At 45.6% G+C, this 487587-nt stretch overlaps 4 protein-coding genes across 11 annotated transcripts in view; 1 reads left to right on the forward strand and 3 right to left on the reverse strand.

Moving 5' to 3' along the window:
- Nucleotides 1–64663, reverse strand: part of DNAH7 (dynein axonemal heavy chain 7) — a 356587-nt gene extending 291924 nt beyond the window's left edge. For 4 of the 5 annotated variants that reach the window (XM_038748901.1, XM_038748903.1, XM_038748900.1 and 1 more), the window contains exons 1-12: nucleotides 64592–64663; nucleotides 60334–60399; nucleotides 54234–54342; nucleotides 48706–48856; nucleotides 41491–41584; nucleotides 39189–39369; nucleotides 33320–33395; nucleotides 28508–28633; nucleotides 23401–23520; nucleotides 19026–19209; nucleotides 15658–15837; nucleotides 8997–9269 (exon numbers count right to left, since the gene is read on the reverse strand). In XM_038748901.1, the coding sequence (XP_038604829.1) occupies nucleotides 8997–9269; nucleotides 15658–15837; nucleotides 19026–19209; nucleotides 23401–23520; nucleotides 28508–28633; nucleotides 33320–33395; nucleotides 39189–39369; nucleotides 41491–41584; nucleotides 48706–48856; nucleotides 54234–54342; nucleotides 60334–60399; nucleotides 64592–64606 (1575 nt within the window). In that variant the 5' untranslated portion in view covers nucleotides 64607–64663. The remainder of the gene's footprint in view (nucleotides 1–8996; nucleotides 9270–15657; nucleotides 15838–19025; nucleotides 19210–23400; nucleotides 23521–28507; nucleotides 28634–33319; nucleotides 33396–39188; nucleotides 39370–41490; nucleotides 41585–48705; nucleotides 48857–54233; nucleotides 54343–60333; nucleotides 60400–64591) is intronic. The other variant, XM_038748902.1, reaches the window with a different exon arrangement.
- A 27308-nt stretch (nucleotides 64664–91971) lies between these two features.
- Nucleotides 91972–150578, reverse strand: STK17B (serine/threonine kinase 17b). 2 transcript variants are annotated; one of them, XM_038749506.1, is made up of 8 exons: nucleotides 150503–150578; nucleotides 118993–119134; nucleotides 113908–114120; nucleotides 106624–106762; nucleotides 103084–103210; nucleotides 101772–101820; nucleotides 96811–96990; nucleotides 91972–92472 (listed from the first exon to the last, which is right to left on the reverse strand). In XM_038749506.1, the coding sequence occupies exons 2-8, from the start codon at nucleotides 119109–119111 to the stop codon at nucleotides 92157–92159; spliced, it is 1143 nt and encodes a 380-aa protein (XP_038605434.1). In that variant the 5' UTR covers nucleotides 119112–119134; nucleotides 150503–150578; the 3' UTR covers nucleotides 91972–92156. The 2 variants fall into 2 exon arrangements, with proteins under 2 accessions (XP_038605434.1, XP_038605435.1); XM_038749507.1 differs by having other exon boundaries at nucleotides 118993–119170; nucleotides 150503–150548.
- A 69478-nt stretch (nucleotides 150579–220056) lies between these two features.
- HECW2 (HECT, C2 and WW domain containing E3 ubiquitin protein ligase 2) lies at nucleotides 220057–422920 on the reverse strand. Of its 3 annotated transcripts, none has more exons than XM_038749729.1 (29): nucleotides 422907–422920; nucleotides 402752–403036; nucleotides 377431–377538; nucleotides 371700–371794; nucleotides 360682–360757; nucleotides 357130–357299; nucleotides 348764–348906; nucleotides 344376–344476; nucleotides 340374–341030; nucleotides 331648–331743; nucleotides 324333–324483; nucleotides 320973–321079; nucleotides 319049–319173; nucleotides 313318–313503; nucleotides 303927–304061; nucleotides 302620–302722; nucleotides 296176–296272; nucleotides 293477–293560; nucleotides 289270–289379; nucleotides 285232–285352; nucleotides 279717–279830; nucleotides 272991–273143; nucleotides 269368–269466; nucleotides 259796–259925; nucleotides 256346–256492; nucleotides 253047–253161; nucleotides 245391–245476; nucleotides 239730–239842; nucleotides 220057–220465 (listed from the first exon to the last, which is right to left on the reverse strand). In XM_038749729.1, exons 2-29 carry the CDS (start codon nucleotides 403017–403019, stop codon nucleotides 220354–220356), a joined length of 4002 nt encoding a protein of 1333 aa, XP_038605657.1. In that variant the 5' UTR covers nucleotides 403020–403036; nucleotides 422907–422920; the 3' UTR covers nucleotides 220057–220353. The 3 variants fall into 3 exon arrangements, with proteins under 3 accessions (XP_038605657.1, XP_038605656.1, XP_038605658.1); XM_038749728.1 differs by lacking the exon at nucleotides 422907–422920 and adding an exon at nucleotides 418322–418361; XM_038749730.1 differs by lacking the exons at nucleotides 220057–220465; nucleotides 422907–422920 and adding an exon at nucleotides 418322–418361 and having other exon boundaries at nucleotides 239769–239842; nucleotides 253047–253123.
- An 18177-nt stretch (nucleotides 422921–441097) lies between these two features.
- Nucleotides 441098–482478, forward strand: CCDC150 (coiled-coil domain containing 150). The gene is made up of 11 exons (XM_038749562.1): nucleotides 441098–441766; nucleotides 449263–449432; nucleotides 451198–451291; nucleotides 454793–454962; nucleotides 459154–459280; nucleotides 466762–466956; nucleotides 467102–467170; nucleotides 470936–471097; nucleotides 477358–477444; nucleotides 481516–481620; nucleotides 482248–482478. Exons 1-11 carry the CDS (start codon nucleotides 441440–441442, stop codon nucleotides 482347–482349), a joined length of 1608 nt encoding a protein of 535 aa, XP_038605490.1. The 5' UTR covers nucleotides 441098–441439; the 3' UTR covers nucleotides 482350–482478.
- Nucleotides 482479–487587: the final 5109 nt, after the last annotated feature.

A 487587-nucleotide genomic window follows, 5' to 3' on the forward strand; every position in this document is an offset into this window, starting at 1 on the left:
ATGAATGATATCTCACGTGACCAACGCCCTAATTAATGCATCATTAAGAACTTTGAACATTTCCAGATGGATAAGCTTAGAATGTGAACTAGAATGCAGGGATGGAGGTGTCCATCTTAAATGAAGAACAAAGAAGAAGAAGAAGAAGAAGAAGAAGAAGGAAGAAGAAGAAAGAAGAAGAAGAAGAAGAAAGAAGAAGAAGAAGAAGAAAGAAGAAGAAAGAAGGAAGAAGAAAGAAGAAAGAAGAAAGAAGAAAGAAGAAAGAAGAAAGAAGAAAGAAGAAAGAAGAAGAAAGAAGAAAGAAGAAAGAAGAAAGAAGAAAGAAGAAAGAAGAAAGAAGAAAGAAGAAAGAAGAAGAAGAAGAAGAAGAATGGCATTTATTAATCCATCTTCAATGAACTTCTCTTTAATAATAATAATAATGATGGCATTTATTAAGCACTTACTATGTGCAAAGCACTGTTCTAAGCACTGGGGAGGTTACAAGGTGGTCAGGTTGTCCCACGGGGGGCTCACAGTCTTAATCCTCACTTTACAGATGAGGGAACTGAGGCACAGAGAAGTGATGTGACTTACCCAAAGTCACCCAGCGGACAATTGGAGGGGCCGGGATTTGAACCCATGACCTCTGACTCCAAAGGCCGGGCTCTTTCCACTGAGCCACGCTGCTTCTCTATGATTAATTTGTGGTTAATGAGTGGTATTTCGCTTGACCAAAGCCCTGATTAATTCATCACTATGAACTTCGAACATTCTTAGACAGATTAACTAAAATGTACAGATTGAGCCCACTGTTGGGTAGGGACCGTCTCTATATGTTGCCAACTTGTACTTCCCAAGCGCTTAGTTCAGTGCTCTGCACACAGTAAGCGCTCAATAAATAGGATTGAATGAATGAATTGAGGGATCCATTTTAAATAAACTTCTATTAATGATCAATGAATGGCATTTTGCTTGACCAAAGCCCTGATTAATTCACCATGGTGTACTTCAAACATTCCAAAAGGGATGAACTGTTGCCAACTTGTACTTCCCGAACGCTTAGTCCAGTGCTCTGCACACGGTAAGCGCTCAATAAATACGATTGAATGAATGAACTAGAACCAGAATATCGAGGTGTCCATCTTGAATAAACCCAAATTTACCATCATCGAGCAATCGCTGTGTGCGGAACATCATCCTAAGCGCCTGGGAAAGTATAATACAGCTGGTTCTAATACTAATAATGATAATTTTGGTATTTGTTAACCACTTACTATGTGCAAAGCACTGTTCTAACCACTGAGGAGGTGACAAGGTGATCAGGCTGTCAATCAATCAATTGTATTTATTGAGCGCTTACTGTGTGCAGAGCACTGTACTAAGCACTTGGGAAGTACAAGTTGGCAACATATAGAGACAGTCCCTACCCAACAGTGGGCTCACAGTCTAAAAGGAGGAGACAGAGAACAAAACCAATCATACTAAGAAAATAAACAGAATAGATATGTACAAGTAAAATAAATCAATAAATAAATAAATAGAGTAATAAATATGTACAAACATATATACATATATACAGGTGCTGTGGGGAAGGGAAGGAGGTAAGATGTCCCATGTGGGGCTCACAGTCTTAATCCCCATTTTACAGATGAGGGAACTGAGGCCCAGGGAAACGAAGGGACTTGCCCAAATCAATCGTATTTATTGAGCGCTTACTGTGTGCAGAGCACTGTACTAAGCGCTTGGGAAGTCCAAGTTGGCAACATATAGAGACGGTCCCGACCCAACAGTGGGCTCACAGTCGAAATGGGGGAGACAGACAACAAAACCAAACATACTAACAAAATAAAATAAATAGAATAGATAGGTACAAGTAAACACAGCTAAGCGGCGGAGCGGGATTTGAACCCATGACCTCTGACTCCAAAGCCCGGGCTCTTTCCACTGAGCCACGCTGCTTCCCCATTCTAATTCCAATCGAGGCAATGCGTCGATAATGTAAAATCAAAACCAATCCTAAAAGACGGGGGTCACATTTGGATTTTCCGCGAGGATGCGGGGGTGGCCTGCGGGCTTTGACGAGCTAATGTGACCGAAAATCGGAGTTTGGGTCTTTTCTCAGCCCGGCTCAGAGGGTAAGACTGTGCTATGTACTGAGTGCTTCCTGGAAAGAATGTACTGTACTAAGAGCCTAGTCACACAGCCGATGAGTGGCGGAGTCAGGAGTCGAACCCATGACCTCTGACTGCCAAGCCCGGGCTCTTTCCACTGAGCCACGCTGCTTCTTTAAACAGACACATTCATTCATTCAGTGGTATTTATTGAGCGCTTACTGTGTGCAGAACACTGGACTAAGCGCTTGGGAAGAACAGGTTGGCAACATATAGAGACGCAACGAGCTGACAGTCTAGAGGGGGAGACAGACATTAATACAAATTTAAAAATTGCAGATATGGACATAAGAATATATATGTATGTCTATACGATTTCTTGTGTATATATCCACCTGTATATATGTTTGTACATATATATATATATGTACAAACATATATATATATTCTCGTATATACATACATCTGTATATACATCTGCATATCTGTATACACATACATCTGCATATACATCTGTATGTATATACGAGAATATATATATATGTTTGTACATATATATATGTACAAACATAGATATTCTCGTATATACATACATCTGTATATACATCTGTATATCTGTATACACATACATCTGTATATACATCTGTACATACATCTGTATATCTGTATATACATACATCTGTATATATATGTAGATATATATACATCTGTATATATGTATATATGATGATGATGGTATTTGTTAAGCGCTTACTATGTGCCAAGCACTGTACTAAGCGCTGGGGGGGATAAAAGGCTATCATGCTGTCCCACGTGGGGCTCAATCAATCAATCAATCGTATTTATTGAGCGCTTACTGTGGGCAGAGCACTGTACTAAGCGCTTGGGAAGTACAAGTTGGCAACATATGGAGACGGTCCCTACCCCACAGTGGGCTCACAGTCTAGAAGGGGGAGACAAACGACAAAACAAAACATATCAACAAAATAAAATGAATAGAATAGATAGGTACATGTAAAATAAATAGAGTAATAAATACGAACAAACATATAATAATAATAATAATAATGATGATGATGGCATTCATTAAGCGCTTACTATGTGCAAAGCACTGTTCGAAGCGCTGGGGAAGTTACAAGGCGATCAGGTTGTCCCACAAGGCTCACAGTCTTCATCCCCATTTTATTCATTCATTCAATCGTATTTATTGAGCGCTTACTGTGTGCGGAGCACTGCACTAAGCGCTTGATAGCCCTTTTTACAGATGAGGGAACTGAGGCCCAGAGAAGTGAAGTGACTTGCCCAAAGTCACCCAGCTGACAAATGGCGGAGCGGGATTCGAACCCATGACCTCGGACTCCCAAGCCCGAGCTCATCATCATCATCAATCGTATTTATTGAGCGCTTACTATGTGCAGAGCACTGTACTAAGCGCTTGGGAAGTACAAATTGGCAACATATAGAGACAGCTCTTTCCACTGAGCCACGCTGCTGTTTGTACCTATTTATTACTCTATTTATTTATTCAGTTTACTGGTACATATTTATTCTATTTATTTTATTTTGTTAATATGTTTTGTTGTGTCGTCTGTCTCCCCCTTCTAGATTGTGAGCCCGCTGTTGGGTAGGGACCGTCTCTAGATTCATTCATTCATTCAATCGTATTTATTGAGCGCTTACTGTGTTCAAAGCACTGTACTAAGCGCTCGGGAAGTACAAGTTGGCAACATCTAGAGACGGTCCCTACCCGACAGCGGGCTCACAGTCTGGAAGGGGGAGACAGACGACAAAACAAAACATATTCACAAAATAAAACAAATATAGATGTTGCCGACTTGTACTTCCCAAGCGCTCAGTACAGTGCTCTGCACACAGTAAGCGCTCAATGAATACGACTGAATGAATAAGAATCAAGCAATCGTAATTTTTTTATTTTTTATTTGTTTTAAATGTCCTTCAAATACGAAGGACAACCCAAATGTACACACACCAAACATGCAGGGACCTGTGGACTTTCGTCCAGTGCTCTGCACACAGTAAGCGCTCAATAAATATGATTGAACAATAATAATAATGAATAATGGTATTTATTAAGCGCTTACTATGTGCAAAGCACTGTTCTAAGTGCTGGGGGGGATACAAGGTTATCACAACTTGTACGTCCCAAGCGCTTAGTACAGTGCTCTGCACACTGTAAGCGCTCAATAAATACATTTGAATTATAATAATAATGGTATTGATTAAGCGCTTACTATGTGCAAAGCACTGTTCTAAGCGCTGGGGGGATACAAGGTGATCACAACTTGTACTTCCCAAGCGCCTAGTACAGTGCTCTGCACACAGTAAGTGCTCAATGAATAGGATTGAATAATAATAATAAATAATGATGGCATTTATTAAGCACTTACTATGTGCAAAGCACTATTCTAAGCGCTAGGGGGGTACAAGGTGATCACAACTTGTATTTCCCAAGCGCTTAGTACAGTGTTCTGCACACAGTAAGCGCTCAATTAATACGACTGAATTATAATAATAAATAATAATGGTATTTATTAAGCGCTTATTATGTGCAAAGCACGGTTCTAAGCGCTGGAAGGGATACAAGGTGATCACAACTTGTACTTCCCAAGCGCTTAGTACAGTGCTCTGCACACAGTAAGTGCTTAATAAATAGGATTGAATAATAATAATCAATAATAATGGCATTTATTAAGCGTTTACTATGTGCAAAGCACTATTCTAAGCGCTGGGTGGGATACAAGGTGGTCACAACTTGTCCTTCCCAAGCGCTTAGTACAGTGCTCTGCACACAGTAAGTGTTCAATAAATACGATTGAATTACAATAATAAATTAAAATGGTATTTATTAGGCGCTTACTATGTGCAAAGCACTGTTCTAAGTGCTTGGGGGGATAGAAGGTGATCACAACTTGTACTTCCCAAGCGCTTAGTACAGTGCTCTGCACACAGTAAGTGCTCAATAAATAGGATTGAATAATAATAATCAATAATAATGGCATTTATTAAGCGCTTACTATGTGCAAAGCACTGTTCTAAGCGCTGGGCGGGATACAAGGTGATCACAACTTGTCCCTCCCAAGCGCTTAGTACAGTGTTCTGCACACAGTAAGTGTTCAATAAATACGATTGAATTATAATAATAAATAAAAATGGTATTTATTAGGCACTTACTATGTGCAAAGCACTGTTCTAAGTGCTTGGGGGGATAGAAGGTGATCACAACTTGTACTTCCCAAGCGCTTAGTACAGTGCTCTGCACACAGTAAGTGCTCAATAAATAGGATTGAATAATAATAATCAATAATAATGGCATTTATTAAGCGCTTACTCTGTGCAAAGCACTGTTCTAAGCGCTGGGCGGGATACAAGGTGATCACAACTTGTCCTTCCCAAGCGCTTAGTACAGTGTTCTGCACACAGTAAGTGTTCAATAAATACGATTGAATTATAATAATAAATAAAAATGGTATTTATTAGGCGCTTACTATGTGCAAAGCACTGTTCTAAGTGCTTGGGGGGACAGAAGGTGATCACAACTTGTACTTCCCAAGCGCTTAGTACAGTGCTCTCCACACAGTAAGTGCTCAATACATAGGATTGAATAATAATAATCAATAATAATGGCATTTATTAAGCCCTTACTATGTGCAAAGCACTATTCTAAGCGCTGGGTGGGATACAAGGTGATCACAACTTGTCCTTCCCAAGCGCTTAGTACAGTGTTCTGCACACAGTAAGTGTTCAATAAATACGATTGAATTATAATAATAAATAAAAATGGTATTTATTAGGCACTTACTATGTGCAAAGCACTGTTCTAAGTGCTTGGGGGGACAGAAGGTGATCACAACTTGTACTTCCCAAGCGCTTAGTACAGTGCTCTGCACACAGTAAGTGCTCAATACATAGGATTGAATAATAATAATCAATAATAATGGCATTTATTAAGCCCTTACTATGTGCAAAGCACTATTCTAAGCGCTGGGCGGGATACAAGGTGATCACAACTTGTCCTTCCCAGGCGCTTAGCACAGTGCTCTGCACACGGTAAGCGCTCAATAAATACAACTGAATGAATGAATGAAAGGTTGTCCCCCGTGGGGCTCACCAGTCTTCATCCCCATTTTCCAGATGAGGTCACTGAGGTTCAGAGAAGTGAAGTGACTCGCCCAAGGTCACACAGCAGACAAGTGGCGGCACGGGATTAGAACCCACGACCTCGGACTCCCAAGCCCGGGCTCTTTCCCCTGAGCCACGCTGCTTCTCTAATGATATGACTAATTGACTAATGAGAAACAGCGTGGCTCGGTGGAAAGAGCCCAGGCTTGGGAGTCCGAGGTCATGGGTTCAAATCCCGCCTCCACCAACTGTCAGCTGTGTGACTTTGGGCGAGTCCACTTCTCTGCGCCTCAGTTCCCTCATCTGGAAAATGGGGATTAAGTCTGTGAACCCCCCCGTCGGACAACCTGATCCCCTTGTAACCTCCCCAGCGCTTAGAACAGTGCTTTGCACGTAGTAAGCGCTTAATTAATGCCATTATTATTATTATTATTATTATTGTTAATGACTAATGATAAGACCAACCAAATGTGTTTCTGACTCCAGAGCAAAAATGGAAAGGATTTCAGCGCGGTTTAGGGAAAAGAGAATGGTCCTGGGACACAGAGGACCTGGGTTCTAATCCCCACTCTACCACTCGTCAGCTGGGTGACTTTGGGCAAGTCACTTCACTTCTCTGGGCCTCAGTTCCCTCATCTGAAAAATGGGACTGAAGACTGTGAGCCCCCCGGGGGACAACCTGATGACCTTGTATCTCCCCCAGTGCTTAGAACAGTGCTTGGCACATAGTAAGTGCTTAACAGATGCCATCATTATCATTCTTATTAAGAAACAGCAAGTCACTTCACTTCTCCGGGCCTCAGTTCCCTCATCTGGAAAATGGGAATGAAGACTGTGAGCCCCATGTGGGACAACCTGATCACCTTGTATCTCCCCCAGTGCTTAGAACAGTGCTTGGCACATAGTAAGCGCTTAACCGATACCATCATTATCCTTTTTATTAAGAAACAGCGTCACTTCAATCAATCGTATTTATTGAGCGCTTACTGTGTGCAGAGCACTGTACTAAGCGCTTGGGAAGTACAAGCTGGCAACATATAGAGACAGTCCCTACCCAACAGGGGGCTCACTTCTCTGGGCCTCAGTTCCCTCATCTGGAAAATGGGGATGAAGACTGTGAGCCCCCCGTGGGACAACCTGATCACCTTGTATCTCCCCCAGTGCTTAGAACAGTGCTTGGCACATAGTAAGTGCTTAACAGATGCCATCATTATCATTCTTATTAAGAAACGGCAAGTCACTTCACTTCTCTGGGCCTCAGTTCCCTCATCTGGAAAATGGGAATGAAGACTGTGAGCCCCCCGTGGGACAACCTGATCACCTTGTATCTCCCCCAGTGCTTAGAACAGTGCTTGGCACATAGTAAGCGCTTAACAGATGCCATCATTATCATTTTTACTACGAAACAGCATGTCACTTCACTTCTCTGGGCCTCAGTTCCCTCATCTGGAAAATGGGACTGAAGACTGTGAGCCCCCCGGGGGACAACCTGATTACCTTATATCTCCCCCAGTGCTTAGAACAGTGCTTGGCATGTAGTAAGCGCTTAACAGATGCCATCATTATCATCTTTATTAAGAAACAGCAAGTCACTTCAATCAATCAATCAATCGTATTTATTGAGCGCTTACTGTGTGCAGAGCACTGGACTAAGCGCTTGGGAAGTACAAGTTGGCAACATATAGAGACAGTCCCTACCCAACAGGGGGCTCACTTCTCTGGGCCTCAGTTCCCTCATCTGGAAAACGGGATTGAAGACTGTGAGCCCCATGTGGGACAACCTGATGACCTTGTATCTCCCCCAGTGCTTAGAACAGTGCTTGGCACATAGTAAGCGCTTAACAGATGCCTTCATTTTTATTAAGAAACAGCAAGTCACTTCTCTGGGCCTCAGTTCCCTCATCTGGAAAATGGGGATGAAGACTGTGAGCCCCACGTGGGACAACCGATCACCTTGTATCTCCTCCAGGGCTTAGAGCAGTGCTTGGCACGTAGTAAGCGCTTAACAGATGCCATCATTATCATTTTTATTAGGAAACAGCAAGTCACTTCTCTGGGCCTCAGTTCCCTCATCTGGAAAATGGGAATGAAGACTGTGAGCCCCATGTGGGACAACCTGATGACCTTGTATCTCCCCCAGTGTTTAGAACAGTGCTTGGCACGTAGTAAGTGCTTAACAGATGCCATCACTTTTATTAAGAAACAGCAAGTCACTTCTCTGGGCCTCAGTTCCCTCATCTGGAAAATGGGGATGAAGACTGTGAGCCCCATGTGGGACAACCTGATTACCTTGTATCTCCCCCAGTGCTTAGAACAGTGCTTGGCACATAGTAAGCGCTTAACCATCATCATCATCATCAATCGTATTTATTGAGCGCTTACTGTGTGCAGAGCACTGTACTAAGCGCTTGGGAAGTACAAATTGGCAACATACAGAGACAGTCCCTACCCAACAGTGGGCTCACAGTCTAAAAGGGGGAGACAGAGAACAAAACCAAACATACTAACAAAATAAATAGAATAGATATGTACAAATAAAATAAATAAATAAATAAATAGAGTAAAAAATATGCACAAACATATATAAATACATATATACATATATACATAACCAATACCATCATTATCATTTTTATTAAGAAACAGCAAGTCACTTCACTTCTCTGGGCCTCAGTGCCCTCATCTGGAAAATGGGGATGAAGATCATTATCATTTTTATTAAGAATTATGTTTATTAAGCAACGGAACCGTATAAAAACCTACCTTTCTAGAGGTGTATTGTATTTCGTCGCTCAGCTGTTGGTACTTGCAAATTTCCCTGATGGTTTCCGCGTAACTGTGGTCCTGGGCAAGGAAGTCGTCTATCTGGTAGTCAGCGTGTCGCGTAACCAAGACGTTATACTTCTCGTAATGTTTGAGGTGCTCCATTGGGGCTCTGCTCTCTTTGGCAATCACTTCTTTGATCTTGTCCTGATGCGCCTTCAAAATTTCACCCAGAATCATGGGCTTCAGGTGGGTCGACTTGGATTTACTCTCCTGCGGAGGAATTTCAATCAATCAATCGATCAATCGTATTTATTGAGCGCTTACTGTGGGCAGAGCACTGGACTGAGCGCTTGGGAAGTCCAAGTTGGCAACATATAGAGACAATCCCTACCCATCAATCAATCAATCAATCAATCGTATTTATTGAGCGCTTACTGTGGGCAGAGCACTGGACTAAGCGCCTGGGAAGTCCAGGTTGGCAACATAGAGAGACAGTCCCTACCCAACAATCAATCAATCAATCAATCGATCGTATTTATTGAGCGCTTACTGTGGGCAGAGCACTGGACTAAGCGCTTGGGAAGTCCAAGTTGGCAACATATAGAGACAGTCCCTACCCAACAATCAATTAATCAATCAATCGTATTTATTGAGCGCTTACTGTGGGCAGAACACTGGACTGAGCGCTTGGGAAGTCCAAGTTGGCAACATATAGAGACGGTCCCTACCCAACAATCAATCAATCAATCAATCATGCAATCAATCGTATTTATTGAGCGCTTACTGTGGGCAGAGCACTGGACTAAGAGCTTGGGAAGTGCAAGTTGGCAACATATAGAGACGGTCCCTACCCAACAATCAATCAATCAATCGTATTTATTGAGCGCTTACTGTGGGCACAGCACTGGACTAAGCGCTTGGGAAGTCCAAGTTGGCAACATATAGAGACGGTCCCTACCCAACAATTAATCAATCAATCAGTCAATCATATTTATTGAGCGCTTACTGTGGGCAGAGCACTGTACTAAGCACTTGAGAAGTCCAAGTTGGCAACATATAGAGACAGTCCCTACCCAACAATCAATCAATCAATCGTATTTATTGAGCGCTTACTGTGGGCAGTAAGACTGCCCACTTTTAGACTGTGAGCCCACTGTTGGGTAGGGACTGTCTCTATATGTTGCCAACTTGGACTTCCCAAGCGCTTAGTCCAGTGCTCTGCACACAGTAAGCGCTCAATAAATACGATTGATGATGATGATGATGGCCAGAGCACTGTACTAAGCGCTTGGGAAGTCCAAGTTGGCAACATATAGAGACAGTCCCTACCCAACAGTGGGCTCACAGCCTAGAAGGGGGAGACGGAGAACAAAACCAAACATATTCACAAAATAAAATAAATAGAATAAATATGGACAAGTCAAATAAATCAATAAATAGAGTAATAAATATGTACAAATATATATACAGTTGCTGTGGGGAAGGGAAGGAGGTAAGGCAGGGGGATGGAGAGGGGGACGAGGGGGAGAGTAAGGAAGGGGATCATATTTATTGGGCGCTTACCGTGTGCAGAGCACTGTACTAAGCGCTTGGGAAGCTCTACCTGCAGTAAGCGCTCAATCAATATGAGTGCATGAACTCTGATTATCGTCCTCCCCAAAGTGCTTAGTACAGTGCTCTGCACGCAGTAAGCGCTCAATGAATATGATTGCATGAATGAACTCTGATTATCGTCTTCTCCAAAGTGCTTAGTACAGTGCTCTGCACGCAGTCAGCGCTCAATCAATACGATTGCAAGAATGAACTCTGATTATCGTCCTCTCCAAAGTGCTTAGTACAGTGCTCTGCACGCAGTAAGCGCTCAATCAATATGAGTGCATGAATGAACTCGGATTATCGTCCTCTCCAAAGTGCTTAGTACAGTGCTCTGCACGCAGCAAGCGCTCAATCAATACGATTGCATGAATGAACTCTGATTATCGTCCTGTCCAAAGTGCTTATTACAGTGCTCTGCACGCAGTAAGTGCTCAATAAATATGATCGCATGAACTCTGATTATCGTCCTCTCCAAAGTGCTTAGTACAGTGCTCAGCACGCAGTAAGTGCTCAATCAATACGCTTGCATGAATTCACTCTGATTATCGTCCTCTCCAAAGTGCTTAGTACAGTGCTCTGCACGCAGCAATGAATATGATTGCTTGAACTCTGATTATCGTCCTCTCCAAAGTGCTTAGTACAGTGCTCTGCACGCAGTAAGCGCTCAATAAATACGATCGCATGAACTCTGATTATCGTCCTCTCCAAAGTGCTTAGTACAGTGCTCAGCACGTAGTAAGCGCTCAATCAATACGATTGCATGAATGAACTCTGATTATCGTCCTCTCCAAAGTGCTTAGTACAGTGCTCTGCACGCAGGAAGCGCTCAATAAATATGATTGCTTGGACTCTGATTATCGTCCTCTCCAAAGTGCTTAGTACAGTGCTCGGCACGCAGTAAGCGCTCAATCAATACGATTGCAGAATGAACTCTGATTATCGTCCTCTCCAAAGTGCTTAGTACAGTGCTCTGCACGCAGTAAGCGCTCAATCAATACTGTGTGCACAACACTGTACTAAGCGCTTAAATGATGATGCTGGTATTTGCTAAGCGCTTACTATGTGCCAAGCACTGTTCTAAGCGCCGGTGAAGATACAGGGGGATCAGGTTGTCCCACGGGGGGCTCACAGTCTTCATCCCCATTTTACAGATGAGGGAACTGAGGCACAAAGAAGTGAAGTGACTTGCCCAAAGTCACCCAACAGACAAGTGGTTGAGTCAGGATTAGAACCCATGACCTCTGACTCCCAAGCCCGGGCTCTTTCCACTGAGCCACGCTGCTTCTCGCCTAGTGCTTAGTACAGTGCCTGGCACATAATAAGCACTTAACGAGTTTTCCAGAACCAGCATATCATTCATTCATTCATTCATTCAATCGTATTTATTGAGCGCTTACTGTGTGCAGAGCACTGTACTAAGCGCTTCGGAAGTACCCAGTACATAGAGCCCGGGCTTGGGAGTCAAAAGACCCTGGGTTCTAATCCTGACTCTGCCTCTTGTCTGCTGTGTGACCTCGGGCAAGTCACTTCACTTCTCTGGGCCTCCATTCCCCCATCTGTAAAATGGGGATTGAGACTGTAAGACCCACGTGGGACAGGGAACGTGTCCAAACCGATTCGCTTGTATCCACCCCAGCGCTTAGTACAGTGTCGGGAACGTAATAAACGCCTAACAAGTATATCAGTTGTCATTATTAGGCACCATTTTTAAAAGAATCAAAATCTAGGCATTTCTTACCCACTTAGCACACAACTTAGTCTCAACTCTGGGCACGCCCCAGCGCTTAATACAGTGTCGGGAACATAATAAACGCCTAACAAGTATATGAGTTATCATTATTAGGCACCATTTTTAAAAGAATCAAAACCTAGGCATTTCTTACCCACTTAGCATACAACTTCGTCTCAGCTCTGGGTACGCCCCGCGCTTAATACAGTGTTGGGAACGTAATAAACGCCTAACTAGTATATTAGTTGTCATTATTAGGCACCATTTTTAAAAGAACCAAATCTAGGCATTTCTCACCCACTTAGCATACAATTTCGTCTCAACTCTGGGCACAACCCAACGCTTAATACAGTGTTGGGAAGGTAATAAACGCCTAACAAGTATATCAGTAGTCATTTTTAGGGACCATTTTTAAAAGAATCAAAATCTAGGCATTTCTCACCCACTTAGCATACAACTTCGCCTCAACTCTGAGCACACCCCAGCGCTTAGTACAGTCTCTGGCACGTAATAAACGCCTAACAAGTATATCAGTTGTCATTTTTAGGCACCATTTTTAAAAGAATCAAAACCTAGGCATTTCTTACCCATTTAGCATACAACTTCGTCTCAACTCTGGGCACACCCTAGCGCTTAATACAGTGTCCAGAACGTAATAAACGCCTAACAAGTATATCAGTTATCACTATTAGGTATCATTTTTAAAAGAATAAAAATCTAGGCCTTTCTTACCCACTTAACATACAACTTCGTCTCAACTCTGGGCACACCCCAGCGCTTAATACAGTGTCGGGAACGTAATAAACGCCTAACAAGTATATCAGTTGTCATTATTAGGCACCATTTTTAAAGAATCAAAATCTAGGCATTTCTTACCCACTTAGCATACAATTTCGTCTCAACTCTGGGCACACCCCAGCGCTTAATACAGTGTCGGGAACATAATAAACGCCTTACAAATATATCAGTTATCATTATTAGGCACCATTTTTAAAAGAATCAAAATCTAGGCATTTCTTACTCACTTAGCATACAACTTCTTCTCAACTCCGGGCACGCCCCAGCGCTTAATACAGTGTCGGGAACGTAATAAACGCCAGCAAGTATATCAGTAGTCATTTTTAGGTACCATTTTAAAAAGAATCAAAATCTAGGCATTTCTAACCCACTTAGCATACAACGTCGTCTCAACTCTGGGCACACCCCAGGGCTTAATACAGTGTCGGGAACATAATCAACGCCTAACAAGTATATCAGTTATCATTATTAGGCACCATTTTTAAAAGAATCAAAATCTAGGCATTTCTTACCCACTTAGCATACAACTTCGTCTCAACTCGGCACGCCCCAGCGCTTAATACAGTCTCAGGAACGTAATAAACGCCTAACAAGTATACCAGTTGTCATTATTAGGTACCATTTTTAAAAGAATCAAAATCTAGGCATTTCTCACCCACTTAGCATACAACTTCGTCTCAACTCTGGGCACACCCCGGCTCTTAATACAGTGTCGGGAACGTAATAAACGCCTAGCAAGTATATCAGTTGTCATTATTAGGCACCATTTTTAAAGAATAAAAATCTAGGCATTTCTTGCCCACCTAACATACAACTTCGTCTCAACTCTGGGCACGCCCCAGCGCTTAATACAGTGTCGGGAACGTAATAAATGCCTAACAAGTATATCAGTTATCATTATTAGGTACCATTTTTAAAAGAATCAAAATCTAGTCATTTCTTACGCACGTAACACAACTTCATCTCAACTCGGCACACCCCAGAGCTTAATACAGTGTCTGGCACGTAATGAACGCCTAACAAGTATATCAGTTGTCATTATTAGGCACCATTTTTAAAAGAATCAAAATCTAGGCATTTCTTACGCACTTAGTTTACAACTTCGTCTCAACTCTGGGCACACCCCAGTGCTTAATACAGTGTCGGGAAGATAATTAACGCCTAACAAGTATATCAGTTATCATTATTAGGCATCATTTTTAAAAGAATCAAAATCTAGGCATTTCTTACCCACTTAGCATACAACTTCGTCTCAACTCTGGGCACACCCCAGCGTTTAATACAGTGTCGGGAACGTAATAAACGCCTAACAAGTAAATCAGTTGTCATTATTAGATACCATTTTTAAAAGAATCAAAATCTAGGCATTTCTTACCCACTTAGCATACAACTTCGTCTCAGCTCTGGGCACACCCCAGCGCTTAATACAGTGTCGGGAACATAATAAACGCCTAACAAATATATCAGTTATCATTATTAGGCACCATTTTTAAAAGAATAAAAATCTAGGCATTTCTTACCCACTTAGCATACAACTTCTTCTCAACTCTGGGCACACCTCAGCGCTTAATACGGTGTTGGGGACATAATAAACGCCTAACAAGTATATCAGTTGTCATTATTAGGCACCATTTTTAAAAGAATCAAAACCTAGGCATTTCTTACCCACTTTGCATACAACTTCGTCTCAACTCTGGGCACACCCCAGCGCTTAATACAGTGTTGTGAACGTAATAAACGCCTAACAAGTATATCAGTTATCATTATTAGGTACCATTTTTAAAGAATCAAAATCTAGGCATTTCTTACACACTTAGCATACAACTTCGTCTCAACTTTGCGCACACCCCTGCGCTTACTACCGTGTCGGGAACGTAATAAACGCCTAACAACTATATCAGTTGTTATTATTAGGTAGCATTTTTAAAAGAATCAAAACCTAGGCATTTCTTACCCACTTAGCATACAACTTCTTCTCAACTCTGGGCACACCCCAGCGCTTAATACAGTGTCGGGAACATAACAAACGCCTAACAAGTATATCAGTTGTTATTATTAGGTACCATTTTTAAAAGAATCAAAATCTAGGCATTCCTTACCCACTTAGCATACAACTTCGTCCCAACTCTGGGCACACCCCAGCGCTTAATACAGTGTCGGGAACGTAATAAACGCCTAACAAGTATATCAGTTGTCATTATTAGGTACCATTTTTAAAAGAATCAAAACCTAGGCATTCCTTACCCACTTAACATACAACTTCGTCTCAACTCTGGGCACACCCCAGCGCTTAATACAGTGTCAGGAACGTAATAAACTCCTAACAAGTATATCAGTTATCAGTATTAGGTATCATTTTTAAAAGAATCAAAATCTAGGCATTTCTTACCCACTTAACATACAACTTCGTCTCAACTCTGGGCACACCCCAGCGTTTAATACAGTGTCGGGAATGTAATAAACGCCCAACAAGTATATCAGTTATCATTATTAGGTACCATTTTTTAAAAAAATCAAAATCTAGGCATTTCTTACCCACTTCGCATACAACTTCGTCTCAACTCTGGGCACGTAACTGACCGCTTTGAGCATGATGTCATAAATGTTTAGAAAAATCGCTTGAAAATCGCCGAACTCCGGTTCAAACTTGATGGAGTCGTTGTCCAGAATCACTCTCAGGATGAATCCGGGGTGCTCGAAAGCTCGGACGGAATCCTCAAAAAATAAAAAAAATAATAATAATAACATTAATAATAATAATAATAATAATAAATAATGATAATGATAATAATAATAATAATAATAATAATAATGAGATATGTGGATATCCCCAATACTCATTTTCCAAATCCCAAAGACTTAGGCCCCTGTGAGTTTTGATCTCCAGCTTCTAGTTCTCGGGGTCAGAACCGAACGAATGGTCATACTGAGCTCGCATCTACCCCAGGGCTTAGTACAGTGCTTGGCACATAGTAAGCGCTTAACGAATAATCAATCAATCAATCAATCGTATTTATTGAGCGCTTTCTGTGTGCAGAGCACTGGAGTAAGTGCTTGGGAAGTCCAAGTTGGCAACATATAGAGACAGTCCCTCCCCAACAGTGGGCTCACAGTCTAAACCTCAGACGGAATCCTCAAAAAATAATAATAAAATAATAATTTATATTTTAAATTTATATATAAAATAATTTATATTTTAAATTTATAATTTAAATTATTATTAAATGGTATTAATTTAATACTATTATCATTACTACCGATTTACATCTGTAAAAATGGGGATGAATGATAAGAAGGATGATGGCATTTATTAAGCGCTTACTATGTGCACAGCACTGTTCTAAGCAATGGGGAGGTTACAAGGTGATCAGGTTGTCCCACGGGGGGCTCACAGTCTTCATCCCCGTTTTCCAGATGAGCGAACTGAGGCTCAGAGAGGTGAAGGGACTTGCCCAAGGTCACCCAGCGGACAAGTGGCGGAGCTGGGATTCGAACCCATGACCTCTGACTCCAAAGCCCGGGCTCTTTCCACTGGGCCAATAAATACGATTGATTGATTGATTGATTGATTTATGCTCACATAAAGACTGTGAGCCCCACGTGGCTTGGGAGCTGGAGGTCGTGGGTTCCAATCCTGCCTCGGCTACTTGTCAGCCATGTGACTCTGGGCCCGTCACTTCACTTCTCTGGGCCTCAGTTCCCTCATCTGGAAAACGGGGATGAAGACTGTGAGCCCCCCATGGACAACCTGATCACCTTGTATCTCTCCCAGCGCTTAGAACAGTGCTCGGCACATAGTAGGCGCTTAACAAATAGCATCATCATTATTCTCATGATTACTACCGTTGCGTTGGACTCTTCCCTCATGGGCTTGTACTTTCCGGGGGTCCACGGTGGGAGACTGGAGGTTTGATGGAGAAGCAGCGTGGCTCAGTGGAAAGAGCCCGGGCTTGGGAGTCAGAGGTCATGGGTTCAAATCCGCCACTTGAGAAGCAGCATGGCTCAGTGGAAAGAGCCCGGGCTTTGGAGTCAGAGGTCGTGGGTTCAAATCCCAGCTCCCCCAATTGTCAGCTGTGTGACTTTGGGCAAGTCACTTCACTTCTCTGGGCCTCAGTTCCCTCATCTGTAAAGTGGGGATTACGACTGTGAGCCCCACGCGGGGCAACCTGATCACCTTGTATCCCCCCAATGCTTAGAACAGTGCTTTGCACATAGTAAGCGCTTAACAAATGCCATTATTATTATTATTATTATTGTTATTATTATTATTAAAATGGGGATGAAGACTGTGAGCCCCCCGTGGGCCAACCTAATCACCTTGTAACCTTCCCACCACTTAGTACAGTGCTTTGCACATAGTAAGCGCTTACTAAATGCCATTTAAAAAAAATACTCCAAAGCCCAGGCTCTTTCCACTGAGCCACGCTGCTTCTCAGGCGCTCAGTCCAATCAGTCAATCGTATTTATTGAGAGCTTACTGTGTGCAGAGCACTGTACTAAGCGCTTGGGAAGTACATGTCGGCAACAACTAGGGACGGTCCCTACCCAACAGCGGGCTCACAGTCTAGAACGGGGAGACAGACAACAAAACAAAACATATTCTTCTAGACTGTGAGCCCGCTGTTGGGTAGGGACCGTCTCTATATGTTGCCAACTTGTACTTCCCAAGCGCTTAGTACAGTGCTCTGCACACAGTAAGCGCTCAATAAATACGACTGATTGATTGATTGATTGATATTAACGAAATAAAATAAATAGAATAGATATGTACAAGTAAAATAAATAAATGAATAGGTCAGCGCTCAATAAAGACGAATGACCGACTGAGGAGGCCGAGGCCCCGCTCACCAGTGGCTGGGCCAACTTGTACTTCCCCAGCGCTCAGTACAGTGCTCTGCACACAGTAAGCGCTCAATAAATACGATGGATTGATTGATATTAACAAAATAAAATAAATAGAATAGATATGTACAAGTAAAATAAATGAATAAATAGGTCAGCACTCAATAAAGACGAATGACCGACTGAGGAGGCCGAGGCCCCCCTCACCAGCCGCTGGGCCAACTTGTACTTCCCAAGCACTTAGTATAGTGCTCTGCACACAGTAAGCGCTCAATAAATACGATTGATCGATTGATTGATTGATATTAACAAAATAAAATCAATACAATAGATATGTCCAAGTAAAATAAATGAATAAATAGGTCAGCGCTCAGTAAAGACGAACGACCGACTGAGGAGGCCGAGGCCCTGCTCACCGGCGGCTGGGCCAACTTGTACGTCCCAAGCGCTTAGTCCAGTGCTCTGCCCACAGTAAGTGCTCAATAAATACAATTGATTGATTGATTGATATTAACGAAATAAAATAAATAGAATAGATATGTACAAGTAAAATAAATGAATAAATAGGTCAGCGCTCAATAAAGACGAACGACCAACTGAGGAGGCCGAGGCCCCGCTCACCGGCGGCTGGGCCTACTTGTACTTCCCAAGCGCTTAGTACAGTGCTCTGCACACAGTAAGCGCTCAATAAATACGATTGATCGATTGATATTAACAAAATAAAATGAATAGAATAGATATGTCCAAGTAAAATAAATGAACAAATAGGTCAGCGCTCAATAAAGACGAACGACCGACTGAGGAGGCCGAGGCCCCGCTCACACGGTAAGTGCTCAATAAATACAATTGATTGATTGATTGATTGATATTAATGAATAGAATAGATATGTCCAAGTAAAATAAATGAATAAATAGGTCAGCACTCAATAAATACGATTGATTGATTGATATTAACGAAATAAAATCAATAGAATAGACATGTCCAAGTAAAATAAATGAATAAATAGGTCAGCGCTCAATAAAGACGAACGACCGACTGAGGAGGCCGAGGCCCCGCTCACCGGCGGCTGGGCGATGAGGTTGGTGAAGTCCTGCAGTGAGCTGAGCGCCAGGCCCTGCAGCTGAGCGGTCATCAGGGTGGCCGCGCAGTTGAAGAAGGATTCCAGTTTGGCCGCGCTGGCGTTGGTGGGCAGCTGTTTGCGTTTGTTCCCTTGGTAGTAGATGTTCTGCACCTCCGGAAACCACCTGGGACGGATTCGAGAGCCGGTCGGAGTCGATCGGAGCCCGCCGGCCCGCTCGGGGGATGCCCGGAGGGCCGTGAGGCCTAGCGGGAAGGGCCGGGATACGGAAGACGGGCCCCACAGCGGACGAGGGAAGAGCCGGGATTAGAAGTCTCAAGTAATGATAATAATAATAATAATAATGGCATTTGTTAAGCGCTTACTTTGTGCAAAGCATTCATTCATTCATTCAATCGGATTTATTGAGCGCTTACTGTGTGCAGAGCACTGGACTAAGCGCTTGGGAAGTCCAGGGTGGCAACATCTAGAGACGGTCCCTACCCAACATTCATTCATTCATTCAATCGTATTTATTGAGCACTTACTGTGTGCAGAGCACTGGACTGAGCGCTTGGGAAGGACAAGTTGGCAACATCTAGAGATGGTTCCTACCCAACATTCATTCATTCATTCATTCTTTCAATCGTATTTATTGAGCGCTTACTGTGTGCAGAGCACTGGACTAAGCGCTTGGGAAGTACAAGTTGGCAACATATAGACGGTCCCTACCCAACAGCGGGCTCACAGTCGAGAAGGGGGAGACAGACAACAAAACATGTTAACAAAATGAAATGTGCGGAGGGAGGGCATTCCCGGCCCGGGGGAGGACATGAGACTTCCTGACTCCCACTTCTGTGTCATCTGCTCTTCGTTTTTCATCTCTGCTTTACTTGTAACCTGTTTCAAAGCACTGTTCTAAGCGCTGGGGGGGATACAAGGTGATCAGTTTGTCCCACGGGGGGCTCACAGTCTTAATCCCCATTTGACAGAGGGAACTGAGGCCCAGAGAAGTGAAGTGATTAGCCCAAGGTCACACAGCAGACACGTGGGGGAGCTGGGATTCGAACCCATGACCTCTGACTCCAGAGCCCGGGCTCTTTCCACTGAGCCACGCTGCTTCTACAAGTAGGCCCCGCTTGGGAGTCAGGGGTCGTGGGTTCTAATCCCGGCTCCGCCAATTGTCAGCTGGGTGACTTTGGGCAAGTCACCTCTCTGCGCCTCATCTGTAAAATGGGGATGAAGACTGTGAGCCCCACATGGGACAACTTGATCACCTTGTATCCTCCCAGCGCTTAGATAATTAGATAATTAGATAATAATAATTAGATAATAATTAGATAATTAGATAATAATTAGATAATAATCTAGATAATTAGATAATTATTATTATTATTATTATTATAACGATGGCATTTATTAAGTGCTTACTATGTGCAGAGCACTGTTCTAAGCGCTGGGGAATTTACAAGGTGATCAGGTATAATATTATCAGATAGTATGATTATCCCGGCCCCGCCGCTTGTCAGCCGGGTGACTTTGGGCCAGTCACTTCACTTCTCCAATCATCAGTCAATCAATCGCATTTATTGAGCGCTTACTGTGTGCAGAGCACTGTACTAAGCGCTTGGGAAGTACAAGTTGGCAACATATAGAGACGGTCCCTACCCAACAGTGGGCTCACAGTCTAGAAGATTCCCTCATCAGTCAAATGGGGATGAAGATGGGGACAACCTGATCACCTTGTAACCTCCCTAGAGCTTAGAACAGTGCTTTGCACATAGTAAGCGCTTAATAAATGACATCATTATTAGTATCTGTCAAATAGGGATGAAGACTGGGCGCCCCATATGGGACAACCTGATCACCTTGCATCTCCCCCAGTGCTTAGAACAGTGCTTGGCACATAGTAAGAGCTTAATAAATGCCATCATTATTATTATCTGTCAAATAGGGATGAAGACTGGGAGCCCAAAATGGGACAACCTGATCACCTTGCATCTCCCCCAGCGCTTAGAACAGTACTTGGCACATAGTAAGCGCTTAATAAATACCATCATTATTATTATCTGTCAAATAGAGATGAAGACTGGGAGCCCAAAATGGGACAACCTGATCACCTTGCATCTCCCCCAGTGCTTAGAACAGTGCTTGGCACATAGTAAGTGCTTAATAAATGTCATCATTATTATTATCTGTAAAATGGGGATGAAGACTGGGAGCCCAAAATGGGACAACCTGATGACCATGCATCACCCCCAGCGCTTAGAACAGTGCTTGGCACATAGTAAGTGCTTAATAAATGCCATCATTATTATTATCTGTCAAATAGGGATGAAGACTGGGAGCCCCATATGGGACAACCTGATCACCTTGCATCTCCCCCATCGCTTAGTACAGTGCTTGGCACATAGTAAGCGCTTAATAAATGCCATCATTATTATTATCTGTCAAATAGGGATGAAGACTGGGAGCCCAAAATGGGACAACCTGATGACCTGGCATCTCCCCCAGCACTTAGAACAGTGCTTGGCACATAGTAAGTGCTTAATAAATGTCATCATTATTATTATCTGTCAAATGGGGATGAAGACTGGGAGCCCAACATAGGACAACCTGATGACCTTGTATCTCTCCCAGCGCTTAGAACAGTGCTTGGCACATAGTTAGTGCTTAATAAATGTCATCATTATTATTATCTGTCAAATGGGGATGAAGACTGGGAGCCCCACATGGGACAACCTGATGACCTTGTACCTCCCCTAGCGCTTACAACAGTGCTTGGCACATAGTAAGCACTTAACAAATACCATCATCATTATTATTATTATCTCCATTTTGTGGTAGATCTATCAGTCATACTTAGTGAGCACTTCCTGGGTGCAGGGCACCGTACTAAGCGCTCAAGGGAGAACAGAGTACTTCTGACCACAATGACCAATCCAGTCAAACATGGGCTTGCTGTGTGACCTTGGGATAAGCCACTTCGCCGTGTATCCCCCCAGCGCTTAGAACAGTGCTTCGCACATAGTAAGCGCTTAGCAAATACCACCATCATTATCATATTAATATTATAATCATAATAATCACGATAATAATAATGGTATTTATTATTACCACTGGGCAATAAGTAGCCCCCTCCTTTCTCTCCCCTTCCACCGCCTCTCCATCCCCCCCGCCTTACCGCCTTCCCCTCCCCACAGCACCTGTACATATGTATATATGTTTGTATGTATTTATTACTCTATTTATTTATTTATTTTATTTGTACATATTTATTCCATTTATTCTGGTGACTGTATATATGTTTGTACATATTTATTACTCTATTTATTTATTTTACTTGTCCATATCTATTCTATTTATTTTATTTTGTTAGTATGTTTGGTTTTGTTGTCTGTCTCCCCCTTCTAGACTATGTGAGCCCACTGCTGGGTAGGGACCGTCTCTAGATGTTGCCAACTTGGACTTCACAAGCGCTTAGTCCAGTGCTCTGCACACGGTAAGCGCTCAATAAATACGATTGAATGAATGAATTAGAGAGGCACCATGGTGTAGTGGCTAGAGCACAGGTCCTGGGTTCTAATCCCGGCTCCGCCACTTGTCTGCTATGTGAACTTGGGCAAGTCACTTCACTTCTCTGCTCAGCGGAAAGAGCCCAGGCTTTGAAGTCAGAGGTCATGGGTTCTAATCCCGACTCTGCCACTTGTCAGCTGTGTGGCTTTGGGCAAGTACTTCACTTCTCTGGGCCTCAGTTACCTCCACTGTAAAATGGGGATTAAGATTGTGAGCCCCACGTGGGACAACCTGATCACCTTGTAAATTCCCCAGCGCTTTGAACAGTGCTTTGCACATAGTAAGCGCTTAATAAATGTCATCATTATTATTATGATGAGGGTTATCCGGGCCTCAGTTCCCTCATCTGTCAAATGGGGATTGAGGCGGTAAGCCCCACGTGGGGCAGGGAACGTGTCCAACTCGGTTTGCTTGTATCCACCCCGGCACATAGTAAGCGCTTAACAAATACCATTTATCATTATTACTATTATTACTGTCCACGGCCTCTACCTGAACCACATCGAAAAGTCACAACTCTCCAAGAATTCAGACCCCCTTCACCCCCAAAAAGATTCCGGAGATGATTCCCCCAAAAGATTACAGGCCTCATCTGTAAAATGGGGATGAAGACTGTGAGCCCCATGTGGGACAACCTTATATCCTCCCCAGCGCTTAGAACAGTGCTTTGCACATAGTAAGCGCTTAACAAATGCAATTATTATTATTATTATTATTGTTATTGTTATTATTATTATTATTCCAGAACAATAAAGGAGGAAACGTCCCCGTTCCCTTGTTGAAACTGAAAATGGAGGCATACGTTTTCAGGAGGATTTCTTTGGCCGACTCCATGTGCTTCATGGCAATGGTCTGAAACACCGACAGCTCGATTGCCTCCTGAAGGTTGTGAAATTCTTCGATATCAATTAAACGTAATTTCCTGAAAAGGGGACAGAAATGAAAATGAACGTCTCTTCATTCTTCTGTTGATTTTTTAAAAAATGAACCAGTAATTCTAAGTAATGATAATGATGATGGCAAAGCACTGTTCTAAGCACTGGGAAGGTTACAAGGTGATCAGATTGTCCCACGGGGGGCTCAGAGTCTTCATCCCCATTTTACAGATGAGGTCACTGAGGCCCAGAGAAGGTAAGCCACTTGCCCAAAGTCACACAGCTGGCAATTGGCGGAGCCGGGATTTGAACCCATGGCCTCTGACTCCAGAGCCCGTGTTCTTTTCCACTGAGCCAGCGCTTAACGTTCAGCCCACTGTTGGGTAGGGACCGTCTCTATATGTTGCCAACTTGTACTTCCCAAGCGCTTAGTACAGTGCTCTGCACACAGTAAGCGCTCAGTAAATACGATTGATTGATTCATTCATTCAGTCATTCAGTCAATCGTATTTATTGAGCGCTTACTGTGTGCAGAGCACTGGACTAAGCGCTTGGGAAGTACAAGTTGGCAACACATAGAGACGGTCCCTACCCAACAGCGGGCTCAAAGTCTAGAAGCAGGAGACACACAACAAGACAAAACATATTAACAAAATAAAATAAATAGAATATTAACAAATGCCACTGTTATTATTATTATTATTCATTCTCTTCATTCTTCTATTTTTTTGAAGAGGTGTTTATTTTTTAAGCGCTTACTATAATAATAATAATAATAATAATAATGGCATTTATCAAGTACTTACTATGTGCCAAGCACTGTTCTAAGCGCTGGGGGAGATACAAGGTGATCAGGTTGTCCAACGTGGGGCTCACCGTCTCCATCCCCATTTTACAGGAGAGGGGACTGAGGCCCAGAGAAGTGAAGTGACTTGCCCAAGGTCACACAGCAGATAAGTGGAGGAGGCCCGGACTTCATATTGACGTCTGTCTCCCGCCTCAGGCTGTAAACTCACCGTGGGCAGGGAATGTCCATTCAATCGCATTGATTGAGCGCTTACTGTGTGCAAAGCACTGTACTAAGCGCTTAAATGTATCCGTTTATTCATTCATTCATTCAATCGTCTTTATTGAGCGCTTACTGTGTGCAGAGCACCGTACTAAGCGCTGGGGTGGATATAATAATGAATCAATCAATCAATCATTCATTCGTATTTATTGAGCGCTTACTGTGTGCAGAACACTGTACTAAGCGCTTGGGAAGTACAAGTTGGCAACATATAGAGACAGTCCCTACCCAACAGTGGGCTCACGGTTTATTGTCCTAGTGTCCTCTCCCAATCGCTTAGGACGGTGCTCTGCAGTTCTTAGGACGGTTCAAACAGTTACTTAGAATAAATAGTTCATTTAAAAAAAAATGAACGGAAATAATAATAATGATGGCATTTGTTAAGCGCTTACTATGTGCCAAGCACTGTTCTAAGCACTAGGGTGGATACAAGGTCAGCAGGTTGTCCCCCGTGGGGCTCCCAGTCTTCATCCCCCTTTTCCAGATGAGGTCACTGAGGCCCAGAGAAGTCAAGTGACCTGCCCAAAGTCACCCAGCTGACAAGTGGCGGAGCCGGGATTTGAACCCACGACCCCTGACTCCCAAGCCACTGAGCCGCGCTGCTTCTCCGGCCCACGCTGCTTCAGGATTCATTCAGTCATTCGGCGGAATTGCTTAGTCCAGTGCTCTGCACACAGGAAGCGCTCAATAAATCCGATTGAATGAATGAATTTGAGCGCTTACTGTGTGCAGAGCGCTGTACTGAGCGCTTAGCACTGTATGAAATCTTCCAGTGGGTTTCAGATATGCCTGTGCCTCTTTCCTGTGTCTAAATGGAGTAGCTCCACTCTTGGATAAGACTGCGAGCCCACTGTTGGGTACGGACCGCCAACTTGGACTTCCCAAGAGCTTAGTACAGTGCTCTGCACACAGTAAGCGCTCAATAAATACGATGGATTGATAGATTGATTGATTGAATAATGAGACTGAATAATGAGAAGCAGCATGGTTTAGCGGATCGAACGCTGGATTCAAATCCCGGCTCCACCACATGTCTGCTGGGGTAGAGAGCGGCTAATCAGGTCGGACGCCATCCCCATTTTGCAGATCAGGTCATCGAGGCACAGAGAGGTGTGGCCATTATTATTATTATTATTAAAAATAACTATATAACTATTATATAATAATATATAATAATTAATAATATATAATAGTATATGATTATAATGATATTAAAAATAATAAATACGATTGATTGATTGATTATTAATGGCCTTTATTAAGCACTTACTCTGTGCAAAGCACCGTTCTAAGCACTGGGGAGGTGACAAGGCGATAATAATAATAATAATAATGGCATCGAAGCACTGTTCTAAGTCCTGGGGAGGTGACAAGGCAATGATAATAAGGATAATGATAATGATAATGATAATAATAATGGCATCAAAGCACTGTTCTAAGCGCTGGGGAGGTGACAAGGTGGTAATAATAATAATAATAATAATAATAATAATTGAATCAAAGCACTGTTCTAAGTGCTGGGGAGGTGAAAAGGCGATAATAATAATAATAATAATAATAATGGCATCAAAGCACTGTTCTAAGTGCTGGGGAGGTGACAAGGCGATAATAATAATAATAATAATAATAATAATAATAATAATGGCATCAAAGCGCTGTTCTAAGAGCTGGGGAGGTGACAAGGCGATAATAGTAATGATAATAATGGCATTAATTAAGCGCTTACTATGTGCAAAGCATTGTTCTAAGCACTGGGGAGGTTACAAGGTGAACAGGTTGTCCCACTGTTGGGACCGTCTCCATCTGTTGCCAACTTGTACTTCCCAAGCGCTTAGTCCAGTGCTCTTCACACAGTAAGTGCTCAATAAATATGATTGAATGAATGAATGAATGAATGAATGAATGAGGACTACTTTGCTTTAATTCTATTTGTTCTGTCGACTTTGACACCTGTCCACATGTTTTGTTTTGTCGTCCGTCTCCCTCTTCTAGACTGTGAGCCCGTCGTTGGGTAGGGACCGTCTCTATATGTTGCCGACTTGGACTTCCCAAGCGCTTAGTCCAGTGCTCTGCACACAGTAAGTGCTCAATAAATACGATTGAATGAATGAATGAGGACTAGCTTGCTTTAATTCTATTTGTTCTGTCGACTTTGACACTTGTCCACATGTTTTGTTTTGTCGTCCATCTCCCCCTGCTAGACTGTGAGCCCGCTGTTGGGTAGGGACCGTCTCTATCTGTTGCCTACTTGGACTTCCCAAGCGCTTAGTCCAGTGCTCTGCACACAGTAGGTGCTCAATAAATACTATTGAATGAATGAATGAATGAGGACTAGCTTGCTTTAATTCTATTTGTTCTGTCGACTTTGACACCTGTCCACATGTTTTCTTTTGTTGTCCATCTCCCCCTTCTAGACTGTGAGCCCGTCGTTGGGTAGGGACCATCTCTATATGTTGCTGACTTGGAATTCCCAAGTGCTTAGTCCAGTGCTCTGCACACAGTAAGTGCTCAATAAATACGATTGAATGAATGAATGAGGACTAGCTTGCTTTAATTCTATTTGTTCTGTCGACTTTGACACTTGTCCACATGTTTTGTTTTGTCGTCCATCTCCCCCTGCTAGACTGTGAGCCTGCTGTTGGGTAGGGACCGTCTCTATCTGTTGCCTACTTGGACTTCCCAAGCGCTTAGTCCAGTGCTCTGCACACAGTAGGCGCTCAATAAATACTATTGAATGAATGAATGAATGAGGACTAGCTTGCTTTAATTCTATTTGTTCTGTCGACTTTGACACCTGTCCACATGTTTTGTTTTGTCGTCCGTCTCCCCCTTCTAGACTGTGAGCCCGTCATTGGGTAGGGACCGTCGCTATATGTTGCCGTCTTGGACTTCCCAAGCGCTTAGTCCAGTGCTCTGCACACAGTAGGCGCTCAATAAATACTATTGAATGAATGAATGAATGAGGACTAGCTTGCTTTAATTCTATTTGTTCTGTCGACTTTGACACCTGTCCACATGTTTTGTTTTGTCGTCCGTCTCCCCCTTCTAGACTGTGAGCCCGTCGTTGGGTAAGGACTGTCTCTAGATGTTGCCAATTTGTCCTTCCCAAGCGCTTAGTCCAGTGCTCTGCACACAGTAGGCGCTCAATAAATACTATTGAATGAATGAATGAATGAGGACTAGCTTGCTTTAATTCTATTTGTTCTGTCGACTTTGACACCTGTCCACATGTTTTGTTTTGTCGTCCGTCTCCCCCTTCTAGACTGTGAGCCCGTCGTTGGGTAAGGACTGTCTCTAGATGTTGCCAATTTGTCCTTCCCAAGCGCTTAGTCCAGTGCTCTGCACACAGTAAGTGCTCAATAAATACGATTGAATGAATGAAAGAAAAGATGAGCTTTCAGTAGGGCTTTGAAGGGAGGAAGAGAGCTCGCTTGGCGGATGGGCGGAGGGAGGGCATCCCGGGCCGGGGGAGGCAACATCTAGAGACGGTCCCTACCCAATAGTGGGCTCACAGTCAAGAAGGGGGAGACAGAGAACAAAACAAAACATATTAACAAAATAAAATAAATAGAATAAACATGTACAAATAAAATAAATAAATAGAGTAATAAATACGTACAAACATATATACATATATACATGTGCTGTGGGGAAGGGAAGGAGGTAAGGCAGGGGGGATGGTACTTCCCAAGCGCTTAGTACAGTGCTCTGCACACAGTAAGCGCTCAATAAATACAATTGAGTGAGTGAGTGAGTGAGTGACGGGGGCTTGGGGTCGACGGTGGGATGGACGAGAAGGAGGTGAGCGACGGCGGAGGAGCAGAGAGTGAGGGCTGGGCCGGAGAAGGACAGAAGGGATGGACTGCACTCAGTAGGAGCTCAATAAATAGGATTAAATGACTGACTGGCTGAACGAATGACTGACAGGTCCCTGGGGGTTGGGGGGGTGTCCAAGAGATACTCACTTGAAAGCTGACTGCCAGAGGTCCAGGACAGCCAGCATGGTTGGATTCATGGCATTCAAATGATCTCTTATGTAACTGCGGGCGGCCCAGAATGACTTTCTCCAAGGCTTAGGTACCATCTGCAATCTAAAAATCACAGCAAAAGATCAATAATAATGATGATGGCATTTATTAAGCGCTTACTTTGTGCAAAGCACTGTTCTAAGCGCTGGGAAGGTTACAAGGTGATCAGGTTGTCCCACAGGGGGCTCACAGTCTTAATCCCCATTTTACAGATGAGGGAACTGAGGCACAGAGAAGTGAAGTGACTTGCCCAAAGTCACCCAGCTGACAATTGGAGGAGCCGGGAATCGAACCCATGACCTCTGACTCCAAAGCCCGTGCTCTTTCCACTGAGCCATGCTGCAATTGTATTTATTGAGCGCTTACTGTGTGCAGAGCACTGGACTAAGCGCTTGGGAAGTCCAAGTTGGCAACATCTAGAGACGGTCCCTACCCAACAGTGGGCTCAAAGTCTAGAAGAGATCTAGAAAAGATCCGGTTAATTCTAATAATTCCAGCATTTGTTAAGCGCTGACTACCCAGCATCATCATCAATCGTATTTATTGAGCGCTTACTATGTGCAGAGCACTGTACTAAGCGCTTAAGCAGCGTGGCTTCAGTGGAAAGAGCCCGGGCTTTGGAGTCATTCATTCAATCATTCTTTCAATGGTATTTATTGAGCGCTTACTGTGTGCAGAGCACTGGACTAAGCGCTTGGGAAGTCCAAGTTGGCAACATATAGAGACGGTCCCTCCCCAACAGTGGGCTAGAAGGGAACTTGTGAACTTGTACTTCCCAAGCGCTTAGTCCAGTGCTCCACACACAGTAAGCGCTCAATAAATACGATTGAATGAATAAACTGTACTGAGTGCTTGGGAGGGATAATACAGTTTCTGTACATATCTATTCTATTTATTTTATTTTGTTAGTACGTTTGGTTTTTGTTCTCTGTCTCCCCCTTCTAGACCGTGAGCTCACTGTTGGGTAGGGACTGTCTCTATATGTTGCCAACTTGGACTTCCCAAGCGCTTAGTACAGTGTTCTGCACACAGTAAGCGCTCAATAAATATGATTGATTGATAAGAATCTAAAGGCTTTGGTTAAGCAACTTTGAGCTCTTTTTGAGGGCACTGACTTGCCTCGATCTCACCTGTCCCGCCACGGACCCCCGGCCCACGTCCTCCCTCTGGCCCGGAATGTCCTCCCCTCCTCACATCCGCCAAACGATCCCTCTTCCCCCCTTCAAATCCCTACTGAAAGCTCACCTCCTCCAGGAGGCCTTCCCACACTGAGCCCCCCTTTTCCTCAGCTCCCCCTTCCATGCCTCAAATTTGTTTTGTTCTCTGTCTCCCCCTTCTAGACTGTGAGCCCACTGTTGGGTAGGGACCGTCTCCAGATGTTGCCAACTTGTCCTTCCCAAGCGCTTAGTCCAGTGCCCTGCACACGGTAAGTGCTCAATAAATACGATTGAATGAATGAATGAATGTTGGGTAGGGACCGTCTCTAGATGTTGCCAACTTGTCCTTCCCAAGCGCTTAGTCCAGTGCTCTGCACACAGTAAGCGTTCAATAAATACGATTGAATGAATGTTGGGTAGGGACCGTCTCTAGATGTTGCCACCCTGGACTTCCCAAGCGCTTAGTCCAGTGCTCTGCACACAGTAACCGCTCAATAAATCGGATTGAATGAATGAATGAATGAACTCGCTCCCTTCGCTATTCCCCCCATCCCCGTCCCACACCACTTATGTCTATCGATGCCCGTTTACTCGTTTCGATGTCTGCCTCCCTTCCCTTAATAATAGTAATAATGATAATAATAATAATAATAATGATGATGGCATTTATTAAGCGCTTCCTATGTGCCGAGCACTGTTCTAAGCGCTGGGGAAGTTACAAGGTGATCAGGTTGTCCCATGTGGGGCTCACACTCTTCATCCCCATTTGACAGATGTGATCACTGAGACACAAAGAAGTGAAGTGACTTGCCCTTAGACCGCAAGCCCATTGTGGGCAGGGATTGTCTCTCTTTGTTCCAAGCGCTTAGTCCAGTGCTCTGCACACAGTAAGCGCTCAATAAATATGATTGAATGAATGAATGAATGGCAATAAACAGACACCTTCCCTGCCCATAGGAAGTTTACAGTCTAGGGGGAGAGACAAACATTAGTACGAATTAATAAATAATAAGAATGATGGCATTTGTTAAGCACTTACTATGTGCAAAGCACTGTTCTAAGCGCTGGGGAGGATACAAGGTGATCAGGTTGTCCCACGTGGGGCTCACAGTCTTCATCCCCATTTTACAGATGAGGTAACCGAGGCCCAGAGAAGTGAAGTGACTTTTTATTTTTTTACAATAAAAAATTATTTTTATTAAGTTATAAGTTATTAAGATATGTTATAAAGTTATTAAGCAGAGTTATTAAGCGCTTACTATGTGCAATGCACTGTTCTAAGCACTGGGGAGGATGCAAGGTGATCAGGTTGTCCCACGTGGGGCTCACACTCTTCATTCCCGTTTTCCAGATGAGGTAACTGAGGCACAGAGAAGTGAAGTGACTTGACCAAAGTCACCCAGCTGACAAGTGGCGGAGCTGGGATTTGAACCCATGATCTCAGAGTCCCAAGCCCTGGCTCTTTCCACTGAGCCACGCAGCTTCTCTAATGGCAGAGAAGAACAGCCAATGCCAATCCTTCTCCCCTCCCCTCTGCCCTCTCCCCTTCCCCGCCACACAACACTTGTGTCTATTTGTACATAATTATTATTCTATCTATTTTATTAATGATGTGTCTATAGCTATCATTCTATTTATTTTGATGCTGTTGACGCCTGTCTACTTGTTTTCTTTTGTTGTGTCTCCCCCTTCTAGACTGTCGTGGGCAGGGATTGTCTCTCTCTGTTGCCGAATTGTACTTTCCAAGACACATTAATGATGTGTCTACATCAATTATTTTATCTATCTACTTTGATGCTATTGACGCCTGACTATTTGTTTTGTTTTGTTGTGTCTCCCCCTTCTAGACCGTCGTGGGCAGGGATTGTCTCTCTCTGTTGCTGAATTGTACTTTCCAAGACACATTAATGATGTGTCTATATCTATTATTCTATTTATCTATTTTGATGCTATTGACGCCTGTCTACTTGTTTGGTTTTGTTGTGTCTCCCCCTTCTAGACTGTCATGAGCAGTGATTGTCTCTCTCTGTTGCCGAATTGTACTTTCCAAGACACAGTAATGATGTGTCTGTATCTATTATTCTATTTATCTATTTTGATGCTATTGACGCCTGTCTACTTGTTTTGTTTTGTTGCATCTCCCGCTTTTAGACCATCGTGGGCAGGGATTGTCTCTCTCTCTCTGTTGCCAAATTGTACTTTCCAAGACACATTAATGATGTGTCTATATTTATCATTCTATTTATTTTGATGCTATTGACGCCTGTCTACTTGTTTTGTTTTGTTGCGTCTCCCCCTTCTAGACCGTCGTGGGCAGGGATTGTCTCTCTCTCTGTTGCCGAATTGTACTTTCCAAGACACATTAATGATGTGTCTATATCTGTTATTCTATATATCTATTTTGATGCGATTGACGCCGGTCTACTTGTTTTGTTTTGTTGTGTCTCCCCCTTCTAGACTGTCGTGGGCAGGGATTGTCTCTCTCTGTTGCCTAATTGTACTTTCCAAGACACATTAATGATGTGTCTATATCTATTATTCTATTTATCCATTTTGATGCTATTGACGCCTGTCTACTTGTATTGTTTTGTTGTGAGTCCCCCTTCTAGACCGTCATGGGCAGGGATTGTCTCTCTCTGTTGCCGAATTGTACTTTCCAAGACACATTAATGATGTGTCTACATCAATTATTCTATTTATCTACTTTGATGCTATTGACGCCTGTCTATTTGTTTTGTTTTGTTGTGTCTCCCCCTTCTAGACCATTGTGGGCAGGGATTGTCTCTCTCTGTTGCTGAATTGTACTTTCCAAGACACATTAATGATGTGTCTATATCTATTATTCTATTTGTCTATTTTGATGCTATTGACGCCTGTCTACTTGCTTTGTTTGGTTGCGTCTCCCCCTTCTAGACCGTCGTGGGCAGGGATTGTCTCCCTCTGTTGCCGAATTGTACTTTCCAAGACACATTAATGATGTGTCTATATCTATTATTCTATTTATCTATTTTGATGCTATTGACGCCTGTCTACTTGTTTTGTTTTGTTGCGTCTCTCCCTTCTAGACCATCGTGGGCAGTGATTGTCTCTCTCTGTTGCCAAATTGTGCTTTCCAAGACACAGTAATGATGTGTCTATATCTATTATTCTATTTATCTATTTTGATGCTACTGACGCCTGTCTACTTGCTTTGTTTTGTTGCGTCTCTCCCTTCTAGACCGTCGTGGGCAGTGATTGTCTCTCTCTGTTGCCAAATTGTGCTTTCCAAGACACAGTAATGATGTGTCTATATCTATTATTCTATTTATCTATTTTGATGCTACTGACGCCTGTCTACTTGCTTTGTTTTGTTGCGTCTCCCCCTTCTAGACCGTCGTGGGCAGGGATTGTCTCTCTCTGTTGACGAATTTACTTCCCAAGCGCTTAGTCCAGTGCTCCGCACATAGTAAGCGCTCGATTAAAACCAATCGAAGGAATGAATGGCGCTGAATTCCCGCTCTACTTGCCCCTTGGTGTAACCCGGCCCCAGATGGTTGCCGAAACTTTGACCCTCCCAGGCGCAAATTCGAAAGCGGGGCATGGGCTTTCTTACTCGGTGCGGTGCGGGGGCAGTTCTTCCTTTTTGGCGTCGTCTTCTTTTTCCCGGGGGTCTCGCAAGACAAAATCAACTGAAAGGGAATGAGAAAAGTTGATCTAGAGGGTTCTGTGAGCATCTATTCTATTTATTTTATTTTGTTAACATGTTTTGTTTTGTTTGTCTCCCCCTTTCAGACTGTGAGCCCACTGGTGGGTAGGGACTGTCTCTAGATGTTGCCAACTTGGACTTCCCAAGCGCTTAGTACAGTGCTCTGCACACAGTAAGCGCTCAATAAATACGATTGATGATGATGATGATGATCTAGACAGAGGGTTCTGTGAGCATCTATTCTATTTATTTTATTTTGTTAGTTTGTTTGGTTTTGTTTTCTGTCTCCCCCTTTTAAGACTGTGAGCCCACTGTTGGGTAGGAACTGTCTCTATATGTTGCCAACTTGGACTTCCCAAGCGCTTAGTACAGTGCTCTGCACATAGTAAGCGCTCAATAAATACGATTGATGATGATGATGATGATCTAGAGGGTTCTGTGAGCATCTATTCTATTGATTTTATTTTGTTAGTATGTTTGGTTTTGTTCTCTGTCTCCCCCGTTTAGACTGTGAGCCCACTGTTGGGTAGGAACTGTCTCTATATGTTGCCAACTTGGACTTCCCAAGCGCTTAGTACAGTGCTCTGCACACAGTAAGTGCTCAATAAATATGATTGATTGATTGATTGATAATAATAATAATAATAATGATGGTATTTGTTAAGCGCTTACTAGGTGCCAAGTACTTTTATATGCTCTGGGAGAGATACAGGGTAATCAGGCCCTTGGGGCTCATGGTCTTCATCCCCATTAGACAGATGAGGTCACTGAAGCCCACAGAATAATAATAATAATAATAATAATAATAATGGCATTTATCAATCAATCAATCAATCAATCAATGGTATTTATTGAGCGCTTACTGTGTGCAGAGCACTGTACTAAGTGCTTGGGAAGTACAAGTTGGCAACACATAGAGATGGTCCCTACCCAACAGTCGGCTCACGGTCTAAAAGGGGGAGACAGAGAACAAAACCAAACATACTAACAAAATAAAAGAAATAGAATAGATATGTACAAGTATAATAAATAAATAAATAGAGTAATAAATCTGTACAAACATATATCCATATATACAGGTGCTGTGGGGAAGGGAAGGAGGTAAGATGAGGGGGATGGAGAGGGGGACGAGGGGGAGAGGAAGGAAGGGGCTCAGTCTGGGAAGGCCTCCTGGCCCTCGGGGCTCACAGTCTTCATCCCCATTAGACAGATGAGGTCACTGAGGCCCACAGAATAATAATAATAATAATGATGGCATTTATCAATCAATCAATCAATTGTATTTATTGAGCGCTTACTGTATGCACAGCACTGGACTAAGCGCTTGGGAAGTACAAGTTGGCAACACATAGAGACGGTCCCTACCCAACAGTGGGCTCACAGTCTAGAGTGGGGTCACAGTCTAGTTATCAAGCGCTTACTATATGCACAGTGCACTGTTCTAAGCGCTGGGGAGATAGAAGGTGATCAGGTTGTCCCATGGGGGGCTCACAGTCTTCATCCCCATTTCACAGATGAGGGAACTGAGGCCCAGAGAAGTGAAGTGACTTGCCCAAAGTCACCCAGCTGACAATGGGCAGCGTGGGGATTTGAACCCATGGCCTCTGACTCCAAAGCACGGGCTCTTTCCACTGAGCCACGCTGTTTCTCAGTAGGCGCTCAATAAATACCACTGATGAAGAGGATCGAAGCAGAACTGTACACAGAGGGAGTATTTGATAAATAAATGCTCCAATTAACTGATCATCCATAAATATCTCTCAGGTATGTACAGAGTAGACACTGCTTCATATCTTTTAACCTTAAAGCGGGGAATATATCTGTTATATTTTTACATGATAATAATAATAATAATAATAATAATAATAATGGTATTTGTTAAGCGCTTACTATGTGCCAAGCACTGTTCTAAGCACTGGGGAGGTTACAAGGTGATCAGGTTGTCCCACGGGGGGCTCACAGTCTTAATCACCATGTTACAGATGAGGTCACTGAGGCACAGAGAAGTTGAGTGAGGTCATGGGTTCAAATCCCAGCTCCGCCACTTGTCAGCTGTGTGACTTTGGGCAAGGCACTTAACTTCTCTGGGCCCCAGTTCCCTCATCTGGAAAATGGGGATTAAAACTGTGAGCCCCACGGGGGACAACCTGATCACCTTGTATCTCCCCAGCGCTTAGAACAGTGCTTTGCACATAGTAAGCGCTTAACAAATACCATTATTATTATTATAAGTGACTTGTCTAAAGTCACACGGCTGACAATTGGCTGAGCCGGGATTTGAACCCATGACCTCTGACTCCCAAGCCTGGGCTCTTTCCAGTGAGCCATTCTGCTTCTCAAGATACTCTCCCAAGCGCTTAGTCCAGTGCTCAGCACACTGTAAGCGCTCAATAAATAGGTGGATCGATTGACCAATCGACTAAAACATTACTGACTCAAGAGGAAATCAGCGTAGCTCAGTGGAAAGAGCCTGGGCTTGGGAGTCAGAAGTCATGGGTTCGAATCCCGGCTCCGCCACTTGTCTGCCGTGTGACTTTAGGCAAGTCACTTCACTTCTCTGGGCCTCAGTGACCTCATCTGGAAAATGGGTATGAAGACTGTGAGCCCCACGGGGACAACCTGATCACATTGTATCTCCCCCAGTGCTTAGAACAGTACTCAGCACATAGTAAGCCCTTAACAAATGCCATCATTATTATTATTATCATTCATTCAATCGTATTTATTGAGCGCTTACTGTGTGCAGAGCACTGTACTAAGCGCTTGGACAATACAATTTGGCAACAGATAGAGACAATCCCTACCAAACAATGGGCTCACAGTTAATAAGGGGGAGACAGACAACAAAACAAAACATATTAACAAAATAAAATAAATAGAATATGTACAAGTAAAATCAATCAATAAATGGAGTAACAGATATGTACAATCATACATATATGTATATTCATATATATATATACATATATATGCATATATACACATATGTATATATGTATGTATGTTTGTATGTATTTACTACTCTATTTTACTTGTACATATTTATTCTATTTATTTTATTTCATTAATATGTTTTGTTTTGTTGTCCGTCTCCCCCTTCTAGACTGTGAGCCCGCTGTTGGGTAGGGACCGTCTCTGTATGTGGCCAACTTGGACTTCCCAAGCGCTTAGTACAGTGCTCTGCACACAGTAAGCATTCAATAAATACGATTGAATGAATAATAATATATATACAGCATATATAATAAGTATATATTTATCTCATATATTCATTCATATAATATATATGAATTATTCATATATCATATGAATCATTTATATATTTCATTTTTATATTTATATTTATATTTACATAATATATAATATATATCATTAAAATATTCAATAGTTTATAATTTTAAATTATATTATGATAAAATTAATTATATTAATTATATTAAGTAATAATACACAATATAATAGTATATGATTAATAATTAATTAATGTGTGATGTAATTAAAAATTATTATAATATTTAAATAAATTGTTAAAATATATCATATGTTATATTTATATTTATATTATATATTTCAACCTTAAAACAGAGAATATATCCGGTATATTTTCCACATGATACTCTCCCACGTGCTTAGTCCAGCGCTCAGCACACTGTAAGCGCTCAATAAATAGATGGATTGATTTACCAATAGACTAAACCATCACTGCATTTCACCTTCTTGTTTTGTTTTGTTCCTTCATTCATTCAGTCGTATTTATTGAGCGCTTACCGTGTGCAGAGCACTGGACTAAGCGCTTGGGAAGGACGAGTTGTTGTCCGTCTTCCCCTTCTAGACCATGAGCCCGTCGTTGGGTAGGGACCGTCTCTATCTGTTGCCGACTCGTACTTCCCAAGCGTTTAGTCCAGTGCTCTGCACATAGTAAGCGCTCAATAAATACGCCTGAAGGAATGAATGAACCAAGCCTGAAACTGGAATGAGGAGGGATGATCCTATGGATTTCTTGACGCTGCGCAGGCAGTCGTCTTTCACCTATGGATTTACCTGTGGATTTCTTGATGCTGAGCAGGTAGTCGTCTTTCACCTATGGATTTACCTATGGATTTGCCTAAGGATTTCTTGACGCTGAGCAAGTAGTCATCTTTCGCCTATGGATTTACCTATGGATTTCTTGACACTGAGCTGGTAGTCGTCTTTCACCTGTGGATTTACCTGTGGACTTACCTGTGGATTTCTTGACGCTGAGCAGGTAGTTGTCTTTCACCTGTGGATTTACCTATGGATTTCTTGACGCTGTGCAGGTAAGTCGTCTTTCACTTGTGGATTTACCAGTGGATTTACCTATGGATTTCTTGACGCTGCGCAGGTAGTCGTCTTTCACCTGTGGATTTACCTATGGATTTCTTGACTCTGCGTAGGTAGTCGTCTTTCACCTGACACTGTGGATTTACCTATGGATTTCTTGACACTGAGCAGGTAGTCATCTTTCACCTATGGATTTACCTGTGGACTTACCTATGGATTTCCTGACACTGAGCAGGTAGTCGTCTTTCACCTGTGGATTTACCTATGGATTTCTTGAAGCTGAGCAGGTAGTCATCTTTCACCTGTGGATTTCTTGATGCGGAGCAGGGAGTAGTCTTTCACCTATGGATTCACCTATGGGTTTACCTATGGATTTCTGGATGCTGAGTAGGTAGGCATCTTTCTCCTGTGGATTTACCTATGGATTTCTTGACACTGAGCAGGCAGTCATCTTTCACCTATGGATTCACCTATGGGTTTACCTGTGGATTTCTTGACGCTGAGCAGGTAGTCGTCTTTCACCTATGGATTCACGTGTGGATTTACCTGTGGATTTCTTGACGCTGAGCAGGTAGTCATCTTTCACCTGTGGTTTTACCTATGGATTTACCCATGGATTTCATGATGCTGAGCAGGTAGCCATCTTTCACTTATGGATTTACCCACGGATTTCCTGATGCTGAGCAGGTAGCCGTCTTTCACCTGTGGATTTACCCATGGATTTCTTGATGCTGAGCAGGTAGTCGTCTTTCACCTGTGGATTTACCTATGGATTTCTTGACACTGAGCAGGCAGTCATCTTTCACCTATGGATTCACCTATGGGTTTACCTGTGGATTTCTTGACGCTGAGCAGGTAGCCGTCTTTCACCTATGGATTCACGTGTGGATTTACCTGTGGATTTCTTGACGCTGAGCAGGTAGTCGTCTTTCACCTGTGGATTTACCTATGGATTTACCTATGGATTTCTTGGCGCTGAGCAGGTAGTCATCTTTCACCCATGGACTTACCTATGGATTTCTTGATGCTGAGCAGGTAGTTGTCTTTCACCTGTGGATTTACCTATGGATTTCTTGATGCTGAGCAGGTAGCCGTCTTTCACCTATGGATTTACCCGTGGATTTCTTGACACTAAGCAGGTAGTCGTCTTTCACCTGTGGATTTACCTATGGATTTCTTGATGCTGAGCAGGTAGTCGTCTTTCACCTGTGGATTTACCTATGGGTTTACCTGCGGATTTCTTGACGCTGAACAGGTAGTCGCCTTTCACCTGTGGATTTACCTATGGATTTACCTATGGATTTCTTGACGCTGAGCAGGTAGTCGTCTTTCACCTATGGATTTACCTGTGGATCTCTTGACGCTGAGCAGGTAGCCGTCCTTCACCTCTGGATTCACCCGTGGATTTACCTGCGGATCTCCTGACGCCGAGCAGGCCGCCGTCTTTCACCTAGGGGCTCGCCTATGGATTTACCTATGGATTTCTTGACGCTGAGCAGGTAGTCGTCTTTCATTTCGTCCGATAAAAGCAGGATACTGTCGGTGAAGATTTTCAGGTGGGGGGGAACTAAATCCAAGACGTGCTCCAACCACGAGTTTTCCATCGGAGCGACGTGCTCCGCGTCGATCCCGTGGTGGATGTAATAGTAGTAGCGCTACGGGAGGAAAGACGGACTGAGAAACTCCCCCATCGCCTTAGCCCAGGTGTGAAAATAATAATATTATTACTCTATTCATTAATTATTACCCTATTTATTCATTTATTTTACTTGTACATATTTATTCTATCCATTTTATTCTGTGACTATGTTTGGTTTTGTTGTCCGTCTCCCCCTTCTAGCCTGTGAGCCCGCTGTTGGGTCGGGACCGTCTCTGTATGTTGCCAACTTGGACTTCCCAAGCGCTTAGTCCAGTGCTCTGCACACAGCAAGCGCTCAATAAATACGATTGAATGAATAATAATATATACAGTATATATAATAAGCATATATTTATCTCATATATTCATTCATATAATATATATGAATTCTTTATATATTTTATGAATTATTTATATATTTCATTTTATATTTACATAATATATATTATTAAAATATTGAATATTCTATAACTTTAAATTATATTATGATATAATTAATTATCTTAATTGATAATATACAATATATAATAACATATGATGTGGTTACAAATTATTATAATATTTAAATAAATTATTAAAATATATACTATGTGTTATATTTATATTATATAAAGATATATGATAAATAAAATGTAAATAAATAAATATGAATATAAATAAATATATAACAAATATAAATGAACGAATAATAATAATAATGATAATTCTATTATGTTTATTTTATTTTGTTAATACGTTTTATTTTGTTCTCTGTCTCCCCCTTCTAGACTGTGAGCCCACTGTCAGGTAGGGACCGTCTCTAGATGTTGCCAACTTGGACTTCCCAAGCGCTTAGTCCAGTGCTCTGCACACAGTAAGTGCTCAATAAATACGATTGACTGACTGACTGTACATATTTATTCTATTTATTTCATTTTGTTAATATGTTTGGTTTTGTTGTCTGTCTCCCCCTTCTAGACTGTGAGCCCCCTGTTGGGTAGGGACCGTCTCTAGATGTTGCCAACTTGGACTTCCCAAGCGCTTAGTCCAGTGCTCTGCACACAGTAAGTGCTCAATAAAGACGATTGAATGAATGAATGAATAATAATAATAATGATAATTCTATTCTATTTATTTTATTTTGTTAATACGTTTTGTTTTGTTGTCTGTCTCCCCCTTCTAGACTGTGAGACCACTGCTGGGTAGGGACCGTCTCTAGATGCTGCCAACTTGGACTTCCCAAGCGCTTAGTACAGTGCTCTGCACACAGTAAGTGCTCAATAAATACGATCGACTGACTGACTGACTGCACATATTTATTCTATTTATTTCATTTTGTTAATATGTTTTGTTTTGTTCTCTGTCTCCCCCTTCTAGACTGTGAGCCCACTGTCGGGTAGGGACCGTCTCTAGATGCTGCCAACTTGGACTTCCCAAGCGCTTAGTCCAGTGCTCTGCACACAGTAAGCGCTCAATAAATACGATTGAATGAATGAATAATAATAATAATAATTCTATTCTATTTATTTTATTTTGTTAATACGTTTGGTTTTGTTGTCTGTCACCTCTTCTAGACTGTGAGCCCGCTGTTGGGTAGGGACCGTCTCTAGATGCTGCCAACTTGGACTTCCCAAGCGCTTAGTCCAGTGCTCTGCACACAGTAAGTGCTCAATAAATACGATTGACTGACTGCACAGATTTATTCTATTTATTTCATTTTGTTAATATTTTGTTCTCTGTCTCCCCCTTCTAGACTGTGAGCCCACTGTTGGGTAGGGACTGTCTCTAGATGTTGCCAACGTTGACTTCCTAAGTGCTTAGTCCAGTGCTCTGCACACAGTAAGCGCTCAATAAATACGATTGACTGACTGACTGACTGTACATATTTATTCTGTTTATTCATTTTGTTAATATGTTTTGTTTTGTTCTCTGTCTCCCCCTTCTAGACTGTGAGCCCGCTGTCGGGTAGGGACCGTCTCTAGATGTTGCCAACTTGGACTTCCCAAGCGCTTAGTCCAGTGCTCCGCACACAGTAAGCGCTCAGTAAATACGATTGACTGACTGACAGCTGACGAGCAGCGGAGCCGGGATTTGAACCCATGACCTTACCTCTCCCCTTCCCCCTCCCTCCAATCCCCGCTGCGACATCATTAGTTACCAAAATGTCCTTCTCAATCGGGGAAGGAGAGGCAGTTCTCGGCGCCTGGGATTCATCCGATATCAAAGAAGAGTCTACGACGGAGTCCTGCTGCCTAGACGCAAAAACAGACGATTTTCCGACTCAGTGACACTCAGGGGTATTTGTTCAGCGCTTACTATGTGCTGAGAACTGTACTAAGCACTAGAATAGATACAATTCATTCATTCTTCATTCATTCATTCAATCAATCGTATTTATTGAGCGCTTACTGTGTGCAGAGCACCGTACTAAGCGCTTGGGAAGTCATTCAATGGTATTTATTGAGCGCTTACTGTGCGCAGAGCATTGTACTAAGCTCCTGGGAAGTCATTCAATGGTATTTATTGAGCGCTTACTGTGTGCAAATCACTGTACTAAGCTCTTGGGAAGTCATGCAATGGTATTTATTGAGCGCTTACTGTGTGCAGAGCACTGGACTAAGCTCTTGGGAAGTCATTCAATGGTATTTATTGAGTGCTTACTGTGTGCAAAACACTGTACTAAGCTCATAGGAAGTCATTCAATGGTATTTATTGAGCACTTACTGTGTGCAGAGCACTGGACTAAGCTCTTGGGATGTCATTCAATGGTATTTATTGAGCGCTTACTGTGTGCAGAGCACTGGACTAAGCGCTTGGGAAGTCATTCAATGGTATTTATTGAGCGCTTACTGTGTGCAGAGCATTGTACTAAGCTCTTGGGAAGTCATTCAATAGTATTTATTGAGCGCTTACTACGTGCAAAGCACTGTACTAAGCTCTTGGGAAGTCATGCAATGGTATTTATTGAGCACTTACTGTGTGCAGAGCACTGTACTAAGCGCTTGGGAAGTCATTCAATGGTATTTATTGAGCACTTACTGTGTGCAAAGCACTGTACTAAGCTCTTGGGAAGTCATGCAATGGTATTCATTGAGCGCTTACTGTGTGCAGAGCACTGTACTAAGCTCTTGGGAAGTCATTCAATGGTATTTATTGAGCGCTTACTGTGTGCAAAGCACTGTACTAAGCTCATAGGAAGTCATTCAATGGTATTTATTGAGCACTTACTGTGTGCAGAGCACAGTACTAAGCCCTTGGGAAGTCATTCAATGGTATTTATTGAGCACTTACTCTGTGCAGAGCACTGTACTAAGCGCTTGGGAAGTCACTCAATGGTATTTATTGAGCACTTACTGTGTGCAGAACACTGGACTAAGCGCTTGGGGAGTCATTCAATGGTATTTATTGAGCGCTTACTGTGTGCAGAGCACTGGACTAAGCTCTTGGTAAGTCATTCAATGGTATTTATTGAGTGCTTACTGTGTGCAGAGCACTGTACTAAGCACTTGGGAAGTCATTCAATGGTATTTATTGAGCACTTACTGTGTGCAGAGCACAGTACTAAGCCCTTGGGAAGTCATTCAATGGTATTTATTGAGTGCTTACTGTGTGCAGAGCACTGTACTAAGCACTTGGGAAGTCATTCAATGGTATTTATTGAGCACTTACTGTGTGCAGAGCACTGTACTAACCGCTTGGGAAGTCAGTCAATGGTATTTATTGAGCGCTTACTGTGTGCAGAGCACTGGACTAAGTGCTTGGGAAGTCATTCAATGGTATTTATTGAGTGCTTACTGTGTGCAGAGACTGTACTAAGCACTTGGGAAATCATTCAATGGTATTTATTGAGCGCTTACTGTGTGCAGAGCACTGGACTAAGCGCCTGGGAAGTCATTCAATGGTATTTATTGAGCGCTTACTATGTGCAGAGCACTGTACTAAGCGCTTGGGAAGTCATTCAATGGTATTTATTGAGTGCTTACTGTGTGCTCAGCACTGTACTAAGCGCTTGGGAAGGACAAGTTGGCAACAGATAGAGACGTTCCCTACCCAACAGTGGGCTCACAAGCTAGAAGGGGGAGACAGAGAACAAAACAAAACATATTAACAAAATAAAATAAAATAATACAAGATCATCGGGATCCACGTAAGTAGAGGGGCTCACAGTCTGAGGAGAAGCAACAACAGGAACGGAATCCCCATTTGGCCTATGAGAGAACTGAGGCCCAGATAATAATAATAACAATAATAATGGCATTTATTAAGCACTTACTATGTGCAAAGCACTGTTCTAAGCGCTGGGAAGGTTACAAGGTGATCAGGTTGTCCCCCGTGGGGCTCACAGTCTTCATCCCCATTTTCCAGAGGAGGTCACTGAGGCCCAGAGAAGTGAAGTGACTTGCCCAAAGTCACCCAGCTGACAAGTGGAAGAGGCAGGATTTGAACCTATGACCTCTGACTCCAAAGCCCGGGCTCTTTCCACTGAGCCACGCTGCTTCTCAGGAGAAGTGAGGTGACTTGGCCAAGGTCACACAGCAGACAAGTGGCGGAGCCGGGATTCGAACCCACGTCCTCTGACTCCCAAGTCCGGGCTCTTTCCACTGAGCCATGCTGTTTTCAAGCGCTCAATAAATATGATTGATTGACTGAGAGTTAAGCGCTTAGTCCAGTGCTCTGCACACAGTAAGCGCTCAATAAGTACGATTTCTAGACTGTGAGCCCACTGTTGGGTGGGGACCGTCTCTATATGTTGCCAACTTGTACTTCCCAAGCGCTTAGCACAGTGCTCTGCACACAGCAAGCACTCAATAAATACGATTGATTGATTGATTGATTGATTGATTGAATGATAGTTCCCTCCCCTGGAAAATGGGGCTGAAGTTCGTAAACCCCATGTGGCAAATGGACTGTGTCCGATCCAATTAGCTTGTATCTCCCCCTGCGCTCAGTACAGTGCTTGGCACATAGTAAGCGCTTAACAAAGATCAAAAAAAAATATGTAGGATTGGTTTAAGTCGCGTTGATCTGTCTCCCCCACTCTAAACTGTGAGCTCGTTGTGGGCAGGGAGTGTCACTGTTTATTGTATTGTAATGATAATAATAATAATAATAATAATAATAATAACATTTGTTAAGCACTTACTACTTACGAATACTTCCATACAAGCATTTCAACACACGAAAGAAGTGGGGACAAGGAGTTTGTGCACCGGGATTAAAGAGCATGGGTTTTTATAGGTCTGTACATTAATTAATTCATCGATGATGGCATTTATTAAGCGCTTACTACGTGCAAAGCACCGTTCTAAGCGCTGGGGAGGTTACAAGGTGATCAGGTTGTCCCACTGGGGGCTCACAGTCTTCATCCCCATTTGACAGATGAGGTAACTGAGGCACAGAGAATAATAATAATTGTGATGGCATTTATTAAGCGCTTACCATGTGCAAAGCACCATTCTAAGCACTGGGGAGGATACACGGTGATCAGGTTGTCCCACGGGGGGGCTCACAGTCTTCATCCCCACTTTCCAGATGAGGTCACTGAGGCACAGAGAAGTGAAGTGACTTGCCCACGCTGAGAAGCCACGTGGCTCAGTGGAAAGAGCCCGGGCTTGGGAGCCAGAGGTCTTGGGTTCTAATCCTGGCTCCGCCACTTGTCAGCTGGGTGACTTTGGGCAAGTCACTTCACTTCTCTGGGCCTCAGTTCCCTCATCTGTCAAATGGGGATGAAGACTGTGAGCCCCATGTGGGACAACTTGATCACCTAGTATCTACCCAGCGCTTAGAACATTGCACTGCACATAGTAAGCACTTAATTAATGCCATTATTATCATTATTATTATTATTTTCTGGGCCTCAGTGACCTCATCTGTCAAATGGGTATGAAGACTGTGAGCCCTATGTGGGACAACCTGATCACCTTGTATCTACCCAGCGCTTAGAACAGTGCTTTCCACACAGTAAGCGCTTAATAAATGCCATTATCATTATTATTATTATTCTCTGGGTCTCAGTGACCTCATCTGTCCAATGGGGATGAAGACTGTGAGCCCCATGTGGGACAACTTGATCACCTAGTATCTATCCAGCGCTTAGAACATTGCACTGCACATAGTAAGCACTTAATTAATGCCATTATTATTATTATTATTATTATTATTATTATTATTATTATTTTCTGGGCCTCAGTGACCTCATCTGTCAAATGGGTATGAAGACTGTGAGCCCTATGTGGGACAACCTGATCACCTTGTATCTACCCAGCGCTTAGAACAGTGCTTTCCACATAGTAAGCGCTTAATAAATGCCATTATCATTATTATTATTATTCTCTGGGTCTCAGTGACCTCATCTGTCAAATGGGGATGAAGACTGTGAGCCCCACGGGGGACAACCTCGTCATCTTGTATCCCCCCCAGCGCTTAGAACAGCGCTCTGCACATAGTAAGCGCTTAACAAATGCCATCATCATCATCATCATCATCTGTCAAATGGGGATGAAGTCTGTGAGCCCCACGTGGGACAACCTGATCACCTTGTATCCCCCCAGCGCTTAGAACAGTGCTTGGCACATAGTAAGTGCTTAACAAATATCATCATTCATTCATTCCTTCAATTGTATTTATTGAGCGCTTACTGTGTGCAGAGCACTGTACTAAGCGCTTGGGAAGTCCAAGTTAGCAACATCTAGAGACGGTCCCTACCCAACAGTGGGCTCACAGTGTAGAAGGGGGAGGCAGGGAACAAAACAAAACATATTAACCAAATAAAATCAATAGAATAGATATGTACAAGTAAAATCAATCAATAAATAGAGTAATAAATACGTACAAACATATATATGTACACATATACACATGTATATATGTACATATATACACATATGTATATATGTATATGTTTGTATGTATTTATACTATATATAGTATACATATATACATATATATACATATGTATATATGTTTGCATGCATTTATTACACTATTTATTTATTTATTTTATTTGTACATATTTATTCCAGTTATTTTATTTTGTTAATATGTTTTGTTTTGTTGTCTGTCTCCCCCTTCTAGACTGTGAGCCCATTGTCAGGTGGGGACCGTCTCTCTATGTTGCCGCCTTGTACTTCTCAAGCGCTTAGTCCAGTGCTCTGCACCCAATAAGCGCTCAATAAATACAATTGAATGAATGAATTGTATATATATATATATATATATATATATATATATATACACACACACATATATATACACACATGTTTATACATATATATGCAAATATATGCATATGTATATATGTATATGTGTTTGTGTGTATTTATTACTCCATTTATTTTATTTGTACATATTTATTCTATTGATTTCATTTTGTGAATATGTTTGGTTTTGTTCTCTGTCTCCCCCTTCTCGACTGTGAGCCCACTGTCGGGTAGGGACCGTCTCTCTATGTTGCCACCTTGGACTTCCCAAGCGCTTAGTCCAGTGCTCTGCACACTCAATAAATACGCTTGAATTGAATGAATGAATGAATATATAGATATTGGCTCAGTGGAAAGAGTGCGGGCTTGGGAGTCAGAGGTCATGGGTTCGAATCCGGCCTCCCCCACATGTCTGCTGTGTGACCTTGGGCAAGCCACTTCACTTCTCTGTGCCTCAGTTCCCTCATCTGTAAAATGGGTATTAAGACTGTGAGCCCCACATGGGACAACCTCATCTCCTCGTGTTCCCCCCAGCGCTTAGAACAGGGCTTGGCACATAGTAAGCGCTTAACAAATACCAACATTATAATTATTATTATCATCATCATCATCATCAATCGTATTTATGGAGCGCTTACTATGTGCAGAGCACTGTACTAAGCGCTTGGGAAGTACAAATTGGCAACATATAGAGACAGTCCCTACCCAACAGTGGGCTCACAGTCTAAAAGGGGGAGACAGAGAACAAAACCAAACATACTAACAAAATAAAATAAATAGAATAGATATGTACAAATCAATCAATCAATCAATCAATCAATCGTATTTATTGAGCGCTTACTATGTGCAGAGCACTGTACTAAGCGCTTGGGAAGTACAAATTGGCATCACATAGAGACAGTCCCTACCCAACAGTGGGCTCACAGTCTAAAAGGGGGAGACAGAGAACAGAACCAAACATACCAACAAATAAAATAAATAAATAAATAGAGTAAAAAAAATATGTACAAACATATATACATATATACAGGTGCTGTGGGGAAGGGAAGGAGGTAAGATGGGGGGGACTTATCAAGTCCCAAGCGCTTAGCACAGTGCTCTGCAATCAATCAATCATATTTATTGAGCGCTTACTGTGTGCAGAGCACTGTACGTAAGCACTGGACAAATACGACTGAGTGAATCCATCAGCCATCCGTCATAGGGAAAAATAGATCGACGTCCCACTTCGGAACTTAAATGATAATATTGACGAGGGCGCTCCTAAAATGCTCCCGTATGACGGAGTGAATCAATCAATCAATCAATCAATCAATCGTATTTATTGAGCGCTTACTATGTGCAGAGCACTGTACTAAGCGCTTGGGAAGTACAAATTGGCATCACATAGAGACAGTCCCTACCCAACAGTGGGCTCACAGTCTAAAAGGGGGGGACAGAGAACAGAACCAAACATACCAACAAAATAAAATAAGTAGGATAGAAATGTACAAGTAAAATAAATAAATAAATAAATAAATAAATAGAGTAATAAATATGTACAACCATATATACATATATACAGGTGCTGTGGGGAAGGGAAGGAGGTAAGACGGGGGGATGGAGAGGGGGACGAGGGGGAGGGGAAAGAAGGGGCTCAGTCTGGGAAGGCCTCCTGGAGGAGGTGAGCTCTCAGCAGGGCCTTGAAGGGAGGAAGAGAGCGAGCTTGGCGGAGGGGCAGAGGGATTGGGGGCATTCCAGGCCCGGGGGAGGACGTGGGCCGGGGGTCGATGGCGGGACAGGCGAGAACGAGGCCTAACGGTGAGGAGGTTAGCGGAGGCAGAGGAGCGGAGGGTGCGGGCTGGGCTGGAGAAGGACAGAAGGGAGGGGAGGGAGGAGGGGGCCAGGGGATGGATGGACAGCCTGGAAGCCCAGGGTGAGGAGTTTCTGCCTGATGCGCAGATTGATCGGTAGCCATTGGAGGTTTTTGAGGAGGGGAGTGATATGTCCAGAGCGTTTCTGGACAAAGATAATCCGGGCAGCAGCATGAAGTATGGATTGAAGTGGAGAGAGACACGAGGATGGGAGATCAGAGAGAAGGCTGGTGCGGTAGTCCAGACGGGATAGGATGAGAGTGAATCCATCAACCATCCTTCATAGGGAAAAATAGATTGACGTCCCACTTCGGAACTTACATGATAATATTGACGAGGGCGCTCCTAAAATGCTCCCGGGCTTTCTGGGGGTTTGGGGCCTGGATTTTGGAAGGCGACGGCCCATCCACGGCCTCCTCCGCCTCCTCTTCCCGGACGGGGCCTTTCCTCTGGATCTGCTTCAGATAGTCAACTGGAATCCAAAGAGCGTAAATCAGCCGGGGAATATTTCGATAAAAGCATTTCAGACTTGTAGACTGGGAGCCCGCTGTTGGGTAGGGACCGTCTCTAGATGTTGCCAACTTGGACTTCCCAAGCGCTTAGTACAGTGCTCTGCACACAGTAAGCGCTCAATAAATACGATTGATTGATTGATTTCAACACACGAAAGACGGGGGACAAGGAGTTTCTGCACCGGGAATAAAGAGCATGGACTTTTGCAGATCTGTACATTAATTAATTCATCGATGATGGCATTTATTTTTATTTAATGGCATTTATTAAGCGCTTACTACATGCAAAGCACTGTTCTAAGCGCTGGGGAGGTTATAAAGTAAGCGCTTACTACGTGCAAAGCACCGTTCCAAGCGCTGGGGAGGTTACAAGGTGATCCCGTTTATTTATTTTATTTTATTCATTTATTTATTTTACTTGTACATACTTATTCTACTTGTTTTATTTTGTTAATAAGTTTTATTTTGTTGCCTGTCTCCCCCTTCTAGACTGTGAGCCCACTGTTGGGTAGGGACCGTCTCTAGATGTTGCCAACTTGGACTTCCCAAGCGCTTAGTACAGTGCTCTGCACACAGTAAGCGCTCAATAAATACGATTGATTGATTGATTTCAACACACGAAAGACGGGGGACAAGGAGTTTCTGCACCGGGAATAAAGAGCACGGGCTTTTACAGGTCTGTACATTAATTAATTCATCGACGATGGCATTTATTTTTTTTTATTTTTTTTTAATGGCATTTATTGAGCGCTTACTACATGTAAAGCACTGTTCTAGGGACAAGGAGTTTCTGCACCGGGAATAAAGAGCACGGGCTTTTATAGGTCTGTACATTAATTAATTCATCGACGATGGCATTAATTTTTTTTATTTTTTTAATGGCATTTATTGAGCGCTTACTACATGTAAAGCACAGTTCTAAGCACTGGGGAGGTTATAAAGTAAGCGCTTACTACGTGCAAAGCACCGTTCCAAGCGCTGGGGAGGTTACAAGGTGATCCCGTTTATTTATTTTATTTTATTCATTTATTTATTTTACTTGTACATACTTATTCTACTTGTTTTATTTTGTTAATAAGTTTTATTTTGTTGCCTGTCTCCCCCTTCTAGACTGTGAGCCCACTGTTGGGTAGGGACCGTCTCTAGATGTTGCCAACTTGGACTTCCCAAGCGCTTAGTACAGTGCTCTGCACACAGTAAGCGCTCAATAAATACGATTGATTGATTGATTTCAACACACAAAAGACGGGGGACAAGGAGTTTCTGCACCGGGAATAAAGAGCACGGGCTTTTACAGGTCTGTACATTAATTAATTCATTGACGATGGCATTTATTTTTTTTTATTTTTTTTTAATGGCATTTATTGAGCGCTTACTACATGTAAAGCACTGTTCTAGGGACAAGGAGTTTCTGCACCGGGAATAAAGAGCACGGGCTTTTACAGGTCTGTACATTAATTAATTCATCGACGATGGCATTTATTTTTTTTTATTTTTTTTTTTAATGGCATTTATTGAGCGCTTACTACATGCAAAGCACTGTTCTAAGCGCTGGGGAGGTTATACAGTAAGCGCTTACTACATGCAAAGCACCGTTCCAAGCGCTGGGGAGGTTACAAGGTGATCCCGTTTATTTATTTTATTTTATTCATTTATTTATTTTACTTGTACATACTTACTCTACTCATTTTATTTTGTTAATATGTTTTATTTTGTTGCCTGTCTCCCCCTTCTAGACTGTGAGCCCGCTGTTGGGTAGGGACCGTCTCTAGACGTTGCCAACTTGGACTTCCCAAGCGCTTAGTCCAGTGCTCAGCACAAAGTCAGCGCTCAATAAATACGATTGAATTTATTAGTTAATTGATGATGGCATTTAGTAAGCACTCAGTATGTGCAAAGCACCGTTCTAAGCGCTGGGGAGGTTACAAGGTGATCAGGTTTATTTATTTTATTTTATTCATTTATTTATTTTACTTGTACATATTTATTCTACTTATTTCATTTTGTTAATATGTTTTATTTTGTTGTCTGTCTCCCCCTTCTAGACTGTGAGCCCGCTGTTGGGTAGGGACCGCGTCTCTAGATGTTGCCAACTTGGACTTCCCAAGCGCTTAGTCCAGTGCTCGGCACACAGTAAGCGCTCAATAAATGTGATTGATTGAATGAATGAATGAATGAATCAGGTTGCCCCACGGGGTGCTCAAAGTCTTCATCCCCATTTTCCATATGAGGTAACTGAGGCACAGAGAATAATAATAATAATGATGGCATTTATTAAGCACTTACTACGTGCAAAGCACTGTTCTAAGCGCTGGGAAGGTTACAAGTGATCAGGTTGTCCCACTGGGGGCTCATAGTCTTCATTCCCATTTTCCATATGAGGTAACTGAGGCACAGAGAATAATAATGATTATGATGGCATTTATTAAGTGCATACTACGTGCAAAGCACCGTTCTAAGCGCTGGGGTGGTTACAAGGTGATCAGGTTTATTTATTTTATTTTATTTATTTATTATTTTACTTGCACATATTTATTCTACTTATTTTATTCTGTGATTTCATTTATTCATGTATTTTACTAGCACATATTTATTCTACTTATTTTATTCTGTGAATATGTTTTGTTTTGTTCTCTGTCTCCCCCTTCTAGACTGTGAGTCCACTATTGGGTAGGGACCGTCTCTAGATGTTGCCAACTTGGACTACCCAAGCGCTTAGTCCAGTGCTCGGCACACAGTAAGCGCTCAATAAATATGATTGAATGAATGAATGAATCAGGTTGTCCCACGGGGGGCTCAAAGTCTTCAACCCCATTTTCCATATGAGGTAACTGAGGCACAGAGAATAATAATAATGATGATGGCATTTATTAAGCGCTTACTACGTGCATAGCACCGTTCGAAGCGCTGGCGAGGTTACAAGGTGATCAGGTTGTCCCACGGGGGGCTCACAGTCTTCATCCCCATTTTCCATATGAGGTAACTGAGGCACAGAGAATAATAATGATTATGATGGCATTTATTAAGCGCATACTATGTGCAAAGCACTGTCCTAAGCGCTGGGGTGGTTACAAGGTGATCAGGTTTATTTATTTTATTTCATTTACTTGTTATTTTATTTGCACACATTTATTCTACTTACTTTATTCTGTGATTTCATTTATTTATTCATTTTCCTTGCACATATTTATTCTACTTATTTTATTCTGTGAATATGTTTTGTTTTGTTCTCTGTCTCCCCCTTCTAGACTGTGAGCCCACTATTGGGTAGGGACCGTCTCTAGATGTTGCCAACTTGGACTTCCCAAGTGCTTAGTACAGTGCTCTGCACACAATAAGCGCTCAATAAATACGATTGAATGAATGAATGAATGAATGAATCAGGTTGTCCCACAGGGGGCTCACAGTCTTCATGCCCATTTTACATATGAGGTAACTGAGGCACAGAGAATAATAATAATAATAATGATGGCATTTATTAAGCGCTTACTACGTGCAAAGCACTGTTCCAAGCGCTGGGGAGGTTACAAGGTGATCAGGTTTATTTATTTTATTTTATTTATTTATTTATTTTACTTGCACATATTTATTCTACTTATTTTATTCTGTTAATATGTTTTGTTTTGTTCTCTGTCTCTCCCTGACTAGACTGTGAGCCCACTGTTGGGTAGGGACCGTCTCTAGATGTTGCCAACTTGGACTTCCCAAGCGCTTAGTCCAGTGCTCTGCACACAGTAAGCGCTCAATAAATACGATTGAATTAATTAATTAATTGATGATGGCATTTATTAAGCGCTTACTACGTGCAAAGCACCATTCTAAACGCTGGGGAGGTTACAAGGTGATCAGGTTTATTTATTTCATTTTATTCATTTATTTATTTTACTTGCACATATTTATTCTACTTATTTTATTCTGTGAATATGTTTTGTTTTGTTCTCTGTCTCTCCCTGACTAGACTGTGAGCCCACTGTTGGGTAGGGACCGTCTCTAGATGTTGCCAACTTGGACTTCCCAAGCGCTTAGTCCAGTGCTCGGCACACAGTAAGCGCTCAATAAATATGATTGAATGAATGAATCAGGTTGTCCCACGGGGGGCTCAAAGTCTTCATCCCCATTTTACATATGAGGTAACTGAGGCACAGAGAATAATAATAATAATGATGGCATTTATTAAGCGCTTACTATGTGCAAAGCAACATTCTAAGCGCTGGAGAGGTTACAAGGTGATCACGTTGTCCCACGGGGGGCTCAAAGTCTTCATCCCCATTTTCCATATGAGAGAACTGAGGCACAGAGAATAATAATAATAACGATGGCATTTATTAAGCGCTTACTACGTGCAAAGCACCGTTCTAAGCGCTGGGGTGGTTACAAGGTGATCAGGTTGTCCCACTGGGGCTCAAAGTCTTCATCCCCATTTTCCATACGAGGTAACTGAGGCACAGAGAATAATAATAATAATGATGGCATTTATTAAGCGCTTACTATGTGCAAAGCACCGTTCTAAGCGCTGGGGAGGTTACAAGGTGATCACATTGTCCCACGCGGGGCTCACAGTCTTCATCCCCATTTTCCAAATGAGGTAACTGAGGCACAGAGAATAATGATAATAATGATGGTATTTATTAAGCACTTACTATGTGCAAAGCACCGTTCTAAGCACTGGGGAGGTTACAAGGTGATGAGGTTATCCCACTGGGGGCTCACATCAGGTTGTCATCATCATCATCATCATCATCAATCGTATTTATTAAGCGCTTACTATGTGCAGAGCACTGTACTAAGCGCTTGGGAAGTACAAGTTGGCAACATATAGAGACAGTCCCTACCCGGGGGCTCACAGTCTTCATCCCCTTTTTCCATATGAGGTAACTGAGGCACAGAGAATAATGATAACAATGATGGCATTTATTAAGCGCTTACTATGTGCAAAGCACCGTTCTAAGCGCTGGGGAGGTTACAAGGTGATCAGATTGTCCCATGGGGGGCTCACAGTCTTTATCCCCATTTTCCATATGAGGTAACTGAGGCACAGAGAATAATAATAATTATGATGGCATTTATTAAGCGCTTACTACGTGCAAAGCACCGTTCAAAGCGCTGGGGAGGTTACAAGGTGATCAGGTTGTCCCACTGGGGGCTCAAAGTCTTCATCCCCATTTACAGATGAGGCAACTGAGGCCCAGAGAAGTGAAGTGACTGGCCCGAAGTCACCCAGCTGACGAGTGGCGGGGCCGGGATTTGAACCCATGACCTCTGACTCCAAAGCCCGGGCTCTTTCCACTGAGGGGGGCTTTGGGGGGAGAAGGGGGAAGGAGACCCCGAGACCCTTACCGGAGGCCAGCTCGTTCTTCACGACAAATTCTTTGAGCTCCTCATCTGCCTCTTCCAAACGCAGGTGGAAGGAAGGAGCTTCTTGCTGCCATTGAGGCTTCGTGGTCACCTGTGACAGGACAGAGGGATACAGAACGTCGCAGGGAGAGAATGTATCAGTTTAATCTTCTATTGTCCTCTCCTAAGCGCTTAGTACAGTGCTCTATACATAATAAGCACTCAATCAATACCCCTGATGGACTGATATCTGTACCTTATTTCTATTCATGTCTGTCTCCCGCTCTAGACTAGAAACTTGTCATGGGCAGGGAATGTGTCTGTTTATTGTTCTGTTGTCCTCTCCCAAGCGCTTACTACAGTGCTCTATACATAGTGAGCACTCAATAAATACCACGGATTGTACAGTGCTCTATCCATAATAAGCACTCAATAAATACCCCTGATGGACTGATATCTGTAACTTATTTCCGTTCATGTCTGTCTCCCCAACTAGACTAAAAACTTGTCCATGGGCAGGGAATGTGTCTGTTTCTTGTTCTTTTGTCCTCTCCCAAGCGCTTAGTACAGTGCTCTATACATAATAAGCACTCAATAAATATCCCTGATGGACTGATATCTGTAACTTATTTCTGTTCATGTCTGTCTCCCCCTCTAGACTAAAAACTCGTCCATGGGCAGGGAATATGTCAGTTTATTGTTCTTTTGTCCTCTCCCAAGCGCTTAGTACAGTGCTCTATACATAATGAGCACTCAATCAATACCCCTGATGGACTGATATCTGTACCTTATTTCTATTCATGTCTGTCTCCCGCTCTAGACTAGAAACTTGCCATGGGCAGGGAATGCATCTGTTTATTTTTCTATTGTACTCTTCCAAGCGCTTAGTACAGTGCTCTATACATAGTAAGCACTCAATAAATACCACTGATTGCACAGCGCTCTATACATAGTAGGCACTCAATAAATACCCCCAATGGACTGATATCTGTAACATTTCTATTCATGTCTGTCTCCCCCTCCAGACTAGAAACTTGTCATGGGCAGGGAATGTGTCAGTTTCATGTTCTACTGTCCTCTCCCAAGCGCTTAGTACAGTGCTCTATACATAATAAGCACTCAATAAATACCCCTGATGGACTGATATCTGTAACTCATTTCTATCCATGTCTGTCTCCCCATCTAGAAACTTGTCATGGGCAGGGAATGTGTCTGTTTATTGTTCTGTTGTCCTCTCCCAAGCGCTTAGTACAGTGCCCTACACATAGTAAGCACTCAATGAATACCCCTGATGGTACAGTGCTCTATGCATAGTAAGTACTCAATAAATACCCCCGATGGACTGATATCTGTAACTTATTTCTATTCATGTCTGTCTCCCCCTCTAGACTAGAAACTTGTCAGGGGCAGGGAATGTGTCAGTTTCATGTTCTACTGTCCTCTTCCAAGCTCTTAGTACAGTGCTCTATACATAATAAGCACTCAATAAATACCCCTGAAGGACTGATATCTGTAACTCATTTCTATCCATGTCTGTCTCCCCATCTAGAAACTTGTCATGGGCAGGGAATGTGTCTGTTTATTGTTCTGTTGTCCTCTCCCAAGCGCTTAGTACAGTGCCCTACACATAGTAAGCACTCAATGAATACCCCTGATGGTACAGTGCTCTATGCATAGTAAGTACTCAATAAATACCCCCGATGGACTGATATCTGTAACTTATTTCTATTCATGTCTGTCTCCCCCTCCAGACTAGAAACTTGTCATGGGCAGGGAATGTGTCAGTTTCATGTTCTACTGTCCTCTCCCAAGCGCTTAGTACAGTGCTCTCTACATAATAAGCACTCAATAAATACCCCTGATGGACTGATATCTGTAACTCATTTCTATCCATGTCTGTCTCCCCATCTAGAAACTTGTCATGGGCAGGGAATGTGTCTGTTTATTGTTCTGTTGTCCTCTCCCAAGCGCTTAGTACAGTGCTCTATACATAGTAAGCACTCAATGAATACCCCTGATTGTACAGTGCTCTATGCATAGTAAGTACTCAATAAATACCCCTGATGGACTGATATCTGTAACTTATTTCTATTCATGTCTGTCTCCCCCTCTAGACTAGAAACTTGTCAGGGGCAGGGAATGTGTCAGTTTCATGTTCTACTGTCCTCTCCCAAGCGCTTAGTACAGTGCTCTATACATAATAAGCACTCAATAAATACCCCTGATGGACTGATATCTGTAACTCATTTCTATCCATGTCTGTCTCCCCATCTAGGAACTCGTCATGGGCAGGGAATGTGTCTGTTTATTGTTCTGTTGTCCTCTCCCAAGCGCTTAGTACAGTGCTCTATACATAGTAAGCACTCAATAAATACCACTGATTGCACAGCGCTCTATACATAGTAGGCACTCAATAAATACCCCTGATGGACTGATATCTGTAACATTTCTATTCATGTCTGTCTCCCCCTCTAGACTAGAAACTTGTCATGGGCAGGGAATGTGTCAGTTTCATGTTCTACTGTCCTCTCCCAAGCGCTTAGTACAGTGCTCTATACATAATGAGCACTCAATAAATACCCCTGATGGACTGATATCTGTAATATTTCTATCCATGTCTGTCTCCCCCTCTAGACTAGAAACTTGTCAGGGGCAGGGAATGTGTCAGTTTCATGTTCTACTGTCCTCTCCCAAGCGCTTAGTACAGTGCTCTATACATAATAAGCACTCAATAAATACCCCTGATGGACTGATATCTGTAACTCATTTCTATCCATGTCTGTCTCCCCATCTAGGAACTCGTCATGGGCAGGGAATGTGTCTGTTTATTGTTCTGTTGTCCTCTCCCAAGCGCTTAGTACAGTGCTCTATACATAGTAAGCACTCAATAAATACCACTGATTGTACAGCGCTCTATACATAGTAGGCACTCAATAAATACCCCCGATGGACTGATATCTGTAATTTATTTCTATTCATGTCTGTCTCCCCAACTAGACTAAAAACTTGTCCATGGGCAGGGAATGTGTCTGTTTATTGTTCTTTAGTCCTCTCCCAAGCGCTTAGTACAGTGCTCTATACATAATAAGCACTCAATAAATATCCCTGATGGACTGATATCTGTAACTTATTTCTGTTCATGTCTGTCTCCCCCTCTAGACTAAAAACTCGTCCATGGGCAGGGAATATGTCAGTTTATTGTTCTTTTGTCCTCTCCCAAGCGCTTAGTACAGTGCTCTATACATAATGAGCACTCAATAAATACCCCTGATGGACTGATATCTGTACCTTATTTCTATTCATGTCTGTCTCCCGCTCTAGACTAGAAACTTGCCATGGGCAGGGAATGCATCTGTTTATTTTTCTATTGTACTCTTCCAAGCGCTTAGTACAGTGCTCTATACATAGTAAGCACTCAATAAATACCCCTGATTGTACAGTGCTCTATGCATAGTAAGTACTCAATAAATACCCCTGATGGACTGATATCTGTAACTTATTTCTATTCCTGTCTGTCTCCCCCTCTAGACTACAAACTCGTCATGGGCAGGGATTGGGTCAGTTGATTGTTCTATTGTCCTCTCCCAAGCGCTTACTACAGTGCTCTATACATAATAAGCACTCAGTAAATACCCCTGATTGTACAGTGCTCTATACATAGTAAGCACTCAATAAAGCAGTGGCTCAGTGGAAAGAGCCCGGGCTTTGGAGTCAGAGTTCAGGGGTTCAAATCCCACCTCCACCAACTGTCAGCTGTGTGACTCTGGGCAAGTCACTTAACTTCTCTGTGCCTCTGTTACCTCATCTGTAAAATGGGGATGAAGACTGTGAGCCCCCTGTGGGGCAACCTGATCACCTTGTAACCTCCCCAGCGCTTAGAACAGTGCTTTGCACATAGTAAGCGCTTAATAAATGCCATTATTATTATTATTATTATCATTATTATTAAATACCCCTGATGGACTGATATCTGTAACTTACTTCTATTCCCATCTGTCACCCCCTCTAGACTAGAAACTTGTCATGGGCAGGGAATGTGTCTATTTTTCTATTGTCCTCTCCCAAGCGCTTACTACAGTGCTCTCTATACATAGTGAGCACTCAATAAATACCACGGATTGTACAGTGCTCTATACATAATAAGCACTCAATAAATACCCCTGATGGACTGATATCTGTAACATTTCTATTCATGTCTGTCTCCCCATCTAGACTAAAAACTCGGGCAGGGAATATGTCAGTTTATTGTTCTTTTGTCCTCTCCCAAGCGCTTAGTACAGTGCTCTATACATAATGACCACTCAATAAATACCCCTGATGGACTGATATCTGTAACTTATTTCTGTTCATGTCTGTCTCCCCCTCTAGACTAAAAACTCATCCATGGGCAGGGAATATGTCAGTTTATTGTTCTTTTGTCCTCTCCCAAGTGCTTAGTACAGTGCTCTATACATAATAAGCACTCAATAAATATCCCTGATGGACTGATATCTGTAACTTATTTCTGTTCATGTCTGTTTCCCCCTCTAGACTAAAAACTCGTCCACAGTCAGGGAATAGGTCAGTTTATTGTTCTTTTGTCCTCTCCCAAGTGCTTAGTACAGTGCTCTATACATAATAAGCACTCAATAAATATCCCTGATGGACTGATATCTGTAACATTTCTGTTCATGTCTGTCTCCCCCTCTAGACTAAAAACTCGTCCATGGGCAGGGAATATGTCAGTTTATTGTTCTTTTGTCCTCTCCCAAGCGCTTAGTACAGTGCCCTATACATAATGAGCACTCAATAAATACCCTTGATGGACTGATATCTGTAACTTATTTCTATTCATGTCTGTCTCCCCCTCTAGACTAGAAACTTGTCATGGGCAGGGAATGCATCTGTTTATTTTTCTATTGTACTCTCCCAAGAGCTTAGTACAGTACTCTATACAAAGTAAGCACTCAATAAATACCACTGATTGTACAGTGCTCTATGCATAGTAAGTACTCAATAAATACCCCTGATGGACTGATATCTGTAACTTATTTCTATTCCTGTCTGTCTCCCCCTCTAGACTACAAACTCGTCATGGGCAGGGATTGTGTCAGTTTATTGTTCTATTGTCCTCTCCCAAGCGCTTAGTACAGTGCTCTATACATAATAAGCACTCAATAAATACCCCTGATGGACTGATATCTGTAACTTATTTCTATTCATGTCTGTCTCCCCCTCTAGACTAGAAACTCGTCATAGGCAGGGAATATGTCAGTTTATTGTTCTGTTGTCCTCTCCCAAGCGCTTACTACAGTGCTCTTTACATAATAAGCACTCAGTAAATACCACAGATTGTACAGTGCTCCATACATAGTAAGTACTCAATAAAGACCACTGATTGTTTGATATCTGTCACATTTCTATTCATGTCTGCCTCCCCCTCTAGACTAGAAACTTGTCATGGGCAGGGAATGCGTCTGTTTATTTTTCTATTGTCTTCTCCCAAGCGCTTAGTACAGTGCTCTATACATAGTGAGCACTCAATGAATACCCCTGATGGACTGATATCTGTAACTTATTTCTATTCATGTCTGTCTCCCCCTCTAGACTCAAAACTCGTAATGGGCAGGGAATGTATCTACTTTTCTATTGTCCTCTCCCAAGCACTTAGTACAGTGCTCTACACATAATAAGCACTCAATAAATACCCCTGATGGACTGATATCTGTAACTTATTTCTATCCATGTCTGTCTCTCCCTCTAGACTAGAAACTCATTGAGCCACGCTGCTTCTCATGTCAGCTGTGTGACTTTGGGCAAGTCACTTCATTTGTCTGGGCCTCAGTTCCCTCATCTGTAAAATGGGGATGAAGACTGGGAGCCCCCCATGGGACAACCTGATTACCTTGTATCTCCTCCAGCGCTTAGAACATTGTTTGGCACATAGTAAGTGCTTAACAAATACCAATGTTATTATTATTATTATTACTATTATTATTATTATTATTATTATTATTATTATCTACCTAAGCACTTAGAACAGTGCCTGGCACATAGTAAGCCCTTAACCAATACCATTATGAGAAAAATAACTGTAAACCAAAGATAAAAAAGAGACATTAACCGGAGATAATTGCGGCAAAAGTCTTCCAGGTGTCTTGGACAATTTCCGCTTACAAGGCGCTTTACCCTAAAGAAGAAAAGAAAGAAAATCAGAAAACGGCTTTGGGTGCGAAGATTGTACCTGCTGCCAAATCAACTTCATCACTATTATACCTGTATATATGCACATATGTTTGTACATATTTATTACTCTATTTATTTATTTATTTTACTTGTACCTATCTATTCTATTTATTTTATTTTGTTAATATGTTTGGTTTTATTCTCTGTCTCCCCCTTCTAGACTGTGAGCCCACTGTTGGGTAGGGACTGTCTCTATATGCTGCCAACTTGTACTTCCCAAGCGCTTAGTACAGCGCTTTGCACACAGTAAGCGCTCAATTAAAATACGACTGATTGATTGATTGATTATTATCTCCCAGCCTCATAGCACTTACGTACATGCCCTTAATTTATTTCTTTACTTTCTTAATGTCTGTCTCCTCTTCTAGACAGTAAACCTGTTGTGGGCAGGGATTGTGTCTGCTTTTGCATTGATAATAATAATAATAATAATAATAATAATAATAATGGTATCTGTTAAGCCCTTACTATGTGCAAAGCCCTGTTCTAAGCGCTGGGGAGGTTACAAGGTGATCAGGTTGTCCCACAGGGTGCTCACGGTCTTCATCCCCATTTTCCAGATGAGAGAACTGAGGCCCAGGGAAGTGAAGTGACTTGCCCAGAGTCACACAGCTGACAACTGGCGGAGCCGGGATTTGAACCCATGACCTCTGACTCCAAAGCCCGGGCTCTTTCCACTGAGCCACGCTGCTTCTCCTAATTACTCTAGGTAGGTTGTATAGTATCCTCCCCTGAGCTTAGTACAAAGAACAGTGCTTTGCACATAGTAAGCGCTTAATAAATGCCATTATTATTAGTAGTAGTAGTAGTACAGTGCTCTGCATGCAGTAAGCGCTCAATAAATATGACTGAATCAATGAATGAATGTTGTAGTAGTGATAATTACGAATTATCAACACAGTGTGAGTTGTTTGGGAGCACTGGCTAAAAGGAAAGGACACAGGCCCTCCCTTCGAGATGCTTACAATCCAACAGGGGAGATGGATATCCAGCATAAATAATAATAATAATAATAATAATAATAATAATAATAATAATAATAATAATAATAATAATGGTATTCGTTGCATGCTTACTACAGCTTCTAATCCCACCTCCATCACTTGTCTGTGTACTGTGACCTTGGACAAGTCACTTCCCTTATCGGGGTCTTGGTTCCCTCACCTGTAAAATGGGGATTGAGACCCTGAGCCCCACGGGGGACAGGGGCTGTATTCATTCATTCAATCGTATTTATTGAGCGCTTACCATGTGCAGAGCACTGTACTAAGCGCCTGGGAAGTCCAAGTTGGCAACATATAGAGACGGTCCCGACCCAACAGTGGGCTCACAGTCTAGAACCCGATTTGCTTGTATCTACCTCAGCGCTTAGTATGGTGCCTGGAACCTAGTAAGCGCTTAACAAATACCATTATTGTTATTATTACAGGAGGATGGACAGTTTGGGGAAGGGCAATTGTGGGGAGGAGGATGGTTTGGAAGGAGGACATTATAGGGGGAGAGCAGTATAGGAGGATAGACAGTTTGGGGGGGATGGCCAGTTTTAGGGGTGGGCAGTTGTGGGGAGAAGGATAGTTTTAATAATAATAATAATAATAATGGCATTTATTAAGTGCTTACTATGTGCAAAGCACTGTTCTAAGCACTGGGGAAGTTACAAGGTGATCAGGTTGTCCCACGGGGGGCTCACAGTCTTAATCCCCATTTTACAGATGAGGGAACTGAGGCCCAGAGAAGTTAAGTGACTTGCCCAGAAGCGCACAGCTGACAAGTGGCGGAGCCGGGGTTTGAGCCCATGACCTCGGACTCCAAAGCCCGGGCTCTTTCCACTGAGCCACGCTGCTTCTCAATAATAATGTTGGCATTTGTTAAGCGCTTATTATGTGCCAAGCACTGTTCTAAGCGCTGGGGTAGACACAAGGTAATCAGGTTGTCCCACGTGGGGCTCACAGTGTTCATGACCATTTTACAGATGAGGAAACTGAGGCCCAGAGAAGTTAAGTGACTTGCCCAAAGTCACACAGCTGACAAGTGGCGGAGCTGGGATTTGAACCCATGACCTCCGACTCGAAAGCCCGAGCTCTTTCCACTGAGCCACGCTGCTTCTCTTGTTTTGTGGGGAGGACAGCTTGGGAAGGGGAGGCAATATAGGAGGATGGACATTTTAGGGGTTGGGCATTTGTGAGGAGGAGGAGAGTCTGGGGGGGAGGACATTTTGTGGGGGAGGCCAGTATAGGAGAGTGACCAGTTTGGGGCGGTGGACATTTTGGGAGGTGGACAGTTGTGGGGAGGAGGAGAGTTTGGAGGGGAGGGCAGTATAAAAGGATGGCCAACGTGAGAAGATGGACATTTTGGGGGGTGACCAGTTGTGAGGAGGAGAGTTTGGAGAGAGGACATTTTGTGGAGGAGGGCAGTATGGGAGAGTGACCAGTTTGGGGGGGAGGCATTTTGGGAGGTGGACAGTTGTGAGGAAGAGGAAAGTTTGGGGGGGAGGGCAGTATAAAAGGATGGCCAATGTGAGAAGATGGACATTTTGGGGGGTGACCAGTTGTGGGGAGGAGAGTTTGGAGAGGAGGACATTTTGTGGAGGAGGGCAGTACAGGAGAATACCAGTTTGGGGGGGGGGGGGATGGACATTTTGGGGAGTGGACAGTTGTGGGGAGGAGGAGAGTTTTGGGGAAGGGCAATATAAAAGGATGGCCAACTTGAGAGGATGGACATTTTGGGGGTTGGGCATTTGTGAGGAGGAGGAGAGTTTGGGGAGGAGGACATTTTGTGGGGGAGGCCAGTATAGGAGAGTGACCTGTTTGGGGGGGTATTTTGGGAGGTGGACAGTTGTGGGGAAGCGGAGAGTTTGGGGGGGAGGGCAGTATAAAAGGATGGCCAATGTGAGAAGATGGACATTTTGGGGGGGTGACCAGTTGTGGGGAGGAGGAGACTTTTGGGGGGAGGACATTTTGTGGGGAAGGGCAGAACAGGAGGCGTGGCTCAGTGGCAAGAGCCCGGACTTTGGAATCCGAGGTCATGGGTTCAAACCCCGGCTCCGCCACTTGTCAGCTGTGTGACTTTAGGCAAGTCGCTTCACTTCTCTGCCTCAGTGCCCTCATCTGTAAAATGGGGATGAAGACTGTGAGCCCCCCGTGGGACAACCTGATCCACCTTATAACCTCCCCAGCGCTTAGAACAGTGCTTTGCACACAGTAAGCGCTTAATAAATGCCATCATTATCATTATTATTATTATTATCAGTTTGGAGGGATTCATTCATTCAATCGTATTTATTGAGCACTTACTGTGTGCACAGCACTGTACTAAGCGCTTGGGAAGTACAAGTCGGCAACATATGGAGACGGTCCCTACCCAGCAACGGGCTCACAGTCTAGTGGACAGGCTCAGGACAGTTTGGGGGTGGACAGTTGTGGGGAGAAGGAGAGTTTTGTACATCCCAAGCGCTTAGTACAGTGCTCTGCACACAGTAAGCGCTCAATAAATACGATTGAATGAATGAAAAGGATGGCCAGTTTGAGAGGATGGACATATTTATTACTCTATTGATTTATTTTACTTGTACCTATCTATTCTATTCTATTTTGTTAGTATGTTTGGTTTTGTTCTCTGTCTCCCCCTTTTAGGCTGTGAGCCCACTGTTGGGTAGGGACCGTCTCTATATGTTGCCAACTTGGACTTCCCAAGCGCTTAGTACAGTGCTCTGCACACAGTAAGCGCTCAATAAATACGATTGATTGATTGATTTTGGGGGGCGGGCAGTTGTGGGGAGGAGGAGGGTTTTGGGGGGAGGACATTTAGGGGGAAGGGGAGGATAGGAGGATGAGCAGTTTGGGGGATGGACAGCTGTTTGGCCCCCTCTCCCCCCCTCCAGCCCTTACCTCCATCCCATCCCATCCCATCCCATCCATCCCATCCATCCCAGCTCCGCCACATGTCTGCTGTGTGACCTTAGGCAAGTCACTTAACTTCTCTGAGCCTCAGTTGCCTCATCTGTAAAATGGGGATGAAGACTGTGAGCCCCACGTGGGACAACCTGATCACCTTGTATCCCCCCAGCGCTTAGAACAGTGCTTTGCACATAGTAAGCGCTTAACAAATGCCATCATTATTATTATTATTATTATTACCTGCTGGTTGCTCATGGCGGCGGGCGGGGCCGAGCGAGGTCCACTAACGCGTCCCCGTTGCCCCGGCAACCGCGGGGCGGTGGCGGCGTTTGGCGATGCCCGTTGCTTAGCGATGCCCGTTGCTTAGCAACGCCCGCGCGGGACTCCGACTACTTCCGCCGTTCTTCGGGTCCCCGAGGGGCGGGAGGACGCATGCGCGCTCGGTGGACGGGGTGAACGTCACCCTCCATCCCTCCATCATCATCATCATAATAATAATGATGGCATTTATTAAGCGCTTACTATGTGCAAAGCACTGTTCTAAGCGCCGGGGAGGTTACAAGGTGACCAGGTTGCCCCACGTGGTGCTCACAGTCTTCATCCCCATTTGACAGATGAGGGAACTGAGGCCCAGAGAATCAATCAAGCAATCAATCAATCGTAGTTATTGAGCGCTTACTGTGTGCAAAGCACTGTACTAAGCGCTTGGGAAGTCCAAGTTGGCAACATCTAGAGACGGTCCCTACCCAACAGTGGGCTCACAGTCTAAAAGGGAAGTGAAGTGACTTGCCCAAAGTCACACAGCTGACAATTGGCAGAGTCGGGATTTGAACCCATGATCTCTGGCTCCAAATCCCGGGCTCTTTCCACTTATGCGCTTAACAAACACAGCTGATAAGTGGCGGAGGCAGGATTAGAACCCATGACTTCTGATTCAATCAATCAATAAATTGTAGTTATTGAGCGCTTACTGTGTGCAGAGCACTGTACTAAGCGCTTGGGAAGTACACGTTGGCAACATTACCAAGCTCAGGCTCTTTCCACTGAGCCACGTTGCTACTCTATTATTATTCTCTATTTATTGAGCACTTCCTAAATGCAGAGCAATGGACTAAGCGCTTGGAAGTGGATAATCCGGCAGAGGTGGTAGTCACGCTCCCTGCCCACGGTGTAGTGGAAAGAGCCCGGGCCTGAGAATCAGAGGTCATGGGTTCTAATCCCGCCTCTGCCACTTAGCTGTGTGACTTTGGGCAAGTCACTTCACTTCTCTGGGCCTCAGTGACCTCATCTGGAAAATGGGGGTGAATACGGTGAGCCCCACGTGGGACAACCTGATCACCTTGGATCTACCCCAGCGCTTAGAACAGTGCTCGGCACATAATGAGCGCTAAACAAATACCATCATTATTATTAGACTATGAGATTATTAGATCAGATTATGAGATTATTAGATTAGATTATGAGAAGCAGCGTGGCTCAGTGGAAAGAGCCCGGGCTTTGGAGTCAGAGGTCATGGGTTCAAATCCCGGCCCCGCCAACGGTCAGCTGGGTGACTTTGGGCAAGTCACTTCACTTCTCCGGGCCTCAGTTCCCTCATCTGGAAAGTGGGGACTAAGACTGTGAGCCCCAAGTGGGACAACCTGATCACCTCGTAACCTCCCCAGCGCTTAGAACAGTGCTTGGCACATAGTAAGCGCTTAACAAATACCATTATTATTATTATTATTAGATGGGAAGACAGGCATTAACTTGCAAACTTGTACTTCCCAAGCGCTTAGTACAGTGCTCTGCACCCAGTAAGCGCTCAATAAAGACGATTGAATGAATGAATGAATTTATTTTACTTGTACATATTTATTCTATTTATTTTATTTGGTTTATATGTTTTGTTTTGTTGTTCGTCTCCCCCTTCTAGACTGTGAGCCCACTGTTGGGTAGGGACCGTCTCTAGATGTTGCCAACTTGGACTTCCCAAGCGCTTAGTACAGTGCTCTGCACACAGTAAGCGCTCAATAAATACGATTGAATGAATGAATTAATTAATTAATTAATCAGGGCTATGGACATGAGAGCTGTGGGGCTGAGGGCAGGTGAATAAAGGGGGCAGCAGACATGAGGTGGAGCCGGGATTTGAACCCACGACCCATGACTCCCAAGCTCGGGCTCTTTCCACCGAGCCACTCTGCTTCTCAATGCCATTCATTCATTCATTCGATCGTATTTATTGAGCGCTTACTGTGTGCAGAGCACTGTACTAAGCGCTTGGAAAGTAGAGAAGCAGCGTGGCTCAGTGGAAAGAGCCCGGGCTTTGGAGTCAAGAGGTCGTGGGTTCAAATCCCGGCTCTGCCACTTGTCAGCTGTGTGACTTTGGGTAAGTCACTTACCTTCTCTGGGCCTCAGTTCCCTCATCTGTTAAATGGGGATGAAGACTGTGAGCCCCACGTGGGACAACCTGATCACCTTGTATCTATCCCAGCGCTTAGAACAGTGCTTTGCACATTGTAAGCGCTTAACAAATACCAATATTATTATTATTATTATTGTTATTATTATTATTGTTATTATTGTTGTTGATATTATTATTATTATTATTATTATTATTATTACAAGCTGGACATCTTTTTACTTGGAAGCCGAGTCGTGTACATGGATATATTCCCGGGAAAAATAAAAACGGAAAAGCTCCGGCTCCTCAAAAGCAACTTTTTGAAGCCATTTTTCTTGTTTAAGAAAGCTCACCGTCTTCTAAAAATTGGTTTTATTCTTGCAAACACTAGATGGAGTATCAACCCAACAATTAAAACAAAGAATAATAATAATTCATTCAATCGTATTTATTGAGCGCTTACTGTGTGCATTATGATGGTATTTGTTAAGCGCTTACTATGTGCAAAGCACTGTTCTAAATGGGGTTTCCCACATGTGAACTATTAAAATATTGTGTTCATTCATTCATCCGAGGATATTTATTGAGCTCTTACTATGTGCAAAGCACTGTCCTAAGCGCTTGGGAGAATATAGCGCTTAGTACAGTGCTCTGCACACAGGAAGCGCTCAATAAATACGATTGATGATGATGATGATGATGATATAATGTTTGTTTTCAGTAACAACAGACTACTCACACCGGAGTATCAGTAGCCCAAGAAACGGGGAAGAAGCGTGGCTCAGTTGAAATAATAATAATAATAATAATAATGATAATAATAATAATAATAACAGCATTTATTAAGCGCTTACTATGTGCAAAACACTGTTCTAAGCGCTGGGGAGGTGACAAGGTGATCAGTTGGTCCCAAGTGGGGCTCACAGTCTTCAGAGGTCCTGGGTTCTAATCCCTGCTCCGCCAATTGTCAGCTGTGTGACCTTGGGCCAGTCACTTCACTTCCCTGGGCCTCAGTGACCTCATCTGGAAAATGGGGTTGAAGATGGTGAGCCCCCCGTGGGACAACCTGATCACCTTGTATCCTCCCCAGCGCTTAGAACAGTGGCTTTCATTCATTCAATCGTATTTATTGAGCGCTTACTGTGTAAGCACATAGTAAGCGCTGAACAGCGTGGCTCAGTGGATAGAGCCCGGGCTTTGGAGTCAGAGGCCATGGGTTCAAATCCAGGCCCCGCCACTTGTCGGCTGTGTGACTTTGGGCATGTCACTTTACTTCTCTGTGCCTCAGTTCCCTCATCTGGAAATGGGGATTAATAATAATGATGGCATTTGTTAAGCACTTACTATGTGCAGAGCACTGTTCTAAGCGCTGTGGGGGGTACAAGGTGATCAAATTGTCCCACGGGGGGCTCACAGTCTTAATCCCCATTTTACAGGTGAGGTTACGGAGGCTCAGAGAAGTTAAGTGACTTGCCCAAGGTCACACAGCAGACATGTGGAGGAGCCGGGATTCGAACCCATGACCTCTGACTCCAAAGCCCGGGCTCTTTCCACTGAGCTGCGCTGCTTCTCATGGGAGACAAGACTGTGAGCCCCCCGTGGAACAACCTGATGACCTTGTAACCTCCCCAGCGCTTAGAACAGTGATTTGCACATAGTAAGCGCCTAATAAATGCCATTATTATTACATTAATAATTAATGTATAATTATTAATAATAATTAATAATTAATAGTATATAATATAAGTATATAATATTTATGTGATATTTATATAATATATTATATATAAAATATAATGTAATTTGTATGATTTATATAATTTAATTTATGATTTATATAATTTAATTTATATAATTTAATTTATATAATTTATATAATTTAATTTACATATAATATATAACATAATGTAAATATATTAATAATTATTATTGATAATAATGTTATTGCATAATATTATTATTATTAAGTACAGTGCTCTGCACATAGTAAGCGCTCAATAAATACGATTGATGATGATGATTATTATTATTAACAAATGCCAAACTCACCCAGCTGACAAGTGGAGGATCCGGGATTTGAACCCATGACCTCGGGCTCCCAAGCCCGGGCTCTTTCCGCTCAGCCACGCTGCTTCACTAGGTGCACAGCATTGTGCTAAGGGCTTGGGAGAGGACAGTATAAAAGTGGACCAGAAACATTCCCACTGTTGGGTAGGGACTGTCTCTAGATGTTGCCAACTTGTACTTCCCAAGCGCTTAGTACAGTGCTCTGCACGCAGTAAGCGTTCAATAAATATGATTGATTGATTGATTGATTGATTGATTGATTGATTCCCCGCCCACAAAGAGCAGGCCGTTTAGGGGGGAGGTGGAGGTCAATAGAGAGAAATGAGCCCACTGTTGGGTAGGGACCGTCTCTAGATGTTGCCAACTTGTACTTCCCAAGCGCTTAGTACAGTGCTCTGCACACAGTAAGCGCTCAATAAATACCATTGAATGAATGAAACTTCACTTCTCTGGGCCTCAGTGACCTCATCTGTCAAATGATAATGATGGTATCTGTTAAGTGATTACTATGTGCCAAGCACTAGACTGCGAGACCCATAAAAATAATAATTTTGGTCATTGTTAAGCGCTTACTATGTGCCAAGCACTGTTCTAAGTGCTGGGCCTACTGTTGGGTAGGGACTGCCTCTATATGTTGCCGACTTGTACTTTCCAAGCGCTTAGTACAGTGCTCTGCACACAGTAAGCGCTCAATAAATACGATTGATTGATTGTTTGCTGGGGGAGAGACAAGGTCATCGGGTTGTCCCACGTGGGGCTCGCAGCCTTAATCCCATTTTCCAGATGAGGTAACTGAGGCACAGAGAAGTGGAGTGACTTGCCCAGAGTCCCACAGCTGATCAGTGGCGGAGCCGGGATTAGAACCCATGACCTCTGACTCCCAAGCCCGGCCTCTTTCCACTGAGCCTCGCTTCCCCTGGAGAAGTGGCATGGCTTAGTGGAAAGAGAACGGGCTTGGGAGTCAGAGGTTGTGGGTTCGAATTCTGACTCTACCGCTTGTCAGCTGTGTGACTTTGGAAAGTCGCTCAACATCTTTGTGCCTCAGTTCCCTCCTCTGTACAATGGGGACTAAGACTCTGAGCCCCTCGTGGGACAACCTGATCACCTTGTATCTACCCCGGCGCTTAGAACAGTGCTTTGTACGTAGTAAGTGTTTAACCAATACCATCGTTATTATTATTGAGAAGCAGCGTGGCTCAGTGGAAAGAGCCCGGGCTTTGGAGTCAGAGGTCCTGGGTTCTAATCCCGGTTCCACCTCTTGTCAGCTGGGTGACTTTGGGCAAGTTACTTCACTTCTCTGGGCCTCAGTTCCCTCATCTGTAAACTGGGGATGAAGACTGGGAACTCCACAGGGGACAACCTGATTACCCTGTATCGCCCCCAGCACTTACAACATAGTAAGCGCTTAACAAATACCATCATTATTATTATTATTATTATTATTATTACAATTCAGAACCCAGCTTCTGCTACAGAAATCATAATAATAATAATGGCATTTATTAAGCACTTACCATGTGCCAAGCACTGTTCTAAGCACTGGGGAGGATACAAGGTGATCAGGTTGTCCCATGGGGGGCTCACAGTCTTCACCCCCATTTTCCAGATGAGGTCACTGAGGCCCAGAGAAGTGAAGTGACTTGCCCAAAGTCACCCAGCTGACAATTGACGGAGCCGGGATTTGAACCCATGACCTCTGACTCCAAAGCCGGGCCCTTTACACTAAGCCACGGAAATCAAGCCTAGCAGAAACCACTGAGCTAATGAAGCAGGCCTCCGGGCCTAATTATGAAGACCTCTTTTCCAATAATAATAATGATAATAATAATGGCATTTATTAAGCTCTTACTATATGCAAAGCACTGTTCTAAGCACTGGGGAGGACACAAGGTGATCAGGTTGGCCTACAGGGGGTTCGGAGTCTTAATCCCCATTTTCCAGATGAGGCAACTGAGGCCCAGAGAAGTGAAGTGACTTGCCCAAAGTCACCCAGCTGACAATTGGTGGAGCCGGGATTTGAACCCATGACCTCTGACTCCAAAGCCTGGGCCCTTTCCACTGAGCCACGGAAATCAAGCCTAGTAGAAACCACTGAGCTAACGAAGCAGGCCTCCGGGCCTAACTATGAAGACCTCTTGTCGTATAATAATAATAATAATAATAATAATAACAATAATAATTATAGCATTTATTAAGCACTTACTATATGCAAAGCACTGTTCTAAGCACTGGGGAGGATACAAGGTGATGAGGTTGTCCCACGGGGGGCTCGGAGTCTTAATCCCCATTTTACAGATGAGGCAACTGAGGCCCAGAGAAGTGAAGTGACTTGCCCAAAGTCACCCAGCTGACAATTGATGGAGCCGGGATTTGAACCCACGACCTCTGACTCCAAAGCCCGGGCTCTTTCCGCTGAGCCACGCCGCTTCTCTATCTATGAAGCAGTGTGGTCTAGTGGATAGAGGCCGGGCCTGGGCATCAGAAGGACCTGAGTTCTAATCCCACCCTGCCACTTGTCTGCTGAGTGGCCTTGGGCCAGTCACTGCACTTCTCTGGGCCTCAGTTCCCTCATCTGGAAAATGCGAATTAAAACTTACGTATCCTACAGAAAACAAGACCCCTCAGGGGTCGCCCACCCATCTCTGCGTCCAACAGAAACTGGTCACCGTCCGCTTTAAAGCCGTCCATCCTCTAACTCCCAAGCCCGCGCCTCTCTCCACTAGGCCATGATGTTATTTCATTCAATCGTATTTATTGAGCGCTTACTGTGTGCAGAACACTGTACTAAGCGCTTTTTTATGTGCTTACGTTCGCTTTAAAGCCGTCCATCCTCTAACTCCCAAGCCCTCACCTCTCTCCACTAGGCCATGATGTTATTTCGCTCAATCGTATTTACTGAGCGCTTACTGTGTGCAGAGCACTGTACTAAGCACTTTGTTATGTGCTTACATCTGCTTTAAAGCCATCCATCCTCTAATACCCAAGCCCGCGCCTCTCTCCACTAGGCCATGGTGTTATTTCATTCAATCGTATTTACTGAGTGCTTACTGTGTGCAGAGCACTGTACTAAGCGCTTTGCTATGTGCCTACGTCCGCTTTAAAGCCGTCCATCCTCTAACTCCCAAGCCCGCGCCTCTCTCCACTAGGCCATGATGTTATTTCGCTCAATCGTATTTATTGAGCGCTTACTGTGTGCAGAGCACTGTACTAAGCACTTTGTTATGTGCTTACGTCCGCTTTAAAGCCGTCCATCCTCTAACTCCCAAGCCCACGCCTCTCTCCACTAGGCCATGGTGTTATTTCGTTCAATCGTATTTACTGAGCGCTTACTGTGTGCAGAGCACTGTACTAAGCGCTTTGTTATGTGCTTACATCCGCTTTAAAGCCGTCCATCCTCTAACTCCCAAGCCCGCGCCTCTCTCCACTAGGCCAGGATGTTATTTCGCTCAATCGTATTTATTGAGCGCTTACTGTGTGCAGAGCACTGTACTGAGCGCTTTGTTATGTGCTTACATCCACTTTAAAGCTGTCCATCCTCCAACTCCCAAGCCCGCGCCTCTCTCCACTAGGCCATGATGTTATTTCACTCAGTCGTATTTATTGAGCGCTTACTGTGTGCAGAACACTGTACTAAGCGCTTTGTTATGTGCTTACATCTGCTTTAAAGCCATCCATCCACTAATACCCAAGCCCGCGCCTCTCTCCACTAGGCCATGATGTTATTTCATTCAATCGTATTTATTGAGCGCTTACTGTGTGCAGAGCACTGTACTGAGCGCTTTGTTATGTGCTTACATCTGCTTTAAAGCCGTCCATCCTCTAACTCCCAAGCCCGCGCCTCTCTCCACTAGGCCATGGTGTTATTTCGTTCAATCGTATTTACTGAGTGCTTACTGTGTGCAGAGCACTGTACTAAGCGCTTTGTTATGTGCTTACATCCGCTTTAAAGCCGTCCATCCTCTAACTCCCAAGCCCGCGCCTCTCTCCACTAGGCCATGATGTTATTTCGCTCAAACGTATTTATTGAGCGCTTACTGCGTGCAGAGCACTGCACTAAGCGCTTTGTTATGTGCTTACGTCCGCTTTAAAGCCGTCCATCCTCTAACTCCCAAGCCCGCGCCTCTCTCCACTAGGCCAGGATGTTATTTCGTTCAATCGTATTTATTGAGTGCTTACTGTGTGCAGAGCACTGTACTAAGCACTTTGTTATGTGCTTACTGTGTATGCGTAGAGCACGGAGGTCGGCAAGAGGAGTCAGGTCAGACACAGTCCGTGTCCCACGTGAGGGTCACAGTCTACAGCCCGGCTCCCGAGCACGTAGTATAGTGTTCCCTGTAGACGGATATACCGTGCTTCCCCAAGCAACTTGCATGTTGCCAACTTGCACTTCCCAAGCGCTTAGTACAGTGCTCTGCACACAGTAAGTGCTCAATAAATGCGATTGATTGATTGATTGATTCCCCAAGCGCTTAGAACCGTTTTTCTCTCCTCCCTCCCATCTCCAACTTGTACTTCCCAAGCGCTTAGTACAGTGGTCTGCACACAGTAAGCGCTCAATAAATATGATTGATTGAATGATTTTTCCTCTCCTCCTCCCCATCCCCTCCGCCTCACCTCCTTCCCCTCCGCACAGCACCTGTACAGATGTATATATGTTTGCATGGATTTATTACTCTATTTATTTATTTATTTTGTTGCCAACTTGTAGTTCCCAAACGCTTAGTACAGTGCTCTGCACACAGTAAGTGGTCAATAAATACAATTGATTGATTGATTTTATTTGTATATATTTAATTCTATTTATTTTATTTTGTTAATATGTTTTGTTTTGTTCTCTGTCTCCCCCTTCTAGACTGTGAGCCCACCTTTGAGTAGGGACCGTCTCTAGATGTTGCCACCTTGGAATTCCCAAGCGCTCAGTCCAGTGCTCTGCACACAGTAAGCGCTCAATAAATACGACTGATTGATGGATTGATCGATTGATTTTATTTGTATATATTTATTCTTTTTATTTTCTTTTGTTAATATGTTTTGTTTTGTTCTCTGTCTCCCCCTTCTAGACTGTGATCCCACTGTTGGGTAGGGACCATCTCTAGATGTTGCCAACTCGGACGTTCCAAGCGCTTAGTACAGTGCTCTACACAAAGTAAGCGCTCAATAAATACAATCAATCAATCAATTTGTATATATTTATTCTATTTATTTTATTTTGTTAATATGTTTTGTTTTGTCGTCTGTCTCCCCCTTCTAGACTGTGAGCCCGCTGTTGGGTAGGGACCATCTCTAGACGTTGCCAATTTGTACTTCCCAAGCGCTCTCAATACAGTGCTCTGCACACAGTAAGTGCTCAATAAATACAATTGATTGATGGATTGATTGACTGATTTTGTTTGTATATATTCATTCTATTTATTTTATTTTGTTAATATCTTTTGTTTTGTTCTCTGTCTCCCCCTTCTAGACTGTGAGCCCGCTGTTGGGTAGGGACCGTCTCTAGATGTTGCCAACTTGGACTTTCCAAGCGCTCAATCCAGTGCTCTGCACACAGTAAGCCCTCAATAAATACGATTGAATGAAAGAATGAAAAGTCCATCCCCTTTCTTCCCCTCCTACCTCACCTTGCTAATCTTCTACCTCAACGGGGCCGGCCCACTTCGCTCCTCTATTTCCAACCTTCTCACAGAGCCTCCATCTCGTCTTTCTCGCCACCAACCTCTTGCCCACATCCCTCCTCTGGCCTGGACCACCCTCCCTCCTCAAATTCACTCATTCATTCAATCGTATTTATTGAGCGCTTACTGTGTGCAGAGCACTGGACTAAGCTCTTGGGAAGTACAGATCGGCAATCACTCAATCAATCGTATTTATTGAGCGCTTACTGTTTGCAGGGCACTGTACTAAGCGCTTGGGAAGTACAAGTTGTCAACATATAGGGACGGTCCCAACCCAACATGGGGCTCACAGTCTAGAAGGGGGAGACATAGAACAAAACAAAACATATTCACAAAATAAAATAAATAGAATAAATATGATCCAACGAATGAATGAATGAATCCCTGCTCAAATCCCCCAGACAATGACTCTCCCCCTCTTCAAAGCCTCATTTTCAGCCCATCTCCTCCCAGAATCAATCAATCAATCATATTGATTGAGCGCTTACTGTGTGCAGAGCACTGTACTAAGCACTTGGGAAGTACAAGTTGGCAATATCTCGAGACAGTCCCTACCCAACAGCAGGCTCACAGTCTAGAAGGGGGAGACAGAGAACAAAACAAAACATATTAACAAAATAAAGTAAATAGAATAAATATGATCAAGCAAATGAATGAATGAATCCCTGCTCAAATCCCCCAGAAAATGACTCTCCCCCTCTTTAAAGCCTTATTTTCAGCCCATCTCCTCCCAGAATCAATCAATCATATTTATTAGGCACTTACTGTGTGCAGAGCACTGTACTAAGCGCTTGGGAAGTACAAGTTGGCAACATCTAGAGACGGTCCTACCCAATAGCGGGCTCACAGTCTAGAAGGGGGACACAGAGAACAAAACAAAACATATTCACAGAATAAAATAAATAGAATAAATATGATCCAATGAATAAATGAATGAATCCCTGCTCAAATCCCCAAGAAAATGAGCCTCCCCCTCTTCAAAGCCTTATTTTCAGCCCATCTCCTCCCAGAATCAATCAATCAATCAATCGTATTTATTAGGCACTTATTGTGTGCAGAGCACTGTACTAATCGCTTGGGAAGTACAAGTTGTCAACATCTAGAGATGGTCCCTACCCAATAGCGGGCTCACAGTCTAGAAGGGGGAGACAGACAACAAAACAAAACATATTAACAAAATAAAATAAATAGAATAAATATGATCCAACAAATGAATGAATCAATCCCTGCTCAAATCCCCCAGAAAACGACTCTCCCCCTCTTCAAAGCCTTATTTTCAGCCCATCTCCTCCCAGAATCAATCAGTCAATCAATCAATTGTATTTATTGAGCGCTTACTGTGTGCAGAGCACTATACTAAGCGCTTGGGAAGTCCACATTGGCAACATCTAGAAACGGTCCCTACCCAATAGCGGGCTCACAGTCTAGAAGGGGGAGACAGAGAACAATAGAAAACATATTAACAAAATAAAATAAATAGAATAAATATGATCAAACGAATGAATGAATGAATCCCGGCTCAAATCCCCCAGAAAATGACTCTCTCCCTCTTCAAAGCCTTATTTTCAGCCCATCTCCTCCCAGAATCAATCAATCAATCAATCATATTTATTAGGCACTTACTGTGTGCAGAGCACTGTACTAAGCACTTGGGAAGTACAAGTTGTCAACATATAGAGACAGTCCCTACCCAATAGTGGGCTCACAGTCTAGAAGGGGGAGATACAGAACAGTACAAATCATATTCACAAAATAAAATAAATAGAATAAATATGATCCAATGAATGAATGAATCGCTGCTCAAATCCCCCAGACAATGACTCTCCCCCTCTTCAAAGCCTTATTTTCAGCCCATCTCCTCCCAGAATCAATCAATCAATCAATCATATTTATTGAGCGCTGACTGTGTGCAGAGCACTGTATTAAGCGCTTGGGAAGTACAAGTTGTCAACATATAGAGACGGTCCCTACCCAATAGCGGGCTCACAGTCTAGAAGGGGGAGACAGAGAACAAAACAAAACATATTAACAAAATAAAATAAATAGAATAAATATTATCAAACGAATGAATTAATTAATCCCTGCTCTAATCTCCCAGACATTGACTCCCCCAAATTTAAAGTCGTATTTTTGGCCCACCTCTTCCCAGAAGCCTTCCCTGACTGCGCCCTCCTTTCCTCTTCTCCCGCTCCCTTCTGCGTCGCCCTGATTTACCCCCTTTAATCAACCCTCCTCCCATCCCCACACCGCTTATTTCCAAAGCTGTCATTTATTGATTTCTCTTCTATGGCAGAGAAGCAGCGTGGCTCAGTGGAAAGACCCCGGGCTTGGGAGTCAGAGGTCGTGGGTTCCAATTCCGGCTCCGCCACTTCATTCATTCAATTGTATTTATTGAGCGCTTACTGTGTGCAGAGCACTGGACTAAGTGCTTGGGAAGTACAAGGTGGTAACATCTAGAGATGTCCCTGCCCAACAGTGGGCTCACAGTCTAGAATGGGGAGATAGCCAACAAAACAACACATATTAACAAAATAAAATAAACAGAATAGTAAATATGTACAAGTTGGCAACATATAGAGACGGTCCCTACCCAACTGCGGGCTCACAGTCTAGAAGGGGGAGACAGAGAACAAAACAAAACATATTAACAAAATAAAATAAACAGAATAGTAAATATGTACAAGTTAGCAACATCTAGAGACAGTCCCTACCCAACAGCAGGCTCATAGCCTAGAAGGGGGAGACAGACATCAAAACAACATATATTAACAAAATAAAATAAATAGAATAGTAAATATGTGCAAGTTGGCAACATCTAGAGACGGTCCCTACCCAACAGTGGGCTCACAGTCTAGAAGGGGGAGACAGAGAACAAAACCAAACATATTCACAAAATAAAATAAATAGAATAGTAAATATATACAAGTTGGCAACATCTAGAGACGGTCCCTACCCAACAGCGGGCTCACAGTCTAGAAGGGGGAGACAGACAACAAAACAACACATATTAACACATCTTAACAAAATAAAATAAAGAGAATAGTAAATATGTACAAGTTGGCAACATATAGAGACGGTCCCTACCCAATAGCGGGCTCACAGTCTAGAAGGGGGAGACAGACAACAGAACAACACATATTAACACATATTAACAAAATAAAATAAGGAGAATAGTAAATATGTACAAGTTGGCAACATATAGAGACGGTCCCTACCCAACAGCGGGCTCACAGTCTAGAAGGGGGAGACAGACAACAAAACAACATATATTAACAAAATAAAATAAAGGGAATAGTAAATATGTACAAGTTGGCAACATATAGAGACGGTCCCTACCCAACAGCGGGCTCACAGTCTAGAAGGGGGAGACGGACAACAAAACAATACATATTAACACATATTAACAAAATAAAATAAAGAGAATAGTAAATATGTACAAGTTGGCAACATCTAGGGACAGTCCCTACCCAACAGCGGACTCACAGTCTAGAACGGGGAGACAGACAACAAAATAACACATATTAACAAAATAAAATAAATAGAATAGTAAATCTATACAAGTTGGCAACAGTCCCTACCCAACATCTGGCTCACAGTCTAGAAGGGGGAGACAAAGAACAAAACCAAACATATTAACAAAATAAAATAAATAGAATAGTAAATATGTACAAGTTGGCAACATATAGAGATGGTCCCTACCCAACAGCGGGCTCACAGTCTAGAAGGGGGAGACAGACAACAAAACAACACATATTAACACATATTAACAAAATAAAATAAAGAGAATAGTAAATATGTACAAGTTGGCAACATATAGAGACGGTCCCTACCCAACAGCGGGCTCACAGTCTAGAAGGGGGAGACAGACAACAAAACAACACATATTAACAAAATAAAATAAAGAGAGTAGTAAGCATATACAAGTTGGCAACATATAGAGACGGTCCCTACCCAGTAGCGGGCTCACAGTCTAGAAGGGGGAGACAAAGAACAAAACCAAACATATTAACAAAATAAAATAAATAGAATAGTAAATATGTACAAGTTGGCAACATATAGAGATGGTCCCTACCCAACAGCGGGCTCACAGTCTAGAACGGGGAGACAGACAACAAAACAACACATATTAACAAAATAAAATAAATAGAATAGTAAATCTATACAAGTTGGCAACATATAGAGACAGTCCCTACCCAACATCTGGCTCACAGTCTAGAAGGGGGAGACAAAGAACAAAACCAAACATATTAACAAAATAAAATAAATAGAATAGTAAATATGTACAAGTTGGCAACATATAGAGACGGTCCCTACTCAACAGCGGGCTCACAGTCTAGAAGGGGGAGACAGACAACAAAACAACACATACTAACACATATTAACAAAATAAAATAAAGAGAATAGTAAATATGTACAAGTTGGCAACATATAGAGACGGTCCCTACCCAATAGCGGGCTCACAGTCTAGAAGGGGGAGACAGACAACAAAACACATATTAACAAAATAAAATAAAGAGAATAGTAAATATGTACAAGTTGGCAACATCTAGAGACGGTCCCTACCCAACAGTGGGCTCACAGTCTAGAAGGGGGAGACAGACAACAAAACAACACATATTAACAAAATAAAATAAAGGGAATAGTAAATATGTACAAGTTGGCAACACAGTCTAGAAGGGGGAGACAGAGAACAAAACCAAACATATTAACAAAATAAAATAAATAGAATAGTAAATCTATACAAGTTGGCAACATATAGAGACAGTCCCTACCCAACAACGGGCTCACAGTCTAGAAGGGGGAGATAGACAACAAAACAACACATATTAACAAAATAAAATGAATAGAATAGTAAATATGTATAAGTTGGCAACACAGTCTAGAAGGGGGAGACAGAGAACAAAACCAAACATATTAACAAAATAAAATAAATAGAATAGTAAATATATACAAGTTGGCAACATATAGAGACAGTCCCTACCCAACAACGGGCTCACAGTTTGGAAGAGTCTAGAAGACACACTTGTCAGCTGTGTGACTTTGGGCAAGTCACTTCACTTCTCTGGGCCTCAGTGACCTCATCTGGAAAATGGGGATTAAGACTGGGAGCCCCATGTGGGACAACCTGATCACCTTGTATCCCCCCCCCAGCGCTTAGAACAGTGCTCGGCACATAGTAAGCGCTTAACAAATGCCATCATTATTATTATCATTCATGTCTGTCTTCCCCTCTAGACCGTAAGCCTGTTGTGGGCAGGGAATGTGTCTGTTTATTGTTATACTGTACTCTCCCAATAATGACAATAATAACGGTATTTGTTAAGTGCTTACTATGTGCCGAGCACTGTTCTAAGCACTGGGGTAGATACAAGAATAATAACAATAATAATAATGATGGCATTTATTAAGCGCTTACTGTGTGTGAAGCACTGTTCTTATATTGTTATATTGTTCTTATATTGTTCTTTGATACAAGACAATCAGGTGGTGCCACAATGGGCTCACAGTCTTCATCCCTACATCTTCAGCTTCTAATAATAATGATGGCATTTATTAAGCGCTTACTATGTGCAAAGCACTGTTCTAAGTTCTAGACCGTGAGCCCGTCGTCGGGTAGGGACCGTCTCTAGATGTCGCCGACTTGGACTTCCCAAGCGCTTAGTCCAGTGCTCATCACACAGTAAGCGCTCAATACATACAATTGAATGAACGAATCCCCATTTTAATACTAATACTAATAATGATGGCGCTTACTATGTGCAAAGCACTGTTCTGAGCGCCAGATGAGGGAACTGAGGCCCAGAGAAGTGAAATGACTTGCCCAAAGTCACACAGCAGACAAGTGGCAGAGCCGGCATTAGAACCCAGGACCTCTGACGCCCAAGCCCGGGCTCTTTCCTCTGAGTAATGATAGTATTTGTTAAGCGCTTACTATGTGCCAAGCACTGGTCTAAGCGCTGGGGGGGATATAAGGTGATCAGGTTGTCCCCCGTGGGGCTCACAGTCTTCATCCCCGTTTTCCAGATGAGGGAACTGAGGCCCAGAGAAGTGAAGTGACTTTCCCAAGGTCACACAGCAGACAAGGGGCAGAGCCGGGATGAGAACCCATGACCTCTGACTCTCAAGCCCGGGCTCTTGCCACTAAGCCACACTGCTTCTCGAGCGCTTAGTACAGTGCTCTGCACTCAGTAAGCACCCAAAATTGCCACTGATTGCTTCACTGTCTGACTTCTAGACTGTGAGCCCGTCGTTGGGTAGGGACCGTCTCTCTATGTTGCCAACTTGGACTTCCCAAGCGCTTAGTACAGTGCTGTGCACACAGTAAGCGCTCAATAAATACGATTGAATGAAGGAATAAATGAATGAATGAATCCTTTCCCATCTAAGAGAGCAAAGAAGGGAAAATTTTCTTTCCAAACCTTCACTCCCGGCCCATGGAGACTTTCAACCACTTCCCTACGGCCGGACTAATTCCCATCCGTCTTCCCAGGAAATCCTGATTTTTGAGCCCTTTAATTATGTCTGTGGCTTCTCCTTTGAACTTCCTCCAAGACTAAGAGCCTCATGGGCAATTACATTCCAGATTCCCATTTCGGCATTTTTGGGATTGGGCTTCGGGTTTTGCAACTTCAAAGGTTTCTTTCTCCTTCGTGGTCAGCCGGTCGGAGAAGCAGCGTGGCTCAGTGGAAAGAGCCCGGGCTTGGGCGTCAGAGGTCATGGGTTCTAATCCCGCCTGCGCCGCTTGTCAGCTGGGTGACTTTGGGGAAGTCACTTCACTTCTCTGGGCCTCAGTTCCCTCATCTGGAAAATGGGGATGAAGACTGGGAGCCCCCCGTGGGACAATCTGATCACCTTGCATCCCCCCAGCGCTTAGAACAGTGCTGGGTGACTTTGAGCAAGTCACTTCACTTCTCTGGGCCTCAGTTAACCTCATCCCCCTTCTAGACTATGAGCCCACTGTTGGGTAGGGACTGTCTCTATGTGTTGCCGACTTGTACTTCCCAAGCGCTTAGTACAGTGCTCTGCACACGGTAAGCGCTCAATAAATATGAGTGATTGATTGATTGATCTGTAAAATGGGGGTGAAGACCTTGAGCCCACCATGGGACAACCTGATCACCTTGTATCCCCCCCAGTGCTTAGAACAGTGCTTGGCACATAGTAAGAGCTTAACAAATACCATTATTATTATTATTATTACTAAGTGCTTGGGAAGTAAAAAACAGCAATAAAGAGAGACAACCCCTGCCCACAACGGGCTTACAGTCTACAGCGGGGGAGGCAGACATCCAAACAAGTAATCAGGCATCAATAGAAATAAATAGAATTATAGCTAGATCCATATATACGTAAGGGCTGTGGGGCAGACCCAGAATGGGCGCTCAGCACACAGTAAGCGCTCAATAAATATGATTGAATGAATGAATGAATGGGCAGACACATTTCCTACCCACATCCAGTCTAAAGGGGACCTGTGATGGACAGGGACTGTGTCCAACATGATGATCTAGCATGAGAAGCAGTGTGGCTCAGTGGAAGGAGCCCGGGCTTGGGGTCAGAGGTCATGGATTCTAATCCCAGCTCTGCCACTTGTCAGCTGGGTGACCTTGGGCAAGTCACTTCACTTCTCTGGGCCTCAGTTCCCTCATCTGCAAAATGGGGATGAAGACTGTGAGCCCCTTGTGGGACAACCTGATCACCTTGTAACCTCCACAGCACTTAGAACAGTGCTTTGCACATAGTAAGCGCTTAATAAATGTCATTATTATTATTATTATTATTATTATTGTTATTATTATTCTCTGGGCCTCAGTTCCCTCATCTGGAAAATGGGGATTAAGACCGTGAGCCCTCCGTGGGACAATCTCATCACCTTGTAACCTCCCCAGTGCTTAGAATAGTGCTTCGCACATAGTAAGCGCTTAATAAATGCCATCATCATCATCATCATTATTATTATTATATACACAGTTTCAGGTTGGATTTAGGTTTCTGTAAACCTCTTTAGGGTTGGGGGATTTTTATTACTTCATTCATTCATTCGATCGTATTTCTCTGTCTCCCCCTTCTAGACTGTGAGCCCGCTGTTGGGTAGGGACCGTCTCTAGATGTTGCCAACTTGGACTTCCCAAGCGCTTAGTCCAGTGCTCTGCACACAGTAAGCGCTCAATAAATACGATTGAATGAATGAATGAATTTAGCAAGCCCTGACTGTGTGCAGAGCACTGGACTAAGCGCTTGGGAGAGGACAGTAAAACAACAAGCAGACGTATTCCCTGGCCACATCATCATCAGCATCATCAATTGTATTTATTGAGCGCTTCCTGTGTGCAGAGCACTGTACTAAGCGCTTGGGAAGTCCAAGTTGGCAACATAGAGAGACAGTCCCTACCCAACAGAGGGCTCACAGTCTAGAGGGGGAGACGGACGGGAATAGAAATAAATAAAATGAGGGATGTGGACGGAAGCGGTGTGGGGCTGGGAAGGGGGATGGAGAAAGGGAGCGAGTCGGGGCGATGCGGAAGGGAGTGGGAGAAGAGGAAAGGAGGGAGCAGTCAGGGAAGGCCTCTGGGAGGAGATGGGCCTTCAATAATCGATCAATCAATCAATCAATCGTATTTATTGAGCGCTTACTGTGTGCAGAGCACTGGACTAAGCGCTTGGGAAGTCCAAGCTGGCAACATGTAGAAACGGTCCCTACCCAACAGCGGGATCACAGGCTAGAAGAGGGAATAAGGCTTTGAATGGGGGAAAAGTCATCATCTGTGGGATCTTACCTCCTTCCCTTCCCCACAGCACCTGTATATATGTATATATGTTTGTACATATTTATTACTCTATTTATTTATTTTACTTATACATATCTATTCTATTTATTTTATTTTGTTAGTATGTTTGGTTTTGTTCTCTGTCTCCCCCTTTTAGACTGGGAGCCCACTGTTGGGTAGGGACCGTCTCTATATGTTGCCAACTTGGACTTCCCAAGCGCTTAGTCCAGTGCTCTGCACACAGTAAGCGCTCAATAAATACGATTGATTGATTGATTGATTGATTGATTGATTTGAGGAGGGAGGGCATTCCAGGCCAGCGGCAGGACGTGGGCCAGGGGTCAGCGGTGAGATAGATAGTGATAATAATAATAATCGTGGCATATATTAAGTTCTTATTATGTGCAAAGCACTGTTCTAAGCACTGGGGAGGTTACAAGGTGATCAGGTTGTCCCACTGGGGGTTTACAGTCTTAATCCCCATTTTACAGATGAAGTCACTGAGGCCTGGAGAAGTGATGCGACTCGCCCAAAGTCACACAGCTAACAATTAGCGGTCGGAATTTGAACCCGTGACCTCTGGCTCCGAAGCCAGGGCTCTTTCCACTGAGCCACGCTGATTCTCTAGATTCATTTATTCATTCATACAACTTGTACTTCCCAAGCGCTTTGTACAGTGCTCTGCACACAGTAAGCGCTCAATAAATACGATTGAATGAATGGATTTGATTGATGAATTGACTGATTGATTGAATTCATTCAATCGTATTTATTGAGCGCTTACTGTGTACAGAGCACTGGACTAAGCGCTTGGGAAGTAGAAGTTGGCAACATATAGAGATGGTCCCTACCCAACAGCGGGCTCACAGTCTAGATGAAATCGAGGGACAGTGAGAAGGTTGGCATGCCAATTGCCAGCTGTGTTACTTTGGGCAAGTCACTTCACTTCTCTGGGCCTCAGTTCCCTCATCTGTCAAATGGGGATGAAGACTGTGAGCCCCCCATGGGACAACCTGATCACCTTGTAACCTCCCCAGTGCTTAGAACAGTGCTTGGCACATAGTAAGCGCTTAATAAATGCCATCATCATTATTATTAAATTGAGGGACAGTGAGAAGTTTGGCATGACTTATTAAAAGGACTTGAGAAAGTCTCCTTCCAACAGGAAATCACGAGGCTTCCAGTCTGCAGGGTATGATTACTCATTCCTTCCTCGGAATTTATTGAACCCCTCCCAGGGGCAGGGCCCTGTACTGAGCACCTACTCATTCATTCAATCATATTTATTGAGTGCTTACTGTGTGCAGAGCACTGTATCAACCGTTCGGAAAGTCCAAGTCCATCTCCTCCCAGCATCAATTAATCAATCAATCAATTGTATTTATTGAGCACTTACTGTGTGCAGAGCACTGTACTAAGCGCTTGGGAAGTCCACGTTGGCAACATCTAGAGACGGTCCCTACCCAACAGCGGGCTCACAGTCTAGAAGGGGGAGACAGACAATAAAACATATTAACCAAATAAAATAAATAGAATTAATATGTACTAGTAAAATAAATAGAGTTGGCAACATCTAGAGACGGTCCCTACCCAACAGCGGGCTCACAGTCTAGAAGGGGGAGACAGACGACAAAACATATTAACCAAATAAAATAAATAGAATAAATATGTACAAGTAAAATAAATAAATAGAGTTGGCAATATCTAGAGACGGTCCCTACCCAACAGCGGGCTCACAGTCTAGAAGGGGGAGACAGACGACAAAACATATTAACAAAATAAAATAAATAGAATAAATATGTACAAGTAAAATAAATAAATAGAGTTGGCAATATCTAGAGACGGTCCCTACCCAACAGCGGGCTCACAGTCTAGAAGGGGGAGACAGATGACAAAACATATTAACAAAATAAAATAAATAGAATAAATATGTACAAGTAAAATAAATAAATAGAGTTGGCAATATCTAGAGACGGTCCCTACCCAACAGCGGGCTCACAGTCTAGAAGGGGGAGACAGACGACAAAACATATTAACAAAATAAAATAAATAGAATAAATACGTACAAGTAAAATAAATAAATAGAGTTGGCAACATCTAGAGATGGTCCCTACCCAACAGCGGGCTTACAGTGTAGAAGGGGGAGACAGACGACAAAACAAAACAGATTAACAAAATAAAATGAATAGAATGAATATGTACAAGTAAAATAAATAAATAGAGTTGGCAACATCTAGAGACGGTCCCTACCCAACAGCGGGCTCACAGTCTAGAAGGGGGAGACAGACGACAAAACATATTAACAAAATAAAATAAATAGAATAAATATGTACAAGTAAAATAAATAGAGTGTGACTTTTAGACTGTGAGCCCACTGTTGGGTAGGGACTGTCTCTATATGTTGCCAACTTGTACTTCCCAAGCACTTAGTACAGTGCTCTGCACACAGTAGGCACTCAATAAATATGATTGATTGATTGATTGATTGACAGACGACAAAACAAAACCTATTAACAAAATAAAATAAATATAATAAATATGTACAAGTAAAATAAATAAATAGAGTAATAAATCTGTACATACATCTATACAGACTGAGCCCGTTGTTGGGTAGGGACCGTCTCTATATGTTGCCGATTCGTAATAATAATAATAATAATGATAATAATAATAATAGTAATAATGGAATTTATTAAGCACTTTCTATGTGCAAAGCACTGTTCTAAGCGGCATTTCCCCTTTCTTGACTGATCCCGTTGTTGGGTAGGGACCGTATCTATATGCTGCCGATTTGTAATAATGATAATAATAATAATAATAATTCATTCATTCAATCATATTTATTGAGCGCTTACTGTGTGCAGAGCACTGTACTAAGCGCTTGGGAAGTAATAATAATAATAATGGAATTTATTAAGCACTTACTATGTGCAAAGCACTGTTCTAAGCACCCGGGAGGCTACGAGGTGATCAGGTTGTCCCACAGGGGGTTGACAATTGTAATCCCCATCTCACAGATAAGGTAACTGAGGCACAGAGGAGTGAAGTGACTTACCCAAAGTCACCCAGCTGACAATTGGCGGAGTCGGGATTTGAACCCATGACCACTGACTCCAAAGCATGGGCTCTTTCCACTGAGCCACACTGCTTCTCGATTTGTACTCCCTAATAATAATAATAATAATGATGGCATTTATTAAGCGCTTACTATGTGCAAAGCACTGTTCTAAGCACCCTGGTGGCTACAAGGTGATCAGGTTGTCCCACAGGGGGTTCACGATTTTAATCCCCATTTTAGAGATAAGGTAACTGAGGCCCAGAGAAGTGAAGTGACTGGCCCGAAGTCACACAGCTGACAATTGGCGGAGCCGGCATTTGAACCCATAACCTCTGACTCCAAAGCCCGGGCTCTTTCCACTGAGCCACGCTGCTTCCCTAAGCGCTTAGTACAGTGCTCTGCACAGAGTAAGCGCTCAATAAAGACGATCGAAGGGACGAATGAAGGAATTAGCGACTACTTTTGAAATAAAGACAGACTGCGGATATAAAAAGACATTCTTTAATTTAAGCCAGAAAGTTCTCATTGCCCAGGATGAATTTCTGTCGCAATATTCCTAATTCCTTTATCAATCCTCAGAAACGGAAGTGGTTCCAATGTTCTCCAACATATCAGAACATATATGCCCGTGAAGAGATTTGGATATAATCATCATCAATAAATACGATTGATGATGATTATATCCAAATACTTACGGAAGAGGCATAAGACACACTTTCAGATAGTTGTAGCACTCGACCCAGATATTAATCCCAAATTCTGAGATGCAAAATGACAATTTTGATACAGTTCAAAAACAAAAAAAAAAAACAAGTCAGGTTTAGAACCACTTCAAAATATCAATGGAACAAATACAAATTGCAGTTCGACCCAGATATTAATCCCAAAGTCTGAGATGCAAAATGATAATTTTGATACAGTTCAAAAACAAAAACAAAAAAACACTCAGGTTTAGAACCACTTCAAAATATCAATGGAACAAATACAAATTGCAGTTCGACCCAGATATTAATCCCAAAGTCTGAGGTGCAAAATGACAATTTTGATACAGTTCAAAAACAAAAAAAAAAAAAACAAGTCAGGTTTAGAACCACTTCAAAATATCAATGGAACAAATACAAATTGCAGTTCGACCCAGATATTAATCCCAAAGTCTGAGATGCAAAATTACAATTTTGATACAGTTCAAAAACAACAACAACAAAAAACCACTCAGGTTTAGAACCACTTCAAAACATCAATGGAACAAATACAAATTGCAGTTCCATAGCAAATGGCAGTTCAGTATCAATTTAATTAATTATTATTATAGCTCCATATAAAATTACCGTTCACTATCAAATGAAGTGGTAAGAAATGTAAACAATTATAAAATTCCACAGGAGGAGGGTGGACAATTGTTCCTTAAGGAATCCTTTATTACATTGTTTCTTTCAAGTGCTGCTGCATTATATTGCTTTTACCCTTTGGATTTTACAGCGGAAAAAAAAAAAGACGACCGCGTACGGTTAAGAGAATTCCAATTCACCGTCTTAAAATATCCTCAATTCCAATTCACCGTCTTAAAATATCCTCAGCCCTGTTTTTTCCGCTGTCGTTCTAAAAGAAAAAAAAAGTCGGCCTACTGGAACAATCGAAAACCAACGATTAAATATATTTAGTGCACATTTTGGCCATTTCTTTCTGCAGAAGGAAAAGCTCGATTCTCAAGGCAAAACTACCTATCCCGTTCCTTCCTTCCCCAATACGGACTGTTTCTCCTCTTGGGAAAATGGAAAAATAAATACTTCCCCAGCTTTCCCGGGGGAAGAAGTTCTATTTTGGGGAATTTCCCAGAGGAGGCCACCGTCGGGCCTCGGAGCGAGGGCTGAATAGTCGGCCTCTCTCGCCTTTGGCTATCGGAGGGCAAGTGGCAAAGCGTGCTGGGAGGGAGTAGACTGGACGCAATCAATCAATCAATCATATTTATTGAGCGCTTACTGTGTGCAGAGCACTGTACTAAGCGCTTGGGAAGTACAAGTTGGCAACATCTAGAGACAGTCCCTACCCAACAGTGGGCTCGACTCCTCTCTCTTCTCATCCTGGGATGACCGTCGTCGTCGTTGGGAAAGCATGGTACCCAGCCTGTGCCCTGGGGGAAATGCTTAGATTCCTGATCACCTTGTAGCCTCCCAGCGCTTAGAACAGTGCTTTGCACATAGTAAGCGCTTAATAAATGCCATCATTTTTTAGACTGTGAGCCCACTGTTTTTTAGACTGTGAGCCCACTGTTGGGTAGGGACTGTCTCTATATGTTGCCAACTTGTACTTCCCAAGCGCTTAGTCCAGTGCTCTGCACACAGTAAGCGCTCAATAAATACAACTGATTGATTGATTGATTGATTGACCAGCCTGGCTCCGTGTTCTCCAGAGAAAACTCCTTTCGCCGGGTCGCTGGCCAATAAAATTTCCGACTCTAGCTTCCTGGGCACGTATTTTTCTCCCAGAAACAGGATCTGCTCTCGGCGGATCAATCAATCAATCGTATTTATTGAGCGCTTACTGTGTGCAGAGCACTGTACTGAGCGCTTGGGAAGGACAAGTTGGCAACATATAGAGACAGTCCCTATTCAACAGTGGGCTCACAGTCTGCCAGGCGGATGATTTCTTTGGCATCGTTGAGCCATTCAATAATGGAAAAACAAAAAAAAACACCCTCCATTTTTGACCGTGGATTCCTATTGAACTCTCTGAAGCGTTTAGTACACTTACCCCTGTGTACAGTTAGTACTCAATAAACACGATTGATCGACTGAAATTTCTCCCGCAAATCAGGTGTTGCTTTAAACAGACGTGATTGCCTCGCGATTGGCTACTAACACCTAGTAAATCAATCAATCAATCAGTCGTATTTATTGAGCGCTTACTATGTGCAGAGCACTGTACTAAGCGCTTGGGAAGTACAAATTGGCAACATATAGAGACAGTTCCTACCCAACATTGGGCTCACAGTCTAAAAGGAAACTCTAGTTTACTTGAGTCTAGTAAACTCAATCTGGGGCCTCGAAAAGGTATTTGAATCACGCATCTTTTCTGTGGCTTACTTAAAGGACAGTACCTTCCCTTTTCTGAATTTTAATAACATGTTATTGCCATGATTTTGATAGAATTCATCTTTCCCCTCGCAGCAGAAGGTGGAAATCAGATGCCGACTGATCTGAAACGTCTACAGAGTGGACAGAAATCGGATGATGATGATGACGATGACGGCATTTATTAAGCGCTTACTATGTGCCACTGGGGAGGTTGCCAGGTGATCAGGTTGTCCCACGGGGGCTCGCAGTCTTAATCCTCATTTTCCAGATGAGGGAACTGAGGCACAGAAGGGACTGATAATTGGCGGAGCCGGGATTTGAACCCCTGACTTCTGCCTCCAAAGCCCCGGCTCTTTCCACTGAGCCACGCTGCTGCTGACCCACCCCACGACGGTCCTAAACCGTTTCGATTTTCAAGGCAGAGAAAACCCCCCCAGGGGGGAAATGTCGATGATATTTACTTTCAGGTTCCATTTCCGAATTTCCTTCAATCAATCAATCAATCAATCGTATTTATTGAGCGCTTACTGTGTGCAGGACACTGTATTAAGCGCTTGGGAAGTACAAGTTGGCAACATATAGAGAGGGTCCCTATCCAACAGTGGGCTCACAGTCTAAAAAATGATGGCATTTCTTAAGCGCTTACTATGTGCAAAGCACTGTTCTAAGCGCTGGGAGGCTCCGAGGTGATCAGGTTGTCCCACGGGGGGCTCACAATCTTAACCCCCATTTTACGGATGAGGGAACTGAGGCCCAGAGAAGTGAAGTGACTTGCCCAAAGTCACCCAGCGGACAAGCAGTGTGGCTCAGTGGAAAGAGCGCGGGCTTGGGAGGCGGAGGTCATGGGTTCGAATCCCACCTCCCCCACCTGTCTGCTGTGTGACCTTGGGCAAGTCACTTCACTTCTCTGTGCCTCAGTTCCCTCATCTGGAAATTGGGGATTAAGACTGCGAGCCCCACATGGGACAACTTCATCTCCTTGTGTTCCCCCCCACGCTTAGAACAGTGCTTTGCACATGGTAAGCGCTTAACAAATACCAACATTATTATTATTATTATGTGGCGGAGCCGGGATTTGAACCCATGACCTCTGACTCCAAAGTCCGTACACTTTCCACTGAGCCACGCTGCTTAAAAGAAGCGATTGGATTTGGACTCTCCCCCACTATCTGTGATTCCACCACTTTCACCCAGAAGCAACGCGACCCAGAGGAAAGAGCCCAGGCCCAGAGGTCAGAAGACCTGAGTTCAAATCCTGGCTCCGCCAACTGCTTGCTGTGTGACCCTGGGCAAGTCGCTCTGCTTCTCTGTGCCTCAATCCCTTCGTCTTTAAAATGGGGATTAAAACCTCCATCCTCGAAGGACTGTGAGCCCCGTGTGGGACGGGGACTGTGTCCAACCTGATTATCTTGTACTTCCCAAGCGCTCAGTACAGTGCTCTGCACACTGTAAGCGCTCAATAAATACAATTGATTGATTGATTGATTTAAGGTGAAGGAAATCCGGAAATGGAACCTGAAAGTAAATATCGTAAGTGCTCAATAAATACGATTGATTGATTGATTGATTGATCTTGTATCTAGTCCTTCGCTTAGAGCGGTGTTTGACACAGGGTAAGCGCTTAGCAAATACCATTAAAAAATACCCCAAAAAAGAACAGTTTTCCAGAGTTGGGAGCTGAAGAGTAAAACCCACAGAAGGGAGAAAACACGCAAGGATGGCTACGTTTGGATTTTTTTTTTTGGTGAAAGGAAATGGTGATAAGAAAGCCAGGGGCATCCAACAGATAGCGTGGACTGTCGCTGTAGAGTATGGGAGCACACGGAGACTCTGGGCTTCCGGGGAACTGAATTCCTCTCGGGAAAATATTTACACACCCTTAGCGGTTCCTTCTTCCCTGAGGAAAATCCCAAACCGCTTCCCAGTCGGACACGAGCCCGAAGGCGCCTCAGAGGATGGAGTCAAAAGCCAAAAAAGAGCAACTCCGGACCGTGGCGGGAGTTTTATCAAATTCCACCTTCCCCCGGGGAGAGTCCAAGGGTGGCAACTCCAGGACACTTCATCATCATCAATCGTATTTATTGAGCGCTTACTGTGTGCAGAGCACTGTACTAAGCGCTTGGGAAGTGCAAGTTGGCAACATATAGAGACACTTGGCACTTGAGGTGGCACAGGGGAGGTTTACGGGCCGGAGGGGAACCGGAAGCGCAAATACCATCCGGGAAAGAGTCGTGAGGAAAAGACAAATCCGGAGAGGGAAGACATCTTGAGGGGCGTCCTCAGCGCTTCCTCCTCAGGGCCGGGGGCGTCTTCAACATCCGTTGCCCGCTCCCCGGGCTTCTAGATTGGGTTGTTGGCACTGAGGGACTGGCGGCTCTCGGGCCTCCCGGCCCAAACGGAACCGGTCCCGTTTCCAAGCGGTGCCCGAAGGCTTCGGGCCCGCCGTAATGGCCGGACGGACCGACGGACGCCCTCGTTGACCCCGAATCCCACCACCGGCGGGCCGGAGAGGCCCTCCCGTTGGAAAATTGGCGACGGGATGGACCTCCCGTCCCGCCCCGCTAAAGATGCCGGGAGCAGACGACTGGGGTTAGAGGGCGGCCCGATGCCAGGCGCCGACGGGCTTTATTTGGTTCGCTCCGACTGCCCACCCCAGAATTCCTTCAGCCTCCTGGACGTGAGGAGAGGACGGAGGCGGGAAGGCCGAGGGGATCCCGGGGGTCCACGTGGAAGGCCCGTCCCCTCGACGGTCTCCCGGCCGCCGGCTCGAGCAGCAAGGCCTAACAGATCATATCGGACACCAGTTCCGGGGGGGAGCGCAACGCGGCGGCCGCGTCGAAGCGGAAACGCTTGGGCATCTTCGTCTTCCTCCCTTCCGGAATGTTCTCCTTGTCTTCCCGGGCTCCGCAGGGGTTGGCACAGGTGGGCTTGGTGGGTTTGTCCTCGGGGCACTTGGCCGGAGGGTCCTGGGCCTGAGGAGCGGAGGACGACGACGACGAGGAGGAGGAGGAGGCGTCCGCGGGATGAGCCGAGGGAGCGGAGGCCCGCTGCTGGAGCCACGGGTGCGAGAGGCACGAGCTCGCCGTCGGCCTTTCCCTTTGGGAGACACGAGGAGGGCGCGGGGACGGGAGAGAAGAAGGCGGAAGAGCTCCTTGAGAACCACCGGACTCAAGAGGAACAGCCTGGCTTTGTGAAAATTCATTCAATCGCCTGTATCATTCGTTCATTCAATCGCATTTATCATCATCATCAGTCGTATTTATTGAGCGCTTACTGTGTGCCGAGCACTGGACTAAGCGCTTGGGAAGTCCAAGTTGGCAACATCTAGAGACGGTCCCTACCCAGCAGCGGGCTCACAGTCTAAACGGGAGAGACAGAGAACAAAGCCAAACATAGTAACAAAATAAAATAAATAGAATAGATATGTACAAGTAAAATAAATAAATAAATAAATAAATAGAGTAATAAATCTGTGAGCGCTTACTGTGTGCAGAGCACTGGACTAAGCGCTTGGGAAGTCCAAGCTGGCAACATATAGAGACAGTCCCTACGCAGCAGTGGGCTTACGGTCTAAAAGGGGGAAACAGAGAACAAAACCAAACATACTAACAAAATCAAATAAATAGAATAGATATGTACAAGTCAAATAAATAAATAAATAGAGTAACAAATCTGTGAGCGCTTACTGTGTGCAGAGCACTGGACTAAGCGCTTAGGAAGTCCAAGGCGACGACATCTAGAGAAGCAGCGTGGCTCAGTGGAAAGAGCCTGGGCTTTGGAGTCCGAGGTCATGGGTTCTAATCCTGGCTCCGCCCCATGTCTGCTGTGTGACCTTGGACAAGTCACTTCACTTCTCTGGGCCTCAGTGGCCTCCTCTGGAAAATGGGGATGAAGACGGTGAGCCCCCCGTGGGACAACCTGATCGCCTTGTAATCTCCACAGCAATTAGAACAGTGCTTGGCACATAGTAAGTGCTTAATAAGTGCTATTATTATTATTATTATTATTATTATTATTATTATCTAGAGATGGTCCCTACCCAACAATGGGCTCAGAGACTAGAAGGGGGAGACAGACAACAAAACGAAACATGGAGACAGGGGTCAAAGTCGTCAGAACAAAGAGAATCAGAAGAGTGCTCCGCACCAAGTAAACCTTCATGACTTCCTTAAAACACTGGTTCTAATTCTGGCTCTGCCACCGGGAAGCAGCGTGGCTCAGTGGAAAAAGCCCGGGCTTTGGAGTCGGAGGTCCTGGGTTCAAATCCAGCCCCCGCCAAGTGTCAGCTGTGTGACCTTGGGCAAGTCACTTAACTTCTCTGTGCCTCAGTTACCTCATCTGTCAAATGGGGACGAAGACTGTGAGCCCGCTGTGGGACAACGTGCTCACCTTGTAATCTCCCCAGCGCTTAGAACAGTGCTTGGCACATAGTAAGCGCTTAATAAATGCCACCATTATCATTATTAATAAATCACGATTTAAAGATCCGTCTCTATGTGACTGACTGAGCGCTCACTGTGTGCCGAGCACTGTACTTTTATTATTATTATTATTATTATCATTATTATTATTATTATTATTATCTAGAGATGGTCCCTACCCAACAACGGGCTCAGAGACTAGAAGGGGAAGACAGACAATGAAACAAAACATGGAGACAGGGGTCAAAGTCGTCAGAACAAAGAGAATCCGAAGAGTGCCCCGCACCAAGTGAGCCTTCATGATTTCCTTAAAACACTGGTCCTAATTCTCGCTCTGCCATCAGGAAGCAGCGTGGCTCAGTGGGAAAGAGCCCGGGCTTCGGAGTCAGAGGCCATGGGTTCTAATCCTGCTCCGCCCCATGTCTGCTGTGTGACGTTAGGCAAGTCACTTCTCTGCGCTTCAGTCACCTCATCTGTCAAATGGTGATGAAGACTGTGAGCCCCCCGTGGGACAGCCTGATCACCTTTTAATCTCCCCAGCGCTTAGAACAGTGCTTGGCACATAGTAAGCGCTTAATAAATGCCATCATTACCATTATTAATAAATCACGATTTAAAGATCCATCCCTATGTTCTATGTGACTGACTGAGCACTCACTGTGTGCCGAGCACTGTGCTATTATTATTATTATTATTATTATTATTATTATTATTATTATTATTACTATATCTAGAGATGGTCCTTACCCAACAACGGGCTCAGAGACTAGAAGGGGAAGACAGACAACGAAACAAAACATGGAGACAGGGGTCAAAGTCGTCAGAACAAAGAGAATCAAAAGAGTGCTCTGTGCCAAATAAACCTTCATGACTTCCTTAAAACACTGGTCCTAATTCTGGCTCTGCCATCAGGAAGCAGCGTGGCTCAGTGGGAAAGAGCCCGGGCTTCGGAGTCAGAGGCCATGGGTTCTAATCCTGCTCCGCCCCATGTCTGCTGTGTGACCTTAGGCAAGTCACTTCTCTGCGCTTCAGTCACCTCATCTGTCAAATGGTGATGAAGACTGTGAGCCCCCCGTGGGACAGCCTGATCACCTTTTAATCTCCCCAGCGCTTAGAACAGTGCTTGGCACATAGTAAGCGCTTAATAAATGCCATCATTACCATTATTAATAAATCACGATTTAAAGATCCATCCCTATGTTCTATGTGACTGACTGAGCACTCACTGTGTGCCGAGCACTGTGCTATTATTATTATTATTATTATTATTATTATTATTATTATTATTATTATCTAGAGATGGTCCCTACCCAACAATGGGCTCAGACACTAGAAGGAGAAGACAGACAACGAAACAAAACATGGAGACAGGGGTCAAAGTCGTCAGAACAAAGAGAATCCGAAGAGTGCTCCGCACCAAGTGAGCCTTCATGACTTCCTTAAAACACTGGTCCTAATTCTCGCTCTGCCATCAGGAAGCAGCGTGGCTCAGTGGAAAGAGCCCGGGCTTCGGAGTCAGAGGCCATGGGTTCTAATCCTGCTCCGCCCCATGTCTGCTGTGTGACCTTAGGCAAGTCACTTAACTTCTCTGGGCCTCAGTTCCCTCATCTGTCAAATGGGGATGAAGACTGTGAGCCCCCCGTGGGACAACCTGATCACCTTGTAATCTCCCCAGCGCTTAGAACAGTGCTTGGCACATAGTAAGCACTTAATAAATGCCATCATTACCATTATTAATAAATCACGATTTAAAGATCAATCCATATGTTCTATGTGACTGACTGAGCGCTCACTGTGTGCCGAGCATTATTATTATTATTATCATTATTATTATTATTATTATTATCTAGAGATGGTCCCTACCCAACAACGGGCTCAGAGACTAGAAGGGGAAGACAGACAACGAAACAAAACATGGAGACAGGGGTCAAAGTCGTCAGAACAAAGAGAATCCGATGAGTGCTCCGCACCAAATAAACCTTCATGACTTCCTTAAAACACTGGTCCTAATTCTGGCTCTGCCATCAGGAAGCAGCGTGGCTCAGTGGAAAGAGCCCGGGCTTTGGAGTCGGAGGTCCTGGGTTCAAATCCCGACTCCGCCAATTGTCAGCTGTGTGACCTTGGGCAAGGCACTTCACTTCTCTGAGCCTCATTTGACTCACAGAAGGTGCTCAACGGATACCAATAAAAAATGGTCGCCAAAGGGCAGGGAACGTGTCTGTTTATTGTTCTGTCGTCCTCTCCCAGGCGCTCAGTACAGTGCTCTGCACACTGTAAGCGCTCAATGAATATGACTGAATTTAGAACAGCATTTGACTCATAGAAGGTGCTTAAACAGATACAATTAAAAAAAGGTGGCCAAGGGCAAGGAACGTGCCTGTTTATCATTCTGTCGTCCTCTCCCTAGCGCTCAGTATAGCGCTCTGCCCACGGCGCTCAATAAATACGACTGAATGATGGAAAAAATGTTTTCTTTGTCAACCGGAGGGGGTGCGGGTTGCACTTTGGATTTTGGACAGGCAGCATTTGACTCCTAGAAGGTGCTTAACAGATGACATTAAAAAAAGGTGGCCGAGGGCAGGGAACATGTCTATCGTTCTGTCGACCTCTCCCAAGCGCTCAGTACAGCGCTCAGCCCACGGTGCTCAATAAATACAACTGAATTTAGAACAGCATTTGACTCACAGAAGGTGCCTAACAGATACCATTAAAGAAAGGTGGCCGAGGGCAGGGAATGTGTCATTCTTTCTGTCGACCTCTCCCAAGCGCTCAGTACAGTGCTCTGCACACAGTAAGCGCTCAATAAATATGACTGAATTTAGAACAGCATTTGACTCACAGAAGGTGCCTAACAGATGCCATTAAAGAAAGGTGGCCGAGGGCAGGGAACGTGTCTATCGTTCCGTCGTCCGCTCCCAAGCGCTCAGTACAGCCCACGGCACTCAATAAATACGACTAAATGATGGAAAAAATGTTTTTTTTGTCAACCGGAGGGGATGCGGGTTGTACTTACTCTGGGTTTTTGACTAAAAGGGTCCGGATGAAGTCTCGGGCCAGGTGGGAAACGGAGGAGAAAGCCGGCTCGGAATAATCCACGTTCACTTGGGAGATATTGAGGAACGTCTCCTGATTATCTTCCCCCACGAAGGGAGACGAATGCGCCAACAGCATATAAGCGATGACGCCGATATTCCTGCGGCGGGAGAAGGGGAGGAACATTAGGGAGGAATTAGAGAAGCGGCTTGGCTCGGTGGAAAGAGCCCGGGCTTTGGAGTCGGAGGTCATGGGTTCGAATCCCGGCTCCGCCGCATGTCTGCTGTGTGACCTTGGACAAGTCACTTCACCTCTCTGAGCCTCATTTCCCTCATCTGGAAACTGTGAGCCCCCCGTGGGACAACCTGATCACCTTGTAACCTCCCCAGCGCTTAGAACAGTGCTTTGCACGTAGTAAGCGCTTAATAAATGCCATTATTATCATAATTATTATTATTACGAGGGACAACCTGATCACCTTGTATCCCCCCCCAACGCTTAGAACAGTGCTTGGCACATAGTAAGCGCTTAACAAATGCCACCAAAATACAAAAGAGGAATTCCCCATGATTCCGGCCCGCCTTCAACCGTCCACGATTTCATCCATATTGAAAAAAGCGCCTAGGCCGGTGCTCTGCGCGCCCTAAGCGCTCAATGAATATGACTAAATGACTGGAAAAAACAAAATTAATAATAGTGGTACTCGTTCATTCATTCATTCAGTCGTATTTATTGAGCTTTTACTGTACTAAGCGCTTGGGAGGTCCAAGTTGGCAACACCTAGAGACGGTCCCTACCCAACAGTGGGCTCACAGGCTAGAAGTTGTTATAATAATAATGATGGCATTTATTAAGCGCTTACTATGGGCCAAGCACTGTTCTAAGCACTGGGGAGGTGACAAGGTGAACAGGTTGTCCCACGGGGGGCTCCCAGTCTTCATCCCCATTTTACAGATGAGGTCACTGAGGCCCAGAGAAGTGAAGTGACTTGCCCAAAGTCACACAGCTGAAAAGTGGTGGAGCCGGAATTCGAACCCATGACCTCTGACTCCAAAGCCCGGGCTCTTTCCACTGAGCCACCTGCTTCTCCATAAGCTAAGCGCTTGGGAAGTCCAAGTTGGCAACGTATAGAGACAGCCCCTACCCAACAGTGGGCTCACAGTATAGAAGGGGGAAATAATAATATATATATATTATATATATATATATTCCATATATATAATATATAGATAGATTGTATATATATATATATATATATTCCATATATATAATATATAGATAGATTGTATGTATATATATATATATAATCCATATATAATATGTATATATATTCCATATATAATATGTATATATATATTCCATATATATAATATATATAGATAGATTGTATGTATGTATATATATAATTGTACATATATATATATTCCATATATATAATATATAGATAGATTGTGTATATATATTTATTCCATATATATAACATATAGATAGATTGTGTGTGTATATATATATATATAATATATATAGATAGATTGTATGTATGTATATATATAATTGTACTTCCCAAGCGCTTAGTACAGTGCTCTGCACACAGTAAGCGCTCAATAAATACAACTGAATGAATGAATGAATCTATGTATATATCAATAATATATAATTAATATATAATATATTATATAATGTAATATAATATTATTAGTAGTAGTATTTACAAATCTTTAAGTTGTGTATTGTTAATCATTCACTTAAGTTAATGTCGGCCTCCCCCGCCCCCAGACCGTTAGCTTATTTTGGGCAGGGAAAGTGTCTTCCACCTCAATTATACCGCACTCTCCCAAGTGCTTAGTACAGTGCTCAGCACACAGTGAGCGCTCAATCAGTCACATAGCACATATGGATGGATCTTTACATTGTGATTGATTAATGATAATGATGACATTTATTAAGCGCTTACTATGTGCAAAGCACTGTTCTAAGCGCTGGGGAGGTTACAAGGTCATCAGGTTGTCCCATGTGGGGCTCCCAGTCTTCATCCCCATTTCCCAGATGAGGTCACTGAGGCCCAGAGAAGTGAAATGACTCGCCCAAAGTCACCCAGCTGACAATTGGCAGAGCTGGGATTTGAACCCATGACCTCTGATTCCAAAGCCCCGGCTCTTTCCACTGAACCATGCTGCTTCCCTAGAGTAATAGAGCTCTAGCCTGTGAGCCCATCGTTGGGTAGGGACCGTCTCTAGATGTTGCCAACTTGTCCTCCCCAAGCGCTTAGTACAGTGCTCAGCACACAGTAAGCACTCAATAAATACGATTGAATGAATGAATGAATAAATACATATATAGAGTAACAGAGTTCTAGACTGTAAGCCCATCGTTGGGTAGGGACCGTCTCTAAATGTTGCCGACCTGTCCTTCCCAGGCGTTTAGTACAGTGCTCAGCATGCAGTGAGTGCTCAATATATACGATTGAATGAATGAATGAATCAATCAATAAATAGAGTAATAGAGTTCTAGAGTGTGAGCCTGCTGTTGGGTAGGGACCGTCTCTAGATGTTGCCAACTTGTACTTCCCAAGCGTTTAGTACAGTGCTCTGCACACAGTAAGCGCTCAATAAATACGATTGAATGAATGAATGAGCCCGTCGTTGGGTAGGGACCATCTCTAGATGTTGCCGACTTGTCCTTCCCAAGCGTTTAGTACAGTGCTCAGCACACAGTGAGCGCTCAATAAATACAATTGAATGAAAAATGGGTCTGGAGCTGGATTCCAGCGTGATCAGCAGCGTGGCTCAGTGGGAAGAGCCCGGGCTTTGGATTCAGAGGTCACGGGTTTGAATTCCGACTCCACCACTTTTCAGCTGTGTGACTTTGGGCAAGTCCCTTCACTTCTCTGGGCCTCAGTGCCCTCATCTGGAAAATGGGAATGAAGACTGGGAGCCCCACGGGGGACAACCTGATCACCTTGTATTCCCGCAGCACTTAGAACAGTGCTTTGCACATAGTAAGTGCTTAACAAATTCCATTATTATTATTATTATTATTATTATTATTATTATTATTATTATTATTATTATTATTCCGGTGGCTGAAGGATAGGCTGGGATGGTTCCCCCCCCCGTCACCGAGAGAAGGGGCCAAGAGGGGTAAAGGCCGGGCTTTTCCCCTCCTCCCCCTCTCCATCCCCCCCGCCTTACCTCCTTCCCTTCCCCACAGCACCTGTATATATGGATATATGTTTGTACGGATTTACTACTCTATTTATTCATTTATTTTACTTGTATATATTTATTCTATTTATTTTATTCTGTTAATATGTTTTGTTTTGATCTCTGTCTCCCCCTTCTAGACTGTGAGCCCGTTGTTGGGCAGGGACCGTCTCTAGATGTTGCTAACTTGGACTTCCCCAGCGCTTAGTCCAGTGCTCTGCACACAGTAAGCGCTCAATAAATACCATTGAATGAATGAATGAATGACTTGACTAAGGTCACACGGCGGCCTCTGATTCTTCTAGAATCTAGTCTTCTAGACTGTGAGCCCACTGTTGGGTAGGAACTGTCTCTATATGTTGCAAACTTGGACTTCCCAAGCGCTTAGTACAGTGCTCTGCACACAGTAAGCGCTCAATAAATATGATTGAATGAATGAATGAATGACTTGCCTAAGGTCACAACGGCGGCCTCTGATTCTTCTAGAATCTACTCTTCTAGACTGTGAGCCCACTGTTGGGTAGGAACTGTATATGTTGCCAACTTGGACTTCCCAAGCGCTTAGTACAGTGCTCTGCACACAGTAAGCACTCAATAAATACCATTGAATGAATGAATGAATGAATGACTTGCCTAAGGTCACACGGCGGCCTCTGATTCTTCTAGAATCTAGTCTTCTAGTCTTCTAGACTGTGAGCCCACTGTTGGGTAGGGACTGTCTCTGTATGTTGCCAACTTGTACTTCCCACGCGCTTAGTACAGTGCTCTACACACAGTAAGCGCTCAATAAATACCATTGAATGAATGAATGAATGACTTGCCTAAGGTCACATGGCGGCCTCTGCTTCTTCTAGAATCTAGTCCTCTAGACTGTGAGCCCGCTGTTGGGTAGGAACTGTCTCTATATGTTGCCAACTTGTACTTCCCACGCCCTTAGTACAGTGCTCTACACACAGTAAGCGCTCAATAAATACGATTGAATGAATGAATGAATGACTTGCCTAAGGTCACACGGCGGCCTCTGATTCTTCTAGAATCTAGTCTTCTAGACTGTGAGCCCACTGTTGTGTAGGAACTGTCTCTATATGTTGCCAACTTGGACTTCCCAAGCGCTTAGTACAGTGCTCTGCACACAGTAAGCACTCAATAAATACCATTGAATGAATGAATGAATGAATGACTTGCCTAAGGTCACACGGCGGCCTCTGATTCTTCTAGAATCTAGTCTTCTAGTCTTCCAGACTGTGAGCCCACTGTTGGGTAGGGACCATCTCTATATGTTGCCAACTTGTACTTCCCACGCGCTTAGTACAGTGCTCTACACACAGTAAGCGCTCAATAAATACCATTGAATGAATGAACAAATGACTTGCCTAAGGTCACAAGGTGGTCTCTGATTCTTCTAGAATCTAGTCCTTTACACTGTGAGACCACTGTTGGGTAGGGACTGTCTCTATTTGTTGCCAACTTGTACTTCCCAAGCGCTTAGTCCAGTGCTCCGCACACAGTAAGCGCTCAATCAATACGATTGATCAATTGATTGATTCTAGTCTTCTAGCCTGTGAGCCCACTGTTGGGTCGGGACCGTCTCTAGATGTTGCCAACTTGGACTTCCCAAGCGCTTAGTCCAGTGCTCCGCACACAGTAAGCGCTCAATCAATACGATTGATTGATTGATTGATTTGACCTCTGACCTCCCCGTGATTAACCAGAGGGCTGCGGACTGAGCGCCACTTACCACATGTCCGTGGCCGTGGTAATGGGATCGTAGTTCACGACTTCTGGAGCTGCAGGAGGAAATAAAAGCCAAATTACGCCCCGTCCGTCCCACCCCGCGCGGGCACGGAAAATCCGGCTCGCCTGCTGTTTGAGGATGATTTTCCTGACGAATGTCTTTGTTGGGCGTTTACTACATGCCGGCAGCGAACTGCATATTTGTTAAGCACCTACTACGTGCCAAGCCCTGTTCTAAGTGCTGGGGGAGATACAGTAATAACGATGGTATTTGTTAAGCGCTTAGTGTGTGCCAAGCATTGTTCAGAGCGCTGGGGGAGATACTGTAGTAATGATGGTATTTGATAAGCGCTTACCCTGTTCTAAGCACTGGGGAAGATACAATATTAATGATGGTATTTCTTAAGCGCTTACTATGTGCCAAGCCCTGTTCTAAGCGCTGGGGTGGAGAAGAGAAGCAGCGTGGCTCAGTGGAAGAGAGCCCGGGCTTTGGAGTCAGAGGTCATGGGTTCGAATCCCCGCTCCGCTGCTGTCCCTCCCGTCTAACCTCCTTCCCTTCCCCACAGCACCTGTATATATGTTTGTACAGATTTATTACTCTATTTATTTTACTTGTACATATCTATTCTAATTTATTTTATTTTGTTAATATGTTTGGTTAATATTTTAGACTGGGTAGGGACTGTCTCTATATGTTGCCAATTTGTGCTTCCCAAGCTCTTAGTACAGTGCTCTGCACATAGTAAGCGCTCAATAAATACGATCGATTGATTGATTGATTAATATGTTCTCTGTCTCCCCCTTCTAGACTGTGAGCCCGCTGTCGGGTAGGGACCGTCTCTAGATGTTGCCAACTTGGACTTCCCAAGCGCTTAGTCCAGTGCCCTGCACACAGTAAGCGCTCAATAAATACGATTGATTGATTGACTGTCAGCTGTGTGACTTTGGGCCAGTCGCTTTTCACTTCTCTTGCCAACTTGTCCTTCCCAAGCGCTCAGTCCAGTGCTCTGCACACAGTAAGCGCTCCATAAATACGATTGATTGATTGATTCTCTGGGCCTCAGTTCCCTCAGCTGTCAAAAGGGGATTCATTCATTCATTCAATCGTATTTACGGAGCGCTTACTGTGTGCACAGCACTGGACTAAGCGCTTGGGAAGTCCAAGTCGGCAACATCTAGAGACGGTCCCTACGCAACAGCGGGCTCACAGGCTAGAAGGGGGAGACAGACGACAAAACAGATTAACAAAATAAAATAAATAGAATAAACATGTACAAATAAAATAAATTTATTGGAGGGGCAGACCGCCCGCTTACCCAAATATTCCGGGGTCCCCAGGATCTCCCGCAGCTCCAAGGGGCCGTCCAGCTTCCGAGAGAGGCCGAAATCCACCAGCTTCACGTCGCCCAGGGGCTGGAGGGCGCTCAGCAAGATGTTCTGGGGCTGGGGGAGACACACAAACCCGCCCCCCGAGTCAGTCGGTTCATCTGAATGATGATCATGGCATTTGTTAAGCGCTTACTATGTGCCAAGCACCGTTCTAAGCGCTGGGGGGGGATACAAGGTGATCAGGTTGTCCCGCGTGGGGCTCACAGTCGTCCTCCCCATTTGACAGATGAGGGAACTGAGGCACAGGGAAGTGAAGTGACTTGCCCAAGGTCACACAGCAGATGTGGTGGAGCGGGGATTCGAACCCATGACCTCTGACTCCAAAGCCCGGGTTCTTTCTACTGAGCCACGCTGCTTCTCTAATTAATATCTTAGTGATATTAATCAATCAATCGTATTTATTGAGCGCTTACTGTGTGCAGAGCACTGGACTAAGTGCTTGGGAAGTACAAGTTGGCAAAATATAGAGACAGTCAATCAATCAATTGTATTTATTGAGCGCTTACTGTGTGCACAGCACTGCACTAAGCGCTTGGGAAGTCCAAGTTGGCAACGTATAGAGACGGTCCCTACCCAACAGTGGGCTCACATTGATTGACTGATTGATTGTAACCTCCCCAGCGCTTAGAACATTCATTCCTTCATTCAATCGTATTTATTGAGCGCTTACTGTGTGCAGAGCACTGGACTAAGCGCTTGGGAAGTCCAAGTTGGCAACGTATAGAGACGGTCCCTACCCAACAGTGGGCTCACATTTATTGATTGTAACCTCCCCAGCGCTTAGAACATTCATTCCTTCAGTCAATCGTATTTATTGAGCGCTTACTGTGTGCAGAGCACTGGACTAAGCGCTTGGGAAGTCCAAGTTGGCAACGTATAGAGACGGTCCCTACCCAACAGTGAGCTCACATTGATTGATTGATTAATTGTAACCTCCCCAGCGCTTAGAACATTCATTCCTTCATTCAATCGTATTTATTGAGCGCTTACTGTATGCAGAGCACTGTACTAAGCGCTTGGAAAGTCCAAGTTGGCAACATATAGAGACGGTCCCTACCCAACAGTGGGCTCACATTTATTGATTGTAACCTCCCCAGCGCTTAGAACATTCATTCCTTCATTCAATCGTATTTATTGAGCGCTTACTGTGTGCAGAGCACTGTACTAAGCGCTTGGTAAGTACAAGTTGGCAACGTATAGAGACGGTCCCTACCCAACAGTGGGCTCACATTGATTGATTGATTGATTGTAACCTCCCCAGCGCTTAGAACATTCATTCCTTCATTCAATCGTATTTATTGAGAGCTTACTGTATGCAGAGCACTGTACTAAGCGCTTGGAAAGTCCAAGTTGGCAACATATAGAGATGGTCCCTACCCAACAGTGGGCTCACATTTATTGATTGTAACCTCCCCAGCGCTTAGAACATTCATTCCTTCATTCAATCGTATTTATTGAGCGCTTACTGTGTGCAGAGCACTGGACTAAGCGCTTGGGAAGTCCAAGTTGGCAACATATAGAGATGGTCCCTACCCAACAGTGGGCTCACATTGATTGATTGATTGATTGATTGTAACCTACCCAGCCCTTAGAACATTCATTCCTTCATTCCATCGTATTTATTGAGCGCTTACTGTGTGCACAGCACTGTACTAAGCGCTTAATAATGATGGTAATTGTTAAGCGCTTACTATTAATTATTATTATTCTAATTCCGGCTCTGCCACTTTTCAGCTGTGTGACCTTGGGTAAGTCACTTCACTTCTCTGGGCCTCAGTTCCCTCTTCTGGAAAATGGGGATGAAGACTGGGAGCCCCCCCGGGACAACCTGATCTCCTTGTAATCTCCCCAGTGCTTAGTACAGTGCTTTGCACATAGTAAGCGCTTAATAAATGCCACTATTATTACTATTAATTATTATTCTTCTAATTCCAGCTCTGCCACTTTTCAGCTGTGTGACCTTGGGTAAGACACTTCACTTCTCTGGGCCTCAGTTCCCTCATCTGGAAAATGGGGATGAAGACTGCGAGCCCCCCCATGGGACAACCTGATCTCCTTGTAATCTCCCCAGTGCTTAGAATAGTGCTTTGCACACAGTAAGCACTTAATAAATGCCACTATTATTACTATTAATTATTATTATTCTAATCCCGGCTCTGCCACTTTTCAGCTGTGTGACCTTGGGAAAGTCACTTCATTTCTCTGGGCCTCAGTTCCCTCATCTGGAAAATGGGGATGAAGACTGCGAGCCCCCCTGTGGGACAACCTGATCTCCTTGTAATCTCCCCAGCGCTTAGAACAGTGCTTTGCACACAGTAAGCTCTTAATAAATGCCACTATTATTACTATTAATTATTATTATTCTAATCCCGGCTCTGCCACTTTTCAGCTGTGTGACCTTGGGAAAGTCACTTCATTTCTCTGGGCCTCAGTTCCCTCATCTGGAAAATGGGGATGAAGACTGTGAGCGACCCCCCACCCCCCCGTGTTTGTACATATTTATTACTCTATTTATTTATTTATTTATTTATTTATTTATTTATTTATTTATTTATTTATCTTACTTGTACATATCTATTCTATTTATTTTATATTTTGTTAGTATGCTTGGTTTTGTTCTCGGTCTCCCCCTTCTAGACTGTGAGCCCACTGTTGGGTAAGGACTGTCTCTATGTGTTGCCGACTTGGACTTCCCAAGCGCTTAGCACAGTGCTCTGCACATAGTAAGCACTCAATAAATACGATTGATTGATTGACAACCTGATCTCCTTGTAATCTCCCCAGTGCTTAGCACAGCGCTTTGCACACAGTAAGCACTTAATAAATGCCACTATTATGACTATTAATTATTATTATTCTAATTCCGGCTCTGCCACTTTTCAGCTGCGTGACCTTGAGTAAGTCACTTCACTTCTCTGGGCCTCAGTTCCCTCATCATCTGGAAAACGGGGATGAAGACTGTGAGCCCCCCCATGTTTGTACATATTTATTACTCTATTTATTTATTTCTCTTACTTGTACCTATCTATTCTATTTATTTTATTTTGTCAGTATGTTGGGTTTTGTTCCCCGTCTCCCCTTTCTCGACTGCGAGCCCGCTGTGTTGCCAATTTGTACTTCCCAAGCGCTTAGTACAGTGCTCTGCACATAGTAAGCGCTCAACAAATACGACTGATTGATTGATTGATTGATTGTTGGGTAGGGACCGTCTCCATGCGCTGCCGACTTGTACTTCCCAAGCGCTTAGTCCAGTGCTCTGCACACAGTAAGCGCTCAATAAATACGATTGATTGATTGATGGATTGACAGCCTGATCTCCTTGTAATCTCCCCAGCGCTTAGTACAGTGCTCTGCACATAGTAAGCGCTTGATAAATGCCATTATTATTATTATTATTATTATTATTTTTATTATTATTATTAAATGAGTGAAATGAGGAGGGAAAATCCGCGCGGGATGTCACACACCTTCAGATCCAGGTGCGCGATGCCATTCTGGTGCAGGTAACAGAGGCCTTCCAGGATTTGCCGGACCAGCCTGATCACATCCTGCTCCGGGACCGCCACCTCCGGGAAGCACAGGTTGAAGATTTCCCCCCCGGCGGCGCTGGAAGGCAACGTGACTCTATTTATCCATTTATTTCATTAGTACGTACCCATTCCGCTTGAGGAGTAAGGAGTGAAGGAGTGAAGAAAAAAAAAAAAAAACATTTATCAAATTCAGGGATGAAGCTTAATTCCAAATTCGGAGTTTCGATGGTGATCCGGGAACAGAAGCGTCTAGGAAAAATTGGGTTATAGTTACCAAATCTCAGAACTATTGTACCCATTGTAATTTTGAAGCAAACTGGTTTTAGTCCCCTCACAAATGGAAAATATCTACCTAAATTATTACTCTAGTTATTATTACTCCATTGATTTTACTTAGAGGAGCAGCGTGGCTCAGCGGAAAGAGCGCGGGCTTTGGAGTCGGAGGTCGTGGGTTCGAATCCCGGCTCCGCCAATTGTCAGCTGGGTGACTTTGGGCAAGTCACTTCGCTTCTCTGGGCCTCAGTTCCTTCATCTGGAAAATGGGGATGAAGACTGGGAGCCCCACGGGGGACAACCTGATCACCTTGTATCCCCCAGTACTTAGAAAAGCTTTGCACATAGTAAGCGCTTAATAAATGCCATTATTATTATTATTATTATTATTATCATATCCGAATTTGGAGTTTTGCTGGTGATTCTGAAATAGAAGCAGCTAGGAAAAATTGGGTTATAGTTGCCAAATCTCAGAAATAGTGTACCCATTGTAATTTTGAAGCAAACTGGTTTTAGTCCCCTCACAAATGGAAAATATCAACCTAAATTATTACTCTATTTATTATTACTCTATTTTACTTGTACATATCTATTCTATGTATTTTATTTTGTTAGTATGTTTGGTTTCGTTGTCTGTCTCCCCCTTTTAGACTGTGAGCCCACTGTTGGGTGGGGACCGTCTCTATATGTTGCCAACTTGGACTTCCCAAGCGCTTAGTACAGTGCTCTGCACACAGTAAGCGCTCAATAAATATGATTGATTGATTGATTGATTGATTTAGGAATACGCCTGTCTACCTGTGCTTTATTACAGGTATCTACCATCCATCTACCTGTTGGAATGTAAATGAAATGAAGATAATAATAATAATAATGATGGCATTTATTAAGCGCTTACTATGTGCAAAGCACTGTTCTAAGTGCTGGGGAATTTACAAGGTAGAAAGGTTGTCCCACGTGGGGCTCACCGTCTTAATCCCCATTTTACAGAGGAGGGAACTGAGGCCCAGAGAAGTGTCTTCTAGACTGTGAGCCCATTGTTGGGTAGGGACCACGTCTATATGTTGCCGACTTGGACTTCCCAAGCGCTTAGTACAGTGCTCTGCACACAGCAAGCGCTCAATAAATAGGATTGAATGAATGAATGAATTTTATGGGGTTAAAACGGTTGGTTTTGCTCGGGAGTCAAAGGTCGCGGGTTCCAATCCCAGCCCCGCCACTTGTCTGCTGTGTGACCGTGGGCAAGTCACTTCACCTCTCTGGGCCTCAGTTAACTCATCTGGAAAAGGGGGATGAAGACTGTGACTCCCGCATGGGACAACCTGATCACCTTGTATCCTCCCCAGCGCTTAAAACAGTACCTGATTACCTTGAATCTACCTTTACCCAGCGCTTAGAACAGTGCTTTGCACAGAATATGCGCTTAACAAATACCATCATCATTATTATTATTATTAGAGCAGGTATTCATTTTACTGGTACATATGCGCTTAACAAATACCATCATTATTATTATTATTATTAGAACAGGTATTTATTTTACTGGTACATATGCACTTAACAAATACCATCATCATCATTATTATTATAAGAACAGGTATTCATTTTACTGGTACATATGCACTTAACAAATACCATCAACATCATTATTATTATTAGAACAGGTATTCATTTTACTGGTACATATGTGCTTAACAAATAACATCATCATTATTATTATTATTATTAGAACGGGTATTTATTTTACTGGTACATATGTGCTTAACAAATACAATCATAATTACTATTATTATTAGAACAGGTATTTATTTTACTGGTACATATGCGCTTAACAAATACCATCATCATCATTATTATTATTAGAACAGGTATTAATTTTACTGGTACATATGCGCTTAACAAATACCATCATCATCATTATTATTATTAGAACAGGTATTAATTTTACTGGTACATATGCGATTAACAAATACCATCATCATTATTATTATTATTAGAACAGGTATTTATTTTATGGGTACATATGTGCTTAACAAATACCATCATCATTACTATTATTATTAGAACTGGTATTTATTTTACTGGTACATATGTGCTTAACAAATACCATCATCATTATTATTATTATTAGAACAGGTATTTATTTTACTGGTACATATGTGCTTAACAAATACCATCATCATTATTATTATTATTAGAACAGGTATTCATTTTACTGGTACATATGCGCTTAACAAATACCATCATCATTATTATTATTATTAGAAAAGGTATTTATTTTACTGGCACATATGCCCTTAACAAATACCATCATCATTATTATTATAATTATTAGAACAGGTATTTATTTTACTGGCACATATGCCCTTAACAAATACCATCATCATTATTATTATTATTAGAACAGGTATTCATTTTACTGGTACATATGCGCTTAACAAATACCATCATCATTATTATTATGATTAGAACAGGTATTTATTTTACTGGAACATATGCGCTTAACAAATACCATCATCATTATTATTATTATTAGAACAGGTATTTATTTTACTAGTACATATGCGCTTAACAAATACCATCATCATTATTATTATTATTAGAAAAGGTATTTATTTTACTGGCACATATGCCCTTAACAAATACCATCATCATTATTATTATTATTAGAACAGGTATTCATTTTATTGGTGCATATGCGCTTAACAAATACCATTATCATTATTATTATTATTAGAACAGGTATTTATTTTACTGGAACATATGCGCTTAACAAATACCATCATCATTATTATTATTATTAGAACAGGTATTTATTTTACTAGTACATATGCGCTTAACAAATACCATCATCATTATTATTATTATTATTAGAACAGGTATTTATTTTACTGGTACATATTTATTCTATTTATTTTATTTTGTTAATATGTTGTGTTTTGTTGTCTGTCTTCCCCTTCTAACTGTGAGCCATAAACATTATTATTATTATTATTATTATTATTAATAACAAATACCATAATTATTATTATTAGAAGCGCTTAATAAATGCCATTATTATTATTATCATTATTATTAGCCCCCCAGCACTTAGAATGGGTATTTATTTTACTTGTACATATTTATTCTATTTATTTTATTTTGTTCGAATGAATGAATGAATGAATGAACTTGTACTTTTTAAGCGCTTAGTCCAGTGCTCTGCACACAGTAAGCGCTCAATAAATACGATGGAATGAATGAATGCTCTGCACATAGTAAGTGCTTAACAAATACCATTATTATTATTATTCTAAGAAGAGCTTAATAAATGCCATTATTATTATTATTACCCCCCCCCCCCCAGTGCTTAGAACGGGTATTTATTTTACTTGTACATATTTACTCTATTTATTTTATTTTGTTAATATGTTTTGGTTTGTTGTCTGTCTCCCCCTTCTAGACTGTGAGCCCGCTGTTGGGTAGGGACCGTCTCTCGATGTTGCCAGCTTGGACTTCCCAAGCGCTTAGTACAGTGCTCTGCACACAGTAAGCGCTCAATAAATACGATTGAATGAATGAATGAACTTGTACTTCCTAAGCGCTTAGTCCAGTGCTCTGCACACAGTAACCGCTCAATAAATTCGATGGAATGAATGAATCCGTGCGAAATGTTCGGAAAACGTCCTCAGCACAACAGCTTTATTCATTCGTCCGCTCATTCCACCGTATTTAACAATAATAATAATGATAATGGCATTTATTAAGCACTTACTATGTTCTAAGCGCTGGGGAGGTTACAAGGTGATCAGGTTGTCCCACGGGGGGCTCACAGTCTTCATCCCGCTTCTAGACCGTGAGCCCGCTGTTGGGTAGGGACCGTCTCTAGATGTTGCCAACTTGGACTTCCCAAGCGCTTAGTACAGTCCTCTGCACACAGTAAGCGCTCAATAAATACGATCGAATGAATCCCCATTTTACAGATGAGGTCACTGAGGCCCAGAGAAGTGAAGTGACTTGCCCAAAGTCACCCAGCTGACAATTGGCGGAGCCGGGGTTTGAACCCATGACCTCTGACTCCAAAGCCCGGGCTCTTTCCACTGAGCCACGCTGCTTCTCTAATAACAGTGGTATTTGTTAAGCGCTTACTATGTGCCAAGCACTGTTCTAAGCGCTGGGGAGGTTACAAGGTGATCAGGTTGTCCCATGGGGGGGCTCACAGTCTTCATCCCCATTTTCCAGATGAGGGAACTGAGGCCCAGAGAAGTGAAGTGACTTGCCCAAAGTCACACAGCTGACAAGGGCCTTGTGGGTAATAATGATAATAATAATAATGGTATTTATTAAGCGCTTACTATGTGCCGAGCGCTGTTCTAAGCACTGGGGAGGTTACAAGGTGATCAGGTTGTCCCCCGGGGGGCTCACAGTCTTAACCCCCATTTTACAGATGAGGGAACTGAGTCCCAGAGAATAATAATAATAATAATAATGGCATTTATTAAGCATTTACTATGTGTAGAGCCCCGTTCTAAGCACTGGGGAGGTTACAAGGTGATCAGGTTGTCCCCTGGGAAGCTCACAGTCTTAACCCCCATTTTACAGATGAGGGAACTGAGTGCCGGAGAATAATAATAATAATAATGATGACATTTATTAAGCGCTTACTATGTGCAAAGTACTGTTCTAAGCACTGGGGAGGTTACAAGTTGATCAGGTTGTCCCACGGGGGGCTCACAGTCTTAATCCCCATTTTACAGATTTTTCTAGACTGTAAGCCCACTGTTGGGTAGGGACCATCTCTAGATGTTGCCAACTTGTACTTCCCAAGCGCTTAGTCCAGTGCTCTGCACACAGTAAGCGCTCAATAAATACGATTGAATGAATGAATGAATGAACAGATGAGGTAACTGAGGCCCAGAGAATAATAATAATAATGATGGCATTTGTTAAGCACTTACTATGTGCCAAGCACTGTTCTAAGCACTGGGGTGAGATACAAGGTAATCAGGTTATCCCACGTGGGGCACACAGTCTTCATCCCCATTTGACAGATGAGGGAACTGGGGCACAGAGAATAATAATAATAATAATAATAATAATAATAATAATGGCATTTGTTAAGCACTTACTATGTGCCAAGCACTGTTCTAAGCGCTGGGGGGAGATACAAGGTAATCAGGTTGTCCCCCGTGGGGCTCACAGTCTTCATCCCCATTTGACAGATGAGGTAACTGAGGCCCAGAGAATAACAATAATAATAATAATAATAATGATAATAATAATAATAATAATGGCATTTGTTAAGCACTTACTATATGCCAAGCACTGTCCTAAGCGCTGGGGGGAGATACAAGGTGATCAGGTTGTCCCACGTGGGGTGCAGAGTCTTCATCCCCATTTGACAGATGAGGTAACTGAGGCCCAGAGAATAATAATAATAATAATAATAATAATAATAATAATAATAATAATAATAATGGCATTTGTTAAGCACTTACTATGTGCCAAGCACTGTTCTAAGCGCTGGGGGGAGATACAATGTAATCAGGTTGTCCCACGGGGGGTGCAGAGTCTTCATCCCCATTTGACAGATGAGGTCACTGAGGCCCAGAGAAGTGAAGCGACTTGCCCAAAGTCACACAGCCGACAAGTGGCGGAGCCAGGATGTGAACCCACGACCTCTGACTCCAAAGCCCGGCCTCTTTCCACTGAGCCACGCTGCTTCTCTATTAAGCTCTTCTCTATTTATTAAGCGCTTACTATGTGCAAAGCACTGTTCTAAGCGCTGGGGAGGTTACAAGGTGATCAGGTTGTTCCGCGGGCAGTCTTCATCCTCCTTTTTTCCAGATGAGGGAACTGAGGCCCAGAGAAGTGAAGTGGCTTACCCAAAGTCACACGGCCGACAATTGGCGGAGCCGGGATTTGAACCCATGACCTCTGACTCCAAAGCCCAGCCTCTTTCCACTGAGCCACGCTGCTTCCCTAATTATGATTGATTATTATTAAATAGACCCACAATAGACCCCCTCTCCATCCCCCCATCTTACCTCCTTCCCTTCCCCACAGCACCTGTATATATGTATATATGTTTGTACAGATTTATTACTCTATTTATTGATTTATTTTACTTGTACATATCCATTCTATTTATTTTATTTCGTTAATATGTTTTGTTTTGTTCTCTGTCTCCCCCTTCTAGCCTGTGAGCCCACTTTTGGGTAGGGACCGTCTCTAGATGTTGCCAACTTCGACTTCCCCAGCGCTTAGTCCAGTGCTCTGCACACAGTAAGCGCTCAATAAGTCTCCCCCTTCTAGACTGTGAGCCCACTGTTGGGTAGGAACCGTCTCTAGATGTTGCCAACTTGGACTTCCCCAGCGCTTAGTCCAGTGCTCTGCACACAGTAAGCGCTCAATAAATACGATTGAATGAATGAACTGAGCGCTAACTGTGTGCAGAGCACTGGACTAAGCGCTTGGAAAGTCCAATTCGGCAACAGATAAGAGACAGTAAGCGCTAGCGTGGCTCAGTGGAAAGAGCCCGGGCTTTGGAGTCGGAGGTCATGGGTTCGAATCCCGGCTCCGCCACTTGTCTCTGTCTCCCCCTTCTAGACTGTGAGCCCACTGTCGGGTAGGGACCGTCTCTAGATGTTGCCAACTTGGACTTCCCAAGCGCTTAGTCCAGTGCTCTGCCCACAGTAAGCGCTCAATAAATACGATCGATTGATTGTCAGCGGTGGGACCTTGTGCAAGCCACTTAACTTCTCTGTGCCTCAGTGACCTCATCTGTAAAATGGGATGAAGACTGTGAGCCCCCCGTGGGACAACCTGATCACCTTGTATCCCCCCGGCGCTTAGAACAGTGCTTTGCACATAGGCAACGATAAATGCCATTATTATTATTATTGATTGATTGGCTGACCCACTGCACACAGGAGGCGCTCAGTATATAGGCCTGAAGGAACTACTCACTACTCCAGCACCAGGATGATGTCGCGGTCCGTCTCGTAGACTTCGTGGAGGGTGATGACGCGGGGGCTGGCCTTGGTGAGGTCCAGCACGGCGATTTCATGGACGATCTCGGCCCGGCAATCCCGGCCTCGCCTCCTCTTCTTCAGGAATTTGGCCGCGTATTCCCGGGATGTGGACTTGGAGACGCACTGGCGGACCACGGCGAATTTCCCGCTGGAAGGGAGGAAAAAGATGCATTGCTTCATTTCATTTCATTTTGTTCATTTGTTTTGTTGTCTGTCTCCCCCTTCTAGACTGTCAGCCCACTGTCGGGTAGGGACCGTCTCTAGAATCAATCAATCGTATTTACTGAGTGCTTACTGTGTGCGGAGCACTGTACTGAGCGCTTGGGAAGTCCAAGTTGGCAACATACAGAGACGGTCCCTACCCGACAACGGGCTCACAGTCTAGAAGTTGCCAACTTGGACTTCCCAAGCGCTTAGTCCAGTGCTCTGCACACAGTAAGCGCTCAATAAATACGATTGAATTCATTCATTCTTCATTCTTCAGCCCAAGGCCTGGGCTCAAGCAGCGTGGCTCAGTGGAAAGAGCACAGGCTTTGGAGTCAGAGGTCATGGGTTCGAATTCCGACTCCGCCACATGTCCGCTGTGTAACCTCGGGCAAGTCACTTAACTTCTCTGAGCCTCAGTTCCCTCCTCTGTCAAATGGGGATGAAGACCGGGAGCCCCCCGTGGGACAACTTGACCACCTTGTATTTCCCCCAGCGCTTAGAACAGTGCTCTGCACATAGTAAGCGCTTAACAAATGCCATGATTATTATTATTATTATTATCATTATTATTATTATTATTACCCACAAGGCCCTTGTCAACTGTGTGACTTTGGGCAAGTCACTTAACTTCTCTGAGCCTCAGTTACCTCACCTGTAAAATGGGGATGAAGACTGTGAACACCATGAGGGACAACTTGATCACCTTGTATTCCCCCCAGTGCTTAGAACAGTGGTCTGCACATAGTAAGCGCTTAACAAATGCCATTATTATTATTATTATTATTATTATTATTGTTATTATCATTACCCACAAGGCCCTTGTCAGCTGTGTGACTTTGGGCAAGTCACTTAACTTCTCTGAGCCTCAGTTACCTCACCTGTAAAATGGGGATGAAGACTGTGAACACCATGAGGGACAACTTGATCACCTTGTATTCCCCCCAGTGCTTAGAACAGTGGTCTGCACATAGTAAGCGCTTAACAAATGCCATTATTATTATTATTATTATTATTGTTATTATCATTACCCACAAGGCCCTTGTCAGCTGTGTGACTTTGGGCAAGTCACTTAACTTCTCTGTGCCTCAGTTCCCTCATCTGGAAAATGGGGATTCAGATTGTGAGCCCCACATGGGACAACCTGATCACCTTGTGTTCTCCCCAGCGCTTAGAACGGTGCTTTGCACATAGTAAGCGCTTAACAAATACCGAAATTATTATTATTATTATTGTTACCCACAGGGCCCTTGTAAGCTGTGTGACTTTGGGCAAGTCACAACTTCTCTGTGCCTCAGCTAGCTCATCTGGAAAACGGGGATTAAGATTGTGAGCCCCACATGGGACAACCTGATCACCTTGTATCCTCCCCAGCGCTTAGAACAGCGCTCTGCACATAGTACAGCACCTGTATATATGTTTGTACATATTTATTACTCTATTTATTTATTTTACTTGTACATATCTATTCTATTTATTTTATTTTGTTAGTATGTTTGGTTTTGTTCTCTGTCTCCCCATTTTAGACTGTGAGCCCACTGTTGGGTAGGGACCGTCTCTAGATGTTGCCGACTTGTACTTCCCAAGCGCTTAGTCCAGTGCTCTGCACACAGTAAGCGCTCAATAAATACGATTGATTGATTGATAGTAAGCACTTAACAAATGCCATTATTATTATTATTATTATGCACAGGGCCCTTGTCAGCTGTGTGACTTTGGGCAAGTCACTTAACTTCTCTGTGCCTCAGTTCCCTCATCTGTCAAATGGGGATTCAGATTGTGATCCCCACATGGGACAACCTGATCACCTTGTGTTTTCCCCAGCGCTTAGAACAGTGCTTGGCACATAGTGAGCGCTTAACAAATGCCATTATTATTATTACTATTATTATTATTATTATTATTATTATTATTATTACTCACAGGGCCCTTGTCAGCTGTGTGACTTTGGGCAAGTCACAACTTCTCTGTGCCTCAGCTACCTCATCTGGAAAACGGGGATTCAGATTGTGAGCCCCACATGGGACAACCTGATCACCTTGTGTTCTCCCCAGCGCTTAGAACAGCACTCTGCACATAGTAAGCGCTTAACAAATGCCATTATTATTATTATTATTATTATTATTATTATTATTATTATCATTATTATTATTATCCACAAGGCCCTTGTCAGCTGTGTGACTTTGATCAAGTCACTTAACTTCTCTGTGCCTCAGCTACCTAATGTGGAAAACGGGGATTCAGATTGTGAGCCCCACACGGGACAATCTGATTACCTTGTGTTCTCCCCAGCTCTTAGAACAGTGCTCTGCACATAGTAAGCGCTTAACAAACACCGAAATTATTATTATTATTATTATTATTATTATTATTATTATTATTACTATTATTATTATTATTATTATCCACAAGGCCCTTGTCAGCTGTGTGACTTTGATCAAGTCACTTAACTTCTCTGTGCCTCAGCTACCTCATCTGGAAAACGGGGATTAAGATTGTGAGCCCCACATGGGACAACCTGATCACCTTGTGTCCTCCCCAGCGCTTAGAACAGCGCTCTGCACATAGTAAGCGCTTAACAAATACCGAAATTATTATTATTATTATTATTATTATTATTATTACCCACAAGGCCCTTGTCAGCTGTGTGACTTTCGGCAAGTCACTTAACTTCTCTGTGCCTCAGCTACCTAATGTGGAAAACAGGGATTCAGATTGTGAGCCCCACATGGGACCACCTGATCACCTTGTGTCCTCCCCAGCGCTTAGAACAGCGCTCTGCACATAGTAAGTGCTTAACAAATGCCATTATTATTATTATTATTATTATTATTATTATTATTATTATCCCCAAGGCCCTTGTCAGCTGTGTGACTTTGGTCAAGTCACTTAACTTCTCTGTGTGTCAGCTACCTAATCTGGAAAACGGGGATTCAGATTGTGAGCCCCACATGGGACAACCCGATCACCTTGTGTTCTCCCCAGCACTTAGAACAGTGCTTGGCACATAGTAAGCGCTTAACAAATGCCATTATTATTATTATTATTATTATTATTATTACTCACAGGGCCCTTGTCAGCTGTGTGACTTCGGTCAAGTCACTTCACTTCTCTGTGCCTCAGCTACCTAATGTGGAAAACGGGGATTCAGATTGTGAGCCCCACATGGGACAACCTGATCACCTTGTATCCTGCCCAGTGCTTAGAACAGCGCTCTGCACATAGTAAGTGCTTAACAAATGCCATTATTATTATTATTATTGTTATTATTATTATTATTATTATTATTATCCACAAGGCCCTTGTCAGCTGTGTGACTTTGATCAAGTCACTTAACTTCTCTGTGCCTCAGCTACCTACTGTGGAAAACGGGGATTCAGATTGTGAGCCCCACATGGGACAACCTGATCACCTTGTGTTCTCCCCAGCGCTTAGAACAGTGCTCTGCACATAGTAAGTGCTTTAAAAATGCTATTATTATTATTATTATTATTATTATCATTATTATTATTACCCACAAGGCCCTTTTCAGCTGTGTGACTTTGGGCAAGTCACTTAACTTCTCTGTGCCTCAGTTCCCTCATCTGTAAAATGGGGATGAAGACTGTGAGCCCCCCCGTGGGACAACCTGATCACCTTGCATCCTCCCCAGTGCTCAGAACAGTGCTCTGCACATAAGCACTTAACAAATGCCATTATTATTATCATTATTATTATTATTATTATTATTATTATTATCCACAAGGCCCTTGTCAGCTGTGTGACTTTGGTCAAGTCACTTAACTTCTCTGTGCTTCAGCTACCTAATGTGGAAAACGGGGATTCAGATTGTGAGCCCCACACGGGACAACCTGATCACCTTGTGTCCTCCCCAGCGCTTAGAACAGCGCTCTGCACATAGTAAGCGCTTAACAAATTCCATTATTATTATTATTATTATTATTACCCACAAGGCCCTTGTCAGCTGTGTGACTTTGGTCAAGTCACTTCACTTCTCTGTGCCTCAGTTCCCTCATCTGGAAACCGGGGATTCAGATTGTGAGCCCCACACGGGACAACCTGATCACCTTGTGTTCTCCCCAGCGCTTAGAACAGTGCTCTGCACATAGAAAGCGCTTAACAAATGCTATTATTATTATTATTATTATTATTATTATCCACAAGGCCCTTGTCAGCTGTGTGACTTTGGGCAAGTCACTTAACTTCTCTGTGCCTCAGTTCCCTCATCTGGAAAATGGGGATTCAGACTGTGAGCCCCATATGGGACAAGTTGACCACCTTGTATCTTCCCCAGAGCTTAGAACAGTGCTCTGCACATAGTAAGCGCTTAACAAATACCGAAATTATTCTTATTATTCTTATTATTCTAATTCTTCTTATTATTATTATCCACAAGGCCCTTGTCAGCTGTGTGACTTTGATCAAGTCACTTAACTTCTCTGTGCCTCAGCTACCTAATGTGGAAAACGGGGATTCAGATTGTGAGCCCCACATGGGACAACCTGATCACCTTGTGTCCTCCCCAGCGCTTAGAACAGCGCTCTGCACATAGTAAGCGCTTAACAAATACCGAAATTATTATTATTATTATTATTACCCACAAGGCCCTTGTCAGCTGTGTGACCTTGGGCAAGTCACTTCACTTCTCTGTGCCTCAGTTCCCTCATCTGTCAAATGGAGATTAAGATTGTGAGCCCCACAGGGGACAACCTAATCACCTTGTGTTCTCCCCAGCGCTCTGCACATAGTAAGCGCTTAACAAATCCCAAAATTATTATTATTAAGGCCGCACTGCTCGCCCCAACGTGGTGCTTACCGGCCCAACTCTCTGGACGTCAGCGTGTAGGAGGCGAGGAAGTCGTCCGCCCTGATGGGCGTCTGGGCGGCCGTCAGGGGCAAGAGGCTCCTGCAGTCCGAAAGTTTCCTCCTGGACATGATGATCCCTCGCGGATTTCCACCTGGTCGGAGACACCCAAAGAGACGCCCTTACCGGCCTGAGGCGCGGGGGTGGCTATTAATAATCATAATGGCATTTATTAAGCACTTACTGTGTGCTAAGCATTGCTCTAATAATAATAATAATTAAAATTAATAATAATAATAAATATTATTAATAATAATAATTGATGGTATTAATAATAATGATATTTATTACTCTATTTATTTATTTGTGCATATCTATTCTATTTATTTTATTTTGCTAGTACGTTTGGTTTTGTTCTCTGTCTCCCCCTTTTAGACTGCGAGCCCACTGTTGGGTAGGGACTGTCTCTCTATGTTGCCAATTTGTACTTCCCAAGCGCTTAGTCCAGTGCTCGGCACAGAGTAAGCGCTCAATAAATGCGATGGATGATGATGATGAATAATAACAACAATGGCATTTGTTAAGCGCTTACTAGGTGCCAAGCACTGTTCTAAGCACTGGAGGGATACGAGGTGATCAGGTTGTCCCCCGGGGGGCTCCCAGGCTTCATCCCCATTTGACAGATGAGGGAACTGAGGCCCGGAGAAGTGAAGTGACTTGTCCAAAGTCACACAACAGACAGACAGAGACAAGTGTCGGCTAGAGAAGCAGCGTGGTGCAGTGCAAAGAGCCCGGGTCATGGGTTCAAATCCCGGCTCCACCAAGTGTCAGCCGTGTGACTTTGGGCAAGTCACTTCACTCCTCCGGGCCTCAGTTCCCTCATCTGGAAAATGGGGATTAAGACTGTGAGCCCCCCGTGGGACAACCTGATCACCTTGTAACCTCCCCAGCGCTTAGTACAGTGCTTTGCACAGAGTAAGCGCTTAATAAATGCCATCATCATTATTATTATTAATCCCCATTTTACAGGCGAGGGAACTGAGGCCCAGAGAAGTGAAGTGACTTGCCCAAAGCCACACAGCCGATAAGTGGCGGAGCCGGGATTTGAACCCGTGACGTCTGACTCCAAAGCCCGGGCTCTTTCCACTGAGCCACGCTGCTTCTCAGCACTGGGTGGGGATACAAGGTGATGAGGTTGTCCCCCGGGGGGCTCCCAGTCTTCATCCCCATTTTCCAGATGAGGTCACTGAGGGGCAGAGAAGTGAAGTGACCTACCCAAAGTCACCCAGCTGACAATTGGCGGAGCTGGGATTTGCACCCATGACCTCTGACTCCCAAATCCTGGCTCTTTCCACTGAGCCACGCTGTGGGCAGGGAATGTGTCTGTTTATTGTTCATTCATTCATTCAATCGTATTTATTGAGCGCTTACTGTGGGCAGAGCACTGTACTAAGCGCTTGGGACCACTGACTCCAAAGGCCGTGCTCTTTCCACTGAGCCACGCTGCTTTTCTCTCTCAGGATGACGCCCCTCCCTAAACCTGGAGAGAAGCAGCGTGGCTCAGTGGAAAGAGCCCAGGCTTGGGAGTCAGAGGTCGTGGGTTCGAATCCCACCTCCGCCACTCGTCTGCCGTGTGATCTTGGACGAGTCACTTCTCTGGGCCTCAGTTCCCCCATCTGGAAAATGGAGATGAAGACTGGGAGCCCCCCGTGGGACAACCTGATCACCTTGCAACCTCCCCAGCGCTTAGAACAGTGCTTGGCACGTAGGAAGTGCTTAACAAATGCCATCATTATTATCATTATTATTATTATTATTATTATTATTAAACAGGAGGCCACAGAAAACCCACACCGACCACTTTCTGGCTCATTCGATCGTCTTTATCGAGCGCTTACTAATAATGATGGCATTTATTAAGCGTTTACTGTGTGCAAAGCACTGTTCTAAGCTTACTAAGGACTGGACTAAGCGCTTGGGAGAGGACATTACAACAATAATGTAATCAATCAATCAATCAATCAATCAATCAGTCATATTTATTGAGTGCTTACTATGTGCAGAGCACTGTACTAAGCGCTTGGGAAGTACAAATTGGCAACATATAGAGACAGTCCCTACCCAACAGTGGGCTCACAGTCTAAAAGTAATGTCTTAATGTAATGTAATGTAATGTAATGTAATGTAATGCGGACAAGCAGCGTGGCTCAGTGGAAAGAGCCCGGGCTTTGGAGTCAGAGGTCATGGGTTCGAATCCCGGCTCCGCCACATATCGGCTGTGTGACCTTGGGCAAGTCACTTAACTTCTCCGAGCCTCAGTTCCCTCATCTGTAAAATGGGGATTAAGACTGTGAACCCCACGTGGGACAACCTGGTCACTTTGTATCCCCCCAGCGCTTAGAACAGTGCTTTGCACATAGTAAGCGCTTAACAAATGCCAACATTGTTATTATTATTATTCTCTGTGCCTCAGTTACCTCATCTGTAAAATGGGGAGTAAGCCGTGAGCCCCCCGTGGGACAACCAGATCACCTTGTAACCTCCCCAGCGCTTAGAACAGTGCTTTGCACACAGTAAGCGCTTAATAAATGCCACTATTATTATTATTATTTATTTATTTTACTTGCATATATCTATTCTATTTATTTTATTTTGTGAATATGCTTTGTTTTGTTCTCTGTCTCCCCCTTCTAGGCTGTGCGCCCACTGTTGGGTAGGGACCGTCTCTCTATGTTGCCAACTTGTACTTCCCAAGCGCTTAGTACAGTGCTCTGCACACAGTAAGCGCTCAATAAATACGATTGATTGATTGATTGAGTAAGCGCTCAATAAATACGATTGAATGAATGAAAATAAATCGCCTTCTAAGCTGCAAACTCCTTATGGGCAGGGAACGTGCCTGCCAACTCTGTTATAGCGTACCCTCCCAAGCGCTTAGTACAGTGCTCTTAGTACAGTGCTCTGCACACAGTAAGCGCTCAAGAAATGCCATCATCATCATCATCATCATCCCCAATTTACAGATGAGGGAACTGAGGCCCAGAGAACTGAAGTGGCTTGCCCAAAGTCACCCAGCTGACAAGTGGCGGAGCTGGGATTCGAACCCATGACCTCTGACTCCCAAATCTGGGCTCTTTCCGCTACACCAGGCTGGTTTCGAGAAAAACCTGTTCTGTTCCGTCAAATTTTTTCAGTTTTAAACATTAGCCACGGCTACCAAAACTTACTTTTATTTTTTAACTGGCATCTGTTAAGCATGAAGCAATCAATCAATCAATCAATTGCATTTATTGAGCGCTTACTATGTGCAGAGCACTGTACTAAGCGCTTGGGAAGTACAAGTTGGCAACATATAGAGAAGCAGCGTGGCCTAATGGGTATAGCCCGGGCTTGGGAGCCAGAAGGACCTGAGTTCTAATTCTGCACCCCCACTTGTCAGCTGGGTGACCTTGGGGAAGTCACTTCACTTCTCTGGGCCTCAGTTCCCTCATCTGGAAAATGGGGATGGAGTCCGTGAGCCCCACGGGGTACAGGGACTGTGTCCAACCTGATTTGCTCATCTCCAACCCAGCGCTTATTACAGTGCCTGACACATAGTAAGCACTTAGCAAATGCCACAATATTATTATTATATCCTGAAAGGGAAGATCATCATCATCATCATCAATCGTATTTATTGAGCGCTTACTATGTGCAGAGCACTGTACTAAGCGCTTGGGAAGTCCAAATTGGCAACATCTAGAGACAGTCCCTACCCAACAGTGGGCTCACAGTCTAAAAGGGGGAGACAGAGAACAAAACCAAACATACTAACAAAATAAAATAAATAGAATAGATATGTACAAGTAAAATAGAGTAATAAATATGTACGAACATATATACATATATACAGGTGCTGTGGGGAAAGGAAGGAGGTAAGATGGCGGGGGTGGAGAGGGGGAAGATGCAACTTCAGAGGAAGCCCTGTGGGGAGGGTTACTGTTTGCACGCAAGCGACATCTGTTATGACTCATATTTATTTTTCTTGGGGCATTCAATTTGCGAGGGCCCCGTACAATTCATTCATTCATTCAATCGTATTTATTGAGCGCTTACTGTGTGCAGAGCACTGTACTAAGCGCTCAGGAAGTACAAGTCGGCAACATCTAGAGTCGGTCCCTACCCAACAGTGGGCTCACAGTCTAGAAGGGGGAGACGGACAACAAAACATATTCACAAAATAAAATAAATAGAATAAATATGTACAAGTAAAATAGAGTAATAAATACGTACAAATGTATACACATATATACAGGTATATACATTCATTCATTCAATCGTATTTATGGAGCGCTTACTGTGTGCAGAACACTGTACTAAGTGCTTGGGAAGTACAAGCTGTCAACAGATAGAGACGGTCCCTACCCACCAGTGGGCTCACAGTCTAGAAGGGGGAGACAGAGAACAAAACCAAACATATTAACAAAATAAAATAAATAGAATAAATATGGACAAATAATATAATTCAATAAATTAAGTAATAAATATGTACAAATGTATATACATATACACAGGTATATACATTCATTCATTCAATCGTATTTATTGAGCGCTTACTGTGTGCAGAGCACTGGACTAAGCGCTTGGGAAGTCCAAGTTGGCAACATCTAGAGACGGTCCCTACCCAACAGTGGGCTTACAGTCTAGAAGGGGGAGACGGAGAACAAAACAAAACGTATTAATAAAAGAAAATAAATAGAATAAATATGTACCAATAAAATAAATCAATAAATAGAGTAAGAAATACGTACAAATGTATATACATATATACAGGTATATACATTCATTCATTCAATCATATTTGTGGAGCGCTTACTGTGTGCAGAGCACTGTACTAAGCGCTCGGGAAGTACAAGTCGGCAACATCTAGAGACGGTCCCTACCCGACAGTGGGCTCACAGTCGAGAAGGGGAAGACGGAGAACAAAACAAAACATATTAACAAAATAAAATAAGTAGAATAAATATGCACAAATAAAATAAATCAATAAATAGAGTAATAAATACGTAGAAACATATATACATATATACAGGTACAATGCTCTGCCCACTGTGGGCACTCAATAAATAGCACGGATGGATAATAATAATAATAATAATAATAATGGTATTTGTTAAGCGCTTACTATGTGCAAAGCACTGTTCTAAGCACTGGGGAGGTTACAAGGTGATCAGGTTGTCCCACGGGGGGCTCACAGTTTTAATCCCCACTTTCCAGATGAGGTCACTGAGGCCCAGAGAATAATAATAATAATAATAATAATGATGGCATTTATTAAGCGCTTACTATGTGCAAAGCACTGTTCTAAGCACTGGGGAAATTACAAGGTGATCAGGTTGTCCCAGGGGGGGCTCACAGTCTTAATCCCCATTTTACAGATGAGGGAACTGAGGCCCAGAGAAGTGAAGTGACTTGCCCAAAGTCACACAGCTGACATTTGGCTGAGCCGGGATTTGAACCCAGGACCTCTGACTCCAAAGGCCGGGCTCTTTCCACTGAGCCATGCTGCTTCTCAGCATTACTGCAAAATCCGGGTGAAATCCAGGAAAAGCGAATTTTATTCCTTGGGCTTAAAAACTTGCTCAAACGGGGAAACTGAGGGGCCTTTTCCCAGGTTAGCCGCACTTGCATATGACACTTTATACCAAAGAAATTCAAAAGTAAATTTGGGAATTAAAGAAGCAGCGTGGCTCAGTGGAAAGAGCCCGGGCTTTGGAGTCAGAGGTCATGGGTTCAAATCCCAGCTCTGCCAGGTGTCAGCTGGGTGACTTTGGGCGAGTCTTATACATATTTACTATTCTATTTATTTTATTTTGTTAATATATTTTGTTTTGTTGTCCGTCTCCCCCTTCTAGACTGTGAGCCCGCTGTTGGGTAGGGACCGTCTCTAGATGTTGCCAACTTGGACTTCACAAGCGCTTAGTACAGTGCTCTGCACACAGTAAGCACTCAATAAATACGACTGACTGAATGAATGAATGAGTCACTTCACTTCTCTGGGCCTCAGTGACCTCATCTGGAAAATGGGGATGAAGACTGTGAGCCCCCCATGGGACAACCTGATCGCCTTGTAACCTCCCCAGCGCTTAGAACAGTGCTTTGCACATAGTAAGTGCTTAATAAAGGCCATAAAAAAGTGGTTTTCCATTCAGAAACTGCAGTTGTACGGTTTTTCCAAAAAAGGCTTGACTTCCATTATAATGATGGCATTTATTAAGCGCTCACTACGTGCAAAACACTGTTCTAAGCGCTGGGGAGGGTGATCAGGTTGTCCCACCGGGGGCTCACAGTCCTCATCCCCATTTTACAGATGACGTCACTGAGGCACACAGTCTTCATCCCCATTTTACAGATGAGGGAACTGAGGCACAGAGAAGAGAAGTGACTTGCCCAAAGTTACACAGCTGACAATTGGCGGAGTCAGGATTAGAACCCATGACCTCTGACTCCAAAACCCGGGCTCTTTCCACTGAGCCTCGCTGCTTCTCATAGTAAGCGCCTAAAAAAACCCATCATGAATTAATTCTGTAACCTCCCCAGCGCTTAGAACAGTGCTTTGCACATAGTAAGCACTTAATAAATAATAATAATGGCATTTGTTAAGCGCTTACTATGTGCAAAGCACTGTTCTAAGCGCTGGGGGGGATACAAGGTGATCAGTTTGTCCTACGTGGGGGCTCACAGTCTTCATCCCCATTTTACAGATGAGGGAACTGAGCCTCCAAGAAGTTAAGTGACTTGCCCAAGGTCACACAGCTGACAATTGACGGAGTCAGGATTTGAACCCATGACTTGCCCAAAGTCACCCAGCTGACAATTGGCGGAGGCAGGATTTGAACCCATGACCTCTGACTCCAAAACCCGGGCTCTTTCCACTGAACCACGCTGCTTCTCATAATAAGCGCTTAAAAAGATATCATCATGATCTCATAGTAAGCGCCTAAAAAAACCCATCCTGAATTAATTCTGTAACCTCCCCAGCACTTAGAACAGTGCTTTGCACATAGTAAGCGCTTAATCAATGCCATAAAAAAGTGGCTTTCCATTCAGAAACTGCACAGTTTATTCAGAAAAGGTTTGACTTCCATTAAAAGCTGAAATAATAAATGAAATAATAATAAAACAGAAAAGCAGAGCGGCCTGGAGGTCAGAGGGTCTGGGTTCCGCCTCTTGTCGGCTGTGTGACCCCGGGCAAGTCACTTCACTTCTCTGGGCCTCAGTTACCTCACCTTTAAAATGGGAATTAAATCCCAGGCCTCCCTCCTATTTAGGCCGTGAGGCCCGTGTGTGTCTGATCTAAATCAATCAATCAATCGTATTTATTGAGCGCTTTCTGTGTGCAGAGCACTGGACTAAGCGCTTGGGAAGGACAAGTGGCAACACATAGAGACGATCTGATCTAAATCAATCAATCGTATTTATTGAGCGCTTACTGTGTGCAGAGCACTGGACTAAGCGCTTGGGAAGTACAAGTTGGCAACACATGGAGACGGTCTGATCTAAATCAATCAATCAATCGTATTTATTGAGCGCTTTCTGTGTGCAGAGCACTGTACTAAGCGCTTGGGAAGTCCAAGTGGGCAACATATAGAGACGGTCCCTACCCAACAGCGGGCTCACGTCTAAAACAAAACCAAACATACTAACAAAATAAAATAATTTGTATCTACCCCAGTACGTAGAACGGAACTGTTTGCCACAGAGGAAGTATTTAACGAATACCATGGAAAAAATAAAAATAAAACCCTAAAACCACAGCTTCGCGCTAAACACCTCATAATCTGTCGAACAGGAAGCGGTGTAGCCTAGTGGAAAGAGCGCAGGCCTGGGAATCAGCGGTTCTGGATTCTAATCCCGGCTCCGCCGCCCGTCCGCTGTGTGACTTTGGGCCGGTCATTCATTCAATCCTATTTATTGAGCGCTTACTGTGTGCAGGGCACTGTACTAAGCGCTTGGGAAGTCCAAGTTGGCAACATCTAGAGACGGTCCCTACCCAACAGCGGGCTCACAGTCTAGAAGGGGGAGGCAGACCACAAAACCGAACATATTAACAAAGTCGCTTCACTTCTCTGGGCCTCAGTTCCCTCATCTGGAAAATGGAGATTAATTCCTCCACCCTTTGGAGACTGGGAGGTCCCTTCAAGGCCCTGCTGAGAGCTCACCTCCTCCAGGAGGCCTTCCCAGACTGAGCCCCTTCCTTCCTCTCCCCCTCGCCCCCCCTCTCCATCCCCCATCTTACCTCCTTCCCTTCCCCACAGCACCTGTATATATGTATATATGGTTGTACATATTTATTACTCTATTTATTTATTTTACTTGTACATTTCTATCCTATTTATTTAATTTTGTTAGTATGTTTGGTTCTGTTCTCTGTCTCCCCCTTTTAGACTGTGAGCCCACTGTTGGGTAGGGACTGTCTCTATGTGTTGCCAATTTGTACTTCCCAAGCACTTAGTACAGTGCTCTGCACATAGTAAGCGCTCAATAAATACGATTGATTGATTGATTGATTGATTGGGAGCTCGTTGCGGGCAGGGATTGTCTCTACTGCTGTATCGCGCTTTCCCCAAGCGCTTAGTACAGTGCTCTGCGCACCGTAAGCGTTCAGGAGAAGCAGCGTGGCTCAGTGGAAAGGGCCCGGGCTTTGGAGTCGGAGGTCATGGGTTCAAATCCCGGCTCTGCCCCTTGTCAGCTGGGTGACTTTGGGCAAGTCGCTTCACTTCTCTGGGCCTCAGTTCCCTCATCTGTCAAATGGGGATGAAGACTGTGAACCCCACATGGGACAACCTCATCACCTTGTATCCCCCCCCAGCACTTAGAACAGTGTTTCGCACATAGTAAGTGCTTAACAAATGCCATTATTATTATCATTATTATTTATTAAGCGCTTACTATGTGCAAAGCACTGTTCTAAGCGCTGGGGAGGCTACAGAATTAATTCATGGTGGGTTTTAAAACTGTTTTAAATCATTAAAACAGTGCTTGGCACATAGTAAGCGCTTAACTAATGCCATCAGTATCATTATTAATTATTATTGTTAAGAAGCACCATTAAAACAGTGCTTGGCACATAGTAACCGCTTAACAAATGCCATCGTTATAGTTATTAATTATTATTACTAAGAAGCACCATTAAAACAGTGCTTGGCACATAGTAAGCACTTAACAAATGCCATCGTTGTCATTATTAAGTATTATGATTAAGAAGCACCATTAAAACAGTGCTTGGCACATAGTAAGCGCTTAACAAATGCCACCATTGTCATTATTAAGTATTATGATTAAGAAGCACCATTAAAACAATGTTTGGCACATAGTAAGCGCTTAACAAATGCAATCATTATCATGATTAATTATTATGATTAAGAAGCACCATTAAAACAGTGCTTGGCACATAGTAAGCGCTTAACAAATGCCATCGTTGTCATTATTAAGTATTATGATTAAGAAGCACCATTAAAACAATGCTTGGCACATAGTAAGCGCTTAACAAATGCAATCATTATCATGATTAATTATTATGATTAAGAAGCACCATTAAAACAGTGCTTGGCACATAGTAAGAGCTTAACAAATGCCATCGTCATCATTATTAAGTATTATTATTGAGAAGCACCATTAAAGCTGTGCTTGGCACATAGTAAGCGCTTAACAAATGCCATCGTTGTCATTATTAAGTATTATAATTAAGAAGCACCATTAAAACAGTGCTTGGCACATAGTAAGCGCTTAACAAATGCCATCGTTATCATTATTAATTATTATGATTATGAAGCACCATTAAAACAGTGCTTGGCACACAGTAAGCGCTTAACAAATGCCATCGTTATCATTATTAATTATTATTATTAAGAAGCACCATTAAAACAGTGCTTGGCACATAGTAAGCGCTTAACAAATGCTATCATGGTCATTATTAAGTATTATTATTAAGAAGCACCATTAAAACAGTGCTTGGCACATAGCAAGCGCTTAATAAATGCCATCGCTATCATTATTAATTATTATTATTAAGAAGCACCATTAAAATAGTGCTTGGCACATAGTAAGCGCTTAACAAATGCCATCGTTATCATTATTAATTATTCTGATTAAGAACCACCATTAAAATAGTGCTTGGCACTTAGTAAGCGCTTAACAAATGCCATCGTTATCATTATTAATTATTATTCTTAAGAAGCACCATTAAAACAGTGCTTGGCACATAGTAAGCACTTACCAAATGCCATCGTTATCATTATTAATTATTATTATTAAGAAGCACCATTAAAAAACAACAACGACAGTGGAAAACAAAAGGATTCAGTGAAAGGGGAGACAGGGGTGGTGCAGAAGTGGGAGGAAAGAGTCCACTATCTAATAATAGTAATGATAGCATTTATTAAGCGCCAACTATGTGCCAAGCACTGTTCTAAGCGCTTGGGGAGGTTACAAGGTGATCAGGTTGTCCCTTGGCGGGCTCACTGTCTTCATCCCCATTTTACAGATGAGGAAACTGAGGCCCAGAGAAGTGAAGTGACTTGCCCAAAGTCACACAGCTGACAACTACAGTGCTCTGCACAGGGCAAGTGCTCAATAAATACAACTAAGTGACTAACTTTACCCCCCTCTAGACCAAAAGTTCATTGTGGGCAGGGAATGTGCCCATTTATTGTTGTATTGTACTCTCCCAAGTGCTTAGTACAGCGCCCTGCACACAGCAAGCATTCAAATAATAATAATAATAATAATGGCATTTGTTAAGCGCTTACTACATGCAAAGCACTGTTCTAAGCGCTGGGGATAATATAAGGTAATCAGGTTTTCCCTTGGGGGGGCTCACAGTCTTCATCCCCATTTTACAGATGAGGAAACTGAGGCCCAGAGAAGTGAAGTGACTTGCCCAAAGTCACACAGCTGACAACTACAGTGCTCTGCACAGGGCAAGTGCTCAATAAATACAACTGGGTGACTAACTTTACCCCCCTCTAGACCAAAAGTTCATTGTGGGCAGGGAATGTGCCCATTTATTGTTGTATTGTACTCTCCCAAGTGCTTAGTACAGCGCCCTGCACACAGCAAGCATTCAAATAATAATAATAATGGCATTTGTTAAGCGCTTACTACATGCAAAGCACTGTTCTAAGCGCTGGGGATAATATAAGGTAATCAGGTTTTCCCTTGGGGGGGCTCACAGTCTTCATCCCCATTTTACAGATGAGGAAACTGAGGCCCAGAGAAGTGAAGTGACTTGCCCAAAGTCACACAGCTGACAACTACAGTGCTCTGCACAGGGCAAGTGCTCAATAAATACAACTGGGTGACTAACTTTACCCCCCTCTAGACCAAAAGTTCATTGTGGGCAGGGAATGTGCCCATTTATTGTTGTATTGTACTCTCCCAAGTGCTTAGTACAGCGCCCTGCACACAGCAAGCATTCAAATAATAATAATAATAATAATGGCATTTGTTAAGTGCTTACTACATGCAAAGCACTGTTCTAAGCGCTGGGGATAATATAAGGTAATCAGGTTTTCCCTTGGGGGGGCTCACAGTCTTCCTCCCCATTTTACAGATGAGGAAACTGAGGCCCAGAGAAGTGAAGTGACTTGCCCAAAGTCACACAGCTGACAACTACAGTGCTCTGCACAGGGCAAGTGCTCAATAAATACAACTGGGTGACTAACTTTACCCCCCTCTAGACCCTAAGTTCATTGTGGGCAGGGAATGTGCCCATTTATTGTTGTACTCTCCCAAGTGCTTAGTACAGCGCCCTGCACACAGCAAGCATTCAAATAATAATAATAATAACAATAATAATGGCATTTGTTAAGCGCTTACTACATGCAAAGCACTGTTCTAAGCGCTGGGGAGAATATAAGGTAATCAGGTTTTCCCTTAGGGGGCTCACAGTCTTCCTCCCCATTTTACAGATGAGGAAACTGAGGCCCAGAGAAGTGAAGTGACTTGCCCAAAGCCACATAGCTGACAACTACAGTGCTCTGCACAGGGCAAGTGCTCAATAAATACAACTGGGTGACTAACTTAACCCCCCTGTAGACCATAAGTTCATTGTGGGCAGGGAATGTGCCCATTTGTTTTTGTATTGTACTCTCCCAAGTGCTTAGTACAGTGCCCTGCACACAGCAAGCGTTCAATAAATAATAATAATAATAACAATAATGGCATTTGTTAAGCGCTTACTATGTGCAAAGCACTGTTCTAAGCGCTGGGGAGGATATAAGGTAATCAGGTTGTCCCACGGGGGGCTCACAATCTTCATCCCCATTTTACAGATGAGGTCACTGAGGCCCAGAGAAGTGAAGCGACTTGCCCAAAGTCACACAGCTGACAAGTGGCAGAGTCAGAATTCGAACCCATGACCTCTGACTCCCAAGCCCGGGCTCTTTCCACTGAGCCACGCTGCTTCTCTAAATAATAAGTGATAATAATAATAATGGCATTTGTTAAGCGCTTACTATGTGCAGAGCACTGTTCTAAGCGCTGGGGGGGATACAAGGTGATCAAGTTGTCCCACGGGGGCTCACAGTCTTCATCCCCATTTTCCAGATGACATAGCTGAGGCACAGAGAAGTGAAGTGATTTGCCCAAGGTCACACAGCAGACATAATAATAATAATAATAGTGATGGTATTTGTTAAGCGCTTACTATGTGCAAAGCACTGTTCTAAGCGCTGGACTGTTCTGGACAAAACTGTGTGCCCAGGGAATGGGCGAATGATTTGGGGATCTGCCAAAGAGAAGCAGAGCGGCTCAGTGGAAAGAGCCTCGGGCTTTGGAGTCAGAGGTCATGGGTTCAAATCCCAGCCCCGCCACTTGTCAGCTGGGGGACTTTGGGCAAATCACTTCACTTCTCTGGGCCTCAGTTCCCTCATCTGTCAAATGGGGGTGAAGACTGTGAGCCCCCCGTGGGACAACCTGATCACCTTGTAACCTCCCCAGCGCCTAGAACAGTGCTTTGCACATAGTAAGCGCTTAATAAATGCCATTATTATTATTATCATTATTATTATTATTGTCAGCTGTGTGACTTTGGGCAAGTCACTTCACTTCCCTGGGCCTCAGTTCCCTCATCTGTCAAATGGGGATGAAGACTGTGAGCCCCCCATGGGCCAACCTCATCACCTTGTAACCTACCCAGTGCTTAGAACAGTGCTTTGCACATAGTAAGTGCTTAATAAATGCCCTTATTATTATTATTATTATTATCATTAGTATTATTATTGTCAGCTGTGTGACTTTGGGCAAGTCACTTCACTTCTCTGGGCCTCAGTTCCCTCATCTGTCAAATGGGGATGAAGACCGGGAGCCCCCCGTGGGCCAACCTGATCACCTTGTAACCTCCCCAGCGCTTAGAACAGTGCTTTGCACATAGTAAGCGCTTAATAAATGCCATTATTATTATTATTATTATTATTGTCAGCTGTGTGACTTTTGGCAAGTCACTTCACTTCTCTGCGCCTCAGTTCCCTCATCTGGAAAATGGGGATGAAGACTGTGAGCCCCCCGTGGGCCAGCCTGATCACCTTGTAACCTCCCCAGCGCTTAGAACAGTGCTTTGCACATAGTAAGCGCTTAATAAATGCCATCATTATTATTATTATTATTATCATTAGTATTATTATTGTCAGCTGTGTGACTTTGGGCAAGTCACTTCACTTCTCTGCCCCTCAGTTCCCTCATCTGGAAAATGGGGATGAAGACTGTGAGCCCCCTGTGGGCCAGCCTGATCACCTTGTAACCTCCCCAGCACTTAGAACAGTGCTTTGCACATAGTAAGCGCTTAATAAATGCCATCATTATTATTATTATTATTATTATTATTATTGTCAGCTGTGTGACTTTGGGCAAGTCACTTCACTTCTCTGCGCCTCAGTTCCCTCCTCTGGAAAATGGGGATGAAGACTGTGAGCCCCCCGTGGGCCAGCCTGATCACCTTGTAACCTCCCCAGCGCTTAGAACAGTGCTTGGCACATAGTAAGCGCTTAATAAATGCCATTAAAAAAAAAAACAAAAAAGGGGGAAGGAAACAGCTGTAACCACAAGGGCCCCGGAGCCTATTTCCTGCCAACTCAGGGCCGCTTCTCGCCCAGCTTGTTGCCCAAAATGCTACAAGTTCAGAACAGCGCTTCACACGTAGTAAGCGCTTAATATGATCATTATCATTATCATTATTATTAACAAATACGATCGTCATCATTATTATCATTATTATTCTCTAGGCCTCAGTTCCCTCATCTGTAAAATGGGGGTGAAGCCTGTGAGCCCCACGTGGGACAACCTGATCACCTTGTCTGATGACGGCGGCATTGGTTAAGCGCTTACTATGTGCCAAGCACTGTTCTAAGCGTTGGGGAGGTTACAAGGTGATGAGGTTGTCCCGCGTGGGGCTCCCAGTCTTCATCCCCATTTTCCAGATGAGGGAACTGAGGCCCAGAGAAGTGAAGTGACATGTCCAAAGACACACAGCTGACAAGCGGTGGAGCCGGGATTAGAACCCACGACCTCTGGCTCCTAAGCCCAGGCTCTTTATAATAATAATAAAAATGATGGCATTTATTAAGCGCTTACTATGTGCCAAGCATCATCAATCATATTTATTGAGCGCTTACTGTGTGCAGAGCACTGTTCTAAGCGCTGGGGGGGATACAAGGTGATCAGGTTGTCCCTCGTGGGGCTCCCAGTCTTCATCCCCATTTTACAGATGAGGGAACTGAGGCCCAGAGAAGTGAAGTGACTTGCCCAAAGTCACCCAACTGACAAGTGGCGGAGCCGGGATTAGAACCCACAACCTCTGGCTCCTAAGCCCAGGCTCTTCATAATAATAATAACGATGGCATTTATTAAGTGCTTACTATGTGCCAAGCACTGTTCTAAGCGCTGGGGAGGTTACAAGGTGATCAGGTTGTCCCCCGGGGGGCTCCCAGTCTTCATCCCCATTTTCCAGATGAGGGAACTGAGGCCCAGAGAAGTGAAGTGACTTGCCCAAAGTCACCCAGCTGACAAGCGGAGGAGCCGGGATTAGAACCCACGACCTCTGGCTCCTAAGCCCAGGTTCTTCATAATAATAATAATTATGGCATTTATTAAGCACTTACTATGTGCCAAGCACTGTTCTAAGCGCTGGGGGGGATACAAGGTAATCAGGTTGTCCCTCGTGGGGCTCCCAGTCATCATCCCCATTTTCCAGATGAGGGAACTGAGGCCCAGAGAAGTGAAGTGACTTGCCCAATGTCACCCAGCTGACAAGCGGCGGAGCCAGGATTAGAACCTACCACCTCTGGCTCCTAAGCCCAGGCTCTTTATAGTAGTAATAATAATAATAATAATAATAATAATAATAATAATAATAATAACAACATTTATTTAGCGCTTACTATGTGCCAAGCACTGTTCTAAGCACTGGGGAGGTCACAAGGTGATCAGGTTGTCCCCCGGGGGGCTCCCAGTCTTCATCCCCATTTTCCAGATGAGGGAACTGAGGCCCAGAGAAGTGAAGTGACTTGCCCAAAGTCACCCAGCTGACAAGTGGCAGTGGTGGGATTTGAACCCATGACCTCTGACTCCAAAGCCCGGGCTCTTTCCACTGAGCCACGCTGCTTCAGCGCTTAGAACAGTGCCAAGGCACATAGTAAGCACCTCCACAGATACCAACATTACTCTCATTATTATTGAAACGAAAATCTAAGCTGGGATTTTCAGTCAGTCGGTAAGTCAATGGTTTTTACTGAGCGCTTACTGTGTGCAGAGCACTGTACTAAGCGCTTGGGAGAGGACAATATGACAATAAACAGATACACTCCCTGCCCACAGCGAGCTTGCAGTCTAGAGCGTGGCTCAGTGGAAAGAGCCCGGGCTTGGGAGTCAGAGGTCATGGGTTCAAATCCCGGCTCCGCCACTTGTCAGCTGTGTGACTTTGGGCAAGTCACTTCACTTCTCTGTGCCTCAGTTCCCTCATCTGTAAAATGGGGATTAAGACTGTGAGCCCCACGTGGGACAACCTGTTCACCCTGTAACCTCCCCAGCGCTTTGCACATAGTAAGCGCTTAGTAAATGCCATCATTATTATCATTATTATTATCATTATCATTATTATTATTATTAGAGGGGGAGAGCACTCGCTTTGCTGAAATAAAAACAGCCTTTGACTGAGGATATAAATGTTGAGAACCCATTAAGACACTAAGAGGAAGGGAACCGTGCCCACCAATTCTATCACACTGTCTTTTTTATTTTTTTAATCAATCAATCAATCAATCAATCCTATTTATTGAGCGCTTACTGTGTGCAGAGCACTGTACTAAGCGCTTGGGAAGTCCAAGTTGGCAACATCTAGAGACGGCCCCTACCCAACAGTGGGCTCACAGTCTAGAAGGGGGAGACAGAAAACAAAATCAATCAATCAATCGTATTTATTGAGCGCTTACTGTGTGCAGAGCACTGTACTAAGCGCTTGGGAAGTCCAAGTTGGCAACATCTAGAGACGGTCCCTACCCAACAGTGGGCTTACAGTCTAGAAGGGGCAGACAGAGAACAAAACCAAACATATTTACAAAATAAAATAAATAGAATAGATATGTACAAGTAAAATAAATAAATAGAGTAATATGCTATGATATGGTATGGTGTTTGTTAAGCGCTTACTACGTACCAGACACTGTTCTAAGCGCCGGGGTAGATACAAGTTAATCAGTTCGGACCCAATCCCTGTCCCACGTGGGGCTCACAGTCTTCATCCCCATTTTCCAGATGAGGGAACTGAGGCCCAGAGAATAATAATAATAATGCTGGTATTTGTTGAGCGCTTACTATGTGCCGAGCACTGTTCTAAGCGCCAGGGTAAATGCAAGTTAATCAGTTCTGACCCAGTCCCTGTCCCCCGTGGGGCTCACAGTCTTCATCCCCATTTTACAGATGAGGGAACTGAGGCCAAGAGAATAAGAATAATAATGCTGGTATTTGTTGAGCGCTTAGTATGTGCCGAGTACTGTTCTAAGCACCGGGGTAGATACACGTTAATTAGTTCGGACTCAATCCCTGTCCCACGTGGGGCTCACTGTCTTCATCCCCATTTTCCAGATGAGGGAACTGAGGCCCAGAGAATAATAATAATAATGCTGGTATTTGTTGAGCGCTTACTATGTGCCGAGCACTGTTCTAAGCACTGGGGGGGGTTCCAGGGTCATCAGGTTGTCCCATGTGGGGCTCACAGTCTTCATCCCCATTTGACAGAGGAGGGAACTGAGGCCCAGAGAAGTGAAGTGAACCCAGGTCCTTCTGCCTCCCAGCCTCAGGCTTGGGAGTCAGAGGTCATGGGTTCAAATCCCACCTTCACCGCTTGTCGGCTGTGTGACTTTGGGCAAGTCAGAGAAGCAGAGAAGTCAGAGAAGAGAAGCAGCGTGGCTCAGTGGAAAGAGCCCGGGCTTTGGAGTCAGAGGTCATGGGTTCAAATCCCAGCTCCTCCAATTGTCAGCTGTGTGACTCTAGGCAAGTCACTTAACTTCTCTGGGCCTCAGTTACCTCATCTGGAAAATGGGGATGAAGACTGTGAGCCCCCTGTGGGACAACCTCATCACCTTTAAACCTCCACAGAGCTTAGAACAGTGCTTTGCACATTGTAAGTGCTTAATAAATGTCATTATTATTATTATTAAGTCACTTCACTTCTCTGAGCCTCAGTTCCCTCATCTGTAAAATGGGGATGAAGACTGTAAGCCCCATGCGGGACAATGGGATCACCTTGTATCCCCCACCTCCAGCGCTTAGAACAGTGCTCGGCACATAGTAAGCGCTTAACAAATGCCATCATCATTATTATTATAAACACCACCGATTGACTGATTCTTAAAATTCTCTCTCTCTCCTCCCTCCCTTCCCAAATGCAGTGAAGCAAAGTCTGGAAAACCTCAGTTCCCTCATCTGGAAAATGGGGATGAAGACTGCGAGCCCCCCGTGGGACAATCTGATCACCTTGGATCCCCCCCCAGCGCTTAGAACAGTGCTCGGCACATAGTAAGCGCTTAACAAATGCCATCATTATTATTATTATTATTATCTGCCATTCCGAAAGGATTTCTAGCACCTGTTTTGACCCACGATCCGGTCTCGCTGTCCAGTTCTTAGAGTCAATCAATCAATCTATCGTATTTATTGAGCGCTTACTGTGTGCAGAGCACTGTACGAAGCGCTTGGGAAGTCCAAGTTGGCAACACATAGAGACAGTCCCTACCCGAAAGTGGGCATTCATTCATTCAATCGTATTTATTGAGCGCTTACTGTTTGTACATATTTATTACTCTATTTATTTTACTTGTACATATTTATTCTATTTATTTTATTTGGTTTATATGTTTTGTTCTGTTGTCTGTCTCCCCCTTCTAGACTGTGAGCCCGCTGTTGGGTAGGGACCATCTCTGTATGTTGCCAACTTGGACTTCCCAAGCGCTTAGTCCAGTGCTCTGCACACAGTAAGCGCTCAATAAATATGATTGATTGATTGATTATATATGTTTGCACATATTTATTAGTCTATTTATTTATTTCTTTTACTTGTACATATTTATTCTATTTATTTTATTTTGTGAATATGTTTGGTTTTGCTCTCTGTCTCCCCCTTCTAGACTGTGAGCTCACTGTTGGGTAGGGACCGTCTCTAGATGTTGCCAAAGTGGACTTCCCAAGCGCTTAGTCCAGTGCTCCGCACACAGTAAGCGCTCAATAAATACGATTGATTGATTGATTGATTACATATGTTTGCACATATTTATTACTCTATTTATTTTATTTGTACATATTTATTCTATTTATTTTATTTGGTTTATATGTTTTGTTCTGTTGTCTGTCTCCCCCTTCTAGACTGAGCCCGCTGTTGGGTAGCGACCGTCTCTAGATGTTGCCAACTTGGACTTCCCAAGCGCTTAGTCCAGTGCTCTGCACACAGTAAGCGCTCAATAAATACCATTGATTTATTGATTGATTGATCACATATATTTGTACATATTTATTACTCCATTTATTTATTTTACTTGTACATATTTATTCTATTTATTTTATTTGGTTTATATGTTTTGTTCTGTTGTCTTGTCTCCCCCTTCTAGACTGTGAGCCTGCTGTTGGGTAGGGACCGTCTCTAGATGTTGCCAACTTGGACTTCCCAAGCGCTTAGTCCAGTGCTCTGCACACAGTAAGTGCTCAATAAATACGATTGAATGAATGAATGAATGGACTAAGCGCTTGGGAAGGACAAGTTGGTCGGTAATCTTCCACCCCATCTCCAGGCTCCCACACTGTACACAACGCTCTGCCTGCAATCATAATAATAATAATAATGATGGCATTTATTAAGCGCTTACTATGTGCCAAGCACTGTTCTAAGCACTGGGGAGGTTACAAGGTGATCAGGTTGTCCCAGTGGGGGCTCACAGTCTTCATCCCCATTTTCCAGATGAGAGAACTGAGGCCCAGAGAAGTGAAGTGGCTTGCCCAAAGTCACCCAGCTGACAATTGGCAGAGCCGGGATTTGAACCCACGACCTCTGACTCCAAAGCCCGGGCTCTTTCCACTGAGCCACGCTGCTTCTCAATCAAGAGCTAGTGTCTCACCGTTGAGGCCTTTGGCCCAAGGTCGAAGCCTTCTGGGGTTAAGAAAAATCGAATTAAAACCGGGGGAAAAATCAACCCCCCAAAGAGGAGCGCAAACAAACACTTCAGCCTTAAAAGACACTCGACCTTGAAAAAAATACGCTTTGATCATTTCACTTGACACATTTTAAAAAAAAAAATCCCCTGCCTGTGAAAATGTCACCGCTAACTTCCTGGAAATGATTTTTTAAAAATCCTCGCCAAATAAGGTATATAAAACTCTCCGACTTCTGATCCTCTCGGTGACATACATTTCAGTCGATCTCTCCCTTTTTTCCTCTAGACCGTGAGCTCTTTACGGGCCGCTTTTTCCCTGTTGTACTGTAATAATAATGATAATAATAATAATAATAACAATAATGGTATTTATTAAGTGCTTCCTATGTGCAAAGCACTGTTCTAAGCGCTGGGGAGGTTACCGGGTGATCAGGTTGTCCCACGGGGGGCTCAAAGTCTTCATCCCCATTTGACAGATGAGGGAACTGAGGCCCAGAGAAGTTAAGTGACTTCCCCAAGGTCACACAGCAGACATGTGGGGGAGCCGGGATTTGAACTCCTGGCTTCTGACTCCAAAGCCCAGGCTCTTTCCACTGAGCCACGCTGCTTCCCCAGTATGATAATAATAATAATAAGGGTATTTATTAAGCGCTTCCTATGTGTAAAGCACTGTTCTAAGCGCTGGGGAGGTTACCAGGGGATCAGGTTGTCCCACGGGAGGCTCCCAGTCTTCATCCCTATTTACAGATGAGGTAACTGAGGCCCAGAGAAGTGAAGTGACTTGCCCAAAGTCACACAGCTGACAACTGGTGGAGCCGGGATTTGAACTCCTGACTTCTGACTCCAAAGCCTGGGCTCTTTCCACTGAACCATGCTGCTTCCCGAGAATAATAATAATAAGGGCATTTATTAAGCACTTACCATGTGCAAAGCACTGTTCTAAGCGCTGGGGAGGTTACAGGGTGATCAGGTTGTCCCATGGGGGGGCTCACAGTCTTCATCCCCATTTGACAGATGAGGGAACTGAGGCCCAGAGAAGTTAAGTGACTTCCCCAAGGTCACACAGCAGACATGTGGGGGAGCCGGGATTTGAACTCCTGACTTCTGACTCCAAAGCCCAGGCTCTTTCCACTGAGCCACACTGCTTCCCCAGTATAATAATAATAATAAGGGTATTTATTAAGCGCTTCCTATGTGCAAAGCACTGTTCTAAGCGCTGGGGAGGTTACCAGGGGATCAGGTTGTCCCACGGGAGGCTCCCAGTCTTCATCCCCATTTACAGATGAGGGAACTGAGGCCCAGAGAAGTGAAGTGACTTGCCCAAAGTCACACAGCTGACAACTGGTGGAGCCGGGATTTGAACTCCTGACTTCTGACTCCAAAGCCTGGGCTCTTTCCACTGAACCATGCTGCTTCCCCAGAATAATAATGATAAGGGCATTTATTAAGCACTTACTATGTGCAAAGCACTGTTCTAAGCGCTGGGGAGGTTACAGGGTGATCAGGTTGTCCCATGGGGGGGCTCACAGTCTTCATCCCCATTTGACAGATGAGGGAACTGAGGCCCAGAGAAGTTAAGTGACTTGCCCAAGGTCACACAGCAGACATGTGGGGGAGCCGGGATTTGAACTCCTGACTTCTGACTCCAAAGCCCGGGCTCTTTCCACTGAACCATGCTGCTTCCCCAGTATAATAATAATAATAATAATAATAATAATAATGGCATTTATTAAGCACTTACTATATGCAAAGCACCGTTCTAAGCGCTGGGGAGGTTACCGGGTGATCAGGTTGTCCCACGGGGGGCTCACAGTCTTCATCCCCATTTGACAGATGAGGGAACTGAGGCACAGAGAAGTGACTTGCCCAAAGTCACACAGCTGACGAGCGGCAGAGACGGGATTTGAACCCATGACTTCTGACTTATTTCATTTGTACATTTCTACATATTTATTCTATTTATTTTCTTTTGTTAATATGTTTGGTTTTGTTCTCCGTCTCCCCCTTCTAGACTGTGAGCCCACTGTTGGGTAGGGACTGTCTCTCTATGCTGCCAACTTGGACTTCCCAAGCGCTTAGTACAATGCTCTGCACACAGTAAGCGCTCAATAAATACGACTGAATGAATGAATGAATGACTCCACACAGCCCATGCTCTTTTCCACTGAGCCACGCTGCTTTCCGAGCGTTCAGTACAGTGCTCTGCGCTCAGTAAATGCCAAATGAGAGAATGAACCGACGGAACCCACTTCAACTCCTGGCTCCGTCCCCCAAAGCCACAAAATCTTTTAGACGTTTAGACTGTGAGCCCACTGTTGGGTAGGGACTGTATATGTTGCCAACTTGGACTTCCCAAGCGCTTAGTACAGTGCTCTGCCCACAGTAAGCGCTCAATAAATACGACTGATGGAAAATCTGGTTTTGAGTGTGGGGCTCCACTGAACGCCGGACGCAGACCTGTTGGCGTGACAGGCGGGTCGGAGAGCTTACTGAGCGGCCTCCTGCTCTGCCCTTTATCCGTTATTTGTTATGTTGCCAACTTGTACTTCCCAAGCGCTTAGTACAGTGCTCTGCACATAGTAAGCGCTCAATAAATACGACTGATGATGATGATTTCTACCGCGGCCTTCGATTTCCCGGGGCGTTGGAGTGCAAAGTGCGGCGGGCGCCGACCAAAAATAAGCAGACGCGCCTTCCGAAACAACTTCTGAGAAATCAGAAGTGAAAGAGGAACCACCGAAGAGGCCCGCTGTACTTCAAAATAATGATAATAATCAATCCATCCATCAATCGTATTTATTGAGCGCTTACTGTGTGCCGAGCACTGGACTAAGCGCTTGGGAAGTCCAAGTTGGCAACAGATAGAGACGGTCCCTACTCAACAGTGGGCTCACAGTCTAGAAAGGGGAGACAGACAACAAAAAAAAACATGTGGACAGGTGTCAATCAATCAATCAATCAATCGTATTTATTGAGCGCTTACTGTGTGCAGAGCACTGTACTAAGCGCTTGGGAAGTCCAAGTTGGCAACATCTAGAGACGGTCCCTACCCGACAGCGGGCTCACAGTCTAGAAGGGGGAGACAGATGACAAAATAAAACATATTAACAAAATAAAATAAATGAGCCCGTCGTTGGGTAGGGATCGTCTCTATCTGTTGCCGAATTGGACTTTCCAAGCGTTTAGTCCAGTGCTCCGCACACAGTAAGCGCTCAATAAGTACGATTGAATGAATGAAGGAATGATTGAGCAGAGAGCTGGGCCGACTGCGACTGTTTAATAATTATTATTATTATAAGGGTATTTGTTAAGCGCTTACTATGTGCCAAGCACTGTTCTAAGCACTGGGTGGGATACAAGGTGATCAGGTTGTCCCACGTGGGGCTCACAGTCTTCATCCCCATTTTACAGATGAGGTCACTGAGGCATAGAGAGGTTAAGTGACATGCCCAAGGTCACACAGCGTGACTTTGAGAAGCGGCGTGGCTCAGTGGAATGAGCCCGGGCTTTGGAGCCGGAGGTCCTGGGTTCAAATCCTGGCTCCGCCACTTGTCAGCTGTGTGACCTTGGGCGAGTCACTTCACTTCTCTGGGCCTCAGTTCCCTCATCTGGAAAATGGGGATGAAGACTGTGAGCCCCATGTGGGACAATCTGATGACCTTGTATCTCCCCCAGCGCTTAGAACAGTGCTTTGCACATAGTAAGCGCTTAACAAATACCAAGATTATTATTATTATTAAGTCATTTAACTTCTCTGAGCCTCAGTTACCTCACCCGTAAAATGGGGATGAAGACCGTGAGCCCCACGGGGGGACAACTCGATCACCTTGTATCCCCCCAGCGCTTAGAACAGTGCCTTGCATATAGTAAGCGCTTAACAAATGCCACCATTATTATTATTACTATTAGAGCAGTGCTTTGTGCATAGTAAGTGCTTAATAAATGCCATTATTATTATTATTATTATTACAAAGCAGACAAGTGGCAATACCACATGGGGCTCCCAGTCTTCATCCCCATTTTCCAGAAGAGGTCACTGAGGCCCAGAGAAGTGAAGTGACTTGCCCAAAGTCACACAGCTGACAAGTGTGTCTTCTAGACTCTTCTAGACTGTGAGCCCGTTGTTGGGTAGGGACTGTCTCTAGATGTTGCTGACTTGTCCTTCCCAAGCGCTTAGTCCAGTGCTCTGCACACAGTAAGTGCTCAATAAATACGATTGAATGAATGAATGAATGAATGAATCAATTAATCAATCAATCAATGCTGTGTGACCTTGGGCAAGTCACGTCCCTTCTCTGGGCCTCAGTGGCCTCCACTGTGAAAGGGGGATGGAGACCGGACTGGGACAGAAAATCTTTTATCTACCCCTGCGTTTAGTACAGTGTCTGACACACAATATGCGCTCAACAAAGACCACAATTATTATGAATATTATTAATATACTATCAATCAGTCGATGGTATTTGAGCACACATACTGTGCAGAACGCTGCGGTGGATAGACCGTGAGCCCGCTGTCGGGTAGGGACCGTCCCTAGATGTTGCCAACTTGGACTTCCCAAGCGCTTAGTACAGTGCTCTGCACACAGTAAGCGCTCAATAAATATGATTGAATGAATGAATGAATGAATCAATGCTGTGTGACCTGGGGCAAGTCACATCCCTTCTCTGGGCCTCAGTGGCCTCCACTGTAAAAGGGGGATGGAGACCGGACTGGGACAGAAAATCTTTTACCTACCCCAGCGTTTAGTACAGTGTCTGACACAGAATATGCGCTCAACAAAGACCACAATTATTATGAATAGTATTAATGTACAATCAGTCGATGGTATTCTGCACACAGTAAGCGCTCAATAAATAGGATTGATTGATTGATACTGTGCAGAACGCTGTGGTGGATAGACAGTGAGCCCGCTGTCGGGTCGGGACTGTCTCTAGATGTTGCCAACTTGGACTTCCCAAGCGCTTAGTACAGTGCTCTGCACACAGTAAGCGCTCAATAAATACGATTGAATGAATGAATCATTATTATTATTACTGTTAATAAGCCCGCTGTCGGGTAGAGACCGTCTCTACATGCTGCCAACTTGGACTTCCCAAGCGCTTAGTACAGTGCTCTGCACACAGTAAGCGCTCAATAAATACGATTGAATGAATGAATGAATATACGCGAGGATGATGGCATTTATTAAGCGCTTACAACTACTAGTAGTAATGATGGCATTTATTAAGCACTTACTATGTCCTCCACATTACAATATTATTATAATTAATATTATACATGTTAATGTATAATATGCCAACTTGGACTTCCCAAGCGCTTAGTCCAGTGCTCTGCACACAGTAAGCGCTCAATAAATAGGATTGAATGAATGAATGAATGCTGTGTGACCTTGGGCAAGTCACGTCCCTTCTCTGGGCCTCAGTGGTCTCCACTGTCAAATGGGGATGGCGACCGGACTGGGACAGAAAATCTTTTATCTACCCCAGCGTTTAGTACAGTGTCTGCCCCACAATATGCGCTCAATAAATATGATTGAATAATGAATGGATGAATGAATGACTATATGCGAGGATGATGGCATTTATTAAGCGCTCAATATGCGCTCAATAAATATGATTGAATGATGAATGAATGAATGAATATACGCGAGGATGATGGCATTTATTAAGCGCTTATTACTACTAATAATAATGATGGCATTTATTAAGGGCTTACTACGTCCTCCTCATGACAGGAGGATGGGCAGTTGTGGGGAGGAAGAGAGTTTGGAAGGAACTGACTATGTGCAAAGCACTGTGCTAAGCGTTGGGGGAATTACCGGCGCTTAGAACAGTGCTCTGCACATAGTAAGCGCTTCACAAATACCATCATTATTATTATGGTAATAACAATATTACCATATTAATACCAAAGGCGCTTAGAACAGTGTTCTGCACATAGTAAGCGCTTCACAAATACCATCATTATTATTATGGTAATAACAATATTGCCATACTAACACCAATTAATACCAATTAATAATAGTAATATTATTATTACAAGGTGATCAGGTTGCCCCGTGCGGGGCTCCCGGTCTTCATCCCCATTTTGCAGATGAGGGAACTGAGGCCCAGAGAAGTGAAGTGACTGGCCCAAAGTCACACAGATGGCAGACGGTCGTGGGTTCCAATCCTACCTCTACCACGTGTCTGCTGTGTGACCTTGGGCCAGTCACTTCACTTCTCCGGGCCTCAGTTTCCCCATCTGTCAAATGGGGGTGGAGGCTGTGAGCCTCATGGGGGACAGGGATAGTGTCCAACCTGATTAGCTTGCCTCCACCCCAGCGCTTAGTACAGTGCCTGGCACATAGTAAGCGCTTAACAGATACCATCATTATTATCATTACAGGAGAATGGGCAGTCCATTCATTCATTCATTCATTCCATCGTATTTATTGAGCGCTTACTGTGTGCAGAGCACTGGACTAAGCGCTTGGGAAGTCCAAGGCGGCGACATCTAGAGAAGCAGTGTGGCTCAGTGGAAAGAGCCCGGGCTTTGGAGTCAGAGGTCATGGGTTCGAATCCCAGCTTCCCCACACATCTGCTGTGTGACCTTGGGCAAGTCACTTCACTTCTCTGAGCCTCAGTTCCCTCATCTGTCAAATGGGGATGAAGACTGTGATCCACCCCCAGTGGGACAACCTGATCACCTTATATCCCCCCCCCAGTGCTTAGAACAGTGCTTGGCACATAGAAAGCGCTTAACAAATGCCATCATTATTATTATTATTATTATTGTTATTATTCATTCATTCACTGGTCAGCTGTGTGACTTTGGTCAAGTCACTTGACTTCTCTGTGCCTCAATTACCTCATCTGTAAAATGGGGATGAAGACTGTGAGCCCCCCGTGGGACAACCTGATCACCTTGACCTCCTCCGAGCACTTAGAACAGTGCTTTGCACATAGTAAGTGCTTAATAAATGCCATCAGGGACCGTCTCTCTATGTTGCCAACTTGTACTTCCCAAGCGCTTAGTACAGCGCTCTGCACACAGTGAGCACTCAACAAATACGATTGAATGAATGAAGTCACTTCTCTGAGCCTCAGTTCCCTCATCTGTCAAATGGGGATGAAGACTGTGATCCACCCCCAGTGGGACAACCTGATCACCTTATATCCCCCCCCCAGTGCTTAGAACAGTGCTTGGCACATAGAAAGCGCTTAACAAATGTCATCATTATTATTATTATTATTATTATTGTTATTATTCATTCATTCACTGGTCAGCTGTGTGACTTTGGTCAAGTCACTTGACTTCTCTGTGCCTCAATTACCTCATCTGTAAAATGGGGATGAAGACTGTGAGCCCCCCGTGGGACAACCTGATCACCTTGACCTCCTCCGAGCACTTAGAACAGTGCTTTGCACATAGTAAGTGCTTAATAAATGCCATCAGGGACCGTCTCTCTATGTTGCCAACTTGTACTTCCCAAGCGCTTAGTACAGCGCTCTGCACACAGTGAGCACTCAACGAATACGATTGAATGAATGAAGTCACTTCTCTGTGCCTCAGTTACCTCATCTGTGAAATGGGGATTAAGACTGTGAGCCTCCTGTGGGACAACCTGATCACCTTGTAACCTCCCCAGCGCTTGGAACGGTGCTTTGGACATAGTAAGCGCTTAATAAATGTCATTATTATTATTATTGAAAGTCAGGTAGAGAATGAAGTAAAAGTCAGATGGCCTGGACGTTGCCATACTGACTCTGAGTCTTTTCAAGAGTGAGGAAAGGTCGGTTAGGGGTTTTCCCTCCACCTCACGCCTAACTAACCCTGAGGGGCTCATTGCCTGCCCTCAACTCCAATCATTCGGTGTTTATTAAGCGCTTACTGTGTGCCTGGCACTGTACTAAGCGCTTGGGAGAGACCAGCCCAAGCAAATGAGTCTCTAGATGTTGCCAACTTGGACTTCCCAAGCGCTTGGTGCAGTGCTCTGCACACAGTAAGCGCTCAATAAATACGATTGAATGAATGAATGTACTTCCCAAGTGCTTAGTACAGTGTTCTGCACACAGTAAGAGGCCTTCCCAGACTGAGCCCCTTCCTTCCTCTCCCCCTCGTCCCCCTCTCCATCCCCCCTTCTTACCTCCTTCCCTTCCCCACAGCACCTGGATATATGGATATATGTTTGTACAGATTTATTACTCTATTTATTTATTTATTTGTTTGTTTTACTTGTACATATCTATTCTATTTATTTTATTTTGTGAGTCTGTTTGGTTTTGTTCTCTGTCTCCCCCTTTTAGACTGTGAGCCCACTGTTGGGTAGGGACTGTCTCTATATGTTGCCAATTTGTACTTCCCAAGCGCTTAGTACAGTGCTCTGCACATAGTAAGCGCTCAATAAATACGATTGATGATGATGATGATGATGATTATTATAATTATTATTGTAACCTCCCCAGCAATTAGAACAGTACTTGGCACACATTAAACGCTTAGTAAATGCCATTATTATTATTATTATTATTATTATTATTATTAAGGGACTTGTACTTCCCAAGCACTTAGTCCAGTGCTCTGCACACAGTAAGTGCTTAATAAATGCCATTATGATGATGATTATTATGATTATTATTATTTTTAAGGGACTTGCACTTCCCAAGCGCCTAGTCCAGTACTCTGCACACAATAAGCAACTCCATCCCCATTTTACAGTGCAGGCCACTGAGGCCCAGAGAAGGGACGTGATTTGCCCAAGTTCACACAGCATTCATTCATTCCATTGTATTTACTGAGCGCTTACTGTGTGCAGAGCACTGGACTAAGCGCTTGGGAAGTACAAGTTGGCAATAATAATAATAAATGTCGTTATTATTATGATAATGGTTATTATTGTAATCAAGGGACTTGTCCTTCCCAAGCGCTCAGTCCAGTGCTCTGCAGACAGTAAGCGCTCAATAAATGCTATTATTATTATTATTATTATTATTATTATTATTATCATTATTATTAAGGGACTTGTCCTTCCAAAGCACTTAGTCCAGTGCTCTGCACACAGTAAGCGCTCAATTAATGCCATTATGATGATGACTATCATTATGATTATTATTAAGGATGATTATTATGATTATTATTGTTATTATTAAGGGACTTGTCTTTCCTAAGCGCTCAGTCCAGTGCTCTGCACACAGTAAGCGTTTAATAAGTGCCATTATTATTATCGTTATTATCATTATGATTATTATTATTAATGATTATTATTATCATTATCATTAAGGGACTTGTCCTTCCCAAGCGCTCAGTCCAGGGCTCTGCACACAGTAAGCGCTTAATAAGTGGCATTATGATTATTATGATTATTATCATTGATTATTATTATTATTATTAAGGATGACTATTATTATGATTATTATTTTGATTGAGGGACTTGTCCTTCCCAAGCGCTCAATCCAGTGCTCTGCACACAGTAAGCGCTTAATAAATGCCGTTATGATTATTATCATTAGTATCATCATCATTATTATTATTTCTATTCTTATTATGATTATTATTATTCAGGATGATTATTATGATGATTATTATGATCATTAAGGGACTTGTCCTTCCCAAGCGCTCAGTCCAGTGCTCAGCACACAGTAAGCGCTTAATTAATGCCATTATTATTATTATCATTAGTATCATTATCATTATTATAATTACTATTATGATGATGATTATTATTATTAAGGATGATTATGATGATGATGATTATTATTATTATTAAGGGACTAGTCCTTCCCAAGCGCTCAGTCCAGTGCTCAGCACACCGTAAGTGCTTAATAAATGCCATTATGACTATTATCATTAGTATCATTATTATAATTACTATTGTCATTATGATTGTTATTATTAAGGATGATTATCATTATGATTATTATGATTATTAAGGGTCTTGTCCTTCCCAAGCGCTCCGTCCAGTGCTCAGCACACAGTAAGCGCTTAATAAATGCCATTATGATTATTATCATTATCATTATTATAATTCCTATTATTATGATGATGATTTTTATTAAGGATGATTATTATTATTATTATTATTAAGGGACTTGTCCTTCCCAAGCGCTCAGTCCAGTGCTCAGCACACAGTAAGTGCTTAATAATTGCCATTATGATTATTATCATTAGTATCATCATTATTATAATTTCTATTATCATTACGATTATCATTATTAAGGATGATTATGATGATGATGATGATGATGATCATTAAGTGACTTGTCCTTCCCAAGGGCTCAACACACAGTAAGCGCTTAATAAATACCATTATGACTATTATCATTAGTATCGTTATTATAATTATTATTGTCATTATGATTGTTATTATTAAGGATGATTATCATTATGATTATTATGATTATTAAGGGTCTTGTCCTTCCCAAGCGCTCCGTCCAGTGCTCAGCACACAGTAAGCGCCTAATAAATGCCATTATGATTATTATCATTAGTATCATCATTATTATAATTTCTATTATCATTATGATTGTCATTATTAAGGATGATTATGATGATGATGATGATGATTATTAAGTGACTTGTCCTTCCCAAGGGCTCAACACACAGTAAGCGCTTAATAAATACCATTATGATGATTATCATTAGTATCATTATTATAATTATTATTGTCATTATGATTGTTATTATTAAGGATGATTATCATTATGACTATTAAGGGTCTTGTCCTTCCGAAGCGCTCAGTACAGTGTCCTGCACACAGTAAACGCTCAATGATTCCGAATGAATGATGATGATGATTATTAAGGGACTTGTCCTTCCCAAGCGTTCAGTCCAGTGCTCAGCACACAGTAAGCGCTTAATAAATGCCATTATGATTATTATCATTAGTATCATCATTATTATAATTTCTATTATCATTACGATTATTATTATTAAGGATGATTATGATGATGATTATGATGATCATTAAGTGACTTGTCCTTCCCAAGGGCTCAACACACAGTAAGCGCTTAATAAATACCATTATGATTATTATCATTAGTATCGTTATTATAATTATTATTGTCATTATTATTGTTATTATTAAGGATGATTATCATTATGATTATTATGATTATTAAGGGTCTTGTCCTTCCCAAGCGCTCAGTCCAGTGCTCAGCACACAGTAAGCGCTTAATAAATGCCATTATGATTATTATCATTAGTATCATCATTATTATAATTTCTATTATTATGATGATTATTATTATTAAGGATGATTATGATGATGATGATGATGATGATGATGATGATGATCATTAAGTGACTTGTCCTTCCCAAGGGCTCAACACACAGTAAGCGCTTAATAAATACCATTATGATTATTATCATTAGTATCGTTATTATAATTATTATTGTCATTATGATTGTTATTATTAAGGATGATTATCATTATGATTATTATGATTATTAAGGGTCTTGTCCTTCCCAAGCGCTCAGTCCAGTGCTCAGCACACAGTAAGCGCCTAATAAATGCCATTATGATTATTATCATTAGTATCATCATTATTATAATTTCTATTATCATTATGATTATCATTATTAAGGATGATTATGATGATGATTATCATTATTATTATTAAGTGACTTGTCCTTCCCAAGGGCTCAACACACAGTAAGCGCTTAATAAATTCCATTATGATTATTATCATTAGTATCATTATTATAATTATTATTGTCATTATGATTGTTCTTATTAAGGATGATTATCATTATGATTGATTATTAAGGGTGTTGTCCTTCCCAAGCGCTCAGTCCAGTGTTCTGCACACAGTAAGCGCTCAATAAATCCGAATGAATGAATGACTGAAAGGGAGGGCACTTACGGAGCGTGCGCGGAGTCCGTTCCGGGTTTTGCAGCAGGCCGCCGGCGGCGGTCCGGCTCCGGCTCCGGCTCCGCGGGCGTCCCGCTCCCGTCCGGGTTTTCGGCTCCGGCTCCGCTCTCGCGCGACCGCTCCGGCCCCGGCTTTCCCCGCGTTTGAAAAGCGCAGCGCCGTCAGCCCGCGTCCCCGCCGCCAGGCCCCGCCCCCTGGGACCCGGCGGCCAATCGGAGGCCGCCTCGCCGAGCCGGGCGGCCAACCGCAGAGCCGGACGGGAGGGGGCGTGTCCGTGGGCGTGGCCTCATAGCGTAGTGGCCAATGAGAGAGGTGGGCGTGGCCCCCTCTCGGAGTAGTCAATGAGAGCGGTGTGGGCGTGGCCCCATCTCGGAGTAGCCAATGAGGGCGTAGTGGGCGGGGCTTAGGAGAAGGCAGCCGTTGACGGGTGGGGGGGCAGACTTCACTTACTCATTCATTCATCCATTCATTCATCCATTCATTCATTCATCCATTCATTTATTCATTCATTCATTTATTCATCCATCCATTCATTCAATCGTCATCATCATCATCATCAATCGTATTTATTGAGCGCTTACTCTCCATCCCCCCGTCTTACCTCCTTCCCTTCCCCACAGCACCTGTATAGATGGATAGATGGTTGTACATATTTATTACTCTATTTATTTATTTATTTATTTATTTTACTTGTACATTTCTATCCTACTTATTTTATTTTGTTGGTATGTTTGGTTTTGTTCTCTGTCTCCCCCTTTTAGACTGTGAGCCCACTGTTGGGTAGGGACTGTCTCTATGTGATGCCAATTTGTACTTCCCAAGCGCTTAGTACAGTGCTCTGCACATAGTAAGCGCTCAATAAATACGATTGATTGATTGATTGATTACTGTGTGCAGCGCACAACAATAACAATGTTGGCATTTGTTAAGTGCTTACTATGTGCAAAGCACTGTTCTAAGCGCTGGGGGGGGATGCAAAGTGATCAGGTTGTCCCATGTGGGGTTCACAGTCTTCATCCCCATTTTACAGATGAGGTAACTGAGGCTCAGAGAAGTGAAGTGACTTGCCCAAGGTCACACAGCAGACATGTGGCGGAGTTGGGATTCGAGCCCATGACCTCTGACTCCAAAGCCCGGGCTCTTTCCACTGGGCCACGCTGCTTCTCTGTACTAAGCGCTTGGGAAGTACAAGTAGGCAACATGTAGGGACAGTCCCTACCCAACAGTGGGCTCAATCGCATTTATTGAGCACTTACTGTGTGCAGAGCACTGTACTAAGCGCTTGGGAAGTACAAGTGGGCGACAACTAGAGATGGTCGCTACCCAACGACGGGCTCACAGTCTAGAAGGGGGAGAGAGACAACGAGACAAAACATGTGGACAGGTGTCAAGTCGTCAGAACAAATTGAATTAAAGCTAAATGCACATCGTTAACCAAATAAATAGAATAGTAAATATATACAAGTAAAATAGAGGATTAAATCATATTGATTGAGCGCTTACTGTGTGCAGAGCACTGGACTAAGCGCTTGGGAAGTACAAGTCGGCAGCATAGAGAGAATCAGCGTGGCTCGGTGGAAAGAGCCCGGGCTTTGGAGTCAAAGGTCATGGGTTCTAATTCCGCCTCCACCACCTGTCAGCTGTGTGACTTTGGGCCAGTCACTTCTCTTCTCTGGGCCTCAGTTCCCTCATCTGAAAAATGGGGGTGAAGACTGTGACCCCCAAGTCGGACAACCTGATCACCTTGTAACCACCCCAGCGGTTAGAACAGTGCTTTGCACATAGTGAGAGCTTCCCAAGCGCTTAGTACAGTGCTCTGCACACAATAAGCACTCAATAAATACGATTGAATGAATGAATGAATAATAAATGTCATCGTTAGTATTATTATAACAAGATGGTCCATACCCAATGATGGGCTCACAGCAGTATTTGTTATTAATAATAATGATGGTATTTGTTAAGCGCTTACTACGTGCCAAGCACTGTTCTAGGTGCTGCGGCAATCAACCAATCAATCAATCATTTATTGAGCACTTACTGTGTGCAGAGCACTGTACTAAGCGCTTGGGAAGTCCACGTTGGCAACATATAGAGACGGTCCCTACCCAACCGTGGGCTCACAATCTAGAAGCGCTTACTATGTGCAATACTATGTACTATTTATTAAGCGCTTACTCTGTGCAAAGCACCGTTCTAAGCGCTGGGGAGGATACAAGGTGATCAGGTTGTCCCCCCGTGGGGCTCCCAGTCTCCATCCCCATTTTCCAGATGAGGTCACTGAGGCCCAGAGAAGTGAAGTGGCTGGCCCAAGGTCACACAGCAGACAAGTGGCAGAGTGGGATTAGAACCCAGATCCTTCGAACTCGCAGACCCAAGGTCTACCCACTACAACACGCAGCTTCTCCGATCAATCTCGCGATCGACGGTATTTATAGAGTGCTTACTGTGTGAATAGCACTGGACTGATAATAACTGTGATATTTGCTGAACGCTTACTGTGTGAATAGCAGTGGACTAAAAATAACTGTGATATTTGCTGAACGCTTACTGTGTGACTAGCAATGGACTAATAATAACTGTGGCATTTGCTGAGCGCTTACTGTGAACCGAGCGCCAGATGCTGAGCGCTTACTTTAATAATAAGAAGAAGATTGATGGCATTTATTAAGAGCTTACTATGTGCAAAGCACTGGGGAGGTTAATAATAATAATAAGGATGGTATTTGTTCAGCGCTTACTATGTGCAATAATATGTTAATGTTTTGTTAATATGTTTTGTTTTGTTCTCTGTCTCCCCCTTCTAGACTGTGAGCCCACTGTTGGGTAGGGACCGTCTCTCGATGTGGCCAACTTGGACTTCCCAAGCGCTTAGTACAGTGCTCTGCACACAGTAAGCGCTCAATAAATACGATTGAATGAATGAATGTGCAAAGCACTGTTCTAAGCGCTGGGGACATACAAGGTGATCACGTTGTCCCACGTGGGGCTCACAGTCTTAATCCCCATTTTCCAGATGAGGGAACTGAGGCCCAGAGAAGTGAAGTGACTGCCCAAAGTCACACAACTGACGATTGGCGGAGCCGGGATTTGAACCCATGACGTCTGACTCCAAAGCCCACGATCAGGCTGTCCCATGGGGGGCTCACAGTCTTCATCCCCATTTTCCAGATGAGGGAACTGAGGCCCAGAGAAGTGAAGTGACTTGCCCAAAGTCACCCAGCTGACAAGCGGCAGAGGTGAGATTTGAACCCATGACCTCCGACTCCAAAGCCCAGGCTCTTTCCACTGAGCCGCACTGCTGGGGTGGATACAAGCAAATGGGGTTGGACACAGTCCCTGTCCCACGTGGGGCTCCCAGTCTTCATCCCCATTTTACAGATGAGGGAACTGAGGCCCAGAGAGGTGAAGTGACTTGCCCAAGGGCACACAGCGGACAAGTGGCAGAGTGGAATTCGAACCCAGGACCTTCTGATTCCTAGGCCGGGCTCTAGCCTTGGAGAGAGCACAGTGAAATAGAGTTCGTAGACAGGGTCCCTGCCCACAAGGAGCATCCAGTACAGAGGGAGAGAAGAGAGGGAGGGAGGGAGGGAAGGAGGGAAGAAATAGAGATAATAATAATAATAATAATGGCATTTATTAAGCGCTTACTATGTACAAAGCACTGTTCTAAGCGCTGGGGAGGCTATAAGGTGATCAGGTTGTCCCACGGGGGGCTCACGGTCTTCACCCCCATTTTCCAGATGAGGTAACTGAGGCCCAGAGAAGTGAAGTGACTTGCCCAAAGTCATGCAGCTGACAGTTGGTGGAGCAGAATTTGAACCCACGACCTCTGACTCCAAAGCCCGGGCTCTTTCCACTGAGCCATGCTGCTTCTCAAGAGATGGAGATGGAAAAGAGATGGAGGATGGAAGCAAGGAAGTGGGAAGAAGGACAGAGTGAGGAGGCAGGGAAGAGGGAAAGACAAGGAGAACGAGGAGGGTGAAAGAAAAGATGGAGGATGGAAGAAGGGAAAGGAGAAGAAGGAGAGAATGAGGAGGCCGGGAAGAAGGAAAGACAAGGAAAGTGAGGAGGGGGAAAGAAAAGGTGGAAGAAAGGAAGGGGGAAGAAGGAGAGAATGAGGAAGGAGGGAAGTGAGAAAGACAAGAACAGTGAGGGAGAGGGAAAGAAAAGGTGGAAGAAAGGAAGGGAGAAGGAGAGAATGAGGGAGGGAGGAATGGGGGAAAGATAAGAGTGAGGGGGGGAAGAAAAGATGGAAGAAAGGAAGGGGGAAGAAGGAGAGAGTGAGGAGGCCGGGGAGAAGGAAAGACAAGGAGAGTGAGGAGGGGGAAAGAAAAGGTGGAAGAAAGGAAGGGAGAAGGAGAGAATGAGGGAGGGAAGAGGGAAAGACAAGAGGAGTGAGGAGGGGGAAATAAGATGGAAGAAAGGAAGGGGGAAGAAAGAGAGAAAGGGAGGGAGGGAAGAGGGAAAGACAAGAAAAGTGAGGAGGGGAAAGATGAGATGGAAGAAAGGGAGAAGAAGGAGAGAATGAGGAGGAAGGGAAGAGAGAAAGACAAGGAGAGGGAGGAGGGGGAAAGAAAAGATGGAAGATGGATAAAAGGAAGGGGATAGGAGGAGAGAATGAGGAGGAAGGGATGAGGGGAAGATGAGGGGAAAAGAAAAGATGGAGGATGGAAGAAAGGAAGGGGGAAGGAGAGAATGAGAAGGCCGGGGAAAAGGAAAGACAAGGAGAGTGAGGAAGGGGGAAAGAAAAGATGGAAGAAAGGAAGGGGGAAGAAGAAGAGAATGAGGAAGGAGGGAAGAGAGAAAGACAAGAAGGGTGAGGAGGGGAAAAGAAAAAGTGGAAAAAGGAAGGGAGAAGAAGGAGAGAATAAGGAGAGTGAGGAGGGGAAATGATAAGATGGAAGATGGAAAAAAGGAAGGGAAAAGGAGAGAATGAGGAGGGAGGAATGAGGGAAAGACAAAGGGAGCGAGGAGGGGGAAAGAAAAGATGGAGGATGGAAGAAAGGAAGGGAGAGGAAGGAGAGAATGAGGAGGCTGGGAAGAAGGAGCAGAAGAAGCTCAGTGGAAAGAGCCCGGGCTTTGGAGTCAGAGGTCATGGGTTCAAATTCCTGCTCTGCCAATTGTCAGCCGGGTGACTTTGGGCAAGTCACTTCACTTCTCTGGGTCTCACTGACCTCATCTGTAAAATGGGGATGAATCAATCAATCAATCAATCGTATTTATTGAGCGCTTACTATGTGCAGAGCACTGTACTAAGCGCTTGGGAAGTACAAATTGGCATCACATAGAGACAGTCCCTACCCGATAGTGGGCTCACAGTCTAAAAGGGGGAGACAGAGAACAGAACCAAACATACCAACAAAATAAAATAAGTAGGATAGAAATGTACAAGTAAAATAAATAAATAAATAAATAAACAGAGTAATAAATATGTACAACCATATATACATATATACAGGTGCTGTGGGGAGGGGAAGGCGGTAAGGCGGGGGGATGGAGAGGGGGACGAGGGGGAGAGGAAAGAAGGGGCTCAATCTGGGAAGGCCTCCTGGAGGAGGTGAGCTCTCAGGAGGGCCTTGAAGGGAGGAAGAGAGCTAGCTTGGCGGATGGGCAGAGGGAGGGCATTCCAGGCCCGGGGGATGACGTGGGCCGGGGGTCGATGGCGGGACAGGCGAGAGCGAGGTACAGTGAGGAGATTAGTGGTGGAGGAGCGGAGGGTGCGGGCTGGGCAGTAGAAGGAGAGAAGGGAGGTGAGGTAGGAGGGGGCGAGGTGATGGAGAGCCTTGAAGCCCAGGGTGAGGAGTTTCTGCCTGATGCGCAGATTGATCGGTAGCCATTGGAGGTTTTTGAGGAGGGGAGTGATATGTCCAGAGCGTTTCTGGACAAAGATAATCCGGGCAGCAGCATGAAGTATGGATTGAAGTGGAGAGAGACACGAGGATGGGAGATCAGAGAGAAGGCTAGTGCAGTAGTCCAGACGGGATAGGATGAGAGCTTGAATTAGCAGGGTAGCGGTTTGGATGGAGAGGAAAGGGCGGATCTTGGCAATGTTGCGGAGCTGAGACCGGCAGGTTTTGGTGACGGCTTGGATGTGAGGGGTGAATGAGAGAGCGGAGTCGAGGATGACACCAAGGTTGCGGGCTTGTGAGACGGGAAGGATGGTAGTGCCGTCAACAGCGATGGGAAAGTCAGGGAGAGGACAAGGTTTGGGAGGGAAGACAAGGAGCTCAGTCTTCGACATGTTGAGCTTTAGGTGGCGGGCGGACATCCAGATGGAGATGTCCTGAAGGCAGGAGGAGATGCGAGCCTGGAGGGAGGGGGAGAGAGCAGGGGCAGAGATGGAGATCTGGGTGTCATCAGCGTAGAGATGATAGTTGAAGCCGTGGGAGCGAATGAGGTCACCAAGGGAGTGAGTGTAGATTGAGAACAGAAGGGGACCAAGCACTGAACCTTGGGGAACCCCCACAGTAAGAGGATGGGACGGGGAGGAGGAGCCTGCAAAAGAGACTGAGAAAGAACGACCGGAGAGATAAGAGGAGAACCAGGAGAGGACGGAGTCTGTGAAGCCAAGGTCAGATAACGTGTGGAGGAGAAGGGGGTGGTCCACAGTGTCAAAGGCAGCTGAGAGGTCGAGGAGGATTAGGACAGAGTATGAGCCGTTGGATTTGGCAAGCAGGAGGTCATTGGTGACCTTTGAGAGCGCAGGATGAAGACTGTGAGCCCCCCGTGGGACAACTTGATCACCTTGTAACCTCCCCAGCGCTTGGAACAGTGCTTTGCACATAGTAAGCGCTTAATAAATGCCATTATTATCATTATTATTATGGCATAATGGAGAGAGCACAGGACTGGGGGTCAAACGGTCCTGGGTTCTAATCCCGGCTCTGCCACTTGTCTGCTGTGTGGCCCTGGGCAAGTCACTTCACTTCTCTGGCCCTCAGTGACCTCATCTGTAAAACGGAGATGGAGACTGTGAGCCCCATGTGGGATAGCGACTGTGTCCAAAATAATTATCTTGTATCCACCCCAGCGCTTAGTACAGTGCCTTCGCAAGCAGCGTGGCTCAATGGAAAGAGCCCAGGCTTGGGAGTCAGAGGTCATGGGTTCAAATCCCGACTCCGCCAATTGTCAGCTGTGTGACCTTGGGCAAGTCACTTAACTTCTCTGGGCCTCAGTGACCTCATCTGGAAAATGGGGATGAAGACTGGGAGCCCCACGGGGGATAACCTGATCCCCTTATATCCTCCCCAGCACTTAGAACAGTGCTTTGCACAGAGTAAGCGCTTAACAAATGCCATCATCATCATTATTATTATTATAGCAAGCGCTTAACAAATACCATAATCATTCGGCGCTTAGAACAGTGCGTGGCACAGAGTAAGCGCTTAACAAATACCATCGTTATTATCAGCTCATCATGGGCAGGGAAGTTATCTGTTTAATAACAATAATAATAATAATGGCATTTATTAAGCGCTCGCTATGTGCAAAACACCGTTCTAAGCGTTGAGGGGATAAAAGGTGATCAGGTTGTCCCACGTGGGGCTCACAGTCTTCATCCCCATTTTCCAGATGAGGTAGCTGAGGCCCAGAGAAGTGAAGTCACCCAGCTGACAAGTGGAGGAGCCGGGATTTGAACCCAGGACCTCTGACTCCAAAGCCCGAGCTCTTTCCACTGAGCCACGCTGCTTCTCTTATTTATCGTCCTCCCCGAGCGCTTTGTACAGTCTTCTAGACTGTGAGCCCACTGTTGGGTAGGTGTTGCCAACTTGTACTTCCCAAGCGCTTAGTGCAGTGCTCTGCACACAGTAAGCGCTCAATAAATATGATTGAATGAATGAATGAATGAATACGGTGCTCTGCACACAGTAAGCGCTCAATAAATAGGACTGGAGGAGTGGATTCCTTTTGGGGCCTAGGTTGCCGGGGCCAGAACAACAAGTCTTGTGACTCTTGGGGCCCCACCCTGCCCTTTAAGATATTTAACAAGGCGTCTAGCTCACTGTGGGAGACGATTAAACTTTGAACACCAATTTAGCCGGGAGAAGGCGGGAGGGACGAGGTGACACTGCCCGTCCCTGATGCCCCCAATTTTCCATTTCCGGTCACGAATCCTTGCACGGAAGAACGTCATTGCTTATTATTAATTGATGATGATGTTCTGAACACTATTCTAAACGCTGGAGTGATAATAATTATATATATTGCATGTATATGTATATTCATTCATTCAATCGCATTTATTTTTTTTAATTTATAATGGCATTTTTAGTAAGTGTTTAATAAATGTCATTATATATATAATATATATATTATATTATATAATATATAATATATTATATATATAATATATTATACTATATAATATATTATATTATATATATTATATATTATATTTTATATAATAATATATATATATTACTGGCGGAGGGAAAGGGAGCTGGCACTTCATTCATTCAGCCATATTTATTGAGCGCTTACTGTGTGCAGAACACTGTACTAAGTGCTTCCATCAATCAATCAATTGTATTTATTTTATTATAATAATGATAATGGCATTTATTAAGCGCTTACTATGTGCAAAGCACCATTCTAAGTGCTGGGGAGGTTACAAGGTGATCAGGTTGTCCCACGGGGGGCTCACAGTCTTAATCCCCGATTTACAGATGAGGGAACTGAGGCCCAGAGAAGTGAAGTGACTTGCCCAAAGTCACACAGCTGACAAGTGGCGGAGACGGGATTTGAACCCATGACCTCTGACTCCAAAGCCCGGGCTCTTTCCACTGAGCCACACTGAGCGCTTACTGTGTGCAGAGCACTGAACTAAGCGCTTGGGAAGTCCAAGTCGGCAACAGATAGAGACGTTCCCTACCCAACAGTGGGCTCAGAGTTTATATGTATATATGTTTGTACATATTTATTACTCTATTTATTTTACTTGTACATATTTCTTCTATTTATTTTATTTTGTTAATATGTCTTGTTTTGTTGTTTGTCTCCCCCTTCTAGACTGTGAGCCCGCTGTTGGGTAGGGACCGTCTCTAGATGTTGCCAAATTGTACTTCCCAAGCGCTTAGTACAGTGCTCTGCACACAGTAAGAGCTCAATAAATACGATTGAATGAATGAATGAATGAATGAATGAATGAATGAATAATGGTATTTGTTGAGCGCTATATGGCAGGCACTGTTCTAAGTACTGGGATAGATACAAGTCAGAGGTCATGGGTTCAAATCCCCTCGCTGCCAATTGTCAGCTGTGTGACTTTGGGCAAGTCACTTCACTTCTCTGGGCCTCAGTGACCTCAACTATAAAATGGGGATGAAGACTGTGAGCCCCGCATGGGACAACCTGATCACCTTGTAACCTCCCCAGCGCTTAGAACGGTGCTTTGCACATAGTAAGCGCTTAATAAATGCCATCATTATTACTATTATTATTATAAGAATGTCATTATGGCCCCCCAGTGCTTATTATTAATTGATGATGATGTTCTAAACACTATTCTAAATGCTGGAGTAATAATAATATATATTGTATATATATATATGTATCTATGTTTATATGTATATATGTATATATGTTTGTACATATTTATTACTCTATTTTACTTGTACATATTTATTCTATTTATTTTATTTTGTTAATATGTTTTGTTTTGTTGTCTGTCTCCCCCTTCTAGACTGTGAGCCCACTGTTGGGGAGGGACCATCTCTAGATGTTGCTGACTTGGACTTCCCAAGCGCTTAGTACAGTGCTCTGCACACAATAAGCGCTCAATCAATACGATTGAATGAATGAATGAATAATGAATAATAACGGTGGTATTTGTTGAGCGCTATATGGCAGGAACTGTTCTAAGTACTGGGGTAGATACAAGTCAGAAGTCATGGGTTCAAATCCCGGCTTCGCCAATTGTCAGCTGGGTGACTTTGGGCCAGTCACTTCACTTCTCTGGGCCTCAGCGATCTCATTTTACAGATGAGGGAACTGAGGCCCTGAGAAGTGAAGTGGCTTCATTCATTCAATCATATTTATTGAGCGCTTACTGTGTGCAGAGCACTGGACTGAGCGCTTGGGAAGTTCAATTTGGCAACATTTAGAGACGGTCCCTACCCAACAACGGGCTCACAGTCTAGAAGGGGGAGACAGACGACAAAACAAAGCATGTGGATAGGTGTCAAGTCATCTTCTACTCCCCAACTTGTACTTCCCAAGCGCTTAGTACAGTGCTCTGCACACAGTAAGCGCTCAATAAATACGATTGATGATGATGATCTTCTAGACTGTGAGCCCACTGTTGGGTAGGGCCCGTCTCTCTATGTTGCCAACTTGTACTTCCCAAGCGCTTAGTACAGTGCTCTGCACACAGTAAGCGCTCAATAAATACGATTGATTGATTGATTGATCAGAACAAAATCTTAAGCGCTTCCTATGTGCCAGGCACTGTACTAAGCGCCGGGGCAGACACAAGCTCATCAGGTGGGACGCAGTTCCTGTCCGACGTGGGGCTCACAGTCTTCATCCCCCATTTTACAGAGCAGGGAACGGTAGGCCCAATCAATCAATCAAATCAATCGTATTTATTGAGTGCTCTGCACATAGTAAGCACTCAATAAATACGGTTGATTGATTGATTGATTGATTGCTTCCTGCGTGCAGAGCACTGTACTAAGCGCTTGGGAAGTACAAGTTGGCAGCATCTAGAGACGGTCCCTACCCAACAGTGGGGAAGCGAAGGGACTTACCCAAGGTCACACAGTCGACAGAGGTGGGATTAGAACCCAGGTCCTTTCGACTCCCAAGCCCGGGCTCTACCCACTAGACCACACTGCTTCCCTTCCCTTGTCCGTAAACTGTCTTCTCCCACCACACCCCAGCTCACCCTCTCCCACAATTTTCCCAACATGCCATCATCAATCAATCATATTGATTGATCATCATGAAGGGACAGGAGAGAAGCAGCGTGGCTCAGTGGAAAGAGCCCGGGCTTTGGAGTCAGAGGTCCTGGGTTCGAATCCCGGCCCCGCCGCGTGTCGGCTGGGTGACTTTAGGCAGGCCGCTTCGCTCCTCTGGGCCTCAGTGACCTCATCTGGAAAATGGGGATGAAGACTGGGAGCCCCCCGGGGGACAACCTGATCGCCTTGTAACCTCCCCAGTGCTTAGAACAGTGTTTTGCACGTAGTAAGTGCTTAATTTGCACATAATAAATGAATGAATGAATGAATGTAGTAAGTGCTTAATAAATGCCATCATTATAATGGACTTTAGGCAAGTCACTTCACTTCTCTGGGCCTCAGTGACCCCATCTGGAAAATGGGGATGAAGACTGGGAGCCCCCCTGGGGACAACCTGATCGCCTTGTAACGTCCCCAGCGCTTAGAACAGTGTTTTGCACGTAGTAAGTGCTTAATTTGCACATAATGAATGAATGAATGAATGAATGTAGTAAGTGCTTAATAAATGCCATCATTATAATGGACTTTAGGCAAGTCGCTTCACTTCTCTGGGCCTCAGTGACCTCATCTGGAAAACGGGGATGAAGACTGGGAGCCCCCCGTGGGACAATCTGATTTCCTTGTAACCTCCCCAGCGCTTAGAACAGTGCTTTGCACGTAGTAAGTGTTTAATTTGCACATAGTAAATGAATGAATGAATGTAGTAAGTGCTTAATAAACGCCATCATTATAATAGACTTTAGGCAAGTCACTTCACTTCTCTGGGCCTCAGTGACCCCATCTGGAAAATGGGGATGAAAACTGGGAGCCCCCCGGGGCACAATCTGATCGCCTTGTAACCTCCCCAGCGCTTAGAACAGTGTTTTGCACGTAGTAAGTGCTTAATTTGCACATAATAAATGAATGAATGAATGAATGTAGTAAGTGCTTAATAAACGCCATCATTATAATGGACTTCAGGCAAGTCACTTCACTTCTCTGGGCCTCAGTGACCTCATCTGGAAAATGGGGATGGAGACTTTGAGCCCCACGTGGGACCACCTCTGCACATAGTAAGCACTTAATAAATGCCATCATCCTTATTGTTATTATTATCTACCCCAGCACTTAGAACAGTGTTTGGCACATAGTAAGCACTTAACAAATGGCAGAGTCAGGATTAGAACCCATGACCTCTGACTCACAAGCCCAGGCTCTTTCCACTGAGCCACTCTGCTTCCCTTGTCAGCTGGGTGACTTTGGGCAAGTCACTTCACTTCTCTGGGCCTCAGTTCCCTCATCTGGAAAATGGGCATATAATAATAATAATGATGATGGCATTTATTAAGCGCTTACTATGTGCAAAGCACCGTTCTAAGCGCTGGGGTGGTTACAAGGTGATCAGGTTGTCCCCCGGGGGGCTTCCAGTCTTCATCCCCATTTTCCAGATGAGGCCCAGAGAAGTGAAGTGACTTGCCCAAAGTCACCCAGCTGACAAGCGGCAGAGCCGGGATTAGAACCCATGACCTCTGACTCCCAAGCCCGGGCTCTTTCCCCTGAGCCACGCTGCTTCCCTTGTCAGCTGGGTGACTTTGGGCAAGCCCCTTCACTTCCAACTTCCACTTGCCCACTTGTACTTCCCAAGCGCTTACAGGGAGCAGCGTGGTCCGCTGTGTGACTTTGGGCATGTCACTTATCTCTGTGCCTCAGTTACCTCATCTGGAAAATGGGGATTAAAGTCTGTGAGCCCCCCGTGGGACAACTTGATTACTTTGTATCCCCCCCCAGCGCTTAGAACAGTGCTTTGCACATGGTAAGCGCTTAATAAATGCCATCATTATTATCATTATTATTACTACAGTGCTCTGCACACAGTTAGTGCTCAATAAATACGATTGATTGATTGATTGATTGATTCTCTGGGCCTCAGTTCCCTCATCTGTCAAATGGGGATGAAGACTATGAGCGCCACGGGGGACAACCTGATCACCTTGTATCCCCCCCGACGTTTAGGACAGTGCTTCGCACGTAGTAAGCGCTTAACAAATGCCATCATTATTATTATTTTTCTGCCTCTGGCCGGGAATGCTCTCCCTCTTTATACCCAGCAAACAATGATGCTCCTCGACTTCAAAGTCTTATTGGAAGGTCCAACTCATCATCATCATCATCAATCGTATTTATTGAGCGCTTACTATGTGCAGAGCACTGTACTAAGCGCTTGGGAAGTACAAATTGGCAACATATATTGGCAACATACAAATTGGCAACTCTTCCATGAAGCCTTCCCTGACTCATTTCTCATTTCTCAGAGAAGCAGCGGGGCTCAGTGGAAAGAGCCCGGGTTTTGGAGGCAGGGGTCCTGGGTTCGAATCCCGGCTCTGCCAATTGTCAGCTGGGTGACTTTGGGCAAGTCACTTCACTTCTCTGGGCCTCAGTTCCCTCATCTGTCAAATGGGGTTGAAGACTGTGAGCCCCCCGCGGGACAACCTGATCACCTTGTAACCTCCCCAGCGCTTAGAACAGTGCTTGGCACATAGTAAGCGCTTAATAAATGCTATCATTATTTCTTCTCTTCTGAGTCACCTCCGCACTGGGATTTGCTCCCTTTATTCTCCCCTCCCTCAGCCCCTGTGTCCATAGCCATCATTTATTTATGGATTCATTCATTCATTCGATCGTACTTATTGAGCGCTCACTGTGTGCAGAGCACTGGACTAAGCGCTTGGGAAGTCCAAGTTGGCAACATCTAGAGACGGTCCCTACCCCGCAGCGGGCTCACGGCCTAGAAGGGGAAGCAGCGTGGCTCAGTGGAAAGAGCCCGGGCTTTGGAGTCAGAGGTCATGGGTTCAAATCCCGCCTCCACCACTTGCCCTCCTTCCCTCACTCCCTTAATCATCACGTCCACACTTGGATTTTGACCCCTTATACACTCAATCTTCCCCCCCGCCCTCTCCTTCTGCATCACTTATGTCCCTATCTGTAAATGATTTATTTCCAGTCACGTCTATCTCACTGGGGGCTGGAGATGTGGATTTCTAATCAATCAATCAATCAATCGTATTTATTGAGCGCTTACTGTGTGCAGAGCACTGTACTAAGCGCTTGGGAAGTACAAGTTGGCAACATATAGAGACAGTCCCTACCCAACAGTGGGCTCACAGTCTAGAAGGGGGAAGGTAATTGGGTTGTGCCCCGTGGGGCTTACAGTCTTCACCCCCATTTTACAGATAATGATAATAATAATGTTGGCATTTGTTAATAATAAAAAAATAATAATAATAATGATGGTATTTGTTAAGCACTTACTATGTGCCAAGCACTGTTCTAAACCCTGGGGGAGATACAAGGTGATCAGGTTGTCCCCCGTGGGGCTTACAGTCTTCATCCCCATTTTACAGATAATGATAATAATAATGTTGGTATTTCTTAATAATAATAATAATAATAATAATAATAATAATGGTATTTGTTAAGCAATTACTATGTGCCAAGCACTGTTCTAAGCGCTGGGGGAGATACAAGGTGATCAGGTTGTCCCCCGTGGGGCTCACAGTCTTCATCCCCATTTTACAGGTAATGATAATAATAATGCTGGTATTTGTTAATAATAATAATAATAATTACAATAATAATAATGGTATTTGTTAAGCACTTACTATATGCAAAGCACTGTTCTAAGCGCTGGGGGGGGATGCAAAGTGATCAGGTTGTCCCATGTGGGGTTCACAGTCTTAATCCCCATTTTACAGATGAGGTCACTGAGGCCCAGAGAAGTGAAGCGACTTGCCCAAGGTCCCACAGCAGATATGGGGCGGAGCCAGGATTGGAAACCACATCCTCTGACTCCCAAGCCCGGGCTCTCTCTATAATGATGATGGCATTCGTTAAGCGCTTACTATGTGCAAAGCGCTGTTCTAAGCGCTGGGGAGATACGAGGTGATCAGGTTGTCCCACGGGGGGCTCACAGGCTTCATCCCCATTTTCCAGATGAGGGAACTGAGGCGCAGAGAAGTGAAGCGACTTGCCCAAAGTCACCCAGCTGACAAGTGGCGGAGCCGGGATTAGAACCCATGACCTCTGACTCCCAAGCCCGGGCTCTTTCCACTGAGCCACGCTGCTTCTCGCGGCTTACTGGGTGGACTACTGAGAGTCCATCTAGATTCTCCCCTCCAGCCTCCATAAACCCCGCAATCAACCCTTCCTTCGCCATCAAGAATCCCCTCTCTTAATAATAATACTAATGGTATTTGTTAAGCGCTTACTATGTGCCAAGCACTGTTCTAAGCACTGGGGAGGTTACAAGGCGATCAGGTTGTCCCACGGGGGGCTCCCAGTCTTCATCCCCATTTTCCAGATGAGGTCACTGGGGCCCAGAGAAGTGAAGCGACTTGCCCAAAGTCACCCAGCTGACAAGTGGCGGAGCCGGGATTAGAACCCATGACCTTTGACTCCCAAGCCCAGCCTTTTTCCACTGAGCCACACTGCTTCTCGCGGCTTACTGGGTGGACTTCTAGACTGCGAGCCCACTGTTGGGTAGGGACAGTCTCTATATGTTGCCAACTTGGACTAACCAAGCGCTTAGTCTAGTGCTCTGCACACACTAAGCGCTCAATAAATACGATTGAATGAATGACTACTGAGAGTCCATCTAGATGCTCCCCTCCAGCCTCCATAAACCCCGCAATCAACCCTTCCTTCACCATCAAGAATCCCCTCTCTTAATAATAATAATAATAATAATGATAAAGGTATTTGTTAAGCGCTTACTATGTGCAAAGCACTGTTCTAAGCGCTGGGGAGGTTACAAGGTGATCAGGTTGTCCCACGGGGGAGTTCCCAGTCTTTATCCCCATTTTCCAGATGAGGTCACTGAGGCCCAGAGAAGTGAAGCGACTTGCTCAAAGTCACCCAGCTGACAAGTGGCGGAGCGGGATTAGAACCCATGACCTTGGACTCCCAAGCCCGGGCTCTTTCCACTGAGCCACGCTGCTTCTCGCGGCTTACTGGGTGGACTTCTAGACTGCGAGCAGGCTGTTTGGTAGGAACTGTCTCTACATGTTGCCAACTTGGCCTTCCCAAGCGCTTAGTCTAGTGCTCTGCACACACTAAGCGCTCAATAAATACGATTGAATGAATGACTACTGAGAGTCCATCTAGATGCTCCCCTCCAGCCTCCATAAACCCCGCAATCAACCCTTCCTTCACCATCAAGAATCCCCTCTCTTAATAATAATAATAATAATAATAATAATGGTATTTGTTAAGTGCTTACTATGTGCCAAGCACTGTTCTAAGCACTGGGGAGGTTACAAGGTGATCAGGTTGTCCCACGGGGGAGTTCCCAATCTTCATCCCCATTTTCCAGATGAGGTCACTGAGGCCCAGAGAAGTGAAGCGACTTGCCCAAAGTCACCCAGCTGACAAGTGGCGGAGCCGGGATTAGAACCCACGACCTTTGACTCCCAAGCCCGGCCTTTTTCCACTGAGCCACGCTGCTTCTCGCGGCTTACTGGGTGGACTTCTAGATTGTGAGCCCACTGTTGGGTAGGGACCGTCTCTACATGTTGCCAACTTGGACTTCCCAAGCGCTTAGTCCAGTGCTCTGCACACACTAAGCGCTCAATAAATACGATTGATGAATGACTACTGAGAGTCCATCTAGATGCTCCCCTCCAGCCTCCATTATCCCCACAATCAACCCTTCCTTCGCCACCAAGAATCCCCTCTAATCAACCCTTCCTTCGCCATCAATAATCCCCTCTCTTCATTCATTCAATCGCATTTATTGAGCGCTCACTGTGCGCAGAGCACTGTACTAAGCTCTTCAGTCCCATTTCAGCCGCGTCAACTCACCTCAGAAGCCCGGACGGAGTCTTCTAGCCTGTGAGCCCGCTGTTGGGTCAGGACCTTCTCTAGATGTTGCCAACTTGGACTTCCCAAGCGCTTAGTCCAGTGCTCTGCACACAGTAAGCGCTCAATAAATACGATTGATTGATTGATGATTGAGTCCAGCGGCCACGGGCCTCCAAATGGAGTCCGCCGGGTGATCCGGCCTCTCCTTAAATACCCGGATAAACGTGTTAAGGCTTTGATCGGTTCATCGGAAACTCCATCAATCGGCCCGATGAAGTTCAAAGAGCTCTGCCTTGGTGAGGACGGTCCAGGGAAGATTGGATCAATCGCAATTCACGCGTTTCCACTTCTAAACCCTAAAGCCGGGCCTTCAAGATTCATTCATTCCTTCAATCGTATTTATTGAGCGCTTACTGTGTGCAGAGCACTGGACTAAGCGCTTGGGAAGTAAATCTTTGACCACCCCCAGAGAAACCCGGCTCCACCTCAGCGGCCTCCTCCATCTCAGAGTCGCTCTTCCCCACAACGATTTCCTCCGCGATGTTGGCGGGATGGCCAACGTGTTGCCAACTTGGACTTCCCAAGCGCTTAGTCCAGTGCTCTGCACACAGTAAGCGCTCAATAAATACGATTGAACGGACGGACGGGTGGAAGGCAGCAGCGGCTGCTGGACGCCGCGCTGTGGAAATGCCATGGACCGCGGTCATCGTTACCGGGGAAACGAAGAGTCTTTGAGAGTCATTCGCCTGTCATCCTTCCCCTTCAGTCATCGGTGTTTATTGAGCGTTTATTGGGGGCAGAGCGCTGTATTAGATGCTTGGGAGGGGGCAATAAAAGCAGAAGACACCGTGGCTGTCCTTAAGGAGTGTCCCAACCGAAAATCAACAGCTTAGCCATCCGGGATCCTCGACTTTTCATTCGTTCATTCATTCAGTCAGTCGTATTTATTGAGCGCTTACTGTGTGCCGAGCACTGTACTAAGCGCTTGGGAAGTCCAAGTCGGCAACATCTAGAGACGGTCCCGACCCAACAGCGGGCTCACAGTCTACAAGGGGGAGACAGGCAAGAAAACAAAACATACTGGCAAAATAAAATAAATAGAATGAATATGTACAAGTAAAATAAATAAATAGGGTAATAGCTCTATTTAATAGTAATAGTAATAAAATAAAATAATAGATAAATAAATAAAATGATAAATAAAATAATAAAATAAAATAGTAATAAAATCATCAGCTTAGCCATCCAGAATCCTCGACTTTTCATTCATTCATTCATTCACTTGTATTTATTGAGCACTTACTGTGTGCAGAGTACTGGACTAAGCGCTTGGGAAGTCCAAGTTGGCAACGTCTAGAGACGGTCCCTGCCCAACAGTGGGCTCACAGTCTACTAGGGGGAGACAGAGAACAAAACAAAACATATTAACAAAATAAAATAAATAGAATAAGCATGTACAAATAAAATAAATGAATAAATAGAGTAATAAATACGTACAAATATATATGCAGACATATATTCAAGGCCCTACTGAGAGCTCACCTCCTCCAGGAGGCCTTCCCAGTCTGAGCCCCTTCCTTCCTCTTCCCCTCGTCCCCCTCTCCATCCCCCCATCTTACCTCCTTCCCTTCCCCACAGCACCTGTATATATGGATATATGTTTGTACAGATTTATTACTCTATTTATTTATTTATTTTACTTGTACATACCTATTCTATTTATTTTATTTTGTTAGTATGTTTGGTTTTGTTCTCTGTCTCCCCCTTGTAGACTGTGAGCCCACTGTTGGGTAGGGACTGTCTCTAGATGTTGCCAACTTGGACTTCCCAAGCGCTTAGTCAGTAAGCGCTCAATAAATACGATTGATTGATTGATTGATGTATTTTCATTTGGAACAAGCGGGCGGTGGCCTGAGGAAGACACCCTCTGCTCTATGAAATGCCTATTAGTCCTCTAGACTGTGAGCCCATTGTTGGGTAGGGACCATCTCTATATGTTGCCAAGTTGGACTTCCCAAGCACTTAGTACAGTGCTCTGCACACTGTAAGCGCTCAATAAATATGATTGAATGAATGAATGAATAATTATTATTATTATTATGGTACTTACTATTAATAATAAGAAGAAGAATGGTATTTGTTAAGTGCTTACTAGGTGCCAAGCACTGTTCTAAGCACTGGGGTAGATACAAGGTGATGGGGTTGTCCCACGTGGGACTCACAGTCTTCATCCCCATTTTCCAGATGAGGGAACTGAGGTCCAGAGAAGTGAAGTGACTGGCCCAAAGTCACCCAGCTGACAGGTGGCAGAGTTGGGATAAGCACTTCCTATATAATAATAATGGTATTTTTTTTAGCGCTTACTGTGTGCAGAGCTCTGTTCTAAGCGCTGGGGGGATACAAGGTGATCAGGTTGTCCCCGGTGGGGCTCACAGTCTTCATTCCCATTTTACAGATGAGGTCACTGAGGCCCAGAGAAGTGGAGGGACTGGCCCAAAGTCACACAGCTGACAGGTGGCAGAGTTGGGATAAGCGCTTACTATATAATAATAATGATAATAATGATGGTATTTATTAAGCACTTACTATGTGCAAAGCACTGTTCTAATCGCTGGGGAGGTTACAAGGTGATCAGGTTGTCCCACAAGGGGCTCCCAGTCTTAATCCCCATTTTACAGATGAGGTAACTGAGGCACAGAGAAGTTAAGTGACTTGCCCAAAGTCACACAGCTGACAAGTGGTGGAGCCGGGATTTGAACTCATGACCTGGGGACTGTCTCTATATGTTGCCAACTTGTACTTCCCAAGCGCTTAGTATAGTGCTCTGCACACAGTAAGCGCTCAATAAATACAATTGATGATGATGATGATGACCTCTGACTCCAAAGCCGGGGATCTTTCCACTGAGCCACGCTGCTTCTCGTGCTTCTCATGCTTCTTTGTTAAGCGCTTACTATGTGCAAGGCACTGTTCTAAGCGCTGGGGAAGATACAAGGTGATCAGGTTGTCCCCCGTGGGGCTCACAGTCTTAATTCCCATTTCGCAGATGAGATCACTGAGGCCCAGAGAAGTTAAACGACTTGCCCAAAGTCACACAAGCGGGATTAGAACCCATGACCTCTGATTCCCAAGCCCAGACTCTTCCCACTGAGCCACGTGGCTCCTCTATGTGCCAAGCACTGCACTAAGCGCTGGGGTAGATACAAGTTAATCGGGTTGCCCCCGTGGGGCTTACAGTCTTCATCCTCATTTTACAGATGAGGGAACTGAGGCACAGAGAAGCAAAGAGACTTGTCCAAGGTCACACAGCTGACAAGCGGAAGCACTGGGATTAGAACCCAGGCCCTTCCAACTTCCAGTCCTGGGCTCTACACACTAGGCATCTAATAGAGTGGAATTTCCTGGAAGGCAGAGAGCAAGCATTTTATTTTGTTTCTGTTCTACTCTCTCATATGCACAGTACAGGACTCCGGAAATAATAATAATAATAATAATAATAATAATAATAATAATAATAATAATAATAATAATAATAGTATTTGTTAAGCACTTACTATGTGCGAAGCACCGTTCTAAGCGCTGGAGAGGTTACAAGGTGATCAGGTTGTCCCACGGGGGGCTCCCAGTCTTCATCCCCATTTGACAGATGAGGTCACTGAGGCCCAGAGAAGTGAAGTGACTTGCCCAAGGTCACCCAGCTGACAAGTGGCAGAGCGGGATTTGAACCCATGACCTCTGACTGCAAAGTCCGGGCTCTTTCCACTGAGCCAGCAATCATGATCATACTTGCGGTATTCAAGTGCTTTACTATGCGCCAAGCCCTGTGCTAAGTGCTGAGGGCTTGTATATATGTTTATACATATTTATTACTGTATTTATTTAGTTATTTTATTTGTACATATTTATTCTATTTATTTTATTTTGTGAATATGTTTTGTTTTGTTGTCTGTCTCCCCCTTCTAGACTGTGAGCCCGCTGTTGGGTAGGGACCGGCTCTAGATGTTGCCAACTTGGACTTCCCAAGCGCTTAGTCCAATCAATCAATCAATCAGTCAATCAATCATATTTATTGAGCGCTTCCTGTGTGCAGAGCACTGGACTAAGCGCTTGGGAAGTACAAGTTGGCAACATCTAGAGACGGTCCCTACCCAACAGTGGGCTCACAGTCTAGAAGGGGGGAGACAGACAACAAAACAAAACATATTAACAAAATAAAATAAGTAGAATAGATATGTGCAAGTAGCACACAGTAAGCGCTCAATAAATACGATTGAATGAATGAATATAGCTGAGATGGACCTGAGACTCACGGTCTAATTGTGAGAAGCAGCATGGCTTACTGGAAAGAGCCCGGGCTTGGAAGTCAGAGGTCGTGGGTTCAAATCCTGACTCCGGCACTCGTCAGCTGGGTGACTTTGGGCAAGTCACTTCACTTCTCTGGGCCTCAGTTCCCTCATCTGTCAAATGGGGATGAAGACTGTGAGACCCCCGTGGATCAACCTGATCTCCTTGTAACCTCCCCAGCGCTTAGAACAGTGCTTGGCACAGAGTAAGTGCTTAATAAATGCTATTATTATTATTATTATTATTATTATTATTATTATTATTATTCTCTGGGCCTCAGTGAACCTCATCTGGAAAATGGGGTCACATGTGAGCCTGTGATCTCAATCAGATTGATTGATTGATTGATTGATTGTGAGCCCACTGTTGGGTAGGGACCATCTCTATATGTTGCCAACTGGTACTTCCCAAGCGCTTAGTACAGTGCTCTGCACACAGTAAGCGCTCAATAAATACGATTGAATGAATGAATGAATGTGGGACAACCTGAGCACCTCGTATCCCCCGCACTTAGAACAGTGCTTGGCACATAGTAAGCGCTTAACAAATGCCATTATTATTATTACAATAATAATAATCTTGCATCGACTCTGCCAACTGTCAGCTGTGTGACTTTGGGCAAGTCACTTAACTTCTCTGTGCCTCAGTTACCTCATCTGGAAAATGGGGATTAAGACTGTGAGCCCCCCGTGGGACAACCTGATCACTCTGTGATCTCCCCAGTGCTTAGAACAGTGCTTTGCACATAGTAAGCGCTTAATAAATGCCATCATTATTATTATTATTATCGACCCCAGTGCTTAGTACAGTGTCCGGCACATAGTAAGCGCTTAACAGATATCATGAGAAAAAATGAGAGAGGGGAAAAGGAAAGGAAGGGGAAAGGACATGAGAATAAAAGTCATAATAATAATAATAATAATGATGGCATTTGTTAAGTGCTTACTATGTGCCAAGCACTGTTCTATTGTAATAATAATAATAATGATGGCATTTATTAAGCGCTTACTATGTGCCAAGCACTGTTCTAAGCGCTGGAGGGAGAGAAGGACGTCTGATTCCCCTTTTACAGATGAGGAAACTAAAGCCAGACGGGTTAAAGTCCCTCGGTGAACAAGTGACGGGGCTGGGATTAGAACTCGCATCCCATGAGAAGTGGTGTGGCCCAGTAGATAGTCATCCATCTCTCTCTGGTGTGTGTGACCTTGGGCAAGTCGTTTCACTTCCTCTGGGCCTCAGTGGCCTCATCTGTAAAATGGGAATGAAGACTGTGAGCCCCAGGTGGGACGGGGGACTGGGTCCAACCTGATTAGCTTGCATCGACCCCAGTGCTTAGTACAGTGCCCAGCACGTAGTAAGCGCTTAACAGGTATCGTGAGAAAAAATGAGAGAGGGGAAAAGGAAAGGAAGGGGAAAGGACGTGAGAATAAAAGTCATAATAATAATAATGATGGTATTTGTTAAGCGCTTAACCTGCTAATCGGGTTGTCCCCCGTGGGGCTCCCAGTCTTCATCCCCATTTGACAGATGAGGGAACTGAGGCCCAGAGAAGTGAAGTGGCTTGCCTGAGGTCACACAGCCGACTGTGAGCCCCCCTTCTAGACTGTGAGCCCACTGTTGGGTCGGGACCGTCTCTATCTGTTGTCGACTTGTAATAATAATAATAATAATAATAATAACAATAATAATAATGGCATTTGTTAAGCACTTACTATGTGCAAAGCACTGTTCTAAGCGCTGGGGGGTTACAAGGTGATCAGGTTGTCCCAGGGGGGGCTCACAGTCAACCCCCATTTTACAGATGAGGGAACTGAGGCCCAGAGAATTAATTAATTAGTTAATGGTGGCATTTGTGAAGCGCTTCCTATGTGCCAAGCACTGTTCTAAGCACTGGGGGGTTACAAGGTGATCAGGTTGTCCCACGGGGGACTCACAGTCAACCCCCATTTTACAGATGAGGGAACTGAGGCCCAGAGAATTAATTAATTAGTTAATGGTGGCATTTGTGAAGCGCTTCCTATGTGCCAAGCACTGTTCTAAGCGCTGCGGGGTTGCAAGGTGATCAGGTTGTCCCATGGGGGGCTCACAGTCAACCCCATTTTACAGATGAGGGAACTGAGGCCCAGAGAAGTGAAGTGACTTGCCCAAGGTCACACAGCTGACAATTGGCAGAGCCGGGATTTGAACCCACGACCACTGACTCCAAAACCCGGGCTCTTTCCACTGAGCCACGCTGCTTCTCCGCTTAGTCCAGTGCTCTGCACACAGTAAGCGCTCAATAAAGACAATTGAATGAATGGATGAGTGGCCCAGCCGGGATTAGAACCCAGGACCTCGGGCTCTCGCCACTGAGCCATGCGGTTTCTCTAGAAATAGAGAAAGAGGGGAAGGAAAGAGGTGAGAGAAGAAGGGAGAGAAAGAGAGGGTTTAAGGGTTAGAATAACAACGATAGTGATGGAATTTATTGATTCGTTACGTGCTGAACGCTGGGGCCTGATAAAGATAATAATGATGGTATTTGCTAAGCGCTTACTGTGGGCCAAGCAGATATACAATAATCAGATGGGACTCTGCCCCTGGGTTACACGGGGATCGGGAGAGACAGCGGGGATCTTATCTCTATCTGTTGCCGATTTCTACTTCCCAAGTGCTTAGTACAGTGCCCTGCACACAGTAAGCGTCCAATAAATACGACCGAACGTAAGACTGAATCGCCATTTCACTGGGGAGAAAAGTGAGGCCCGGCGATGTTAAGTGACCTTCCCAAGGTCACCCTTCCCCACAGCACCTGTATATATGTATATATGTTTGTACATATTTATTACTCTATTTATTTATTTATTTATTTATTTATTTTGCTTGTACATGTCTATTCTATTTATAGAATAAACTTGGACTTCCCAAGCGCTTAGTACAGTGCTTTGCACACAGTAAGCGCTCAATAAGTACAATGGATTGATTGAAGAGGGGGAGGAGAGGGAAAGGAGGAAGAGGAGGAAGAAGAGGAGGAAGAGGGGGAAAGGAGGAGGGGAGACAAGGAAGAGGAGGAAGAGAAGGAGGAAGAAGAGGAAGAGGAGGAGGAGGAGGGGGAGAACAGGAGGAGGAGGAAGAGAAGGAGGAAGAAGAGGAGGAGGAGGAAGAGGGGGAGAAGAGGAAGAGGGGGAGAAGAGGAGGAGGAAAGGGGGAGAAGAGGAGGAGAAAGAGGGGGAGAAGAGGAGGAAGAGGAGGAAGAGAGGGAGAAGAGGAGGAGGATGGGGAAGGAGGAGGGGAAGAGGAGAAAGAGGAGGAGGGGGAAGAGGAGGAGGAGGAGGAGGAGGAGGAGGAAGAGAAGAAGAGGAGGAGGAGGAGGAGGAGGAAGAAATGGAGGAAGAGGAGGAGGAGGAAGAGGGGGAGAAGAGGAGGAAGAGGAGGAGGAGGATGGGGAGGAAGAGGAGGAGAGCAGACAGAAGGTAGAAGGCCGGCCTAGTTGAGGGCAGGGTGAGTCCTGTTGAAGTGAAGGCCCAGAGATCCATTCCCCGGCCCCTGCCAGGCACCGAAATTCCTCAGGCCCCGGGGTGCGGGACGAACTTTGAGCCCGGAAACAGACGCCCAGAGGTTGGCGGGGACAGCAGGGCGTCTACTTTGTACCCGGAACCTCGGTTGGCAGGTGATGGCTGGCGTCCCCGCCACCGGCCAAGGCCGTGGGAAAGTTGGCGGCGGGCCGGAGGGAGCCCTGACCTTTGAACCCACCACCCCACACGCACACACGCAAGGCACGGACACAACAGACACTCCCCCACAACGCAAACACAAACACACCGTGACACACGCGTGATTATCTCCTTAGCTCCATCGGCGCCTACCACAGTCCTTGGGACATAGTGAACGCTGGACAGATCACGTCAATCATAATAATAATGGCATTTAGTAAGCGCTTACTATGGGCCAAGCACTGTCCTAAGCGCTGGGGAGGTCATTCATTCATTCAGCCGTATTTACTGAGCGCTTACTGTGTGCAGAGCACTGTACTAAGTGCTTGGGAAGTACAAGTTGGCAACATATAGAGACGGTCCCTACCCCACAGCGAGGTTCCAAGGTGATCAGGTTGTCCCACATGGGGCTCACAGTCTTCATCCCCGTTTTCCAGATGAGGGAACTGAGGCACGGAGAAGTGAAGTGACGGGCCCAAAGTCACACGGTTGACAATTGGCGGAGACGGGATTTGAACCCGTGACCTCTGACTCCAAAGCCCGGGCTCTTTCCACTGAGCCACGCTGCTTCTCGTGTGCTTAATAAATACCATAAAAAAGGTCTTGGCTGTGTGTGCGATTTGTGTCTTTGCCTGAGAGAGAGAGAGGGGAGTGTGTGTGTCTGTGTGTTTGTGTGTGTCTGCACGTGCATCATTAATAACAACAAAAATAATTATTATTTCAATAATATTTTATTATTACTTACTTTGTTAAGTGCTTATTATGAGCCAAGCACTGTTCTAAGCGCTGGGTTGGTTATAAATTAATCAGGTCGGACACAGTCCCTGTCCCACATGGGGCTCACAGTCTCACCCCCATTTTACAGATGAGGGAACTGAGGCTCAGAGAAGTGAAGTGACTTTTTTTAAATGGCATTTATTAAGCACTTACTATGTGCCAAGCACTGTTCTAAGCGCTGGGGGGGGTACAAGGTGATCAGGTTGTCCCCCGGGGGTTCACAGTCTCACCCCCATTTTACAGATGAGGGAACTGAGGCTCAGAGAAGTGAAGTGACTTTTTTTAAAATGGCATTTATTAAGCACTTACTATGTGCAAAGCACTGTTCTAAGCGCTGGGGAGAATACAAGGTGATCAGGTTGTCCCCCAGGAGGCTCACCGTCTCACCCCCATTTTCCAGATGAGGGAACTGAGGCTCAGAGAAGTGAAGGGACGTTTTTTCTTTAAATGGTATTTATTCAGCACTTACTACGTGCAAAGCACTGTTCTAAGCGCTGGGGAGAATACAAGGTGATCAGGTTGTCCCCCGGGGGGCTCACCGTCTCACCCCCATTTTCCAGATGAGGGAACTGAGGCTCAGAGAAGTGAAGGGACGTTTTTTCTTTAAATGGTATTTATTAAGCACTTACTACGTGCAAAGCACTGTTCTAAGCGCTGGGGAGGGTACAAGGTGATCAGGTTGTCCCCCGGGGGGCTCACCGTCTCACCCCCATTTTACAGATGAGGGAACTGAGGCTCAGAGAAATGAAGTGACTTTTTTTAAATGGCATTTATTAAGCACTTACTATGTGCAAAGCACTGTTCTAAGCGCTGGGGAGGGTACAAGGTGATCAGGTTGTCCCCCGGGGGGCTCACCGTCTCACCCCCATTTTACAGATGAGGGAACTGAGGCTCAGAGAAATGAAGTGACTTTTTTTAAATGGCATTTATTAAGCACTTACTATGTGCAAAGCACTGTTCTAAGCGCTGGGGAGGTTACAAGGTGATCAGGTTGTCCCCCGGGGGGCTCACCGTCTCACCCCCATTTTACAGATGAGGGAACTGAGGCTCAGAGAAATGAAGTGACTTTTTTTAAATGGCATTTATTAAGCACTTACTATGTGCAAAGCACTGTTCTAAGCGCTGGGGAGGTTACAAGGTGATCAGGTTGTTCCCCGGGGGGCTCACCGTCTCACCCCCATTTTACAGATGAGGGAACTGAGGCTCAGAGAAGTGAAGTGACTTTTTTTAAAATGGCATTTATTAAGCACTTACTATGTGCAAAGCACTGTTCTAAGCGCTGGGGAGGTTACAAGGTGATCAGGTTGTCCCCCGGGGGGCTCACCGTCTCACCCCCATTTTACAGATGAGGGAACTGAGGCTCAGAGAAGTGAAGTGACTTTTTTTTAAATGGCATTTATTAAGCACTTACTATGTGCAAAGCACTGTTCTAAGGGCTGGGGAGGTTACAAAGTGATCAGGTTGTCCCACGGGGGGCTCACCGTCTCACCCCCATTTTACAGATGAGGGAACTGAGGCTCAGAGAAGTGAAGTGACTTTTTTTTAAATGGCATTTATTAAGCACTTACTATGTGCAAAGCACTGTTCTAAGGGCTGGGGAGGTTACAAAGTGATCAGGTTGTCCCACGGGGGGCTCACGGTCTCACTCCCATTTTCCAGATGAGGAAACCGAGGCCCAGAGAAGTGAAGTGATTTGCCCAAAGTCACCCAGCTGACAACTGGCGGAGTCCAGATTTGAACCCATGACCTTTGACTCCAAAGCCCGGGCTCTTTCCACTGAGCCACGCTGTTAAGAGAACGACGCTAAAGTAGATTCAATCGCACGCAGTCCTCTAGACTGCCGGCTCGTTGTGGGCGGTGAACGTGACGGCTAATTTCAATCAATCAATCAATCAATCAATCAATCAATCAATTGTATCTATTGAGTGCTTACTGTGTGCAGAGCACTGTACTAAGCGCTTGGCAAGTCCAAGTTGGCAACATCTAGAGCCGGTCCCTACCCAACAGCGGGCTCACAGTCTAGAAGGGGGAAACAGAGAACAAAACAGAACATATTAACAAAATAAAATTAATTCGTTGGATTGCTCTCACCCAAGCGCTCAGTACATAGTAGGCGCTCAGTTAAATACATCGACTGACTGATGAATCGACGATTGAGCGGCAGCATGGACTAGTGGGTAGAGCCCGGGCCTGGGAGTTCTCTCATCCCCCTCCACGACACGTGGGCCGTGCTACCTTGGGCAAGAGAAGCAGCGTGGCTCAGTGGAAAGAGCCCGGGCTTTGGAGTCCGAGGTCATGGGTTCAAATCCTGCCTCCGCCAATTGTCAGCTGGGTGACTTTGGGCAAGTCACTTCACTTCTCCGGGCCTCAGTTACCACATCTGGAAAATGGGGATTAAGACTGTGAGCCCCCCGTGGAACAACCTGATCATCTTGTAACCTCCCCAGTGCTTAGAACAGTGCTTGGCACATGGTAAGCGCTTAATAAATGCCATTAAAAAAAAAAAGACACTTCTCTGAGCCTCAGTTCCTGCATCTATTACTCTATTTATTTTTTACTCTATTTATTTCTAGACTGTGAGCCCACTGTTGGGTAGGGAGCATCTCTATATGTTGCCAACTTGTACTTCCCAAGCGCTTAGTACAGTGCTCTGCACACAGTAAGCGCTCAATACATACGATTGATTGATTGGTTCACTGATTGATTTCATTTGTACATATTTATTCTATTTATTTAATTTTGTTAATATGTATTGTTTTGTTGTCTGTCTCCCCCTTCTAGACTGTGAGCTCGCTGCTGGGTAGGGACTGTCTCCATATGTTGCCAACTTGGACTTCCCAAGCGCTTATTATAGTGCTCTGCACACAGTAAGCGCTCAATACATATGATTGATTGATTCATTCATTCATTTCATTTGTACATATTTATTCTATTTATTTTATTTTGTTAATATGTATTGTTTTGTTGTCTGTCTCCCCCTTCTAGACTGTGAGCCCGCTGCTGGGTAGGGAGTGTCTCTATATGTTGCCAACTTGTACTTCCCAAGTGCTTAGTACAGTGCTCTGCACACAGTAAGCGCTCAATACATACGATTGATTGATTGATTGATTTCATTTGTACATACTTATTCTATTTATTTTATTTTGTTAATATGTATTGTTTTGTTGTCTGTCTCCCCCTTCTAGACTGTGAGCTCGCTGCTGGGTAGGGACCATCGCCAGATGTTGCCAACTTGGACTTCCCAAGCGCTTAGTACAGTGCTCTGCACACAGTAAGCGCTCAATACATACGATTGATTGATTGATTGATTGACTTCATTTGTACATATTTATTCTATTTATTTTATTTTGTTAATATGTATTGTTTTGTTGTCTGTCTCCCCCTTCTAGACTGTGAGCCCACTTCTGGGTAGGGACCATCTCCATATGTTGCCAACTTGGACTTCCCAAGCGCTTAGTACAGTGCTCTGCACACAGTAAGTGCTCAATACATACGATTGATTGATTAATTGATTTCATTTGTACATATTTATTCTATTTATTTTATTTTGTTAATATGCATTGTTTTGTTGTCTGTCTCCCCCTTCTAGACTGTGAGCTCGCTGCTGGGTAGAGACGGTCTCTAGATGTTATCACCATCATCAATCGTATTTATTGAGCGCTTACTGTGTGCAGAGCACTGGACTAAGCGCTTGGGAAGTACAAGTAGGCAACATATAGAGACAGTCCCTACCCAACAGTGGGCTCACAGTCTAAAAGCCAACTTGGACTTCCCAAGCGCTTAGTCCAGTGCTCTGCACACAGTAAGCGCTCAATAAATACGATTGAATGAATGTATGAATAAAATGGGGGTGAGACTGTAAGCGCCATGTGGGACAGGGACTGTGTCTGACCTGATTAAGTTATTACCAACCCAGTGCTTAGAACAGTGCTTGGCTCATAATAAGCACTTAACAAAGTAATAATAAAATATGATTAAAATAAGAATTATTTTTAATATTATTATTGATGCACATGCAGACACACACAAACACACAGACACACACACACACTCCCCTCTCTCTCTCAAAGACCCAAATCACACACTAAGACCTTTTTTAAGGTACTTAGTAAGCAAGTGAGAAGCAGCGTGGCTCAGTGGAAAGAGCCCAGGTTTTGGAGTCAGAGGTCATGGGTTCAAATCCCAGCTCTGCCAATTCATTCATTCATTCAATCGTATTTATTGAGCGCTTACTGTGTGCAGAACACTGGACTAAGCGCCTGGGAAGTCCAAGTTGGCAACATCTAGAGACGGTCCCTACCCACCAGCGGGCTCACAGTCGAGAAGGGGGAGACAGACAACAAAACATATAAAACCAAATAGAATAAATATGTACAAGTAAAATCCATTCATTCATTCAGTCGTATTTATTGAGCGCTTACTGTGTGCTGGGTGACTTTGAGCAAGTCACTTCACTTCTCTGGGCCTCAGTGACCTCATTTGTAAAATAGGGATGAAGATTGTGAGCCCCACGTGGGACAACCTGATCACCTTGTAATCTCCCCAGCGCTTAGAACAGTGCTTTGCACATAGTAAGCGCTTCACAAATGCCATTATTATTATGATTATCATTACTTACTATGTACCGGGGACTATTCTAAGCACCGGGGTTTATAAAAGTTAATCAGGATGGACACAGTCCCTGTCCCACGTGGGACTCCCAGTCTTCATCCCCATTTTCCAGAGGAGGGAACTGAGGCCCAGAGAAGTGAAGTGACTTGCCCAAAGTCACACAGCTGGTAGGAGGGCTCAGTGCACAGCTCCCCGAACGGACACCCCTTCACGTGCTCTTCACACGGCCGGCCTAGGCCGGAAAATGTCCATCTTCACGACGACACACCTGACCCTGAACAAGCGAGGCAACTAGCGGGCCGCCCCGGTCGTGGCCGATTCTCTCCCCTGGTGTCCGTTTTTCCGAGATTGGCTCCTTTTCTCCATGGAATAGAGAGTTTCTTTTCAATCAATCAATCAATCAATCAATCAATCAATCGTATTTATTGAGCACTAACTGTGTGCAGAGCACTGGACTAAGCGCTTGGGAAGTCCAAGTCGGCAACATACAGAGACGGTCCCTACCCAACAGTGGGCTCACAGCCAGTATATGTTGCCAACTTGTACTTCCCAAGCGCTTACTACAGTGCTCTGCACACAGTAAGTGCTCAATAAATACGATTGATTGATTTCTTTATCTCTTTCTTTCTCTCTGTCTCATCTTTCTTGCCCCACCCGTATAATAATAATAATAATGGTATTTGTTAAGCGCTTACTATGCACAAAGCACTGTTCTAAGCGCTGGGGGGGATACAAGATGATCAGGTTGTCCCACGGGGGGCTCACACTCTTAATCCCCTTTTTACAGACGAGGGAACTGAGGCCCAGAGAAGTGAAGTGACTTGCCCAAAGTCACCCAGCTGACAACTGGCAGAGCCGGGATTTGAACCCATGACCTCTAACTCCAAAGCCCGGGCTCTTTCCACTGAGCCACGCTGCTTCTCCATATCTGTCTCCCTCGCTCTCTCTCATCTGGGGGGAATTTTTTTCCCCCCTTGAATTAAACATTTCGAAAACCTCCTGGGGGGATTGCATTTTAATTTTTCCAGCCTCATTCAGTACCAGCCCCGTACTTTAATCCACACTGTTCTTCAATTCTGATTTTTATATTGTCTACGTAAGGTGCTTACCATCCAGAAGCAGCGTGGCTTAGTGGAAAGAGCCCGGGCTTTGGAGTCAGAGGTCATGGGTTCAAATCCCAGCTCCGCCACTTGTCAGCTGGGTGACTTTGGGCAAGTCCCTTCACTTCTCTGGGCCTCAGTTCCCTCATCTGTCAAATGGGGATGAAGACTGTGAGCCCCACGTGGGACAACCTCATCACCTTGTAACCTCCCCAGCAACAGTGCTTTGCACATAGTAAACGTTTAATTAATGCCATCATTATTATTATTACAGTGTAGGGATTTGAGATATAACATAATGGGAGACCCTCAGTAACTTGTATATATATTTGTACAGACTTATTACTCTATTTTACTTGTACATATTTACCATTCTATTTATTTTGTTAATGATGTACATATATGTTGCCAACTTGTACTTCCCAAGCGCTTAGTACAGTGCTCTGCACACAGTAAGCGCTCAATAAATATGATTGAATGAATGAATGAATGACTCCAAAGCCTGGGCTCTTTCCACTGAGCCACGCTGCTTCTTCTAGACCGTGAGCCCATTGTTGGGTAGGGACCATCTCTGTATGTTGCCAACTTGGACTTCCCAAGCGCTTAGTCCAGTACTCTGCACACAGTGAGCGCTCTATAAAGATGACTGAATGAATGTATTCTAGACTGTGAGCCCGCTGTTGGGTAGGGACCGTCTCTGTATGTTGCCAACTTGGACTTCCCAAGCGCTTAGTACAGTGCTCTGCACACAGTGAGCGCTCAATAAATATGATTGAAAGAATGTATTCTAGACTGTGAGCCCACCGTCTCTATATGTTGCCCACTTGGACTTCCCAAGCGCTTAGTCCAGTGCTCTGCACACATTAAGCGCTCAATAAAGATGATTGAATGAATGTATTCTAGCCTGTGAGCCCACTGTTGGGTAGGGACCGTCTCTATATGTTGCCAACTTGGACTTCCCGAGCGCTTAATACAGTGCTCTGCACACAATAAGTGCTCAGTAAAGACGATTGAATGAATGTATTCTAGACTGTGAGCCCACCGTCTCTATATGTTGCCCACTTGGACTTCCCAAGCGCTTAGTCCAGTGCTCTGCACACGGTAAGCGCTCAATAAAGACGATTGAATGAATGTATTCGAGCCTGTGAGCCCACTGTTGGGTAGGGACCGTCTCTATATGTTGCCAACTTGGACTTCCAGAGCGCTTAATACAGTGCTCTGCACACAGTAAGCGCTCAATAAAGACGATTGAATGAATGTATTCTAGACTGTGAGCCCACTGTCGGGTAGGGACCGTCTCTGTATGTTGCCAACTTGGACTTCCCAAGCGCTTAGTGCAGTGCTCTGCACACAGTAAGCGCTCAATAAATATGACAATGAATGTATGAATAAACAGACACATTTCCTGCCCACAGCGGGCTGACAGTCTAGGCCTGGCTGCCTGCAGGGGTGAGAAGGGGGGAAGGAAGAAGAAAGAGGAAGGGGAGGGGAGGAAGTGGGAAGCCACAGTTATTTGCTGTTTCAGCCCACTGTTGGGTAGGGACCGTCTCTATATGTTGCCAACTTGTACTTCCCAAGCGCTTAGTACAGTGCCCTGCACGCAGTAAGCGCTCAATAAAGACGATTGATTGATTGAATGAATGAATGAATGAATCCCGCCCTGTCTAACGGGGGGTCTCGGATGCATTTCCCCCCGGCTCTCAAAAAGGGCCAAGACATCCCTGAGGGGCAAACAATCATAATCAATCAATCAATCGCATTTATTGAGCGCTTACTGTGTGCAGAGCACTGTACTAAGTACTTGATTATTGATTAATAATCAATCAATCTTATTTACTAAACACATACAGGATACGGAGCACTGTACTAAACGTTTGGGAGACTACAATAGAACAGAGTCAATCAATCAATCGTATTTATTGAGCACTTACTGTGTGCAGAGCACTGTGCTAAGCACTTTGGAAGTACAAGTTGGCAGCATATAGAGACAGTCCCTACCCAACAGTGGGTTCACAGTCTAGAAGGGACTAGAGTCGGTAATAATAATAATTGTGGTATTTGTTAAGCGTTTATTATGTGCCAAGCACTGTACTAAGGGCTGGGGTGGCTGAAAGTAAATCGGGTTGGAAGCAGCGTGGCTCAGTGGAAAGAGCGAGCGCTTGAGAGTCGGAGGTCATGGGTTCGAATCCAGGCTCCGCCACTTGTCAGCTGTGTGACCTTGGGCAAGCCACTTCACCTCTCTGGGCCTCACTTACCTCATCTGGAAAATGGGGATGAAGACTGTGAGCCCCAAGTGGGACAACCTGATCACCTTATAGCCCCCCCAGCGCTTAGAACAGTGCTTTGCACATAGTAAGCGCTTAACAAATACCACCATTATTATTATTATTATTATTATTACAGTCCCTGTCCCACTTGGGACTCACAGCCTCAATCCTCAATTAATAATAATAATAATAATGATATTTGTTAAGTGCGTACTATGTGCAAAGCACTGTTCTAACCGCTGGGGAGGACACAAGGCGATCAGATTGTCCCACGGGGGGCTCACAGTTTTAATCCCCGTTTTCCAGATGCGGCCCAGAGAAGTGAAGTGACTTGCCCAAAGTCACACAGCTGACAGTTGGTGGAGCCAGAATTTGAACCCATGACCTCTGACTCCAAAGCCCGAGCTCTTTCCATTGAGCCACGCTGCTTCTCTAATTCATCCATTCATTCATTCCATTTATTTATTGAATTATCCAACTATTATTATGTAATAATGATAATATTTAATTATTAATGCATTATTTTATTATATTGATAATATTAATATCATACTATAATATAGTCTAATATATTATATCAATTTAATATAATATACTAATATAATTTAATTGCAATGATAATTAATATAATATTCATATAATATCGATATAAAATTATGTATGATTTATTATTATTAATTTAATATTGTTATTTAATTAAATGAATTGAATGATTTATTCAATAATAATAATAATTTATTCAATTGATAATTGAATAAGTAAGCACTCAATTTATTTATTGAGTGCTTACTGTGTGCAGAGCACTGTACTAAGCGCTTGGGAAGTCCAAGTTGGCAACATCTAGAGACGGTCCCCACCCAACAGTGGGCTCCCAGTCTAGAAGGGGGAGACGAACGACAAAACAAAACACGTGGACAGGTGTCAAGTCATCAGAATAAATAGAAGTAAAGCTAGATGTACATCATTAACAAAATTAATAGAATAGTAAATAAGGACAAGCAAAATAAATAGAGTAATAAAATTGTACAAACATCTATACAGGTGCTGTGGGGAGGGGAAGGAGGTAGGGCTGGGATGGGGGCATGGGGAGAGGATTGCTTCTCAATCCAGAGAAGCAGCATGGTTCAGTGGAAAGAGCTCGGGCTTTGGAGTCAGAGGTCATGGGTTCAAATCCTGACTCTGCCAACTGTCACCTGGGTGACTTTGGGCAAGCCAATTCCCTTATCTGTGCCTCAGTTCCCTCATCTGTAAAATGGGGATGAAGACTGGGAGACCCCCGAGAAACAACCTGTTCACCTTGTAACCTCCCCATTGCTTAGAATGGTGCTTTGCACATAGTAATAATAATGATGGCATTTATTTAGCGCTTACTATGTGCAAAGCACTGTACTAAATACCAGAGAGGTTACAAGGTGATCAGGTTGTCCCATGGAGGGGCTCACAGTCTTAATCCCCATTTTACAGACGCGGTAACTGAGGCCCAGAGAAGTGAAGTGACTGGCCAAAAGTCACACAGCTGACAATTGGTGGAGCCACATTTGAACCCATGACCTCTGACTCCAAAGCCCGAGCTCTTTCCACTGTGCCCTACTGCTTCTCTAGTGAGTACTTAATAAATGCCATTATTATTATTATTATTTTACAGATGAGGGAACTGAGGCACAGAGAAGTGAAGTGACTTGCCCAAGGCCACGTAACAGACAAGCGGTGGAGCCGGGATTAGAACTCATGACCTTCTGACTCCACTACGCCAGGCTGCTTCTCCGGGCGGTCGTCGCGTTGCCTGCCCACAGGGAGCCTAGAATAATTGTGGCATTATCAGCCAATCATATTCCTTGAGCACTTACTGTGCGCAGAGCACTGTACTAAGCGCTTGGGAGAGGACGATACAGCAATAAACAGACAGATTTCCTGCCCATTCATTCATTCAATTGTATTTATTGAGCGCTTACTGTGTGCAGAGCACTGTACTAAGCGCTTGGGAAGTCCAAGTCGGCAACATCTAGAGACGGTCCCTACCCAACAGCAGGCTCACAGGCTAGAAGGGGGTGACAGACAACAAAAGAAAACCTATTAACAAAATACAATAAATAAAATAAATATGTACAAATAAAATAAATAAATAGAGTAGAAGTCTCTATTTATTTATTCTATTTCCCCTTTCAGACTGTGAGCCCACTGTTGGGTAGGGACCGTCTCTAGATGTTGCCAACTTGGACTTCCCAAGCGCTTAGTACAGTGCTCTGCACACAGTAAGCGCTCAATAAATACAATTGATGATGATGATGATGATGAAGTCTATTTCTACTAAGTCTAGAAGAACTGCCCAAAACCACTTTGGGCGTTTGTCAAATGCTTACTATGTGTCAAGCACTGTATTAAGCGTTGGGAAGCGGCAGGGCTTAGTGGGTACAGCCTGGGGCTGAGAGTCAGAAGGACCTGGGTTCTAATCCTGCTCCGTCACTTGTCAGCTGTGTGGCCCTGGGAAAAGCACTTCACTTCTCCGGGCCTCAGTTTCCTCATCTGTAAAATGGGGATGAAGACTGTTAGCCCCGTGTGGGACCGGGGACTGTGTCCAACCCAATTTGCCTGTATCCAGCCCAGCGCTTAGTACAGTGCCCGGCCATGAAGCAGTGAATGAATCATCCGACCCAACCCAACCCCCATCCCAGCCGGGGCTCACAGCCTAAGCGGTAGGGGAAGAACCACAGACTGTGGACCGTCTCTATATGTTGCCAACTTGGACTTCCCAAGCGCTTAGTACAGTGCTCTGCACACAGTAAGCGCTCAATAAATACGACTGAATGAATGAACAGTCTCCCCTCCATTTTGCAGATGAGAAAAATGAAGAACAGAAAGGTTCAGTGACTTCCCCAACGTCACACAGCTGAGGGGAGGGGTATTTAGCTCAGGCATCCTGTCTCTTGGAATGATAATAATAATGGTGATGATTATGGCATTTGTTAAGCACTTACTATGTGCCAAGCACTGTTCTAAGCACTGGGGGAGATACAAGGTCATCAGGTTGTCCCACGTGGGGCTCCCAGTCTTCATCCCCATTTTCCAGATGAGGTCACTGAGGCCCAGAGAAGTGAAGTGACTTGCCCAAAGTCACCCAGCAGGCAAGCGGCAGAGCCGGGATTCGAACCCACGACCTCTGACTCCAAAGCCCGGGCTCTTTCCACTAAGCCACGCTGCTTCTCTCTATTTATTTATTTATTACTCTATTTATTTATTTATTGCTCAATTTATTTAATTATTACTCTATTTATTTATTTATTTTACTTGTACCTATCTATTCTATTTATTTTATTTTGTAAATATGTTTGGTTTTGTTCTCTGTCTCCCACTTCTAGACTGTGAGCCCACTGTTGCGTAGGGACTGTCTCTATATGTTGCCAACTTTTACTTCCCAAGCGCCTAGTACAGTGCTCTGCACACAGTAAGCTCTCAATAAATACGATTGATTGATTCTCTATGGTCTTCCATGGTCTTCCCAAGCCAAGCGCTTAGTCCAGTGCCCCTGCACACAGTAAGCGCTCAATAAATGCCCACTGTTGGGTAAAGACCATCTCTATATGTTGCCAACTTGTACTTCCCAAGCGCCGAGTACAGTGCTCTGCACACAGTAAGCGCTCAATAAATACGATTGAATGAATGAATGAACCATCCCGGAGACTAGTCAGACCCCCGTGGCCTAATCTTATCGCACCGGATTGCGCTCATTCATTCATTCAATTGTATTTATTGAGCGCTTACTATGTGCAGAGCACTGTACTGAGCGTTTCAGAAGTACAAATTGGCAACAGATAGAGATGGTCCCTACCCAACAACAGGCTCACAGTCCAGAAGCGGGGAGACAGACAACAAAACAAAACAAGTAGACAGGCATCAATACCATCAAAATAGATCAATTCATTCAATTGTATTTATTGAGCGCTTACTGTAAATACCATCAAAATAGATAAATTCATTCAATTGTGTTTATTGAGCACTTACTGTGTGCAGAGCACTGTACTAAGCGCTTGGGAAGTACAAGTTGGACAGATAGAGACGGTCCCTACCGAACGCTCAGAAATTATCCTCCCAAGGGTGTGACCGCACCTGTTTGGAGAGGGCCAGAAAGGGCATCACCCCAGAGAAGGATTTCTTTTTTAAAGACTTATTTTAATCTCATTTCCTTCACTTTAATCTTATGGTGGATCAAGTGACTTCATGGCGTAACGTAGTTTGAAACCAAACCAGAGATCAGTATGAAAATAAAAGTCGTCCACATAATAATTATAATAATAATGGCATTTGTTAAGCGCTTACTATGTGCCAAGCACTGTTCTAAGCACTGGGGAGGCTACAAAGTGATCAGGTTGTCCCACTTGGGGCTCTCAGTCTTAATCCCCATTTTCCAGATGAGTTCACTGAGGCCTAGAGAAGTGAAGTCACTTGCCCAAAGTCAGCCAGCAGAGCCGGGATTTGAACCCATGAAAATCTCTCTCTCCGTCAAAGTATTCTGGGGACAGTAAAAATGACGCCTCAAAATCTCTCTCCATCGAAGTATTCCGGGGACGGTCAAAATGACGCCTCAAAAATCTCTCTCCATCGAAGTATTCCGGGGACGGTCAAAATGATGCCTCAAAATCTCTCTCCGTCGAAGTATTCTGGGGATGGTGAAAATGACGCCTCAAAATCTCTCTCCGTTGAAGTATTCCGGGGACGGTGAAAATGATGCCTCAAAATCTCTCTTCGTTGAAGTATTCCGGGGACGGTAAAAATGACACCTGAAAATCTCTGTCCATCGAAGTATTCTGGGGACGGTGAAAATGATGCCTCAAAATCTCTCTCCACCAAAGTATTCCAGGGATGGTAAAAATGACACCTCAAAATCTCTCTCCACCGAAGTATTCCGGGGACGGTAGAAATGACGTCTCAAAATCTCTCTCCGTCGAAGTATTCCGGGGACGGTCAAAATGACACCTCAAAATCTTTCTCCATCGAAGTATTCCGGGAACGGTAAAAATGACGCCTCAAAATCTCTCTCTGTTGAAGTATTCCAGGGATGGTCAAAATGACGCCTCAAAATCTCTCTCCGTCGAAGTATTTATTCCGGGGACGGTCAAAATGATGCCTCAAAATCTCTCTCCGTTGAAGTATTCCAGGGACGGTAAAAATGACGCCTCAAAATCTCTCTCCGTCGAAGTATTCCGGGGACGGTAAAAATGACGTCTCAAAATCTCTCTCTGTCAAAGTATTCCGGGGACGGTAAGAATGATGCCTCAAAATCTCTCTCTGTTGAAGTATTCCGGGGACGGTAAAAATGATGCCTCAAAATCCATCTCCGTCGAAGTATTCCGGAGACGGTAAAAATGACGCCTCAAAAGCTCTCTCCGTTGAAGTATTCCGGGGGCGGAAAGAATGACGCCTCAAAATCTCTCTTCATCGAAGTATTCTGGGGACGGTCAAAATGACGCCTCAAAATCCATCTCCGTCGAAGTATTCCGGGGACAGTAAGAATGACGCCTCAAAATCTCTCTCCATCGAAGTATTCCGGGGACGGTCAAAATGCCGCCTCAAAATCTCTCTCCGTCGAAGTATTCCGGGGACGGTAGGAATGACACCTCAAAATCTCTCTCCGTCATAGTATTCCAGGGACGGTAAGAATGACGCCTCAAAATCTCTCTCCGCCGAAGTATTCCAGGGACGGTCAAAATGACACCTCAAAATCTCTCTCCGTCGAAGTATTCTGGGGACGGTCAAAATGACGCCTCAAAATCTCTCTCCGTCGAAGTATTCCGGGGATGGTAAAAATGACGCCTCAAAATCTCTCTCCGCTGAAGTATTCCAGGGACGGTCAAAATGACACCTCAAAATCTCTCTCCGTCGAAGTATTCTGGGGACGGTAAAAATGACGCCTCAAAATCTCTCTCTGTCGAAGTATTCCGGGGACGGTCAAAATGACGCCTGAAAATCTCTCTCCGTCGAAGTATTCTGGGGACGGTAAGAATGACGCCTCAAAATCTCTCTCCGTTGAAGTATTCCGGGGATGGTAAAAATGACGCCTCAAAATCTCTCTCCATCGAAGTATTCCGGGGACGGTCAAAATGACATCTCAAAATCTCTCTCCGTCGAAGTATTCCGGGGACGGTCAAAATGACGCCTCAAAATCTCTCTCCATCGAAGTATTCTGGGGATGGTAAAAATGATGCCTCAAAATCTCTCTCCGTTGAATTATTCCAGGGACGGTCAAAATGACGCCTGAAAATCTCTCTCCGTTGAAGTATTCTGGGGACGGTAAAAATGACGCCTCAAAATCTCTCTCCGTCGAAGTATTCCGGGGACGGTCAAAATGACGTCTCAAAATCTCTCTCCGTTGAATTATTCCAGGGACGGTCAAAATGACGCCTCAAAATCTCTCTCCATCGAAGTATTCTGGGGATGGTAAGAATGACGCCTCAAAATCTCTCTCTGTCGAAGTATTCCGGGGACGGTCAAAATAACGCCTCAAAATCTCTCTCTGTCGAAGCATTCCGGGGACGGTAAAAATGACACCTCAAAATCTCTCTCCGTCGAAGTATTCCGGGGATGGTAAAAATGATGCCCCAAAATCTCTCTCCGTCGAAGTATTCCAGGGACAGTCAAAATGATGCCTCAAAATCTCTCTCCATCGAAGTATTCCAGAGACAGTAGGAATGACGCCTCAAAATCTCTCTCCGTCGAACTATTCCGGGGACGATAAAAATGATGCCTCAAAATCTCTCTCCGTCGAAGTATTTCGGGGACGGTAAGAATGACGCCTCAAAATCTCTCTCCATTGAAGTATTCTGGGGACGGTAAAAATGACGCCTCAAAATCTCCATCGAAGTATTCCGGGGACGGTCAAAATGACGCCTCAATATCTCTCTCCGTCGAAGTATTCTGGGGACGGTAAAAATGACGCCTCAAAATCTCTTTCCGTCGAAGTATTCCGGGGACAGTCAAAATGACGCCTCAAAATCTCTCTCTGTCGAAGTATTCCGGGGACGGTCAAAATGACGCCTCAAGATCTCTCTCCGTCGAAGTATTCTGGGGACGGTCAAAACGACGCCTCAAAATCTCTCTCCGTCGAAGTATTCCGGGGACGGTAAAACTGATGCCTCAAAATCTCTCTCTGTCAAAGTATTCTGGGGATGGTAAGAATGACGTCTCAAAATCTCTCTCCATCCAAGTATTCCGGGGATGGTAGGAATGACGCCTCAAAATCTCTCTCCGTTGAAGTATTTTGGGGACGGTAAAAATGATGCCTCAAAATCTCTCTCCGTCGAAGTATTCCGGGGACGGTCAAAATGACACCTCAAACCCCAGGCCTTCCGGTGTAATCAGACAGATTTCCAAGAAACCGAACGGTAGACGCTCGAGCGTCAGACTCCGCAGAGGCCTTTCGCCCACCGCTTCCTGGTCGGTCGTACGCAGACGACATCTGCTTTGACGAAAGAGGCGGTTTGTTGGAGGAAATGAAAGATTGGGTGATTCTTCCTGTCCAGAGCAAAGATCACCTGTTGTTTTCCCTCTACCAAACTTCCAGGCCCTCAATGGACAAGGCCAGAAAAACTCCACTCACCCAAAGGTAGAAAAACGTGGACCGTTTTTGGATTTTATACAGAATCGCCAGCCCCAGAAATAAAGGCATAAAAATACACCCACACACACCCCACACCCCCGGCACTAACTACTTCTTAGAAATGCTTTTTTTTCTTTACAGGAAATAGAAAGAATCATTATAAAGTGACACGGAAGAATACTTTCTGAAAGACTGGAGATGGGTGAAAATTTCACAGTACTATCGGATGCCTGCCTCCCTAATTATTATTATATCCTTGGAGATTTTCCCGGGGCCTCCCACGGTTGTAATTGGATTGCAGGGAAAGGACTGTTGCCAACTTGTACTTCCCAAGCGCTTAGTACAGTGCTCTGCACACAGTAAGTGCTCAATAAATGCGATTGATTGATTGATTGACTGATCTGTACTTCCCAAGCGCTTTGTTGTACTTCCCAAGTGCTTAGTTCAGTGCTCTGCACACAGTAAGCGCTCAATAAATACGATTGATTGATTGATTGATGCATATATGTTTGTACATATTTATTACTCTATTTATTTTTTTATTTTACATATTTATTACTCTATTGATTTATTTTACTTGTACCTATCTATTCTATTCTATTTTATTTTGTTAGTATGTTTGGTTTTGTTCTCTGTCTCCCCCTTCTAGACTGTGAGCCCACTGTTGGGTAGGGACTGTATATGTTGCCAACTCGTGCTTCCCAAGCGCTTAGTACAGTGCTCTGCACACAGTAAGCGCTCAATAAATACAATTGATTGATTGATTGATTAGTACAGTGCTCTGCACACGGTAAGCGCTCAATAAATACGATTGAATGAATGAATGAATGACTGATCCAAGGAATACCCGATTCCTAAAAGCTGTTTTCTTCCCTGGGTTCTTCCTTCTTGCTATTTAATAATAATAATGATGGCATCTAGCGTCTCTATATGTTGCCAACTTGTACTTCCCAAGCGCTTAGTACACTGCTCTGCACACAGTAAGCGCTCAATAAATACGATTGATTGATTTATTAAGCACCTACTACGTGCAAAGCACCGTTCTAAGCGCTGGGAAGGTTACAAAGTGATCAGGTTGTCCCACGGGGGGACTCACGGCCTTCATCTCCATTTTCCAGATGAGGTCACCGAGGCCCAGAGAAGTGAAGCGACTTGCCCAAAGTCACCCAGCTGACAAGCGGCGGGGCCGGGATTTGAACCCATGACCTCTGACTCCAAAGCCCGGGCTCTTTCCACTGCTTCTCTAATTTCTCTGTCTCCTCTGCTAATTTTCCTGCGCCATCTGGCTGCCCGTGGCCAAGGCTTCAGAGTAAACGTCGCTCACCCAATCGATCGTATTTATTGAACGCTTGTTGTGTGCCAAGCGGCGTCCTAAGCGCTTGGGAGAGCACATGACAACAAAGTTGGCAGACACGTTTCCTGCCGATAAGGAGGGTAATAATAATAATAATAATAATAATAATGGCATTTATTAAGCGCTTACTATGTGCAAAGCACTGTTCTAAGCGCTGGGAAGGTTACAAGTTAATCAGGCCGTCCCATGTGGGGCTCACAGTCTTAATCCCCATTTTCCAGATGAGGGAACTGAGGTCCAGAGAATAATAATAATAATGGTGGCATTATTAAGCACTTACTATGTGCAAAGCACTGTTCTAAGCGCTGGGAAGGTTACAAGGCAATCAGGCCTTCCCACGGGGGGCTCACAGTCTTAATCCCCATTTTCCAGATGAGGGAACTGAGGATGAGTCTGGAGGGGGAGATAGACATTGACATAAATAAATTAATTACGAAAATGGACGTAAGCGGTGTGGGGCTGGGAAAGGGGATGGAGAAGCAGCGTGGCTCAGTGGAAAGAGCACAGGCTTTGGAGTCAGAAGTCATGGGTTCAAATCCTCGCTCCGCCAATTGTCAGCTGTGTGACTTTGGGCGAGTCACTTCACGTCTCTGGGCCTCAGTTCCCTCATCTGTAAAATGGGGATGAAGACTGTGAGCCCCACGTGGGACAACCTGATAATAATAACGATGGCATTTATTAAGCGCTTACTATGTGCAAAGCACTGTTCTAAGCGCTGGGGTAGATACAAAGTCATTAAGTTGTCCCACGTGGGGCTCACAGACTTAATCCCCATTTTACAGATGAGGTAACTGAGGGCCAGAGAAGTAAAGTGACTTGCCCAAAGTCATACAGCTGACAATTGGCAGAGCCGGGATTTGAACCCATGACCTCTGACTCCAAAGCCCGGGCTCTTTCCACCGAGCCAAGCTGCTTCTCCAATAATAATCAATCAATCAATCAATCAATCGTATTTATTGAGTGCTTATTGTGTGCAGAGCACTGTACTAAGCGCTTAGCACTATAATAATAATAACGGCATTTCTTAAGTGCTTACTATGTGCAAAGCACTGTTCTAAGCGCTGGGGAGGATACAAAGTGATCAGGTTGTCTCACGTGGGGCTCACAGTCTTAATCCCCATTTTTACAGATGAGGCAACTGAGGCACAGAGAAGTTAAGTGATTTGCCCAAAGTCACACAGCTGACAGTTGGCGGAGCAGGGATTCGAACCCATGACCTCTGACTCCCAAGCCCGGGCTCTTTCCACTGAGCCATGCTGCTTTTCTACTGCTTTTTCCACTGAGCCATGCTGATCACCTTGTAACCTCTCCAGCGCTTAGAACAGTGCTTTGCACATAGTAAGCGCTTAATAAATGCTATCAAAAAAAAAAGGAAAGGGAGCGAGTTGGGGCGACGCCGAAGGGAGCGGGAGAAGAGGAAAGGAGGGCGCAGTCAGGGAAGGCCTCTGGGAGGAGACGGGCCTTCAAAAAGGTTTTGAAGGCGGGGAGATGGGTTGTCCGTCGAATACGAGAAGCGACGCTTGTCTCTCTATGTTGCCAACTTGTATTTCCCAAGCGCTTAGTCCAGTGCTCTGCACACAGTAAGCGCTCAATAAATACGATTGAATCAACGAATGAATATATTTTCAGGATCTTTCTCTCTGAACAAGAAGATCTGGATGCCCTCCCTCCTCAAATCCGACAGACAACGTCTCGTCCCCGCTTCAAAGCCTTATCGAAGCAGCGTGGCTCAGTGGAAGGAGCATGGGCTTTGGAGTCCGAGGTCATGGGTTCAAATCCCAGCTCTGCCAATTGCCAGCTGTGTGACTTTGGGCGAGTCACTTGACTTCTCTGGGCCTCAGTGACCTCATCTGTCAAACGGGGATGAAGACTGTGAGCCCCCCGTGGGCAACCTGATCACCTTGTAACCTTCCCAGCGCTTAGAACAGTGCTTTGCACATAGTAAGTGCTTAATAAATGCCATCATTATTCAAGCGCTTAGTACAGTGCTCTGCACACAGTAAGCACTCAATAAATACGATTGATTGATCGAAGGCCCGTCTCTTCCCAGAGGCCTTCCCTGACTGCGCCCTCCTTTCCTCTTCTCCCGCTCCCTTCCACGTCGCCCCGACTTTCTCCCTTTCTTCATGCCCCCCTCCCAGCCCAACACCACTTCTGTCCACATCCCTCCTTTATTTCTTTCTATTCATGCCTGTCTCCCCCTCTAATAATAATAATAATAATAATAATAATAATAAGGATGGCATCTATTAAGCGTTTACAATGTGCAAAGCACTGTTCTAAGCGCTGCGGAGGTTACAAGGCGATCAGGTTGTCCCACGGGGGGCTCACGGTCTTCATCCCCATTTAACAGATGAGGTCACTGAGGCCCAGAGAAGTGAAGTGACAATAATAATAATAATAAGGATGGCATCTATTAAGCGTTTACTATGTGCAAAGCACTGTTCTAAGCGCTGGGGAGGTTACAAGGCAATCAGCTCGTCCCACGGGGGGCTCACGGTCTTCATCCCCATTTTACAGATGAGGTAACTGAGGCCCAGAGAAGTGAAGTGACTTAATAATAATAATAATAATAATAATAATAATAATAATGGCATTTATTAAGAGCTTACTATGTGCAAAGCACTGTTCTAAGTGCTGGGGAGATTACAAGGTGATCAGGTTGTCCCGCGGGGGCCTCACAGTTTTCATCCCCATTTTACAGATGAGGGAACTGAGGCCCAGAGAAGTGAAGTGACTTGCCCAAAGTCACACAGCTGACAAGTGGCGGAGTTAGCATTTGAACTCACGACCTCTGACTCCAAGGCCCGGGCTCTTTCCACTGAGCCACGCTGCTTAACAAATACCAATATTATTATTATTAACAATAATAATCGTGGTATTTATGGGCTGGCTACATAATAATAATAATAATGGCATTTATTAAGCACTTAACTATGTGCAAAGCACTATTCTAAGCACTGGGGAGGTTACAAGGTAATCAGGTTGTCCCACAGGGGGCTCACAGTCTTAATCCCCATTTTACAGATGAGGTCACTGAGGCACAGAGAAGTGAAGTGACTTGCCCAAAGTCACACAGCTGACAAGTGGTGGAGATGGAATTAGAACCCATGACCTCTGACTCCAAAGCCCGGGCTCTTTCCACTGAGCCATGCTGCTTAACAAATACCAACATTGTTATTATTATTAATAATAATCGTGGTATTCATGGGCTGGCTACATAATGATAATAATGGTATTTATTAAGCGCTTACTATGTGCAAAGCACTGTTCTAAGCGTTGGGGAGGTTACAAGATGATCAGGTTGTCCCACGGGGGCCTCACAGTCTTCATCCCCATTTTACAGATGAGGTAACTGAGGCCCAGAGAAGTGAAGTGACTTGCCCAAAGTCACACAGCTGACAGGAGGTGGAGCCGGCATTTGAACCCACGACCTCTGACTCCAAAGCCCGGGCTCTTTCCACTGAGCCACGCTGCTTAACAAATACCAACATTATTATTATTAATAATAATAATCGTGGTATTCATGGGCTGGCTACATAATGATAATAATGGCATTTATTAAGCGCTTACTATGTGCAAAGCACTGTTCTAAGCGTTGGGGAGTTTACAAGGTGATCAGATTGTCCCACGGGGGGCTCACAGTCTTAACCCCCATTTTACAGATGAGGGAACTGAGGCCCAGAGAAGTTAAGTGACTTGCCCAGAGTCACACAGCTGACAATTGGCGGAGCTGGGATTTGAACCCACGACCTCTGAGTCCAAAGCCTGGGCTCTTTCCACTGAGCCACGCTGCTTAACAAATACCAACATTATTATTATTAATAATAATAATCGAGGTATTTATGGTAATCCCCATTTTACAGATGAGGGAACTGAGGTACAGAGAAGTGAAGTGACTTGCCCAAAGTCACACAGCTGACAATTGGTGGAGCTGGGATTTGAACTCATGAACTCTGACTCCAAAGCCCAGGCTCTTTCCACTGAGCCACGCTGCTTAACAAATACCAACATTATTATTACTAATAATAATAGTCGCGGTATTTAAGGGCTGACTACATGCCAGCACTGTACTAAGCGCTGGAGTGAATACAAGCAAATTGTGTTGGACACAGTAGGAGGGGAAAGGAGAGGAGGGATCTTATCCCCATTTAACAGATGAGGAAATTGAGGCCCAGAGAGATTAAAGCAACGTGGCAGCCAGAAGGAACTGGGTTCTAATCCCGGCTCCACTACTTGTCTGCTGTGTGACCTTGGGCAAGTCATTTCACTTCTCTGGGCCTTGTTCCCTCATCTGTAAAATGGGGATGGAGACTGTGAGCCCCCCGTGGGACAACCTGATCACCTTGTAACCTCCCCCTTTTAGACTGTGAGCCCGCTGTTGGGTAGGGACCGTCTCTATATGTTGCCAATTCGGACTTCCCAAGCGCTTAGTCCAGTGCTCTGCACACAGTAAGCGCTCAATAAATACGATTGAATGAATGAATGAATGAATGAACAGGGACTGTGCCCAACCGAACTTGCTTGTATCTACCCCAGTGCTTGACACATAGTCCCTTGTCCCACGTGGGGCTCACAGTCTCAATCCCCATTTTCCAGATGAGGGAACTGAGGCCCAGAGAAGTGAAGCGACTTGCCCAAAGTCACACAGCTGACAATTGGCGGAGGCAGGATTAGAACCCAGGACCTTCTAACTCTAAGGCCTTTCTTAACTGACCTACAGATGCTGCTGGCCTGGTTTTCTTGACCAAAGCCAAAGCCACTGGTTTAGTATTTATTCATTCATTAATAATAATAATAATAATAATAATAATAATAATAATAATAATAATAATGGCATTTGTTAAGCGCTTACTACGTGCAAAGCACTGTTCTAAGTGCTGGGGGGGATACAAGGTTATCAGGTTGTCCCACGTGGGGCTCCCAGTCTTCATCCCCATTTTACAGAGGAGGGAACTGAGGCCCAGAGAAGTGAAGTGACTTGCCCAAAGTCACACAGCTGACATTTGGCAGAGTCAGGATTAGAACTCAAGACCTTCTAACTCTAAGGCCTTTTTTAGCTAACCTACAGATGCTGCTGGCCTGGTTTTCTTGAACAAAGCCAAAGCCACTGGGTTACTATTTATTCAGTCATTAATAATAATAATAATGATGGCATTTGTTAAGCGCTTACTACGTGCGAAGCACTGTTCTAAGTGCTGGGGGGGATACAAGGTGATCAGGTTGTCCCACATGGGGCTCACAGTCTTCATCCCCATTTTCCAGATGAGGGAACTGAGGCCCAGAGAAGTGAAGTGACTTGCCTAAAGTCATACAGCTGACATTTGGCGGAGGGAGGATTAGAACCCAGGACCTTCTAACTCTAAGGCCTTTCTTAGCTGACCGACAGATGCTGCTGGCCTGGTTTTCTTGACCAAAGCCAAAGCCACTGGTTTACTATTTATTCATTCATTAATAATAATAATAATGATGGCATTTGTTAAGCGCTTACTACATGCGAAGCACTGTTCTAAGTGCTGGGGGGGATACAAGGTTATCAGGTTGTCCCACTGGGGGCTCACAGTCTTCATCCCCATTTGACAGAGGAGGGAACTGAGGCCCAGAGAAGTGAAGCGACTTGCCCAAAATCACACAGCTGACATTTGGTGGAGGCAGGATTAGAACCCAGGACCTTCTAACTCTAAGGCCTTTCTTAGCTGACCTACAGATGCTGCTGTCTCCCCCTTCTAGACTGTGAGCCCACTGTTGGGTCGGGACCGTCTCTATATGTTGCCAACTTGGACTTCCCAAGCGCTTAGTACAGTGCTCTGCACACAGTAAGCGCTCAATAAATACGATTGCTTGATTGATTGCTGGCCTGGTTTTCTTGACCAAAGCCAAAGCCACTGGTTTAGTATTCATTCATTCATTAATAATAATAATAATGATGGCATTTGTTAAGCACTTACTACGTGCGAAGCATTGTTCTAAGTGCTGCGGCGGGGGGGGGGGGATACAAGGTGATCAGGTTGTCCCACCAGGGGCTCACAGTCTTCATCCCCATTTTACAGAGGAGGGAACTGAGGCCCAGAGAAGTGAAGTGACTTGCCCAAAGTCACACAGCTAATATTTGGCGGAGGCAGGATTAGAACCCAGGACCTTCTAACTCTAAGGCCTTTCTTAACTGACCTACAGACACTGCTGGCCTGGTTTCCTTGACCAAAGCCAAAGCCACTGCTTTAGTATTTATTCAGTCATTAATAATAATAATAATGATGGCATTTGTTAAGCACTTACTACATGCAAACACTGTTCTAAGTGCTGTGGGGGGGTGGGATACAAGGTGATCATGTTGTCCCACGGGGGGCTCACAGTCTCAATCCCCATTTTCCAGATGAGGGAACCGAGGCCCAGAGAAGTGAAGTGACTTGCCCAAAGTCACACAACTGACATTTGGCAGAGTCGGGATTAGAACCCAAAACCTTCTAACTCTAAGGCCTTTCTTAGCTGACCGAAAGATGCTGCTGTCTCCCCCTTCTAGACTGTGAGCCCACTGTTGGGTCGGGACCGTCTCTATATGTTGCCAACTTGTACTTCCCAAGCGCTTAGTACAGTGCTCTGCACACAGTAAGCGCTCAGTAAATACAGTTGATTGATTGATTGATTGATGATTGAATGAAGATCATTCCGCTTCTAGACTGTGAGCCCGCTGTTGGGTAGGGAGCGTCTCTAGATGTTGCCAACTTGGACTTCCCAAGCGCTTAGTCCAGTGCTCTGCACACAGTAAGCACTCAATAAATACGATTGATTGATTGATTGATTGATGATTGAATGAAGATTATTCCCCTTCTAAGCTTTCTTCCCCTTCTGAGCATGGCTCAGTGGAAAGATCCCGGGCTTTGGAGTCAGAGGTCATGGGTTCAAATCCCGGCTCCGCCAATTGTCGGCTGTGTGACTTGGGGCAAGTCACTTCACTTCTCTGGGCCTCAGTGACCCCATCTGGAAAATGGGGATGAAGACTGTGAGCTCCCCCGAGGGACAACGTGATCACCTTGTAACCTCCCCAGCCAGTGCTTAGAACAGTGCTTTACACATAGTAAGCGCTTAATAAATGCCATCATTATTACTATTATTCTCTAAGCCTCAGTGACCTCATCTGGTAAATGGGGATTAAGACTGTGAGCCCACCCTTGGGACAACTTGATCACCTTGTAACCTCCCCAGCGCTTAGAACAGTGCTTTGCACATAGTAAACACTTAATAAATGCCATCATCATTATTATTATTCTCCAAGCCTCAGTGACCTCATCTGGAAAATGGGGATGAGGACTGTGAGCCCCCCGTGGGACAACTTGATCACCTTGTAACCTCCCCAGTGCTTAGAACAGTGCTTTGCACATACTAAGCGCTTAATAAATGCCATCATTATCATTATTATTCTCTAAGCCTCAGTGACCTCATCTGGAAAATGGGGATGAAGACTATGAGCCCCACGTGGGACAACTTGATCACCTTGTAACCTCCCTGGCGCTTAGAACAGTGCTTTGCACATAGTAAGCACTTAATAAATGCCATCATTATTACTATAATTCTCTAAGCCTCAGTGACCTCATCTGGAAAATGGGGATGAAGATGGGGGTAAAGACTATGAGTCCCACGTGGGACAACTTGATCACCTTGTAACCTCCCCAGCGCTTAGAACAGTGCTTGGCACATAGTAAGCGCTTAATAAATGCCATCATCATTATTATTATTCTCCAAGCCTCAGTGACCTCATCTGGAAAATGGGGATGAAGACTATGAGCCCCCCGTGGGACAACTTGATCACCTTGTAACCTCCCCAGCGCTTAGAACAGTGCTTTGCACAGAGTAAACGCTTAATAAATGCCATCATTATTATTATTATTATTCTCTAAGCCTCAGTGACCTCATCTGGAAAATGGGGATTAAGACTGTGAGCCCGCCCGTGGGACAACTTGATCACCTTGTAACCTCCCCAGCGCTTAGAACAGTGCTTGGCACATAGTAAGCGCTTAATACGATCATCATTACTCTGTGCCAAGCACTGTTCTAAGCGCTGGGGGAGATACAAGGTGATCAGGTTGTCCTCCGTGGGGCTCCCATTCTTCATCCCATTTTACAGAGGAGGAAACTGAGGCCCAGAAAAGTTATCACGGAGGTGTGTCCAACCTACTTATCTTGTATCATCCCCAGCGTTTAGTACAGTGCTTAGCACCGAGTAAGCGCTTAACAAATACCACAATCATTAAACGATGGTTTCCCATTCTCTCCAATCCTCAACTTGCCGCTATGAGATCTATCGGACAACTCGGGATTTTTTTTATAGCCTCCATTGAGCACTTATTATGTGCCAGGCACTGTACTGAGCGCTGGGATAGCTAGTCAGGTTGGACACCATCCCTGTCCCACGGAGGGCTTACAGTCTTCCTACCCATTTTACAGATGAGGGAACTGAGGCGCAGAGAGGTTGGACACCGTCCCTGTCCCACGGAGGGCTTACAGTCTTCATCCCCATTTTACAGATGAGGGAACTGAGGCGCAGAGAAGTGAAGTGACTTGCCCAAGGTCACCCAGCAGAGACGTGGAGGAGCGGAATTAGAACCCAGGTCTTTCCGACTCCAGATCCGGGCTCCTTCCCACTAGGACACGCTGCTTTCCCTCCGACTCTTGGGAAATTGTGATTCCTCCGACTTCCCAAGCGCTTAGTACAGTGCTCTGCACAGGGTAAGCGCTCAGTAAATACGCTTGAATGAATGAATGCATGAATCTCTTCTGCTGAACAAATTCTAAAATAAATTGGCTAAAGCATCTCTGTAAAATGGGGATGGAGATTGTGAGTCATCATCAATCGGATTTATTGAGCGCTTACTATGTGCAGAGCACTGTACTGAGCGCTTGGGAAGTACAAATTGGCAACATATAGAGACAGTCCCTACCCGACAGTGGACTCACAGTCCCCCAAAGGACGGGGACTTTGTCCAACCTGATTTGTTTATAGCCACCGCGGCGATTAGTACAGTGCCTGGCACATAGTAAGTGTTTCCCAAGCGCTTAGTACAGTGCTCTGCACACAGTAAGTGCTCAATAAATACGATTGATTGATTGATTTAAAAATACCATGACGATGATTATTATTATTATGAATAAAGCATCTCCTGACTTCATCCCTTCCATGTATATATGTTTGTACGTATTTATTACTCTATTTATTTATTTTATTTGTACATATTTATTCTATTTATTTTATTTTGTTAATATGTTTGGTTTTGTTGTCTGTCTCCCCCTTCTAGACTGTGAGCCCGCTGTTGGGTAGGGACCGTCTCTGTATGTTGCCAACTTGGACTTCCCAAGCGCTTAGTACAGTGCTATGCACACAGTAAGCGCTCAATAAATAGGATTGAATGAATCCCTTCCATGAGTGACTCTGCACTGACCTACTGAGAAGTAATCTTTTACTTTTACTCAATAAATACGATTGATTGATTGATTTTGACAGTGAGCTCCTCATGGGCAGGGGACATACTTAATAATAATGATGGCATTTGTTAATAATAATGATAATAATAATGGCATTTATTAAGCGCTTACTATGTGCAAAGCACTGTTCTAAGCGCTGGGGAGGTTACAAGGTGATCAGGTTGTCCCACGGGGGGATCACAGTCTTCATCCCCATTTTCCAGATGAGGGCACTGAGGCACAGAGAAGTAAAATGATTTGCCCAAAGTCACCCAGCTGACAGGTGGCGGAGCCGGGATTTGAACCCATGACCTCTGACTCCAAAGCCTGGGCTCTTTCCACTGAGCCACGCTGCTTCTCTAAGCAGCGCTTACTATGTGCCGAGCACTGTTCTAAGCACTAGGGGGGATACACGGTAATCAGGTTGTCCCACATGGGGCTCACAGTCTTCATCCCCATTAGACAGATGAGGGAACTGAGGCTCAGAGAAGTGAAGTGACTTGCCCAAACTCACACAGCTGACAAGTTGCAATGGATTCTCCCAATCGTTTAGTACAGTGCTCGGCATAGAGTGCTCAATTAGGGAAGCAGCATGGCTCAGTGGAAAGAGCCCGGGCTTTGGAGTCAGAGGTTGTGGGTTCAAATCCCAGCTCCGCCACTTGCCAGCTGTGTGACTTTGGGCAAGTCACTTCACTTCTCTGGGCCTCGGTGACCTCATCTGGAAAATGGGGATGAAGACTGTGAGCCCCACGGGGGACCACGTGATGACCTTGTATCTACCCCAGCTCTTAGAACAGTGCTTTGCACATAGTAAGCACTTAATAAATGCCATTATTATTATTATTCATAAATGCCTTTTATCGATTGATGAGCTAGATAATACTAATCTAATAACCCAGCTGACAAGTGGTGGAGCCTGAATTCGAACCCACGACCTCTGACTCCCAAGCCCGGGATCTTTCCACTGAGCCACGCTGCTTCTCAAGTCTTCTAGACTGTGAGCCCACTGTTGGGTAGGGACCGTCTCTATATGTTGCCAACTTGGACTTCCCAAGCGCTTAGTCCAGTGCTCTGCACACAGTAAGCGCTCAATAAATATGATTGCTTGATTGATTGATTCTCAAGCGCTGGGGGGGTTACAAGGTGATCAGGTTGTCCCCCGATACCCTGTATCTCCCCCAGTGCTTAAAACAGTGCTTGGCACGTAGTAAGTGCTTAACAGATGCCATCATTATCATTTTGATTAAGAAACAGCAAGTCACTTCACTTCTCTGGGCCTCAGTTCCCTCATCTGGAAAATGGGGATGAAGACGGTGCGCCCCACGTGGGACAACCTGATTACCTTGTATCTCCCCTAGTGCTTAGAACAGTGCTTGGCACATAGTAAGCACTTAACAGATGCCATCATTATCATTTTTATTAAGAAACAGCGTCACTTCAGTCAATCGTATTTATTGAGCGCTTACTGTGTGCAGAGCACTGGACTAAGCGCTTGGGAAGTACAAGCTGGCAACATATAGAGACAGTCCCTACCCAACAGGGGGCTCACTTCTCTGGGCCTCAGTTCCCTCATCTGGAAAATGGGGATGAAGACTGTGAGCCCCATGTGGGACAACCTGAGTACCTTGTATCTCCCCCAGTGCTTAGAACAGTGCTTGGCACATAGTAAGCGCTTAACAGATGCCATCATTATCATTTTGATTAAGAAACAGCAAGTCACTTCTCTGGGCCTCAGTTCCCTCATCTGGAAAATGGGAATGAAGACTGTGAGCCCCATGTGGGACAACCTGATGACCTTGTATCTCCCCCAGTGCTTAGACAGTGCTTGGCACATAGTAAGCGCTTAACAGATGCCATCATTATCATTTTTATTAGGAAACAGCAAGTCACTTCTCTGGGCCTCAGTTTCCTCATCTGGAAAATGGGGATGAAGACTGTGAGCCCCATGTGGGACAACCTGATCACCTTGTAACCTCCCAAGTGCTTAGAACAGTGATTGGCACATAGTAAGCGCTTAACCATCATCATCATCATCAATCGTATTTATTGAGTGCTTACTATGTGCAGAGCACTGTACTAAGCGCTTGGGAAGTACAAATTGGCAACATCTAGAGACAGTCCCTACCCAACAGTGGGCTCACAGTCTAAAAGGGGGAGACAGAGAACAAAACCAAACATACTAACAAAATAAATAGAATAGATATGTACAAATAAAATAAATAAATAAATAAATAGAGTAAAAAATATGCACAAACATATATAAATACATATATACATATATACATAACCAATACCATCATTATCATTTTTATTAAGAAACAGCAAGTCACTTCACTTCTCTGGGCCTCAGTGCCCTCATCTGGAAAATGGGGATGAAGATCATTATCATTTTTATTAAGAATTATGTTTATTAAGCAACGGAACCATATAAAAACCTACCTTTCTAGAGGTGTATTGTATTTCGTCGCTCAGCTGTTGGTACTTGCAAATTTCCCTGATGGTTTCCGCGTAACTGTGGTCCTGGGCAAGGAAGTCGTCTATCTGGTAGTCAGCGTGTCGCGTAACCAAGACGTTATACTTCTCGTAATGTTTGAGGTGCTCCATTGGGGCTCTGCTCTCTTTGGCAATCACTTCTTTGATCTTGTCCTGATGCGCCTTCAAAATTTCACCCAGAATCATGGGCTTCAGGTGGGTCGACTTGGATTTACTCTCCTGCGGAGGAATTTCAATCAATCAGTCGATCAATCGTATTTATTGAGCGCTTACTGTGGGCAGAGCACTGGACTGAGCGCTTGGGAAGTCCAAGTTGGCAACATATAGGGACAGCCCCTACCCAACAATCAATCAATCAATCATATTTATTGAGCGCTTACTGTGGGCAGAGCACTGGACTAAGCGCTTGGGAAGTCCAAGTTGGCAACATATAGAGACAGTCCCTACCCAACAATTAATCAATCAATCAACTGATGGTATTTATTGAGCGCTTACTGTGGGCAGAGCACTGGACTGAGTGCTTGGGAAGTCCAAGTTGGCAACATATAGAGACGGTCCCTACCCAACAATCAATTAATCAATCAATCGTATTTATTGAGCGCTTACTTTGGGCAGAACACTGGACTAAGCGCTTGGGAAGTCAAAGTTGGCAACATATAGAGACAGTCCCTACCCAACAATCAATCAATCAATCAATCAAGCAATCAATCATATTTATTGAGCGCTTACTGTGTGCAGAGCACTGGACTAAGCGCCTGGGAAGTCCAGGTTGGCAACATAGAGAGACAGTCCCTACCCAACAATCAATCAATCAATCAATCGATCGTATTTATTGAGCGCTTACTGTGGGCAGAGCACTGGACTAAGCGCTTGGGAAGTCCAAGTTGGCAACATATAGAGACAGTCCCTACCCAACAATCAATTAATCAATCAATCGTATTTATTGAGCGCTTACTGTGGGCAGAACACTGGACTAAGCGCTTGGGAAGTCCTGTTGGCAACATATAGAGACGGTCCCTACCCAACAATCAATCAATCAATCAAGCAAGCAAGCAATCAATCGTATTTATTGAGCGCTTACTGTGGGCAGAGCACTGGACTAAGCGCTTGGGAAGTCCAAGTTGACAACATATAGAGACGGGCCCTACCCATAAATTAATCAATCAATCAATCGTATTTATTGAGCGCTTACTGTGGGCAGAACACTGGACTAAGCGCTTGGGAAGTCCAAGTTGGCAACATATAGAGATGGTCCCTACCCAACAATCAATCAATCAAGCAAGCAAGCAAGCAATCAATCGTATTTATTGAGCGCTTACTGTGGGCAGAGCACTGGACTGAGCGCTTGGGAAGTCCAAGTTGGCAACATATAGAGACGGTCCCTACCCAACAATCAATTAATCAATCAATCGTATTTATTGAGCGCTTACTTTGGGCAGAACACTGGACTAAGCGCTTGGGAAGTCAAAGTTGGCAACATATAGAGACAGTCCCTACCCAACAATCAATCAATCAATCAATCAAGCAATCAATCATATTTATTGAGCGCTTACTGTGTGCAGAGCACTGGACTAAGCGCCTGGGAAGTCCAGGTTGGCAACATAGAGAGACAGTCCCTACCCAACAATCAATCAATCAATCAATCGATCGTATTTATTGAGCGCTTACTGTGGGCAGAGCACTGGACTAAGCGCTTGGGAAGTCCAAGTTGGCAACATATAGAGACAGTCCCTACCCAACAATCAATTAATCAATCAATCGTATTTATTGAGCGCTTACTGTGGGCAGAAACACTGGACTAAGCGCTTGGGAAGTCCTGTTGGCAACATATAGAGACGGTCCCTACCCAACAATCAATCAATCAATCAAGCAAGCAAGCAATCAATCGTATTTATTGAGCGCTTACTGTGGGCAGAGCACTGGACTAAGCGCTTGGGAAGTCCAAGTTGACAACATATAGAGACGGGCCCTACCCATAAATTAATCAATCAATCAATCGTATTTATTGAGCGCTTACTGTGGGCAGAACACTGGACTAAGCGCTTGGGAAGTCCAAGTTGGCAACATATAGAGATGGTCCCTACCCAACAATCAATCAATCAAGCAAGCAAGCAAGCAATCAATCGTATTTATTGAGCGCTTACTGTGGGCAGAGCACTGGACTGAGCGCTTGGGAAGTCCAAGTTGGCAACATTTAGAGACGGTCCCTACCCAACAATCAATTAATCAATCAATCAAGCAAGCAATCAATCGTATTTATTGAGCGCTTACTGTGGGCAGAGCACTGGACTAAGCGCTTGGGAAGTCCAAGTTGACAACATATAGAGACGGGCCCTACCCATCAATTAATCAATCAATCAATCGTATTTATTGAGCGCTTACTGTGGGCAGAACACTGGACTAAGCGCTTGGGAAGTCCAAGTTGGCAACATATAGAGACGGTCCCTACCCAACAATCAATCAAGCAAGCAAGCAAGCAAGCAATCAATCGTATTTATTGAGCGCTTACTGTGGGCAGAGCACTGGACTGAGCGCTTGGGAAGTCCAAGTTGGCAACATTTAGAGACGGTCCCTACCCAACAATCAATTAATCAATCAATCGTATTTATTGAGCGCTTACTGTGGGCAGAACACTGGACTAAGCGCTTGGGAAGTCCTGTTGGCAACATATAGAGACGGTCCCTACCCAACAATCAATCAATCAATCAATCAAGCAAGCAATCAATCGTATTTATTGAGCGCTTACTGTGGGCAGAGCACTGGACTAAGCGCTTGGGAAGTCCAAGTTGACAACATATAGAGACGGGCCCTACCCATCAATTAATCAATCAATCAATCGTATTTATTGAGCGCTTACTGTGGGCAGAACACTGGACTAAGCGCTTGGGAAGTCCAAGTTGGCAACATATAGAGACGGTCCCTACCCAACAATCAATCAATCAAGCAAGCAAGCAAGCAATCAATCGTATTTATTGAGCGCTTACTGTGGGCAGAGCACTGGACTGAGCGCTTGGGAAGTCCAAGTTGGCAACATTTAGAGACGGTCCCTACCCAACAATCAATTAATCAATCAATCGTATTTACTGAGCACTTACTGTGTGCAGGGCACTGGACTAAGCGCCTGGGAAGTCCAGGTTGGCAACATAGAGAGACAGTCCCTACCCAACAATCAATCAATCAATCAATCAGTCAAGCAATCAATCGTATTTATTGAGCGCTTACTGTGGGCAGAGCACTGGACTAAGCGCTTGGGAAGTCCAAGTTGGCAACATATAGAGACGGGCCCTACCCATCAATTAATCAATCAATCAATCGTATTTATTGAGCGCTTACTGTGGGCAGAACACTGGACTAAGCGCTTGGGAAGTCCAAGTTGGCAACATATAGAGACAGCCCCTACCCAACAATCAATCAATCAATCGATCGTATTTATTGAGCGCTTACTGTGGGCAGAGCACTGGACTGAGCGCTTGGGAAGTCCAAGTTGGCAACACATAGAGACAGTCCCTACCCAACAATCAATCAATCGATTGTATTTATTGAGCGCTTACTGTGGGCAGAGCACTGGACTGAGCGCTTGGGAAGTCCAAGTTGGCAACATATAGAGACAGTCCCTACCCAACAATCAATCAATCGATCGTATTTATTGAGCGCTTACTGTGGGCAGAGCACTGGACTAGGCGCTTGGGAAGTCCAAGTTGGCAACATATAGAGACGGTCCCTACCCAACAATCAATCAATCAATCAATCAATCAATCATATTTATTGAGCGCTTACTGTGTGCAGAGCACTGTACTAAGCGCTTGGGAAGTACAAGTTGGCAACATCTAGAGACGGTCCCTACCCAACAGCGGGCTCACAGTTTAGAAGGGGGAGACAGACAACAAAACCAAACATATTCACAAAATAAAATAAATAGAATAGATAGGTACGAGTAAAATAAATAAATCAATAAATAGAGTAATAAATCTGTACAAACATATATCCATATATACAGGTGCTGTGGGGAAGGGAAGGAGGTAAGGCGGGGGGGATGGAGAGAGGGACGAGGGGGAGAGGAAGGAGGGGGATCATATTTATTGAGCGCTTACCGTGTGCAGAGCACTGTACTAAGCGCTTGGGAAGCTCTACCTGCAGTAAGCGCTTAGTACAGTGCTCTGCACGCAGTAAGCGCTCAATCAATACGATTGCATGAATGAACTCTGATTATCGTCCTCTCCGAAGTGCTTAGTACAGTGCTCTGCACGCAGTCAGCGCTCAATCAATACGATTGCATGAATGAACTCTGATTATCGTCCTCTCCAAAGGGCTTAGTACAGTGCTCTGCATGCTGTAAGCGCTCAATCAATACGATTGCAAGAATGAACTCTGATTATCGTCCTCTCCAAAGTGCTTAGTACAGTGCTTTGCACGCAGTAAGCGCTCAATAAATATGATTGCATGAACTCTGATTATCATCCTCTCCAAAGTGCTCAGTACAGTGCTCTGCACGCAGTAAGCGCTCAATCAATATGATTGCTTGGACTCTGATTATCGTCCTCTCCAAAGTGCTTAGTACAGTGCTCTGCACACAGTAAGCGCTCAATCAATACTATTGTATGAATGAACTCTGATTATCGTCCTCTCCAAAGTGCTTAGTACAGTGCTCTGCACGCAGTAAGCGCTCAATGAATATGATTGCTTGGACTCTGTTTATCCTCCTCTCCAAAGTGCTTAGTACAGTGCTCTGCACGCAGTAAGCACTCAATATGTTTCCATGAACTCTGATTATCGTCCTCTCCAAAGTGCTTAGTACAGTGCTCTGCACGCAGTAAGCGCTCAATAAATATGATTGCATGAATAAACTCTGATTATCGTCCTCTCCAAAGGGCTTAGTACAGTGCTCTGCACGCAGTAAGCGCTCAATCAATACGATTGCATGAATGAACTCTGATTATCGTCCTCTCCAAAGTGCTTAGTACAGTGCTCTGCACGCAGTAAGCGCTCAATGAATATGATTGCATGAACTCTGGTTATCGTCGTTTCGAAAGTGCTTAGTACAGTGCTCTGCACACAGTAAGCGCTCAATGAATATGATTGCTTGGACTCTGATTATAGGCCTCTCCAAAGTGCTTAGTACAGTGCTCTGCACGCATGAACTCTGATTATCTTCCCCTCCAAAGTGCTTAGTACAGTGCTCGGCACGCAGTAAGCACTCAATCAATACGATTGCATGAATGAACTCTGATTATCGTCCTCTCCAAAGTGCTTAGGGCAGTGCTCTGCACGCAGTAAGCGCTCAATCAATACTGTGTGCACAACACTGTACTAAGCGCTTACATGATGATGCTGGTATTTGCTAAGCGCTTACTATGTGCCAAGCACTGTTCTAAGCGCCGGGGAAGATACAGGGGGATCAGGTTGTCCCACGGTGGGGCTCACAGTCTTCATCCCCATTTTACAGATGAGGTCACTGAGGCCCAAAAAAGTGAAGTGACTTGCCCAAAGTCACCCAGCAGACAAGTGGTTGAGTCAGGATTAGAACCCATGACCTCTGACTCCCAAGCCCGGGCTCTTTCCACTGAGCCACGCTGCTTCCCGCCTAGTGCTTAGTACAGTGCTTGGCACATAATAAGCACTTAACGAGTTTTCCAGAACCAGCATATCATTCATTCATTCATTCATTCAATCGTATTTATTGAGCGCTTACTGTGTGCAGAGCACTGTACTAAGCGCTTCGGAAGTACCAAATACATAGAGCCCGGCTTGGGAGTCAAAAGACCCTGGGTTCTAATCCTGACTCTGCCTCTTGTCCGCTGTGTGACCTTGGGCAAGTCACTTCACTTCTCTGGGCCTCAGTTCCCCCATCTGTAAAATGGGGATTGAGACTAAGACCCACGTGAGACAGGGAACATGTCATTAGACTGTGAGCCCACTGTTGGGTAGGGACTGTCTCTATATGTTGCCAATTTGTACTTCCCAAGCGCTTAGTACAGTGCTCTGCACATAGTAGGCACTCAATAAATACGATTGATGATTGATGATTCGCTTGTATCCACCCCAGCGCTTAGTACAGTGTCTGGCACGTAATAAACGCCTAACAAGTATATCAGTTATCATTATTAGGCACCATTTTTAAAAGAATCAAAATCTAGGCATTTCTTACCCACTTAGCATACAACTTCTTCTCAACTCCGGGCACGCCCCAGCGCTTAATACAGTGTCGGGAACGTAATAAATGCCAGCAAGTATATCAGTAGTCATTTTTAGGTACCATTTTAAAAAGAATCAAAATCTAGGCATTTCTAACCCACTTAGCATACAACTTCGTCTCAACTCTGGGCACACCCCAGGGCTTAATACAGTGTCGGGAACATAATCAACGCCTAACAAGTATATCAGTTATCATTATTAGGCACCATTTTTAAAAGAATCAAAATCTAGGCATTTCTTACCCACTTAGCATACAACTTCGTCTCAACTCGGCACGCCCCAGCGCTTAATACAGTGTCAGGAACGTAATAAACGCCTAACAAGTATACCAGTTGTCATTATTAGGTACCATTTTTAAAAGAATCAAAATCTAGGCATTTCTCACCCACTTAGCATACAACTTCGTCTCAACTCTGGGCACACCCCGGCTCTTAATACAGTGTCGGGAACGTAATAAACGCCTAGCAAGTATATCAGTTGTCATTATTAGGCACCATTTTTAAAGAATAAAAATCTAGGCATTTCTTGCCCACCTAACATACAACTTCGTCTCAACTCTGGGCACGCCCCAGCGCTTAATACAGTGTCGGGAACGTAATAAATGCCTAACAAGTATATCAGTTATGATTATTAGGTACCATTTTTAAAAGAATCAAAATCTAGTCATTTCTTACGTACGTAACACAACTTCATCTCAACTCGGCACACCCCAGAGCTTAATACAGTGTCTGGCACGTAATGAACGCCTAACAAGTATATCAGTTGTCATTATTAGGCACCATTTTTAAAAGAATCAAAATCTAGGCATTTCTTACGCACTTAGTTTACAACTTCGTCTCAACTCTGGGCACACCCCAGTGCTTAATACAGTGTCGGGAAGATAATTAACGCCTAACAAGTATATCAGTTATCATTATTAGGCATCATTTTTAATGATTTTTAAAAGAATCAAAATCTAGGCATTTCTTACCCACTTAGCATACAACTTCGTCTCAACTCTGGGCACACCCCAGCGTTTAATACAGTGTCGGGAACGTAATAAACGCCTAACAAGTAAATCAGTTGTCACATTTAGATACCATTTTTAAAAGAATCAAAATCTAGGGCTCACAGTCTTCATCCCCATTTGACAGATGAGGGAACTGAGGCCTGGAGAAGTGAAGCGACTTGCCCAAAGTCACCCAGCTAAGTGGCGGAGTCGGAATTAGAACCCAGGACCTCGGACTCCCGAAGTGAATAAATACGCTCAATAAATACGATTGATTGATTGATTGATAGAAGGGGGAGACAGAGCACAAAACCAAACACATTAACGTAATAAATATATAGAATAAATATGTACAAGTAAAATAAAAGTGAAGTAGCTTTCCCGAGGTCACACAGCAGGCGAGTGGCAGAGGTAGGATTCGAACCCACGACCTCGGGCTCTTTCCACTGAGCCACGCAGCTCGATGCCCAGTTCTCTTATGAAGTGGGGAGGATTTTTCTCCCCGTGTTAAGGAAAACTTAGGTGACGGTCCTTTAATCCTCCCGTGCTTCATGCAGACTCTCAACCGCAGAGAAGCAGCGTGGCTCAGTGGGTAGAGCCCGGGGTCGTGGGTTCGAATCCCACCTCTGCCACTCGCCTGCTGTGTGACCTCGGGAAAGCTACTTCACTTTTATTTTACTTGTACATATTTATTCTATTTATTTTATTCTGTGAATATGTTTGGTTTTGTTCTCCGTCTCCCCCTTCTAGACTGTGAGCCCGCTGTTGGGTAGGGACCGTCTCTAGGTGTTGCCGACTTGGACTTCCCAAGCGCTTAGTACAGTGCTCTGCACACAGTAAGCGCTCAATAAATACGATTGATGATGATGATGATTCAATTGTATTTATTGAGCGCCTACTGTGTGCAGAGCACTGTACTAAGCGTTTGGGAAGTACAAGTCGGCAACATCTAGAGACAGTCCCTACCCAACAGTGGGCTCACAGTCTAAAAGGGGGAGACGGACAACAAAACCAAACATACTAACAAAATAAAATAAATAGAATAGATAGGTACAAATAAATTAAATAAATAAATAGAGTAAAAAAATATGTACAAACATATATACATATATACAGGTAATTGAATGAATGGGCCTCGGTTCCTGCATCTGGAAAATGGGGATGAAGACCGTCTCTAGATGTTGCCAACTTGGACTTCCCAAGCGCTTAGTGTAGTGCTCTGCACACAGTAAGTGCTCAATAAATACAATTGAATGAATATGCCTCAGTTCCTGCATCTGGAAAATGGGGATGAAGACCGTCTCTAGATGTTGCCAACTTGGACTTCCCAAGCGCTTAGTCCAGTGCTCTGCACACAGTAAGTGCTCAATAAATACGATTGAATGAATAGGCCTCAGTTACCGCATCTGGAAAATGGGGATGAAGACCGTGAGCCCCACGGGGGACAACCTGATCAATCAATCAATCAATCGTATTTATTGAGTGCTTACCATGTGCAGAGCACTGTACTAAGCGCTTGGGAAGTCCAAGTTGGCAACATCTAGAGACGGTCCCTACCCAACAGTAGGCTCACAGTCTAGAAGGGGGAGACAGAGAACAAAACCAAACATACTAACAAAATAAAATAAATAGAATAGATATGTACAAGTAAAATAAATAAATAAATAGAGTAATAAATATGTACAAACATATATACATATGTATTCTAGACTGTGAGCCCACTGTTGGGTAGGGACCGTCTCTAGATGTTGCCAACTTGGACTTCCCAAGCGCTTAGTCCAGTGCTCTGCACACAGTAAGCGCTCAATGAATACGATTTAATGAACGAATGAATGGGCCTCAGTTCCCGCATCTGGAAAATGGGGATGAAGACCGTGAGCCCCACGGAGGACAACCTGATCACCTTGTATCCCCCCAGCGCTTAGAACAGTGCTCACAGTAAGCGCTTAACAAATACCATCATCATCATCATCATCATCATCTTCCAAGCTGTGATTTGCCCCGCGGGGATCGTGGAATTGAAACAGAGTTTCCAAATGGGAATTTCTCTCTCAACATATTTTTTTATTCTCTCCCAATGCAGACAAGCCTCCTGGTCTGGGAGAACTCGAACTGTACTCTCCAAGCGCTTAGTCCAGTGCTCTGCACACAGTAAGCGCTCAATAAATGCGACTTTTAGACTGTGAGCCCACTGTTGGGTAGGGACTGTCTCTATATGTTGCCAACTTGTACTTCCCAAGCGCTTAGTACAGTGCTCTGCACACAGTAAGTGCTCAATAAATACGATTGATTGATTGATTGATTGACTGAATGAACACAAGCAGCTCCTCCTTCTCAACTTCATCCCCATCGTTGGCTGTGGATCCCTCCCCGGAGCCCAACTTTCACTCATTCATTCATTCAATCGTCTTTATTGAGCGCTTACTGTGTGCAGAGCACTGTACTAAGCGCTTGGGAAGTACAAGTTGGCAACATAGACGGTCCCTACCCAACAGCGGGCTCACATTCCAATTCCCGGGAATGCCGCGCTCTCGGAGTGGCTCCTCAGCCCCCTTCCCAGGCCCGGAAGGCGCTAACCCGGGCCTCGGTTTCCCCGGGGGTCACCCGGCTGCCCCCAAATTCAACCTGGGGGGTCTCTTGGAAATTCGGCGGAGGGTCTTGGCCCAAAATTCAAGCTGGGGTCTCTTGGAAATTCGGCGGAGCGTCTTGGCGACCGTCAAAATCCCAAACAAAATGGCGCCTCGGGCCCATTTCAATCAACCAATCGTATTTATTGAGCGCTTCCTGTGTGCAGAGCACTGTACTAAGCGCTTGGGAAGGACAAGTTGGCAACACATAGAGACGGTCCCTACCCACCAGTGGGCCCATTTGGGAGCCTTTGAGGTGAAGGGAGTAACAGGAGGATGGAAATCCCGTCCAACGGGGAACGGATTGTCATCTGCTGCCGAACTGTATTCTAGACTGTGAGCCCACTGTTGGGTAGGGACCGTCTCTATATGTTGCCATCTTGGACTTCCCAAGCGCTTAGTACAGTGTTCCGCACACAGTAAGCGCTCAATAAATACGATTGAGTGAATGAATGAATGTTCCAAGCGCTTAGTCCAGTGCTCTGCACACAGTAAGCGCTCAATACATACGATTGAATGAATGGATGAATAATAATAATAATAATGATGGGATTTGTTAAGCGCTTACTATGTGCAAAGCACTGTTCTAAGCGCTGGGGGGGATACAAGGTGAGCAGGTTGTCCCACGTGTCCCACAGTCTTCTACTTCTTGTACTTCCCAAGCGCTTAGTACAGTGCTCTGCACACAGTAAGTGCTCAATAAATACGATTGATTGATTGATTGATTCTAGACTGATCGCCCACTGTTGGGTAGGGACCGTCTCTATACGTTGCCAACTTGGACTTCCCAAGCGCTTAGTACAGTGCTCTGCACACAGTAAGCGCTCAATACATACGATTGAATGAATGAATGAAAGTGGGGCTCACAGTGTTAATCCCCATTTTAGAGATGAGGGAACTGAGGCCCAGAGAAGTGAAGCGACTTGCCCAAAGTCACACAGCCGACAAGTGGCAGAGCCGGGATTTGAACCCATGACCTCTGACTCCAAAGCCCGGGCTCTTCCCACCGAGCCACGCTGCTTCTGAGAATAAGCATAATAATAATAATGATGATGGCATTTATTAAGAAATTACTATGCGCAAAGCACTGTTCTAAGCGCTGGGGAGTTTACAGGGTGATCAGGTTGGGCTCACAGTCTTTATCCCCATTTTACAGATGAGGTCACTGAGGCCCAGAGAGGTGAAGTGACCTGCCCAAAGTCAAGATGAATGATTCATTCATTCCTTCAATCGTATTTATTGAGCGCTTACTGTGGGCAGAGCACTGGACTAAGCGCTTGGGAAGTCCAAGTTGGCAACGTAATGATTGGGCCCGCAGGGTGCGGGGACCGTCGAAGATCCCCTCGGACGGGGAAAATGCCGGCGGAGAACCATTCATTCATTCATTCAATCGTATTTATTGAGCGCTTACTGTGTGCAGAGCACTGTACTAAGCGCTTGGGAAGTCCAAGTTGGCAACATCGAGAGACGGTCCCTACCCAACAGTGGGCTCACGGTCTAGAAGGGGAAGACAGACGATGAAACCAAACATATACCCGGTGGGCTCTCCCTTCTAGACCGTGAGCCCGTCGTTGGGTCGGGACCGTCTCTAGATGTTGCCGATTTGTACGTTCCAAGCGCTCAGTCCAGTGCTCTGCACACAGTAAGTGCTCAATAAATACAGTTGACTGAACGGATGGTGGTATCCATCTCCGTTGGGAGAAGAGTCGGAGGCGACGGTGTGACATCTCCACGTTCATCTTCCGAGCGAGCTCCGCGTTGAGACGGGCCGTGGAGACACTGTACTAAGCGTCCAGTGCTCTGCACACAGTAAGCGCTCAATAAATACGATTGAATGGATGAATGAATGAGAGCTGGGGAGGGGACTGGGGGGAGCTAAATACAGAGGCACCCCAGAAAGGACCCCCGCCCCCCTAAGATGACCTCTCAAGTGCCCGACCTCAAGAGGGACTCCCCCTGATGGAGTCCTGGCTACTTCCCAAGCGCTTAGTCCAGTGCTCTGCACACAGTAAGCACTCAATAAATACGATTGAATGAATGAGTGAATGAATACTTTGGTACGTTCAGTGCGAAATACGCAGTGAGAAGCAGCGTGGCTCGGTGGCAAGATCCCGAGCTTGGGAGTCAGAGGTCGTGGGTTCGAATCCCGTCTCCGCCGCTCGTCAGCTGGGCGACTTTGAACAAGTCGCTTCACTTCTCTGGGCCTCAGTTCCCTCATCTGTCAAATGGGGATGAAGATTGTGAGCCCCACGGGGGACAACCTGATCACCTTGCATCCCCCCAGCGCTTGAGAAGCAGCGTGGCTCAGTGGAAAGAGCCCGGGCTTAGGAGTTAGAGGTCGTGGGTTCGAATTCCTGCTCCACCACTTGTCAGCTGGGTGACTTTGGGCCAGTCGCTTAGCTTCTCTGGGCCTCAGTGACCTCATCTGGAAAATGGGGACTATGACTGTGAGCCCCACGTGGGACAACCTGATCACCCTGTATCCCCCCCAGCGCTTAGAACAGTGCTTCGCACATAGTAAGCGCTTAACAAATACCGTCATCATCATCATCATCATTTTCCACGCTGTGATTTGCCCCGCGGGGATCGTGGAATTGCTTAGTGGCGAGAGTCCGGCCTTGGGAGTCACAGGTCGTGAGTTCTAATCCCGACTCCGCCTACTGTCAGCTGGGTAACTTTGGGCAAGTCATTTTACTTCTCTGGGCCTCAGTTCCCTCATCTGTCAAATGGGGATGAAGACTGTGAGCCCCACGGGGGACAACCTCATCACCTTGTATCCCCCCAGCACTTGAGAAGCAGCGTGGCTCAGTGGAAAGAGCCCGGGCTTGGGAGTTAGAGGTCGTGGGTTCGAATTCCCGCTCCACCACTTGTCAGCTGGGTGACTTTGGGCCAGTCGCTTCGCTTCTCTGGGCCTCAGTGACCTCATCTGGAAAATGGGGACTATGACTGTGGGCCCCACGTGGGACAACCTGATCACCCTGTATCCCCCCCAGTGCTTAGAACAGGGTTTCGCACATAGTAAGCGCTTAACAAATACCGTCGTCATCATCATCATCATCATTTTCCACGCTGTGATTTGCCCCGCGGGGATCGTGGAATTGCTTAGTGACGAGAGCCCGGCCTTGGGAGTCACAGGTCGTGAGTTCTAATCCCGACTCCACCTATTGTCAGCTGGGTAACTTTGGGCAAGTCATTTTACTTCTCTGGGCCTCAGTTCCCTCATCTGTCAAATGGGGATGAAGACTGTGAGCCCCACGGGGGACAACCTGATCACCCTGTATCCCCCCAGCACTTGAGAAGCAGCATGGCTCAGTGGAAAGAGCCCGGGTTGGGAGTCAGAGGTCGTGGGTTCGAATTCCAGCTCTGCCACTCATCAGCTGGGTGACTTTGGGCAAGTCGCTTTGCTTCTCTGGGCCTCAGTGACCTCATCTGGAAAATGGGGACTATGACTGTGAGCCCCACGTGGGACAACCTGATCACCCTGTATCCCCCCCCCCAGCGCTTAGAACAGTGCTTCGCACATAGTAAGTGCTTAACAAATACCATCATCATCATCATCATCATTTTCCATGCTATGATTTGCCCCGCGGGGATCGTGGAGTTGTTTAGTGGGAAGAGCCCGGCCTTAGGAGACAGAGGTCGTGAGTTCTAATCCCGACTCCGCCGCTTGTCAGCTGGGTGACTTTGGGCAAGCCGTTTTACTTCTCTGGGCCTCAGTGACCTCATTTCTAGACTGTGAGCCCGCTGTTGGGTAGGGACCGTCTCTCTATGTTGCCAACTTGTACTTCCCAAGCGCTTAGTACAGTGCTCTGCACACAGCGAGCGCTCAATAAAGACAATTGGATGAATGAATGAATCTGTAAAATGGGGATTAAGACTGTGAGCCCCCCGTGGGGAAACCTGATCCCCTGGTATCCCCCCAGTGCTCAGAAAAGTGCTTGGCTCATAGTAAGCACTTAACAAATACCATCATTATTATTAATCAATCAATCAAGCGTATTTATTGAGCGCTTACTGTGTCTACAGCACTGTACTAAGCGCTTGGGAAGTCCAAGTTGGCAACATATAGAGACAGTCCCTACCCAACAGTGGGCTCACAGTCTATTAAGCACTTAGTACAGTGCGATTGATTGATTGATTGATTGATTATTATTAACTGTTTGGCACATAGTAAGCACTTAACAAATGCCATTATTATTATTAAAATATCCGGGGCGGAATTCCTTATCCTTAGAAAAATAAAACAACTTCCCCCCCTCCCAACCACCCCCTGGAAGGTGCTTAGAAGGAAAAACGCGAGCTTGGTGTGTGGAACGTGATAAAAGAACGGATGAGAGTTTGCGTGGCTCTTATTTACACTTTAAGGAACACGAACAGAGTGAACTTAGAAAAATAAACGGAACCCACTGTGTATTTTCTTTTCCCTCCCGATACGCTGTGATAAATCACTCGTTATTTTTAAAACAGTTTCCATGCATAATAAAGCATAAAATCTATCACCAGGAGCGGATCGTCCAACGGCTTCGAGGGTTCCAAACCCGCACACACGCAGACGCGCGTCTTCCCAAACCCCCCCCCACATTCCCGGCCTTCCGTCTCCCGGATTCGCTTCCCGGCAACGTTCGCCGTCGCTCCCAGGACAAGGGTTCGCCTCACGGCCGGACCCGGAGGTGACATTTCCAGGGCACGTGGCTTTTCCCGATTCGGCCTTCAGGCCTCGCCGTCGTCCGAGTTGAAGCCATCGGCGGGCGAAGCTCGGTTTCCCCCAATCTCACTGGTTCCTCGGGGCGCCGGCCTGTTCCTGGAAATCCGGAAAGAGGCGGGATCGGTCGGGAGATGGGTGGGAGGGAGATCACCCTGCCGTGGTTTTTCCTGACTCGGCCTTCAGGCCGTCGTCCGAGTTAAAGCCATCGGCGGGCGAAGCTCGGTTTCCCCCAATCTCACTGGTTCCTCGGAGCGCCGGCCTGTTCCTGGAAATCCGGAAAGAGGCGGGATTGGTCGGGAGATGGGTGGGAGGGAGATCACCTTGCCATGGTTTTTCCCAACTCGGCCTTCAGGCCGTCGTCCGAGTTAAAGCCATCGGCGGGCGACACTCGGTTTCCCCCAATCTCACTGGTTCCTCGGGGCGCCGGCCTGTTCCTGGAAATCCGGAAAGAGGCGGGATCGGTCGGGAGATGGGTGGGAGGGAGATCACCCTGCCGTGGTTTTTCCTGACTCGGCCTTCAGGCCGTCGTCCGAGTTAAAGCCATCGGCGGGCGAAGCTCGGTTTCCCCCAATCTCACTGGTTCCTCGGAGCGCCGGCCTGTTCCTGGAAATCCGGAAAGAGGCGGGATCGGTCGGGAGACGGGTGGGAGGGAGATCACCCTGCCGTGGTTTTTCCCGACTCGGCCTTCAGGCCGTCGTCCGAGTTAAAGCCATCGGCGGGCGAAGCTCGGTTTCCCCAAATCTCACTGGTTCCTCGGGGCACCGGCCTGTTCCTGGAAATCCGGAAAGAGGCGGGATCGGTCGGGAGACGGGTGGGAGGGAGTTCACCCTGCCGGGCACCAGGCCTTCCGGCTCACTCCAGACCGAAGGTGCTGGTCTCTTCCACAGCCGTCAGGAGTTTCTCGTAGAGCATGGCGTAGGACGGATACGGGGGGAGGTCGAGGCGGTTGAAGCAGGTGTGGGCCCTGGAAGAGAAAGAGAGCGGGAATCGGACTCCCGACCGGCCACCGCCTAGGGTCAGTAGGCCCGCCGCTCATATTTGTGACCTCGGTCAAGTCACTTGATTTCTCTGTGCCTCAGTTGCCTCATCTGTGAGATGGGGGTGCACAATAAGAATGATAATGGCATTTATTAAGCGCTTACTATGGGCAAAGCACGGCTCTAAGCGCTGGGGAGGTTACGAGGTGATCAGGTTGTCCCACGGGGGGCACACAGTCTTCATCCCCATTTGACAGATGAGGGAACTGAGGCCCAGAGAAGTGAAGTGACTTGCCCCATGTCACCCAGCTGACAAGTGGCGGACTGGGATTTGAACCCAGGACCTTTCCATTGAGCCACGCTGCTTCTCCAGACGGGGTGAAGACTGTGAGCCCCATGTGGGATAGGGACTTTGTCCTTCCTCTCCCCCTCGTCCCCCTCTCCATCCCCCCCGTCTTACCTCTTTCCCTTCCCCTCAGCACCTGTATATATGTTTGTACAAATTTATTACTCTATTAATTAATGTATTTATTTTACTTGTCCATTATCAATTCTATTTATTTTATTTTGTTAATATGTATGGTTTTGTTCTCTATCTCCCCCTTCTAGACTGTGAGCCTGCTGTTGGGTAGGGATCGTCTCTATATGCTGCCACCTTGGACTTCCCAAGCGCTTAGTCCAGTGCTCTGCACACAGTAAGCGCTCAATAAATACGATTGATTGATTGATTGATTGTCTAACCTGATAACCTTGTATCTCCCCCTGCGCTTAGAACAGTGCTACGCGCATAGAAAACACCTAACAGTCTTCTAGACTGTGAGCCCACTGTTGGGTAGGGACCGTCTCTATATGTTGCCAACTTATACTTCCCAAGCGCTTAGTACAGTGCTCTGCACACAGTAAGCGCTCAATAAATACGATTGATTGATTGTCCAACCTGATAACCTTGTATCTGCCCTTGCGCTTAGAACAGTGCTACACGCATAGAAAACACCTAACAGTCTTCTAGACTGTGAGCCCACTGTTGGGTAGGGACCGTCCCTATATGTTGCCAACTTGGACTTCCCAAGCGCTTAGTCCAGTGCTCTGCACACAGTAAGCGCTCAATAAATACGATTGATTGATTGATTGATTGATTGTCCAACCTGATAAACTTGTATCTGCCCCTGTGCTTAGAGCAGTGCTACGCGCGTAGAAAACACTTAACAGTCTTCTAGACTGTGAGCCCACTGTTGGGTAGGGACTGTCTCTATATGTTGCCAACTTGTACTTCCCAAGCGCTTAGTCCAGTGCTCTGCACACAGTAAGCGCTCAATAAATACGATTGATTGATTGTCCAACCTGATAACCTTGTATCTCACCCTGTGCTTAGAGCAGTGCTACGCGCATAGAAAACACTTAACAGTCTTCTAGACTGTAAGCCCACTGTTGGGTAGGGACCGTCTCTATATGTTGCCAACTTGTACTTCCCAAGCACTTAGTACAGTGCTCTGAACACAGTAAGCGCTCAATAAATACGATTGATTGATTGTCCAACCTGATAACCTTGTATCGACCCCCGCGCTTAAAACAATGCTATGCGCATAGAAAACACTTAACAGTCTTCTAGACTATGTGAGCCCACTGTTGGGTAGGGACCGTCTCTATATGTTGCCAACTTGGACTTCCCAAGCGCTTAGTACAGTGCTCTGCACACAGTGAGTGCTCAACAAATACGATTGATTGATTGATTGATTAACAAATACAATAGCAATAATAATCACTTAGTACAGTGCACCGCATAGGAGGCCTTTCCATACTGAGCCCCTTCCTTCCTCTCCCCATCCCCCCCCGCCTTACCTCCTTCCCCTCCCCACAGCACCTGTATAGATGTTTGTCCAATCAATCAATCAATCAATCAATCAATCAATCAATCAATCGTATTTATTGAGCGCTTACTGTGTATAGAGCACTGTAGTAAGCGCTTGGGAAGTCCAAGTTGGCAACATATAGAGACAGTCCCTACCCAACAGTGGGCTCACAGTCTAGAAGGGGGAGACAGATCATTACTCTATTATTATCAATTGTCCAGATTTATTAATCTATTTATTTTACTTGTACATATTCATTCTATTTATTTTATTTGGTTTATCATGAATCGTATTTATTGAGTGCTTACTGTGTGCAGAGCACTGTACTAAGCGCTTGGGAAGTCCAAGTTGGCAACATATAGAGACAGTCCCTACCCAACAGTGGGCTCACAGTCTAGAAGGGGGAGACGGATTATTACTCTATTATTATTAATTGTCCAGATTTATCACTCCATTTATTTTACTTGTACATATTCATTCTATTTATTTTATTTGGTTTATATGCTTAGTTTTGTCGTCTGTCTCCCCCTCCTAGACTGTGAGCCCACTGTTGGGTAGGGACCGTCTCTCGATGTTGCCAACTTGGACTTCCCAAGCGCTTACTACGGTGCTCTGTACACAGTAAGCGCTCAATAAATACAACTAAATGAACGAATGAAAGAATTTCCTGAGCGTTGCCAGCGTGCGGAGCACTTGGGAGAGGACGATGCCAGAAAAGACGCGTTCCCTGCCCACAGAGACCTTCCAGTCTGGAGGGGGAGACGGACGTTGAGAGAAATAAATACAATTACAGAAAAGGTCAGTCACGGTGTGTGCCCGCCGTTGGGTAGGGACCGTCTCTAGATGTTGCCGACTTGTTCTTCCCAAGCGCTTAGTACAGTGCTCTGCACCCAGTAAGCGCTCAATAAATACGATGGAATGAATGAACAATGTCGTATTTTTTATTTTAGATGGTATTTGTTAAGTGCTTACTATGTGCAAAGCACTGTTCTAAGCGCTGGGGAGTTTACAAGGTGATCAGGTTGTCCCACGGGGGGCTCACAGTCTTCATCCCCATTTTCCAGATGAGGCCCAGAGAAGTGAAGTGACTTGCCCAAAGTCACCCAGCTGACAAGTGGCGGAGCAGGGATTTGAACCCACGACGTCTGACTCCAAAGACCGTGCTCTTTCCACTGAGCTATGCTGCCCGGTCCCCCTTGGGGCTCACGGTCTCCATCCCCATTTGACAGATGAGGGAACTGAGGCTCGGAGAAGTGAAGAAGTGACTTACCCAAGGTCACACAGAAGTGGCGGAGCCGGAATTCGAACCCACGACCTCTGACTCCCAAGCCCGGGCTCTTTCCACTGAGCCACGCTGCTTCACCAGTCCAGTGCTCTGCACACAGTAAGCGCTCAGTAAATACGGTTGAAGGAATGACTATGTCCCAGTGGAAAGAGCGGGACACTGGGACAGAGAGTCAGGAAGCCTGGGTCCTATTCCCAGCTCTGCCACTTGTCTGCTTTGTGACCTCGGGCAAGTCACTTCACTTCTCTGGGCCTCAGTTTCCTCATCTGCCAAACGGGGATGGAGACTGTGAGCCCCACGTGGGACAACCCGATCCACCCGTATCCACCCCAGAGCTTAGCACAGTGTCTTAGTACAGTGTTCTGCACACAGTAAGTGCTCAATAAATATGACTGATTGATTGATTGGCACATAGTAAGCGCTTAACAAATACCACAATTATTGTTATTATAATATTGATGGTATTTGTTAAGCGCTTACTATGTGCCAAGCACCGTTCTAAGCACTGGGGGGGATACAAGGTGATCAGGTTGTCCCCCGTGGGGCTCCCATTCTTCACCCCCATTTTCCAGGTGAGGGAACTGAGGCCCGGAGAAGTGAAGTGACTTGCCCAAAGTCACCCAGCTGACAAGTCAGCGTGGCTCAGTGGAAAGAGCCCGGGCTTCGGAGTCAGAGGTCATGGGTTCGAATCCCAGCTCCGCCACATGTCTGCTGTGAGACCTTGGGCAAGTCACTTCACTTCTCTGAGCCTCAGTTACCTCATCTGTAAAATGGGGATTGACTGTGAGCCCCACGTGGGGCAAGTTGATCACCTTGTATCCCCCCCAGAGCTTAGAACAGTGTTTGGCACATAGTAAGTGCTTAACAAATGCCATCATTATTATTATTATTATTATTGTTATATGACCACTGCCACTCAGAAGAAGAGTCACTCAGTCAACCGTATTTATTGAGCCCTTAATGTGTGCTGAATACTGTACTAACCGCTTGGGAGAGTCCACTACAACAATATCATGCTTGGCGCATAGTAAGCGCTTAACAAATAATACTTTTGGTATTTTTCAAGCACTTACTATGTGCCAAGCACTGTTCTAAGCACTGGGGGAGATACAGGGTCATCAGGCTGTCCCCCGTGGGGCTCCCAATCTTCATCCCCATTTTCCATGTGAGGTCACTGAGGCCCAAAGAAGTGAAGTGACTTGCCCAAAGTCACCCAGCTGACGAGTGGCGGCGCCAGGATTCGAACCCACAACCTCTGATTCCCAAGCCGGGGCTGTTTCCACTGAGCCACGTAAATACCAACGTTATTATTATAACAGACATATCCTAGACTGTGAGCCCGTAGTTGGGTAGGGATTGTCTCTTATCTGTTGCCGAATTGGACTTTCCAAGCGCTTAGTCCAGTGCTCTGCACACAGTTAGCACTCAATACATTCATTCAATCGTATTTATTGAGCACTTACTGTGTGCAGAGCACTGGACTAAGCGCTTGGGAAGTCCAAGTTGGCAACATAGAGAGACGGTCCCTACCCAACAGCGGGCTCACGGTCTAGAAGGGGGTGATGGACAACAAAACAGGTGACTCAATAAAGGTGACTGAATGAATGAATGAGTGCATTCCCTGCCCACAACGAGCTTCCAGTCTACAGAGCACTAAATCAATCAATCAATCAATCAATCGTATTTATTGAGCGCTTACTGTGTGCAGAGCACTGTACTAAGCGCTTGGATGGCTCAATAAAGATGATAGATTACATGAATGAGTGCATTCCCTGCCCACAATGAACTTACAGTCTACGGAGCACTAAATCAATCAATCAATCGTATTTATTGAGCACTTACTGTGTGCAGAGCACTGTACTAAGCGCTTGGGAAGGACAAGTTGGCAACACCTAGAGACAGTCCCTACCCAACAGCAGGTTCACAGACTAGAAGGGGAAGACGGACAACAAAACAGGTGACTCAATAAAGATGACTGAATGAATGAATGAGCGCATTCCCTGCCCACAACGACCTTCCAGTCTACAGAGCACTAAATCAATCAATCATATTTATTGAGCACTTACTGTGTGCACAGCACTGTACTAAGCGCTTGGATGACTCAATAAAGATGACTGAATAAATGAATGAGTGCATTCCTTGCCCACAATGAACTTACAGTCTACGGAGCACTAAATCAATCAATCAATCGTATTTATTGAGCACTTACTGTGTGCAGAGTACTGTACTAAGCGCTTGGGAAGTCCAAGTTGGCAACACATAGAGAGGGTCCCTACCCAACAGCGGGCTCACAGTCTAGAAGGGGGAGACGGACAACAAAACAGATGACTCAATAAAGATGATTGAATGAATGAGTGCATTCAATCAATCAATCAATCGTATTTATTGAGCGCTTACTGTGTGCAGAGCACTGTACTAAGCGCTCGGGAAGTCCAAGTTGGCAACACATAGAGACGGTCCCTACCCAACAGCGGGCTCACGGCCTAGAAGGGGGAGATGGACAACAAAGCAGGTGACTCAATAAAGATGACTGAATGAATGAATGAGTGCATTCCCTGCCCACAACGAGCTTTCAGTCTACAGAGCACTAAATCAATCAATCAATCATATTTATTGAGCGCTTACTGTGTGCAGAGTACTGTACTAAGCGCTTGGGAAGGACAAGTTGGCAACATCTAGAGACGGTCCCTACCCAACAGCAGGCTCACAGTCTAGGAGGGGGAGATGGACAACAAAACAGATGACTCAATAAAGATGATTGAATGAATGAATGAGTGCATTCAATCAATCAATCAATTGTATTTATTGAGCGCTTACTGTGTGCAGAGCACTGTACTAAGCGCTTGGGAAGTCCAAGTTGGCAACACATAGAGACGGTCCCTACCCAACAGTGGGCTCACAGCCTAGAAGCGGGAGACGGACAACAAAGCAGGTGACTCAATAAAGATGACTGAATGAATGAATGAGTGCATTCCCTGCCCACAACGAGCTTACAGTCTACAGAGCACTAAAAAGCCCCAAACAAGGACATCACAAACAAGGATTTTTTGCTCCCTGGATTTTTCAGGCAGACTCTTCGATTAGAAACGCAACAACGGCCCTAAGCCCGTCCGGGATCATCGCGGGGAGGGAGAGTTGCAAAACGCCTTCAAAAACAAGAAGACGTCAGCGATGAGGAAACTGAGGAAGCCAGGGGCGAAGTGGCTCACCCAAGTATGTGCCAACGACTTGCTCTGGGTATATGTTGCCGAATTGTCCTTTCCAAGCGCTTAGTCCAGTGCTTTGCACGCAGTAAGCGCTCAATAAACACGACCGAAGGAATGAATGAATTAGGGAAAGGGGGAAAAACTACAAATACCCACCATCTCGATGATGATGGCATTTTGTTAAGCGCTTACTAGGTGCCAAGCACTGTTCTAAGCGCCGGGGTGGATGCAAGGTGATCAGGTTGTCCCACGTGGGGCTCACAGTCTTCATCCTCATTTTACAGATGAGGGAACTGAGGGCCAGGGGATAATAATAATAATAATAATAATAAAAATACTGGAATTTATTAAGCACTTACTATGTGCAAAGCACTGTTTTAAGCGCTGGGGAGGTTACAAGGTGATTAGGTTGTCCCACGGGGGGCTCACAGTCTTCAACCCCATTTTACAGAGGAGGGAACTGAGGCCCAGAGAAGTGAAGTGGCTTGCCCGAAGTCACACAGCTGACGAGTGGCAAGGCCGGGATTAGAACCCTTGTACATAGTTATTCTATTTATTCTATTTATTTTATTTTATTAATATGTTTTGTTTAGTTCTCTTTCTCCCCCTTCTAGACTGTGAGTCTGCTGTTGGGTAGGGACCGTCTCTAGACGTTGCCGACTTGGACTTCCCAAGCGCTTAGTCCAGTGCTCTGCACACAGTAAGCGCTCAATAAATACAATTGAATGAATGAATGAATGACCTATATATATGTATGTATATATATAGGTCATGGGTTCTAACCCATGGGATGGTGGGTAATAGTGTTTTTTCTCCTGCCTTTCCCATATGTATATATGTTTGTACATACACAGATGCTTCCCCACAGCACCTGTATATATGTATATATGTTTGTACGTATTTATTACTCTATGTATTTTACTTGTACATATTTATTCTATTTATTTTATTCTGTTAATATGTTTGGTTTTGTTCTCTGTCTCCCCCTTCTAGACTGTGAGCCCGCTGTTGGGTAGGGACCATCTCTAGATGTTACCAACTTGGACTTCCCAAGCGCTTAGTCCAGTGCTCTGCACACAGTAAGCGCTCAACAAATACGACTGAATGAATGAATGAATGTACGTATTTATTACTCCATTTCATTTGTACATATTTCTTCTATTTATTTTATTTTGTTAATATGTTTGGTTTTGTTCTCTGTCTCCCCCTTCTAGACTGTGAGCCCGCTGTTGGGTAGGGACCGTCTCTCGATGTTGCCGACTTGTCCTTCCCAAGCGCTTAGTCCAGTGCTCTGCACACAGTAAGCGCTCAATAAATACGATTGAATGAATGAATGACCTCTGACTCCCAAGGACGGGGTCTTTCCACTGAGCCCCGCTGCTTCCCTGATAGAGGCCCTGGGTGCACGGAAGACGTAGATGGGAGAGTGGTCCGGCGGACTGGATGTTCATTCATTCAATCGTATTTATTGAGCGCTTACTTGTGTGCAGAGCACTGTACTGAGCGCTTGGGAAGTCCAAGTTGGCAACATATAGAGACGGTCCCTACCCAACAGTGGGCTCACAGTCTAGAAGGGGGAGACAGAGAACAAAACAAAACATATTAACAAAATAAAATAGGATAAATATGTACAATTAAAATAGAGTAATAAATCCGTACAAACATATATACATATATACAGGTGCTGTGGGGAGGGGAAGGAGGTAAGGTGGGGGGGGATGGGGAATATTCCCTCCCAAGGGGTCTCCACCCCAGGGCCTTTAACCAAACATCAAAAAGAAGCAGCATGGCTCAGTGGAAAGAGGCCGGGCTTAGGAGTCAGAGGTCATGGGTTCAAATCCCGGCTCCGCCAATTGTCAGCTTGTACTTCCCAAGTGCTTAGTACAGTGCTCTGCACACAGTAAGCGCTCAATAAATACGATTGATTGATTGTCAGCTGGGTGACTTTGGGCAAGTCTATTACTCTATTTATTTAGTGGACAGAGCCCGGGCTTTGGAGTCCGAGGTCACGGGTTCAAATCCCGGCTCCGCCACTTGTCAGCTGGGTGACTTTGGGCAAGTCTATTACTCTATTTATTTAGTGGAAAGAGGCCGGGCTTTGGAGTCAGAGGTCATGGGTTCAAATCCCAACTCTGCCACTTGTCAGCTGGGTGACTTTGGGCAAGTCTATTTATCTATCTATCTATCTATCTATCTATCTATCTATCTATCATCTACCTATCTATCATCTATCTATCTATCTACTTATTTATTTATTTTACTTGTACATATTTATTCTACTTATTTCATTTTGTTAATATGTTTTGTTTTGTTGTCTGTCTCCCCGTTCTAGACGGTGAGCCCCCTGTCGGGTAGGGACCAATCAATCAATCAATCGTATTTATTGAGCGCTTACTGTGTGAAGAGCACTGTACTAAGCGCTTGGACCATCTCTAGATGTTGCCAACTTGGACTTCCCAAGCTCTTAGTCCAGTGCTCCGCACACAGTAAGCGCTCAATAAATACAATTGAATGAATGAATGAAAGTCACTTCACTTCTCTGGGCCTCAGTTCCCTCATCTGGAAAATGGGGACGAAGACTGTGAGCCCCACCGTGGGACAACCTGATCGCCTTGTTAACCTCCCCAGCGCTTAGAACAGTGCTTTGCACATAGTAAGCGCTTAATAAATGCTATTATTAGTATTATTATTAAAAAGCAGAACTGTCCGCTGACCACACGGAGAAGGAAGTACAGACAGTTCCTTCAGAACGAGAGTCCACGGGCAGGGGGACAGTCAGACAGTAACAGGAAGAAATAAATGAGGATGTGGATGTAGAAGTGTTTTGGGGGCTGGGATGGAGGGGGGATGAAGAAAGGGAGAAAATCGGGATGACATGGAAGGGAGCGGGAGAAGAGGAAAGGAGGGCGCAGTCCGGGAAGGCTTCTGGGAGGAGGCGGGCCTTCTATAAGGCTTTAAGCGTAGTAAGCGTCTAGCCTGTGAGCCCACTGTTGGGCAGGGACCGTCTCTAGATGTTGCCAACTTGGACTTCCCAAGCGCTTAGTCCAGTGCTCTGCACACAGTAAGCGCTCAATAAATACGATCGAATGAATGAATGAATGTTGGGTAGGGCCCGTCTCTAGATGTTGCCAACCTGGACTTCCCAAGCGCTTAGTCCGGTGTTCTGCACGCAGCAGCGTGGCTCAGTGGAAAACAGCCCGGGCTTTGGAGTCAGAGGTCATGGGTTCAAATCCCGGCTCTGCCAATTGTCAGCTGGGTGACTTTGGGCAAGTCACTTCACTTCTCTGGGCCTCAGTTCCCTCATCTGGAAAATGGGGATGAAGACTGTGAGCCCCCCGTGGGACAACCTGATCACTTTGTAACCTCCCCAGCACTTAGAACAGTGCTTTGCACATAGTAAGTGCTTAATAAATGCCATTATTATAAATGCCATTATTAAAAAAAATACAATTGAATGAATGAATGAATGAACTCCTCTCCCTTTGCTCTTCCCCCATTCCCATCCCCCAACAGAAAGAGCTCAGTTCATTCAATCATTCATTCAATCGTATTTATTGAGCGCTTACTGTGTGCTGAGCACTGTAGTAAGTGCTTGGGAAGTCCAAGTCGGCAACATCTAGAGACGGTCCCGACCCAACAGCGGGCTCACAGGCTAGAAGCGGCTTGGCTCAGTGGAAAGAGCCCGGGCTTTGGAGTCCGAGGTCGTGGGTTCGAATCCCGGCTCCGCCGCATGTCTGCTGTGTGACCTTGGGCAAGTCACTTCACTTCTCTGAGCCTCAGTTCCCTCATCTGGAAAATGGGGATGAAGACTGTGCGTCCCACGAGGGACAACCTGATCACCTTGTATCCCCCCTCCAACACTTAGAACAGTGCTTTGCACATAGTAAGTGCTTAATAAATGCCATCATTATTATTATTATTATTCAATCAATCAATCAATCAATCGTATTTAGTGAGCGCTTACTATGTGCAGAGCACTGTACTAAGCGCTTGGGAAGTACAAGTTGGCAACATCTAGAGACGGTCCCTACCCAACAGCGGGCTCACAGTTAGAAGGCGGAGACGGACAACAAAACATATTAACAAAATAAAATAAATAGAATAACGACATACAAGGGTCCTAATCCCAGCCTCGCCACTCATCAGCTGTGTGACTTTGGGCAAGCCACTTCACTTCTCTGGGCCTCAGTTCCCTCCTCTGTAAAATGGGGGCTCCCGGTCTGGAGAAATAAATACGATTCAGTGAACAAGCGCTTAATAAACGCGGCCGAACGAATGGATGGACGAATGAAAAGGCGGCGGACGGTCATCGTCCGGGGGATTTTGAGGAGGGAAGGCGTCCAGGACACGGGCAGGGTGGGGGTGAGAGGTCAATCAATCAATCAATCAATCGTATTTATTGAGCGCTTACTGTGTGCAGAGCACTGGACTAAGCGCTTGGGAAGTCCAAGTTGGCAACATCTAGAGATGGTCCCTACCCAATAGCGGGCTCTCGCCCGGTCGCTCAGTACAGCGCTCCGCTCGTGGGCCGCACTGGAGAAACAGCACTGATTGACAGAGAGGCCGCAAGTGGCACGGAACAAACCACCAACGGGAAAGCCAGGTCCTTTCTGGGGGTTCTCAGTACATAATAATAATGATGATGATGGCATTCGTTAAGCGCTTACTATGTGCGACGCACTGTTCTAAGCACTGGGGAGGATACAAGGTGATCAGGTTGTCCCATGTAGGGCTCACGGTCTTCATCCCCATTTTGCAGATGAGGGGACTGAGGCCCAGAGAATAATAAGAATAATAATAATAATGATGGCATTTTATTATGTGCCAAGCACTGTTCTAAGCGCTGGGGAGGATACAAGGTGATCAGGTTGTCCCATGCGGGGCTCACGGTCTTCATCCCCATTTTGCAGAGGGGGGAACTGAGGCCCAGAGAATAAGAATAATAATGATGATGATGGCATTTATTAAAGGCTTACTATGTGCCAAGCACTGTTCTAAGCGCTCGGGAGGATACAAGGTGATCAGGTTGTCCCACTGGGGGCTCACAGTCTTCATCCCCATTTGACAGATGAGGGAACTGAGGCCCAGAGAATAATAATAATAATAATAATAATAATAATAATAATAATAATAATAATAATAATGGAACTTATTAAGCATTTACTATGTGCAAAGCACTGTTCTAAGCGCTAGGGAGGATACACGGTGATCAGATTGTCCCATGCGGGGCTCACGGTCTTCATCCCCATTTTGCAGATGAGGGAACTGAGGCCCAGAGAATAATAATAATAATGATGGCATTTATTAAGCACTTACTATGTGCAAAGCACTGTTCTAAGCGCTGGGAAAGTTACAAAGTGATCAGGTTGTCCCACGGGGGGCTCACGGTCTTCATCCCCATTTGACAGATGAGGAAACTGAGGCCCAGAGAATAATAATAATAATAATAATAAATAATAATAATAATAATAATGGAACTTATTAAGCATTTACTATGTGCAAAGCACTGTTCTAAGCGCTGGGGAGGATACACAGTGATCAGGTTGTCCCATGCGGGGCTCACGGTCTTCATCCCCATTTTGCAGATGAGGGAACTGAGGCCCAGAGAATAATAATAATAATGATGGCATTTATTAAGCACTTACTATGTGCAAAGCACTGTTCTAAGCGCTGGGAAAGTTACAAGGTGATCAGGTTGTCCCACAGGGGGCTCACAGTCTTCATCCCTCTGCCCCTCCGCCAAGCTGGCTCTCTTCCTCCCTTCAAGGCCCTGCTGAGGGCTCACCTCCTCCAGGAGGCCTTCCCAGACTGAGCCCCTTCCTTCCTCTCCCCCTCGTCCCCCTCTCCATCCCCCCCATCTTACCGCCTTCCTTTCCCCACAGCACCTGTATATATGGATAGATGTTTGTACATATTTGTTACTCTATTTATTTATTTTACTTGTACCTATCTATTCTATTTATTTCATTTTGTTAGTATGTTTGGTTTTGTTCTCTGTCTCCCCCTTTTAGACTGTGAGCCCACTGTTGGGTAGGGACCGTCTCCATATGTTGCCAACTTGTACTTCCCAAGCGCTTAGTACAGTGCTCTGCACACAGTAAGCGCTCAATAAATACGATTGATGATGATGATGATCCCCATTTGACAGATGAGGGAACTGAGGCCCAGAGAATAATAATAATAATAATAATGATGGCATTCATTTAGGGCTTATTATGTGCCAAGCACGGTTCTAAGCGCTGGGGAAGTTACAAGGTGATCAGGTTGTCCCACGCGGGGCTCACAGTCTTCATCCCCATTTTGCAGATGAGGGAACTGAGGCTCAGAGAATAATAATAATAATGATGGCATTTATTAAGAACTTACTATGTTCAAAGCACTGTTCTAAGCACGGGGGGGGATACAAGGTGATCAGGTTGTCCCACGCGGGGCTCACAGTCTTCATCCCCATTTTGCAGATGAGGGAACTGAGGCCCAGAGAATAATAATAATAATAATAATAATAATAATAATAATAATAATGTCATTTATTAAGCATTTACTATGTGCAAAGCACTGTTCCAAGTACTGGGGGGGATACAAGGTGATCAGGTTTTCCCACGTGGGGCTCACAGTCTTCATCCCCATTTTGCAGATGAGGGAACTGAGGCCCAGAGAATAATAATAATAATAATAATGGCATTTATTAAGCGCTTACTATGTGCAAAGCACTGTTCTAAGCACTGGGGAGGTAACAAGGTGATCAGGTTGTCCCACGGGGGGCTCACAGTCTTCATTCCCATTTTGCAGATGAGGGAACTGAGGCCCAGAGAATAATAATAATAATAATAAAAATGGCATTTATTAAGCACTTACTATGTGCAAAGCACTGTTCTAAACACTGGGGGGATACAAGGTGATGAGGTTGTCCCACGGGAGGCTCACAGTCTTCATCCCCATTTGACAGATGAGGGAACTGAGGCCCAGAGAAGGGAAGTGACCTGTCCAAAGTCACACAGCTGACAAGCGGGGGAGGCGGGATTAGAACCCACGGCCTCAAACTCCCAAGCCACTGAGCTGCTTCTCTAAATAGTCTAGTGGGTAATAATTCATACTAATGATGGCATTTGTTAAGCGCTTACTCTGTGCCAGGCACTGTACTAAGCGCTGGGGGTGGAGACGAGCAAATGGAGTTGGACACAGTCCCCGTCCCACGTGGCGCTCTCAATCTCCATCCCCATTTTACAGATGAGGTAACTGAGCCCCGGAGAAGTGAAGCGACTCGCCCAAGGTCACCCAGCGGACGAGTGGCGGCGCCGGGATTAGAACCCAGGACCTTCCGACTCCCAAGCAAGGCCCTTGCTGCTTCTCGGAATCCGGGCCTGGGAGCAGGAATAATAATAAATAATAATAATCATAATTGGCATTTGTTAAGCGCTTACTATGTGCAAAGCACTGTTCTAAGCGCTGGGGAGGATACAGGGTGATCAGGTTGTCCCATGTGGGGCTCACAGTCTTAATCCCCATTTTACAGATGAGGTCACTGAGGCCCAGAGAAGTGAAGTGACTTGCCCAAGATCACACAGCAGACATGGGGTGTGACTTTTAGACTGTGAGCCCACTGTTGGGTAGGGACTGTCTCTCTATGTTGCCAATTTGTACTTCCCAAGCGCTTAGTACAGCGCTCTGCACATAGTAAGCGCTCCATAAATACGACTGATGATGCTGTGGTGGAGTTGGAATTCGAACCCATGACCTCCGACTCCAAAGCCCGGGCTCTTTCCGCTGAGCTAGGACCTGTCACCATGGCAGTACATCATTATGTGCTCTGCACATAGTAAGCGCTCAATAAATACAATTGATTGATTAAAATCATCAACTCATTATTTATGGCTTATGACAGAAATTCCCTATATTTTATAAGCCTCATTGCCACTATTATTATTGTTATCATAATCACGGTATTTAAGTGCTTACTATGTGCCAAACACCGTCCCCCACGGGGCTCACAGACTAAGTAGGAGGGAGAAAAAGTATTGAATACCCATTTTACGGATGAGGAAATGAGGGACAGAGAAGGATCACGCAGCAGACGAGTGGAAGAGCTGGGATTAGAACCCAAGTCTCCTGGTTTCCAGGCCCACTGTTGGGTAGGGACTGTCTCTCTACGTTGCCAATTTGTACTTCCCAAGCGCTTAGTACAGCGCTCTGCACATAGTAAGCGCTCCATAAATACGACTGATGATGCTGTGGTGGAGTCGGAATTCGAACCCATGACCTCCGACTCCAAAGCCCGGGCTCTTTCCACTGAGCCAGGACCTGTCACCGTGGCAGTGCATCATTATGTGCTCTGCACATAGTAAGCGCTCAATAAATACGATTGATTGATTGAAATCATCAACTCATTATTTATGGCTTATGACAGAAATTCCCTATATTTTATAAGCCTCATTACCACTATTATTATTGTTATCATAATCACGGTATTTAAGTGCTTACTATGTGCCAAACACCGTCCCCCACGGGGCTCACAGACTAAGTAGGAGGGAGAAAAAGTATTGAATACCCATTTTACGGATGAGGAAATGAGGGACAGAGAAGGATCACGCAGCAGACGAGTGGAAGAGCTGGGATTAGAACCCAAGTCTCCTGGTTTCCAGGCCCACTGTTGGGTAGGGACTGTCTCTATATGTTGCCAGCTTGGACTTCCCGAGCGCTTAGTACAGTGCTCGGCACACAGTAAGCGCTCAATAAATACGATTGATTGATTGGGTTCTAATCCCGGCGCCGCCACCCGTCCGCTGGGTGACCTTGGCCCAGTCGCTTCACTTCTCCGGGCCTCAGTTCCCTCCTCTGGGAAATGGGGATGGAGACTGGGAGCCCAGCGCTCAGTACAGTGCCCGGCACATACTAAGCGCTTAACAAACTCCAGAAAAGAAAGAAAACAAAAACAACTTCCCTCCTCCGATCCTGTCTTGGCCACACGACACACCCTATTTCTTAACCACCAGGTTGTGGACATACGCACTTCTCCTTCTCTTTATAATCATGATGAAGGCATTTGTTAAGCGCTTACTAATAATAATGATGGTATTTGTTAAGCGCTTACTATGTGCCAAGCACTGTTCTAAGCGCTGGGGAAGATACAAGGTGATCGGGTTGTCCCACGGGGGGCTCACAGTCTTCGTCCCCGTTTGACAGATGAGGGAACTGAGGCCCAGAGAAGTGAAGTGACTCGCCCAAAGTCACCCAGCTGACAAGTGGCAGAGCCGGGATTCGAACCCATGACCTCTGACTCCAAAGCTCCCAGTCTTCGTCCCCATTTGACAGATGAGGGAACTGAGGCCCAGAGAAGTGAAGTGACTCGCCCAAAGTCACCCAGCTGACAAGTGGCAGAGCCGGGATTCGAACCCATGACCTCTGACTCCAAAGCTCACAGTCTTCGTCCCCATTTGACAGATGAGGGAACTGAGGCCCGGAGAAGTGAAGTGACTCGCCCAAAGTCACCCAGCTGACAAGTGGCAGAGCCGGGATTCGAACCCATGACCTCTGACTCCAAAGCCACTGAGCCACAGCTGCTTCTCAGCTGCTTACTATGTGCCAGGCACTGTTCTAAGCGCCGGGGGAGAAACAAGGTCATCAGGTTGTCCCACGGGGGGCTCACAATCTTCATCCCCATTTTCCAGATGAGGTCACTGAGGCCCAGAGGAGTGAAGTGGCTTGCCCAAAGTCACACAGCAGACAAGCGGCTGAGGCAGGATTAGAACCCACGTCCTCTGATTCCCAGGCTCGGGTGCTTTCCACTGTGCTATGCTGCTTCGTGCAGTAATAATAATAATAATAATGGCATTTATTAAGCACTTACTATGTGCAAAGCACTGTTCTAAGCGCTCTATATGTTGCCAACTTGTACTTCCCAAGCGCTTAGTACAGTGCTCTGCACACAGTAAGCGCTCAATAAATACGATTGATTGGAATAACATCAATGGTATTTGTTAAGCTTGTCTGCTGTGTGACCTTGGGCAAGTCACTTCAATCAATCAATCAATCGTATTTATTGAGCGCTTACTATGTGCAGAGCACTGTACTAAGCGCTTGGGAAGTACAAGTACTTCACTTCTCTGGGCCTCAGTTCCCTCATCTGTCAAATGGGGGTGAAGACTGTGAGCCCCCCGTGGGACAACCTGATCACCTTGTAACCGCCCCAGCGCTTAGAACAGTGCTTCACATGTAGTAAGCGCTTAATCAATGCCATTATTATTATTATTATTATTATTAAGCGCTTACTAGGTGCCAGGCACTGTTCTAAGCGCTGGGATAGATACAAGGTAATCAAGGTGTCCCCCGTGGGGCTCACAGTCTTCATCCCCATTTTGCAGATGAGGGAACTGAGGCCCAGAGAACAATGATAATAATAATAATAATAATAATAATAATAATAATAGCATTTATTAAGCACTTACTATGTGCAACGCACTGTTCTAAGCGCTGGAATAACAACAATGGTATTTGTTAAGCTTGTCTGCTGTGTGACCTTGGGCAAGTCACTTCACTTCTCTGTGCCTCAGTTTCCTCATCTGTCAAATGGGGATGAAGACTGTGAGCCCCCCTGGGACAACCTGATCACCTTGTAACCTCCCCGGCGCTTAGAACAGTGCTTCGCTTGTAGTAAGCGCTTAATAAATGCCATCATTATTATTATTATTATGCCATGCACTGTTCTAAGTGCTGGGATAGATACAAGGTGATGAGGTTGTCCCCCGTGGGGCTCACAGTCTTCATCCCCATTTTCCAGATGAGGGAACTGAGGCCCAGAGAATAATAATAATAATAATAATAATAATGGCATTTGTTAAGCGCTATGTGCAAGGTAATCAGGTTGTCCCCAGTGGGGCTCACAGTCTTCATCCCCATTTTCCAGATGATGGAACTGAGGCCTAGAGAATAATAATAATAATGATGGCATTTGTTAAGCGCTTACTATGTGTAAAGCACTGTTCTAAGCGCTGGGGGGGGGATACAAGGTGATGAGGTTGTCCCATGGGGGGCTCACAGTCTTCATCCCCATTTTCCAGATGAGGGAACTGAGACCCAGAGAATAACAATAATAACAACAATAATAATAATAATGGCATTTGTTAAGCGCTATGTGCAAGGTAATCAGGTTGTCCCCCATGGGGCTCACAGTCTTCATCCCCATTTTCCAGGTGAGGGAACTGAGGCCCAGAAAATAATAATAATAATAATAATAATAATAATAATAATAATAATAACGGCATTTATTAAGCACTTACTATGTGCACAGCACTGTTCTAAGCGCTGGGGAGGTTACAAGGTGATCAAGTGGTCCCAAGGGGGGCTCCCAGTCTTCATCCCCATTTTCCAGATGAGGTCACTGAGGCCCGGAGAAGTGAAGTGACTGGCCCAAGGTGTCACAGCCGACAAGTGGCGGAGCCGGGATTAGAACTCATTCAATCGTATTTATTCATTCATTCATTCAATCGTCTTTATTGAGCGCTTACTGTGTGCAAAGCACTGGACTAAGCGCTTGGGAAGGACAAGTCGGCAACTTGTAGAGACGGTCCCCACTCAACGACAGGCTCACAGGCTAGAAGGGGAATAATCTTCATTCAATCATCAATCAATCAATCAATCAATCATATTTATTGAGCACTTACTGTGTGCAGAGCACTGTACTAAGCGCTCGGGAAGTCCAAGTCGGCGACATCTGGAGACGGTCCCTACCCAACAGTGGGCTCACAGTCTAGAATAATCATATTTATTGAGCACTTACTGTGTGCAGAGCACTGTACTAAGCGCTTGGGAAGTCCAAGTCGGTGACATCTAGAGACGGTCCCTACCCAACAGTGGGCTCACAGGCTAGAATAAGCATATTTATTGAGCGCTTACTGTGTGCAGAGCGCTGAGCACTGTACTAAGCCCTCTTTTTCAATCATATTTATTGAGCACTTACTGTGTGCAGAGCACTGTACTAAGCGCTTGGGAAGTCCAAGTCGGCAACATCTAGTGATGGTCCCCTACCCAACAGTGGGCTCACAGTCTAGAATAATCATATTTATTGAGCGCTTACTGTGTGCAGAGCGCTGAGCACTGTACTAAGCCCTCTTTTTCAATATTTATTGAGCGCTTACTGTGTGCAGAGCACTGTACTAAGCGCTTGGGAAGTCCAAGTTGGCAAATTCTAGAGACGGTCCCTACCCAACAGTGGGCTCACAGGCTAGAATAAGCATATTTATTGAGCGCTTACTGTGTGCAGAGCGCTGAGCACTGTACTAAGCCCTCTTTTTCAATCATATTTATTGAGCACTTACTGTGTGCAGAGCACTGTACTAAGCGCTTGGGAAGTCCAAGTCGGTGACATCTCCAAAGCACAGGCTTTGGAGTCAGAGGTCATGGGTTCAAATCCCAGCTTCACCACATGTCTGCTGTGTGACCTTGGGCAAGTCACTTAACTTCTCTGAGCCTCAGTTACCTCATCTGTAAAATGGGGATTACGACTGTGAGCCCCACGTGGGACAACCTGATCATCTTGTATCCCCCCCAGAGCTTAGAACAGTGCTTTGCACATAGTAAGCGCTTAACAAATGCCATTATTATTATTATTATTATTATCTAGAGACGGTCCCTACCCAACAGTGGGCTCACAGTCTAGAATAAGCATATTTATTGAGCGCTTACTGTGTGCAGAGCGCTGAGCACTGTACTAAGCCCTCTTTTTCAATATTTATTGAGCGCTTACTGTGTGCAGAGCACTGTACTGTTGACCTAAGCAGGGCAGGCCTCTTTCTCTCGCGCGCCACACAGCCCCGCTCAGGCCTGTGTAGGCCCGGAGGGTCTCCCGCATCCCCCGGCCCCCCACTCCCCGGTCCTGGGAGTGTGATAGACCCCTCCCCGACCCCCCCCAGCTGACCTGGGCAGGGCGGCGATCTTCCCCCAGCGCTCCACGCAGAACCTGCGCGGGCCAGTGCTCCCTCGGAGGGCCGCGAAGCCTTCGTAGGGGACGCTCGACGTGCCGGTCACGAACTGCGGAGGGAAAAAGAGAGGCCGCGTGCCTCAGTCGCAAGAGGCCGGGCTCGGGAGGCCGAGGTCGTGGGTTCTAATCCCGCCACTTTGTCAGCTGGGAGACCTGGGGCAAGTCACTTCACTTCTCCGGGCCTCAGTTCCCTCATCTGGAAATGGGGATGAAGACTGGGATCCCCACGGGGGACAACCTGATCACCTTGTATCCCCCCCAGTGCTTAGAACAGTGCTTGGCACATAGTAAGCGCTTAACAAATACCGTCATTATTATTATTATTATTCTCTGGGCCTCACTGACCTCATCTGTCAAATGGGGATGAAGACTGTGAGCCCCACGGGGGACAACCTCATCACCTTGTATCCCCCCCAGCGCTTTGAACAGTGCTTTGCACACAGTAAGTGTTTAATGAATGTCATTATTATTATTGTTATTATTAATCAATCAATCGTATTTATTGAGCACTGACTGTGTGCAGAGCACTGTACTAAGTGCTTATTATTATTATTGTTATTGTTATTATTATTATTATTATTATTATTATTATTATTCTATGGGCCTCAGTGACCTCATCTGTCAAATGGGGATGAAGACTGTGAGCCCCACGGGGGACAACCTGATCACCTTGTATCCCCCCCAGCACTTAGAACAGTGCTTGGCACATAGTAAGTGCTTGATAAATGCTATTATTATTATTATTATTATTCTCTGGGCCTCAGTGACCTCATCTGTCAAATGGGGATGAAGGCCGTGAGCCCCACGGGGGACAACCTGATCACCTTGTATCCCCCCCAGCTCTTAGAACAGTGCTTGGCACATAGTAAGCGCTTAACAAATACCGTCATTATTATTATTATTATTCTCTGGGTCTCACTGACCTCATCTGTCAAATGGGGATGAAGACTGTGAGCCCCAAGGGGGACAACCTGATCACCTTGTAACCTCCCCAGCGCTTAGAACAGTGCTTTGCACATAGTAAGTGCTTAATAAATGTTATTATTATCATCATTGTTATCATTATTATTATTATTATTATTATTATTATTATTATTATTATTATTATTATTATTATTCTCTGGGCCTCAGTGACCTCATCTGTCAAATGGGGATGAAGACCGTGAGCCCCGAGGGGGACAACCTCATCACCTTGTAACCCCCCCAGCACTTAGAACACTGCTTTGCACATAGAAAAGCAGCGTGGCTCAGTGGAAAGAGCCCGGGCTTTGGAGTCAGAGGCCATGGGTTCAAATCTCAGCTCCACCAGTTGTCAGCTGTGTGACTTTGGGCAAGTCACTTCACTTCTCTGGGCCTCAGTGCCCTCATCTGTAAAATGGGGATTAAGACTGTGAGCCCCCCGTGGGACAACCTGATCACCTTGTAACCTCCCCAGCGCTTAGAACAGTGATTTGCACATAGTAAGCACTTAATAAATGCCACCATCATTGTTATTATTATTATTATTATTGTAACCTCCCCAGCGCTTAGAACAGTGCTTTGCACATAGTAAGCACTTAACAAATACCATCATTATTATTATTATTATTCAATCATTCATTCAATCAATTGAGCGCTTACTGTGTGCAGAGCACTGTACTAAGCGCTTGGGAACTATAAGTTGGTAACATACAGAGACGGCCCCTACCCACTAATAATAATAATAATGATGGCATTTGTTAAGCGCTTTCTATGTGCAAAGCACTGTTCTAAGCGCTGGGGGAGGGGGATACAAGGTGATCAGGTTGTCCGGTATAGGGCTCACAGCCTTCATCCCCATTTTACAGGTGAGGGAACTGAGGCTCAGAGAAGTTAAGTGACTTGCCCAAAGTCACACAGCAGATGTGGTGGAGTAGGAATTCGAACCCATGACCTCTGACTCCATTCATTCCTTCAATCGAATTTATTGAGCACTTACTGTGTGCAGAGCACTGTACTAAGCGCTTGGGAAGTACAAGTTGGCAACATATAGAGACGGTCCCTACCCAATAATAATAATAATAATAATGGCATTTGTAAAGCGCTTTCTATGTGCAAAGCACTGTTCTAAGCGCTGGGGGGGATATAAGGTGATCAGGCTGTCCCACGGGGGGTTCACAATCTTCATCCCCATTTTCCAGATGAGGGAACTGAGGCTCAGAGAAGTGACTTGCCCAAAGCCACACAGCTGACATGGGGTGGAGTAGGGATTCGAACCCATGACCTCTGACTCCAAAGCCCGGGCTCTTTCCACTGAGCCACGCTGCTTCTCTAATAAATACCATTATTATATGATTATAATAATCATAATGATGGTATGTGTTAAGCGCTTACTATGTGCGAAGCACTGTTCTAAGCGCTGGGGGGGGATACAAGGTGATTGGCGCTCAATAAATACGATTGATTGAGTGATCAGGTTGTCCCCCCGTGGGGCTCCCAGTCCCCATCCCCACTTTCCAAAGCCCTGGTTTTGGAGTCAGAGGTCATGGGTTCGAATCCCGACTCCACCCCATGTCAGCTGTGTGACTTTGGGCAAGTCACTTCTCTGAGCCTCAGTTCCCTCATCTGGAAAATGGGGTTGGGTCAAATCCCGGCTCCGCCACTTGTCAGCTGTGCGACTTTGGGCGAGTCGCTTGGCTCCTCTGGGCCTCAGTTCCCTCATCTGTCAAATGGGGATGAAGACTGTGAGCCCCCCGGGGGACATCCTGATCACCTTGTCGCCTCCCCAGCGCTTAGAACAGTGCTTGGCACATAGTAAGCGCTTAATAAATGCTATCGTTATTATTTCCAGATGAGGGGACTGAGGCCCAGAGAGGCGTCCCCCAGCAGACGAGTGGCGGGGTTAGGATTCGAACCCACGACCTCGGACTCCCGAGCCCCGCGGCTTCTCCACTGCTTGGCACATAGTATGCGCCTACAAATACCATCATTATTATTGAGATAATCGGAACAGGCTCAGCCCCTCATGGGGCCATTATTGAAAAAATTGGATCCACCCAGCTAGACGCCCTTCTCCTACAGAGAAGCAGCGTGGCCCAGTGGAAAGAGCCCGGGCTCTGGAGCCCGAGGTCATGGGTTCGAATCCCACCTCCACCACATGTCTGCTGTGTGACCTTGGGCCAGTCACTTCACTTCTCAGGGCCTCAGTGACCTCATCTGGAAAATGGGGATGAAGACTGGGAGCCCCATGCGGCACAACCGGATCACCTTGTAACCTCCCCAGCGCTTAGAACAGTGCGTGGCACATAGTAAGCGCTTAACAAATGCCATCATTATTATTATTATAATGGTATTTGTTATTATTACACACTCCTAACCCTCTCCTACAGCTAGCCCGCCCACTTTTCCCCTCTAATGCCAATCTTCTCATCATCATCAATCGTATTTATTGAGCGCTTACTATGTGCAGAGCGCTGTACTAAGCGCTTGGGTAGTACAAATTGGCAACATATAGAGACATTCAACCCAGCAGCGTGGCTCAGTGGAAAGAGCCCGGGCTTTGGAGTCCGAGGTCATGGGTTCGAATCCCGCCTCCACCACGTGTCTGCCGTGTGACCTTGGGCAAGTCACTTCACTTCTCGGGGCCTCAGTGACCTCGTCTGGAAAATGGGGATGAAGACTGTGAGCCCCACGCGGGACAACCTGATCCCCTTGTAACCGCCCCAGCGCTTGGAACAGTGCTTGTCACATAGTAAGCGCTCAATAAATACCATCATTATTATTATGATTATGATGATGAAGACTGGGAGCCCTCCGTGGGACAACCTGATCACCTTGTAACCTCCCCAGCGCTTAGAACAGTGCCTTGCACATAGTAAGCACTTAACAAATACTATTATTATTATTATTATTATTATTATTATTATTATTATTGGGGATGAAGACTGTGAGCACCCCGTGGCCCAACCTGATCACCTTGTAACCTCCCCAGCGCTTAGAACAGTGCTTGGCACATAGTAAGCGCTTAATAACTGCTCTCATTATCATTATTATTAATATTATGAAGACTGTGAGCCCCCCGGGGGGCAACCTGATAACCTTGTAACCTCCCCAGCACTTAGAACAGTGCTTGGCACATAGTAAGCACTTAATAAATGCCATCAAAATTATTATTAAGGGGATGAAGAGTGTGAGCCCCCCGGGGGACAACCTTGTCACCTTGTAACTGCCCCAGTGCTTAGAACGGTGCTTGGCACATAGTAAGCGCTTAATAACTGCCATCATTATTATTATTATCAATATTATGAAGACTGTGAGCCCCCCGTGGGACAACCTGATCACCTTGTAACCGCCCCAGTGCTTAGAACAGTGCTTGGCACGTAGTAAGCACTTAATAACTGCCATCATTGTTATTCTTATTAATATTAGGAAGACTGTGAGCCCCCCGGGGGACAACCTGATCACCTTGTAACCGCCCCAGCGCTTAGGACAGTGCTTGGCACATAGCACTTAATAACTGCCATCATTATTATTATTATCAATATTAGGAAGACAGGGAGCCCCCCGGGGGACAACCTGATCACCTTGCAACCTCCCCAGCGCTTAGAACAGTGCTTGGCACATAGTAAGCGCTTAATAACTGCCATCATTATCATTATTATCAATATTATGAAGACTGTGAGCCCCCCGTGGGACAACCTGATCACCTTGCAACCGCCCCAGCGCTTAGAACAGTGCTTGGCACATAGTAAGCGCTTAATAACTGCCATCATTATCATTACTATCAATATTATGAAGACTGTGAGCCCCCCGTGGGACAACCTGATCACCTTGTAACCTCCCCAGCGCTTAGAACAGTGCTTGGCACATAGTAAGCGCTTAATCAATGCCATCATTATTATTATTATGGGGATGAAGAGTGTGAGCCCCCCGTGGGACAACCTGATCACCTTGTAACCTCCCCAGCGCTTAGAACAGTGCTTGGCACATAGTAAGCGCTTAATAACTGCCATCGCTATTATTATTATCATTATATTATTATTATCATTATATTATGAAGACTGTGAGCCCCCCGTGGGGCAACCTGATCACCTTGCAACCTCCCCAGCGCTTAGAACAGTGCTTGGCACATAGTAAGCGCTTAATAAATGCCATCAAAATTATTATTATGGGGATGAAGAGTGTGAGCCCCACGGCGGACAACCTTGTCACCTTGTAACCGCCCCAGCGCTTAGAACAGTGCTTGGCACATAGTAAGTGCTTAATAAATGCCATCATTATTATCATTATATTATTATTATTATATTATGAAGACTGTGAGTCCCCTGTGGGGCAACCTGATCACCTTGCAACCTGCCCAGCGCTTAGAACAGTGCTTGGCACATAGTAAGCGCTTAATAAATGCCATCATTATTATTATCATGGGGATAAAGAGTGTGAGCCCCACGGGGGACAACCTTGTCACCTTGTAACCGCCCCAGCGCTTAGAACCGTGCTTGGCACATAGTAAGCGCTTAATAAATGCTATTATTGTTATTATTATTATTATTATCATTATTATTATTATTATTATTCTGATTATTCTCCGTCTGCGATGTGTCCTTCCATCCCGGGTGAGGGGGGACCGTCCGGGCCTGGCACCTGAAGGAGCCTGAGCCGCTGCTCATTGTTGAAGCGCTCCACCGCGGCCCAGAACCAGCGGATGACGATGTGGTGGTCGTGGTAACCTGGGGACAGAAAAGCAGCGGGGCTCAGTGCAAACAGCCCGGGCTCCGGAGGCCCAAGTCATGGGTTCAAATCCCGCCTCCGCCAATTGTCAGCTGAGCCACTCTGGGGCAAATCTTCACTTCTCTAGGCCTCAGTTCCCTCGTCTGTCAAATGGGGATGAAGACTGGGAGCCCCTCGTGGGACAACCTCATCACCTTGTGACCTCCCCAGCGCTTAGAGCAGTGCTTGGCACATAGTAAGCGCTCAATAAATGCCATCCTCATTATTATTATTATTATGAAGGCTGTGAGCCCCACGTGGGACAGCCTGATCACCTTGTGACCTCCCCAGCGCTTAGAACAGTGCTTGGCACATAGCAAGCGCTCAATAAATGCCATCATCATTATTATTATTATGAAGACTGGGAGCCCCCCGTGGGACAACCTGATCACCTTGTAACCTCCCCAGCGCTTAGAACAGTGCTTGGCACATAGTAAGCACTTAATAAATGCCATCATCATCATTATTATTATTAGGAAGACTGGGAGCCCCCCGGGGGACAACCTGATCACCCTGTATCCTCCACAGCGCTTAGAACAGTGCTTTGCACATAGTAAGCGCTTAATGAATGCCATCATTATCATTATTATTATTATTATGAAGACTGGGAGCCCACCTGGGGACAACCTGATCACCTCGTATCCTCCCCAGAGTTTAGAACAGTGCTTTGCACATAGTAAGAGCTTAATAAATGCCATCATTATTATTATTTTGAAGCCTGTGAGCCCCCCGTGGGACACCCTGATCACCTTGTAACCTCCCCAGCGCTTTGACCAGTGCTTTGCACATAGTAAGCACTTAATAAATTCCATCATTATCATTATTATTATGAAGACTGGCAGCCCCCCAGGGGACAACCTAATCACCTTGTAACCTCCCCAGCGCTTAGAACAGTGCTTGGCACATAGAAGCGCTTAATAAATACCATTATTATTATTATTATTATGAAGACAGGGAGCCCCCGTGGGACAACCTGATCACCTTGTAACCTCCCCAGTGCTTAGAACAGTGCTTGGCACATAGTAAACACTTAATAAACGCCATTATTATTATTATTACTATGAAGACTGTGAGCCCCCCAGGGGACAACCTGATCACCTTGTAACCACCCCAGGGCTTAGAACAGTGCGCTGCACATAGTAAGTGCTTAACAAATACCATCATCATTATTATTACTATTAGGGGTTCTAATCCTGGCTCCGTCACTTGTCAGCTGTGTGACTTTTGGGCAAGTCGCTTCACTTCTCTGGGCCTCAGTTCCCTCATCTGTCAAATGGGGATTAAGACTGTGAGCCCCCTGGGGGACAACCTGATCACCTTGTATCCCCCCCAGCGCTTAGAACAGTGCTTCGCACATAGAAACGCTTAACAAATACCATCATTATTATTATTATTATTATGGGTTCTAATCCCACCTCCGCCACTTAACTGCTGTGTGACTTTGGGCAAGTCACTTCACTTCTCTGGGCCTCAGTGACCTCATCTGTAGAATGGGGATTAAGATTGTGAGCCCCACAGGGGACAACTTGATCACCTTGTATCTCCCCCAGTGCTTAGAACAGTGTTTGGCACATAGTAAGCGCTTAACAAATACCATCATTATTATTATTATTATTATTATGGGTTCTAATCCCGGCTCCACCACTTGTCTGCTGTGTGACTTTGGGGCAAGTCACTTTACTTCTCTGGGCCTCAATTACCTCATCTGGAAAATGGGGACTAAGACTGTGAGCCCCACGGGGCAAGTGGGGCAAGTGGGGCAAGTCACTTCACTTCTCTAGGCCTCAGTTACCTCATCTGGAAAATGAGACAACCCAATCACCTTGTATCCCCCCCAGTGCTTAGAACAGTGCTTCACACATAGTAAGCGCTTAACTAATACCATCGTTATTGTTATTACAATTGGGCAACAGATAGAGACGCTCCCTATCCGACATCGGGCTCGCAGTCTAGAAGGGGGAGATTTATTGAGCGCTTACTGTGTGCAGAGCACTGTACTAAGCGCTTGGAAAATATACATTGGAAATAGAGAGAGATAGTCCCTACCCACCAATGGGCTCACGGTCTGGGGGTGGGGGCCCGACAACAAAATGCTCAATAAATACGATTGAATGAATGAATGAATGAATGAATGAATGAATGAATGAATAAATAAATGAATGAACAAAACAAAACACTCTCCTGCTGTGTGACCTTGGGCAAGTCGCTTCATTTCTCTGAGCCTCAGTTCCCTCATCTGGAAAATGGGGATGGAGACTGAGAGCCCCACGTGGGACGGGGACTGTGTCCAACCCCATTTGCTTGTCGCCACCCCAGCGCTTAGTACAGTTCCTGGCGCTTAACAAATAATACCATCATTAGTATCAGTCTTCCAGACTGTGAGCCCACTGTTGGGCAGGGACCATCTCTATATGTTGCCAACTTGGACTTCCCAAGCGCTTAGTCCAGTGCTCTGCACACAGTAACCACTCAATAAATACGATTAATTGATTGATTAGTATGAATTATTATTATTAGAGAAGCAGCGTGGCTCAGTGGAAAGAGCCCGGGCTTTGGAGTCAGAGGTCATGGGTTCAAACCCCGGCCCCGCCAATTGTCAGCTGTGTGACTTTGGGCAAGTCACTTCACTTCTCTGGGCCTCAGTTACCTCATCTGTAAAGTGGGGATGAAGACTGTGAGCCCCCCGTGGGACAATCTGATCACCATGTAACCTCCCCAGCGCTTAGAACAGTGCTTTGCACATAGTAAGTGCTTAATAAATGTCATTATTATTATTATTATCCACTTGACTATTTAAAGAAGCAGCGTGGCTCAGTGGTGGGAGTCCGAGATCGTGGGTCAATACCATCAGAATAAATAGAATTATAGACACCTCATTTGCAAAATAGAGCAATCAATATGTACAATATTAATAATAATGGCATTTGTTAAGCGCTTACTATGTGTAAAGCTATAAACACAAGTGCTGTGGGGAGGGGAAGGAGGAAGGGCGGGGGGAGGGCGATGGGGAGGAGAAGGAAGCGCTCAATAAATACGATTGAACGAATGAATTGAATGAATGCATGAATTACAGAGGGAGCGTCACTCCACTTCTCTGGGCCTCAGTTGCCTCATCCGTCAAATGGGGATGAAGACTGGGAGCCCCCCACGGGGGACAACCTGATCACCTGTATCCCCCCAGTGCTTAGAACAGTGCTTTGCACACAGTAAGCGCTTAACAAATAGCATCATTATTTATTATTCTTATTGTCCGCTGTGGGACCGTGGGCCAGTCACTTCATTTCCCAAGGCCTCAGTTGCCTCATCTGTAAAATGGGGATGAAGATGGGGAGCCCCCTGTGAGACAACCTCCTGACCTTGTATCTCCCCCAGTGCTTAGAACAGTGCTTGGCACATAGTAAGCGCTTAACAAATACCATCATTATTATTATTGTTCTCTGGGCCTCAGTTCCCTCACCTGTTAAATGGGGATGAAGACTGTGAGCCCCATGTGGGACAACCTGATCACCTTGTATCCACCCCGTCGCTTAGAACAGTGCTCGACTAACAAATATCATCATTATTATTATTATTACACCAGTGTTTAGAACAGCGCTTGGCACATAGTAAGCGCTTAACAAATATCATCATTATTATAATTATTATCTGGGACTCAGTTCCCTCACCTGTCAAGTGGGGATGAAGACTGTGAGCCCCATGGGGGACAAACTGATCACCCTGTATCCACCCCATCGCTTAGAACAGTGCTCGGCACATAGTAAGCGCTTAACAAATACCATCATTATTACTATTATTACACCAGCACTTAGAACAGTGCTTGGCACATAGTAAGCACTTAACAAATATCATCATTATTATTATTATTATTCTCTGGGCCTCAGTTCCCTCACCTGTCAAATGGGGATGAAGACTGTGAGCCCCACATGGGACAACCTCATCACCTTGTAACCCACCCCCAGCGCTTAGAACAGCGTTCGGCACATAGTAAGCGCTTAACAAATATCATTATTATTATTATTATTCTCTGGGCCTCAGTTTTCTCACCTGTCAAATGGGGATGAAGACTGTGAGCCCCATGTGGGACAAACTGATCACCCTGTATCCACCCCATCGCTTAGAACAGTGCTCAGCACATAGTAAGCGCTTAACTAATATCATTATTATTATTATTCTCTGGGCCTCAGTTCCCTCACCTGTCAAATGGGGATGAAGACTGTGAGCCCCATGTGGGACAAACTGATCACCCTGTATCCACCCCGTCACTTAGAACAGTGCTCGGCACATAGTAAGCGCTTAACAAATATCATTATTATTATTATTCTCTGGGCCTCAGTTCCCTCACCTGTCAAATGGGGATGAAGACTGTGAGCCCCCCGGGGGACAACCTCATCACCTTGTAACCCACCCCCAGCGCTTAGAACGGCGCTCAGCACATAGTAAGCGCTCAACAAATACCATCATTATTATTATTATTACACCAGTGTTTAGAACAGTGCTTGGCACATAGTACGCACTTAACAAATATCATTATTATTATTGTTATTCTCTGGGCCTCAGTTCCCTCACCTGTCAAATGGGGATGAAGACTGTGAGCCCCACGGGGCACAACCTGATCACCTTTGTAACCCACCCCCGGCGCTTAGAACGGCGCTAGGCACATAGTAAGTGCTTAATATCATTATTATTATTATTATTCTCTGGGCCTCAGTTCCCTCACCTGTCAAATGGGGATGAAGACTGTGAGCCCCACGGGGGACAACCTGATCACCTTGTTTCCATCTTGTTTTGTCGCCTGTCTCCCCCTTCTCGACTGTGAGCCCGCTGTTGGGTAGGGACCGTCTCTAGACGTTGCCAACTTGGACTTCCCAAGCGCTTAGCCCAGTGCTCTGCACACAGTAAGCGCTCAATAAAGACGACTGAATGACTGAACGGTGCTCGGCACATAGTAAGCGCTTAACAAACACCATCATTATTATTATGATGATGTCACCAGTGCTTAGCACAGTGCTTGGCGGGTAGTAATCAATCAATCGCATTTATAGAGCACTTACTGTGTGCAGAGCACTGTACTAAGCGCTTAACAAAGTAAGTAAACGCTAAACAAAACAGACACCACAACTAGGATGACGAGGCCGGCCGACCTCCGTTCCCTTCAAACCGGGCCTCCTCTGCGGCCTTTTTTCCCACATCTGGGAATCGTGAAGCAGCTTGGCCGGGGAGTCGGACCTGAGTTCGAATCCCAGCACTGTCATGTGTCTGCCGCCTGACCGTGGGCTGGTCACTCTAGTTCTGCGGACCTCTGTTACCTCATCCGTAAAAAATTGGGATTTTTCCCTCCATCCCCCCCGCCTTACCTCCTTCCCTTCCCCACAGCACCTGTATATAGGTATAGATGTTTGTACAGATTTATTACTCTATTTATTCATTTATTTTACTTGTACATATCTATTCTATTTATTTTATTTTGTGAATATGTTTGGTTTTGTTCTCTGTCTCCCCCTTCTAGACTGTGAGCCCGCTGTTGGGAAGGGACCGTCTCTAGATGTTGCCAACTTGGACTTCCCAAGCGCTTAGTCCAGTGCTCTGCACACAGTAAGCGCTCAATAAATACGATTGATAGATTGACTGTATACATGCATAGATGTTTGTACGGATTTATTACTCTATTCATTTATTTTACTTGTACATATCTATTCTATTTATTTTATTTTGTGAATATGTTTGGTTTTGTTGTCAGTCTCCCCCTTCTAGACTGTGAGCCCACTGTTGGGTAGGGACCGTCTCTAGATGTTGCCAACTTGGACTTCCCAAGCGCTTAATACAGTGCTCTGCACACTGTAAGCACTCAATAAATATGATCGATTGATTGACTGTATACATGTATAGATGTTTGTACGGATTTATTACTCCATTTATTTTACTTGTACATATCTATTCTATTGTTTTGTTGTCTGTCTCCCCCTTCTAGCCTGTGAGCCAGCTGTTGGGTAGGGACCGTCTCTAGATGTTGCCGACTTGTCCTTCCCAAGTGCTTATCCCAGTGCTCTGCACACAGTAAGTGCTCAATAAATACGATTGAATGAATGAATTAATAATAATAATAATTCTATGCTATTTATTTTATTTTGTTAATATGTTTGGTTTTGTTCTCTGTCTCCCCCTTCTAGACTGCAGGCCCACTGTCGGGTAGGGACCGTCTCTAGATGTTGCCAACTTGGACTTCCCAAGCGCTTAGTCCAGTGCTCTGCACACCGTAAGCGCTCAATAAATACGACTGAATGAATTAGAGGAGCCAAGTGGGCCCGCTGGGATTTATTTATTTATTTTACTTGTACATATCTATTCTATTTATTTTATTTTGTGAATATGTTTGGTTTTGTTCTCTGTCTCCCCCTTCTAGACTGTGAGCCCGCTGTTGGGTAGGGACCGTCTCTAGACGTTGCCAACTTGGACATCCCAAGCACTTAGTACAGTGCTCTGCACACCGTAAGCGCCCAATAAATACGATTGATTGATTGATTGACTGTATACATGTATAGATATTTGTACGGATTTATTACTCCATTTATTTTACTTGTACATATCTATTCTATTTATTTTATTTTGTGAATATGTTTGGTTTTGTTCTCTGTCTCCCCGTTCTAGACTGTGAGCCCACTGTTGGGTAGGGACTGTCTCTAGATGTTGCCAACTTGGACTTCCCAAGCGCTTAGTCCAGTGCTCTGCACACAGTAAGCACTCAATAAATATGACTGAATGAATTAGAGGAGCCAATTGGGCCCGCTGGGATTTATTTACTTACTTTACTTGTACATTTCTATTCTATTTATTTTATTTTGTGAATATGTTTGGTTTTGTTGTCTGTCTCCCCCTTCTAGACTGTGAGCCCACTGTTGGGTAGGGACCGTCTCTAGACGTTGCCAACTTGGACATCCCAAGCACTTAGTACAGTGCTCTGCACACCGTAAGCGCCCAATAAATACGATTGATTGATTGATTGACTGTATACATGTATAGATATTTGTACGGATTTATTACTCCATTTATTTTACTTGTACATATCTATTCTATTTATTTTATTTTGTGAATATGTTTGGTTTTGTTCTCTGTCTCCCCGTTCTAGACTGTGAGCCCACTGTTGGGTAGGGACTGTCTCTAGATGTTGCCAACTTGGACTTCCCAAGCGCTTAGTCCAGTGCTCTGCACACAGTAAGCACTCAATAAATATGACTGAATGAATTAGAGGAGCCAATTGGGCCCGCTGGGATTTATTTACTTACTTTACTTGTACATTTCTATTCTATTTATTTTATTTTGTGAATATGTTTGGTTTTGTTGTCTGTCTCCCCCTTCTAGACTGTGAGCCCACTGTCGGGTCGGGACCATCTCTAGATGTTGCCAACTTAGACTTCCCAAGCGCTTAGTTCAGTGCTCTGCACACAGTAAGTGCTCAATAAATACGATTGACTGATTGATTGATTGATTGATGATGAGGAGGAGGAGGAAGAAGAGGATGTTCCCGCCCGTCACCTCCTCTGTATTCCGTGTTGTTTCTCCAGTCGCTCAGGTCGATCTCGGCCGTCCCCGCGATGACCAGCTCCAGTTCCCTGGCGTCGAAGACGGACACCAGCCTGGCGTCCACCACCTGTGGGAGGGGGCCGCACGGGGGGACTGGGTAGGGACCGTCTCTCTATGTTACAGACTCCAAGCGCTTAGTACAGTGCTCTGCACACAGTAAGTGCTCAATAAAGCACTCAGGAAATACGATTGAATGAATGAAGACGACTGAATGACCTGAAGCGCTTAGTCCAGTGCTCTGTGCACCGTAAGCGCTCGATAAATACGACTGAATGAATAGAAGCGCTTAGTCCAGTGCTCGGCACACAGTATGCGCCCGATAAATATGACCAAATGAATTGAAGCGCTTAGTCCAGTGCTCTGCACACAGTAAGCACTCGGGAAATGCAACTGAATGAATTGCACTGAATGAGTGAATGGTACTGGGAATGAATTGAAGAGCTCAGTCCAGTGCTCTGCACACAGTAAGTGCTCAATAAATACGACTGAATGCACTGAAGTGCTTAGTCCAGTGCTCTGCACACAGTAAGTACTCAATAAATATGACTGAATGCACTGAAGCGCTTAGTCCAGTGGTCTGTGCACAGTAAGCACTCGATAAATATGACTGAATGAATTGCACGGAATGATTGAATGGTATTGTGAATGAATTGAAGTGCTTAGTCCAGCGGTCTGCGCACAGTAAGCGCCCGATAAATACGACTGAATGAATTGCACTGAATGAGTGAATGGTATTGTGAATGAATTGAAGCGCTTAGTCCAGTGCTCTGCACACAGTAAGTGCTCAATAAATACGACTGAATGCACTGAAGCGCTCAGTCCAGCGGTCTGTGTACAGTAAGCGCTCGATAAATATGACTGAATGAATTGCACAGAATGAGTGAATGGTACTGTGAATGAATTGAAGCGCTTAGTCCAGCGGTCTGCGCACAGTAAGCGCCCGATAAATACGACTGAATGAATTGCACTGAATGAGTGAATGGTATTGTGAATGAATTGAAGCGCTTAGTCCAGTGCTCTCCACACAGTAAGCGCTCAGTAAATACGATTGAATGAATTGCACTGAATGATTGAATGGTATTGTGAATGAATTGAAGCGCTTAGTCCAGTGCTCTGTGCACAGTAAGCGCTCGATAAATACGATTGAATGAATTGCATTGAATGAGTGAATGGTATTATGAATGAATTGAAGCGCTTAGTCCAGTGCTCTACGAACAGTAAGCGCCCGATAAATAAGACTGAATGAATTGCACTGAATGATTGAATGGTATTGTGAATGAATTGAAGCACTTAGTCCAGTGCTCTGTGCACAGTAAGCGCTTGATAAATATGACTGAATTAACTCCACTGAATGATTGAATGGTATTGTGAATGAATTGAAGCGCTTAGTCCAGTGCTTTGCACACAGTAAGTGCTCAATAAATACGACTGAATGAATTGAAGCGCTTACTCCAGTGCTCTGCGCACAGGAAGCGCCCAGTAAATACGACTGAATGAACTGCACTGAATGAGTGAATGGTATTGTGAATGAATTGAAGCCCTTAGTCCAGATCTCTGTGCACAGTAAGTGCTAAATAAATACGACTGAATGAATTGAAGCACTTAGTTCAGTGCCCTGTGCACAGTAAGCACTCAATAAATAAGACTGAATGAACTGCACTGAATGAGTGAATGATACTGTGAATGAATTGAAGTGCTTAGTCCAGTGCTTTGCACACAGTAAGCGCCCGATAAATACGACTGAATGAACTGTACTGAATGAGTGAATGGTATTGAGAATGAATTGAAGCGCTTAGTCCAGTGCTTTGCACACAGTAAGCGCCTGATAAATACGACTGAATGAACTGCACTGAATGAGTGAACGGTATCGTGAATGAATTGAAGCGCTTAGTCCAGTGCTCTGCACACAGTAAGCACTCAATAAATTCGACTGAATGAATTGAAGTGCTTAGTACAGTGCTTTGAGCATAGTAAGCGCCCGATAAATACGACTGAATGAACTGCACTGTATGATTGAATGGTGCTGTGAATGAATTGAAGCGCTTAGTCCAGTGCTCTGCGCACAGTAAGCGCCCGATAAATACGACTGAATGAACTGCACTGAATGAGTGAATGGTACTGTGAATGAATTGAAGCTCTAAGTCAAGTGCTCTGTGCACAGTAAGCGCTCGATAAATACGACTGAATGAATTGAAGTGCTTAGTCCAGTGCTCTGCGCACAGTAAGCTCCCGATAAATATGACGGAATGAACTGCACTGAATGAGTGAATGGTACTGTGAATGAATTGAAGCGCTTAGTCCAGTTCTCAGCACACAATAAGCACCTGATAAATACGACTGAATGAACTGCACTGAATGAGTGAACGGTATTGTGAATGAAGTGCTTAGTCCAGTGCTCTGCGCACAGTAAGCGCCTGATAAATATGACTGAATGAACTGCACTGAATGAGTGAACGGTACTGTGAATGAACTGAAGCGCTTAGTCCAGTGCTCAGCACACAGTAAGCGCCCGATCAATACGACTGAACAAACTGCACTGAATGAGTGGATGGTATTGTGAATGAATTGAAGCGCTTAGTCCAGTGCTCAGCACACACTAAGCGCCCGATAAATATGACTGAATGAACTGCACTGAATGAGTGAATAGTACTGTGAATGAATTGAAGCGCTTAGTCCAGTGCTCTGTGCACAGTAAGCGCTCGATAAATACGACTGAATGAACTGAAGCGCTTAGTCCAGTGCTCTGCACACAGTAAGCGCCTGATCAATACGACTGAATGCACTGCACTGAATGAATGAATGGTATTGTGAATGAATTGAAGTGCTTAGTCCAGTGCTCTGCGCACAGTAAGCGCCCGATAAATATGACTGAACGAATTGCACTGAATGAGTGAACGGTATTGTGAATGAACTGAAGCGCTTAGTCCAGTGCTCAGCACACAGTAAGCGCCCGATCAATACGACTGAACGAACTGCACTGAATGAGTGAATAGTATTGCGAATTAATAAATTCATTCATTCAATCGTATTTATTGAGCGCTCGATAAATATGACAATGAATGAGTTGTACTGAAGGATGGAGTGAATTATAATGGTAATAATGATGATGATGATGGTGCTTGGTAAGCGCTTCCTCTGTGCCAAGCACTGTTGTAAGTGCCGGGGGAGAGGCGGGGTGATGGGGTGGTCACCCCGAGGGGCTCAGAGGCCTCAACAGGCCGCGGCCTCCTCCTCCGGGGAGCCCCCCTGACCTCATAGAAGCCGCGGACGAGGCTCTCGGTCTGCTGGGCCACTCCTCTCTCGATCCGCCATCTGACCATGCGCTCGATGTATTCCTTCTTGTTCTTCTCCGTCACCGGGATGTGGGTCCCGCCGGGCTTCAGTTCCCGCTCCGTGATCTGCGGGATACCGGTGGGATAAAGAAGAAGAAGAAGAGGAGGAAGAGGAGGAAGAGGAGGAAGAAGAAGAAGAAGAAGAAGAAGAAGAAGAAGAAGAAGAAGAAGAAGAAGAAGAAGAAGAAGAAGAAGAAGAAGAAGAAGAAGAAGAAGAAGAAGAAGAAGAAGAGGAAGAGGAAGGGGAAGAAGAAGGGGAAGAAGAAGAGGAAGAGGAAGAAGAAGAAGAAGAAAAAGAAGAAGAAGAAGAAGAAGAAGAAGAAGAAGAAGAAGAAGAAGAAGAAGAAGAAGAAGAAGAAGAAGAAGAAGAAGAAGAAGAAGAAGAAGAAGAAGAAGAAGAAGAAGAAGAGGAAGGGGAAGGGGAAGAAGAAGGGGAAGAAGAAGAGGAAGAGAAAGAAGAAGAAGAAGAAGAAGAAGAAGAAGGAAGAAGAGGAAGAAGAAGAAGAGAAGAAGAAGAAAAAGAAGAAGGAAGAAGAAGAAGAAGAAGAAAAAGAAGAAGAAGAAGGAAGAAGAGGAAGAAGGAAGAAGAGGAAGAAGAAGAAGGAAGAAGAAGAAGAAGAAGAAGAAGAAGAAGAAGAAGGAAGAAGAAGAAGAGGAAGAAGAAGAAGAAGGAAGAAGAAGGAGAAGAAGAAGAAGAAGAAGAAGAAGAAGGAAGAAGAAGAAGAAGGAAGAAGAAGGAGAAGGAGAAGGAGAAGGAGAAGGAGAAGAAGGAGAAGGAGAAGAAGAAGAAGAAGAAGAAGAAGAAGAAGAAGAAGAGCATTTGTTAAGCGCTTACTATGTGTGAAGCACCATCTGAACCGCTGGGGAGGATACAAGGTCATCAGGTTGTCCCACGGGGCTCCCAATAATAATAATAATAATGATTTCATTCAAATATTCATTCAATCGTCTTTATTGAGCACTTACTGTGTGCAGAGCACTGTACTAAGCGCTTGGGAAGTCCAAGTTGGCCACTTAGAGAGACAGTCCCTACCCAACAGTGAGCTCACAGTCTAGAAGGGGGTGATCAGGTTGTCCCACGGCGGGGGCGGGGAGGGGGGGTGTCACAGTCTTCATCCCCATTTTTCAGATGAGGGAACTGAGGCCCAGAGAAGTGAAGTGACTTGCCCAAAGTCACCAATTGGAGGAGCCGGGATTTGAACCCCTGACCTCTGACTCCAAAGCCCGGGCTCTTTCCACTGAGCCATGCTGCTTCCCATCTTCATCCCCATTTGACAGGTGAGGGAACTGAGGCCCGGAGAAAGGAAGTGACTTGCCCAAGGTCACACAGCTGAGACTGTGAGCCTGTTGTTGGGTAGGGACCATTTCAATATGTCGCCGATTTGTAATAATAATAATAATAATAATAAAATAATAATAATAATAATCTTCTAGACTGTGAGACCGCTGTTGGGTAGGGACCGTCTCTATATGTTGCCAACTTGTACTTCCCAAGCGCTTAGTACAGTGCTCTGCACACAGTAAGTGCTCAATAAATACGATTCAATGAAGGAATAATGATGGCATTTGTTAAGCGCCTACTACTAAGCGCTCAATAAATATGATTGAATGAATGAATGAATGATTATTATTATTATTAAGGGACTTGTCCTTCCCACACGCTCAGTCCAGTGCTCTGCACACAGTATATACATGTATATACTGCATGCATATACTGTGTGCAGAGCACTGGACGGAGCGCGTGGGAAGGACAAGTCCCTTAATAATAATTTATTCTATTTATATTTATTTATTTACTGCATATGTATTCTATTTATTTTATTTTGTTAATAGGTTTTGTTTTGTTGTCTATCTCCCCCTTCTAGACTATGAGCCCACTGAGCCCGTCTCTAGATGTTGCCAACTTGTACTTCCCAAGTGCTTAGTCCAGTGCTCTGCACACAGTAAGCACTCAATAAATGCCATTATTATTATCATTATGAATATTATTAGCATTAAGAAAGATGATTGTCATTATTATTATTATTATTATTACTCTAGACTGTGAGCCCACTGTTGGGTAGGGCCCGTCTCTAAATGTTGCCGACTTGTACTTCCCAAGCGCATAGTCCAGTGCTGTGCACACAGTAAGCGCTCAATAAATACGATTGAATGAATGAATGAATGATTATTATTATTAAGGGACTTGTCCTTCCCAAGCGCTCAGTCCACTGCTCTGCACACAGTATATATATGTGTGTGTGTGCATGTGTGTGTGTATATATATACATATATATACACATATATATACACATACATACATGCATACACACATATATACACACATATATGTATACACTTACATGTATATACTTATATGTACATACTGCGCTTACTGTGTGTGGCATATATACACACATATATATACATATACACACATACGCATATATATACATATATGTGTGTATGTATATGTATATGTGTATATACATACACATATATACACATGCATATATACATATATGTATGTATATGTGTGTATATATACATATATATGCATATATATACTGCACACAGTAAGCGCTCAATAAATCCGATTGAATGAATGAATGAATTATTATTAAGGGACTTGTCCTTCCCAAGCGCTCAGTCCAGTGCTCTGCACACAGTATGTGTGTGTGTGTGTGTGTATGTGTATATATATACATATATACATATATACATACATATACACATATATATATATATACACACACATACATATATATACACACGTATATATGTATATACTTACATGTATATACTTATATGTATATACTGCGCTTACTGTGTGCAGCATATATACACATATATATACATATACATGCATACACATATATACGCACACATATATACATATGTGTGTATATATATACACATATATACACATACATATATACATATATGCATGTATGTGCATATGTGTGTATATATACATATATGCGTGTATATATATATATATATATTATATATACTGCACACAGTAAGCGCTCAATAAATCCGATTGAATGAATGAATGAATTATTATTATATTAAGGGACCTGTCCTTCCCAAGCGCTCAGTCCAGTGCTCTGCACACAGTATATATGTGTGTGTGTGTGTGTGTGTGTGTATATGCATATATATATATGTATATGTATATATGTGTGTATATATATATATATACATACATATATATATATATATATATATATATATATATATATATATATACTGCACACAGTAAGTGCTCAATAAATCCGATTGAATGAATGAATGGATGAATGACTGATAACGGCATTTATTAAGCGCTTCCTATGTGACCACGCGAACCTCGCTGGCCGGCCGCGCGCGGGCCCCGCGTGTACCTACCTGCCCGAAGACCTCTTCGTTGACGGTGAAGGTGAGATCGAGGACGTCGTGGACGTCGTTGTCCTTCATCCACTGCAGGCTCTGGTGGAATTCCTCGTCCAGATACTCCAGGTCGCTCAGGTCGCACAGGCTGGGGACCCCCGAAATCAACCAATCAATCAATCAGTCGTATTTATTGAGCGCTTACTGTGTGCAGAGCACTGGACTGAGCGCTTGGGAAGTCCAAGTTGGCAACATCTAGAGACGGTTCCTACCCAACAGTGGGCTCCCAGAGGAGGGTTGCGGAGGTCAGGGGGTGGTCCCTGATACCCCCCGATGCTTTAACCCGCTGTTGGGTAGGGACCGTCTCTACATGTTGCCAACTTGGACTTCCCAAGCGCTTAGTACAGTGCCCTGCACACAGTGAGCGCTCAATAAATACGATTGATTGATTGGGGTGGACGCCCAATCGCCACTGCGAGCCCGTCGCGGGCGGCCATCGTCTCTCTTTCTATTCGTGGCTCAGCGGAAAGAGCCCGGGTAATGACTATTGGTCGTCAAACTGTACTTTCCAAGCGCTCAGTACAGTGCTCTGCCCACGGTAAGCGCTCAATAAATACGACTGAAGGAATGAATGACTATTTGTAACCCAACCGTACTTTCCAAACGCTTAGTGTTCTGCCCACGGTAAGCGCTCAAAGAATACACTTGATTGATTGATTGAATGCTCCGCCCACAGTAAGTGCTCAATAAATACAATTGAAGGACTGAATAACTATTTGTCGCTCAATAAATACAACTGAGTGAATGACTATTGGGCGTTGAACTGTACTTTCCAAGCGCTCAGTACAGTGCTCTGCCCACAGTAAGCGCTCAATAAATACGACTGAAGGAATGAATGACTATTTGTCGCTCAATAAATACGACTGAGTGAATGACTATTGGTCGTCAAACTGTACTTTCCAAGCGCTTAGTACAGTGTTCTGCACATGGTAAGTGCTCAATAAATGTGATTGAAGGAATGAATATCTGTCACTCAATAAATACGAATGAAGGAATGAATGACTATTTGTCACCCAACCGTACTTTCCAAGCGCTTAGTACAGTGCTCTGCCCACGGTATGCCCTCAATAAATACGATTGAAGGAATGAATATTTGTCACCCAACCGTACTTTCCAAGCACTCAGTACAGTGCTCTGCCCACGGTAAGCGCTCAATAAATACGATTGAAGGAATGAATGACTATTTGTCACCCAACCGTACTTTCCAAGTGCTTAGTACAGTGCTCTGCCCACTGTAAGCACTCAATAAATACGATTAAAGGAATGAATAACTATTGGTCGCTCAATAAATACGACTGAGTGAATGACTATTGGTCATCGAACTGTACTTTCCAAGCACTTAGTACCGTGCTCTGCCCATGGTAAGCACTCAATAAATACAATTGAAGGAATGAATGACTATTTGTCGCTCAATAAATACGACTGAGTGAATGACTACTGGTCGTCGAACGGTACTTTCCAAGCGCTCAGTACAGTGCTTTGCCCACGGGAAGCGCTCAATAAATACAATTGAAGGAATGAATAACTATTTGTCACCCAACCGTACTTTCCAAGCACTTAGTACAGTACTCTGCCCACGGTAAGCACTCAATAAATACGATTAAAGGAATGAATGACTATTTGTCGCTCAATAAATACGACTGAGTGAATGACTACTGGTCGTCGAACTGTACTTTCCAAGCGCTCAGTACAGTGCTCTGCCCACGGTAAGCACTCAATAAATACAATTGAAGGAATGAATGACTATTTGTCACCCGACTGTACTTTCCAAGTGCTTAGTACAGTGCTCTGCCCACGGTAAGCTCTCAATAAATACGATTGAAGGAATAAATATTTGTCACCCAGCCGTACTTTCCAAGCGCTTAGTACAGTGCTCTGCCCACGGTAAGCTCCCAATAAATACGACTGAAGGAATGAATGACTATTTGTCACCCAGCCGTACTTTCCAAGTGCTTAGTACAGTGCTCTGCCCACGGTAAGCGCTCAATAAATACGATTGAAGGAATGAATATTTGTCACCCAACTGTACTTTCCAAACGCTTAGTACAGTGCTCTGCCCACGGTAAGCGCTCATAAATACAAATGAAGGAATGACTATTTGTCACAATAAATACAACTGAGTGAATGAATATTGATCGTCGAACTGTACTTTCCAAGCGCTCAGTACAGTGCTCTGCCCACGGTAAGCGCTCAATAATTGAAGGAATGAATGACTATTTGTCACCCGACCGTACTTTCCAAGCGCTTAGTACAGTGCTCTGCCCACGGTAAGTGCTCAATAAATACAATTGAAGGAATGAATGACTATTTGTCGCTCAATAAATACGATTGAGTGAATGACTATTTGCCATCCAACCGTACTTTCCAAGCGCTCAGAACAGCGCTCTGCTCTCGGTAAGTGCTCAATAAATCCGATTGAAGGAATGAATGACTATCTGTCACTCCATAGATACGATTGAAGGAATGAATGACTATTTGTCACCCAACCGTACTTTCCAAGCGCTCAGTACAGTGCTCTGCCCACGGTAAGCGCTCAATAAATACGATTGAAGGAATTAACGACTATTTTTTTTGATAGCATTTATTAGCGCTTACTATGTGCAAGACACTGTTCTAAGCGCTACGGAGGTTACAAGGTGATCAGGTTGTCCCATGGGGGGCTCACAGTCTTCATCCCCATTTTACAGATGAGGGAACTGAGGCCCAGAGAAGTGAAGTGACTTGCCCAAAGTCACACAGCTGACAAGTGGCGGAGCCGGCATTTGAACCCATGACCTCTGACTCCAAAGCCCGGGCTCTTTCCACTGAGCTGAGTGAATTACTACTGGTCGTCGAACTGTACTTTCCAAGCGCTTAGTACAGTGCCCTGCCCATGGTAAGTGTTCAATAAATATGATTGACGGAATGAATGACTATCTGTCACTCAATAAATACGATTGAAGGAATGAATGACTATTTGTCACCCAACTGTACTTTCCAAGCGCTTAATACAGTGCTCTGCCCACGGTAAGCGCTCAATGAATATGATTGAAGGAATGAATGACTATTTGTCACTCAATAAATACGATTGAGTGAATGACTATTGGTCGTCAAACTGTACTTTCCAAGCGCTTAGTACAGTGCTCTGCCCACGGTAAGCTCTCAATAAATATGATTGAAGGAATGAATATTTGTCACCCAACTGTACTTTCCAAACGCTTAGTACAGTGCTCTGCCCATGGTAAGCACTCAATAAATACAATTGAAGGAATGAATGACTATTTGTCGCTCAATAAATACGACTGAGTGAATGACTACTGGTCGTCGAACTGTACTTTCCAAGCACTCAGTACAGTGCTCTGCCCACAGTAAGCGCTCAATAAATACAATTGAAGGAATGAATATTTGTCACCCAACCGTACTTTCCAAGCACTTAGAACAGTGCTCTGCTCACGGTAAGTGCTCAATAAATACGATTGAAGGAATTAATGACTATTTGTCACCCGACTGTACTTTCCAAGTGCTTAGTACAGTGCTCTGCCCATGGTAAGTGCTCAATAAATACGATTGAAGGAATTAATGACTATTTCTCACCCGACTGTACTTTCCAAGCGCTTAGTACAGTGCTCTGCCTACAGTAAGCACTCAATAAATACGATTGAGTGAATGACTATTGGTCATCGAACTGTACTTTCCAAGCGCTTAATACAGTGCTCTGCCCACGGTAAGCACTCAATAAATACGATTGAGTGAATGACTATTGGTCATGGAACTGTATTTTCCAAGTGCTTAGTACAGTGCTCTGCCCACGGTAAGTGCTCAATAAATACGATTGAGTGAATGACTACTGGTCGTGGAACTGTATTTTCCAAGTGCTTAGTACAGTGCTCTGCCCACGGTAAGTGCTCAATAAATACGATTGAGTGAATAGCTATTGGTCGTCGAACTGTACTTTCCAAGCGCTTAGTACAGTGCTCTGCCCTCGGTAAGCGCTCACTTCACTTCTCTGTGCCTCGGTTACCTCATCTATAAAATGGGGATGAAGACAGTGAGCCCCCCGGGGGACAACCTGATCACCTTGTAACCTCCCCAGCGCTTAGAACAGTGCTTGGCACATAGTAAGCGCTTAACAAATACCATTATTATTATTATTATTCAAATCCCAGCTCCGTCACTTGTCAGCTGGGTGATGTTGGGCAAGTCACTTCACTTCTCTGGGCCTCAGTTCCCTCATCTGGAAAATGGGGATGAAGACCGTGAGCCCCCCGTGGGACACCCTGATCACCTTGTAACCTCCCCAGCGCTTAGAACAGTGCTTGGCACATAGTAAGCGCTTAATAAATGTCATAATAATAATAATAATTGTTATTATTATTATTATTACTTCACTTTTCTGGGCCTCAGTTCCCTCATCTGTCAAATGGGGATGAAGACCGTGAGCCCCCCGTGGGACACCCTGATCACCTTGTAATCTCCCCAGCGCTTAGAACAGTGCTTTGCACATAGTAAGCACTTAATAAATGCCATAATAATAATAATAATCATTGTTATTATTATTATTACTTCACTTCTCTGGGCCTCAGTTCCCTCATCTGTGAAATGGGGATCAAGACCGTGAGCCCCCCATGGGACACCCTGATCACCTTGTAATCTACCCAGCGCTTAGAACAGTGCTTTGCACATAGTAAGCGCTTAATAACTGCCATAATAATAATAATAATCATTGTTATTATTATTATTACTTCACTTCTCTGGGCCTCAGTTCCCTCATCTGTGAAATGGGGATCAAGACCGTGAGCCCCCCATGGGACACCCTGATCACCTTGTAATCTACCCAGCGCTTAGAACAGTGCTTTGCACATAGTAAGCGCTTAATAACTGCCATAATAATAATAATTATTATTATTATCATTATCATGTCACTTCTCTGGGCCTCAGTGACCTCATCTGTCAAATGGGGATGAAGACTGTGAGCCCCCCGTGGGACAACCTGGTCACCTTGTAACTGCCCCAGCGCTTAGAACAGTGCTTTGCACATAGTAAGCGCTTAATAACTGCCATAATAATAATAATTATAATTATTATCATTATTACTTCACTTCTCTGGGCCTCAGTGACCTCATCTGTCAAATGGGGATGAAGACTGTGAGCCCCCCGTGGGAAAACCTGGTCACCTTGTAACCGCCCCAGCGCTTAGAACAGTGCTTTGCACATAGTAAGCGCTTAATAAATGCCATCATTATTATTACTACTGCTTTGTACTTTCCCAAACGCTCAGTACAGTACATAGTAGGCCCCTGCTATGAGCCAGGCACTGTATTAAGCGCTGGGGTGGAGATGAGCAAATCGGGTCGGACCCTGTCCCGTATGGGGCTCACAGTCTTCAAGCAGCGTGGCTCAGGGGAAAGAGCCCGGGCTTGGGAGTCAGAGGTCGTGGGTTCGAATCCCGGCTCCGCCACTTAGCTGCGTGGCCTTGGGCAAGCCACTTCACCTCTCTGTGCCTCAGTTCCCTCGTCTGTCAAATGGGGATGAAGACCGTGAGCCCCCCGTGGGACAACCTGATCACCTTGTAACCTCCCCGGCGTTTAGAACAGTGCTTTGCACGTAGTGAGCGCTTAATAAATGCCATTATTATTATTATTATTGCCGCTTTGTACTTTCCCAAACGCTCAGGACAGTACATAGTAGGCGCTTACTATGAGCCGGTCACTGTACTAAGCGCTGGGGTGGAGATGAGCAAATTGGGTTGGACGCGATTCCCTGTCCCGTATGGGGCTCACAGTCTTCAAGCAGCGTGGCTCAGCGGAAAGAGCCCGGGCTCGGGAGTCAGAGGTCGTGGGTTCGAATCCCGACTCCGCCACTCGTCAGCTGTGTGACCTTGGGCAAGCCACTTCACTTCTCTGGGCCTCAGTTCCCTCATCTGTCAAATGGGGATGAAGACTGGGAGCCACACAGGGGACAACCTGATCACCTTGCATCCTCCCCAGCGCTTAGAACAGTGCTTCGCACATAGTAAGCGCTTCACAAATACCATCATTATTATTATTATTAATCAATCAATCAATCAATCAATCCCCGTTCTACAGACGAGGTAATAATAATTCTGGTATTTGTTAAGCGCTTACTAATAATAATGATGATGTTGGGTAGGGACCGTCTCTATATGTGGCCAACTTGTACTTCCCAAGCGCTTAGTACAGTGCTCTGCACACAGTAAGCGCTCAATAAATATGATTGAATGAATGTATGAATGAATGATGGCATTTGTTAAGCGCTTACTATGTGCCAAGCACTGTTCTAAGCGCTGGGGGGGGGATACAAGGTGATCAGGTTGTCCCCCGGGGAACTCACAGTCTTCATCCCCATTTTCCAGATGAGGGAACTGAGGCCCAGGCCTGGACTACTGCACCAGCCTTCTCTCTGATCTCCCATCCTCGTGTCTCTCTCCACTTCAATCCATACTTCATGCTGCTGCCCGGATTATCTTTGTCCAGAAACGCTCTGGGCATGTTACTCCCCTCCTCAAAAACCTCCAATGGCTCCCAATCAATCTGCGCATCAGGCAGAAACTCCTCCCCCTGGGCTTCCAGGCTGTCCATCCATCCATCCATCCATCCCCTGGCCCCCTCCTACCTCCCCTCCCTTCTGTCCTTCTCCAACCCAGCCCACACCCTCCATTCCTCCGCCGCTAATTTCCTCCCCGTTAGGCCTCGTTCTCGCCTGTCCCGCCATCGACCCCCGGCCCCCGTCCTCCCCCGGGCCCGGAATGCCCCCAATCCCTCTGCCCCTCCGCCCAGCTCGCTCTCTTCCTCCCTTCAAGGCCCTGCTGAGAGCTCACCTCCTCCAGGAGGCCTTCCCACACTCAGCCCCTTCCTTCCTCTCCCCCTCGTCCCCCTCTCCATCCCCCCATCTTACCTCCCTCCCTTCCCCACAGCACCTGTATATATGGTTGTACATATTTATTACTCTATTTATTTATTTATTTATTTATTTATTTATTTGACTTGTACATTTCTATCCTATTTATTTTATTTTCTTGGTATGCTTGGTTCTGTTCTCTGCCTCCCCCTTTTAGACTGTGAGCCCACTGTTGGGTAGGGACTGTCTCTATGTGTTGCCAATTTGTACTTCCCGAGCGCTTAGTACAGTTCTCTGCACATAGTAAGCGCTCAATAAATACGATTGATTGATTGATTGATTGATCATCAATGAGTGAAGTGACTCGCCCAAAGTCACACAGCTGACAAGCGCTTAGTACAGTGCTCTGCACACAGTAAGCGCTCAATAAGTACGATTGAATGACAAGCGGCGGAGCCGGAGTTAGAGCCCCACGGGGGACAGCCTGATCACCTTGTATCCACCCTGGTGCTTAGAACAGTGCTTGGCACATAGTAAGCGCTTAACAAATACCATCATCAATGAATGAAGTGACTCGCCCAAAGTCACAAAGCTGACAAGCGCTTAGTATAGTGCTTGGCACATAGTAAGCGCTTAACAAATACCATCATCAATGAATGACTTGCCCAAAGTCACACGGCTGACAAGCGCTTAGTATAGTGCTTGGCACATAGTAAGCGCTTAACAAATACCATCATCAATGAATGAAGTGAGTCGCCCAAAGTCACACAGCTGACAAGCGCTTAGTACAGTGCTCTGCACACAGTAAGCGCTCAATAAACACGATTGAATGACAAGCGGCGGAGCCGGAGTTAGAGCCCCATGGGGGACAACCTGATCACCTTGCATCTACCCTGGTGCTTAGAACAGTGCTTGGCACATAGTAAGCGCTTAACAAATACCATCATCAATGAATGAAGTGGTTTGCCCAAAGTCACACAGCTGAAAAGTACTTTTAGTACAGTGCTCTGCACACAGTAAGCGCTCAATGAATACGATTGAAGTAATGAGGAAAGAGCCCGGGCTTTGGAGTCAGAAGTCACGGGTTCAAATCCCGCCTCCGCCAATTGTCAGCTGAGTGACTTTGGGCAAGTCACTTCACTTCTCTGGGCCTCAGTTCCCTCATCTGGAAAATGGGGATGAAGACTGTGAGTCCCACGGGGGACAACCTGATCACCTTGTATCTACCCTGGTGCTTAGAACAGTGCTTGGCACATAGTAAGCGCTTAACAAATACCATCATCAATGAATGAAGTGACTCGCCCAAAGTCACATGGATGACAAGCGCTTAGTACAGTGCTCTGCACACAGTAAGTGCTCAATAAGTATGATTGAATGACAAGTGGCAGAGCTGGAGTTAGAGCCCCACGGGGGACAACCTGATCACCTTGTATCCACCCTGGTGCTTAGAACAGTGCTTGGCACATAGTAAGCACTTTACAAATACCATCATCAATGAATGAAGTGACTCACCCAAAGTCGCACGGCTGACAAGCGCTTAGTACAGTGCTTTGCACACAGTAAGTGCTCAATAAGTACGATTGAATGAGAAGCAGCAGAGCCGGAGTTGGAGCCCCACGGGGGACAACCTGATCACCTTGTATCTACCCTGGTGCTTAGAGCAGTGCTTGGCACATAGTAAGCGCTTAACAAATACCATCATCAATGAATGCAGTGACTTGCCCAAAGTCACAAAGCTGACAAGTGCTTAGTACAGTGCTCTGCACACAGTAAGCGCTCAATAAATACAATTGAATGACAAGCGGCAGAGCTGGGGTTAGAGCCCTACAGGGGACAACCTGATCACCTTGTATCCACCCTGGTGCTTAGAACAGTGCTTGGCACATAGTAAACGCTTAACAAATACCATCATCAATGAATGCAGTGACTCGCCCAAAGTCACACGGCTGACAAGCGCTTAGTACAGTGCTTGGCACATAGTAAGCGCTTAACAAATACCATCATCAATGAATGCAGTGACTCGCCCAAAGTCACATGGCTGACAAGTGCTTAGTACAGTGCTTGGCACGTAGTAAGTGCTTAACAAATACCATCATCAATGAATGAAGTGACTCGCCCAAAGTCACACGGCTGACAAGCGCTTAGTACAGTGCTCTGCACACAGTAAGCGCTCCATAAGTACGATTGAATGACAAGCGGCGGGGCAGGAGTTAGAGCCCCACGGGGGACAACCTGATCACCTTGCATCTACCCTGGTGCTTAGAACAGTGCTTGGCACATAGTAAGCGCTTAACAAATACCATCATCATCATCATCATCAATCGTATTTATTGAGCGCTTACTATGTGCAGAGCACTGTACTAAGCGCTTGGGAAGTACAAATTGGCAACATATAGAGACAGTCCCTACCCAACAGTGGGCTCACTTCATCATCAATGAAAGAAGTGATTTGCCCAAAGTCACACAGCTGACAAGCGCTTAGTACAGTGCTCTGCACACAGTAAGCGCTCAATAAGTACGATTGAATGACAAGCGGCGGAGCTGGAGTTAGAACCCCATGGGGGACAACCTGACGACCCTGGACGCCACCCCAGGCGCTCAGCGCAGTGCTTGGCACATAGTAAGCGCTTAACAAATGCCGTGGTCATTATCTCTGCCCCGTCCCCGTCCCCACCGAGTCCCCCATGGCTCACATTCTGAGCAGGGCCTTGTAAAACGGGCGGGTGAAGAAGGCGTCCAGCAGGTACTGGTGGATCAGCGCCAGGCCCAAGATGCGGCCGCTAAACCGGAACCTGCAACGGCAAGGGTGTGACGCTTAGTACATAGCCGCGGCGCTCACTACGGAGCCAAGGCGCTCGCTCCATAGCCGCGATGATCCATATGGAGCCACGACGCCCAATACTACTACGACTACTACTACTACTACTACTACTACTACTACTACTACTACTACTACTACTACTACTACTACTAATAATAATAATAATAATAATGACATTTATTAAGCGCTTACTATGTGCAAAGCACTGTTCTAAGCGCTGGAGACTAAGCCCCCCTTTTTCTCTCCCCCCCTTTCCCACCCTACAACACTCGTGTATATCCAGCGCTTAGAACAGTGCCTTGCATAGTAAGCGCTTAACAAATGCCATCATTATTATTATTATTATATGGACATATTCGCCCGTTCAGTGGTATTTATTGAGCGCTCACTGTGTGCAGAGCACTGGACTAAGCGCTTCGGAAGTACAATACGGCAACATATAGAGACAATCCCCACCCAACAACAGGCTCACAGTCCTGAAAGGGGGGAGACCGACAATAAAACAAGGAGACAGGAATCAACAGCATCAAAATTAGCATCAAAATGACCTATCTATAACTGTATTTATTTCATCATCATCATCATCAATCGTATTTATTGAGCGCTTACTATGTGCAGAGCACTGTACTAAGAGCTTGGGAAGTACAAATTGGCAACATATATTTATTTCTATTAATGCCTGTTTTATTTGTGCTGATGGGTAGCTATAGATCTCTAATTCTATTTATTTCTACCGACGCTATTGATGCCTGTCGACTTGTTTTGTTGTCTGTCTCAATCAATCGTATTTATTGAGCGCTTACTGTGTGCAGAGCACTGTACTAAGCGCTTACGCTGTCTCCCCCCTTCTAGACTGTGAGCCCGTCGTTGGGTAGGGACTGTCTCTATATGTTGCCTAATTGTACTTCCCAAGTGCTTAGTACAGTGCTCTGCACACAGTAAGCGCTCAATAAATACGATTGAATGAATGAATGAATAGCATCAAAATTAGCATCAAAATTACCTATCTATAATTCTATTTATTTCTATTAATGCCTGTTTTATTTGTTCTGATGTGTAGCTATAGATCTCTAATTCTATTTATTTCTACCATGGCTATTAATGCCTGTCGACTTGTTTTGCTGTCTGTCTCCCGCTTCTCGACTGTGAGCCTGCTGTTGGGTAGGGACTGTCTCTATATGTTGCCTAATTGTACTTCCCAAGCGCTCAGTACAGTGCTCTGCACACAGTAAGCGCTCAATAAATACGATTGAATGAATGAATGAATAGCATCAAAATTAGCATCAAAATTACCTATCTATAATTCTATTTATTTCTATTAATGCCTGTTTTACTTGTTCTGATGTGTAGCTAGAGATCTCTAATTCTATTTATTTCTACCGACGCTATTGATGCCTGTCGACTTGTTTTGTTCTCTGTCTCCCCCTTCTCGACTGTGAGCCCGTCGTTGGGTAGGGACTGTCTCTATATGTTGCCTAATTGTACTTCCCAAGCGCTCAGTACAGTGCTCTGCACACAGTAAGCGCTCAATAAATACGATTGAATGAATGAATAGCACCAAAATTAGCATCAAAATTACCTATCTATAATTCTACTTATCTCTATTAATGCCTGTTTTATTTGTTCTGATGTGCAGCTATAGCCCTCTAATTCTATTTATTTCTACAGACGCTATTGATGCCTATAGACTTGTTTTGCTGTCTGTCTCTCCCCTTCTAGTCAGTGAGCCCGTCGTTGGGTAGGGACTCTCTACATGTTGCCTAATTGTACTTCGCAAGCGCTTAGTACAGTGCTCTGCACATGGTAAGCGCTCAATAAATACGATTGAATGAATGAATGAATAGCATCAAAATTAGCATCAAAATTACCTATCTATAACTGTATTTATTTCTATTAATGCCTGTTTTATTTGTTCTGATGTGTAGCTATAGATCTCTAATTCTATTTATTTCTACCGACGCTATTGACGCCTGTTGACTTGTTCTGATGTTTGTTTCTAGCCTGTGAGCCCGCTGTTGGGTAGGGACCATCTCTATATGTTGCTGACTTGTACTTCCCAAGCGCTTAGTACAGTGCTCTGCACACAGTAAGCGCTCAATAAATACGATTGAATTAATGAATGAATGAATGTCTCCCCCCTTCTAGACTGTGAGCCCGTCGTTGGGTAGGGACCATCTCTATATGTTGCTGAATTGGACTTCCCAAGCGCTTAGTACAGCGGTCTGCACATAGACAGCGCTCAATAAATATGATTGAATGAATGAATGAATGAATAGCATCAAAATTAGCATCAAAATGACCTATCTATAACTGTATTTATTTCTATTAATGCCTGTTTTATTTGTTCTGATGTGTAGCTAGAGATCTCTAATTCTATTTATTTCTACAGACGCTATTGATGCCTGTCGACTTGTTTTGTTGTCTGTCTCCCCCCTTCTAGACTGTGAGCCCGTCGTTGGCTAGGGACCATCTCTATATGTTGCCGACTTGTACTTCCCAAGCGCTTAGTCCAGTGCTCTGCACACAGTAAGCGCTCAATAAATACGATTGAGTGAATGAATGAATGAATAGCATCAAAATTAGCATCAAAATTACCTATCTATAATTCTATTTATTTCTATTAATGCCTGATTTATTTGTTCTGATGTGTAGCTAGAGATCTCTAATTCTGTTTATTTCTACCGATGTTATTGATGCCTGTTGACTTGTTCTGATGTTTGTTCCTAGACTTCGAGCCCGCTGTTGGGTAGGGACCGTCTCTATACGTTGCCGACGTGGACGTCCCAAGCGCCTAGTACAGTGCTCTGCACACAGTAAGCGCTCAATAAATACGATTTAATGAATGAATAGCATCAAAATTAGCATCAAAATTACCTATCTATAATTCTATTTATTTCTATTAATGCCTGTTTTACTTGTTCTGATGTGTAGCTATAGATCTCTAATTCTATTTATTTCTAGTGACGCTACTGGTGCCTGTCGACTTGTTTTGCTGTCTGTCTCCCCCTTCTAGCCTGTGAGCCCGTCGTTGGGTAGGGACCGTCTTTACATGTTGCCGACGTGTACTTCCCAAGCGCTTAGTACAGTGCCCTGCACACAGTAAGCGCTTAATATGATGGAATGAATGAGTGACAGGGCTCTAGCTAGAATTCTATTTATACTGATGCCTGCTGACTTGTTTTGATGTAAACTCGCTGTTGGGTAGGGTCCGTCTCTATATGTTGCCAACTTGTACTTCCCAAGCGTTTAGTACAGTGCTCTGCATACAGTAAGCGCTCAATAAATACGATTGAATGAATGATGTCTGTCTCCCCGCTTCTAGACTGTGAACCCGTCACGGGCAGGGATTGTCTCTTTTTGTGGCTGAATTGTACTTCCCAAGCACTTAGTCCAGTGCTCTGCACACAGTAGGCGCTCAATAAATACGAGTGAATGAAGGAATGAACGAAGACCCAGCGCAGCAGGAGTCTGGGGAAAGCGTCCGGCCTAACTTACCACTCGTGGTGATTGTCCACGAAGGCGGACATGGGGCTGATCTGCACGGTGTACGTGTCGTTGGCGGAGTACTCGAACAGCCCGTAGTACGGGTTAAACAGCTCCCGGGACACCAGGAAGAAAAACTCTCGGGACGGGCCGCTGTAATCCAGGCTTTTGGAGAAAGAAAGAGAGGAAAAAGAGAAAGAGAGAGACAGAGAGAGAGAGAGAGAGAGAGAGAGAGAGAGAGAGAGAGAGAGAGAGAGAGAGAGAGAAGAGGGAGGGAAGGAGGGAGGAAGAAAAGAAAAAGGAAGGAAGGAAGGAAGGAAGGAAGGAAGGAAGGAAGGAAGGAAGGAAGGAAGGAAGGAAGGAAGGAAGGAAGGAAGGAAGGAAGGGAAGAAGGAGGGAAGGAAGGGAAGAAGGAGGGAAGGAGGGAAGGAGGGAAGGAGGGAAGGAGGGAAGGAGGGAAGGAAGAAGGAAAGAAAGAAAGAAAGAAAGAAAGAAAGAAAGAAAGAAAGAAAGAAAGAAAGAAAGAAAGGAAGGAAGGAAGGAAGGAAGGAAGGAAGGAAGGAAGAAAGAAAGAAAGAAAGAAAGAAAGAAAGAAAGAAAGAAAGAAAGAAAGAAATGGAAGAAGGAGGGAAGGAGGGAAGGAAGGAAGGAAGGAAGGAAGAAAGAAAGAAAGAAAGAAAGGAAGAAGGAGGGAAGGAGGGAAGGAAGGAAGGAAGGAAGGAAGGAAGGAAGGAAGGAAGGAAGGAAGGAAGGAAGGAAGGAAGGAAGAAGGAAAGAAAGAAAGAAAGAAAGAAAGAAGGAAAGAAAGAAAGAAAGAAAGAAAGAAAGAAAGAAAGAAAGAAAGAAAGAAAGAAAGAAAGAAAGAAAGAAAAAGAAAATCAGTCAGGGAGCTCAACATCACTGCGGCCTGATTTCTACCTCTTTCCTCGTTGGACAAGGCCTCCACTCTATTCTCCGGTGGGGGGTTGCAGGGGTGGGATGATAATAATCATCATCATGATGGTACTTCTTTATAATATTAACAATAATAATAATAAATATAGTATTTGTTAAGCACTTACTATGCGCCAAGCACTGTTCTAAGCCCTGGGGGGATACAAGGTGATCAGGTTGTCCCACGTGGAGCACACAGTCTTCATCCCCATTTTCCAGATGAGGGAACTGAGGCCCAGGGAATTGAAGTGACTTGGCCATAGTCACCCAGCTGACAAGTGGCGGAGCCGGGATTAGAACCCAGAACCTCTGGCTCCCAAGCCCGGGCTCTTTCTTCCCTTTCCTCCTTGGACAGGGCCACCGCTCTATTCTCCAGCAGGGGGTTGTGGGAGTGGGATGATAATAATCATCATCATGATGGTACTTGTTAAGCGCTAGAGGTCATGAGTTCTAATCCTGACTCCACCACTTGTCTGCTGGGTGCCTTTGGGCAAGTCACTCCACTTCTCTGGGCCTCAGTTCCCTCATCTGGAAAATGGGGATGAAGGCTATGAGCCCCACGTGGGACAACCTGATCACCTCGTATCCACCCCAGTGCTTAGAACAGTGCCTGGCACATAGTAAGTGCTTTATAATAATAATAATGAAATTTATTAAGCGCTTACTATGTGCAAAGCACTGTTCTAAGCGCTGGGAAGGTTACAAGGTGATCAGGTTGTCCCACAGGGGGCTCACGGTCTTCATCACCATTTAACAGATGAGGGAACTAAGGCCCAGAGAAGTGAAGTGACTTGCCCAAAGTCACACAGCTGATGAGTGGTGGAATCGGGACTTGAACCCCTGACCTCTGACTCCAAAGCCCGGGCTCTTTCCACTGAGCCACGCTGCTTCTCTTTATAAATACCATAATAATAATAATAAGTGGCGGAGCTGGGATTAGAACCCAGGTCCTTCTGAATCCCAGGGCCTGGCTCTACCCACTGGGCCACGCTGCTTCTCTACCAAGAGCCCGGGCTTTGGAGTCAGAGGTCATGGGTTCAAATTCCAGCTCCGCCACTCATCAGCTGTGTGACTTTGGGCAAGTCACTTCGCTTCTCTGGGCCTCAGTTCCCTCATCTGTCAAATGGGGATGAAGACTGGGAGCCCCCCCCGTGGGACAACCTGATCACCTTGTAACCTCGCCAGCGCTTAGGACAGTGCTTGGCACATAGTAAGCACTTAATAAATGCTATTATTATTATTATTGTTATAATTATTATTATTATTATTATTATTATTATGGGGATGAAGACTGTGAGCCCCCCGTGGGACAACCTGATCACCTTGTAACCTCCCCAGCGCTTAGGACAGTGCTTGGCACATAGTAAGCGCTTAATAAATGCCATCATTATTATTATTATTATTATGGGGATGAAGACTGTGAGCGCCCCATGGGACAACCTGATCACCTTGTAACCTCCCCAGCGCTTAGGACAGTGCTTGGCACATAGTAAGCGCTTAATAAATGCCATCATTATTATTATTATGGGGATTAAGACTGTGAGCCCCCCGTGGGACAAACTGATCACCTTGTAACCTCCCGAGCGCTTAGAACAGTGTTTGGCACATAGTAAGCGCTTAATAAATGCCATCATTATTATTATTATGGGGATTAAGACTGTGAGCCCCCCGTGGGACAAACTGATCACCTTGTAACCTCCCGAGCGCTTAGAACAGTGCTTGGCACATAGTAAGCGCTTAATAAATGCCATCATTTTAATTATTATTATGGGGATGAAGACTGTGAGCCCCCCGTGGGACAAACTGATCACCTTGTAACCTCCCCAGCGCTTAGAACAGTGCTTGGCACATAGTAAGTGCTTAATAAATGCCATTATTATTATTATTATTATTATTATTATTATTATTATTAAGACTGGGAGCCCTCCGTGGGACAACCTGATCACCTTGCAACCTCCCCAGCGCTTAGGACAGTGCTTGGCACATAGTAAGCGCTTAATAAATGCCATCATGGTTATTATTACCCTTCCCCCTAGGAGAAGAAGGCGTCTCTCTCTGCTTCTTGACAAACAGGAAGGAAGATGTGGCTTCCGTTCTTAACCAAGAGCTAAGTGGGCACCGAACCAGCCAGAGGAGCTGCTGCCCTGCGGGGAGGGCATCCCCTAATAATAACAATAAAATAATAATAATAATAATGATAATAATGGCATTTGTTAAGCACCTTTTATAATAATAATAATGATGGCATTTATTAGGAGGCCTTCCCAGACTGAGCCCCTTCCTTCCTTTCCCCCTCGTCCCCCTCTCCATCCCCCCATCTTACCTCCTTCCCTTCCCCACAGCACCTGTATAGATGGATATATGTTTGTTCATATTTATTACTCTATTTATTAATTTTACTTCTACATATCTATTCTATTTATTTTATTTTATTAGTATGTTTGGTTTTGTTCTCTGTCTCCCCCTTTTAGACTGTGAGCCCACTGTTGGGTAGGGACTGTCTCTCTATGTTGCCAATTTGTACTTCCCAAGCGCTTAGTACAGTGCTCTGCACATAGTAAGCGCTCAATAAATACGATTGATGATGATGATGATTTATTAAGCGCTTACTCTGTGCAAAGCACTGTTCTAAGCGCTGGGGAGGTTACAAGGTGATCAGGTTGTCCCACGGGGGGCTCACAGTCTTCATCCCCATTTTACAGATGAGGTAACTGAGGCACAGAGAAGTGAAGTGACTTGCCCAAAGTCACACAGGTGACAAGTGGCAGAGCCGGGATTCGAACCCATGACCTCTGACTCCAAAGCCCGGGCTCTTTCCACTGAGCCATGCTGCTTCTCTATTATGTGCTGAGCACTGTGGCTTAGTGGCAAGAGCCCGGGCTTCGGAGCCAGAAGTCGTGGGTGCTAATCCCGGCTCTGCCACTTGTCAGCTGGGTGACTTTGGACAAGTCACTTCACTTCTCTGGGCCTCAGTTACCTCATCTGTAAAATGGGGATTAAAACTGTGAGCCCCCTGTGGGACAACCTGATCACCTTGTGACCTCCCCAGCGCTTAGAACAGTGCTTTGCACATAGTAAGCGCTTAACAAATACCATCATTATTATTATTATTAACCTCTGCAGCACTTAGAACAGTGCTTGGCACAGAGTAAGCGTTTAATAAATGCCATCATTGTTATTAATAAGAAGCAGAAGCGGTCAATAGAGAAGCAGTGTGGCTCAGTGGAAAGAGGCCGGGCTTTGGAGTCAGAGGTGGTGGGTTCAAATCCCGGCTCTGCCACTTGTCAGCTGGGTGACTTTGGGCAAGTCACTTCACTTCTCTGGGCCTCGGTTCCCTCATCTGTCAAATGGGGATGAAGACCGTGAGCCCCCCGGGGGACAACCTCATCACCTTGTAACCTCCCCAGCACTTAGAACGGTGCTTTGCACATAGTAAGCGCTTAATAAATGCCATCATTATTATTAATAAGTAGCAGAAGCGCTCAATAGAGAAGCCGCGTGGCTCAGTGGAAAGAGGCCGGGCTTTGGAGTCAGAGGTGGTGGGTTCAAATCCCGCCTCTGCCACTTGTCAGCTGGGTGACTTTGGGGCAGGTACAGCTCTGCCAGCCGGGCTGAATCAACGGGCCGGGGCCCATAATAATGATAATGATGATGGTTTTTGTTAAGCGCTTACTATGTGCCAAGCACTGCTCTAAGCGCTGAGGGGGGGATACAAGGTGATCAGGTTGTCCTCCATGGGGCTCCCAGACTTCATCCCCATTTTCCAGATGAGGTCACTGAAGCCCAGAGGATCAATCAATCGATCAATGGTATTTATTGAGCGCTCACTGTGTGCAGAGCACTGGACTAAGCGCTTGGGAAGTCCAAGTTGGCAACATCTAGAGACGGTCGCTACCCAACAGCGGGCTCACAGTCTAGAAGGGGGAGACAGACGACAAAACCAAACATATTAACAAAATGAAATAAATAGAATAGATATGTACAAGTAAAATAAATTAATAAATAGAGTAATAAATCTGTGCAAACATCCATCCATTTATACAGTTGCTGTGGGGAAGGGAAGGAGGTAAGGCATGGGGGATGGAGAGGGGGAGGAGGAAGGAGAGAGAAGTGAAGTGACTTGCCTAAAGTCACCCAGCTGACAAGTATATATATATATATATATATACTTTTATATATATATATATATATATACTTTTATATATACTTTTTTATATATATATACTTTTATATATATATGTATATATGTTTGTACATATTTATTACTCTATTTATTTATGTGCTTTGCACATAGTAAGCGCTTAACAAATTCCATCATTATTTTTATTATTTATTTTACTTGTACATATTCATTCTACTTATTTCATTTTGTTAATATGTTTTGTTTTGTTGTCCGTCTCCCCCTTCTAGACCGTGAGCCCGCTGCTAGTTATTTCTATTAATGCCTGTTTTACTTGTTCTGATGTGTAGCTCTAGATCTCTAATTCTATTTATTTCTACTGACGCTACTGATGCCTGTCAATCAATCAATCGTATTTATTGAGCGCTTACTATGTGCAGAGCACTGTACTAAGCACTTGGGAAGTCCAAGTTGGCAGCATCTAGAAACGGTCCCTACCCAACAGCGGGCTCACAGTCTAGAAGGGGGAGACAGACGACAAAACCAAACATATTAACAAAATAAAATAAATAGAATAGATATGTACAAGTAAAATAAATGGAGTAATAAATATGTACAAACATCTATCCATATATACAGGTGCTGTGGGGAAGGGAAGGAGGTAAGGCATGGGGGATGGAGAAGGGGAGGAGGAAGGAGAGAGAAGTGAAGTGACTTGTCCAAAGTCACCCAGCTGACAAGTATATATATATACTTTTATATATATATGTATATATGTTTGTACATATTTATTACTCTATTTATTTATGTGCTTTGCACATAATAAGCGCTCAACAAATTCCATCATTATTTTTATTATTTATTTTACTTGTACATATTCATTCTACTTATTTTATTTTGTTAATATGTTTTGTTTTGTTGTCCGTCTCCCCCTTCTAGACCGTGAGCCCGCTGTTACTTATTTCTATTAATGCCTGTTTTACTTGTTCTAATGTGTAGCTCTAGATCTCTAATTCTATTCATTTCTACTGACGCTACTGATGCCTGTCAATCAATCAATCGTATTTATTGAGCGCTTACTATGTGCAGAGCACTGTACTAAGCACTTGGGAAGTCCAAGTTGGCAACATCTAGAAACGGTCCCAACCCAACAGCGGGCTCACAGTCTAGAAAGGGGAGACAGAGAACAAAACCAAACTTATTAACAAAATAAAATAAATAGAATAAATATGTACAAGTAAAATAGAGTAACAAATATGTATATATATATACAAGACTGACGACTTGTTTTGCTGTCTGTCACCCTCTTCCACACCGTGAGCCCGTCGTTGGGTAGGGATCGTCTCTATATGTTGCCAATTTGTGCTTCCCAAGCGCTTAGTCCAGTGCCCTGCACACAGTAAGCGCTCAATAAATACGATGGAATGGATGAATGAATGAAGTGGCGGAGGCGGGATTCGAACCCACGACCTCTGGCTCCCAAGCCCGGCTCTTTCCATGCTGCTTCTCAGTTACGCGCTTAGCAAATACCAACATTATTATTATCATTATTCTTATTATCACACCCATCCCTGTGGGCCCCTTTGAATCCCAGCTGGGAACAAATGGACAAATACCATTATTAGCATTATTAGTATTATTATTCTTAGAGGAAGCGCTCAATAAGTCGCCGTGAGTCGGCTCACCCTTCTTCCCCGACGAAGGTGATGTATAGCTTGCTCCTCTGCAGATCCCTCCGGGAATATGCCATGATCTGATTGAAGCCATCCTCCAGCAGACGATCCCGCCGGATCATCAGTCTGTACGGGAGAAATGGGAAGAAGAATCAATCAATCAATCAGTCGTATTTATTGAGCGCTTACTGTGTGCAGAGCACTGTAGTAAGCGCTTGGGAAGTCCAAGTTGGCAACATCTGGAGACGGGACCTACCCAACAGCGGGCTCACAGTCTAGAAGGGGGAGACAGAGAACAAAAACCAAACATACTAACAAAATAAAATAAATAAAATAGATATGTACAAGTAAGCATCTAAGGCCCCTCACCTCCCCCCGTCCCCCGGTAATAATAATAATAATAATAATGGCATTTATTAAGCGCTTACTATGTGCAACGCACTGTTCTAAGCGCTTGGGAGGTTACAAGGTGATCAGGTTGTCCCACGGGGGGCTCCCAGTCTTCATCCCCATTTGACAGATGAGGGAACTGAGGCCCAGAGAAGTGAAGTGACTTGCCCAAAGTCACCCAGCTGACGAGTGGCGGAGCTGGGATTTGAACCCATGACTTCTGACTCCTAAAGCCCAGGCTCTTTCAATCAATCAATCAATCAATCGTATTTATTGAGCGCTTACAGCGTGCCTCGGTGGAAAGAGCCCGGGCTTTGGAGTCAGAGATCATAGGTTCGAATCCCGGCTCTGCCACATGTCTGCTGTGTGACCTTGGGTAAGTCACTTAACTTCTCTGAGCCTCAGTTCCCTCATCTTTAAAGTGGGGGTGAAGACTGTGAGCCCCACGTGGGACAACCTCATTACCTTGTTTCCCCTCCCCAGCGCTTAGAACAGTGCTTTGCACATAGTAAGCGCTTAACAAATGTCATTATTATTATTATTATTATTATTACTGTGTGCAGAGCACTGTACTAAGCGCTTGGGAAGTACAAATTGGCAACATATAGAGACAGTCCCTACCCAACAGTGGGCTCACAGTCTAGATACTGAGCCATGCTGCTTCCTCTGTGGGCGCTCAGTAAGTACCCAAATTGAACGGGATTTCGCGACGGAATGAAATCCCAGCGAGATGAGGCTGGGTTTATGGTTTTAACAGGGCGTGTGTCCACTCTGCGTGTGATGATGATGATGATGGGGGCATTTGTTAAGCGCTTACTACGTGCCAAGCACTGTTCTAAGCGCTGCGGGGGGATACAAGATGATCAGGTTGTCCCCTGTGGGGCTCACAGTCTTCATCCCCATTTGACAGATGAGGGAACTGAGGCCCAGAGAATAATAATAATAATGATGATGGTATTTGTTAAGTGCTTACTACGTACCAAGCGCCGTTCTAAGCGCTGGGGGAGATACAAGGTGATCAGGTTGTCCCCCGTGGGGCTCAACAGTCTTCATCCCCATTTGACAGATGAGGGAACTGAGGCCCAGAGAATAATAATAATAATGATGATGGTATTTGTTAAGTGCTTACTACGTACCAAGCGCCGTTCTAAGCGCTGGGGGAGATACAAGGTGATCAGGTTGTCCCCCGTGGGGCTCAACAGTCTTCATCCCCATTTGACAGATGAGGAAACTGAGGCCCATCATCATCATCATCAATGGTATTTATTGAGCGCTTACTGTGTGCAGAGCACTGGACTAAGCGCTTGGGAAGTACAAATTGGCAACATATAGAGACAGTCCCTGCCCAACAGTGGGCTCACAGTCTAAGAGGGGGAGACAGAGAACAAAACCAAACATACTAACAAAATAAAATAAATAGAATAGATATAGAACCAGAGAATAATAATAATAATAATAATAATAATAATAATGGCATTTGTTAAGTGCTTACTACGTACCAAGCGCCGTTCTAAGCGCTGGGGGGGATACAAGGTGATCAGGTTGTCCCCCGGGGCTCAACAGTCTTCATCCCCGTTTTACAGATGAGGGAACTGAGGCACAGAGATGTGAAGTGACTGGCCCAAAGTCACACAGCTGACAGGTGGCAGAGTTGAGATAAGCACTTACTATATGATGATGATGGCATTTGTTAAGCTCTTCCTATGTGCAAAGCACTGTTCTAAGCGCTGGGGAGGATACAAGGTGATCAGGTTGCCCCCCGGGGGGCTCACAGTCTTCATCCCCATTTTCCAGAGGAGGGAACTGAGGCCCAGAGAAGTGAAGTGACTTGCCCAAAGTCACACAGCTGACAATTGACAGACCCGGGATTTACTATATAATGATAATACTAATAATGATGGCATTTGTTAAGCGCTTACTATGTGCCAAGCACTGTTCTAAGCGCTGGGGGAGATACAAGTTAATCAGGTTGTCCCCCGTGGGGCTCACAGTCTTAATCCCCATTTGACAGATGAGGGAACTGAGGCCCAGAGAAGCAAAGTGATCGCCCAAAGTCACCCAGAACAATGCTTGGCACATAGTAAGCGCTTAACAAACGCCATCATTTTATTCTTATTCATCCCCATTTGACAGATGAGGGAACTGAGGCCCAGAGAAGGGAAGTGACCGCCCCAAGTCACCCAGAACAGTGCTTGGCACATAGTAGGTGCTTAACAAATACCATCATCATTATTATTATAACTATTATTGTATCCCCCCTGGAGCTTAGAACAGTGCTTGGCACACAGTAAGCACTCAACAAATACCACTATTATTATTATTACCGTTGTATCTACTCCAGTGCTTAGAACAGTGATTGGCACATAGTAAGTGCTTAACAAATACCACTATTATTATTATTATCATTGTATCTACTCCAGTGCTTAGACCAGTGCTTGGCACATAGTAAGCGCTTAACCAATGCCATCATCATTATTATTATTGTATCTCCCCCCAGTACTTAGAACAGTGCTTTGCACATGGTAAGCGCTATACAAATACCATCATCATTATTATTATTACTATTATTGTATCTCCCCTAGAGCTAACAAATACCATCATCATTATTATTATTATCATTACTATTATTGTATCTCCCCTGGAGCTTCGAACAGTGCTTGGCACACAGTAAGCACTCAACAAATACCACTATTATTATTATTACCGTTGTATCTACTCCAGTGCTTAGAACAGTGATTGGCACGTAGTAAGCGCTTAACAAATACCATTATTATTATTATTATTATTATTATTATTATTATTGTATCTCCCCTAGAGCTCAGAACAGTGCTTAGCACACAGTAAGCGCTCAACAAATACCACTATCATTATTATTATATCTACTCCAGTGCTTAGAACAGTGCTCGGCACATAGTAAGCGCTTGACAAATACCATCATCATTATTATTATTATTACTATTATTGTATCTCCCCTAGAACTTAGAACAGTGCTTGGCACATAGTAAGTGCTCAACAAATACCACTATTATTATTATTATTGTTGTTGTTGTATCTACTCCAGTGCTTAGAACAGTGCTCGGCACATAGTAAGCGCTTGACAAATACCATCATCATTATTATTATTACTATTACTGTATCTCCCTTAGAGCTTAGAACAGTGCTTGACACATAGTAAGTGCTCAACAAATACCACTATTATTATTATTATTATTGCACCTACTCCAGCGCTTAGAACAGTGCTTGGCACATAGTAAGCGCTTAACAAATGCCATCATCATTATTATTATTGTATCCCCCCCAGTGCTTAGAACAGTGCTTTGCACATAGTAAGAGCTTTATGAATATCATCATCATTATAATTATTATTACTTTATCTCCCCCAGCTCTTAGAACAGTGTTTGGCACGTAGTAAGCACTTAACAAATATTATTATTATTATTATTATTATTACTGTATCTTCCCCAGAGCTTACAACAGTACTTGGCACATAGTAAGCACTCAACAAATATCATTATTATGATTATTATTATTGTATCTACTCCAGTGCTTAGAACTATGCTTGGCACATAGTAAGTGCTTAACAAATACTATTATTGTTATAATTATTATTGTATCTCCCCCAGTGCTTAGAACAGTGCTTGGCACATAGTAAGCACTTAACAAATACCATCATTAGTAGTAGTAGTAGTAGTAGTAATAGTATTGTAACTCCCCCAGCGCTTAGAACAGTGCTTGGCATATAGTAAGTGCTTAACAAATACTATTATTATTATTATTATTATTATTATTATTATTATTATTATTATTATTATTATTAAAGAAGCAGAGAAGCAGCATGGCTCAATGGAAAGAGCCCGGGCTTTGGAGTCAGAGGTCATGGGTTCACATCCCGGCTCTGCCACTAGTCAGCTGTGTGACTTTGGGTAAGTCACTTCACTTCTCTGGGCCTCAGTTCCCTCATCTGGAAAATGGGGATGAAACCTGTGAGCCCCCCGTGGGACAACCTGATCACCTTGTAACCTCCCCAGAGCTTAGAACAGTGCTTTGCACATAGTAAGTGCTTAACAAATGCCATTATTATTATTATTATTATTATTATTATTATGACTTTGTATCTCCCCCAGTGCTTAGAACAGTGCTTGGCACATAATAAGTGCTTAACAAATACCATTATTATTATTATTATTATTATTATTATTATTATTATAACCTTGAATCTCCCCCAGCGCTTAGAATAGTGCCTGGCACATGATAAGCGTTTAATAAATGCCATCATAATTATTATTGTATCTCCCCTAGTGCTTAGAACAGTGCTTGGCACATAGTAATTGCTTAACAGATACTATTATTATTATTATTATGATCTTGTAAGCGCTTAACAAATACTATTATTATTATTATTATTATTATTATTATTATTATTATTATTATTATTATTATGACCTTGTATCTCCCCCAGCGCTCAGAATAGTGCCTGGCACATGGTAAGCGTTTAATAAATGCCATCATTATTATTATTGTCTCTCCCCCAGCGCTTAGAACAGCGCTTGGCGCATAGTAAGCGCTTAACAAATACCATCATTATTATGACCTTGCATCTCCCCCAGCACTTAGAACAGTGCTTGGCGTATAGTAAGTGCTTAACAAATACCATCATCATTATTATAATTATTATTATCTCTCCCCCAGCGCTTAGAATAGTGCCTGGCACATGGTAAGCGTTTAATAAATGCCATCATTATTATTATTGTCTCTCCCCCAGCGCTTAGAACAGTGCTTGGTGCATAGTAAGTGCTTAACAAAAACCATTATTATTATGACCTTGCATCTCCCCCAGCACTTAGAACAGTGCTTGGTGCATGGTAAGCGCTTAATACTATTATTATTATTATTAGTAGTAGTAGTAGTAGTAGTAGTAGTAGTAGTAGTAGTAGTAGTAGTAGTAGTAGTATTATCATTGTTAGTATGGTTATTATTATTTTTACTATTATCATCATCATTAGTAGTATGATTATTATCATCATCATCATTAGAAGTATGATTATCATTATTATTATCATTGTTAGTACAACTATTATTATTATTATTATTATTATTATTATTATTATTATTATTATTATTATTATTCTCCACTCACTTGAGTTTTCCGGGGCCCTGCCCGCACCCCTTGGTCTCCAACTTTCTGTAGAAGTTCCTCAGTTTGGCTTCGAAGTCTCGCTTGTACGGGGCCGGGGCTCGCACGTTGGCACGCTGCGTCCCTGGGGGGAAATAATGACAATAATAATAATAATAATAATAATAAATAATAATAATAATAAATAATAAACAATCATTCATTTCTTCAATCATGTTTATTGAGCACTTACTATGTGCACAGCACTGCACTAAATGCTTGGAAAGTACAATTTGGCGACAAATATTCATTTAATCGTATTTATTAAGTGCTTACTACGTGCCAAGCACTGTTCTAAGTGCTGGGGGAGATACAAGGTCATTATAATGATAATAATAATGGTATTTGTGAAGCGCTTACTATGTGCCAAGCACTGTTCTAAGCGCTGGGGGGGATACAAGGTGATCAGGTTGTCCCACGGGGGGCTCACAGACTTCATCCCCATTTTATAGATGAGGGAACCGAGGCCCAGAGAAGTATAGTGAGCGCTTACCATGGGCAGAGCACTGTACTAAGCGCTTGGAAAGTCCAATTAGGGAACAGATAGAGACGATCCCTGCCCAACAACAGGCTCATGGTTTAGAAGGAGGAGATTTATTGAGCGCTAACTATGCACAGAGCACTGTACTAAGCGCTTGGAAAGTCCAATTGGGCAACAGATAGAGACGATCCCTGCCCAACAACAGACTCATGGTCTAGAAGGTGGAGATTTATTGAGCGCTTACTGTGTGTAGAGCATTCATTCATTCAATCATATTTATTGAGCGCTTACTGTGAGCAGAGCACTGTACTAAGCGCTTGGAAAGTCCAATTGGGCAACAGATAGAGACGACCCCTGCCCAACAACGGGCTCATGGTCTAGAAGGGGGAGATTTATTGAGCGCTAACTATGTTCAGAGTACTGTACTAAGCACTTGGAAAGTCCAATTGGACAATAGATAGAGACAATCCCTGCCCAACGGGCTCACGGTCTAGAAGGGGGAGATTTATTGAGCGCTTACTGTATGCAGAACATTCATTCATTCGTTCAATCCTATTTATTGAGCGCTTACTGTGCACAGAGCACTGTACTAAACGCTTGGAAAATCCAACTGGGCAACAGATAGAGACAATCCCTGCCCACCAATGGGCTCACGGTGTGGAAGGGGGAGATTTATTGAGCGCTTACTGTGTGCAGAGCATTAATTCATTCATTTAATCGTATTTATTGGGCACTTACTGTGTGCAGAGCACTGTACTAAGCGCTTGGAAAGTCCAACTGGGCAACAGATAGAGACGATCCCTGCCCAACAACGGGCTCATGGACTAGAAGGGGGAGATTTATTGAGCACTAACTATGTGCAGAGCACTGTACTAAGCGCTTGGAAAGTCCAATTGGACAATAGATAGAGACAATCCCTGCCCAACAACAGGCTCACGGTCTAGAAGGGGGAGATTTATTGAGCTTACTGTGTGCAGAGCATTCATTCATTCGTTCAATCATATTTATTGGGCGCTTACTGTGCGCAGAGCACTGTACTAAGCGCTTGGAAAGTCCAATTGGGCAACATATAGAGACAATCCCTGCCTACCAATGGGCTCACGGTCTAGAAGGGGGAGATTTATCGAGCGCATACTGTGTGCAGAGCACTCATTCGTTCATTCAATCATATTTATTGAGCGTTTACTGTGCGCACAGCACTGTACTAAGCGCTTGGAAAGTCCAATTGGGCAACAGATAGAGACGATCCCTGCCCACCAATGGGTTCACGGACTAGAAGGGGGAGATTTATTGAGCGCTGTGTGCAGAGTACTGTACTAAGCGCTTGGAAAGTCCAATTGGGCAACAGAGACAATCCCTGCCCAACAGTGGGCTCACGGTCTGGAAGGGGGAGATTTATTGAGCACTTACTGTGTGCAGAGCATTCATTCATTCATTCAATCATATTTATTGGGTGCTAACTATGCGCAGAGCACTGTACTAAGCGCTTGGAAAGCCCAATAGGGCAACAGATAGAGACGATCCCTGCCCAACAACGGGCTCATGGTCTAGAAGGGGGAGATTTATTGAGCGCTTACTGTGTGCAGAGCATTCATTCATTCAATCGTATTTACTGAGCGCTTACTGTGCGCAGATCACTGTACTAAGCGCTTGCAAAGTCCAATTGGGCAACAGATAGAGACAATCCCTGCCCACCAATGGGCTCATGGACTAGAAAGGGGAGATTTATTGAGCGCTTACTGCGAGCAGAGCATTCACTCATTCATTCAATCGTATTTATTGGGTGCTAACTATGTGCAGAGCACTGTACTAAGCTCAATTGGGCCACAGATCGAGACAATCCCTGCCCACCAATGGGCTCACGGTCTAGAAGGGGCAGATTTATTGAGCTCTTACTGTGTGCAGGGCATTCATTCGTTCATTCAATCATATTTATTTAGCGCTTACTGTGTGCAGAGCATTCATACGTTCATTCAATGATATTTATTGAGCGCTTACTGTGTGCAGAGCATTCATTCGTTCATTCAAAGATATTTATTGAGCGCTTACTGTGTGCAGAGCATTCATTCATTCGTTCAATCATTCACTGGGTGCTAACTAGGCGCAGAGCACTGTACTGAGCGCTTGGAAAGTCCAACTGGGCAACAGACAGAGACGATCCCTGCCCACCAACGGGCTGATGGCCTAGAAGGAGGCCAAGTAGGCCTCGGAGCCAGATGGACGCCTCCGGGGATGTTCGTCTGTGGGGAACTGGGGATCAATCAATCAATCGTATTTATTGAGCGCTTACTGTGTGCAGAGCACTGTACTAAGCACTTGGGAAGTACAAGTTGGCAACATACAGAGACGGTCCCTACCCAACAGCGGGCTCACAGTCTAGAAGGGGGAGACAGAGAGCAAAACCAAACATATTAACAAAATAAAATAAATAGAATAGATATGTACAAGTCAAATAAATGAATAAATAGAGTAATAAATCTGTACAAACATCTATACATCTATACAGGTGCTGTGGGGAGGGGAAGGAGGTCAGGCAGGGGGGATGGAGGGGGGAGGAGGGGGAGAGGAAGGAAAGAGAAGTGAAGTGACTTGCCCAAAGTCACCGAGCTGACAAGTATATATAGATAGATAGATAGACAGATAGATATATCATCATCAATGGTATTTATTGAACACTTACTATGTGCAGAGCACTGTACTAAGCGCTTGGGAAGTACAAATTGGCAACATATAGAGACAGTCCCTACCCAACAGTGGGCTCACAGTCTAAAAGTCTATACTTTTATGTATATATATACTTTTATGTATATATATATATATATACTTTTATATATATATATATGTATATATGTATATGTTTGTACATATTTATTACTCTATTAATTTATGTGCTTTGCACATAGTAAGCGCTTAACAAATTCCATCATCATACCTGTATATATGTATATATGTTTGTACATATTTATTACTCTATTTATTTATTTATTTTATTTGTACAGATCTATTCTATTCATTTTATTTTGTTAGTATGTTTGGTTTTCTTCTCTGTCTCCCCCTTTCAGACCGTGAGCCCACTGTTGGGTAGGGACTGGCTCTAGATGTTGCCAATTTGTACTTCCCAAGCGCTTAGTACAGTGCTCTGCACATAGTAAGCGCTCAATCAATACGATTGCTGATGATCATTAGTATTATTATTTATTTTACTTGTACATATTCATTCTCCTTATTTCATTTTGTTACTATGTTTTGTTTTGCGGTCCATCTCCCCCTTCGAGACTGTGGGCCCGCTGTTATTTATTTCTATTAATGCCTGTTTTACTTGTTCCAATGTGTAGCTCTCGATCTCTAATTCTATTCGTTTCTACCGACGCTACTGATGCCTGTCAATCAATCAATCAATCAATCAATCGTATCCTGGAGTGAATCTTCCCGCCCTCCGACCCTCCGGCCGCCGGACCGTCGTCCATCCTCCGGCCCCACGACCCCTGACCCCTGACCCCTGACCCCTGACCCCGAGTTACCTGGGGAGTTCTGAGGCGAAGAGGCGGGAGACCCCCGAGGAGAAGGACAGTAGTTGGGGTGCAGTAAGGCGTGAGGGGGGACGAACGACATCACCTCTTCCTCAAACAAGCTGCGGAAAGAAGCAGAAGCGACGGCCGGCCGTCAGCGGCCATCGATTTATTTGATTTATCAGTCAATCAATCAATCAGTCGTATCCATTGAGCGCCTACTGGGTGCGGGGCACTGTACGAAGCGCTTGGGAAGTCCAAGTTGGCAACATCTGGAGACGGTCCCTACCCGACAGTGGGCTCATGGTCTAGAAATAACGACATTTATTAAGCGCTTACTATGTGCAAAGCACTGTTCTAGGCGCTGGGGAGGTTACAAGGTGATCTTATTTGTACATATTTATTTCATTTTGTTAATATGTTTGGTTTGGTTCCCTGTCTCCCCCTTCTAGACCGTGAGCCCACTGTTGGGTAGGGACCGTCTCTAGACGCTGCCAACATAGACTTCCCAAGCGCTTAGTACCGTGCTCTGCACACAGTAAGCACTCAATAAATATGATTGATTGATTTTATTTATTTTATTTGTACAGATTTATTCTATTTATTTTATTTTGCTAATATGTTTTTTTGGTTCCCTGTCTCCCCCTTCTAGACTGTGAGCCCGCTGTTGGGTAGGGACCGTCTCTAGATGCTGCCAACTTGGACTTCCCAAGTGCTTAGTACAGTGCTCTGCACACAGTAAGCTCTCAATAAATACGATTGATTGATTGATTTTATTTATTTTATTTGTACATATTTATTCTATTTATTTTATTTTGTTAATATGTTTTGTTTGATTCCCAGTCTCCCCCTTCTAAACTGTGAGCCCACTGTTGGGTAGGGACCATCTCTATATACTGCCAACTTGTACTTCCCAAGTGCTTAGTACAGTGCTCTGCACACAGTAAGCGTTCAATAAATACGATTGATTGATTGATTTTATTTAAATACGATTGATTGATTGATTTATGTATTTTATTTATTTTATTTGTACATATTTATTCTATTTATTTTATTTTTTAATGTGTTTTGTTTGGTTCTCTGTCTCCCCCTTCTAGACTGTGAGCCCACTGTTGGGTAGGGACCATCTCTAGATGTTGCCAACTTGGACTTCCCAAGCACTTAGTACAGTGCTCTGCACACAGTAAGCGCTCAATAAATATGATTGATTGATTGATTGATTGATGTATTTTATTTATTTTATTTGTACATATTTATTCTATTTATTTTATTTTGTTAATATGTTTTGTTTGGTTCCCTGTCTCCCCCTTCTAGACTGTGAGCCCGCTGTTGGGTAGGGACCGTCTCTAGATGTTGCCAACTTGGACTTCCCAAGTGCTTAGTACAGTGCTCTGCACACAGTAAGTGTTCAATAAATACAATTGATTGATTTTATTTTATTTGTACATATTTATTCTATTTATTTTATCTTGTTAATATGTTTTGTTTTGTTCCCTGTCTCCCCTTTCTAGACCATGAGCCCGTTGTTGGGTAGGGATTCTCTCTGTTGCCAACTTTTACTTCCCAAGCGCTTAGTACAGTGCTCTGCACGCAGTAAGCACTCAGTAAATCTCCCCCTCCTAGACTGTGAGCCCGTTGGTGGGTGGGGATTGTCTCTCTCTGCTGCCGAATTGGACTTTCCAAGCGCTTAGTACAGTGCTCTGCACACAGTAAGCGCTCAATAAATACAACTGAATAAAGGATTGAATGCTTTGCACACAGTAAGCGCTCAATAAATCTCCCCCTTCTAGACCCTGAGCCCATTGTTGGGTAGGGACCGTCTCTCTATGTTGCCGAATTGGACTTTCCAAGCGCTTAGTACAGCGCTCTGCACGCAGTAAGCGCTCAGTAAATCTCCCCCTTCTAGACTGAGAGTCCATTAGTGGGTAGGGATTGTTTCTCTCTGCTACTGAGTTGGACTTTCCAATCGCTTAGTACAGTGCTCTGCACGCAGTAAGCGCTCAATAAATTCATTCATTCTTCATTCAATCGTATTTATTGAGCGCTTACTGTGTGCAGAGCACTGTACTAAGCGCTTGGGAAGTCCAAGTTGGCAACATCTAGAGACAGTCCCTACCCAACAGTGGGCTCACAGTCTAGAAGGGGGAGACAGACGACAAAACAAAATATATTAACAAAATAAAGTAAATAGAATGGTGAATATGTACAAGTAAAATCGAGTAATAAGTCTGTCCAAACATATATACAGGTGCTGTAGGGAGGGGAAGGGGAGGATGTACTTTCCAGGCGCTTAGTACAGTGCTCTGCACACAGTAAGCGCTCAATAAACACGACTGAATTCATTATAGGAATGACTGTGAGCCCGCTGGGTGCAAGGATTCTCTCCCTTTATTATTGTTAACAATAGTAGTAGTAATAATAATAATAATGATCGTATTTGTTAAGCGCTTACGATGTGCCGAGCACTGTTCTAAGCGCTGGGGGAGATACAAGGTGATGAGGTTGTCCCACATGGGGCTCACGATCTTCATCCCCATTTGACAGACGAGGGAACTGAGGCCCGGAGAAGTGAAGTGACTTGCCCAAGGTCATACAGCAGACGAGTGGCGGAGCCGGGATTAGAACCCATCACCTAATAATAATGATGGTATTTGTTAAGTGCTTACTATGTGCCGAGCACTGTTCTAAGCGCTGGGGTGGATACAAGGTATTCGGTTGTCCCCTGTGGGGTTCACAGCCTTCATCTCCATTTGACAGATGAGGGAACTGAGGCTCAGAGAAGTGAAGTGACATGCCCAAAGTCACATAGCTGATAATGGTATTTGTTAAGCACTTACTCTGTGCAAAGCACTATTCTAAGCGCTGGGGGAGATACAAGGTGATCAGCTTGTCCCACGGGGGGCTCATAGTCTTCATCCCCATTTTACAGACGAGGGAACTGAGGCCCAGAGAATAATAATAATAATAATGGTATTTGTTAAGCGCTTACTCTGTGCCAAGCACTGTTCTAAGCGCTGGGAGAGATACAAAGTGATCAGGTTGTCCCACTTGGGGCTCCCAGTCTGCATCCCCATTTTACAGATGAGGGAACTGAGGCCCAGAGAATAATAATAATAGTAATAATAATAATAATAATAATAAATAATAATGGTATTTGTTAAGCGCTTACTCTGTGCCAAGCACTGTTCTAAGCGCTGGGAGAGATACAAGGTGATCAGGTTGTCCCACTTGGGGCTCCCAGTCTGTATCCCCATTTGACAGATGAGGGAACTGAGGCCCAGAGAATAATAATAATAACAATAATGGTATTTGTTAAGCGCTTACTCTGTGCCAAGCACCGTTCTAAGCGCTGGGAGAGATACAAGGTGATGAGGTTGTCCCACTTGGGGCTCCCAGTCTGCATCCTCATTTTACAGATGAGGGAACTGAGGCCCAGAGAATAATAATAACAATAGCACTTATTAAGTGCTTACTATGTGCAAAGCACTGTTCTAAGCGCTGGGGAGGTTACAAGGTGTTCAGGTTGTTCCGCTGGGGGCTCACAGTCTTCATCCCCATTTGACAGATGAGGGAACTGAGGCACAGAGAAGTGAAGTGACTTGCCAAGTCACACATGATGATGATGGCATGTGTTACGCGCTTACTCTGTGCCAAGCACCGTTCTAAGCGCTGGGGGAGATACAAGATGATGAGGTTGTCCCACTTGGGGCTCCCAGTCTTCATCCCCATTTTCCATATGAGGGAACTGAGGCCCAGAGAATAATAATAATAATAATAATGATAATAATAATAGTATTTGTTAAGCGCTTACTCTGTGCCAAGCACCGTTCTAAGCGCTGGGAGAGATACAAGGTGATCAGGTTGTTCCACTTGGGGCTCACAGTCTTAATCCCCATTTTACAGATGAGGGAATTGAGGCCCACAGAATAATAATAATAATAATAATAATAATAATAATAATAATAATGGCATTTGTTAAGCACTTACTCTGTGCCAAGCACCGTTCTAAGCGCTGGGAGAGATACAAGGTGATCAGGTTGTCCCACTTGGGGCTCCCAGTCTTCATCCCCATTTTCCAGATGAGGGAACTGAGGCCCAGAGAAGTGAAGTGACTGGCCCAAAGTCACCCAGCTGACCAGAGGTGGAGTCAGGATTCGAACCCACGACCTCGGACTCCCAAGCCCAGGCTCTTCCCCCTGAGCCACACTGCCCAACCTACCTTAGGAGCATCACGAGGTCGGCGTCGCCGGAAAGCCGCACCAAGCCGGGGGTCCCTTCCGTCCGGATATATTGGATTTTCTCCCTGTGGGAGCGGAGACACCAAGTTTCCCGAGTCGGGCCTGTTTAGCATTCTCCCGTCCTCTCCCAAGCGCTCAGTCCAGTGCTCTGCACACAGAAAGCGCTCAATAAATACCACTGAATGAACAGAATCGACTGTTGTACTTCCCAAGCGCTCAGTCCGGTGCTCTGCACACAGAAAGCGCTCAATAAATACCACTGAATGAACAGAATCGACTTTCATACTTCCCAAGAGCTCAGTCCGGTGCTCTGCACACAGAAAGCGCTCAATAAATACCACTGAATGAACAGAATCGACTTTCATACTTCCCAAGCACTCAGTCCAGTGCTCTGCACACAGAAAGCGCTCAATAAATACCACTGAATGAACAGAATCGACTTTTGTACTTCCCAAGTGCTCAGTCCAGTGCTCTGCACACAGAAAGCGCTCAATAAATACCACTGAATGACCAGAATCGACTTTTGTACTACCCAAGCGCTCAGTCTGGTGATCTGCACACAGGAAGCGCTCAGTAAATACCATTGAATGAACAGAATCGACTTTTGTCCTTCCCAAACGCTCAGAACAGTGCTCTGCACACAGGAAGCGCTCAATAAATACCACAGAATGAACAGAATCGACTTGTACTTCCCAGCGCAAAGTAAGCGCTCAATAAATACGATTGAATGAATGAATGAAGCGCTCAATAAATACGACTGAATGAATGAATGAAGCGCTCAGAACAGTGCTCTGCCCACAGGAAGCACTCAATAAATACCACTGAACAAACAGAATCGACTTGTACTTCCCAATCACTTAGTCCAGTGCTCTGCACACGGTAAGCGCTCAATAAATACCACTGAATGAACAGAATCGACTTGTACTTCCCAATCACTTAGTCCAGTGCTCTGCACACGGTAAGCGCTCAATAAATACGATGGAACGAATGAATGAATGAACAGAGCAGTGACGAAAGGCATCCAGTAAAAATAAGTTGAAAAATAATGATGGTATTTGTTGTTAATAATAATAATAATAATAATAATAATAGAATTTGTTTTAAGCGCTTACTATGTACCAAGCACTGTTCTAAGCACTGGGGGGAATACAAGGTGATCCAGCTGTCCCCCGGGGGGCTCCCAGTCTTCATCCCCAAAAATAGTGATGGCATTTGTTAAGCACTTACTATGTGCCAAGCACTGTTCTAAGCGCTGGGGGGATACAAGGTGATCAGGTTGTCCCATGTGGGGCTCCCAGTCTTCATCCCCCAAAATAATGATGGCATTTGTTAAGCGCTTACTATGTGCCAAGCACTGTTCTAAGCGCTGGGGGGATACAAGGTGATCAGGTTGTCCCATGTGGGGCTCCCAGTCTTCATCCCCCAAAATAATGATGGCATTTGTTAAGCGCTTACTATAATAATAATAACGATGGCATTTATTAACCGCTTACTATGTGCCAAGCACTGTTCTAAGCGCTGGGGAGGTTACAAGGTGAACAGGTTGTCCCACGAAGGGCAAACAGTCTTAATTCCCATTTTCCAGATGAGATAACTGAGGCCCAGAGAAGTGAAGTGACTTGCCCAAAGTCACACAGCTGACTTTTGGCGGAGCCGGGATTTGAACCCATGACCTCTGACTCCAAAGCCCGGGCTCTTTCCACTGAGCCACGCTGCTTCTCTATGTGCCAAGCATTGTTCTAAGCACTGGGGGGGATATAAGGTGATCAGGTTGTCCCCCGGGGGGCTCACAGTCTTCATCCCCAATAATAATAATAATGATGATGATGATGATGGCATTTGTTAAGCGCTTACTATGTGCAAGGCACTGTTCTAAGCGCTGGGGAGGTTACAAGGTGATCAGGTTATCCCACAGGGGGCTCCCAGTCTTCATCTCCCTTCTAGACCGTGAGCCCACCGTTGGGTAGCGACCGTCTCTAGATGTTGCCAGCTTGTACTTCCCAAGCGCTTAGTACAGTGCTCTGCACACAGTAAGCGCTCAATAAATACAACTGATTAATTGAATGATCCCCCCAAAATAATGATGGCATTTGTTAAGCGCCTACTATGTGCAAAGCACTATTCTGGGGCTCCCAGTCTTCATCCCCATTTTCCAGATGAGGGAACCGAGGCCCAGAGAAGTCAAGGTCACCCAGCAGGCAGGTGGCGGCGGCGGGATTCGAACCCACGACCCCTGACTCCAAAGCCCGGCTTCTTTCCGCCGAGCCACGCTGCTTCTCTGCGGCCCAGAGGAGTGAAGCGACTCGCCCCTGGTCCGGTGAGCGGCGGAAGCGGGATTTGAACCCAAGACTTTGGACTCCCCGGGCGCGGAACGTGACCCACCGGCCGCCGGATGCTCGCCCGGGGCTGGAGGGCTTATCTATTTATGTATTTATTTATTTTATTTGGTTAATCTGTTTTGTTTTGTTGTCTGTCTCCCCCTTCTAGACTGTGAGCCCGCTGGTGGGTAGGGACCGGCTCTAGATGTGGCCAACTTGGACTTCCCAAGCGTTTAGTACAGTGCTCTGCACACAGTAAGCGCTCAATAAATACGATTGAATGAATGAATGAATGAATGAATGAATGGGCGGGGGTCGCCCCCTCGCCCCCCAAGTGTCTGTGCCCGGCGCTCAGTTGGTACCTGAGTGAGTGATGGCGAGGCAGGCCCGGCTGCCGCTCCTGCAGGATCTCCAAGATGTTGGGCTGCCGCAGAAACGCCACAATCTTGTCGTTGTACGCTACGGGGAGGTGGGAGACTCAGGGGATCATTCGCACCCAGAACCTGCCCCCCACCGATTGGCCTCCCCGGATCCCGGCGGGGATCGGGGCACCGGCTGACGCAGGCCCGGGCTGTCAAAATGTCACTGATAACTGGGGGGGATTCAACAGAATAATAAAAAGATGGCATTTAGTAAGCGCTTACTATGTGCCAAGCACCGCTCTAAGCGCTGGGGAGGTCACAAGGTGATCAGGTTGCCCCACGGGGGGCTCCCAGTCTTCATCCCCATTTTACAGATGAGGTCGCTGAGGCCCAGAGAATAATCGCAACAATAATGATGGTATTTGTTAAGCGCTTACTATGTGCCGAGCACTGTTCTAAGCACTGGGGGAGATACAAGGTGATCACGTTGTCCCACGGGGGGCTCCCAGTCTGCATCCCCATTTGACAGATGAGGGAACTGAGGCCCAGAGAAGTGACTTGCCCAAAGTCACCCAGCTGACGAGTGGCGGAGCCGGGATTTGAACCCATAATAATAATAATGACGGCATTTATTAAGCGCTTACTATGTGCCAAGCACCGCTCTAAGCGCTGGGGACGTCACAAGGTGATGAGGTTGTCCCCCGTGGGGCTCCCAGTCTTCATCCCCATTTGACAGATGAGGGAACTGAGGCCCAGAGAAGTGACTTGCCCAAAGTCACCCAGCTGACAGGTGGTGGAGCCGGGATTTAAACCAATAATAATAATAATGACGGCATTTATTAAGCGCTTACTATGTGCCAAGCCCCGCTCTAAGCACTGGGGAGGTTACAAGGTGATCAGGTTGTCCCCTGTGGGGCTCCCAGTCTTCATCCCCATTTGACAGATGAGGGAACTGAGGCCCAGAGAAGTGACTTGCCCAAAGTCACCCAGCTGATGAGTGGCAGAGCCGGGATTTGAACCCATAATAATAATAATGACGGCATTTATTAAGCGCTTACTATGTGCCAAGCCCCGCTCTAAGCGCTGGGGACGTCACAAGGTGATCAGATTGTCCCCTGTGGGGCTCCCAGTCTTCATCCCCATTTGACAGATGAGATCACTGAGGCCCAGAGAAGCGAAATGACTTGCCCAAAGTCACACAGCTGACAAGTGTACTTCCCAAGCGCTTAGTACAGTGCTCTGCACACAGTAGGGGCTCAATACATACGATTGAATGAATGAATGAAAAGTGGCAGAGCCGGGATTTGAGCCCATAATAATAATAATGATGGCATTTATTAAGCGCTTACTATGTGCCAAGCACCGCTCTAAGCGCTGGGGAGGTCACAAGGTGATGAGGTTGTCCCACATGGGGCTCCCAGTCTTCATCCCCATTTTACAGATGAGGTCACTGAAGCCCAGAGAAGTGAAGTGACTTGCCCAAAGTCACACAGCTGACAAGTGTACTTCCCAAGCGCTTAGTACAGTGCTCTGCACACAGTAGGGGCTCAATACATATGATTGAATGAATGAATGAAAAGTGGCAGAGCCGGGATTTGAGCCCATAATAATAATAGTGATGGCATTTATTAAGCGCTTACTATGTGCTAAGCAGCGTTCTAAGCGCTGGGGAGGTCACAAGGTGATGAGGTTGTCCCACATGGGGCTCCCAGTCTTCATCCCCATTTTACAGATGAGGTCACTGAGGCCCAGAAAAGTGAAGTGACTTGCCCAAAGTCACACAGCTGACAAGTGTACTTCCCAAGCGCTTAGTACAGTGCTCTGCACACAGTAGGGGCTCAATACATATGATTGAATGAATGAATGAAAAGTGGCAGAGCCGGGATTTGAGCCCATAATAATAATAGTGATGGCATTTATTAAGCGCTTACTATGTGCTAAGCAGCGTTCTAAGCGCTGGGGAGGTCACAAGGTGATGAGGTTGTCCCACATGGGGCTCCCAGTCTTCATCCCCATTTTACAGATGAGGTCACTGAGGCCCAGAAAAGTGAAGTGACTTGCCCAAAGTCACACAGCTGACAAGTGGCGGAGCCGGGATTTGAACCCATAATAATAATAATGATGGCATTTAGTAAGCGCTTACTATGTGCTAAGCAGCGTTCTAAGCGCTGGGGAGGTTACAAGGTGATCAGGTTGTCCCACGGGGGGCTCACAGTCTTCATCCCCATTTGACAGATGAGGTCACTGAGGCCCAGAGAATAATGATAATAAGGATGATGGCATTTAGTAAGCACTTCCTATGTGCCAAGCACTGTTTTAAGCGCTGGGGAGGTCACAAGATGATCAGGTTGTCCCCCGGGGGGCTCCCAATCTTCATCCCCATTTTCCAGATGAGGGAACTGAGGCCCAGAGAAGTGAAGTGACTTGCCCAAAGTCACCCAGCTGACAAGCGGCGGAGCTGGGATTAGAACCCACGACCGTAGAACAGTGCTTGGCACATAGTAAGCGCTTAATAGCAAAATTATTATTATCAAAGAGGCGGGCTCGGGACTCAGAGGTCGTGGGTTCTAATCCCAGCTCCGCCACTCATCAGCTGGGTGACTTTGGGCAAGTCACTTCCCTTCTCTGGGACTCAGTTCCCTCATCTGGAAAATGGGGATGATGACTGGGAGCCCCCCATGGGGGACAATCTGATCACCTTGTATCTCCTCCAGCACCTAGAGCAGTGCTTGGCACATAGTAAGCGCTTAACAAATACCAGCATCATTATTATTATTATCATTATTATGATATGGGGATAATCTGATCATCTTGTATCCCCCCCAGCGCTTAGACCAGTGCTTCGCACATAGTAAGCGCATAACAAATACAAGCAGCGTGGCTCAGTGGAAAGAGCCCGGGCTTTGGAGTCAGAGGTCGTGGGTTCGAATCCCACTCCACAAATTGTCAGCTGTGTGACATTGGGCAAGTCACTTCACTTCTCTGGGCCTCAGTTCCCTCATCTGTCAAATGGGGATTAAGACTGTGAGCCCCCCCCCTCCACCCCGCCATGGGACAACCTGATCACCTTGTACCCCCCTCATGCTTAGAACAATGCTTGGCATATAGTAAATGCTTAATAATAATAATAATAATAATAATAATAACAATAATAATGGCATTTATTAAGCGCTTACTATGTGCAATAATAAATGTCATTTTTAAAAAAGTCACTTCACCTTGCATCTCCTCCAGCACCTAGAACAGTGCTCGGCACATAGTAAGCGCTTAACAAATACCAGCATCATCATTATTATTATTATATGGGGACAACCTGATGATAATGGCATTTGTTAAGCGCTTACTATGTGCAAAGCACTGTTCTAATCGCTGGGGGGGATACAAGGTGATCAGGTTGTCCCACGGGGCGCTCACAGTCTTCACCCCCATTTTACAGATGAGGGAACTGAGGCTCAGAGAAGTGAAGTGACTTGCCCAAGGTCACACAGCAGACATGTGGTGGAGCCGGGATTCGAACCCATGACCTCTGACTCCAAAGCCCAGGCTCTTTCCACTGAGCCACGCTGATCTTGTATCTCCCTCCCCCCGCGCTTAGAACAGTGCTTCACACATAGTAGCGCTTAACAAATACCATTATCATCTCATTATGATTATTATTAAGTTGGTTCTCAGGGGAGACTTTCATTCATTCATTCATTCATTCATTCATTCATTCAATCGTATTTATTGAGCGCTTACTGTGTGCAGAGCACTGGACTGAGCGCTTGGGAAGTCCAAGTTGGCAACATCTAGAGACGGTCCCTACCCGACAGCGGGCTCACAGTCTAGAAGGGGGAGACAGGGAACAAAATCAATCAATCATATTTATTGAGCGCTTACTGTGTGCAGTGCACTGTACTAAGCGCTTGGGAAGTCCAAGTTGGCAACATATAGAGATGGTCCCTACCCAACAGTGGGCTCACAGTCTATATTATGTATATATATTTATATATGTATATATGTTTGTACGTATTTATTACTCTATTTATTTATTTATTTATTTTACTTCATCATCAATCGTATTTATTGAGCGCTTACTATGTGCAGAGCACTGTACTAAGCTCTTGGGAAGTACAAATTGGCAACATATAGAGGCAGTCCCTACCCAACAGTGGGCTCACAGTCTAAAAGACTTGTGCATAGCTATTCTATTTATTTTATTTTGTTAGTATGTTTGGTTTTGTTCTCTGTCTCCCCCTTTTAGACTGTGAGCCCACTGTCGGGTCGGGACCGTCTCTAGATGTTGCCAACTTGTCCTTCCCAAGCGCTTAGTACAGTGCTCTGCGCACAGTAAGCACTCAATAAATACGATTGATTGATTAACAAAATAAAATAAATAGAATAAATATGTACCACAGGCAACCGCCCCGATCTCCCCCGCCCCGCCTGTGGCTTGGACGCCAGGAGCGCAGAGATGGGGCCCCCTCCGGGCCCACGGGCCGCTTCTCCGGGCCTCAGTTTCCTCATCCCTGCAATGGGTACCCTCCTCCTTCCCACTTAGGACCGCGTCCGACCTGATCGTCCCGGCTCTACCCCACGGTTTGGTACAGAGTCAGCGCCGAGCGAAGGCCTCGGATCACGAGCCCGCTGTTGGGTAGGGACCGTCTCTAGATGTTGCCAACTTGGACTTCCCAAGCGCTTAGTACAGTGCTCTGCACACAGGAAGCGCTCAATAAATACGACTGAGTGAAGGAATGATAAGGATGCCCCTCGCAGACAAGGCACAGGGCTGCGGAGAGCTTCGCCTCTCTCACTGATCTCTAGACTGGGAACCCCTCGTTGGGTAGGGATTGTCTCTATTGCCTAATAATAATAATAATAATGGCATTTATTAAGCGCTTACTATGTGCCAAGCACTGTTCTAAGCGCTGGGGAGGTTATAAGGAGATCAGGCTGTCCCATAGGGGGGCTCACAGTCTTCATCCCCATTTGACAGATGAGGGAACTGAGGCCCAGAGAAGTGAAGTGACTTGCCCAAAGTCATCCAGCTGCCAATTGGCAGATGACATTTATTAAGCGCTTACTATGTGCCAAGCACTGTTCTAAGTGCTGGGGAGGTTACAAGGTGATCAGGTTGTCCCATGGGGAGGCTCACACTCTTCATCCCCATTTTCCAGATGAGGGAACTGATGCCCAGAGAAGTGAAGTGACTTGCCCAAAGTCTCCCAGCTGACAATTCATTCAATTGTATTTACTGAACGCTTACTGTGTGCAGAGCACTGGACTAAGCGCTTGGGAAGTACAAGCTGGCAGCATATAGAGACGGTCCCTACCCAACAGTGGGCTCAGTTGGGATTTGGCATTTATTAAGCGCTTACTGTGTGCAAAACACTGTTCTAAGCACTGGGGAGGTTATAAGGAGATCAAGTTGTCCCATGGGGGGGCTCACCGTCTTCATCCCCATTTTCCAGATGAGGGAACTGAGGCCCAGAGAAGTGAAGTGACTTGCCCAAAGTCACCCAGCTGACAATTGGCAGATGGCATTTATTAAGTGCTTACTATGTGCCAAGCACTGTTCTAAGCGCTGGGGAGGTTACAAGGTGATCAGGTTGTCCCACGGGGGGCTCACAGTCTTCATCCCCATTTTACAGATGAGGGAACTGATGCCCAGAGAAGTGAAGTGACTTGCCCAAAGTCTCCCAGCTGACAATTCATTCAATCGTATTTACTGAGCGCTTACTGTGTGCAGAGCACTGGACTAAGCGCTTGGGAAGTACAAGCTGGCAGCATATAGAGATGGTCCCTACCCAACAGTGGGCTCAGTCGGGATTTGGCATTTATTAAGCGCTTACTATGTGCAAAGCACTGTTCTAAGCGCTGGGGAGGTTATAAGGAGATCAGGTTGTCCCATAGAGGGGCTCACCGTCTTCATCCCCATTTTCCAGATGAGGGAACTGAGGCCCACAGAAGTGAAGTGGCTTGCCCAAAGTCACCCAGCTGACAATTGGCAGATGGCATTTATTAAGCGCTTACTATGCGCCATGCACTGTTCTAAGCGCTGGGGAGGTTATAAGGAGATCAGGTTGTCCCATGGGAGGGCTCACCATCTTCATCCCCATTTTCCAGATGAGGGAACTGAGGCCCAGAGAAGTGAAGTGACTTGCCCAAAGTCACACAGCTGACAATTGGCAGAGTCGGCATTTGAACCCATGACCCCTGACTCTAAAGCTCGGGTTCTTCTAGACTGTGAGCCCACTGTTGGGTAGGGACCGTCTCTATATGTTGCCAACTTGGACTTCCCAAGCTGTCCAGTGGTCTGCACACAGTAAGCGCTCAATAAATACGATTGATTGATTGACTGATTGATTTCCACCGAGCCACGCGACTGTACTTCCCAAGCGCTCAGTCCAGTGCTCTGCACCCAGTAAGCGCTCAATAAATACGATGGAATGAATGAATCCATACCTACGGGGACGGTGTCCTGGCATGGCGCCCTGCCAACGGCATTGAAGGTGCCAGACGGGCGAGGGAGCACGGGTGGAGCCGGGTGCCGGGCCTCTTCGCCCACCTGTTAATAATGATAATAATAATAATAATAATAATAATAATAGCTTTTATTAAGCGCTTACTATGTGCCAAGCACTGTTCTAAGCGCTGGGGAGGTTACAAGGTGATCAGGTTGTCCCATAGGGGGGCTCCCGGTCTTCATCCCCATTTGACAGATGAGGGAACTGAGGACCAGAGAATAATAATAATGGCATTTGTTAAGCGCTTACTATGTGCCAAGCACTGTTCTAAGCGCTGGGGAGGTTACAAGGTGATCAGGTTGTCCCACGGGGGGCTCACAGTCTTCATCCCCATTTGACAGATGAGGGAACTGAGGGCCAGAGAATAATAATAATGGCATTTGTTAAGCGCTTACTATGTGCCAAGCACTGTTCTAAGCACTGGGGAGGTTACAAGGGGATCAGATTGTCCCATAAGGGGGCTCCCGGTCTTCATCCCCATTTGACAGATGAGGGAACTGAGGGCCAGAGAATAATAATAATGGCATTTGTTAAGCGCTTCCTATGTGCCAAGCACTGTTCTAAGCGCTGGGGAGGTTACAAGGAGATCAGATGACAGATGAGGGAACTGAGGACCAGAGAATAATAATAATGGCATTTGTTAAGCGCTTCCTATGTGCCAAGCACTGTTCTAAGCGCTGGGGAGGTTACAAGGTGACCAGGTTGTCAATCGGTCAATCAATCAATTGTATTTATTGAGCGCTTACTGTGTGCAGAGCACTGTACTAAGCGCTTGGGAAGTACAAGTTGTCAACGTATAGAGATGGTCCCTACCCAACAGTGGGCTCACAGTCTCAAAGGGGGAGACAGAGAACAAAACCAAACAAATTAACAAAATAAAGTTAATAGAATAGAATAGAATAGAAATAGAAATAGAATAGAAATGTCCCACGGGAGGCCCCAAGTCTTAATCCCCATTTGACAGATGAGGGAACTGAGGCCCAGAGAAGTGAAGTGACTTGCTCAAGGTCACCCCGCTGCCAAGTGGCGGGGCCAGGACTTGAACCCGTGACCTCGGACTCCAAAGGCCGGGCTCTTTCCACTGAGCCACGCTGCCGGGCAACTAAGGATGGTGGTCAGTGCCCACGGGCGATCATAGACCCCCTTCCCCGCCTGCTTGGGTGTCTCACACGGAGTGGTCCTCCCCATCCCCGGCGGGCAGAGGGGATGGACGGGCTCTGTGCTGAGCGCCCCTGACCCCCTGACCTCTCCGGCGCTGTGACTCCGCTGCCTTGCAAGGTGTTGCCGGTGGACGAGGGCGCTGGCCGGCCGGTGGCTCTGGAGGGGCAACCGTGGGTCGATGAAGGTCGTCGTCCGGGAGTTGTGGTCCACGAAGAAGGCCTGGCTCACGGGGGGACACAAAGACACACAAAGCGGGGCCGCCTCACTCACCTCATAATAATAATAATAATAATGGCATTTGGTTTTTTTGTTTTTTTTTAACGGCATTTATTAAGCGCTTACTACGTGCAAAGCACTAAGCGCTGGGGAGGTTACAAGGCGATCAGGTTGTCCCACCTGGGGCTCACAGTCTTAGTCCCCGTTTTCCAGGTGAGGTCACTGAGGCCCAGAGAAGTGAAGTGTATATATCGTCATCATCAATCGTATTTATTGAGCGCTTACTGTGTGCAGAGCACTGGACTAAGCGCTTGGGAAGTCCAAGTTGGCCACATCGAGAGGCGGTCCCTACCCAACAGTGGGCTCACAGTCTAAAAGGGGGAGACAGAGAACAAAACCAAACATACTAACAAAATAAAATAAATAGAATAGATATGTACAAGTGAAATAAATAAATAGAGTAATAAATACGTACAAACATCTATCCATATATACAGGTGCTGTGGGGAAGGGAAGGAGGTAAGATGGGGGGATGGAGAGGGGGTCGAGGGGGAGAGGAAGGAAGGGGCTCAGTCTGGGAAGGCCTCCTGGAGGAGGTGAGCTCTCAGTAGGGCCTTGAGCTCTCAGTATATGTATATATGTATTCTAAGCGCTGGGGAGGTTACAAGGTGATGAGATTGTCCCATGGGGGGCTCACAGTCTTAGTCCCCATTTTCCAGATGAGGTCACTGAGGCCCAGAGAAGTGAAGTGTATATATGTATATATGTATTCTAAGCGCTGGGGAGGTTACAAGGTGAGCAGGTTGTCCCACCTGGGGCTCACAGTCTTAGTTCCCATTTTACAGATGAGGGAACTGAGGCCCAGAGAAGTGAAATGTATATATGTATTCTAAGTGCTGGGGAGGTTACAAGGTGATTAGGTTGTCCCACGGGGGGCTCACAGTCTTAGTCCCCATTTTCCAGATGAGGTCACTGAGGCCCAGAGAAGTGAAGTGTATATATATATATATATATGTATTCTAAGCACTGGGGAGGTTACAAGGTGATCAGGTTGTCCCACGGAGGGGATCACAGTCAGTCCCCATTTTACCGATAAGGTCACTGAGGCCCAGAGAAGTGAAGTGTATATATGTATATATGTATTCTAAGCACTGGGGAGCTTACAAGGTGATCAGGTTGTCCCACGGGGGGCTCACAGTCTTAGTCCCCATTTTACAGATGAGGTCACTGAGGCCCAGAGAAGTGAAGTGCATATATGTATATATGTATTCTAAGCGCTGGGGAGGTTACAAGGTGATCAGGTTGTCCCACGGGGGCCTACAGTCTTCATCCCCAATAATAATAATAATGGTATTTATTAAGCACTTACTGTGTGCGAGGCACTGTTCTAAGCGCTGGGGGGATACAAGGTGATCAGGTTGTCCCACGGGGGGCTCACAGTCTTCATCCCCAATAATGATAATAATGGTATTTGTTAAGCGCTTACTATGTGCAAGGCACTGTCCTAAGCACTGGGGAGGTTACAAGGTGATCAGGTTGTCCCACGGGGGGCTCACAGTCTTCATCCCCAATAATAATAAGGATAATAATGGTATTGGTTAAGCGCTTACTATGTGCGAGGCACTGTTCTAAGCGCTGGGGGGATACAAGGTGATCAGGTTGTCCCACGGGGGGCTCACAGTCTTCATCCCCAATAATAACAATAATGGTATTTGTTAAGCGCTTACTATGTGCCAAGCACTGTTCTAAGTACTGGGGGGATACAAGGTGATCAGGTTGTCCCAGGGGGGGCTCACAATCTTCATCCCCAATAATAATAATAATAATAATAACGGTATTTGTTAAGCGCTTACTATGCGTGAGGCACTGTTCTAAGCGCTGGGGAGGTTACAAGGTGACCTTCTAGACTGTGAGCCCACTGTTGGGTAGGGACTGTCTCTATATGTTGCCAACTTGTGCTTTCCCAGCGCTTAGTACAGTGCTCTGCACACAGTAAGCGCTCAATAAATACGATTGAATGAACGAATGAATCAGGTTGTCCCACTGGGGGGGCTCACAGTCTTAATCCCCAATAACATTAATAATGATGACGATGATGATGATGATGATGATGGCATTTGTTAAGTGCTTACTATGTGCAAGGCACTGTTCTAAGCGCTGGGGGATACAAGGTGATCAGATTGTCCCACGGGGGGCTCACAGTCTTAATCCCCAATAATAATAATAATAATGATGATGATGATGATGGCATTTGTTACGCACTTACTATGTGCAAGGCACTGTTCTAAGCGCTGGGGAGGTTACAAGGTGATCAGTTTATCCCACGGGGGGCTCATAGTCTTCATCCCCAATAATAATAATAATAATAATAATGGTATTTGTTAAGTGCTTACTATGTGCAATAATAATAATAATAATAATAATAATGATGGCATTTGTTAAGCGCTTACTATGTGCAAAGCACTGTTCTAAGTGCTGGGGTGGGTACAAGGTGATCAGGTTGTCCCACGTGGGGCTCACAGTTGTAATTCCCATTTTACAGATGAGGCAACTGAGGCACAGAGAAGTTAAGTGACTTGCCCAAAGTCACACAGCTGACAAGTGGTGGAGCCAGGATTAGAACCCATGACCTCTGACTCCCAAGCCCGTGCTTTTTCCACTGAGCCACGCTGCTTCTCTTCATCCCCAATAATAATAATAATAATGGTATTTGTTAAGTGCTTACTATGGGCAAAGCACTGTTCTAAGCGCTGGGGAGGTTACGAGGTGATCAGGTTGTCCCACGGGGGGCTCACAGTCTTAATCCCCAATAATAATAATAATGATGATGATGATGATGTCATTTGATAAGCGTTTACTATGTGCAAGGCACTGTTCTAAGAGCTGGGGAGGTTACAAGGTGATCAGGCTGTCCCACGGGGGGATCACAGTCTTCACCCCCCAATAATAATAATAATAATAGTGGTATTTGTTAAGCGCTTACTACGTGCAAGGCACTGTTCTAAGTGCTGGGGGGATACAAGGTGATCAGGTTGTCCCACGGGGGGCTCACAATCTTCATCCCCAATAATAATAATCATAATGGCATTTGTTAAGCGCTTATTATGTGCCAAGCACTGTTCTAAGCACTGAGGGAATACAAGGTGATGAGGTTGTCCCACAGGGGGTTCACAGTCTTCATCCCCATTTGACAGATGAGGTCACTGAGGCCCAGAGAATAATAATAACAATAATGGCTTTTATTAAATGCTTACTATGTGCTAAGTGCTGGGGAGGTTACAAGGTGATCAGGTTGTTCCAAGGGGGGCTCAGAGTCTTAATCCCCATTTTACAGATGAGGTCACTGAGGCACAGAGAAGCTAAGTGATTTGCCCAAGGTCATACAGCTGACAGGTGGCTGAGCCGGGATTCGAACCCATGACCTCTGACTCCCAAGCCTGCGCTCTTTCCAGCGAGCCAAGCGCTGGGGAGGTTACAAGGTGATCAGGTTGTCCCGTGGGGGGCTCGCAGTCTTCATCCCCATTTTCCAGGTGAGGGAACTGAGGCCCAGGGAAGTGAATAATAATAATGATGGCATTTGTTAAGCGCTTACTATGTGCCAAGCACTGTTCTAAGTGCCGGGGAAGTTACAAGGTGATCAGGTTGTCCCCCGTGGGGCTCACAGTCTTCATCCCCATTTCACAGATGAGGGAACTGAGGCCCAGAGAATAATAATAATGACGATGATGGTGTTTGTTAAGCGCTTACTAATAATGATGGTATTTATTAAGTGCTTACTATGTGCCAAGTACTGTTCTAAGCACAGGGGAAGTTACAAGGTGATCAGGTTGTCCCACTTGGGGCTCACAGTCTTCATCCCCATTTTACAGATGAGGGAACTGAGGCCCAGACAATAATAATAATGACAATGATGGTATTTGTTAAGCGCTTACTAATAATGACGATATTTATTAAGCGCTTACTATGTGCCAAGCACTGTTCTAAGCGCTGGGGAAGTGACAAGGTGATCACGTTGTCCCTGGGGGGCTCACAGTCTTCATCCCCATTTTACAGATGAGGGAACTGAGGCCCAGAGAAGTGAAGTGACTTGTCCAAAGTCCCACAGCTGCCAAGCGGCGGAGCCGGGATTTGAACCCATGACCTCTGACTCCAACGCCCGGGCTCTTTCCACTGAGCCATGCTGCTTACTATGTGCCCAGCACTGTTCTAAGCGCTGGGGGGGATACAAGGTCATCAGGTTGTCCGCCCTGGGGCTCACAGTCTTAGTCCCCATTTTCCAGATGAGGGAACTGAGGCCCAGAGAAGTGAAGTGACTTGCCCAAAGTCACACAGCTGATAAGGGGCAGAGGCGGGATTAGAACCCATGACCTCCGACTCCCAAGTCCGGGCTCTTCCCACTGAGCCACGCTGCTTATTACGTGACAGGCACTGTACTACTTATAATAATTCTAATTGTGGTTTCTGTTAAGCGCTTACTATGTGCCCGGGACTGTCCCTATATGTTGCCAACTTGTACTTCCCAAGCGCTCAGTACAGTGCTCTGCACACAGTAAGCGCTCAATAAATACGATTGATGATGATGATGATGATGCCAGGCACCGTACTAAGCGCCGGGGTGGACTCAAGCAAACCCGGTTGGACACGGTCCCCATCCCCTGTGGGGCTCAGGCGCTTACTATGTGCCAAGCACTGTTCTAAGCGCTGCGGAGGTTACAAGGTGATCAGGTTGTCCCACGGGGGGCTCACACTCTTCAGTCTTCATTAGAGAAGCGGCGTGACTCAGTGGAAAGAGCCCGGGCTTGGGACTCAGAGGTCATGGGTTCGAATCCTGCCTCCGCCAATTGTCAGCTGGGTGACTTTGGGCAAGTCTCTGGGCCTCAGTTCCTCCATCTGTCAAATGGGGATGAAGACTGGGAGCCCCCAGTGGGACACCCTGATTACCTTGTAACCTCCCCAGCGCTTTAGAACGGTGCTTGGCACATAGTAAGCGCTTAATAAATGCCATTAAAAAAAATTGGCAGAGCCGGGATTTGAACCCATGACCTCTGACTTAGTACAGTGCTAAGCGCTTGGTACAGTGCTCTGCACACAGTAAGCGCTCAATAAATACGATTGAATGAATGAATGACTCCAAAGCCTGGGCTCTTTTCCACTGAGCCACGCTGCTTCTCTAATGAAGACTGAAGAGTGTGAGCCCCCCGTGGGCCAACCTGATCACCTTGTAACCTCCCCAGCGCTTAGAACAGTGCTTGGCACATAGTAAGCGCCTAATAAATGCCATTATGAAGGGGAAGCAGTGTGGCTCACTGGAAAGAGCCTGGGCTTTGGAGTCACAGGTCACAGGTTCAAATCCCAGCTCCGCCGCTTGTCAGCTGGGTGACTTTGGGCAAGTCACTTCACTTCTCTGGGCCTCAGTTCCCTCATCTGGAAAATGGGGATTAAGACTGTCGGCCCCATGTGGGACAACCTGATCACCTTGTAACCTCCGCAGCGCTTAGAACAGTGCTTGGCACATAGTAAGCGCCTAATAAATGCCATTATGAAGGGGAAGCAGCGTGGCTCAGTGGAAAGAGCCCGGGCTTGGGAGTCAGAGGTCATGGGTTCGAATCCTGGCTCCGCCAATTGTCAGCTGGGTGACTTTGGGCAAGTCTCTGGGCCTCAGTTCCTTCATCTGTCAAATGGGGATGAAGACTGGGAGCCCCCAGTGGGACACCCTGATTACCTTGTAACCTCCCCAGCGCTTTAGAACGGTGCTTGGCACATAGTAAGCGCTTAATTAATGCCATTAAAAAAAATTGGCAGAGCCGGGATTTGAACCCATGACCTCTGACTTAGTACAGTGCTAAGCGCTTGGTACAGTGCTCTGCACACAGTAAGCGCTCAATAAATACGATTGAATGAATGAATGACTCCAAAGCCTGGGCTCTTTTCCACTGAGCCACGCTGCTTCTCTAATGAAGACTGAAGACTGGGAGCCCCCCGTGGGACAACCTGATCACCTTGTAACCTCCCCAGCGCTTAGAACAGTGCTTGGCACATAGTAAGCGCCTAATAAATGCCATTATGAAGGGGAAGCAGTGTGGCTCACTGGAAAGAGCCTGGGCTTTGGAGTCACAGGTCACAGGTTCAAATCCCAGCTCCGCCGCTTGTCAGCTGGGTGACTTTGGGCAAGTCACTTCACTTCTCTGGGCCTCAGTTCCCTCATCTGGAAAATGGGGATTAAAACTGTAAGCCCCACGTGGGACAACCTGATCACCCTGTAACCTCCGCAGCGCTTAGAACAGTGCTTGGCACATAGTAAGCGCCTAATAAATGCCATTATGAAGGGGAAGCAGCGTGGCTCAGTGGAAAGAGCCCGGGCTTGGGAGTCAGAGGTCATGGGTTCGAATCCTGGCTCCGCCAATTGTCAGCTAGGTGACTTTGGGCAAATCTCTGGGCCTCAGTTCCTTCATCTGTCAAATGGGGATGAAGACTGGGAGCCCCCAGTGGGACACCCTGATTACCTTGTAACCTCCCCAGCGCTTAGAACAGTGCTAGGCACATAGTAAGCGCTTAATGAATGCCATTAAAAAAAATTGGCAGAGCCGGGATTTGAACCCATGACCTCTGACTTAGTACAGTGCTAAACGCTTAATACAGTGCTCTGCACACAGTAAGCGCTCAATAAATACGATTGAATGAATGAATGACTCCAAAGCCTGGGCTCTTTTCCACTGAGCCAAGCTGCTTCTCTAATGAAGACTGAAGACTGTGAGCCCCCCGTGGGCCAACCTGATCACCTTGTAACCTCCCCAGCGCTTAGAACAGTGCTTGGCACATAGTAAGCGCCTAATAAATGCCATTATGAAGGGGAAGCAGTGTGGCTCACTGGAAAGAGCCTGGGCTTTGGAGTCATAGGTCACGGGTTCAAATCCCAGCTCCGCCGCTTGTCAGCTGGGTGACTTTGGGCAAGTCACTTCACTTCTCTGGGCCTCAGTTCCCTCATCTGGAAAATGGGGATTAAGACTGTAAGCCCCACGTGGGACAACCTGATCACCCTGTAACCTCCGCAGCGCTTAGAACAGTGCTTGGCACATAGTAAGCGCCTAATAAATGCCATTATGAAGGGGAAGCAGCGTGGCTCAGTGGAAAGAGCCGGGGCTTTGGAGTCGGAGGTCACGGGTTCAGATCCCGGCTCCGCCAATTGTCAGCTGGGTGACTTTGGGCAAGTCACTTCACCTCTCTGTTCCCTCATCTGTAAAATGGGGATGAAGACTGTGAGCCCCCCGTGGGACAGCCTGATCACCCTGTAACCTCCCCAGCGCTTAGAACAGTGCTGGGCACATAGTAAGCGCTTAATAAATGCTATCATTATTATTACGATTATTCTCTGGGCCCCAGTTCCCTCATCTGTCAAATGGGGATCAAGACCGTGAGCCCCCCGTGGGACAACCTCATCACCTTGTAACCTCCCCAACGCTTAGAACAGTGCTTTGCACATAGTAAGCACTTAATAAATGCTATCATTATTATTATGATTATTCTCTGGGCCTCAGTTCCCTCATCTATAAAATGAGGATGAAGACTGTGAGCCCCCCGTGGGACAGCCTGATCACCCTGTAACCTCCGCAGCGCTTAGAACAGTGCTTGGCACATAGTAAGCGCTTAATAAATGCTATCATTATTATTACGATTATTCTCTGGGCCTCAGTTCCCTCATCTGTCAAATGGGGATGAAGACCGTGAGCCCCCCGTGGGACAACCTCATCACCTTGTAAACTCCCCAGTGCTTAGAACAGTGCTTTGCACATAGTAAGCGCTTAATAAATGCTATCATTATTATTACTATTATTCTCTGGGCCTCAGTTCCCTCATCTGTCAAATGGGGATGAAGACTGTGAGCCCCACGGGGGACAGCCTGATCACCTTGTAACCTCCCCAGCGCTTAGAACAGTGCTTTGCACATAGTAAGCGCTTAATAAATGCTATCATTATTATTATGATTATTCTCTGGGCCTCAGTTCCCTCATCTATAAAATGAGGATGAAGACTGTGAGCTCCCCATGGGACAACCTGATCACCTTGTAACCTCCCCAGCGCTTAGAACAGTGCTTTGCACATAGTAAGCGCTTAATAAATGCTATCATTATTATTACTATTATTCTCTGGGCCTCAGTTCCCTCATCTGTCAAATGGGGATGAAGACTATGAGCCCCCCGTGGGACAGCCTGATCACCTTGTAACCTCCCCAGTGCTTAGAACAGTGCTTTCCACATAGTAAGCACTTAATAAATGCTATTATTATTATTATTATTATTATTACTCTCTGGGCCTCAGTGACCTCATCTGTCAAATGAGGATGAAGACCGTGAGCCCCACGTGGGACAACCTGATCACCTTGTAACCTCCCCAGCGCTTAGAACAGTGCTGGGCACATAGTAAGCGCTTAATAAATGCCATCATTATTCTTCTTATTATTATTACTAAGTCACTTCACTTCTCTGGGCCTCAGTGACCTCATCTGTCAAATGAGGATGAAGACGGTGACCCCGCATGGGACAACCTGATCACCTTGTAACCCCCCCAGCGCTTAGAACAGTGCTCGGCACATGGTAAGCGCTTAATAAATGCCATTATTATTATTATTATTATTATTATTATTATCATTACTAAGTCACTTCACTTCTCTGGGCCTCAGTGACCTCATCTGTAAAATGAGGATGAAGACTGTGAGTCCCCCATGGGACAACCTGATCAGCTGGTAACCTCCCCAGTGCTTAGAACAGTGCTCGGCACATGGTAAGCGCTTAATAAATGCCATTATTATTATTATTATTATTATTATTATTATTATTATTATTATTATTACTAAGTCACTTCACTTCTCTGGGCCTCAGTGACCTCATTCGTAAAATGGGGATGAAGACCGTGAGCCCCCCATGGGACAACCTGATCACCTTGTAACCTCCCCAGCGCTTAGAACAGTGCTCGGCACATAGTAAGCGCTTAATAAATGCCATTATTATTATTATTATTATTATTATTGTTGTTGTTGCTATTATTATTGTTATTATTATTATTATTACTAAGTCACTTCACTTCTCTGGGCCTCAGTGACCTCATCCGTAAAATGAGGATGAAGATCGTGAGCCCCGCATGGGACAACCTGATCACCTTGTAACCTCCCCAGCGCTTAGGACAGTGCTCGGCACATAGTAAGCGCTTAATAAATGTCCTTATTATCATTATTATGATTATTATGATAATTATTAGAACCCACCTTGCCCTGCTGGTCGTGCTTCATCTCCCAGCCGCGGGGCAGCTCGAGCCGCTTGTCGGCGAACATGTTGAGGAAGCCCACCAGGTCGCGGTTGTGCTGGTAGCGGTCGAAGTGGTGTCTATCACGCCGCACCTTGGCGACCATGTGCTTCAGACAGGTGTTGTTGGTGAACATGCGGTAAGCGCTCTGCGGAAACAACGACAAGAATCATCATCATCATCATCATCATCATCAATCGTATTTATTGAGCGCTTACTACGTGCAGGGCACTGTACTAAGCGCTTGGGAAGTACAAATTGGCAACATAGAGAGACAGTCCCTACCCAACAGTGGGCTCACAGTCTAAAAGGGGGAGACAGAGAACAGAACCAAACATACTAACAAAATAAAATAAATAGAATCAGCCCGTCGGCATTTGGGAAGCGCCTACTCTGTGCCATGCGCTGGTTATGTGTTGCCAACTTGGACTTCCCAAGCGCTTAGTACACTCATTCATTCCTTCAATTCATTCAATAAATACGATTGACTGATTGATTGATTGATTGATGATCACACAGGAAGTGCTCACTAAATATGATCGAAGGAATTTGGGAAGCGCCTACTCTATGCCACGCGCTGGTTATATGTTGCCAACTTGGACTTCCCAAGCGCTTAGTACACTCATTCATTCCTTCAATTCATTCAATAAATAAGATTGATTGATTGATTGATTGATTGATGATCATACAGGAAGCGCTCACTAAATACGATTGAATGAATGAATCGTATTTATTGAGCGCTTACTGTGGGCAGAGCACTGTACTGAGCGCTTGGGGAGTACAAGTTGGCAACATAGAGAGACGGTCCTTACCCAACGGCGGGCTCACGGTCTAGTACAGTGCTCTGCACACAGTGAGCGCTCAATAAATACGATTGAATGAGTGAATGAATGAATGGTCTAAGCGCTGGGGAGGATACTAGGTGATCAGGTTGTCCCACGGGGGGCTCACAGTCTTCATCCCCATTTGACAGAGGAGGGAACTGAGGCAGGGAGAAATGAAGTAATAATAACAACAATAATAATGATGGTATTTGTTAAGCGCTTACTATGTGCCAAGCACTGTTCTAAGCGCTGGGAGATTACAAGGTGATCAGGATGTCCCACGGGGGGCTCCCAGTCTTCATCCCCATTTGACGGAGGAGGGAACTGAGGCCCAGAGAAGTGAAGTGACTGGCCCAAAGTCACACAGCTGACAGGTGGCAGAGTTGGGATAGGCACTTACTATATAATAATAATAATAATAATAATGATGATGGTATTTGTTAAGCGCTTACTATGTGCCAAGCACTGTTCTAAGCGCTGGGGCACAGACAAGGTGATCAGGTTGTCCCCCGTGGGGCTCACGGTCTTCATCCCCATTTGACAGAGGAGGTCACTGAGGCCCAGAGAATAATAATAATAATAATAATGGCATTTGTTAAGCGCTTACTATGTGCTAAGCACTGTTCAAAGCGCTGGGGAGGTTAACAAGGTGATCAGGTTGTCCCACGTGGGGCTCACAGTCTTCATCCCCATTTTACAGATGAGGGAACTGAGGCCCAGAGAAGTTAAGTGACCTGCCCAAAGTCACACAGTTGACAAGAGAGCCCATTGTTGGGTAGGGACCGTCTCTATATGTTGCCGACTTGTGCTTCCCAAGCGCTTAGTACAGTGGTCTGCACACAGTAAGCGCCCAATAAATATGACTGACTGAATGAATGAATGAAGCGGCGGAGCAGGATTAGAACCGGTGACCTCTGACTCCCAAGCCCGGGCTCTTTCCACTGAGCCACGCGGCTTCTCATGAGCTTGCATCTCCCCCAGCGCTTAGTACACTGCGAAGCAGCGTGGCTCAGTGGAAAGAGCCCGGGTTTGGGAGTCAGAGGTCATGGGTTCAAATCCCGGCTCTGCCACTTGCCAGCTGGGTGACTTTGGGCAAGTCAATTCACTTCTCTGGGCCTCAGTTCCCTCATCTGTCAAATGGGGCTGAAGACTGTGAGCCCCCCGGGGGACAACCTGATCACCTCGTAACCTCCCCAGCGCTTGGAACAGCGCTTGGCACACCGTAATAATAATAATAACAATAATAATAATAATAATGGTATTTGTTAAGCGCTTACTATGTGAAAAGCACCGTCCTAAGCGCTGGGGGGATACAAGGTGATCAGGTTAATAAGCGCTTAATAAATGCCATCATTATTATCACAGCGCCTGACACATAGTAAGCGCTTAACAAATATTGTTATTATAATTATTATTATTATACCCACCCGCCCCACTTGCCATCAGCCAGAAGGACTGCAGGGTTCTTGGTGATTCCTTCCCTCCTGGGTTTCTGGCGGGCGCAAATAATAATAATAATAATAATAATAATAATAATAATAATAATAATAATAATAACGGTATTTGTTAAGCGCTTACTATGTGCAAAGCACCGTTCTAAGCGCTGGGGGGATACAAGGTGATCAGGTTAATATGTTCTTAATAAATGCCATCATTATTATTACAGCACCTGACACATAGTAAGCGCTAAACAAATATCATTATTATAATTATTATTATTATACCCACCCGCCCCACTTCCACCCAGAAGGACTGCAGGGTTCTTGGCGATTCCTTCCCTCCTGGGTTCCCGGTGGGCACAAATAATAATAATAATAATAATAACAATAATAATAATAACAACAATAATATTCGTTAAGCACTTACTATGTGCAAAGCACTGTTCTAAGCGCTGGGGGGATACAAGGTGATCAGGTTAATAAGCGCTTAATAAATGCCATCATTATTATTACTGCGCCTGACGCATAGTAAGCGCTTAACAAATATCGTTATTATAATTATTATTATTATACCCACTCGCCCCACTTGCCATCAGCCAGGACTGCAGGGTTCTTAGTGATTCCTTCCCTCCTGGGAAATAATAATAACAATAATAATAATAATGGTATTTGTTAAGCACTTACAATGTGCAAAGCACCGTTCTAAGCGCTGGGGGAATACAAGGTGATCAAGTTAATAAGCGCTTAATAAATGCCATCATTATTATCACAGAGCCTGACACATAGTAAGCGCTTAACAAATATCGTTATTATAATTATTATTATTATACCCACCCGCCCCACTTTCCATCAGCCAGAAGGACTGCAGGGTTCTTGATGATTCCTTCCCTCCTGGGTTTCTGGCGGGTGCAAATAATAATAATGATAATAATAATGATAATAATAATAATAATATTTGTTAAGCGCTTACTATGTGTAGAGCAATGTTGTAAGCGCTGGGGGGATACAAGGTGATCAGGTTAATAAGCGCTTATTAAATGCCATCATTATTATTACAGCACCTGACACATAGTACGCGCTTAACAAATATCGTTATTATAATTATTATTATTATTATACCCACCCGCCCCACTTGCTATCAGCCAGAAGGACTGCAGGGTTCTTGGCGATTCCTTCCCTTCTGGGAAATAATAATAACAATAATAATAATAATAATGGTATCTGTTAAGCACTTACTATGTGCAAATCACCGTTCTAAGCGCTGGGGGGATACAAGGTGATCAGGTTAATAAGCGCTTAATAAATGCCATCATTATTATCACAGCGCCTGACACATAGTAAGCGCTTAACAAATATCGTTATTATAATTATTATTATTATACCCACCCGCCCCACTTCCATCCAGAAGGACTGGAGGGTTCTTGGCGATTCCTTCCCTCCTGGGTTCCCGGCGGGCACAAATAATAATAATAATAATAATAATAATAATAATAATATTTGTTAAGCACTTACTATGTGCAAAGCACTGTTCTAAGCGCTGGGGGGATACAAGGTGATCAGGTTAATAAGTGCTTAATAAATGCCATCATTATTATTATAGCGCCTGATACATAGTAAGCGCTTAACAAATATCGTTATTATAATTATTATTATTATTATACCCACTCGCCCCACTTGCCATCAGCCAGAAGGACTGCAGGGTTCTTAGTGATTCCTTCCCTCCTGGGAAATAATAATAACAATAATAATAATAATGGTATTTGTTAAGCACTTACAATGTGCAAAGCACCGTTCTAAGCGCTGGGGGAATACAAGGTGATCAAGTTAATAAGCGCTTAATAAATGCCATCATTATTATCACAGAGCCTGACACATAGTAAGCGCTTAACAAATATCGTTATTATAATTATTATTATTATACCCACCCGCCCCACTTTCCATCAGCCAGAAGGACTGCAGGGTTCTTGGTGATTCCTTCCCTCCTGGGTTTCTGGCGGGCGCAAATAATAATAATAATAATAATGGTATTTGTTAAGCGCTTACTATGTGCAAAGCACTGTTCTAAGCGCTGGGGGGATACAAGGTGATCAGGTTAATAAGCGCTTGCCATCATTATTATTACAGCGCCTGACACATAGTAAGCGCTTAACAAATATCGTTATTATAATTATTATTATTATACCCACCCAACAAACTATCCATCAGCCAGAAGGACCGCAGGGTTCTTGGCGATTCCTTCCCTCCTGGGTTTCTGGTGGGCGCTAATAATAATAATAATGATAATAATAATAATAATAATGATAATAATAATGGTATTTGTTATGCGCTTACTATGTGCAAAGCACCGTTCTAAGCGCTGGGGGGATACAAGGTGATCAGGTTAATAAGCGCCTAATAAATGCCATCATTATTATTACAGCACCTGACACATAGTACGCACTTAACAAATATCGTTATTATAATTATTATTATTATACCCACCCAACCAACTATCCATCAGCCAGAAGGACCGCGGGGTTCTTGGCGATTCCTTCCCTCCTGGGAAATAATAATAACAATAATAATAATAATGGCATTTGTTAAGCACTTACTATGTGCAAAGCACCATTCTAAGCGCTGGGGGGATACAAGGTGATCAGGTTAATAGGTGCTTAATAAATGCCATCATTATTATTATAGCACCTGACACATAGTAAGCGCTTAACAAATATCATTATTATAATTATTATTATCATACCCACCCGCCCCACTTCCACCCAGAAGGACTGCAGGGTTCTTGGCGATTCCTTCCCTACTGGGTTCCTGGCGGGCACAAATAATAATAATAATAATAATAATAATAATAATAATAATAATAATAATAATAATAATAATAATAGCATTTGTTAAGCACTTACTATGTGCAAAGCACCGTTCTAAGCGCTGGGGGGATACAAGGTGATCAGGTTAATAGGTGCTTAATAAACGCCATCATTATTATTATAGCACCTGACACATAGTAAGCGCTTAACAAATATCATTATTATAATAATTATTATCATACCCACCCGCCCCACTTCCACCCAGAAGGACTGCAGGGTTCTTGGCGATTCCTTCCCTACTGGGTTCCTGGCGGGCACAAATAATAATAATAATAATAATAATAATAATAATAATGGTATTTGTTAAGCACTTACTATGTGCATAGCACTGTTCTAAGCGCCGGGGAGGTTACAAGGTGATCAGGTTGTCCCATGGGGGGCTCACAGTCTTCATCCCCATTTTCCAGATGAGGTCACTGAGGCCCAGAGAAGTGAAGTGACTTGTCCAAAGTCACCCAGCTGACAAGTGGCAGTGGTAGGATTTGAACCCATGACCTCTGACTCCAAAGCCCGGGCTCTTTCCACCGAGCCACGCTGCTTCTCTCTGGAAATGGGGGGTAGGTACTCACGGGGTTTGAGTGGAGCACGGTAAAGAAGTCCGGGCTGATGAGAAATTTCACGGGAGGAGACTGCAAGAGGAGCGTCAGCCGGGATCTGGAGGTAGACTGAGGCACCACGTTCTCCCGTCGGAAGTCTGGTGAGGAGAAGAAGAAGAAGAGGAAGAAGAAGAAGAAGAAGAAGAAGAAGAAGAAGAAGAAGAAGAAGAAGAAGAAGAAGAAGAAGAAGAAGAATCACGAGAATCACTAGGGTACGTGTTAAGCGCTTACCGTTTGTTTTAATGGCATTTATTAATAATAAGAATAATAATAATAATGGCATTTATTAAGCGCTTACTTTGTGCAGAGCACTGTTCTAAGCGCTGGGGGGGGGATACAAGGTGATCAAGTTGTCCCACGTGGGGCTCACAGTCTTCACCCCCATTATCTAGATGAGGTCACTGAGGCTCAGAGAAGTTAAGTGACTTACCCAAGGTCCCACGGCTGACAAGTGGTAGAGCTGGGATTTGAACCCATGACCTCTGTGACTCCAAAGCCCGGGCTCTTTCCACTGAGCTACGCTGCTTCTGAGCCACGCTGCTTATTAAGCGCTTACTATGTGCCAAGCACTGTTCTAAGCGCCGGGGAGGTTACGAAGTGATCAGGTTGTCCCCGGGGGGGCTCACAGTCTTCAGCCCCATTTGACAGATGAGGTCACTGAGGCCCAGAGAAGTGAAGTGACTTGCCCAAAGTCACACAGCTGACAACTGGTGTTGAATCATTCAGTGCTTAGAGAAGCAGCGTGGCTCATTGGAAAGAGCCCGGGCTTTGGAGTCAGATGTCCTGGGTTCAAATCCCGGCTCCGCCAATTGTCAGCTGGGTGACTCTGGGCGAGTCCCTTCACTTCTCTGTGCCTCAGTCTCCTCATCTGTCAAATGGGGCTGAAGACTGTGAGCCCCACGGGGGACAACCTGATCACCTTGTAACTTCCCCAGCACTTAGAACAGTGCTTTGCACAGAGTAAGCGCTTAATAAATGCCATTATTATTATTATTATTCAATCAATCATATTTAATGAGTGCTTACAGTGTGCAGAGCACTGTACTAAGTTCTTGGAAAGACTAGACTATGAGCCCACTGTCGGAGAGGGACCCTCTCTAGATGTTGCCAACTTGGACTTCCCAAGCGCTTAGTACAGTGCTGGACATACAGTAAGCACTCAATAGATACGATTGAATGAATGAATGAATGAATGAATGAATGAATGTTGGGTAGGGACCATATCTCTATGTTGCCAACTTGTACTTCCCAAGCGCTTAGTCCAGTGCTCTGCACACAGTAAGTGCTCAATAAATACGATTGAATGAATGAATGAATGAATGAATGAATGTTGGGTAGGGACTGTCTCTCTATGTTGCCACCTTGTACTTCCCGAGTGCTTAGTCCAGTGCTCTGCACACAGTAAGCGCTCAATAAATACGATTGAATGAATGACTGTTGAGTAGGGATTGTCTCTCTATGTTGTCAACTTGTCCTTCCCAAGTGCTTAGTCCAGTGCTCTGCACACAGTAAGTGCTCAATAAATACGATTGAATGAATGAATGAATGAATGTTGGGTAGGGACCGTCTCTCTATGTTGCCAACTTGTACTTCCCAAGCGCTTAGTCCAGTGCTCTGCACACTGTAAGCGCTCAATAAATACGACTGAATGAATGAATGATTGAATGAATGTTGGGTAGGGACCGTCTCTCTATGTTGCCAACTTGTCCTTCCCAGGAGCTTAGTCCAGTACTCTGCACACAGTAAACGCTCAATAAATACGATTGAATGAATGAATGAACAGTCGGTGCTCCATAAATATGATGGAACGAATGCCAGGCCCGGGCTCTAAGCATTGCCTCGGTTTCCCCTCCCGTCACTCCCTTGGCTCTTCGCCCTCCTCCCCACTAGGCCTCACCTGCGCCAGAAGGGTGGAAATCTGGGTCATCGACGGAGCCGTCGAGGGCAGCGGCGGCCTCCTCGGGCGCCCGGTTGCCGGTCATCGTCCTGTGGATGCTCTGGTACCTGCGGGACACCGCCGAAAGGTCACCCCGCATCATCATCAATCATATTTATTGAGCGCTTACTGTGTGCAGAGCACTGTACTAAGCGCTTGGGAAGTACAAATTGGCAACATATAGAGACAGTCCCTACCCAACAGTGGGCTCACACCAGGGGCCCAGGCCCAGATGCCCATCCCGAGGGCCGGGGGACCCCTCTCAGCTCCCCGGACCCCCGGCCTGCGGTCCAGGCCGGGCCCACCTCGGCCAGCAGGACGATCGGGACTCCTCCATTCCTTCAATCCTATTTATTGAGCACTTACTGTGTGCAGAGCACCGGACTAAGCGCTTGGGAAGTCCCAGTTGGCAACATTCATTCATTCATTCAATCGTATTTATTGAGCGCTTACTGTGTACAGAGAACTGGACTAAGCACTTGGGAAGTCCCAGTTGGCAACATACATTCATTCATTCAATCGTATTTATTGAGCGCTTACTGTGTGCGGAGCACTGGACTAAGCGCTTGGGAAGTCCAAGTTGGCAACATTCATGCATTCATTCATTCATATTTATTGAGCACTTACTGTGTGCAGAGAACTGGACTAAGCGCTTGGGAAGTCCAAATTGGCAAAATTCATGCATTCATTCATTCAATCGTATTTATTGAGTGCTTACTGTGTGCAGAGAAATGGACTAAGCGCTTGGGAAATCCAAGTTGGCAACATTCATGCATTCATTCAATCGTATTTATTGAGCGCTTACTGTGTGCAGAGCACTGGACTAAGCGCTTGGGAAGTCCAAGTCGGCAACATTCATGCATTCGTTCATTCAATCATATTTATTGAGCCCTTACTGTGTGCAGAGAACTGGACTAAGCACTTGGGAAGTCCGAGTTGGCAACATTCATTCATTCATTCATTCAATCGTATTTATTGGGCGCTTACTGTGTGCAGAGAACTGGACTAAACACTTGGGAAGTCCAAGTTGGCAACATCGAGAGACGGTCCCTACCTGACAGTGGACTTATTAACAATAATAATAATAATAGTGATTCATTCATTCAATCATATTTATTGAGCGCTTACTGTGTGCAGAGCACTGGACTAAGCGCTTGGGAAGTCCAAGTTGGTAACATCTAGAGACGGTCCCTACCTGACAGTGGGCTTATTAACAATAATAATAATAATAGTGATTCATTCATTCAATCGTATTTATTGAGCGCTTACTGTGTGCAGAGCACTGGACTAAGCACTTGGGAAGTCCAAGTTGGTAACATCTAGAGACGGTCCCTACCTGACAGTGGGCTTATTAACAATAATAATAATAATGATTCATTCATTCAATCGTATTTATGGAGCGCTTACTGTGTGCAGAGCACTGTGCTAAGTGCTTGGGAAGTCCAAGTTGGTAACATCTAGAGACGGTCCCTACCTGACAGCGGGCTTATTAACAAAAATTATAATAATGATTTATTCATTCAATCGTATTTATTGAGCGCTTACTGTGTGCAGAGCACTGGACTAAGCGCTTGGGAAGTCCAAGTCGGCAACATCTAGAGACGGTCCCTACCCAACAGAGGGCTCACAGGTTAGAAGGGGGAGACAGACGACAAAACAAGATTAACAAAATTGGAAAGCGCTCAATAAATACGATTGAATGAATGAATCATTATTATTATTATTGTTAATAAGCCCGCTGTCGGGTAGGGACCGTCTCTCGATGTTGCCGACTTGGACTTCCCAAGCACTTAGTCCAGCGCTCTGCACACAGTAAGTGCTCAATAAATACGATTGAATGTATGAATCATTATTATTATTATTGTTAATAAGCCCACTGTCGGGTAGGGACCGTCTCTAGATGTTGCCGACTTGGACTTCCCAAGTGCTTAGTCCAGTGCTCTGCACACAGTAAGCGCTCAATAAATACGATTGAATGTATATTATTATTATTGTTAATAAGCCCGCTGTTGGGTAGGGACAGTCTCTATATGTTGCCAAGCGCTCAAGAAATACGATTGAATGAATGAATCATCATTATTATTATTATTATTGTTAATAAGCCTGCTGTTGGGTAGGGACCGTCTCTATCTGTTGCCAATTTGTCCTTCCCAAGCGCTTAGTCCAGTGCTCTGCACACAGTAAGCGCTCAATAAATATGATTGAATGAATGAATCATTATTATTATTATTGTTAATAAGCCCGCTGTCGGGTAGGGACCGTCTCTCGATGTTGCCGACTTGGACTTCCCAAGTGCTTAGTCCAATGCTCTGCACACAGTAAGTGCTCAATAAATATGATTGAATGAATATTATTGTTATTGTTAATAAGCCCGCTGTTGGGTAGGGACCGTCTCTGTCTGTTGCCAATTTGTCCTTCCCAAGCGCTTAGTCCAGTGCTCTGCACACAGTAAGCGCTCAATAAATATGATTGAATGAATATTATTATAATTTTTTATAAGCCCGCTGTCGGGTATGGACCGTCTCTCGATGTTGCCGACTTGGACTTCCCAAGCGCTTAGTCCAATGCTCTGCCCACAGGAAGCGCTCAATAAATACGATCGAATGAATGAATCATTATTATAATTATTATTGTTAATAAGCCCGCTGTCGGGTAGGGACCGTCTCTAGATGTCGCCGACTTGGACTTCCCAAGCGCTTAGTCCAGCACACAGGAAGCGCTCAATAAATACGATTGAATGAATATTACTATTATTGTTAATAAGCCCGCTGTTGGGTAGGGACCGTCTCTCGATGTTGCCGACTTGGACTTCCCAAGCGCTTAGTCCAGTGCTCTGCACACAGTAAGCGCTCAATAAATATGATTGAATGAATTAATGAATCATTATTATTATTATTGTTAATAAGCCTGCTGTTGGGTAGGGACCGTCTCTATCTGTTGCCAATTTATCCTTCCCAAGCGCTTAGTCCAGGGCTTTGCACACAGTAAGCGCTCAATAAATACGATTGAATGAATGAATCATTATTATTATTATTGTTAATAAGCCCGCTGCCGGGTAGGGACCGTCTCTCGATGTTGCCGACTTGGACTTCCCAAGCGCTTAGTCCAGTGCTCTGCACACAGTAAACGCTCAATAAATACGATTGAATGATTATTATTATTATTGTTAATAAGCCCGCTGTTGGGTAGGGACCGTCTCTCGATGTTGCCAACTTGGACTTCCCAAATGGTTAGTCCAGTGCTCTGCCCACAGTAAGCGCTCAATAAATACGACTGGATGAAGGAACGACCGGAGGACGGGGTGGCCGGTGCTGTACTGACCGTCGGTTGAGCTGTTCCATCTGCTGGACGGAGTCGGAGCGCTGCAGGAGCTGCGGGTCCGGAGGCGCCGTGGGCCGCTGCCACGTGGTCGTCCGGTTGACGTGGTCCACGTAGAAAACCCGCCCGTGGCTGTCGATCCGCGCTTCCCAATCTACGGATGTATGGACGGACGGTCATGGGAGCGACCCCCACACTCCCCCCAGCCCTCCGACCTCTCCCCGGGTTTTAATCCCGGCGCCGCCACTCATCAGCTGGATGACCTTGGCTGAGTCACTTCACCGCTCTGGGCCTCAGTTCCCTCGTAATAATAATAATGATGGTATTTGTTAAGCGCTTACTATGTGCCGAGCGCCGTTCTAAGCACTGGGGAAGATCCAAGGTGATCAGGTTGTCCCCAGGGGGGCTCACGGTCTTCATCCCCATTTGACAGAGGAGGGAACTGAGGCCCAGAGAATAATAATAATGATGGTATTTGTTAAGCGCTTACTATGTGCCTAGCGCCATTCTAAGCCCTCGGGGAGATACAAGGTGATGAAGTTGTCCCCCATGGGACTCACAGTCTTCATCCTCATTTTACAGGTGAGGGAAATGAGGCCCAGAGAATAATAATAATAATGATGATGGTATTTGTTAAGCGCTTACTATGTGCCGAGCACCGTTCTAAGCACTGGGGAAGATACAGGGTGATGAGGTTGTCCCCCGTGAGGCTCACAGGCTTCATCTCCATTTGACAGATGAGGGAACTGAGGCCCAGAGAATAATAATAATGATGATGATGGTATTTGTTAAGCGCTTACTATGTGCCGAGCGCCGTTCTAAGCACTGGGGGAGATGCAAGGTGATGAGGTTGTCCCCCATGGGACTCACAGTCTTCATCCTCATTTTACGGGTGAGGGAAATGAGGTCCAGAGAATAATAATAATAATAATAATAATGGTATTTGTTAAGCGCTTACTATGTGCCGAGCACCGTTCTAAGCACTGGGGGAGATACAAGGTGATGAGGTTGTCCCCCGTGGGGCTCACAGTCTTCATCCTCATTTTACAGGTGAGGGAAATGAGGCCCAGAGAATAATAATAATAATGATGATGATGGTATTTGTTAAGCGCTTACTATGTCCAAAGCACCATTGTAAGCACTGGTGGGGGGGGGGTGGATACAAGGTGATCAGGTTGTCCCCCGTGGGGCTCACAGTCTTAGTCCCCATTTTACAGAGGAGGGAAATGAGGCCCAGAGAATAATCATAATAATAATGATGGTATTTGTTAAGCACTTACTATGTGCCAAGCACTATTCTAAGCACTGGGGGAGATACCAGGTGATCAGGTTGTTCCCCGTGGGGCTCACAGGCTTCATCCTCATTTTACAGGTGAGGGAAATGAGGCCCAGAGAATAATAATAATAATGATAATGATGGTATTTGTTAAGCGCTTACTATGTCCAAAGCACCATTGTAAGCACTGGGGGGGGGGGGGGGGGGGATACAAGGTGATCAGGTTGTCCCACGTGGGGCTCACAGTCTTCATCCCCATTTGACAGATGAGGGAACTGAGGCCCAGAGAATAATAATAATAATAATGACGGTATTTGTTAAGCACTTACTATGTCCAAAGCACCGTTCTAAGCACTGGGGGGATACAAGGGGATCAGGTTGTCCCCCGGGGGGCTCACAGTCTTCATCCTCATTTTACAGGTGAGGGAAATGAGGCCCGGAGAATAATAATAATAATAATAATAATAATAATAATAATAACAATAATAATAATAATAATGACGGTATTTGTTAAGCGCTTACTATGTGTCGAGCACCGTTCTAAGCGCTGGGGGAGATACAGGGTGATCAGGTTGTCCCCGTGGGCTCCCAGTCTTCATCCCCATTTGGCAGATGAGGGAACTGAGGCCCAGAGAATAATAATAATAATAATGATGGTATTTGTTAAGCGCTTACTATGTGCCGAGCACCATTCTAAGAACTGGGGGAGATACCAGGTGAACAGGTTGTCCCCCGTGGGGCTCACAGTCTTAGTCTCCATTTTACAGAGGAGGGAAATGAGGCCCAGAGAATAATCATAATAATAATGATGGCATTTGTTAAGCACTTACTATGTGCCAAGCACTATTCTAAGCACTGGGGGAGATACCAGGTGATCAGGTTGTCCCCCGTTAGGCTCACGGTCTTCATCCCCATTTTACAGAGGAGGTCACTGAGGCCGAGAGAATAATAATAATAACGATAATGGCATTTATTAAGCACTTACTATGTGCAAAGCACTGTTCTTTGACGTGACCGTCTCTATATGTTGCCAATTTGTACTTCCAAGTGCTTAGTCCAGTGCTCTGCACACAGTAAGTGCTCAATAAATACGATTGAATGAATGAATGACCAAAGTCCCACATCTGACAAGCGGCGGAGGCGGGATTCGAACCCACGACCTCCGACTCCCAAGCCCGGGCTCTTTCCGCTGAACCACGCTGCTTCTCTACAAGTCACTTCACTTCTCTGGGCCTCAGTTCCCACGTAATAATAATAACGATGGTATTTGTTAAGCGCTTACTATGTGCCAAGCACCGTTTTAAGCACAGTGCTTAGAACATGGCAAGCACTTAACAAATGCCATCATTATGATTGTATCTCCCCCAGCACTTAGAACATGGTAAGTGCTTAACAAATACCATCATTATTATTGTATCTCCCCCAGCGCTTAGAACAGTGCTTGGCACATAGTAAGCGCTTAGCAAATACCATCATTATCATTGTATCTCCAGCACTTAGAACATAGTAAGCGCTTAGCAAATACCATCATTATTATTGTATCTCCCCCAGCACTTAGAACATAGTAAGCGCTTAACAAATACCATCATTATTATTCTATCTCCCCCAGAACTTAGAACATGGTAAGTGCTTAACAAATACCATCATTATTATTGTATCTCCCCCAGCACTTAGAACAGTGCTAGGCACATAGTAAGCGCTTAACAAATACCATCATTATTATTGGATTTTCCCCCCCCTCCACTTAGAACGTAGTAAGCGCTTAACAAATACCATCATTATTATTGGATTTCCCCCCCCCCCACTTAGAACATAGTAAGCGCTTAACAAATACCATCATTATTATTGTATCTCCCCCAGCACTTAGAACATGGTAAGCGCTTAACAAATACCATCATTATTATTGTATCTCCCCCAGCACTTAGAACATAGTAAGCGCTTAACAAATACCATCATTATTATTGTATCTCCCCAAGCGCTTAGAACATGGTAAGCGCTTAACAAATACCATCATTATTATTGGATCTCTCCCAGCGCTTAGAACATGGTAAGCGCTTAACAAATACCATCATTATTACTGTATCTCCCCCAGCACTTAGAACATAGTAAGCGCTTAACAAATACTACCATTATTATTGTATCTCCCCCAGCGCTTAGAACATAGTAATCGCTTAACAAATACCATCATTATTATTGGATCTCTCCCAGTGCTTAGAACATGGTAAGCGCTTAACAAATACCATCATTATTATTGTATCTCCCCCAGCACTTAGAACATAGTAAGCGCTTAACAAATACCATCATTATTATTGTATCTCCCCCAGCGCTTAGAACATAGTAAGCGCTTAACAAATACTACCATTACTATTGTATCTCCCCCAGCACTTAGAACATAGTAAGCACTTAACAAATACCATCATTATTACTGTATCTCCCCCAGCGCTTAAAACGGTGCTTGGCACATAGTAAGCGCTTAACAAATACCATCATTATTATTGGATCTCCCCCAGCACTTAGAACATAGCAAGCGCTTAACAAATACCATCATTATTATTGTATCTCCCCCAGCGCTTAGAACAGGGCTTGACACAATAGCAAGCGCTTAACAAATACCATCATTATTATTGTATCTCCCCCAGTGCTTAGAACACGGTAAGCGCTTAACAAATACCATCATTAATATTGTATCTCCCCCAGCACTTAGAACATAGTAAGTGCTTAACAAATACCATCATTATTATTGTATATCACCCAGTGCTTAGAACATGGTAAGTGCTTAACAAATACCATCATTATTATTGCATCTCCCCCAGCACTCAGAACATAGTAAGCGCTTAACAAATGCCATCATTATTATTGTATATCCCCCAGTGCTAAGAACATGGTAAGCACTTAACAAATACCATCATTATTATTGTATCTCCCCCAGCGCTTAGAACATAGTAAGCACTTAACAAATACCATCATTATTATTGTATCTCCCCCAGCACTTAGAACATGGTAAGCGCTTAAAAAATACTATCATTATTATTGTAAATCCCCCAGCACTTATAACATAGTAAGCGCTTAACAAATACTACCATTATTATTGTATCTCCCCCAGCACTTAGAACATGGTAAGCACTTAACAAATACCATCATTATTATTGTATCTCCCCCAGCGCTTAAAACAGTGCTTGGCACATAGTAAGCGCTTAACAAATACCATCATTATTATTGGATCTCCCCCAGCACTTAGAACATAGCAAGTGCTTAACAAATACTATCATTATTATTGTAAATCCCCCAGCACTTAGAACATAGTAAGCGCTTAACAAATACCATCATTATTATTGTATCTCCCCCAGCACTTAGAACATAGTAAGCACTTAACAAATACCATCATTATTATTGTATCTCCCCCAGCGCTTAAAACAGTGCTTGGCACATAGTAAGCGCTTAACAAATACCATCATTATTATTGGATCCCCCCCCCCCAATTAGAACATAGCAAGCACTTAACAAATACCATCATTATTATTGTATCTCCCCCAGTGTTTGGAACATAGTAAGTGCTTAACAAATACTATCTTTATTATTGTATCTCCCCCAGGGCTTAGAACAGGGCTTGACACAATAGCAAGCGCTTAACAAATACCATCATTATTATTGTATCTCCCCCAGCACTTAGAACATAGTAAGCGCTTAACAAATACCATCATTATTATTGTATCTCCCCCAGTGCTTAGAACAGGGCTTGGAACATAGTAAGTGCTTAACAAATACTATCATTATGATTGTATCTCCCCCAGCACTTAGAACATAGTAAGCGCTTAACAAATACCATCATCATTATTGTATCTCCCCCAGTGCTTAGAACATGGTAAGCGCTTAACAAATACCATCATTAATATTGTATCTCCCCCAGCACTTAGAACATAGTAAGCGCTTAACAAATACCATCATTATTATTGTATCTCCCCAAGCACTTAGAACACAGTAAGCGCTTAACAAATACCATCATTATTATTGTATTCCCCCAGCGCTTAAACCAGTGCTTGGCACATAGTAAGCGCTTAACAAATACCATCATTATTATTGTATCTCCCCCAGCACTTAAAACATAGTAAGCGCTTAACAAATACTATCATTATTATTGTATCTCCCCCAGCACTTAGAACATAGTAAGCGCGTAACAAATACTACCATTATTATTGTATCTCCCCCAGCGCTTAGAACATAGTAAGCGCTTAACAAATACCATCATTATTATTGTATCTCCCCAGCACTTAGAACATAGTAAGCGCTTAACAAATACCATCATTATTATTGTATCTCCTCCAGCACTTAGAACATAGTAAACGCTTAACAAATACCATCATTATTATTGTATCTCTCCCAGTACTTAGAACATGGTAAGCGCTTAACAAATACTATCATTATTATTGTATCTCCCCCAGTGCTTAGAACAGTTCTTGGAACATAGTAAGCGCTTAACAAATACCATCATTACCACTGTATCTCCCCCAGTGTTTGGAACATAGTAAGCGCTTAACAAATACCATCATTATTATTGTATCTCCCCCAGCGCTTAGAACAGGGCTTGGCACATAGTAAGCGCTTAACAAATACCATCATTAATATTGTATCTCCCCCAGTGCTTAGAACATGGTAAGTGCTTATCAAATACCATCATTAATACAGTATCTCCCCTAGCGCTCAGAACAGTGCTTGGCACAGAGTAAGCGCTTACCAAATACCATCATTATTACTGTATCTCCCCCAGCACTTAGAACAGGGCTTGGCACATAGTAAGTGCTTAACAAATATAAGGGAAGCAGCATGGCTCAGTGGAAAGAGCCCTGGCTTGGGAGTCAGAGGTCATGGGTTCAAATCCCGGCTCCGCCAACTGTCAGCTGGGTGACTTTGGGCCAGTCACTTCACTTCTCTGCGCCTCAGTGACCTCATCTGTCAAATGGGGGTGAAGACTGTGAGCCCCCCGTGGGACAACCTGATCACCTTGTCACCTCCCCAGCGCTCAGAACAGTGCATGGCACACAGTAAGCGCTTAACAAATACCATCATTACTATTATTATTATTGTCGGGGCCTCATTTCCCTCACCTGTAAAATGGGGATGAAGACTGTGGGCCCCCCGTGGGACAACCTGATCATCTTGTAACCTCCCCAGCGCTTAGAACGGTGCTTGGCACATAGTAAGCGCTTAACAAATACCATCATTACTATCATTATTATTATTATTATCAAGGCCTCACTTCCCTCATCTGTAAAAAGGGGATGAAGACTTGTGAGCCCCCCGTGGGACAACCTGATCACCTTGTAACCTCCCCAGGACTTAGAACAGTGCTTGGCACATAGTAAGCGCTTAACAAATACCATCATTACTATTATTATTATTGTCTGGGCCTCAGTTCCCTCATCTGTAAAAAGGGGATGAAGACTGTGAGCCCCCCGTGGGACAACCTGATCACCTTGTAACCTCCCCAGTGCTTACAACGGTGTTTGGCACATAGTAAGCGCTTAACAAATACCATCATTACTATTATTATTATTGTCTGGGCCTCAGTTCCCTCATCTGTAAAAAGGGGAGGAAGACTGTGAGCCCCCCGTGGGACAACCTGATCATCTTGTAACCTCCCCAGCGCTTAGAACAGTGCTTGGCACATAGTAAGCACTTAAGAAATACCATCATTACTATTATTATTATTGTCTGGGCCTCAGTTCCCTCATCTGTAAAAAGGGGATGAAGACCGTGGGCCCGCCGTGGGACAACCTCATCACCTTGTAACCTCCCCAGCATTTAGAACAGTGCTGGGCACATAGTAAGCGCTTAACAAATACCCTCATGATTATTATTAAATAAATAGGATGGAACGGGGGAATGAATGAGAAAATCCGGGTCCAAAGCCCGGGCTCTTCCCATTGAGCGACGCTGCTGTGTGACTTTGGGCAAGTCACGCAACTTCTCTGTGCCTCAGTTTCCAGCTCCCCGTTGGGGCCGATGCCCGCGGGCGCCCACCGGCATCGCCCCGCGGTCCCTCACCTGGGGGTAGGGCCTCGTCCACCCTCTGGTAACGGGTCACATCCTGGCGCACGGAAGGGAGCGACCGCAACGGCTGGTGGTCGTTGGCCGGAGAACCTGGGGTCAGAGGGGAGAGGTCAGCCGGGGTCATTTCATTCATTCATTCATCAATCAATCAATCATATTTATTGAGCGCTTACTACGTGCAGAGCACTGGACTAAGCACTTGGGAAGTACAAATTGGCAACATATAGAGACAGTCCCTACCCAACATTGGGCTCACAGTCTAAAAGGGGGAGACAGAGGACAAAACCAAACATACTCACAATATAAAATAAATAGAATAGATATGTACAAGTAAAATAAATAGAGTAACAAATATGTACAAACATTCATTCATTCATTCAATCGTATTTATTGAGCGCTTACTGCGTGCAGAGCACTGTACTAAGCATTCATTCATTCACTCAATCATATTTATTGAGCGCTTACTGTGTGCAGAGCACTGGACTAAGCATTCATTCATTCATTCAATCGTATTTATTGAGCGCTTACTGTGTGCAGAGCACTGGACTAAGCATTCATTCATTCATCCAATCGCATTCATTGAGCGCTTACTGTGTGCAGAGCACTGGACTAAGCATTCATTCATTCATTCAATCGTATTTATTGAGCGTTTACTGTGTGCAGGGCACTGGACTAAGCATTCATTCATTCATTCAATCGTATTTATGGAGTGCTTACTGTGTGCAGAGCACTGTACTAAGCATTCATTCATTCACTCAATCGTATTTATTGAGCACTTACTGTGCGCAGAGCACTGGACTAAGCATTCATTCATTCATTCAATCACATTTATTGAGCGCTTACTGTTTGCAGAGCACTGGTCTAAGCATTCATTCATTCACTCAATCGTATTTATTGAGCGCTTACTGTGTGCAGAGCACTGGACTAAGCATTCATTCATTCATCCAATCATATTTATTGAGCGCTTACTGTGTGCAGAGCACTGGACTAAGCATTCATTCATTCATCCAATCGTATTTATTGAGCACTTACTGTGTGCAGAGCACTGGACTAAGCATTCATTCATTCATCCAATCGTATTTATTGAGCGCTTACTGTGTGCAGAGCACTGGACTAAGCACTTGGGAAGGACAAGTTGGCAACAGATAGAGACGGTCCCTACCCAACAGTGGGTTTGGGAAGGCCGCGGGACGGAGCATTCAATCATCCGTTCAGTCGTCTTTATTGAGCACTTACTGTGTGCAGAGCACTGGGCTAATCATTCATTTATTCATTCAATCGTATTTATTGAGCGCTTACTGTGTGCAGAGCACTGGACTAAGCGCTTAGAAAGTACAAGTTGGCAACAGATAGAGACGGTCCCTACCCAACAGCGGGTTTGGGAAGGCCGCGGGGCGGAGCATTCAATCATCCGTTCAGTCGTCTTTATTGAGCGCTTACTGTGTGCAGAGCACTGGACTAAGCATTCATTCATTCACTCAATCGTATTTATTGAGCACTTACTGTGTGCAGAGCACTGGACTAAGCGCTTGGGAAGTCCAAGTTGGCAACAGATAGAGACGGTCCCTACCCAATAGCGGGTTTGGGAAGGCCGTGGGACAGAGCATTCAATCATCCGTTCAGTCGTCTTTATTGAGCGCTTACTGTGCGCAGAGCACTGGACTAAGCATTCATTCATTCATTCAATCGTATTTATTGAGCGCTTACTGTGTGCAGAGCACTGGACTAAGCGCTTGGGAAGTACATTCATTCATTCGTCTTTATTGAGCGTTCACTGTGTGCAGAGCACTGGGCTAAGCGCTTGGTAAGTACAAGGAGCATGGCTCAGTAGAAAGAGCCTGAGATTTTTAGTCAGAAGTCATGGGTTCAAATCCTAGCTCTGCCACTTTTTTAAAAAATTGCATTTATTAAGCGCTTACTATATGCAAAGCACTGTTCTAAGCACTGGGGAGGTCACAAGGTGATCAGGTTGTACCACGGGGGGCTCACAGTCTTCAGCCCCATTTGACAGATGAGCGAACTGAGGCCCAGAGAAGTGAAGTGACTTGCCCAAAGTCACACAGCGGGGATTTGAACCCATGACCTCTGACTCCAAAGCCCGGGCTCTTTCCACTGCGCCACGCTGCTGTGTGACTTTGGGCAAGTCACTTCACTTCTCTGGGCCTCAGTTCCTTCATCTGTAAAATGGGGATGAAGACTGGGAGCCCCCCGTGGGACAACTTGATCACCTTGTAAACTCCCCAGCGATTAGAACAGTGCTTGGCACATAGTAAGCGCTTAACAAATGCCATTATTATTAGAGAACCTGCGTGGCTCAGTAGAAAGAAGCCAGGCTTTGGAGTCAGAGGTCATGGGTTCAAATCCTGGCTCTGCCAATTGTCAGCTGGGTGACTTTGGGCAAGTCACTTCACTTCTCTGTGCCTCAGTTACCTCATCTGTAAAATGGGGATGAAGACTGTGAGCACCCCGTGGGACAACCTCATCACCTTGTATCTCCCCCGGCGCTTAGAACAGTGCTTGGCACATAGTAAGCGCTTCTCGGTGCTCAGATCCCTCGTGGCTTAGTGGAACGAGCCCAGGCTTGGGAGTCTATACATGTGTATATTCATTACTCTATTTATTCATTTATTTTATTTGTACATCTTTATTCTATTTATTTTATTTTGTGAATATGTTTTGTCTTTTTTTCTGTCTCCCCCTTCTAGACTGTGAGCCCGCTGTTGGGTAGGGACCGTCTCTAGATGTTGCCAACTTGGACTTCCCAAGCGCTTAGTCCAGTGCTCTGCACACAGTAAGCGCTCAGTAAAGACGATTGAATGAATGAATAAGTCAGAGGTCGTGGGTTCTAATCCTGGCTCCGCCACTTGTCTGCTGTGTGACCTTGGGCAAATCACTTAATAATAATAATAATAATAATAATAGCATTTTTAAGCGCTTACTATGTGCCGAGCACTGTTCTAAGCACACTTCTCTGGGCCTCATTTCCCTCATATATAAAAAGGGGGTGAAGACTGTGAGCCCCCCGTGGGACAACCTGATGACCTTGTATCTACCCCAGTGCTTAGAACAGTGCTTGGCACATAGTAAGCGCTTTTCTGTGCTCAGTTCCCTCGTGGCTTAGTGGAAAGCGCTGGGAGAGATACAAGGGGATCAGGTTGTCCCCCGTGGGGCTCTCAGTCTTCATCCCCATTTGACAGGTGAGGGAACTGAGGCCCAGAGAATAATAATACTAGTTTTTATTATATTTGTTAAGCGCTTACTACGTACCAAGCACTGTTCTAAGCACTGGGAGAGATACAAGATCATCAGGTTGTCCCCCGTGGGGCTCTCAGTCTTCATCCCCATTTGACAGGTGAGGGAACTGAGGCCCAGAGAATAATAATACTAGTTTTTATTATATTTGTTAAGCGCTTACTACGTACCAAGCACTGCTCTAAGCACTGGGGGAGATACAAGATCATCAGGTTGTCCCACGTGGGGCTCCCAGTCTTCATCCCCATTTTACAGGGGAGGGAACTGAGGCACAGAGAATGATAATAATGATATCTGTTAAGCGCTTACTATTCATTCAATCATATTTATTGAGCGCTTACTGTGTGCAGAGCACTGGACTAAGCGCTTGGGAAGGACAAGTTGGCAACATAGAGAGACGGTCCCTACCCAACAGTGGGCTCACTATGTGCCAAGCACTGTTCAAAGAGCTGGGGTAGATACAAGGTCATCAGGTGGTCCCCCGTGGGGCTCACAGTCTTCATGCCCATTTTCCAGATGAGGTCACTGAGGCCCAGAGAAGTGAAGTGACTTGCCCAGAGTCACACAGCAGACAAGCGGCAGAGCCGGGATTAGAACCCACGACCTCTGACTCCCAAGCCCGGCCTCTTCATTCATTCATTCATTCAATCGTATGTATTGAGCACTTACTGTGTGCAGAGCGCTGCACTAAGCGCTTGAAAATGATGCTATTTTTTAAGCACTTGGGAACCTTACCCATTGGGGAAATGGAACCTAAACTGGGTTTGTCATCTTCAGGTTCCTAACCTAAATCAAATAAATCAGGCGCTTAACATAAATCGCCACTTGATCTTAATGATGATGACGATGGCATTTATTAAGCGCTTACTATGTGCAAAGCACTGTACTAAGCGCTGGGGAGGTTACAATGTGATCAGGTTGGCCCACGGGGAGGCTCACAGTCTTCATCCCCATTTGACAGATGAGGAAACTGAGGCCCAGAGAAGTGAAGTGACTTGCCCAAAGTCACCCAGCTGACAATTGGCGGAGCGGGGATTTGAACCCATGACCTCTGACTCCAAAGCCCGCGCTCTTTCCACTGAGCCACGCTGCTTCTCCGGCTATTCCTTAATCAGAGGAATAGATAAATGTTCCTTGTAAAAGTGGACTTAAGCCAAGACTAAGAAGCTCTTTGGAAATATTTGTTCCGGTTTATCAAAAATCTGGTTGTCCCTTGAGGTGTTGAGGAAGCTTACTAATTAATGTATGATGCAAGATACCTCTCTATTTGCATACGACTGTTAATGTTATGTTGCCAACTTGTCCTTCCCAAGCGCTTAGTACAGTGCTCTGCACACAGTAAGCGCTCAATAAATACGATTGAATGAATGAATGTTAGCAGATTTGCTAGTTGGTGCAAATTTGCCCAGTTGCTGAACCAGAAATGCTTGATAAAAAGAATTTACATGTTCCCCACAGCACATGGGTCCTCTTCTAATTTTTATGGCTGCTGCTGCGATGATGATGGACATCTATTAATCTATTAATTAATTACTCTATCAATTATAATTAATTATTATTCTGGTGACTTGACACCTGTCCACATGTTTTGTTTTGTTGTCTGTCTCTCCCTTCTAGACAGTGAGCCCGCTGTTGGGGAGGGACTGTCTCTATATGTTGCCAACTTATACTTCCCAAGCGCTTAGTACAGCGCTCTGCACACAGAAAGCGCTCAATAAATACGATTGAATGAATGAATGAATTAATTAATTAATTAGTTAATGTTAGCAGATTTGCTAGTTGGTGAAACTTTGCCAAGTTGCTGAACCAGAAATGTTTGATAAAAAGAATTTACATGTTCCCCACAGCACATGGGTCCTCTTCTAATTTTTATGGCTGCTGCTGTGATGATGATGGACATCTATTAATCTATTAATTAATTACTCTATTAATTATAATTAATTATTATTCGGGTGACGACACCTGTCCACATGTTTTGTTTTGTTGTCTGTCTCTCCCTTCTAGACTGCGAGCCCGCTGTTGGGGAGGGACCGTCTCTATATGTTGCCAACTTATACTTCCCAAGCGCTTAGTACAGCGCTCTGCACACCGTAAGCGCTCAATAAATACGATTGAATGAATGAATGAATGTTAGCAGATTTGCTAGTTGGTGAAACTTTGCCAAGTTGCTGAACCAGAAATGTTTGATAAAAAGAATTTACATGTTCCCCACAGCACATGGGTCCTCTTCTAATTTTTATGGCTGCTGCTGTGATGATGATGGACATCTATTAAACTATTAATTAATTACTCAATTATAATTTATTATTATTATTATTATTATTATTATTCTGGTGACTTGACACCTGTCCACATGTTTTGTTTTGTTGTCTGTCTCTCCCTTCTAGACTGTGAACCCATTGTTGGGTAGCGACTGTCTCTATATGTTGCCAACTTATACTTTCCAAGCGCTTAGTATAGTGCTCTGCACACTGTAAGCACTCAATAAATACGATTGAATGAATGAATTAATTAATTAATTAATGTTAGCAGATTTGCTAGTTGGTGCAAATTTGCCAAGTTGCTCAACCAGATATGTTTGATAAAAAGAATTTGCATGTTCCCCACAGCACATGGGTACTCTTCTTATTTTTATGGCTCCTGCTGTGATGATGATGGACATCTATTAATCTATTAATTAATTACTATATTAATTATAATTAAATATTATTATTATTATTATGGTGACTTGACACCTGTCCACATGTTTTGTTTTGTTGTCTGTCTCTCCCTTCTAGACTGTAAGCCCGCTGTTGGGTAGGGACCGTCCCTAGATGTTGCCAACTTATACTGCCCAAGCGCTTAGTACAGCGCTCTGCACACCATAAGCGCTTAATAAATATGATTGAATGAATGAATGTTAGCAGATTTGCTAGTTGGTGAAAATTTGCCAAGTTGCTGAACCAGAAATGTTTGATAAAAAGAATTTGCATGTTCCCCACAGCACATGGGTACTCTTCTTATTTTTATGGCTGCTGCTGTGATGATGATGGACATCTATTAATCTATTAATTAATTACTATATTAATTATAATTAATTATAATTAATTATTATTATTATTATTATTATTATTATTATTCTGGTGACTTGACACCTGTCCACATGTTTTGTTTTGTTGTCTGTCTCTCCCTTCTAGACTGTGAGCCCATTGTTGGGTAGGGACCGTCTCCATATGTTGCCAACTTATACTGCCCAAGCGCTTAGTACAGCGCTCTGCACACAGTAAGCGCTCAATAAATACGATTGAATGAATGAATGAATGCTAGCAGATTTGCTAGGTGGTGAAAATTTGCCAAGTTGCTGAACCAGAAACGTTTGATAAAAAGAATGTGCATGTTCCCCACAGCACATGGGTACTCTTCTTATTTTTATGGCTGCTGCTGTGATGATGATGGACATCTATTAATCTATTAATTAATTACTCTATGAATTATAATTAATTATTATTATTATTATTCTGGTGACTTGACACCTGTCCACATGTTTTGTTTTGTTGTCTGTCTCTCCCTTCTAGACTGTGAGCCCATTGTTGGGTAGGGACCGTCTCTGTATGTTGCCAACTTATTCATTCATTCATTCAATCGTATTTATTGAGCGCTTACTGTGTGCAGAGCGCTGTACTAAGCGCTTGGGAAGTCCAAGTTGGCCACATCTAGAGACAGTCCCTACCCAACAGTGGGCTCACAGTCTAGAAGGGGGAGACAGAGAACAGAACCAAACATATTCACAAAATAAAATAAATAGAATAGGTATGTACAAGTAAAATAAATGGAGTAATAAATCCGTACAAACATCTATACATGTATACAGTCAATCAATCAATCAATCATATTTATTGAGCGCTTACGGTGTGCAGAGCACTGCACTAAGCGCTTGGGAAGTCCAAGTTGGCCACATCTAGAGACGGTCCCTACCCAACAGTGGGCTCACAGTCTGGAAGGGGGAGACAGAGAACACCACAAAACATATTAACAAAATAAATAGAATATACATGTATAAAATATATTCATTCATTCAATAGTATTTATTGAGCGCTTACTGTGTGCAGAGCACTGGACTAAGCGCTTGGGAAGTCCAAGTTGGCCACATCTAGAGACAGTCCCTACCCAACAGCGGGCTCATGGTCTAGAAGCCGCCCTCCGCCCCTGAGCCGAAGGGGCGGCCGGGGTCGCTGCCCACCCGGCCGCTGGCCTCATTTGTTCAGTCGTCTTGATTGAGCACTTACTGTGTGCAGAGCACTGTACTAAGCGCTTGGGAAGTCCAAGTTGGCAACTTCTAGAGACGGTCCCTACCCAACAGTGGGCTCACGGTCTAGAAGCTGCCCTCCGCCCCTGAGCCGAAGCGGCGGCCAGGGTTGCTGCCCACCTGGCCGCTGGCCTTGTTCATTCAGTCACATTTATTGAGTGCTTACTGTGTGCAGAGCACTGTACGAAGCACTTGGGAAGTCCAAATTGGACACATATAGAGACGGTCCCTACCCAACAGTGGGCTTACAGTCTGGAAGGGGGAGACGGAGAACACCACAAAACATATTAATAAAATAAATAGAATATATAAGTATAAAATATATTCATTCATTCAATCGTATTTATTGAGTGCTTACTGTGTGCAAAGCACTGGACTAAGCGCTTGGGAAGTCCAAGTTGGCCACATCTAGAGATGGGCCCTACCCAACAGCGGGCTCACGGTCTAGAAGCCGCCCTCCGCCCCCGAGCTGAAGGGGCGGCCGGGGTCGCTGCCCACCTGGCCGCTGGCCTCATTCATTCAGTCGTCTTGATTGAGCGCTTACTGTGTGCAGAGCACTGTACTAAGCGCTTGGGAAGTACAAATTGGATACATCTAGAGACAGGCCCTACCCAACAGCGGGCTCACGGTCTAGGAGCCGCCCTCCGCCCCTGAGCCGAAGGGGCGGCCGGGGTCGCTGCCCACCCGGCCGCTGGCCTCCTTCGTTCAGTCATCTTGATTGAGCGCTTACTGTGTGCAGAGCACTGTACTAAGCGCTTGGGAAGTACAAATTGGACACATCTAGAGACAGGCCCTACCCAACAGTGGGCTCACGGTCTAGAAGCTTCACTCCGACCCCAAGCCAAAGGGGCGGCCGGTGTCGCTGCCCACCCAGCCACTGGCCTCATTCATTCAGTCGTCTTGATTGAGCGCTTACTGTGTGCAGAGCACTGTACTAAGCGCTTGGGAAGTACAAATTGGACACATATAGAGACGGTCCCTACCCAACAGCGGGCTCACGGTCTAGAAGCTTCCCTCCGACCCTGAGCCGATGGGGTGGCTGGGGTTGCTGCCCACCCGGCCGCAGGCCTCATTCATTCAGTCGTCTTGATTGAGCGCTTACTGTGTGCAGAGCACTGTACTAAGCGCTTGGGAAGTACAAATTGGACACGTATAGAGGCAGGGTCGCTGCCCACTCACCCACCTGGGCCCGGGCCTCCGGTGGCCCCCTCGCCCGTCTCGGCCGCATCGGGCCCGGGTTCCGGGTCCTCTCCCGGGGGCCGGGGGTCGGTGGGGGCGTCCTGCGGGTTCACCTCCGACCCCTGCCACATTTCCTCGTCCTCCTCCTCCTCCGGGGTCGGCGGCCCCTCTGCCTCGGCCTCCCCGCCTTGGCCCGGGCCACGTGGCCGGGCCTCGGCCTCCTCCGCCTCCGCCGGGGCGGCCTCGAACACCAGCGGGCCTCCGTCCTCGTCCGAGGAGGCCGCGAAGGCCGCGTCGTCGTGGTCTTCCTCGTCCGAATCGATGTGCAGCATGGCGCTCAGCCGGGTGTCCGTGGGGAAGCTGCTCCTGAGCTTGGGGGACGCCCCCGGGGGACGCCCCGGTCCCAAAGGGGGGGACGCCACCGATGCCTCGTCCGGCTCGCGGCTGGCGTCGAGGGCACGGCCCGGATTTCCATCCGGGGCGGCCTCCTCCTCGGCGCCGACGGCGTCGGAGCAGTTGGGACACTCTGGGGGGTCCCCGGGGTCGTTGGGGGCGTCTCCCCCTACCTCCTCCTCCTCCTCTTCTTCGTCGGAGGGGCTCCCCAAGTCCCCATTCAGGGCGCCCGCGCCCAGCAGGGCTCCCACGGCCTCCGCCGACGTCTCTGCACAGGCGGGAGACAAGGAGGCGTCAACCGATCATTCAATCGTATCCATTGAGCGCTCACTGTGTGCAGAACACTGTACTAAGCGCTTGGGAAGTCCAAGTTGGCAACATATAGAGACGGTCCCTACCCAACAGTGGGCTCATTCGATCCAGCGACGTCTCTGCACAGGGGGGAGACAAGGAGGCGTCAACCGATCATTCAATCGTATCTATTGAGCGCTCACTGTGTGCAGAGCACTGTACTAATCAATCAATCGTATTTATTGAGCGCTTACTATATGCAGAACACTGTACTAAGCGCTTGGGAAGCACAAGTTGGCAACATCTAGAGACGGTCCCTACCCAACAGTGGGCTCATTCGATCCGGCGACATCTCTGCACCGGGGAGAGACAAGGAGGCGTCAACCGATCATTCAATCGTATCTATTGAGCGCTCACTGTGTGCAGAGCACTGTACTAATCAATCAATCAATCAATCAGTCATATTTATTGAGCGCTTACTGTGTGCACAGCACTGTACTAAGCACTTGGGAAGTACAAGTTGGCAACATATAGAGACGGTCCCTACCCAACGGTGGGCTCACTCGATCCGGCGACGTCTCTGCACCAGGAAGAGATAAGGAGGCGTCAACCGATCATTCATTCAATCGTATTTATTGAGCACTCACTGCGTGCCGAGCACTGTACTAAGCACTTGGGAAGCACAAGTTGGCAACATCTAGAGACGGTCCCTACCCAACAGTGGGCTCATTCGATCCGGCGACGTCTCTGCACCGGGGAGAGACAAGGAGGCGTCAACCGATCATTCATTCAGTTGTATCTATTGAGTGCTTACTGTGTGCACAGCACTGTACTAAGCGCTTGGGAAGTCCAAGTTGGCAACATCTAGAGACGGTCCCTACCCAACAGTGGGCTCATTCGATCCGGCGACGTCTCTGCACCGGGGAGAGACAAGGAGGCGTCAACCGATCATTCATTCAATCGCTTCTATTGAGCGCTTACTGTGTGTGCTAACTGAGGTTACAAGGTGATCAGGTTGTCCCACGGGGGGCTCCCAGTCTTCAGCCCCATTTTACAGATGAGGGAACTGAGGCCCAGGGAATAATAATGATAATAATAATAATAATAGCATTTATTAAGCGCTTACTATGTGCCAATCACTGTTCTAAGCACTGGGGAGGTTACAAGGTGATCAGGTTGTCCCACTGGGGGCTCACAGTCTTCATCCCCATTTGACAGATGAGGTCACTGAGGCCCAGAGAAGTGAAGTGACTTGCCCAAAGTCACCCAGCTGACAAGTGGTAGGGCCGGGATTCGTATCCTCGTATCCTCCCCGCTGCTTAGAACAGTGCTGGGCACATAGTAAGCGCTTAACAAATTCCATCATCATTATTATTATAAAAGTGCCGTGCACGATCACCTTGTATCCTCCCTGGTGCTTAGAACAGTGCTGGGCACATAGTAAGCGCTTAACAAATACCATCATCATCATTATTATTATTGCAGTGCCGTGCACGATCACCACGTATCCTCTCCGGTGCTTAGAACAATCAATCAATCAATCAATCGTATTTATGGAGCGCTTACTGTGTGCAGAGCACTGTACTAAGCGCTTGGGAAGTCCAAGTTGGCAACATATAGAGACAGTCCCTACCCAACAGTGGGCTCACAGTTTAGAACAGTGCTGGGCACATAGTAAGCGCTTAACAAATACCATCATTACTATTATTATTGCAGTGCCATGCACGATCACCTCATATCCTCCCCGGCGCTTTGAACAGTGCTCGGCACGTAGTAAGCGCTTAGCAAATAATGAATGCCATTATTATTTTTCAGCGCTCATAACAGTGCTTTGCACATAGTAAGCGCTTAATAAATGCCATTATCATTATTATTATTATTATTATTGTTATTATTATTCTAGCCTGTGAGCCCGTCATTGGGTAGGGACCGTCTCCATCTGTTGCCGAATTGGACTTTCCGAGCACTTAGTCCAGTGCTCTGTGCATGGGAAGCGCTCAGTTAATGCGACAGAATGACTGAAGGAAGGAATGAATAAAATAAAAATGAAGAGAGGGAGGTGTGAAAGAAGGAATGAATAAAATGAAAATAAAGAGAGGGAGGTATGAAAGAAGGAATGAATAAAATGAAAATAAAGAGAGGGAGGTGTGAAAGAAGGAATGAATAAAATGAAAATGAGAGGGAGGTGTGAAAGAAGGAATGAATAAAATGAAAATAAAGAGAGGGAGGTGTGAAAGAAGGAATGAATAAAATGAAAATGAAGAGAGGGAGGTGTGAAAGAAGGAATAAATAAAATGAAAATAAACAGAGGGAGGTATGAAAGAAGGAATGAATAGAATGAAAATAAAGAGAGGGAGGTGTGAAAGAAGGAATGAATAAAATGAAAATGAGAGGGAGGTGTGAAAGAAGGAATGAATAAAATGAAAATAAAGAGATGGAGGTGTGAAAGAAGGAATGAATAAAATGAAAATGAGCGGGAGGTGTGAAAGAAGGAATGAATAAAATGAAAATAAAGAGAGGGAGGTGTGAAAGAAGGAATGAATAAGAGGAAAATAAAGAGAAGGAGGTGTGAAGGAAGGAATGAATAAAATGAAAATAAAGAGAGGGAGGTGTGAAAGAAGGAATGAATTAAATGAAAATAAAGAGAGGGAGGTAGGAAAGAAGGAATGAATAAAATGAAAATGAAGAGAGGGAAGTGTGAAAGAAGGAATGAGTAAAATGAAAATGAAGCAAGGGAGGTAGGAAAGAAGGAATGAATAAAATGAAAATAAAGAGAGGGAGATAGGAAAGAAGGAATGAATAAAATGAAAATAAAGAGAAGGAGGTGTGAAAGAAGGAATCAATAAAATGAAAATAAAGAGAGGGAGGTGTGGAAGAAGGAATGAATAAAATGAAAATAAAGACAAGGAGGTGTGAAAGAAGGAATGAATAAAATGAAAATAAAGAGAGGGAGGTAGGAAAGAAGGAATGAATAAAATGAAAATGAAGCGAGGGAGGTAGGAAAGAAGGAATGAATAAAATGAAAATAAATAGAGGGAGGTATGAAAGAAGGAATGAATAAAATGAAAATGAAGAGAGGGAGATGTGAAAGAAGGAATGACTGAAATGAAAATAAAGAGAGGGAGGTGTGAAAAAAGGAATGAATAAACTGAAAATAAAGAGAGGGAGGTAGGAAAGAAGGAATGAATAAAGTGAAAATAAAGAGAGGGAGGTAGGAAAGAGGGAATGAATAAAGTGAAAATAAAGAGAGGGAGGTAGGAGAGAAGGAATGAATAAAAGGAAAATCAAAAGAGGGAGGTTTCCGGGCGGGGGGCCGGCTGACCTTCGTGGGCGGAGGGGGAGACGTCCACTTTGAACTGTAGGTAGCCACTGACGTGGTCGGCCGGGAGCCTTCGTCCGAGGCTGTAGCTCAGCATCTGATCTCTGCATGGAACAAACCATCGGGTTCCAGTATAATTAATAATAATAATAATAGTAATAATAGTAATAATAATAATAATAATATGTGTTAAGTGCTTACTAGGTGCCAGGCACTGTACAGAGCACTGGGGTGGATACAAGCAAATCAGGTTGGACCCAATCCCAGTCCCCCGTGGGGCTCACAGTCTCCATCCCCATTTTCCAGATGAGGAAACTGAGGCCCAGAGAAGTGATGCTATAATAATAATAATATTTATAAAGTGCTTACTAGGTGCCAGGAACTGTACTGAGCACCGGGGTGGATACAAGCAAATCAGGTTGGACCCAATCCCTGTCCCCCGTGGGGCTCACAGTCTCAATCCCCATTTTCCAGAGGAGGAAACTGAGGCCCAGAGAAGTGATAATATAATAATAATAATATTTGTTAAGTGCTTACTAGGTGCCAGGCGCTGTACTGAGCAGCGGGGTGGATACAAGCAAATCAGGTTGGACCCAATCCCAGTCCCCCGTGGGGCTCACAGTCTCCATCCCCATTTTCCAGATGAGGGAACTGAGGCCCAGAGAAGTGATAAAATAATAATAATGATATTTATAAAGTGCTTACTAGGTGCCAGGCACTGTACTGAGCAGCGGGGTGGATACAAGCAAATCAGGCTGGACCCAATCCCTGTCCCCCGTAGGGCTCCCAGTCTCAATCCCCATTTTCCAGATGAGGGATCTGAGGGCCAGAGAAGTGATAATATAATAATAATAATATTTGTTAAGTGCTTACCAGGTGCCAGGCACTGTACTGAGCACCGGGGTGGATACAAGCAAATCAGGCTGGACCCAATCCCTGTCCCCCGTAGGGCTCCCAGTCTCAATCCCCATTTTCCAGATGAGGGAACTGAGGGCCAGAGAAGTGATAATATAATAATAATAATATTTGTTAAGTGCTTACTTGGTGCCAGGCGCTGTACTGAGCAGCGGGGTGGATACAAGCAAATCATCATCATCATCATCATCATCAATCGTATTTATTGAGCGCTTCCTATGTGCAGAGCACTGTACTAAGCACTTGGGAAGTACAGATTGGCAACATATAGAGACAGTCCCTACCCAACAGTGGGCTCACAGTCTAAAAGGGGGAGACAGAGAATAAAACCAAACATACTAACAAAATAAAATAAATAGAATAGATATGTACAAATAAAATAAAATAAAATAAAATAAAATAAAATAAAATAAAAGCAAATCAGGTTGGACCCAATCCCTGTCCCCCGTGGGGCTCACAGTCTCCATCCCCATTTCCCAGATGAGGGAACTGAGGCCCAGAGAAGTGATAATATAATAATAATAATATTTGTTAAGTGCTTACTAGGTGCCAGGCGCTGTACTGAGCACGGGGGTGGATACAAGCAAATCAGGTTGGACCCAATCCCTGTCCCCCAGGGGGCTCACAGTCTCCATCCCCATTTTCCAGATGAGGGAACTGAGGCCCAGAGTAGTGAAGTAATTATTATTATTATCATTATTATTATTTGATTATTATAATACATTATTATGTATTATATAATAATTATGTGATTATTATAATTAAAATGCTTATACAATGATTATATACTATGTAATAATATGCTTCTAGAATGTGAGCCCACTGTTGGGTAGGGACTGTCTCTCTATGTTGCCAACTTGTACTTCCCAAGCGCTTAGTACAGTGCTCTGCACACAGTAAGCGCTCAATAAACACGATTGATTGATTGATTGAATGATTGATTATTATTGTATTATTGTAATATATTATATATAATAATACATATTATTATTACTAGGGCATTTATTAAGCACTTACTATGTGCCAAGCACTGTTCTAAGCACTGGGGCGGTTACAAGGTGATCAGGCTGTCCCACGGGGGGCTCACAGTCTTCATCTCCATTTGACAGATGAGGGAACTGAGGCCCAGAGAAGTGAAGTAATAATAACAGTAATAATAATAATAATAATTATTATTATTATTATTATATAATTATTATTATGGCATTTATTAAGCACTTACTATGTGCCAAGCACTGTTCTAAGCGCTGGAGAGGATACAAGATGATCAGGCTGCCCCCCGGGGGGCTTACAGTCTTCATCCCCATTTGACAGATGAGGTCACTGAGGCCCAGAGAAGTGAAGTAATAATAATTATTATTATTATTATTACTATTATTATGTTATTATAATGTATTATAACAATTTACATTATATTATATATAACAATATAATATATTATTGTTATCATGGCATTTATTAAGTGCTTACTACATGCAAAGCACTGTTCTAAGCGCTGGGGAGGATACAAGGTGATCAGGTTCCCCCACGGGGGGCTCACAGTCGTCATCCCCATTTTCCAGATGAGGGAACTGAGGAACAGAGAAGTGAAGGGACTTGCCCAAAGTCACCCAGCTGACAAGTGGCGGAGCCAGGATTTGAACCCATGACCTTGGACTCCAAAGCCCAGGCTCTTTCCACTGAGCCATGCTGCTTCTCCATAATATAATATAATATTATTATTATTACGTGTATATATGATATATTATATAATATATACGAATGTACAATATACATTTTATTATATCAATATTAAATTTATTATGATATTTATAACTTGTTCATGTTTATATATTTATGAAATATTTTATAATAATTATAAATAGTATGAATAGCACTATTTACTATTTATATATAGTAAAATAGTACTTATTAAGCGCTTAATATGAGCCGAGCACTGTTCTAAGCGCAGGGGGAACAACAAGGTGAGCAGGTTGTCCCATGGGGGGCTCCCAGTCTTCATCCCCATTTTCCAGATGAGGTCACTGAGGCCCAGAGAAGTGAAGTGACTTGCCCAAAGTCACGCAGCTGACAGTTGGCGGAGTCGGGATTTGAACCCATGACCTCTGACTCCAAAGCCCGGGCTCTTTCCACTGAGCCACGCTGCTTCTCTGATGAAGACTGTGAGAGCCCCCCCCGCCGTGGGACAACCTGATCACCTTGTATCTTCCCCAGCGCTTAGAACAGTGCTTGGCACATAGTAAGAGTTTAATAAATGCCATTATTTTTAGAAGCAGCGTGGCTCAGTAGCAAGAGCCCAGGCTCGGGAGTGAGTAGGTCATGGGTTCTAATCCTGACTCCGCCACCTGTCAGCTGGGTGACCTTGGCCAAGTCACTTCACTTCTCTGGGCCTCAGTGACCTCATCTGGAAAAAGGGGATGAAGATTGTGAGCCCCCAGTGGGACAACCTTATCACCTTGTATCCACCCCATCGCTTAGAACAGTGCTTGGCACATAGTAAGTGCTTAACAAATACCATCATTACTATTATTATTGTTCTCTGGGCCTCAGTTCCCTCATCTGTAAAATGGGGATGAAGACTGTGAGCCCCCCGTGGGACAACCTGATCACCCTGTAACCTCCCCAGCGCTTAGAACAGTACTTGGCACATAGTAAGCGCTTAATAAATGCCTTAATAATAATAATTATTATATAATCATAATCATAATAATAATAATAATTATTATTATTATTATTACTTCACTTCTCTGGGCCTCAGTTCCCTCATCTGTAAAATGGGGATGAAGACTGTGAGCCCCCCGTGGGACAACCTGATCACCCTGTAACCTCCCCAGCGCTTAGAACAGTGCTTGGCACATAGTAAGTGCTTAATAAATGCCTTAATAATAATTATATAATAATAATAATTATGATTATGATTATGATTATGATTATTACTTCACTTCTCTGGGCCTCAGTTCCCTCATCTGTAAAATGGGGATGAAGACTGTGAGCCCCATGGGGGACACCTGATCACCTTGTATCCCCCCCAGCACTTAGAATGGTGCTTGGTACATAGCAAGTGCTTAACACATGTCATCATCATTATTATTATTATTATTATCATTCTCTGGGCCTCAGTTCCCTCATCTGTAAAATGAGGATGAAGCCTGGGAGCCCCACGGGGGACAACCTGATCACCTTGTATCCCCCCCAGCGCTTAGAACGGCGCTCGGTACATAGTAAGCGCTTAACAAATGTCATCATCATTATTATTATTATTCTCTGGGCCTCAGTTCCCTCATCTGTCAAATGGGGATGAAGACTGGAAGCCCCACAGGGGACAACCTGATGACCTTGGATCCCCCCCAGAGCTTAGAATAGTGCTTGGCACACAGTAAGCGCTTAGCAAATGCCCGCATTATCATTACCATGAGGATTCCGAACCGTGCGTGACTCGAACTCAGCGCTCCGACGGTAATAACTTAACTGTTTACCCAATGACTTGGAGTTCCAGCAGCCTCTGGATGGGCAGAGTCAGCTTTCCCAGGAAGCGCTTGATGATGGGGCGGCTTTTGGCGAATTTGTCTTTAATCTCAATCTCCAAGACGTCGGTGACGAGTGCGACGAAGGAGTATTTCTGGGAAGGAGAGGGGTTTGCACATCTTGGTACAGTGTACTAAGCTCCTAACGGCCTAGGACGGTCCCCAGCATAGAGTAAGCGCTCAACAAGTCCCATCATTATTATTATTTGTGTCTGTCATCATCACCACCATCATTATTATTATTATTTACGTGTCTTCGTATTTATTGAGCGCTTACTGGGTGCAGAGCACTGTACTAACCGTTTGGGTATTTACATCTTTCATTCATTATTATTATTATTTATGTCTGTCATCGTCATTATTATTATTATTTATGTCTGTCTTCATTCATTCAACTGGATTTAGTCATTCATTCATTCAATCGGATTTATTGAGCGCTTACTGGGTGCAGAGCACTGGACTAACCGTTTGGGTATTTACATCTGTCTTCATTTATTATTATTATTATTTATGTCTGTCATTGTCATTATTATTATTTATGTCTGTCTTCATTCAATTGGATATAGTCATTCATTCATTCATTCAATCGTATTTATTGAGCGCTTACTGGGTGCAGAGCATTGTACTAACCGTTTGGGTATTTACATCATTCATTCATTATTATTATTTATGTCTGTCATCGTCATTATTATTACTCTTTATGTCTGTCTTCATTCATTCAATTGGATTTAGTCATTCATTCATTCCATCGGATTTACTGAGCACTTACTGGGTGCAGAGCACTGTACTAACCGTTTGGTATTTACATCTGTCTTCATTCATTATTATTATTTATGTCTGTCATCATCATTATTATTATTATTATTTACGTCTGTCTTCATTCATTCAATTGGATTTAGTCATTCATTCATTCATTCAACCGTATTTACTGAGCACTTACTGGGTGCAGAGCACTGGACTAACCGTTTGGGTATTTACATCTGTCTTCATTCATATTATTATTTATGTCTGTCATCATCATCATCATTATTATTTACGTCTGTCTTCATTCATTCAATTGGATTTAGTCATTCATTCATTCATTCAATCGTATTTACTGAGCGCTTACTGGGTGCAGAGCACTGGACTAACTGTTTGGGTATTTACATCTTTCATTCATTATTATTATTTATGTCTGTCATCGTCATTATTATTACTATTTATGTCTGTCTTCATTCATTCAATTGGATTTAGTCATTCATGCATTCATATTAATTGAGCGCTTACTGGGTGCAGAGCACTGTACTAACCGTTTGGGTATTTACATCTGTCTTCATTCATTATTATTATTTATGTCTGTCATCGTCATTATTATTATTATTTATGTCTGTCTTCATTCATTCAACTGGATTTAGTCATTCATTCATTCAATTGTATTTATTGAGCGCTTACTGGGTGCAGAGCACTGTACTAACCGTTTGGGTATTTACATCTTTCATTCATTATTATTATTTATGTCTGTCATCGTCTTTATTATTATTCTTTATGTCTGTCTTCATTCATTTAATTGGATTTAGTCATTCATTCATTCATTCGTATTTCCTGAGCGCTTACTGGGTGCAGAGCACTGGACTAACCGTTTGGGTATTTACATCTGTCTTCATTCATTATTATTATTTATGTCTGTCATCATTATTATTATTATTATTATTAACGTCTGTCTTCATTCATTCAATTGGATTTAGTCATTCATTCATTCAATCGTATTCATTGATCGCTTACTGGGTGCAGAGCACTGTACTAACCGTTTGGGTATTTACATCTGTCTTCATTATTATTATTTATGTCAGTCATCGTCATTATTATTATTATTTACCTCTGTCTTCATTCATTCAATTGGATTTAGTCATTCATTCATTCATTCATTCAATCGTATTTATTGAGCGCTTACTGGGTGCAGAGCACTGTACTAACCGTTTGGGTATTTACATCTGTCTTCATTCATTATTATTATTTATGTCCATCATCGTCATTATTATTATTATTTACCTCTGTCTTCATTCATTCAATTGGATTTAGTCATTCATTCATTCAATCGTATTTCAATCAATCAATCAATCCATCGTATTTATTGAGCGTTTACTGTGTTCAGATCACTGTACTAAGCGCTTGGGAAGTACAAGTTGGCAACATATAGAGACAGTCCCTACCCAACAGTGGGCTCGTATTTATTGAGCGCTTACTGGGGCAGAGCACTGTACTAACCGTTTGGGTATTTACATCAGTCTTCATTCATTATTATTACTTATGTCTGTCATCATCATCATTATTATTATTATTTACGTCTGTCTTCATTCATTTAACTGGATTTAGTCATTCATTCATTCAATCGTATTTATTGAGTGCTTACTGGGTGCAGAGCACCGGACTAACCGTTTGGGTATTTACATCTGTCTTCATTCATTATTATTATTTATGTCTATCATCATTATTATTATTATTTACGTCTGTCTTCATTCATTCAACTGGATTTAGTCATTCATTCATTCAATCTTATTTATTGAGTGCTTACTGGGTGCAGAGCACTGTACTAACCGTTTGGGTATTTACATCTGTCTTCATTCATTATTATTATTTATGTCTGTCATCATCATTATTATTATTATTTACATCTGTCTTCATTCATTCAATTGAATTTAGTCATTCATTCATTCACACATTCAATCGTATTTACTGAGCGGTTACTGGGTGCAGAGCACTATACTAAATGCTTGGGCATTTACATCCATCTTCCTTTATTCATTCAATCGGATTTACTGAGCGCTTATTGGGTGCAGAGCACTGTACTCAGCGCTTGGGTATTTACATATGTCTTCATTCATTCCACTGGATTTATTGAGCACTTACTGGGTGCAGAGCACTGTATTAAGCGCTTGGGTATTTACATCCGTCTTCATTCATTCATTCAATCGGATTTATTGAGCACTTACTGGGCGCAGAGCACTGTACTAAGCACTTGGGTATTTACATGTGTCATCATTTATTCATTCAATCGGATTTATTGAGCGCTTACTGGGTGCAGCGCCCTGTACTAAACACTTGGGCATTTACATCTGTCTTCATTCATTCAATCGGATTTATTGAGCACTTACTGGGTGCAGAGCACTGTACTAAACGCTTGGGCATTTACAACCATCTTCATTCATTCATTCATTCAATCGGATTTATTGAGCGTTTACCGGGTGCAGAGCACTGGACTAAGCGCTTGGGTATTTACATGTCTTCATTCATTCAATCGGATTTATTGAGCACTTATTGGGTGCAGAACACTGTACTAAGTACTTGGGTATTTACGTGTCTTCATTTATTCATTCAATCGGATTTATTGAGCGCTTACTGGGTGCAGAGCACTGTACTAAACGCTTGGGTATTTACATCCATCTTCATTCATTCAATCGGATTTATTGAGCGCTTACTGGGTGCAGAGCACTGTACTAAACGCTTGGGTATTTACATCCATCTTCATTCATTCAATCGGATTTATTGAGCGCTTACTGGGTGCAGAGCACTGTACTAAATGCTTGGGCGTTTACATCCATCTTCATTCATTCATTCATTCAATCGGATTTATTGAGCATTTACTGGGTGCAGAGCACTGTACTAAGCGCTTGGGTATTTACATCTGTCTTCATTCATTCAATTGGATTTATTGAGCACTTACTGGGTGCAGAGCACTGTACTAAGAACTTGGGTATTTACATCTGTCTTCATTCATTCAATCGGATTTATTGAGCGCTTTCTGGGTGCAGAGCACTGTACTAAGCGTTTGGATATTTACATCTGTCTTCATTCATTCCTTCAATTGGATTTATTCACTCATTCATTCACTCAGTCGTATTTATTGAGTGCGTACTGGGTGCAGAGCACTGTACTAAGCGCTTAGGAGGTCCAAATCGGCAACATATAGAGATGGTCCGTACCCAACGACGGGCTCACGATCCAGAAGGGGGATGTTTGACTTAATGCCTGTCTCCCCCTCTAGACTGCAAAATCGTTCATTCCTTCATTCATTCTTTCAGCCGTATTTATAATAATAATAATAATAATGATGTTGATGGCATTGATTAAGCGCTTACTATGTGCCAAGCACTGTTCTAAGCACTGGGGGAGATACAAGGTCATCGGGTTGTCCCTCGTGGGGCTCACAGTCTTCATCCCCATTTTCTAGACTGTGAGCCCGCTGTTGGGTAGGGACCGTCTCTATCTGTTGCCGACTTGGACTTCCCAAGCGCTTAGCACAGTGCTCTGCACACAGTAAGCGCTCAATAAATACGATTGAATGAATGAATGAGTGACTGAATGAATCCCCATTTTACAGTTGAGGCCGCTGAGGCCCAGAGAGTAATAATAATAATAATGATGATGGCATTTGTTAAGCGCTTACTATGTGCCAAGCACTGTTTTAAGTGCTGGGGGACATACAAGGTGATCAGGTTGTCCCCCGTGGGGCTCACAGTCTTCATCCCCGTTTTACAGATGAGGGAACTGAGGCCTAGAGAGTAATAATAATAATAATATTGATGGCATTTGTTAAGCGCTTACTATGTGCCAAGCACTGTTCTAAGCCCTGGGGGAGATACAAGGTGATCAGGTTGTCCCCCGTGGGGCTCACAGTCTTCATCCCCATTTTCCAGATGAGGGAACTGAGGCCCAGAGAGTAATAATAATAACAAGGATGGTATTTGTTAAGCGATTACTATGTGCCAAGCACTGTTTTAAGCACTGGGAGAGATACAGGGTAATCAGGTTGTCCCATGTGGGGTTCACATTTTTAATCCCCATTTTCCAGATGAGGTCACTGAGGCCCAGAGAAGTGAAGTGACTTGTCCAAGGTCACCCAGCTGACAAGCGGCGGAGCCGGGATTAGAACCCACGTCCTCTGACTCCCGAGCCCGGGCTCTTTCCACTGAGCCACGTTGCTTCTCTAAATAATAATAACGATGGCATTTGTTAAGCGCTTACTACGTGCCAAGCACTGTACTAAGCACTGGGGCGGATACAAGGTAATCGGGTCGGGCACCGTCCCTGTCCGAAGGGGGGTTTGCCGTCTTCATCCCCATTTTCCAGCTAAGGAAACTGAGGCCTGGAGAAGGGAAGCGACTTTCCCAGGTCGCCCAGCGGACGAGGGGTGGGATTAGAACCCGTGACCTCTGACCCCCAGGCCCGGGCGCTTAGGACAGTGCTCGGCACATAATAAGCGCTTAACAAATATCATTATTTTTGAGAAGCAGTGTGGCTTAGCGGAAAGAGCCCGGGCTCGGGAGTCAGAGGTGGTGAGTTCTAATCCCGGCTCGGCCATCTGTCTGCTGGGTGACCTTGGGCGAAGCACTTCACCTCTCTGGGCCTCAGTTCCCTCACCTGGAAAATGGGGATGAAGACTGGGAGCCCCACGGGGGACAACCCGGTGACCTTGTATAATAATAATAATGGCATTTATTAAGTGCTTACTATGTGCAACACACTGTTCTAAGCGCTGGGGAGGTTACAAGGCGATCAGGTTGTTCCACGGTGGGGCTCACAGTCTTCATCCCCATTTTACAGATGATGGAACTGAGGCCCAGAGAAGTGAAGTGACTTGCCCAAAGTCACCCAGCTGACAATTGGCAGAGCCAGGATTTGAACCCATGACCTCTGACTCCAAAACCAGGGCTCTTTCCACTGAGCCACGCTGCTTCTCCTGTATCTCCCCCCACACTTAGATCAGTGCTTGGCACATAATAATAATAATAATGGTATTTGTTAAGCGCTTACTATGTACAAAGCACTGTTCTAAGCGCTGGAGAGGCAACAAGGTGTTCAGGTTGCCCCACGGGGGGCTCACAGTTTTAATCCCCATTTTACAGAGGAGGTAACTGAGGCCCAGAGAAGTGAAGTGCCTTGCCCAAAGTCACACAGTTGACATGTAAGCACTTAACAAATGGCATCGTTATTATTGTGATGACTATTCCAGAATAATGCCATTATCATTATTATTATTATTATTATTATTATTATTATTATTATTATGGCATTTATTAAGTGCTTTACTATGTGCAAAGCACGGTTCTAAGAGCTGGGGAGGCTACAAGGTGACCAGGTTGTCCCACGGGGGGCTCACAGTTTTAATCCCCATTTTACAGAGGAGGTAACTGAGGCCCAGAGACGTGAAGTGACTTGCCCAAAGTCACACAGCTGACAGTGTAAGCGCTTAACAAATAATAATAATAATGATGGCATTTATTAAGCGCTTACTATGTGCAAAGCACTGTTCTAAGCACTGAAAATTAACTGTCAGGAGTAGGATGGCATTGTTATTATTGTTATGATTATTCCAGAAAAATAATAATAATAATAATATTGATGGCATTTATTAAGCGCTTACTATGTGCAAAGCACTGTTCTAAGCGCTGGGGAGGTTACAAGGCGATCAGGTTGTCCCACGGGGGGCTCACAGTTTTCATCCCCATTTTCTAGACTGTGAGCCCACTGTTGGTTAGGGACCGTCTCTGTATGTTGCCAACTTGGACTTCCCAAGCGCTTAGTACAGTGCTCTGCACACAGTAATAGTAATAATAATGCTGGTATTTGTTAAGCGCTTACTATGTGCAAGGCACATAGTAGCTTTGCACATAGAGAAGCAGCGTGGCTCAGTGGAAAGAGCCCGGGCTTTGGAGTCAGAGGTCATGGGTTCAAATCCCGGCTCTGCCAATTGTCAGCTGTGTGACTTTTGGGCAAGTCACTTCACTTCTCTGGGCCTCAGTTTCCCCATCTGTAAAATGGGGACTTAGACTGTGAGCCCCATGTGGGACAACCTGCTCACCTTGTAACCTCCCCAGTGCTTAGAACAGTGTTTCGCACATAGTAAGCACTTAATAAATGCCATCATTATTATTATTAAGGCACTGTTTTAAGCGCTGGGGTAGATACAAGGTAATCAGGTTGTCCCACTTGGGACTCACGGTCTTCATCCCCATTTTACAGAGGAGGGAACTGAGGCCCAGAGAAGTTAAGCGACTTGCCCAAAGTGAGCCCACTGTTGGGTAAGGACTGTCTCTATATGTTGCCAATTTGTACTTCCCAAGCGCTTAGTACAGTACTCTGCACATAGTAAGCGCTCAATAAATACGATTGATGATGACAGTAAGCGCTCAATAAATACGATTGACTGAATGAGTGAATGAATTTGACAGAGGAGGGAACTGAGGCCCAGAGAAGTTAAGCGACTTGTCCAAAGTCGCACAACAGTAAGCGCTCAATAAATACGACTGACTGAATGAGTGAACGGATTTGACAGAGGAGGGAACTGAGGCCCAGAGACGTTAAGCAACCTGCCCAAAGTCGCACGACAGTAAGCGCTCAATAAATACGATTGAATGAGTGAACGAATTTGACAGAGGAGGGAACTGAGGCCCAGAGACGTTAAATGACTTGCCCAAAGTCGCACGACAGTAAGCGCTCAATAAATACGACTGACTGAATGAGTGAACGGATTTGACAGAGGAGGGAACTGAGGCCCAGAGACGTTAAGTGCCTTGCCCAAAGTCGCACGACAGTAAACGCTCAATAAATATGATTGAATGAATGAGTGAACAAATTTGACAGAGGAGGGAACTGAGGCCCAGAGACCTTAAGTGACTTGCCCAAAGTCGCACAACAGTAAGCGCTCAATAAATATGACTGACTGAATGAGTGAACGAATTTGACAGATGAGGGAACTGAGGCCCAGAGACGTTAAGCGACTTGCCCAAAGTCGCATGACAGTAAGCGCTCAATAAATACAATTGAATGAGTGAACGAATTTGACAGAGGAGGGAACTGAGGCCCAGAGACGTTAAGCTACTTGCCCAAAGTCGCACAACAGCAAGCACTCAATAAATACGATTGAATGAGTGAACGAATTTGACAGAGGAGGGAACTGAGGCCCAGAGAAGTTAAGCGACCTGCCCAAAGTCGCACGACAGTAAGCGCTCAATAAATACGATTGAATGAGTGAACGAATTTGATAGCAGAGGGAACTGAGGCCCAGAGAAGTTAAGCGACTTGCCCAAAGTCGCACGACAGTAAGCGCTCAATAAATACGACTGACTGAATGAGTGAATGGATTTGACAGAGGAGGGAACTGAGGCCCAGAGACGTTAAGCGACTTGCCCAAAGTCACACAGCTGATGGTGTAAGCACTTAAGAAATGGCATTGTTATTATTGTGAAGGTTATTCCGGAACCGCGGGCGACTTGGGCCGGTGGGAGCGGGGAGGAGGAAGAGGAGGAGGAAGAGGAGGAAGGGACCGGGGCAGGTGTCACCTCTCGGTGCCAGATGGGATTGGTGGTATTGCTGATGATGGTGGACCGCCGCTCCTGGCCGTGGTGGGCACACGTGGGGAAGCTGCTCTTCTTGCCCGGCTGGATGGACATCTTGAGGTAGGGGTCCGGGTTGAAGAACATCCCCTTCTTCAGCCCGACGGCCCTGAGGTCTTAGACACAACGGACCGGGACGGGGCGGGATGGGACGGGATGGGGTGGGGAGGAGGGAGAGGACGAGGAGGAGGAGGAGGGAGAGGACGAGGAGAAAGGAGGGGAGGGCGAGGAGAAGGAAGAGGAAGAAGGCGAGGGCGAGGAGGACAAGGGCGAAGAAGAGGATGGGGGGACAAGGAGGAGGACAAGGAGGAGGAGGAGGGGGACAAGGAGGAGGAGGAGGAGGGTGAGGAGAAGGAAGAGGAAGAAGATGAGGGAGAAGAGGACGAGGGCGAGGAGAAGGAAGAGGAAGAAGACGAGGGTGAGGAGGACAAGGGCAAAGAGGAGGAGGGAGAGGAGGAGGAGAGCAAGGAGGAGGAGGACAAGGAGGATGACGAGGAGGACAAGGACAAGGAGGAGGAGTGCAAGGAGGAAGAGGGAGGAGGAGGGTGGGGAGAAGGAAGAGGAAGAAGACGAGGGAGAGGAGGACGAGGGCAAAGAAGGGGAGGAGGGAGAGGAGGAGAAGAGCAAGGAGGAGGAGGACAAGGAGTAGGAGGAAGACGAGGAGGAGGACAAGGAGGATGACAAGGGGGAGGAGGAGGAGGAGGGAGAGGAGAAGAAGGAAGAGAGCAAGGAGGAGGAGGGAGGAGGAGGAGGTGAGGAGAAGGAAGAGGAAGAAGATAAGGGGGAGGAGGAGGGCGAGGAAGAGGAGGAGGAGGGTGAGGAGAAGGAAGAGGAAGAAGATGAGGGTGAGGAGGATGAGGGCGAAGAAGAGGAGGAGGGAGAGGAGGAGGAGAGCAAGGAGGACGAGGACAAGGAGGAGGAGGAGGAGGAGGAGGACAAGGAGGAGGAGGAGGAGGAGGAGGAGACCGAGGGCGAAGAAGAGGAGGAGGGAGAGGAGGAGGAGAGCAAGGAGGAGGAGGACAAGGAGGAGGAGGAGGAGGACAAGGAGGAGGAGGAGGAGGAGGTCGAGGAGAAAGAAGAGGAAGAAGATGAGGGCGAGGAGGAGGGCGAGGAGGACGAGCACAAGGAAGAAGATGAGGGCGAGGAGGAGGAGGAGGGCAAGGAGAAGGAAGAGGAAGAAGACAAGGGAGAGGAGGAGGGCGAGGAAGAAGAGGAGGGAGAGGAGGAGGAGGACAAGGAGGATGACGAGGGGGAGGAGGTCGAGGAGAAAGAAGAGGAGGAAGACGAGGGCGAGGAGGAGGAGGAGGGTGAGGAGAAGGAAGAGGAAGAAGGCGAGGGAGAGGAGGAGGGCAAGGAAGAGGAGGAGGGAGAGGAGGAGAGGAGGGCGAGGAAGAGGAGGAGGGAGAGGAGGAGGAGAGCAAGGAGGAGGATAAGGAGGAGGAGGACAAGGAGGATGATGAGGGGGAGGAGGTCGAGGAGAAAGAAGAGGAAGAAGATGAGGGCGAGGAGGAGGAGGGTGAAGAGAAGGAAGAGGAAGAAGACGAGGGTGAGGAAGAGGAGGAGGAGGACAAGGAGGAGGAGGAGGAGGACAACGAGGAGGAGAAGGGCGAAGAGAAGGAGGAGGTCGAGGAGAACAAAGAGGAAGAAGATGAGGGCAAGGAGGAGGAGGGCGAGGAGGATGAAGAGGAGAAAAGGAGGAGGAGGACGAGGAGGATGACGAGGGGGGCAAGGACAAGGAGGAGGAGGAGAAGGAGGGGGAGGATGAGGAGGAGGAGGTTGAGGAGAAGGAAGAGGAAGAAGATGAGGGTGAGGAGGAGGAGGGGCGAGGAAGAGGAGGAGGGAGAGGACGAGGAGGGCGAAGAGGAGCAGGGCAAGGAGGAGGAGGACAAGGAGGAGGACGAGGAGGACGAGGAGGAGGAGGAGGGTGAGGAGGAAGATAAGGAAGAAGACGAGTAGGATGAGGAAGGTGAGAAGGAGGACGAGGAGGATGAGGAGAAGGACGAAGAGGAGGGCAAGGAGGATGAGGAGGAGGAGCACAGGAGAAGGAGGAGGAGGGGGATGGGGAGGAGGGAGATGGGGAGGATGAGAAGGGGAGGAGAAAGGGGACGGGGAGGAGGCCAAGTGACTCTCGGTGCCCTTTGGACCGTGGTCCCAGTTGCCCCAGAGCTTAGTACAGTGTCTGCCCCATAGTAAGCGCTAAACAAATACCATTATTATTATTATTGTTATTATTCTCTCCCACACCCGGGGAGGCCACGTTGGCCTAGGCCTGTCCCAGGACACACGGGGCCTGGGTACGCTTGATAATAATAATAATTTAAAATTACGGTATTTGTTAAGTGCTTACTAAGCGTCAGGCACTGTACTAGGCGCTGGGACAGATAGAAGCAAATCAGGTAGAACACAGTCCTGCTTGGGGCTCACAGTCTCCATCCCCATTTGACAGACGAGGGAACCGAGGCCCAGAGAAGTGAAGTGATATGTTGCCAACTTGTACTTCCCAAGCACTTAGTACAGTGCTGTGCACACAGTAAGCGCTCAATAAATATGATTGACTGATTGATTGATTGACTCGCCCAAAGTCACACATTAGACCAGTGATGGAGCCGGGATTCGAACCCAGGTCCTCACGACTCCGAGGCCCGGGCTCTATCCACTAGGCCACACTGCCTCTTCATTGAGCTTTTACTGCGAGCGCTGTACTAAGCGATTTTTGTCACGGTATCTATTGAGGGCTTACTATGTGCCAGGCACTGAACTAAGCGCTGGGACGGATAGAAGCAAATCAGGTTGGACCCAGCCCCTGTCCTACGGGGGGCTCCCAGTCTTCATCCCCATTTTCCAGATGAGGTCACTGAGGCCCAGAGAATAATAACAATAATAATAATAATAATGGCATTTATAAGCGCTTACTATGTGCAAAGCACTGTTCTAAGCGCTGGAGAGAAGTGAAGCGACTCGCCCAAAGTCACCCGGCTGACAAGGGGTCCCCCTCGTCCCCCCTCCATCCCCCCCGTCTTACCTCCTTCCCTTCCCCACAGCACCTGTATATATGTATATATGTTTGTACATATTTATTACTCTATTTATTGATTTATTTGACTTGTCCATATCTATTCTATTTATTTTGTTTTGTTAATATGTTTGGTTTTGTTCTCTGTCTCCCCCTTCTAGACTGTGAGCCCACTGTTGGGTAGGGACTGTCTCTCTATGTTGCCAACTTGGACTTCCCAAGCGCTTAATACAGTGCTCTGCACACAATAAGCGCTCAATAAATACGATTGATTGATGGATTGATTGGTTGACAAGGGGCGGAGCCGGCATTTGAACCTGCGACCTCTGACCTCGTCCCACTGAGTCACGCTGCTTCTCGTGCTGCCCCAGCGCTTAGTCCAGTGCTCTGCGCACAGTAAGCGCTCAATAAATAGGACTGAATGGAGGAATCTTCCTCGTCGTGGCAGTGTGAGTGGTGAGGGGGGCGCGGGCCCTGCCACTTACCCGTCAACGTAAAACTGACCAATTTCCGGGAGGGCTGCAGGCCTGAGCTCCCGCCTTCCGCCCCTTCGGCCCCCAGCTGAAAGACACCCGACGGGACAGATACGACATAATAATAATAATAATAATAATAATAATAATAATAATGTTGGTATTTGTTAAGCGCTTACTATGTGCAAAGCACCGTTCTAAGCGCTGGGGGAGATACAAGGTGATCAGGTTGTCCCACGGGGCGCTCACAGTCTTCATCCCCATTTTGCTGATAAGGTCACTGAAGCCCAGAGAATAATAATAGTAATAATAATAATGGCATTTGTTAAGCGCTTACTATGTGCCAAGCACTGTTCTAAGCCCTGGGGGAGATACAAGGTGATCAGGTTGTCCCACGAGGGGCTCACAGTCTTCATCCCCATTTTGCAGATAAGGTCACTGAAGCCCAGAGAATAACAATAATAATAATAATAATAATAATGATGGCATTTGTTAAGCGCTTACTATGTGCCAAGCACTGTTCTAAATGATGGGGAGGATACAAGGTGATCAGGTTGTCCCACGGGGGGCTCACAGTCTTCATCCCCATTTTCCAGATGAAGGAACTGAGGCCCAGAGAAGTGAAGTGACTTGCCCAAAGTCATCCAGCTGACAGCTGGCGGAGCCGGGATTTGAACCCATGACCTTCTGACTCCCAAGCCTGGGCTCTAATAATAATAATAATGATGGTATTTGTTAAGCGCTTACTATGTGCCAAGCACTGTTCTAAGCAACAGGGTACATGCAGGGTGATCAGGTTGTCCCCCGTGGGACTCACAGTCTTCATCCCCATTTTCCAGATGAAGGAAATGAGGCCCAGAGAAGTGAAGCGACTTGCCCAAAGTCACCCAGCTGACAGTTGGCGGAGCCTGGATTTGAACCCACAACCTTTGAACTCCCAAGCCTGGGCTCTAATAATAATAATGATGATGGTATTTGTTAAGCGCTTACTATGTGCAAAGTACTGCTCTAAGCACAGGGGGAGATACAAGGTGATCAGATTGTCCCACTGCGGGCTCACCGTCTTCATCCCCATTTTCCAGATGAGGGAACTGAGGCCCAGAGAAGTGACGCGACTTGCCCCAAGTCACCCAGCTGACAGCTGACAGAGCTCAGATTTGAACCCATGACCTTCAGACTCTCAAGCCTGGGCTCTAATAATAATAATAATGTTGGTATTTGTTAAGCGCTTACTATGTGCCAAGCACTGTTCTAAGCGCTGGGGGAGATACAAGGTGATCAGGTTGTCCCACGGTGGGGCTCACGGTCTTCATCCCCATTTTACAGATAAGGTCACTGAGGCCCAGAGAATAATAATAATAATAGCATTTGTTAAGCGTTTACTTGTGCCAAGCACTGTTCTAAATGATGGGGAGGATACAAGGTGATCAGGTTGTCCCACGGGGGGCTCACAGTCTTCATCCCCATTTTCCAGATGAAGGAAATGAGGCCCAGAGAAGTGAAGTGACTTCCCCAAAGTCATCCAGCTGACAGTTGGCGGAGCCGGGATTTGAACCCACGACCTTCGGACTCCCAAGCCTGGGCTCTAATAATAATAATAATGTTGGTATTTGTTTAGCGCTTACTATGTGCCAAGCACTGTTCTAAGCGCTGGGGGAGATACAAGGTGATCAGGTTGTCCCATGGGGGGCTCAAAGTCTTCATCCCCATTTTACAGATAAGGTCACTGAGGCCCCGAGAATAATAATAATAATAATAATAATAATAATGGCATTTGTTAAGCGCTTACTATGTGCCAAGCACTGCTCTAAATGATGGGGAGGATACAAGGTGATCAGGTTGTCCCATGGGGGGGGGGGGTCACAGTCTTCATCCTCATTTTCCAGATGAGGTCACTGAGGCCCAGAGAAGTGAAATGACTTGCTCAAGGTCACCCAGCAGACAAGTGGCGGAGCCGGGATTAGAACCCAGGACCTTCTGATTCCCAAGCCTAGGCTCCAATAATAATAATAATAATGGTATTTGTTAAGCACTTACTATGTGCCAAGCACTGTTCTAAGCACTAGGGAGGATACAAGGTGATCAGGTTGTCCCATGGGGGGGCTCACAGTCTTCATCCCCATTTTCCAGATGAGGTCACTGAGGCCCAGAGAAGTGAAGTGACTTGCTCAAGGTCACCCAGCAGACAAGTGGCGGAGCCGGGATTAGAACCCAGGACCTTCTGACTCCCAAGCCTAGGCTCCAATAATAATAATAATGATGGTATTTGTTAAGCGCTTACTATGTGCCAAGCACTGTTCTAAGCACTAGGGAGGATACAAGGTGATCAGGTTGTCCCATGGGGGGGCTCACAGTCTTCATCCCCATTTTCCAGATGAGGTCACTGAGGCCCAGAGAAGTGAAGTGACTTGCTCAAGGTCACCCAGCAGACAAGTGGCAAAGCCGGGATTAGAACCCTAAGGCCCAGATAATAATAATAATAATAATAATAATAATAATAATAATAATAATAATAATAATAATAGCATTTATTAAGCACTTACTATGTGCCAAGCACTGTACTAAGCGCTGGGGAGGATACAAGATGATCAGGTTACCCTGTGTGGCTCACAGTCCTCATCCCCATTTGACAGATGAGGGAACTGAGGCCCAGAGAAGTGAAGTGACTTGCTCAAGGTCACCCAGCAGACAAGTGGCGGAGCCGGGATTAGAACCTATGACCTAATAATTCCCAGGCCCGGGCTCTAATAATAATAATAATAATGGTATTTGTTAAGCACTTACTATGTGCCAAGCACTGTTCTAAGCGCTGGGGAGGTTACAGGGTGATCAGGTTGTCCCACGAGTGGCTCACAGTCTTCATCCCCATTTTACAGATAAGGTCACTGAGGCTCAGAGAATAATAATAATAATAATAATAATGGTATTTGTTAAGTGCTTACTATGTGCCAAGCACTGTACTAAGCGCTGGGGAGGATACAAGGTGATCAGGTTGTCCCCCGTGGGGCTCCCAGTCTTCATCCCCATTTTCCAGATGAGGGAACTGAGGCCCAGAGAAGTGAAGTGACTTCTCCAAGGCCACACAGCAGACAAGGAATGGAGCCAGGATTAGAACCCATGACCTCCTGATTCCCAGGCTCAGGCTCTACCCATTAGGCCTCGCTAGGCTCCTAAATCCAGGGATGCCCCATCCAACAGCCCTAACCTTTGTCTCCACGTCGTTCCGCTGTCCTTTCCCAAGCGCTTAGTCCAGTGCTCTGCACACAGTAAGCGCTCAATAAATACGATTGAATGAATGAATGAATGACAATCTGATAACCTGGTATCTATCTCAGCGCTTAGAACAGTGCTTGGCTCATAGTAAGCGCTTAACAAATACCATCATTATTATTATTACATGGGCCTCAGTTCCATCATCTGGAAAATGGGGATGAAGACTGTGAGCCCCATGTGGGACAATCTAATTACCTGGTATCTCCCCCAGCGCTTAGAACAGTGTTTGGCACATAGTAAGTGCTTAACAAATACCAACATTATTATTATTATTATTATTATTATTATTATTATTATTATTATTATCTGGGCCTCAGTTCCCTCACCTATAAAATGGGGACAAAGATCGTGAGGCCAACATGGGACAATCTGATCACCTGGTATCCATCCCAGCGCTTAGAACAGTGCTTGGCTCATAGTAAGCACTTAACAAATACCATCATTATTATTATTTATTCTCTAGGCCTCAGTTCCATCATCTGGAAAATGGGGATGAAGACTGTGAGCCCCGTGTGGGACAATATAATCACCTGGTATCTCTCCCAGTGCTTAGAACAGTGTTTGGCACATAGTAAGTGCTTAACAAATACCAACATTATTATTATTATCTGGGCCTCAGTTCCCTCACTTGTAAAATGGGGACAAAGACCGTGAGGCCAATGTGGGACAATTTGATCACCTGGTATCTATCCCAGCGCTTATAACAGTGCTTGGCTCATAGTAAGCGCTTAACAAATATCATCATTATCATTATTATTATTATTATTATTATTATTATTATTATTATTATCTGGGCCTCAGTTCCATCATCTGGAAAATGGGGATGAAGACTGTGAGCCCCATGTGGGACAATCTAATCACCTGGGATCTTTCCCAGCGCTTAGAACAGTGCTTGGCACATAGTAGGTGCTTAACAAATATCAACAGTATTATTATTATTATTATTATTATCTGGGCCTCAGTTCCCTCACCTATAAAATGGGGACAAAGACCGTGAGGCCAACATGGGACAATCTGATCACCTGGTATCTATCCCAGCGCTTAGAACAGTGCTTGGCTCATAGTAAGCGCTTAACAAATACCATTATTATTATTATTATTATTATTATTATTATTATTATTATTATTATCTGGGCCTCAGTTCCCTCATCTGGAAAATGGGGGTGAAGACTGTGAGCCCCACGTGCAGCAATCTGATCACCTGGTATCTCTCCCAGAGCTTAGAACAGTGCTTGGCACATAGTAAGCGCTTAACAAATACCATTATTATTATTATTATCATTATTATTATTATTATTATTAATAATAATAATAATATCTGGGCCTCAGTTCCGTCATCTGGAAAATGGGGATGAAGACTGTGAGCCCCATGTGGGACAATCTAATCACCTGGTATCTCCCCCAGCACTTAGAACAGTGCTTGGCACACAGTAAGTGCTTAACAAATACCAACATTCTTATTATTATTATTATTATCTGGGCCTCAGTTCCATCATCTGTAAAATGGGGATGAAGACTGGGAGCCCCACGTGTGACAATATGATCACCTGGTATCTATCCCAGCGCTTAGTCCAGTACTTGGCACATAGTAAGCGCTTAACAAATACCATCATTATAATTATTATTATTATTATCTGGGCCTCAGTTCCATCATCTGGAAAATGGGGATGAAGACTGTGAGCCCCACGGGGGACAATCTAATCACCTGGTATCTCTCCCAGTGCTTAGAACAGTGCTTGGCACAGAGTAAGCGCTTAACAAATACCACCATTATTATGATTATTATTATCTGGGCCTCAGTTCCCTCACCTGGAAAATGGGGATGGAGGCTGTGAGTCCCACGGGGGACAGGGACTGTGTCCAACCCGATTAGCTTGGATCCACCCCAGCGCTTAGTACAGTGACTGGCACATAATAATAACAATAATGATGGTATTTATTAAGCGCTTACGATGTGCAAAGCACTGTTCTAAGCGCTGGGAAGGTTACAAGGTGATCAGATTGTCCCCCCTGGGGCTCACAGTCTTCATCCCCATTTTCCAGATGAGGGAACTGAGGCCCAGAGAAGTGAAGTGACTTGCCCAACGTCACCCAGCTGACAATTGGCTATGAGCCCACTGTTGGGTAGGCACCGTCTCTATATGTTGCCAGCTTGTATCATCATCATCATCAATCGTATTTATTGAGCGCTTACTGTGTGCAGAGCACTGGACTAAGCGCTTGGGAAGGACAAAATTGGCAACATATAGAGACGGTCCCTACCCAACAGTGGGCTCACAGTCTAAAAGGGGGAGACAGAGAACAAAAGCGCTTAGTACAGTGCTCTGCACACAAAAGCGCTCGATCAATACGATTGAATGAATGAATTGGCGGAGCCGGGATTAGAACCCATGACCTCTGACTCCCAAGCCCGGGCTCTTTCCACTGAGCCACGCTGCTTCTCACATAGTAAGCGCTTAATAAATACCATTATACCTTCTAGGCTGTGAGCCCACTGTTGGGTAGGGACCGTCTCTACATGTTGCCAACTTGGACTTCCCAAGCGCTTAGTACAGTGCTCGGCACACAGTAAGCGCTCAATAAATACGATTGATTGATTGTAGTAAGTGCTTAACAAATACCATTATACCTTCTAGACTGTGAGCCCACTGTTGGGTAGGGACCGTCTCTAGATGTTGCCAACTTGTACTTCCCAAGCGCTTAGTCCAGTGCTCTGCACACAGTAAGCGCTCAATAAATACGATTGATTGATTGATTGATTGATTATTATTATTATTATTATAACAATCTGTCCCCTGCCTCTCGTACTTCCAAATGGCTCGGCCATCCAGGAATGAATCCCAAACCCCGCTGAATCTATTTAGAGGCTGCTCCAGTTTCCTGCGGGAATGGGCACGACTTCCTAAGGGAGCCGCCCAACTCCTGTGCCAACAAATTCCACAAACTTGCCCCTCACACACAAACAACTCTCTCTCTCACAGACACACACACACACAGACACACAGTCTCTCCCTGTCTCTCTCACACACACACAATCTGTCTCTGTCTCCAAGTCACACACATACACAATCTGTCTCTGTCTCTCTCTCACACACACAATGTCTCTCTCTGTCTCCATGTCACACACATACACAATCTGTCTCTGTCTCCATCTCACACACATACACACTCTGTCTCTGTCTGTCTCTCTGTATCTCTCACACACACTCTCTGTCTCTATCTCTCTCACACACACACACAATCTGTCTGTGTCTCCATCTTACACACATACACACTCTGTCTCTGTCTGTCTCTCTCATGCACACACAATCTATCTGTCTCTGTCTCCCTGTCACACACATACACACTCTGTCTCTGTCTCTCTCTCTCTCTCACACACACACTCTCCATCCCTCTATCTCACACACACACTGTCTCTCTCTGTCTCACACACACACTCTCTGTCTCTGTTTCTATCTCTCACACACACACTGTCTCTGTCTCCATGTCTCTCTCACAAACACATACACACTCTTTGTCTCTGTCTCCATATCACACACACACAAACACACACACATGCGCACAGTCTCTCCCTGTCTCTCTCACACACACAGAATCTGTCTCTCTCTGTCTCCATGTCACACACATACACAATCTGTTTCTGTCTGTCTCTCTGTATCTCTCCCACACACTCTCTGTCTATATCTCTCTCACACACACACACTGTCTCTCTCTGTCTCTGTCTCAATCTCTCTGTCTCTCACACACACACTGTCTCTCTCTGTCTCTCTCACACACACACTCTCTGTCTCTCTCTATCTCTCACACACACACACTCTGTCTCTGTCTGTCTCCACCTCTCTCTCTCACAAACACATACACACTCTTTGTCTCTGTCTCCATATCACACACACACACACACACATATACACACACAGTCTCTCCCTGCCTCTCTCACACCCACAATCTGTCTCTCTCTGTCTCCATGTCACACACATACACAATCTGTCTCTGTCTCCATGTCACACACATACACACTCTGTCTCTCTGAATCTCTCACACACACTATCTCTCTCACACACACACACACACACATTGTCTCTGTCTCCATCTCTCTGTCTCTCACACACACTCTCTATCTCTCATACATACACACACTGTCTCTGTCTCTTTCACACTCACTCTCTGTCTCTGTTTCTGTCTCACGCACACACTCTCTGTCTCTGTCTGTCTCTGTCTCCATATCACACACACACTCTCAACACACACACTCTCTCTCTGCCCCTCTCTCTGTCCCTGTCTCTCACACATACACACTCTATCTCTGTCTCTCTGTCTGTGTCTCTATCTCTCACACACACACACTCTCTGTCCCTGTCATCTCTCTCTCACACACACACAGTCTCTCTCCATCTCTGTCTCCATCTCTCTCTCTCTCACAAACACATACACACTCTGTCTCTGTCTCCATATCATCACACACACACACTCTCTCTCTCTCTCTGCCTGTCTCTCTCACACACACACAAACACACACTCTGTCTCTCTCTCTCTGTCCCTGTCTCCATCTCACATACACACTTTGTCTCTGCCTGTCTCTGTCTCCATCTCGCTCACAAATACACACTCTCTCTGTCCCTCTCTCTTTGTCTCTCACACATTCTATCTCTCTGTCTCTGTGTCTCTGTCTCCATCTCTCTCTCACTCGCACACACACAGTCTCTGTCTCCATCTCTCACAAACACACACTCTCTCTCTCTGTCCCTCTCTCTCTCTCTATCTCTCTCACACACTCTATCTCTCTGTCTCTCTCTGTGACTGTCTCCATCTCTCTCTCTCTCAAAAACACACACAGACACATGCACACACTCTGTCTCTGTCTCCATCTCTCTCACAAACACACACTCTCTGTCCCTCTCTGTCCCTCTCTATCTCTCACACACACTCTATCTCTCTGTCTCTGGCTCTCTCTGTGTCTCTGTCTCCATCTCTCTCTCTCACTCACACACACACACAAACACACACACACTGTCTCTGTCTCTGTTTCCATCTCTCTCACAAACACACACTTTCTCTCTCTCTCTATCTCTCACACACTCTATCTCTCTGTCTCTGTGTCTGTCTCCATCTCTCTCTCTCTCACACACACACACACTCTCATTCATTCATTCAATCGTATTTATTGAGCGCTTACTGTGTGCAGAGCACTGTACTAAGCGCTTGGAAAGTCCAAGTTGGCAACATATAGAGACGGTCTCTGCCCAACAGTGGGCTCACAGTCTTCAATCAACACGATTGAATGGATGAATAATAATAACAATAATAATGATGGCATTTGTTAAGCGCTTACTATGTGCCAAGCACCGTTCTAAGCGCTGGGGGAGATCCAAGGTGATCAGGTTGTCCCCCGTGGGGCTCACAGTCTTCATCCCCATTTTCCAGATGAGGTCACTGAGGCCCAGAGCAGTGAAGTGACTTGCCCAAAGCTTAGTCCAGTGCTCTGCACACAGTAGGCGCTCAATAAATATGATTGAATGAACGAATGAGAGTGGCGGAGTCAGAATTCGAACCCACGACCTCTGACTCCCAAGCCTGGGCTCTTTCCACTGAGCCACCCTGCTTCTCTAGTGACTGAATATTGTACTTCCCAAGCGCTTAGGACAGTGCTCTGCACACAGCAAGCGCTCAATAAATACGATTGAATGAATGAACGCTCTGCACACAGCATTTCATTCGTTCATTCAATCGTATTTATTGAGCGCTTACTGTGTGCAGAGCACTGTACTAAGCGCTTGGGAAGTGCAAGTTGGCAACACATAGCGACAGTCCCTACCCAACAGCGGGCTCACAGTCTAGAAGGGGGTGACAGACAACAAAACCAAACATATTAACAAAATAAAATAAATAGAATAGATATGTACAAGTAAAATAAATAGAGTAATAAATATGTAATAAATAAATATGATCGAATGAATGAATATTGTATTCTCCAAGCACTCGGGCCAGTGCTCTGCACACGGTGAGCGCTCAATCAATCAATCAATCGTATTTATTGAGCGCTTAGTGTGTGCAGAGCACTGTACTAAGCGCTTGGGAAGTCCAAGTTGGCAACATCTTAAGACGGTCAATCAATCAATCAATCAATCGTATTTATTGAGCGCTTACTGTGTGCAGAGCACTGGACTAAGCGCTCGGGAAGTCCAAGTCGGCGACATCTAGAGACGGTCCCTACCCAACAGCGGGCTCACAGTCGAGAAGGGGGAGACAGAGAACAAAACCAAACATATTCACAAAATAAAATAAAATAGAATAGAAACGTACAAATAAAATAAATAAATACATAGAGTAATAAATGTGTAATAAAGAAATGCGATCGAATGAATGAATATTGTACTTTCCAAGCGCTCGGGCCAGTGCTCTGCACACGGTGAGCGCTCAATCAATCAATCAATTGCATTTATTGAGCGCTTACTGTGTGCAGGGCACTGTACTAAGCGCTTGGGAAGTCCAAGTTGGCAACATCTAGAGATGGTCAATCAATCAATCAATCAATCAATCGCATTTATTGTGCGCTTACTGTGTGCAGAGCACTGGACTAAGCGTTTGGGAAGTACAAGCTGGCAACATATAGAGACAGTCCCTACCCAACAGTGGGCTCACAGTCGAGAAGGGGGAGACAGAGAACAAAACCAAACATATTCACAAAATAAAATAGAATAGAAACGTACAAGTAAAATAAATAAATACATAGAGTAATAAATGTGTAATAAAGAAATACGATCGAATGAATGAATACTGTACTTTCCAAGCGCTCGGGCCAGTGCTCTGCACACGGTGAGCGCTCAATCAATCAATCAATCGGATTTATTGAGCGCTTACTGTGTGCGGAGCACTGTACTAAGCGCTTGGGAAGTCCAAGTTGGCAACATCTAGAGGGGGTCAATCAATCAATCAATCAATCAATCGTATTTATTGAGCACTTACTGTGTGCAGAGCACTGGACTAAGCGCTTGGGAATTCCAAGATGGCAACACATAGAGACAGTCCCTACCCAACAGCGGGCTCACAGTCTAGAAGGGGGAGACAGAGAACAAAACCAAACATACTAACAAAATAAAATAAAATAGAATAGAAACGTACAAGTAAAATAAATAAATACATAGAGTAATAAATGTGTAATAAAGAAATATGATCGAATGAATGAATATTGTACTTTCCAACGCTCGGGCCAGTGCTCTGCACACGGTGAGCGCTCAATCAATCAATCAATTGGATTTATTGAGCGCTTACTGTGTGCAGAGCACTGTACTAAGCGCTTGGGAAGTCCAAGTTGGCAACATCTAGAGACGGTCAATCAATCAATCGTATTTATTGAGCGCTTACTGTGTGCAGAGCACTGTACTAAGCGCTTGGGAAGTCCAAGATGGCAACATATAGAGACGGTCCCTACCCAACAGTGGGCTCGCAGTCTAGAAGGGGGAGACAGAGAACAAAACCAAACATATTCACAAAATAAAATAAAATAGAATAGAAACGTACAAGTAAAATAAATAAATACATAGAGTAATAAATGTGTAATAAATGTGTAATAAATAAATGTGTAATAAAGAAATATGATCGAATGAATGAATATTGTACTTTCCAAGCGCTCGGGCCAGTGCTCTGCACATGCTGAGCGCTCAATAAATATGATTGATTGAATGAATGAATGAGACAAGGTGGCCGGGATGTACTGGCCGATTTGGGGGTGGGGGGACGGGGATTTGGGGGACACCCACCTGGGCAGCGGGGTTCTTCACGGTGATGCAGGGGGTCGTAGCTCGGAGGGCCCCGCTGACGCCGTGGTAGTATTTGAAGCAGATCTTGATTTCCGCTGGAAGACACGACGGGGGGACGGGGAAAATGGGTTAAACCCATCTTGTGCAATTGATAATAATAATAATAATAATAATAATGGCATTTGTTAAGCGCTTACTATGTGCAAAGCACTGTTCTAAGCGCTGGGGAGGTTACAAGGTCATCAGGTTGTCCCCCGTGGGGCTCACAATCTCCATCTCCACATTGAGGCCCAGAGAATAATAATAATAATAATAATAATAGCATTTATTAAGCGCTTACTATGTGCATAGCACTGTTCTAAGCACTGCGGAGGTTACAAGGTGATCAGGTTGTCCCATGGGGGGCTCACAGGATCCATTCCCACACTGAGGCCCAGAGAGTAATAATACTAATAATAATAATGGCATTTATTAAGCACTTACTATGTGCATAGCACTGTTCTAAGTGCTGGGGAGGTTACAAGGTGATCAGGTTGTCCCATGGGGGGCTCACAGTCTCCATCCCCACACTGAGGCCCAGAGAATAATAATAATAATAGCATTTATTAAGCGCTTACTATGTGCATAGCACTGTTCTAAGCACTGCGGAGGTTACAAGGTGATCAGGTTGTCCCATGGGGGGCTCACAGGATCCATTCCCACACTGAGGCCCAGAGAGTAATAATACTAATAATAATAATGGCATTTATTAAGCACTTACTATGTGCATAGCACTGTTCTAAGTGCTGGGGAGGTTACAAGGTGATCAGGTTGTCCCATGGGGGGCTCACAGTCTCCATCCCCACACTGAGGCCCAGAGAATAATAATAATAATGGCATTTATTAAGCGCTTACTATGTGTCAAGCACTGTTCTAAGCGCTGGGGAGATTACAAGGTGATCAGGTTGGCCCCCGTGGGGCTCACCGTCTCCATCCCCACACTGAGGCCCAGAGAATAATAATAATAATGGCATTTGTTAAGTGCTTACTATGTGCAAAGCACTGTTCTAAGCGCTGGGGAGGTTACAAGGTGATCAGATTGTCCCCCGTGGGGATCACAGTCTCCATCCCCACACTGAGGCCCACAGAATAATAATAATAATAATAATGGCATTTACTAAGTGCTTACTATGTGCAAAGCACTGTTCTAAGCGCTGGGGAGGTTACAAGGTGATCAGGTTGTCCCATGGGGGGCTCACAGGATCCATTCCCACACTGAGGCCCAGAGAGTAATAATACTAATAATAATAATGGCATTTATTAAGCACTTACTATGTGCATAGCACTGTTCTAAGTGCTGGGGAGGTTACAAGGTGATCAGGTTGTCCCATGGGGGGCTCACAGTCTCCATCCCCACACTGAGGCCCAGAGAATAATAATAATAATGGCATTTATTAAGCGCTTACTATGTGTCAAGCACTGTTCTAAGCGCTGGGGAGATTACAAGGTGATCAGGTTGGCCCCCGTGGGGCTCACCGTCTCCATCCCCACACTGAGGCCCAGAGAATAATAATAATAATGGCATTTGTTAAGTGCTTACTATGTGCAAAGCACTGTTCTAAGCGCTGGGGAGGTTACAAGGTGATCAGATTGTCCCCCATGGGGCTCACAGTCTCCATCCCCACACTGAGGCCCACAGAATAATAATAATAATAATAATGGCATTTACTAAGTGCTTACTATGTGCAAAGCACTGTTCTAAGCGCTGGGGAGGTTACAAGGTGATCAGGTTGCCCCACTTGGGGCTCACAGTCTTCATCCCCATTTTACAGATGAGGTAACTGAGGCCCAGAGAAGAGAAGTGACTTCATACATTCATTCAATCTCATTTATTGAGCGCTTACTGTGTGCAGAGCACTGTACTAAGCGCTTGGGAAGTATAAGTTGGCAACATCTAGAGACGGTCCCTACCCACCAGCGGGCTCACAGTCTAGAAGGGGGAGACAGAGAACAAAACAAAACAAATTAGCAGAATAAAATAAATAAGTCACACAGCTGACAGTTGGCAGAGCCAGGATTCGAACCCATGACCTCTGACTCCAAAGCCCGGCTCTTTCCACTGAGCCACGCTGCTTCTCCTACATATTACATATTCTCTTTATTTTATTTTGTTAATATGTTTTGTTTTGTCGTCCATCTCCCCCTTCTAGCCTGTGAGCCCGCTGTTGGGTAGGGACCAGCTCTAGATGTTGCCGACTTGTCCTTCCCAAGCGCTTAGTCCAGTGCTCTGCACACAGTAAGCGTTCAATAAATGATAATGATAATGATGGCATTTATTAAGCGCTTACTATGTGCAAAGCACTGTTCTAAGCGCTGGGGTAGATACAAAGTAATCAAGTTGTCCCACATGGGGCTCACATTTTACAGATAAGGTAACTGAGGCACAGAGAATAATAATAATAATAATAATAATGGCATTTATTAAGCGCTTACTATGTGCAAAGCACTGTTCTAAGCGCTGGGGTAGATACAAAGTAATCAAGTTGCCCCACATGGGGCTCACATTTTACAGATAAGGTCACTGAGGCACAGAGAATAATAATAATAATAATAATAATAATAATGATGGCATTTTAAGCGCTTACTATGTGCAAAGCACTGTTCTAAGCGCTGGGGTAGATACAAAGTAATCAGGTTGTCCCACAGGGGGCTCACATTTTACAGATAAGGTAACTGAGGCACAGAGAATAATAATAATAATAATAATAATAATAATGGCATTTTAAGCGCTTACTATGTGCAAAGCACTGTTCTAAGCGCTGGGGTACATACAAAGTAATCAGGTTGTCCCACATGGGGCTCACATTTTACAGATAAGGTAACTGAGGCACAGAGAATAATAATAATAATAATAATGGCACTTAATAAGCGCTTACTATGTGCAAAGCACTGTTACAACTGAATGAATTAATTAATTTATTGAGCGCTTACTGTGTGCAGAGCACTGGACTAAGCGCTTGGGAAGGACAAATCGGCAACCGAAAGAGAGGGTCCCTACCCAACGATGGGCTCACAATCAAGAAATTATTATGTACTTTTTATTATGTACACGGCACTGTATTAAGCGCTTGGATGGTTACAAGAAAATCAGGTTGGACAGAGTCCTTTCACCACGTGGGGCTCACAGTCTCTGAACACAGCCAACTCTAAGTTCCTTAAGGGCAGGGACTCTATTGGACTCTCCCAAGCGCTTAGTACACTGCTTTGCACTGTAAATCAGCACTGAGATTCATTCATTCATTCATTCAATTGCATTTATTGAGCGCTTACTGTGTGCAGAGCACTGGACTAAGCGCTTGGGAAGTCCAAGTTGGCAACATATAGAGATAGTCCCTACCCGACAGTGGGCTCACAGTCTAGAAGATGCAGCGTGGCTCAGCGGAAAGAGCCCGGGCTTGGGAGTCAGAGGTCTTGGGTTCTAATCCCGGCTCCGCCGCTTGTCAGCTGGGTGACTTTGGGCAAGTTACTTCGCTTCTCTGGGCCTCAGTTCCCTCATCTGAAAACTGGGGATGAAGACTGTGAGCCCCCCGTGGGACAACCCGCTGACCTTGTATCTCCCCCAGCACTTAGAACAGTGCTTGGCACATAGTAAGCGCTTAACAAATACCATCATTATCATTATTACTTGCATACAGTAAGCACTCCATAAATAAATAGAGAAGCAGCATGGCTCAGTGGAAAGAGCCCGGGCTTTGGAGTCAGAGGTCATGGGTTCAAATTACAACTCTGCCACTCGTCAGCTGTGTGACTTTGGGCAAGTCACTTCACTTCTCTGGGCCTCAGTTCCCTTACCTGTCAAATGGGGTTGAAGACTGTGAGCCCCCCGGGGGACAACCTGATCACCTTGTAATCTCCCCAGTGCTTAGAACAGTGCTTTGCACATAGTAAGCGCTTAATAAATGCCATTATTATTATTATTATTATTATTATTAAATACTGCTGAATTAATCATTGGACTCTCTCAACTCAGCAAAGTGCTCTTCAACTCAGTAGACAGCTCTTTTGGGATACAGATTATGTCTACCAACTCTGTTAGACTCTCCCAAATGCTCAGTAATAATAATAATAATAATAATAATAATAATAATAATGGCATTTATTAAGCGCTTACTGTGTGCAAAGCACTGTTCTAAGCGCTGGGGAAGTCACAAGGTGACCAGGTTGTCCCACGGGGGGCTCACAGTCTTAATCCCCATTTTACAGATGAGGGAACTGAGGCCCAGAGAAGTGAAGTGACTTGCCCAAAGTCACCCAGCTGACAGGTGGCGGAGCCGGGATTAGAACCCATGACCTCTAACTGCCAAGCCCGGGCTCTTTCCACTGAGCCACACTGCTTCTCAGCATAGAAGTTGTATGTTGTCAACTCGTACTTCCCAAGCACTTAGTGCAGTGCTCTGCCCACAGTAAGCGCTCAATAAATATGATTTATTACTCCATTTATTTTACTTGTGCATGTGTATTATTCTATTTATTGTGTTAATGATTTAGCTTTAGTTCTATTTGTTCTGCCGACTTGACACCCGTCCACATGTTTTGTTTTATTGTCCATCTCCCCCTTCTAGACCGTGAGCCCATTGTTGGGTAGGGACCGTCTTTATATGTTGTTTTGTTTTGTTTTGTTTTGTTGCCTGTTTTGTTTTGTCGTCTGTCTCCCCCTTCTCGACTGTGAGCCCGTTGTTGAGTAGGGACCGTCTCTAGATGTTGCCGACTTGGACTTCCCAAGCGCTTAGTGCAGTGCTCTGCACACAGTAAGGGCTCAATAAACATGATTTATTACTCTATTTATTTTACTTGTACATATTTATTATTCTATTTATTTTGTTAATGATTTAGCTTTAATTCTATTTGTTCTGCCGACTTGACACCCGTCCACATGTTTTGTTGTCCGTCTCCCCCTTCTAGACTGTGAGCCCGTCGTTGGGTAGGGACCGTCTCTCTCTGTTGTCAACTTGTACCTCCCAAGCGCTTAGTGCAGTGCTCTGCCCACAGTAAAGGCTCAATAAATACGATTTATTACTCTATTTTACTTGTGCATATTCATTATTCTATTTATTTTGTTAATGATTTAGCTTTAATTCTATTTGTTCTGCCGACTTGACACCCGTCCACATGTTTTGTTGTCCGTCTCCCCCTACTAGACTGTGAGCCCGTCGTTGGGTAGGGACCGTCTCTCTCTGTTGTCAACTTGGACTTCCCAAGCGCTTAGTGCAGTGCTCTGCCCACAGTAAGCGCTCAATAAATACGATTTATTACTCTATTTTACTTGTACATATTATTTTATTTATTTTGTTAATGATTTAGCTTTAATTCTATTTGTTCTGCCGACTTGACACCCGTCCACGTGTTTTGTTTTGTTGTCCGTCTCCCCCTTCTAGCCTGTGAGCCCGTCGTTGGGTCGGGACCGCCTCTACCTGTTGCCGACTTGGACTTCGCAAGCGCTTAGTACAGTGTTCCGCACACAGTAAGCACTCAATCAATCAATCAATCAATCAAGCGCATTTATTGAGCGCTTACGGGGTGCAGAGCACAATAAATACGATCGAATGAATGAATGAATGGGATCCCACAGGAAGAGGGGGGCGGGAAGGGAATCCTGGAGGATGGGGGGAAAGATAAAGGCTGGGGGACGTCTCCCGGCCTGACCCTTGACCTCTGACCCCTGAACCCCGACCCCTGACCCCCGACCGCTTACGTTCCATGAAGTAGAGTCCTGCTTCGATCCGCCAGACCACCTGCCCCTTCTGCGTCCCGCTCACCCCCCGGTTCTTCGAGTCCCAGAAGTTGGCCGGCGAGTTCTCATCTGCAAAGGAGAATTAAAGCTAAATCATTAACAAAATAAATAGAATAATAATAATAATAATAATAATAGCATTTATGAAGCGCTTACTATGTGCAAAGCGCTGTTCTAAGCGCTGGGGAGGTTACAAGGTGATCAGGTTGTCCCACCGGGGGGCTTACAGTCTTCATCCCCATTTTCCAGATGAGGTCACTGAGGCCCAGAGAAGTGACTTGCCCAAAGTCACCCAGCTGACAATTGGCAGAGCCGGGATTTGAACCCATGACCTCTGACTCCAAAACCCGGGCTCTTTCCACTGAGCCACGCTGCTTCTCAATAATGAATGCGTATGCGTAAAATAGAGTAATAGATCGTCATGTTTTGAGGTTGTCTGTCTCCCCGTTGTTGGGTGGGGACGGTCTCTTTATGTTGCCGATTTGTACTTCTCAAGCGCTTAGTCCAGTGCTCTGCACACAGTAAGCGCTCAATAAATACGACTGAATGAATGAATGAATGAATGTGAGTCCGTTGTTGGGCAGGGATTGTGTCCATTTGTTGCCGAATTGTACTTTCCAAGCGCTTTAGTCCAGTGCTCTGCACACAGTAAGCGCTCAATAAATACGACTGAATGAATGAATGATATTTGTTAAGCGCTTACTATGTGCAAAGCACTGTTCTAAGCGCTACTGATGCCTGTCTACTTGTTTTGATGTTGTCTGTCTCCCAGTTGTTGGGTAGGGACCGTCTCTTTATGTTGCTGACTTGTTCTTCCCAAGCGCTTAGTCCAGTGCTCTGCACATAGTAAGTGCTCAATAAATATGATTGAATGAATGAATGAATGAATGGATGTGAGCCCGTTGTTGGGCAGGAGTTGCGTCCATTTGTTGCCAAATTGTCCTTTCCAAGCGCTTCGTCCAGTGCTCTGCGCACAGTAAGCGCTCAATAAATACGACTGAATGAATGAATGAATGAATGAATGAATGGTATTTGTTAAGCGCTTACTATGTGCCAAGCACCGTTCTAATCGCTGGGGGAGATACAATTACACTACTGATGCCTGTCTACTTGTTTTGTTTTGTTGTCTGTCTCTCTGTTGTTGGGTAGGGACTGTCTCTGTTGCCGATTTGTACTTTCCCAAGCGCTTAGTCCAGTGCTCTGCACACAGTAAACACTCAATAAATATGACTGAATGAATGAATGAATGAATGTGAGCCTGTTGTTGGGCAGGGGTTGTGTCCATTTGTTGCCAAATTGTCATTTCCAAGCGCTTAGTCCAGTGCTCCGCACACAGTAAGTGCTCAATAAATAGGATTGAATGAATGAATGTGAGCCCGTTGTTGGGCAGGGGTTGTGTCCATTGGTTGCCGAATTGTCCTTTCCAAGCGCTTAGTCCAGTGCTCCGCACACAGTGAGTGCTCAATAAATATGATTGAATGAATGAATGTGAGCCCGTTGTTGGGCAGGGGTTGTGTCCATTTGTTGCCGAATTGTCCTTTCCAAGCGCTTAGTCCAGTGCTCCGCACACAGTGAGCGCTCAATAAATATGATTGAATGAACGAATGTGAGCCCGTTGTTGGGCAGGAGTTGTGTCCATTTGTTGTCGAATTGTCCTTTCCAAGTGCTTAGTCCAGTGTTCCGCACACAGTAAGCACTCAATAAATATGATTGAATGAATGAATGAATGAATGAATGTGAACCCACAGTTGGGCAGGGGTTGTGTCCATTTGTTGCCGAATTGTCCTTTCCAAGCGCTTAGTCCAGTGTTCCGCACACAGTTAACGCTCAATAAATACGACTGAATGAATGAATGAATGAATGTGAGCCCACTGTTGGGCAGAGGTTGTGTCCATTTGTTGCCGAATTGTACTTTCCAAGCGGTTAGCCCAGTGTTCCGCACACAGTGAGCGCTCAATAAATACGATTGAATGAATGAATGAATGAATGAATGAATGAATGTGAGCCCATTGTTGGGCAGAGGTTGTGTCCATTTGTTGCCAAATTGTACTTTCCAAGCGCTTAGTCCAGTGCTCTGCACACAGTAAGCGCTCAATAAATACAATTGAATGAATGAATGTGAGCCCGTTGTTGGGCAGGAGTTGTGTCCATTTGTTGCCGAATTGTCCTTTCCAAGTGCTTAGTCCAGTGTTCCGCACACAGTAAGCACTCAATAAATATGATTGAATAAATGAATGAATGAATGTGAGCCCATTGTTCGGCAGGGGTTGTGTCCATTTGTTGCCGAATTGTCCTTTCCATGCGCTTAGTCCAGTGTTCCGCACACAGTAAGCGCTCAATAAAGACGACTGACTGAATGAATGAATGAATGGTATTTGTTAAGCGCTCACTATGTGCCAAGCATCATTCTAAGCGCTGGGGGAGATACAATTATAATGATAATAATAATAATAATAATAATAATAATAATAATAATGGCATTTGTTAAGTACTTACTATGTACAAAGCACTGTTCTAAGCGTTATTGATGCCTACTTGTTTTGTTTTGTTGTCTGCCTCTCCGTTGTTGGGTAGGGACCGTCTCTGTTGCCGATTTGTACTTTCTCAAGCGCTTAGTCCAGTGCTCTGCACACAGTAAGCGCTCAATAAATATGATTGAATGAATGAATGAATGTGAGCCCGTTGTTGGGCAGGGGTTGTGTCCATTTGTTGCCAAATTGTACTTTCCAAGAGCTTAGTCCAGTGCTCTGCACACAGTAAGCGCTCAATAAATACAATTGAATGAATGAATGAATGTGAACCCATTGTTGGACAGGGGTTGTGTCCATTTGTTGCCGACTTGGACTTCCCAAGCGCTTAGTCCAGTGCTCTGTACACAGTAAGCGCTCAATAAATATGACTGAATGAATGAATGAATGAATGTGAGCCCGTTGTTGGGCAGGGGTTGTGTCCATTTGTTGCCAAATTGTACTTTCCAAGCGCTTAGTCCAGTGCTCTGCACACAGTAAGCGCTCAATAAATACGATTGAATGAATAAATATCTGCATTTGTAGCGGCAAGGCGGTCATGGGTTCTAATCCCGGCTCCACCACCTGTCTGCTGGGTGACCTTGGGCAAGTTACTTCACTCCTCCGGGCCTCAGTTCCCTCATCTGGAAAATGGGGATGGAGACCGTAAGCCCCACGGGGGACAGGGACTGTGTCCAACCCAACTTGCTTGTATCCCCCTTAGCGCTTAGTACGGTGCCTGGCACATAGTAATCGTCTTAAAAATACCACAATTATTATTATTATTGTTATTATTATACATTCATTCTTTCATATTTAGTGAGCGCTTACTGTGTGCAGAGCACCGGTCTAAGCACTTGGGAAAGTATAATATAGCAATAAAGAGTGACAATCTATGCCCACAACAAGCTCACAATATATATGTGTATATCTATATATTTATACACACACACACATACACATATAAGCGCTTTACAAATACCACAACTATTATTAGTATTGGCCAGCAATAAAGAATGACAATCCCTGACCACAACGAGCTCACAATGTATATGTGTATGTCTATATATTTATACATATACATATATATATGTATACATATACAAACGCTTTACAAATACCACAACTATTATTAGTATTGGCCAGCAATAAAGAGTGACAATCCCTGATCACAACGTGCTCACAAGGTATATGTGTATATCTATATCTACATATATATACATATATACATATATATACAAGCGCTTTACAAATACCACAACTATTATTAGTATTGGCCAGCAATAAAGAGTGACAATCTCCGCCCACAACATGCTCACAAGGTGTATGTGTATATCTATATTTATATATAGATATACACAATCGCTTTACAAATACCACAACTATTATTAGTATTGACCAGAAATAAAGAGTGACAATCCCTGACCACAACGAGCTCACAAGATATATGTGCATATCTATATATTTATATATAGATATATATATAGATATATATATGTATATACAAGCACTTTACAAATACCACAACTATTATTAGTATTGGCCAGCAATAAAGAGTGACAATCCCTGACCACAACGAGCTCACAAGGTATATGTGTGTATCTATATATTTACATATATATATATATATATATATACCAGCGCTTTACAAATACCACAACTATTATTATTATTGGCCAGCAATAAAGAGTGACAATCCCTGACCACAACGAGCTCACAAAGCATATGTGTATATCTATATATATTTATATATATATGTATATATACAAGCGCTTTGCAAATACCACAACTATTATTAGTATTGCCAGCAATAAAGAGTGACAATCCCTGACCACAACGAGCTCACAAGGTATATGTGTATATCTATATATTTATATATAGATAAATATATATACACAAGCACTTTACAAATACCACAACCATTAGTATTGGCCAGCAATAAAGAGAGACAATCCCTGACCACAACGAGCTCACAAGGTATATGTGTATATCTATATATTTATATATAGATAGATATATACACACAAGCTCTTTACAAATACCACAACCATTAGTATTGGCCAGCAATAAAGAGTGACAATCCCTGACCACAACGAGCTCACAAGGTATATCTGTATATCTATATATTTATATCTATATCTATATCTATATCTATATATATACAAGCACTTTACAAATACCACAACTATTATTAGTATTGGCCAGCAATAAAGAAGGGTGACAATCTCTGCCCACAACGAGCTCACAAGGTGTATATCTATATGTGTGTGTATATATATATATGAGTATACACCTCTGTGTGTGTGTGTGTATATATATATATTGTATATGAGTATACATACAGATATACACCTTGTGAGCTCGTTGTGGGCAGAGACTGATATATATATATCTATATCTATATATATGCATACAGATATACACCTTGTGAGCTCGTTGTGGGCAGAGATTGGTGTACATATATATATCTGCATGTATATATATATATATATACACATACAGATATACACCTTGTGAGCTCAGTGTGGGCAGAGATTGTCACACTCTCTCTTTCTCTCTCTATATATATACACAACCGCTTTACAAATACCACAGCTATTATTAGTATTGGCCACGGAGTTCTCAGCTGCCACAGACTGTTACAGGAATCTTCATGTTGGATTTATATGCATATAAAGATTTATGTTTATATAATATATTCATACATATTCAGTCACTAAATCTCGTCGATTCAACCTCGCTAAAATCTGCCTTTTCCTCCCTTTCCAGACTGCGACCACTTCAATCCAAGCGCATCGCCTCTCCGGCCTTGATTTCTGCATCAGCCTCCCGTCTCTCCCCACTCCGGTCCGGCCTTCGCTCCGCTGCCCTTAGTACAAGCGCTTAGTACTGTGCTCAAGCGCTTAGTACAGTGCTCTGCACACAGTAAGCGCTCAATAAATACGATTGATTGATTGATTGCCCGGATCACTTTTCTACGAAAACGTTCAGGCCGTGTCTCCCCCATCCTCAAGACGCTCCAGGGGTTCATGCATTCATTCATTCAATCGTATTTATTGAGCGCTTACTGTGTGCAGAGCACTGGACTGAGTGCTTGGGAAGGACAAGTTGGCAACATCTAGAGATGGTCCCTACCCGACAATGGGCTCACAGTCTAGAAGGGGGAGACAGACAACAAGACAAAACATATCCACAAAATAAAATAAATAGAATATGTACAAATAAAATAGATGATAAATAAATAATCAATCAATCGATCGTATTTATTTAGTGCATACGGTGTGCAGAGCGCTGTACTAAGCGCTTGGGAAGTACAAGTTGGCAACATATAGAGACAGTCCCTACCCAACAGTGGGCTCACAGTCTAGAAGGGGGAGACAGACAACAAGACAAAACATATTCACAAAATAAAATAAATCGAATACATACAAATAAAATAGATGATAAATAAATAATCAATCATATTTATTGAGCGCTTACTGTGTGCAGAGCACTGTACTAAGTGCTTGGGAAATCCAAGTTGGCAACATCTAGAGATGGTCCCTACCCAACAGTGGGCTCACAGTCTAGAAGGGGGAGACAGAGAACAAAACCAAACATATTCACAAAATAGAATAAATAGAATAGATATGTACAAGTAAAATAAATAAATAAATAGAGTAATAAATACATACGCACATATATACAGGTGCTGTGGGGAAGGGAAGGAGGTAAGGCGGGGGGATGGAGAGGGGGAGGAGGGGGAGAGGAATCAGTCAATCAATCAATCAATTGTATTTATTGAGTGATTACCTTGTGCAGAGCACTGTACTAAGCGCTTGGGAAGTCCAGGTTGGCAACATCTAGCGACAGTCCCTACCCAACAGCGGGCTCACAGTATAGAAGGGGGAAACAGAGAGCAAAACCAAATATATTAACAAAATAAAATAAATAGAATAGATATGTACAAGTAAAATAAATAAATAGAGTAATAAATACGTACGCACATATATACATATATCCAGGTGCTGTGGGGAAGGGAAGGAGGTGGGGGGGGGGGGGGGAGATGGAGAGGAATCAATCAATCGATCGATCGTATTTATTGAGCGTTTACTGTGTGCAGAGCAGTGTACTAAGCGCTTGGGAAGTCCAAGTTGGCAACATCTAGAGACAGTCCCTACCCAACAGCGGGCTCACAGTCTAGAAGTGGGAGACAGAGAACAAAACAAAGCATTAACAAAATAAAATAGAGTAGATATGTACAAGTAAAATAAATCAGTAAATAGAGTAATAAATCCGTACAAACATGTATACAGATGCTGTAGGGAAGGGAAGGAGGTAAGGCGGGGGTGATGGAGAGGGGACGAGGGGGAGAGGAAGGAGGCGGCTGAGTGTGGGAAGGCCTCCTGGAGGAGGTGAGCTCTCAGTAGGGCCTTGAAGGGAGGAAGAGAGCGAGCTGGGCGGAGGGGCAGAGGGATTGGGGGCATTCCGGGCCCGGGGGAGGACGGGGGCCGGGGGTCGATGGCGGGACAGGCAGGAACGAGGCCTAACGGTGAGGAGATTAGCGGTGGAGGAGCGGAGGGTGCGGGCTGGGCTGGAGAAGGACAGAAGAGAGGTGAGGTAGGAGGGGGCCAGGGGATGGATGGATGGACAGCCTGGAAGCCCAGGGGGAGGAGTTTCTGCTTGGTGCGCAGATTGATTGGGAGCCACTGGAGATTTTTGAGGAGGGGAGTGACATGCCCAGAGCGTTTCTGCACAAAGACAGTCTGGGCAGCAGCATGAAGTATGGATTGAAGTGGGGAGAGACACGAGGATGGGAGATCAGAGAGAAGGCTGATGCAGTAGTCCAGACGGGATAGGATGAGAGCTTGAACGAGCAGGGTAGCGGTTTAGATGGAGAGGAAAGGGCGGATCTTGGCAATGTCGCGGAGCTGAGACCGGCAGGTTTTGATGACGGCTCGGATGTGAGGGGTTAACGAGAGAGCGGAGTCGAGGATGACACCAAGGTTGCGGGCTGGTGAGACGGGAAGGATGGTAGTGCCGTCAACAGAGATGGGAAAGTCAGGGAGAGGACAAGGTTTGGGAGGGAAGACAAGGAGCTCAGTCTTCGACATGTTGAGCTTTAGGTGGCGGGCGGACATCCAGATGGAGATGTCCTGAAGGCAGGAGGAGATGCGAGCCTGGAGGGAGGGGGAGAGAGCAGGGGCAGAGATGGAGATCTGGGTGTCATCAGCGCTTAGAACAGTGCTCTGCACATAGTAAGCGCTTAATAAATGCCATTATTATTATTATTATTATTTTATTATTATCAGCGTAGAGATGATAGTTGAAGCCGTGGGAGCGAATGAGGTCACCAAGGGAGTGAGTGTAGATGGAGAACAAAAGGGGACCAAGCACTGAACCTTGGTGAACCCCCACAGTAAGAGGATGGGAGAGGGAGGGGGAGCCTGCAAAAGAGACTGAGAATGAACGACCGGAGAGATAAGAGGAGAACCAGGAGAGGACGGAGTCTGTGAAGCCAAGAGTCCCACGAGGGACAACTTGATCACCTTGTATCCTTCCCAGTGCTTAGAACAGTGCTTTGCACATAGTAAGGGCTTAATAAATGCCATCATTATTATTGTTATTATTATCCCTTGTTTATTTCTTTCTATTAATAATAATAATAATGGCATTCATTATGTGCATATATATACATGCATATATTTGTACATATTTATTACTCTATGTATTTATTTTACTTGTACATACCCTATTTATTTTATTTTGTTAATATGTTTTGTTTTGTTCTCCGTCTCCCCCTTCTAGACTGTGAGCCCACCGTTGGGTAGGGACCGTCTCTATACGTTGCCAACTTGTACTTCCCAAGCGCTTAGTACAGTGCTCTGCACACAGCAAGCGCTCAATAAATACGATTGATTGATTGATTGATTCTAAGCGCTGGGGAGGTTACAAGGTGATCAGGTCGTCCCACGGGGGGCTCATAGTCTTCATCCCCATTTGACAGATGAGGGAACTGAGGCCCAGAGAAGTTGTGACTTAATAGTGATAATAATAATAATGGCATTTATTAAGCACTTACTATGTGCCAAGCACTGTTCTAAGCACCGGGGAGGTTACAAGGTGATCAGGTTGTCCCCCGGGGGGCTCACAGTCTTCATCCCCATTTTCCAGATGAGGTAACTGAGGCCCAGAGAAGTGAAGTGACTTGCCCAAAGTCACACAGCTGACAAATTGGCGGAGCTGGGATTTGAACCCATGACCTCTGACTCCAAAGCCCGGGCTCTTTCCACTGAGCCACGCTGCTTCTATTCAAGTCTGTCTCCCCTTCTAGGCTGGCAGCTTGCTGTGGGCAGGGAATGCATCTGTTATATTGCCGTGTTGTCCTCTCCCAAGCGCTTAGCACAGTGCCCGCACACAGTAAGCCCTCAATAAATATGACGGATTATTAATGGTCACTTGTCCATTTTCTTCCCCAGAAAACTCACAGTGTGGAGCTGGTTAAGAAGCTTAAATCTCTAGGCCAAGCAGACGGAAACGTACGTGGGCCTGGATATTTTTTTTTCCAAATGGTATTTATTAAGCATTACTGGGCAAGTCACTTCCCTTCCCTGGGCCTCAGTTACCTCATCTGTAAAATAGGGACAAAGACCGAGAGCCCCGTGTAGGACAGGGACCGTATCCAACCTGATTAGCTTGTATTGACTCCAGTGCTAAGTACAGTGCCTGGCATGTAATAAGTGCTGAACGAATGCCACAAAAACAAAACTTGTTGCAAGTATCTCCTATCGTTGCCTTTCCTTTCCAATCTGGAGTCATTACGGGGTCTATAACAATGAACGATGGCGCTTCTCAAGCTCTCACAATGCGCAACTCTGCGCTAAATGTGCTAATCTCTGGGTAGGTTCACGATTATCAGATGGGATGCTGTCCCCATCCCGACTGGAACTCACGGTTTAAGTGAGAGGGAGGAGAGGCAGTGAATCCCCGTTTCACCCATGAGGGAACCGAGGGAGAGAGATGATGAGGGAGAGGAGAGATAGAGGGGAGGAGAGATGGAGGAAGAGAGATGTGAGAGAAGAGAAAGAGAAGAGATAGAATAGAGGAGAAATGGGGAGAGAACTGTGAGCCCACGGTTGGGTAGGGACTGTCTCTATATGTTGCCAACTTGTACTTCCCAAGCGCTTAGTACAGTGTTCTGCACACAGTAAGCGCTTAATAAATACGATTGATTGAACGAGAGGAGAGATAGAGGAGTGAAGACACGGGGAGAGGAGAGACGGGAAGACAGAGGAGAGGAGAGATGGGGAGAGGAGAGACAGCAGAGAAGAGAGAGGAGAGATACAATAGAGGAGAGAGGGAAGAGGAGAGAGAGAGAAGAGATAGAGTACAGGAGATATGGGGAGACGAGAGATAGAGGAGAGGAAATATGGGGGAGAGGAGAGACAGGAGAGAAGAGAGGAGGTAGAGTAGAGGAGAGATGGGGAGAGGAGAGATAGAGGAGAGGAAAGATGGGGGAGAGGAGAGACAGGAGAGAAGAGAGGAGATAGAGTAGAGGAGAGATGGGGAGAGAAGAGATAGAGGAAACGAGAGATGGGTAGAGAAAATATATAGGAGAGAAGAGATAGGGAGAGGAGAGATAGAGGAGAGGAGAGATGGGGAGAGGAGAGATAGAGGAGAGAAGAGACAAGGGAGAGGAGAGAGGTAGAGGAGAGAAGAGACAAGGGAGAGGAGAGAGGTAGAGGAGAGAAGAGAGGAGAAAGAGGAGAGGGAGAGGAGAGATAGGGAGAGGAGAGAGGCAGAGGAGAGAAGAGAGGAGAAAGAGGAGAGGAGAGACAGGGAGAGGAGAGATGGAGGAGAGGAGAGACAGGAGAGAAGAGAGGAGATAGAGTAGAGGAGAGATAGAGGAGAGGAGAGATGGGTAGAAAAGAAATATAGGATGGAAGAGGGAGAGGAGAGAAAGAGGAGAGAAGTGATGGGGAGAGAGATGGAGGAGATGAGAGATGGGGAGAGGTGAAAAGAGAGAGGAGAGGTAGAGGAGAGGAGAGATGGGGAGAGAAGAGATAGAGGAGAGAAGAGACAAGGGAGAGGAGAGAGGTAGAGGAGAGAAGAGACAAGGGAGAGGAGAGAGGTAGAGGAGAGAAGAGAGGAGAGGCAGGGAGAGGAGAGATGGGGGAGAGGAGAGAGGTAGAGGAGAGAAGAGAGGAGAAAGAGCAGAGGAGAGACAGGGAGAGGAGAGATGGAGGAGAGGAGAGATAGAGGAGATGAGAGATGGGGAGAGGTGAGAAAGAAGAGGAGAGCTAGAAGAGAGGAGAAATGGGGAGAGGAGAGAGAGGTAGAGGAGAGAAGAGGCAGAGTATAGAAGAGACAAGGGAGAGGAGAGAGGTAGGAGAGAGGAGAGATGGGAAAAAGGAGAGACAGGAGAGGAGAGAGGAGATGGAGTAGAGGAGAGACAGGGAGAGGAGAGAGAGAAGAGAGATTATAGCCAAGATCCGCCCTTTCCTCTCCATCCAAACCACGTCCTCGCTGGTTCAATCTCTCATTCTATCCAGACTGGATGACTGCATCGGCCTCCTCTCCGATCTCCCAGCCTCCCGTCTCTCCCCGCTTCGGTCTATACTTCATTCTGCTGCCCGGATCATCTCTTTGCAGAAACGCTGTGGGCATGTCACTCCCCTACTCAAAAATCTCCAGGGGCCGCCTGTCAACCTACACATCAGGCAAAAACTCCTCACTCTCAGCTTCAAGGCTGTCCATCCATCCCCTCACCTCCCTTCTGTCCTTGTCCAGCCCAGTCCGCATCCTCCACTCCTCTGCCGCCGCTCACCTCCTCACTGGGCCTCCTTGTCGCCCGTCCTGCCATCGACCCCCGGCCCACGTCCTTCCCGTGGCCCGGAATGCCCCCAATCCCTCTGCCCATCCGCCAAGCTCGCTCTCTTCCTCCCTTCAAAGCCCTACTGAAGGCTCACCTCCTCCAAGAGGCCTTCCCACATTGAGCCCCCTTTTTCCTCTCCTCCTCCTCATCCGCCCTACCTCCTTCCCCTCCCAACAGCACTTATAAACATTTGCACAGATTTATTACTCTATTTTACTTGTACAGATTTACTGTTCTATTCATTTTGTTAATCAATCAATCGTATTTACTGAGCGCTTACTGTGTGCAGAGCACTGGACTAAGCGCTTGGGAAGTACAAGTTGGCAACATATAAAGACAGTCCCTACCCAACAGTGGGCTCACAGTCAATGATGTAACATGTAATAGTATCACAGTTAATGATGTATATATAGCTTTATACCTGTATATATGTATATATGTTTGTACATATTTATTACTCTATTTATTTATTTTACTTGTACATACCTATTCTATTTATTTTATTTTGTTAGCATGTTTGGTTTTGTTCTCCGTCTCCCCCTTATAGACTGTGAGCCCACTGTTGGGTAGTGACTGTCTCTATATGTTGCCAACTTGTACTTCCCAAGTGCTTAGTACAGTGTTCTGCACACAGTAAGCGCTCAATAAATATGATTGATTGATTTAATTCTATTTGTTTTGACGATTTTGACACCCATCTACATGTTTTGCTTTGTCGTCTGTCTCTCCCTTCTAGACTGTGAGCCCGTCGTTGGGTAGGGACCGTCTCTCTCTGTTGCCGACTTGTACTTCCCAAGCGCTCAGTACAGTGCTCTGCACACAGTAAGCGCTCAATAAATCCGATTGAATGAGTGAATGAATGGGGAGAGAGAGTAGATGAGAAATGGGGAGAGGAGAGAAGGGAGAGGTAGGGACTGTCTCTATATGTTGCCAACTTGTCCTTCCCAAGCGCTTAGTACAGTGCTCTGCACACAGTAAGCACTCAATAAATATGATTGATTGATTGATTGATTGACAGAGGAGAGGAGAGATAGGGAGAGAAAAGACAGGGAAGAGGAGAGATGGGGTGAGGAGATACCGGGAGAGATGAGAAAGAGGAGATGAGAGACAGGAGAGGAGAGACAGGGTGGCCAATGGGACTCCCAGCCTAAGGAGGAGGGAGAAAATGGGCTGAATCACCATTTTACAGATGAAGAAACTGAGGCAGAGAGAAGCGAAGGGACTTGTCCGAGCTCACAAAGCAGACAGGCGGCGAAGCCGGAATTAGAACCCGGGGCCTCCGACTCTTGGCCCTGCATTCCTTCCGCTACACTAGACCCCGTTGCCTCTCCCAGACAGGAAAGAGGCGGGGGGGAAAGAATGGGAAAAACTCCTGAACTTTTCTCCTAAATGATCCATCTTCTGTGGGCGGTGGCTGTCAGGCCCGGAAGGGGAAGACGACGGGAATACGAATGATGAAAACAATGTCCGTGGCGTCATCATCCGGTAGTCAGGCCCTGCCTGAACCCAAACAATTTTGTCTTGCTCACAAGCACTGTTGCTCATCCTATTTCAAGCCCTGTTTCCTGCCTTCACTACAAAAACGGATATTGAGTGATATTTTCCGGGTGTGGGAAGGTATCTAGCGGAGGAATGTCGGCGGACAATGTATATCCCGCATCAAAAACACCAACAAAACACCCGGAGAGCTGGCAGAAAGAAAATAATAATAATAATTAGGTTTTTGTGAAGTGCTTACTATGTGCCAGGCACTGTACTATGCGCAGAGGTGGATAAAAACAAATCGGGCTGGATACATTCCCCGTCCCGCATAGGGCTCACATCTTTATAAATCTTTATATGCATATAAATCCAACATGGAGATTCCTGTAACAATCTGTGGCAGCTGAGAACTCCGTGGCCAATACTAACAATAGCTGTGGTGTTTGTAAAGCTCTTGTTTATATATATATATATTCCCCATTTTACAAGTGAGGTAACTGAGGCACAGAGAAGTGAAGTGACTTGAGAAGCAGCGTGGCTAAGCGGAAAGAGCCCGGGCTTGGGAGTCGGAGGTCGTGGGTTCGAATCCCAGCTCCGCCACCTGTCACCTGGGTGACTTTGGGCAAGTCACTTCACGTTTCTGGGCCTCAGTTGCCTCATCTGTAAAATGGGGGTGAAGACTGGAAGCCCCACGGGGGACAACCTGATTATCTTGAATCTCCCCCAGCGCTTAGAACAGCGTTCGGCACACAGTACTCACTTAACAAATGCCATCATGACTATTCCTTGCCTAAGGTCACACAGCAGACGAGTGGCGGAGCCGGGATTAGAACCCATGACCTTCTGACTCCAAAGCCCAGGCTCTGGCCACTACGCCATGCTGAAAAATGCTTTGTAGTGCAGACTCATACTTGATGAAATTTGGGTGGCAGGAGAAGGGGGGGAGAGAGAGAGGAGGAGGGGAGAATCAAGTCTTAAAAGTGGTTAGTACAGTGCTCTGACACAGTAAGTGCTCGATAAATACCACTAGTGGATGGATTAATGCGGGAGGGGAGAGAAGAGGTGGAGGGGAGGAGAGATGGCGGGGAGGAGAGACGGGGAGAAGAGAGATGGGGAGAAGAGAGTCAGGGAGAAGAGATACAGGGAGAGGAGAGATAGGGGAGAGGAGAGATGGGGAGCAGAAAGGGGGAGAGGAGAGACGGGGAGAGGAGAGATGGGGAGGGAGAGATGAGGGAGAAGAGAGATGGGGAGAGAAGAGATGGGGGAGAGGAGAGATGGGGAGAGGAGAGATGGGGAGAGAGATGAGGGAGAAGAGAGATGGGGAGAGATTAGGGAGAAGAGAGAAGGGGAGAGGAGAGATGGGGAGAGGAGAGAGACTGGGAGAAGAGAGACGGGGAGAGGAGAGATGGGGAGAGAAATGGGGGAGGGATAAGAGAGAAGAGAGAAGGGGAGAGGAGAGATGGGGAGAGGAGAGAGACAGAGAGAGGAGAGATGGGGAGAGGAGAGATGGGGAGAGATGAGGGAGAAGAGAGAAGAGGAGAGGTGAGATAGGGAGAGGAGAGAGACGGGGACAAGAGAGAAGGGGAGAGGAGAGATGGGGAGAAGAGAGATGGAGGGAGGAGAGATGGGGAGAGAGATGAGGGAGAAGAGAGATGGGGAGAGAGATGGGGAGAGATGAGGGAGAAGAGAGAAGGGGACAGGAGAGAGACTGGGAGAAGAGAGACGGGAAGAGGAGAGATGGGGAGAGAAATGGGGGACAGATGAGGGAGAAGAGAGAAGGGAAGAGGAGAGAGGAGACAGAGAGAGGAGAGAGGTGGAGAGAGGAGAGAGACAGAGAGAGGAGAGATGGGGGAGAGGAGAGATGGGGGAGAGATGAGGGAGAAGAGAGAAGGGGAGATGAGAGAGACGGGGAGAAGAGAGAAGGGGAGAGGAGAGATGGGGAGAGGAGAGAGACTGGGAGAAGAGAGATGGGGAGAGGAGAGGTGGGGAGAGAAATGGGGGAGAGATGAGGGAGAGGAGAGGAGAGAGACGGGGAGAAGAGAGATGGAGGGAGGAGAGATGGGGAGAGGAGAGATGGGGAGAGAAATGGGGGAGAGATGAGGGAGAAGAGAGAAGGGGAGAGGAGAGATGGGGAGAGGAGGGAGATGGAGAGGAGAGATGGGGAGAAGAGAGATAGAGAGAGGGGAGATGGGGAGAGGAGAGAGATGGGGTGAGGAAAGACCGGGAGAGGAGAGATGGGGGAGAGAGATGGGGAGAGAGATGAGGGAGAAGAGAGATGGGGAGAGAGAGATGGGGAGAGACAGGGGGAAGAGAGAAAGGGGGAGGAGAGAGGGGGAGAGGAGAGACTGGGAGAAAGACGGGGAGAGGAGAAATGGGGCGAGAAATGGGGGACAGATGAGGGAGGAGAGAGAAGAGGAGAAGAGAGATGGGGAGAGGAGGGAGACGGGGAGAGGAGAGGGGGGAGAAGAGAGACAGAGAGAGGAGAGACGGGGAGAGGAGAGATGGTGAGAGGAGAGACGGTGAGAGGAGAGATGGGGAGAGAGATGGGGAGAGAGATGAGGGAATAAGAGAGATGGGGAGAGGAGAGATGGGGAGAGATGAGGGAGGAGAGAGACGGAGAGAGGAGAGATGGGGAGAGGAGAGATGGGGAGAAGAGAGACGGAGAGGGAAGAGATGGGGAGAGGAGAGACGGGGAAGAGAAGGAGCAGGGAAATGCCCAGAGGCCAAGGAGGAGGAGGAGTCTCTGCTCTCACCATGATCCCCCCAAGCCTCCATCCGGTCGGTCGGGGAAGGCCACGGGAAGGCCGGAATTCCCCTGGACGTCTTTCCTGGAGAGACCCAGAGTGAGCCCCGCCTGACCTTCGCCACCTCTTTCCGCTGAGCGCCCCGCCGGCCTCAGCCACCAAGTGTGAAGCTCCTTGCTTCTGTCACACTCTCCCAAGGGCGTAGCGCAGTGCTCTGTGCTCTCTTTGGGGCCCTGCAGCCATCTGGCTGATGGGTTCAATCATTCAATCGTATTTATTGAGCGCTTACTGTGTGCAGAGCACTGGACTAAGTGCGTGCCAAGTACCATTCCACAACAGAGACAATCCCTGCCCACACTGGGTTTCCAGTCTAGAAGGATGTGTGGGTGGCTAGACAAGAGGCCACTCAATCAATCGACCGATCGATCGCGGCGTGGCCCAGTGGAAAGAGCCCGGGCTTTGGAGTCAGAGGTCCTGGGTTCAAATCCCGGCTCCGCCACTTGTCAGCTGGGTGACTTGGGGCAAGTCACTTCACTTCTCTGGGCCTCAGTGACCTCATCTGTCAAATCAATCAATCAATCAATCGTACTTATTGAGCACTTACTATGTGCAGAGCACTGTACTAAGCACTTGGGAAGTCCAAGTTGGCAACAGATAGAGACGGTCCCTACCCCAACAGCGGGCTCACAGTCTAAAAGGGGGAGACAGAGAACAAAACCATACGAACAAAAAAAAATAAATAGAATAGATATGTACAAATAAAATAAATAAATAAATAAATAGAGTAATAAATATGTACAAACATATATACATATATACAGGTGCAGGTCAAATGGGGATGAAGACTGTGAGCCCCTCCGTGGGACAACCTGATCACCTTGTAACCTCCCCAGCGCTTAGAACGGTGCTTCGCACATAGGAAGCGCTTAATAAATGCTATCATTATTATTATTCATTCATTCATTCATTCAATCGTATTTACTGAGCTCTTACTGTGTGCAGAGCACTGGACTAAACGCTTGGGAAGTACAAGTTGGCAACATCTAGAGACGGTCCCTACCCAACAGCGGGCTCACAGTCTAGAAGGGGGAGACAGGCAACAAAACATGCGGACAGGTGTCAAGTTATTATTATTATTATTATCAATCGCATTTATTGAGCGCTTACTGTGTGCTGAGCACTGGACTAAGAACTCGGGAGTGTGCGATATAACAACACAGCAGACACGTTCCCTGGCCACAACGAGCTTACAGTCCAGAGCGGGAGACGGACATTATTATAAATAAATTCATTCAATCGTATTTGCTGAGTGCTTACTGTGTACACAGCACTGTACTAAGTGCTTAGAAAAGGACAATACAACAATACAACACAGTCCTCTAGACTGTGAGCCCACTGTTGGGTAGGGACCATCTCTATATGTTGCCAACTTGTATTTCCCAAGCGCTTAGTACAGTGCTCTGCACACAATAAGCGCTCAATAAATACGATTGAACAATAAGCAGACACATTCCCTGCCCACAAGGAGCTGACAGTCTAGAGGGGGAGAGGGACGTTATTATAAATAAATTCATTCAATCGTATTTACTGAGCGCTTGCTGTGTGCACAGCACTGTACTAAGCGCTTGGGAGAGGACAATACAATAAGCAGACACATTCCCTGCCCGCAAGGAGCTGACAGTCTAGAGGGGGAGAGGGACATTATTATAAATAAATTCATTCAATCGTATTTACTGAGCGCTTACTGTGTGCACAGCACTGTACTAAGCGCTTGGGAGAGGACAATGCAACAATAAGCAGACAGATTCCCTGCCCGCAAGGAGCTGACAGTCTAGAGGGGGAGAGGGACATTATTATAAATAAATTCATTCAATCGTATTTACTGAGCGCTTACTGTGTGAGCAGCACTGTACTAAGCGCTTGGGAGAGGACAATGCAACAATAAGCAGACACATTCCCTGCCCGCAAGGAGCTGACAGTCTAGAGGGGGAGACGGACATAATTATAAATAAATTCATTCACTTGTATTTACTGAGCGCTTACTGTGTGAGCAGCACTGTACTAAGCGCTTGGGAGAGGACAATGCAACAATAAGCAGACACATTCCCTGCCCGCAAGGAGCTGACAGTCTAGAGGGGGAGACGGACATTATTATAAATAAATTCATTCACTCGTATTTACTGAGTGCTTACTGTGTGAGCAGCACTGTACTAAGCGCTTGGGAGAGGACAATGCAACAATAAGCAGACACATTCCCTGCCCGCAAGGAGCTGACAGTCTAGAGGGGGAGACGGACATTATTATAAATAAATTCATTCAATCGTATTTACTGAGTGCTTACTGTGTGTGCAGCACTGTACTAAGCGCTTGGGAGAGGACAATGTGACAATAAGCAGACACATTACCTGCCCGCAAGGAGCTGACAGTCTTTTAGACTGTGAGCCCACTGTTGGGTAGGGACTGTCTCTATATGTTGCCAATTTGTACTTCCCAAGCGCTTAGCACCGTGCTCTGCACACAGTAAGCGCTCAATAAATACGATTGATGATGATGATGATTCAGTCGTACTTACTGAGCGCTTACTGTGTGCGCTTGGGAGAGGACAATACAACAATAAGCAGGCACATTCCCTGCCCACAAGGAGCTGACAGTCTGGAGGGGGAGACGGACATTATTATAAATCATTCAATTGTATTTACTGAGCGCTTACTGTGCGTGCAGCACTGTACTAAGTGCTTGGGAAAGGACAATACAACAATAAGCGGGATTTGAATCAATCAATCGTATTTATTGAGTGCTTACTGTGCGCAGAGCACTGTACTAAGCGCTTGGGAAGTACAAGTTGGCAACATAAGTGTGGGAGAGTCATCATCTGCGGGATGTGAGGAAGAAGGCCATTCCAGGCCCGAGGCTTCGCAAGAACATCCTCTCCCGCTTCCCTCGCCCCCCAAAAACAGACCCACGCTCACACCCACGTGTATGTTTCACTTGTATCCACATTTGTATCCACTTGTGTCCACAATAGGAATTTTCCTGTCAGGAAATGGTTTTCTTGTCTTTCTCGGGGGCCGTCGCCCGGGAAACCAGAGGCCCCGGAGCCGTCTTTCCGTCCGGCCGTCCACCTCCGCGCCGTTGCGGCAGAGGGGCTTCTGAGGCGGATGGGGTGGGTGGACAGAATCAATCAATCAATCAATCAATCGATCGTATTTATTGAGCGCTTACTGTGTGCAGAGCACTGTACTAAGCGCTTGGGAAGTACAAGCTGGCAACATATAGAGACAGTCCCTACCCAACAGTGGGCTCACAGTCTAGAAGGGGAACACTAGTAAGCGCTTACCAATGCCGTCATTATTATTATTATTATTATTATTATTGTTATTCTAGTAAGCAGGCAGGGGTGGACAGAGGTGGACAGAGGAAGACAGAGGCACGCAGGGATTTTTTTTTGATGGTATTTGTTTAGCGCTTACTATGTGCAAAGCACTGTTCTAAGCGCTGGGGAGGTTACAAGGCGATCAGGTTGTCCCCCGGGGGGCTCACAGTTTTAATCCCCATTTTCCAGGTGAGGTAACTGAGGCACAGAGAAGTTAAGTGACTTGCCCAAAGTTGGTGGAGCTCGGATTTGAACCCGTGACCTCTGACTCCAAAGCCCGCGCTCTTTCCACTGAGCCACGCTGCTTCTTCGCCCCTGCTTCTTGTCAGGAGAGGGGTTGTCAGTCACGTTGCTGATTTGTACGGCCCAAGCGCTTAGTCCAGTGCTCTGCACACAGTAGGCGTTCAATAAATACGATTGATTGAATGGAAGGAGAGAGCAGGGGGGGACGTGGGGGGGACAGAGATGGGCAGGGCTTGTCAGGGGCTATCAGGGGTGGGCAGAGGAGGGCAGAGGCAGGCAGGAGGTGCCAGGGGTTGTCAGGGGAGGGCCAGGAAAGGCAGGGGTGGACAGAGGTGGGAAAGGATTGTCAGGGGTTATCAGGGGTGGGCTGGGAAGGACAGAGGAAGACAGGAGTTGCCAGGGGTTGTCCGGGGCGGGCAAGGAAAGGCAGGGTTGGACAGAGGTGGGAAGGGATTGTCAGGGGTTATCAGGAGTGGGCTGGGGAAGGACAGAGGAAGGCAGGAGTTGCCAGGGGTTGTCCGGGGTGGGCAAGGAAAGGCAAGGGTAGACAGAGGTGGGAAGGGATTGTCAGGGGTTGTCCAGAGCGGGCAGGGGAGAATAGAGGTAAGCAGGAGTTGCCAGGGCTTGTCAGAGGCAGGCAAGGAAAGGCAGAGGTGGACAGAGGTGGGCAGGGCTTGCCAGGGGTTATCAGGGGTGGGCTGGGGAAGGATAGAGGAAGACAGGAGTTGCCAGGGGTTGCCTGGGGCAGGCAAGGAAAGGCAGGGGTGGACAGAGGTGGGCAGGGCTTGCCAGGGGTTATCAGGGGTGGGCAGGGGAAGGACAGAGGTGGAGAGAGGCAGGTAGGAGTTGCCAGGGATTGCCAGGGGCGGGAAAGGAAAGGCAGGGGTGGACAGAGGTGGGCAGGGCTTGTCAGGGGTTATCAGGGGTGGGCAGGGGAGAATAGAGGCTGGCAGGAGTTGCCAGGGCTTGGCAGAGGTGGGAAAGGAAAGGCAGGGGTGGACAGAGGTGGGCAGGGCTTGCCAGGGGTTATCGGGGAGGGCTGGGGAAGGATAGAGGAAGACAGGAGTTGCCAGGGGTTGCCTGGGGCAGGCAAGGAAAGGCAGGGGTGGACAGAGGTGGGCAGGGCTTGCCAGGGGTTATCAGGGGTGGGCAGGGGAAGGACAGAGGTGGAGAGAGGCAGGTAGGAGTTGCCAGGGATTGCCAGGGGCGGGAAAGGAAAGGCAGGGGTGGACAGAGGTGGGCAGGGCTTGTCAGGGGTTATCAGGGGTGGGCAGGGGAGAATAGAGGCTGGCAGGAGTTGCCAGGGCTTGGCAGAGGTGGGAAAGGAAAGGCAGGGGTGGACAGAGGTGGGCAGGGCTTGCCAGGGGTTATCGGGGAGGGCTGGGAAGGACAGAGAAAGACAGGAGTTGCCCAGGGTTGTCCGGGGCGGGCAAGGAAAGGCAGGGGTGGACAGAGGTGGGAAGGGATCGTCAGAGGTTATCAGGGGTGGGCTGGGGAAGGACAGAGGAAGACTGGAGTTTCACCAGGTGTTGTCCAGGGTGGGCAAGGAAAGGCAGGGGTGAACAGAGGTGGCAGGGCTTGTCGGGGTTACCAGGGGTGGGCAGGGGAGGGCAGAGGCAGGCAGGAGATGCCAGGGATTGTCAGGGGTGGGCAAGGAAAGGCAGGGGTGGACAGAGGTGGGCAGGGCTTGTCAGGGGTTGTCTGGAGCGGGCAGGGGAGAATAGAGGCAGGCAGAGGTTGCCAGGGGTTGTCCGGGGCGGGCAAGGTTAGGCAGGGGTGGACAGAGGGGGCAGGGCTTGCCAGGGGTTATCAGGGGTGGGCTGGGGAAGGACACAGGGAGACAGGGGTTGCCAGGGATTGTCCGGGGCGGGCAAGGAAAGGCAGCGGTGGACAGAGGTGGGCGGGGCTTTTCAGGGGTTATCAGGGGTGGGCAGGGGAGGGCAGAGGCAGGCAGGAGATGCCAGGGGTTGTCAGGGGAGGGCAAGGAAAGGCAGGGGTGGACAGAGGTGGGAAAGGATTGTCAGGGGTTATCAGGGGTGGGCTGGGAAGGACAGAGGAAGACAGGAGTTGCCAGGGGTTGTCCGGGGCGGGCAAGGAAAGGCAGGGTTGGACAGAGGTGGGAAGGGATTGTCAGGGGTTATCAGGAGTGGGCTGGGAAGGACAGAGGAAGACTGGAGTTGCCAGGGGTTGTCCGGGGCGGGCAAGGAAAGGCAGGGGTGGACAGAGGTGGGCAGGGCTTGTCTGGGGTTGTCCGGAGCGGGCAGGGAAGGATAGAGGAAGTCAGGAGTTGCCAGATGCGGGCTAGGAAAGGCAGAGGTGGACAGAGGTGGGCAGCACTTGTCAGGGGTTCTCAGGAGTGGGCAGAGGAGGACCTAGGTGGGCAGGGCTTGTCAGAGGTTGTCCGGGGCAGACAGGGGAGAACAGAGAGGAGAGAGGCAGGCATGGGTTGCCAGGGATTGCCAGGGGTCGGCAAGGAAAGGCAAGGGTGGACAGATGGGGCAGGGCTTGCCAGGGGTTATCAGGGGTGGGCTGGGGAAGGACAGAGGAAGACAGGAGTTGCCAGGGGTTGTCCGGGGCGGGCAGGGAAAGGCAGGGGTGGACAGAGATGGGAAGGGATTGTCAGGGTTTTTCAGGAGTGGGCAGGGGAGGGCAGGGGCAGGCAGGAGATGCCAGGGATTGTCAGAGGAGGGCAAGGAAAGGCAGGGGTGGACAGGGGTGGGCAGGGCTTGTCTGGGGTTGTCCGGAGCGGGCAGGGGAGGATAGAGGAAGGCAGGAGTTGCCAGATGCGGACTAGGAAAGGCAGAGGTGGACAGAGGTGGGCAGCACTTGTCAGGGGTTCTCAGGAGTGGGCAGAGGAGGACCAGATGCGGACTAGGAAAGGCAGAGGTGGACAGAGGTGGGCAGGGCTTGTCAGAGGTTGGCCGGGGCAGACAGGGGAGAACAGAGAGGAGAGAGGCAGGCAGGAGTTGCCAGGGATTGTCAGAGGCGGGCAAGGAAAGGCAGGGGTGGACAGAGGGGGCAGGGCTTGCCAGGGGTTAGCAGGGGTGGGCTGGGGAAGGACAGAGGAAGACAGGAGTTGCCAGGGGTTGTCCGAGGCGGGCAAGGAAAGACAGCGGTGGACAGAGGTGGGAAGGGATTGTCAGGGGTTATTGGGGTGGGCAGGGGAGGGCAGAGGCAGGCAGGAGATGCCAGGGATTGTCAGGGGAGGGCAAGGAAAGGCAGGGGTGGGCAGAGGTGGGCAGGGCTTGTCTAGGGTTGTCCGGAGTGGGCAGGGGAGGACAGAGGAAGGCAGGAGATGCCAGGGGTTGCCAGATGTGGGCTAGGAAAGACAGGGGTGGGCAGAGGTGGGCAGGACTTGTCAGAGGTTATCAGGGGTGGGCTGGGGAAGGACAGAGGGAGACAGGAGTTGCCAGGGGTTGTCCAGGGTGGGCAAAGAAAGACAGGGGCGGGCAGAGGTGGGCAGGACTTGTCAGGGGTTCTCAGGAGTGAACCTCCACTTCTAGACTGTGAGCCCACTGTTGGGTAGGGACTGTCTCTATATGTTGCCAACTTGGACTTCCCAAGCGCTTAGTCCAGTGCTCTGCACACAGTAAGCGCTCAATCAATACGATTGATTGACAGATTGTGTGGGCAGAGGAGGACCGAGGTGGGCAGGGCTTGTCAGAGGTTGTCCGGGGCAGACAGGGGAGAACAGAGAAGGAGAGAGGCAGGCAGGAGTTGCCAGGGGCACGCAGGAGTTAGCAGAGGTGGGCAGAGGTTTTCAGGGTGGGCATTCATTCGTTCCATCGTATTTATTGAGCGCTCACTATGTGCAGAGCACTGTGCTATGCGCTTGGGAAGTCCAAGTCGGCAACATCTAGAGACGGTCCCTACCCAACGATGGGCTCACAGGCTAGAAGGGGAGACACAGACAACAAAACAAAACATGTGGACAGGTGTCAAAATAAATGATGGCATTTATTAAGCGCTTACTATGTGCTAAAGACGACTGAATGAATGAAAATGAATGACGTGCTTGGAAGAGTCCAGTAAAGTTAGTATAGATAATAATAATAATAGTAATAATAATGATGGCATTTCTTAAGCGCTTACTATGTGCTAAAGATGACTGAATGAATGAAAATGAATGACATGCTTGGGAGAGTCCAGTAAAGTTAGTATAGATGATAATAATAGCATGGCTCAGTGGAAGGAGTCCGGGATTTGGAGTCAGAGGTCATGGGTTCAAATCCCGGCTCCGCCAACTGTCAGCTGTGTGACTTTGGGCCAGTCACTTCACTTCTCTGGGCCCCAGTTCCCTCATCTGCAAAATGGGGATGAAGACCGTGAGCCCCACGTGGGACAACCTGATCACCTTGTATCCCCCCAGCGCTTAGAACAGTGCTTTGCACATAGTAAGTGCTTAACAAAAACCATCACCATTATTATTATTAATAATAATAGTAATGATAATGATGGCATTTATTAAGTGCTTACTGTGTGCTAAAGACGACAATGAATGAAAATGAATGACATGCTTGGGAGAGTCCAGGAAAGTTAGTATACATAATAATAATAGCGTGGCTCAGTGGAAAGAGCCCGGGCTTTGGAGTCAGAGGTCATGGGTTCAAATTCCAGCTCTGCCACTTGTCGGCTGCGTGACTTTGGGCCAGTCACTTCACTTCTCTGGGCCTCAGTTCCCTCATCTGCAAAATGGGGATTCATTCAATCGTATTTATTGAGCGCTTACTGTGTGCAGAACACTGTACTTTGAAGACTGTGAGCCCCACGTGGGGCAACCTGATCACCTTGTATCCCCCCAGCGCTTAGAACAGTGCTTTGCACATAGTAAGTGCTTAACGAAAACCATCACCATTATTATTATTATTATTATTAATAATAGTAATAATAATGATGGTATTTATTAAGCCTGTATATATACCTATATATGTTTGTACATATTTATTACTCTATTTATTTATTTATTTTACTTGTACATATCTATTCTATTTATTTTATTTTGTAAATATGTTTGGTTTTGTTCCCTGTCTCCCCCTTCTAGACTGTGAGCCCACTGTTGGGTAGGGACTGTCTCTAGACATTGCCAACTTGGACTTCCCAAGCGCTTAGTCCAGTGCTCTGCACACAGGAAGCGCTCAATAAATACGATTGATTGATTGATTACTCTATGTATTTATTTTACTTGTACATATCTATTCTATTTATTTTATTTTTAGAATATGGTTGGTTTTGTTCCCTGTCTCCCCCTTCTAGACTGTGAGCCCACTGTTGGATAGGGCCCGTCACTAGATGTTGCCAACTTGTCCTTCCCAAGCGCTGAGTCCAGTGCTCTGCACACAGGAAGTGCTCAATAAATAGGACTGATTGATTGGTTAAGCCCTTACTATGTGCAAAAGACGGCTGACTGCATGAAAACGAATGACGGACCCCCGACTCCCAAGCCCGGGCTCTTTCCACTGAGCCAGGCCGCTTCTCAGAAGTGTCATCTCAGGATGGCGTCTCCAATCAATCAATCAATCAAAGCAGCGTGGCTCAGTGGAAAGAGCCCGGGCTTTGGAGTCAGAGGTCATGGGTTCGAATCCCGGCTCCACCACATATCTGCTGTGTAACCTTGGACAAGTCACTTAACTTCTCTGAGCCTCAGTTACCTCATCTGTAAAATGGTGATTAGGACTGTGAGCCCCACGTGGGACAACCTGATCACTTTGTATCCCCCCAGCGCTTAGAACAGTGCTCTGCATATAGTAAGCGCTTAACAAATGCCAACATTATTATTATTATTATTATTATTTATTGAGCGCTTACTGTGTGCAGAGCACTGGACTAAGCGCTTGGGAAGTCCAAGTCGGCAACACATAGAGACAGTCCCTACCCAACAGCGGGCTCACAGTCTAGAAGGGGGAGACAGAGAACAGAACCAAACATACTAACAAAATAAAATGAATAGAATAGATAGGTACAAGTAAGATAAATAAATAAATAAATAAATAGAGTAATAAATACATACAAATATATATAAATATATACCGCCGCCGTCCGCAGCGAGCCCCGTCCCGTCCCCCGGGGCCGGCGGACTCACCGATGTGGTAGAGGCCGATCCAGTCGCTGGGGTCCACCTCCTCCTTGATGTCCCAGAAGATGATGAGCTTCTCGGGCTGGCCCAGGGTGTACTCGGACCTGCTGGCCGTCAGGCTGGACCGGCTCTCGGACGTGACCAGGTCGGTGTCGCTGTTGGCCCGGGCCAGGCCGGGCGGGCTGGGCAGGTGGTCCGGGCTCAGCGTGTGGCGCAGTCGGGGGTTCCGCGGGCGGCGGCTGGGGGTCCCGGGGTCCCGGGATGGGCTGGCCATCGTGCCCGCCGCTGGGCCTGAGGGGAGAAAGATACAGAGAGAGATGATGAGGAGTCGGGGCGGACGTGGGTGGGAGGCCGCAGAGGGTCAAAGGAAACACCCCGACGATTTGGAGATGGAGCGGACATGGGCGGGAGGCCGCAGAGGCTCAAAGGAAACTCCCCGACGATGAGGAGATGGAGCAGATACAGGCGGGAGGCCGCAGAGGCTCATGAGAAACTCCCCGACGATGAGGAGATGGAGCGGATACAGGCGGGAGGCCGCAGAGGCTTATGGTAAACTCCCCAATGATGAGGAGTCAGAGAGGACACGGGCGGGAGGCCGCAGAGGCTCATAGGAAACTCCCTGATGATGAGGAGTGAGAGAGGACATGGGCAGGAGGCCGCAGAGGCTCATAGGAAACTCCCCGATGATGAGGAGATGGAGCGGACATGGGTGGGAGGCCAAAGAGGCTCATGGGAAACTCCCCGACGATGCGGAGATGGAGCGGATACAGAAGGGAGGCCGCAGAGGCTCACGGGAAACTCCCCAATGATGAGGAGTCGGAGCGGACATGGGCGGGAGGCCGCAGAGGCTCATGGGAAACTCCCAGATGATGAGGAGATGGAGCGGACATGGGCAGAGGCCGCAGAGACTCATGGGAAACTCCCCAACGATGAGGAGATGGAGCGGACATGGGTGGGAGGCCGCAGAGGCTCATAGGAAACTCCCCGACGATGAGGAGTCAAAGAGGACACGGGCGGGAGGCCTCAGAGGCTCATGGGAAACTCCCTGATGATGAGGAATCAGAGAGGACATGGGCGGGAGGCCACAGAGGCTCATGGGAAACTCCCCGACGATGAGGAGATGGAGCGGATACGGGCGGGAGGCCGCAGAGGCTCATGAGAAACTCCCCGACGATGAGGAGATGGAGAGGACATGGGTGGGAGGCCAAAGAGGCTCATGGGAAACTCCCTGATGATGAGGAATCAGAGCGGACATGGGCAGGAGGCCGCAGAGGCTCATGGGAAACTCCCCGAAGATGAGGAGATGGAGCGGACATGGGTGGGAGGCCGCAGAGGCTCATGGGAAACTCCTCGACGATGAGGAGATGGAGCGGATACAGGCGGGAGGCCGCAGAGGCTCATGGGAAACTCCCCAATGATGAGGAGTCAGAGAGGACATGGGCGGGAGGCCGCAGAGGCTTCCGGCTCCGCCGCTTGTCAGCTGTGTGACTTTGGACAAGTCACTTGACTTCTCTGGGCCTCAGTTCCCTCATCTGTCAAATGGGGATGAAGACCGGGAGCCCCCCGTGGGACAACCTGATCACCTTGTAATCTCTCCGGCGCTTAGAACAGTGCTTGGCGCATAGTAAGCTATTAATAAATGCCATTATCATTATTATTATTATTATGGGAAACTCCCTGATGAGGAGGAATCACGGCAGACATGGGCGGGAGGCTGCAGGGGCTCATGGGAAACTCCCCGACGATGACGATGCGCTCTGTCCGAGGCTCCGCACGTGGTGGAGGCCCGAAAAATACCACCGCCCTTGGGCCCGCTGAAGATTGTAATTCATTCAATCGTATTTATTGAGCGCTTACTGTGTGCAGAGCACTGTACTAAGCGCTTGGGAAGTACAAGTTGGCAACATCTAGAGCCGGTCCCTACCCAACAGCGGGATCGCAGTCTAGAAGTCATGACTCGAAGATTGTTATATCGCTGATTGAGAAGCAGCGTGGCTCAGTGGAAAGAGCCCGGGCTTGGGAGTCAGAGGTCGTGGGTTCAAATCCCGACTCCGCCACTTGTCAGCTGTGTAACTTTGGGCAGGTCGCTTCACATCTCTGGGCCTCCGTTCCCTCATCTGTAAAATGGGGATTAAGACTGTGAGCCCCCCGTTGGGACAACCTGATCACCTTGTAACCTGCCCAGCGCTTAGAACAGTGCTTTGCACATAGTAAGCACTTAATAAATGCCATCATTATTAATATTGTTCTCTGGGCCTCGGTGACCTCATCTGGAAAATGGGGGGGAAGGCTGTGAGCCCCACGGGGGACAACCTGATCACCTTGTCTCCACCCCAGCGCTTAGAACAGTGCTTGATACGTAGTAAGCGCTTAACAAATACCATCATTATTATTATCATTATAATTCTATTTATTTCTATTGATGCTATTGACACCTGTCTCCATGTTTTGTTTTGTTGTCTGTCTTCCCCTTCTAGACTGTGAGCCCGTTGTTAATAATAATGATGGCATTTATTAAGCGCTTACTATGTGCAAAGAACTATTCTAAGTGCTGAGCACTGTTCTAAGCGCTGTTGTTAATAATGATAATAGCATTTATTAAGCACTTACTATGTGCAAAGCACTGTTCTAAGTGCTGAGCACTGTTCTAAGTGCTGTTGTTAATAATGATAATAGAATTTATTAAGCGCTTACTATGTGCCAAGCACTGTTCTAAGTGCTGGAGAGGTTACAAGGTGATCAGGATGTCCCGCGGGGGGCTCACCGTCTTCATCCCCATTTTCCAGATGAGGTAACTGAGGCCCAGAGAAGTCAGCGCTTAGAACAGTGCTTTGCACATAGTAAGCGCTTAACAAATACCATCATTATTATTATTAAGTGACTTGCCCAAAGTCACCCAGCTGACAATTGGCGGAGCCGGGATTTGAACCCATGACCTCTGACTCCAAAGCCCGGGCTCTTTCCAATGAGCCACACTGCTTCTAAACACGCTGTTGTTGGGTAGGGACCGTCTCTGTTGCCAAATTGTACTTTCCAAGCGCTTAGTACAGTGCTCTGCACACAGTAAGCTCTCAATCAATACGACTGAATGAATGAATGACTGTGGGGACTGTTGGGTGCTTACTATACAGTACCTGGCACACAGTAAGCACTTAAACACCATTTTTTAAAAACCGCAATGGTATTTATTAAAAATAATAACAGCAACAATAATGGTGTTTGTTATGCGCTTTATGGAGCATCATGGGGCAAGACTGTGCTAACGACCAAGGAAAATAATAATAATAATAATGGTGGTATTTGTTAAGCGCATACTATGTGCCAACTTGTACTTCCCAAGCACTTAGTACAGTGCTCCGCACACAGTAAGCACTCAATAAATACGACTGAATGAATGAATGAATGAATGAATGAATGTCAAGCACTGTTCCAAGCACTGGGTAATAATAATAATAATAATGATGGTACTTGTTAAGCGCTTACTATGTGCCAAGCCCTGTTCTAAGCGCTGGGGAGGTTACAAGGTGACCAGGTTGTCCCCCGGGGGGCTCACAGTCTTCATCCCCATTTTCCAGATGAGGTCACTGAGGCACAGAGAAGTGAAGCGACTTGTCCAAAGTCACACAGCTGACAAGTGGCGGAGTCGGGATTCGAACCCACGTCCTCTGACTCCGAAGCCTGGCCTCTTTCCACTGAGCCACGCTACCAAAAAACCACCCCAAACTGAACAAATGCCATCATTATTATGAAATACCACAATAAAACACCCCAAACTGAACAAACACCACCATTATTATGAAATGCCACCAAAAAACCACCCCGAACTGAACAAACGCCTTCATTATTATGAAATGCCACCAAAAAACCACCCCAAACTGAGCAAACGCCATCATTATTATGAAATGCCACCAAAAAACCACCCCAAACTGAACAAATGCCACCATTATTATGAAATGCCACCAAAAAACCACTCCAAACTGAACAAATGCCATTATTATGAATTACCACCATAAAACACCCCAAACTGAACAAACGCCACCATTATTATGAAATACCACCAAAGAAACACCCCAAACAGAACAAACACCTTCATTACTATGAAATGCCACCAAAAAACCACCCCAAACTAAACAAACGCCATCATTATGAAATGCCACCAAAAAAACACCCCAAACTGAACAAACGCCATCATTATTATGAAATGCCACCAAAAAAAACACTCCAAACTGAACAAACGCCATCATTATTATGAAATGCCACCAAAAAACCACCCCAAACTGAACGCCATCATTATTATGAAATGCCACCAAAAAGCCACCCCAAACTGAACAAACGCCACCATTATGAAATGCCACAAAAAACCACCCCAAACTGAACAAACGCCACCATTATTATGAAATGCCACCAAAAAAAACACCCCAAACTGAACAAACACCACCATTATGAAAAACCACAATAAAGCACCCCAAACTGAACAAACGCCACCATTAAAACGAAATGCCACCAAAAAACCACCCCAAACTGAACAAACGCCACCACTATTATGAAATACCACAATAAAACACCCCAAAATGAACAAACGCCATCATTATTATGAAATGCCACCAAAAAAACCACCCCAAACGGAACAAACGCCACCATTATGAAAAACCACAATAAACCACCCCAAACTGAACAAACGCCACCATTATTATGAAATGCCACCAAAAAACCACCCCAAACTGAACAAATGTCACCACTATTATGAAATACCACAATGAAACACCCCAAACTGAACAAATGCCATCATTATTATGAAATGCCACCAAAAAACACCCCAAACTGAACAAACGCCACCATTTTTATGAAATACCACAATAAAACACCCCAAACTGAACAAATGCCACCATTATTATGAAATGCCACCAAAAAAACCCACCCCAAACTGAACAAATGCCACCAAAAAACCACCCCACACTGAACAAATGCCATCATTATTATGAAATGCCACCAGAAAACCATCCCAAACTGAACAAATGCTATCATTAGTATGAAATGCCACCAAAAAACCACCCCAAACTGAACAAACGCCACCATTATCATGAAATACCACAATAAAACACCCCAAACTGAACAAACGCCACCATTATTGTGAAATAACACAATAAAACACCCCAAACTGAACGAATGCCACCAAAAAACCACCCCAAACTGAACAAATGCCATCATTATTATGAAATGCCACCAAAAAACCACCCCAAACTGAACAAATGCCACCATTATTATGAAATGCCACCAAAAAGCCACCCCAAACTGAACAAATGCCACCATTATTATGAAATGCCACAATGAAACACCCCAAACTGAACAAACACCACCACTATTAAGAAATACCACAATAAAACACCCCAAACTGAACAAATGCCATCATTATTATGAAATGCCACCAAAAAACCACCCCAAATTGAACAAACGCATGATTCCTGCCCACAAAGGCCTAAACTTGTGTTTCCGGCCCGATAACAGAAAATATTCTTCCCAAATCGCCGCTCGACGTGGCCCGTCTTCCGTTAACGGGTCCGGGGCGCTTCTTCGTGTGTAAATTTTATTTTTTGAAATTTCCTTGTGAAGGGTAACCTGATGAGTTTTCATTCCCTTAAACCATTTCCCGTCTCTCTTGGCAAAAAGGCTCTTTTCGGGAATCGAATTAAAATCAACCGCCCGCTTCCCAAAGGAGCGAGTCGTGGAAAAGAAACCTCGATGGCTAATGACTTGGACTTCCCAAGCGCTTAGTACAGTGCTCTGCACACAGTAAGTGCTCAATAAATACGATCGAATGAATAATGATGGAAAAATTGCCTCCTGATTAATGTGTCGGCGTCGAGGAGCCTCCAACGTGCGTCAGCCTCTCTCGTAGAAGAAGAAGGTCGCTAGTTTAAGAGAAGCAGCGTGGCTCAGTGGATAGAGCCCGGGCTTGGGAGTCAGAGGTCGTGGGTTCGAATCCCGCCTCCGCCACATGCCAGCTGTGCGACCTTGGACAAGTCACTTCACTTCTCTGGGCCTCAGTTCCCTCATCTGTAAAATGGGGATGAAGACTGTGAGCCCCACATGGGACAGCCTGATCTCCTTGTAACCTCCCCAGCGCTTAGAACAGTGCTTGGCACATAACAAATGCCATTTGTTAAGTAAGCACTTAACAAATGCCATTATTATTATTATTGCCCCCGTGGGACAACCTGATCACCTCGTAACCTCCCCAGCGCTTAGAACAGGGCTTTGCACATAGTAAGCGCTTAATAAATGCCATTATAAAAAAATAAAAAGTCACTTCACTTCTCTGGGCCTCAGTTCCCTCATCTGTCAAATGGGGATGAAGACTGGGACCCCCCCCCCCGTGGGACAACCTCATCACCTTGTAACCTCCCCAGTGCTTAGAACAGTGCTTGGCACATAGTAAGCGCTTAACCAATGCCATTATTTTTTTGTGAGGAGCAGCATGGCTTAGTGGAAAGAGACCGGGCTTGGGAGTCAGAGGTCGTGGGTTCAAATCCCGGCTCCGCCATTTGTCAGCTGGGTGACTTTGGGCAAGTCACTTCACTTCTCTGGGCCTCAGTTCCCTCATCTGGAAAATGGGGATGAAGACTGTGAGCCCCACGGGGGAGAGGCCTGTCTCCAACCCGATTAGCTTGTATCCACCCCAGCATTCAGAAGGGTGCTTAATGCATAGGAAGCACTTAAGTAATAATGATGATGGTATTTGTTAAGCACTTACTATGTGCCAAGCACTGTTCTAAGCGCTGGGGTAGATACAAGGTGATCAGGTTGTCCCACTGCGGGGGCTCACAGTCTTCATCCCCATTTTCCAGATGAGGGAACCGAGGGCCAGAGAAGTGAAGGGACTCGCCCTAAGTCACACGGAGGACAAGGGGCAGAGCGGGATTTGAACCCACGACCCCTGATTCCCAGGATCTAGCCACCGGGCCACGCCGGTTCTCCGAGATGAGCCCGCGAACTCTTCCCCGCCACAGTCTGGAAGGAATCCAGGGATCGGTTTTCCTGCCCCGGAGGCCGATCGGGAAATTCAATGACACCTAAATGGTTTTCCAATAGCCTCGGCCCCATCCCGCCTTCCAAAAATGACCCGACGAGTGGACGATGACGCGGAGCCAAACAAACGGGACTGAGCCGGAAAATCGACAATTCCCTGGAGGCCCTCCCCATCCCGGCTTCCCTGAGAAATCCTGCAAAAGAACAATGATTAAGAATATTATTATTACTCGCTTAACGGATACCATTTAACAAAAAGAAGTCAATCAATCAATCGTATTTATTGAGCGCTTACTGTGTGCAGAGCACTGTACTAAGCACTTGGGAAGTACAAGTTGGCAACATATAGAGACAATCAATCAATCAATCGTATTTATTGAGCGCTTTCTGTGTGCAGAGCACTGTCCTAAGCGCTTGGAAGTACAAGTTGGCAACATATAGAGACAGTCAATCAATCAATCAATCAATCGTATTTATTGAGCGCTTTCTGTGTGCAGAGCACTGTCCTAAGCGCTTGGAAGTACAAGTTGGCAACATATAGAGACAGTCAATCAATCAATCAATCACTCGTATTCATTGAGCGCTTACTGAGTGCAGAGCACTGTACTAAGCGCTTGGGAAGTACAAGTTGGCAACATATAAAGACAGTCAATCAATCGATCAGTCAATCGTGTTTATTGAGCGCTTACTGTGTGCAGAGCACTGGACTAAGCGCTTGGGAAGTCCAAGTTGGCAACATCTAGAGCCGGTCCCTACCCAACAGTGGGCTCACAGTCTAGAAGGGGGAGACAGAGAACAAAACCAAACACATTAACAAAATAAAATAAATAGAATAGATATGTACAAGTAAAATAAATAGAGTAATAAATATGTACAAACATAAATACATATCATCATCATCAATCATATTTATTGAGCGCTTACTGTGTGCAGAGCACTGGACTAAGCGCTTGGGAAGTACAAGTTGGCAACACAGAGAGACGGTCCCTACCCAACATTCATTCATTCACTCAATCGTACTTATTGAGTGCTTACTGTGTGCAGAGCACTGGACTAAGCGCTTGGGAAGTACAAGTTGGCAACATAGAGAGACGGTCCCTACCCAACATTCATTCATTCATTCAATCGTATTTATTGAGCGCTTACTGTGTGCAGAGCACTGTACTAAGTGCTGGGGAAGTACAAGCTGGCAACATAGAGAGACGGTCCCTACCCAACAGTGGGCTCACAGTCTGGAAATAATTAATAATTACAGTATTTGTAAAGCGCTTACTACGTGCCAGGTACTGTTCTAAGTGCTGGGGGGAGATATGAGAAGCAGCGTGGCTCGGTGGAAAGAGCCCGGGCTTTGGAGTCAGAGGTCCTGGGTTCAAATCCCGACTCCGCCAACTGTTAGCTCTGTGACTTTGGGCAAGTCACTCTGGGCCTCAGTTCCCTCATCTGGAAAATGGGGATTAAAACGGTGAGGATCCCCGGCGGGACAACCTGTTTACCTTGTATCTCCCCCAGCGCTTAGAACAGTGCTTTGCACATAGTAAGCGCTTAACAAATATCATTATACAAGGTGATCAGGTTGTCCCACGGGGGGGCTCCCAGTCTTCATCCCCATTTGACAGATGAGGGGACTGAGGCCCAGAGAAGTTAAGTGAGTTGCCCAAAGTCACACAGCTGACAAGCGGCGCGGGCGGGATTAGAACCCACAACCTCGGACTCCCAAGCCCAGGCTCTTCCCACTGAGCCACGCTGCTTCTCACGCTGCGGCTGGGATCCTCCCCCCAACGCTTAGAGCAGATACTAAGTGCTTAACAAATACCATCATCATTATTATTATTATTACTATTACTACAGAGAAGCAGCATGGCTCAGTGGAAAGGGCCCGGGCTTGGGAGTCCGAGGCCGCGGGTTCGAATCCCGGCTCCGCCGCTTGTCAGCTGGGTGACTTTGGGCCAGTCACTTCGCTTCTCTGGGCCTCGGTGACCTCATCTGGAAAATGGGGATGAACACCGTGAGCCCCACGGGGGACAACCTGTTAACTTGTATCTCCCCCAGTGCTTAGAACAGTGCTTGGCACATAGTCAGCCCTTAACAAATACGATTATTATGAGAAGTGGCTTCATTTCTCTGGGCCTCAGTTCCCTCATCTGGAAAATGGGGATGAAAACTGTGAGGCTCCCCGGGGGGACAATCTGTTTACCTTGTAACCTCTCCAGCGCTTAGAACAGTGCTTTGCACATAGTAAGCGCTTAACAGATACCATTATACAAGGTGATCAGGTTGTCCCACGGGGGGCTCCCAGTCTTCATCCCCATTTTCCAGATGAGGGAACTGAGGCCCAGAGAAGTGAAGTGACTTGCCCAAAGTCACACAGCTGACTGGGGATGAAGACTGGGAGCCCCACGGTGGACAGGGATCAAGTCCAACCTGATTTGCTCGGATGATAATAATAATAAAAATGATGGTATTTGTTAAGCGCTTACTATGTGCCAAGCACTGTCCGTATCTACCCGAGCGCTCATTCATTCATTCAATCGTCTTTATTGAGCGCTTACTGTGTGCAGAGCACTGGACAAGAGAAGCAGCGTGGCTCAGTGGAAAGAGCCCGGGCTTGGGAGTCAGAGGTCGTGGGTTCGAATCCCGGCTCCGCCTCTTGTCAGCTGGGTGACTTTGGGCAAGTCACTTCTCTGGGCCTCAGTTCCCTCGTCTGGAAAATGGGGATGAAGACTGGGAGCCCCACCGGGGGACAACCTGATCACCTTGTATCCTCCCCATGGCTTAGAACAGTGCTTGGCACATAGTAAGCGCTTAAAAATGCCATTATTATTATTGTTATTATTATTATTATGATGATTATTATCATTATTATTATTACTAAGCGCTTGGAAAGCACAATTGGGCAACAGATAGAGACGGTCCCTACCCAACAACGGGCTCACAGGCTAGAAGGGCGAGACAGACAACAAAACAAGTAGACAGGCCTCAATACCATCAAAATGGATAAACAGAATTATAGGCGCACAGTGTCAATACCATCAAAATGGATAAATGCATAAATCAAAATGGATTTATATGTATATATGTTTGTTATAGGTATATATGCTTGTTATATGTATATATGTTTGTTATATGTATACATGTTTGTTATATGTATATAAGTTTGTTATATGTATATGTTTGTTATATGTAGATATGTTTGTTATATGTATATATGTTCGTGCGTATTTATTACTCTATTTATTTACTTATTTTACTTGTACATATTTATTCTACTTATTTTATTTTGTTAATATGTTTTGTTTTGTCGTCTCTCTCCCCCTCCTAGACTGTGAGCCCGCTGTTGGGTAGGGACCGTCTCTAGATGTTGCCAACTTCATCAATAGTATTTATTGAGCGCTTACTGTGTGCAGAGCACTGTACTAACTTGGACTTCCCAAGCGCTTAGTCCAGTGCTCTGCACACAGTAAGCGCTCAATAAATACGACTGAAAGAATGAATGAGGGGACACCCCGTGCTTACAACAGTGCTTTGCACCTAGTAAGCGCTTAATAAATGCCATCATTATTATTATTATTCTCCCCCTCCTCCCCAGCCCCCCCGCCTGACGTCCTTCCCCTCCCCACAGCACCTGTATAGATGTATAGATGTTTGTACAGATTTAATACTCTATTTCTCTTGTACATATTTATTCTATTTATTTTATTTTGTTAATATGTTTTGTTTTGTTGTCTGTCTCCCCCCTTCTAGACTGTGAGGCCGCTGTTGGGTAGGGACCGTCTCTATATGCTGCCAACCTGGACTTCCCAAGCGCTTAGTCCAGTGCTCTGCACACCGTAAGCACTCAATAAATACGATTGAATGAATGAATGAATGAGGGGACACCCCAGCGCTTACAACAGTGCTTTGCACCTAGTAATCGCTTAATAAAAGCCATCATTACTATTATTCTCCCCCTCCTCCCCATCCCCCCCGCCTGACCTCCTTCCCCTCCCCACAGCACCTGTATAGATGTATAGATGTTTGTACGGATTTATTACTCTATTTATTGATTTATTTTATTTGTACATATTTATTCCGTTTATTTTGTTAATATGTTTTGTTTGGTCGTCTGTCTCCCACTTCTAGACTGTGAGCCCGTTGTTGGGTAGGGACCGTCTCTACATGTTGCCGACTTGGACTTCCGAAGCGCTTAGTCCAGCGCTCTGCACACAGTAAGCGCTCAATAAATACAGTTGAATGAATGAATGAATGTATTTTATTTGTACATATTTATTCTATTTATTTTATTTTGTTAATATGTTGTGTTTTGTCCTCTGTCTCCCCCTCCTAGACTGTGAGCCCGCTGTTGGGTAGGGACCGTCTCTAGATGTTGCCAACTTGGACTTCCCAAGCGCTTAGTCCAGTGCTCTGCACACAGTAAGCGCTCAATAAATATGACTGAATGAATGAATGAATGAATGAGGGGACACCCCAGTGCTTACAACAGTGCTTTGCACATAGTAAGCTTTTAATAAATGCCATCATTATTATTATTCTCCCCCTCCTCAACATCCCCCCCGCCTGCCCTCCTTCCCCTCCCCACAGCACCTATATATATATATGTATATATGTTTGAACACATTTATTACTCTATTTATCTTGTAAATATTTATTCTATTTATTTTATTTTGTTAATATGTTTTGTTTTGTCGTCTCTCTCCCCCTTCTAGACTGTGAGCCCGCTGTTGGGTAGGGACCGTCTCTATATGTTGCCAACTTGTACTTCCCAAGCGCTTAGTACAGTGCTCTGCACACAATAAGCGCTCAATAAATACGATTGAATGAATGAATGAATGGAGGGGACACCACAGCGCTTAGAACAGTGCTTTGCACATAGTGAGTGCTTAATAAAAGCCATCATTATTATTATTCTCCCCCTCCTCAACATCCCCCCGCGCCTGACCTCCTTCCCCTCCCCACAGCACCTGTATAAATGTGTATATGTTTGTACGGATTTATTACTCTATTTATTGATTTGTTTCATTTGTACATATTTATTCTATTTATTTTATTTGGTTAATATGTTTTGTTTTGTCGTCTGTATCCCCCTTCTACACTGTGAGCCCGCTGTTGGCTAGGGACCGTCTCTATATGTTGCCAACTTGTACTTCCCAAGCGCTTAGTACAGTGCTCTGCACACAATAAGCGCTCAATAAATACGATTGAATGAATGAATGAATGGAGGGGACACCCCAGCGCTTACAACAGTGCTTTGCACCTAGTAAGCGCTTAATAAATGCCATCAGTATTATTATTATTCTCCCCCTCCTCCCCATCCCCCCTGCCTTACCTCCTTCCACTCCCCACAGCACCTGTACATATGTATAGATGTTTGTACGGATTTATTACTCGATTTATTTATTTATTTTATTTGTACATATTTATTCTATTTATTTTATTTTGTTAATATGTTTGGTTTTGTTCTCTTATCTCCCCCTTCTAGACTGTGAGCCCGCTGTTGGGTAGGGACCGTCTCTAGATGTTACCAACTTGTACTTCCCAAGTGCTTAGTCCAGTGCTCTGCACACAGTAAGCGTTCAATAAATGCGATTGAATGAGTGAATGAATAAATAAATACGACTGAATGAATGAATGACACCCCTGCGCTTAAAACAGTGCTTTGCACCTAGTAAGCGCTTAATAAATGCCATCATTACTATTATTCTCCCCCTCCTTCCCCTCCCCACAGCACCTGTATATATTTATAGATGTTTGTACGGATTTATTACTCTATTTATTTATTTTACTTGTACATATTTATTCTGTTTATTTTATTTTGTTAATATGTTTTGTTTTGTTGTCTGTCTCCTTCTTCTAGACTGTGCGCCCGCTGTCGGGTAGGGACCGTCTCTAGATGTTGCCGACTTGTACTTCCCAAGCGCTTAGTCCAGTGCTCTGCACACAGTAAACACTCAATAAATGCGATTGAATGAATGAATGAATGAATGAGAGGACACCCCAGCGCTTAGAACAGTGCTTTGCACCTAGTAAGCGCTTAATAAAAGCCATCATTATTATTATTCTCCCCCTCCTCCCCATCCCCCCCGCCTGACCTCCTTCCCCTCCCCACAGCACCTGTATAGATGTATAGATGTTTGTGCGGATTTATTACTCTATTTTATTTGTACACATTTATTCTATTCATTTTATTTTGTTAATATGTTTTGTATTGTTTTCTGTCTCCCCCTTCTAGACTGTGAGCCCGCTGTTGGGTAGGGACCGTCTCTCTATGATGACGATGGCATTTATTAAGCGCTTACTACGTGCCAAGCACTGTTCTAAGCGCTGGGGGGATACAAGGTGAGGCGGTTGTCCCACGTGGGGGCTCACAGTCTTCATCCCCATTTTACAGATGAGGGAACTGAGGCACAGAGAAGTGAAGTGACTTGCCCAAAGTCACACAGCTGACAAGTGGCGGAGCCGGCATTTGAACCCATGACCTCTGACTCCAAAGCCCGGGCTTTTTTCCACTGAGCCACGCTGCTTCTCTATGTTGCTCTATGTTGCCAACTTGGACTTCCCAAGCGCTTAGTATGGTGCTCTGCACACAGTAAGCGCTCAATAAATACAATTGAATGAATGAATGAATGAATGAATAGTACCTCTACTGGACCCTCCCAAGCGCATAATACACTGCTCTACACTTACTATGCGCTGTACTGCAATTACTAACTCTACTGTCCTCTCCCAAACGCAGCAGACTGGAAGCTCCTTGAGGACGTCTATTAACACCACCGCCCTCTCCCAAGCGCTCAGTACACTGCTCTGCACACCCACTTGGCTCCTCTGGTGCTAATCATCTTCCCCGGCCTCGATCTCGCCCGTCTCGCCGTCGACCCCCGGCCCGCGTCCCACCTCCAGCCTGGAATGCCCTCCCTCCTCAAATAATAACAATAATGGTATTTGTAAAGCGCTTACTATGTGCAAAGCACTGTTCTAAGCGCTGGGGAGGATACAAGATCATCAGGTTGTCCCACGGGGGGCTCCCAGTCTTCATCCCCATTTTCCAGATGTGGGAACCGAGGCCCAGAGAAGTGAAGTGACTTGCCCCAAGTCCCACGGCTGACAAGTGGCGGAGCCTGGATTTGAACCCATGACCTCTGACTCCAAAGCCCGGGCTCTTTCCACTGAGCCACGCTGCAATTCCTCTTCCTCCCTTCAAAGCCCTACTGAAGGCCCATTTCCTCCAGGAAGCCTTCCCGGACTGCGCCCTCCTTTCCTCTTTTCCCACTCCCTTCGGCGTCGCCCCGACTTGCGCTTAGTCCAGTGCTCTGCACACAGTAAGCGCTCAATAAATATGATTGAATGAATGAATCTCCCCTCCCGGCCCCGCACCGCTTACGTGCTATAATTCTATTTATTTATATCGACGCCTGTCGACTTGTTTTGATTTCTGCCTCCCCTCCTTCCGAGGCGGGCAGGGATTACCTCTCTTTATTCCTGTTTTGTGCTTTCCCAAGTGCTTAGTACAGCGCTCCGCACGCAGTACACTGGACACTCCTCGGGAGCGGAGATCGCGTCTTCTAACCCTATTGTCTTCTCCCTACTGCTCGGCAAAGTACTCAAACGCTACCGGTGGATTGAAATTGTCGCCGGATTAATAATAATTGTGGTACCTGCTAAGCGCTTACTATGTGCCAAGCGCTGCTCTAAGTGCTGGGGATAGAATCAAGATAATCAGGTTGGACACAGTCTCAGTCCCACATGGGGCTCACAGTCTCAATCCCCATTTTACAGATGAGGGAACTGAGGCCCAGAGAAGTGCAGTGACTTGCCCAAGGTCACCCAGCAGGCAAGTGGCGGAGGTGGGATAGAATAATAATAATAATAATGGCATTCATTAATCGCTTACTATGTTCTCTGTCTCCCCTTTGCATCATCATCATCATCAATCGTATTTATTGAGCGCTATATTTATTTTTTTTATTTATTTTATTTTTTTATTTATTTTATTTTGTTAGTATGTTTGGTTTTGTTCTCTGTCTCCCCCTTTTAGACTGTGAGCCCACTGTTGGGTAGGGACTGTCTCTATATGTTGCCAATTTGTACTTCCCGAGCGCTTAGTCCAGTGCTCTGCACATAGTAAGCGCTCAATAAATACGATTGATGATGATGATGATGATGATGCAAAGCACTGTTCTAAGCGCTGGGGAGTTTACGAGGTGATCAGGCTGTCCCACGTGGGGCTCACAGTCTTAAACCCCATTTTCCAGATGAGGTAACTGAGGCCCAGAGAAGTGAAGTGACTTGCCCAGTCCCACAGCTGACAATTGGCAGAGTCGGAATTTGAACCCATGACCCCTGACTCCAGAGCCCGGGCTCTTTCCACTGAGCCACGCTGCTTCTCTGCAGGATTAGAACCCACAGCCTTCTGACTCTCAGGCCCGGGCGCTACCCACTGGGCCGTGCTGTTTGCGGGCCTCAGTTTTGCTTCTGGGCTCCTTCGGAGGTGGTCCTCTCTCCCGCTACAAGGCGTTCATTCATTCATTCATTCAGTCGTACTTATTGAGCGCTTACTGCGTTCAAGCTCGGAGGTCAGCCCGGCGTCGTCTTCAACTCTGGGTCCACGCGCTCAACCTCTTTGGGGTCGCCCAGTACCAGCGCGGCCTGGGGGAAAACATGACTTCGAAGGATGCCCAAGATGGGGAGACCGTCACCTAACCCTTGGGCGACCCAACAGCCCCGGCCCCGACCATCTCCCCGAAAAATCTGGGGTTCGCCGACACGCTCTCACCCCCGGAAGGCCTGGCCGGTTTGCCTGGCTCTCATTTCTAATCGACGGAATATACTGAGCGTTCACCGGGCGCCGAGCAAGCGCCGGCCTAAACGCCTGGGAGAGGCCAACTCAACGGAGTTGGTCGACGCGTCGTTCCCTGGCCGTGAAAAGCTGGCCTTTTGCCCATGTGCCCCCCAACCCAGGAAACATCCCGCCTCCCCCAAGGCCGAGAGCCCCCTACAGCCCCCTATGGACCCCATAGGCCCCGGCCTTCGCCGACACCAACACCGAATGCTTCTTCACTGGGGACGGAGTCTGGCCTGTAGGTTAAGCGACTGTCTCGCCATCTGCTTAAAGGAGATTAATGAAATTATACCGGGGGGTGATGGGGGAGACGGGAGGGGATGGGGAGGACAGACAGAGGGGTCAGGCGGGGAACAGAGTGGGGGGAAGGGAAGGGGGAAAGGGGGGGAGAGAAGGGGGACAGAGACAAAGGGAGGGATAGAGATGGAGACAGAGGAAGGTGGGGGGAAGGAAATGGAGGAAACAGAGGGAAGGGGGAAAGGGGAGAAGAGACAGAGGGAAGGATGGAGGGGGAGATGTGAGAGATGAGGGAGATGGGGGAGGCGGAGAAGGGGGAAAGACAAGGGGAAAGGAGACGGAGGGGCAGAGATGGGGACAGTGGGGGATGGAGGAGATGGGAAGTTGGAGAGAGGTTGGGGGGACAGAGATGGGGGGATGTGGGAGATGGGAGAGACAGAGAGGGGTCGGAGGAGAAGAGGAAAGGGGGGAAGAGAAGGGGGACAGAGACAGAGGGAGGGTCAGAGATAAGGACGGGGGATGGGAAGATGGGGGAGTCGGCGGGGAAAGAAATGGGGGAAACAGAGGGAAGGGGGATGAGAAGGGGGAGAAGAGACAGAGGGGGTGGGGGGAGAACAGGACGGAAAGAAAAGGGGGAAAGAGACAGAGGGAGGGGCAGAGACGGGGACAGAGGGGGACGGAGGAGATGGGGGAGATGGGGAGTTGGAGAGGGGTGGGGGGGGAGAAAGGGGAAAGCGAAGGGGGGGCAGAGAAGGGGACAGATGGGGGATGTGGGAGATGGGAGAGACAGAGGGGGTTGGGGGAGAGAAGGAGGAAAGAGAAGGGAGGAATAGAAGGGGGACAGAGAAGGAGGACAGAGACAGAGGGAGGGACAGAGATGGGGGCGGGGGGAAAGAGAAGGGGAGATGAGGCAGAGGGAGGGACAGAGGTGGGGACAGAGGGGGGTGTTGGAGATGGGGAGATGGGGGAGATACAGAGGGGTTGGGGGATGAGAAGGGGGAAAGAGAGAGGGGAAAGACAAAGGGGGAAAGAGAGGGGGGGATGAGAAGGGGGAAGGGGGGGAAGAAGGGGGGAAGAGAAGGGGGAAGAGAAGGGGGAAAAGAGAAGGGGAGAAAGAGAAGGGGAGAAAGAGAAGGGGGAAGAGAAGGGGGAAGAGAAGGGGGAAAGAGAAGGGGGAAAGAGAAGGGGGAAAGAGAAGGGGGAAAGAGAAGGGAGGAAAGAGGATGGAAAGAGAAAGGGGAAAAGAGAAGGGGGAAAAGAGAAGGGGGAAAGAGAAGGGGGAAAGGGGCAGAGAGGGGGACAGAGGGGGATGGGGAGGTGGGGGAGATGGGGAGTCGGAGTGAGGTCGGAGGGGGGAAGATAGGGGAAAGAGAAGGGGGGACAGAGAAGAGGGGGTGGAGATGGGGACAGAGGAGGGATGGGAGAGATGGGCGAAACAGAGGGTTGGGGGAGAGGAGGAAAGAGAAGGGGGAAGAGAAGGGGGACAGAGGCGGAAGGACAGAGAAGGGGGATAGAGATAGATGGAGGGACAAAGATGGGGACAGAGGGGAGATGGGGGAGACAGAGAAGAAGGACAGAGACAGAGGAAGGGACAGAGACAGAGGGAGGGAAAGAGATGGGGACGGGGGATGGGGAGATGGGGGGGGAAGAAATGGGGGAAAGAGAGGGAAAGGGGAAAGAGAAGGGGGAGAAGAGACAGAGGGGGGACAGAAGTGGGGACAGAGAGGGGATGGGAGACATGGGGGAGACGGAGAGGGGTCTGGGGGGAAGAGATGGGGAGACGAGAAGGAGGGAAAGAAAAGGGGGAAGAGGGGGAAAAGAGACCGAAGGAGGGGCAGAGATAGGGACAGAGGGGGAAGAAATGGGGGAAAGAAAGGCGGACAGAGATGGGAGAGACAGAGAGGGGTTGGGGGAGAGAAGGAGGAAAGAGAAGGGGGAAGAGAAGGGGGACAGAGAAGGAGGACAGACGGGGGAGGGACAGAGATGGGGACAGAGACAGAGGGAGGAACAGAGATGGGGATGGGGAGATGGAGGAGACGGGGGGGGGAGAAGTGGGGGAAAGAGAGGGAAGGGGGAAAGAGAAGAGGGGAGAAGAGACAGAGGGAGGAACAGAGGTGGGGACAGAGCGGGGTGGGGGAGATGGGGGAGACAGAGATGGGTCGGGGGGAAGAGAAAGAGGAGAAGGGAGGGAAAGAGAAGGAGGGACAGAGACGGAGGGAGGGACAGAGATGGGGACAGAGGGGGGACGGCGGGAGACAGAGAGGGGTCAGAGGGAGGGAAGAGAAGGGGGAGAAGAGAAGGGGAGAAAGGGGGGAAGAGGCAGAGGGAGGGACAGAGAAGGAGGGACAGAGAAGGGGGGCAGAGACAGAGATGGGGACAGAGGGGGGATGAGGGAGGCAGAGAGGGGTCAGAGGGAGGGAAGAGAAGGGGGAGAAGAGGAGGGGAGAAGGGGGGAAGAGGCAGAGGGAGGGACAGAGAAGGAGGGCCAGAGACGGAGGGAGGGACAGAGATGGGGACAGAGGGGGGATGCGGGAGACAGAGAGGGGTCGGGGGGTGGAATGAGAAGGGGGAGAAGAGAAGGGGAGACAGGGGGGAAGAGACAGAGGGAGGGACAGAGACAGAGGGAGAGAGACGGAGGGAGGGACAGAGATGGGGACAGAAGGGGGATGCGGGAGACAGAGAGGAGTCGGGGGGTGGAATGAGAAGGGGGAGAAGAGAAGGGGAGAAAGGGGGGAAGAGACAGAGGGAGGGACAGAGACAGAGGGAGAGAGACGGAGGGAGGGACAGAGATGGGGACAGAAGGGGGATGCGGGAGACAGAGAGGAGTCGGGGGGTGGAATGAGAAGGGGGAGAAGAGAAGGGGAGACAGGGGGAAGAGACAGAGGGAGGGACAGAGATGGGGACGGAGACAGAGGGAGGGACAGAGGGGGGATGTGGGAGACAGAGAGGGATCGGGGGGTGGAATGAGAAGGGGGAGAAGAGAAGGGGAGAAAGGGGGGAGGAGAGAGGGAGGGGCAGAGAAGGAGGGACAGAGAAGGGGGGCAGGGACAGAGGGAGAGACAGAGATGGGGACAGAGGGGGGATGCGGGAGATAGAGGGGTTGGGGGTGGAATCAGAAGGGGGAGAAGAGAAGGGGAGAAAGGGGGTAATAGACATACGGAGGGGCAGAAATGGGGAAAGGGAGGGAGGGACAGAGATGGGGACGGAGGGGGGATGTGGGAGACAGGGATCAGAGGGGGGGGAAGAGGAGGGGGAGAAGAGAAGGGAAAAAGGGGGGACGGAGACAGAGGGAGATGGGGACAGAGGGGGGATGTGGGAGACGGGGGGTGGTGAGAAGGGGAGAAGAGAAGGGGAGAAGCGGGGAAGATACAGAGGGAGGGACAGAGATGGGGCCAGAGAAGGGGGACAGAGGCAGAGGGGGGGTCAGAGATGGGGACGGAGACAGAGAGGTGGTCATAGGGGGAGACGAGAAGAGGGAAGAAAGGGGGGACGGGGACAGAGGGAGGGACAGAGATGGGGACAGAGGGGGGATGTGGGAGACGACGGGGGGTGGTGAGAAGGGGAGAAGAGAAGGGGAGAAGCGGGGAAGATACAGAGGGAGGGACAGAGATGGAAGGGGGACAGAGGCAGAGGGGGGGTCAGAGATGGGGACGGAGACAGAGGGAGGGTCACAGGGGGAGACGGAGACAGAGGGAGGGTCAGAGATGGGGACGGAGAAGGGGGACAGAGACAGAGGGAGGGAGGGACAGAGATAAGGGGGACAGAGACAGAGGGAGGGAGGGACAGAGATAAGGGGGACAGAGACAGAGGGAGGGACAGGGATGGGAAAGAGACAGGGAGGGACAGAAATGGGGACAGAGAAGGGGAAAGAGACAGGGAGGGACATAGAAGGGGGACAGAAACAGAGGGAGGGACAGAGATGGGGGAGACAGGGGGGTCGGAGAGGAGGGGAGGCCCCTGGGGGACCCCGACCCCCCGCAGCCCCTCCCCCCTCCCTCCCCCCATCCGCTTAACCCTTTCAGCTCCGGCCCTCCCCTCCCACCCCTCCCCGGGGACCGTACTGACCGTCGGGCCCGGAGACAGCCCGGAGACAGACCACACGGAGGGGGACACACGGAGGGGGACACGGTGACAGCGACGCCGCCGGGAGCGCGCGCGGGCGGGCGCGGGCGCGGGCGCGCGGGCCGCCGCAACGATGCAATGCAGGCAGGGGGCGGCCGGGGGCGCGCGCTCTCCCGGGCCCGCGCACACGCAGTTCGGCGGGCGGCCCGACGGGGGCGCGCGCGCGGGGGCCGCGCCTCTGCAGTGGGCGCCGCCGGGACCAGGACACCGCCTCCGGGGGGTCCTCCGGGGGGAGCCTCAGCACCGCCCCCTCCTCACCCTCAGTCATTCATTCATTCATTCATTCATTCCATCGTATTTATTGAGCGCTTACTGTGTGCAGAGCACTGCCCAACAGCGGGCTCCCGGCCTCCCTCCTCCGACTCCTCCTCCCCCCCCCAGCCCCGCCCCTTCTCCCTCCTCCCTCCTCCAGGCCCCGCCCCCTCACACGTCCGGCCCCGCCCCCTCACACGTCCGGCCCCGACCCTTACGTCCCCGGCCCCTCCCCCTCACGCACCCCCCTTATTTTCCCGGCCCCGCCCCCTCACGTCCCCGGCCCCGCCCCTCACGTTCCCCCGGCCCCGCCCCCTTACGCCCCCCGGCCCCGCCCCCTTACGTCTCCAGCCCCGCCACCGCCTTTTCTGGCCCCGCCCCGACACGTCCCCCGGCCCCGCCCCCTCGCGCACCGCCCCTCACGTCCCCTGGCCCCGCCCCCTCACACGTCCGTCCCCGCCCCTTACGTCTCCTGGCTCCTCCCCCTTACGTCTCCTGGCTCCGCCCCCCTTACGTCTCCGGCCCCGCCCCTCGTTACCCTGGCCCCGCCCCCTTACGTCTCCTGCCCCGCCCCCTTACGCCCCAGGCCCCGCCCCTTCACACTTCCGGTCCCGCCCCCCTCATGCTATGTGCAAAGCAATCAATCAATCAATCGATCGATCGTATTTATTGAGCGTTTACTGTGTGCAGAGCACTGGACTAAGCGCTTGGGAAGTCCAAGTTGGCAACATGTAGAGACGGTCCCTACCCAACAGTGGGCTCACAGTCTAGAAGGGGGAGACAGACAACAAAACAAAAGATACTAACAAAATAAAATAAATAGAATAGATATGGACAAGTAAAATAAATCAATAAATAAATAGAGTAATAAATATGTACAAACATATACATATATACAGGTGTTCTAAGCGCTGGGGGAGATGCAAGGTGATCAGGAGCCCCCGTGGGGCTCACAGTCTTCATCCCCATTTGACAGATGAGGGAACTGAGGCCCAGAATAATAATGATGGCATTCGTTATAAGCGCTTATTAGGTGCCAAGCACCGTTCTAACCGCTGGAGGGTAAACAAGGTGATCAGGTTGTCCCCCGGGGGGCTCACAGGCTTCATCCCCATTTGACAGATGAGGGAACTGAGGCACGGAGAATAATAATGATGGCATTTGTTATAAGCGCTTACTAGGTGCCAAGCACTGTTCTAAGCGCTGGGGGGTAAACAAGGTGATCAGGTTGTCCCCCGTGGGGCTCACAGGCTTCATCCCCATTTGACAGATGAGGGAACTGAGGCCCGGAGAATAATAATAATGGCATTTGTTAAGCGCTTACTACGTGCCAAGCACCGTTCTAAGCGCTGGGGGGTAAACAAGGTGATCAGGTTGTCCCGCGGGGGGCTCACAGGCTTCATCCCCATTTGACAGATGAGGGAACTGAGGCACAGAGAATAATAATGATGGCATTTGTTATAAGCGCTTACTAGGTGCCAAGCACTGTTCTAAGCGCTGGGGGGTAAACAAGGTGATCAGGTTGTCCCCCGTGGGGCTCACAGGCTTCATCCCCATTTGACAGATGAGGGAACTGAGGCCCGGAGAATAATAATAATGGCATTTGTTAAGCGCTTACTACGTGCCAAGCACCGTTCTAAGCGCTGGGGGGTAAACAAGGTGATCAGGTTGTCCCGCGGGGGGCTCACAGGCTTCATCCCCATTTGACAGATGAGGGAACTGAGGCACAGAGAATAATAATGATGGCATTTGTTATAAGCGCTTACTAGGTGCCAAGCACCGTTCTAAGCGCTGGGGGGTAAACAAGGTGATCAGGTTGTCCCCCGGGGGGCTCACAGGCTTCATCCCCATTTGACAGATGAGGGAACTGAGGCCCGGAGAATAATAATAATGGCATTTGTTAAGCGCTTACTACGTGCCAAGCACCGTTCTAAGCGCTGGGGGGGTAAACAAGGTGATCAGGTTGTCCCGCGGGGGGCTCACAGGCTTCATCCCCATTTGACAGATGAGGGAACTGAGGCACAGAGAATAATAATGATGGCATTTGTTATAAGCGCTTACTAGGTGCCAAGCACCGTTCTAAGCGCTGGGGGGTAAACAAGGTGATCAGGTTGTCCCCCGGGGGGCTCACAGGCTTCATCCCCATTTGACAGATGAGGGAACTGAGGCCCGGAGAATAATAATAATGGCATTTGTTAAGCGCTTACTACGTGCCAAGCACCGTTCTAAGCGCTGGGGGGTAAACAAGGTGATCAGGTTGTCCCCGCGGGGGGCTCACAGGCTTCATCCCCATTTGACAGATGAGGGAACTGAGGCACAGAGAATAATAATGATGGCATTTGTTATAAGCGCTTACTAGGTGCCAAGCACCGTTCTAAGCGCTGGGGGTTAAAACAAGGTGATCAGGTTGTCCCCCGGGGGGCTCACAGGCTTCATCCCCATTTGACAGATGAGGGAACTGAGGCCCGGAGAATAATAATAATGGCATTTGTTAAGCGCTTACTACGTGCCAAGCACCGTTCTAAGCGCTGGGGGGTAAACAAGGTGATCAGGTTGTCCCGCGGGGGGCTCACAGGCTTCATCCCCATTTGACAGATGAGGGAACTGAGGCACAGAGAATAATAATGATGGCATTTGTTATAAGCGCTTACTAGGTGCCAAGCACTGTTCTAAGCGCTGGGGGGTAAACAAGGTGATCAGGTTGTCCCCCGGGGGGCTCACAGGCTTCATCCCCATTTGACAGATGAGGGAACTGAGGCCCGGAGAATAATAATAATGGCATTTGTTAAGCGCTTACTACGTGCCAAGCACCGTTCTAAGCGCTGGGGGGTAAACAAGGTGATCAGGTTGTCCCGCGGGGGGCTCACAGGCTTCATCCCCATTTGACAGATGAGGGAACTGAGGCACAGAGAATAATAATGATGGCATTTGTTATAAGCGCTTACTAGGTGCCAAGCACCGTTCTAAGCGCTGGGGAGTAAACAAGGTGATCAGGTTGTCCCCCGGGGGGCTCACAGGCTTCATCCCCATTTGACAGATGAGGGAACTGAGGCCCGGAGAATAATAATAATAATAATAATAATGGGATTTGTTAAGCGCTTACTACGTGCCAAGCACCGTTCTAAGCGCTGGGGGGTAAACAAGGTGATGAGGTTGTCCCCCGGGGGGCTCGCAGGCTTCATCTCATTTTGACAGATGAGGGAACTGAGGCCCAGAGAATAATAATAATAATAATAATAATGGCATTTGTTCATTCATTCATTCATTCATTCATTCAATCGTATTTATTGAGAGCTTACTGTGTGCAGAGCACTGGACTAAGCGCTTGGAAAGGACAATTCGGCAACAAAAGGACACAACCCCCGCCCAACAATGGGCTCACAGTCTGGAAGAGCGCTTACTATGTGCCAAGCACCGTTCTAACCACTGGGAGAGAAACAAGGTGATCAGGTTGTCCCCCGTGGGGCTCACAGGCTTCAACTCCATTTGACAGATGAGGGAACTGAGGCCCGGAGAATAATAGTAATAATAATGATGGCATTTGTTAAGCGCTTACTATGTGCCAAGCACCGTTCTAAGCGATGGGAGGGAAACAAGGTGATCAGGTTGTCCCCCGTGGGGCTCACAGTCTTCATCTCCATTTGACAGATGAGGGAACTGAGGCCCAGAGAATAATAATAATAATAATAATAATAATAATAATAATAATAATGACATTTGTTAAGCACTTACTAGGTGCCAAGCACCGTTCTAAGCACTGAAGGAGATACAGGGTGATCCAGTTGTCCCCCATGGGGCTCACAGTCTTCATCCCCATTTGACAGATGAGGGAACTGAGGCCCGGAAAATAATAATAATAATAATGGCATTTGTTAAGCGCTTACTATGTGCCAAGCACCGTTCTAAGCGGTGGGGGAGATACAGGGTGATCAGGTTGTCCCCCGTGGGGCTTACAGTCTTCATCCCCATTTGACAGACGAGGGAACTGAGGACCGGAGAATAATAATAATAATAATAATGATAATAATAATAATAATAATAGCATTTGTTAAGCGCTTACTATGTGCCAAGCACCGTTCTAAGCACTGGGGGAGATAGAAGGTGATCAGGTTGTCCCCCGTGGGGCTCACAGGCTTTATCCCCCTTTTCCAGATGAGGTCACTGAGGCTCAGAGAAATGACTTGCCCAAGTCCACACAGCAGACAACGGGCGGAGCCGAGATAATGATGATGACGATGATGGCATTTATTAAGCACTTACTATGGCAAAGCACTGTTTTAATAATGATAATGATGGCACTGGTTAAGCACTTACTATGTGCCGAGCACTGTTCTAAGCGCTGGGGAGGATACAAGGTGATTAAGTTGTCCCATGTGGGGCTCCCAGTCTTCATCCCCATTTTCCAGATGAGGGAACTGAGGCTCAGAGAAGTGAAGTGACTTGCCCCAAATCACCCAGCTGACAAGTGGCAAAGCTGGGATTTGAACCCATGACCTTCTTTCCGGCCCTGAGTCCAATCTCCCCTCCTCCAAGCCACCCTGGGACCTGCTCCAGCCGGGATAGTCATTCATTCACTCCTTCCATCGTATTTACTGAGCGCCTACTGTGTGCTGAGCACTGGACTAAGCGCTTGGGAAGGACAAGTCGGCAACATAGAGAGAGATGGTCCCTACCCAACAACGGGTTCACAGTCTACAATACTCCCACAAGTAGCGAAGCAGCGTGGCTCTGGGGAAAGAGCCCGGGCTTTGGAGTCAGAGGTCATGGGTTCAAATCCCGGCTCCGCCACTTGTCAGCTGGGTGACTTTGGGCAAGTCACTTCACTACTCTGGGCCTCAGTTCCCTCATCTGGGAAACGGGGTGAAGATTGGGAGCCCCCCGTGGGACAACCCGATCACCTTGTAACCTCCCCAGTGCTTAGAACAGGGCTTGGCACATAGTAAGTGCTTAATAAATTCATTCATTCATTCAATCGTATTTATTGAGCGCTTACTGTGTGCAGAGCACTGGACTAAGTGCTTGGGAAGTACAAGTTGGCAACAGATAGAGACGGTCCTTACCCAACAGTGGGCTCACAATCTAGAAGGAATAAATGCCATCATCATTATTATTATTATTATTACTCTGTATTGTTCATTTATTCATTCAATCGTATTTATTGAGCACTTACTGTGTGCAGAGCACTGGACTAATCGCTGGGGAAGTTCGTTCATTCATTCATTCAATCGTATTTATTGAGCGCTTACTGTGTGCACAGCACTGGACTAATCGCTGGGGAAGTTCATTCATTCATTCAATCGTATTTATTGAGCGCTTACTGTGTGCAGAGCACTGGACTAAGCGCTTGGGAAGTCCAAGTTGGCAACATCTAGAGACGGTCCCTACCCAACAAGGGGCTCACAGTCTAGAAGGGGGAGACAGACGACAAAACAAAACACGTGGACAGGTATCAAGTCTTCAGAACAAATAGAATTAAAGAAGCTAGATGCACATCATTAACAAAATAAATAGAATAGTAAATATGTACAACTAAAATAGAGTAATAAATTCATTCATTCATTCATTCGATCGTATTTCTTGAGCGCTTACTGTGTGCAGAGCACTGGACTAAGCACTTGGGAAGTACAAGTTGGCAACATAGAGACGGTCCAGACTCAACAGCGGGCTCACAGTCTAGAAGGGGGAGACAGACAACAAAACACAACATATTAACAAAATAAAATAAATAGAATAAATATGTACAAATAAAATAAATAAATAATAGCATTTATTAAGCACTTACTGTGTGCCAAGCACTGTTCTAAGCACTGGGGAGGTTACAAGGTGATCAGGTTGTCCCACGGGGGGGCTCACAGTCTTCATCCCCATTTTCCAGATGAGGTCACTGAGGTCCCGAGAAGTTGAGTGACTTGCCCAAAGTCACACAGCTGACAATTGGCGGAGCCGGAATTTGAACCCATGACCTCTGACTCCAAAGCCCGGGCTCTTTCCACTCAGCCACGCTGCTTCGCTGCTTCATTATTATTGCTATTATTAATTACTTCACTTCTCGGGGCCTCCGTTCCCTCAACGGTAAAATGAAGATTCATTCATTCATTCAATCGTATTTATTGAGCGCTTACTGTGTGCAGAGCACTGGACTAAGCGCTTGGGAAGTACAAGTTGGCAACATATAGAGACGGTCCCTACCCAACAGTGGGCTCACAGTCTAGAAAGTGTAGGAGTCCCTTGTGTTTTATTTTGTTCCCTGTCTCCCCCTTCTAGACCGTGAGCCCGTCGTCGGGTAGGGACCGACTCTAGATGTTGCCGACTTGGACTTCCCGAGCGCTTAGTACAGTGTTCTGCACACAGTAAGTGCTCAATAAATACAATTGAATGAATGAATGAATGAATGACAGGGCCTGTGTCCAACTGGATGATCTTGCCTCTCCCCCAGTGCTTAGTACAGCACCTGGCACATAGTAAGCGCTTGACAAAATAAATACGATTCAATAAATACGATTGAATGAATGAACAATGAATGAATAATAAATCAACCAATCAATCAATCAATCGTATTTATTGAGCGCTTACTATGTGCAGAGCACTGTACTAAGCGCTTGGGAAGTACAAATTGGCAACACATAGAGACAGTCCCTACCCAACAGTGGGCTCACAGTCTAAAAATAAATACCACAAAAGGAGGAAGGAGAAATCCCAAGGCCGCTCTGCCCTCAGAGGAAAGGGAGGGCTCCAAGCCCCATCCAATTCCTTTCAATCATTCAATCGTATTTATTGAGCGCTTACTGTGTGCAGAGCACTGTGCTAAGCGCTCGGAAATTACAAAACGGTGACATCTAGAGACGGTCCCTACCCGACAACGGGCTCACAGTCTAGAAGGGGGGAGGCAGACAACAAAACAAAGCAAAACAAGTAGGCATCAGTGCCCTCATGGCTCAGTGGAAAGAGCCCAGCTTTGGAGTTGGGAGTCATGGGTTCGAATCCCGGCTCTGCCAATTGTCAGCTGGATGACTTTGGGCAAGTCACTTCACTTCTCTGGGCCTCAGTTCCCTCATCTGTAAAATGGGGATAAAGACTGTGAGCCCCCCCGGGACAACCTGATCTCCTTGTAATCTCCCCAGCACTTAGTACAGTGCTTTGCACATAGTAAGCACTTCATAAATGCCATCATTATTATTATTATTATAAATAAGCAGAATTAGAGGTCTAGACACATCTCATATTTATTACTCTATTTATTTATTTTACTTGTACATATCTATTCTATTTATTTTATTTTGTTAGTATGTTTGGTTTTGTTGTCCGTCTCCCCCTTTTAGACTGTGAGCCCACTGTTGGGTAGGGACCGTCTCTAGATGTTGCCAACTTGTACTTCCCAAGCGCTTAGTACAGTGCTCTGCACACAGTAAGCGCTCAACAAATACGATTGATTGATTGATTGATTGATCTCACTTTTCTGGCGTCAATGCCCTCAATATAAATAGAATTAGAGATAGAGACCCATCTCACTTTTCTGGGCCTCGGTTCCCTCATCTGGAAAATGGGGATGGAGACCGTGAGCCCCACGGGGGACGGGGACTGTATGATGCCAACTTGGACTAAATAAATAAATAAATCTATTCTATTTATTTTATTTTGTTAGTATGTTTGGTTTTGTTCCCTGTCTCCCCCTTTTAGACTGTGAGCCCACTGTTGGGTAGGGACTGTCTCTATGTGTTGCCAATTTGTACTTCCCAAGCGCTTAGTACAGTGCTCTGCACATAGTAAGCGCTCAATAAATACGATTGATGATGATGATGATGATGGACTTCCCAAGCGCTTAGTACAGTGCTCTGCACACAGTAAGCACTCTATAAATACGATTGATTGATTGATTGATTGATCGACTGCGTCCAATCCGATTTGCTTGGATCCACCCGGGCGCTTAGTACAGCGCCTGGCCCGTAGTGAGCGCTTAACAAATAGCATCTTCATGGCCCGTAGTGAGCGCTTAACAAATAGCATCTTCATTATTAGTAGTAAACCTCCAACCACCAACCCTGGCTTCTTCTCCATCAACGACCTCGGGGAAATCTCAGGGAAGCAGCTGCATCCTCCCTAGCAACGGTTGCTATGGCAAGGGTAATGCAATTGGGAGCAAATTAATAATAATAATCTTTTCTCACCAAACTTCCCCCAGAGATTGTTTGAAAGAATAAACAGCGAAGGAGCGTGGCTCAGTGGAAAGAGCCCGGGCTTCGGAGTCAGAGGTCATGGGTTCAAATCCCGGCTCTGCCCACAGCCCCTGTATATATGTTCATACATATTTATTACTCGATTTATCTATTTATTTTATTTGTACATATTTATTCTATTTGTTTTATTTTGTTAATATGTTTTGCTTTGTTGTCTGTCTCCCCCTTCTAGACTGTGAGCCCGCCGTTGGGTAGGGACCGTCTCTAGATGTTGCCAACTTGGACTTCCCAAGCGCTTAGTCCAGTGCTCTGCACACAGTAAGCGCTCAATAAATACGATTGAATGAATGAATGAATGAATTGCCAGCTTGGTGACTTTGGGCAAGTCACTTCTCTGGGCCTCAGTTCCCTCATCTGGAAAATGGGGATGAAGCCTGGGAGCCCCCCATGGGACAAACTGATCACCGTGTAACCTCCCCAGCACTTAGAATATGTTTGTACATATTTATTACTCTATTTATTAATTTTACTTGTACATATCTATTCTATTTATTTTATTTTGTTAATATGTTTGGTTTTGTTCTCTGTCTCCCCCTTCTAGACTGTGAGCCCACTGTAGGGTAGGGACCGTCTCTAGATGTTGCCAACTTGGACTGCCCAAGCGCTTAGTCCAGTGCTCTGCACACAGTAAGCGCTCAATAAATACAATTGATTGATTGATTGATTGACTGAATGATTTGCCAGCTGGGTGACTTTGGGCAAGTCAACTTCACTTCTCTGGGCCTCAGTTCCCTCATCTGGAAAATGGGGATGAAGACTGGGAGCCCCCCGTGGGACAAACTGATCACCGTGCAACCTCCCCAGCGCTTAGAATATGTTTGTACATATTTATTACTCTATTTATTTATTTATTTTACTTGTACATGTCTATTCTATTTATTTTATTTTGTTAATATGTTTGGTTTTCTTCTCTGTCTCCCCCTTCTAGACTGTGAGCCCACTGTGGGGTAGGGACCGTCTCTAGATGTTGCCAACTTGGACTTCCCAAGCGCTTAGTCCAGTGCTCTGCACACAGTAAGCGCTCAATAAATACGATTGATTGATTGATTGATTGATTAGAACAGTGCTTTGCACATAGTAAATGCTTAATAAATGTCATTATTATTATTATTGGAGAAGCAGCATGGCTCAGGAGAAAGAGCCCGGGTTTGGGAGCCAGAGATCATGGGTTCGAATCCTGGCTCTGCCACTTGTCAGCTGTTGGACCTTGGGCAAGTCACTTAACTTCTCTGAGCCTCAGTTCCCTCATCTGGGAAATGGGGATGAAGACTGGGACAAACTGATCACCGTGTAACCTCCCCAGCGCTTAGAACAGTGCTTTGCACATAGTAAGCGCTTAATAAATGCCGTTATTATTATTAACAGAGTTCCCCCTTCCTTTTTTTTTTGTTTACAATCCAGACCGCAAGCTCGTCTCTGCAAGCTCGTCTGTGGACGGTAAACTCGCAGGGCCCAAGCGCTCAGTACAGTGCTCCGCACACAGTAAGCGCTCAATAAATAGGATTGAATGAAAGTGGGCAGGGAATGGGTCTCTTTCTCCTTCCGCTGTCCTCTTCCAAGCATCGGGTCCAGTGCTCTGCACACAGAGAGCGCTCAATAAATACGACTGAATGACTGAATGGACAACAAATACTACAGATGGATTCAGTTTTCAAATCCACTCGTTTCTCTCCTCCCTTCATCCTATTTATTGAGCGTCAGTTGGGACGCCAAGAGCTCGGGAGAGCACAGTTGAGTCCAACACCTGAACCCTTGGGAGAGAAATCGGGGCTGGAGAGGGAGATTTGGGAATCATCCTCACCTCAAGGGGTTACATCCTAATAAAACTAATAATACAGGCATTTGTTAGGCACTTACTATGTGCCAAGCACTGGGGTGGATACGAGCAAACCGGATTGGACACGATCCCTGTCCCCCGTGGGGCTCACAGTCTCCTTCCCCATTTTCCAGATGAGGGAACTGAGGCCCAGAGAATAATAATAATAGTGATGGCATTTATTAAGCGCTGACTATGTGCAAAGCGCTGTTCTAAGCGCTGGGGGAAATACTAGGAGGGATTCCCCCTTCTAGACCGTGAGCTCGTTGTTGGGTAGGGACCGTCTCTATATGTTGCCGACTTGTACTTCCCAAGCGCTTAGTACAGTGCTCTGCACACGGTAAGCGCTCAGTAAATACGATTGAATGAAGGAAGGAAGGAATGAATACAAGGTGATCAGGTTGTCCCCCGTGGGGCTCGCAGTCTTCATCCCCATTTTCCAGATGAGGGAACTGAGGCCCAGAGAATAATAAATAATAATGGCATTTCTTAAGTGCTCACTATGTGCCAAGCACTGTTCTAAGCGCTGGGGAGGTTACAAGGTGATCAGGTTGTTCCCTGTGGGGCTCACAGTCTTCATCCCCATTTTCCAGATGAGGGAACTGAGGCCCAGAGAATAATAATAATAATAATGGCCTTTCTTAAGCGCTTACTATGTGCCAAGCACTGTTCTAAGTGCTAGGGAGGTTACAAGATGATCAGTTTGTCCTGTTGATGAACAGTGCTTGGCACATAGTAAGCGCTTAAGAAATGCCATTATTATTTATTATTCTCTGGGCCTCAGTTCCCTTATCTGGAAAATGGGGATGAAGACTGTGAGCCCCACGTGGGACAACCTGATCACCTTGTAACCTCCCCAGCACTTAGAACAGTGCTTGGCACATAGAATAATAATAATAATAATGGCATTTCTTAAGTGCTTACTATGTGCCAAGCACTGTTCTAAGCGCTGGGGAGGTTACAAGGTGATCAGGTTGTCCTCCGTGGGGCTCACAATCTTCATCCCCATTTTCCAGATGAGGGAACTGAGGCCCAGAGAATAATAATAATATTAATGATGGCATTTCTTAAGCACTTACTATGTGCCAAGCACAGTTCTAAGCACTGGGGAGGTTACAAGATGATCAGGTTGTCCCACGTGGGGCTCACAGTCTTCATCCCCATTTTCCAGATGAGGGAACTGAGGCCCAGAGAATAATAAATAATAATGGCATTTCTTAAGTGCTTACTATGTGCCAAACACTGTTCTAAGCACTGGGGAGGTTACAAGGTGGTCAGGTTGTCCCCCGTGGGTCTCACAATCTTCATCCCCATTTTCCAGATGAGGGAGCTGAGGCCCAGAGAATAATAATAATAATAATGATGGCATTTCTTAAGCACTTACTATGTGCCAAGCACTGTTCTAAGCGCTGGGGAGGTTACAAGGTGATCAGGTTGCCCCATGTGGGGCTCACAGTCTTCATCCCATTTTCCAGATGAGGAAACTGAGGCCCAGAGAATAATAATAATATTAATGATGGCATTTCTTAAGCACTTACTATGCGCCAAGCACTGTTCTAAACACTGGGTAGGTTACAAGGTGATCAGGTTGTTCCACATAGGGGTCACAGTCTTCATCCCCATTTTCCAGATGAGGTCACTGAAGCCCAGAGAAGTGAAGTGACTTGCCCAAAGTCACCCAGCTGACAATTGGTGGAGCCAGGTTTTGAACCCATGACCTCTGACTCCGAAGCCCGGGCTCTTTCCACTGAGCCACGCTGCTTTTCTAGAAGCCTGGGTAGAGCCCAGGCCTGGGAATCAGAAGGACCTGGGTTCGAATCCTTCCTCCGCCACCTGTCAGCTGTGTGATCTTGGGCCAGTCACCTCCCTTATAATAATAATAATAATAATAATAATAATGGCATTTGTTAAGCGCTTACTATGTGCAAAGCACTGTTCTAAGAGCTGGGGGAGATACAAGGTAATCAGGTTGTCCCACGTGGGACTCACAGTCTTCATCCCCATTTTCCAGATGAGGGAACTGAGGCCCAGAGAAGTGAAATGACTTGCCCAACATCACACAGCTGACACTCGGCGGAGCTGGGATTTGAACCCATGACCTCTGACTCCCAATAATAATAATAATAATAATAATAATGGCATTTATTAAGCGCTTACTATGTGCAAATGCTCTTTTCACTGAACCACGCTGCTCACTTCTCTGGGCCTCGGTTCCCTCGTCTGTAAAATAGGGATGGAGACTGCGGGGTCCCATGTGGGACAGGGACTGTGTCCAATTCAATACTCTGGTATCCACCCCAGCGCTTAGAACAGTGCCTGGCACATAGTAAGCGCTTAAAAAATACCTTTAAAAAAGTGGCCACGAGGCCATCCTTCCCAAACCCAACATTCAAATGGAGGCCGGAGAAGGACTGGATTTTTTGGGCGAATGACAGTCAGGCAGTGACCAAAACGGGGGTCAATAGATTTGACCTCCCAAGCGGTAGATTGAAGAGACGCTTTAGAAAGCGCCGGGTTTCCGTTTCCAATTTTGCTTTCTAGGGAACTATTTTTTTTTCTGTCATCGGTGAGAGAACGAAAATCCATATTTTCAGGGCTTCTTTCTTCAGCTCTTTCATTCAGTCGGATCAATCAAACACTCGGCGTTTAGTCCAGCGCTCTTCTGCGCCGCTCAGGCTTGCTGCTTCATTCATTCGTTCCATTGTATTTATTGAGCGCTTACTATGTGCAGAGCACTGGACTAAGGGCTTGGGAAGGACAAATCGGTAACAGAAAGTGACGGTCCCTACCCAACAACGGGCATTCATCCTCTCTCCCTTCCCCATGGCACATATGGATAGATCTGTATAGGTCTGTCATTTCTTCTTTCTTTCTTTTTCTTTCTTTCTCTCTCTCTCTCTCTCTCTTTCCTTCCTTCTTTCCTTCTCTTTCTTTCTTCTTTCTCTTCTTCTTCCTTCCTTTCTCTCTCTCTCCCATCCTTTTTCTTTTTTCTTTTTCTTCCTTCCTTCCCTTTCTCCTTTTTTTCTTCCTTTCTTTCTTTCTCCTTCTTTCTTTCTTTCTTTCCTTCTTTCTTTTTCTTTCTTTCTTTTTTCTTTCTTTCTTTCTCTCTCTTTCCTTCCTTCCTTCTTTCCTTCCTTCCTTCCTTCTTTCCTTCTCTTTCTTTCCTTCCTTCTTTCTTTCTCTTTTTCTTCCTTCTTTTCTCTCTCTCCCTTCCTTCTTTTTAAATTTTCTTTTTCTTCCTTCCTTCCCTCTTTCTACTTTTTTCTTTCTTTTTCTTCCTTCCTTCCCTCTTTCTCCTTTTTTCTTTCTTTTTCTTCCTTCCTTCCTTCCCTTTCTCCTTCTTCTTTTCTTCCTTCCTCCTTTCTTTCCTTCATTCCTTCTTTCTTTCTTCTTTCTCTTTTTCTTTCTTCCTTCCTTTCTCTCTTTCTTTCTCTTCCTTCTCTTCTTTCTTTCTTCCTTCCTTCCCTCTTTCTCCTCTTTTTCTTCCTTCCTTCCTTCCTTCCTTCCTTCCTTCCTTCCTTCCTTCCGTCCTTCCTTCCATCCTTCCTTCCTTCCTTCCTTTCTTCCTTCCTTCCTTTATCTTTCTTTTCCTTCCTTCCTTCCTTCCCTTTCTCTTTTTTCTTTCTTTCCTTCTTCCCTCCTTCCTTCCTTCCCTCTTTCTTTCTTTCTTTCATTTATTTATTTATATTAAGGTCCATCTTCCCCTCTAGACTGTGAGCCCATTGTTGGGCCGGGACCGTCCCTATATGTTGCTGACTTGTACTTCCCAAGCACTTAATACAGTGCTTTGCACACGGTAAGCACCCAAATGATGATGATGATGATGATGATGGCATTTATTAAGCGCTTACTATGTGCAAAGCACTGTTCTAAGCGCTGGGGAGGTTACAAGGTGATCAGGTTGTCCCACGTGGGGCTCACAGTCAATCCCCATTTTCCAGATGAGGTAACTGAGGCACAGAAAAGTGAAGTGACTTGCCCAAAGTCACACAGCTGATAATTGGCGGAGCCAGGATTTGAACCCATGACCTCTGACTCCAAAGCCCGGGCTCTTTTCCACTGAGCCATGCTGCTTCTCATCTCAAATGATGATGATTATTATTATTGATAATAATAAGTGCTCAGTAGACATCACGGACTGACTGATCTTACCTCCTTCCCTTCCCCATAGCACCTGTATATATGTATATATGGTTGTGCATATTTATTACTCTATTTATTTATTTATTTATTTATTTTACTTGTACATTTCTATCCTATTTTATTTTGTTGGTATGTTTGGTTCTGTTCTCTGTCTCCCCCTTTTAGACTGTGAGCCCACTGTTGGGTAGGGACTGTCTCTATGTTTTGCCAATCTGTACTTCCCAAGCGCTTAGTACAGTGCTCTGCACATAGTAAGCGCTCAATAAATACGATTGATTGATTGATTGATTGATTGATTGATTGAAGTCACACTCCAACCACTTGTCTTTCCAGCCTTGGGCTCACCAGTTCGGCGCCCGCAGGAGACTGTGGCATCCAACGGCTGGGCGGCGGTGGGCAGACTGGGTGGCGTCGGCAGGTGAGTAGCTGGGGAAGAAGCCCAAGGCCCAGGTGCCGCGTGGGTGACGGCCACAGAGCTCCGTCCGGATGCGGAAATCCGAGGCTTCCCGAGCCCGCAGGCCTCAGATATCAATCAATCAATCAATCGATCGTATTTATTGAGCGCTTACTATGTGCAGAGCACTGTACTAAGCGCTTGGGAAGTACAGATTGGCAACACATAGAGACAGTCCCTACTCAACAGTGGGCTCACAGTCTAAAAGGGGGACTATCGGATCGGTAGGAGGGGGTGCGGGCCGGGGCCGTATTGGGCCCGTTCTGCCCTCCATGTCGCGCTCCGGACGGGCCGGAGCGCGACATGGAAGAGAAACAGTGTGGCTTGGAGGGCAGGCCTGGGAATGTGTCTGTTTATTGGCATGGAAGATGAGGGAAAGTGAGACTTAGGGAAGGCCAGGGAAGGCCTCTTGGAGGAGATGGGCCTTCACTAAGGCTCTGAAGGCGGGGAGAGTCATCGTCTGTCGGATATGAGGAAGGAGGCCGTTCCATTCATTCATTCAATCGTATTTATTGAGCGCTCACTGTGTGCAGAGCGCTGGACTAAGCGCTTGGAAAGTCCAAATCGGCAACAGATAGAGACGGTCCCTACCCAACAACGTCCAAGAGAGAGGTGGGACGTGGGCCAGGGGTCAGCGGGATGAACCCCCTCTTCTAGACTGCGAGCCTGTTGTTGGGCAGGGGTTGTCTTTATCTCTGTTTTCTCTGTCAGACTATGAAGTTTTTGTACGTATTATATTTAATTGTACATATTTATTCTATTTATTTTGTTAATATGTTTTGTTTGGTTGTCCGTCTCCCCCTTCTAGACTGTGAGGCCGCTGTTGGGTAGGGACTGTCTCTAGATGTTGCCAACTTGGACTTCCCAAGCGCTTAGTCCAGTGCTCTGCACACAGTAAGCGCTCAATAAATACGATTGAATGAATGAATGAATGAAAGTTCAAATTAACCTTTATTATTATTATTATTGTTATTAATAATAATCCCCATTTTCCAGGTGAGGGAACTGAGGCCCAGAGAAGTGCAGTGACTTGCCCAAAGTCACCCAGCAGACAGGTGGCGGAGCCGGGATTAGAACTCAGGTCCCCTAACCCCCAAGCCCAGGCTCTTGCCACTGGGCCAAGCTGCTTCTTATGATATATTTTGTACATATTTATTGTATTTATTTTATTTTGTTAATATGTTTTGTTTCTCCCCCTTCTAGATTGTGAGCCCACTGTTGGGTAGGGACCGTCTCTATATGTTTCCAACTTGTACTTCCCAAGCGCTTAGTCCAGCGCTCTGCACACAGTAAGCGCTCAAATAATGCAATTGAATGAATGACTATATTTTGTACATGTCTATTCTATTTATTTTATTTTGTGAATATGTTTGGTTTTGTTCTCTGTCTCCCCCTTCCAGACTGTGAGCCCACTGTTGGGTAGCAACCATCTCTATATGTTGCCGACTTGTCCTTCCCAAGCGCTTAGTCCAGTGCTCTGCACACAGTAAGTGCTCAATAAATACGATTGAATGAATGAATGTATTTTGTCCATATCTATTCTATTTATTTTATTTTGTTAATATGTTTTGTTTTGTTCTCTGTCTCCCCCTTCCAGACTGTGAGCCTGCTGTTGGGTAGGGACCGTCTCTAGATGTTGCCAACTTGGACTTCCCAAGCGCTTAGTACAGTGCTCTGTACAAAGAAAGCGCTCAATAAATACGATTGAATGAATAAATGAATGAACGAATGATATCCCCCGCCTCTGCCCTACCTCCTTCTCCTCCCCACAGCACTTGTATATATTTGTACAGATTTATTACTCTGTTTATTCTACTTGTACATACTTACTATCCTATTTATTTTGTTAATGATGTGCATAATGATGTGAGAAGCAGTGTGGCTCAGTGGAAAGAGCCCGGGCTTGGGAGTCCGAGGTCATGGGTTCTAATCCCGGCTCTGCCACCTATCAGCTGTGTGGCTTTGGGCAAGTCGCTTCACTTCTCTGGGCCTCAGTTCCCTCATCTGTAAAATGGAGATTAAGACTGTGAGCCCCATGTGGGACAACCTGATTACCTTGTATCTCCCCCAGCGCTTAGAACAGTGCTTGGCATATAGTAAGCGCTTAACAAATACCAAAATTATTATTATTATTATTATTTTATTATTATATAGCTGTAATTCTATTTATTCTGACAGTTTTGACACCTGTCTGCATGTTTTGTTTTGCCATCCATCTCCCCCTTCTAGACCGGGAGCCCATAGTCGGGTAGGGACCGTCTCTATCTGTTGCCGACTTGGACTTCCCAAGCACTCAGTACAGTGCTCTGCACACAGTAAGCATTCAGTAAATACGATCGAGTGAATGAATGAGTGAATCTGTTGCCGAATCGTACTTTCCAAGCGCTTAGTACGGTGCTCTGCTCACTGTAAGTGCTCAATAAGTACGATTGAGAAGCAGCGTGGCTCAGTGGAAAGAGCCTGGGCTTTGGAGTCAGAGGTCGTGGGTCCGAATTCCGACTCTGCCCCATATCTGCTGTGTGACCTTGGGCAAGTCACTTCACTTCTCGGAGCCTCAGTGACCTCATCTGTAAAATGGGGGTGAAGACTGTGAGCCCCACGTGGGACAACCTGATCACCTTGTATCCCCCCAGCGCTTAGAACAGTGCTTGGCACAGAGTAAGCGCTTAACAAATGCCATCATCATTATTATTATTATTGAATGAGTGAATTAAACGAATGATTGAGATTTCCCCCCTCCCCCTCGTCCCCCTCTCCATCCGCCCCATCATACCTCCTTCCCTTCCCCACAACACCTATATATCTGTATATATGTTTGTACATATTTATTACTCTATTTATTTGACTTGTACATATCCTATTTATTTTATTTTGTTAATATGTTTGGTTTTGTTCTCTGTCTCCCCCTTCTAGACTGTGAGCCCACTGTTGGGTAGGGACCGCCTCTAGATGTTGCCAACTTGGACTTCCCAAGCGCTTAGTCCAGTGCTCTGCACACAGTAAGCGCTCAATAAATATGATTGATTGACTGATTGACAAGGACGCGGCTCGGGCCTTAAACTAGAGAATAGCAGAGGGGCTGGCCGGAGTGGATTGGGGGTGCTGGGGTGGGTAGGCGAAGGTTACTGTTGGCCACTGGAAGGTTGGGGTGGGGGGTCCCGGTTGCCAAGGAGGCCAACGGTGACCTCACAGAACCCAGCCCGGGTGGGCCCTGCCCGTCGGACAAGGAGTTGGCTTGGCGGCCTAGTAAGGCCTAGCCTTGTCCTCCCTGGAAATACGTCCTCTTCCTCCTCCTCCTCCATCTCCTCTTCCCCCGTCTTTCCTCCTCCTGGTCTCCCACACCCAGCCAGAGGCTGCCCTCCTGCCCGCCGGGCCACGGTCCTGCCGTCGAGGAGGAGGCCCGTCGGGCGGACGCAGGGGGGCCGGGCCGGGGGTCAGTGGGAGGCGTTGGCTTGGCGGCCTACTAAGGCCTAGCCTTGTCCTCCCTGGAAATACGTCCTCTTCCTCCTCCTCCATCTCCTCTTCCTCCATCCTTTCTCCTCCTGGTCTCCCACACCCGGCCAGAGGCTGCCCGGCCATGGTCCTGCCATCGAGGAGGAGAAGGGTCTCAGAGTGGGCGGCGGGCCCCCCACACCGCGGGGGCAGTGGGCAGGAGCGGGCCCCGACCGGTGGGCTGCCCGGCGTGACCCCCGCGGGCCACAGCTCAGGGTCCGGCCTGCCCTCGGGGGCCAGGGCCTTGGCCGAGCCGGCGGGCGACGCTGCCCAGGTGTCGCTGAGGACGCTGCTGACCGCCATCCAGACCATGGAGGGGAGGCTGGAGGGCAAGATCGAGACCCTGGCCTTCAGGCCGCCGCCCCCAGGGAGACGGACCCCCTCCGACATCCCCCCGCACGAGGGGCCCCGGGTGAGTGACGCCCGAACCCCCGTCCTGGGCCAAGGAGATCATAAGGGACTCCCCAAAGCGCTTAGTCCGGTGCTCTGCACACAGGAAGTGCTCAATAAACCCCACCGATGGATGAATTTGATGTGACCCGTTGAGCGAGAACGACTTTGGGTTTTCGAGTCAGGAAGGCTGGATGGGGCTTCGGCCAAGTGGGGGAGGCCTGGAGGAAGGGAGAGAGAGAGCCAGAGAGAGACAGAGACAGAGACAGACAGAGAGAGAAAGAGAGGGAGAGGGAGAGAGGGAGGGGGAGAGAGAGAGAAAGAGATAGGAAGAGAAAGACAGAGAGGGAGAAAGAGAGAGGGAGAGAGAGAGGAAGAGAAAGACAGAGAGAGGGGAGAAAAAGAGAGACAGAGAGAGAAGAAGAGAGAGACACAGAGAGAGAGGGAGAAAGAGAGATGGAGAAAAGGAGAAAAAGAGACAGAGAGAGACAGAGAGAGAGGGAGAAAAAGAGATAGAGAGGGAGAGAGACAGCAAGAGAGAGACACAGAGAGAGAGGGAGAAAGAGAGAGGGGGGAGAGAGACAGAGAGAGAGGGAGAAAGAGAGAGACAGACAGAGAGGGAGAGAGAGAAAGAGGGAGAGAGAGAGACACAGAGAGAGGGAGAGAGAGAGGAAGAAATAGAGAGAAGGAGAGAGAAAGGGAGAGAGGGAGTGAGGGAGAAAGAGAGAGAGGGAGAGAGAGAGGGAGAAAGAGAGAGAGAGACAGACAGGGAGAAAGAGAGAGAAAGAGGGAGAGAGAGACACACAGAGAGAGGGAGAGAGAGAGAGGAAGAAATAGATAGAAGGAGAGAGAGGGAGGGAGAAAGGGAGGGAGGGAGAAAGAGAGAGACAGAGATGGGGAGAAAGAGAGAGGGAGAGAGAGACAGAGACAGAGAGGGAGAAAGAGAGGGAGAGAGGGAGAAATAGAAGGAGAGAGAGACAGAGAGAGAGAGGGAGAAAGATAGAGAGGGAGGGAGAAAGAGAGACAGAGAAAGGGGGGAAAAGAGAGAGGGAGGGAGAAAGAGAGAGAAAGAGAGAGGTGGAGAGAGTGAGGGAGAGAGAGGATGGGAGAGAGAGGGAGGGGGGAGAGAGGGAGAGAGAGAGGATGAGAGAGAGGATGAGAGAGAGGGAGAGAGAGACAGAGGAAGAAAGAGGGAGAGACAGAGATGGAGAGAGAGACACAGAGAGAGAGAGGGAGAAAGTGAGATGGAGAAAAAGAGACAGAGAGAGAGAGAGAGGGAGAAAGAGAGAGAGGGAGAGAGACAGCAAGAGAGAGACACACAGAGAGAGGGAGAAAGAGGGATACAGAGAGAGGGAGAGAGAGAAAGAGAGAGAAAGAGGATACAGAGAGAGGGAGAGAGAGAGGAAGAAATAGAGAGAAGGAGAGAGAGAGAGAGAGAGGGAGGGAGAAAGAGAGGGACAGAGAGGGGGAGAAAGAGAGACAGAGATAGAGAGAGGGGGAGAAAGAGAGAGAAAGAAATAAGGAGAGAGAGACAGAGAGAGAGGGAGAGAGGGAGAAATAGAGAGGAGAGAGACAGAGAGAGAGGGATAAAGAGAGGGGGGAGAAAGAGAGAGGGAGGGAGAAAGAGAGAAAGAGAGAGATGGAGAGAGGGAGGGAGGGAGGGAGAGAGAGAGGATGAGAGAGGGGGGGAGAGAGGGAGAGGGAGAGAGGGAGAGGGAGAGAGGGAGAGGGAGAGAGGGGGTAGAGAGAGGGAGAAAGAGAGAGGGAGAGAGAGACAGAGAGGGAGAAAGAGGGAGAAAAAGAGAGACAGAGAGATGGAGAGAGGACTCAGAGAGAGAGAGGGAGAAAGAGATGGAGAAAGAGAGGGAGAAAAAGAGAGACAGAGAGATGGCAAGAGAGACTCAGAGAGAGAGAGGGAGAAAGAGATGGAGAAAAAGAGAGAGAGAGAGAGACAGAGAGGGAGAAAAAGAGAGATAGAGAGAGGGAGAGAGACTGTGAGAGAGAGACACAGAGAGAGAGGGAGAAAGAGAAGGAGAGAGGGAGAGAGAGAAAGAGAGAGAGAAAGAGGGAGAAAGAGAGATGGAGAGAGGGAGGGAGGGAGGGAGAGAGAGAGGATGAGAGAGGGGGGGAGAGAGGGAGAGGGAGAGAGGGAGAGGGAGAGAGGGAGAGGGAGAGAGGGGGTAGAGAGAGGGAGAAAGAGAGAGGGAGAGAGAGACAGAGAGGGAGAAAGAGGGAGAAAAAGAGAGACAGAGAGATGGAGAGAGGACTCAGAGAGAGAGAGGGAGAAAGAGATGGAGAAAGAGAGGGAGAAAAAGAGAGACAGAGAGATGGCAAGAGAGACTCAGAGAGAGAGAGGGAGAAAGAGATGGAGAAAAAGAGAGAGAGAGAGAGACAGAGAGGGAGAAAAAGAGAGATAGAGAGAGGGAGAGAGACTGTGAGAGAGAGACACAGAGAGAGAGGGAGAAAGAGAAGGAGAGAGGGAGAGAGAGAAAGAGAGAGAGAAAGAGGGAGAAAGAGAGAGAGAAAGAGGGAGAGAGAGACACACAGAGAGAGAGAGAGGAAGAAATAGAGAGAAGGAGAGAGAGACAGTGAGAGAGGGAGAAAGAGAGGGAGAAAAAGAGAAAGAGAGAGGGGGAGAGACAGACACAGAGGGAGAGAGATGGAGAAAAAGAGACAGACAGAGAGAGGGAGAAAGAGAGGGAGAGAGGGAGAGAGAGAAAGAGAGAGAGAGAAAGAGGGAGAAAGAGAGAGAGAAAGAGGGAGAGAGAGACACAGAGAGAGAGAGAGAGGAAGAAATAGAGAGAAGGAGAGAGAGACAGTGAGAGAGGGAGAAAGAGAGGGAGAAAAAGAGAAAGAGAGAGGGGGAGAGACAGACACAGAGGGAGAGAGATGGAGAAAAAGAGACAGACAGAGAGAAGGAGAAAAAGAGAGATAAGAGAGGCAGAGAGACAGCAAGAGGGAGACACGGAGAGGGAGGAAAAGAGGGAGAGAGACAGAGAGAGAGGGAGAGAGAGAGAAAGAGGGAGAGAGAGACAGAGAGAGAGAGGAAGAAATAGAAGGAGAGAGAGAGAGGGAGAAAGAGACAGAGACAGAGAGGGGGGAGAAAGAGAGAGAGAGAAAGAGGGAGAGAGACACAGAGACAGAGAGAGGGAGAGAGGGAAAGAGAGAGAAGGAGGGAGACAGAGAGAGAAGGAGAGAGAGAGGGAGAGACAGGGAGAGAGAGAGACAGAGACAGAGAGCCAGAGAGAGAGCACCCACACTGGGGTGGATACAAAGTAATCAGGTTGGACACTGTCCCTGTCCCATATAAGGTTCCCAGTCTTCATCCCCATTTTCCAGATGAAGGAACTGAGGCCCAGAGAAGTAGAGTGACTTGCCCAGGGTCACCCAGCAGACAAATGGCAGAGTGTCTCTTGTCTTTCCCCGCCCTCCGGGTGAAGCCCGAGAGCTCCTTGTGGGCAGGGAATGTGTCTGTTGATTGTTGTATTGTGCTCTCCAAAGCGCTTAGTGCAGTGCTTTGCATACAGTAAGCGCTCAATAAATGTGATTGAATGAACAAATCCTTCGGAGGATGAAGGTGGAGCGTCCTAGATGGCAAAGGTGACCTCCCTGGCTTTCCCCAGGTGCTGGTCAGGGCCCGAAATGCTTCTTCCCTGGAAAGGCCTCACGCTTAGAGAAGGAGCATGGCTCAGTGTCAAGATCCGGGGCTTGGGAGTCAGAGGTCGTGGGTTCTAATCCCGCCTCCGCCACAGGTCAGCTGGGTGACCTTGGGCAAGTCACTTCACTTCTCTGGGCCTCAGTGACCTCATCTGGAAAATGGGGATGAAGACTGGGAGCCCCTTGTAACCTCATCACCTTGTAATAATAATGATAATAATAATAATGATGGCATTTATTAAGCGTTTACTATGTGCAAAGCACTGTTCTAAGCACTGGGGTAGAAACAAGGTAATCAAGTTGTCCCACGTGGGGCTGACAGACTTGATCCCCATTTTCCAGATGAGGTCACTGAGGCCCAGTGAAGTGAAGTGACTTGCAAAGTCACCCAGCTGACAAGCGGCGGAGCCGGGATTTGAACCGATGACCTCCGACTCCAAAGCCCGGGCTCTTTCCACTGAGCCACACTGCTTCTCCGAATAATAATAACGATGTCATTTATTAAGTACTTACTATGTGCCAAGCACTGTTCTAAGCGCTGGGGAGGTTACAAGGTGATCAGGTTGTCCCACATGGGGCTCACAGTCTTCATCCCCATTTTACAGATGAGCGAACTGAGGCACAGAGAAGTTAAGTGACTTGCCCAAAGTCACACAGCTGACAAGTGGCGGAGCCTGGATTTGAACCCATGACCTCCGACTCCAAAGCCCGAGCTCTTTCCGCTGAGCCACACTGCTTCTCCAAATAATGATAATAATGATGTCATTTATTAAGTGCTTACTATGTGCAAAGCACTGCTCTAAGCGCTGGGAAGTTTACAAGGTGAACAGGTTGTCCCACGGGGTGCTCACAGTCTTCATCCCCATTTGACAGATGAGGTCACTGAGGCCCAGAGAAGTGAAGTGACCTGCCCAAAGTCACCCAGCTGACGGCGGAGCCGGGATTTGAACCCATGACCTCTGGCTCCAAAGCCCGGGCTCTTTCCACTGAGCCACACTGCTTCTTTTTAAACCTCCACAGTGCTTAGAACAGAGCTTGGCACGTAGTAAGCGCTTCATAAATGCCATTATTAATATTATTATTATTATTATTATTATTATTATTATCATTTTTAACAGCACTGCTTCTTTTTAAACCTCCCCAGTGTTTAGAACAGTGCTTGGCACGTAGTAAACGCTTCATAAATGTCATCATTATCATTATTATTATTAATAGCACTGCTTCTTTTTAAACCTCCCCAGTGCTTAGAACAGAGCTTGGCACGAAGTAAGCGCTTCATAAATGCCATCATCATATTATTCTTATCATTTTTAACAGCACTGATTCTTTTTAAACCTCCCCAGTGCTTAGAACAGTGTTTGGCACATAGTAAGTGCTTAATAAATGCCATCATCATTATTATTATTATTATTATTATTATTATTAGCAGCACTGCTTCTTTTTAAACCTCCCCAGTGCTTAGAACAGTGCTTGGCACATAGTAAGTGCTTCATAAATGCCATCATCATTATTATTATTATCATTTTTAACAGCACTGCTTCTTTTTAAACCTCCCCAGTGCTTAGAACAGTGCTTGGCACGTAGTAAGCGCTTAATGAATGCCATCATTATTATTATTATTGTTAACAGCACTGCTTTTTAAACCTCCCCAGTGCTTAGAACAGTGCTTGGCACGTAGTAAGCGCTTCATAAATACCATCATTATTATTATTATCATCAATCAATCAATCGTATTTATTGAGTGCTTACTATGTGCAGAGCACTGTACTAAGCGCTTGGGAAGTACAAATTGAACTTAAAAATTATCATTTTTAACAGCACTGCTTCTTTTTAAACCTCCCCAGTGCTTAGAACAGTGTTTGGCACGTAGTAAGTGCTTAATAAATGCCATTATTATTATTATTATTATTATTAACAGCACTGCTTCTTTTTAAACCTCCCCAGTGCTTAGAACAGTGCTTGGCACATAGTAAGTGCTTCATAAATGCCATCATCATTATTATTATTATTATTAACAGCACTGCTTCTTTTTAAACCTCCCCAGTGCTTAGAACAGTGCTTGCCACGTAGTAAGCGCTTCATAAATGCCATCATTATTATCATTAACAGCACTACTTCTTTTTAAACCTCCCCAGGGCTTAGAACACTGCTTGGCACATAGTAAGCGCTTCATAAATGCCATTATTAGTATTATTATTAACAACACTGCTTCTTTTTAAACCTCCCCAGGGCTTAGAACAGTGCTTGCCACGTAGTAAGCGCTTCATAAATGCCATCATTATTATCATTAACAGCACTGCTTCTTTTTAAACCTCCCCAGGGCTTAGAATAGTGCTTGGCACGTAGTAAGCACTTCATAAATGCCATCATTATTATTATTAACAGCATTGCTTCTTTTTAAACCTCCCCAGTGCTCAGAACAGCGCTTGGCACATAGTAAGTGTTTCATAAATGCCATCATCATCATCATTATTATTATTATTAACATCACTGCTTCTTTTAAAACCTCCCCAGTGCTTAGAACAGTGCTTGGCACGTAGTAAGCGCTTCATGAATGCCATTATCATTATTATTATTATTAACAGAACTGCTTCTTTTTAAACCTCCCCAGTGCTTAGAACAATGCTTGGCACATAGTAAGCACTTAATAAATGCCGTTATTATTCTTTTTAAACCTTCCCAGTGCTTAGAACAGTGCTTGGCACGTTGTAAGCTCTTAATAAATGCCATCATTATTATTATTATCATTATTATTATTAACAGCACTGCTTCTTTTTAAACCTCCCCAGTGCTTAGAACAGTGCTTGGCATGTAGTAAGCGCTTAATAAATGCCATTATCATTATTATTATTATTATTATTAACAGCACTTCTTTTTAAACCTCCCCAGTGCTTAGAACAGTGCTTGGCACGTAGTAAGTGCTTCATAAATGCCATCATCATTACTATTATTATTATTAACAGCACTGCTTCTTTTTAAACCTCCCCAGTGCTTAGAACAGTGCTTGGCACATAGTAAGCGCTTCATAAATGCCATCATTATTATGATCGTTATTATTAACAGCACTGCTTCTTTTTAAACCTCCCCAGTGCTTAGAACAGTGCTTGGCACGTAGTAAGCGCTTCATAAATGCCATCATTATTATTATTAACAGCACTGCTTCTTTTTAAACCTCCCCGGTGCTTAGAACAGTGCTTGGCACACAGTAAGCGCCTCATAAATGCCATCATTATTATTATTATTATTATCATTAACAGTCCTCGGCACCTAGTAAGTGCTTAACCAACAGCATTCATTCATTCAATCATATTTATTGAGCGCTTACTGTGTGCAGAGCACTGTACTAAGCGTTCGGGAAGTACAAGTTCCCAAGAACTTGGAGAAGCAGCGTGGCCCAGTGGAAAGAGCCCGGGCTTTGGAGTCGGAGGTCATGGGTTCAAATCCCGGCTCCACCACTTGTCAGCTGGGTGACTTCAGGCAAGTCACTTCACTTCTCTGAGCCTCAGTTCCTTCAACTGGAAAATGGGGATGAAGACTGTGAGCCTCCCGTGGGACAACCTGATCACCTTGTAACCTCCCTGGCGCTTAGAACAGTGCTTGGCACATAGTAAGTGCTTAATAAGTGCTATCATTATTACAAGTTGGAAACACACAGAGACAGTCCCTACCCAACAGCGGGCTCACAGTCTGGAAGTCCAACACCATCACCCTAATTAGGATGATTATTACCTCCCGGCCGCCTTCCCTGAAGGACGGGAGCGAAGCCGGCCGGGGATGGGGGGGCCTCAGTTTCCCCCGGCCCACCCCCAGGCTCCCCCCTCGTCCCCGGCCTCGTCCGATGCCCGGCGGGCCACGTTTCAGGCGGGCACGTTGCAGCGGAAACTGGCAGAGGCCAAAGAGGACAACGGAAAGGTGACGGCCATGCTGGAGAGCGTGTTGGCATCGCACAGCAAGATGCAGGGAGCCCTGGACCTGGTGCGGGCCGAGCTCGGCGGACGAGACCTGGAGATCGCCGGCCTGCGCAGGGACAGGTGCTCCCCACCCTAACATCCATCCTTCCCTCCATCCTTCCCTCCGTCCTTCCCTCCATCCGGCCCTGTAGGCCGGAAACTCCAGCCAACCGGGGCCACCACGGGCGGACTCCGTCCTTCCCTCCATCCTTCCCTCCATCCTTCCCTCCATCTGGCCCTGTAGGCCGGAGAGAAACTCCGGCCAACGGGGGCCACCTCGGGTGGACTCCATCCTTCCCTCCGCCCTTCCCTCCGTCCTTCCCTCCATCTGGCCCGGTAGGCCAAAGAGAAACTCCAACCAACCGGGGCCACTTCGGGCGGACTCCGTCCTTCCCTCCATCCTTCCTTCCGTCCCACCCTCCGTCCTTCCCTCCATCTGGCCCCATAGGCCGGAGAGAAACTCCGGCCAACCAGGGCCACCTTAGGCGGTCTCTGTCCTTTCCTCCATCCTTCCCTCCGTCCTTCCCTCCATCCGGCCCCTTAAGCTGGAGAGAAACTCCAGCCAACCGGGGCCACCTCGGGCGGACTCCGTCCTTCCCTCCGTCCTTCCCTCCATCCAGCCCTGTAGGCTGGAGAGAAACTCAGGCCAACCGGGGCCACCTCGGGCGGACTCCATCCTTCCCTCCACCCTTCCCTCCATCCTTCCCTCCATCTGGCTCATAGGCCAGAGAGAAACTCCGGCCAACCAGGGCCACCTCGGGTGTACTCCGTCCTTCCCTCCATCCTTCCCTCCATCCTTCCCTCCGTCCTTCCCTCTGTCCGGCCCTGTAGGCCACAGAGAAACTCTGGCCAACCAGGGCCACCTCGGGTGGACTCCGTCCTTCCCTCCATCCTTCCCTCCGTCCTTCCCTCCGTCCTTCCCTCTGTCCTTCCCTCCATCCGGCCCCGTAGGCCGGAGAGAAACTCCGGCCAACTGGGGCCACCTCGGGCGGACTCCATCCTTCATTCCATCCTTCCCTCCGTCTGGCCCCGTAGGCCGGAGAGAAACTCCGGCCAACCAGGGCCACCTCGAGCAGACTCCGTCCTTCCCTCCATCCTTCCCTCCGTCCTTCCCTCCATCCGGCCCTGTAGGCCAGGGAGAAACTCCGGCCAACTGGGGCCACCTCGGGCGGACTCCGTCCTTCCCTCCATCCTTCCCTCCGTCCTTCCCTCCGTCCTTCCCTCTGTCCGGCCCTGTAGGCCAGAGAGAAATTCCGGCCAACCGGGGCCTCCTTGGGCAGACTCCATCCTTCCCTTCATCCTTCCCTCTGTCCTTCCCTCTGTCCGGCCCCGTAGGCTGGAGATAAAGTCCGGCCAACCAGGGCTACTTCGAGCAGACTCCGTCCTTCCCTCCATCCTTCCCTCCATCCTTCCCTCCGTCCGGCCCTGTAGGCCGGAGAGAAATTCCGGCCAACCGGGGCCACCTCAGGCAGACTCCATCCTTCCCTCCGTCCTTCCCTTGTCCTTCCTTCTGTCCGGCCCTGTAGGCCGGAGAGAAACTCCGGCCAACCAGGGCCACCTCGGGCGGCCTCCGTCCTTCCCTCCATCCTTCCCCCTGTCCTTCCCTCCGTCCTTCCCTCCATCCGGCCCCGTAGGCCGGAGTTTCTGTCCGTTGGCCAGAGAGAAACTTGGGCGGATTCCGGCCCTCAGACCAGGCCGTCCAGGGGCACCTCGGGTGGGTTTACGCCCTCGGCCTTGGCATCTCCGGGCAAGCGTTGAGGGGCGGCGACGGAGGCCCGTGCCCGCGACGTGCCCGAGGCCTTGGCCCTCCGTCCCGGACACCCACTCCGGCCACCCTCTCGCCCAGGGCTCAGGGCCTGCAGAGAGTCCAGAAATTGGAGGCCGAAGTGGACAACTGGCAGGCCCGGCTGGCCATAGCCGAAGCCCAACACGCCAAAGAGGTCAGGGCCTGGGCGAGCGGAGACCCGCGGGAGACCCACCCATGCCAAGCAGCGTCCGGGACACCGCGGCGGGAAGGGAGGGAATAATAATAACAATGATGGCATTTGTTAAGCACTTACTATGTCCCAAGCACTGTTCTAAGCACTAGGGTAGATACAAGATCATCAGGTTGTCCCACGTGGGGCTCCCAGTCTTCATCCCCCTTTTCCAGATGAGGTCACTGAGGCCCACAGAAGAATAATAATAATAATGATGGCATTTGTTAAGCGCTTACTATGTGCCAAGCACTGTTCTAAGCGCTTTGGGGGATACAAGATCAGCAGGTTGTCCCCCGTGGGGATCCCAGTCTTCATCCCCCTATTCCAGATGAGGTCACTGAGGCCCACAGAATAATAATAATAATGATGGCATTTGTTAAGCGCTTACTATGTGCCAAGCACTGCTCTAAGTGCTGGGGAGGATACAAGATGATCAGGTTGTACCACGGGGGGCTCCCAGTCTTCATCCCCCTTTTCCAGATGAGGTCACTGAGGCCCACAGAATAATAATAATAATAATGATGGCATTTGTTAAGCGCTTACTATGTGCCAAGCACTGTTCTAAGCGCTTTGGGGGGATAGAAGATCAGCAGGTTGTCCCCCGTGGGGCTCCCAGTCTTCATGAGAAGCAGCGTGGCTCAGTGGAAAAAGCCCGGGCTTTGGAGTCAGAGGTCATGGGTTCAAATCCCGGCTCCACCACTTGTCAGCTGTGTGACTGTGGGCAAGTCACTTCACTTCTCTGGGCCTCAGTTCCCTCATCTGTAAAATGGGGATGAAGACTGTGAGCCCCACGTGGGACAACCTGATCTCCTTGTAAATTCCCCAGCGCTTAGAACAGTGCTCTGCACATAGTAAGCGCTTAATAAATGCCATCATTATTATTATTATTATTATTATTATTATCCCCCTTTTCCAGATGAGGTCACTGAGGCCCACAGAATAATAATAATAATAATGGCATTTGTTAAGTGCTTACTATGTGCCAAGCACTGTTCTATGCGCTGCGGGGGATACAAGATCATCAGGTTGTCCCACGTGGGGCTCACAGTTTTCATCCCCTTTTTCCAGATGAGGTCACGGAGGCCCACAGAATAATAATAATAACAATAATAATAATGGCATTTGTTAAGCGTTTACTATGTGCAAAGCCCTGTTCTAAGAACTGGGGGGGGATACAAGGTCATCAGGTTGTCCCTTGTGGGGCTCCCAGTCTTCATCCCCCTTTTCCAGATGAGGTCACTGAGGCCCACAGAATAATAATAATAATAATAATGGCATTTGTTAAGCGCTTACTATGTGCCAAGCACTGTTCTAAGTGCTGGGGAGGATACAAGATGATCAGGTTGTCCCACGGGGGGCTCACAGTCTTCACCCCCCTTTTCCAGATGAGGTCACTGAGGCCCACAGAATAATAATAATAATAATGGCATTTGTAAGCGCTTACTATGTGCCAAGCATTGTTCTAAGCGCTTTGGGGGATACAAGATCAGCAGGTTGTCCCCCGTGGGGCTCACAGTCTTCATCCCCCTTTTCCAGATGAGGTCACTGAGGCCCACAGAATAATAATAATAATAATGATGGCATTTGTTAAGCACTTACTATGTGCCAAGCACTGTTCTAAGTGCTGAGGGGGGATACAAGATCATCAGGTTGTCCCACGCGGGGCTCACAGTCTTCACACCCATTTGACAGATGAGGGAACTGAGGCCCAGAGAATAATAATGGTAATAATAATAATAATGGCATTTGTTAAGCACTTACTATGTGCAAAGTCAACCTTTTAAATATACATTTTAATGTGTATATTTACATATCTATATGTAAAATAAATATTGTTTCATATAATAAAATAAATATATAAAATAAACATGATACAAAATATATAAATATATAAATATGTATAAATGAATATATATGACTATGTGTAATGCAAAATATAAAATAAATATGTGTATACATATTTATATATAAAATAAATACATATCGTTTTATATAATAAAATAAATGTAAGAAATGACTATGTAAATATTTATTATAAATATATTATATGTGTATTTTATAAATATACATATTTATACATAAAATGAATATAAAATATAATATACAATATAATATAAAATATAATGTGATATGCACGGTAAAATATAAAATAAATTTATATTATTTCATATAATAAAATAAGTATATAAAATAAATATGTAAATATATACATATTCATATTTATTTTATATTCTATTTATTTGTGATGGTGCCACTGATGCCTGTTCAGGGGTTCGAATCCCGGCTCCACCACAAGTCTGCTGTGTGACCTTGGGCAAGTCACATCAATCAATCGTATTTACTGAGCGCTTACTGTGAGCAGAACACTGTACTAAGCGCTTGGGAAGTACACGTTGGCAACATATAGAGACAGTCCCTACCCAACAGTGGGCTCACTTCTCTGAGCCTCAGTTCCCTCATCTGTAAAAATGGGAATGAAGACTGTGAGCCCCACGTGGGACGGCCTGATCACACTGTATCCCCCCCAGCGCTTAGAACAGCGCTTTGCACATAGTAAGCGCTTAACAAATGCCATTATTATTATTATTATCATTATTAATCAATCGTATTTACCGAGCACTTACTGTGTGCAGAGCGCTGTACTAAGCGCTGGGGAAGTCCAAGTTGGCAACATCTAGAGACGGTCCCGACCCAACACTGGCCTCACAGTCTAGATTATTAGATTATTAGGTGGATTAGAGTATTACAGCCTAGATTATTAGATCACAGTCTAGATTATTAGAATATATATATATTCTATATATATATATATATGTATATATATACACATATATACCTGTATATATATATATATATACCTGTATATATGTATATATGTTTGTACATATTTATTGCTCTATTTATTTATTTATTTTACTTGTACATATCTATTCTATTTATTGTATTTTGTTGGTATGTTTGGTTTTGTTCTCTGTCTCCCCCTTTTAGACTGTGAGCCCACTGTTGGGTAGGGACCATCTCTAGATGTTGCCAACTTGGACTTCCCAAGCGCTTAGTCCAGTGCTCTGCACACAGTAAGCGCTCAATAAATACGATTGATGATGATGATGATGATGATGATGATGATTAGAAGATAGAGAAGCAGCGTGGCTCAGTGGAAAGAGCCCGGGCTTTGGAGTCAGAGGTCACGGGTTCGAATTCCGGCTCCGCCACATGTCTGCCGTGTGACCTCGGGCAAGTCACTTCACTTCTCAGAGCCTCGGCTCCCTCATCTGTAAAATGGGGATAAAGACTGTGAGCCCCTTGTGGGACAACCTGATCACCTTGTATCCCCCCCAGGGCTTAGAACAGTGCTTTGCACGTAGTAAGCGCTTAACAAATGCTATTATTATTATTATTGTTATTATTATTATTGTTGAGCCGGAGGCCCGGGGCTGACTTTGGGTGGACGACCCCTCTCAGGTGGAGCCACTGCGCCGGTCCCTGGAGGCGTGCGGGGCGGACAACCGGAAGCTGTCCCAGAGCCTGGAGCAGGCCGTCCAGACCAACGCCGGCCTGCAGAGTAGACTAGACCACCTCCAGGACAAGCTGGACCGCAGCCAGGCCGACCAACGCCTCCTGGAAGCCCACCGGTACGGCTCGCCCGGCCCGTCACCTCGAGGAAACCCGGGCCGGGTCCAGTTCCGGCCTGATTGAGTCAATCAATCAGTCAATCAATCAATCAATCGTATTTATTGAGCGCCTACTGTGTGCAGGGTGCTGGACTAATCAATCAATCATATTTATTGAGCGTTTACTGTGTGCAGGGCACTGGACTGAGCGCTTGGGAAGTCCAAGTTGGCAACATCTAGAGACGGTCCCTACCCAACAGCGCTTGCAATCAATCAATCAATCAATTGTATTGATTGAGCGCTTACTGTGTGCAGAGCGCTGGACTCCCTAAGAGTCAGTGTTGTTGGGTAGCGGGCGCTTACAGTGTGCAGAGCACTGGACTAAGCGCTTGGGAAGTCCAAGTTGGCAACATCTAGAGACGGTCCCTACCCAACAGCGGGCTCACAGTATAGAAGGTGGAGACAGAGAACAAAACCAAACATATTAACAAAATAAAATGAATAAAATAGTTTTGTACAAGTGAAATAAATGAATAAATAGAGTAATGAATATGTACAAACATATATACATATATATACATATATATGTATATTTGTGTATATATATACATATATATACATATATATTACAGAGTCCTTCCCTAAGAGTCAGTGTTGTTGGGTAGTGAGCGCTTACTGTGTGCAGAGCACTGTACTAAGTGCTTGGGAAGTCCAAGTTGGCAACGTATAGAGACGGTCCCTACCCAACAGTGGGCTCACAGTCTAGAAGGGGGAGACAGAGAACAAAACCAAACATATTAACAAAATAAAATAGAATAGATATGTACAAGTAAAATAAATAAATAAACAGAGTAATAAATATGTACAAACATATATACATATATATGTATATATGTATACATACATACATATATACATATACATATATATATATATATATATATATATACACACACATATATATTACAGAGTCATTCCCTAAGAGTCAGTGTTGTTGGGTAGCAGGAGCTTACTGTGTGCACAGCACTGTACTAAGCGCTTGGGAATTCCAAGTTGGCAACATCTAGAGCTGGTCCCTCCCCAACAGTGGGCTCACAGTCTAGAAGGGGGAGACAGAACAAAACCAAACATATTCAAAAACTAAAATAAATAGAATAGATATGTACAAGTAAAATAAATAGAGTAATAAATGTGTACAAGCATATATACATATGTATACATATATATATATATATATATATATATATATACACATATATATACATATATACATCTATATTACAGAGTCGTTCCCTAAGAGTCAGTGTTGTTGGGTAGCGGGCGCTTACTGTGTGCAGAGCACTGTACTAAGCGCTTTGGAAGTACAAGTTGGCAACATATAGAGACAGTCCCTACCCAACAGTCCCTACCCTATATGTATATATATGTACATATATATACACATATATGTATATATATGTACATATATATGCATATATATTACAGAGTCGTTCCCTAATAGTCAGTGTTGTTGGGTAGTGGGTGCTTACTGTGTGCAGAGCACTGTACATATATATACATGTGTATATACATATATATCATCATCAATCGTATTTATTGAGCGCTTACTGTGTGCAGAGCACTGTACTAAGCGCTTAATACATATATAATATGTATATATGTATATGTATGTATGTATATGTGTGCATATATATATATCAATCAATCAATCAATCGTATTTATTGAGCGCTTACTATGTGCAGAGCACTGTACTAAGCGCTTAGTATGTATATGTATATGTATATACATATATATATGTATATACATATACATATGTATATATATATATATACATATATACACATATATATTACAGAGTTATTCCCTAAGAGTCAGTGTTGTTGGGTAGCGGGTGCTTAGCCCAGTGCGCTCAATAAATACACTTGAATGACGCTGTGCTGGACGCCACCACCAGCTGCATCAAGAGGGCCCCGTTAAGCGCCTTCCACATGCCTTCCGTGGGCTCGGCGACGTCGTGGGCTCCCACCATGTGCCCAATATAGCTGCCTGCTGTGTGCTGAGCGTCACCCGGCGGGGCTCGGTGGCAACAGCCCGGGCTTGGGAGTCCAAGTTCTAATCCTGGCTCTGCCACTTAATAATAATAACAATAATAATAATAATAATAACAATAATAATAGCATTTATTAAGCTCTTACTATGTGCAAAGCACTGTTCTAAGCGCTGGGGAGGTTACAAGGTGATCAGGTTGTCCCCTGTCGGGCTCACAATCTTAATCCCCATTTGACAGATGAGGGAACTGAGGCCCAGAGAACAATAATAATAAGAAGGACGATAATAATAATGGCATGTGTTAAGCGCTGAAGACCTTGAGCCCCCCGTGGGACAGACTGATCACCTTGGATCCTCTCCAGCGCTTAGAACAGTGCTTGGCACAGAGTAAGCGCTTAATACTTGCCATTATTATTATCATCATTATTATTATTATTATCCCCATTTGATGGATGAGGGAACTGAGGCCCAGAGAACAATAATAATAAGAAGAACGCTAATAATAATGGCATGTATTAAGCACTGAAGACCGTGAGCCCCCCGTGGGACAACCTGATCACCTTGGATCCCCTCCAGCGCTTAGAACAGTGCTTGGCACATAGTAAGCCTTCTCACAGTCTTCTAGACCGTGAGCCCACTTTTGGGTAGGGACCGTCTCTATATGTTGCCAACTTGGACTTCCCAAGCGCTTAGTACAGTGCTCTGCACATAGTAAGCGCTCAATAAATACGACTGAATGAATGAATGAACTCTATTTTACTTCTATAAATTTATTCTGTTCATTTTATTTTAATATGTTTTGTTCTGTTGTCTGTCTCCCCCTTCTAGCCCGTGAGCCCGCTGTTGGGTAGGGACCGTCTCTATCTGTTGCCAACTTGGACTTCCCAAGCGCTTAGTACAGTGCTCTGCACACAGTAAGCGCTCAATAAAAACGATTGAATGAATGAATTAATGAACTCTACTTATTTATTTTACTTATACAGATTTATTCTGTTCATCTTATTTTGTTAATATGTTTTGTTCTGTCGTCTGTCTCCCCCTTCTAGCCCGTGAGCCCTCTGTTGGGTAGGGACCGTCTCTATCTGTTGCCAACTTGGGCTTCCCAAGTGCTTAGTCCAGTGCTCTGCGCACAGTAAGCGCTCAATAAATACGATTGATTGATTGATTGATTGATAGTAAGCGCTTAACAAATACCACCATTATTATTATGCGGAGGGGGCCGGGAGGCCTCTGGAGGGTCTTGAGGAGCAGGGAGGGCAGACCCCGATGGGAAGACGGGTGGTCGTGGGGAAAGAGGATAGATCTTCATCATCATCATCATCAATCATATTTATTGAGCGCTTACTATGTGCAGAGCACTGTACTAAGCGCTTGGGAAGTACAAATTGGCAACATATAGAGACAGTCCCTACCCAGCAGTGGGCTCACAGTCTAAAAGGGGGAGACAGAGACCAAAACCAAGCATACTAACAAAATAAAATAAATAGAATAGATATGTACAAATAAAATAAATAAATAAATAAATAGAGTAATAAATATGTACAAACATATATACATATATACAGGTAGATGGCGGGGGGGCGCGGGGGGGGATGGGCCCAGGGTGGGCTCCAAGCTTCAGGAATCTCAATCAATCAATCAATCAATCAATCAATCGTATTTATTGAGCGCTTACTATGTGCAGAGCACTGTACTAAGCGCTTGGGAAGTACAAATTGGCATCACATAGAGACAGTCCCTACCCAACAGTGGGCTCACAGTCTAAAAGGGGGAGACAGAGAACAGAACCAAACATACCAACAAAATAAACTAAGTAGGATAGAAATGTACAAGTAAAATAAATAAATAAATAAATAAATAGAGTAATAAATATGTAATAGCATTTGTTAAGCACTTACTATGTGCAAAGCACTGTTCTATGCACTGGGGAGGATACAAGGCAAGCGGGTTGTCCCACATGGGGCTCACAGGCTTCATCCTCATTTTACAGATGAGGGAACTGAGGCCCAGAGAAGTTAAGTGATTTGCCCAAGGTCACACAGCCGACATGTGGCAGAGTCGGGATTCGAACCCATGACCTCTGACTCCCAAGCCCGGGCTCTTCCCACTGAGCCACGCTGCTTCTCTGATCAGCGTTCTCGTTGCCCTTTCCGTGCCCGCAGGCAGCAGCTGGCCGAGGAAGCCAAGAAGGAGGCCGGCCTGCAGGCCGAGCGACTGGAAGACCTGAAAAAGCAATTCCAGGTGGAGAGAGAAGGCGCCAGGAAGGCCTCCCTCCGAGAAACGGCCGAGGTCAGCAGCGGACGGAGGTGGGGGGCGGCCCTGGGGACGGCGTGGGGGGCTCCCACCCACACACAGACGAAGAACAACAACAACAATAAATGATGGGATGCAATAATGATGATAATGATGGTATTTGTTGAGCGCTTACTATGGGCCGAGCACCGTTCGAAGCGCTGGGGGAGATACAAGGTCATCAGGGTGTCCCCCGTGGGGCTCACAGTCTTCATTAGTATTTGACAGATGAGGGAACTGAGGCCCAGAGAATAATAATAATGACGGTATTTGTTAAGCGCTTACTATGGGCCAAGCACCGTTCGAAGCGCTGGGGGAGATACAAGGTGATGAGGTTGTCCCCTGTGGGGCTAACAGTCTTCATTCGCATTTGACAGATGAGGGAACTGAGGCCCAGAGAATAATAATAATGATGGTATTTGTTAAGCGCTTACTATGGGCCAAGCACCGTTCTAAGAGCTGAGGGAGAAACAAGGTCATCAGGCTGTCCCCTGTGGGGCTCACAGTTTTCATTCCCTTTTGACAAATGAGGGAACTGAGGCCTAGAGAATAATAATAATCATAATGATGTCATTTGTTCATTCATTCATTCAATCGTATTTACTGAGCACTTACTGTGTGCAGAGCACTGGACTAAGCACTTGGGAAGTACAAGTTGGCAACATCTAGAGACGGTCCCTACCCAACAGTGGGTTCACAGTCTAGAAGAACGCTTACTATGTGCCAAGCACCGTTCTAAGTGCTGGGGGAGATACAAGGTGATCAGGTTGTCCCCCGTAGGGCTCACAGTCTTCATTCCCATTTGACAGAAGAGGGAACTGAGGCCCAGAGAATAATAATAATGATGGTATTTGTTAAGCGCTTACTATGGGCAAAGCACTGTTCTAAGCGCTGGGGGGGATACAAGGTGACCAGGTTGTCCCACATGGGGCTCACGGTCTTCATCTCCATTTTACAGATGAGGGAACTGAGGCCCGGAGAATAATAATAATACTAATGATGGCATTTATCAGGCACTTACTATGTGCGAAGCACTGTTCTAAGTGCTGGGGGGGATACAAGGCGATCAGGTTGTCCCACTTCATCTCCATTTGACAGATGAGGTCACTGAGGCTCAGAGAATAATAATAATACTAATGATGGCATTTGTTAGGCGCTTACTATGTGCGAAGTGCTGTTCTAAGCGCTGGGGGGATACAAGGTGATCAGGTTGTCCCACGTGGGGCTCACAGGCTTCATCTTCATTTGACAGATGAGGTCACTGAGGCTCAGAGAATAATAATAATAATAATAATAATAATGGTATTTGTTAAGTGTTTACTTTGGGCAAAGCACTGTTCTAAGCTCTAGGGAGGTTACAATAGTAATATAATAATAATAATAATAACGGCATTTGTTAAGTGCTTACTATGTGCAGAGCACTGTTCTAAGTGCTGGGGGTGGATACAAGGTGATCAAGTTGTCCCACATGGTGGGGGCTCACAGTCTTCATCCTCATTTTACAGATGAGGTAATTGAGGCTCAGAGAAGTTAACTGACTCACCCAAGGTCACACAGCAGACATGTGGCGGAGCCGGAATTCGAACCCCTGACCCGTGACCCCAAAGCCTGTGCTCTTTCCACTGAGCCACGCTGCTTCTCTAAGGTGATCAGGTTGTCACACGGGGGGCTCCCAGTCTTCATCCCCATTTTCCAGATGAGGGAACTGAGGCTCAGAGAATAATAATAATAATGATGATGATGATGATGGTATTTATTAAGTGCTTACTATGTGCTGGGCACTGTTCTAAGCGCTGGGGAGGTCACAAGGTGATCCGGTTGTCCCATGGGGGGCTCACAGTCTTCATCCCAATTTTCCAGATGAGGTCACTGAGGCTCAGAGAATAATAATAATAATAATAATAATAATAATAATGATGGTATTTGTTAAGCACTTACTATGTGCTGGGCACTGTTCTAAGAGCTGGGGAGGTTACAAGGTGATCAGGTTGTCCCACGGGGGGCTCACAGTCTTCATCCCCATTTTCCAGATGAGTTCACTGAGGCTCAGAGAATAATAATAATAATAATGATGATGATGATGGTATTTATTAAGCACTTACTATGTGTTGGGCACTGTTCTAAGCGCTGGGGAGGTTACAAGGTGATCAGGTTGTCCCATGGGGGGCTCACAGTCTTCATCCCCATTTTCCAGATGAGTTCACTGAGGCTCAGAGAATAATAATAATAATGATGATGATGGTATTTATTAAGCACTTACTATGTGCTGGGCACTGTTCTAAGCGCTGGGGAGGTCACAAGGTGATCAGGTTGTCCCATGGGGGGCTCCCAGTCTTCATCCCCATTTTCCAGATGAGGTCACTGAGGCTTAGAGAATAATAATAATAATAATAATGATGGTATTTGTTAAGTGCTTACTATGTGCTGGACACTGTTCTAAGCGCTGGGGAGGTCACAAGGTGATCAGGTTGTCCCACGGGGGGCTCCCAGTCTTCAACCCCATTTGACAGATGAGGGAACTGAGGCTCAGAGAAGTGAAGTGACTTGCCCAAAGTCACCCAGCAGACAAGTGGCGGAGCCGGGATTTGAACCCATGACCTCTGACTCCAAAGCCCGGACTCCCCCAGGGCCTCTGCCCGGCCCGGATCAACGCCCACCCATCAGTGACCTTTACTGAGCACCCAGCGGGGAGAGTTGGGGCCCAGCGAGTCGCACAAAGCCTCCATTCATTCATTCAGTCGTATTTATTGAGCGCTTCCTGTGTGCAGAGCACTGGACTAAGCGCTTGGAAAGCCACACGCCCTAGTCAGTCAGTCGGTCCTATCTATTGGGCGCTTACTGTGTGCAGAGCACTGGACTAAGCTCTTGGAAAGCCACACGCCCTCGTCAGTCAGTCGGTCCTATTTATTGGGCGCTTACTGTGTGCACAGCACTGGACTAAGCGCTTGGAAAGCCACGCTCCCTCATCAGTCAGTCGGTCGGTCCTATTTATTGGGCGCTTACTGTGTGCAGAGCACTGGACTAAGCCCTTGAGAGACGACCACGCCACAAAAAACTGACACATTCCCTGCCCACATGAAGCTGACAGTCTGGGGGGGGAGATGGACGTGAATAGAAACAAATAAATGAAGGATGTGAACTTAAGCCGTGTGGGGCTGGGATTTGTACATATTTATTACGATTGATTGATTGATTGATTGATTACGCTATTTATTTTATTAATGATGCAGCGTGGCTCAGTGGAAAGAGCCCGGGCTTTGGAGTCAGTGGTCGTGGGTTCAAATCCCGGCTCTGCCAATTGTCAGCTGTGTGACCTTGGGCAAGTCACTTAACTTCTCTGGGCCTCAGTTCCCTCATCTGTAAAATGGGGGTTGACTGTGAGCCCCCCGTGGGACAGCCTGATCACCTTGTAACCCCCCAGCGCTTAGAACAGTGCTTTGCACATAGTAAGCGCTTAATAAATGCCATCATTATTATTATTATCATTATAGCTATAATTCTATTTCTTTCGAGGGTATTGTCACTCGTCTGCTTGTTGTGTTTTGTGGTGTGTCTCCCCCTTCTAGACTGTGAGCCCCTTGTTGGGTCGGGACCGTCTCTAGATGTTGCCGACTTGGACTTCCCAATCAATCAATCAATCAATCAATCGTATTTATTGGGCTCTTACTGGGTGCAGAGCACTGGACTAAGCGCTTGGGAAGTGCAAGTTGACAACATCTAGAGACGGTCCCTACCCAACAGTGGGCTCACAGTCTAGAAGGGGGAGACAGACAACAAAATCAATCAATCAATCGTATTTATTGAGCACTTACTGGGTGCAGAGCACTGGACTAAGCGCTTGGGAAGTCCAAGTGGGCAACATCTAGAGACGGTCCCTACCCAACAGTGGGCTCACAGTCTAGAAGGGCTTAGTAATGATAGCATTTATTAATGATGGCATTTATTAAGCGCTTCCTATGTGCAAAGCACTGTTCTAAGCACTGGGGTAGATACTATCAATCAGTCAATCGATCAATCGTATTTATTGAGAGCTTCCTGTGTGCAGAGCACCGGACGAAGCGCTTGGAAACGACAATTCATTCATTCATTCATTCAATCGGATTTATTGAGCGCTTACTGTGTGCAGAGCAGTGGACTAAGCGCTTGGAAATGACAATTCATTCATTCATTCAATCGGATGTATTGAGCGCTTACTGTGTGCAGAGCAGTGGACTAAGAGCTTGGAAACGACAATTCATTCATTCATTCATTCATTCAATCGGATTTATTGAGCACTTACTGTGTGCAGAGCACCGGACTAAATGCTTGGAAACAACAATTCATTCATTCATTCAATCGTATTTATTGAGCGCTTACTGTGTGCAGAGCACTGTACTATTCATTCATTCATTCAATCGTATTTATTGAGCGCTTACTGTGTGCAGAGCACTGTACTAAGTGCTTGGGAAGTACAAGCTGGCAACATATAGAGACGGTCCCTACCCAACAGTGGGCTCACAGTCTAGAAGGGGGAGACAGACAACAAGACAAAACATATTAACAAAACAAAATAAATAGAATAAATATGTACAAATAAAATCAATCGAGTAATAAATACTAAGCGCTTGGGAAGTACAAGTTGGCAACATATAGAGACGGTCCCTACCCGACAGTGGGCTCACAGGCTAGAATTATTCTGATTATTACTTAGCGGGACCGGTGAGCCATCCCCGCATCCCCGGCTTGCGGAAACCAGGTCTGCCGGGCCCGGGGTAAGTGGCTAACAAATACCATCATCATTATTATCATTATTATCATTATTAAACAAACAGCCACCATTATGACTATTACTTAGAGGGACCGGTGAGCCATCCCCGCATCCCCGGCTTGTGGGAGCCAGGTCTGCCGGGCCCGGGGTAAGCGCTTAACAAATGCCATCGTCATTATTATTATTATTATTAAACAAACAGCATCATTATGACTATTACTTAGCGGGACCGGTGAGCCATCCCCGCATCCCCGGCTTGCGGGACCCAGGTCTGCCGGGCCCAGGGTAAGCGCTTAACAAATACCATCATCATTATTATCATTATTATCATTATTAACCAAACATCATCATTATGGACTATTACTTAGAGGGACCTGTGAGCCATCCCCGCATCCCCGGCTTGCAGGAGCCAGGTCTGCCGGGCCCGGGGTAAGCGGTTAACAAATACCATCATCATTATTATCATTATAATTATTATTATTATTAAACAAACAACATCATTATGACTATTACTTAGAGGGACCGGCGAGCCATCCCCGCATCCCCGGCTTGCAGGAGCCAGGTCTGCCTGGCCCGGGGTAAGCGCTTAACAAATACCATCATCATTATTATTATTATTATTAACCAAACAGCATCATTCTGACTATTACTTTGCGGGACCGGTGAGCCATCCCCGCATCCCCTGCCTTTGGGAGCCAGGTCTGCCGGGCCCAGGGTAAGCGCTTAATCAATCAATCAATCAATTGTATTTATTGAACGCTTACTGTGTGCAGAGCACTGGACTAAGCGATTGGGAAGTACAAGTCGGCAACACATAGAGACAGTCCCTACCCAACAGCGGGCTCACAGTCTAGAAGCTTAACAAATACCATCATCATTATTATCATTATTATCATTATTAAACAAACAGCATCATTCTGACTATTACTTAGCGGGACTGGTGAGCCATCCCCGCATCCCCGGCTTGCAGGATTCAGGTCTGCCGGGCCCCGGGTAAGCGCTTAACAAATGCCATCGTCATTATCATTATTATTATTAAACAAACAGCATCATTATGACTATTATTTAGCGGGACCGGTGAGCCATCCCCGCATCCCCGGCTTGTGGGAGCCAGGTCTGCCAGGCCCGGGGTAAGCGCTTAACAAATACCATCGTCATTATTATCATCATTATTATTATTATTAAACAAACAGCATCATTATGACTATTACTTAGAGGGACCGGTGAGCCATCCCTGCATCCCCGGCTTGCAGGAGCCAGGTCTGCCGGGCCCGGGGTAAGTGCTTAACAAATACCATCATAATTATTATCATCATCATTATTATTATTATTATTAAACAAACAGCATCATTATGACTATTACTTAGAGGGACCGGTGAGCCATCACCGGTTTGCGGAAACCAGGTCTGCCGGGCCCGGGGTAAACGCTTAACAAATACCATCATCACTATTATCATTATTATCATTATTAAACAAACAGCATCATTACGACTATTACTTAGCAGGACCGGTGAGCCATCCCCGCATCCCCGGCTTGCGGGAGCCAGGTCTGCCGGGCCCGGGGTAAGCACTTAACAAATACCATCGTCATTATTATCATCATTATTATTATTATTAAACAAACAGCATCATTATGACTATTACTTAGCGGGACCGGTGAGCCATCCCCGCATCCCCAGCTTGCGGGAGCCAGGTCAGCCGGGCCCGGGGTAAGCGCTTAACAAATACCATCATCATTATTATCATCATCATTATTATTATTAAACAAACAGCATCATTATGACTATTACTTAGAGGGACCGGTGAGCCATCCCCGCATCCCCGGCTTGCGGAAGCCAGGTCTGCCGGGCCCGGGGTAAGCGCTTAACAAATACCATCGTCATTATTATCATCATCATTATTATTATTAAACAAACAGCAACATTATGACTATTACTTAGAGGGACCCGTGAGCCATCCCCGCATCCCCGGCTTGCGGAAACCAGGTCTGCCGGGCCCGGGGTAAGCGCTTAACAAATGCCATCATCATTATTATCATTATTAAACAAACAGCATCATTCTGACTATTACTTAGCGGGACCGGTGAGCCATCCCCGCATCCCCTGCCTTTGGGAGCCAGGTCTGCCGGGCCCGGGGTAAGCGCTTAACAAATACCATCATCACTATTATCATTATTAAACAAACAGCATCATTCTGACTGTTACTTTGTGGGACCGGTGAGCCATCCCCGCATCCCCGGCTTGCAGGATTCAGGTCTGCCGGGCCCCGGGTAAGCGCTTAACAAATGCCATCGTCATTATCGTTATTATTACTAAACAAACAGCATCATTATGACTATTACTTAGCGGGACCGGTGAGCCATTCCCGCATCCCCAGCTTGCGGGAGCCAGGTCAGCCGGGCCCGGGGTAAGCGCTTAACAAATACCATCATCATTATTATCATCATCATTATTATTATTATTATTATTATTAAACAAACAGCATTATTATGACTATTACTTAGAGGGACCGGTGAGCCATCCCCGCATCCCCGGCTTGCGGAAACCAGGTCTGCCGGGCCCGGGGTAAGCGCTTAACAAATGCCATCATCACTATTATCATTATTATCATTATTATCATTATTAAACAAACAGCATCATTCTGACTATTACTTAGAGGGACCGGTGAGCCGTTCCCGCGTCCCCATCCGCCCGTCCCACCGCCGTGTCTCCCCTCCCCGCTGTGCCGGCAGCTGAAACGAGCCCTGGACGAGGCCGGCTCCAGGTCGGCGGACGTGGCCCGGGCCAACAGGGAGCTGCGCCACAGGGTGTCGGAGCTGGAGGCCACCCTGGCCGGGCACCAGGAGAAACTGAGGACCCAGAAGAGCCAACTCCAGCACCACCGGGCTTCCAGAGCCGACCAGGCCCAGAACCTCCGGAGGATGAAGGTCGGAGGGGACCCCTTTCTTCCGTTCCCTCGGCATCCCCCGTGCCCGGGTGGGCCAGAGCGGGCCCGGGGGGCTCTGGGGGCTCGGGCGGCGCCCACCCCATCACCCCCGACCGCGGTGACCCTTCCCCACCCCGCGGTTCCAGCAAATCGAGACGGAGCTGAGGCGGATGGAGCTGGCTAAGGAGCAGTACCAGAAGAAGAACTACGAGCAGGTAGGCCCCGCTCGGGAAAGCGAAGCGGCCTTGGCCTGGGCCTCAGAGGGACCTGCGTTCTAAAAAAACCACCAAAAAACCACTCCAAACTGAACAAACGCCACCATTATTATGAAATACCACAATAAAACACCCCAAACTGAACAAATGCCACCATTATGAAATGCCACCAAAAACCCACCCCAAACTGAACAAATGCCACCATTGTTATGAAATACCACCAAAAAACCACCCCAAACTGAACAAACACCATCATTATTATGAAATGCCACAAAAAAACACCCCAAACTGGACCAAAACCATCATTATGAAATACTACCGAAAAACCACCCCAAACTGAACACCACCATTATTACAAAATGCCACCAAAAAGCCACCCCAAACTGAACAAATGCCATCATTATTACAAAATGCCACCAGAAAGCCACCCCAAACTGAACAAACGCCATCATTATTACAAAACGCCACCAGAAAGCCACCCCAAACTGAACAAACGCCATTATTATAAAATGCCACCAAAAAACCACCCCAAACTGAACAAATGCCATCATTATTATGAAATGCCACCAAAAACCCACCCCAAACTGGACAAACACCATCTTTATTATGAAATGCCACCAAAAAACCACCCCAAACTGGACAAACGCCATCATTATTATGAAATAATAATGAATAATAATAATAATGTTGGCATTTGTTAAGCGCTTACTATGTGCAAAGCACTGTTCTAAGTGCTGGGAGGGATACAAAGTGATCAGGTTGTCCCATGTGGGGTTCACAGTCTCAATCCCCATTTTACAGACGAGGTACCTGAGGCTCAGAGAAGTGAAGTGACTTGCCCAAGGTCACACAGCAGACATGTGGTGGAGCTGGGATTCGAACCCATGACCTCTGACTCCAAAGCCCGTGCTCTTTCCACTGACTCACGCTGCTTCTCTCCCAAACTGAACAAATGCCACCATTATTATGAAATGCCACCCAAAAACCACCCCAAACTGAACAAATGCCATTAGTATTATTAAATGCCACCAACAAAACACCCCAAACTGGACAAATGCCATCGTTATTAAGAAATGCCACCAAAAAACCACCCCCAACTGGACCAAAACGCCATCATTATTATAAAATGCCACCAAAAAGCCACCCCAAACTGAACAAACGCCACCATTATTATGAAATGCCACCCAAAACCCACCCCAAACTGAACAAACGACATTAGTATTATTAAATGCCACCAAAAAAACCCACCCCAAACTGGACAAACGCCATCGTTATTATGAAATGCCACCAAAAAGCCACCCCAAACTGGACAAATGCCATCATTATTATGAAATGCCACAATAAAACACCCCAAACTGAGAAAATGCCACCATTATTATGAAATGCCACCAAAAAACGACTCCTTGCTGAACAGATGCCACCATTATTATGAAATGCCACCAAAAAACCACCCCCAACTGGACCAAAACACCATCGTTATTATGAAATGCCACCCAAAAACCACCCTAAACTGGACAAACGCCATCATTATTATGAAATGCCACCAAAAAGCCACCCCAAACTGAACAAATGCCACCATTATTATGAAATGCCACCCAACCCCCCCTAAACTGAACAAACGCCATTAGTATTATTAAATGCCACCAAAAAAAACACCCCAAACTGAACAAACGCCATCGTTACTATGAAATGCCACCAAAAAGCCATCCCAAACTGAACAAACGCCACCATTATTATGAAATGCCACCAAAAAACCACCCCAAACTGAACAAACGCCATTAGTATTATTAAATGCCACCAAAAAAACCACCCCAAACTGGACAAACGCCATCGTTATTATGAAATGCCACCCAAAAGCCACCCCAAACTGAACAAATGCCATCGTTATTATGAAATGCCACCAAAAAGCCACCCCAAACTGAACAAACGCCACCATTATTATGAAATGCCACCAAAAAACCACCCCTAACTGGACCAAAGCGCCATCATTGTTATGAAATGCCACCAAAAAACCACCGCAAACTGGACAAATGCAATCATTATTATGAAATGCCACCAAAAAGCCACCCCAAACTGAACAAACGCCACCATTATTATGAAATGCCACCAAAAGCCACCCCAAACTGAACAAACGCCATTAGTATTATTAAATGCCACCAAAAAACCACCCCAACTGGACCAACGCCATTGTTATTATGAAATGCCACCACAAAAATGCCCAAGTTGACATTATTAAGAAATGCCACCAAAAACCACCCCCAACTGGACCAAAACGCCATCATTGTTATGAAATGCCACGAAAAAACCACCCCAAACTGGACAAACGCCATCATTATTATAGAATGCCACCAAAAAGCCACCCCAAACTGAACAAATGCCACCATTATTATGAAATGCCACCCAAAAACCACCCCAAACTGAACAAACGCCATTAATATTATTAAATGCCACCAAAAAAAAACCACGCCAAACTGGACAAACGCCATCGTTACTATGAAATGCCACCAAAAAGCCATCCCAAACTGAACAAACGCCACCATTATTATGAAATGCCACCCAAAAACCACCCCAAACTGAACAAACGCCATTAGTATTAGTAAATGCCACCAAAAAAACCCACCCCAAACTGGACAAACGCCATCGTTATTATGAAATGCCACCAAAAAGCCATCCCAAACTGAACAAATGCCACCATTATTATGAAATGCCACCAAAAACCCACCCCAAACTGGACAAATGCCATCTTTATTATGAAATGCCACCAAAAAACCTCCCCAAACTGAACAAACGCCACCATTATTATGAAATGCCACCCAAACCCCCCTCTCAAACTGAACAAACGCCATTAGTATTATTAAATGCCACCAAAAAAACCCACCCCAAACTGGACAAACGCCATCGTCACTATGAAATGCCACCAAAAAGCCATCCCAAACTGAACAAACGCCACCATTATTATGAAATGCCACCAAAAAACCACCCCAAACTGAACAAACGCCATTAGTATTATTACATGCCACCAAAAAAACCACCCCAAACTGGACAAACGCCATCGTTATTATGAAATGCCACCAAAAAGCCATCCCAAACTGAACAAATGCCATCGTTATTATGAAATGCCACCAAAAAGCCACCCCAAACTGAACAAATGCCACCATTATTATGAAATGCCACCAAAAACCCACCCCAAACTGGACAAATGCCATCTTTATTATGAAATGCCACCAAAAAACCTCCCCAAACTGGACAAACGCCATCGTTACTATGAAATGCCACCCAAAAACCACCCCAAACTGAACAAACGCCATTAGTATTATTAAATGCCACCGAAAAAAACCACCCCAAACTGAACAAACGCCATTAGTATTATTAAATGCCACCGAAAAAAACCACCCCAAACTGGACAGACGCCATCGTTATTATGAAATGCCACCAAAAAACCACCCCCAACTGGACCAACGCCATTGTTATTATGAAATGCCACCGAAAAAATGCCCCAAGTTGACATTATTATGAAATGCCACCAAAAAACCACCCCAAACCGGACCGACGCCACCGTTATTATGAAACGCCACCCAAAATCCACACCTAACTGGACCAAGGCCATCTATATTATGAAATGCCACCAAAAGACCACCCCAAACTGAACATACGCCACCGTTATTCTGACATGCCACCAAATCACCACCCCAAACTGGGCAAAGGCCATCGTTATTCTGAAATGCCACCATCAATGCCACCCTGGTGCCCGCCCCGGCCGCGCAGGCCCTCAGCATCCAGACCTTCGTGGCCGAGATGGCAGAGCTGCAGCGGGAGCTGCAGGCCCTGGCGAGGAACCAGCACGACGCCGCCGCTCGCCACCGTCAGCAGGAGACCCACCTGGAGGCCGAGAGGAAACTGAGGCAGGAGCTGGAATCCCGCTGCCGGGTGAGGGGCCGGAGGGCGACATCCCCGGCGCTCGGTACACTGCTCTGAGAGAAGCAGCGTGGCTCAGTGGAAAGAGCCCGGTCTTTGGAGTCAGTGGTCGTGGGTTCAAATCCCGGCTCTTCCAATTGTCAGCTGGGTGACCTTGGGCAAGTCACTTCACTTCTCTGGGCCTCTCAGTTCCCTCATCTGTACAATGGGGATGAAGACTGTGAGCCCCCCGGGGGACAACCTGATCACCTTGTATCCCCCCAAGGCTTAGAACAGTGCTTTGCACTTAATAAATGCCGTCATTATTATTATTATTACTCATTCATTCCTTCAGTCATATTTATTGGGCGCTTACTGTGTGCAGAGCACTGTACTAAGCGCTTAGGAAGGACAATTCGGCAACATAATACTGCACGTAGTAAGCGCTCACCAGAGAAGCAGCGTGGCTCAGTGGAAAGAGCCCGGGCTTTGGAGTCAGTGGTCGTGGGTTCAAATCCCAGCTCTACCAATTGTCAGCTGGGTGACCGTGGGCAAGTCACTTAACTTCTCTGGGCCTCAGTTCCCTCATCTCTAAAATGGGGATTAAGACTGTGAGCCCCCCGTGGGACAACCTGATCACCTTGTATCCCCCCAGCGCTTAGATCAGTGCTTTGCACATAGTAAGCGCTTAATAAATGCCGTCATTATTATTATTATTACTCATTCATTCCTTCAGTCATATTTATTGGGCGCTTACTGTGTGCGGAGCACTGTACTAAGTGCTTAGGAAGGACAATTCGGCAACATAATACTGCACGTAGTAAGCGCTCACCAGAGAATCAGGGTGATTCAGTGGAAAGAGCCCGGGCCTGGGAATCAGAGGTGGTGGGTTCCAATCCCCGCTCTGCCACTTAATAATAATAATGATGGTATTTGTTGAGCACTTACTATGTGCCAAGCACTGTTCTAAGCGCTGGGGAGGTCACCAGGTGATCAGGGTGTCCCCCGTGGTGCTCCCAGTCTTCATCCCCCTTTTCCAGATGAGGGAACTGAGGCCCAGAGAATAATAATAATAATAATGGCATTTATTAAGTGCTTACTATGTGCAAATCACTGTTCTAAGCACTGGGGAGGTTACAAGTTGATCAGGTTGTCCCTCGGGGGGCTCACAGTCTTAATCCCCATTTTACAGATGAGGTCACTGAGGCCCAGAGAAGTGAAGTGTCTTGCCCAAAGTCACACAGCTGACAACTGGCAGAGCTGGGATTTGAACCCATGACCTCTGACTCCAAAGCCCGGGCTCTTTCCACTGAGCCACGCTCTCTAGGCTAAGTGAAGAGACTTGCCCAGTCACCCGGCTGACAAGCGGCGGAGCCGGGATTAGAACCCATGACCTCTGACTCCCAAGCCCAAGCCATTTCCTCTGAGCCACGCCGCACTTGTCAGCTGGGTGACTTTGGGCAAGTCACTTCACTTCTCTAGGCCTCAGTTTCCTCATCTGTAAAATGGGGATGGAGACTGGGAGCCCCACGGGGGACAGGGCCTGTGTCCAACCCGATCTGTTTGTACCCACCGCAGTGCTTAGCACAGTGCCTAGCACATAGTAAGCACAAAACAAATGCCATAATGACCACTACTAACCCCGGCTCCGCCACCTGTCAGCCGTGTGACTTTGGGCAAGCCGCTTCACTTCTCCGGGCCTCAGTTCCCTCATCTGTAAAATGGGGATAAAGACTGTGAGCCCCACAGGGGACAACCTGATCACCTTGTATTTACCTCAGTGCTTCGAACAGCGCTCAGCACGTAGTAAGCGCTTAACAAATACCATTATTATTATTATTATTATTATTATTATTACTATTACTATTCATTCATTCATTCAATCATATTTATTGAGCGCTTACTGTGTGTAGAGCACTGGACTAAGCGCTTATTAAATATGAAGGAATGAATGAACAGAGGAGAAGAAGCAGCGTGGCTCGGTGGAAACAGCCCAGGCTTTGGAGTCAGAGGTCATGGGTTCAAATCCCGGCTCCGCCAATTGTCAGCTGGGTGACTTTGGGCAAGTCACTTCACTTCTCTGGGCCTCAGTTCCCTCATCTGTAAAAAATGAGGATGAAGACTGCCCGTGGAACAACCTGATCACCTTGTAACCTCCCCAGCGCTTAGGACAGTGCTTTGCACATAGTGAGCACTTAATAAATAGAGAAGAGCTTAATTGAGAAGCAGAGTGGCTTAGTAGAAAGAGCCCGGGCTTTGGAATCACAGGTCATGGGTTCAAATCCCGGCTCTGACACTTGTCAGCTGGGCAAGTCACTTAACTTCTCTGAGCCTCAGTTCCCTCATCTGGAAAATGGGGATTAAGACTGTGAGCCCCCTGTGGGACAACCTGATCACCTTGTAACCTCTCCAGCGCTTAGAACAGTGCTTGGCACATAGTAGGCGCTTAATAAATGCCATCATCATCATTATTATTATTATTATTACTATTCATTCATTCATTCAATCGTATTTATTGAGCGCTTACTGCCAACAAATGCCATCATCATCGTCATCATCATCATCATCATCATTATCACTATTCATTTATTCAATCATATTTATTGAATGCTTACTGCCAACAAATGCCATCATCATCGTCATCATCATTATTATTTATTGAGCACTAACTGCCAACAAATGCCATCATCATTATTATTACTATTCATTCATTCATTCAATCGTATTTATTGAGCACTTACTGCCAACAAATGCCATCATCATCATTATTATTACTATTCATTCACTCATTCAATCGTATTTATTGAGCACTTACTGCGAACAAATGCCATCATCATTATTATTACTATTTATTCACCCATTCAATCGTATTTATTGAGCACTTACTGCCAACAAATGCCATCATCATCATTATTACTATTCATTCATTCAGTCAATAATATTTATTGAGCACTTACTGCCAACAAATGCCACCATCATCATTATTACTATTCATTCACTCATTCAATCGTATTTATTGAGCACTTACTGCCAATAAATGCCATCATCATCATCATCATCCTTATTATTACTATTCATTCATTCAGTCAGTCGTATTTATTGAGCACTTACTGCCAACTAATAATAATAATGGCACTTATTAAGCACTTATTATGTGCAAAGCACTGTTCTAAGCACTGGGGAGGTTACAGCGTGATCAGGTTGTCCCACGGGGGGCTCACAGTCTTAATCCTCATTTTACAAATGAGGTAAGTGAGGCCCAGAGAAGTGAAGTGAATTGCCCAAAGTCACCCAGCTGACACGTGGCGGAGCCAGGACTTGAACCCATGACCTCTGACTCCAAAGCCCGGGCTCTTTCCACTGAGCCACACTGCTTCTCAAATGCCATCATCATCACTGTCATCATAATTATTATTACTATTCATTCATACAATCGTATTTATTGAGTGCTTACTGCCAATAAATGCCATCATCATCATCATCATCATCATCATTACTATTAATTCATTCAATCAATTGTATTTATTGAGCGCTTACTGCCAATAAATGCCATCATCATCATCATCATCATAATTATTACTATTCATTCATTCAGTCAATTGCATTTATTGAGCGCTTACTGCCAGCAAATGCCATCATCATCATTATTACTATTCATTCACTCATTTAATCGTATTTATTGAGCACTTACTGCCAAAAAATACCATCATCATCATCATCATCATCATTATTATTATTACTATTCATTCATTCATTCAGTCGTATTTATTGAGCACTTACTGCCAACAAATGCCATCATCATCACTATTCATTCACTCAATCGTATTTGTTGAGTGCTTACTGCTAATTAATGCCATCATCATCATCATCATCATTATTATTATTATTCATTTTTTCATTCAATCACATTTATTGAGTGCTTACTGACAAGAAATGCCATCATCATCATTATTATTACTATTCATTCAATCGTATTTATTGAGCACTTACTGCCAACAAATGCCATCATCATCATCATCATCGTTACTATTCATTCACTCATTCAATCGTATTTATTGAGCGCTTACTGCCAAGTAATGCCATCATCATCATCATCTTCATTATTATGATTCATTCACTCATTCAATTGTATTTATTGAGCACTTACTGCCAACAAATGCCATCATCATTATTATTACTATTCATTCATTCATTCAATCATAGTCATTGAGCACTTACTGCCAACAAATGCCATCATCATCATTATTATTACTATTCATTCACTCATTCAATCGTATTTATTGAGCGCTTACTGCCAATTAATGCCATCATCATCATCATCATCATCATTATTCATTCTTTCATTCAATCACATTTATTGAGCACTTACTGCCAATTAATGCCATCATCATCATCATCATCACCATTATTATTATTCATTCTTTCATTCAATCATATTTATTGAGCGCTTACTGACAAGAAATGCCATCATCATCATCATCATTATTACCATTCATTCATTCCATCGTATTTATTGAGCACTTACTGCCAATAAGTGCCATCATCATCATCATCATCATTATTACTATTACTATTCATTCATTCATTCCATCATATTTATTGAGCACTTACTGCCAATAAGTGCCATCATCATCATCATCATCATCATCATCATCATTATTATTACTATTCATTCATTCACTCAATCGTATTTATTGAGCACTTACCACCCAAAAGTGCCATCATCGTCATCATCATCATCATCATCATCATCATCATCATCATTATTACTATTCATTCATTCATTCCATCATATTTATTGAGCACTTACTGCCAATAAGTGCCATCATTATCATCATCATCATCATATTATTATTATTACTACTATTCATTCATTCATTCCATCATATTTATTGAGCACTTACTGCCAATAAGTGCCATCATCATCATCATTATTACTATTACTATTCATTCATTCATTCCATCATATTTATTGAGCACTTACTGCCAATAAGTGCCATCATCATCATCATCAATCATCATCATTATTACTATTCATTCATTCACTTAATCGTATTTATTGAGCACTTACCGCCCAAAAGTGCCATCATCATCATCATCATCATTATTACTATTCATTCATTCATTCCATCATATTTATTGAGCACTTACTGCTAATAGGTGCCATCATCATCATCATCATCATCATCATCATTATTATTATTACTATTCATTCATTCATTCCATCATATTTATTGAGCACTTACTGCCAATAAGTGCCATCATCATCATCATTATTATTACTATTACTATTCATTCATTCATTCCATCATATTTATTGAGCACTTACTGCCAATAAGTGCCATCATCATCATCATCAATCATCATCATCATCATCATCATTATTACTATTCATTCATTCACTTAATCGTATTTTTTGAGCACTTACCGCCCAAAAGTGCCATCATCATCATCATCATCATCATCATCATTATTACTATTCATTCATTCATTCCATCATATTTATTGAGCACTTACTGCTAATAGGTGCCATCATCATCATCATCATCATCATCATTATTATTATTACTATTCATTCATTCATTCCATCGTATTTATTGAGCACTTACTGCAAATAAGTGCCATCATCATCATCATCATCATCATTATTACTATTCACTCATTCATTCCATCATATTTATTGGGCACTTACTGCCAATAAGTGCTGTCATCACCATCACCATCATCATTATTATTCTTACTATCCATTCATTCACTCAATCGTATTTATTGAGCACTTACTGCCAATAAGTGCCATCACAGGTATATACATACCTGTATATATGTATATATATGTTCGTACATATTTATTACTCTATTTATTTTACTTGTATGTATCTATTGCATTTATTTCATTTTGGTAGTATGTTTGGTTTTGTTCTCTGTCCCCCTCTTTTAGACTGTGAGCCCACTGTCGGGTAGGGACCGTCTCTGTATGTTGCCAACTTGGACTTCCCAAGCGCTTAGTCCAGTGCTCTGCACACAGTCAGCGCTCAATAAATACGATTGATCGATCATTATTACTATTCATTCATTCATTCCATGGTATTTATTGAGCACTTACTGTCAATAGGTGCCATCCTCATCAGCATCATCCTCATCGTCATTATTATTATTACTATTCATTCATTCACTCAATCGCCTTTGTTGAGCGCTCACTGTGCGCAGAGCACTGTACTGAGCGCTTATGAAATACTGCGACGGAATGAACGAGCAGAGGGGAGGACGAAGAGTCTCTTGTCGTCCGCCCACAGGGCCTGGAGGACACAGTTCGGACCCTGAAGAAGTGCAAGGAGGCCACAGAACATAAACTGAGAGAAGCCCGCGCCGAGTCGGAGGAGGTGGGCCCAGGCCGGGGGACCACGGGAGGGGGGCCCACCCACCCACCGGGGTCCCTCCACCATCATTCATTCCTTTAGTTGTATTTATTGAGCACTTACTATGTGCAGAGCACTGGACTAAGCGCCTGGGAAGGACAAGTCAGTACCAGTACAAATCCCGGCTCCGTCACTTGTCAGCTGTGTGACTTCGGGCAAGTCACTTCACCTCTCTGCGCCTCAGTTCCCTCATCTGTAAAATGGGGATGAAGACTGTGAGCCCCATGTGGGACAACCTGATCACCTTGTAATCTCCCCAGCGCTTAGAACAGTGCTTTGCACATAGTAAGCGCTTAATAAATGCCATTATTATTATTATTATTATTATTACCAGAGACGCAGCGTGGCTCAGTGGAAAGAGCCCGGGCTTTGGAGTCAGAGGTCGTGGGTTCAAATAATAATAATAATGAGGGTATTTTTAATCAATCAATCAATTGTATTTATTGAGCGCTTATTGTGTGCAGACCACTGGACTAAGCGCTTGGGAAGTCCAAGTTGGCAACATCTAGAGACGGTCCCTACCCAACAGTGGGCTCACAGTCTAAAAGGGGGAGACAGAGAACAAAACCAAACATACTAACAAAATAAAATAAATAGAATAGACATGTACAAATAAAATAGAGTAATAAATATGTACAAACATATATACATATATACAGGTGCTGTGGGGAAGGGAAGGAGGTAAGTTGAGGGGGATGGAGAGGGGGACGAGGGGGAGAGTTAAGTGCTTACTGTGTGCCAAGCACTGTTCTAAACGCTGGGGGAATACAAGGTAATAATAATAATAATGAAGGCATTTATTAAGCGCTTACTATGTGCCAAGCACCGTTCTAAGCACTGGGGAGGTTACAAGGTGATCAGGTTGTCTCACGGGGGTCTCCCAGTCTTCATCCCCATTTGACAGATGAGGGAACTGAGGCCCAGAGAAGGGAGGTGACTTGCCCAAAGTAACCCAGCTGACAAGTGGCGGAGTCGGGATTTGAACCCATGACCTCTGACTCCAAAGCCCGGGCTCTTTCCACTGAGCCACGCACTTGGGAAGGACAAGTCGGTACAGGAGAAGCAGCGTGGCTCAGTGGAAAGAGCCCGGGCTTTGGAGTCAGAGGTTATGGGTTCAAATAATAATAATAATAATAACAATAATAACAATGATAATAATAATGAGGGTATTTGTTAAGCGCTTACTATGTGCCAAGCACTGTTCTAAACGCTGAGGGAAAATAAGGTAATAATAATAATAATAATAATAATGAAGGCATTTATTAAGCACTTACTATGTGCCAAGCACTGTTCTAAACACTAGGAGAATACAAGGTAATAATAATAATAATAATGAAGGCATTTATTAAGCACTTACTACGTGTAAAGCACCGTTCTAAGCTCTGGGGACGTTACAAGGTGCTTCATCCCCATTTTACAGATGACGGAACTGAGGCCCAGAGAAGGCAAGTGACTTGCCCAAAGTCACCCAGCTGACAAGTGGCGGAGCCGGGATTTGAACCAGGCAGGATTTGAACCCATGACCTCTGACTCCCAAGCCCGGGCTCTTTCCACGGAACCACACTGCTTCTCCAATCTTGGCTCCATCGTCAATCCAGTTCAAATCCCGGCTCCGCCAATTGCCAGCTGTGTGACTTTGGGTAAGTCACTTCCCTTCTCTGGGCCTCAGTTCCCTCATCTGGAAAATGGGGATTAATAATAATAATGATGATGGCATTTATTAAGCGCTTGCTATGTGCAAGGCATCGTTCTAAGCGCTGGATTAAGACTGTGAGCCCCATGTGGGACAACCTGATCACCTTGTAACCTCCCCAGCGCTTAGAACAGTGCTTTGCACATAGTAAGGGCTTAATAAATGCCATCATTCATTCCTTCGTATTTATTGAGTGCTTACTGTGTGCAGAGCACTGTACTAAGCGCTTGGGAAGTCCAAGCTGGCAACATATAGAGACGGTCCCTACCCAACAGTGGGCTCACAGTCTAGAATCATTATCATGATTATTAAATTGCCAACTTGTACTTCCCAAGCGCTTAGTCCAGTGCTCTGCACAGTAAGCGCTCAATAAATACGATTGGATGAATGAGTGAATAAATACGATTGGATGACTGAATGAATAGGAGGGGGAGACAGACAACAAAACAATTGAGAAGCAGCGTGGCTCAGTGGGAAGAGCCCGGGCTTTGGAGTCAGAGGTCATGGGTTCTAATCCTGACTCTGCCCCTTGCCTGCTGTGTGACCCTGGGCAAGTCACTTCACTTCTCTGGGCCTCAGTTCCCTCATCTGGAAAATGGGGATGAAGACTGTGAGCCCCCCGGGGGAAAACCTGATCACCTTGTAACCTCCCCAGCGCTTAGACTTCTAGACTGTGAGCCCACTGTTGGGTCGGGATCGTCTCTAGATGTTGCCGACTTGTACTTCCCAGGCGCTTAGTACAGTGCTCTGCACACAGTAAGCGCTCAATAAATATGATTGAATGAATACATGAACGGTGCTTTGCACATAGTAAGTGCTTAACAAATCCTGTCATTATTATGATTATTAAATTGCCAACTTTCATTCATTCAATCGTCTTTATTGAGCGCTTACTGTGTGCAGAGCCCTGTACTAAGCGCTTGGGAAGTCCAAGTCGGCAACATATAGAGACGATCCCGACCCAACAGTGGGCTCACCGTCTAGAAGGGGGAGACAGAGAACAAAACAAAACATATTAACAAAATTAAATTAATAGAATAAATATGTACAAATAAGACTAATAAATACGCACTTCCCAAGCGCTTAGTAAAGTGCTCTGCGCAATAAGCACTCAATAAATACGATTGAATTCATTCATTCATTCATTCATTCAATCGTATTTATTGAGCACTCACTGTGTGCATAGCACTGTATTAATCAATCAATTGTATTTATTGAGCGCTTACTGTGTGCAGAGCAACGTACTAAGCGCTTGGGAAGTCCAAGTTGGCAACATCTAGAGACGGTCCCTACCCAACAGTGGGCTCACAGGCTAGAAGGGGGAGACAGACGACAAGACAAAACATATTAACAAAATAGAATAAATATGTACAAATAAGAGTAATAAATACGTACTTCCCAAGTGCTTAGTACAGTGTCTGCGCAGTAAGCGCTCTATAAATACGATTGAATAAATGAATGAGTGAATTCATTCAATCGTATTTATTGAGCGCTCACTGTGTGCAGAGCACTGTACTAAGCGCTTGGGAAGTACAAGTCGGCAACACATAGAGACAGTCCCTACCCAACTGCGGGCTCACAGTGTAGAAGGGGGAGACCGAGAACACCAACAAACATATTAATGGAATAAAATAAATAGTATAGATATGTACAAGTAAAATAAATCAATAAATAGAGTAATAAATCCGTACAGACACGAGGTGCTGTGGGGAAGGGAAGGTGGTAGGGCGGGGGGGATGGGGAGGGGGCTCAGTGTGGGAAGGCCGCCTGCTAAGCGCTTAGTACAGTGCTCTGCACACAGTAAGCGCTCAATAAATACGATTGATTGATTGATTGATTGATTGGAGGAGGTGAGCTCTCAGTAGGGCCTATGAATGGACAATAAAACATGTGCCAATCAATCAATCAATCAATCAATCAATCAATCAATCGTATTTATTGAGCACTTACTGTGTGCAGAGCACTGTACTAAGCGCTTGGGAAGTCCAAGCTGGCAACATCTAGAGACGGTCCCTACCCAACAGTGGGCTCACGGTCTAAAAGGGGGCTGCTCCTATCGAGAAGCCGCGTGGCTCCGTGGAAAGAGCCTGGGCTTTGGAGTCCAAGGTCATGAGTTCGAATCCCAGCTCCGCCACTTGTCTGCTGGGTGACCTTGGGCAAGTCTTTTCACTTCTCTGAGCCTCCGTTCCCTCAGCTGTAAAATGGGGATGAAGACCGGGAGCCCCACGGGGGACAACCTGATCACACTGTATCCACCCCCAGGGCTTAGAACAGTGCTTGGCACATAGTAAGCACTTAATAAATGCCATTATTATTATTATTATTATTATTATTATTATTAGATCGCGGCCAGTCTGGAAGAGGCCCAGCGTTGGTTCCGCTCCAAGTTCGACGGCCTGCAACCGGAGCTGACGAGGAACCGCCTGCAGCCCCTCTCCAGGGACCAGGTGAGCGCCGGGCAGGGGCTGGGGTGGTGGCGTCCCCCTCTCCGGGCCCCTCCGGCCCCCGGGAGACCCCCCCATCAATCAATCAATCAATCAATCAATCGTATTTATTGAGTGCTTACTGTGTGCATCATCATCAATCGTATTTATTGAGCGCTTACTATGTGCAGAGCACTGGACTAAGCGCTTGGGAAGTGCAAGTTGGCAGCATATAGAGACGGTCCCTACCCAACAGTGGGCTCACAGTCTAAAAGGGGGAGACAGAGAACAAAACCAAACATATTAACAAAATAAAATAAATAGAATAGATATGTACAAGTAAAATAAATAGAGTAATAAATATGTACAAACACATATCCATATATACAGGTGCTGTGGGGAAGGGAAGGAGGTAAGATGGGGATGGAGAGGGGGATGAGGGGGAGAGGAAGGAAGGGGCTTAGTGTGGGAAGGCCTCCTGGAGGAGGTGAGCTCTCAGTAGGGCTTTGAGGGATCAATCAATTGTATTTATTGAGCGCTTACTGTGTGCAGAGCACTGTACTAAGCACTTGGGAAGTCCAAGCTGGCAACATCTAGAGACGGTCCCTACCCAACAGCGGGCTCACGGTCTAAAACCGCCCGTCCCGGCAGGACGCGGCCGAGCGGCGGGCCGGACAGTCGGCCTTGCGGCGCTGGGAGATGAAGCGACAGCAGCAGCAGGAGCGGAGAAGGCCCGGGACGGACAAGAAGTGACCTTCGCCCCGAGGGCGGCGGCCTGCTGGACACCTCTTCCTCCTCCTCCGGGCCCGACGGGCCGTCGGGGCCGGGCGGTCGGGCCTGGAGAGCCCCGCGCCCCCGAATAAATGGCGTGCCGGACGCCGAGAGGCTGTGAGGAGCGCTCCGGAGAGTGGGCTCACGCGGGGGGAAGGCCGGCTTCCACGTGGTGCGGCTATAGGCTGGACGGCGTCGACGGCGGCGTTGATGGCTTCGTCCGGCGGCCGTGGTGGGAGGGAAGGGAGGAGCGCTCCGGAGAGGGGGCTCACGCGGTGGGCAGGCCGGCTTCCACGTGGCGCGGCTATAGGCCGGACAGCGTCGACGACGGCATCGACAGCTTCGTCCGGCGGTCCCGGTGGGAGGGAAGGGAGGAGCGCTCCGGAGAGTGAGCTCACGCGGTGGGCAGGCCGGCTTCCACGTGGCACAGCTATAGGCCAGACGGCGTCGACGGCAGCGTCGACGGCTTCGTCTGGCTTCCCTGTGGCACGGCTATAGGCTGAGCGGCATCAACGGTGGCGTCGACGGTGATGTCTACGGCTTCGTCCGGCGGTCCCGGCAAGAGGGAGGGAGGAGCGCTCTGGAGAGTGGGCTCACACAGTGGGCAGGCCAGCTTCCACATGGCACGGCTATAGGCCAGACAGTGTCGACGACGGCGTCGACGGCTTCGTCCGGAGGTCCCGGCGAGAAGGAAGGGAGGAGCGCTCCGGAGAGTGGGCTCACGTGGTGGGCAGGCCAGCTTCCACGTGGCATGGCTATAGGCCGGATGGCGTCGACGGCGGCATAGATGGCTTCGTCCAGCGGCCGTGGTGGGAGGGAAGGGAGGAGCGCTCCGGAGAGTGGGCTTACGCGGTGGGCAGGCCGGCTTCCACGTGGCACGGCTATAGGCCGGACGGCGTCGACAGCGACATCGACGGCTTTGTCCGGTGGCCATGATGGGAGGGAAGGGAGGAGCGCTCCGGAGAATGGGCTGATGCGGTGGGTAGGCCGGCTTCCACGTGGCGCGGCTATAGGCAGGACGGTGTTGAGGGCGGCGTCGACGGCTTCGTCCGGCTTCCCCGTGGCACGGCTATAGGCTGGGTGGCGTCGACGGCAGCGTTGACAGCTTCGTCCGGCGGCCGTGGTGGGAGGGAAGGGAGGAGCGCTCCGGAGAGTGGGCTCACGCGGTGGGCAGGCCGGCTTCCACATGGCGCGGCTATAGGCTGGACGGCGTCAACGATGGCGTCGACGGCTTCGTCTGGCGGTCCTGGCGAGAAGGAAAGGGGGAGCGCTCCGGAGAGTGGGCTCACGTGGTGGGCAGGCCGGCTTCCACATGGCGTGGCTATAGGCTGGACGGCGTCAAGGGCGGCATCAACGGCTTGGTCCGGCGGTCCCGGCGGGAGGGAAGGGAGGAGCGCTCCGGAGAGTGGGCTCACACGGTGGGCAGGCCGGCTTCCACGTGGCACAGCTATAGGCTGGACGGCGTCGACAGTGGCATCGACGGCTTCGTCCAGTGGCCATGATGGGAGGGAAGGGAGGAGCGCTCCGGAGAGTGGGCTCACGCGGTGGGCAGGCCGGCTTCCACGTGGCGCGGCTATAGGCCGGACGGTGTCGACGGCGGCATCGACGGCTTTGTCCGGTGGGTGGCCATGATGGGAGGGAAGGGAGGAGCGCTCCGGAGAGTGAGCTCACGCAGTGGGATGGCCGGCTTCCACGTGGTGCGGCTATTGGCCGGATGGCGTCGAGGGCGGCGTCAATGGCTTGCTCCGGCGGTCCCAGCGGGAGGGAAGGGAGGAGCGCTCCGGAGAGTGGGCTCATGCGGTGGGCAGGCCGGCTTCCACGTGGCGAGGCTATAGGCTGGACAGCGTCGATGGCTTCATCCGGCTTCCCCGTGGCACGGCTATAGTTTGGGCGGCGGCGACGGCAGCATCGATGGCAGCTTCGACGGCTTCGTCTGGCGGTCCTGGCGGGAGGGAAGGGAGGAGCGCTCCGGAGAGTGGGCTCACGCGGTGGGCAGGCCGGCTTCCATGTGGCGCGGCTATAGGCCGGGTGGCGTCGACAGTGGTGTCGCGACGGCTTGGTCCGGCGGTCCCGGCGGGAGGGAAGGGTGGAGCGCTCCGGAGAGTGGGCTCACGCAGTGGGCAGGCCAGCTTCCATGCCATTATTATTATTATTATTATTATTATTATTCTCTGGGCCTCAGTTCCCTCATCTGCAAAATGGGGATGAAGACTGTGAGCCCCACGGGGGACAACCTGATTACTGTGTATCCCCCCAGCACTTAGAACAGTGATCTGCACATAGTAAGTGCTTAATAAATGCCATTATTATTATGATGGGGTTGTCCCCTGTGGGGCTCACAGTCTTCATCCCCATTTGACAGATGAGGTCACTGAGGTCCAGAGAAGTGAAGCAATTTGCCCAAGGTCACACAGCAGACCAGCGGCGGAGCCGGGATTAGAACTCATGACCTCCTGAGCCCGGGCTCTTTCCGCTGAGCTGTGCTGCTCCTATAGTAATAATAATAATAATAATAATAATAATAATGGCATTTATTAAGCGCTTACTATGTGCAAAGTGCTGTTCTAAGCGCTGGGGAGGTTACAAGGTGATCAGGTTGTCCCCCGTGGGGCTCACAGTCTTCATCCCCATTTGACAGATGAGGTCACTGAGGCCCAGAGAAGTGAAGCGAAGCGACTCGCCCAAGGTCACACAGCAGACCAGCGGCGGAGCCGGGATTAGAACTCACGACCTCTGACTCCCGAGCCCGGGCTCTTTCCACTGAGCCACGCTGCTCCTATAATAATCATAACAATGGCGCTTATTAAGCGCTTACAACGCAAAGCGCTGTTCTAAGCGCTGGGGAGGTTACAAGGTGATCAGGTTGTCCCACGGAGGGCTCACGGTCTTCATCCCCATTTGACAGAGGAGGGAACTGAGGCCCAGAGAAGTCAAGTGACTTGCCCAGGGTCACACAGCAGGCAAGTGGCGGAGCTGGGACTAGAACCCAGATCCTTCTAACTCCCATTCATTCATTCATTCATTCAATCGTATTCATTCATTCAATCGCATTTATTGAGCGCTTACTGTGTGCAGAGCACTGTACTAAGCGCTTGGGAAGTACAAGTTGGCAACATTTTAGACTGTGAGCCCACTGTTGGGTAGGGACTGTCTCTATGTGTTGCCAATTTGTACTTCCCAAGCGCTTAGTACAGTGCTCTGCACATAGTAAGCGCTCAATAAATACGATTGATTGATTGATTGATATAGAGACGGTCCCTACCCAACAGCGGGGCCACCCCGGGACCAAGCAAGGCACTCCGGGAGGAGCTTTGGGCTCAAGGAAAATTAAGCCTTTCTCAATCACAAAAGTCGAATTTTTCACATCAGTTTCTTTAATAATAATAACGATGGAATTTATTAAGCGCTTACTATGTGCAAAGCACTCTTCTAAGTACTGGGGAGGTTACAAGGTGATCAGGTTGCCCCCCAGGGGGCTCACAGTCTTCATCCCCATTTTCCAGTTGAGGTCACTGAGGTCCAGAGAAGTGAAGCGACTTACCCAAATAATAATAATAATAATAATAATAATAATAATAATAATAATGACGGCATTTATTAAGTAAGCACTATGTGCAAAGCACTGTTCTAAGTGCAGGGGAGGTTATAGGGTGATCAGGTTGTCCCCTGTCAGGCTCACAATCTTAATCCCCATTTTCCAGATGAGGTCACTGAGGTCCAGAGAAGTGAAGTGACTTACCCAAATAATAATAATAATAATAATAATAATGATGGCATTTATTAAGCCCTTACTATGTGGAAAGCACTGTTCTAAGCGCAGGGGAGGTTACAAGATGATCAGGTTGTCCCCTGTCAGGCTCACAGTCTTAATCCCCATTTTCCAGATGACACTGAGGCACAGAGAAGTGAAGTGACTTACCCAAATAATAATAATAATAATAATGACGGCATTTATTAAGCACTTACTATGTGCAAAGCACTGTTCTAAGCGCAGGGGAGGTTACAAGGTGATCAGGTTGTCCCCTGTCAGGCTCACAATCTTAATCCCCATTTTCCAGTTGAGGTCACTGAGGCCCAGAGAAGTGAAGTGACTTACCCAAATAATAATAATAATAATAATAATATTGATGGCATTTATTAAGCACTTACTATGTGTAAATCACTGTTCTAAGCACAGGGGAGGTTACAAGGTGATGAGGCTGTTCCACGGGGGGCTCACAGTCTTCATCCCCATTTTCCAGTTGAGGTCACTGAGGCACAGAGAAGTGAAGTGACTTACCCAAATAACAATAATAATAATAATGACGGCATTTATTAAGCTCTTACTATGTGCCAAGCACTGTTCTAAGCGCTGGGGAGGTTACAAGGTGATCAGGTTGTCCCACGGGGGGCTCACAGTCTTCATCCCCATTTTCCAGTTGAGGTCACTGAGGCCCAGAGAAGTGAAGAGGCTTGCCCAAAGTCACACAGCTGACAGTTGGTGGAGCTGGGATTTCATTCATTCATTCATTCATTCAATCGTATTTATTGAGCACTTACTGTGTGCAGAGCACTGTACTAAGCACTTGGGAAGTCCAAGTTGGCAACATATAGAGACGGTCCCTACACAACAGCGGGCTCACAGTCTAATAATAATAATAATAATAATGGCATTTATTAAGCGCTTACTATGTGCCAAGCACTGTTCTAAGCACTGGGGAGGTGACAAGGTGATCAGGTTGTCCCATTGGGGGCTCACAGTTTTCATCCCCATTTTCCAGATGAGGGAACTGAGGCCCAGAGAAGTGAAGTGGCTTGCCCAAAGTCACACAGCTGACAGTTGGTGGAGCTGGGATTTCATTCATTCTTTCAATCGTATTTATTGAGCGCTTACTGTGTGCAGAGCACTGTACTAAGCGCTTGGGAAGTCCAAGTTGGCAACATATAGAGACGGTCCCTACCCGACAGTGGGCTCACAGTCTAATAATAATAATGGCATTTATTAAGCGCTTACTATGTGCCAAGCACTGTTCTAAGCACTGGGGAGGTGACAAGGTGATCAGGTTGTCCCATGGGGGGCTCACAGTTTTCATCCCCATTTTCCAGATGAGGGAGCTGAGGCTCAGAGAAGTGAAGTGGCTTGCCCAAAGTCACACAGCTGACAGTTGGTGGAGGTGGGATTTCATTCATTCATTCATTCAATCGTATTTATTGAGCGCTTACTGTGTGCAGAGCACTGGA

Source organism: Tachyglossus aculeatus, chromosome 7, assembly GCF_015852505.1.
Source record: "Tachyglossus aculeatus isolate mTacAcu1 chromosome 7, mTacAcu1.pri, whole genome shotgun sequence".
In the NCBI taxonomy this organism is placed as follows: domain Eukaryota; kingdom Metazoa; phylum Chordata; class Mammalia; order Monotremata; family Tachyglossidae; genus Tachyglossus; species Tachyglossus aculeatus.

What these genes read in the sequence shown, in the direction of transcription:
- HECW2 (XM_038749729.1), bottom strand. Translation starts at nt 403,019, where the DNA reads ATGGCCAGCCCATCCCGGGACCCCGGGACCCCCAGCCGCCGCCCGCGG. An exon ending in TTTCCACCCTTCTGGCGCAG is followed by an intron (nt 319,174 to 320,972) that starts GTGAGGCCTAGT and finishes TCTCCTCACCAG; the next exon opens with ACTTCCGACGGGAGAACGTG. An exon ending in ACCTTCGTCGGGGAAGAAGG is followed by an intron (nt 273,144 to 279,716) that starts GTGAGCCGACTC and finishes TTTCTCCAAAAG; the next exon opens with CCTGGATTACAGCGGCCCGT.
- STK17B (XM_038749506.1), bottom strand. Translation starts at nt 119,111, where the DNA reads ATGTCCAGGAGGAAACTTTCGGACTGCAGGAGCCTCTTGCCCCTGACG. An exon ending in GGGGACCCCGGAATATTTGG is followed by an intron (nt 101,821 to 103,083) that starts GTAAGCGGGCGG and finishes TTCCTCCTGCAG; the next exon opens with CTCCAGAAGTCGTGAACTAC. An exon ending in CTTTTAGTCAAAAACCCAGA is followed by an intron (nt 92,473 to 96,810) that starts GTAAGTACAACC and finishes TGTCTCCCAAAG; the next exon opens with GGAAAGGCCGACGGCGAGCT.
- CCDC150 (XM_038749562.1), top strand. Translation starts at nt 441,440, where the DNA reads ATGGTCCTGCCATCGAGGAGGAGAAGGGTCTCAGAGTGGGCGGCGGGC. An exon ending in GCCGGCCTGCGCAGGGACAG is followed by an intron (nt 449,433 to 451,197) that starts GTGCTCCCCACC and finishes CCTCTCGCCCAG; the next exon opens with GGCTCAGGGCCTGCAGAGAG. An exon ending in CCCGCGCCGAGTCGGAGGAG is followed by an intron (nt 477,445 to 481,515) that starts GTGGGCCCAGGC and finishes TATTATTATTAG; the next exon opens with ATCGCGGCCAGTCTGGAAGA.